The 576,716-nt window shown below is 42.7% G+C and overlaps 1 protein-coding gene and 1 non-coding gene across 2 annotated transcripts; one reads left to right on the top strand and one right to left on the bottom strand.

Annotated features, from left to right (window-relative positions):
• The first annotated feature begins 149,479 nt into the window (after nucleotides 1–149,479).
• LOC135556249 (receptor-type tyrosine-protein phosphatase F-like) lies at nucleotides 149,480–576,098 on the top strand. The gene is made up of 37 exons (XM_064989280.1): nucleotides 149,480–149,785; nucleotides 225,369–225,396; nucleotides 299,929–300,123; nucleotides 357,446–357,591; nucleotides 360,430–360,571; nucleotides 431,862–432,050; nucleotides 435,513–435,530; nucleotides 438,551–438,661; nucleotides 462,110–462,379; nucleotides 471,111–471,256; nucleotides 471,440–471,681; nucleotides 471,880–472,073; nucleotides 472,916–473,049; nucleotides 473,450–473,594; nucleotides 476,407–476,712; nucleotides 484,922–485,115; nucleotides 513,746–513,863; nucleotides 515,294–515,735; nucleotides 515,899–516,038; nucleotides 517,126–517,223; nucleotides 520,713–520,969; nucleotides 531,915–531,996; nucleotides 533,375–533,581; nucleotides 539,089–539,252; nucleotides 548,669–548,781; nucleotides 555,477–555,574; nucleotides 561,830–561,953; nucleotides 562,589–562,764; nucleotides 564,700–564,819; nucleotides 565,039–565,193; nucleotides 565,944–566,229; nucleotides 567,996–568,174; nucleotides 570,956–571,082; nucleotides 571,213–571,338; nucleotides 571,722–571,876; nucleotides 572,051–572,186; nucleotides 572,797–576,098. Exons 3-37 carry the CDS (start codon nucleotides 300,021–300,023, stop codon nucleotides 572,863–572,865), a joined length of 5,712 nt encoding a protein of 1,903 aa, XP_064845352.1. The 5' UTR covers nucleotides 149,480–149,785; nucleotides 225,369–225,396; nucleotides 299,929–300,020; the 3' UTR covers nucleotides 572,866–576,098.
• On the bottom strand, nucleotides 429,103–429,178 carry trnaa-ugc (transfer RNA alanine (anticodon UGC)). The gene has a single exon. It is a non-coding gene; the product is annotated as a tRNA-Ala (tRNA).
• Nucleotides 576,099–576,716: the final 618 nt, after the last annotated feature.

Raw genomic sequence — 576,716 nt, 5'->3', positions numbered from 1 at the left:
TGGCTAAAGCTAATCAATTGGTTTAAAGCTATCTTTAGGCTATAACTAGCAGTGCAAATGCATATCTGAGATACAAATAATATTACTAGACAATATCATGCATGTACCATTAGCTAGCAAGCTATAGCTTTAACTTGCAATGAAAATGACTTTCTGATAAAATTAGAAACATAGCTGAAATTGTAGCTAGACTATCTTACCTGTATACATGGATGAACGCTTCTCCCTCTCTGTCATGGATGCCATGGTTGGCCTTAGTACTCTTTTTGACTCCTTCTGAATTTGCAATCATACACTGACCCAACCAGGTATTCCACTGATTTCAAAACTGGGTCAGCTTCTTCTGTGACACCCACAATGTTTATCTCTGTTTCTTCCTCTTCGCTGTCATCAGAAGACTCTACTCTGATTCATTTTCAGAGTCAGAGTCAGCATGGAACGATCGTCATCCAGAAAGTAGTCCATCACGACTTTTTTCCACTGATCTTTGTCGATAGCGCCTGTTAAATTCAGGGCAGCAATGTTGAGAGCAGTGGCAACACTTTTGCAGTTCTCCATGATATCTTTCAAAAAAGCGATGGTAGCAAGGATTATCTACACATACTGAGCAGCTCATGTTATACACAGAAACATGCTACAGTACATGGCAGACCTATCTGAAATCATCTCTCAGCATGTCCAGCCCATCCATTATCTAGTCAATCATAGCTAGCGTTAAGGTTCCTGTGGCTAAATCAACTAGCCCCATAATTTAAATGTTTTATTTGTAGTTAAATATGGCATACAAGTTTGTTATTGAGGCACATGAAAGTTCACATGTTCCAGAAGGCATTTCTGCGAAAAATAACAACACATTTAGTTAAAAAAGGAAAATTCAGTTCAAATGTCTCTTCTGTGAAGTAGTGACATGTGACATATGCCTAGCTTCCTGAAACGTGTCATGAATAGGCCATGAATCAAATCAAATTTATTTTTTTATTATGCCATACAGGTATGTGCCACTCACTTTGATGTTACACTGCACTGGACTGTGTTTTTACAAGCAGCAGAGCTATATTTTACTTATTTGCTTAGAGAGCAGTAGCAAAAGTCAGATAATAAATACCACAGGATTTTTACTATTGATCAAACAATCAACAGTTGGTCCATATCGCCTTCAGTTTACACAGAACAACAACAACAATGTTAACCTGAGCCAGATTAGCTTAGATCTAGCACAAGGGACCATGGATAAACCCACACATGTTTTCAGCATTTAGTTGACAGTCAAAATGGCACTGTGAATACAATAGGTGAAAAATGTCTACCACTCACCCACTTGTCCAGGTGACGACATGACATTCTTCTCGCTGATTGCTAGCTAGCTACAGTAAAAGCGCTGTGTCATTTTAGCTTATAGACAACTAAATTACTTAGCTATCAAGCCATATAGCTAGCTTGCTAAATAAGTAGGCCTAAATAAATAGATAAGGTATAGCCTTAGCTACGTATTCCATAGCTAGATTGATTGTGTTGAGAGGACTTTTTCATCAGTTTTTGATCAAAATATTAGGTGAGTGAATCTGAAATACTTAATCCCATGAATTACAACCTGATAGCAATATTTATTAAACTATAATACAGCATTGACTGCATCAATTTAATTCAGCCAACAATGCCTTACTTTAGTAATTGAATTTAGTCAAATATAACCTAATTTTAGAAACTTTTATACATTTGGTTTTGAAGCATTCAATGCAAATGTTATATTTTACAACAATATTATGATTATCTGTTTATTTCATTTCTTCAAAGTAGTTAAAACAGTGCCAGTTCCACATTAAATAGCATAAGACATTTTGTGGTCATTGTCCTTTGTCAGACAGCTTCACTCCAAATGTGCAGACAGATGTTAGGCTATCTGACGTAAAACAATGATTTTAAAGATATAACTAACGTGTGTGATAATTCTGGCTTTCTTTATCTCCGTAATATCCATGAACTTTTATCCAATAGAAGGTGGGAGGATGTCTTTAAATCAGAGAGAAAGATGGCAGAAACCATCAAGTCACTCAGGCTGTGTCCCAAGTTGCACCCTATTCCCTGGTGCGCACAGTACTTTTGACCAGGACCCATAGGGTTCTGGTCAAAAGTAGTGCACTATATCGGGAATAGGTTGCCATTTGGGATGCAATCCCAGACAAGGTTGTGGCTCATTGCCATGGGGGTGACCAACCTGCGTGACTACCTGATGACAGAGCCTCATATAAAAATGATTGACACAGGTAATTGCATGACATTTCCAGATATTAATTGAATGTCATCCTCTCTATAATAAGCCCATCAATATCTCATATTGTATTTTTTCTGCGAGTATCCAAAAGCTGTCACTGGTCTGTCTGCTGTCTGGACAGCTCTGAACATTAAGGCCGGTCTACACACCACATGAGGGAGAGAGTTTTACTGTGTGTGTGTTTCAAATGTATTTCTTGCACTTCATGCATGTGTACTGTGTCTTCCTTCCTTTCTTGGGTCCATATACAGTGGGGCAAAAACGTATTTAGTCAGCCACCAATTGTGTAAGTTCTCCCACTTAAAAAGATGAGAGAGGCCTACAAACAAGCAAGATTTCTGGCTCTCACAGACCTGGCTCTCACAGACCTGTCTTCTTTAAGAGGCTCCTCTGTCCTCCACTCGTTACCTGTATTAATGCCACCTGTTTGAACTTGTTATCAGTATAAAAGACACCTGTCCACAACCTCAAACAGTCACACTCCAAACTCCACTATGGCCAAGACCAAAGAGCTGTCAAAGGACACCAGAAACAAAATTGTAGACCTGCACCAGGCTGGGAAGACCTGCAATAGGCAAGCAGCTTGGTTTGAAGAAATCAACTGTGGGAGCAATTATTAGGAAATGGAAGACATACAAGACCACTGATAATCTCCCTCGATCTGGGGCTCCACGCAAGATCTCACCCCGTGGGGTCAAAATGATCACAAGACCGGTGAGCAAAAATCCCAGAACCACACGGGGGGACCTAGTGAATGACCTGCAGAGAGCTGGGACCAAAGTAACAAAGCCTACCATCAGTAACACACTACGCCGCCAGGAACTCAAATCCTGCAGTGCCAGATGTGTCCCACTGCTTAAGCCAGTACATGTCCAGGTCCGTCTGAAGTTTGCTAGAGAGCATTTGGATGATCCAGAAGAAGGTTGGGAGAATGTCATATGGTCAGATGAAACCAAAATATAACTTTTGGTAAAACTCAACTCGTCGTGTTTGGAGGACAAAGAATGCTGAATTGCATCCAAAGAACACCATACCTACTGTGAAGCATGGGGGTGGAAACATCATGCTTTGGGGCTGTTGTTCTGCAAAGGGATGAGGACGACTGATCCGTGTAAAGGAAGAATGAATGGGGCCATGTATCGTGAGATTTTGAGTGAAAACCTCCTTCCATCAGCAAGGGCATTGGAGATGAAACATGACAATGATCCCAAATACACCGCCCGGGCAACGAAGGAGTGGCTTCCTAAGAAGCATTTCAAGGTCCTGGAGTGGCCTAGCTTGTCTCCAGATCTCAACCCCATAGAACATTTTTGGAGGGAGTTGAAAGTCCGTGTTGCCCAGCAACAGCCCCAAAACATCACTGCTCTAGAGGAGATCTGCATGGAGGAATGGGCCAAAATACCAGCTACAGTGTGTGAAAACTTTGTGAAGACTTACAGAAAATGTTTGACCTCTGTCATTGCCAACAAAGGGTATATAACACAGTATTGAGAAACTTTTGTTATTGACCAAATACTTATTTTCCACCATAATTTGCAAATAAATTAATTACAAATCCTACAATGTGATTTTCTGGATTTTTTCTCTCTAATTTTGTCTGTCATAGGGAAAGTGTACCTTTGATGAAAATTACAGGCCTCTCTCATCTTTTTAAGTGGGAGAACTTGCACAATTGGTGGCTGACTAAATACTTTTTTGCCCTACTGTAAGTATGTGGACACCCCTTCAAATAGTGGATTCAGCTACTGTATTTCAGCCCTACCCGTTGCTGACTGTATACGGAGATTGTATGCCTAACATTGGCAGTAAAAGAGCTCAGTGACTTTCACAATGGCACCGTTATAGGATGCCACTTTTCCAACAATTCAGTTCATCACATTTCTGCCCTGCTAGAGGTGTGCTCTTATTGTGAAGTGGAAATGTCTAGGAGCAACGACGCCTCAGCCGTAAAGTGGTAGGTCACACAAACTCACCGAACGGTACTGCAGAGTGCTGCAGCGCGTAAAAAACGTCTATCCTCAGTTGCAACACTCCCTACCGATTTCCAAACTGCCTCTGGAAGCAACATCAGCACAATAACTGTTCGTCAGGGGTATCAGGAAATGGGTTTCCATGGCCGAGCAGCCCCACACAAGCCTAAGATCACCATGCACAATGCCAAAATACGTCTGGAGTGGTGTAATGTAGCCATCATTGGACTCTGGAGCAGTGGAAACGTGGTCTTTGGAGTGATGAATAATATTTCCCACCTGGCAGTCCGACGGAAGAATCTGGGTTTGGTGGATGCCAGGAGACACTACCTGTCCCAATGCATAGTGCCAACTCTAAAGTTTGGTGGAGGAGGAATAATGGTCTGGGGCTGTTTTTCATGGTTTGGGCTAGGCCCCTTAATTTCAGTGTTGGAAAAGCAGGTGTCCACATACTTCTGGTCATGTAGTGCATGTGGTAGCATTTCTCTAACAATTAAATGTATATTGCAGACAGACCAGAGTGGCAGCAAGACTCAAACCTTTAAAGATGCACTATGCATAAATCGCTCCGCCATTTCTTAGTTGCTAGAATTCTAATAGTTTGCCAAATTTCAGTTTATGTGACAAAACTAGCAAGTTTAATGTAAAGAATTGTTGTACGAACAAAACCGCTGCCGAAATCTCTTTTCCTTAACCAAAAATATTGTATTTTCAGCTGTTTGAACCTGGTGTACAAAGCCTAAACTTAAGAATGGGAAGCACAAAATAGTGCACATGAAACAGATCTAACGCTTCTTAGACTTGCATCCAATGAGAATGATAGACATTTAAGACACATTTAAGACACATTTCTATGTGAATTTGGTCGGGTCGCACAAAAAGTTACTTATTGCAGCTTTAATACCACTTTATTTTCTCTTCATTATGCACAACCTTGTGTGATGGAGATTTTCTAGGGTTGTGTCCCTCTCTCTACCCTCCTTCTCACTATCCTTTTCTTTGGACGGACCAGGAGCCAGCAGCAGTAAGTGGCTGGTCCAGCGGACAAGGACAGAATCTCTGGAAGGACTGGGGAAAACGGAAAGGTAATAGTTGCTTGATGCATCGGCTCGACCTGATTCCCCAGTCCACAGACCCCCACAGCATCCAGAACCAGCACCAGACCAGCTGCCTGAAGAGGAGACGATGGACTGCAGGCATTGAGGTGAGTAGCGTGCTGCTGAGGCGAGTCTTACTCCCTTTACCTGTGGCCTGCAGCCATCCTCCCCTGACTTTCTTTTTTTCCATATATATATATATTTTTTTCACCTTTATTTAACCAGGTAGGCTAGTTGAGAACAAGTTCTCATTTACAACTGCGACCTGGCCAAGATAAAGCATAGCAGTGTGAACAGACAACAACACAGAGTTACACATGGAGTAAACAATAAACAAGTCAATAACGCAGTAGAAAAAAAAAGAAAAAGAAAAAAGGGTCTATATACATTGTGTGCAAAAGGCATGAGGTAGGCAAATAGTGACAACTTAGCAAATTGACACTGGAGTGATAAATGATCAGATGGTCATGTGCAGGTAGAGATACGATACTGGTGTGCAAAAGAGCAGAAAAGTAAATAAATAAAAACAGTATGTGGATGAGGTAGGTAAATTGGGTGGGCTATTTACCGATGGACTATGTACAGCTGCAGCGATTGGTCATTTGCTCAGATAGCAGATGTTTAAAGTTGGTGAGGGGGATAAAAGTCTCCCACTTTAACAATTTTTGCAATTCGTTCCAGTCACAGGCAGCAGAGAACTGGAAGGAAAGGCGGCCAAATGAGGTGTTGGCTTTAGGGATGATCAGTGAGATACACCTGCTGTAGCGCGTGCTATGGGTGGGTGTTGCCATCGTGACCAGTGAAATGAGATAAGGCGGAGCTTTACCTAGCATGGACTTGTAGATGACCTGGAGCCAGTGGGTCTGGCGCCGAATATGTAGCGAGGGCCAGCCGACTAGAGCATACAGGTCGCAGTGGTGGGTGGTATAAGGTGCTTTAGTAACAAAGCGGATGGAACTATGTTAAACTGCATCCAGTTTGCTGAGGAGAGTACTGGAAGTTATTTTGAGGATGACATCGCCAAAGTCGAGGATCGGTAGGATAGTCAGTTTTACTAGGGTAAGTTTGGCGGCGAGAGTGAAGGAGGCTTTGTTGCGGAATAGAAAGACGATTCTAGATTTGATTTTGGATTGAAGATGTTTGATATGAGTCTGGAAGGAGAGTTTACAGTCTAGCCAGACACCTAGGTACTTATAGATGTCCACATGTTCGAGGTCGGAACCATCCAGGGTGGTGATGCTAGTCGGGCGTGCGGGTGCAGGCAGAGAACGGTTGAAAAGCATGCATTTGGTTTTTACTAGCATTTAAGAGCAGTTGGAGGCCACGGAAGGAGTGTTGTATGGCATTGAAGCTCATTTGGAGGTTAGATAGCACAGTGTCCAAGGAAGGGCCAGAAGTATACAGAATGGTGTCATCTGCGTAGAGGTGGGTCTGGGAATCGCCCCCGCAGCAAGAGCAACATCATTGATATATACAGAAAAAAGAGTAAGACCGAGAATTGAACCCTGTGGCACCCCCATAGAGACTGCAAGATGACCGACCGAGGTTGGAGTAGCCAGGAGGAAGGCATGGCCAGCCGTTGAGAAATGCTTGTTGAAGTTTTCGATTATCGTGGATTTATCGGTGGTGACCGCGTTACCTAGCCTCAGTGCAGTGGGCAGCTGGGAGGAGGTGGTCTTGTTCTCCATGGACTTTACAGTGTCCCAGAACTTTTTGGAGTTAGAGCTACAGGATGCTTGAAAAAGCTGGCCTTTGCTTTCCTGACCGACTGCGTGTATTGGTTCCTGACTTCCCTGAACAGTTGCATATCGCGGGGACTATTCGATGCTATTGCAGTCCGCCACAGGATGTTTTTGTGCTGGTCAAGGGCAGTCAGGTCTGGAGTGAACCAGGGGCTATATCTGTTCTTAGTTCTGCATTTTTTGAACGGAGCATGCTTATCTAAGATGGTGAGGAAGTTACTTTTAAAGAATGACCAGGCATCCTCAACTGACGGGATGAGGTCAATATCCTTCCAGGATATCCTGGCCAGGTCGATTAGAAAGGCCTGCTCGCAGAAGTGTTTCAGGGAGCGTTTGACAGTGATTAGGGGTGGTCGTTTGACTGCGGACCCATAGTGGATACAGGCAATGAGGCATTCATCGCCGAGATCCTGATTGAAGACAGCGGAGGTGTATTTGGAGGGCCAGTTGGTCAGGATAACGTCTATGAGGGTGCCCTTGTTTACAGATTTAGGGTTGTACCTGGTGGGTTCCTTGATGATTTGTGTGAAATTGAGTGCATCTAGCTTAGATTGTAGGACTTCCGGGGAGTTAAGCATATCCCAGTTTAGGTCACCTAACAGAACAAACTCTGAAGCTAGATGGGGGGGCGATCAATTCACAAATGGTGTCTAGGGCACAGCTGGGAGCTGAGGGGGGTCGGTAGCAGGCGGCAACAGTGAGAGACTTATTTCTGGAGAGATTAATTTTCAAAATTTGAAGTTCGAACTGTTTGGGTATGGACCAGGAAAGTATGGCATTACTTTGCAGGCTATCTCTGCAGTAGACTGCAACTCCTCCCCCTTTGGCAGTTCTATCTTAATGGAAAATGTTATAGTTGGGTATGGAAATCTCAGGATTTTTGGTGGCCTTCCTAACACAAGATTCAGACCCAGCAAGGACATCGGGGTTGGCAGAGTGTGCTAAAGCAGTGACTAAAACAAACTTAGGGAGGAGCGCTTCTGATGTTGACGTGCATGAAACCAAGGCTTTTTCAATCACAGAAGTCAACAACAAAGGGTGCCTGGGGACATGCAGGGCCTGGGTTTACCTCCACATCACCCGCAAAACAGAGGAGGAGTAGGATGAGGGTGTGGCTAAAGGCTATCAAAACTGGTCACCGAGAGCGTTGGGGACAAATAATAAAAGGAGCAGATTTCTGGGTGTGGTAGAATATATTCAGGGCATAATGCACAGACAGGGGTATGGTGGGGTGCGGGTACAGTGGAGGTAAACCCAGGCACTGGGTGATGATAAGCGAGGTTGTATCTTTGGCCATGCTGGTTGTAATGGATGAGGTCACCGCATGTTTTTGAGGTGGGACAAAGGAGGTATCAGAGGTATGAAGAGTGGAACTAGGGGCTCCATTATAAACTAAAACAATGATAACTAACCTGAACAACAGTATACAAGGCATATTGACATTTGAGAGAGACATACAGCGAGGCATAAAGTAATCGCAGGTGTTGATTTGGAGAGCTAGCTAAAACAACAGGTGAGACAACAACAGCTTATCAGCTAACACAACAACAGCAGGTAAAATGGCGATAACTAGGCAGAGAGGGTCGGATTAACTACACACAGAGCCTGAGTTCGCGACTGGGGCCGACAGATAAAAAAACAAACACAAAAACAGAATGGAGTACTGTGATTAATGGACAGTCCAGCAGGCATCAGCTATGTAGCCAAGTTATCATAGTGTCCAGGGGGCAGCAGTAGATGGAACAGGGAAGCCGCCACTACTCTAGCGAAACAGCGTTTAAAGTTAGTAGCCCTGGGTTAATAGGACCGTCTGCACCGACGGAGGCCGGATGAAGGCACAGCGGATGGAGTATTCGTCGGCAGACCAGTCGTGGTGGTGCGGTGGGGCGCCTTGTCGACAAAGAATCCAAGCCAGATGGCGAAAGAGGTATTGTGGAATTTTGTTTGCTAGCCGGGAGATGTGCCTGGCTCATGGCTAACTGGTGCTAGCTTCGTGGCAGTGGTGTTAGCCACTATAGCCAATCAGTAGCAGCGGTGATCCGGTGCCAAGGTCCAGAGTTTACAGCAAGGATCCGGTGGAGTATTGGGCTCTATCTGTGTATGAGTGGGGTTCGGGTGAACAGCTGATGAGGCCGGGAGGTGGGCCTCAGGGAAAGCTTCGGTACTGGGTGCCACCAGGCTAAAAACAGGGCTGGTATCTGTGCAGAAGGTAAAAACCGCTAGCAGTGGCTAACAATGACTAAATAGCTTGTAGTTAATTAGCTGGTTAACTTCTGGAGGTTCTTGAATGTGGTTTAAAATTGAAAATAATAGCGATTCCGTATCACATTGCGTGAGGTAGGTTACCGGATGGTATAATCGAATTAAAAATCTAATTAAAAATCTAAAAGAGAATGAAAATAAATGTAAATATATATACAAAAATACAATTCACTGCTACACCATCTTGGTACATCTGCCCTCCTCAGGCCACCATGGAACAGACCAGAACCAGCTGACAGCCAACCACCTGGAGTAGACCAACAGAAGGATAGGCCAGACCAGACACCACCACCACCTGAAACAGAGGTGCAGAGGAAGGACCAAAGTAACCAATCTACATTGCCTTTGGAAAGTATTCAAACCCCTTGACTTTTCCACATTTTGTTAGGTTTAAGCCATACTCTAAAACTGATTGTATTATACACACTTTACCCTATAAAATCAAAGCAAAAACAGGTTTTAGATATTTTTGCTAATTTAATAAAAATACAAAACTGAAATATCACATTTACAGAATTCAGACCCTTTACTCATTACTTTGCTGAAGCACCTTTGGCAGCGATTAGAGCCTCGAGTCTTCTTGGGCATGACGCTACAAGCTTGGCACACCTGTGTTTGGGGAGTTATTATTCTCTGCAGATCCTCTTAAGTTCTGTCAGGGTGCATGGGGAGCATCACTGCACAGCTATTTTTAGATCTCTCCAGAGATGTTCAATTGGGTTCAAGTCCGGGTTCTGGCTGAGCCACTCAAGGACATTCACAGGTTTTCATCGAGGAACTTTCTGTACTTTGCTCCGTTCATCTTTCCCTCGATCCTGATTACTATCCCAGTCCCTGATGCTGAAACACATCCTCACAGCATGATGCTGCCACCACCATGCTTCACCGTAGGGATGGTGACATGTTTCCTCCAGACATGACGCTTGGCATTCAGGCCAAAGTTTTCACTCTTGGTCTCATCAGACAGGAGAATCTTGTTTCTCATGGTTTGTCTTGCCTGGTTCAGCAACTACTTTTCCGATAGAGTTCAGTATGTCAAATCGGAGGGCCTGTTGTCCGGTCCTCTGGCAGTCTCTATGGGGGTGCCACAGGGTTAAATTCTCAGCCCGACTCTCTTCTCTATATACATCAAGGATGTCGCTCTCGCTGCTGGTGATTCTTTGATCCACCTCTACGCAGACGACCCCATTCTGTATACCTCTAGCCCTTCTTTGGACACTGTGTTAACTAACCTCCAGATGAGCTTCAATGCCATACAACTGTCCTTCCATGGCCTCCAACTGCTTTTAAATGCAAGTAAATCTAAATGCATGTTCTTCAACCGATCGCTGCCCACACCTGCCCGCCCGTCCAGCATCACTACTCTGGACGGTTCTCACTTCGAACATGTGTAACTGTTTTGTTGAATGTGTCGAACTGCTTTGCTTTATCTTGGCCAGGTCGCAGTTGCAAATGAGTACTTGTTCTCAACTAGCCTACCTGGTTAAATAAAGGTGAAAAAAATAAATAAAATGGTCTGAGAGTCTTTAGACGCCTTTTGGCAAACTCAAAGTGGGCTGTCATGCCTTTTACTGAGGAGTGGCTTCTGTGTGGCCACTCTACCATAAAGGCCTGATTGGTGGAGTGCTGAAGAGATGGTTGTCCTTCTGGAAGATTATCCCATATCCACAGAGGAACTGTAGAGCTCTGTCAGACTGACCATCGGGTTTTTCCCGTTACCTCCCTGACCAACGCCCTTCTCCCCCGATTGCTCAGTTTGGCAGGGCAGCCAGCTCTAGGAAGAGTCTTGGTGGTTCCAAACTTCTTCCATTTAAAAATGATGGAGGCCACTGTGTTCTTGGGGATCTTCATTGCCGCAGAAATGTTTTGGTACCCTTCCCGAGATGTCTGCCGCGACACAATCCTGTCTTGGAGCTCAATGGAATGTTCCTTAAACCTCATGGTTTGGTTTTTGTTATGAGATGCACTGTCAACTGTGAGACATTATATAGACAGGTGTTTGCCTTTCCAAATCAATCCATCAATTTAATTTTCTACAGGTGGACTCCAATCAAGTTGTAGAAGCAGCTCAAAGGAAGCACAGGATGCACCCAAGTTCAATTTTGAGTCTTACAGTAAAGGGTCTGAATACTTATGTGAATACATTATTTATGTTTTTTATTTGCAAACATTTCTAAAAACCTATTTTCACTTTGTCATTTTGGGTTATCCTGTGTAGATTTAGGATGTGGGAAAATACAACCGTTTTAGAATGAGGCTGTAACATAACAAAATGTGGAAAAAGGGAAGGGGTCTGAAAAGTTTCCCGAATGCACCATATACCTGCTGGAAACTGTGTTCGTGACAAATAAACTTTGATTCGATTTGATATTTTGTTTCATGATTTTCAAGTTGAGCATCATTATTTTTTATTTACCCTACATTCTCTTTCTGACCTTTTAACGCTGGTCGGACAGCTGTGGCTTTGTGACAATGATAACAAGAGCAGCTGCATTCCGGTTTGACAGCTCCAAAGCATTACACCTCTAACCTTGCCTAAAAAAACAACAACTATTTGCTATTCAGCGTTTTTATCTCTGGCTAAAACTCAAAGGTTTGAATCTAAGCTTATGAGAATTTATGAATGGTTTTCTCCTTTGCCACATCCTTTGTGTTCAGTAGTATATTTTTATATTCTGAAGGTGTTTATTTCTACTACTGTGCGGTGGGAAACATTGTAGATCAGACACAGATGTACACGGCTGGTAACAGTGTAGTCTGCCGTTGTCATTTTCTTTGAGTCCACATTCATCACTGAGATAAATAGAGAGCTTCACAGACAAGAAACGCCACCGACTAATATGCACTTGTTCACACCTGTTCATATTCCTTCCAGCGCTGGGAGTATTGTGTTACATACGTAATCACATTATTTTCATGAGTAACAGAGTAAAGTAATGCTTTTTCAAATGGGTAATATTATTATAGGTACTTGGTCAAACCACGCATGCGTCAACTTTCAGAACAATATCAAATCAAATCAAATCTTATTTGTCACATACACATGGTTAGCAGATGTTAATGCAAGTGTAGCGAAATGCTTGTGCTTCTAGTTCCGACAATGCAGTAATAACCAACGAGTAATCTAACCTAACATTTGCACAACAACTACCTTATACACACAAGTGTAAAGGGATGAAGAATATGTATATAACAATATATGAATGAGTGATGGTACAGAACGGCATATGCAAGATGCAGTAGATGGTATAGAGTACAGTATATACATATGAGATGAGTAATGTAGGGTATGTAAACATTATATTAAGTGGGATCGTTTAAATGGGGCTAGTGATACATTTTTACATCAATTCGTCCATTATTAAAGTGGCTGGAGTTGAGTCAGTATGTTGGCAGCAGCCACTCAATGTTAGTGGTGGCTGTTTAACAGTCTGATGGCCTTGAGATAGAAGCTGTTTTTCAGTCTCTCGGTCCCTGCTTTGATGCACCTGTACTGACTTTGCCATCTGGATGATAGCGGGTAGAACAGGCAGTGGCTTGGGTGGTTGTTGTCCTTGATGATCTTTATGGCCTTCCTGTGACATCGGGTGCAGTAGGTGCCCTGGAGGGCAGGTAGTTTGCCCCCGGTGAGGCGTTGTGCAGACCTCACTACCCTCTGGAGAGCCTTACGGTTGTGGGCGGAGCAGTTGCCGTACCAGGCGGTGATACAGCCTGACAGGATGCTCTCGATTGTGCATCTGTAAAAGTTTGTGAGTTCTTTTGGTGACAATCTGAATTTCTTCAGCCTCCTAAGGTTGAAGAGGCGCTGCTGCACCTTCTTCACCATGCTGTCTGTGTGGGTGGACCAATTCAGTTTGTCCGTGATGAACTTAAAACTTACTACCCTCTCCTCTACTGTCCCGTCGATGTGGATAGGGGGTGCAACCTCTGCTGTTTCCTGAAGTCCACGATCATCTCCTTTGTTTTGTTGATGTTGATGTGAGGTTATTTTCCTGACACCACACTCCGAGGGCCCTCACCTCCTCCCTTAATCACTATGGGATTGGGGTTCCCCCCTTGGGACAGTTGATCTAACATAGGCTAATGTGATTAGCATGAGGTTGTAAGTAAAGAAATTCCCAGGACATAGACATATCGGATATGGGCAGAAAGCTTAAATTCTTGTTACTCTAACTGCACTGTCCAATTTACAGTAGACATTTCAGTGAAAGATTACCGTGCTATTGTTTGAGAAGAGTGCACATATAATAAATAAATTAGGCACATTTGGGCAGTCTTGATACAAGATATGCAATGGTTCATTGGATCAGTCTAAAACTTTGCACATACACTGCTGGCATCTAGTGGCCAACATGTTAATTGCGCCTGGGCTGGAATAGTACATTATGGCCTTTGTCTTGCATTTCAAAGATGATGGTACATCATCTTTAACCAGATCTAATGTGTTATATTCTCCTACATTAATTTCACATTTCCGCAAACGTCAAAGTGTTTCCTTTCAAATGGTATCAATAATATACATATCCTTGCTTTAGGTCCTAAGCTACAGGGTATGTCATTTTAGGCAAAAAAAAGGTTGGATCCTTTAACATCCACTCAGACCACTACAAAATCATGACCAAGGCCCTCACCAAACAGTTCCAAAATACCTCCTCTCAGTAATAGCCCCCAGACCAGACCTGCAGCATCCCCGGTAGGTCCAGCAATGACAATTTGCTCCTGGTGAGATATATCATCCTGAGGTCACCTTTGGGCCTTCTCAGCCTAGACCAGGAGAAGGCTTTTAACAGGTTTATCCATGGCTTCTTGCAGAGGGTGCTAACCAAGATTAACTTCCCCCAACACCTCATCCACACCTCATTCACTGCTACCAGAACATCGAAAGCAGAGTTCTGGTAATCCAAAACCCTCACAGACCCATTCCCTATCTGAGCCGACGTACGCCAAGGCTGTCCCTTAGCTCCTCTGCTGTACGTCATGTACCTAGAGCCTTTCCACCAGAAAAGCAGGTCAACACCAGGAATCCCTGGCTACCAGATGCTAGGGGCCCATGGGGAAAGGCTTATCGTGGTGGCGTACATGGACGACGGCACAGATAGTCACTCCATCGCCACAGCAACAAAAGTGGAGGTCTACTGTGCAGCCACTGGCACCCTCATTTCCTGTCTAAACAGAGACCATCAATCTGCTTGGGGTCACCTTCCAGAGGGATGGAGATGGCTCTGACAGCTGGGAGGAGACCATTCGCCATGTTCAACAGAAGATCTGTGAATGGAGGGCACGGTCTGTCACAATAAGATCCTGGTCCTGAAGGCAAGTGTTCTCCCCATTCTCCTGTACCTATGCTTGATGTCTCCCCCAGCTTTATCTTGGCCAGGTCGCAGTTGCAAATGAGAACTTGTTCTCAACTAGCCTACCTGGTTAAATAAAGGTGAAATAAAGTTCTGGTAATCCAAAACCCTCACAGACCCATTCCCTATCTGAGCCGACGTACGCCAAGGCTGTCCCTTAGCTCCTCTGCTGTACGTCATGTACCTAGAGCCTTTCCACCAGAAAAGCAGGTCAACACCAGGAATCCCTGGCTACCAGATGCTAGGGGCCCATGGGGAAAGGCTTATCGTGGTGGCGTACATGGACGACGGCACAGATAGTCACTCCATCGCCACAGCAACAAAAGTGGAGGTCTACTGTGCAGCCACTGGCACCCTCATTTCCTGTCTAAACAGAGACCATCAAGCTGCTTGGGGTCACCTTCCAGAGGGATGGAGATGGCTCTGACAGCTGGGAGGAGACCATTCGCCATGTTCAACAGAAGATCTGTGAATGGAGGGCACGGTCTGTCACAATAAGATCCTGGTCCTGAAGGCAAGTGTTCTCCCCATTCTCCTGTACCTATGCTTGATGTCTCCCCCAGCTTTATCTTGGCCAGGTCGCAGTTGCAAATGAGAACTTGTTCTCAACTAGACAGAGGCCGCCGGGACCTTAGGTGTTGTGGGCGACCCTACGTCTGGGGTCGAGGCCACCTTTCTGTTCATACAGGGCTTCTGTGGCTATCAAAGCCACTGCCAGGGGGGGTGGTTTCTACTCATTCTCCTACCAGCAGGTTGCATGAGGGCCACAGTGCATCCTCCAGACACGTGAGCTAGAGCTTGATGAAGGCCTTCGGTGGGATGGGCCTTTGGTCCACACCATACAACACAAGCTCCTCCTCTGCTGGCAGACACGGGAAGATCAGGTGGTCTGCTTCATTCCACATGTCCCTGGCAGCGCTGCACTCCCAGAAAAAGTGCCTCACTGACTCGTCTTGGCCATGTCATCGCCATGGCCCGGGAGTGCATAACAGCCCTGACCAGGAGGATCTCGTGGGCGACCATTCAAGACGGGTCCCGGTGCTGGTTCAGCAGAGCAGGATGGGCCACGTTGTGCCAAACCATTGTGGGCTCACCTATAGCGAGTCCGTGCACTGGACACACTGTTTCTCATTCCCGCACAAGAGAGAGAAGAGAGCATTTTTAGTTAAAAGCCTGAATGGCTCTTTTTCCAGTTTAAAATGTCGTAATAACTTTTTGAGCTGTGCATAGTATATGGGGAGCAGGAGGGAGACTGGTGCTCGCAGGTCAACGAGGATCAGCTTCAGGATCCTGAGGTAGGACCCCAGCAAGGACCGTGCGAGGGCCTTGGTCTTGTTGTTGACCAGGGAGGTGGCAAGAGTGAGGTGTAACACCATGTACCGGCTGCCAAGGAACATGTATCGGTCAGGAAAGCCTTTCCCCCTTCACCACCTCAGACTCTCCCACTTGCTTCCCCACAGGAATTAAAACACTATCCCTTCCAGGGATAGAAGCGTGGTTTGTGGTGGGATTAAAACAGACCTGATTAGTAAAAGTACAGGTAAAATCACAGCCTTAATGATTAAAATCCTACGCTCAAAAGTCAGCTGTCATAGACCTCAAAAGCCCCGTCTCTGTCTCACTGTCCCTAAAATCCCAGTCCAATTGCGTTTCTCTCCTCCCTCCCGGTCAAACATTACTCCCTGTACCCTTATGTCCGTCATGTTAACTGTCAGTGGTAGTCTGTTCAAGTCTGAGTCTGCCCATGGTCCAAAAAATTGGGCCTCCGTCTTGTCACTATTTAGTCTCACCCCAGAGGTTTGTCCGTACCAGTCAGTCCTGTCCAGGGTCCTATCAATGGATACAAGGTTGGTGCATAGAATGTTAATGTCATCCATATAAAACATGCACTTGGCGGTCATCCCCCCACTCCCGGGATACCCACCCCACTGACCCGTTGGTCTTTCTCAAGGCCTGTGCCAGTGGTTCAATACAGGCCACAAACTAAAGAGGAGATAACATACACCCCTTATGAACGCCGCAGTGTACTCCCACTGCTTTTGACAATTTCCAATTTAGAAGGATTTTGCTGGTAATGTCCCCATACACCAATCCCACCCAGCTAAAAACTATTCAGGGAACCCCATTTGTTGCACTACATTGAAGCGGTACTGATGCGAGACCCAATCAACAGCTTTCTCAAAATCTACATTTAATACAACAAGCCGCATATCTCATCCATCAGTACCAGGCTGTCCGTGATCTTCCTTCCAGGGATGGCACAGGCTTGGTCTGGGTGCATCACCTCCCCTAAAACAGAAGAATATTCTGAGTGTTAAAACCTTTGTAAAAAGGTATATATTATATATTTAAATGGTAATCGGTCTCCAGTTTTTTGTGTATCTTGTCATTTTTCTCATGTAAAAGGGTCACAATTCCTACTCTAAAACTGTCAGGTAGTCTGTTGAGTCGTTCAAAGTCCGTAAAACAGTCAGAAGGTCGTTGGCTAAAACATCCCAGAAAGTCAGATAAAACTCCCCAAAGGGACGCCATCCTCTCCCGGTGATTTACCCCTCTTAAAATGTTTTAGTCCTGTGTCTTCGTCCTTCATTGTCCAGTCTTTTACCAGGTCGTCTGTGTTAGATAAAGTCTTGTCCATGCATATTAAAACCTCCCCTGTGGTTTCCTCACACACTTCTTTATCTCCAAACAGTTCCCCATGAAAATACTTATTTTATTCCTTCTGTGTCTGTTTTTAAAACTCCATCTTTGTTTTTTAACTCCGTAATTGTCCTTCCCTTAATCATAATTTTCTTTAAAAAAGTACCTTGTACACTTCTTCTAGTTCCCTCTCTTTGCATCTCTTTGCATCTTAAAATAATCCACTTGCTCTTTTGTTCTGCTAATAATGCCATCTCTTTCTTTACCTCTTTAATGATAATTAAAATCCAGGCCTTGTTGTACTAGATTAAAATACCTTTCCAGTCACCTCTGCAGTCCCACCATGCGTCTGTCCTTTTCTTAACTTTTTAAATGCCTATCTCTCTCAAGAAGGTCCTCGTCTTACCCTTCAACATTTCCCACCACTGTGCTCGTGTGTCACAGAAGTCCTATAACATCTGCCACTGGCTGAACTGCTCTCTGTACTGACTAACTACTCTATCATCTTCTAGAAGGGAGCAGTTCAGTTTCCAGGGACCTTTTCCCAGTCACACCCAGAGTTAGTGAAAGGGTGCATGTCAGCATTACATGATCTAAGTAGAAAGCAGGGGTTATTCTAGCATCAGTTGGGGGACAGAGACTGGTGAAGAGATAGTCAATGCAAGAGGCTCTGGTGCTGTGTGTTCTACTTAAAACAGAGTTAAAATCCCCACCCACAACTAGAGAATCAATCCCTAGCATGTGGGACTGCAGGTCTTCAAAAAGTGTGCACCAGTCATTTTTGTAATTAAAACCATAAACATTTGGCACATTAAAATCGCTTCCCATAAAGGTACAGTTGGCTAAAAGAGCACTCCCACCAAACACCACTGTGCTCCCCTTCACCACCAGCTGTGGGATTAAAATGTCAATGCCATCATTTTTGTTAAAATTGGATCAACTCCAAATGGAGGGCCCATGCTGTCATTTCTCCTCCCATTTCCTGTAAGAGGTTGAAAAGGGTAGACCACACTCCTGTAATAAAAATACATCTGAATTCAATCTTTCTAAAAGGTAGTACGTACAGAGAGCTGCCCCCACACATGCACTGACACTGAAAACATCTACCAGCTGTTTGTTGAGTGCACCGTGGCCAGGCGGTTCTTGGCCCACTTTGCTCCCTCTGTCTCCCCCAACAGGTTGATGACACTACCTCGCTTGACGGCAGAGAACATCCTGGATGGTATATCCTATGGAAGACAAGGACCATCAGGTTATAACAACAACAAACTGGGGAAGCCAATTCCTCCTTTGGTCGCCTTTCCTTCCAGTTCTCTGCTGCCACTGACTGGAACGAACTGCAAAAATCACTGAAGCTGGAGATTCCCATCTCCCTCACTAGCTTTAAGAACCAGCTGTCAGAGCAGCTCACAGATCACTGCACCTGTTCATAGCCCATCTGTATACAACCCATCTATCTACCTCATTCCCATACTGTATTTATTTATTTTGCTCCTTTTGCACCACAGTATCTAAATCAAATCAAATCAAATTTATTTATATAGCCCTTCGTACATCAGCTGATATCTCAAAGTACTGTACAGAAACCGAGCCTAAAACCCCAAACAGCAAGCAATGCAGGTGTAGAAGCACGGTGGCTAGGAAAAACTCCCTAGAAAGGCCAAAACCTAGGAAGAAACCTAGAGAGGAACCAGGCTATGTGGGGTGGCCAGTCCTCTTCTGGCTGTGCCGGGTGGAGATTATAACAGAACATGGCCAAGATGTTCAAATCTTCATAAATGACCAGCATGGTTGAATAATAATAAGGCAGAACAATTGAAACTGGAGCAGCAGCACGGCCAGGTGGACTGGGGACAGCAAGGAGTCATCATGTCAGGTAGTGGTGGGGCATGGTCCTAGGGCTCAGGTCCTCCGAGAGAGAGAAAGAAAGAGAGAAGGAGAGAATTAGAGAACACACACTTAGATTTACACAGGACACCGAATAGGACAGGAGAAGTACTCCAGATATAACAAACTGACCCTAGCCCCCCGACACATAAACTACTGCAGCATAAATACTGGAGGCTGAGACAGGAGGGGTCAGGAGACATCTATCTATTTTGCAGGACATCTATCTCCACTTGCCCATCCATCTTTTGCACATCTACCATTCCCGTGTTTAATTGCCATATTGTAATTACTTCGCCACCAGGGCCTATTTATTGCCTTAACTCCCTTATTTGCACTCACTGTATATAGACTTTGTTTTCTTTTTTTCTACTGTATTATTGACTGTATGTTTTGTTCATTCCATCTGTAACTCTGTGTTGTTGTATGTGTCAAACTGCTATGCTTTATCGTGGCCAGGTCACAGTTGCAAATGAGAACTTGTTCTCAACTAGCTTACCTGGTTAAATAAAGGTGAAATAAAATAAAAAATAAAAAACAAATGACTCTGAGGAAGAGGATTTACCACCCTTCTTAAGGATCACGCCATCAGAGATATCCATAAAGACCCAGAAGAGATGAAAACGGCATGGGGGGTGGCAAGATGGAAGGACATCAACATCTAAACTGCCACCCGAGCCTTCCAGACTAAGACAAACGCCAGACCCGTCCTCTGGTCTTCATCAGCCAGCCTCGTCGCCGCATTGCTGCCATCCAGGACCTCTATACCAGGCGGTTTCAGTGGAATGCCCAGAAAGGGTCAAAGTGTCCAGCCACCCAAGCCACAAAATGTTCTTTCTGCTACTGCACGGAAACCTGGGACCGAATGGTTCCTGAGCAGCTTCTGCCCCCAAGCCATAACGGCTGAACAGTTCATATAATGTCTACCCGGACTATTTGCATTGTCCCCCTTTTTTTGCACTGACTTTCATGATCTGGGTCTATGCACACTCACTGGACTCTACCCACACAAACTACACACACACACACACACACACACACACACACACACACACACACACACACACACACACACACACACACACACACACACACACACACACACACACACACACACACACACACACACAGAGAGAGAGGCTACAGAAACACAATCTTCACATACGCTGCTATTCTGTTACTTTTTTTATCCTGATTGTCTAGTCTCTTTTACCCCTACCTCATGCACATATTACTTCAATTACCTCATACCCCATCACATTGACTCAGTACCTATACTCCTTGTATATAGACTCAATATTGTTGTTTTATTGTGTTACTATATCATTTTGTTATTTAGCAAATCTTTCTTCATTTTAACTTTGCATTGATTGGGAATGGGCTCGCAAGTATGCATTTCACAGTAGTCTACACATGTTGTAGTCAGCATATGTGACAAATACACATTTATTTGATTTTAATTGCGGCTCAATTATGCACTTATAACTAAAAGGTACAAAGGATGACCTTACAGGGTATGACTAAAGTGACAAGTTATTGTACCCCTTTAAGAATAAATAAAAATAAAAACATCTGATAGTTTAATACAGTGGCCTGAAACTCATGGTTTACAGGCCACATCTAGTGATGGGAGACCGAGGCTTTCCGAATGCTTTGGAGCTTTCAGCAAATTGTGCCGAAAAATGATTCATTACTCTGAGATTAATTATTGGATCATGATGCACATTAGTAACATCTGCTGGTCAACAATAAATAGAAGCATGTGATTATGAGATGGAACATTTTTCTCCACTGTTTTCATCAAACCTCTATGGCGCAGCAGAAATTTGTTGGCTTTAGTAGCCTACAATCAGTTGGAATACCAGATTCTAATCATGCTTCCCTTATTTGCCTTCAAGTATACTCTATTTTTTTTACGGAACCGATGGCAATATTTAGGATGCAGTGCAGAAAGTGTGGTTTCACAAAAAAATATTTTCAAAAGTGTGCCATTAACAGGATTCAAACTCGTACCCTCACCTCCCTGAATTTTCTATAGCTCCCTACTCTATCTGCAAGCTACCAGTCAGGTGAAACTACATGCACAAAATCCTAATTATACACTGCTCAAAAAAAATGGAACACTAAAATAACACATCCGAGATCTGAATGAATGAAATATTCTTATTCTTATTTCCATAGTTGAATGTGCTGACAACAGAATCACACAAATTATCAATGGAAATCAAATTTATCAACCCATGGAGGTCTGGATTTGGAGGCACACTCAAATTGTAAGTGGAAAACCACACTACAGGCTGATCGAACTTTGATGTAATGTCCTTAAAACAAGTAAAAATGAGGCTCAGTATTGTGTGTGGCCTCCACGTGCCTTGTATGACCTCCCTACAACGCCTGGGCATGCTCCTGATGAGGTGGCGGATGGTCTCTTGAGGGATCTCCTCCCAGACTTGGACTAAAGCATCCGCCAACTCCTGGACAGTCTGTGGTGCAACGTGGCGTCGGTGGATGGAGCGAGACATGATGTCCCAGATGTGCTCAATTGGATTCAGGTCTGGAAAACTGGCAGGCCAGTCCATAGCATCAATGCCTTCCTCTTGCAGGAACTGCTGACACACTCCAGCCACATGAGGTCTAGCATTGTCTTGCATTAGGAGGAACCCAGGGCCAACCGCACCAGCATATGGTCTCACAAGGGGTCTGAGGATCTCATCCCGGTACCGAATGGCAATCAGGCTACCTCTGGCGAGCACATGGAGGGCTGTGTGGCCCCCAAAGAAATGCCACCCCACACCACACCATGACTGACCCCCTGCCAAACTGGTCATGCTGGAGGATGTTGCAGGCAGCAGAATGTTCTCCACAGCGTCTCCAGACTGTCACGTCTGTCACATGTGCTCAGTGTGAACCTGCTTTCATCTGTGAAGAGCACAGGGCGCCAGTGGCGAATTTGCCAATCTTGGTGTTCTCTGGCAAATGCCAAACGTCCTGCACGGTGTTGGGCTGTAAGCACAACCCCCACCTGTGGACGTCGGGCCCTCATACCACCCTCATGGAGTCTGTTTCTGACCGTTTGAGCAGACACATGCACATTTGTGGCCTGCTGGAGGTCATTTTGCAGGGCTCTGGTAGTGCTCCTCCAGCTCCTCCTTGCACAAAGGAGGAGGTAGCGGTCCTGCTGCTGGGTTGTTGCCCTCCTATGGCCTCCTCCTGATGTACTGGCCTGTCTCCTGGTAGCACCTCCATGCTCTGGACACTACGCTGACAGACAAAGCAAACCTTCTTTCCACAGCTCACATTGATAATCCATCCTGGATGAGCTGCACTACCTGAGCCACTTGTGTGGGTTGTAGACTCCGTCTCATGCTACCACTAGAGTGAAAGCACCGCCAGCATTCAAAAGTGACCAAAACATCAGCCAGGAAGCATAGGAACTGAGAAGTGGTCTGTGGTTATCACCTGCAGAACCAATCCTTTATTGAGGGTGTCTTGCTAATTGCCTTTAATTTCCACCTGTTGTCTATTCCATTTGCACAACAGCATGTGAAATTTATTGTCAATCAGTGTTGCTTCCTAAGTGGACAGTTTGATTTCACAGAAGTGTGATTGACTTGGAGTTACATTGTGTTGTTTAAGTGTTCCCTTTATTGTTTTGAGCAGTGTATTTATAAGTATGGTGTCCAGTAGAGGTCAGTATTTGAAAGCAGTTTTGAATCATAGAAAGCACTGGAACCACGGCAAATTCAGTGGGATCTCGCATTTTGCAACACACGGCTTGAAAAAGCACGTTATCAAACAAAGCTTTGGACGTCTTGATGACATTACTTCTGATACACGCATTGGCACATGATTTGTTTCACGATATCCAATTGGTAGTTACAGTCTTGTCCCATTGCTGCAACTCCCCTACGGACTCAGGAGAGGCGAAGGTCAAGAGCCATGCATTCTCCGAAACATGACCTTACCAAGCAACACTCTTTATTGACACACTGCTCGCTTAACCCGGAAGCCAGACGCACTCATGTGTTGGAGGAAACACTGTCCACCTGGCAACTCTAGTCAGCTTACAGGCACCCGCTCACCACAAGAAGTCGCTAGAGAGTGATTGTTTGAGGAGAGAATAAGTTGTGTCGAGTAGACTACAGTTTGGGAACTTAGGTTTGAATGCCACGTTGTAGATGATAGGGAAACATGAAACTGGTCTGGTGATGAGTGTTTAGTGGAGGAAACAGTGGAGCATTGTATTTTTGTAGATAGGGAGAGATTGTATGAAAAGGTTAGAGAGGCTGGGCAGGGTTGAGGTTTGGGGGGTGTAGTAAGGTGAGGAAAGCGAAGGGAAGTGATGTCCAGGGCTTAATTTAACTTTCTTAGAGGAACAGGACTAAGGAAGAGAATTAGGTAGGTCGGCCGTGACTGGCCTCACACTCAAGTACAGGAGGTGGCGGTATTTCCACCTTAGAAGTTGGATGCAATCTGCCAACCCAATGCAAAAAAAGAAGGAGAATAAGATGCTTTAGGTAGACTCATAACTTAGTCTTCCCAACTCTGGCAGTCATTATGAATACAGGTTGAGGGTGATTAAAAATTACAAACGTTTTATATCCCCACACTGCCTCGATTCCAATAGGAATCCCGCCCGTCCAAACCCTCCCCTAACCCGGATGACGCTGGGCCAATTGTTTGCCGCCTCATGGGTCTCCCGGTCACAGCCGGCTGTGACAGAGCCTGGGATCGAACTCGGGTCTGTAGTGATGCCTTAGATGGCTACACCACTCGGAAGGCCCTCACATTGATTAGAATTTAGCTGCTTAGCAATTTCTACGCACGCCTCGGAGCTCCCGGGATCATCACTAGACACATCAGGCCTGCAAGTCACATTGTGCTGGATTGCAAGGTGATCTGTAATTCCTATTGTAATCAAGGCAGTGTGTAGTCTACTCCACACAGCTTCTTCTCTCCTACACACCATACTCCCCACCTCTTCCTTTACTGACCTATGTACACGACAAAATTGCCTCCCTTTGCCAAAGATCAATCCTTTTTGCCCAGATCAAAGACTTCCCTGCGGCCCAGCGGGATTTGAATATCTATCCCCTCTCTCACACCACTGTTAGCCACCACATCATCCTTCTCATTACCCTCCAAACCCACATAGGCAGGAACCCAGCAAAATCTTACCACCCCTCCCATCCTATACAATCCCATTAACAGCACCATTATCTCCACAAACAGGTCTCCCCTATCTGACCTGCCCATCTTCACACTACTCAACACTGCATCCGAATCAGATTAGATCACCACTGAGTGGTTTCACCTCCTCCACCCATCTCAAATCTATAATCATTGCCATCAACTCGGCCGCATACACTGACACATAATCAGTTAATCGCTTACATAGTCTAACATTGAAATCTGGGGTATACAGCCCTGCCCCCACCTTACCACCTTTACTCTGACCGTATGTTGCAGCCTAACATCTTTAAACTTCCTCCTGGAATACACCGTAAAGCAGGACTTGGCCACAGACATCTTAAACCCCCATGTTAGAGACCAATCTTCCACCGCTTCTTGGCTCTTCCTCATCACATATTTCACATTCCCATCTCTCTTCCATACAGCCCCATCATCGGCATACAAGACCACATCCACTCACTGTCACACATCCTTAAATATGTGATCTATCATCAAGGCGAAACATACCATACTAAACACACATCCCTGAGGAGTACAGTGCCTTGCAAAAGCGTATTTTTCCTATTTTGTTGCATTACAACCTGTAATTTAAATGGACATTTATTTGGATTTCATGTAATGGATATACACAAAATAGTCCAAATTGGTGAAGTGAAATTTTAAAAAATGACTTGAAAAAAGGAAAAAAAAAGTGAGCTCATATGTATTCACCCTCTTTGCTATGAAGCCCATAAACAAGATGGTGCAACCAATTACCTTAAGAAGTCACATAATTAGTTAAATAAAGTCCACATAATCTGTCACATGATCTCAGTGTATATACACCTGTTCTGAAAGGCCCCAGAGTCTGCAACACCACTAAGCAAGGGGCACCACCAAGCAAGCGGCACCATGAAGACCAAGGAGCTCCCCAAACAGGTCAGGGTTGGGTTATAAAAAAAATATCAGAAACTTTGAACATCCCACAGAGCACCATTAAATCCATTATTAAAATATGTAAAGAATACGGCACCACAACAAACCTGCCAAGAGAGGGCCGCCCACCTTAACTCACAGACCAGGCAAGGGGGGCATTAATCAGAGAGGCAACAAAGAGACCAAAGATAACCCTGAAGGAGCTGCAAAGCTCCACAGCGGAGATTGGAGTATCTGTCCATAGGACCGTTTTAAGCCTTACACTCCACAGAGTGTCCAGAAAAAAAGCCTATGCTTAAAGAAAGAAATAAGCAAACATCATATTTTTCAGTGAGAATCACTATTGGCTCCTTGATTTGTTGCTAGAAATCACTAGAAAACTTATATAGCGACAAATATAGCGACAAAGTTGCTAAATTGACAACACTGGTGGCAGCAGGCACAGTACACTGTTGCTATATCCAGCCAGATCACTCAAGATTCACTTAAAATCGTGTCCATGTCCTGAGGACGTCTGGAAATGCCTTCAAAACCGACTCTGGATCCGAAGGTTGCGTGTTCAATCCCAGTGGTAGACACCTGTTTTTTGTCTTAACCATTCAGAATGAATACCAAAACTTTATGTTTTAACCCTATCCAAAACCTCAACCCTTAACCATTCAGAATGATGCAAAACAGGACGAGCAACCCAGGGTGTCAAAGAACTTCTAAATTTGACATTTGGAGCAACTTTGAAATTTGATGTTTGGAAAAATGTGGAAAAACATCAGAATTAATACATATTTATTTAACTTTTGGTCTCTTTCTTATCCTGTTATTTTAATAGTAAATAACTCCCCATAAAACTAGCTATTTTCTTATTTTTTAATCTTGGAAAATGTCCCTTCCCCCACTCCTCCACATGTAAGCACACACTGCACTCATCCTGCAGCTGCACAAGCAGAGGATTATGAGTAGAATGAGATAATAGTCAGATTGATTGATAACTAAAACGGCAGTGCAGATGGCACTCTTTTGCTAAATGCAGAGAGGTATTATAGGTAATGAATGTATATAGACCCATTTCCAGTACACAACACACTGACGTTACGTATGGATGCCCACGACTCTTGGCTACAGTAAGAAAGCCATTGACATGTTGTAAATATATCACTAGCCACTTTAAACAATGCTACCTTATATAATGTATATACTGTACTCTACATCATCGACTGCATCCTTATGTAATACATGTATCACTAGCCACTTTAACTATGCCACTTTGTTTACATACTCATCTCACATGTATATACTGTACTCGATACCATCTACTGTATCTTGCCTATGCTGCTCTGTACCATCACTCATTCATATATCCTTATGTACATATTCTTTATCCCCTTACACTGTGTATAAGACAGTAGATTAGGAATTGTTAGTTAGATTACTTGTTGGTTATTACTGCATTGTCGGAACTAGAAGTACAAGCATTTCGCTACACTCGCATTAACATCTGCTAACCATGTGTATGTGACAAATAAAATTTGATTTGATTTGATTTGACATCTGTGCCCATTTAACATAGCCTAGATTTACGTTTTTATTACTTTAAACAAAATTACATTTTGGGGTTCTCATGCTTACAATTATGTTTTGATTCTTACTTGAACAGTCGGTAAGATTATACAGTATTTGGTTGTGATCTTTGCAAAATAAGACTTTGGATTCAGCAGTTGTTAGTTATTGTCATAGGCTGTAGCAAAAGATAGCCAAAGAGACAATTTACTGGTTTGAGTTCAAATGTTTCAAAAAAAGTATAATGCAGTTGATTTGCGATGATGACACAAACATTATATTAAGCAGGACATTCATACGAGCCTTAAAATCCAACTCTAATCCAAAAGTAGTGAAATGCACTCATCAGCAACATGTAAATAGAGCCTTTTTTTGCTGGTGCATCGCCCTTGGGACCATCAAGTGACTTCTGAAGAAGTCACATGTGAAGTGCTCCAAAATCACATTTTCACATGTGAATTGTCACGTGAAGTGTTCCACAAACAAGTTCACACACCACCTGGTCTGTGGCCATGACAAAGATCGACCACAGATATATTGGCACAAATACATTTCTGCACTGCTTGAAAGTTGCCCAGAATCAAGTCAATAATTGTTTAATTACACCAACGAAAAAGTAGCCGTATTAAGCAAAACTTTGACATTAATGATCTGAGGATTTGAACTTGCAACCTTATGCTCTGGACCACATTGATATCTCAGCAGCGCCACAGGATACATATTTGTTACCAAGAACATATATCGAGACATTCTCCAGTACAATGTCCGGTACAATATTCCCTGGTTTACAAAAAGGTCATAGGTAGACAGAAAGTTACTTCGTAGGTACACATAGGAATTCACATGGTTCACATGCCTTTTAGGGTACATGTGCGGATAATCCAGTATAATGGTACATTTTTCAACACAATATATTCAACAAAAGGTACAATCATTAATGGACTGGTGAAGGTGGTGTCAATGTGCTAGTTTGTGCTCATTAGCATATTTGGTGGCATGGTGTAATATATGTTGTATTTGTGCCAACCATCAGTGGAAATGTTGCATGAGTTTGTGGTTTACCATTATGTTCATGAAGGTTAAGCACCTCTTTTGACGCAGTCAGCACTGCAAATAGTTTTACGACTCTGTTTTCACTTTACTATGCACAACCCTGCATGGTTGGTCATTTTCTGGTGTTGTGTCCCTTGCTCTACCATCTCTCGTTTATACCTTTCTTTGGAAGGCCATGGAGGCATCAGTGGATTGACTAGGTCGGGTGCTGCCTTTCTGGTCTAGCGAGCAAGGCCCAGCATCCAGAACCAGCACTAGACCAGCTGTCTGAGGAGGAGACAACGGACTGCAGGCCTTGAGGTAAGTAAAGTGCCGCCAAGGGGATCCTTACTCTCTCTAACCTTGGTCTGCATCCCTCCTCCTTTGCCCTTTTTTTCTTCATCTGCCCTAAGGCCAGCACCAACCAGACCAGGACCAGCGGACCGCAACCAGCTGGATGAGGCAGAAGGAGAGACAAGACCAGACAACATCACCACCAGAACCAGAGGCATGCAAACACACCAAACAACACCTGGAGCGAGCAGATCACAGGGGAGTGCATCCATTTTTATTTATTTTTATTTTATTTTAGCTTTATATAACTAGGCAAGTCAGTTAAGAACAAATTCTTACTTTCAATGACGGCCTAGGAACAGTGGGTTAACTGCCTGTTCAGGGGCAGAACAACAGATTTGTACCTTGTTAGCTCGGGGATTTGAACTTGCAACCTTCCGGTTACTAATCCAACGCTCTACCCTGCCGCCCCATTGGCCAGGACTGGAGCAGATCAACAATCATACCAGACTACACCAATATGAAACCAGAACCAACACCCTCTTCCAAATGTCTCCATCCATTCCAATCCCACCACCCTTCCACCCCCACCTGAAGAAGATGGACGAGATGAATCCAGGAGCGATGCACCGCTACAAAGTGACGAGAAATCAGGACCCACCTGGAATTCAGCAAGACAGTTCTCCAGAGAGGTATAGGCTTTGTGCCTGGTGAAACCACCAAGACCACAGGAATAATTTGAAGCCAGTTTTAAGACCCTCAAGTTACTAGAACAGTTTTGGTTAAAATGCAGAAATTGTAAAGATAAGGTCTCAGTAATTCAACTCAGACACAGAATCAAAAGTAGTTACAGTCCAATTACACAACAAAAGCATGTAAGATACGACACAGAAGATTTCGCCACCCTCAAGTCAGAGGCTCGGAGGGTCCTGAAACAAGACAACTTTGGGACTGGGGCAGGAAAATGCGTGGTTCAGTTAAGACCAGACCCAATAGGAGTGGGTGGAGTCCAACTCCTACCCTGTACATTTTTACATGTTTTACTTTAGTCATTTAGCAGACGTTCTTATCCAAAGCGACTTATGAGTGCATACATTTTCTTACGTTTCTCACACTGGTCCCCTGTGGGAATCTAACCCACAACTCTGGCGTTGCAAGCGCTCTACCATTACGCTGGGGAACAATGGGGGCCCTGTCTACTTCCACATGAACCTGCAACCTGCGTGGGAAAGGGGGCCACTTCTTTAATACCTGCCACTATTCCGACGCAAGAACGGGCAAAGGCCAAGGCAAACAACACCAATCCCCCCACCCCCAGGCAACCACAATGACCAGACCCAGACCATTCCACAGGCACCATCCAACCAACCATCCAAGATGTCCCAGAAATGGCCTCTGCCCCAGCCACAATTTCCCAGAAACGGACCGCACCCTTTCCACTACCCAAGACTTCCCAGGAACGACCCCCTCCCCTGCCCTCACCCCAAAATTTCCCGCACCACCACTCAAGATGTCCCAGAAATGAACCCCACCCCTGCCAGTCACATATCCTTTACTCCTTTGACACTCAAGAAGAAGAACCACAATGCCCAGAACACACAAAATCCAAACGACAGCCAAAAAAAAGAAAAGGAAGAATTAACAACTCCCCAGCAAGAGACCAGACGCAAAAAAAGATGATCAAAACCCCAAACCCAAACCCAGCACACAGGCCCACCGAAGTCCCCCACCTCCTCAGTAAAACCCCTCCAAAACCTTTCGCCATAGTACTCTTTACTTCCCCTTCTTTCTTTACCAACCCTTGTCCCTACTGGCCCAGATCTGTCCTCCATGGCCCTTACTGCCACTGACTTCCTGGAACGGCCCCTCCCCGGCCCCTGATCCCGCACAACAGTGAACATGCCAGACTCAGTCCAGACCCGTTGGAACCTCTAAACCACATTCATCCCTTCCATTGCCCTTCATCCCATCACCCAGTCAGTACAGGGGGCCACCAGGCAGTCAGTGGGGAAGCAGGTCAAGACCCATGGACAGCAGGTCAAGACCCAAGAACCCAACAACACTAATGACCCGATAGAGGCTCTCATCCACATCATCAATTAAATAATTAACCCCACACACGGACGCCCCCTCAATAACCTATTATCTTGACCCTGGAAATATCCCCAGAAGACAGACCACAGGAAGACGGCACTTGGTCCGTGGCTGCCTCCCCTTCCCACCTCTCTATAGATGGCACAAGGTATGTGCAACGAACTGCCCCCACAGATGCACTCGCATAGAACACAGCTACCAACTGTTTCATGAGTGCTCTGTGGCCAGGCGTGTCTAGGCAGTGTTTGTTCCTTGTGTCTTTCAGTTTCGAGGGTCCAGCCTTGCAGCTGCATCACTCCTCCAACACCAACACACTGTGAGCTAAACTAATGGAAAAAGACACTGAAAAGGCTATTTCAATTTTTACCTCAAGGATATTTTTTAAATTGTATTTTTCTGTTATGCACAACCTAATAACATTACCCTTTTTAAGAATTTCTGATAATCAAGAGCTGCACTTGTTAAGATGTTACTGTGCATTTACCAGTAACTTAACGGCAGCTTTTTCACAGCAAGTGAATGTTTTAATATTCTGTAACTTACTGTCAACTAGCTGCAAGTCTGCATTTAGCTGCATTTGTTGTAGCTGGGGATTTTAACAAGGCTAATCTGAAAACAAGGCTCCCTAAATTTTATTAGCATATCGAATGCGCAAAATTTGTCAAAATCTGGCAAAATTTTGGATCATTGTTACTCTAACTTCGGCAATGCATACAAGGCCCTCCCTCGCCCTCCTGTCGGCAAATTTGACCACGAAACGCCTGTGCTCAGGTCTGTTCAATGCTGGTCCGACCAATCTGATTCCACGCTTCAAGATTGCGTCAATAACGTGGAATGGGATATGTTCCAGTCCACGAACAACAACATTCATGTATACGCTGATTCGGTGAGCGAGTTAATTAGCAAGTGCATCAGTGATGTTGTACCCACGGAGATTATTAAAACCTTGAAATCGTGGATTGATGGCAGCATTCGCGCAAACCTGAAAGCGTGAACCACTGCTTTTAATCAGGGCAAGGTGACCGGAAACATGACAGAATACAAACAGTGTAGCTATTTCCTCCACAAATAAATCAAACAAGCTAAACGTCAATATTGCGACAAAGTAGAGTAACAATTCAATGTCTCAGGCACGAGAGGTATGAGGCGGGGTTTACAGTCAATCACGGACTACAAAAAGTAAACCAGCCCCGTCTTGGACCCCAATGTCTTGCTCCCAGACAAACTAAACAGCTTCTTTGCTCGCTTTGAGGACAATACAATGCCAGCGACACAGCCCACTACCAAAACCTGCAGGCTCTCCTTCACCGCAGCCAACGTGAGTAAAACATTTAAACGTTTTAACCCTTGCAAGGCTGCCGGCCCAGACGGCATCCCTAGCCGCCTGCTCAGAGCATGCGCGAACCAGCTGCCTGGTGTGTTTAAGGACATATTCAATCAATCCCTATCCCAGTCTGCTGTTCCCACATGCTTCAAGAGGGCCACCACTGTTCCTGTACCCAAGAAAGCTTAGGTAACTGAGCTAAACGACTATCGCCCCGCCCCATAGCACTCACTTCTGTCATCATGAAGTGCTTTGAAAGACTAGTCAAGGATCATATCAGACCACACTACAGTGGTCGGCTTGATTACCAACAACAACGAGACGGCCTACAGGGAGGAGTTGAGGGCCCTCGGAGTGTGGTGTCAGGAAAATAACCTCACACTCAACGTCAACAAAAGGAGATGATCGTGGACTTCAGGAAACACAGAGAGAGCATCCCCCTATCACATCAACTGGACAGTAGTGGAGAGGTGGAAAGTTTTAAGTTTCTTGGCGCTCACATCACGGAAAAACTGAAATTGTCCACCCACACAGACAGCATGGTGAAGAAGGCGCAACAGCGCCACTTCAATCTCAGGAGACTGAAACAATTTACCTTGTCACCTATAACACTCACAAACTTTTAGATGCATAATCGAGAACATCCTGTCTGGCCGTAACACCGCCTGGTACGGCAACTGCTCCGCCCACAACCGTAAGGCTCTCCAGAGGGTAGTGATATCTGCACAACGCATCACCGGGGGCAAACTACCTGCCCTCCAGGACACCTACACCACCCGATGTCACGGGAAGGCAAAAAAGATGATAAAGAACAACCACCCGATCCAATGCCTGTTCACCATGCCATCATCCAGAAGGTGAGGTCAGTACAGGTGCATCAAAGCTGGGACCGAGAGACTGAAAAACAGCTTCTATCTCAAGGCCATCAGACTGTTAACCTTTTGTGACTAGGGGGCAGTATTTTAATTTTTGGAAAAATAACGTCCCCGTAGTAAACGGGAAACTTGTCAGGACAAGATGCTAGAATATGCATATAATTGACAGCTTATGATGGAAAACACTCTAAAGTTTCCAAAACTGTAAAAATATTGTCTGTGAGTATAACAGAACTGATATTGCAGGCGAAAGCCTAAGAAAAGTCCAATCCGGAAGTGACTCATCTTTTGAAAGCTCTGCGTTCCAATGCGTCGCTATTGAGCAGTGAATGGGCTATCAACCAGATTACTTTTTCTCCGTATTCCCGAAGGTGTCTACAGCATTGTGACGTAGTTTTACGCATTTATGTTGAAGAATACCCGTAAGCGCGCTACATTGCCCAAGTGGTCACCTGATGGCTCTCAGAGTGATTCTCGCGTAAAATACAGAGGGAGCCATTATTCCAATCGGTCTTACTGAAAAACCAATTGTCCCGATGGATATATTATCGAATAGATATTTGAAAAACACCTTGAGGATTGATTATAAACAACGTTTGCCATATTTCTGTCGATATTATGGAGCTAATTTGGAATATACGTGAAGAACAAACGGAGCTATTTCGCCTAGAAAAATAATATTTTTGGAAAAAAGGAACATTGGCTATCTAACTGGGAGTCTCGTGAGTGAAAACATCCGAAGCTCACCAAAGGTAAACGATTTAATTTGATTGCTTTTCTGATTTCCGTGACCAAGTTACCTGCTGCAACTGGACAAAATGCTATGCTAGGCTATCGATAAACTTACACAAATGCTTGTCTAGCTTTGGCTGTAAAGCATATTTTGAAAATCTGAGATGACAGGGTGATTAACAAAAGGCTAAGATGTTTCTCAATATATTTCACTTGTGATTTTCATGAATTGGAATATTTTCTAGGAATATTTATGTCCGTTGCGTTATGCTAATTAGTGTCAGTCGATGATTACGCTCCTGGACCCAGGATGGGGAGTCACTAAAGGTTAAACAGCCAACACAAACATTGAGTGGCTGCTGCCAACATACTACCCCAAACCTCTAGCCACTTAATAATAAAAAATGGGATGTAGTAAATGTATCACTAGTCACTTTAAACAATGCCACTTTATAATGTTTACATACCCAAAATTACTCATCTCATATGTATATACTGTACTCTGTCAGGATTTGGCCAGGGTTGTTCCGGGTTTTGGTCAGTAGATGTCCCCATTGTGCTTTTTGTCCCTATGTTTTTCCCTTGATCCCCATTATTATTTGCACCTGTGTCTCGTTTTCCCTGATTGTATTTAAACCCTTTGTTTCCCTCAGTTCTGTGCTCTGTGTTTGTATGTTAGCACCCTGCCCTAGTGTTCTGTGTGCTCTTGTCGATTCCGGGTGAAGTTCTTGTGGTAGTCTGTTTTTTGTTTTTGTTTATTTTTTGGTGAGTTTCTTTTGAGGTCTTTTTGTGTTTTTCCTACCACCTTTTGGATTTGCCATTTTTTGCATTTTAGGATTTTTTCTTTATTAAATACACCGTCTTAAGTACTGCTGTGTCTGCCTCATCTTCTGGGTTCTGCTGTCTATTCGTGGCTCAGTTGGTTAAGTGACTGTTTCTCACTCCGGAGACCCAGGTTCGAAACCGGGTCCTGACAGAAACACAGAGCCAAAAATGAACCCAGAGGCAGCCAGTTCCCAGTACCTTTTGCCACGCTGTCCCACCACCAGGAGACTGTCCAACGCCACGAAGCCGCCCTGGTTCAGCAAGAGGCCTTAATGGCTAGACATTCTCATCTTCTGTCGGAGATGCTGACTTCCATTAAGCAAATATCTGATCGACTTACCCCGGCAACAGTTTCCGTCCCAGTACCTCAGGTTCACGTACCCATGGCAGTTAACCCCTGGCTGAACCTCGTCTTCCACCTCCCCAACGGTTCTCAGGTGATCCAAGTGCTTGTAAAGGCTTTCTCACTCAATGTTCTCTCTCCTTTGAGCTGCAACCCTCGTCGTTTCCCACCGACCGGTCTAAGATCGCATATATCATCACCCTGCTGTCGGAAAAGCCCTGGCCTGGGCTACTGCTGTGTGGGATGCCCATAGTTCCTGCTGTGCCAGCTACTCTGCCTTTGCTGAGGAATTCAAACGAGTGTTTCAAGGCCCAAGCAGTGGTTCTGACTCAGCCAAACAGCTCCTGACTCTCCATCAAGGTTGGCGCAGCGTGACGGACTATGCCATCCAGTTCCGCACGGTGGCAGCAGCGAGTGGCTGGAACAACGAGGCGCTCACGGTGTGCTTTCTGAAAGGCCTTTCCGACACTATCCAAGATGAACTGGCCACTCGGGAACCACCGGACAATCTCGAGTCCCTGATCAAGTTGGCCTCACGCATTGACCAGCGTCTGAGAGAGAGAGAACTCAACCGTAGACCTCTAGCCCCTATCAGTCCCAGCTCCGAGTCCCCACCTTTATCATCGCTGGCTCCACCGGAACCCATGCAGATTGGACGCATCTCCCAGGCTGAGAGAGACCGCCGGATGAGGGAGCGACGCTGTCTATATTGCGGCAAACCGGGCCATTTCCGTTCCACGTGTCCCGGGCTCCAGGGAAACGCTCTGTCCCGTACAGACCGGGGGAACTGTAACGGGAAACATAACCTCCTCCCATCCGTCCAACTCCCGTCTGCTCATTCCAGTCACCCTCTCCTGGGACAACCACAAGCTTCACCTTCAAGCCTTGGTAGACTCTGGAGCCGCAGGTAACTTCATGGATGGTGTCTGGGCGAAGGAGAATGGCGTTCCCTCTGAACCTCTAAGTGACCCCATGAGGGTTACTACATTGGATGGAAGCCCTTTGGGATCTGGACTTGTCACTCATGTCACTACCTCCTTGAGACTTTCAGTTTCACAACACCAGGAATTGATGAACTTTCATTTGATCTCCTGTTCCGAGTTCCCTCTCGTCCTTGGATACCCCTGGCTTCACAGCCATAACCCTCACATCGACTGGTCTGTGGGCACTATCAAGCAGTGGGGTCCTACGTGCCAAGCTACTTGTATTTTCCAGAATTCCCCGAGTTCTACTCCCGAGTCTTTAGAATCCATCGACCTGACCCGAGTTCCCGAGTGTTACCATGACCTCAAACTGGTGTTTAGCAAACAGAGGGCCACCATGCTACCACCCCATAGATCTTACGATTGCCCCATCGACCTGTTTCCGGGCACTTGCCCCCCAGGGGTCGGATCTTTTCCCTATCTCCACCCGAACGAGCTGCTATGGATACCTACATCAAGGACTCTCTGGAAGCAGGCCTCATGCGTCCATCAACCTCCCGGCGGGAGCAGGGTTTTTCTTTGTGGCCAAGAAAGATGATGGATTACGTCCTTGCATCGACTACCGGGGACTCAATGACATAACCGTCCGTAACCGTTACCCGCTACCCCTTATGGCCACAGCCTTCGAGCTGCTCCAGGAAGCAGTTGTTTTCACTAAGCTTGACCTGCGGAACGCATACCATCTTGTGCGGATCAGACCTGGTGACGAGTGGAAGACCGCTTTCAACACGCCTACTGGTCACTACGAATACTTGGTGATGCCCTTCGGCCTGACCAACGCCCCAGCGGTGTTCCAAGCGCTCATAAACGATGTGCTTAGGGATATGCTTAACATATTTGTGTTCGTTTACTTGGATGACATCCTCATCTTTTCGAGCTCCCTTCAAGAACACACTAAGCATGTCAGACAAGTACTCAAACGCCTCCTGGACAGCCATCTGTACGTTAAGCCGGAGAAATGTGAATTCCATTCTTCCCGAGTACAATTCCTGGGATTTGTAGTGGAACCCGGTCGAGTCCAAATGGACCCTAGGAAGGTAGGGGCGGTAGCGGATTGGCCCACCCCCAAATCCGTTAAGGATGTTCAGCGTTTCCTGGGCTTCACAAACTTTTACCGCAAGTTCATCAAGAACTTCAGCTTGGTGGCAGCTCCTCTCTCAGCTTTAACCAAAGGTGGCAATGCAAGGTTTTTGTGGGGAAGAGAAGCTGAGACGGCCTTCCAAGGACTCAAGCAGCGCGTCCTCTCTGCTCCCATCCTGATACTACCGACTACGGATGAACCATTTGTGGTGGAGGTAGACGCATCAGAGGTTGGTGTTGGAGCTGTCCTGTCTCAGAGGGGTGAAGACAAGAAGCTTCATCCGTGCGCTTTCTTCTCACACCGGCTTACCCCGACTGAGAGGAACTACGATGTGGGGGATCGTGAACTCCTAGCGGTTAAGATGGCATTGAAGGAATGGAGACACTGGCTCGAGGGGGCTTCTCACCCGTTTCAAGTGCTTACGGACCACAAAAATCTGGAGTATATCCAGCAGGCGAAGCGATTGAACTCTAGACAAGCTAGATGGTCTCTTTTCTTCAATCGATTCCAGTTTATCCTCACCTATCGGCCCGGGTCGAAGAATCTCAAACCGGATGCCCTGTCCCGCGTCTACGCTCCTGCCATTCGAGATGACACGGACATGCCTGTCCTTCCTGCTGCTAAGATTGTGGCTCCGATCTCGTGGCAAGTTGAGGATACCGTGAGACGTGCTCAAGCTAGCGAACCGGACCCTAAAGGAGGCCCTGCCAATCGGTTGTTTGTCCCCAAGGCAGTGAGGACTCAGGTCCTTCTGTGGGGGCACTCCTCTCGCCTCACCTGTCATCCGGGCGTAGGTCGCACCTTGGAGTTCATCCAGCGTAAGTTCTGGTGGCCTACCATAAGAGAAGACGTTGCCACTTTCGTCAATGCCTGCCCCGTGTGCTGCCAGGGCAAATCTTCTCACCTCCGCCCTCAAGGACTCCTTCACCCTTTACCTGTTCCCCACAGACCCTGGTCCCATATCTCATTGGACTTTATTACTGGACTTCCTCCATCCCATGGCAATACTACTATCCTAGTCATAATCGACAGGTTTTCAAAGGCGGCCAGGTTCGTCCCTCTGACTAAGTTACCTTCTGCCAAGGAAACGGCTGAGTTGGTAATTAATCATGTGTTCCGAGTCTTCGGCATTCCTCAAGATGTGGTTTCTGACAGAGGTCCCCAGTTCGCCTCAAGGTTTTGGAAGGCCTTCTGCCAACTCATGGGGGCTTCTGCCAGTCTATCTTCAGGGTACCATCCGGAGTCCAACGGCCAAACTGAGAGGATGAATCAAGAGCTGGAAACCACCCTCCGATGTATGACTCGTGACAACCCGTCCACATGGTCATCCTTTATTGTTTGGGCCGAATACGCGCACAACACCTTGCGCTCCTCCTCCACTGGTATGTCCCCGCACGAGTGTCAGTTTGGCTATGCTCCTCCATTGTTCCCGGACCAGGAGGCAGAAGTCAGAGTGCCTTCAGCCTTGAGGTTCGTCAGACGCTGTCGGCTTATGTGGAGGAAGACCCGTCTTAATCTGATGCGTTCCTCACAGAGGTATCAACAACAAGCCAACAGACGTCGCCGTCCCGGGCCTACCCTGCGCCCCGGCCAGAGAGTCTGGCTTTCCACAAGAGACTTACCTCTACGGGTGGAGTCTCGCAAGCTGTCCCAAAAATACATCGGTCCCTTCAAGGTTGCCAGGAGAGTTAACCCAGTTTCTTATCGCCTACACTTACCCAGATCCCTTAAGATTAATCCCACATTTCATGTGTCATTGTTAAAACCTGTTGTTTTTTCTCCCCTTGTCCCGGCAGACAGACCTCCCCCTCCGCCTCGTGTCATTGGAGGCCAGCCGGCTTATACTGTCCACCGGATACTGGATTCCCGCCGGGTGCAGCGGTCCTGGCAGTATCTGGTGGACTGGGAAGGCTACGGTCCTGAGGAGCGCTCCTGGGTTCCTGCCAAAGACATCCTGGACCCTGACCTCATTCGTCAGTTCAGGGTCCTCCACCCTGAGAGAGCTGGTAGGAACGTCAGGAGCCGTTCCTAGGGGGGATTCTGTCAGGATTTGGCCAGGGTTGTTCCGGGTTTTGGTCAGTAGATGTCCCCATTGTGCTTTTTGTCCCTATGTTTTTCCCTTGATCCCCATTATTATTTGCACCTGTGTCTCGTTTTCCCTGATTGTATTTAAACCCTTTGTTTCCCTCAGTTCTGTGCTCTGTGTTTGTATGTTAGCACCCTGCCCTAGTGTTCTGTGTGCTCTTGTCGATTCCGGGTGAAGTTCTTGTGGTAGTCTGTTTTTTGTTTTTGTTTATTTTTTGGTGAGTTTCTTTTGAGGTCTTTTTGTGTTTTTCCTACCACCTTTTGGATTTGCCATTTTTTGCATTTTAGGATTTTTTCTTTATTAAATACACCGTCTTAAGTACTGCTGTGTCTGCCTCATCTTCTGGGTTCTGCTGTCTATTCGTGGCTCAGTTGGTTAAGTGACTGTTTCTCACTCCGGAGACCCAGGTTCGAAACCGGGTCCTGACAGTACTCTATACCATCTACTGCATCTTGCCTATGCCGTTCGACCAATGTTCATCCATATATTTATATGCACATATTCTTATTCATTCCTTAACACTTGTGTATTTAAGGTTGTTGTTGTGAAATTGTTCGATTACTTGTTAGATGTTACTGCATGGTCGGAACTAGAAGAACAAGCATTTCACTATACTCTCATTAACATCTGCGAACCATGTGTATGTGACCAGTAACATTTGATTTGATTTGAAGTCAGTTATTGCACATTTTCACAGTAGCTTACGGTAGCTCATACTGTGTGATGCAGTCACTGACCTAATGGTGTTGCAGGGATGCGAGTATTACAATGACTTGTTAAAAACAGCTACAAATTAAATATTGTAAATATTCTTGGTATCACACTCATTTATGCCAGTTTTATCAAGGCTGGAGAAGTAATAGCATAAATGCTTTGTGTTTACAACCAGAATACAACAGACCATATTAACGTTCCCGCTCACGACAGACCAAAAATAGCTAACTGAAAGCCACACCTCCAATATTCTGATAGGCTGTCACTGCTACAGTATGCTGCCAATTATTTGGCGATATATCAAATTAATTTTATTAATTAAAACGTGTGTTTTAGCGCAATGCTCCAAATGCCTGTAGTGCAAGAATCAAGTAAATTTTTTGTTTGTCTTTATGAACATTCTATTCTGAACAGAAATATAAAATGCAACATGCAAAAATGTCAATGATTTTACTGAGTTACAGTTCATAGGGAAATCAGTCAATTTAAATAAATAAATTCGACACTAATCTATGGATTTCACATGAAAGGGGCGCAACCATGGATGTGCCTGGGAGGGCATAGGCCCACCCATTTAGGAGATTAGCCCACCAACTGGGGAGCAAGGCCCAGCCAATCAGAATATGTTTTCCCCCTCAAAAGTGCTTCATTACAGACAGAAATACTCCTCAGCTGTCCAGGTAGCTTGTTTCAGACGATCCCTCAGGTGAAGAAGTCGTATGTGGAGATAATGGGCTGCCATGGTAACACGGGGTCTGTGGGTGTGAGACTGATTGGATGGACTACCAAATTTTCTAATATGACAGGGGAGGTGGCTTATGGTAGCGAAATGAACATGACATTATATGGCAATGGCTGTTTTGGACGTTTTTGTGGTCAGCATGCCAATTGCACCCTCCCTCAACATTTGAGACATCTGTAGCATTGTGTTGTGTGACAAAACTGTACAGAGTGGTCTTTTATTGTCCACAGCACAAAGTGCACCTGTATAATGATCATGAATGATGATGCTAAATGTGTTTATGTTAATTAACAGTCGATTACCGTGAGACCGACAGTTATTTTCTTGACAATAACCGTCTGACAAAAGTTTGTGACCGTCACAGCCCTACACCTAACCAATAAAACTATAAACGCTTATGGGATTTCCTCCAACCTGATACTGCATTGTGAATCAAAATCCATGTCCTGTTCAATAGGATCAGTGAATGTTGAACATGATTTTCTGTATTTACCTACTCAACAAGTCTCTACCTAACAAGATACGCGGTTATCTAAACTTAATTCACACAATTTATTGTACCCCAGATGGAGTTTACATTGATATCCCAAACAATGAGATATTAAACCAATGAGTAAGCAGGCAAATTGATCCACTACCCCAGGAGGAGTGGGGGTCTAACACTGTTTCCCAGTCTATCCTGTCTCAGGTGCCAGACTCATTATGGATGGAGCACTCAAATGACAGGGGACTGAGAGGCAGTGCTAGCCCAGTTATAATAACTGTTGATCCCAGAAAGAAAGTCTCGTCTCGAGAGCTACCTTAAACTTTGAAGGGAGCTTCCTTTTTTATCTCTCCACTCCTGAATTTGCCAACGTATTTTATAATTTTGGTGCATTACATATGAAAAACAAAATAATAGACATTTAAAGAAGCGAAGCAGAATTTTAAATACATTTTTTTTTTATTTCACCTTTATTTTAGCCAGGTAAACTAACAACAACACAGAGTTACACAATGAAAAAAACAAGTGTACAGTCAATAACACAACAGAAAAAAGAAAGTCTGTATACAGTGTGTGCAAATGGCATGAGGAGGTAGGCAATAAATAGGCCATAGTAGCGAAGTAATTACAATTTAGCAGATTAACACTGGAGTGATAAATGAGCAGATGATGATGCGCAAGTAGAGATACTGGTGTGCAAAAGAGCAGAAAAGTAAATAAAAACAATATGGGGATGAGGTAGGTAAATTGGGTGGGTTATTTACAGATGGACTATGTACATGACTATGTACTATGACGATGTACTATGGACTATGTACAGCTGCAGCGATCGGTTAGCTGAATATCCAACAGAAATTGTTAATACATATTAAGAGTAACATTGTTAGGGTAGACTAAAAGGCAAACAATGCTTCCATAAGGAGAAAGTTATCATGATTGTTTTTATTTGTTTTTCAATCTTACAATGGGGTAAAAGCAGAACATAGTTTGCGAGTGATCATGTGCATTAGCAGTAGTGATTGAGATGATTTTTCTTATTGGGAAGAAAGGGAGTGTCCTAGTTGAAGGAAACAGATAGGGAAACTAGTGAAAGTAACAAAGTGAATGATAATATTAGTGGTTTTCAGATAGCACCCCAATAATGCAATATTTTAGTAATTTGAAGTAAATGTTTCAATACATGGACACATTACAAACAGAGAGATTGAGCCTTGGGACTAATATAACATTAAAAGCTTCCATCTTGTGTTTGGTTTAAAGATAAGCTTCCTGTGGACCAATAGTGAAAGTGAGTGGTACTCAATTCAGACTGTAAGGGACACAGTGGGAAAATTTGTGACAGAGGTATGAATAATTGAATAACATACGTTTTTGACAATTTCCGCTTCTTATTTCCAATAATTTCTAATTCAATAAGTTGAACATACCAGTGATTCAAATAAGAAGGTAATGTCATAATAATAATCTTTATCCATGACGTGGATCACTCTCCAGAATTGAATTAGATAAAAGTCAATATTTTTAGTACAGAATATTTAGCTGATAAGTCAGCACCAACTTTTTGAAGTCCCTAGTGGATTTGTTAAACAGCAGGTTTTATATTTGGACTAGTTGATGTCCCAGGGACATTTAGTACAGAACAGGTCAATGCAACCCGATTGTGGTAAGAACTATGGAAACAATGGTTAAACATTGAGATATTTATTTACCTCTGAATCTATAGATCCCTTGTGTATCTGTGAGTATTTTAGATTGCACAATCCTGAGTGAAGTGTTTGAAGGGAAAAAGTGTCTGGTTTTATGTGTTGATTTCGCTTAAGTATTTTTGATAGAACCTCCTTTGATATAAATTATAATCTATTGCTCACCTTAAAACTGAAGGAAAACTATCGCAGAGTGATAAAAGGAAGGAATGTGATGAAAAATGTTTGCGTGGATCAGATCATACACAGATCGTATGTTTAGCACAAATGCTGCTTTTCTAATAACCAACTCTGCTGGGTTCATGCTTGTGACTGATTGATTGTACATGGGAAGAATCCTCATGATCACTGTTTAAGCAATTTGGAGGAAAGTATCCAGAACATTGCTTTGGGAAAAAAGGATTTTCCTCAGTTTCAATGGCTCAGCTTTGAGAGAAGAAGCATCTTGAGGTATCGGTCAGTCACATGCAGGAGCCAACGTTAATAATGAATAATGTCAATCAGGCTTATATGTCTTGTTTGTGAGGCAGTATTTAAGAACTGAGAGGGAACGCCCTTTTCATCAAGCTTGGATTGATTTTGTGAACCTCTCTGGCCATGATAAAAAAGATTGATTCATTTACATTGAGTTTGAGTCCTCAGTGGTGCATTTCCACAACACAGTATTCATGGAGGGGCAGATGAGTGAGGAGGATATTGTGCAGACTGACTCTTTCTCTGCATGCGTCACCAGACCAGAGATACTCTGAGAACCAGACACTGCTGCAGTGTTTTTTCTCTCTCACACAAGTCAACAAAGTCTGTTTTTTTAACATCCATTTATTACTACCCCCTTGCATGATCCATGAGGCGGCCTTCTGTTGGCAGGTTTGTTGTGGTGCCATATTCTTTCCATTATTTAATAATGTATTTAATGGTGATCCGTGGGATGTTCAAAGTTTCTGATATTTTTTATAACCCAACCATGATCTGTACCTCTCCACAACTTTATCCCTGACCTGTTTGGAGAGGTCCTTGGTCTTCATAGTGCTGCTTGCTTGGTGGTGCCGCTTGCTTAGTGTTGTTGCAGACTCTGGGGCTTTTCAGAACAGGTGTATATATATATGCTGAGATCATGTGACACTTAAATAACGTCCACATGTGTGCAATCTAACTTCTGAAGGTAATTGGTCACACCTGGTTTCAATCCCATCAATTACTTGTTGTGTATTTATCCCTCCGTTTCCCCTCATGTCCTTGTCTGTATGTTATGTGCGAGTACAGTCATGGTGTGTCTTGGGTTTTGTACATGTTGGTTTTTGGAGTTTGTGAGCACTTATTAAACGACTCTGTTTATACCAAGTTCATTCTCCTGCGCCTGACTTCCCTGCCACCTGCACACACCAGATCTCATTTAGGTGCTTGTTTAGAATTTTTTGAAACAAGCTATTTTTTTTCATTTCATTTAAGCAATTTGGACTATTTTGTGGATGTCCATTACATGAAATCCAAATAAAAATCAATTTAAATTACAGGTTGTAATGAAACAAAATAGGATAAGCACCAAGGGGGGTGAATACTTTTGCAAGGCACTGTAAGTAAGCATTTCACCAAACCAAAACCAAACCAAATGTCTCAAATTTGGACTCATCAAACCAAAGGAGAGATTTCCCCCGGTCTAAAGTCCAATGCTTGTGTTTCTTGGCCCAAGCAAGTCTCTTCTTATTATTTGTGTTCTTTAGTAATGTGTTCTTTACAGCAATTTGACCGTGAAGGCCTGATTCACACAGTCTCCTCTGAACAGTTGATATTGAGGTGTGTGTGTTACCTGAACTCTGAGGTGCAATTTGAGGTGCAGTTAATTACCGATTTCTGAGGCTGGGAGCTCTAATGAACTTATCCTCTGCTACAGACGTAACTCTGGCTCTTCCTTTCCTGTGGCGGTTCTCACGAGAGCCAGTCTCATCCTAGCGTTTGATGGTATTTATGAGTGCGCTTGAATAAACTTTCAAAGTTCTTTAAATGTTTCCTATTGACTGACCTTAATGTCTTCAAGTAATGATGGACTGTTGTTTCTCTTTGCTTATTTGAGCAATTCTTGCCATAATATGGGCTTGGTCTTTTACCAAATATTTTCTGTAAACCATCCCTATCTTGTCGCAACACAACTGATTGGCACAAACGCAATTAGAAGTAAAGAAATGTAACAAACAAGGCACACCCATTGATTAACATACATTCCAGGTGACTACCTCATTTAGCTGGTTGAGAGAATGCCAAGAGTGTGCAAAGCTGCCATCAAGGCAAAGGGTGGCTACTTTGATGAATCTCAAAATATTGTGATTTGTTTAACACGTTTTTGGTTACTATGTGATTCCATATGTTTTTTCATAGTTTTCATGTTATCAATATTATTCTACAATGTATAAAATAAAGAAAAACCCTTGCATGAGTAGGTGTGTCCAAACTTTTGACTGGTCCTGTTGGAGGTCCCCTGAACAAAAATGTGTCCGCCTATGGAAATCAAAGGCCTGTCCAAATGATTCGTTCTGGCACCAGCCCTGATTATAGGGAATAGGCTGCCACTTGGGATGTAGCCTTCGTGTGAGCTGTGCCAACATCTGGTGGAGCTGATTAACTGAGTCCTGTTACTCTCCTAACAGAATGCTGGGCTGGTTGGGAGCAGGCAGATGACAAATAACATCCTGGGGAGTCTTGGCAGCGGTAGGGCTTATATTTAGAGAGAGGTCACCTTTGATGCGTCCCAAATGGAACCCTATTCCATTTACAGTGCTAGTTTTTTTTTAACCAAAACCCTATGGGAAATAGGCTCCATTTGGGACAAAGGCATAGTTACACTTCCTGTCTGGGTCTGGTCACAACAGAATGTTGTACAGTAGACTGCACAGTGTTGTGCAATTATTTCCAGGGTGGGTGCATTATATAACTATAAACAATTCTCTACCGAGGTACGATTATAATACGATGTCAAGAAAGGTTTCGGAGCAGTGAGCACAAGCCTCTTTGGGACTTAAGTCCCTCTTCAAAGAACCTAAGATGAATTCATGATTTTTTTCTGGGTCATACTTTTAAGAGACTGCTTGTATTACAAGCCAATCATCGAGCCAACATGTCCAACCATGTCCCCTCTTTTCAGGACCAAATGTATTATTGTTTTAAATCCAGTGCTGACACCAGGCTGGCCAAACCACAGTAAACACAGGCAGCCCAATAGAATGGTTCTCTGGAACTAGGATCAGACACCATGCCACCACAGGCAGTGTCTGTTCTGCTTGTCTGTCCATCTGAAAACAGACTGGACTGTCTCCTCTCCTGGTCCACCCTGACAGCCCTGTATATTGACCCCTACCCTGAGATGCCATCACCGGCGAGCTTCCAGCATCTGGTTGGAGCAGACTGTGATGGACCCCCTCCCCACACCACCACAGGACAGCCTCCAACATCATCATAATTACAGGGGAGGACTGAAGGATGGAAGCGCTCTGAATGGTAATATGTTCAGTAGCATTTATAGAAGTCATGAGAACCTCTAGGCCCACTTTGTTAAATTCTGTTTAATACTATTGTTCAGTTCTAACATTGTTAACATGTCAATTGCATGTTATTGTTATCAGGATTATGAATATATACCCTAAATAAGATTATGTGTAATATACAGGCATATAAAAGAAACTTGGAAAACTATTGTTGCCCTTAAATTGTCTATATGACTTTAAAAGCAGTATGTATTGTTCAGATGAAAGCATTACAAAGAATGCAAGGATAAAGAGATCTCTGTAATGACAAAACTCTGCATATACCTATAATTTTAAAACCCTGTCGTTCCAGTTTCTCCATTGCAAAATGACAACAGCAGCCTGGGACTCTCTCCTCCCGTGGCTCCAGAAATATGCATTACCATTCCTAGCAGGGTCCATTGCATAGCAGACTCAATGGGGAATTGAGATAGTTTTCTCTGCTAGTGGTGATCCCATGGAGATGAGTGTAGCAGTGTAGTGGTGAGATATGGCTGGCATGCTGCTAACAGCTGCCTCTCCCAGAGAGAAGGGTAGCGTCCCAAATGTTACACTATTTCCTATATAGTGTACTACTTTTGAGCAGAGACTTACAGTAGCAGTGCGTGGGTTAAAATCACTGGCTAAGACAGAAAAAAGGCCATATTACAACCTATGTGTTGTGATAATTGCACTGTTTGCTCTATAACCTGTTAGTTCATATGCCTTTCTAAATTCAACTACTCGTTTGTTTCATCCAGTTTCGATTTAGACATGTAAATCTTGGTGGGTCAAGCAAAGCCACTACACAACACAACACAGCACTAAACAATACATTCATTGCACTATAACTGTGCCCACAAAATGTTAGGGTCTACATAAAACTGTCCCAACAGCAGAGCTTTCTTTTCAGCACCATGGAGTGAATCCTTACCACCGCTACACCTGGCAATCAGAAGAGCCTTGTCTGTGAGTGAAACAGTTCCATCGGCCTCCTGTACTGCCTTTTTAAAAACCCTAGCTGATATAGCTGACTTGCTTAAACAAATGTGATTTCTACTGACAATTGAGATGCACAAACTATGGCATAAGGGAACGACAGGCGAATAAGAGGCAGTCCGTAATTTCGATTAAGTCATTAATGAGCGAGCTAGGACGGACGTAGTCAATATATAACTATTCAGCATTTTTTAAATGTACAGCGAAAGAATTCAGAACATGGGCCGTTCTTACAGTATTCTCCCTGTACACCAAGTCAGAACCGTAGGATAAATAAAGGGGGCATATAAGCAGACAATGAAAGCTCTTACAATATTAACTAATTACATTTCTCTAAAACAGGCTATAGGCTACATGTGCACCATCAAGTCAGAACAGTAGACTAAGTTATGAAGGAGGAAAGGGACCAAATCACTAGGGTGAGGCATATGGGATAATAACAGCTTACTACACAACATACACTTAGTATTACTTTATTGGCTACAGTATACATATCTCCCTGGCATATTACGTCATTTATGCAGTACAGTTTTGGACTCACCGTTGTGCTTTGCTCACTTTAACAGTTAGATGGCACTGTGATACTTCTTTTGGGCTCTAGAAAGACATGACACAAATAAATTAACAAAGCACACCTGTTAATTGAAATGCATTATAGGTGACTACCTCATGAAGCTGAATGAGAGAGTGCCAATAATTTGTAAAGCTGTCATCAAGGCAAAGGGTGGCTACTTTAAAAAAATCTGTTTAACACTTTTTGGGATACTTCCAGGTGTTATTTAATAGCGTTGATGTCTTCAGTATTATTCTACAGTGTACAGTAGAAAATAATAAAACTAAAGAAAAACCCTTGAATGAGTAGCTGTGTCCACATTTTTGATTGATACTATATATATATATATATATATATATATATATATATATATATATATAAATGAAATAATAAGGGCACAAGGCGAGACCCAGATGCAGACATGGGAGGCAGATGGTTTGAGTCTTTGATATTTATTAATTATCCAAAAGGGGTAGGCAAGAGAATTGTTCTTAACTGACTTGCCTAGTTAAATAAAGGTAAAAAAAAATATATATATATATGCATATCCTAGCTTCTGGTCCTGAGTAACAGGCAGTTTACTTTGGGCACACTTTTCATCCAGACATGAAAATACTGCCCCCTACCCAAGAGAGGTTAAGAAAGAAATCCCGGTAGGTTCCAGGATCCCCAGAATACCGCTACGGAGGAGGTAAGCAGGGTTCTCGGGGAGCTGGGGTAGTCTGTACAAACCCTCCACTGATAGTACAGAGGTTACTGGGTGGTTGGCAGGCCTCAGAGGTCGCAGGCTGCCTATGAGCTAACTCACTGATTCACTCCATGATAGCCTGATCCCTTGGTCCCCTGGGCCTGTCATGGCCAGTTCGTACTATTAGGGCACAAGGTGAGACCCAGATGCAGACACTGGAGGCAGATGGTTTGAGTCTTTGATATTTATTAATTATCCAAAAGGGGTAGGCAAGAGAATGGTCGTGGACAGGCAAAAGGTGAAAACCAGTTCAGAGTCCAGGAGGTACAGTGTGGCAGGCTGGCTCGAGGTCAGGTCGGGCAGAATGGTCAGGCAGGCGGGTACAGATTCTAGAGAACAGCCAAGGGTCAAAACCAGGAGGACTAGAAAAAGAGAATAGAAAAGGTAGGAGCATGGGGAAAAAACACTTTTTGACTTGGAACATACAAGACGAACTGGCACAGACAGACAGAAAACACAGGTTTAAATACCCAGGGGATAATGGGGAAGATGGGTGACACCTGGAGGGGGTGGAGACAAGCACAAGGACAGGTGAAACAGATCAGGGTGTGACATAAATATATTAGTTTTTTTGCTAAACAGGTGGGGCTTGGTCCCACCTGCCCTGAATGATGCGTGGGTTTCATCACAAAACTGGAGAGCAATCTCTGTCCGGTGAAGTCCACAACGAATACTATACGTAACAGTTTCATGACATACTGCATGGTCAAGCAAGATAATGTTTCTGACATTTTCGGACCACTAAACAAATATTGATTTAGAACCACAGAGCATGCGCAAGTCGCAAAGAAAACAGGAGCTGTAACCACTATTCAAACATCATTTCAATTTCAATATTATATATTTTTTAAATGATCAAGGGAGTACAAATGCTCGCTGGCTTCCCTTGCATTCAATGCTATGGGCAGCAACAATGTAATACTCTTTTGGACTATAGAGCATCAAGTAGATGGCCTACACATGCAGAGACAGAGGGACACTGTTTTGCTTGCTCTGAGTGCTTTCTCCAGTGAGATGAATTCCTCCTTTTGTGAATTGAAGGACAATTATTAATCAGCGAGAGACGGAAGATACATTTTTACATTTCTTTCAAATTTTGGGGGAAGGCTGACAGGCTGGAAGGGTTGACATCCATGCAAACACACCACTGGAGCCTTATGGGCCCTGATGTCATTTGGGATGCATCTGTGGGCTCACCATGGTTCAGCCTTAGCAGATGAATACTAATCACTGCAGGTGTCCCGCTGCTCAAGACAATATCAAACACACTTTGATGTTTCAATACAACATGGTGAGCTATTTGTTTCTCCCTCCTCATTCCCGAAATAACAGAGGAGACCCAGGGACAATGTGATGGTCGTGTTACAGGAATGATAGAGGATTGTCATGTGGTCCAAGCGGTCCCACTGTCAAAGCGGTCCCACTGTGTGTATCAAATCAATGCTCTTTTGCTCTGTCAAACTTACATGTATAGAGAGCCTAAATGTATTCTACCCACACAGCAAGGTGGTTTGAAAACTATTCCCAAACCATATAAAAACAGTAGACTCCTCTCTAGGCACTACCTTTTAATTAACTTCCTTTTTTTCAGAAGCTGAACTACTGTTCAGAGATACTGTAGAGTGGCTTGCGAAGGTATTCACCTCCCTTGGCATTTTTCCTATTTTGTTGACTTACAACCTGGAATTAAAATAGATTTTTTTGGGGGGGGGTTGAATCATTTGATTTACACAACCTGCCTACCACTTTGAAGATGCAACATTTTTTTTATTGTGAAACAAACAAGAAGACAAAAAAACAGAAAACAGATAACTATTCACCCCCTCAAAGTCAATCCTTTGTAGAGGCACCTTTTGCAGCAATTACAGCTACAAGTCTCTTGGGGTATGGCTCTATAAGCTTGGCACATCTAGCTACTGGGATTTTTGCCCATTCTTCAAGGCAAAACTGCTCCAGCTTCAACCTCTCTTATTGTCACTCAATGCCTAGGTTTACCTCCACTGTACCCACACCCTGCCATACCCCTGTCTGTACATTACTCCCTGCATTTATCCTACCACGCCCAGAAATCTGCTCCTTTTATCCTCTGTCCCCAATGCACCAGATGACCTGTTTTGATAGCCTTTAGCCGTACCCTCATCCTTCTCCTCTGTTCCTCAGGTGATGTAGAGGTTAACCCAGGCCCTGTGTTTCCCCAGGCGCTCTCATTTGTTGACTTCTGTAACCATAAAAGCCTTGGTTTCATGCATGTTAACATCAGAAGCCTCCCTAAGTTTGTTTTACTCACTGCTTTAGCACACTCCGCCAACCCTGATCTGAATCCTGAATCCTAACTTGAATCCTGGCTTAGGAAGGCCACCAAAAATACTGAGATTTCCATCCCCAACTACAACATTTTCCGTCAAGATAGAAATGCCAAAGGGGGAGGATTTGCAATCTACTGCAGAGATAGCCTGAAAAGTTTTGTCATACTTTCCAGGTCTATGCACAAACAGTTCGAGCTTCTAATTTAAAACATGTATTTCTCCAGAAATAAGTCTCACTGTTGCCGCCTGTTATAGACCCCCTCAGCTCCCAGCTATGCCCTGGACACCATATGTGAATTGATTGCCCCCCCATCTATCTTTTTTCAGTTTGTTCTGTTAGATGCCCTCAATCTCACACAAATTATCAATGAACCCACCAGGTACAACCCTAAATCCGTAAACATGGGCACCCTCATAGATATTATCCTGACCAACTTGCTCTCCAAATACACCTCTGCTGTTTTCAATCAGGATCTCAGCGATCACTGACTCATTGCCTGCATCCGCTATGGGTCCACAGTCAAACGACCACCCCTCATCACTGTAAAACTCTCCCTAAAACACTTCTGCAAGCAGGCCTTTCTAATCTACCTGGCCCAGGTATCCTGGAAGGATATTGACCTCATCCCGTCAGTAGAGGATGCCTGGTCATTCTTTAAAAGTAATTTCCTCACCATCTTAAATTAGCATGCCCCTTTCAAAAATGAAGAACTAAGAACAGATATAGCCTTGGTTCACTCAAGACCTGACTGCCCTCAACCAGCACAACAACATCCTGTGGCGTTCTGCACCAGCATCGAATAGTCCTAACGATATGCAACTTTTCAGGGAAGTCAGGAACCAATAGACGCAGTCAGTTAGGAAAGAAAAGGCTAGCAGAAATTTGCATCCTGTAGCTCTAACTCCAAAACGTTTTGGGACACTGTAAAGTCCATGGAGAATAAGATAACCTCCTTCCAGCTGCCCACTGCACTGAGGCTAGGAAACACTGTCACCACCAATAAATCCACAATAATTGAGAATTTCAATAAGCATTTCTCTATGGCTGGCGATGCATTCCTCCTGGCTACTCCAACCCTGGCCTACAGCTCGCAACCCCGCAGCTACTTGCCCAAGCCTCCCCAGCTTCTTCTTAACCCAAATCCAGATAGCAGATGTTCTGAAAGAGCTGCAAAACCTGGACTCGTACAAATTAGCTGGGCTAGACAATCTGGACCCTCTCTTTCTAAATTTATCCGCCGCAATTGTTGCAACCCTATTACCAGTTTGTTCAACCTCTCTTCATATCGTTCGAAATTCATAAAGATTGGAAAGCTGCCGTGGTCATTCCCCTCTTCAAAGGGGGTGACACTCAAGACCCAAACTGTTACGGACATATATCCATACTGCCCTGCCTTTCTAAAGTCTCCGAAAGCCAAGTTAACAAACAGATCACTGACAATTTCAAATCCTACCATACCTTCTCAGCTGTGCAATCCGGTTTCCAAGCTGGTCACGGGTGCACCTCAGCCACGCTCAAGGTACTAAACGATATCATAACCGCCATCGTTAAAAGATAGTACTGTGCAGCCGTCTTCATCGACATGGCCAAGGCTTTCGAATCTGTCAATCACCATATTCTTATCGGCACACTCAACAGCCTTGGTTTCTCAAACGACCAACTACTTCTCAGATAGAGTTAAGTGTGTCAAATCAGAGGGCCTATTGTCCGGACCTCTGGCAGTCTCCATGGTGGTACCACAGGATTCAATTCTCCGTCCGACTCTTTTCTCTGTGTATATCATCGATGTCGCTCTTGCTGTGGGTGATTCCTTGATCCACCTCAACGCAGACGACACCATTCTGTATACTTCTGGCCCTTCTTTGGACACTGTGTTAACAAACCTCCAAATGAGCTTCAATGCCATACAACACTCCTTCCGTGGCATCCAATTGCTCTTAAACGCTAGTAAAACTAAATGCATGCTTTTCAACCGATCACTGCCTGCACCCTCACCCCCGATTAGAATCACTACACTGGACGGTTCTGACTTAGAATATTTGGACAACTACAAATACTTAGGTGTCTGGCTAGACTGTAAACTCTCCTTCGAGACTCATATCAAGCATCTCCAATCCAAAACTAAATATAGAATCGGCTTCCTATTTCGCAACAAGCCTCCTTCACTCATGCTACCAAACATACTCTCGTATACTACCCACCACTGCGACATGTGTGCTCTCGTCGGCTGGCCCTCGCTACATATTCGACCCCAAACCCACTGGCTCCAGGTCATCTATAAGTCTTAGCTAGGTAAAGTTCCGCCTTACCTCAGCCCACTGGTCACCTTAGCAACGCCCACCTGTAGCACACGCTCCAGAAGGTATATCTTACTGGTCATCCCCAAAGCCATCACCTACTTTGACCGCCTTGACTTCCAATTCTCTGCTGCCAATGACTGGAAAGAATTGCAAAAATCGCTGACGTTGAAGACTCCCTCACAAACTTTAAGCATCAGCTATATTTTTATTTTTTTATTTTTTATTTCACCTTTATTTAACCAGGTAGGCCAGTTGAGAACAAGATCTCATTTACAACTGCCACCTGGCCAAGATAAAGCAAAGCAGTGTGATACAAACAACGACACAGAGTTACACATGGAATAAACAAACGTACTGTCACGCCCTGGCCATAGAGAGGTTTTTATTCTCTATTTTGTTTAGGGTGTGACTAGGGTGGGCATTCTAGTTTCTTTAATTCTATGTTTCCTATTTCTTTGTGTTTGGCTGGGTGTGGCTCTCAATCAGAGGCAGCTGTCTATCGTTGTCTCTGATTGAGAATTATACTTAGGTAGCCTTTTTCCCACCTGGGTTTGTAGGTAATTGTTTTCTGTTTTGTGTCTAAACCAGACAGAACTGTTTTGTTTTGTTCCCTTTTGTTATTTTGTGTCAGTGTTCAGTTTGAATAAATTATCATGAACACGTACCACGCTGCGCTTTGGTCCTCTTCTTCAGACGAGCGTTGCACTTACAGTCAATAACACAATAGAAAAGGTCTATATACAGTGTGTGCAAATGGCGTAAGGAGGTAAGGCATTAATGGGCCATACTAGCGAAGTAATTACAATTTAGCAAATTAACACTCGCGAAATATGCACACTCGGGTGTGCAAAGGAGAAAACAAAAAGTGCATCAATACAATACGGAGATGAGGTAGGTAGTTGGAGGGGCTATTTACAAATGAGCTGTGTACAGGTGCAGTGATTGGTAAGCTGCTCAGATAGCCTCCTTTGGTCGTCATTCCTTCCAGTTCTCTGCTGCCAATGACTGGAACAAACTGCAAAAATCTCTGAAGCTGGAGACTCATATCTCCCTCACTAGCTTTAAGCACCAGCTGTCAGAGCAGCTCACAGGTCACTGCACTTGTACATAGCCCATCTATCTACCCACCTCATCCCCATACAGTATTTATTTATTATCTTGCTCCTTTGCACCCCAGTATCTCTACTTGCACATTCATCTTCTGCACATCTACCATTCCAGTGTTTAATTGGTATGCCACCATGGCCTATTTATTCGCTTAACTCCATTATCTTACCTCATTTGCACTCACTGTATTTTCTTTTGTTCTGCTGTATTATTGACTATGTTTTGTTTATTCCATGTGTAACTCTGTGTTGTTGTATGTGTCGAATTGCTATGCTTTATCTTGGCCAGGTCGCAGTTGCAAATGAGAACTTGTTCTCAACTAGCCTACAAAAAGTTGGATGGATTTCGCTGGTGTACAGCAATCTTTAAGTCATACCACAGATTCTCAATTGGATTAAGGTCTGGGCTTTTACTAGGCTATTGTGAGACATTTAAATGTTTCCCCTTAAACTACTCGAGTGTTTATTTTGCAGTATGCATAGGGTCATTGTCCTGCTGGAAGGTGAACCTCTGTCCCAGTCTCAAATCTCTGGAAGACTGGAACAGGTTTCCCTCGAGAGTGTGCCTGTATTTAGTGCCATTCATCATTCCTTCAATTCTGACCAGTTTCCCAGTCTCTGCCAATGAAAAACATCCCCACTGTGAAGCATGATGCTACCACCACCATGCTTCACTGTGGGGATGGGGTTCTCAGGGTGATGGGAGGTGTTGGGGTTGCGCCAGACATAGCGTTCTCGTTGATGCCTAAAAAGCTAAATTTTAGTCGCATATGACCAGAGTACCTCCTTTCATATGTTTGGGGAGTCTCCCACATGCCTTTTGGCGAACACCAAACTTGTTTGCTTATTTTCTTCTTTAAGCAATAGCTTATTTCTGGCCACTCTTCCGTAAATCCCAGCTCTGTGGGCTGTACAGATTGAAGTGGTCATATGGACAGATAGTTCAATCTCTTCTTTGGAGCTTTGCAGCTCCTTCAGGATTATCTTTGGTCTCTTTGTTGCCTCTCTGATTAATGCCTTCCTTGCCTGGTCTGTGAGTTTTGGTGGGCGGCCCTCTCTTGGCAGGTTTGTTGTGGTGCCACGACTTCCACCGAAGGTGGTTCCTCTCCCTGTTCGGAGATGGCGCTTGGCGGTCGACGTCTCCGGTCTACTATGCTGCCACCAATCCTTTTTCCTTTTCTTTTGGTTATGTCTGTTTTGTGTTTCACCTGGTTTCAGTTTGGTTACTTAGGGGGGGTATTTATCTTGACATTTCCTTTGGGTTTTTGTGCGGGATTGTTTTCGCTTGACTGTCAGTTTGGGTTGCATTTTCGTTAGTTCATGTTTAACAGGTGGTTTTCCCTGGACTGTGTCTGAGTAAGGTTTCATGGCTACCGCTGTAGTCCAGTGTCCTGTGATTTTTCAGCTGGTTTATTTAACGCCCTTTTCATTGGGAACTTGTTTCTCTTGCGCCTGACTCCACACCCACATCCCCTTGGGGAGTTCTGACACTCGGCGAAGCTTCCCTTTTGAGTGGTAGCTTGTTATACTCTGTGCTGTCATAAAGAGCTATGTTTGTTAAAAGCTTTACACGAGTAAAATGTTTAAAAAAAAACATTTTACTGACAAGGGAAGGCGTTGTAATGAAATATGTTGTTTTCTCATAGATTTGACATTACATTTTGTGAAATGTCACAATCAACATTACTGTTGTATTTAAATAGACTCGTAATAGAAGGTGGAAGACCATTTGGCGCCACGTTACTATCACATTATTATGGACTAATTACGTTTTCATATTACCTGGAAAAGGTCAGCCTATTTTGGTGTATGTTCTCCTGCTCGCTTAGCTTGACAAATGAATGTTATCACTGGCAGCAGGACAATATCGTTGTCGCCTTCATCTATTTCCTTCAGTGTTTTTTATGACTGATCACAAACCGACCTAACCATGGCAGATGGCACACTGCTTTTAGATTCTTCTCCAGTAACTTGGGTGACTGAGTGTGTGTCCAAAATGGAATCATACTCCCTATATAGTGCACTACTTTAGATCAGGGCCCACAGGGCTCTGGTCAAACATAGTGCCCTACATAGGGAAAATGGTGCTATTTGGGAAACAGACTTGGTTACTGTTCATCTTCATTCAATATGTCCTCCATAATACTACCCATCAGCAAGTGATAATTCACACACCGATGGTGAAAATTCATATTTTTTTTACTGCCATGAGTACTGAGGCACATCGGAAGTCAACCCCCACATCATAAGCTGTGACTTCGAAGTGACATTAACCCATTTGGCAAGCTGAATGTGAAGAAATTGAAAGATATCAAATTCAGAGGGGGTTTCGGACTCTCTCCTAAACTCTTAGAATGAGTGGTGACACAAGGAACCCTGGAGATCCTCAAGGAACCTCTGGAGTTTCTCAGGAACCCGTTCTAGTTATATTGTTCTTATTTACACCTTTGGTTAATTGACGGATTCTTGGAGGAACCTTTAAAGACCAACTGCCTTTAAAAATCAATTAATCCCTTTTAAAACAGACTATGTGTCATCGATATGAGTCAGAAACAGTTATTCTAGTGTCAAAATTGTCTCGTCTAAAATGGAGTTTGGAATGTCCATGAGTCACAACGGGTAAATGAAGGTTTTGATTTGACGATGTCCATTTGCCCGCTAACATGGGGTGAACAGTTGCAGTGACTTCTCTAAATTCAATAGCATAGACAATACGACAGATCTGCTCAGCAACTCCGACTGTTTACATAAGACAACACGCCGCTATTTTTTTACTTGAGAAATACTGCACAAAACACCTGAGTAAGATGTCAAATTTTGCAACTAAAACATCTTCAACAAAAACTCAATAAATCTGTCATGAATTATCTTAGATTCCTTCTGGGATCAACTAGCGAGGATGACAATATGATATTTTGATGACTATATTCACTCTAGCCAAAGTGCTTTATCAATTTGGAAATGGGATGGTTGATTAACATGGTAAATATCGAAGGACTAATGATAAAATAATATTGCCATAATGATCTTTCATCTCTGACTCAGCATGTTGACTCAACCAACAATTATTTGGCACTGTCAATATTTTGTTGAATTAAAAGCCTGAATTTACTTTAATAGTGTTTGACCATTAAAACATTATGGACCAAAAGTGTTCTTATTTTACATGCGCCATTGACATTCCTCTCATCTGGTACCTCATCTCCCTCCAAGGTGTTTATGGACTGTTCCATTATTTTGTGACTGCATCAGAATCAGTTGCCAGGCTTAGTACCATCATGCGTGTGTGTGTGTGTGTGTGTGTGTGTGTGTGTGTGTGTGTGTGTGTGTGTGTGTGTGTGTGTGTGTGTGTGTGTGTGTGTGTGTGTGTGTGTGTGTGTGTGTGTGTGTGGGTGCGCGTGCGCACCATTGCTCCCCTCTCGTGTAGTGAGTCAGAGATGCCTTGGCCATCTGCCAGTGGAAGTACCTTGAGAGATGCTCTAATATGTCTAATATTAGCAATTTTTCCCAATGCACATCCCCTCTGAGGCTGTGTCCTGGGGGAAGACCATCTGTCTATGTAGTTTCAGTATTGGACGAAGGTAGAGTCAATGCTACTAACCCGTATCATATAGGATACTGTACTGGATGTACATTATCATTTTCATTTTTCTTGACATGCACTAGCTCCACATTTATTAGGATGATGGGATGGGGGAGTCATATCATACTGTACTGTGTGTACTTTAGATTTTCATATGTCTTTATTGACTTGTACTCAGGCTACTGGCTCCACAATTTCAGGTTTGTATGGTGGGAGGGTAGCTGCTCCTTGACCATATCATACTACTGTACTGAATGTACTATTTTTCCTTTTCTGTTATCACGTTTTTATTGATTCTCACTTTGGCTACTGGCTCCACATTTTCAATTACAATGATGAGGCGTTGGTGCTCCTTGACCACATCATACTGTATTATATAAACATGTTTTTTTCGTAAAGGATATACAGTAACAGTCAAAGGTTTGGACACACCTACTCATTTAAGGGTTTTTCTCTCTTTTTAAAAAAACTATTTTCTACAATGTAGAATAATAGTGAAGATATCAAAACTATGAAATAACACATGGAATCATGTAGTAAAAAAACGGGGGAAAAAAATCAAATAATATTTGAGATTCTTCAAAGTAGCCACCCTTTGCCTTGATGACAGATTTGCACACTCTTGGATTTATCTCAACCAGCTTCATGAGGTACTCCTGTGATGCTCCAGAGCCGGCCACGTGATATCCTATCCTATCCGGAGGCCATTAGAACACTGCCATGCCCACCAGAACTACACAGCTTTGCATTAAAAGATATACAACATTTGTCAGCCTGATATCTCTTTTCTGTCTACTCCAGAAGGAGGAAAGAGAAGATGGAAAGTGAAGTTTCCCTATGTGCAATGAGACAGAGAAGAGAGGGATGACGTCAGGAACTTAATATTTGGATAAAAACAGTGACTGGAAGAAGGGAAGGTGTAAATAACGAAACATGCAACTAATTATGATTATTAGCAGAACAAGTGACAAGGAAGGCCAATCAAATCAAATTGTGTTTGTCACGTGCTTACTTATATTCCCAAACGAACACTGCAATTTTTAAGTAAAACATACAGTGCCTTGCGAAAGTATTCGACCCCCTTGAACTTTGAGACCTTTTGCCACATTTCAGGCTTCAAACATAAAGATATAAAACTGTATTTTTTTGTGAAGAATCAACAACAAGTGGGACACAATCATGAAGTGGAATGACATTTATTGGATATTTCAAACTTTTTTAACAATTCAAAAACTGAAAAATTGGGCGTGCAAAATTATTCAGCCCCCTTAAGTTAAAACCTCTTGAAACTCCCCATCCCGGATCCGGGATCGTGACTAAAGCCTCAGGCTCATTAGCATAACGCAACGTTAACGATTTCTGAAAATCGCAAATAAAATTAAAATAATGCGTTTGCTCTCAAGCTTAGCCTTTTCTTAACAACACTGTCATCTCAGATTTTCAAAATATGCTTTTGAACCATAGAAATTGACTAATTTGTGTAAGAGTATGCAAAGCTAGCATAGCATTTTGTGTAGCATGTAGCACGCAACATTTTCACAAAAACCAGATAACCAAATAAATAAAATCATTTACCTTTGAAGAGCTTCTGATGTTTTCAATGAGGAGAGTCTCAGTCACATACCAAATGCGCAGTGTTTCCTGAAAGCGTCTGTGTGTAGGAGAAATCGTTCCGTTTTCTACATTGCGTCTGGCTACCGAAACGAACCGAAAATGCAGTCACCTACAACGTGAAACTTTTTCCGGATTAACTACATAATATCGACCGAAACATGGCAAACGTTGTTTGGAATCAATCCTCAAGGTGTTTTTTCACATATCTCTTCATTGACATGCAGTTCGTGGAAGCTTGCTTTCCTCTCTGTGTCCCATGGAAAAATACTGGCAGGTGACTTTTGCGCACCAATTTCGGCGCAGGACACCGGGCGGACACGTGGTAAATGTGGTCTGTTATGGTCAATCTTCCAATGATCTGCCCACAAATACGTCACAATGCTGCAGACACCTTGGGTTAACGACAGAAAGGGCTGACTAATTCCTCTTGCGTTCACAGCCATATAAGGAGATCTTGAAAAACAGAGCCTCAAAAATCCTTGTCATTTCCTGGATGCCATCTCATCTCTGTTTTGCCTGAAGCTCACGTTTTAGGGCACGCACAGAGAAGATCTTTGTATTTCTGGACACGTCAGAGTGTTTTCTTTCGAACGGTAGCAATTATATGCATAGTCGAGCATCTTTTTGTGACAAAATATCTTGTTTAAAACGGGAACGTTTTTCATCCAAAAATGAAATTGCGCCCCCAGAGCATCAACAGGTTAATACTTTGTAGCGCCACCTTTTGCTGCGATTACAGCTGTTGAGAAGCTTTTTGGTCCTAGCCTCGGCGCACGGGTACAGTTTGCCATACGGTAGCAGATAGAACAGTCATTGACTGGGGCTGCTTGGGTCTTTGGCAATTTTTAGGACCTTCCTCTGACACCGCCTGGTATAGAGGTCCTGGATGGCATGAAGCTTTGCCTCAGTGATGTACTGGGCCGTATGCACTACCCACTGTAGTGCTTTGCGGTCAGAGGCTGAGCAGTTGCCATACCAGGCAGTGATGCAACTAGTCAGGATGCTCTCTGGTGCAGCTGCAGAAATGTTTGAGGATCATGCCAAATCTCCTGAGGGGTATAGGTTTGGTCGTGCCCTTTTCACGACTGTCTTGGTGTTTTTGGACCATCGTAGTTTGTTAGTGATGCAAGCACCAAGGAACTTGAAGCTCTCAACATATTCCACGACAGCCCAGTCGATGAGAATGGGGGCGTGCTCTGTCATCCTTTTCTTGTAGTCCACAACCATCTCCTTTATTTCGATCATGTTGAGGGAGAGGTTGTTATCCTGGCAGCACATGGCCAGGTCTCGGACCTCCTCCCTATAGGCTGTCTCATCGTTGGCGGTGATCAGGCCTACCACTGTTGTATTGTCTGAAAACTTAATGATGGTGTTGGAGTCGTGCCTGGCCATGCAGTCATGGGTGAACAGGGAGTACTTGAAGGGACAGAGCATGCACCCTTGAGGAGCCCCAGTGTTGAGGATCAGCGTGGCAGTTGTGTTGTTGCCTACCCTTGCAAACTGGGGGCAGCCCGCCAGGAAGTCCAGGATCCAGTTGCAGAGGGAGGTATTTCGTCCCAGGGTCCTTAGCTTAGTGAATAGCTTTGAGGGCACTATGATGTTGAACACTGAGCTGTAGTCAATGAATAGCATTCTCACGTAGGTGTTCCTTTTGTCCAGGTAGGAAAGGGCAGTGTGGAGTGCAATAGAGATTGCACCATCTGTGGATCTGTTGGGGCGGTATGCAAATTGGAATGGGTCTAGGGTTTCTGGGATAATGGTGTTGAGGTGAGCCATGACCAGCCTTTCAAAGCCCTTCATGGCTACAGACGTGAGTACCACGGGTCGGTAGTCATTTAGGCAGGTTAACTTAGTGTTCTTGGGCACAGGAACTATGGTGGTCTTCTTGAAACATGTAGGTATTACAGACTCAGTCAGGGACAGGTTGAAAATGTCAGTGAAGACACTTGCCTGTTGGTCAGCTCATGCTCGGAGTACACATCCTTGTCATCTGTCTGCGTGATCACACAGTTGTCCGGAGCATTTGATTTTCTCATGCATGATTCATTGTTGGTTTCCTTGACGCGAGCATAAAAGTAATTTAGCTCTTCAGGTAGGCTCGTGTCACTGGTTCCTTTTGTAGTCTGTAATAGTTTGCAAGCCCTGCCACATCCGATGAGCATTGGAGCTAGTGTAGTGCAATTCAATCTTAGTCCTGTTTTGAGGCTTTGCCTGTTTGATGGTTTGTCTGAGGGCATAGCGGGATTTTGTATTAGCGTCCGGGTTAGAGTCCCTGTCCTTGGAAGCGGCAACTCAACCTTTAATCTCAGTGCCGATGTTGCCTGTAATCCATGGCTTCTGGATGGGGTATGTATGTCTGGTCACTGTGGGGACTATGACATCGATTAACTTTTTGATGAAGCCAGTGACTGATGTGGTGTACTCCTCAACACTATTGGAAGAATCCCAGATCATATTACAGTCTGTGCTGGCAAAACAGTCCTGTAGCTTAGCATCTGCGTCATCCGACTGAATCACTGGTGCTTCCTGCTTTAGTTTTTGCTTGTAAGCAGGAATCAGGAGGATATAATTATGGTCAGATTTGCCAAATGGAGTTTGAGGAGAGCTTTGTACGTGTCTCTGTGTGTGGAGTAAAGGTGGTCTCGGGTGATTTTCCTCTGGTTGCACATTTAACATGCTGGTAGAAATCAGGTCAAATGGATTTAAGTTTTCCTGCATTAAAGTCCCCGTTTCCTGTTTCCTGTTTGCTTATGGTCTTTGTGGTGGTAAATAAGACAGCTACAAAGAATATACAGTTGAAGCCGGAGGTTTACATACACCTTAGCCAACTACATTTAAACTCAGTTTCTCACAATTCCTGACATTTAATCTTAGTAAAAATTCAGATTTAGGTCAGTTAGGATCACCACTTATTTTAATATTGTGAAATGTCAGAATAATAGTAGAGAGAATGATTTAATTCAGCTTGTATTTCTTTCATCACATTCCTAATGGGCCAGAAGTTTACATATTGTTACGGAAAATGAGTGAGGAGGTGTGGAGTCAGGTGCAGAGAGCAAAAGATGTGGGAAAAAAACACGCTTTAATGTCCTGGAAAAATAACATGAACAAAAGTAGGAAAACAAATGATCAGAAATATTAACGGACAGTGCGAAACCCAAAATACAAACAAAATACACTCAAACATAGAACAGACGAACAAGCCCGCACGAAACAGAAGCGGGCTGAACAAACTATATATAACCCTACCCTAACAACCAAACAAGAAACAGGTGATACCAATCAGACAAAACCAAAGGAACACAGAACAACGGATTGGTGATAGCTAGTAGACCGGCGACGACGACCGCCGAGCGCCACCCGAACACCTTCGGTAATATTCGTGACACATATACTCAATTAGTATTTTGTAGCATTGCCTGTAAATTGTTTATCTTGGGTCAAACGTTTCGGGGAGCCTTCCACAAGATTCCCACAATAAGTTGGGTGAATTTTGGCCCATTCCTCCTCACAGAATAGGTGTAATGAGTCAGGTTTGTAGGCCTCCTTGCTCGCACACACTTTTTAAGTTCTGCCCATACATTTTCTGTAGGATTGAGGTTAGGGCTTTGTGATAGCCACTCCAATACCTTGACTTTGTTGTCCTTTAAGCCATTTTGCCACAACTTTGGAAGTATGCTTGGGGTCATTGTCCATTTGGAAGACCCGTTTGTGACCAAGCTTTAACTTCTAGACTGATGTCTTGAGATGCTGCTTCAATATATCCACATACTTTTCCCGTCCTCATGATGCCATCTATTTTGTGAAGTGCACCAGTCCCTCCTGCAGCAAAGCACCCCCATAACATGATGCTGCCACCCCCGTGCTTCACGGTTGGGATGGTGTTCTTCGGCTTGCAAGCCTCCCCTTTTTCCTCCAAACATAATAACGGTCATTATGGCCAAACATTTCTATTTTTGTTTCATCAACCAGAGGACAAACCGTAGTCTGGCTTTTTCATAGCGGTTTTTGAGCAGTGGCTTCTTCCTTGCTGAGCAACCTTTCAGGTTCTGTCGATATAGGACTTGTTTTACTGTGGATATAGATACTTTTGTACTTGTTTCCTCCAGTATCTTCACAAGGTCCTTTGCTGTTGTTCTGGGATTGATTTGCACTTTTCACATCAAAGTATATTCATCTCTAGGAGACAGAACGCGACTCCTTCCTGAGCGGTATGACGGCTGCGTAGTCCCATGGTGTTTATACTTGCACACTATTGTTTGTACAGATGAATGTGGTACCTTCAGGCATTTGGAAATTGCTCCCAAGGATGAACCAGACTTGTGGAGGTCTACCATTTTTGTGGAGGTCTTGGCTGATTTCTTTAGATTTTTCCATGATGTCAAGCAAAGAGGCACTGAGTTTGAAGGTAGGCCTTGAAATAGGGTGTGACTAGGGTCTGCATTCTATGTCCTTTTTTCTATGTTTTGTATTTCTATGTCTTGGCCTGGTATGGTTCTCAATCAGGGACAACTGTCTATCGTTGTCTCTGATTGAGAACCTTACTTAGGTACCCTTTCCCCCACCTGTTTTGTGGGAAGTTAACTTTGTAGTTGTTCAGGGCACATAGCCCAAAGCTTCATGGTTTTTTTTTGTTCTTCGTTTGTCGGTGTCATTTTTAAATAAAGTTAAAAAGTCCTTCAGCCAGCCGTGACACATGCACACAGTAGATGTCCTAACCGACTTGCCAAAACTATAGTTTGTTTACAATACATTTGTGGAGTGGTTGAAAATTGAGTTTTAATGACTCCAACCGAAGTGTATGTAAACTCCCGAATTCAACTAAAGATGAAAACTCTCTTGGTAAATAGTAAGGTCTACAGCTTATCATGGGATACTCCACCTCAGGCGAGCAAAACCTTGAGATTTCCTTAATATTAGATTTCCTGCACCAGCTGATGTTTACAAATATATACAGACCGCCACACCTTGTTTACCGAAGGCAGCTCTTCTATCTTGCCAATGCAGCGCAAACTCCTCCAGCTCATTGAAACATAAGATTTTACAGTTTTTAATATCCCGTTGGTAGGATATTTGTAATCGTAGCTTGTCTATTTTGTTATCCACTAATTGTACATTGACTAACAGGACTGATGGTAGAGGCAGTTTACCCACTCGCCGTCGGATCCTTACAAGGCACCCGACCTACGTCCCCGATATCTCCATCTCTTTCTCCTTGTCGCCTTTTCGGGTGTCTGAAGTAAATCCTTCACGTCCAACGTGTTAAACAAAACTCTACGAGGTTAGTAATCGCTGCCCTGATATCCAGAAGCTCTTTCAATCATGAGACAGTGGCAGACACATTATGTACAAAATAAATAATAAATTGCAGCCATCTCCTCCGGTGCCATTCAATTGTTCCAGAGTTGTTGAGGGCACACAGAATAGTATTGGGAAATAATATTTTGTTATATAAAATTAAGGGTTACCACTAGTACTGTAGTTCTCTTTAACAGGAAAACACTGGTTTGAAGACCAAACCACACTGTAAGCATCCTGTGTCACGTTCTGACCTGTATTTCTTTTTTGTATGCATTTAGTATGGTCAGGGCGTGAGTTGGGGGTGCGCAGTCTATGTTTGTTTTTCTATGATTTGGGGATTTGTATTTTTCGGCCTAGTATGGTTCTCAATCAGAGGCAGGTGTCAATAGATGTCTCTGATTGAGAATCATACTTTGGTAGCCTGGGTTGCACTGTTTGTTTATGGGTGATTGTCTATGGTAGTTGCTTGTGTCAGCACAGGTCTCATTTATAGCGTCACGGTCGTTATTGTTTTTGTATAGTTTGTATTCAGTGTTCAGTGCTTTCTTTTATTAAATATTCATCATGAACACATACCATGCCGCATTTTGGTCCTCCGATCCTTCTCGCCTCTCCTCTTCAGATGAAGAGGAGGATGACCATGAAATCATGTGGACTGAGCCACTCTAAAATAAGTGTATTTTACTTTAACAACTGTATAAACAGGTAATTCACTGTAATTTTATTGTAACACAATGCAGGCCTCTTAAGGTAATCACAATCCAAGTCCTAAAACATACCGATAGCTTTTTTGATTTTATTTGGCAATTTAAAATACATGTAAAAAAATTACACCAGTCTACAGATACATTCACTCCCCAATAGGCTATCTCTGTATTCCATTACAGTAAGACTTGCTGATACTGACACCTGCTTGGCTACAGTGGGGGGGGGGGGGGGGGGTCTGTGTTTTGCAAACTGTGCTGAATCTGAGGAGATGACATCAGCATTGGTACCTCACTCAATAGCTTACTCATCGATTGCTGCAAGGTTGAGTCGCAATTGATTCACTTGTCTTCTCTGAAGTTTCCACTACTGTATCAGCTCAAGGAAACATGGGTGTTATCCACAATGCATTGCAGCATGAGAGGACAGCTATTGGAGGTTACAGACAACGTCTCCCATGTGGGACTCATTTAATATTGAGATTTTCTTCCATATACAGTGCCTTCAGAAAGTATTCATGACTTATTGACTTTGACTTATTCCACATTTTGTTGTGTTACAGCCTGTATTCAAAATGGAGTAAATAGAAGAAAACAATCACCCATCAACACACCACCCCATAATGACAAAGTGAAAAAATTTCACATTCTTCTTCTTGATGAATGCTACAGCCATTTTCAAGTCTTGCCATAGATTTCCATTTAAGTCCAAACTCTAAGTAGGTCACTTAGGAACATTCAATGTCATCCTAGTAAGCAACTAATATGTGTTTTCAGTTATTGTCCTGCTGAAAGGTGATTTAATCCTGTGCTTAGCTCCATTCCGTTTTTTTTTTCTCCTGAAAAACTCGACAGTCCCTAACGATAACATGCATACCCATAACATGATGCAGCCACCCCTATACTTAAAAATATGCAGAATGATACTCAGTAATGTGTTGTATAATATATAGTTTGATTTAAACGTTTAACCTACATGACGTGCAAGAATCTTGTTTACATGGCAAATCTGATATCAGGCTACCTGATAAGATTTTGATAAATGCACAAAATCGCCAACCATTTTGGGGAAGCCTATTTAAATCTGAGGTTGGATATACAAAGTAAGTATGTGAAAACTATTTCTAAGATTTATACTTTCAGTTTTGACGAATTTACTTCACATACGCATAGACTGAAGCTTGCGCTGCTTGGTGCTGGCACATGATCAAATACAACGCTGCAGTTGACGTTGCCTATGTTGGTTGAAGTAGCCTCGCAAGCCAATCGCAGAATGTGACGACAGAACTGATGCAAATCGTACAATCTGGCCAGGTTGATATCAATATTTTAATTTGGTAACATCACACAGTGTGACGTGATAATCGTAAAAGACTGAATTTGACATATAGTATAGTATTCGACATATAGTCTGCAATACAGTCAATTGTGGCCTGGGGTGGTTTAGTGGTTAGTGCCTCTGCTTTCATTGTGCACATACTCTATATGTCTACCTTTTTGACGTGGGTTCAATTCTGTCCCACACTGGCACAAAGAACTCACTCCCCCCAGATTTACTTGATTTATTTACACATTTCAAATATGGACAGTCCAAGGATATTTTACCTTTGATATCGATAGGAAATGAATATACCAGACACTTTTGGATAACATAAATAGGAAACAAATAGAATAATAACAATAGGCTACACCAACATGTGTTTCCATTGATACAACGTGTTGGGTAAATTGCCACTGTAGATTTGCCTGATTAAATTATTAAATACTTTATTTCTATTGTACGGAAGGCTTATTTTATTATTGATTTAACCTTTTGTTTAACTAGGCAAGTCAGTTAATTAACAACAAATGTATTTACAATAATGGCCTACCCCGGCCAAACCCTAACCCAGACGACACTGGGCCAATTGTGCGTCACCCTATGGGACTCCCAATCACAGCTGGTTGTGATACAGCATTGAATCAAACCAGGGTCTGCAGTGATAACCTAGCACTGAGATGCAGTGCCTTAGACCACTGCACCACTCGGGAGCCTTATCAAATAGATTATTCACTGTTAGTCTGTTTAAAAAGGACTAAATTGTTTAGATTACAATACCAACAAGAGGGCGAACATATCTAAAAAGGCTTTGGTTGCAAGCAGGACTAAGGTAACATTGAAATAATATTTTAGGGACCGGTAATGAGGTGACCAATAAAGGTATTGATGATGACATCAGCTTGTGATAATCTAATGCCATTGATGGTTGCAATAGGCCCCTTGTTGTTTGATTATATTCCAATAAACTCCATTCTGTAGGCTACCCATTAGCCTATCCATAGCGCTACATGAAAACCAATAGGCTACTGTGTTTCCCTGGCTGAGTTGATGAGCTGATTTTGACCATCAATTGATTGACAAATGTACTGTAGGTCTACCGTTGAACGTTAAATGTTCCTCCAGTGTGGATGCTCATCCATGTTTTATAGTTAGGCTATGTATAATTTGTCAATATATTGCTGGTCTTTGGTGTGGATTGAAAGCCTGCAATGTGTGGTTTTAATATTTCATTTTCTAAAGCTGTCAAGATGTTTATGCATGTGAGCCTATCCAAAGACTATTTCTTTGAGCTGAGAAGCTTTTCTTTAAGGTGTAAATGATCAGCCTAACGTTTATAAAAATACAGTTAACTTATGGGCCTAATGAGGGCTTAGGATGGTCACTATATCACCCAGCACTGGCAAGAAGCTTGAGGCAGGAGCACACAGCGTAGACCACTGCGCAACAGCAGTTCACAATGCTCTAGCAAGCACGAACAATACAATGAATACTGATACATGGGCACATCATTTTGTTTTAAAGTGGAACTGCCTCCTTGAACCCAAAAAAGGTTGATGTCGCTGGCTAGCTAGCTATGATACTGTGCTGTAAATAACTAAATATATAGCCTCTCCCTAATGTCTAATGTGATGTAATGTCATAGAGAGGAAGATTTGCATAGCTAACATTGCATCTGATGATAAGGTTTGATATGATGCTTCATCTGCTGTTAATGCTAAAAAAACACGTGTTGTATATTTTCTAAGACAAAAATAAATGGAGGATGGTACTTGTCTAGCCTGAGTACCAATCTTTTTAGTTAACATGCTACAAATACGTGTCAGCAAGAATTCAGCAACGTAACGTTATACAGATGCTTGCATATGGTGCATTCAAGACAACTGGAAACTCAGGAAAAAAACAAGGTCAAATCATGACGTCAGTGATCTTCAGGTCGAAAAGTCTGACATGGAATTCTGAGTTGGGTGCCCGTTTTAAAAAAAAATCCCTGCTGGAGTTCCCAGTTGTTTTGAATGCGGCAATGGTAATGGCGTCAGCCTGAATCTATTCTGTACTTACAGTTACTCAAGTAGAATAATTACTTACAAACTAGAGAAAAGTAATCTTTATCACTATATGTTTATTGAGTGATGATATTTTATTTTATTCCCAGATTACTTTTAAAAAACCTGGTGGATTTGTTGTTCAGCAGTGTCGTGGTAATCCTCTACCATATCAGGAGCACCAGACAAAATGCTGATAGTATGTGGCCAGGCACCAGTCCCACTTCAGGTTGGTCACATTTGATATGTTCATAGCTCAAAATACTATCACTTGTCTGTCCTGGAATTCACCTAACAGCCATTAATAATGCAATCAGTGCTGTGTGTATGAACTCTACCTTGTTTTTCTACAGATGGAGGACAGTAGAGATGGTTTGTCATTGGTTGAGGCAAACTCGGTCATATCCAGGATGGAGTGTCATGCATTCCACCCCTCCTGCCGCTTGTCTGTACCTGTTAATCTCCAATACATTACATAGATGGAAGGAACGTAATCACCCGATGGAGACTTACTGACCAGATATAACATATTTTTCTGACCACCATATACGACCAGTCGGTCCTAACTGTGCCCTCTATCTGATCAGCTGGTCATAATTCTGACCACTATATTATGTGCTCTATTATATAGTCTACTGGTCATAGCTAAGACCTCATCATAACCTGGTAATGACCACCTGACTACAGCGCATTACCTACTGTAAAATGTATTGCAGATGATAAAGTTATATATTGAAACCATTGTTCATTACATTTCTATTTGCTTCCATTGTAACCAATTAAAGGTGTAATATGCAGAAATCACTCCGCCATTTCCTGGTTGCTAAAATTCTAACAGTTTGCCTAATTTCAGGTTATGTGACAAATCAAGTTTGCATAGTGTAGATCATCATTGTACCATCTAAACCATTGTGAAATATCTTTAAAAAAAAAAAAATATATATATATATATATATATATATTGTATTTCAGCTGTTTGAAGCTGGTGTACAAAACTGAAAGTAAAAGATGCAAAAACAAAACTTAGAAACGGGAAGCATAGCAATGACGCACACAGAACATGTTTACTGCTTCTTAGACTTGCTTTCAATGAGAATGACATATCTATAACTATATTTCCATGTGAATTTGGTCAGGTCGCCTAAAACTATTGCAGCTCTAAAGTTTAAATCTGCAACATATTCTTACATTCAAAATACGCAATGGCAAAAACAAATCTACATCAAAATGTTTCGCATATCTGCATACAGTAATTATTTCATAATTCACCCACATCCATTACACGCATTAGAAAGAATGGGACAAATAATACAACATAAAGTTAAATGTAAAAACATATGTGTACAGAGGCAATAATTACAGTTTTCAGAAGTTGTGTGTCTGTCATATCATTCCTGAAACAAACATTGTTAGAAATTTGTGTAACTGTCTAAATCTCTTTCTGTTCTCTGCAACTGTGCATGTTTGAGAGTGAGTTCAAATATAATGTATTTGCTTTACAAACTTATATCATTAAAAGCGGTGCTATTTCAATTAGATCTCCTTACACTACACTCTAAGAAAAAGGGTTCTGAAAGAGTTCTTCAGCTGTCCCCATAGTATAACCGTTTTTTTGGTTTCAGGTATAATGTTTTTTGGTTCCAGGTAGAACCCTCTGTGGAAAGGGTTCTACATGGAACCCAAAAGAGTTTTACATGGAACCAAAAATGGTTCTTCAAAGGGTTCTCCTATAGAGACAGCAGATGAACCTGTGATGTACATTTTCTCTGTGTGTATCAGATCATATATTTAGCACAATGTTTCTTTTCTAATAACCAACTTGGTTGGGTTCATGTGAGTGACTGATAGATTGTACATGTGAAGGATTCCACCATATCACTGATAAGCAATTTGGCAGAACACACAGAATATTGTTCTGGGACTAAATAAGTGAAACAAGGTCTCAGCTTTGAGAGAAAAGGCCTTGTGAGGTATCAGTAAGTCACATGCAGGAACCAACGTTAATAATGGATAATATAAATCATGCTTATATGACTTGTTTGTGTTGCGGTATATAAGGACTGAAACAGAATGCCCTTTTCAGAGTTTTCATCAAGCTTGTATTGAGTTTGTAAACCTCTCTAATAATAAAGATTGCCTATTTACCTTGAATTTGAGTCCTTAGTGGTACATTTCCAAGACAAACCCTTTTAGATTCTACATTGCATCTTTTTTTCTAATTGTAAGATCAGGCAATCATGGGCAGCTCAATAGCATGTCTCTTGGGCAATCCATTCTCACTGAGACCCGATGCAGAGAAAAAAACGTTATTGATCATCAGCATAGCTAGTACAAACCTAGCTCATAAAAATCTGGTTAGAAGGAATAAATACACATTGAAGATCAGAGTATCAAACAGAAAAAAACATTTTGCACACAAAACTCACTGTCAATGACTATGGATTTAAGGAGGGATGGTTCTGATCTCTCCTTTCCCTGGGATGAGGCATAATAGGACACTGGTAACTGAGTGGGTGGCCAGGTCATTGACATGTTTCAGGAACTGTAAAGACAGAGATGAATCAGTAAGTACATTGACTATGTTGCCCTTCAGCAATCTGGCAGTCAGGCTGACATACGGAGAGAGAGAGATAGAAAAAGAGAGAGCCTACCTGTGTTTTGCTGTCTATTTACATTTCTTAGTAAGCAGGCTGGATAACTTCTCTACTCCTTCCTTTCATTCTCTCCTTCGTCCTTCCATCCAAGGTAGAACATTACTGCAAAAGGTGTCATCAAGTGTCATCCCTTGATCTGTTTTACCTGGTTTTGTGCCTGTCTCCCTCCAGGTGTTGCCCATCTTCCCATTATCCTATGTGTATACAGTATATACATGTGTTCTCTTTTTTAAAATTGCTAGTTTGTCTTGTCAGGTTTTTCCAGCGTTCATTTCCGCCTTCCTGTTTCTCTAGTTCTGTTTCCTAGATCTTTTCCCGGTTTTGACAATTCTGCCTGCCCTCCTGTACTTGCCTGACTCTGACCTCATCACAAACCTCTGCCTGCCCTCAACCTGCCCTTTTGCCTGCCCCGTGTTTCTAAGAAATCATCTGAGAACTGTACTATCTGCCACCCATGTCTGCATCTGAGTCATGATAGTACGAACTGGCCATGACTGACCCAGAAGACGGAGTAACTTCAAGGTCTTCTGGAAGGATTCCAGACCTTGGGGGGATTACCAGGACTGTGCCTTCAACATATTGTTGAAGCAATTCTGCGGATTGTCTGTGAGGCAGCCCACCACTACAGTAACCCCTCAGACGGTCAATTACCCCACTACCAGCGGAGTTTCTCCACAATCTACCCCAGCTTCCCAAGAACCCCGCTTACCCCCTCCAGACTGTTACGCTGGAGATCCCGGCTCCTGCTGAGCGTTTCTCTCCCAGTGTTCTCTCCTCTTTGAACTACAGCCCTCTTCATTCCCTCGGATCACTCGAGGATAGCGTACGTGATAATGCTGCTGTCCGGAAGGGAATTGTCGACTGTCCTCGATTTCCACCTCGCCTCTGAGGAATCCCAGAAATCCCCGAAGCCCACATTTCCGAGTGGATCAGATGTTGTCCAAAGTCTCTCGGAGGTCACAGAGGTTTGTCGAGTCGTCTCCTCCGGAGCCCATGCAACTGGGCAGGGGTAGCTTGTCTCCTGCTGGGCGCTTTCGCAGACTTAACACCCAGAGCTGTCTGTATTCTGGAGTTACAGGACATCTTTTGTCTACTTGCCCATTAAAGACCGAGGATCATCAAGGAGGTACTGGTACGTGTATGCTGGAGTTTCCCATCTTCAATTGCTCGTACCCCTCTCCATGCTACCCTGTTATGGAGTGACCGGTCCAAATCTGTCCGGGTGCTCATAGACTCTGGGGCCGACAAGAGATTTATGGACACTACCCTGGTGTCAAATCTGGGAATCCCCACACAACCCACACCACGTGTACCATTAACTTGAGTGTTGGGTAATCACAGGGAGGTTATGCAGTTCCTGCCCATCAAATCCCCTCATGCACCTGTGGTTTTGGGGGTTTCCAGGCTCCAGAGGCACAATCCCCTGATCGACTTTGCTACTGGTTATATCCTGGATTGGAGCCTGTTTTGCCATGGACATTGCCTGAAGGTTGCGCTGCTGACATGGGACATCTTCATGTGGGCTTGGGAAAAGCCCATGCCACCATGCTTCCTCCGCTTTGGCCCTATGACTGCGCCATCGACCTTCTCCCGGGCACTACACTGCCTCTGTGGTGGCTTTTTTCCGTGTCAGGTCCGGAGACCAAGGCGATGGAGACGAATATTGAGGACTCCCTGGCTGCAGGGGGTATCCATACTTCTACCTCCCCCTCTAGCTCAGGGTTTATCTTTGTGGAGAAGAAGGACTAAACCTTGTGCCTGTGTATCGACTACCATCTGGTACGGATCCGTGAAGGGGATGATTGGAAAAACACCTTTAACATGGCTAGCAGGCACAACAAATACCTGGTGATGCCGTTCGCACTGACCAACACTCATGCTGTGTTGCAGGACCTGGTAAACAACGTTCACCGGGACATGTTGAACCGGTTCGTATTTGTCTACTTTGATGACATCCTCATGTTTTCCCACTCAGCTCAAGAACATTTACTCCATGTCAGACAACTCCTGCAGCATATTCTGGAGAACCAGCTGCATGTCAAAGCAGAAAAATGCGAATTCAAACCCCACCAACATCTCCTTCCTTGGGTACATCATAGCTGCAGGCAACATTCAGATGGATCCTGAAAAGGTGAGAGCGGTGGTGGAATGGCTGCAACCCACATTCAAAGTGCAGCTGCAATGAGTCTTGGGGTTCGCCAACTTCTACGGCCAGTTCATATGGTGGTACAGCAACCGGGCTTCCCCCCTGTCAGCACTCACCTTTCCAAGGTCCCATTTAAGTGGTCTACAGCTGCAGACCAGGCATTATTTTACAACAAACACCAGATCACTATCGCCCCCATCCTAATCAATCCAGATCCGTCCCGGCAGCACACAGTGGAGGTTGATGCCTCGGATGTCAGAGTGGGGGCTGTCTTGTCCCAGCGTTCAACCCAACAGCAAAAGCTGCATCCTTCCGCTTTCCTCTCCCATCTTCTCAACCCCATGGAAAGGAATTACAACGTGGGTAACCGGGAAATTCTGGCGGTGAATATGGAGTTGGCGTGGAGTCACTGGTAAGAGGGGGCGGAACACCCATTCATAGTATGGACAGATCACAAGAACCTAGAATATCTCCACACTGCCAAGCGCCTCAACGCTTGGCCTCCGGCTAACCGGATGTTTGTCCTGGACTGTGCTCATTCCTCAGTTCTTGAATGGGCTCATTCCTCTCGACTGGCTTGCCAACCTGGCCTTTGTATGACATCGTTTTGGTGGCCCACATTTTTTCATTGATGTTTCCGTGTTCGGCGCCACCTACACCATGTGTGCCCAGAATATGACTCCTCAGCAAGCTCCGGCTGGCCTCCTTCTACCACTTCCATCCCTCACCGTCCCTGGTCACATATCCCTGGATTTCATCACTGGTCTCCCACGGTCCGATGGAAACATGGTTATCCTTACTGTGGTGGACCGTTTTTTCAAAGCCGCCCACTTCATCCCTCTCCCAAATCTACCCTCATCCAAGGAGCCAGCCCAACTCATGGTGCCACACATCTTCAGGATCCATGGACTTCTGGTGGACATAGACTCCAACCAGGGTCCTCTGTTCTTGTCCCAGTTCTGGGAGGCTTTCTGCACTCTCATTAGGTCATCGGCCAGCCTGTCCTCCAGGTTCCACCGGCCAGCCGGAGCGAACCAATCAGGACCTGGAGACAACTCTTCGCTGCCTGATCTCTGCCAATTCCACCACCTGGAGCTGCAGTTCGTGTGGGTAGAGTATGCAACACCCTCCCTTGCTCAGCCACTGGTCTCTCGCCTTTTGAGTGCTCCTTGGGATTTCAGCCCCCACTCTCCAGCGCAAGAGGGAGAGGTCAGCATTCCCTCGGTCCAGATATTTGTCTGATTCTGTCGCCGTACCTGGAAGAGAACCCGGTCGGCTCTTATCAAGACCAACACCAGGTATAGACGACAGGTGGACCGCCTCCGGACCCCGGCTCCTCATTATCATCTCGGGCAGAGGGTATGGCTGTCCACTCGGGATCTGCCCCTCCGGGTGAGTCCCGCAAACTGTAACACCCATTTTATCATTCCTTTTCCCATCTCAAATATCCTTAGCCCCTCTGCTGTTCATCTTCTGTTGCCCCGTAAACTCCGTATACATCCGCCTTTTCATGTGTCTAGGATTAAACCTATGTCTCACAGCACTTTGTCTCCTGTTTCCAGACCTGATCACGAACCTCTGCCTGCCCTTTGCCTGCCCTGTGTTTCTAATAAATAATCTGAGAACTGTACTATCCGCCTCCCGTGTCTGCATCTGGGTCATATCCTGAGTCGTCATAGTTGAAAGTTGTAACATTGGAATGAGTGTTGTGGGGGAGCAGGAATAGACTAAATGTATTGTATTGTCAAATACAAAATACACAAAAATACAAGGGTCCCTGGTGAATAAAGAAAAACTATCCACATTTCAAGAATTAGCCTTGCTTACAATGTTTAACACACACACACATACACACACAGAGGCAATGTTTCCTATATGTGTATTCATCAAACATATCTCGCACAAACACACTGAGAGAGAGTACACACATTTACTGTCATTAACTAAATAGATATCAAAATGTCAAAACTAGCTACAACCAATGGCTACAACAGGTGAAATAAAAAGTGACCATGTCCATGGAGGATTAGCCAGAGACCTTATGTAAGCTAGTTCAAATTTGCCTGCTAAATTAACTAAGGATAACTAGCCAGCAAATGATTCCTTGAAGTTCTTCTCCCCAACAAAACACTGCTTGCTTCACTTACGAAAGTCAAACAAAAACCCAGAGAACATAGCAGTCAAATATTTTACATGTTTGTGTGTGTAAATTTCGAGTAGCTGTCGTTGTTTTCCAGCTGTATTGTTGTGTAGATTACCGGGTGCTCTAAAGCAAACAGGTTGCCTGTGCGCAGGGATCTATTGCTGCACTGAAGCACAGATTCCAATCCAAGTTTTAGATGGAACTGACATCCTTATTTAGCTTCTGAAATTAAAATAAAAGTATTGCACACATTATGCTAATTGCTTAAATGCTTTAAGGGAAATATAATAGTCATATTGTCAGGGTCAAATTCAGGTGCAATACTTTTGGATTAATTGTTGATGAAATAAATGTGATAGAAATAGGGTTTGTAAATCATGGTGTATTGTAGTAGGACATTGAAATAAAAGACATAGGCCTGTGTGTGTTCTTTAGTTAGTCATAATTTAGTTAGGCATAATAGAACATCAAAACAGCATTCAGAGGAATAGATGAAAATGTGCAGCACAATAAACAGTGGAATTAGCTAACACAGACAAAAGCTTAGGCTACCATTAGAAGCCAACCAACACAGCAAGCTACCAGATATAATTATTGAAACAATCATTATGTAACGGTTCTCGTCTGTCGAGTGAGAAGCGGACCAAAATGCAGCGTGGTGGTTATTCATGTTCTTTAATGAAAAAAGGAACTCGACATGAAATAACTAACTTTACAAAAACAACAAACGGACCGTGAAAACCTACACAGCCTATCTGGTGACAACAAACACAGAGACAGGAACAATCACCCACGAAATACTCAAAGAATATGGCTGCCTAAATATGGTTCCCAATCAGAGACAACAATAATCACCTGACTCTGATTGAGAACCGCCTCAGACAGCCATAGACTATGCTATACACCCCCAAGACAAAACACACCACAAAAACCCCATGTCACGCCCTGGCCTGACCAAATAAATGCAGACAAACACAATATACTTCGACCAGGGCGTGACACATTATTTCATTGTACTGCTGTTTCACAGCATTTTTATTTGAAAGCAGTGCATTATTATGTTCTTGTGCATGTTTATCTTAGCCTAGGACAAATGTTATGGAATTGAATGTACACGTTTCACTTGGCTGGGCTGCAACTAGGAAATGCACTGCCATATCATGCAGTAAAAGCAAAAGCATTTATAGCATCAGAGATTCTATGAATTAGGGACAATCTCTGATAGCTATAGGACCGCAGATACTGTCACACATTTAAGCTTATAATGACATGGCTTAACTGATGACTTGGATGTGAAATATATCACATTTCTTAGTTTTTTTTAATTGGTATTTCATCACCTGTCAAATAAAAAAACAAAAATGGACCTACTCCTTTTTCTCGGTATCCAATTGGTAGTTAGTCTTGTCCCATTGCTGCAACTCCCGTACGGACTCGGGAGAGGCGAAGGTCGAGAGCCGTGCGTCCTCCTAAACACAACCCAGCCAAGCCGCACTGGTTCTTGACACAATGCTCTCTTAACCCAGAAGCCAGCCACACCAATGTATCAGAGGAAATTCCGTGCGACGTGTAATTGTGCATTGTTGCTACTGCGCAATGGGCAAGAACATCCCTACCGGCCTAACCCTCCCCTAACCCGGACGACGCTGGGCCAATTGTGCACCACCCCATGGGTCTCCCAGTTGCGGCCGGCTGTGACAGAGCCTAGACTCGAACCAGGATCTCTAGTGGCACAGCTAGCACTGTAATGCGGTGCCTTAGACCACTTCACCACTCAGGCCACTATTCCTGAAAAGGTTACTCAGTCCAGATAAGCTGAAGTGGACTCGGCCCGAGTACCATTATGATTCTGCTGGACTCAGGAGGATCTAAGCCCGCATGAACTTCCACGAGTCAGAGTCCCCCAAGTCTCAAATTGAATAGGCCCAAACCCAGCGTGTTGACTGGGTACAGTATGGTACGAGAACCTAACCCACTGGGGTGGGCTCTGCCAGCTGTTGTTTGCCAAGTGTGCTAAAATGAATCATGCAAACCCTGCTGAAAAAAAACATTGCTCCAATTGTAATAATTATAATGGTTCTCGTGTCTTATATGCAATGGGTGCATGGCCCACCAACACCATGCACATGTTTATATAGATAGGTGTCTATTAATTAAGTAGCATTTAGAAAACTGGTCAGTAGTTCAATTTTCAACCAAAAATCAGATATCCACCAAAATATGATGTATTTTTCATGAAGTCAAATATACTTCATTAAAAATATGTCTTCATCTGGTTGTGATCTGGTTATAAAACGTCCCGACCAGAATTTGCAAGTAAAACATGTATTTTTTACATCAAATGCCCACTGTGGTGTCATCACAAGTTTATCCCCTGAAAGTTAGCTTGTTAACTAGCCATATTGGCGTGATCTGTTATAAGCTAGTTAGTCAATTTGACATGGTCCATCAATCATTGTACCCTATTAGGTCTGTCTGCAGCAATTGTAATTAAACACTATTTAAAAACAATGTTGATAATGGGATAATGTTAGCTAACCATACATGGTTCTTTGGGTTTGTCCCAATAGGGAAACCCTTTTTGGTGCTGGGTAGAACCCTCTATGAAGGGTTCTACCAATAACAGTTTTGTCATCTATAGGATCTTTCTAGAAGTGTCCATGGAGGGTTCAATCTATAACCCTTTTATCTTTGGAGGGTTATCCCTAGAACCCTCTATGAACTGTTTCACCAGCCATATTAGCCTTTAAAATGGTATTATTTCTGACAATACATTTATCATCAGGACTTTCTTTGAGGGTCTAGCTATACCCTAACTCCTGGTTTACAGGCCACATCAGGCCTGAAAGTCACATTATGCTAACTTGCTGTGTAATGTGTAATTCCTATTGGAATCCAGCCAGAGTCAGGATATCCAACAAGTGGCATTGTTATTCATCTGCAATCTGCATTTAGAATACCTGCCTGGATAGGGAAGATTAAAGTTTCAATATTCAATCTAAACTGTGCAATTGGATCCTGGACTTTCTGACGGGCTGCCCCCAGGTGGTGAAGGTAGGAAACAGCATCTCCACTTCGCTGATTCTCAACACTGGGGCCCCACAAGGGTGCGTGCTCCCTGTTCACCCATGACTGCGTAGCCATGCTAGCCTCCAACTCAATCATCAAGTTTGCAGACGACACCACAGCAGTGGAGAAGGTGGAAAGTTGTAAGTTCCTCGGCATACACATCACTGACAAACTGAAATGGTTCACCCAGACAGACAGTGTGGTGAAAAAGGCACAACAGTGTCTCTTCAACCTCAGGAGGCTGAAAATAATTAGCTTGTCACCTAAAAACCTTTACCGATGCACAATTGAGAGCATTCACAACCGCAGGGCTCTCCAGAAGGTGGTGCGGTCTGCATATCGCATCACCGGGGGCAACTACCTGCCCTCCAGGACACCTACACCACCCGATGTCACAGGAAAGCCAACAAGATCATCAAGGACAACAACCGCCTGAGACTCTGTCTGTTCACCCCGCTACCATCCAGAAGGTGAGGTCAGTACAGAGAGACTGAAAATCAGCTTCTGTCTCAAGGCCATCAGACTGTTAAACAGCCATCACTAGCACAGACAGGCTGCTGCCTAGATATAAACTTGGAATCATTGGCCACTTCAATAAATGGAGCACTAGTCACTTTAATAATGCCACCTTAATAATGTTTACGTATCTTGCATTACTCATCTCATATGTACAGTCATGGCCAAAAGTTTTGAGAATGACACAAATATTACTTTTCACAAAGTCTGCTACTTCAGTTTGTATGATGGTATATTACATATATTCCAGAATTTTATGAAGAGTGATCAGATGAATTGCAATTAATTGCAAAATCCCTCTTTGCCACGCAAATGAACTGAATTCCCCAAAAACATTTCCACTGCATTTCAGCCCTGCCACAAAAGCCAGCTGACATCATGTCAGTGATTCTCTCGTTAGTGTTGACGAGGACATTGAGTTTGAATAACAGACTGGAAGCTTCAAAAGGAGGGAGGTGCTTGGAATCATTGTTCTTCCTCTGTCAACAATGGTTACCTGCAAGGAAACACATGCCGTCATCATTGCTTTGCACAAAAGCAATTCACAGGCAAGGATATTACTGCCAGTAAGATTGCACCTAAATAAACCATTGATCGGCTCATCAAGAACTTCAAGGAGAGCGGTACAATTGTTGCTAAGTAGGCTTCAGGGCACACAAGAAAGTCCAGCAAGTGCCAGGACCATTTCCTAAAGTTGATTCAGCTGCGGGATCGGGGCACCACCAGTACAGCGCCTGCTCAGGAATGGCAACAGGAATGTGTGAGTAAATCTGCACACACAGTGAGGCAAAGACATTTGGAGGATGGCCTGGAAGGGCAGCAAAGAAGCCACTTCTCTCCAGGAAAAATATCAGGGAGAGACTGATATTCTGCAAACGGTACAGGGATTGGACTGCTGAGGACTGGGGAAAAGTCATTTTCTCTGATGAATCCCCTTTCCGATTGTTTGGGGCATCCGGAAAAAAGCTTGTCTGGAGAAGACAAGGTGAGTGCTACCATCAGTCCTGTGTCATGCAAACAGTAAAGCATCCTGGGACCATTCATGTGTGGGGTTGCTTCTCAGCCAATGGAGTGGGCTCACTCACAATTTTGCTTAAGAACACGGCCATGAATAAAGAATGGTACAAACACATCCTCTGTGAGCAACTTCTCCCAACCATCCAGGAACAGTTTGGTGACAAACAATGTCTTTCTCAGCATGATGGAGCACCGTGCAATAAGGCAAAAGCGATAACTAAGTGGATTGGGGAACAAAACATTGATATTTTGGATCCATGGCCAGGAAACTCCCCAGACCTTAATCACATTGAGAACTTGTGGTCAATCCTAAAGAGGTGGTTGGACAAACAAAAACACACAAATTCTGACAAACTCATTGATTATGCAAGAATGGGCTGCCATCAGTCAGGATTTGTCCCAGAATTTAATTGACAGCATGCCAGGTCGGATTGCAGAGTTCTTGAAAAAGAAGGGTCAACGCTGCAAATATTGACTCTTTGCATCAACTTCATGTAATTGTCAATAAAAGCCTTTGACACTTATGAAATGCTTGTAATTAAACTTCAGTTTTCCATAGTAACATCTGACAAAAATATCTAAAGACACTGAAGCAGCAAACTTTGTGGACATTAATATTTGTGTCATTCTCAAAACTTTTGGCTACGACTGTATATACTGTATTCTATACTATCTATTTCATCTTAGGCCAAGCCGCTCTGTCATTGCTCATCCATACATGTATATGTTCTTATTTTATTCCATTCCTTATTCCATGAGGTATTTGTTGTGGAATTGTTAGATATTACTTGTTAAATATTACTGCACTGTGAGACCTAGAAGCACAAGCATTTCTCTACACTCGCAATAACATCTGGTAACCATGTGTATGTGACCAATAACATTTGATTTGATTTGGAACAACCATCTATGTAATGGGTGCAATAAATCCAACAGATTGGATTAGTTAGGAAACTATGTTATTTATCCTTGTGTAGCATAAAATGCATTAACCAATCAATGTACATGCAAAAACACAGATATTACAATAAAACAGACAATTCTGAAAATCTCCATGCAAAAGAACATTCTGTGAAATACGATATATAGCGCTATGTATCACCCTTCTTTCTTTCCAAAGAATCCTTCTTGTCTTCCAAAGAATCATCAAAGAACACTTTCTTCCAAAAATTGGTTCTCAGGATGTTAATAAAAGGTTCTAGGAAGAACCGTTTGCCTTACAAAGAACGTTTGTCTTCCAAAAAGCCTTCTTCTGATCAAACAGTTTTTGGTAGAACTCTATCCCTCTGCAAAGAACCCTTTTCAAACCCTTTTTCTAAGAGTGGAGGTAAGCTTACGTTGGTTGGAGAAAAAAGTACATTAGGTCCAATACCACTATGTTTAGCCAACTGCATAAGGTTTCTACCGGTAGCTTGCAAGGTGAACATAATTAGCTAACAGTAACATTACAATGCTCCCTACTGCTGCTTGATAGGCAGAGCCCACAAAGGATGGGAAATGAACCTAAACCACTCAAACTTGTCAGGCATAGGTCACTGTTATTTTATATCACTCAAATGAAATATCCAATTAATGGTGGCCAATATTGAGAGATATTGTGGCAATGTTGCGTTAGGATGTAGTTGAAGGAGTCAGGTGCAGGAGAGCAGAGATGTCTGAGATGCTTACTTTTAGTAGGCAAGTCCACCAAACACAGGTATGGCACAATCCAAAAGTCAAACGCCCTCGACAACAGAGACACCCGTTACTCACGCAAGGAGGAACAAACAAAGCTCCTAAATAACACACTCTTATTAAATGCGTGAAACAAAAAATTGGGCACAACCTCACCGATCTACATCACAAAATAAAACAATCCCGCACAAAGCAAGGCAGGCAACAGGGTGACTATATACACACAGAAATTAAGGCAAATGAAACCAGGTGTGCAAGAACCAAAGACAAAACAAACAGAAAAGGAAAAAGGATTGGTGATGGCTGTAGGCCGGCGACGCCGACCTCCGAGCGCCGCCCGAACAGGGAGAGGAACTACCTTTGGTGGAAGTCGTGACAGATATAGGCTACTCTCACGTACTGACCATGAAAAGCATGCAGTTACTGGCTGTAAAGCCTATAACTCTGATGATAGAGCTACATGTGTACAATTGTTTTGCATGGAATAATCAGATATATGTAGCTCTGAATATGCTCTTCAAGAGGTGATGATATTCAAACCAAATAGCCTGTTTAACATTTATTTAACAATCCCTTGAAAACAGCACGCAGCTGTCAATGGTTTTAGCGGAGCTGGAGCTGCAGGTCAACTTGCCCTCAGCAGGCAAATTGAACACTCTGCACAATACTGTGACGTTTTACTGGTGACCTATAGTATGGCATGCTAGTTCTGGGACACGACAAAACTAGATAGTTATAAAATATTGTGCTGACAGCTGATCTGACTGAAGACCAGGCATTCAACTCAAAGTTGTTGATATCGTTTCCATGGTAACATATCTTTACATGACCTGATAAAATTCAAGTTGCAAAGTTGCAAAGCTACTTTCAAAGAAAGGTGTTGTTGTAACGGCTTTCTTCTGTTGAAGGAGGAGCGGACCAAAATGCAGCGTGGTACTTTTGAGACATATTTATTGAAGAACGAAAAAACACGAACAATACAAAAACAACAAACAGAACGTGAAAACCTAAACAGTCCTATCTGGTGAAGACACAGAGACAGGAACAATCACCCACGAAAACACTCAAAGAATATGGCTACCTAAATATGGTTCCCAATCAGAGACAACGATAATCACCTGACTCTGATTGAGAACCGCCTCAGGCAGCCATAGACTATGCTATACACCCCACACAGCCCCAAGACGAAACACACCACAAATAGACCCATGTCACACCCTGGCCTGACCCAATAAATGAAGATAAACATAATAAATATAGACCAGGGCGTGACAGAACCCCTCCCCCCCACTAAGGTGCGGACTCCCGGACGCACATCAAAACAATAGGGAGGGTCCGGGTGTGCGTCTGTCCATGGTGGCGGCTCCGGCGCGGGACGTGGAACCCACACTATAAATGTCTTAGTCCCCCCTCCTCGTGTCCTAGGATAGTCCACCTTCGCCGCCGACCATGGCCTAGTAGTCCTCACCCAGAACCCCACTGGACTGAGGGGCAGCTCGGAACTGAGGGGCAGCTCGGGACTGAGGGGCAGCTCGGGACTGAGGGGCAGCTCGGGGCAGAGGCAGCTCGGGACTGAGGGGCAGCTCGGGACTGAGGGGAAGCTCGGGACTGAGGGGAAGCTCGGCACTGAGGGGAAGCTCGGGACTGAGAAGAAGCCCAGCACTGAGAGGAAGCCCAGCACTGAGTGGAAGCCCAGCACTGAGAGGAAGCTCAGTCAGGTATTTGGATCCGGCAGATCCTGGCTGGTTGACGGTTCTGGCAGATCCTGACTGACTGGCAGATCTGGAAGAGTCTGGCTGACTGGCGGATCTGGAAGAGTCTGGCTGACTGGCGGATCTGGAAGAGTCTGGCTGACTGGCGGATCTGGAAGAGTCTGGCTGACTGGCGGATCTGGAAGAGTCTGGCTGACTGGCAGATCTGGAAGAGTCTGGCTGACTGACGGATCTGGCTGCTCCATGCTGACTGGCGGCTCTGGCTGCTCCATGTAGACTGACAGCTCCGGCGGCTTCTTGCAGACTGACAGCTCTGGCTGCTCCATGCAGACTGGCAGCTCCATGCAGACTGACAGCTCCTTGCAGACTGACAGCTCCTTGCAGACTGACAGCTCCTTGTAGACTGGCAGCTCTGGCTGCTCCATGTAGACTGACAGCTCTGGCTGCTCCATGTAGACTGACAGCTCTGGCTGCTCCATGTAGACTGACAGCTCTGGCTGCTCCATGTAGACTGACAGCTCTGGCTGCTCCATGCAGACTGACAGCTCGGGCTGCGCTAAACAGGCGGGAGACTCCAGCAGCGCAGGAGAGGAGGAAGGCTCTGGCTGCGCTAAACAGGCGGGAGACTCCAGCAGCGCTGTAGAGGAGGAAGGCTCTGGCTGCGCTGAACAGGCGGGAGGCTCCGGCAGCGCAGGAGAGGAGGAAGGCTCTTGCTGCGCTAAACAGGCGGGAGACTCCGGCAGCGCTGGAGAGGCGAGAAGCTCAGACAGCGCAGGAGAGGAGGAAGGCTCCGGTAGAGCTGGAGAGGCGAGGCGCACTGTAGGCCTGCTGCGTGGTGCTGGCACTGGTGGTACTGGACCGAGGACACGCACAGGAAGCCTGGTGCGGGGAGCTGCCACCGGAGGGCTGGTGTGTGGAGGTGGCACAGGATGGGCTAGACCGTGAAGGCGTACTGGAGATCTTGAGAGCAGTGTTGGCAGAGGACGTGCAAGGCTCGGGATGTGCACAGGAGGCCTGGTGCTTGAGGCTGGCACCAACTTCACCAGCCTACTAACACGCACCTCAGGACGAGTATGGAGCGCTGACCCAGGTGCCATCAAATCCCTGACACGTTCTGTCGGGCGAATTACATGCAAAAAGCACCAACACAGCAACTCCCTCATTTCTCTCTCCTCCAATTTCCCCATTAACTCCTTCACAGTCTCTGCTTCACTCACCTCCAACACCGGTTCTGGTTCTGGTCTCCTCCTTGGCTCCTCACGATAAACAGGGAGAGTGGGCTCAGGCCTGACTCCTGACTCTGCCACTCTCCCTGAGCCCCCCCCAAGAAATTTTTGAGGCTGACTCTCGGGCTTCCATCCGAGTCGCCGCGCTGCCTCCTCATACCAGCGCCTCTCAGCTCTCTCCGCCTCCAGTTCTTCTTTGGGGCGGCGATATTCTCCAGGCTGATCCCAGGGTCCTTCTCCAAACAATTCGTCCTCCCATGTCCATTCCTCCTTTCGCTGCACCTGCTTGTTACCACGCTGCTTGGTCCTGTTGTGGTGGATGATTCTGTAACGGCTTTCTTCTGTTGAAGGAGGAGCGGACCAAAATGCAACGTGGTACTTTTGAGACATATTTATTGAAGAACGAAAAAACACGAACAATACAAAAACAACAAACAGAACGTGAAAACCTAAACAGTCCTATCTGGTGAAGACACAGAGACAGGAACAATCACCCACGAAAACACTCAAAGAATATGGCTAACTAAATATGGTTCCCAATCAGAGACAACGATAATCACCTGACTCTGATTGAGAACCGCCTCAGGCAGCCATAGACTATGCTATACACCCCACACAACCCCAAGACAAAACACACCACAAATAAACCCATGTCACACCCTGGCCTGACCCAATAAATGAAGATAAACATAATAAATATAGACCAGGGCGTGACAGTTGTAGAATGAGTGTCTCATGAAAAACAATCCAGACACTGGAACTTCAGCTAGCTCGATAGACTAGCCAGGTGTATCCCTGAGTTATGCTAGCTACCAATCTCCTGTTAGGTTGGCTAAACACCGGGTCAGCACAGGCATTAACCGACACAGAGAACTGAATTAGCAGATCATCGTGAGATGACGAGTCAGTCAGGAGGGGCGAAGTCATCAACTTCAAAACTTCTCTCCATAGCAAAGCTAGCTTAGCTTACCTCTCTGTCACTAAGTTATTGAATGAAAAAAAAAACAGAATGAGCACCGTAAAAAATACATTCAGAGTCAGTGAGTGCAGTTCACCTTTCCTAAACCATAGCCCAAACCTTAACCACTCAGAATGAATGCCAAAACTGTTAAAGATGCAGTATGCAAAAATCCCTCTGCTATTTCCTGGTTGATAAAATTCCAATAGTTTGCCTAATTTCAGTTAATATGACAAAACAAGCAAGTATAGTGTAGAGAATACTGGTACCATCTAAACCACTGTGAAATATATTTTCTCAAACCAAAAAATATAGAATTTTCAGCTGTTTAATGATGGTATACTAAACCCAAAGTAAAAGACTCATAACTAAATTTAAGAATAGGAAGCATAGAAATAGCGCACATTGAACAAATCTACTGCTTCTTAGAGGGACCAATTAACACATTTCTATGTGAATTTGGTTGGGTTGCCCAAAAAGTTACACATGGCAGCTTTAACCTGTTTCTGTTTTAACCCTGTAATCACACAGAATTAATAGATGTTCTTCCGTGAGTCAAAGGGCAGCATGCCAGATTTGAACCCATGCCAATGCTGGCATACTGTATGTGTGCCAGAGTCAAAGGCTGTAACCACCACACAGGTACTCATAAAACCAATAATGAATTATGCCTATTGCTTGCCTTCAACATATGACAAAACAATTTATCTCAAATCAACAGACCTTTCCCTAACAAAAAAACATATCTAGCCCCTAAAAATATGTCCATTTATGATAATCCACATGAGAATTAACGAGACCGTAGCCTGCACACAGCCTACACAAGGTACATTGTAGGTATGGTGTACATTGTATACAAACACAAAACATCGCTTCCAGCTGCCCCCTGGCAGCAATTCTAAATATTTTTTCAGATATTCAAATCTTCCTGCTGCAGGATTATTCTCCTCCTGCAATAACAAATTAAGATCCGATATCTGCATCATAGCACATTGCGCTTTATTAGAGACGATAGGTTCCGTACACATTTTGTGCATTTTGTATCAGAATGTGGTTTGGCCCTGCTTGAAGTCTCGTAGATTGTTCCATTGTGCTCAATTTTGTCTATAAAGCCCTCTTGCTTAAACTTCTGCCATACCTTACCTCATTGTTAACCTATAGATTTACAGGATACTGGACCCAGGCTCAGGGATGGCTAACTCTGGAGATCCCTTCAATCTCCACTGTTGGGTAGATCTGCTTTTAGTTTTTTTGCACCCTATGTGTGGAATGAGTTGCAATACACAAAAAATTTGAGGAATTGGTGCCTCTAATAAAAAAAGAGACACATTCTTCAGTAAAAAGGATACCTAACAACTATCTGAAATGCCCCATTGTGTTTTGCTTTTGGTGTAATGTGTATATGAATGTGTAGTTTGATGCATTTATTGTATTTTGATGTGTATTGCGGTGCTGGACAGGGCCCATCTGAAGAATATAACCCAGTCTCAGCAATGACTCCCTGTCAAAATAAAGGTAAAATAAAAGATAGAGGCAGGATTCTCCCCCTAGCAGCAACATTGTGTACGTCCCAATGGCACCCTATTAGTACAGTACACTTCACTACTTTTATACCAGAGCCTTATGGGTCCTGGTCAAAAGTAGTGCACTATATAGAGAATATGGTGCTATTTGGGAGGGAACCATTTAGAGACAACTTGATCTCTCTGACAAACAGAAAGGTCTCATTTCTTGTTCTAGTTTTCTAGACCCCTGTCTCTCTCTCTACCCCCTATCTTTCTCTTCTAATGGGAAAACCATCTAATACAGGTGTTCTCGCTCTCGTTTCCTCCCGCTTTCTTTCTCCCCCTCTCTCTGATCAAGATAAGAAAACACATCAGATGCAGGTGACTGACAGGCAGAATGATCCAAGCTCGTTTTTACCCAACAGATTGTCTTTTTCGAGTCATTCTGCATTATTGACGTTGCTCTTTCTTGAGCTCTCTCTCTTTGCTAATTTCAATCTTAACACAATCAAGAGGCTTAGATTGCCTTTGATTGTCAATTGAAACCATCTCACAGGATCCTCCAGCGACAACAAGGATCAGTGACAACAAGGACTATTTGAATGAATCTAATTAAAGCTGTAACGTAACTTTTTGGGTGACCTGACCAAATTCACATAGAAAAGTCAGTTATAGATCTGTCATTATCAATGAACACAAGTGTAAGAAGCAGTAGATCTGTTCTATTTGTGCTATTTCCATCTTAAGTTTAGTTTTTGCATCTTTTACTTTCGGTTTTGTACACTAGCTTCAAACAGCTGAAAATGCAATATTGTTGGTTATTGAAAAGATATTTCATAGCAGTTTAGATGGTAGAATGATTCTCTAGACTCTGAGGTCTTGTTTGTCATATTAGGAAAAATTAGGAAAATTATTAGAATTTTAGCAACCAGGAAATGGGGAGCAATTTATGCATATTGCATCTTTAAAGGCTATGGTTGTCATCCCATTGACATCGCCATGGAGAAAAGAAAGAGACTGCATACCAAATTGCCCACTATTTCCTACTTTTGGCCAGAGCCACATGGGCCAGATAGTGGTTGGTGTAGGTTAAGACATAGTGTGGACATCAATTTATTTAAAAATGATTTATTGACATTTTCAAATACAGTATATAACATACACATAAAACATGAATAGGGCCTTCCATTTTTAACATTACAATATGTTGTGATATGAACTTCTCCCAGGCAAAATAAACTAATAAATAATATAAATAATGCAATAATCTATTATCAATTCATCCAGTATATTGTGTCATCAACCAAATATATATATATATATATATATTATTCTCACAATAGTAGGGTTACATTTGACTGGGCAGCCCTGATTAACAGAGAGATGGATACCCGACCTATACATTAATTGATTGACACATGAATGCCATCTCTCTCCCCCTCTCTCTCCCCTCTCTCTCTCTTTCTCTCTCTCTCTCTCTATCTCTCTCTCATTTTCTTTGATGGACAATATCTGGCATTTCTCCCATACACCCATACACCCCTGTCAATCTCATTGCATTGTGATGGTTAGCTCAGTTGCATGGGCCATGTGTTATCATTCAGCATCTGACCATCGCTGTGCTTTTTATCTCCCTGAACCATACAGGGTCTCCCATGTCCAGGAGCATTCATCTGACTGGCCTTTGTCTGTCTACCTGATATGCTGTATCTATCTTCTTCATTCTATTACCACATTCTGGTATGGATAGGCTGTTGGGGGAACTACAGTATCTTAACTTATTACAAGGACCTTCAAGGAGTATGTTCCCTTTGAACTATCACTTGTTAGAAACAACTTTAATTTGGTCCAGCATATTTTTTTTGTTGCTAAATCCAATTTAACTATCAAATCCAAAACTGTTATTGTACATTAGATCTACTTAATATTTCTGACTAGTTACTTTCATTGATCGTGTCTTAGTGTTAAAACCTCTTGAGTGTAGGGGGCAGTATTTTGATGTTTGGATGAAAAAAGTACCCAAATTAAACTGCCTATTTCTCAGGCCCAGAATCTAGAATATGCATATAATTGTCAGATTAGGAAAGAACACACTCTAAAGTTTCCAGAACTGTGAAAATATTGTCTGTGAGTATAACAGAACTTATATTGCAGGCAAAAACCTGAGGAAAAACTAACCAGGAAGTGGCCTCTATTTTGAAAGCTCCATTTTCCATAGCCTGCCTTTGCTCCATTTAACTTCTTGCGTCGAGCAATCCCGTATCCGGGAGTGTAATCATAGCCTCAAGCTCATTACCATAACGCATCGTTAACTATTCATGAAAATCGCAAATGAAATGAAATAAATATATTGGCTCACAAGCTTAGCCTTTTGTTAACAAAACTGACATCTCAGATTTTCAAAATATGCTTTTCAACCACAGCTACACAAGCATTTGTGTAAGAGTATTGATAGCTAGCATAGCATTAAGCCTAGCATTCAGCAGGCAACATTTTCACAAAAACAAGAAAAGCATTCAAATAAAATAATTTACCTTTGAAGAACTTTGGATGTTTTCAATGAGGAGACTCTAAGTTAGATAGCAAATGTTCAGTTTTTCCAAAAAGATTATTTGTGTAGGAGAAATCGCTCCGTTTTGGTCATCACGTTTGGCTAAGAAAAAACCCCGAAAATTCAGTCATTACAACGGCAAACTTTTTTCCAAATTAACTCCATAATATCGACAGAAACATGGCAAACGTTGTTTAGAATCAATCCTCAAGGTGTTTTTCACATATTTATTCGATGATAAATCATTCGTGGCAGTTGCCTTTCTCCTCTGAACCAAATGGAAAAGTGCATGCAGCTGGAGATTGCGCAATAATTTTGACGGAGGACACCAAGCAGACACCTGGTAAATGTAGTCTCTTATGGTCAACCTTCCAATGATATGCCTACAAATACGTCACAATGCTGCAGACACCTTGGGGAAACGACAGAAAGTGTAGGCTCATTCCTGGCGCATTCACAGCCATATAAGGAGACATTGGAACACAGCGCATTCAAAATCTGGGGCACTTCCTGTATGAAATTCCATCTTGGTTTCGCCTGTAGCATTAGTTCTGTGGCACTCACAGACAATATCTTTGCAGTTTTGGAAACATCAGAGTGTTTTCTTTCCAAAGCTGTCAATTATATGCATAGTCGAGCATCTTTTCGTGACAAAATATCTTGTTTAAAACGGGAACTGTTTTTATCCAAAAATTAAAAGAGTGCCCCCTATATCGAAGAAGTTAAAGGGATATCAACCAGATTCATGTGTAAACAGTCTTTAGACATAGTTTTAGACGTTTATTTTGAAAAATGAGCGAGAAAGATCACATCGTGTCATTGTATGGCTGGGTGCCAGCAGCGTTTTGTATGCGCAACAGCTTGGAGCAGCCATTTTCTCTCTCTCTCTCTCCTATTGAAGAAGCTACATTCCCGGTTGATATATTATTGATTATATATTGTGAAAACAACCTGAGGACTGATTATAAAAAAACGTTTGAAATGTTTCTACGAACATTACTCCCTCCCGCTCCGTGGCTCGACGACTCATTGCGAGCTCACAGAACAGTGCTACGGGCAGCCGAGCGGAAATGGAGGAAAACTCGCCTCCCTGCGGACCTGGCATCCTTTCACTCCCTCCTCTCTACATTTTCCTCCTCTGTCTCTGCTGCTAAAGCCACTTTCTTCCACTCTAAATTCCAAGCATCTGCCTCTAACCCTAGGAAGCTCTTTGCCACCTTCTCCTCCCTCCTGAATCCTCCTCCCCCTCCCCCCCTCCTCCCTCTCTGCAGATGACTTCGTCAACCATTTTGAAAAGAAGGTCGACGACATCCGATCCTCGTTTGCTAAGTCAAACGACACCGCTGGTTCTGCTCACACTGCCCTACCCTGTGCTCTGACCTCTTTCTCCCCTCTCTCTCCAGATGAAATCTCGCTTCTTGTGACGGCCGGCCGCCCAACAACCTGCCCGCTTGACCCTATCCCCTCCTCTCTTCTCCAGACCATTTCCGGAGACCTTCTCCCTTACCTCACCTCGCTCATCAACTCATCCCTGACCGCTGGCTACGTCCCTTCCGTCTTCAAGAGAGCGAGAGTTGCACCCCTTCTGAAAAAACCTACACTCGATCCCTCCGATGTCAACAACTACAGACCAGTATCCCTTCTTTCTTTTCTCTCCAAAACTCTTGAACGTGCCGTCCTTGGCCAGCTCTCCCGCTATCTCTCTCAGAATGACCTTCTTGATCCAAATCAGTCAGGTTTCAAGACTAGTCATTCAACTGAGACTGCTCTTCTCTGTATCACGGAGGCGCTCCGCACTGCTAAAGCTAACTTTCTCTCCTCTGCTCTCATCCTTCTAGACCTATCGGCTGCCTTCGACACTGTGAACCTTCAGATCCTCCTCTCCACCCTCTCCGAGTTGGGCATCTCCGGTGCGGCCCACGCTTGGATTGCGTCCTACCTGACAGAATCGGTCTCCTCGCCACGCGCTCTCACCACTGGTGTCCCCCAGGGCTCTGTTCTAGGCCCTCTCCTATTCTCGCTATACACCAAGTCACTTGGCTCTGTCATAACCTCACATGGTCTCTCCTATCATTGCTATGCAGACGACACACAATTAATCTTCTCCTTTCCCCCTTCTGATGACCAGGTGGCGAATCGCATCTCCGCATGTCTGGCAGACATATCAGTGTGGATGACGGATCACCACCTCAAGCTGAACCTCGGCAAGACGGAGCTGCTCTTCCTCCCGGGGAAGGACTGCCCGTTCCATGATCTCGCCATCACGGTTGACAACTCCATTGTTTCCTCCTCCCAGAGCGCTAAGAACCTTGGCGTGATCCTGGACAACACCCTGTCGTTCTCAACTAACATCAAGGCGGTGGCCCGTTCCTGTAGGTTCATGCTCTTCCTGCCTCACACAGGAAGCGGCGCAGGTCCTAATCCAGGCACTTGTCATCTCCCGTCTGGATTACTGCAACTCGCTGTTGGCTGGGCTCCCTGCCTGTGCCATTAAACCCCTACAACTCATCCAGAACGCCGCAGCCCGTCTGGTGTTCAACCTTCCCAAGTTCTCTCACGTCACCCCGCTCCTCCGCTCTCTCCACTGGCTTCCAGTTGAAGCTCGCATCCGCTACAAGACCATGGTGCTTGCCTACGGAGCTGTGAGGGGAACGGCACCGCAGTACCTCCAGGCTCTGATCAGGCCCTACACCCAAACAAGGGCACTGCGTTCATCCACCTCTGGCCTGCTCGCCTCCCTACCACTGAGGAAGTACAGTTCCCGCTCAGCCCAGTCAAAACTGTTCGCTGCTCTGGCCCCCAATGGTGGAACAAACTCCCTCATGACGCCAGGACAGCGGAGTCAATCACCACCTTCCGGAGACACCTGAAACCCCACCTCTTCAAGGAATACCTAGGATAGGATAAAGCAATCCTTCTCACCCCCCCTTAAATGATTTAGATGCACTATTGTAAAGTGGCTGTTCCACTGATGTCAGAAGGTGAATTCACCAATTTGTAAGTCGCTCTGGATAAGAGCGTCTGCTAAATGACTTAAATGTAAATGTAAATGTAAATGCATTACGGATACTATTTGGAATTTTCGTGTGCCATGTCGTTACCGCTCGAGCCTGTGGTTTTCTGAACATATCGCACCAACCAAATGGAGGTATTTTGGATATAAAAATAATCTTTATGGAGCAAAAGGAACATTTATTGTGTAACTGGGAGTCTCTTGAGTGCAAACATTCGAAGATCTTCAAAGTCAAGCAATTTAATTTATTGCTTTTCTGACTTTCATGACCAATCTACTTGGCTGCTAGCTGTTTGTATTATTTTGTCTACTGAGAGAGATGTCCTTACATAAACGCTTGGTATTCTTTCGCCGAAAAGCTCTACTGTGTTTTGCTATATTGCACTTGCGATTTCATGAAAATTTTATATTTTAAATTTTATATTTTTAGTAATTTAATTTGAATTTGGTGCTCTGCAATTCAGCGGAGGTTGACGAAAATGATCCCGCTAACGGGATGGGTGCATCAAGGAGTTATGGTATTAAGTATATCATCACTTTACATTGCTCCACTTTAGCAGTAATTGTTCAGCACAGGGCTAATTACAGCAGCACCAACTGGAAGTAAAGCAGAAAGCATTGTAGATTCATGTATTTGCATTAGTCAAAAGTGTATGCTAATATGCTCTTACTAAAGTTGAGAATGGATGGTCTCATCATTGATATCAGTTCATCATGATCCATTACACCTCATAGCATAACAAACGGTTTGATACTAATACAGTTTCAAACATGCATACAACATGCATACATGTGTAAAAGTATTGTAAAGTAAAAAAAAATATATTTAACCCACAATCCTCTGATTTGTTGTTGGAAGAACTTCAAATTCTTAAGTTGAAAGGAAAAACACAGTTTTCCTTGTAGTTGTTTTTACACGCAAATAGTTGTTTAGATCTTGTTTAGATTAGCTAAATGTGCAAAATTGTTTTGCATGGAATAATCAGAAATGTGTAGCTCTGAATTTGCTCTTCAAGAGGTGATGATATTAAAACCAAATAGCCCGTTTAACATTTATTGAACAATCCATTGAAAACGGCATGCAGCTGTCAATGGTTGAATTCATTTTTTGTTTTATTTCAAGTTGGTTGCACAAGTCAAGTAGTGTAAAAGTACTACTTATATTCAAGTAAAGATGAATATAAAGAGCTGCTAACCTTGCTAACCTAACAAAGTTAGTCCCAGATTAGTTTTCCAATGGAGCCCACTTTGTCTGGAGAGGTAAATTAACGGTTCCAGCACTGTAGGAGTTGAATCTACTTTGCTTTGTTTCGGGACAAACTGGATCATTCAGAGTTCCAATGCGGCAATTGTTTGCTTGCCAAGGATTATAGGTTTGAGGTGGCTTTCTTGATCTCGCAGGTAGCAAGCCTACGTAGGAAACTGGGGAAAACGCAGAGTGGAATGTTGACCTTTTCTACGCCGGTGGCTGGACGGCGTTAGCGCATGTTGGATAAATCTCCGTCTTGACGATTGTTTTTAACTGACGGGACGGTGTTGACTGAAGTGTGTTCGCCAGAGTACCATCTCCTGCCTCTCCTCCCCATCTCATAGCAGAGCCGAAAGAGCACAGCAAGAGGAGCATGGCAATCAACGATAATCACATGTCACGAGAAGTGAAGTCCGAAGTCAGCAGCCTTCCGCAAAGCAGCTTACACTCCCAACGGGAGGCCCGGAGCGGATACAAACAATGAATAGTTTCGCCGCCCTGGAGGCTGATCTTTCTGCACCTTCATCGCTGGGGGCACTTGTGTCGGCGGACGTTGTTCCTACTCCTTCTCCTACGATTTCGGAGTCGATGTTGACAACCTTCCGTCCCTGCTCTAGATCGAGCGGGCCTTCTCCATCTGTCGGAGGCCTGTACCATCTTGTGACACGTGGGAGTGGGCGGATTTCCTCGACCTTCTCACCAGCCGTGATTTTGTGCAGCTCCATTGTAAGAAATGTGACTGTTCCTTGTGCAAAAACAATGTCCTATCCCGGAGCTCGATTAAATTACATTACTAAGCTGCTCCCGAATGTACTACGCCTGCTGGCGTTGTCCATGTGGGTTTTAATGACATTACGAAGGGCAGCTCTGAACAGTTGAAACTGGATTTCAAAGAGCTGGCTGACTCTCTGCTAGATACTAATAAAAAACCCAACATATCTGGCCCTGTGCCCTCTCTGAATCATGGCATTGAATGTGTTAGCAGGATTCTTTCTCTTCACAACTAAACTCAGCAAAAAAAGAAACGTTCTCTGTCAACTGTGTTATTTTTCAGCAAATTGTGTAAATGTGTAAATATTCAAATGAACATAATACGATTCAACAACTGAGACATAAACTGAACAAGTTCCACAGACATGTGACTAACATAAATGGAGATCAAAATCAAATGTAACAGTCACTATCTGGTGTGGCCACTAGCTGCATTAAGTACTGCAGTGCGTCTCCTCCTCATGGACTGCACCAGATTTGCCAGTTCTAGCTGTGAGATGTTACCACACTCTTCTCCAAGGCACCTGCAAGTTCTTGGACATTTCTGCGGGGAATGGCCCTAGTCCTCACCCTCCAATCCAACAGGTCCCAGATGTGCTGAATGGGATTGAAATCCGGGCTCTTCGCTGGCCATGGCAGAACACTGACATTCCTGTCTTGCAGGAAATCATGCACAGAACGAGCAGTATGCCTGGTGGCATTGTCATGCTGGAGGGTCATGTCGGGATGAGTCTGCAGGAACGGTACCACATGAGGGAGGAGGGTGTCTTCCCTGTAATGCACAGCGTTGAGATTGCCTGCAAGACAACAATCTCAGTCCGATGATGCTGTGACACACCGCCCCAGACCATGACCGACCCTCCAACTCCAAATCGTTCCTGCTCCAGAGTACAGGCATCGGTGTAATGCTCATTCCTTCGACAATAAACGCAAATCTGACCCACTGAGACAAAACCCTAACTCATCAGTAAATCACACTTTTTGTCTGTCCTGGCTGGTCCAGCGGCGGTGGGTTTGCGCCCGTAGGTGACGTTGTTGCCGGTGATGTCTGATGAGGACCTGCCGTACAACAGGCCTACAAGCCCTCAGTCCAGCTTCTCTAGGTAGGAGTTTGCGTTCCTGGTGTAACTTGGGCAGTTTTTGTTGCCATCCTGTACCTGTCCTGCAGGTGTGATGTTCGGATGTACCGATCATGTGCAGGTGTTGTTACACGTGGTCTGCCACTGCGAGGACAATCAGCTATTTGTCCTGTCTCCCTGTAGCGCTCTTAGGCATCTCACAATACGGACTTTGCAATTTATTGCCCTGGCAACATCTGCAGTCCTCATGCCGCCTTGCAGCATGTCTCAGGCACGTTCTTTCTTTTGGTTTTTTTCAGAGTCAGTAGAAAGGCTTCTTTCGTGTCCTAAGTTTTCATAACTGTGACCTTAATTGCCTACTGTCTGTAAGCTGTTAGTGTCTTAACGACCGTTCCACAGGTGCATGTTCGTTAATTGTTTATGGTTCATTGAACAAGCATCTTCTACAATGAAGATGTGAAGTTATTTGAATTTTTATGAATTATCTTTGAGTTTAGTTACGTGATTATTGAAGCTCAATGGGTGTAACTTTTGTTAACAATTTCGATACCTTTTGGAAACAAAACACGTTTTATAATGAGGATGGGATCCACCCAAATCATTTGTGTTCCTGGATCCTTTCACAGCATTATAAGGCTGCATTGAGACAATGATTTATCAATGACCCAAGCCCAGCTCAGTTAATCCCTACCATTGTGTCACTGAGTCGTCATAATGCTTTAGCAAATGTCCATTATACAAGGGGCATTGGTAGACACAATGTAATAACATAATTTATGTCCCTCTAACTGTCCTGAAAAACATCTGCTGATCCTACAGCTATTGTATGCAGCAATCATGTGCCTTTGAACTAAATTTATGCTGTTAGCACTGAGACGGTGTGCCCTACTGTAGTATGAAGTCCACTGTGTGCAGCTCACCCTGCACTAGCATAAATAACATGATAATGATCTAATAAGTAACATGAGCAAGCATCCAAGAAAAGTGTTCAAAATAGCCCAAAATTAACATATGCAGCTTAATAAACAAGGTTTGTGAAATTAATAACTTGCTAGAAACAGATGACAATCATATTCTGACTTTATATGAAACTCACTTAGACAATACCTTAGACAATATGATACAGTGGTAGCAATACAAGTTTATAACATTTACAGAAAATTTAAAAAATGCCAGTGGTGGAGGTATTTCTGTTTATATTCAGCACCACGTTTCTATAAGGATTAGACAGGATCTCATGTTAAATACTGTTGAAGTGATATGGCTACAGATTCATCTGCCTCACCTAAAGCCCATTCTGCCATAGACCACCAAGTGCTAACAGTCAGTATCTTGATAACATGTGTGAAATGCTTGATAATGTATGTGATATTCACAGATAGGTATATTTTCTGGGTGATTTAAATATTGACTGGCCTTCATCAAGCCGCCCACTCAATAAAAAGCTTCAAACTATAACCAGTTTCTGCAACCTGGTTATCAGTCAACCTACCAAGGTAATTACAAACAGCACAGGAATTAAATAATCAACATGAATTGATCACATCTTTACTAATGCTGCAGATATTTGCTTGAAAGCAGTATCCAGATCCATCGGATGTAGTGATCACAATATGGTACCCATATCTAGGAAAACCAATGTTCCAAAAGCTGGGCCTAATATAGTGTATAAAAGGTCATACAATAGGTTTTGTAGTGATTCCGGTGTTGTTGATGGAAATAATATTTGTTAGTCCGTGGTGTGTAATGACGAGCAAACAGATGTTGCACTTGACACATTTATGAAACTGCTTATACCCAAGTTACTAATAAGCATAAACCCATTAAGAAAATGACTGTAAACAAAAGGTAAATCCTCATGATGAGGAATTGAATAATTGTAAGGTTGAGAGGGATGAGGCAAAAGGAATGGCAAATAAGTCTGGCTGCACAACCGATTGGCAAACGAACTGAAAATTGAGAAATCATGTGACTAAACTGAGTAAAATGAAGAAACTACACTATGAAACAAATATAAATTAGATAAAGAATGAGAATGAAAAGCTTTGGAGGACCTTAAGTGAAATTCTCTGAAAAAAAAACGACAAACTGAGCTCCGTCATTCATCGAATCAGATAGCTCATTCATTACAAAACCAACTGATATTTGTATTTGTGAGAGGTATTGACATGTTGAAAGCAACAAGCTGTCTGTTTAAATGACTAGCACACAGCACAGACACTCAAGCATACCCCACAAGCCATGCCACCAGAGGTCTCTTCACAGTCCCCAATTCCATAAAAGACTATGGGAGGCGCACAGTACTACATAGAGCCATGACTACATGGAACTCTCTTCCACATCAGGTAGCAGATGCAAACAGTAGAATCAGATTTAAAAAAACAGATAAAAATACACCTTATGGAACAGCGGGGACTGTGAAGCAACACAAACACAGGCACAGACATATGCACACACACACACACACACACACACACACACACACACACGATAACATACATACTTTACACACATGTAAACATGGATTTTGTGTTGTAGATATGTGGCGGTGGAGTATGGGCCTGAGGGCACACACTCAGTGTGTTGTGCACCTCAATCCTGTGCCTAACATCACAAAGCCAGCGATACTCACCGGAGTGGAAAGTAGTGGATGGCCTCGTCCACTGATCGTCGCCACTGTGGAAGTGGGTGAGTGCTATGGTCCCATGGTTTCTCTCAACTCACCCGGCTCCAGGATAGATTTTGACTCTTCAAACATACCCAAGTCGCTATATGCGATCCCTGTCTTTGTTTCTGGTACACAAGCTGTTTTAATTAGTTCCCCGCATCCAGTGCAGGAGGGAGGGATTGTTAATTGCGCTACCGAACTGCCCCTGATCAAAACTAAACAAAACGGCCTAAACCCAGCTGTCAGAAAACACAAATTTAACTTTTTTTCAATGTGTCAATCATTCTCGAGTCATCTGGGACCCATGAGCTAAGCCCAAGGGACTACTAGGTGGGCACTTGAACATTTGTTGTGTCATTCCGAAAAGTGATCAAATTCAACATCTACTCACAGACTCCAACCTTGACTTCCTCTGCCTCTCAACGAAATGGCTCCATAAAAACTCTCCATATGCTGCTTTGATTGTGATTGGCTACAATGTTTTCAGGAGAGACAGGATTGAAGGAAGAGGAGGGGTTCTGAAGATTTACATTAAAGAACATATCCGATGTAAACAAATTGAGTGGTCATGTGATAATGAACTAGAATGTATTGGCCTGAACGGTACACTGTCTCCCCAAATGTATTTTACCCTTATTGGAATGTATAGGCCACCATCCACCAAAAGTGTGTTTTTTGATCAGTTAAATAACATGCTTAGGGAATGTGATTTTGGGAAAGAGGTCATCTTAATGGGAGCTTTTAACATTAATTCTGAAGACAAGTCTTGTAGGATCACTAATACCTTTGACCTTACACAGCTAGTTAAAGGGCCAACCAGGGTGACTTGTTGCTCTAAAACACAGATTGATTTGGTGTTCAGTAATAAACCAGAGAGAGTGACTAAATCATTCAATATGGTTACTGGGCTATCTTATCATAATCTGACACTTATAGCCAGAAAGCTGTCTAAGAGCAGGTTTAACCTCTCTACTGTTAGAAAGCCGGATCAACTAAGAATACCTAAGAGTGAATTAAACTATTTTGAAAACGCAATTAAGGGAATTAACTGGAATGATCTCTTGTCCTATACAGACGTGGAAGCTGATAGTCAGGTTTTTCTATCCACAATCCAGACTACAATACATGGTTTCCTAAAGAAAATCAAATCCAAACCTGGCCAAAAGAGCACTCTTCCTTGGCTAAATGGAGAAATCTGGAAACTGATGAAAGAACAAGATTATGCTCTAAAAATAGCCCTAAGATCCACATTGGAGCATGACAGACATAAATTTACCATGTTACCACGTTGACGAAATAAATCAGACAGGTCAAGGCAAACTTTTTTATTAACGTAATTGGTGAAGCAAAGGGAAATTCTAAATTGATCTGGGAGAATCTAAAAAGTTTAACAGGGAAAGACCATAGTAACACTGCAAAAAGACTAGAAATCATGGTGAATAACAATCTAACACAGGATGCAGTCAAAATAGAAATAGCCTTCAATTCCTACTTTATTGACTCTGTCAGGGTACTGACAGAGAACCCCTCCACTGGTTTCTTGGGCTCAGTGCTAGTGAATGACGCTCAACCTGTCTTCATCATAAGGGAGGTTTCTGAGTCAAAGGTGAACAAGGTGATTAGCTCACTAAAGAACTCTAAAGCCAAAGATGTGTTGGGGCTGGACTCTACCTTTCTTAAAAACTACAAAGAGTTACTCATTTGCCCCATTACTAAGGTCACCAACACATCTATTGGTCACGGGTGTTTCCAAGGGTATGGAAGTCGGCCATAATAACGGCCATCTTTAAATCGGGCGACCCTGCTGACGTGAGTAACTACAGGCCCATTAGTGTACTACCTGTGGTGTCAAAGGTTGTTGAAAAGTGTGTAGCAGAACAACTCAACAACAGTCACTTCACATTACACTCCATGCAGTTTGGCTTCAAAGCGAAACACTCCACAGAAACGGCCAACTGCTTTCTTCTGGAAAATATGAAGTCCAAGATGGACAAGGGGGGCGTTAATTGGGGATGTGTTTCTGGACCTAAGGAAGGCTTTTGATACTGTTAACCATGGGAATCTCATCACAAAATTGTCCAAGTTCAACTTTTCCCCCGATGCCTTGAGATGGGTGAAATCATACCTTGAAGGCAGGACTCAATGTGTCAGAGTGAGCAATGAGCTGTCGCCCACTCTTAGCTATGATATGGGCATGCCCCAGGGGTCAATACTGGGGCCCCTCCTGTTCAGCCTGTACATTAATGATTTATGTCTGTACTGGGTCTGAAGTTCAAATGTATGCAGATGATAGTGATATATGTGCATGCAAAGAGCAAACAACAAGCTGCACAAGAATTCACTACTGTAATGGTCCAGGTTACAAAGTTGCTCAGTGACTTATGTTTGCATCTCAATGTGAAAAAAACTGTTTGCGTGTTCTTCACAAAGAGGGCAACAGATGCTACTGAACCAGATGTCTATGTGTCATTGGAGAAGCTCCAGGTGGTATCTGATTTTAATAAGTACTTTGGCATCATACTTTATTCCAACCTCTCTTTTAAAAAGCATGTGAAAAAGGTCATCCAGATAACCAAATTCAACCTAGCTAATTTCCGATTCATACGAAATTGTTTGACTACAGAGGTAGCAAAACTGTACTTCAAATCTATGATACTCCCCCACTTAATATACTGCTTGACAAGTTGGGCCCAAGCCTGCTGTACAACATTAAAACCTATTCAGTCTGTCTACAAACAGGCCCTCAAAGTGCTTGATAGGAAGCCCAATAGCCATCATCACTGTTACATCCTCAGAAACACGAGCTACTGAGTTGGGAAAATCTTGTCGAATACACCGACACATGTCTTGTATTCAAGATCCTAAATGGCCTGGGTCCCCCTTCACTGTTAAACAGAAAACCCAAACATATGGCAGCAGATCCACAAGGTCTGCCATGAGAGGTGACTGTATAGTTCTCTTAAGGAAAAGCACCTTTAGTAATTCCGCTTTCTCTGTGAGAGCTTCCCATGTCTGGACACACTGCCTTCAGACACACATAACTGCACCACCGATCACACTTTCACAAAATGTATGAATACATGGCTAAAGGTCAATCAGATTTGTGATTATAATCTCTAGCTGTGTATTGCTGCTTCCATGTTGTCTGTAGCTTGTGAGGTGTGGAAACAGTTTGTTGCTTTTATGAATTGTGTCTTGCTGCTTTTTGTTCTATGTTGCTCTCTCTGTATGCTACGTCTTGCTTGTTGCTCTGTCTGTATGCTATGTCTTGCTTGTCCTATGTTGCTCTGTGTGTGCTCACTGCTCAATGATTGTCTATATTGTAATTGTTTTTAATAACCTACCCAGGGACTGCGGTTGAAAATTAGCCGGCTGGCTAAAACTCACACTTTTACTGAAAAGTTGATTAATGTGCACTGTCCCTGTTAAAATAAACTCAAACTCAAACAGAGTTACACATGGAATAAACAAACATACTGTCAATAACACAATAGGAAAAAGTATATGTAGAGTGTGTGCAAATGAGGTAAGATAAGGGAGGTAAGGCAATAAATAGGCCATAGTTGCGAAATAATTACAATCTAGCAATTTAAACACTGGAGTGATAGATGTGCAGAAGATGAATGTGCAAGTAGAGATACTTGGGTGCAAAGGAGCAAAACAAAATAAATAACAGTATGGGGATGAGGTAGTTGGATAGGCTTTTTACAGATGGGCTATGTACAGGTGCAGTAATCTGTAAGCTGCACTGACAACTGGTGCTTAAAGCTAGTGAGGGAGATATGAGTCTCCAGCTTCAGTGATTTTTGCAATTCGTTACAGTCATTGGCAGCAGAGAACTGGAAGGAAAGGTGGCCAAATGAAGAATTGGCTTTCAGTGTGACCAGTGAAATATACCTGCTGGAACGTGTGCTACAGGTGGGTACTGCTATGGTGACCAGTGAGCTGAGATAAGGCGGGGCTTTACATAGCAAAGACTTATAGACGACATGGAGCCAGTTGGTTTGGCGACTAACATGAAGCGAGGGCCAGCCAACGAGAGCATACAGGTCGCAGTGGTGGGTAGTATATGGGGCTTTGGTGACAAAAGGGATGGCACTGTGCTAGACTGCATCCAATTTGCTGAGTAGAGTGTTGGAGGCTATTTTGTAAATTACATCGCCAAAGTCGAGGATCGGCAGGATGGTTAGTTTTACGAGGGTATGTTTGGCAGCATGAGTGAAGGATGCTTTATTGTGAAATAAGAAGCTAATTCTAGATTTAATTTTGAAATTGGAGCTGCTTAATGTAAGTCTGGAAGGAAAGTTTACAGTCATACCAGACACCTAGGTATTTGTAGTTGTCCACATATTCTAAGTCAGAACCGTCCATAGTAGTGATGCTGGACGGGCGGGCAGGTGCGGGCAGCGATCGGCTGAAGAGCGTGCATTTAGTTTTACTTGCATTTAAGAGTAGTTGGAGGCCACGGAAGAAGAGTTGTATGGCATTGAAGCTCATCTGGAGGTTAGTTAACACAGTGTCCAAAGAAGGACCAGAAGTATATAGAATGGTGTCGTCTGCATAGAGGTGGATCAGAGAATCACCAGCAACAAAGGCGACATCATTGATGTATACAGAGAAAAGAGTCTGGGAATTGAAGCATGTGGCACCCCCATAGAGACTGCCAGAGAACCGGACAATAGGCCCTCCAATTTGACCCACTGAACTCTGTCTGAGAAGTAGTTGGAGAACCAGATGAGGCAGTCATTTGAGAAATCAAGGCTGTTTAGTCTGCCGATAAGAATGTGGTGATTGACAGAGTCGAAGCCGTGGCTTCCGTGGCTTTGTCTCTTATCGATGCTTGGTGTCATTGTCCATTTGGAAGACCCATTTGCGACCAAGCTTTAACTTCCTGACCAATGTCTTGAGATGTTGCTTCAATATATCCACATAATTTCCCTGTCTCATGATGCTACCTATTTTTTGAAGTGCACCAATCCCTCCTGCAGCAAAGCACCCCCACAACATGATGCTGCCACGCCTGTGCTTCACGGTTGGGATGGTGTACTTCAGCTTGCAAGCCTCCCCCTTTCTCCTCCAAACATAACGATGGTAATTATGGCCAAACAGTTCTATTTTTGTTTCATCAGACCAGAGGTAATTTCTCCAAAAAGTCCAATCTTTGTCCCCATGTGCATTTTCAAACTGTAGGCTAGCTTTTTTATGGAGGTTTTGGAGCAGTGGCTTCTTTCTTGCTGAGCGGCCTTTCAGGTTACGTTGATATAGGACTCATTTTACTGTCGATATAGATACTTCTGTAATCTTCACAAGGTCCTTTGCTATTGCTCTGGGATTGATTTGCATATTTCGCACCAAAGTACGTTCGTCTCTAGGAGACAGTACGCGTCTCCTTCTTGAGCCGTATGAACCAAGGATCAACCAGACTTGGAGGTCTACATTTGTTTCTGAGGTCATGGCAGATTTCTATTGATTTTCCCAAGATGCCAAGCAGAGGCACTGAGTTTGAAGGTAGGCCTTGAAATACATCCACAGGTACACCTCCAATTGACTCAAACAATGTCAATTAGCCTATCAGAAGCTTCTAAAGCCAGGACATCATTTTCTGGAATTTTCCAAGCTGTTTAAAGGCACAGTCAACTTAGTGTATGTAAACTTCTGACCCATTGGATTTGAACATACAGTGAATAATAAGTGAAATGATCTCTCTGTAAACAGCTTGGTGGAAAGATCATGTTCTTTTACATCACATGTCGTAGGTCTGTTCATGCTAGACAGTATTCAAACATTTGTCATATTATGTACTTTAGAGACAATCAGTTCGATGGTTTTAGTTGACTAGTGTCTTACTGTTGGCCCAATGTTAATGCAAATTCAATACAAGACAGATGCACAGTAACATGTGAGTCTGATTATAATGTGAGATTGTTTTCTCGTACTGTACGTCACATATTCATAGGACACAGCATTATACAATATATCACATAGTACATTTGTCCATTGCATATTATTGCTGGGGTACATTACATGTTATACTATGTTAAAGTGCAGATAGTTTAAAGTGCTAAGTGCTGTATGACAAGTATATGCAAGAGTATAATATGGTCATATATTCCTTATATTTTTGACACAATGAGAGCTCTCCCTCAGCAGCAAGTCCACTGAACACCCCTTTCCTGCTAGGTTGTCACATAAAAACACAGACCTGCTTACCTGCTACTGACCTTTCCAGTGGGCGCTGTCATAGTTACTGCTTCTGAAATATCATACTCCAGCAGCGTGATGGAAAACCCATCAACACATAGTGCCTGCTTCTCAAATGGCACCCTATCGCCATATAGTGGACTATATTTAGTTTAGGGTGCCATTTGGGATGCAGACATAGAGAGAAAACCCTTCATCTCATTTTCCAACGGTGTTGTCTAAAGTCACCTTCATAATGCAAGTAAGAGAAGCTATATGAAAAGCCTGTTTCATATACTGGTGTGAACATAGCATTTAACTTCTAATGACAGGGTCTGTGTTTGTGAAGTAAATCTATAGCATGTAATTCACTGCAGTCTAGTCAGTTCTAGTGGTAGAGTGACACACAGTCTGCATCCCAAACAGCCATATTTCCTACATACTGCTTTTGACCAGAGCCCTTGCACAATATAGGGAATAGGGTGCAAAGTGGGACGCATTCAGTGAGGAATGTGGAGAACAGCAATCATAGGCTGCGTCCAAAATGGCACTCTATCCCTACACAGAGCATTACTTTTGACCAGAGTCCAAATGGCCCAATTCAAAAGTAGTTCACTACGAAGAGAATAGGGAGCTATTTAGGTTGAATCGATAGAGCTCAGGATAAGTGGGTGTAGCAGCCATCAGCGAAACCCTGAGAAGACATTATGGGATAATTATGTTTGTAATAGGACTATAACAGGCGGATATAATTTCTCTCTCCTGCAAGATGTCTCTGTTGTTCTCCTCTACCATTTAGTGTAGTTTTGCTACCAGGATCTTGGTAATGGCCAGAGGCAGCAGCCTGTATTTGTTTTATTACATAATTGTTATTGTCATGGCAAAACCTGTGTGACCAAATATGATTAAGATTAGCGGTGGCTAAGGTGTCAGATAACGAATACATGCTTACTTAGAAGCCAACAATGCAGTTCAATCAGTGGTGGGCCGTCAGGGCCAGCAAGGCCTTCTCTGCTGGCCTAAACATCATCAGAATATAATTTTTTTTAAATATATTTTCCCACAAATATGTATTAAATTATTCCCCAGAGTAAGAGTTACACTCTTCATTTCATAGCGTTCCTCTTGGTTGCACTGCTTCCAGCCCCAGGTTGAGATTTGGAGGGCTGGTCTTTATGTTAGATATTTTATCCAATCATATTCAGCCATCATGTGTTGCCAGGGGTCTAAAATCTGCCCTCAGGCCTTCAGAATCAACAGTGTGGGCGCTTGTAGCTTATAGTGAATGGAAATTACAATTTAGCGTCAACCAATCAGCTTTAGAGTTGGCTATTCTACGCCTGCTGGCTGGCTCCAGTGTTACACAGGAGCCAGCTAGCAGGTGTAGTGCCTGCAAGTCTTTTGATTGGATTACCAATATTGAGAGGCAGGTCCTATATGGGCAGGTCTCAGAACGAGGAAACTGAAATTGATCAACGAATTACTACTAAGCTGCTTTTTCAACCCACAATGGTTGAAGGAGAAGATATCAATTTGGCCATTCTCAAGACAAACTTTACAAGAAAAGTTAGACATTGTCAGGAGAGGTAGACGCCAATGCTACAAAGCCGACGCTACAAAGACAGGCTCCGAGAAGCACTGCAAACTGTACTGCTGGGAATGCCTATTATTTGCAAGTGATCGATTTGGTGTTTGGAGCCACACTGGCTTTGCAAACCTGAGTTGTCTAACCAAGGCAGCAACGAGACACCAAAGTACTGCTGGGCACTTACAACCAATGGTGCTTTTGAAAACATTTGGGGACACCCGAGTGGATCTACAGCTCAACGAACAAGCGCGCAGGGCAACGAAGCTGCACAATGAAAAGGTATTGTACTCTTCCCCTGCAATTCTCTGAATAAAAATGTCAATTTCAAGATGACGCAATGCCTGGTTACACTGCGTTTCTGTCTAAATGTATAGTGTCTAGAGCCATGGCATCATAATGATGGTAATAAGAGGTGGATTAATTTGGGTGGGACTGTGTAGGACTTCACTGAAGGCCCAGGCCCCAGAACCACGGCACGCTACTGAGTTCAATGAATAGAGTTAATTAAATATTTACTCAATAAACTAGTTTAAAAAATCCAATAAATCACAAGGTAACACAATAAATGTACATAACAATAAAAAGGCTATATACAGGGGGTACCGGTACCGAGTCAATGTGTGGGGGTACAGGTTAATCAAGGTAATTTGCAAAGTGACTATGCATAGATAATAAACAGCGAGTATCAGCAGTGTAAAAACAAAAAGGGGGGGGTTAATGTAAATGGTCCGGGTGGCCATTTGATTAGTTTGGTTGTTCAGCAGTCTAATGGCTTGGAGGTAGAAGCTGTTACCTCCGGTACCTCTTGCCGTGTGGTAGAAATGAGGAAAGTCTATGACTTGGGTGAATGGAGTTTTGACATTTTTTGGGCCTTCGTCTGACACCGTCTAGTAGAACTCTTTCAGGATCTGTGGACCGATGCCAAATATTTTCTGTCTCCCGAGGGGGAAAAGGTGTTGTTGTGCCCTCTTCACAACTGTCTTGGTGTGTTTGGACAAAGATAGATTGTTTGTGAACACCAAGGAACTTGAAACTCTTGATCTGCACCACTTCAGTCCCGTCTGTGTTAATGTGGGTCCGTTCGGACCTCCTTTTCCTGTAGTCCATGATCAGCTCCTTTGTCTTGCTCACATTGAGAGATAGGTAGTTGTCCTGGCACCACACTGCCAGGTCTCTGACCTCCTCCCTACAGGCTCTCTCATCATTATCGGTGATCAGTCCTACCACTGTTGTGTCGTCAGCAAACCTGGTGTTGGAGTCGTGCTTGGCCGTGCAGTCATGGGTGAATAGGGAGTACAGGAGGGGAGGAAGCACGCACCCCTGAAGGGCCCAGTGTTGAGGATCAGAGTGGCAGATGTGTTGTTGCCTACCCGTACCACCAAGGGGTGGCCTGTCAGGATCCATTTTCAGAGGGAGGTGTTTAGTCCAAGGGTCATTTGCTCAGTGATGAGCTTTGTGGGCACTATGGTATTGAACGCTGAGCTGTAGTAAGTGAACCGTATTCTCACGTAGGTGTTCCGTTTGTCAAGGTGGGAAAGGGCAGTGTGGAGTGCAACTGAGAATGCGTCATCTGTGGATCTGTTGGGGCCGTATGCGAATCGGAGTTGGTCTATGGTTTCTTGCATGATGGTGTTGATGTGAGCCATGACCAGCCTTTCAAAGCACTTCATGGCTACCGACGTGAGTGCTACGGGGCAGTGGTTATTTAGGCAGGTTTCCTTCGCTATCTTGGGTACAGGGACTATGGTCTGTTTGGAGGCTCTAGGCTTTAGCGCGGTGTGGATGTTGCCTGTAATCCATGGCTTCTGTTTGGGAAATGTATGTACGGTCACTGTGGGGACGATGATGTCGATGCACTTATTGATGCAGCAGGTGACTGAGGTGGTATACTCCTCAATGCCATTGGATGAATCCCGGAATGTATTACAGTCTGTGCTATCAAAACAGTCCTGTAGCGTAGCATCCACGTCATCTGACCACTTCTGTATCGAGCGAGTCACTGGTACTTCCTGCTTCAGTTTTTGTTTGTAAGCGGGAATCATGAGGATATAATTATGGTCAAAATGGAGGTGAGGGAGGGCTTTGAATGCGTCTCTGTGTGTGGAGTAATGGTGGTCTAGAGTTTTTTCCTTCTGGATACACATGTGATATTAGGTAAAAACGGATTTAAGTTTGCCTGCATTAAAGTCCCCTGCCACTAGGAGCGCCTCTTCTGGATGAGCATTTTCTTGTTTGCTTATGGCCTTATACAGCTCGTTGAGTGCAGTCTTAGTGGTGGTAAATAGATGGCTACAAATAATACAGATGTGACACCTTTTGGTAGATAGTGTGGTCTACAGCTTATCGTGAGCCATTATATCTCAGGCAAGCAATACCTCTAAACTTCTTTAATATTAGACATCACTGACTAGCAGTTATTGACAAATAGACCCCCCCTCGCCTTACTAGACGTTGCTTCTAGGTCCTGTCGAAAAACTGAGAAACCAGCCAGCTCTATATAATCTGTGTCATCATTTAACCAAGTCTCGGAGAAACATGAGATATTACAGTGTCCATTGGTCTGATGTGTCCAAATTTGGGACTATTTGACCAAGAAGGAGAGTGATGGAGGGCTGCATCAGATGACTTGGCCTCCACAATCACCGTCCTTAACCCAATTGAGATGGTTTGGGATGAGTTGGACCACAGAGTGAAAAGCAGCCAACAAGTGCTTAGCATGTGTGGCAACTCCTTCAAGACTTTTGGAAAAGCATTCCAGGTGAAGCTGGATGGGAGAATGCCAATAGTGTGCAAAGCTGTCATCAAGGCAAAGGGTGGCTAATCTGAAGATTTGTTTAACACTTTTTTTGGTTACTACATGATTCCATGTTTTATTTAATAATTTTGATGTCTTCACTATTATTCTACAATGTAGAAAATAGGTAAAATATAGAGAATTCCTTGTGTCCAAACTTTTGACTGGTACTGTATATTTGAAGATATATTTTGAAGACTTGTTACTGACCTTTGAACAAACTACTTAATCCCAATGACTGTTTATTGATTAATTGGTGACTAAAAAGTTGGCAAGAAAAATGTCACTCCCAATTTCACTGCAAATAGACTATTAGGGTGGTTGGGTATCATTTGGCTGATGTGCACATTTACATGAGTATTTAGTTAGCCTAGTTACTGACTGACTAGGATTATTGTTATTCATGTTTTTGTTATTGCATTTCAGGTGGAGAGGAAGTAAATCACTAGAAACAGCATGCTGCCAGACCACCGAAGGACCCTGGAGGTATTATAGTCAATGCTAATGAACTGGATATTGTATTTGAATTGCCTATTTATATCAAAGAAACTAACAAAATGGTTGGAATGTTCAGCAACGTGCAGTAAATGCTAACACAGCTTTGGTGGTGAAACGTACATAATGTATTTGCATGCTGTGAAACACATCTTGTTACTGGCTTTTGAACACTACTGGCTTTTGAAACTACATTCCACTGCCTGTTTATGCATTAATTGGTGACTGAAATAGTTGGCAAGAAAAATGACCCCTTCAATTTCACTGCAAATAGTTTAGCTACGTAAAAGTAAACTGATGACAACTTAATCAAGCTTATGAATATATAATACTGTTTACAAAGGGATGGCACATTAAAGGTAGTTATGGTTCTCCTCAGGTTGAAGCACATCCTTAACACCCAGACAGATATAAAGAACTTGGCAACCTCCCTGCCACCAGGAAAATCATCTTGTTCTTCTTGGAGTTTATTCACAAAGTTGGCTAGAGAATAACATGTGTTGATCTGTTTCTATCATGCAGAAAAGTCGCTAAACTTTTACCTTGGGAGGCTCTTTCAATACAGACGTGGGTGATTTCTGTCATAGGGCACTGAACTTTGAGCAGGTTTTTGTTGAATTCAGACCACAGTTAGTTGATTGAGGTGTTATTAAAGTGTTGGAACAAAAATCTGTACACTCCTGTGTAAAGAAGCTATGGCTGTCATGAATTCAACTGACAAAATATCTGGCACAAAAAAATTCAAATGGCAAGCAATGGGATGTTGTCAGTCACGTATTTTGTCATATGATTTCCAGGAGCCTGGTGGAGATGGACACAACCATAATCCAAGCAGTAATGGAAAAAGTACCCAATTGTCAAACTTGAGTCAAAGTAAAGAAAACTTAATAGAAAATGACTCAAGTAAAAGTGAGTCACCCAATAAAATACTACTTGAGTAAAAGTCGAAGTTTTTTTTAACTTAAGTATCAAAAATATAAATAATTTCAAATCCCACAGTATGATTTTCATTATATATTTTTTTACGGATAGCCACGGGCACACCTCAACACATAATTTACAAACGAAGCATGTGTGTTTCCTGAGTCCGCCAGATCAGAGGCAGTAGGGATGAACATGGATGTTCTCTTGATAAGTGTCTAAATGGACCATTATCCTGTCCTGCTATGCATTCAAATGTAACACGTACTTATGGGTTTCAGGGACAATGTATGGAGTAAAAAGTACATTATTTTCTTTAGGAATGTAGTAAAGTACAGCTACCCAACTAAAACTACTTAAGTAGTACTTTTAAGTATTTTTACTTGAGTACTTTACACCACTGAATCCAAGGCAGGACATTTCCCTGCATCCAGGTTGAGGCCTGCTACCAGCAGGAACATGGAGCACTCCATGTCAGTAAGTCATGCATATTTTTATATATACAGTATATACTGTATAGCCAATACTCCACTCATATAAAGAGTGGAGAAGCCCTATGCACCATAAACCTTTCTACTTCTGGAGTAACTCCCTGTCTGATTAGAGGGTTTTGCTGGAGGCCCTGGGCCAATGGAGGTCAGGGGTGAGGGCTCAGGGGTGAGAGGGAGCGAGAGTGAAGTTACAGACATGTAGATACAACTTCAACCACAGAATAAGGCTACCTTCAAACCAAAATGCATGAAATGCATATCCAACACAGCTGCTTGGTGGCAAAAAACACAGTTTTACGTTTTTATTTGGTTGGATAGTTTTTGCAACTATTTTGACAGACAACCCCCTGCCCAACACACTCTTCGTGGCAGGTAACCTGGCGGGTAGTATTGTTGGGCCAGTAACCAAAAGGTTGTTGCATCAAATCCCAGAGCTGACAAGGTAAAAAACTTTCATTCTGCCCCTGAACAAGGCAGTTAACCCACTGTTCCCTGGGCCCCGATGACATTGATGTTAATTAAGGCCGCCCCCCGCACTTCTCTGATTCAGAAGGTTTGGGTCAAATTCTGAAGACACAGTTGAATGCATTTCAGTTGAATGCATTTAGTTTTACAACTGACTTTGTATCCCCCTTTCCCTAATCCTATTGAAAACTATTGACCTGCTGTGTCTTTTACACATCCACTTGAGTAAATGGAAGTCACCCTTATAGTCCTCTATAATCAACAATAAATGTTAACTCTCTTGCTCTCTCTCTCGTTCAAGAGCATTTAGTACCTCTATCCATCTCTCTACAGGTGTTAGAGACAGAATGACCCAAGGACCTCCAGACCCTTCTGACCAACTACCTGTGATCTCTCCAGAGCACAGAGAAGTAAGCTCTGCTGGTGGTAGTATACCTTTTGCACCATGTAAACTTCCTTCACTATGGCTGTCTGACTGTGCGATGGCATATAGCATATTATCCAGGACCACTTGTTGGATTGGATTTACTGTACTCACTCTAAAACACATGTGCTCTGCTCCCACTAAAAGTCTACCAGACTTTTATAAAAACTAACGTGTCCATCCCTCCCACTCTGTTGCCATATTCTTTCTCTCTGCACCTGTTTCCCTTATTAGGATGTCGGCGAGGCGGATCCAGGAGAGTCGTCAGTGAGATGGGACACAGCTGGGCCCGGGTGTGTCCTGGGATAAATACACCTCTTCCCCGTTCATTGAGTAGACTCTTTCCATGCAGACACGCTGTTGGAGTTTGGTTGTGGCCGGTTGCTTGCGTTGGCATCTTTCAACACTCCTCATCATCACATCTATACACGCAACCACTCACTTATACAACGGATTACACACACCATTGTTAATTGTACATAGGTTACCTCAGTAAATAAATATATTTTTGTTATTCCTTATCTACACATTGTCTCCCTTTTTGTTATGGGCTTTGAGCCAGTTCGTGACAAGCGGAGGCTCGTCCGAGATCATAACATTGGTTCCTAGACATTTTGGCGTATAGCACTTTGTTGCATTATGAAGGACTAATACTTGTATCGTTAGGCTAACTGGTATGAGTATTTTGTTTTGCCAAAAATGTGGAGTTATTGTTTGATAAACTCTGTAGGTGCTTGTTTGCATCTTTTGTTACAGCTTTTTTGAGATGTGTTTGGTAGGCCCAGTGTTGGTTGCCTTTATTTGTTTGGTAAACTTGCCACTGTGGTGGATAGTTGGTTGTGTGCTGCATTGTAGAGAGTAACACTGAGTAATTTTCTGGCCCCTGCCCAAGCTGGAAACTCTTGCTCTACTCGCAGTTGGGACATCGGTCTGCAGTGAATACAATCTGCTGTGCACCTCAGTGGGAGATTTGGGTAGGGTAGTGTCATTTGGTACCCGGAGCTATAGCCTTTCTTTTCCCCTTAGCAACATGTTTCGCGTTGGAATACGTTGGGCGTGGTTATTTTGTTTGTTATTTTTGTGTGGTGTCCGTGGACTGAGCAGTTGTCTCGGGGGGCACATCCGTGGCTTGGGGGGAATCTGCCAGCGTGCTGGGGAGGCTTTCCTTGCCAGCAGGCTACAGTGTGTAATTTCCCACAGCGAATCCGCACGAGGACTAGGGTTGAGTTATTGTAGGATTTGGGGAAGCTCCATATATATCTCATCTCTCTCCTGTGGTGACCAGTGTGATTGGTATTTATAACTTGTTGTGGTCCGGTCTGGTGTGCTCAGCAGAGGGGAAGAGCCAGAATTTCTATTTACTTGTGAATATGGCATTTAATGTAGACGAGTTCATTCGCTTTCCATCAGAGGAACTGTTAGAAGTATGTACTAAAGGAACAGCTGTTGAAGATCGCTGATTACTACCAGGTTGTAATTAGTGATAAAAACGTCAACAAAAATGATGTTAGGTTGATATTGAAGGCCAATCTGATAGAGAGTGGTATTCTTTAATTTACCTCCTGGGGTAGCCTCTGCCGAGGACTCGTCACCTCCCCAGTCGTCTCCCCGTTTTGTTTCAATGGCTGCTCCATCTGTTAGACCTAGTGATCTGTCTTTTAAAAAACAGAAATAATTGCTTCTATTACAACTGGAGCATGATTGTGTTAAGCTAGAGCATGATCGTGTAAAGTATGAAAAGGAATTGACATTTAAACAGGATTTGGAGCGTGCTAAAATCATGTTGCAACAAGAGCGACTAGAGTTGTTTAGGGAAGGAAAGCTCTCTGGGAAGGTGACCTGCTCTCTCGGTCGTGCCCCGGACTCATTTGATATTGTTGGAAACGTACGGTTATTACCAAAATGTAATGAGAAGGACCCTGAGATTGTCACGCCCTGACCTTAGAGCTTTTTACGTCTCTATTTTGGTTTGGTCAGGGTGTGATTTGGGTGGGCATTCTATGTTCCTTTTTCTATGTTTTGGCCGGGTACGGTTCTCAATCAGGGACAGCTGACTATCGTTGTCTCTGATTGGGAACCATACTTAGGTAGCTTTTCCCACCTATGTTTTGTGGCTAGTTATTTTCTGTTTAGTGTTTTTTGCACCTGACAGGACTGTTTCGGTTTAGTTTATTCTCTTTGTTATTTCAGTGTTCAGTTAATAAAAATCATGAACATGTACTACGCTACGCTTTGGTCCGATTCTTCCTCTTCAGACGACGACACCAGTTACAGAGATGTTCTTTTCATTGGAGCTTGTTGATGATACGTTCTCTCAAGCACCCTGTTCCTGAATGTCTACGTGACTGACCATTTGTTTGGTATTGTTCTGTCGCACCTGTCTGTTCCCTTCTGGTCTCGTTTTATCTTTCCTTTTATAGGTTGCTTCCTGTGCGAAAAGGTTGCTGAGGTCTGGGGAGGATGATGTTGGCTGGGGAAAGTAGAAGTGTGAACACGTACCCCCTCATGGATGTGGGACTCAGGCTGGGTCTTCTACTAGGATCCATGGCAGTATTTTGATGTTTTTGTGTGATTGATGTTGTGTTCCGGAGTCCTTGTTGGTCCCCGGTTTTATGGGGGGCGGGGAGGGGGTGGTGACAACCCTCCCACTCTGTCTGCCGTATCATTTTCCTTTGCGCTTGTTTTCCTTATTAGGATGTCGGTGGGAGGAGCCGGAAGGGTCGTCAGCAAAATGGGACACACCGGGCCCGGGTATGTCACAGGATAAAAACACCTCTTCCCAATTAATTGAGGAGACTCTCTCCATGCAGACATGCTGTTGGTGTAACGGTTCTCGTCTGGTGAAGGAAAAGCGGACCAAAATGCAGCGTGGTATCTTTGATACATGTTTAATGACGAAGAACGAACAAACAATACAAAACAACAAACGGAATGTGAAAACCTATACAGCCTATCTGGTGACAACAAACACAGAGACAGGAACAATCACCCACGAAATACTCAAAGAATATGGCTGCCTAAATATGGTTCCCAATCAGAGACAACGATAAACACCTGCCTCTGATTGAGAACCACTCCAGACAGCCATAGACTTTGCTAAATAACCCCACTAATCCACACACCCAACACCCCACAAAACCCCAAGACAAAACACACCACAATAAACTCATGTCACACCCTGGCCTGACCTAATAAATGAAGACAAACACAATATAATACGACCAGGGCGTGACAGTTGGATTTTAGTTGTTGCATTTTTTGTGGCTAGTTTGTTTGTTCGCTTGCTTTGGCATCTTTCAACACTCCTCATTACCACATCTATACACGCAACTACTCAATTACACTACTGATTACTGACACCACACAATTGTTCATTGTATATAGGTTACCTCAGTTGAAAAAAATATATGTTTGTTATTCCTTATCTCCAGGTTGTCTCCTTTTTGTTTCGTGCTTTGAGCCCATAACAAAATGTCTGCTGGGCCAAGGAACTCTAGAGCAGATCTGCTGGGTCTGCTGGGCCAAGGACCTCTAGAGCAGATCATGAAAAAACATTCCAACATGTTGTCAGCTATCGACAGTTCTCTGAGGAAGGATGCAACTATGAAGATTTTAAATGGTCAAATTTGGGGGATGGCCACCAAATGCAATAAAGTTTTGTACTGTATAAACTACTCATTAATTTTTATTAGGTTACGAAACAATAACTCTTTCATAGTAAAAATGAGAACAGGCTATCTACTATTGTAACTTAAACATCTGACAACATGCAGACTTTATCCATCAAGACAACACTTAAAGCGTATGATTTAAAAAGGTCTAACATCAATACGAGTCTCATAACCAAGTTCAATATGATTTTATTAACTTATAAAGGACATCACACAGACGTGCCTACTAAAATATATACACTACCATTCAAAGGTTTGGGGTCACTTAGAAATGTCCTTGTTTTTGAAAGAAAAGCACATAAAAATAACATATAATTGATCAGAAATACAGTGTAGACATTGTTAGTTGTAAATGACTATTGTAGCTGGAAACAGCTTTATTTTTAATTGAATATCTACATCCAATTAGCCTGGAGCTCGCCCATGCTAGGCCCTTTTCTCCCGGCTAGCTAAAAGAGGCCCGTCCGCCACTCCTGGGCTACAATACCCGGACCCCTTCTACTGCAGGCACAGGGCATGGAACCCCGCTGATCCTTCACGACTGGACTACGACGTAATCTGCTCGATGGGGTACTCAACTGGCCTTTACATCGCGACCACCCTTGAATGCCCATCCGATAGGCGTGGCCCTCTAGCTGTTAGCTATATAGATCCATTGGTAATTTTCTTGGGCCACTATACCTATTTTGCCAATTGAACTTGACCCCTCTGCTACTCGGAACCCTACTAATTCCATCACGACTGGTCTATTGACGTCACCGCATGAGGAGGCCAAAACAGACTTTCCTCTGTAGAGACGTACCTCTAAGGCCCTTCTGCTAGCTTGCTAGCCCCAGCCTGCTAGCTGTCTGGATTGCCGTGTCTCCAGCCAGCCCAACCACTCACTGGACCCCTATTGATCACCCAGCTACGCATGCCTCTCCCTAATAGCAATATGCCTTGGCAATTACTGTCCTGGTTAGTGATTATTGTCTTATTTCACTGTGGAGCCTCTAGCCCTGATCAATATGCCTTAACCAACCATGTTGTTCCACCTCCCACATATGCGGTGGCTGGTTTAAACGTCTCTAGAGACAATATCTCTCATCATTACTCAATGCCTAGGTTTCCCTCCAATGTACTCACATCCCACCATACCTCTGTCTGTACATTATGCTTGGAATCTATTCTCTCATGCCCAGAAAGCTGCTCCTTTTACTCTCTGCACTGAACGCACTAAACAACTAGTCCTGATAGCCTTTAGCCGTACCCTCATCCTACTCCTCCTCTGTTCCTCTGGTGATGTAGAGATTGATCCAGGCCCTGCAGTGCCAAGCTCCACTCCTACTCTCCAGGTGCTCTCATTTGTTGACTTCTGTAAACATAAAAGCATTGGTTTCATGCATGTTAACAATAGAAGCCTCCTCCCTAAGTTTGTTTTATTCACTGCTTCAGCACACTCTGCCAACCCAGATGTCCTAGCCGTGTCTGAATCGTGGCTTAGGAAGTCTACCAAAAAACCTGACATTTCCATCCCTAACTATAACATTTTCCGACAAGATAGAAGTGCCAAGGGGGGTGGTGTTGCAGAGAGTTGCAGAGAGTTCTGTCTTACTATCTAGGTCTGTACTCAAACAATTCAAACTTCTACTTTTAAAAATTAATCTTTCCAGAAACAAGTCTCTCACTATTGCCGCTTGCTACAGACCACCCTCTGCCCCCAGCTGTGCCCTGGACACCATATGTGAATTGATTGCCCCCCATCTATCTTCAGAGCTTGTGCTGCTAGGTGACCTAAACTGTGACATGCTTAACACCCCTGCCATCCTACAATCTAAGCTTGATGCCCTCAATCTCACACAAATGATCAATGAACCCACCAGGTACAACCCCAAATGCGTAAAACACGGGCACCCTCATAGATATCATCCTAAACAACTTGCTCTCCAAATTCACCTCTGCTGTTTTCAATCAAGATCTCAACGATCACTGCCTCATTGCCTGCATCTGTAATGGGTCTGTGGTCAAACCCCCACCCCTCATCACTGTCAAACGCTCCATAAAAGACTTCAGCGAGCAGGCCTTTCTAATCAAATTGAGAATTTCAATAAGCATTTTTCTACGGCTGGCCATGCTTTCCACTTGGCTACCTCTACCCCGGTCAACAGCACTGCGCTCCCCACAACAACTCGCCGGAACCTCCCCCACTTCTCCTTCACCCAAATACAGATAGCTGATGTTCTGAAAGAGCTGCAAAGTCCGGACCCCTACAAATCAGCCGGGCTAGACAATCTGGACCCGCTCTTTTTTAAATAATCAGCCGAAACTGTTGCAAACCCTATTACTAGCCTGTTCAACCTCTCTTTCGTATTGTCTGAGATTCCCATAGATTGGAAAGCTGCTGCTGTCATCCCCCTCTTCAAAGGGGAGACACTCTCGACCCAAACTGCTACAGACCTATATCTATTCTACCCTGCCTTTCTAAGGTCTTCGAAAGCCAAGTTAACAAACAGATTACCGACCATTTCGAATCATACCGTACATTCTCCGCTATGCAATTTGGTTTCAGAGCTGGTCATGGGTGCACCTCAGCCATGCGCAATGTCCGAAACGATATCACAACCGCCATCGATAAGAGACATTACTGTGCAGCTGTATTCATCAACCTGGCTAAGGCTTTCAAATCAGTCAATCACAACATTCTAATTGGCAGACTCAACAGCCTTGGTTTCTCAAATGAATGCCTCACGTGGTTCACCAACTACTTCTCTGATAGAGTTCAGTATGTCAAATCGGAGGGCCTGTTGTCTGGACCTCTGGCAGTCTCCATGTGGGTCAATCCTTGGGCCGACTCTTTTCTCTGTATACATCAATGATGTTGCTCTTGCTGCTGGTGTGTCTTTGATCCACCTCTACGCAGACGACACCATTCTGTATACCTCTGGCCATTCTTTGGACACTGTGTTAACTAACCTCCAGATGAGCTTCAATGACATACAACTCTCCTTCCGTGTTAGTTGCCAAACCCACTGGCTCCAGGTCATCTACAAGTCTCTGCTAGGTAAAGCCCCTCGTTATCTCAGCTCACTGGTCACCATAGCAGCACCCACCCGTAGCACGCGCTGGTCACCCCCAACGCCAATTCTTCCTTTGGCCACCTTTCCTTGGAGTTCTCTGCTGCCAATGACTGGAACGAACTGCAAAAATCACTAAAGCTGGAGACTCTTACCTCCCTCACTAGCTTTAAGCACCAGCTGTCAGAGCAGGTCATATATCTTTGGACCTGCACATAGCTCATCTGTAAATAGCCCATCCAATCTACCTCATCCCCATACTGTATTTACTTATTTATCTTGCTCCTTTGCACCCCAGTATCTCTTCTTGCACATTCACCTTCTGCACATTCTACCATTCCGGTGTTTAATTGCTATATTGTAATTATTTCTGCACCATGGCCTATTTATTGCCTTACCTCTCTTATCCTACCTCATTTGCACATGCTATATATATATATATATATATTTGTTTTCCTTATTATTGATTGTATGCTTGTTTATTCCATGTGTAACTCTGTTGTTGTATGTGTCGAACTGCTTTGCTTTATCTTGGCCAGGTCGCAGTTTTAAATGAGATCTTGTTCTCAACTGGCCTACCTGGTTAAATAAAGGTGAACATTTTTTTTTATAAAAATAGGTGTACAGAGGCCCATTATCAGCAACCATCACTCATGTGTTACAATGACACGTTATGTTAGCTAATCAATGTTTATCAGTGTTAAAGGCTAATTGATCATTAGAAAACCCTTTTGCAAATATGTTAGCACAGCTGAAAACTTGTTCTGTTTAATGAAGTAATAAAACTGCCTGCCTTTAGACTAGTTGAGTATCTGGAGCATCAGCATTTGTGGGTTTGATTACAGGCTCAAAATGGCTAGAAACAAAGACCTTTCTTCTGATACTCGTCTGTCTCTTCTTGTTCCGGGAAATTAAGGCTATTCCATGCGAGATCTCGTACAACGCTGTGTACTACTCCCTTCACAGAACAGCACAAACTGTCTCTAACCAGAATAGAAAGAGTGGGAGGCCCCGGTGCACAACTGAGCAAGAGGACAAGTACATTAGTGTCTAGTTTGAGAAAGACGCCTCACAAGTCCTCAACAAAATAGTACCCACAAAAATGACATTTCTAAGTGACCCCAAACTTTTGAACGGTAGTGTATATTTTAGTTGGCACACCTGTGTGATGTCCTTTATACATTAATAAAAATGTATTAAACTTGGTTTTGAGACTCATATTGATGGTAGACCTTTTTAAATCATAAGCTCTAAGTGTTGTCTTGATGGATAAAGTCAGCATGTTATCAGATGTTTAAGTTACAGTAATTAGTAGAAATGAGTACAGGCTAAGAAAGAGATACTGTTTTGTAACCTATTAAAAACAGTGAAGAGGCAACTCCATGATGCTGGCCTTCTAGGCAGTTTTCAGCTGTGCTAAAATAATTCTTATAATCAATTATCCTTTTAAAATTATAAACTTGGATTAGCTAACGCAATGTGCCATTGGAACACAGGAGGGATTGTTGCTGATAATGGGCCTATGTACGCCTATGTAGATATTCCATTAAAAATATGCTGTTTCCAGCTACACTAGTCATTTACAACATGAACAATGTCTACACTATTTCTGATCAATTTGGTGTCATTTTAATGGACAAAATAATATTTTCTTTCAAAAACAAGGACCTTTCAAAGTGACCCCAATCTTTGAATGGTAGTGTATATCCCAGGCAAGACTAAATAATAGGACAAATAGGCTGTTTAGATAGGCAGCTCAAGACTAACCTTTTTTTCCACAATGTGAAAAGGATGTGACGTGATTGGTCAAAAGACCAATTCGTGGAAAAAATATCATAATTGGGCTGCCTGTCTCAACACAGCCAAGGACAAGTAAATATACACTGAACAAAAATATAAAACACCATATTAAAGTGTTGGTCCCATGTTTCATGAGCTAAAATAAGATCCAAGAATTGTTCCATACGCAGAAAAACGAGGAGACTAGGATGAGGTAACCAAGGTATTTATTGAATCACAGGAGGAAGATGGGGTGCAGGCCAGGGGAAGCTTGGGCTGGTTGCAGAGCGGGCAGAATGAGCAGAGGTTACGATCTGGCAACATGGAAGTGGCATGGCTGAGTATTTGTAGCTGGTGGGGATCTGCTACCTCCAGCACACCTGTCTCCGCCCACACAATCACACACACACAGAGAGAGGAAGAGGGAGAGAGCACTGGGAGTGGCAGCATCGTAGGGAGACAGTGAAGGAGAAGTAGAGGGCGCGGCAGGAGCAGATGTAACAGTTGTTGCCAGAGAATTTAATGTTAATTTATCTAACATAAGCCGCCTCCAACGTTGTTTTTGAGAATTTGGCAGTACATCTCACAACCGCAGACCACATATAACCATGCCAGCCCAGCCCAGAGAATGGTGTCGTGTGGGCAAGTGGTTTGCTTATGTCCATGTTGTGAACAGAGTGCCCTGTGGTGGCGTGGGGTTATGGTAAGGGCAGGCATTAACTCTGGACAATGAATACGATTGCATTTTATCGATGGCAATTTGAATGCAAAGAGATACCATGAAACGAGCCCATTGTCATGCCATTCATCCTCCACCATCACCTCATGTTTCATCATGATAATGCACAGCCACATGTCACAAGGATCTTTACACAATTCCTGGAAGTTGAAAATGTCCCAGTTCTTCCATGGCCTTCATACTTACCAGACAGTTCACCAATGGAGCATGTTTGGGATGCTCTGGATCGACGTGTACGACAGACTGTTCCAGTTCCCGACAATATCTGGTTTTCTGATCCATGCCCGTACCTTTTTTTAAAAGGTACTGTGATCAACAGACCCATATCTGTATTCCCAGTCATGTCAAATCCATAGATTTGTCCCTAATTCCTTTTTTCAATTATCTGATTTCCTTATGTGAACTGTAACTCAGTAAAATCTTTGAAATTGTTACATGTTGCATTTGCAGCTTTGTTCAGTATAAGTCAGTTCTTGTGTTCCTAGTAGTTTCTATGAATTTGAGTGGTTACATAAAGTACATGTTAAATGTCTATGAGAAAGAAGTAAGGAGACTCTTGCTGTAATCAAAGGGAAGGTACCACTGAAGGCCTCAATATTTAGGCAGGCAGCTTGAAGCTCGTGTGTTTCACCATCCAGGCCCTTGTCACAGCATGCAGTGGCCTGATAGGGAGATGACAATAAATACAACATGTACAATTCACCAGCAAAGCCGTGTTAGTATTTACTGCACGTTGCTGAAAAATCCAACCATTTTGTTAGTTTCATTGATATTTGAATTGCTCATTTATACAACTTCCAGTTCATAAGCATTGACTATAATACCTCCAGGGTCCTTTGGTGGTCTGGCAACATGCTGCTTTCTAGTGGTCTTACCTCTCCAGCTGAAATGCAATAACAAAACATGAATAACAATAATCCTAGTCAGTAACTTGGCTAATTAAACACTCTAAATATGCACATCAGCCAAATGATACCCGACCACCCTAATAGTCTGTTAGCAGTGAAATTGTGAGTGGCATTTTTCTTGCCAACTGTTTCAGTCATTAATAAATAAACAGGCAGTGGAATGAAGTAGTTTCACAAGTGTTCACAAGTCAGTAGCAAGTCTTCAAAATATAGCTTGAAATATCTAGAAACCTAGCTAACATAGCTACGCTGCAATGACGATGTTGTGAGTTAGATAGCTAGCAATCTTTCCCCCCATCAATTTCAATTTAGCTATCTCGCTAGATAATGGAATTTATAATCAATCACATGTTTAACTAACTGACCAATATATACAATTTCCACTGTCATTTAAACCTGCCTGTTAAAGCTAAACAGTTGATAGTAAAGCTAGTATGAATGTCAAAGGCCAGTTAACTAACGCAATAGCGGCTGTCAATGCAATGGCTGTTCTGGAGTTCGTCAGTATCACGCCTGCTCCCGCTCCCCCTGGTGCTCGAAGGCGACAGGCTCCCCAGCATTATGTACTCCTGCCAACATTAGTAAGCACACCTGCCTTCCCCCCGTCACTCACATCAGCGATTATTGGACTCACCTGGGCTCAATCAGCTCTTTATTACCAACCCAATATTTTTCAGTTCCCCAGCTCTGTTCCCTGCTGCTGCATTAATGTTTGTATGGCATTGTTACCCGTGTGCTGACGCTGTTCTTGTCTTGTTTACCTGTCTTCTTACCTGTCTGTTCCGCATTAAATGTTCAACTTCCTGTATCTGTTTCTCATCACCATCGTCAGTTTTATCAGTCTGAAATATATAATTATATTTCACATGATAAGCGAACGACTTTAAAGCCTTTTCACAACAAAACATTGAACACAGACAAAATAGACAATTACTTAAGAAGATCCGTTTCAGTTTAATTTACTTCATCCTGTCTTGCTCGTGGGGAGCTACTTCCTGAGATTTGATTGATGGAACAATCCAGCCAATGGTTAGGTAGTTGTGGTTTTGGCAGAGGGAACTGATTGGTCACTTATAAATCTCTTTTTACAATCTTACAAAGCTTGTTAATGTGACAACCGTGACAGAACCCCCGAGTGAGCGCATATTTAACATTGACAAGTGTATTTTTTATATACAGTGTCATGACTTTACTTTCTTTAACCCTTGTGTTGTCTTAAGGGTAAAAAATGACCCCCACTATGTAGAACTGCAGAGGAAAAAAAACAAAATTATATTTTTTCAATTTGAAATTTGATGACTTTTCCTAGAGTGACCCTGTTAGAAAAAGTGAAACATCGCCTTTGTTCATATTTCCATGAAAACTGTACACCACTAGGGTACAAAGATTGTCTTTAGGGTCACACAAAATGAGAAATTGTGATTGTGTGCTACTGATTGAACTCAAAACTAAAATGTTATTGAGCATGTGCTGGATCTCCCCTCCACGACCCCACACGACTCAAGTTCACAAACACAATTTTTAAAAATCTGGCAAAATAAACAACATTTCAGACAAAATAAACATTTCTTGAAAGCATTGTTTACCTATGGGGAATGCAGTCAAAGGCTATAAAGGTGCTGTCCCTACAGTCTCTTTGCTGAAGACATGAGTGCATGTTTCAGTGCCCAATAAGATAACAAATTTGGAGGGTTTCCATAAATATGGAGACTACTGGAAAAGGATGGACGAGATTGATCTGCGTGCCTACATCGGGCTGCTAATCTTAGCGGGAGTCTACAGTTGCGAGGCGAGGCTACATATAGTTTTCACTGAAAGCCTTTCACACTTTCTCAAGAATGCTATGATTTGATAACCGCGAGTCAAGACCTGCAAGACATGCGAGAGACAAACTGGCAGCCATAAGAGAGGTCTGGGAGAAGTGGGTGGAGCGTCTGCCATACCTCTACAACCCTGGGCCTGAAGTAACAGTGGATGAGCAACTGGTTCTATTCAGAGGTACATTTGTATTTTCATGTATGTAATGTAAGTGATTTTCACAGTTAATTTTATTATGTATTGCTGATACTATTTACTGATAGTAATCTCTTTTGTCAAAAGGTCGCAGTCCTTTCTGTCAGTATATGCCCAGCAAGCCAGCAAAGTATGGCATCAAGATATGGGTGGCCTGTGATGCACAATCCAGCTACGCTTGGAAGATGCAAGTCAACACAAGGAAGCTAACCAGTGGAGGCGCAGAGAAGAACCAGGGGATAGGGGTTGTGACAGATGGACTGAGGGGGTACAATGTCACGTGTGACAATTTCTTCACCTCTTATGAACTCAGTCAGCAGTTCCTGAAGAGGAAGATCACCACAGTTAGAAAGAACAAACCTGAGCTCCCCCCTGCACTCCTCACAACAAGGGGGAGAGAGGCCTTCTCATCAAAGTTTGTCTTCAGCCCCACCACCACTCTAGTTTTTTACCTCCCAAAGAGGAACAAGTATGTGTTCCTCCTGAGCACACTGCACAAAACAGCTGAGATCAGTGATCGGGAGGACATGAAGCCAGATATCATCCTGGACTACAACCACATAAAAGGAGGAGTGGAGAACCTGGACAAGGTGATTGGAACTTACAGCTGTAGGAGGATGACTGTCCACTGGCCCCTGGTCATCTTCCATAACATCATTGATGTGTCCTCATACAATGTCTTTGTGATTTGGAACAAGACCAACCCTACCTGGATGCCTGATAAGCAGAACAAGAAGAGGGTGTTCCTAGAGCTGCTGGGAAAGGCACTTGTAACCCCACACATTCAAAGAACGGAGCGCCTCCCCCGCACAGCAGCCTCTGCAGCACTTGTGAAAGCTGTTCAGGGGGCAGAATCTTGTCCTGATCCACCTGAGGCTGCAGCTGGGGCAGGCTAGAAAAGGAGATGCCAATACTTCCCCCCCAAAGAAGGACTGTAAAACAAATACTATGTGCTGCACATGTGAGAAATACATCTGCAAAGTCCATTTACACACACGTGCATACTGTCCTACATGTGCTAATTAGAGTTGATTTATTTATGTTTTTCCAGTTTTTGTTTTGTATCTATTATCTTATTTTATTGCTCAACCTCTCTAGGGGGTGTGGGACGGTAGCGTCCCACCCGGCCAACATCCAGTGAAATTGCAGAGCGCCAAATTCAAAAAAAGGCTCTAGCAGCGCTGAACAGGCGGGAGACTCCGGCAGCACAGGAGAGGAGGAAGGCTCTGGCAGCGCTGGAGAGGCGAGGCGCACTGTAGGCCTGATGCGTGGTGCTGGCACTGGTGGTACTGGGCCGAGGACACGCACAGGACGCCTGGTGCGGGGAGCTGCCACCGGAGGGCTGGTGAGTGGAGGTGGTACTGGGTAGACCGGACCGTGCAGGCGCACTGGAGCTCTTGAGCACCGAGCCTGCCCAACCTTACCTGGTTGAATACTCCCGGTCGCTCTGCCAGTGCGGCAAGGTGGAATAGCCCGCACTGGGCTATGCAGGCGAACCGGGGACACCGTGTGCAAGGCTGGTGCCATGTAAGCCGGCCCAAGGAGACGCACTGGGAACCAGATGCGTAGAGCCAGCTTCATGGCATTTGGCTCGACGCTCAATCTAGCCCGGCGGAGCTGGAATATACCGCCCCGGGCTATGCACCCGCACTGGGGACACCGTGCGCACCACAGCATAACACGGTGCCTTCCCGGTCTCTCTAGCCCCCCGGTAACCACAGGAAGTTGGCGTAGGTCTCCTACCTAGCATCGCCATACTCCCTGTGAGCCCCCGCCAAGAAAGTTTTGGGGCTGACCTCCGGGCTTCCTTCCGTGCCGCCGTGCTTGCTTCGCTAACCTCATTCTCTCGTAACCTTCCGCACACTGCTCCATCGAATCCCAGGCGGGCTCCGGCACTCTCCATGGGTTGAACACCCACCTGTCTATCTCCTCCCAAGTTGTGTAGTCCAGATTCTGCTCCCATGTCCCGAAATCCTGACCTCGCTGTTGCTGTTGCCTCTGTTCCTTCTCCTGCTGCTGCTTTTGCTGTTGCCCGTTACCACGACGCTTGGTCCTGTTGTGGTGGGTGATTCTGTAAAGGTTTTCCTCTGGTGAAGGAGAAACGGACCAAAATGCAGCGTGGTGGTTATTCATGTTCTTTAATAAAGGAACTAAACATGAAATAACTAACAAAACAATAAATGTGTGAAAACCTTAACAGTCCTATCTGGTGCAAACACAGAGACAGCACAATGACCCACAAACACACAGTGAACCCCAGGCTATCTAAATATGGTTCCCAATCAGAGACAATGACTAACACCTGCCTCTGATTGAGAACCATATCAGGCCAGACATAGAAATAGACAAACAAGACATCCAACATAGAATGCCCACTCAGATCGCACCCTGACCAACCAAAACATAGAAACATACAAAGCAAACTATGGTCAGGGTGTGACATTTATTTATTTAATCCACTATGTTTAATTGATACCCAATGAAATTAATAATGTAACAACTAACTCATTAGGAATTTGGGGCACCACAAAAGAGGTTATTTAAAGAGTCTCCCGAATTAAACTCTATAAGATATATAAGCTATAATGTCAATATATATTATATCTCTGTAGGAATGAGCCCTCTTTAGGAAGGTTGTTGGCCTTTCAGCGACAAGTTGTATGGCTCTGATTGTCTGAAAGGTGTCTCCCCTTTCCCGTCTTCCACTGTTGTTCACTCTGGAAGATAGATAGCCAGCCGTGTCGACGGTTCCCATTGGTGATGAGGGTTTAAGGATAGTTTCACTTAGATGAGCTTTTCTAGATATTTGACTCAAGAAAGCTAATCAGCTGTCTCAGACAGGGTCTGATGGGGAGTTTGTTTTCCCCGTCATGTTGTTATTTGGACATGAGCTGCAGCTCGTCATCTCTCTGGTCAAAAGGAAAGTGAGTTTATTTCTTCACCTCGTGTTGAGGTTCAAAGTTCCAAGCATGTAGTTCCTGCCTCATATTTCCTGGTCTAATGTTAATCTCTGTTGACAATCCTATTATACACTCTGGCCAAGTGGACGGTTCCATCATTATGACATGCTCCCTGACCGCACTCGGGGCGTGACTACTTGCTTCTACAAAGTTATGTAAAACTATTATCTCTCATGGCTCCTAAAATCACATTCCTATCTTAACAAAAATACTTTTATGATTTTTCATATTTCACACCCAACATTAAAGTATGGAGACCTCATACCTTTAGTGGAAATACTTTTGAAGTTACAGTATTTTGTCCATACCATTTTAATGACATCATTAGAATAAAAACCAAGATGATATTAGTTTTCTATGGCTCTCAATTGACCATTCCCCATGTTCTTATGTTAGAAATATTGTTCCAGTATTCACTTATTGTAACGTGTTGCAGGCAGACTACACCGCTCGCATCACACGCACGAGCTTTGCAAAATACATTTAGAAATCTATATTATTCAATTATTGTACCCACACTGCTCATGCGCGCCAACGAGTGTCTGCTCGTAGAAGTCAGTTCTATTTGTGACGCTGAACGCAGTGCAAGTCCTGTCTCTCCCATCTCATCATTGGTTTATAGAAGCAGGTACCCACGTGCCATTTCCTTATTGGGTATACCCACGTGGGTGACTGAAAGACGAATGAAGTCAGTAGTGGTAATGCACCTAATTTATGAATGTTGTCAATCGCAATATAAAGTCAAGAGAAGAAAAAGCCTAGAAGGAGGAGAGATGACTAGAAACGATTTGGTTGACCATTTTATGTGTGGATTAATTGTCAGAGTAGAGGACCTTGTGCATTTCAGGTAAAATAACAACTCAATGTTTATATCCCAGGACAAATTGGCTATCAACATCAAGCAAGCTAAATAGAACAAATTAGCTAGCAAGTGCAAAACTGTTAACATAGGACATTCCTTTCGCCAATACTGAATGGGAAAAGAGAATCCTCTTCTACTTAAATTTACAACAGGGCGTGGGGTGTCAAATCCCCCACACCAGTTCCCTCCTCCCCTCTCCTGTGGGTGAGAGAAGGTCTGGTTACTGTCAGGCATTGCCAAGCTGATCTGACCCAACAGCAGCATATCCATACTCGTAAATGACCTTGTAATTATTCAGAAAACGTAATATTCTTGCAAATCTTATTGAATGTATTCAAATGGCAAGTTTCAAGTTTGAAACCTGTAGTTAAATATTTTACACATGCTTGCTAAATTAAATTACACATTTGTGAATCAAACTTGCAACCACAAATCTCAACGTGCGGCCAAGAATTTCAAAATAAAGACTCAAATTGTTCTGTCAACATTATAATCCCATATAAAGCCCATTTAAAATAAAAATGTAATCAAATGTTATTGGTCACGTACAGAAGCATCTCAAGGTCCTGGAGTGGCCTAGCCAGTCTCCAAACCTGAACCCAATAGAAAATCTTTGGAGGGAGCTGAAAGTCCGTATTGCCCAGCGACAGCCCCGAAACCTGAAGGATCTGGAGAAGCTCTGTATGGAGGAGTGGGCCAAAATCCCTGCTGCAGTGTGTGAAAACCTGGTCAAGAACTACAGGAAACGTATGATCTCTGTAATTGCAAACAAACATTTCTATACCAAATATTAAGTTCTGCTTTTCTGATGTCTCAAATACTTATGCCATGCAATAAAATGCAAATGAATTACTTAACAAACATACAATGTGATTTTCTGGATTTTTGTTATAGATTCCGTCTCTCACAGTTGAAGTGTACCTATGATAAAAAATTGCAGACCTCTACATGCTTTGTAAGTAGGGAAACCTGCAAAATCGGCAGTGTATAAAATACTTGTTCTCCCCACTGTATCTGAAGTGGGTAAAACAGATTTGTAAACATTATTAAAGTGACCAGTGTTCATGACTATGTACATAGGGAAAGATTCTCTAAGGTGCAGGGTAGAGTACCGGGTGGTGTCCGGCTAATAACAGTGACCAAAGGTAAGGGCAGGGTTCTGGGCAGGGGCAGGCTGATGGCCTGGATAAAGAAGCTATTTATCAGGCTCCCGGTCCCAGATTTGATGCACCTGAATTCTTAGAAAAAAGGGTTTGAAAGGGGTTATTTGCAGAGGGATATGGTTCTACCAAGATCAGTTTTGATCAGAAGAACCCTTTTTTGAAGACACAGGTTGGTTTGTAAGGCAAAGGGTTCTACCTAGAACCGTTAACATCCTAAGAACCATTTTGAGAAGAAAGGGTTCTTTGATGATTCTTTGGAAGGCAAGAGCGATTCTTTGGAAAGCAAGAAGGGTTCTTCATAGAACAATACATGTATAATATTTCCAAAATGCTCTATTGCAGGGAGATTTTTAGAATTGTTTGTTTTACTGTATTATCTACATTGATTGGTTAATATATTTGATGCTACACAAAGATTTCTAAACAAAACCAATCTGCTGGATTTATTGCACCCATTACGGTTGTTCCAGATTAGATGATTGAGGTAGTTTCAATATTCAATCTTTCCGAGCCTGGCAGTCATCCTGAATGCAAGTTGCAGACGAATAACAATCCCACTTGTTGGATATACTCTGGCTGGATTCCAATAGGAATTACACATGACTTTGCATTTCAGCATAATGTGACTTGCAGGTCTGTAAAAAAAGGAGAATCCTAAAACCTTTAAAGAAAGGCATTATTATATACATTACATGACCAAAAGCATACAGGCACCTGCTCGTCAAACATCACATTCCAAATTCATGTGCATTAATATGGAGGTGGTCCAGCCTTTGTTGCTATATACAGAATCCACTCTTCTGGGAAGGCTTTTCAACTAGATTTTGGAACATTGCTGCGGGGACGTGCTTCCGTTCAGCCACAAGAACATTAGTGAGGTCAGACACTGATGTTGGGCGATTAGGCCTGGCTCGCAGTCGGCGTTCCAATTCATCCCAAGGAAATGGAGTTGAGGTCAGGGCTCTGTGCAGGCCAGTCAAGTTCTTCCACACCTATCTAAAACTTTTATTAAAATGTATATTAATCCAAATTAAACAACAGTTGGACAGATCTTATAGCCTTCTTAGACTCAACAACCCAATAATGTATATTTGATACTGTTAAAACATTCACACCGAGAAAAGCACAAGGAATGGATGGCTTTCCCATAGAATTATATTCAACATTTTGGGACAAATTATTCCCCCTATTTACACAAATGACAACACAGAGTTAATTCAGTACTTCCATGTATCAAACAGTTATTTCAGATATATTAAAACAAGGAAAATCTGATAAATCCCCTGCCGATTATAGACCCATAATTTTTATAAACTGTGACAATAAAATGGAAAAAGTGTTACCAGGGGCTCCCAAGAGCCCCCGAGTCGTGCAGAGGTCTAAGAAACTGCCTCTCAGAGCTTGAGGTGTCACTACAGACTCCCTGGTTCGATTCCAGGCTGTATGACAACCAGCCGTGATTGCTCGTCCCATAGGGCGGCGCACAATTGGCCCAGCCTTGTCTGGGTTTGGCCGGTGTAGGCCGTCATGGTAAATAAGAATTTGTTCTTAACTGACTTGCCTAGCTAGGTTAAATAAAAATCAATAAAATAGGTTTTATTAAAAATAGAAACTTTCAAACAAATACAAGACCATGTTTCAGTTTAATACAATACACACAAAAAACAAGATATGGCTATATCAATAACGACTGTTAATTCCGAAAAGGCTTTTGATCGTCTTAAATGGCCTTTTCTCTTCAAAACTTTGGAATCATTCAACTTTCCAGCTGAAATAATACATATAATAAAAAATTTGTAAAGCAAAAATATACACAAATAATACATTATCTTATGAAATGGCTTTAGAAAGGGGCAGAAGACAAGGATGTCCCCTTCCCCATCCTGTTTGCACTAGCCATTGACCCGCTTTCAGAAACAATTAGACAGGTATCAGTATTGCTAAAGAAGAATATCAACTAAACTCATTTGCAGATGATCTCCTGATACACCTGACCAATACTGAAAACTCAGTGCCCGCTTTGCACAAAATATTTTCAGAATACTCTAAAAACTCTATAATTATTGTTGAAAAAAACGAAATAACGTCAATAGGAAAAAGAATAACTCACAATCTACAGCAATCCTTTAAGTGGACCACAGATGGCCGATATTAAAGGCTAACAACAACAATAAAAACATCCTATGAAGAGGGACACACAAACTGACAATACCACTGGTTTCTCTTGTCTGATGTGATTTGTGGGCTTGTTAACAAGTGTAATTGCATTTCAGCTTGACCAAGCCTTTGTTCCTCTTCCATTAAGTGATTGGGAAGATAGCACTAAGGATCATAAGCCATGCAGTGAGCTGTAGGGCTGGATATGAAGGAGAGGTATTGTCACTGTGGGACTGTGAATGTAGGGATGGTACTGTCCCTCCATTGTTGTGCTGCCATATGCATGCTTCTCTAAGTCCATTACAAGGCCACCCAGCTTAATCGACTGAATTAGAGTATGTGTGTGTGGAGGGGTCTGCGCGCGGGTGTTTGTGTGTCTGTGTGTATGTGCGTGTGATTAGAGTAGGGGGAGATTGGAGGATGGTGATGCTCTTGTACTACTTCGAAATTAGTCACATTCATGCCTGTCTCTAAGGGATATACAAAGGAGAAACAAGCAACACTTGTAATAATTGGTTTATATACTTAATTACAATGTTACACTAGGCACAGGCAATCATGCTATATGTTTTTCAAAGAAGGTTTTTGCATAAATCCCTATCAAGTGCACATTGATGTGAAGGTGTCTGATGTAAGCACCCACCGATGAGTCATACATAACCAAACATAATCAAAAATGTTATGATATTAAATAGGATAGTAACACAACATACAAGGACAAGACCAGAAATATAATTATCAGTGTATTGGTTTCCACCTACAGTGCTATGTACAGTACTAGTCAAAAGTTTGGACACACCTTCTCATTCCAGATGTGTGCAAAGCTGTAATAAAGGCAACGGGTGGCTACTTTGAAGAATCTGAAATATAAAGTATATTTTGATTTGATTAACACTTTTTTTGGTTACTAAATGATTCCATATGTGTTATTTCATAGTTTTGATGTCTTCACTATTATTCTACAACGTACAATGAAAAACACTTGAATGAGTAGGTGTGTCAAACTTTTGACTGGTACTGTATATTGTGAGTTTTTTTATGCCTTTTGTGTTTTCATGTACAGTATCTCCTCAATTATTTTATCCAACAGCGTTTTGCTCTAAGAGGGGAAGCTTGGTGTTGTAACAACCCTTGAGAGGCACCATACAATGTAAGCCATGGGGGAGGGGTTATTGTGCTTATTTACTAGCCTAACCCCATCAAAGCAATATGCTCTCTTCCTTGTCTCCTCTTATTTATCCTGAGCTGTTCTCCTTCAAAAACAGCAGGATCAGAAATAGCCCAGCTTGACAAAAAAAAACAAGCAGCGTTGAATAATTTTGCACCGCCAGAGTAGGACAAGGTTATGAAAACTCCACACAGTGTGTAACAGATATTATATTCCCCAGCCAGGCCATTATCAGCATCAAAACCTCATTGTTTCAATGAGTTAGCCTTCAACCCATTGATGCTTATGTCAAATGGTCATATTTCCAGCAGAATTTGCAGTGCCAATGGGAATAGATGAGTGTCAACAATTTGAAGTTTATATCAACATATGGAAGTCATTACAGTCAATTGGAAAAGATAAGTGTCACAGGAATTAAGTTTATGTCATTACATTGCATTCAATGGGAAAAGATGAGTTTCAAAGGGTTTATTCCTATGTCAATTTATTGCAGTCAATGGAAAAAAATGTGTCACAGTATTGATTCTTATTTCAATGCATTGTATTCAATGGCAAAAAACGAGTGTCAACCAATTTACGCTTATGTCAATACATTGCATTCAATGGAAAAAGATGAGTGTTACAAGGTTGATGCTTATGTCGATACATTTGCAGTCAATGGGAAAATATGTCAACGAATTGACACTTATGTCAATACATTGCAGTCAATGGGAAAGATTAGCTTCCAACACTTGATGCTTCTGCCAATAGATTGCATTCAATGGGAAAAGGAAAGTGTCACAGGATTCATTGCTAAATATACTAGGTGATACAGTACATTTGTTCCAGTCTATCAAAGACTACAACTCGTGTGGAGCGGTGCTTCGTGCTTTTTCTCCGTCTCTCCTCCAAGGTTGGCTTTTATTAAAGGGACCTGGACACTAACAACACAACATCTTTTGGGAAAAACTGAAAGAACTGACCAGACTGTGATGGCTTCAATTGATTTCTTTCACAAACACGAATTTGACGATGGAGCATTTTTTGATGTTCTATTAGCTACATGGTGACATTCAACCATACATGGTTCAACCTGAATATAGTGAAGAGGATTCGAAACAAAGAGTTAGATTTTTCTAGAAGCTCAGCTACAGCCAATGCCAGCACCAAGTGGGAAGATCACAAATACGTTGGATAGCTAAGTATAAGTTATTTTCATGCAAGCCACCTAGCAAGCTACCTAACATTAGTTGATCTACTGAAACCCATATTGTGTATCGCTGGCTAACATTCTACTGTGTTACATTTTTCAATTTGTTAACTTAGATAGCTAACTAGTTAATTTAGCGAAACAACTACCGGTAGCCATAACTCTGACTAAAAAGAGAAGAGGTTTTAAAATCAGAGATCTATTGTATCTCTTTTGTAAAAACCTCTTCTCTTTTTAGTCGTAGGTATGGCTACTAAACAGCATGCTACAAAGTTACAACCAGCCACCTAAAGCTAGGTTTACCAGCAAACATTAGCAAATGACTGGAGTTGGCTAGCTAGTTAGCATGGCGCCCCCTAAATTGCTATGTGCGAGGTCTCACGTTTGTAACTTGCTGGCAAACAAGTATAACATCAGCAACTGTAAATAATTTACTAAGTAGCTAAGTAACATAATTGACGAGGGTTGACATTGGTTATGACTATGACAGTGAAATTGTTAGGTTACTTGTTAGATATTACTGCATGATCGGAGCTAGAAGCACAAACATTTCGCTACTCTCGCATTAATTAACATCTGCTAACCATGTGTATGTGACAAATAAAACTTGATTTGATTTGATTACAATCTCATCAAGTTATAGGCATGACGCAACATACGATTCCAAACAGGTGTAAATAACAATATTTGGCTATCCAGCAAGCTAGCTAGCTAATTTTACACTGTAGAAAAACAATCCAACAATTTACTGTTGTAAATCTCTAAAACTGACAAGCTGGATTTATTACAAAAATATTTACCTAAGTATGCCTGATAGACATGGCTGTAGCTAGATACTGTCTTTGGGACAGAAACAAGCAACCAGAAATCAGCAAGGGACACAGTCTGCTCACTATACAAAAGTTGAGGGTTATGCCATATTTATTTTTATGCGGCTAGATATTGTTCTAAATAAAATATCTGTGCCTGTGCACGCTCAGTTAGCCTACCCTAATGTTGATGTTATGCTGTATAATGGAGTATAATATATATATATATATATATATATATATATATATATATATTGTAGTGTATACAGTACTCCATCTGGAGTGGATTCTAGATGGAGAGAAACACAATAATTTTACCTGCGTGTGTCATTGTCGCAGAACTGTATCCAGTGAACTGTATCCCTCTCAATGGATTGGACATCATGCTGGATTTCAAGCAGTAGATCTCTCAAGAGGAGCTGATTGACAGTTGGATCATGACAAAACCCCTCCCATAGTTTTCTGATCAACAGATGTCTGCACTTTACACCTCAGACACTCTAAATCACTCAGCTGCACAACTATTCCCTGAAATTCACTACACTTACTGTGTATTTTATTACTGTATCTCTTAAGTTAGTCGGAAATTCTCTGTGCTACACCAAACAGTACTTATCCTATAACTCCCAGTAATGGAAAACAAAATATTTGGTTTAATCACATTATGTGATGTAAGAATCATTTGCTACAGTTCTCTGCACTTTACTACACCGTAGACACACTCAGACACACTGAACGGTACTACACTGTTCATACTGTATTTTGTTTTGTTATGTTTACCATATAATATTCTTGTTGAATACTCGGTTCATTTTTCAGTTAGCATTAAATAATGTACACTAACTTGTATTTTAGATTTTGAAAAATAAACATTCTTTGGATATAGTAGCAAGAAAAAGTATGTGAACCCTTTGGAAATACCTGGATGTATGCATAAATTGGTCATAAAATTTGATCTGATCTCATCTAGGTCACAACAATAGACAAAAACAGTCTGCTTAAACTAATGGAACATACTAACATCTCTATCAAATAATGAACAAGAAAACATGTTTACTCTGCTGAAGGTAGCTATCAGATTAGCAGTGATTACCATGGCATAGGCAAAATTGATTGACAGTTTGTTTCCAAAAGATACAAAAACACAAAAGTGGCACAGCGGTCTAAAGAACTGAATCTCAGTGCTAGAGGCGTCACTACATCCCCTGGTTCAATCCCGGGCTGTATCACAACCGACGGTAATCGGGAGTCCCATAAGGCGGTGCACAATTGGCAGCATCATTCGTGTTAGGGGAGGGTTTGGCTGGGGTAGGTCGTCATTGTAAAATAATAATTTGTTCTTAACTGACTTGCCTGGTAAAATAAAAATGTTGATTTAGCTGATGACTTTCAGAGTTCAATACAGGACTGAAATGTTAGCTAGCTAACATAACATAGCTAGGCTAGCTAATGGGAAAGATGAGCATCAACCAATTGACACTTATGTCAATACATTGCATCCAACTGGAGTGTGTTAAAGCAGATGGTTATACACCATAGAGTTGTGCTCGGGTGTGACTCAAGGACACATTTTAGGGCCCCTGTTGTTTATTGTCTATCAAATCAAATCACATTTTATTGGTCACATACACATGGTTAGCAGATTATGTTATTGCGAGTGTAGCGAGATGCTTATGCTTCTAGATCCAACAGTGCAGCAGTATCTAATTGGTCATATCTAACATTTCCACAACAAAACCTAATACACACAATCTAGTGAAGGAATGGGATGATAATATATAAGTATAGAATATATGGATGTGCAGTGACAGAGTGGCTAAGATGCAATAGATAGTAAAGAATAGTTAGTGAAAGATATAGTATACAGTATATACATATCAGATGAGTAATGCGAGATATTTAAACATTCTTAAAGTGGCATTATTAAAGTGACTAGTGTTTCATTTATTACAGTGACCAATGATATCAAGTCTGTAGGTAGGCAGCCGCCTCTCTGTGCTAGTGGTGGCTATTTAACAATCTGATGGCCTTGAGATAGAAGCTGTTTTTCAATCTTTCTGTCCCAGCTTTTATACACCTGTACTGACCTCGCTTTCTCGATGGAAGTGGGGTGAACAGGTAGTGGCTCAGGTGGTTGTTGTCCTTGATGATCTTTTTTGCCTTCCTGTGACATCGGGTGTTGTAGATGTCCTGGAGGGCAGGTAGTTTGCCCCCTGTGATGCGTTGTGCAGACTGCACCATCCTCTGGAGAGTTCTGCAGTTGTGGGCGGTGCCGTCCCAGGTGGTGATACAGCTCGGCAGGATGCTCTCAATTGTACACCTGTAAAAGTTAGTGAGGATTAGTGAGGGTTTTCCGTGACAAACCAAGTTTTCCTGGCACCACACTCCGAGGGCCCTCACCACTAACCAAGCCTACCACTGTAGTGTCATCTGCAAACTTGATGATTGAGTTGGAGGCGTGCATGGTCATGCAGTCGTGGGTGAACAGGGAGTACAAGAGAGGGCTGAGAACGCACCCTTGTGGGGCCCCAGTGTTGAGGATCAGCGAAGTGGAGATGTTGTTTCCTACCTTCACCACCTGGGGGCGGCCCGTCGGGAAGTCCAGGACCCAGTTGCTCAGGGCGGGGTCGAGACCCAGGGTCTCAAGCTTAATGATGAGTTTGGAGGGGACTATGGTGTTGAATGCTGAGCTGTAGTCAATGAACAGTATTCTTATATAGGTAATCCTCTTGTCCAGATGGGATAGGGCAGTGTGCAGTGTGATGGCTATTGCATCGTCTGTGGACCTATTGGGGCGGTAAGCAAATTGAAGTGGGTCTAGGGTAACAGGTAGGGGGAAGGTGATATGATCCTTGACTAGTCTCACAAAGCACTTCATGATTATTTCAGCAACATTGGGAGACATATTGAGACAGCTGATGTACATATTTTATGCGGATGACACTGTTCTCTATTCAAGTGGCAGCAGTCTGACTTTGGCTTTTGAAAAAGCTCAAACAGCTTTTAACATCATTCAACAGAATCTGTACAATTTGAAGCTTGTTCTGAATACCTGTATAACAAATAGCATGGTATTTTCCAGTACTAAACACACAAAAAACATGCAATTACTACCTTGGAAGGACATTATATAGAGCAAGTCAAACATACCAATATTTTGGATTTTGGGTGAATGAGACATTGAGCTTCAACCATGTAGAACATTTTGTCAGGAAACTCAAGCTGCGTATTGGGTTTTATTACCGGCACAAAGATTATTTTTTTTGCTAGAAAATAGTTGATTTGTTGCACTTTTCTCCCAGTGTTATGTGCAAGGCTCAAGCTCCACACTGAAGGCTATTGATTCTGTGTATCATACAGTCCTTCATTTTTTCACCAATCAGAGACGTCTAAGTCACCATTATAATCTCGACAGTGATGTCGGGTGGGCATCACTAGCAACTCTGGTACATTCTTATTTATAAATACAGAAATGGTCAGATCTCAAACTTGTTTCATGCTAACAGTCCCACAATTAGAACTGAACATGGAAAACATTCCTTTAATTACCCAGCCCCCCTGGTTTTGGAATTCCCTCCAACCCAACCTAAAACTCCAGGAACTAGTGTTCCTGGAGGAGTTCAAAGGACAAATAGATGAACAGGTTGTTGAGAGATGTAGTTGTTTCTAGTTGTCACCCGATGTCACTGCCCACTGGGCACAGACATCAGTTCAACATCTTTTGATTTACATTTGGTTCACATGAATCTAAACATTTCACCCGGTCATTGGATTTAGGTTCAAATTTGGGTGAAATTCCCTTAATTTGATTGTTTTGCACATTGAGGCAATTGATTGAATTGTCGTCAATCTTTATTAAGTAGGATATACAGTTGAAGTCGGAAGTTTACATACCCTTAGGTTGGAGTCACTAAAACTCGTTTTTCAAACACTCCACAATTTCCTTTTAACAAACTATAGTTTTGGCAAGTCGGTTAGGACATCTACTTTGTGCATGACACAAGTAATTTTTCCAAAAATTGTTTACAGACAGATTATTTCACTTATAATTCACTGGATCACAATTCCAGTGAGTCAGAAGTTTACATGCACTAAGTTGACTGTGCCTTTAAACAGCTTGGAAAATTCCAGAAAATGATGTCATAGCTTTAGAAGCTTCTGATAGGCTAATTGACATTGTTTGAGTCAATTGGAGGTGTAGCCGTGGATGTATTTCAAGGCCTACCTTCAAACTCAGTACCTCTTAGCCTAGTGGTTAGAGCGTTGGACTGGTAACCAAAAGGTTGCAAGTTCAAATCCCTGAGCTGGCAAGATACAAATCTGTCATTCTGCCCCTGAACATGCAGTTAACCCACAGTTCCTAGGCTGTCATTGAAAATAAGAATTTGTTCTTAACTGACTTGCCTAGTAAAATTAAAATAAATAAAAAATCATGGGAAGATCTAAAGAAATCAGCTAAGACCTCAGAAAAATAATTGTAGACCTCCACATGTCTGGTTCATACTTGGGAGCTATTTCCAAACATCTGTACAAACAATAGTATGCAAGTATAAATACCATAGGACCGCGCAGCCATCATATCGCTCAGGAATGAGATGCATTCTGTCTCCTAGAGATGAAGGAACTTTTGTTCGAAAAGTGCAAATCAATCCCAGAACAACAGCAAAGGACCTTGTGAAGATGCTGCAAGGAAACAGGTACAAAGTATCTATATCCACAGTAAAATGAGTCATATATTGACATAACCTGAAAGGCTGCTTAGCAAGGAAGAAGCCACTTCTCCAAAACCGCCATAAAAAAAGCCAGACTACGGTTTGCAACTGTACATGGGGACAAAGATCCAACTTTTTAGAGAAATGTCCTCTAGTCTGATGAATCAAAAATAGAACTGTTTGGCCATAATGACCACTGTTATGTTTGGAGGAAAAAGGGGGAGGCTTGCAAGCTGAAGTACACCATCCCAACCGTGAAGCATGGAGGTGACAGCATAATTTTGTGGGGGTGCTTTGCTGCAGGAGGGACTGGTGCACTCCCAAAATAGATGGCATCATGAGGCAGGAAATAATGTGGATATATTGAAGCAACATCTCAAGACATCAGTCAGGATGTTAAAGCTTGATCGCAAATGGGTCTTCCAAATGGACAATGACTCCAAGCATACTTCCAAAGTGGTGGCAAAATGGCTTAAGGACAACAAAGTCAAGGTATTGGAGTGGCCATCACAATGCCCTGACCACAGTTCTATCGAAAACTTGCGGGCAGAACTGAAGAAGTGTGTGCGAGCAAGGAGGCCTACAAACCTGACTCAGTTACACCAGCTCTGGCAGGAGGTATGGGCCAAAATGTACCCAACATTTTGTGGGAAGCTTGTGGAAGGCTACCCAAAACATTTGACCCAAGTTAAACAATTTAAAGGCAATGCTATCAAATACTAATTGATTGTATGTTAACTTCTGACCCACTGGGAATGTGATGAAAGAAATAGAAGCTGAAATAAATCATTCTCTCTACTATTATTCTGACATTTCACATTCTTAACACGACAGGGACTTTTTACTAGGATTAAATGTCAGGAATTGTGAAAAACTGAGTATAAATGTATTTGGCTAAGGTGCATGCAAACTTCCAACTTCAACTGTATACCCGGATTATGAAGGGCACAGATTGACAAGGCAATGTGCAACTAACAGACTATGTAGAAATAATTAGGCCCAGGCTACACCTTGTTCTTTACCCTAGTTCGACAGTAAACAAAATAACATCAATCATGCAAGATCAGGTAGACAGCAGTCTACACAATAAGCAGCAAACACATCCACATCAATTCAATATTGCTTTCTGTAGTCGAGCACATCAAGGAACTGAATCCTATGTGCCTGTTTGGTTATAGTTCATCCTTTAATCTAATATAGACTACATTTGCCATTTAAAATCACATTACAGGGGAAGAACACTATACAAAGCCTATCCAACAAACAGATATATTGTCTCATGGAGTAAAAGGTCATTAATCATGTGCAATCATGCAATGGACACATTTTGAAATGTCCAAAGAACAGAGAGAATCTAATCTGAATGAACATCTATATATAAAAATATTGTCGAAAATAATGATATATGATTTATAATCTGGAAAAAATTGTCTTTCAAACCTTTTCCCCCTCAGGAGACTGAAAATATTTGGCATGGTTCCCCAGATCCTCAAAAAGTTCTACAGCTGCACCATCGAGAGTATTCTAACCGGTGGCATCACCGCCTGGTAATGGCAACTGCTCGGCATCTGACCATAAGGTGCTACAGAGGGTGTGAGTATGGCCCAGTACATCACCGAGGCCAAGCTTCCTGCATTCCAGGACCTAAATAATAGGCAGTGTCAGAGGAAAGCACATAAAATTGTCAAAGACTCCAGTCACCCAAGTTATAGACTGTTTTCTCTGCTACGGCAAGGCAAGCGATACCAGAGCGCCAAGTTACATAGCCTCATTATTGTTATTCTTATTGTGTTACTTTTTATTATAATTTCTTATTTTAGTCTCTTTGGTAAATATGTTCTTAACTCTTCTTGAACTTCACTGTTGGTTAAGGGCTTGTAAGTAAGCATTTCACGATAAGGTCTAAACTTGTTGTTTTCGGTGCATGTGACAAATAAAGTTTGAGTTGATTTCAAATTCAGTGCAAATTTTTATCTGTCTGCCTGCCTGCCTCCATAGCTGCCTGTCTGTCTGTCTGCCTTTGTGTCTGTCTCCCTGCCCTGTCTGTCTGTCTGTCTGTCTGCCTGCCCTGTCTGTCTGTCTGTCTGTCTGTCTGTCTGTCTGTCTGACTGCCTGCGTCTGTCTGTGGATATTTCTGTCTGTATGTACCCCTGTCTGTCTGTCTGCAGTCTGCCTGTCTGCCGGCGTCTGTCTGTCTGTATGTCTGTGATGTCTGGATGTCTGTCTGGCTGTCTGTCCCTCTGGCTGTTTGTGAGTGTATATGTATGTTTGTCTGTTTGTCTTTTTGTCTGTCTGTGTCTGAGTCTTTCACCAATTTACCCATTGCGGCTCTGGACTTACACATCAATGCCCTTGATGCATATCAATATGTCAATATCCTGCCTGTGGAGGTGGGAGAGAGTTGAGAGTAAGGGGTTGGGAGGGAGATAGAATGGAGGGGTGGAGGGAGTGAAGGTTGTAGGGGGAGAGAGAGGAGGGATGGGAGAGAGAGAGTCAACAGACAGGTGGGACAGAGGAAGGAGAGGGAGGGATTATTAAAGAGGAAGAAGGGGAATTAGAGAATAGAGAGAGAGCAAGAGAGAGCTAAGTCTATTTCTGTCTGTGAGTTTACAGGTATGTCTGTCTGTAAGTTTTTCATCAATTTACCGATTGCAGCCTTATCACCATATTTTCCAATTGACTGCAATGTATTGACGTACAAATCGATTTGTTGATACTCATCTTTTCCCATTGAGTTGAAATGTATTGAGATAAGTGTTAATTAGTTAACTTTTATATTTTACAATTGACTGCAATGTATTGACGTACAAATCGATTTGTTGATACTCATCTTTTCACATTGAGTTGAAATGTATTGAGATAAGTGTTAATTAGTTAACTTTTATATTTTCCCATTGAATGCAATGTATTGACAAAAGCATTAATTGGTTGAGACTCCTCTTTTCTGATTGACTGCAAATGTACTGACATAAGCATCAATTGGTTGATACTCATCTTTGCCCATTGACTACAATGTATTGGCATGTGTCAGTTGGTTGAAGCTCATCTATTCCAATTGACTGGAATGTATTGACATAACCATAAATTGGTTGACACTCATCTTTTCCATTTAACACAATGTATTGACAATAGCATCAACACTGTGACTGACACATATGTTTTGATTACTACATGATTCCATATGTATTGTTTCATAGTTTTGATGTCTTCACTATTATTCTACAATGTAGAAAATAGTAAAAAATAAAGAAAAACCCTGGAATGAGTAGGTGTGTCCTACTCATTACTACACAATTCCTTATGTATTGTTTCATAGTTTTGATGTCTTCACTATTATTATATAATGTAGAAAATTGTAAAAAAAAAAAAATAAGTAGGCGTGTCCAAACTTTTGACTGGTACTGGTACATATAAATGTGTCTTCCTTGACAATCTATCATTGATCATCAGAAACAGATTCCACATGTTCCCTCTAACCTGCACACACTCACCTCCTCCAGGACTGCCACACAGAAGAAATACCAGGCCAGAGAACACACAGAGACCAAGAGACACAGAGAACAAGAGATTGAACTTCACTGAGTTCGCCCCATTAGCTTTCATTATACTGCATAGATCAAAGATTGTTTTTGTGATTGAATCAACATTATACCAGCCCCTTTTCAATGCAACAAACCAAAAACAAATCTAACTTTGGAAGATTGAGTCTGTGATTTTGTTATAGGCAGAGCCAGAGCTCAATGGAGTAGAATATACGGGGTAGCCCGTGAGCAGTCTTTCAATCACTTGCAAGTGAATGCACTTTGCACTTTTCAGATCAGTTCAGATCAGAGCACAAAGCCATGCATGTGCACATTGTTGATATTCTTTGCTAGCTAGCGAGTTATTAGCCCTGTTTTTAGATAAGTATAGCTCAGCAATGGGGAGTAGCTTCTTCCTACGAGAGCACAAAATGTTTAGGCCACATTTCAAGCTGTTTTTGAAAAGCCAGTCAGGTAAAAAGCTATGTCTTAATTAAAGGGGCAGTGTTGTATTTTGAGACAGGCTTGAGAATGCAGTGGGGTAGCCTACATTGTCGAATTCTCTATATGGTAATAATAATACATTTTATTTTGCAAAGTGGTTTCTTGCATCATACAGCACAATGCAGTTTACAGTCACCTATTTGGCCCATGGTGTTACAGACCAAGTAAAAAAATCATTAATTCATGTCAAAACCTTTGTGATGGAAAAGTCTCATGCAATGTAGGGCTTCAGTGAACACTGGGCTACTGTAGGCTATATCATAGAAATCAAAGCTATGTCTGTGTGAAAATGTTACGGGATTTGCTCCATTGGTTTTGTTGATAGGCCTACATTATGCTCAAATAGCCACGATAACCTATTGGTTACTGTCTAAAACTGTAAGGGTACAGCCTGTGTTCACTGTAAAATGTGAGCTGGAAGTTGCACAAAATTCAATTTCCTGCTCACAAGACCTAAAATCTGCTCAGTGCCACCAAAAATTTGAGGGAATACTGCATGTAACTACTACATAATATTTGTCTGTCTGTCTGTCTGCCTGCCTGTCTGTCTGTCTGTCTGTCTGTCTGTCTGTCTGTCTGTCTGTCTGTCTGTCTGTCTGTCTGTCTGTCTGTCTGTCTGTCTGTCTGTCTGCCTGCCTGCCTGCCTGCCTGCCTGTCTGTCTGTCTACCTGCCTGCCTGCCTGTCTGCCTGCCTGCCTGCCTGCCTGTCTGTCTGTCTGTCTGTCTGTCTGTCTGTCTGCCTGCCTGTCTGCCTGCCTGCCTGCCTGCGTAAGTCTTTCACCAATTTACCCATTGCAGCTTTCTCACCATATGTTACCATAGACTGCAATGTATTGGCATAAGCATCGATTGGTCTAAGCTCATCTTTTCCCATTAACTGGAAAGTATTGACATAAGCATCAATTGGTTGACACCCACCTTTTCCCCTTGAATACAATGTATTGACATAAGTGTACAACACTGACACATACTGTATTTTTTTTCCGTTGACTGCAATGTTGCCCCAGCATGGGTCAGTGATATATTCCACATGTTGTGAGCAATTATCCTAAACCATTGGGTTACATGCTCATCAAACCAGATGTGCACGTGCGTCCGTGTGCGCCATCGCGCACGTTGATTTTGTTCAACCTCACCAGAAGCGATCAGGACACGCATGTTGAAATATCAAAACAAACTCTGAACCAATTATATTAATTTGGGAAAGGTCAAAAAGCATTATACATTTATGGCAATTTAGCTAGCTAGCTTTCTGTTGCTGGCTAATTTGTCCTGGGATATAAACATTGGGTTGTTACTTTACCTGAACTGCACAAGGTCCACTACTCTGACAATTAATCCACAGATAAAATGGTAAACCTTCCTTCAGGCTCCTTTTTCTTCTTTGGACTTTATATGACGGTTGGCAACCAACTTTACGGTGCATTACTACAACTGACTGGAATGAGGACCTCAGTTAATCTTTCAATCACCCACGTGGGTATATGCTCCTAAAAACAAATGAGTAGATTGGAGAGGCTGGACTTGCAGCTCGTTGAGCGTCACAAACAGAACCAATTTCTATTTTAGCGACCGGCCATGCAGACGCTTGCTGATGCGTGCGAGCAGTGTGGGTGCAACGATTGAATAACATGTAAGTGTACATTAATTTTGGTGGTCAGCATGTTTTTCTTATCATATTGCTACTAGGGGCGGTTTCCAAAGGGTTAAAAAAGGTTGATTCTTCCCAAATTCTTCCCAATCTTCCCAAACATGACATTTGAAGTCCATCAACTCAAAAACATTTGTTGACCTCCTTTGGATACAACGGTCTTGCAGTTTTAGAAACTAAGAGCCTTGTTAGAATGAATTCTGACGAGAATATTGGTTGCATTTTTTTTTATTATTGACTTGAAACAGTCTGTATCTGTCTGCCTGTGTGCCTGCCTGCCTGTGTGCCTGCTTGTCTGTCTGCCTGTCTGTCTGCCTGCCAGCCTGCGCGTCTGTCTGTCTGTGAGTGGATATGTCTGTCTGCCAGACTGAATGTATGGCTAATCTCTGGCATTTGATTCCTCACAAAGACAGAGGTTGTGTCTCAAATGGAACCCCATGTACCATATAGGGAACAAGAAGCCATTTGGGCCCAGCACGGTTCTTAGAGGGCTAAGGTGAGGTGTCTGTTATACACATCAATCTGGTCCCTGTGCTCTGAGAATTTGAGTGGATTAAAGATTGATGTTCAATGAGAGCTGCACTCAGTGAACAAAATCCTTCGTATTGTTTTTTTCCCCTCTTCAACCATCAGTCATATTGGATGAGGTCTGCATTAAAAAGCTATCTCTGAGGTCCGCATTTAAAAAGCTATCTCTGTCCACAAAGCTTTGTGGTTTCAAAATGCTCCCGGCCACAATACTAAAGCATGTGAGGTGCAGCCAAGCTCACTTGGAAAATCAAATAATGTTTTTGATAAATAGATAAATCAAATACATAAATAGATGAATCAAATGTATCTGCATCATCTTTTTTATCTCTATGGTCTAGTCAGCTCACAAGTCAGAAAGTGGTCTCAGCTTGACCTCAGGCCATAGAGATAAAATAATTTCCGATTTTATTTTGTTCTGTACTATTTCTATTGTCCCTATTGTCTATTAAAGCGAGAGTTCACCCTAAAGTCTGTTGACTCAACTTGACCTTCAACCACCTCTTAGGTATTATGAAAACGTCTGAATATTGTGGTAAACTGTCCCATTAACTCCTCCTGGGGCCTCACACATTAGCTCTTAGCAGGGACATCAATATACATGTACTGTAGTCCAAATGGCACCTTAATTATTCACTGTGTTGTACACTACTTTTGACCAGCACTCCGGTCAAAAGTACTGCACTATATAGAGAATAGCGTGCCATGGGATGCAGGCTACTGGTTCATAGATCTCATAGGACCTTGATCAGAGTATCAAAGCAGGGAGGGAAGACTTGGGGCTTGACTGTGGCAGAAGCACTAGTCCAGTCTACTTCTCACAAAAATGCATATGTGATCTGTCAAGGTATTTTTAGGCTAAGGAAAGTAAACAGACTAGCTGTATGGCTAAATTACCATAAACACAACTTATTCCAAATATCATCAGCAAATATAGTTATTCTAACGCTTTATTGAACAAGCTAATTAGGTTTGGAAGACATGCTAAACTTGTTATCACATAAGTGTTTATAGAAAAAAGGTCTGTTTTATCTCATTTTTTTAAACATAGTTGGTCAGTGATTTAACACTCTCTGACCCTTGCTTACCAATCTGCATTTGCCTGTGAAGCTGTAGCCTAACCACAAACTAATGCCACAGAAATCCATCAAAACGTAATGTATCAAAACTCTTTGTTGAGTAAATGCTTTGTAAAAGCAGCAGCGGTTCTCTACTGGCATGTGGTCGAGCATGCCGATTAATTTCATACATATTTTGCGCCATACATTTTGCACACCACACTAAAAGGCTCTGCATGGTCAATCTGACATCTGTGGTGTTCGTGCAGCATTTACTGCAATGCGGCCTCTGCAGAAGTCAGAACATTCATACTTATTGCGCTTCGCGGAACAGAGCTGTTGTGAAGGAAGTTGTCAAGGAAGTGAGTTTGTGTTTTTATAGGACCTCCCACCCATCCCCACCTACCGCCAACCAATCATGTCAATGCAGAGCTGTAATGTCCCATCCATGGTGTTACAATATTTGGGAGGAGCACAGCGATGCGGTACAAAGCTCAATTTGGCCTCTGCATGCCTCTGGAGGCTCCGCAATTGCGTCACACCCTCCAAACCAAGCTTCTGACCACATTTTCAGATCAGGCATACATTGGCTTTAATACCAATACTCTTTCCATTCATGCAATAGTTGATCAAAAATGACAACTACAAAGTAGACCTAAATATGCAGAAAGCTTAAATTCTCGTTAATCTAACTACACTGTCCAATTTATAGTAGCTATTGCAGTGAAAGCATACCATGCTATTGTTTGAGGAGAGTGCACAGTTTTGAACTTTAAAAGTTATTTATAAACAAATTAGCCACATTTAGGTAGTCTTGATACAACATTTTAAACCGGAATTCAATGGTTCATTGGATCAGTCTAAAATGTTGCACATACACTGCTGCCATCTAGTGGCCAAAATCTAAATTGCACCTGGGCTGGAATAAGACATAATGGCCTTTCTTTTGCATTTCAAAGATGTTGGTACAAAACAAATACAATTAACTTTTTTTCTTTGGATTATCTTTTACCAGATCTAACATGTTATATTTTCCTGTATTCCTTTCACGTTTTCTTTCAAATGGTATCAATAATATGCATATCCTTGCTTCAGGGCCTGAGCTACAGGCAGTTAGATTTGGGTATGTCATTTTAGGTGACATTTTTTTTAAAGGGGCGGATCCCTTCTTAGGGCTGCAATCCCGTTAACGGGATGGTATGACAAGTGAAAGTGCAGGGCACCAAATTCAAAACAACAGAAATCTCGTAATTAAAATTCCTCAAACATACATGTATTTTTAAAGGTAATCTTGTTGTTAATCCCACCACAGTGTCTGATTTTCAAATAGGCTTTAGAGCGGACGTACCACAAACAATTATGTTAGGTGACGACCAACTCACAGAAAAACCCAGACATTTTTCCAGCCAAAGAGAGGAGTCACAAAAAGCACAAATAGAGATAAAATGAATCACTAACCTTTGATGATCTTCATCAGATGACACTCATAGGACTTCATGTGACACAATGCATGTATGTTTTGTTTGATAAAGTTCATATTTATATAAAAAAAAATCTGAGTTTACATTGGCGAGCTACATTCACTAGTTCCAAAAACATCCAGTGATTTTGCATAGCCACATCAATTCAACAGGAATACTCATCATAAATGTAGATGAAAATTCAAGTTTCCACTTGGAATTATAGATATACCTCTCCTTAAGGCAACCGCTGTGTCATATTTAAAAAAAACTTTACGGAAAAAGCAAACCATGCAATAATCTGAGACGGCGCTCAGAAAATAAATGAAATTATCCGCCATGTTGGAGTCAACAGAAGAAATGACATTATAAATGTTCCCTTACCTTTGATGATCTTCATCATAATGCTCTCCCAGGAATCCTAGTTCCACAATAAATGCTTGATTTGTTCGATAATGTCCATTATTTATGTAAAAGTAGCTACTTTTGTCAGCGCGTTTTGTACACAAATCCAAATGCTCGTGCAGGTCCATCCGAAAGTCAGACGAAAACTTCAAAAAGTTATATTACAGGTCGAAGAAACTTGTCAATCTAAGTATAGAATAAATCTTTAGGGTGTTGTTATCATAAATCTTCAATAAAGTTCCAACCGGAGAATTCCTTTGTGTGTAGAGAAGCCATGGAACGCAAATCGCTATCATGTGAATTGCGCGTGACCAGCCCTTGGCTCTCTGCCAGACACCTGGCTCATTCAGCTCCCATTCAGGCCCACAACACAGTAGAAGCCTAATTCAAGTTTCTAAAGACGGTTGACATCTAGTGGAAGCCCTAGGAAGTGCAACTTCATCCATATCCCACTCTGAATTCAATACGGGCTGGGTTGAAAAACGACCAACCTCAGATTTCTCACTTCCTGTTTGGATTTCTTATCAGGTTTTTCCCTGCCATATGAGTTCTGTTATACTCACAGACATCATTCAAACAGTTTTAGAAACTTCAGAGTGGTTTCTATCCAATACTAATAATAGCATGCATATATTAGCAACTGGGACTGAGGAGCAGGCCGTTTACTCTGGGCACCTCTGAGCACCTTTCATCCAAGCTACTCAATACTGCCCCTGCAGCCTTAAGAAGTTATTAAGGCCTTTAAAAGCACAAGGGATATAAAACATGCTGTAATGTTTCTAAACATTCTACCTAGCAGCTAACCAGTTTGCACCATTTCTTTGTAATTACAGTAAAATACTGTGAAATACAAACCCCTCCCCTTCCTTCATCCTTTCATTCATTCATTCCGATTAAGGTAGCGTTTTTTTTTTTTTTTTTTTTACAGTATATATGTTTTTACAGTATAATACAATACATGTCATGGTATCATACTGTGTGTCATTACAAAGTACTTGTTTTGATACCATATTTATATTACAGTAATTGTACTGTAATATGAAATACAGAATCTTACTTGCCACCAAGCCGCCTGTAAGCTACTGTACTGTCAAATTCATGGTAGCCCCGTTACAGTGTAGCCCCTTTACAGTGTAGCCTTCTATCCTTGTCTGCCTCCTTACTGCTAGCCTACATTCGTCACATTGCCTACCTTAGTAACACCCAACAACTCCACCCTGATTTTCAACCCTGGATGATAACGCCAAAGCCTAATGAAAGTGATATTAGGCGTACTCTGAAAAAATATAATACAAATAATAAATTATACGCGACATGTTCATCTCTATTGCCTAATGCCTGAACCCTCGATATTTAAAATGAAAATCATCATCACAGTTATCAGGCTATTTACTTTTAATATGGAGACGAACTGAGGATTTAAAAAAGGACAAATTGAACCATTTCCTTTTTTAAATCCTCATCATTCCGTAAATCATCGACCATATCCGACAAAGCCCGAGAATGCTGCGAACAATTTGTGTGAGAGCAGAGAAGGGATTATTGTGCATTCTTGAGCGCTACAGAGGAGAGCGAGAAAGAGCGCATTTCACTGTGCGATAAACAGCGGTTGAGCTACTGAGAGGAGAGGAGACATTCGGACACATTGCTTCTCTACTTGGAAAATATATGGTCTAATTCAGCAGAACTGTCCATCAGGTCCTATACATCTCAAGGATTATACTTTAAATTCCTCCTTGTGTAGCCTATTACGGAGAGGACGCACGCCCGGAGGAGAGTAGAGGTGGACATCGGGACTGAGAAGGAAAGGAATTGTATTCTTTCTGAAGTGGATCGAGAGAACCAAGTGGTTGCTATTTTCGAAGACAGAAATGCCAATGACCAGGGGACCTAGAGAGAGTGAGTTTTTGCATTTCATATACTATTGACAATTCATGATTGTGGTGTTTGTTTGACTGACATTTGAATCACATGTATTGTTCAGGAGTGGCCGCATTTTAGCCCACTGATAATGATGCCCAGTGATTTGGAATATAGCCTGGCTATTGGTAAGAATAATTTCGTCATCTTGAAAAGTTGTGTGCTGAGTATGAGAGGGATATTGTTTTTCTGGCTACTTCATGACAGAATACATCCAAATGTCAATCGATTCAGAGCTTGTTCGAGATCAATACGGCTGTGTACACGCCTCACGGGCAAATAGCAGGCAGGAGCACCTGTCAAGCAGCTCTATGCTCTGCTCTGTTCACCCGTTGAACCTGTTACATAGAGACAAACAGGTTGGGTGAATTACAGGATGGAGAGGGGTCAATTAACAAAACATTGTATCCTTTGTCACAACACATTGGCATGTAAATTATTACAACTATTTCGTTTTATAACAGCCTAGTTGTTTGCACAATACATGACATGTATCGAATTTGCTATTGGATAGGCTACCAATAAGATACTAATTAACATAATTGGAAAATCTTAGTAGACTATTTGTTAAAATACTGGTGTAGGATCATATTTTGATCACCCTGATGCAAGCGAACTTTTCTGCAATGCAGGAAAAAAAATGTGTAGTGTATTTGAGTTTTAAAAAGGCTTCTGAAGTTTGTAATTTCCACTTTGAAATTTACGGTACAAAAATGTATCGACCCCTACAAAAATGTCCATTATAATCCACATAATAATTCACATTTGCTGTTGCTGCAGGATTTTTATCCTGCTGTAGCAAACTAGCTCAAATTAAGATCCTACACCTGTCTAATACATAGGCGACTTCAAGGCCATTATTCAAACCCACATATCTGCGTCCACAAGAAGCAAATCAGGCTGCGTTTAGACAGGCAGCCCAATTCAGTTTTTTTTGTCCGCTATTTGGTCTTTTGACCAAATGCATCAGATCTTTTCACTCCTAATCTTTTTCAGATCTGTGAAAAAAAGATCAGAATTGGGCTTGCCTGTCTAAACGCAGCCTTAGTGGTCTGTGCAAACTGGTGTTTGTGATGGAACTCACCGTTTTGCACTGATCTATTTCTGGTTGTTTGCAAATAGGGAAACAGGCTACCGGTGGCTTTATTTGTCACATTATATGGAACATGTGAATATGACGATGTATGGGTCTATTGGGATAAATCATTTATTTTCAGTTATTTCAGTTATTTCTCATCAATCCACATTATGCATTACTTTCAGAGCCCCTAAATTATGCCATCAAGGTTGGAATCTATTTGCCTGGCTAGACATTTCTTTCCCACTGTCATTCGTGTAGAATAAAACCCTCTGGGGTTTAATTGGCTAGTATTTGAAAAAAAAACAGCAAACATTTTGTTGAATTTTCAATGTGTTATCACCTATGCGTTCAACCATCTCAAAGCACAACCAAATTCCAATGGAAAACAATGTCTGATATACGGTTCAGTTGTCGCCCAAATGTCTATCACTGCGCGTTCAACTATTTTAAAGCACAGCAAAGTTTAAATGGGAATACAATGTCAGATATTTTTGTTATTTAAGCAACAGAATAATGTGTTATCACTCTTCTTCATCTAATAGCAGAACCAAATGTCCTGGACTGCAGTTGAGATTACAATAAAAGTATATGGTGCAAGTGATCAATGCCGTTCGAGATTCTGCACAGAATATTAGAATATTAAGGCGATTGTGAAGATCTCCACAGAACATCGACGATCTATGCATTCCATACTGAACATGCACACTCTATTACCCCAGCAAAAAGAGAAACGTCCCTTTTTCAGGACCCTGTCTTTCAAAGATAATTCATAGAAATACAAATAACTTCACAGATCTTCAATGTAAACGGTTTAAACACTGTTTCCCATGCTTGTTCAATAACCAATAAACAATTAATGAACATGCACCTGTGGAATGGTCATTAAGAAACTAACTGCTTACAGACGGTAGACAATTAAGGTCACAGTTATGAAAACGTAGGACAGTAAAGAGGCCTTTCTACACCTAAAGAAAGAAGTCCAGGGTCCCTGCTCATCTGCGTGAATGTGCCTTAGGCATGCTGCAAGGAGGCATGAGGACTGCAGATGTGGCCAGGGCAATACATTGCAATGTCCGTACTGTCAGACGCCTAAGACAGCGCTACAGGGAGACAGGATGGACAGCTGATCGTCCTCACAGTGGCAGACCACGTGTAACAACACCTGCACAGGAACGGTACATCCGAACATCACACCTGCGGGACAGGTACAGGATGGCAACAACAATTGCCTGAGTTACACCAGGAATGCACAATCCTTCCATCAGTGCTCAGACTGTCCTCAACAGGCTGAGAGAGGCTGGACTGAGGGCTTGTAGGCCTGTTGTAAGGCAGGTCCTCACCAGACATCACCGGCAACAACGTCGCCTATTGGCACAAACCCCAACGCCGCTGGACCAGACGGGACTCGCAAAGAAATGCTCTTCACTGACGAGTTGCGGTTTTGTCTCACCACTGGTAATGGTTGGATTCGCGTTTATCATCGGAAGAATGAGCGTTACACCGAGGCCTGTACTCTGGAGCGGGATCGATTTGGAGGTGGAGGGTCCGTCATGGTCTGGGGCAGTGTGTCACAGCATCATCAGACTGAGCTTGTTGTCATTGCAGTCAATCTCAACACTGTGTCAAACGCTTGTCAAAAAAATAATAATACTTTAAACAAATCAAAATACATTTTATATTAGAGATTCTTCAAGCAGCCACCCTTTACCTTGATGACAGCTTTGCACACTCTTGGCATTCTCTTAACCAGTTTCACCTGGAATGCTTTTCCAACACTCTTGAAGGAGATCCCACATGTGCTGAGCACTTGTTCGCTGCTTTTCCTTCACTCTGCGGTCCGACTCATTCCAAACCAACTCAATTTGGTTGAGGTCGGGGGATTGTGGAGGCCAGGTCATCTGATGCAGCACTCCATCACTCTCCTTCTTGGTAAAATAGACCTTACACAGCCTGGAGGTGTGTTTTGGGTCATTGTCCTGTTGAAAAACAAATGATAGTCCCTCTAAGCCCAAACCAAATTGGATGGTGTATCAATGCAGAATGCTGTGATAGCCATGCTGGTTAACTCTGCCTTGAATTCCCCAAAAAATCACAAATAACAATTTGTTTTGATTTGACCAGAAAAGCACCCCCACACCATAACACCTCCTCCTCCATGCTTTATGGTGGGAAATTCACATCCGTTCACCCACACATCGTATCACAAAGACATGGTGATTGGACCCAAAAATCTACAATTTGGACTCCAGACCAAAGGACAAATTTCCAGCGATTTAATGTCCATTGCCCGTGTTTCTTGGCCCAAGCAAGTCTCTTCTTCTTATTGGTGTCCTTTAGTAGTGGTTTCTTTGCAGCAATTCGACCACGAAGGCCTGATTCACATAGTATCATCTGAGCAGTTGATGTTGAGATGTGTCTGTTACTTGAACTCTGTGATGCATTTATTTGGGCTGCAATTTCTGAGGCTGGTAACTCCAATAAACTTGTCCTCTGCAGCAGAGGTAACTCTGGGTTTTCTATTGCTGTGGCAGTCATCATGAGAGGCAGTTTCATCATAGTTCTTGATGGTTTCTGCTACTGCACTTGAAGAAACTTTAAAAGTTCTTGAACATTTCTGTATTGACTGACCTTCATGTCTTAAATGATGATGATGGACTTTCGTTTCTCTTTGCTTATTTGAGCTGTTCTTGCCATAATATGGACTTGGTCTTTTACCAAATATGGCTATCTTCTGTATATCCTGCCTACCATGTCACAACACAACTGATTGGCTCAAACGCATTACGAAGGAAAGACATTCCACAAATGAACTTTTAAGAACTTTAAACTAACACCCTAAGAAGATTGTATTTGGTACAAATCGTCCCCTACATTCTAGACCTCAGCTGACTCTGATAATGATTGATAATGATCTGATAAATACTGATCCTACATCTGCATTGCTTGCTGTTTGTGGTTTTAGGCTGGGTTTCTGTATAGCACTTTGTGACATCGGCTGATGCAAAAAGGACTTCATAATACATTTGAATGAATCTGATTGATAATGAATGGTGTGCCTGTTGACTTAGTTGAGGAGACTAAATTACTTGGTGTTACCTTGGATTGTAAACTGTCATGGTCAACAACATATTGATTCAATAGTTCTGAAGATGGGGAGAGGTCTGTCCATGATAAAGAGATGTTCTTCTTTTTTGACACCACACTCCACAAAGCATGTTCTTTAAGCTCTAGTTTTATCTTATCTTGATTATTGCCCAGGCATAATGTCAGGCGCTGCAAAGAAGGACCTAGAAAAACTGCAGCTGGTCCAGAACAGAGAGGTACGTTTTTCTCTTCACTTTAATCAGAGGGCTAATATCAATACAATGCATACCAGTCTCGGAGATTGACTGTATCACTTCTTGTTTTTGTTGGAAACATTCATGTGTTGAAAATTCCAAATTGTTTGCATAATCAATGTACACACAGCACTGACACACACACTTACCCCACCAGGAATAGGATCTTAATAGATGATAGCCAAAATGGTTTGAACGCTAGAGCCAAATTCAGACAAATATTGGGTTCAGAAACTGCCAGAAGCTTCTGTTTACCACAGTAAGCATTTCATTCTATCTGTTCTCCTCTATTTTTGCTGGCTGGCAAAGTACCAGGATGTTGTTTCTGGTTTTGAATCTGAACGTATAGAACTGAATTTGAAAACAGAATCTGAATGCATCTGAGAAGTTAAATATATGAAACGTTGATGATCTTGAAATTACAGTTTGTAAACTTGATAAACAGATAATGAACACAATATCTACCATATTGCAACTGAATATATAAACATTACATTTGATTCTTCAATTAAAATTTAAATTAAATGTTAAAATTTAATGCAATATTCAATATATTCAGATTCAAATCATGAATTATAAAGTCAATCTATGAGTTCAATGATTACAGTTGTGCATAAAAAAATCTCAAAAATATTTACATTCAAATTCAATATACAAAACGTTATTTTTATTTCATTTAACCTTTATTTAACTAGGCAAGTCAGTTAAGAACAAATTCTTATTTACAATCACTTTACAATGACGGCCTAGGAACAGTGGGTTAACTGCCTTGTTCAGGGGAAGAACGACATATACAAATGACAAATTATGTAATTCAAGTACAATTTCTGTTGGCACTGAAATCGCTCCATATGTAGGACTATGAATGCTCTAGCCTTGATAATTATTATTATTTATTTATTTTGTCATTTGAAAATCAACCAGTGCTCCACACAGCAGCGCCCACATATAGCAAGTGTCTATGTAATCTGTCCAGGGAGAGGAGTTAGATTTGAGGAGGAAGATCCAACATGGTCTATTGGGTTTGATGCATTAACTTTCCTCCCTTCAAATCCAACTCGTCCTCGCTGTTGTCTGCGTGACTTACCTGGCTGCTGCTTTGTGCAGAACCGTTACAATAGGTAGTATGGGTTCGACTTGCAGCATACATTTAGCATTTATTTAGTCTAATATTACCACATACCATTTTTTAAAATTATGATAATTCCCTTTAGTCTAAGAGCTATTTGAAAATACTGCCTGACATTTCATCCTGCTTTGGTGGGATGGGGTTTTAGTTAATAGACCAATAAGAAAGAGAGTTCCAAACCTCTCTACCAATAACACCTAGTTTTCAGTGTTCCCCTCTCCACTCAGACCACTCCCAGACAGTCCTAGCAAAGAGAGATTGCTCTTTGCTAAGAATAAATGTTGGTTTCTTTCTGACCATTTTAATTGAAAACAATCACAGTAAGTTACTTAATTGTTAAATGATCAAATAAATTATTTGATATTGACGTACAAACGGCTGCATTGGACCTTTAAGAATGATATTATTGTCGCATTATTATGACACCTATGATCATGATACACTATACTGTTTATACAAAAGTATGTGGACACCCCTTCAAATTAGTGGATTTGGGTATATTTCAGCCACAACCGTTGCTGACGTGTATAAAATTGAGCACACAGCCATGCAATCTCCATAGTCAAACATTGGCAGTAGAATGGCCTTACAGAAGAGCTCAGTCCCTTTCAACGTGGCACCGTCATAGGATGCCTCCTTTTCAACAAGTCATTTTGTCACATTTCTGCCCTGCTAGAGCTGCTCTGGTCAACTCTAAGTGCTGTTATTGTGAAGTGGAAACGTCTAGGAGCAACAATGACTCAGCCGCGAAGTGGTAGGCCAAAAAAGCTCATAGAATGGGACTGCCGGGTACTGAAGCACATCGCGTGTAAAAATGGTTGTTCTCGGTTGCAACACTCACTACCAAGTTCCAAACTGCCTCAGGAAGCAACGTCAGCACAATAACTGTTCATCGCAAGCTTAATGAAATGGGTTTCCGTGGCCGAGCAGCCGCACACAAGCCTAAGATCACCATGCGCAATGCAAAGCATCGGCTGGAGTGGTGTAAAGCTCGCTGCCATTGGACTCTGGAGCAGTGGAAACACATTCTTTGGAGTGATGAATCACGCTTCACCATCTGGCAGTCTAACGGACTAATCTGGGTTTGGCGGATGCCAGGAAAATGCTATCTGCCCCAATGCTGGTTCAGGCTCCTTAGATCCAGTGAGGGGAAAACTTAAATCTACAGCATACATGACATTTTAGATTATTCTGTGCTGCCAACTTTGTGGCAACAGTTTGAGGAAGTTCCTTTCCTGTTTCAGCATGACATATCCCCCGTGCACAAAGTGAGGTCCATACAGAAATGGTTTATTGAGATCATTGTGGAAGAACTTGACTGGCCTGCACAGTCCTGACCTCAATCCCATCGAACACCTTTGGGATGAATTGAAACGCTGACTGTGAGCCAGGCCGAATCGCCCAACATCAGTGTCCGACCTCACTAATGCTCTTGTGACTGAATGGAAGCAAGTCCCTGTGGCAATGTTCCAACATCTAGTGGAACGCCTTCCCAGAAGAGTGAAGGATGTTATAGCAGCAAAAGGGGGACCAACTCCATATTAATGCCCATGATTTTGGAATTAGATGTTTGACGAGCTGGTGTCCACATACTTTTGGTCATGTAGTGTATGTGGCAGCAATAATGCGGATTTTTACAGAGTAACTATTAACATTTCTAGTAATTCCTGCATTTTGGCATTTACTATATCATTTACTGAGTATTTAAGATCTAATTTCAGTGGCTGTGTCTCTTCACACAGTGCTCTTCATTAATCCCAGTTCTCCGGCATTCAAAAGAAACCAGAATTGAAATCTGAATACTGTAAAGTATGTATATTGTTTTAAAAATTATTATCTGTGTGGCATATTTGGGAGCACTTCAGTAAATTGTTAGTTCTTAGTAAATGACACTTCATTTTCAATTGCTCATGATCATTAGTCACCAACTATACTTTAAGCATACTTTTTGATTACTAGTTTTTTTGTATGTTTATTTAACTAGGCCAGACAGTTAAGAACAAATTCTAATTTTCAATGACAGCTTAGGAACAGTGGATTAAACTGCCTGTTAAGGGGCAGAACGTACCTTGTCAGCTCAGGGATTTGAACTTGCTCTAACCACTAGGCTACCCTGCTGCCCCAGTTTAGTATACATCCCATGGCAAAACTAGTTGTTCGTTTGCCTGATGCCTCAATGGTTCACAGTCTGCATGAGTTTTCTAGTCATGTTGATATTCACTGTGTGTGAATGTTTTTGCTTTGAACCTCAACAGAAAGCAACTGATTTGCTTTGACATTTAAAAGCGATAGTCAGCATATGTTTCATATATGCAGTACATACATAGAACGCTTTACAAGTCAAATGATACTTCAGTCGGGGGCATGTTACATCTTTGAAATATGTTATAATGTCATTCTTACACCTGATAATGTAAAACACATTTCACTGCACCTATCAGCCATAGTAGTACAGCACCTCTGGAGCAAATTAGGGTTAAGTGCCTTGCTCAAGGGCACATCAGATATTTCACCTTGTCGGCTCAGGTATTTCGAATTAGTGACCTTTCGGTTACTGGCCCTTCTAACCGCTAGGCTACTTGTGTAATGATGTGCGCTGAGAGTCGGTAAGCAAGTTCAGGGAGTGAGTGTTCTAATAAATAAAACGGAACATAATACAAAACAAGAAACACTAACAGCACCCAGACATGAAACTGAAACAGAAACAATGACGCCTGGGGAAGGAACCAAAGGGAGTGACATAAATAGGGAAGGTAATCAAGGAGGTGATGGAGTCCAGGTGAGTCTGATGATGCGTAAGTACGCGTAACGATGGTGACAGGTGTGAGCAATAGCGACCAGCCTGGTGGCCTAGAGGTGGGAGAGGGAGCAAATGTGCCAGTACCCCCTCTCCGCACGATGCCAACCAAAATGACGATTCCAGGGATCAGGAGCAGACCGGTCACCTCTGCTGAGGCACGGAAAACCTGTCAGTCCGACTGAGACGCGGGAGCATGGCAACCTAGAGGGCCGGAGAGAGCATACGTGATGGTACCCCCTTCCCTGGTGTGTTTCGGCTCCTGCCGCAGGATGCCAACCAAAGAGACGATCCCGGGGATCAGGAGCGGACCAGTCACCCTGGCTGATGCGCTGGAACCTGTTGCCAGCTGGGGCACGGGAACATGGCGACCTAGAGCGCTGGCGATAGAGCATACGTGGCAGTACCCCTTCCCCGGGGCGTTCGGCTCCTGCAGCAGGATGCCAACCACATGGACGATCACAGGGATCTGGAGCGGATCGGTCACCCAATGGCTGAACTGGAAAGAGACATTTACACTGTGTGCATTCCAAATGGCAACCTATTCCCTAGAAAGTGCACTACTTTTGACCTGAGCACTATGGGCCCTAGTCAAAAGTAGTGCACTATAAAGACAAGAGAGTGCGATTTGGGAAGCAGGCACTGTGTGGTGTGGACTGGGGATGGATGGATGAATTAAATGATCTGCATAAACCACAATAACAACAGAGCCCAAGCTGTAGGGTTCTCTGTCTGTCCCCAAGAAGGGACAGGAACATGTAGTGTGTCACTTGGTTGTCAATGTATTGTCCGTCTGCTGATTGACCTATCTGCAGAAAAGTCCAGGTTCTCTCTTTGCTTTCATTTCCCAACAATTGAACAGCAACAGAGTGGCTCTGGGATTTCAATTACACCGGCCTATTGTTCGACCGGCATACAGGGTATGGTTGGCAATGTTTTTGTCTCGTCACAGGGCAAGGGGAAGATCCTATCAGCCACAGACCTAACTGAGTGCAAAATAGTACCCTACTAACTATATAGCACACTACTTTGCCCTGATCAAAAGTAGTGCACTATGTAGGGACTAGGGTGCCATTCAGGACTCAAATCTAAAGGCTATGATTTCCCCACTGTGTTATCAAGGCAATTGGCACTGTATCTAGTAATTCTACAACTGTGTCATTGTGTATGTGGTGGTCTGCCACTGTGTTTTCTGTCTGTGATGGCTAATAGGTATTAGTAGGTTGATTTGAATTATGGAAACTTCATTAATTAGACTAAACTTCATGAAAAGCGCTCTCTTTGTCACAGAAGGCAATAGGTGGAAATAATTAGAAATACGTTGTAATCACTGTGCCGCAACAACATACAATAGTGTTTTCTATTCAATTCAACAGAAACTTGTATTTTCTTCATTTGATGAACAAATACAACATTTTGGTGTGTGGGCCTATACAGGATGATGGTGTTTTCTAATCGTGTTTTCTTTTGAATTCAACAGAGATGTTTATTTTCTTCATTTGATGAACAAATGCACATTTTTGGTAGCCTGTCCCAGAGCTGTTTGTGCTTTTAACTTCAATGCTGTCATTGGCATGACAATGAGTAACCAAGAATTTGGCACTCAGGAATTCAGGCAGCGGTGTAAATTCTACTTAAGTTGTTTTTGGGGGGTATCTGTACCCTACTTCACTATTAATATTTGCAACAACTTTTATTTTTACCTTACGACAGTCCTAAATAAAATCATGTACTTTTTGTATTCTCTGACACCTAAAAGTACTAATTTTGAATGCTTAGTACTAATTTTGAATGCTTTTTTCCGGCGGACTCACATTGTTCTGGCGGACACATGCTTCATTTGTAAATGATGTCTGAGTGTTGGAGTGAGTCCCTGGCTATCCATACATTAAAATTACAACAAAACGCTGCCGTCTGGTTTGCGTATTATAAGGATGTATCGGTTTTCTATATGCGATGGAGAGTCGGACCAAAATGCGGCGTGGCCATTGTGATTCATGTTTAATGAAAACAAATGGAAACACGAATCAGATACAAAAACAATAAACCTAATACAAAAACCGAAAATAGCCTATACTGGTGTAAACTAACACAGAACAGGAACAAGGACATAAGGACAATCACCCACCAAACCCAACACCAAACAGGCTACCTAAATATGGTTCCCAATCAGAGACAATGACTAACACCTGCCTCTGATTGAGAACCATATCAGGCCAAACATAGAACTAGACAAACTAGACATGTTACATAGAATGCCCACTCATATCACACCCTGACCAAACAAAACATAGAAACATACAAAGCAAACTATGGTCAGGGTGTGACAGTACCCCCCCCAAGGTGCGGACTCCGGCCGCAAAACCTGAACCTATCGGGGAGGGTCTGGGTGGGCATCTGTCCGCGGTGGCGGCTCTGGTGCTGGACGTGGCCCCCATTTCACCATAGTCTTAGTCCACCACCTTGTCCGCTTCCTTGGCCTCCTAACTACGGCGACCCTACTGCATGACGCCACTGGACAGAGAGGCAGCTGCTCGGGACAGAGGGGCTCTGGCGCCTCTGGGCAGAGGGGCGGCACTGGCGGGCCCCTGGCTGACTGGCGGCCCCTGGCTGACTGGCGGCACTGGCGGCCCCAGGTTGACTGGCGGCCCCTGGCTGACTGGCGGCACTGGCGGCCCCTGGTTGACTGGCGGCCCCTGGCTGACTGGCTGCACTGGCGGCTACTTGCAGACTGGCGGCACTGGCGGCGCTGGGCAGACGGGCGGCTCAGGTGGCGCTGGGCTGACGGGTGGCTCAGGCGGCGCTGGGCAGACGGGTGGCTCAGGCGGTGCTGGGCAGACGGGTAGCTCAGATGGCGCTGGGCAGACGGGAAGCTCCGGCAACGCTGGAGAGGAGGAAGGCTCCGGCAGCGCTGGACAGGCGGGAGCACCTGTAAGGATGAGCCGGAGAGACAGCCTGGTGCAGGGGGCTGCCACCGGAGGGCTGGTGCGTGGAGGTGGTACTGGGTAGACCGGACCGTGCAGGCGCACTGGAGCTCTTGAGCACCGAGCCTGCCCAACCTTACCTGGTTGAATACTCCCGGTCGCCCTGCCAGTGCGGCGAGGTGGAATAGCCCACACTGGGCTATGCAGGCGAACCGGGGACACCATGCGCAAGGCTGGCGCCATGTAAGCCGGCCCAAGGAGACGCACTGGGGACCAGATGCGTAGAGCCGGCTTCATGGCATTTTGCTCGACGCTCACTCTAGCCCGGCCGATACGCGGAGTTGGGATGTACCGCACCGGGCTATGCACCCGCACTGGGGACACCGTGCGCACCACAGCATAACACGGTGCCTGCCCGGTCTCTCTAGCCCCCCGGTAAGCACAGGAAGTTGGCGTAGATCTCCTACCTAGCTTCGCAATACTCCCTGTGAGCCCCAATACATTTTTGGGGTTGACTCTCGGGCTTCCTTCCACGCCGCCGTGCTTGTTTCTCCAACTCCATTCTCCTGTAACCCTCTTCGCACTGCTCCAGCGAATCCCAGGCGGGCTCCGGCACTCTCCCTGGGTCGACCGCCCACCTGTCTATTTCCTCTCAAATCGTATAATCCAGACTTCGTAGCTCCTGCTGCCGCTGCCTGTCATCACGCCGCTTGTTCCTGTTGTGGTGGGTGATTCTGTAACGGTTTTCTATATGCGAAGGAGAGTCGGATCAAAATGCGGCGTGGCTATTGTGATTCATGTTTAATGAAAAAATATGGAAACACGAATCAGATACAAAAACAATAAACCTAATATGAAAAACCGAAAACAGCCTATACTGGTGTAAACTAACACAGACCAGAAACAAGGACAGAAGGACAATCACCCACCAAACCCAACACCAAACAGGCTACCTAAATATGGTTCCCAATCAGAGACAATGACTAACACCTGACTCTGATTGATTGACCATATCAGGCCAAACACAGAAACAGACAAACTAGACACACAACATAGAATGCCCACTCAGATCACACCCTGGACAAACAAAACATAGAAACATACAAAGCAAACTATGGTCAGGGTGTGACAAAGGAACTTGAAATTATTTGTACTTTTACTTTTGATACTTAAGTATATTTTAGCAATTACATTTACATTTGATACTTAAGCATATTTAAAACCAAATACTTTTAGACTTTTACTCAAGTAGTATTTTACTGGGTGACTTTCACTTTTACTTGAGTCATATTCTATTATGGGGTCTTTACTTTTACTCAAGTATGACAATTGGATACTTATTCCACCACTGCACTCAGGGTACAGTTTTGGCTGTGTATAGCAGGATTTTGCTGCATCGTTCTCTGGCTCCGTTACACCTGTTGAGAAGACAATTTCTGCACTTTGAAGTGAAACACTGTCAGTACAAGGAGGAGGAGGAGGAGGAGGAGGGGGACACTTACACTTTGTAGTTGTAGCTATGCATTTTAAATGTTATAACAGCAAAAACTTTTGCATTGTCAAAATGTTGGGATATCTTTTGATCATGGAGCCAAAAGGTGTTGCTATACTTTCATTGCTCAACCTGCAGGATTGTCTCAGTTAGAGGGATGTAGACCATAGAGGAGGATGATTGGCATGTTGTTGATTCAGATTGTCCTGCCCTTCACCCACATTACTTTGTAAAAGTTGCCACAGCGGAGTCTCTTAACTAGGCGTCTCTGTCATTCTATTCTCTTATTCTCCCACCCTCCTGTCTGTCATTCTGCAAATAGGCAGTAATTACCTAATTGAGAGAGAGAAAGAGTGAATGAGTGAGAGAGAAATACACACACACACACACACACACACACACCATTAATTAATAAAACATCAGAGGATGACTGGTTTTCTGAAAAACTGTCAGGCCCCAAAAGAAGGATTTACCAAATGCCTTAGCTTACAGGGGCTATACTTATTCTTCTTGTTTGCTTGAAGATAGAACACATTTTTTTCTTTGCATACTTTAGGTATTCCCACTGTGTAAATTGTGCAGTGGGAAAGTGACTGAGAGCATTTTCTTTTTGGTGAATAGCTTACAACATACTGTACATAACAAGTAACGCATCAGATTAGCAAATTGTAAACTGATCAAATTATCTTCAGCTGTAAAAGCTGATCAGATAACTTGGGTTGGTCTATAAACTTTCATGTACAATGAAACACATCAACTGTGAATATGACATCTAGAATAAATCTGCCATAAAGTGGGTTGAATTGCAACATAACCCTTTACCATCTGTGAATACAGAACTGTGAGTTTCGTTGTTGTAGTCAACACTGAAGATGGTTAGCATTTCTTTACAGGGTGAGATCAAATTAGTAACTAAGCGTTGTCCTTCCTGGGAGACCACCGTGTGTAATTAACATCTGAGAGGAAACAGATAAAAGCCTACTGCTGTCTAACGCTTAATTTCACATTGATGTTTATTCAAAAGAGCACTTATCTAGAGTCCTATCCATCTCCCATTAGAATACTCTAGTCTAGGACCATCAACACCTAACACTTTACCTCCACTTTATAAGAAGAAAACACTTTACCTTTGCGTTATAAGAAGGACAAAATAAAGGCAGGTGTCTTGTGTTCATAGGTTTTGGGTAAAAGCATTCGCTAAATGACATATATAGTGTGGTTTGGCTTGTGTCAACGTCACTTGGGTTGAATGTTTTTACAAGTTTTTTTCTCCATCTGACAGTGGATCTTATTATTTTCCATTTTTGAACACTGTCAACTATCAAGTGCTCTCTATCTGTTACATAGTGTATGGCTCTAATGTAGAAACAATGTGAAATTGTCATGGGCTTTAGACTAAAAGCTTGCTGCACTTAGGCCTGTACTGTATTGTATGTGAGTGTGGGCCTGTTGTGTAAGCCACTTCACAACTACCTTGGACATCATCCCATTTAGCTTGTGTCAAAAATACTACCCTATTCCTTATATAATGCACTACTTCTAAATAGTTGTGCGCTAAATAGGAAAATAGGGTATTATTTTTAGAAGTACTGCACTATTTTGGGAAAAAGGTGCCATTTGTGTCGCTATCATCATCCAGTTTACTCCCGAGCCATTCGATTCCACCGTGATGATTTAACAGTTTAGCAAAAATAGATGTTTTCTTCTACTTTGCGAAGATCTTTATATTTTCCTTGCCAGATATCTGTGCTACTTACTATACCATGTGGTACTTTACTCTGCCAATATGGGATGGACTCCAGAAATAGAGCGAGCCAAATTAGCTGGCTGTACAGTATGCTACATTCTAAGAAAACCCTTTGAAGAACCTTTTTTGGTTCCAGGTAGAACCCGTTTGGTTCCAGGTAGAACCCTTTTGGTTCTAGGTAGAACTCTGTTGGGTTCCATGTAGAAACTTTTCCACAGAGGGTTCTGCTTAGAACCCAAAATGGTTCTATCCTGAACCGAAAAAGGGTTCTACCTGGAACCTAAAAGGGTTCTGCTATGGGGACAGCCAAAGGACCCTTTTGGAACACAGGAGGGAGTTGGTAGAAGAGAATCTCATATTTTTGACAGTTGAACATGGCAGCTGTGGCTACTTAATGGATATAGCAGAGCAACTTATTGTAGCTGCTTCACCGCAGTTACATCTAGTGAAAAAACACCCAGAAGGTTTTCTTCAGCACAACAGAGACGGAGAAATGTCTATATTTAATTCGTGAAAATGTGCATTCTGCTGTTATGCTGGATTATTAACGATAATAATGAATTATGTCAATTGTAAAGCAAATGTTTGTATATTTGACATTCATTTCAACTATTCACCTCTTACAATATATACATTTTAAAATTCCAGTGTGTTGACACTGACAAGAGTCAGTATATTTAATTCTAGAAGACATTACTTAAATTCCATGTGTTTATGTTGTTTCCATTTAGAAAGGTCCAGTCCAGAAAGCCATGATCCTGATTAGATTGTCTGACATACAAATGAGAGTCTGACTCCCCCATTTGTTTAGAATCTGAAAGGTCCTCTCTCTCTCTGTAATCTAGCCACAAAGACAGACTCAGCTTGCTTCCCAAATGACACCTAATTTCCTTCTATCGTGCACTACAAAAGTTGTGTGCTACATAGGGAATAGGGTGCCATCTCTCAATCCATCTTCTACAGCTAAATGTTATGTTATGTCGTCGGGTGGGTTTGATATTTGTCATTTATCAGTGTCCTGCTGGATAGATACACCGCCTGTGGCCATCAGTTTAAACGGCAATTGTGGATATATACAGACAGGCGAACCCAACGATGGCGATGGTTTGTCTGTTATACGAGGGGTTTTATGGTAGGTACTCTCCTCTGACAAGACGTAGATAGGGGTTGGAGTGTAACCAATATGTTTAGTTCCAAACGGCACCCTATTCCCTATATATAGTTCTCTACTTTGGACTAGAGCCCTATGAGCTTCCCTATGGGCCCTGGTCCAAATTAGTGCACCATACAGGGAATAGGGGGCCGTTTTTGATGTAGCCTTTGGTTCTGACTGCTTTCTCACCTGCAGCAAACTGCACCAAAGGACAAATTGAATCAGACCAAGACTACTCTTTTTGCGAGAACCACCGTGTGTTGTTTAGTGTGCTCCCGAGTGCAGATAGAGAGTTCACACCAGTCAAAAACAAACCGAACTAAGGGGGTAAACGCGCCAGAGTTTGGAAAAAATCATTTGATTGGATACATTCCTCCATACAGAATCCTTCCAGATCCTTGATATCCATCGTGGGCACCTCTTCAATTCAAACCACAGATTTGCAATGGGTTTCAAGTCTGGAGACGGAGATGGCCATTGCAAAATGTTGATTTTGTGGCCAATTAACAATTTCTTTGTGGATGTCGGATATTGTGTGGTTATCGTCTTGCTGGAAGATCCACTCCTGGCCAAGTTCCAGCCTCCTGACAGAGTCAATGAGTTTTTGGCGAAAATATCCTGGCAGTGGGTATAGTTCATAATGCTGTTGACCTTAATAACAAGGCCCCAGGACCAGTGGAAGCAAAATAGCCCTGTAACATCAAAGATCAACCATCATATTTTACGGTAGGTATGGGGTTCTTTTCTGCTTATGCATCCCACCACTAGTGTGTGTGGCCAAGGAGCTCTATTTTAATGTCATCCAACAAATGTAAATGCCTTAAGTTTTCTAAACAGCTCTGGATAAGAGCGTCTGCAAAATTACTATTTTGTAAAATGTAATCTGACCAGTGCTTTGGTCAAATGACATGAAAAGTAGAGCTCTTTTCTATTCAATGGCCATCTCAAACTTAAAACCCATTGAAAACCTGTTGTTTGATTTGAAGAGGGCAGGCCATATGAGCAGACTAAGGTTACAAGGATAAGGTAGGATTGGGTGTGGAGGAATGCAGGTTCCATTTTAAGAAGGCAACAACAACAAGAAATAATAAAATGTGAAATAAACTCCCGCTCTCTTGAGCACCTTTATGGACTCAGCAAAAAAAAAAGAAACGTCCCTTTTTCAGGACCCTGTATTTCAAAGACAATTCGTAAAAATCCAAATAACTTCACAGATCTTCATTGTAAAGGGTTTCAACACTGTTTCCCATGCTTGTTCAATGAACCATAAACAATTAATGAACATGCACCTGTGGAACGGTCGTTACGACACTAACAGCTTACAGACGGTAGACAATTAAGGTCACAGTTATGAAAACTTAGGGCACTAAAGAGGCCTTTCTATTGACTCTGAAAAACACCAAAAGAAAGATCGTCGCAAAAAGAGCTCTTCACTGACGAGTCGCGTTTTTGTCTCACTATGGGTGATTGTCGGATTCGCGTTTATTGTCGAAGGAATGAGCGTTACACCGAGGCTTGTACTCTGGAGCGGGATCGATTTGGAGGTGGTGGGTCCATCATGGTCTGGGGCGGTGTGTCACATCGTCATCAGACTGAGCTTTTTGTCATTGCAGGCTATCTCAATGCTATGTGTTACAGGGGAGACATCCTCCTCCCTCAGTTGATACCCTTCCTGCAGGCTCATTCTGACATGACCCTCCAGTATGACAATGCCACCAGCCATACTGTTCATTCTGTGCATAATTTCCTGCAAGACAGGAATGTCAGTGTTCTGCCATGGCCAGTGAAGAGCCCAGATCTCAATACCATTGAGCACGTCTGAGATCTGTTGGATCGGAGGGTGAAAAGTAGGGCCATTCCCCCAGAAATGTCCGGGAACTTGCAGGTGCCTTGGTGGAAGAGTGGGGTAACATCTCACAGCAAGAACTGGCAAATCTGGTGCAGTCCATGAGGTATAGATGCAGTGCAGTACTTTTATTTTTTTTACATTTATTTTCTATTTATTTATTGCACTGTAGTACTTAATACAGCTGGTGGCCACACCAGATACCGACTATTACTTTTGATTTTGAACCCCCCCCCTTGTTCAGGGACTCATTATTCCAATTCTGTTAGTCACATGTCTGTAGAACAGTTTTTGTCTCAGTTTTTGAATCTTGTTATGTATATACAAATATTTACACATGTTGAGTTTGCTGAAAATAAACAAAGTTGACGATGAGAGGACGTTTCTTTTTTTGCTGAGTTTATAAAGCTGCTTATGAAGATAATTACATGACATGGCCAAAAGTATGTGGACAATCCTTCAAATTGTGGATTTGGCTATTTCAGCAACACCTGTTGCTGACCGGTGTAGAGAATTGAGCACATAGCCATGCAATCTCCATAGACAAATATTGGCATTGGAATGGCCAGTACTGAAAAGCTCAGTGACTTTCAATGGGGCACCGTCATAGGATGCCACCTTTTCAACTAGTCAGTTGGTCAAATTGCTTCCCTCCTCTAGCTGCCCCAGTCAACTATAAGTGCTGTTATTGTGAAGTGGAAACGTCGAGGAGAAACAACGGCTCAGCCGCAAGTGGTAAGCCACACAAGCTCACAGAACGTACCACTGAGTGTCCTTGGTTGCAACACTCACTACCGAGTTCCAAACTGCCTCTGGAAGCATCATCAGCACAATAACTGTTTTTCAGGAGCTTCATGGTCTGGATTTACATGGCTGAGCAGCCGCACCAGGCGTAAGATCACCATGCGAAATGCCAAGCGTTGGCTGTAGGGGTGTAACCTTGCCGCCATTGGACTCTGGAGCAGTGGATAGCCTTCTCTGGAGTAATGAATCACGCTTCACCATCTGGCAGTCCGATGGATGAATCTGGGTTTGGCGGATGCAAGAAGAATGCGACCTGCCTACATGCATAGTGCCAACTAACATTTTGTGGAGGAGGAATAATGGTCTGGGGCTGTTTTTCATGGTTCGGGATAGGCCCCTTAGTTCCAGTGAAGTGCAATATTAAAGCTACAGCATACCTTGACAAGGCCCATTCCTGTTTCAGCATGACCATGTCCCCGTGCACAAAGCGAGGTCCATACAGAAATGGTTTATTGAGATCGGTGTGAAAGAACTTGACTGGCCTGAACAGAGCTCTAACCTCAACCCCATCGAACACCTTTGGGATGAATTGGAACACCGACTGCGAGCCAGACATAATCGCCCAACATCAGTGTCCGACTTCACTAATGCTCTTGTGGCTGAATGGAGGAAATTCCCCGCAGCAATGTTCCAACATCTAGTGGAAAGCCTTCCCATAAGAGTGGAGGCTGTTATAGAAGCAAAGGGGGGACCAACTGCATATTAATGTCCATGATTATTTATGAGATGTTCGAGAGCCGTTGTCCACATACTTTTGGCCATGTAGTGTATATTATGTAAAAGTCTCTTCAGACATTTCTGATGTGTCTAGTGTTGTTTAGGTAAATGATGCTGCCTCATCCTCTTTGATTGGTTCCCAGTATTTGGCCTGATAGTGACAACCAATTTGATTGGACCAGATAAGTAAAGTGTGGTCCTGCAGTCCAACAACACCTCTGTTTAAGGTCAGATTTAAATCCTGATCAAAGTGAAGCTGGAGAGGAAATCCCAATCAGGAGGTACATTTATGCAGACATTAAATATTTTCTGAGATATACTCAGAATAGTTTTTGTTCTCACCAAATTAAGCTTTTGAAAAGTTTCAAAATAATAAAGTTGTCAGTACAAATGTAGCTATACACCTCCGTTAGGCTCTAAGAGTATATTTGTGATTTAATATGAGGATTCTTCTTCAAGATTGCCATAGCTGTAGCAAGGTCACAGTGTTGGCATTATGGTTAGACTCCACTCTGTTCTTGTGTCACTCTGGCCATCTGGGTCGGTCTGTCTACAGCACAGTCTCAAGCCAAGCTACCTGTGAATACCTGGCCCTGCTGCAGTGACCCTGTGGAGAGAAACACCCGAGTCATCTGGGACAGAGATAAAGGTCAAATGAGTCTATGTTGTAGGAAGGAACTTGAATTACTAGGCTTCTTCGGCAACCTTTGCTCTATTTATTGGCGTTGCGTGATGGACTTTATTGGCTTAGGTACAGCACATCCGGATTGTATGGTGTTAGCTACATGACCAATTGAGTGGTTGAATGCAATGCACTCAGAGTACGTAACACACACACACACACATCAACAGGATTATTAAAAGATCGTACCTCACCAGCAGTGAGCACAGAATCATTTATTATAGATCTATAACAGACAGGAGCTAAGGGAGGGACAGAAACAAATACCCTCTGCAACTTTTAACCCCCTCCTCAACCATTCTCTGTCATCATCCCTCTTCTTCACCTCTTAACCCTCGTTCACCCTCTCTGCCCCCCCCACTCCCACCTCTCCACCCCTCCCCAGGGCACTGTGTGGTTCTGACCCCCTGCCTGAGCAATGTCAGCAGCAGGGGAGTATAGCGAGAGGGGTGCGTGCGTGTGTGTGTGTGTGTGTGTGTGTGTAGAGAGGGACGCTGGCTTGGAGGTAGAGGGCCTGGAAGGTAGTGATTCATGACTGGCCCTAGCTGCGGCCCACAGGGGCCTGTGGGAAACGGCAGGCATTATCAGTGTTAAATGGGTCTGAAAACGTACTTCTCTCTCCTCTGGCCACCGGGCTCCGGTACAGACTTTCCGGTGGTGTGATTTATGGGCCACGAAGCAGCGAATAGTTAGCAGCGACAGTGTTACTGGCCGTGCCGCACCGAGCTGGCAGAGGATATAAGCATTTCCATGGCCACAGTTCAAGTTTATTTCAGTTATACATTTTTAAAGGCGTGAAACAAAAAGAGCAAGTGGATTTATGACCGTGTGGATGTTGTTTGCAAGCTGCCAGAAGGAAGGGAGGCTGTGTTTTAATGTGTTCAGGACAAGGATGAACCGTTGTTTTGTTCTCTTATCTATTGCTTTTCCATCAACCCATGAGTATATTATTAAAGATATTTTTCCTTGAGATAGAAAGCTACAGTACATACACACAGTTGCCTTCACAGCCGAGCTACTCAGAACTGAATCCTCCTCAACTGTTTAGTTCAATTGTGTAATTGGATTTCTTTGAGTAAACATAAACAAAAAAGAATGCAGACAACTGTTGAAAAGTGTATGTATTTCTAGAACATCATATTTTGTCTTCCCATCTGGTGCAGTAGGAACAATGACTGGTTTCCCAGACCCAGATTAAGCATACTCCTGGACAAAAAAGCAAGATTCTTAATTAATTGAAAGTGTTTTTAAGTATAGGCTTAGTCTAGGTCTAGAAAACTGATCCCAATAGATCAATTAGATGGATTAACCTGAGGATGAACCAGTAACACATATTGGGGGTATAGCAGGAAGATAACAGGCCTTCTCTTCAGTGTGATTGTCAGTCTGCATCCAAAATGGCACCTTATTCCCTATTTATTGCACTACTTTTGACCATGGCCCATAGAGTACCTAGTTCACATGGCTCTATAGGCCTCTGTACAAAAGTAATGCATTATATACAGACTAGGGTGCCATTTGGGATGCATTCTATCAGACCAGAGCGCCCGGCTGCTGTTAGTCTGTCTCTCACTCTCTCTCCCCCCAGAGAGAATAAACTGTGTAGTGCTAGAGCAAAAACCTAAATGTGCACCAACGGGGGTGCCAGGACCGAGTTTGGGAAACAAACCTTGCATTAAGGGACAGAAACTCTGATCAATGGTTTGGATCAGGGACGGGCAACTCCAATCCTCGGGGGCCTTGCCCCATCTAACACACCTGACTCCAAAAATCAACCAATCATGATCTTCAGTTTAGAATGCAATAGTTTAATCAGCTGTGTTTGCAAGGAATGGGAATAAATTGTGGCCACCACTCCGACCCCCGAGGACTGGAGTTGCCCATCAATGGTCTGGAACGAGCGGTTACCAAACAGTCGGCTGGACAATATCACATTTCTGCCTCACTTCCCAACATCCATGGAGGGGAGGGAGAGATGGAGGCAGGAAAGGGAGAGAAATAGGGAGGGGGGGGGTGCTATTACTCCGCATTAGACGGGGAAATGATTTGTTTACCGATTGAATGAAGCTTCAATTACTTGTCACACCTTGTGCATTAATTGGGAATCAGTGTGTCAATAAATAAAAAATTGTCTTGTGAAACAATTGTAAATTCTATTAAAAACTTTGACCTTGAGTCACCTTTACTCCCTCAACACATTTGCAAACATCTACAGATGTTCTTGTGTAAACTGTTTTCATATCCGTATCCATATAGCTCTTATTATATAGAAAATATATGGCATTGGAACCTGCAGGGCAGGACTGGTTATATTACAAATAATGGCAGATAAAAGTTTGCTTCGTGTGACTATTTTCCCTTTGTGAAAAGAATCCTCTCTTAGTGAACTGTGACAGGCAGGAGACTGTGACAAGCAGGAGGCTGAGCGTTAACAAAGGCGTCGACTCTAGAGGATTGTCTTTAAGAGGAAGACGACAGTTGCTGCGAGTCTGTGCACGACCGAGATGGCACAAGCACTAGCGGCAGCCAGGCAGGCAGGCTCCACTGCTGCTGCTCTGCTGTGAAATATGTCCCCCTTCTCTGTGCTCCTGCCAAACATATTCCTGCAAAGTGACAGCTCCCCCCGAATACACCTTCCTTCTTCCTCGAAGAAAGATACAGCTCATCTTGGCTTCCGCCTCAAAAGAACAATCTCTTCTCACAGACACTGATGGGAGAGTTTTATTTTAGCATATCATTATCCAGGACTAATGCTGTACCTCCAGTAGTCAGTGAAAGATACAGAGAGGAGGAATAGAGTGGAATTATAAATTGCTTTGATATTGTCATTATTGCCATGCATTTGTGTCTCACAATCATCGAGCCAGAATATTCTATTTTCAATTGAGTTACAATGGGTATGTGCATCATTAAATCACACTTAGATTAGTAGGGTCATTACGTCTGTTCTCGATGCATCATTGCGTTTGAATCAGTCGTGCCATTAGAGTGAAATTACTCTCCTTACACACTTTTAATTGTGTGTCTTGTCAACCCTGCCACATGATCAATCAAGTCAAAGTGGATGGAGTCATGATTATTAAGGTAAAATGTCTTCCTCCTGAAAGAGGTACTGCCTCAGCGACCCCCACTGATTACCACTACAGGGTCTTGTAATGCGTCTCAGAGTAGGAGTGCTGATCAGGTTGGCCTTTTCTGAGCATAATGGAATGAGATTACATGGACGGGGGACGGGGGGACGGGGGGGGGTGTGTGATCCTAGATCAGCCCACCTTCTCTGATATGCATAATGAATACAAACCCAGATTCCTTCCAGTGAAAGAAGAACCACTGCGTCTTCTACGGAGGAATTAATCCCAACAATTTATAAACCATACGATATAGTGATGTAATGAACTCTACCTATTCTCTCCAGTAAGTCATCAATACGGGGCATGTGGTAGGCATCAAACTGGGAGATTCACCCTGTGGAAGTCCATGCAGACACGCAAAGAGCCATTCTTCTTTGGGCCAATGACAATAGGGCTGCTCCATTCACTTGAAGATGGCTCGACAACATCCATCTCTATCATGGTGTGGACCTCTTCCTTGAGGGCTACCACCAGTCTCTCAGGCACACGGTAAGGATGCTGAGAAAAAGGCATTTTATTTTTATATAATCTTTATGAACAAGATGAACAAAATGAACAAGATAAAACAAACAGTCAGATAGGATGGGGACAATTTCAGTGAAAAATATGAGGGCAACAGTACTTGTGCAAGGTTTCAGAATGATAACTTCCAAAATGTGTGCTCCATGACATTTATCATGAAGTCACCCAGGTGTCCCACACAAGTAGCCCAAATGTACCCAAGTGGCCAAACTGGTGAAGGTATACATTTTGAAACAAATAACTATATACAAAATACCAAAATGGTATTCTAACACACCCCCACCCCCCTCCCCCCAAAAAATGTAGGAAAAAAAATGGAAAAACAAAATGGGAAAAATGTTTTATTGATAAAAAAATATATATATACATTTACAAAATAACATGGGTAACAATTTACACACGTTCAATATTGGGAAGACCCTCAGTCCTCTACCAAATCAAATCTAATTATATAGCCTCAGCCTAAAACCCCAAACAGCAAGCAATGCAGGTGTAGAAGCACGGTGGCTCGGAAAAACTCCCTAGAAAGGCAAAAACCTCGGAAGAAACCTAGAAAGGAACCAAGCTATGAGGGGTGGCCAGTCCTCTTCTGGCTGTGCCGGGTGGAGATCACAGTGGTTGTAGAGGGTGCAACAGGACAGCACCTCAAGAGTAAAAATGAACAGTTTAGGGTTTCATAGCCGCAGGCAGAACAGTTGAAACTGGAACAGCAGCAAGGCCGGGTGGACTGGGGACAGCAACGAGTCATCATGGCAGGTAGTCCTAAAGCATGGTCCAAGGGCTCAGGTCCTCCAGGAGAAAGAAGCAGAGAAAGAGAGAACAGACTTAAATTCACACAAGACACCGGATAAGACAGGAAAAGTACTCCAGATATAACATATTGACCCTAGCCCCCACCCACTTTGCCAAAACTCTAGACAATATTCTGCTGCTGATGCCAGATGCCATAGCAGTCTCTTTCTGATGTAAAGCAGAGGGTCACTGAGCATGTGGTGCATGTGATGAGAGACTTCATCTTGCAAACACAGCAACGCCTCCATGCTGTGCCCTTTTGGCCCATAGGCACATCCATGCCTGCACAAATATATTTGGGCATATGAACACTTGTGGCAGGAGCAGAAGGGACAGGGCTTGGTGCAGTGGTGCTGTAGCCAGCAAGCTCCTTGATGCTCCCTCTAATGTAGACTGATTGGAGGAAGCATGCTGGCTGTGTTGAGATGTATGGGTTTGCATTCTACACCATTTTTATATATCTATCTATCCACACAGACACACAGACTATGGTCGTTCTCATACAAACAAACAGACCCTCACTCACAATGACTAGCTAACATGTACTTTACCCATTTCATGACATATTTATATATTGCAAATAAAATGTAATAACAATCACAAATTATATTTTATATTAATTTCAAACAGCATTAGCATGAGAGCAACTTACCAGTCCAAAACAATGTCCTCTCCGTTCAAAAAAATATGCCTCAGTTTCAGAATCAAAGCTATGGGAGCTAATGGAGTCTTCAAAAAGCAGATCTGTCTCACTTTCACGATTAATTTCCTCTAAAATGGTTTCTACATTCGTATATCAAGTCTTAGCTTTAGAATTAGCTTATTCACCATGATGTTGGATAAATAGACAGCTGAAGATGCAAGTCACCGAAATACTGCTGTGCGTAATAAGCGTCGTCGCTCCTTCACGGTTGAATTGGCAATGGCGAAAGAATGGTCCTTACGCCAGCGTTCAAGGGAAAGGTTTGTCTTACAACAAAGAACCATGGAATATTGCTGTTTACCTCTGCTCATTGGCTATCTACCCAGCTAGATTTCAAGACGATCAGTGGTCACTGGGTTAAAATACAGTCTATCTATGAGAAAGTGGTCATATACTGTAATTGGTGCACAATGGACTCGTCACTTGTTGTCTTCCAATCGTTTTTTCCGGGTCAATACGTCCCGCAAAATGACCCATCAAGTTTGGTTGCGTTACAAACAAACAATTGATTGCAAGGATACCAAACATGACTGGATAAAGTCAGGGAAAGTCTGTCTATTTTACGTTGGATGTTACGTTGAAAATTGAATGACACGAAATTCAACGAGATAATCGTTCACAAAATGTTTCGTGTTAGACTATAAAAAATTGATTTAACCGAACATTGTGTAACAATGAGCCTTGGGATTGCAACCAGAGTAAAATCTTCAAAGGTAAACAATTGTTTCAATGCAATCTGTGATTTTGTTACGCAAGTGCTGGTTGAATAAGTAGTTTGATATGGGGGTCTGTGCTCAGATAATCGCAGCGTATTTTCGCAATAAATATTTTTTTAAATCTGACAACGCAGTTGGATTAGCAAGATTTTCGGCTTTCGAACCATGTGAGACACTTGACACTTGTATTTTCATGAATGTTTAATATGACTATTTATGTAGCGATGACCGTATGTTGTTGAATTTAATCCCGCTAACGGGTTCGGTGCGCAGAGAGGTTAACTAGGCAAATCAGATGAGAATAAATTCTTATTTTCAATGACAGCCTGGGTTAACTGCCTGTTCAGGGGCAGAATGATAGATTTGTACCTTGTCAGCTCAGGGATTTTAACTTGCAACCTTCTGGTTACTAGTCCAACACTCTAAGCACTAGGCTACCCTGCTGCCCCAGTGTAGCCTAGTGCTTGGTGAGGAGTGCTGTGAGGATAGATTGGCGTAGACCCTGGATCTCCTGCTTGAGGTCTTCATCCCTCCTCTCAAGGCAGGTGAAAAGTTGCTGGAGAAGGGCTACCATGGTTGGGTGTGGTTCTGGTCCCCCAACTGCTCCTTCAGTCAGCTGGTCTTTTATGACTATCTGCTTTGTTCAACCGGTAGCTCAAAAGGATCTGGTTGTGTTTGGCCCCTTGGTCGGGCTCCTAGTTTCGCATACTTGACCTCTTCTTCCCCAGACGATTCCGTTTGGAAAACTTAACCTCCATCAAAATAAAAAGATGGCGGAGCCGCAAAAGTTCTTCTGTGCAAGTGTGTTTATTTACAACAAAAACAACAGTACTGCCATCAAGCATATTCCTTATGGGACAGCTACAAACAATACTGCCCCATTCACAGCTCAATTTAAAATGCCTCTATGAACTGAAAGATAGGCTCCTTTTGTAGGGCTAGCCCCTCCCCTCAGAACAATTAACCCTAATTAATTAAGCAATTACCTAGTCAAACCTACATTTTACATTTAACTAAACATACTAAAGTATATACATTGCAACATGTTTATGAAGCAATTTCACAACATAACATTTACCAAATTACAATTACATGACAGGCACCACAAAGTCAGCCCAATTCCCTGAGCTCCGGTCCTTATCCAGCATACCCGGAAGTTACAGAGATAGAGAGAAACAGAACAAACAAACAAACAAACAAACAAACAAACAAACAAACAACGTGCTCATCCACAACATAGATAAGTATAATAAATATTGCTTATATTAAATATGAACACTGACAAGTGTGAAATGTATGTACTAAGAAAGAAGTTAATTTGTGTGTCGACCCACATTGTTAACTTATCTTATAACGGAGCAGGGAGGAGTGATGAATGTGTGCGTGAGTTAAAGTACCAAATGCTGTCCGCGGCCAGTGACGGACTTCTACGTCACACTGACTCTGGAATAGACAGAATGGCCTGCACACAGTGGCTGTGCCCCACATTTTTATTTTATTTAACTAGGCAAGTCAGTGAAGAACAAAATTCTTATTTTACAATGACTGCCTACTCCAGCCAAACCCTCCCTTAACCGGGATGACGCTGGGCAAATTGTGAGCCTACCAATCACAGCCAGTTGTGAAACAGCCTGGGATTGAACCAGGGTCTGTAGTCATGCCTCTAGCATGGAAATGCAGTGCCATTAGACCGCTGCACCACTCAGGAGCACCTATTTCCTTTATAATGTACTAGTTTGGAAATACTCTGGTCTCTGGTCGAAGCAGTATGTGAAAAATATAGGGAAGGAGTGAACTATATAGGGAATAGGTTGCCATTTGGGATGCAGTCCAGGCTATATTCTCCTTAAATCAGCTTTATTAATAGTGAATGTTTCAATTTGCATCAGATATTTTCTTTTTGTTGTATTTACATAAGGTAAGATGCTTTTTCAAAGGCTGCTTGCTTGTAATACAGATCTGAATCATGAAACGTGGGATAAATCACTTGGAAGTGTTTTGGTGGTAATTGTTGAATACTGATGATCTTCCTCCCTTGTTACAGATTTGTTGTCAATTAAAGTTTAGTACCGCTGCAGTGATTTTTGTGAAGAGGCTTTAACAGCTCACTTTTAAATATGCCGATCTGTGTCACAATGAAAGCAATTCCAATCATTCACAATTACGGAATTGGTAATTTGTGAATACTTTTCTTATTTATGAATTTCCTTTCTTCGATTTGCTACTGCTGGGGGTAAACATCACTGTGCTGCACAAATACATACTTGGTAATACAATTCATATCACTGTATTTATGAATACGCTAAGAGGCCCGAAAGTCATACTGTACACTATTAATACATACTGTATGTATTTTAGACAATACCATGTTGTCTCTATGGCTATGATAGCTGGATCACCATGATGGCATGATCATTGTTTCAAAGGATACCTACACTGTTAGAAAAAAGGGTTTCAAAAGGCTTCTCTGCAGAAGGATAGGGTTCATCCAAGAACCATTTTGATCAGAAGAATCCTTTTTGGAAGACAAGGGTTCTATGTAAGGCAAAGGGTTCTATCTTGAACCTTGAACATCCTAAAAAATATTTTTGGAAGAAAGGATTCTTTGTTGAGTCTTTGGAAGGCAATACGGATTCTTTGGAAGGCAAAGAGGGTTCTACAGTGAGGGAAACAATATTTGATCCCCTGCTGGTTTTGTACATTTGCCCAATGACAAAGAAATGCTCAGTCTATAATTTTAATGGTAGGTTTATTTGAACAGTGAGAGACAGAATAACAGCTCCCAGGTGTCTTTTATACAGGTAACGAGCTGAGATTAGGAGCACACTCTTAAAGGGAGTGCTCCTAATCTCAGTTTGTTACCATATAAAAGACACCTGTCCACAGAAGCAACCAATCAATCAGATTCCAAACTCTCCACCATGGCCAAGACCAAAGAGCTCTCCAAGGATGTCAGGGACAAGATTGTAGACCTACACAAGGCTGGAATGAGCTACAAGACCATTGCCAAGCAGCTTGGTGAGAAGGTGACAACAGTTGGTGCGATAATTCGCAAATGGAAGAAACACAAAAGAACTGTCAATCTCCCTCGGCCTGGGGCTCCATGCAAGATCTCACCTCGTGGAGTTGCAATGATCATGAGAACGGTGAGGAATCAGCCCAAAACTACACGGAAGGATCTTGTCAATGATCTCAAGGCAGCTGGGACCATAGTCACCAAGAAAACAATTTGTAACACACTACGCCGTGAAGGACTGAAATCCTGCAAGGTCCCCCTGCTCAAGAAAGCACATATACATGCCCATCTGAAGTTTTCAAATGAACATCTGAATGATTCAGATGACAACTGGGTGAAAGTGTTGTGGTCAGATGAGACCAAAATGGAGCTCTTTGGCATCAACTCAACTCGCCATGTTTGGAGGAGGAGGAATGCTGCCTATGACCCCAAGAACCTCATCCCCACCGTCAAACATGGAGGTGGAAACATTATTATTTTGGAGTGTTTTTCTGCGAAGGGGACAGGACAACTTCACCGCATCAAAGAGACGATGGACGGGGTCATGTACCGTCAAATCTTGGGTGAGAACCTCCTTCCCTCAGCCAGGGCATTGAAAATGGGTCGTGGATGGGTATTCCAGCATGACAATGACACAAAACACATGGCCAAGGCAACAAAGGAGTGGCTCAAGAAGAAGCACATTAAGGTCCTGGAATGGCCTTGCCAGTCTCCAGACCTTTATCCCGTAGAAAATCTTTGGAGGGAGCTGAAGGTTCGAGTTGCCAAACGTCAGCCTCAAAACCTTAATGACTTGGAGAAGATCTGCAAAGAGGAGTGGGACAAAATCCCTCCTGAGATGTGTGCAAACCTGGTGGCCAACTACAAGAAACGTCTGACCTCTGGGATTACCAACAAGGGTTGTGCCACCAAGTACTAAGTCATGTTTTGCAGAGGGGTCAAATACTTATTTCCCTCATTAACATGCAAATCAATTCATAACATTTTTGACATGCGTTTTTCTGGATTTTTGTTGTTATTCTGTCTCTCACTGTTCAAATGAACCTACCATTAAAATTATAGACTGATCATTTCTTTGTCAGTGGGCAAATGTACAAAATCAGCAGGGGATCAAATACTTTGTTCCCTCACTGTACATAGAACCATATATAATATTTCCCAGCATGCTCTACTGCAGGGAGATTTTTAAAAGTATATGTTTTACTGTAATGCCTGTTTTTACATCTATGTTGATTTGTTGATTTGCTTTTATGCTACAAAAAATATATAAATAACATTCAGTTTCATAAACTAATCCAATCTGTTAGTAATGGGATTTATTGCACCTGTTACTGAGATGGTTGTTTTTGTTTAGATGATCGAGGTAGTCTCAGTATTCATTTTTTCCTACCCTGGCAGTCATTCTGAATACAGGTTGTGGGTGACTAACAATTCCACTTGTTGGATATCCTAACTCTGTCTGGATTCCAATATGAATTACACATCACTTTGCAAACCAGCATAATGTGACTTGCAGGCCTGATGTGGCCTGTAAACCAGTAGATTCCTAACACCACTGTGTTAGGGTATAGACTAGGCCCTCAAAGAAAGGCCTAATGATGTACAGTATGTATTGTCATACATAATTATGTTTTAAAGGCTAATAAGGCTGGTGGAACTGTTTATAAAGGGTTCTAGGAACCCTCCAAAGATAAAAGGGATATCTGTAGAACCCTTCAGAGGGTTCTAGGCAGAACCCTTCAGAGGGTTCTAGGCAGAACCCTTCATAGAGGGTTCTAGGTAGAACCATATACAGGGGGTTCTTTGAAGAACCCTACATATAGTTTGGATAGAACCCTCTTACGAAGGGTTCTACCCAGCACCAAAAAGGGTTCCCCTATGGGGGGACAAACTGAATAACCCTGTATGGTTCTACTTAGCACCTTTTTCTCTTAGTGTACATGTCTGGTTGGCCAAGACCCCTTTGTAGTCCTTTACACAGCTTGCAGAGGGCCAGAAATAGGCATGTCTGTAGACAGAGTGCTTCTTGAACAGATATATTGGGTGGGTTGTACCTTGGGAGGTCCATCTGAAGAAGTCAAAATCGTCTGGTTGAGGGACACAAGAAGGCATGTATAGACATATCTCTTCTTCACCAGAGAAGGTGGGTGGGTGGCATCCTTTGAAGTGAAGCCCCTCTGTAGTGAATCTAGATGGCACGTTGACGACAAGATGGCATTTCTGGCCACAGACTGAGCTCTTCTATGCCGATGTTGGGTGGTTTGTATCATGGATGGAAGTAGGAGCCTATTCACTGTAGTACTGTATCATGATAGTGTTATGACCATATTATGACAAGTTATGACTAGTTATGACATATGACATGGTTGTGGCCATGTGATAACGTGTTATGATGCTGATTGTCAAGTGAAGTGCTACCGTATTTGTTTCTTGGGCTGCAAGAATGTGACTGATCAAAGTGCCTCAGGACTTGGAAAAAAACATTTTTTTACTGATTAAAAATAAACTGATATTGGTGAACAAATGTCATGGTCAAGACTGCGAAGGCGCCACTGCAATGAGTTGAGCTTACTCAGGTGTTTAAAAGTGCATGTTAGACCAAGCGCCTAATGCTTCTTAGGCAGTTCTTTATGAGTTTTAGTTAGAAAACAATCTCTCCGCAGAAGCAACAGTTACAGGGCTGTTCAAAAACAGCTTGATTGCCGTAGCAAAATCAGGGAAACTGGGCAGAAGTGCTTCAAATACATCAGTTCTGCAACATCTTTAATTGGGCCTCTCGCATTCTCCTTAATTGCCGACCTCAACACGTTACGGAAAGAGATTAACTGTATAGGAAGCTCTGGGACAGGTCGTCTGGATAGTGGACAGCCAATAAATTGGCAGATGCAAACAGAATATCATCTTTCGTGGACAACATTTCAAACTAAAACAACAGTTTGTGATTTTGTTCATATTGGTGAACCGCCGTTTGAGTTGTGTGGTTGCAATAGCAACAGAACCATATCTCTAGTATGTCTTGGATCTCTAGTATATCTTCTTAATGGACATGTGGTGCATAATGTCCCAGGAAAGACTGTGTGGGTTGTCAATACTCAGTATACAGAAAATAGTTGGGCCTGCAACCTGGACCTACAGTACAGGCCATGTTCTGGAACGTGACAAGCAGAGAAACTTTTTTCTAAGAGAAAGAAAGAGAAAAAGAGAAACAGAGATATACAGCAAGAAGGACTTCAGAAGAAGCTGGATTTAATTGAATTTATGTAGGCTATTAGTTCATTAATACATAGTGGCAAAATGTATCCTAAAGCCGAATACTTTTTTCCTCATTGTTAGGCTATATGATGTCATTTGTATAAAAACGTATAAATAGCAGTTAAATATTAGCTAAATAATATACAGTGGAAGTCAGAAGTTTACATACACTTAGGTTGGAGTCATTAAAACTAATTTTTCAACCACTCCACAAATGTATTATTAACAAACTATAGCTTTGGCAAGTCGGTTTCGGCCATCTACATTTTCCAACACTTGTTTACAGACAGATTATTTCACTTATAATTCACTATCACAATTCCAGTGGGTCAGAGGATTACATACATTAAGGTGACTGTGACTGTAAATTGCTTCAACTATTCCAGAAAGTGATGTCATGGCTTTAGAAGCACTTAAAGGCTAATTGACATAATTTGAGTCAATTGGAGGTGTACCTGTGGATGTATTTCAAGGCCTACCTTCAAACTCAGTGCCTCTTTGCTTGACATTATGGGAAAATCTAAAGAAGTCAAACAAGACATCAGAAAAAAATTGTAGGCCTCCACATGTCTGGTTCATCCTTGGGAGCAATTTCCAAATGCCTGAAGATACCGCGTTCATCTGTACAAACAATAGTATGCAAGTATAAACACCATGGGACCACGCAGCCATAATACCGCTCTGTCTCCTAGAGATGAACATACTTTGGTGCGAAAAGTGCAAATCAATCCCAGAACAGCAGCAAAGGACCTTGTGAAAGTGCTGGAGGAAACGGGTACAAACGTATCAATATCCACAGTAAAACGAGTCACATATCAACAGAACCGGAAAGGCCGCTCAGCAAAGAAGAAGCCACTGCTCCAAAACCGCCATAAAAAATACAGACAACGCTTTGCAACTGCACATGGGGACAAAGATTGTACTTTTTGGAGAAATGCCCTCTTGTCTGATGAAACAAAAATAGAAATGTTTAGCCATATTGACCATTGTTATGTTTGGAGGGAAAAGGGGAGGCTTACAAGCTGAAGAACACCATCCCAACCCTGAAGCACAGGGGTGGCAGCATCATGTTGTGGGTGTGCTTTGCTGCAGGAGGGACTGGTGCACTTCAAAAAATAGATGGCATCATGGGGAAATTATGTGGATATATTGAAGCAACATCAAGACATCAGTTAAAGCTTAAAGCTTGGTCTCAAATGGGTCTTCCGAATGGACAATGACCCCAAGCATACTTCCAAAGTGGTGGCAAAATGGCTAAAGGACAACAAAGTCAAGATATTGGAGTGGCCATCACAATGCCCTGACCTCAATCCTACAGAAAATCTGTGGGTAGAACTGAAAAGCAAGGAGGCTTACAAACCTTACTCCGTTACACCAGCTCTGTCAGGAGGAACGGGCCAAAATTCACCCAACTTATTGTGGAAAGCTTGTGGAAGGCTACCCGAAATGTTTGAACCAAGCTAAACAATTTAAAGGCAATGCTACCAAATAATAATTGAGTGTATGTGTAACGGCTTTCACCGGAAGAAGAGGAATCGTCAGACCAAAATACAGCGGGATACACGTTCATCTTTATTTTAAGGAACTGAATACAAAAATAACAAAAGGAAAACCAGAAATAGTCCTGCAAGGTGAAACAAACACTAAACAGAAATACACTACCCACCACTAAAAGTGGGAAAACAGGCTACCTAAGTATGATTCCCAATCAGAGACAACGATAGACAGCTGTCCCTGATTGAGAACCATACCGGCCGAAACATAGAAATACAAAAACCTAGACATACAAACATAGAATGCCCATCCAAATCACACCCTGACCAAACAACAATAGAAACATACAAAGCAATCTACGGTTAGGGCGTGACAGTATGTAATCGTCTGGCCCACCGGGAATGTGATGAAAGTGATAAAAGCTGAAATAAATCATTCTCTCTACTATTATTCTGACATTTCACATTTCTTTAAATAAAGTGGTGATCATAACTGACCTAAGACAGGGAATTTTAACTCGGATTAAATGTCAGGAATTGTGAGAAACTGAGTTTAAATGTATTTGGCTAACGTGCATGTAAACCTCTGACTTCAACTGTATATCTTTAGAATGTAGGCTACACTGCATAATGAAACACTCCCTCGTAAGATAGTGTTTTGAAGGTGGACGGACTGTATTAAATGCCATTCATAGAAAACTTTCTATGCTAGCTGGGAGAGAGCGCGAGGATGGCTCATGTCATACAGGTTCAGGTAGGCTACACAGGACAAAGAAAAATCCTGGAACGAGTAGGTGTGTCCAAACATTTGAATGGTACAGTACCAGTCAAATGTTTGGACACACCTACTCATTCCAGGGTTTTTCTATATTTTCTTCATTGTAGAATAATAGTGAAGACATCAAACTATGAAATAACACATCATGTATTAACCAAAGAAGTGTTAAACAAATCAACTTATATTAGATATGTTAGACTCTTCAAAGTACTGTCACCCTTTTCCTTGATGACAGCTTTGCACACTCCTAGCAGTCTCTCAACCAGCTTCACCTGGATTGGTTTTCCAACAGTCTTGAAGGAGTTCCGATATGTTGGCTGCTTTTCCTTCACTCTGCGGTTCAACTCATCCATAAACCATCTCAATTGTGTTGAGGTCGGGTGATTCTGGAGGCCAGGTCATCTGATGCACACTCTATCACTGTCATTCATGGTCAAATAGCCCTTACACAGCCTGGAGGTATGTTGGGTCATTGTCCTGTTGAAAAACAAATTATAGTTCCACTGAGCGCAAACGAGATGGGATAATGTATCGCTGCAGAATGCTGTGGTAGCCATAACGGTTAAATGTGCCTTGAATTCTAAATAAATCACAGCGAGTATCACCAGCAAAGCACCCCCACACCATCACATCACTTCCTCCATGCTTCACAGTGGGAAGCACACATGTGGAGATCATCCTACTCTGTCACTCACAAAGACATGGCGGTTTGAACACATTTAGACTCATCAGACCAAATAACAGATTTCCACTGGTCTAATGTCAATTGCTTGTGTCTCTTGGCCCAAGCAAGTCTCTTCTTATTGGTGTCCTTTAGTAGTGGTTTCTTTGCAGCAATTCGAACATGAAGGCCTAATTCATATAGTCTCCTCTGAACAGTTGATGTTGAGATGTGTCTGTTACTTGAACTCTGAAGCATTTATTTGGGCTGCAATTTCTGAGGCTGGTAACTCTAATGAACTTATGCTCTGGTCTTCCATTCCTGTGGCGGTCCTCATGAGAGCCAGTTTCATCATAGCGCTTGATGGTTTTTGCGACGGTACTTGAAGAAACTTTCAAAGTTCTTGAAATATGTTAAAGTAATCATTGACTGTCATTTCTCTTTGCTTATATGAGATGTTCTTGCCATAATATGGACTTGGTCTTTTACCAAATAGGGCTATCTTCTGTACACCACCCCTACCTTGTTACAACACAACTGATTGGTTCAAACGCGTTAAGAAGGAAATACATTCCATGAATTAACTTTTAACAAGGCTCACCTGTTCATTGAAATGCATTCCAGGTGACTACGTCATGAAGCTGGTTGAGAAAATGCCAAGGCAATGGGTGGCTACTTTTGAAGAATCTCAAATATAAAATATACTTTACTACATGATTCCATATGTGTTTTTTCATAGTTTTGATGTTTTTACTTATTATACAATGTAGAAAATAGTAAAAATAAAGAAAAACCCTTTAATGAGTAGGTGTGTCCAAACTTGTGACTGGTACTGTATATATAAACACTTGGTTGCTGATTAGTATACTGTTGTATTGAACATTTATTTTACAATCTATAATGTTCGAATTTTCAACTTTAATTACTGAACAATTAATTACATTATTGCCGCCAGACAGCAGTCTAAATGGCAGCCTCGCGACACTGTGCATAGCTTTGTGAAATGTTTGGCTTAACATGAGAAAATTATGACCAATTAGGCCTACTAATAAACATGTATCCATTAGCTAAAGCAAAGCTATAGACTACATGCCCTGGCACCACAGAAAGCCTATCATCGATTTGATAGGCAGCCTTATCAACATGTCGCAATTTCAGCACCATGGACAGCGTTTGATGGTCTGTACTTTGTGAGTGGCTGTCTGGCTGACGCATTCCTTTCTTTTAAGTGTGGGAGGGTCACCGTGTTATGGCAGTGAGACTATTCTCTGTACGTCTCCAGTCTGGGGCGGGGGCCTGAATCTGCCCTGTGATGAATTTTAACACTCTCCTCTGGTGACTGTTGCCTCCGGGGGCTGCTCGCTCTCTCGTTTGCTCGTTTGCTTGGCAGCGTCTTTAGCTCAAATTAATCTGCAGTGTGGCACGGATGATTGTGTGTGTCATCCCCCCGGCTCCCTGCATCCCAGTCCCGCCACACGCCAAGGCCTAATTTGGACGAGCCGTTGCCATTTTGTGCCCTGTCATGCTGAACCACTAAACTGCTTCCCCCCTCTGTCTTTGCTCGGCGCATCGAGATGGAGATCAAACAACGAGCATGGAGAAAGAGTGACTGTGTGCACATGGACAGAGACCGAAGGAGATGCAAAATGCAATTTGTCTGCCACCCAGTTAATGAAAACAACCAATTATGTTAACATTGTGAGTTAACAAAATGATCAGAAATGGAGCTAAAATACTGTGGATGTGCTGCCGAAGAAGCCAATTTGAGTGATGCAGATTCTGGTGGTTTTGACATGTTGTGCTGTATGAGTTTACGGGTGCTTCCACCTGTACACTGTTTGTAATTTGGATGATCACCAATGGGGATCGTCTGTTATGTTCTGTGATCATAATATTCAAGGTCAATGATATCCACCAAATGAAAAGTCAGTTTAGTACCTTCGTATTTTAAGAACTAAATTCCACACAAAACACTGCATTTTCCAGTTTTACATACTGAAAGCCTAAGTGGAATTTTATTTGAATAATTTGAATCAGACTTTGACCATCACTCACTCTGTCTTTTAAAATAGAAAGGCTTTTATTTCATTTGAGCATGTTCATTGTATTAAATTGGAAATGAATGGGGTCGATTTGTTCACTGTCAAACAGTTTATTGTCGTAATCAGTGTATTTCTCTCTGCTAAAGTGAAGTCTACTGAGTAAATGCACACTGAGCGTACAACACTTTAAGAACACTGGCTCTTCCCATGACATAGACTGGTTAAAGTTATGATCCCTTATCAGTGTCACTTGTTAAATCCAGTCAAGGTAGATGAAGGGGACGAGACAGGCTAAAGAAGGATGTTTAAGAGACATGTATTGTGTATGTGTGCCATTGAGGGTGAATGTAAGTGCCTTTTATATGGGGTATGGTAGTAGGTGCCAGGTATACCGATTTGAGTGCGTCAAGAACGGCAAGGCTTCTGGGTTTTTCACGCTCAACAATTTCCCATGTGTATCAAGAATGGTCCACCACCCAAAGGACATCCAACCAACATGACACAACCGTTGGAAGCATTGGAGTGAACATGGGCCAGCATCCCTCTGGAACACTTTCGACATCTTGTAGAGTCCATTCCCCGTCGAAATGATTCTGCTCTGAGAGCAAAAGTGGGTGCAACTCAATATTAGGAAGGTGCTCCTAATGTTTTGTACACTCAGTTTACTGTATATACTGTACTATATATGCAATGTGCATTATGTGTGCCATTGCAATTCTACATTGACACAATAAAGGTTCCTCTGCCATAAGGTTTGGAGGGTCCTTGTTGAGAACTCTTGCCCAATAAAGAACCTTGGAGTTATGTGTGTGGTTCTTGACGGTTCTTTAGAATTCTGAAAGGTTCTTGAAATGTATGAAAGCCTGCACCACTGAGTGTTAATGTAACTCTTAATAGTGTTTTGTACATCTTGAATCAGCACTAGAAATGTTACACTGAAAAATCAACACTAGTTAACACTGGCCATTTTGCTGTGTGCAACTAGTGTTGAGTGTAACATTTCTAGTGTTGATTCAAGATTTACAAAACACTATAAACACTATAAAGAGTTACATTAACACTCGGTGGTGTAAAATAACCCCAGTGTTAGTGTTAAAAGCCAAATTTGAACCTTACCACACCCATCATTAACATTTTCCCAGTGTGTTCTATGGCATGTTTTAGAATAGTTTTGTCAGTATCCATGTTTTTGCATGAACATTGATTGATTGATTAATTAATTCATTCTATGCTACTCAAATATAAACATACATTTTTCTAAACTATTCCCGTCTGTTACTTGGACTTATTGAACCCATTACTGATATGGTTGTTCCAGTTTAGATGTTTAAAGTAATCTTCTAATCCTTGCAATCATTCTGAATGCAGATTGTGTGTGAATAAACGTTTTCAAATATTGAATATCCCCACTCTGGATTCCAATAGGATCACTTTGCAAAACAACACATTGTGACTTGCAGGCCAAAACTAGTGGTGGGAAGTTCAGCTCTTTTTACTGACTCTGATCTTTTCGACTCGTTCAGTCAAAAGAACAAGTCTTTTGCCTAGTTTTGTTCATTGGAGTCGGTATTACCCAACACGCAAGACCCCCTACTTGCGACCGAATTAAATGAATAAAACTCATTCATAAGTCATTCACCATAGGGGATCTATTGGATACATTTGTTACTGAGACTTGTAAAGGTGTGCTTTAAATTAAACGATGTCATTTTATTGATTGCTAGGCATACAAATATGATTATTTCTTGATACATTTGAAACGAGGTCTCGTTATGGCTGCAACCGGACTAAATTAACAACTCTGGGCGGAACACGTTGCTTGACTGCCGCGAAGGTGATTAGCACAAGCCGCTATCGTTCGCGAACTGCAGCCCCACAAGCGATTTGTTCTCGACGTCGAGTTTGTTGGTTCTACAAAGCGGTGTCTATCATAACTGTGTCTATCATAACATTCAATAATCAATTTGTTGCATTCAATCTTGCACCATGCTATCAATTGTCAGTTCTAAACATGTCTTTTCCTTCTTTATCTTAGTGCGTGCTTATAACAGACAGTTGGTGGTTGGAGCACGTCTCTGGAGCCACTGTCTGAGCCAGAGGAGCGTGTATTAATCCTGCAGCATGACTCATTGCTGCCAGCCCAACTGTTCAAACAAAAGACGAAAATGAGCGAGTCACTCTGGGAAAAAAATGAATCATGACTTTTGAGTCGGTAAAAAAGATTGGTTAAAAAAACAACAACTCGTTCACATCACTGCTGCAAACTATGAGTTTCAGGCCACTGTATTAGGGTCACACTAGGTCCTCAAAAGAAGGCATTATTAAAGGGAAATCTGCACATTTTGCATCATTGTGATGATGTGGCTGGTAACACTTTGCTTCTTGAAGTTCAGTGCAAAACATTTTGGGACTGTATAAAGTGGACTGCTGAAAACAATACCAGAATATCATTTTTTTAGGCGATTTTCCCTTTAAGATAAATATATTGTATTACAGTTTTTTACAATCGCTAGGACCCATTTCTCAATACTTAGGTGACTTTTCCAAAACTGTTCACACAGTTCTCCTAACCAACTTTCAGCTTGACACAGCAGTTCATTTCACATCCAAAATGCACTAAAATGACCAAAACACTTCATACATGTCTCAAATCAACTCATACTTCCATAACACAAGCAAAAGTTGTCACCCAACAAGCACACTTTGTCACTCATAAAACAATGACCTAAAAACGCACACAATGTTTTATTTTGTAAAATGTCTTTACTAAACAAGAATGATACCTCTCTACTATTCAGAATTCCCTGCAGTATATTTTAACGGAATTAATTAGACTTGATGCAATATACTTCAATATGTTTTATGTCATTTTTTTGACATTGCATGATCCCAAAATCAAGAATTTGTATATACACCATCTACCGATATAGATACAGTAGCAATGCTGGTCAACCCTGTCTTCTGCATTTGGCCACAGGTTCTCATCCACATCACATCTTATTTCATCTTGGGCAATACACCTAGGAAAGAATCTTTTGGCATGCCTGGTCCATCCCTGGAAATATTCTGAAGATATGTTCAGGCATCCAGCATTAATTGCGTCCAGAAGGGACATTTGATCATGTGGATGGTGGTCATAAACCTTCCACCTCCATGAGGAAAATAATTCCTCTATGGGGTTGAGGAATGGAGAGTAAGGTGGGAGGAAAAGTGACACCATCCTGTATTCGCTGCAAACCACTCTGTGACTGCATGGGAATGGTGAAATGCCACATTGTCCCATACAATTACAAACGTTGGCCTATTTCACCTCACTGCAACCCTTTCCTCACCTGGCACAACCCTTCCATAGAGGTCATCCAGGAATGAAATGAGACGCTCTGTGTTGTATGGCCCAATTAGCAGTTTGTGTAACAGCAATCCATCAGAGGATATTGCTGCACACCTTGTGATGTTGGCACCCCTCTAGCCTGGGACATCCACTGTGGCTCTTTTCCCAATCACATTCCTTCCTCGCCGCCGTGTTTTGGCCAAGTTGAAACCAGCCTCATCCACAAAGATGAATATGCGGGGTGTTTGCCTGGCTTTAATCTCCATTACTCTCTAAAATAAATCCACAAGGAAACAAGAGTTAGGCTATTACGGTAGTTTACATTATACCTAAAAACATGCTATTGTGTGCCTCTGCCCTGTTTGGTTTTGTTCAAAAACAGATCTGTATATTATAGTAATTTTACCTGGACATATTGGTTCCTGGGTTGCTTGACTCGTTCAGGGTTCCTCTCAAAGGGGACAGTGTACCAAGCAAAGACTTGTAGATGACCTGGAGCCAGTGGGTTTGGCAACGAGTATGAAGCGAGAGCAAGTCAACGAGAGCATACAGGTCACAGTGGTGGGTAGTAAATGGGGCTTTGGTGACAAATCCGATGGCTCTGTGATAGACTGCATCCAATTTCCTGAGTAAAGTGTTGGAGGCTATTTTGTAAATGACATCATCGAAGTCGAGGAGCGGTAGGATGGTCAGTTTTACGAGGGTATGTTTGGCAACATGAGTGAAGGATGCTTTGTTGTGAAATAGGATGCCGATTCTAAATTTAATTTTGGATTGGAGATGCTTAATGTGTGTCTGGCAGGAGAGTTTACAGTCTAACCAGACACCTAGGTATTTGTAGTTTTCCACATATTCTAAGTCAGAACCGTCCAGAGAAGTGATGCTGGACTGGCAGGCAGTTGCGGGCATCGATCGGTTGAAGAGCATGCATTTAGTTTTGCTTGCATTTAAGAGCAGTTGGAGGCCACAGAAGGAGAGTTGTATGGCATTAAAGCTCGTCTGGAGGTTAGTCAACACAGTGTCCAAAGAAGGGCCAGAGGTATACAGAATGGTGTCATCTGCGTAGAGAGGTGGATCAGAGAATCACCAAGAGCAAGAGCGACATCCTTGATGTATACAGAGAAGAGAGTCGGCCCGAGAATTGAACCCTGTGGCACCCCCATAGAGACTGCCAGAGGTCCGGACAACAGGCCCTCCGAAAGCCTTGGCCAGGTCGATGAACACGGCTGCACAGTAATGCCGCTTATCGATGGCCATTATGATATCGTTTAGGACCTTGAGCGTGACTAAGGTGCACCCATGACCAGCTCTGAAACCAGATTGCATAGCGGAGAAGGTATTGTTGGATTCGAAATGGACGGTAATCTTTTTATTAACTTGGCTTTCAAAGACCTTAGAGAGGCAGGGTAGGATAGATATAGGTCTTTAGCCGTTTGGGTCTAGAGTGTTTCCCCTTTGAAGAGGGGGACGACCGTGCCAGCTTTCCAATCTATGGGAATCTCAGACAATACGAAAGAGAGGTTGAAGAGGCTAGTAATAGGGGTTGCAACTATTTCGGCAGATCATTTTTAGAAAGAGAGGGTCCAGATTGTCTATCCCGGCTCATTTGTAGGGGTCCAGATTTTGCAGCTCTTTCAGAACATCAGCTATCTAGATTTGGGTGAAGGAGAAATGGGGAGGCTTGGGCGAATTGATGTGGGGGGTGCAGGGCTGTTGACCGGGGTAGGGGAAGCCAGGTGGAAAGCATGGCCAGCTGTAGAAAAATGCTTATTGAAATTCTCAATTATAGTGGATTTATCGGTGGTGACAGTGTTTCCTAGCCACAGTGCAGTGGGCAGTTGGGAGGAGGTTCTCTTATTCTCCATGGACTTTACAGTGTCCCACAACTTTTTGGACTTTGTGCTACAGGATGCAAATTTCTGCTTGAAAAAAATAGCCTTAGCTTTCCTAACTGCCTGTGTATAATGGTTCCTAACTTCCCTGAAAAGTTACATATCACGGGGGCAATTCGATGCTAATGCAGAACGCCACAAGATGTTTTTGTGCTGGTCAAGGGCAGTCAGGTCTGGAGAGAACCAAGGGCTGTGTCTGTTCCTGTTAGAATGCACATCTTACCTGTTGTTTTGCCAGAAATGTCTCACAGTAGATGCCACTGTTGAGCATTGCAGATTTGGGTGCACTCTCAGACCAGCCTCTCTCATTGATAGACCATGATTTATTAAATGATCAATTATGTAGCCCTAATCTCATCTGAGACTACAGCTCTTGTTCTGCCTCTGTCTTCTTCCACCACGCATACATACTCCTCTCTCTCTCTCTCTATCTCTCTCTCTCTGTCTCTCTCTCTCTCTCTCTCTCTCTCTCTCTCTCTCTCTCTCTCTCAGCCACTTCTCTATCTTTGGCTGGGTCCATGCTTACATTACAGTACGGCATTATTACTAAGATGTCATTACTATCTATACAAAAGGGGACATTGAAAGACTAACACCTGGGTAGGTGTTCAGCTACAATGGGAATCAGCTGTGTTTGGTCTAATTGTTTTGATAGTATTTCATTTTTTAGATTTGGAATATATTTCAATACTGTATTACTGTAGAAATGTAGCTGTAGAAATGTAGCTGTCTTATTCAATTGGCCTGTAAGAAAGGCAATACAAAAAATCAGATGAACAGGAATACCATTTACTCTCACGGGTAGCCAAAAACAATAATCTGAAAGCCACATCCCTACTAAGCCAAAACTCTAGTCTTCAGAGCTCACCCGATGAATCATAGCGCAATAACACAACTATGTGACCCAACTGGCTGGGTCAAAAATAACCCAAAGTGTGCTCTTTCCACTATTTACCCAGCACTGGGTTGTTTTCAAACCAGAATTTTTGTGTAGGATGTGTAGGATGCCATTTCTGATGCAGCCATTGCATGTTTGTCCTGTTTTTTCTGCTTTGCTGTATTAGTTCTTATCACCCAAGATAGATTCCCTATGTGGGGGTAATGTATGTGGAGGAAGTAAGTGTTGTTTTCTGGGTATTCTCTGGCAATTTGTAAACCATGGATATGGGACTCACTATTCAGAAAGCAGGAAATTACACTGTAGGCACATTTCATCCATTTTAAACAGTGTGAAACCGGTTGACAGTGGTTGATGATGGCATATCATCCAAAAGCCTTGACAATGTCTTGACATGACCTAGTTAGCTGTCGGCATGCAATAAGAGATGTGCGTGTGTGTTGGAAGCAGTCGGGACTAAAGAGGCTTGTAATCCCTTGCAAATTCTAGGGGTTTCTGAATATTGGTCTCTCATGCCTTTAACTGGCTCTCACACCCACCACTCATTGCTTTATTAAATCAATACATTGACAACTAAGCTGATAACCCAGAGCCTCCTTTCCCATGTAGCTATATTGCCAGCTGAAATATCTTGTCTCATTCTACAAATAACGTGGAAGGCATCCTGATTAGGCGACAGCTAAATTCTACTGTCACATTGTAAAAGTAAGGTCGGAGGCATTTGTGATGTTTCAATCTGTGATAGCTGCAGCTGAATGCCAGAGAAGATGCGTGTTGTCTGCATGACAAGCACAACCATGCCATGTATATGAACACACAATGAAAGGCAGATAGGCCCTGATAACAGCAATATCACTTTAGCCCTCTAGTTCAGGAGGACTGCATACTAAATGGCACCCTATTCCCCTTTTAGCACACTACTTTTGACCAGGGCCTATTTGGGAAGCATCCTAGCTCTTTACGCCCTTGCTCTTACAGTGTTCCTGTCACATGCAGTTGTGCTACCAATCTTAAGGGGCCTCCCCCATCAACCCCTGTCTACATTCACAATGGCTTCTCTCACACCCCCATCAAATAGACGGTATTGCTCATTTCCTAAGCTTTTTTATACTTTGGAACACAGATCAGCTGGTAGTAAACTCAGGACCCTTTTTCAGGACCACCCTGTCTTTCAAAGACAATTTGTAAAAATCCAAACAACTTCACAGATCTTCATTGTAAAGGGTTTTCACGCTACAGGTTCCCCAAGTGGTACCCCCCCCCGCTCAACTCAAACCATGGCGCAAAATATTCTTCGAAATATTTAACCTCCACACATTAACAAGTCCAATAGCTCAAATGAAAGATAAACACCTTGTTCATCTACCCAGTGAGTCAGATTTCTAAAAAGTTTTACGGTGAAAACATAGCACATATGTATGTCAAACCACCACAAAGACACAGACGATATGTAGCCATTTTGTCGAACAAAAGATGAAATCACAAACGCAGGATTAAAAGACAAATAATTCACTAACCTTTTGAAAATCTTCATCAGATGACAGTAATAGGACATGTTACACAGTACATTTATGTTTTTTTCAATAATATGCCATTTATATCCATAAATCTTCGTTTACATTGACGCCATGTTCAGTAAATGCTAAAAAATGTCCGGAGAAATTATAGATAGCTCCGCCACATAACGCCAGATAACAGCAATACACATCATAAACTTTGACTAAATATACATGTTCTACATATAGTTAGAAAGATACACTGCTTCTTAATGCAATCACTTTGTCACATTTATTTTTAACTTTACAGAAATCGTTCACTATTCAATAATCTGAGACGGCGCTCAGACATAAGCAATATTTCTCTGCTATGTTGGAGTCAACAGAAACACAAAATTACAACATAAATATTCCCTTACCTTTGATGGTCTTCGATCAGAATGTAGTGGAAGGAGTCATACTTACCCAATACATCATTTGGTTTCAAGTTGTGTGTCTTTGTATTAGCATATGCTAACAGCTTCAGCTGAAATGCATCCAAAATGACTTCTGGTCCCGAACAGTTGTGCATCAAAACTTCAAAATTACATATCATATGTCGACTAAACTGGTCAAACTAAGTGCAGAATCAAGCTTTAGGATGTTATTAACGTACAAAACAATTCTCAATTCAAACGGACAATCTAACTTCTTCTCATGCAAGTTGGAACAAAGGGAGCTCTGTGCCCAATGCCTGCCTGAAAGCGCATGTATTTTCTCGCAACACTCGCTATTTTGCCTGCCAAAGGGTCAAAGCTCGCGGGATTTGCACAATTAAACGCTCTACTGATAGAGGACATCTCGCGGAAGATACAGAAACTGTTCCCAGATCCATAGCTGGTTGGGAAGGGTGGGGGCGATGACGTCAAAGTTGGCCCAACTTTCTGGATGACAAAACTAGTTTGGGAGATTGGCTGCCCTGTGAGTTCTACTATACATACAGACATAATTCAAACGGTTTTAGAAGCTTTAGAGTGTTTTCTATTCAATAATAATTATTATATGCATATATTAGCAATTTTGGACAGATTTCTTTCAGTTTACTATGGGCATGCAATTCATCCAAAGGGGGCAGTATTGTCCCGAGCATTAACAGGTTTTAAACACTGTTTCCCATGCGTGCTCAATGAACCATAAACAATTAATGAACATGCAACTGTGGAACGGTCGCTGTTACAAACAGCTTACAGACAGCAGGTAATTAAGGTCAAAGTTATGAAAACTTAGGGCACTCAAGAGGCCTTTCTACTGACTCTGAAAAACACCAAAAGATAGATGCCCAGGGTCCCTGCTCATCTGCGTGAACATGCCTTAGGCATGCTGCAAGGTGGCATGAGGAATACATATGTGGCCAGAGCAATAAATTGCAATCTCCGTACTGTGAGACGCCTAAGACAGTGCTACAGGGAGACAGGACGGACAGCTGATCGTCCTTGCAGTGGCAGACCACATGTAACAACACCTGCACAGGATCGGCACACCGGAACATCACACCTGCTGGACAGGTACAGGATGGCAACAATAACTGCCCGAGTTACACCAGGAATGCACAAGCCCTCCATCAGTGCTCATACTGTCCACAATAGGCTGGACTGAGGGCTTGTAGGCCTGTTGTAAGGCAGGTTCTCACCAGACATCACCGGCAACAATGTCGCCTATGGGCGCAAACCCACCGTCGCTGCACCAGACAGAACTGGCAAAAAGTGCTCTTCACTGACGAGTCGTGGTTTTGTCTCACCAGGGGTGATGGTCGGATTCGCGTTTATCGTCGAAGGAATGAGCATTACACCCAGGCCTGTACTCTGGAGCGGGATCGATTTGGAGGTGGAGGGTTCGTCATTGTCTGGGTCGGTGTGTCACAGCGTCATCGGACTGAGCTTGTTGTCCTTGCAGGCAATCTCAATGCTTTGCATTACAGGGAAGACATCCTCCTCCCTCATGTGGTACCCTTCCTGCAGGCTTATCTTGACATGACTCTCCAGCATGACAATGCCACCAGCCAAACTGCTCGTTCTGTGCGTGATTTCCTGCAAGACAGGATTGTCACTGTTCTGCCATAGCCAGCGAAGAGCCAGGATCTCAATCCCATTGAGCACGTTTGGGACCTGTTGGATCGGAGGGGAAGGCCTAGGGCCATTCCCCCCAGAAATGTCCAGGAACTTGCAGTTGCCTTGGTGGAAATGTGTGGTAACATCTCACAACAAGAACTGGCAAATCTGGTGCAGTCCTTGAGGAGGAGATGCACTGCAGTACTTAATGCAGATGGCATGCACACCAGATACTGACTGTTACTTTTGTTTTTGTACCCCCTCCCTTGTGCACATACACATATTAACACATGTTAAGTTTGCTGAAAATAAACGCAGTTGACAGTGGGAGAACGTTTATTTTTTTTGCTGAGTTCATTTAAAATAACAATCAATACTCTATGCAGCACCTAACCCCCATGTGACCATTATTGAGAAATATGTATTACACATAATTGAGGATATAAGGCCAAAAGGCCACATTTCTTTAAGACATTCTGATGAAGACCATTGACGGATGAAGCGTCATATTTATCATTTGAAAATAGCTAATAAAACGCTGTTGTGAGTGAGAGTCCTGCATTTTCCCTTCAAATGCTGTTTTGATTGCTAGTTGCACTTTGACTCATGTTGGTTGAATGCCTTCTACTCCCCTTCATATTTCTCTGACAATCAGTAGCCGTGCCCGACTGTGACGTCCATTTATGCCAGCTGTTTGGCCCCAGCCTAGATGGCAGACTGAAATAAGTTCTGGCCGGCCTCCATTCTGCAGGCTGGTATAAGTTCGGGGCCTGAATCCAGAAAGCATCTGAGAGTAGGAGTGCCGATCTAAGATCAGTTTAGCGTCATATATAATAACGAGTAAGGGGAAAGGGGGCCTGTACCTAGATCAGCGCTCCTCATTTGAGACACTTTGTGTATACAGGCCCTGAACAGGCTGGGGGTAGGTTCTGGCCGGTCTCTATTGTGCAGGCTGCAGTCTGTGGCTCTGAGGGGATGTGACCCACTGTTTTGGGCAGGGCCGAGTGGACCAGCAATCTGCTCCTCTTGTGTGTGATGTGAGTGTGTTTACGACGACCCATGGACACAGGCACATATAGCTGTGCAGAGGGAGAAGATTTGGAGAGAGAGCAAGAGATAGAGAGAAAGAATTCTACTGCACTAATAACAATTACTCACACACCCTGTTTCTGATCAGGCACACGCACAATACAGTACGTCCCCCTAGCCAAATGCCACACTGATCCTCACTACACACATACACACACACTGTGGTGAGAAAGTCGTCCACTGGCTGTCCAAACTACTCTTCCATAATACTATGCATGACTGCCCCATTGACAGGATGCATGACTGCCCCATTGACAGGATGCATGACTGCCACATTGACAGGATGCATGACTGCCCCATTGACAGGATGCATGACTGCCCCATTGACAGGATGCATGACTGCCCCATTGACAGGATGCATGACTGCCCCATTGACAGGATGCATGGCTGCCCCATTGACAGGATGCATGGCTGCCCCATTGACAGGATGCATGGCTGCCCCATTGACAGGATGCATGACTGCCCCATTGACAGGATGCATGACTGCCCCATTGACAGGATGCATGACTGCCCCATTGACAGGATGCATGACTGCCACATTGACAGGATGCATGACTGCCCCATTGACAGGATGCATGGCTGCCCCATTGACAGGATGCATGACTGCCCCATTGACAGGATGCATGGCTGCCCCATTGACAGGATGCATGACTGCCACATTGACAGGATGCATGACTGCCCCATTGACAGGATGCATGGCTGCCCCATTGACAGGATGCATGACTGCCCCATTGACAGGATGCATGGCTGCCCCATTGACAGGATGCATGACTGCCCCATTGACAGGATGCATGACTGCCCCATTGACAGGATGCATGGCTGCCCCATTGACAGGATGCATGGCTGCCCCATTGACAGGATGCATGGCTGCCCCATTGACAGGATGCATGACTGCCCCATTGACAGGATGCATGACTGCCCCATTGACAGGATGCATGACTGCCCCATTGACAGGATGCATGACTGCCACATTGACAGGATGCATGACTGCCCCATTGACAGGATGCATGGCTGCCCCATTGACAGGATGCATGACTGCCCCATTGACAGGATGCATGGCTGCCCCATTGACAGGATGCATGACTGCCACATTGACAGGATGCATGACTGCCCCATTGACAGGATGCATGGCTGCCCCATTGACAGGATGCATGACTGCCCCATTGACAGGATGCATGGCTGCCCCATTGACAGGATGCATGACTGCCACATTGACAGGATGCATGACTGCCCCATTGACAGGATGCATGACTGCCACATTGACAGGATGCATGACTGCCCCATTGACAGGATGCATGGCTGCCCCATTGACAGGATGCATGACTGCCCCATTGACAGGATGCATGGCTGCCCCATTGACAGGATGCATGGCTGCCCCATTGACAGGATGCATGGCTGCCCCATTGACAGGATGCATGGCTGCCCCATTGACAGGATGCATGACTGCCCCATTGACAGGATGCATGGCTGCCCCATTGACAGGATGCATGGCTGCCCCATTGACAGGATGCATGGCTGCCCCATTGACAGGATGCATGGCTGCCCCATTGACAGGATGCATGACTGCCCCATTGACAGGATGCATGGCTGCCCCATTGACAGGATGCATGGCTGCCCCATTGACAGGATGCATGACTGCCCCATTGACAGGATGCATGACTGCCCCATTGACAGGATGCATGACTGCCCCATTGACAGGATGCATGACTGCCCCATTGACAGGATGCATGGCTGCCCCATTGACAGGATGCATGGCTGCCCCATTGACAGGATGCATGACTGCCCCATTGACAGGATGCATGGCTGCCCCATTGACAGGATGCATGACTGCCCCATTGACAGGATGCATGGCTGCCCCATTGACAGGATGCATGACTGCCCCATTGACAGGATGCATGGCTGCCCCATTGACAGGATGCATGACTGCCCCATTGACAGGATGCATGACTGCCCCATTGACAGGATGCATGACTGCCCCATTGACAGGATGCATGACTGCCCCATTGCTACAGGTTCATGCTTATGTTTGAGGCGTTCTGAGGGACTTGTATGTTTCACTTTCATACTTTTTTCTACATGAAAACAGTAACTGGTTTTGTGTGCAATACTGCAAACAAGTTATGACTGTACTTAATCATGGATGTCCACTGCCAAGTGCATTTTTGCGTGTGCGTGTGGGCGTGCATTCGAGAGAGAGCGAGAAAGTATGAGAGAGAAAGTGACAGAAAGCAACAGAAAGTGAGAGATAACGTGAGGTGTGGTTTGAGGGAAGTCTGGTAGGGCAGTGTTACATGATGCATTGCATTGCTACATTATAACAGAACACTCCACACATGTAAAGAACCAGAACCGAATCTCAATGTGAATCCACAAGCATAGGAAACGAATGGCAACCACACAATGTGTTTATTGAATAGGGACTTAACATGTTTTTTTTTGCTTAGTTTAGGCTTTAATCCAAAGCCTGAACCTTCCTGATGTTAGATTTCTATTTTCTATGCCTCGTGTCAATTGGTTAACTTAATTTGCTCTACTGGTGAGACTTGACCTTCACACATTATACAAGTTTTCATGGCAGGAATATGCCGTAAGAAGTCAAGTACCTCTGTCCAAGTATTTGACAAACTAACGAGCTTGGCTTGGCTGAAATAACTGTATTTCATTTGTGAGCGCTGACCTCTTCATTCCACAACCATAGAGCAGAGAGACCAAGGCCAAGGCTTTTCCTTGAACTTCGGTCTACTCGTTTAGCCACTGACCTGGTTCAGGTTAGAGCTACCATTATGATACGGCACCCTGCACTCATTAGCGTTAATTAAGTGGGTACAAATCACGGTGGTATGCTGCCTGACTAGCGAGCTTGGCAAGGCATCAGTGGGGCACCCATTTCAGAGGCTGGCTGGCACTGGAATTGGTTAACACGTATTCCGTGAACCTCTGAGCATAAACTCTGGCATGAACTATTTCAGTGCAATTAGAAAATAGTTTTCTTATTAAAGCCCGAAGCCCAATAACATAGTGTTTGTTTCCCGCCTGGAGCCTTTGAAGTCCTGTTGACAGGTTTTGTGGCCCCCTTGAAGGGTGGCTGTTGCTTTAGCAGTAGCTTATGGGGATCCTTATAAAATACTAATGAGTTCTGGTACCTTGTACTCCACCTCCCCCCTCACTCTCGTAAGTTTCATTGTTTTTCATTGTTTTTGACGTAGGTCCCATCTCAGTGCTTAAGACATGCGTTGTAGTTTCATGGTCTAATATCAAGCTGGCCAGACAGCTAGTAGATGAGTGCAACTTCTCCTGTTGATTGGGCTTTATTAAAGCTTCATGTTGTTGGTCTTAAATCATCATATACTTTTGTTACCCAACAGGGTGAGTGGTGTGAACACAAAAAAAACATCTCTAGAATGGACTACCTATTCAAGTCAACCTTCATTTTATTTCTATGGTAAACACCTCTTGGTATTCCTTGTTGACAGACAGGGTTGGGAAGGTTAATTTCTGAATGTAATCTGTTAGTTACTAGGTACAGTACCTGTCCAAAATCATAATCAGTAAGATAATTTTTGGATTACCCAAATTACCCAAACTCAGTAATGTAATCAAATTACTTTTAGACTACTTTTCCATTCATGCATTTGGTGTGTCATCGTAGTGGTACCTGACTTGTGCTCAGACTCATTCAGGTGGAGCAAACTTAACCCCTCATAGCCTGGTTCCTCTCTAGGTTTCTTCCTAAGTTTTGGCCTTTCAAGGGAGTTTTTCCAAGCCACCGTGCTTCTACACCTGCATTGCTTGCTGTTTGGGGTTTTATGCTGGGTTTTTGTACAGCAGTTTGAGATATCAGCTGATGTACGAAGGGCTAGATAAATATCTTACTGTTGATGAGCAGCTTATGCCATTTAGGGGCCGCCGCCCCTTCAGGCAGTACATAACGGTCTAATATGGAATCAAGATCTGGGCTGCCTGTGATGCCGCTTCATCATATGCGTGAAACCTGCAAGTGTATACCGGGGAAGCCAGATGGAGGAGCCCCTGAAAAGAACCAATGGATGCATGCGATTTGTCCTGGACGTGACAAAGGAACTCCATGGCCCAACATCACATGCGATAAGTATTAAAAAAATAAGCCAGATCTCCCATCTGAGCTGTTGAATACACAGAACAGACCTATCCATTCCTCTAAGTTTGTGTTCATAGCCGACACGTCCTACATGCCAAAGAAAGGCAAAAATGTGGTACTCATGAGTATGCTGCACATGGATGGGAGAAATCCAGAAATCCTAATGAATTACAATGCTACAAAGGGAGGGTTGGATGATTTAGACAAGCTGGTGACTGGCTACAGCTGCAAAAGAAGAACCCTACGCTGGCCACTTGTGATATTCTTCAACATCTTGGATATCTCAGCATACAAGGCGTTTGTCATCTGGATGGCGTTGAACCTAGATTGGAACGGAGAGGCATTGGTAAGACCTCAAATCCAGAGGAGGCATCATATCCCAAGGACCCCAGCTTCTGCAGCCATTGTGAGGATGATACAGGAAGAGGATGCTGGTGCCCCATCTGCCCAACCCACAGAACGGATAACTCCAATACCGGAAGTAAGTGTGAGTGATGTTGTTGCAAAACTCTGTCCCTCATCTGGTGTGTAGACCGGCCTTAATTTGTGTTCAATGGGGCTCATTTATCATTTCCATAAAATACAGAATGTAAAACTCCAATTTGTTCAGTTCAAAGCAATAAAAATCAATAGTAATGAAAACCTTGTTTCATTTATATTTGTTCAAGATAAACATAATTCATTCCTCCCATATCTTGATTATAATTGGAAAACATTTTATGAAAAAATAAAAAATAGCGCTTTTATTGATAAATGGTAAATGGCAAATATTAACCATGTGTGCTGTCTATATTGCTTGTAATTGATATAAGTCAAAATCTAAGTTGTAAGTATTGAGTATTTTTACTGAATGTTTTATGGCTGTATTGTTTAAAAACCCAATAATGTTGTGGGTCCAACTGGACTGTGAACACTGGGTGAATAACAGACATGAACACCACACAAGGGTTAAACTTGCGCCTTTTTTCAATGCTGAATTGAATTTCATTGAGAAAACAGATAGGTGTCATGTTGTATTCTTTCTGAATTTAAAATGAATCCAAGAAGTAATCATCTAGTTTTTCAAAAGTATCTTTAATCTGATTACAATATTTTTGCTTACTTTGTTTACTGTGCTTTGTCTATCCACACTTTCTCTCCTTTTCATGATATCTGAAGGAAGGAATGCAAAGGACCAGAATCCTCCCTTTCTCTCTCCCACACTATTGTGGAATGTGTGAGCTAATTGATTTGTATTGCATGCCATTCTCGAGCAGCAACACTAGCGAGCCTCTTCCCATGCTAAACAGGCAATTATACATTATCCTGCTTGAGTTTTTCTCCATACAGTCTTGTGTGTATGTCTCAGCAGAATACATTGCAGGCACCAGTGCCATTCTGTAACCCAAACCAATGTGTTACACATTGACGTAATATATCACGTTACACATCGCATAATAAATCACATATGTATAGATACAGATAGGGGTGTTCAGAGTTCCTGTTAGTCAACCTTCCTGTATCTCAAACCATCATGGGCATTGATCAACCTACTCATGCATACAAAAAAGCATGATCATACTGAAATGTAAGGGATGTGCATTAGACTCTCTCAATGCTCTCATCTCTCTCGGAGCTCTCAGAGAGTACTTTCATTGATCTCCTCATCCGTGCACCTCAGCCTGAGGTATTGTTCACAGAGAAGAAGAAAGCATCGAGCCTACAGCATCCTAGTTTTGCAATTTATGAATTATGTTCATTTTGGGCTGATATGCATTCATCAGATTCAGAGAGAGATTCAGCCAGAGAGAGATTCAGAGAGAGAGGGATTCAGCGAGAGAGAGGGATTCAGCGAGAGAGAGGGATTCAGCGAGAGAGAGGGATTCAGTGAGAGAGAGAGGGATTCAGAGAGGGATTCAGAGAGAGATTCAGAGAGAGAGAGAGGGGGATTCCGCGAGAGAGAGAGGGATTCAGCGAGAGAGAGAGAGAAATTCAGAGAGAGAGAGAGAGAGAGAGAGAGAAAGAGAGAGAGAGAGAGAGAAAGATTCAGAGAGAGAGAGAGAGAGAGATTCAGAGAGAGAAGGAAAGAGAGCCTATTTTGCTTATTGTGGAGAAAATCATAACCTCAGCCACATATAACTCCCTACACCAGGGTTTCTTAAACTATTGGTCGGGACACAACATCAGTCCTGGGAATGTGAGGTGAGTTGTGAGTTATCTATAATCACACACTATTTCTTCATTTGAGTCGTTGGAGGACGATTTGGGTCATGGGACGGTACATTTCCAATTTGGGTCAAGTGCAGAAAAACTTATTTAAAAAAATGCCCTACACTATTACATCCATGCAGGGTGCCATATAGGCGGAATAGTCAAGAGAGAATAGTACTGAAATTATGTACTTTACATAAACAAATAGATCATATGTAGACATGTTGTCTTACCTTAGTTGAATAACAAAAAGTAAATGTACACCTACTGTACGCCGTTACAAAGATGTTAACCGTCTATGTTAACCGTCCAGTCCTGCTGTGTATTGTCATTTGTGTAAGTTATGACCTGCTGCCTTGTGGAGTGTTGTAATGACCTGTAAAATATTGAAATCATAGTGGTTGCGGCCGTTCGGCTACGGCCGGCTAAGGTTAACCTGCCAGCTCCCTACCCTGCCAACTGCCTGTCAATCAACTGCCTGTCAATCTGAGTGGCATGATGCCGGGGTCCGTCAAGCCCTAATCACCACATACGGGACTGCCTGTGAGCCTGGTGCAATTTACAGCACAGAGAAACACACAGGCAGGCAGGGTAGGCAGGCAGGCAGGCAGCCAGTCCAAAACCCCATGTATATTTTTGCCTAAGCTGAGGGCTGGGACTTGAGGCTGCCCACAGCGCCTATGTGCTCGGCAGCCATCTGTTTCAATGGGCATCACGTGGCACTGAACACACCAGCTACCGACCTGGTATAGGGTACAGCTAAGCCCCAATATGGACACCAAGGACAGTGTTTAAAGAGGTAGAGGGAAAAGAAGAGCAGGCATTTTGGCTTTGTTCGTTTTGCAGGTGGAGGGACACAGGGATCCAGGCCACCTCCTGTTCCGTGAAGGATTTGAGCTCCTCTGCTCCAAAATGTATTCAGCAGAACCAAAATTGATTTTATTCTTCTCTCTAACTGGCTGCGAAGGTTTAGCTGGAATCATTCCCCTGTGGGAATCCTATGCACGGACTGAAATGCCTGTAGCTGTGCTGTCTCTCTCTCTCTCTCTCTCTCTCTCTCTCGCTCTCTCTCTCTCTCTCTCTCTGTGCTCATAAAAGCTTTGCTCATATCCCTCCTCCTCTTGTTCTCTCTGAAGCCATCATGTGCTGCTGCTGACAAAAGGAATATTTGGGGATTATTTTCACAACCTATTCCTGAAAACAGAGAAGACAAGGATTTGGGCTTTGGGCTTTGCACCAATACAATTCCGTCCTGTTAATTTATACTATTGACAAAATCCAAACAAAAGAAGGTGAATAGTGTTGCATCTAGCTTTAATATCCCGCCAAACAAAATGTCTTAGATTTTTCTGGATTACCCAAAAGTCCTTTTGAAACCAATCCTTTCTCCCAATGAAATATGCTTCTAATGAAGCTATAGGACTACACCTCCAATCCCAGCACTGAATTATTAAATGTCCATGTTCCATGTAGCTAATGCAGATGAGACGAGACCACTGTAAACATAAATTACTTAGACTTCAGACTATGTCCCAAATTGCACCTTATTCCCTTAAAGTGCATTACTTTGGACCAGGGTAGATTTGTAGAGTAGATTTAGAGTAGATTTGTATTAATGTGCAGGGACGGATATAGGACAGGCTATAGGAGGAAAGAGACTCATTTGTTGTGTGTGTGTGGGGGGGGGCATAGGTCCCTTTAGTTCTAGATCAGGAACCTTTCACCCACTGCAGAACCACCCTCTTATTAAGACCTGAAAAATCACTGTGTTTTGGTCTCTGGGTTTAGACAATGGACACGTGGTGTTGAAGGTTGATATGATTTTTATCTTTGTCTGGTTTCAGTTCTAAAGCCAGTATTTTCGAATGGACGTTTCGATCATGCACTTGAATATCAAGGACCATCTCTTAAAAACAACATGCATGATACCAAGCACTCCTTTTGTGCCGTCTCGTGATTCAAGAGAAGCTTAAACAATGTTATTGGGATCGAAGCGCTTATATGGCTGGTCGTTTTTATAATAGGGCTTGTAGTGAGTAAAATGCTAAATTAAGTGGTCTATTGACCTAAGCAATTTTGTCTTTTTTTGTGCTGAGGAGAATGGAATGGTGTAATGACCTTGACTCCTTTAAAAAGATGATAGAGCAAGAATGCTCCTCAAATCGAATAGGTAAACATCTAACTAACCTCTGCAAATGGGCTTTTTCAGGCGAAGGAAAAGTATTTTGTTATTCTCTATAGACCCTGGTCAAAATTAGTGCACTATATAGGGAATAGGGTACCATTTGGGACACACACACAGTGAGAGCCGTGGCCCCAGGGCCACTGTATGGTGAAACAGGTGTAGTTGGTCAGATGATTCAGGGGACAGGTTTGCTTGGGCAGTTATGGAACTAAAGGTGAGTGGATTTAGTGATGTGCATGGACCTGTGCTGTTATAGCTAATTTCTTTCTTCAGGGATCAGTGGAGTTACAATGCAGATAGATCTCTACTACCTAGCCTTGGATAGGGCTCATTCTCAATTCGTCTTTCCTCAATTTCTTGCGTCCTCTCTCCTCACCTTCTTCTCAAAACGCGTTGGAGTAGGAGGTCAAAGGGGAGGAACCTAAAATATTCTCAAGGCGAGGAGAGAGGACGTGAAGAATTGCAAAAGATCCACAGAACACAACCTCCCAAGCTGTGTCGATTTCTTCAAAATCTCATTCTGACGTTGTTTCTCTTTATGCTTAATGATGGACCATTGTTATTGTTGGAGAGAGAGGCCTATTATTAACAGAGGCTGTTGATTGCATGGCCATTAGTCAGATGTGATGCATGATGGCTGTGCGGAGTTCACTTCACTTTCCGTCACCACCCTACAAAGCAGGGTGGGCCTGATGATGTATATCTATGGTTGGACCACCCTCACATCACTGTAAATCTCTACCAGACACTCAAAGACACTTGAGATAACAGTCCATTTAACTGTATCCAGATTCAGATATCTTTTTAGATACTCTTCCTTGTATACTCTACCCTTGGCTCACGTGAAGACCTCAGGTGGTTTACAGTTTGTGACCCTGCTCTATCCTAACAGATGGCCAGCCATTCACCTCTCTAATGGTAGCTTAGTCTATGCGTCCACACACCTGGAAAGTAGTATCTTCCACTTCCCACTATAGCCAGCTGTCAATACTTTGACAGCCCGTCTGGAAGTTATGGTGGGGCCATTGACACAGTTGTATCTGTGTGAGGATCCCATCCTCTCCTTCACAATATGTACTGACTTACACTGCTCTTCTTCATTACAGAATAAGGAAATGGAGTAGCATGTAGGGAAATAGACTTCAATTAATATTTTAATGAAGGTGCATTAATTGCTGCACAATCTATCTTAGAATGTGATAGATGTTGTAATCCAAGGACATAAGAGAATGAATGACCATTTCTAATTGCCTGTGAATGATATGCTATATTCCACCCGTATCTTCTAAATGTGAAAACGTATCATGCTCAAAGACAGAATAGGCTACATCCAAAATGGCACCCTATCCCCTATTTAGTGAACTATTTTTGACCAGGGCCTCTAAGCCTTTGGTCAAAAGTAGTCTACTATAAATAGGGAATATGGTGCCATTTGGGACGCTGACAAAGTATCTTAATTCCATTTGTCTGCCACATAAATGTTGGGTAATTCCCCAGTAGTTTATGTGATTCCTGTTTCTGTTGCATAAAGTGAGTAAGAGTTTATCGCATTTGGACAAATCCTCCTGGCCACGCTGCGGTAATGAAGCTCAAACCGTCAAGAGAAATGAATTTTACCTATTCTACCTTTTTTTATTACTAGGTATTACTGCACTGTTGGAGCTAGAAACACAAGCATTTCGCTGCACCTGCGATAACATCTGCAAATCTCTGTACACGATTTAAACGTAAACAAACATTTCAGTAGCGGGTGTCAAAAATCAAACTAACTAATTGGATTAATTTAGAAATGTACAGTGCCTACAGAAAGTAGTCACACCATTTGACTTTTTCAACAACAAAAAAATCAAAAGTGAGATGAAAATAGATTTATTTGTATTTTTTGGGTCAACAATCCACATAAAACACTGTAATGTCAAAGTGGAACAAAAATCTAAACATGTTTTTTTAAATTATGGAAAATAAAACACTAAAATATCTTGATTAGATAAGTATTCAACCTCTTGAGTCAATACGTGTTAGAATCACATTTGGCATTGAATAAAGTTATTCTGGGTCAGTCTCTAAAGGCTTTTCACACATTATTCTTAAAACGAATATTCAAACTCTGTCAAGTTGGTTGTTGGTCATTGCTAGACAGACATTTCAAGTTTTGCCATAGATTCACAAGCCGATTTAAGTCCAAACTGTAACTAGGCCACTCAGGAACATTCAATGTCATTTTGGTAAGCTACTCCTGTTTATATTTGGCCTTGTGTTTTAGGTAATTGTCCTGCTGAAAGGTGAATTTGTCTCCCAGTGTCTATTGGAAAGCAGACTGAACCAAGTTTTCCTCTAGGATTTAGCCTGTATTTAGCTCTATTCTATTTATTTGTATCCACATTTTTTTGCAGTATTTATTTAGTGCTGTACTGCAAACAGGATGCATGTTTTGGAGTATGTTTTATTCTGTACAGGCTTCTTTCTTTTCACTCTGTCATTAATGTTAGTATTGTGGAGTAACTACAACAATGTTGATCCAACCTCAGTTGTCTCCTATCGCAGCAATTAAACTGTAACTGTTTTAAAATCACCATTGGCCTCATGATGAAATCCCTGAGTGATTTCTGTTCTCTCCGGCAAATGAGTTAGGAAGGGTGCCTGTGCCTTTGTAGTGACTGGGTGTATTTATACACCACCCAAAGTGTAATTAATAACTGCACCATGCTCAAAGGGATATTCAATGTCTGGTTGTATATATATTTTCCAATCAACCCTTCTTTGCGAACCATTGGAAAACCTCCCTGGTCTTTCTGGTTGAATCTGTTGCTTGAAATGTACTGCTCGACTGAGGGACCTTACAGATAATTGTATGTGTGGGGTACGGAGATGTGGTAGTCATTTACAAATCATCTTAACCCATAAGAGTCTACGCTAGGATCCGAGAAGACTTCTATTCCACAGATTCCACATGTTGTGTTGATTTAACCTGTAACCTGTAACCTGTAACCTGTAACCTGTAATTTCTTATTAACACAAGATAATTTCCTGGGTAAATACACCTCGAACACAGTGGCGTTAGAATACTCCTGGGGTCTCATTTTTCAAAGTTACATATACACACACAAAATACTTGAATCCTTGCGTGCTCCACTTGTCCTGCAAACGTTGGTATTTATCAAATTTGAACTTGACAGGAAAGTGTATGCATCTCAACCCACGCGTATGCACATCTTCTAGTGATTGAAGAATTGTATTCAAAGAAAATATTGTCATTTGGGGGAAATGGAGGTGTTTGACCCACAGGAATTGTAATAAAGGCAGGCAAATAAAACGGTGAAAATGTAGGCTAATGATTAAACAGATGCATTTGCTAAGGAGGTTGCGTAGCAGCATGTAGCCTAATATGTTTCTTTGAGTTTTATTGTATGGGCCTTAATCATAATCATATTTGCTGACATGACTGGTTTATTCCTACTACACAACAAATATTAGGCTACCATTTTTTCCATCGCTCATTCAAAAGCATGCTCAAAAGTAAATACACAAGTAGCCTAGACAGTATGGGTATGCTGAAGTATTGATGTGAGATATGAACGCAACATCCGAGCCTATACCAAGACAGGAGATGGAAACACAATAATCTATTGACAGACAAAATATTCAACAACAATTCATCTTTTGCATAGTGTATTTAGTTTAACAGTCATACTGGTGTTTTAGTCACCCTTTGATTGACTAAAACATCACCCATAACTTTTTTTTTGCTACAAATGCTCCACATTTTTTTTTTTTTTTGCTTTTTCTCTCATGTCAAACTACCAGAAAGTCTGAAAAGACAGGCTGAGTGGGCGGGGAGCTCACCTTGACTGACAGTTCTTTGAAAATGTCTATGTCAAGCAACATGGATGCATGAGCAGTGTTGCAGTGAGATTATCTCAAGCATATTTGCTGATACACAAAGCAACTCAAACAACATTGAATTTACATGCAACATCAAATCCTGTCATTCATCATACTTGACAATTTCAGTTAGAACTTCACAAAGTGGAGTCTGGGTGTGTTTCATTAAATATATATAGACTACCGTTCAGAAGTGCTAACATAATTGCAAAAGGGTTTTCTAATGATCAATTAGCCTTTTAAAATTATAAACTTGGATTAGCTAACACAACGTGCCATTGGAACACAGGAGTGATGATTGCTGATAATGGGCCTCCGTACATGCCTACAGCATGCAGATATTCCATTTAAAAAATCAGCCGTTTCCACCTAAAATAGTCATTTACAATATTAACAATGTCAACACTGTATTTCTGATCGACTTGATGTTACTTTAATAGACAAAAAAATTAGCTTTTTCTTTCAAAAACAAGGACATTTCAAAGTGACCCCAAACTTTTGAACGGTGGTGTATATACAGTGCCTTGCGAAAGTATTCGGCCCCCTTGAACTTTGCGAACTTTTGCCACATTTCAGGCTTCAAACATAAAGATAGAAAACTGTATTTTTTTGTGAAGAATCAACAACAAGTGTGACACAATCATTAACTGGAACGACATTTATTGGATATTTCAAATTTTTTTTAACAAATCAAAAACTGACAAATTGGGCGTGCAAAATTATTCAGCCCCTTTACTTTCAGTGCAGCAAACTCTCTCCAGAAGTTCAATGAGGATCTCTGAATGATCCAATGTTGACCTAAATGACTAATGATGATAAATACAATCCACCTGTGTGTAATCAAGTCTCCGTATAAATGCACCTGCACTGTGATAGTCTCAGAGGTCCGTTAAAAGCGCAGAGGGCATCATGAAGAACAAGGAACACACCAGGCAGGTCCGAGATACTGTTGTGAAGAAGTTTAAAGCCGGATTTGGATACAAAAAGATTTCCCAAGCTTTAAACGTCCCAAGGAGCACTGTGCAAGCGATAATATTGAAATGGAAGGAGTATCAGACCACTGCAAATCTACCAAGACCTGGCCGTCCCTCTAAACTTTCAGCTCATACAAGGAGAAGACTGATCAGAGATGCAGCCAAGAGGCCCATGATCACTCTGGATGAACTGCAGAGATCTACAGCTGAGGTGGGAGACTCTGTCCATAGGACAACAATCAGTCGTATATTGCACAAATCTGGCCTTTATGGAAGAGTGGCAAGAAGAAAGCCATTTCTTAAAGATATCCATAAAAAGTATCGTTTAAAGTTTGCCACAAGCCACCTGGGAGACACACCAAACATGTGGAAGAAGGTGCTCTGGTCAGATGAAACCAAAATTGAACTTTTTGGCAACAATGCAAAACGTTATGTTTGGCGTAAAAGCAACACAGCTCATCAACCTGAACACACCATACCCACTGTCAAACATGGTGGTGGCAGCATCATGGTTTGGGCCTGCTTTTCTTCAGCAGGGACAGGGAAGATGGTTAAAATTGATGGGAAGATGGATGGAGCCAAATACAGGACCATTCTGGAAGAAAACCTGATGGAGTCTGCAAAAGACCTGAGACCAAAACATAAAGCAAAATCTACAATGGAATGTTTCAAAAATAAACATATCCAGGTGTTAGAATGGCCAAGTCAAAGTCCAGACCTGAATCCAATCGAGAATCTGTGGAAAGAACTGAAAACTGCTGTTCACAAATGCTCTCCATCCAACCTCACTGAGCTCGAGCTGTTTTGCAAGGAGGAATGGGAAAAAAATTCAGTCTCTCGATGTGCAAAACTGATAGAGACATACCCCAAGCGACTTACAGCTGTAATCGCAGCAAAAGGTGGCGCTACAAAGTATTAACTTAAGGGGGCTGAATAATTTTGCACGCCCAATTATTCAGTTTTTGATTTGTTAAAAAAAGTTTGAAATATCCAATAAATGTCGTTCCACTTCATGATTGTGTCCCACTTGTTGTTGATTCTTCAAAAAAATACAGTTTTATATCTTTATGTTTGAAGCCTGAAATGTGGCAAAAGGTCGCAAAGTTCAAGGGGGCCGAATACTTTCGCAAGGCACTGTATGTAGAGAAGGGGTAGAGAGAAGGAGTGAGATGGAAAGAGAGAGAGAGGCAGAGAGGGGGAGAGGAAGAGAGATGGAGTGCAAGGGGGAGGAGAGAGAACGAAGGAGAATAAGGGAGTGAGTAAAAGGGCGATAGAAAGAGAAAAGGAGAGAGAGAGATAGTGTGGCAGCTTTCCTCCCAGAGGGGGGTGTAGCCAGCAGTATCTGTGAGGTAGCGATACAACAGAGCTGTAGAGCTGACACTGCACTCCTGTCACAGCACCCAGGGACAACATCCTCCTCTATCCAGCTGCATCCCAATTGGCACCCTATTCCCTAGATAGTGCACTACGTTTGACCAGGGCCCTTAATGGTCAAATGTAGTGCACTATGTAGGGAATAGGGTGCCAAGTAGGAGGCTTAAACATTCAGTCACTCCAGCATATTGCTGACTGCCTCCAGCAACAAACTGACAAGGTGTGAGCACATACACTGGCTTGTGAAAGTATTCATCCCCCTTGGCATTTTTCCTGTTTTGTTGCCTTTCAACCTGGAATTAAAATAGATTTTTGGGAGGGTTGTATTATTTTAGTTACACAACATGCCTACCCCTTTGAAGATGCAAAATATGTTGTTTTTTGGTGAAACAAACAAGAAATAAGACAAAAGAAAACAGATGACTTGAGCGAGCATAACTATTCTATTCATAACTATACATTTTAGAGCCACCTTTTGTAGCAATTACAGCTGAAAGTCTCTTGGGGTATGTCTCTATAAGGTTGGCACATCTAGCTACTGGGATTTTTGCCCATTCTTCAAGGCAAAACTGCTCCAGCTCCTTCACGTCGGATGGGTTCCTCTGGTGTACAGCAATCTTTAAGTCATACCACAGATTCTCAATTGGATAGAGGTCTGGGCTTTGACTAGGCCATTCCAAAACATGTAAATGTTTCCCCTTAAACCACTTGAGTGTTGCTTTAGCAGTATGCTTAGGGTTATTGTCCTGCTGGAAGGTGAACCTCCATCCCAGTCTCAAATCTCTGGAAGAATGAAACGAAGAATTTCTCTGTATTTCGCGCCATCCATCATTCCTTCAATTCTGGCCAGTTTCCCAGTCCCTGCCGATGAAAATCATGTCCACAGCATGATGCTGCCACCACCGTGCTTCACTGTGGGGATGATGTTCTCGGTGTGATGAGAGGTGTTGGGTTTGCGCCAGACATAGTGTTTTCCTTGATGGCCTATAAGCTAAATTTTAGTCTCATCTGACCAGAGTACCTTCTTCCATATGTTTGGGGAGCCTCCCACATGCCTTCTGGTGAACACCAAACGTGTTTGCTTATTTTTTTCTTCAAGCAATGTTTTTTTTTCTTGCCACCCTTCCATAAAGCCCAGATCTGTGGAGTGTACTGCTTAAAGTGGTCCTATGGACGCATACTCCAATCTCCGCTGTGGAGCTTTGCAGCTCCATCAGGTTTATCTTTGGTCTCTTTGTTGCCTCTCTGATTAATGCCCCCCTTGCATGGTCTATGAGTTTTGGTGGGCAGCCCTCTCTTGGCAGGTTTGTTGTGGTGCCATATTCTTTCCATGTTTTATAAAGGATTTAATGGTGCTGTGTGGGATATTCAAAGTTTCTGATATTTTTTATAACCCAACCCTGATCTGTACTTCTCCACAACTTTGTCCCTGACCTGTTCGGAGATCTGATTGGTCTTCATGGAGCCAATTGCTTGGTGGTGTCCCTTGCTTAGTGGTTTTGCAGACTCTGGGGCCTTTCAGAACAGGTGTATATATACTGACATCTTATGACAGATCATGTGACATTTAGATTGTTCACAGATGGACTTTATTTAACTAATTATGTGACTTCTGAAGGCAATTGGTTGCACCAGATCTTATTTAGGGGCTTCATGGCAAGGTTGGTGAATACACCACTTTTCTGTTATTATTTTTTTTTTTTTTTGAAACAAGTAATTTTTTAGATTTCACTTCACCAATTTGGACTATTTTGTGTATGTCCATTACATGAAATCCAAATAAAAATCCAGTTAAATTACAGGTTGTTATGAAACAAAATATGAAAAGCGCCAAGGGGTTGAATACTTTTGCAAGGCACTGTAGACATATACACACACACAAGCACATACAGTATGTATGTATACTTATGCACACAACATATTGCATGGCTCTGTACATACAGTGAAATATGAAAAGGCATGCATGACAAAAAGAGTACACACAGTCTCTCTCCCACACATGAACAAACAGACCCGACAAACACACACACACAAGCACACACAAGCATACACAGACAAGCAGACGTTGATGCTTGTGCACACACACACATCTTTAAAGACTTTACTTGGCCTGCTAAGGCTAATCCTGTCAACAAAGCAGGGGTCAATCACAGACACACACACATACCTCCAAAACAAATGTATATATTGGAGAGAAAACTCCCTTGATGTAAAACTCAATTTATGATTCATTCAGTTCCACGGGGGCCCAACAAACAGTGACACATTACAGTAATAAAATCAATTTTGCATGCATGCTGGAGATCAATACACTGAGCATGAATACATCTTTCATCAGACGCTGCTGCAAGGGTTTATTGACCATGTCTGCATCCTAAATATCACCCTATGCCTTATATAGTGCACTACTGACCAGAGCCCAATGGGCCCTGGTAAAAAAAAAATAGTGCGCTACATTGTTAAATAGGGTGGCATTTATGGACGCACACCAGCTGTGATAAGATACATTCATTTGACAGGCCCACCCTTACTGGCCGGGTGGTTTATCCTCATACCTGTCTGCTCTCACACAGGCACCTTGTTAGACACATCCAGCCAATGACAGCCCTGGGATCTATCTCACACCAGTGTGAGGACAATGCTCCTTGATCCGGGCTGTTCAGGCTCAGTCACAGGGCTATGCTAATGCTATAAAAGTTGTGCATAGAGGTGGATATAACCAGAGTCATAGATAGCTAGTCTTGAGATGTTGTTCTTGCACCTCTGGTTGTGGTTTAATGTTGTGTTGTTCTTTGTTCAAGCTATACTGGGCCGGGTTAAGACTCTTTGGGCCCATGCTATTCACACGTTTTATCATTAATAATCAGGTGTTTCTATGTAAAAAAGTTTTGTTCTATTTCAGTCTTCTGTGGTGTGTATGAAGTGTAATATTGGGAGGCAAACTCAAAATTGAATACATTTCAACTCCATATCTGACATGGTACAGGTGTCTTCTTTTTTTAAGCCCACAGCCATATGTGTCAGGCGTATACTTTTGTTTCAAAGTAGATTTTCTTAAGACTACCAAGAATCACTCTGTGTTACCCTGATTTAGCCCACTGCAGTACAGGTTCGAGGGCTTTCTAGGTGGATACATTTGTTGATCGCCAGCTTACAGTTGTGATTCTACGACCGATACTTGACTAATTTCAAACAGACGATTTGAATTAAGGGCTTTTCTATAGCCACAGTGCTCTGTAGTCCTTAGAACTATTACAAAAGACGTGCAAACTGTCTCCCTGTAGCGTAACATGGTATTCCTAATGAAGTGGCAGAAGTTGAGTGAGTAAAAACTAATTGAGTAGAAGTTTTTACAACAAAGTCAATGTTAACATCATTACATCATAATTGCGAGATGCAGCCCGGGAAGTTCCAATAACTGAACTGGCCACAACAATACTCTGTCCTTCAAGCACACTTTTAGATGAGATTCAACTGGAAATGTAACTGGAACTAGGAGTCTAAAACGTACATGGCTTGGTGAAAATGTTTCCGTAGGCTTGATGAATAGTGATCATTACATTTGTTTGGTGAGGTCTTAATAGATAATAACATGCCAAAACACTCTTACTGTACGTTACAGGTTTTACATGAAGATACTGTAGGGGGTATTGAAATCTTACCCTACAAAGTCCGGACTACAGCTGGTTTACCAGATAATGAATTGCACCCACCTGGTGTCTAAATCAGTCCCTGATATGAAGGGAATAATGAAATAAAAGCAATGGAACATACTGGTTTTGAGGTCCAAATTTGAATTGGAGTGCTGTAGAGAGAAAAGCAGTCCCATGGTCATTTCTCCAACCACACATTTTTTATTTATTTTACCTTTATTTAACTAGGAAAGTCAGTTAAGAACAAACTCTTATTTTCAATGACGGCCTAGGAACAGTGGGTTAACTGCCTTGTTCATAGCTTCCTACTGTAGGTATCTTCTATTTCTTCACACACTTTATTAGTGTGGAATAAAACAGAAAACCCCTAACCTCTTCCCCTCTATTCTGCCTTGGGGAGTGTTTCTCTCGCTCCCTCTCTCACTCACACCCTCTCCCTCTCTTCCCCCACACCTCCACACACTCATAAAGAGAATAATGTCAAGGTCCCGTCTTGTGTGCCGTGGCCACACAGAAACTCGTATTCATCTCTTTTCCTCTGAAGAATCCCTGTGACATTCTGTGTGATCTGTATGGCTGGAAGTCAGAGATTTAGCGACCCTCTTCCTCAATTCCTTACATGTTTAATGTCATCAGCCTGCAGCACCAGGCCAAAGGTGACTTCCTGTAGGAATCACACGGCTTTGTTATGCCTGTAATGCTTCTTACTTCTAGGAGCCCTTTTAAGAGAGAGAACACACAGGACCGGACGTGACTACTCGAGTGCGTTCCAATTGGCACCCTTTCCCTTTCTAGTGCCCATAGGGCTCTGGTCAAAAGTCATGCACTCTATAGGGAATAGGGTGACATTTGGGACACGTAAATTGTCCTCGCTTCCAGCCCTGATGTAGGGTTGTGCTGATGCTGTGAGCTTTCTGCCAACGCTTTCCACCCTGGTTGACAATGTACCCTCGTCTCTAGCTTCGAAAAAAAGGTGCTAAGTAGAACCATACAGGGTTCTTGGATTTTCCCCATAGGGTAACCCTGTTTGGTGCTGGGTAGAACCCTTTGCAGCGGTTTCTATCTATACCTGTCTACATAGGGTTCTTCAAAGAACCCCCTGCATATAGTTCTATCATTTTATCATCTAAAGTTTCTTCCCAGAACAGTCTATGAATGGTTCTACAGAAAACCCTTTTATCTTTGGAGGGTTCATCCTAGAACCCTCTATGAACAGTTCCACCAGCCTTTAAAAATGGTATGATTTATGACAATACATTACATCTCTAAGGCATTTCTTTGAGGGCCTAGTTAAACCCTAACACAGAGGTGTTAGGAATCTCCTGGTTTACAGGCCTGTAAGTCACATGATGCCCGGCTTGCAAAGTGATTTGTAATTCCTATTGACATCCAGACAGAGTTAGGATATCCAACAAGTAGAATTGTTATTCACTCATATCCGCCATTCAGAATGACTACCAGTGTAGGGAAGATTAACCACAATTAACCACTGAGACTACGTCACCTCAATCATTTAAACTGGAACTGCCACATTGGAATAAAGGATCGGGAGACAGGCGCAGGAATGCGTAATAGTGTTTTTATTGACCCAAATTACAGTGTGCCATGTAAAGGCACAGGGACGAAGATCAAACAAACACATATACAAAACACAGGAGGGAAACCCAAACAAAAGAGCAAGGATGAATACAAATAAATAACCTCGAATAAATACACATTTGCACAAACATACCACACGGGACAAGACCCGTAATCATCTGCACAATACACGCAGCATGAAAGCCAAAACAACACAGCACAGGTACTCACACAACCAACGGACATTGGAACAATGATCAACAGGACAATGGTGAACAAAGGGCACACTTATACAATTACTAAGCAAATGGGAATATGGACCAGGTATGAGTAATGACAGTTCCGGAGGGATCTGTGACAGGAACAACCATCTCAGTAACAGGTGCAATAACTACGAACAGATTGGATTAGTTTAGAAAATGGTATGCTATTTATTTTTGTGTAGCATGAAATTGATCAACCAATCAAGGCAAAAACATCAGATATAACAGTCAAACAATTCTAAAAATATCCCTGCAATAGAGCATTCTGGGAAATATTATATATGATGTTTTTTTTTATCTTTCTTGCCTTCCAAATAATCATGAAATAACATTTTCTTCCAAATACAGTTCATAGGATGTTAAAGGTTCTAGATATAACCCTTTGCCTTACAAAGAACCCTTGTCTACCAAAAGGGGTTCTTCTGATCAAAACATTTATTGGTAGAACCCTATCCCTCTGCAAACCTTTTTTCTAAGAGTGTAGACTCCCCAAGCTCCCCTTCCGTGCATCTTATAGGGGTGACTGACAGGCCCAGGCCAGAACGATATTGTGACTGACAGGCCCAGGCCAGAAATTAGTTAGGATGCAAACACATAACTAAACACTTTGCTGTAAGACTTTTTAAATGAATCAAGGCATTTAGAGTTTCAATGAAAACATGGCGCAGTGTTTAGATTGTAAACACCAGAACATGTTTATTCACAAGAACACTTTTTAAACACATTTGTATTTGTATTTATTATGGATCCCCATTAGCTGTTGCAAAAGCAGCAACTACTCTTCCTGGGGTCCAGCAAAATTAAAGACAGTTTATAAAATTTTTTAAACATTACAATATATTCACAGATTTCACAACACTCTGTGTGCCCTCAGGCCCCATACACATGAACACGTTAAACACATAAATCCATCCAGAGAGAGGATATCCAACAATTGGAGTATTCTATCACCTACAACCTGCACTCCGATTGACTGCTGTGGTTGAGGAGCTAACAAGACTGCCTAAACCATCTAAACTGGAACATCCAGCTCAGTATCATGTAGCTTTTCTCTGCAACTTCACTATTATCATTACATTTCGTTATTATCATTAGCATTTCATTATAATTTTGGAAGTTATTAGCTAATTATTACGTAAATATTAGTCTAGTATATCATTTAAGAAATGTGAGATTTGTGAGAAATTTGACGCACTAAGTAATTCACACCAAGTCCAATGCATTTTTCCCTCCACTTTTCTGAACAATTCGCACAACGCTACCAACGCTGCTGCGGTCGTTTTCTGTGGCAATATCTTGTTCAAAGTGACTAGAGAGGATGCAGTAATGAGAATAAAAATAAGAAAAATACTATTGGAAAAATAATATGCTGCTGAATATATTAGGATGAAGGCTATGCATCCTATAGGATGACTCGTGAACGGAGCTTTGCTATGTTTCATTCAATTGCACAAAACACACAACAGGCACCTGTAGTCATTCCTCGCATATGATGCGGACCCTGAAACAAGACACGGTTCTTATTTTCGATCTGATCAAAGAGATGAAATCCAGGCGGTCTATAACTATTTTAGGATACTTTATTGAATGGGCATAGAAAATGAGTTAACCCATCCACCTAAAAGGAACCATCAATCAAAACCGCCTGCAGCGCATCACACTCGGGCACATAAGCAAATCACATTTGTCCTTTCCAAAAAACATATTAACTTCAAATCCTTTGTCTAGGCTCTAACAAAATTGTCTACATTATTGGACAACGCTAAATCAATGTAGCTAATCATATATATTGATGAGGAACGTTTGAAGGGGGATATATAGAGACAGATGAGATAAGCATGAAGATGAAATTGACAACAATTAGAAAATAGAAACACATGCATGCAACCTGTCCAAGCCTAATGATCAGCTGTTGATCAATTTTAATGAAACAATGGTTGGCTATGTTGACACTGCATTTTAATTTGAGTGCTTTATCTAATTCTGTGCAACCACTTATTGATATGGGTATAAACTCCGACGGGCATTTTTTTCTCTATCGTTTAGGGATGCCAATAGCACAGCTGGTCGCCTAGATTCACTTTAGCAGGCCTGTATATAGCTATACGAATGATGTATTACTATATTCATTAACCTCTAATGTACACATCCCTGTCTTCTTCGCTGTAACCTTCTTGCTCAATTCACGCATCTCCGCTGACAGCTCCACTTGCCATATCTCGTTCCCGTCTCTCTTGCTCTTGAAGGAGCAGCCCTTCAATCGACAATTGAACAACAATATCGTTTGAATATTATTTAAAGCCTTAAAAAAACATAATTTGCCTAGGTCTATTAGAGTAGAGAAGCATCGATCGATCATTTTGCTTGTTGAATGCCTATGAAAGAGACTACAGCTTTGGCAATGAACTGGCGGAGGAGTTTGAATGGCGAGAGCGACGTGTAGACCAGCTCTGATGTCATGTAATCACATGGGGTAAATTGATACCTTGTTGCACTGATGCATTGCAAACATAAAAAAACAGAGAGAGAAATGAATGAATTAATTCACACAACGAACCTATAGACCTGGCAGTGGCAGTGCCCCAGATAACAATTTATACTGAGCAACAGCTTCTTTTCCCACACAGGATACTTTAGGAAACTCTGATTGGACACATAGGCCTATAGATAGAAGCTCGAACTCACACACGCACACCCCCGTAAAAGTATCTGTCATTCAACGCCACCAGCGTATGTAAAATACAACAGCAAATATTTATTATTTCTTTAAAACGTATTAAAAAAAACCTACCTTAGGTTTTCCAAAAGTAGGAAATAAGATAATCAATGGCAAGGAGTCTGAATGAAGGGGAAAGAGCTACGTGATAGTGTGAAGAGTAAGTTGACAGTCATTAAAATAGAAACAAATACATGCAACATATCCATAGCCTATTAATCAGTGTTGTTTAGTCGATAAATGAAGGAAAGATTCCCTATCAAATTATACCATGCAGGTTGGATAGGATTGATGCATTGTCCATTTGACACGACATTATGCGTATTATAGCCAGAACAACCTTGTCGATTGCTGTTCAATTATTAATTAATAGTCAGACACATCCAACCTGTTTAAAAAAACAAACAGATTTATTTATTTACTAGCAAGCAATGAAAACGTGCATTGTATAAGTATACACATCAAACTATATTTTTTTACTGAGGTGCCATAGCATAGCCTAGGTTTCTACACCCCGCAAATTAAAACGATTAGCTGCTAGATTATCAAATAACAGTTGAAAAAAGGAGGAGATGTAGACAGATGAAGTTCCAAAACAATTGCTTAAAATCATTCGTAAACACTTCCGCTATTAGGGAAAGTTTATCTGCATGAAGGTAAAGTTAATAAAAATGAATGTAGGCGTATTTAAATGATTTGAACAGTTCATTTTCATCGCGTTCTTGATCCATACTGGTAAATTACACGGTTATTCGATTAGCTTCACTGCCTAAAACATCTGATTTTCAATAAAGTCACTCTTTAAATTTAACACTCTCCCAATGTCTAAATGGGTCCACACTTTTCTGTAATAAATTAACACACTGCACAGTGGGAAGTCTTATTTGCATATTTCCCAGAGTGCCTTACATTTCAAGAGCATTGTAGCTTTACCACCCATAACACAATGTGTTAGGGACAGTGACATCATTGTTTTAATTAAATATCTAAATTGTGGTTTTCATCAAGTAAATTCTTCCTGAATATCCCCTCATTCTAATTTAGTTCATGAATACAATATGTATTTAATTAGGTGATATTTTAAGGCCCTAGTTTTAAAATCGAGTATATTTTAGGACTGCAACTTAAATTATGATGGCTTGTAAGGTGATGTATCATTGCAATTGAAATCAAATCAAAGTTTATCGGTCACCTACACAAATTTGCAGATGTTATCACAGAGGCAGTGGAATGCTTGTGTTTCTAGCTCCAAACAGTGCAGTAATACCTAGAAATATGAAACAATATACACATAATCCAGAATGTAAAAATAAAGAAATTAAGACATATCAGAATGAGCAATGTCAGATCCCAGAATATAAATATAGTTCAATGACTCTATGTACAAGGCAGCAGTCTATAAAGTGCAGGGTAGAGTACCCGGTGGTAGCTGGTTAGTAACAGTGACTAAGGTTAAGGCAGGGTACTGTGCAGAGGCTGGCTAATGGTGACTGTTTAACAGTTGGATGGCCTGGAGATATAAGCTGTTTATCAGTCTCTCGGTCCCTGTACTCTTTTTCACCATCTAGATGGTAGTGGGGAGAACAGGTCGTAGCTCAGGTGGCTAGTGGTGACTGTTCAACAGTTGGATGGCCTGGAGATATAAGCTGTTTATCAGTCTCTCGGTCCCTGTACTCTTTTTCACCATCTAGATGGTAGTGGGGAGAACAGGTCGTAGCTCAGGTGGCTGAGGGTCTTCCTGTGACACCGAATGCTGTATATGTCCTGGAGGGCAGGCAATGTGCCCTGGTGATGCATTGGGCTGACCGCACCACTCTCTGGAGAGCCTTGCGGTTACAGACGGCGCAATTGCCATTACAGGCGGTGATGCAGCCCGACAGGATGCTACCAATGGTGCATCTGTAGAAGTTTGTGAGGATCTTACGGGCCAAACTCAATTTCGTAAGCCTCTCTTCATCACACTGTCTCGTCATTATTGGTAATCAGGCCTACCACTGTTGTGTCGTCAACAAACTTGTTGAATGAGTTGGAGACCTATGTGGCCATGCAGTCATGGGTGAACGGGGAGTAAAGGAGGGGGCTAAGCACACACCCCAGTGGGACCCCCATGTTGAGGGTCGGCGGGGATGTTGTTGCCTACCTCCACCAATTGGGCTCGGCCCCTCAGGAAGTCCAGATAGGGCATTGTGCAGTACAATGCCGATTGCGTCGTCCGTGGATCTGTTTGGGCGGTATGTGAATTGTATTTGGTCTAAGGGCCCTCAAACTCAAGTCTGGACGTCAACGCTACTGCGGTTTTTTCATTCTTCCCCTCTAATCAGGGACTGATTTAGACCTGGGAAATCAGGTGTGTGCAATGAATTGTCAGGTAGAACAGAAAACCAGCAGGCTCCGGACTTCATAGGGTCAGAGTTGAATACCCTTGGTCTATGGTGTTGGGTAAGGTGGAGGTGATATGATCCTTAACTAGCCTCATAAAGCACTTCATGATAACAGAAGTGAGTGCTATGGGACAATAGTAATTTATTTCAGTTACCTTCACTTTCTTGGGTACAGGAACAATTGTAGAAATCTTGAAGCAAGTGGGGATAACAGACTGGGATATGAAGAGATTGGATATGTCCGTGAACACTCCATTCAGCTGGTCTGCACATGCTCTGAGGATGCATCTTGGGATGCCGTCTGGGCCTGCAGCCTTGATAAGGGTTAATACACTTAACACAAATGATTTACTCCTCAATCAGATCGTCCGTGTCATTACATCAATGCTACATAATAAATTCTGCAGTCAAACTTTAAAACATTTGTATTCCAACATGTTTACTGGATATGTGTGCAACAAAAGAGAATGAGAGCACACAGTCCTCGTAAGCGGCTGGGGTTCGTATCGGTGGCTCGATGTTGTTTTCCTCAAAAAGAGCAAAGAAGGTGTTTAGCTTGTCCGGGAGCAAGGTGGCATTGTCCACGGCATAGCTGTCTTTCCCTTTGTAATACTTGATTGTCTGTGGTCCCTGTGTCTGAGCCGTTGAGTTACGACTCCACCTCAGTTTTGTGGGAATGCTGCCATATATCCACGATTTTTGTTTTGGATAAATTCTCATCTTTCCAGTGGGAACAACATCCTCTATGCACTTCCTGATGCACCCAGTCACTGAGTCAGTGTATATGTTGATAATATTCTCAGAGGCGACCCGGAACACAGTCCACATGATCAAAACAATCTTGAAGCATAGACTTCGATTGGTCAGACCAACATTGAACATTCCTTACCATGGGTGCTTCCTTCCGAAGTCTTTGCCCATAGCTGGGAGGAGCAGAATGGAGGCGTGATCTGGTTTGCCAAAGTGAGCGAGAAGGAGGGCTTTTTAGCCATCCCAGAAGGGAGAGTAGCAATGATCCAGGTAGACTGGGGACATCAAACATTTAGAATTTCTTTTTACCCGCAGCCTGCATTCAGAATGACTGCCGGGTTGGGAAGGTTAAGAAATAAACCTACCTAACCCATATAAATTGGATAAACCATTTCAGTAATGGGTGCAATTAGTTTAGGTAAATGTACGTTGTTTTTATTTGAATAGCATAAGATTAATTAATCAGTACATGTACAGGCAAAAACATAAGATATTGAAACAGTCAATTCAAACAATCTACCTGTAATAGAGTATGCTGGGAAATATGATAAAGTGGCTGTGGATTTTGTTTAACACTAGTTATTAACACCAACACTGGGGTACCTTTACACCAATGAGTGTTAATTTAACACTTGAATCAATACTAGAAATGGTACACTGAAAACACCAGCTAACATTGGCCATTTTGTTGGGCACTAACTCTTCACTCTAGTTGGCTGGCTGATGGTTATGAAGGTTATAGATAGCAATGTTGATACTTGCGCAACACAGGTTTCAAGGCTATTTTCCTCTTCAAACTACTGAAGAAAATCAATATTCTTTACAAGCTTTACATTTAAGAAGCATCTTCTGTTGAAAAGTAGAAAAACAGCAACAGAACCAAAGTGAAGTGGTGATATAAGACAGAGGTCAGCAACAGGCTTGGGCGAGAAGCCTGTGGAGGTGTGGGCTGTGCTGTGCTGTGCCCGGGACTGGGTTGTGAGGGGTTTAGGTTTTGGGTTGGGTTTGGGTCCGGGGGTGGTGCTGGGGCAAGGGGTGGGGCTACAATTGAGCTGCGTTGAGCTGGACTGGGCTTGTCTGGTCTAGGTAATTGTGACGGATGTGTGAGTCTGTGCTACCATTGTGCGTCTAATTTGTGACAGAGAGCCAACAGGAAGCCTTGAGACAGCCCTCTAATGATTCCCCAGTGTAGTGGAAGAGGCCACATCTGTAATTAGAACAACAAAAAGAGAATCCATTCTGTGTATGATAATGACACCTCCGTGCGTCATACGGTATCACAGTAGCATCACACAGCGTCACACTACAGGATCACACAGCCCGGGCATAAATCTCCCAAATCCCCTGTTTCCTCTCTAACCTTATAAAGCGACAAGAGCCAAAGCTGCTCCCTACTTACCTCCCCATAGAGGAGAGAGAGAATGAAAACCAAAAGGTTCCCTGGTTGTTAGACTGGGTGAATGTCATCTTCTGACAGCCAGGCACCCAGGGAAGTGTGTGTGTGCTCGTGCGCGTGTGCGTTTCCTCCGCGTGCATGCAATGTGTGTCACGTGCATGCGTGATGAGTAGGCCATGGGGCACATGTGTGTTACTCTGCACCACCCCTGCCCTTTGAAGTCAGTCAGTGTGCTGAGAAGAGCTGGAGGAGAGAGAGAGAGGAGAGCGGATGCTATGGCTTTGCCCTTCACATTGACTAATTTCCTCTTTTAATTCAGCTATTTAAATGCATCTCCAGTTTGTCAATACCTCTTGGGATAACTGATGAAAAAGTATTTGTTGTGTGGGTGGAGAACAAATGTTGTTATAAACTTTCTCTCTTCCTCTTTCTCTCTCACTCCCTACCCATGTCTCTATCTCTCTCCTTCTCCCCATCCCTTTCTCTCTTTCTAGCTCTCCCGCTCGTTCTCCCCATCTAACTGTAAGTCTCTCTTGATAAGAGCTTCTGCTGAATGACTAAAATGTTAAATGTAAATATTTCCCATTCTCTCTCTCTCTCTCTCTCTCTCTCTCTCTCTATCCCCCCCTCTCTCTGTCTCTCCTCAGCATTCTCATCAGAAAAGAAGGCGTTTACTATTTCTCTTGTATCCTACAGCATTTGCACAGCCCTTTGTGTGGTGTGGTCTCATTGTGCTGTGGTATTTATTTACCAGTGCTCACCACCCTGATGCTGCATTTCCATGGAGACTTACCGGCACACCAGAGTTTTATGTGAATGAAAACTAGTGTAATTGTGTTTCCAGTAAGATTGTGACACTGAGGACTTGTGAAGAGCAGAATCAAAAACCTCTGCATAATCAAAACAGATGCTTTGTGAGAGATGTTAACGTTCACAGTTAGCAATCTGAAAAGTACCAGTGGCCTGGCTTTGGCCCCAGGTGAGAGCAGGTCTACCAGAGCGAGCAGGTCTACCAGAGCCATGGGCCAGTGAGAAATGTAGATTGAAGCAGAAGTATCTGAGCCTTTTTGGGATAAAACACGGGTACATTTTGTGTAGAAATGCGCCATGACAGTGTTCTCTCTAAGCTGAGGGGGTTTGACATGGGCCCCTCAGCACAGGCTTAATGGCAGGGGTAATACTGGATCTTTAAATAGCACCATTTCCTGCCATTCAAGGGCTGTCTTTTAACATAGCCTTCCAGTAATAAAAAGTGTCTGTGAAAAGTTGTCTTTTAGTAGCTCATAGAGAGTGAATATGCACTCAACATAATGTTGTGAATTAATAACTCTACGGTAGTCTACCTTGTTGGTGTGCCTATTTACATTTCTCCAAATATTGTTGTGTGTGTGTATGTGTGTGTGCGTGTGCGTGTGTGTATGTGTTATCTTTTAATTCAATTCAATTGTTTTATTTCTGCATCCTGGCTTTAGTTGCTTAAAACCTCTTAAATGTAACTAAATGTAATGTATATAATCCCCAAAAGCAATTATTTATCATAAGAGGGCTATAAACAGTAACTCGTCATGTCAAAATCTCACCTTTCTGTTAAAAAATAGTTATACATTGTTGTGGTGTATTAACCTTTGAGGACACAAGCTCAAGTACACAGTACAAATAAGATACAAATATAACATGTTTTATATGATGTGCTTCCAATTCAACAAAACTGCATGAATAAAGCTTTAAATTACGTATATATTTTCTAAACATAGAAAAGATTTGGCATGGGTCCCCAGATCCTCAAAAAGTTCTACAGCTGCACCATCGAGAGCATCCTGGCCGGTTGCATCACGTCCTGGTATGGCAACTACTTGGCATCTGACCGTAAGGCGCTACAGAGGTTACTACGTACGGCCCAGTATATCACTGGGTACCAGCTTCCTGCAATCCAGGACCTATATAATAGGCGGTGTCAGAGGAAAGCCCATAAAATTGTCAGAGACTCCACTCACCCAAGTCATAGACTGTTTTCTCTGCTACCTCACGGCAAGCGGTACCGGAGCATCAAGTCTAGGACCAAAAGGCTCCTTGACAGCATCTACCCCCAAGCCATAAGACTGCTGAACAATTAATCAAATGGCCACCAGACTATTACATTGACACCCCCCTCCCTCCATTTGTTTTGTACAATGCTGCTACTTACTGTTAATTATCTATGCATAGTCACTTCACCCCTACCTACAGTACGTGTACAAATTATCTCAACTAACACGTACCCCCGCACACTGACTCGGTACCGGTACCCCCTGTATATAGCCTTGTTATTGTTCTTTCATTGTGTTACTCTATTTTTTACTTTAGTTTTCTTGGTAAATATTTTCTTAACTCTTCTTGAACTGCACTGTTGGTTAGGGGCTTGTAATTAAGCATTCCATGGTAAGGTCTACACTTGTTGTATTCGGCGCATGTGACAAATAAAGTTTGATTTGAATTCAAATCAATTTATAAAACAACTAACTGTAAGATGTCACAACTGTAAAATATATATTTGTATGTTTAGTGCTAGAGAAAATGTGTACATTTTCTGAAGGTCTCTTGATCAATATGTCTGCCCCCACCGCTGTGAATGTGTCACAGCACTGTAGTATGGCTTCCTGAACTTGTTAGGAACTCGCCTTTCATCTCATGTTACTACTGTCATTCTATGACAATCAGAACATTTTTTTGTTTGTTAAAATCTATAAGTAATTTGACATTACTGACTATACATTTGAAGTCGGAAGTTTACACACATCTCAGCCAAATACATTTAAACTCAGTTTTTCACATTTCCTGACATTTAATCCTAGTAAGGATTCCCTGTCTTAGGTCAGTTAGGATCACCACTTTATTTTAAGAATGTGAAATGTCAGAATAATAGTAGACAGAATGATTTATTTCAGCTTTAATTTATTTCATCACATTCCCAGTGGGCCAGAGGTTTACATACACTCAATTAGTATTTGGTAGCATTGCCTTTAAATTGTTTAACTTCGGTCAAACGTTTTGGGTAGCCTTCCACAAGCTTCCCACAATAAGTTGGGTGTATTTTTGCCCATTCCTCCTGACAGAGGTGGTGTAACTGAGTCAGGTTTGTAGGCCTCCTTGCTTGCACACGCTTTTCCAGTTCTGCCCACAAACATTCAATAGGATTGAGGTCAGGTTTTTGTGATGGCCACTCCAATACCTTGACTTTGTTGTCCTTAGGCCATTTTGACACAACTTTGGAAGTATGCTTGGGGTCATTGTCCATTTGGAAGACCCATTTGCGACCAAGCTTTAACTTCCTGACTGACGTCATGAGATGTTGCTTCAATATATCCACATCAATTTCCTCCCTCATGACGCTATCTACTTTGTAAAGTGCACTAGTCCCTCCTGCAGCAAATCACCCTACAAAATGATGCCGTCACCCTCGTGCTTCATGGTTGGGATGGTGTACTTCAGCTTGCAAGCCTCCCACCTTTTTCCTCCAAACATAACAATGGTCATTATGGCTAAACATTTCTATTTTTGTTTCATCAGACCAGATGACATTTCTCCAAAAAGTACAATCTTTGTCCCCATGTGAAATTGCAAACCGTAGTCCGGCTTTTTTATGGCGGTTTTGGAGCAGTGGCTTCTTCCTTGCTGAGCGGCCTTTCAGATTATGTCGCTATAGAACTCGTTTTACTGTGGATATAGATACGTTTGTACCTGTGTCCTCCAGCATCTTCACAAGGTCCTTTGCTGTTGTTCTGTGATTGATTTGCACTTTTCGCACCAAAGTACATTAATCTCTAAGAGACAGAACGCGCCTCCTTCCTGAGCGGTATGAAGGCTGTGAGGTCCCATGGTGTTTATACTTGCATTCTAGTGTTTGTACAGATGAACGTGGTACCTTCAGGCATTTGGAAATTGCTCCCAAGGATGAACCAGACTTGTGGAGGTCTACAATTTTTTTCTGAGGTCTTGGCTGATTTTTTTTTATTTACCTTGATGTCAAAGAGGCACTGAGTTTGAAGGTTGGGCTTGAAATACATCCACAGGTCCACCTCCAATTGACTCAAATTATGTCAATTCGCCTATCAGAAGCTTCTAAAGCATGACATCATTTTCTGAAAATTTACAAGCTGTTTAAAAGCACAGTCAACTTAGTGTGTGTACATTTCTGACCCACTGGGATTGTGATACAGAGAATTATAAGTGAAATAATATGTCTATAAACAATTGTTGGAAAAATGACTTGTCATGCACAAAGTGGATGTCCTAACCGGCTTGCCAAAGCTATAGTTTGTTAACAAGAAAGTTGTGGAGTGGTTGAAAAATGAGTTTTAATGACTCCAGCCTAAGTGTATATAAACTTCTGACTTCAACTGTAAATCACTCTCTGAATTTGCTGGGTTCAGCCAGGAATTATTGGTTAGTCGGAAGAGCGAATTAAATGGTAGGAGTGACATCCCAGCTACAAGTGGTATCGGAGACATACTCCTGTGTCCGTGAGAATCAGGGCTCCCGCTCAATTACAAGACATTTCGATCTATGGCGTCCACATATTGATTTATAAACGAAAACGTCGGTCGGAACTGGTCCCAGAACCACGCAGGTCCCCAAAACAGGGGACTTCACATCTAAGAGATTTTTTAAGATCTGGGACGAGAATTCTCTCTCCTTTAGTAACAAGGCGACATACAGTACACCCTAGTATGGGTGCATAAGAGTTATAATTTTTACTCGCCAAATGTGTTCAAAACACAGATTGTGTTACCATTCAATTCATTAGTTGTGTCTCGTACCCTGACTAGTTCCAGAAGCAGCATAACTGTAGGCATGGGAAGTAATGTTCCTGTTCACAGATGATTGGATTTCCTCCTGACATTGTTTATGAAGAATGATTATGAGACGGTCATTAACCAACACTTCACGCTACTAATCATGCAGACCTGTGTGCGTATTTGTTTGTGTGCCTGCATGCGTGTGTTTGTGTCCATGTAATTGGAATGGGGGAAGAAATCCAATCAGCCTCATCTGCTTCCTCTGCCAGGTGGTTATTCTCTCTCTCTCTCTCTCTCTCACACACACACACACACACACACACACACACACACACACACACACACACACACACACACACACACACACACACACACACACACACACACACACACACACACACACACACACACACACACACACACACACACACACACACTTTCATGTTTCTTTCGACCCCATGAAATTGTATGGGGCTCATTTTTCTGGCATCGTAAATCTGTCAGTGAGTAACATGAGAATGTTTCTTTTGAAAAGGTGTGCTGTGATATTCATTTGAAATGGGTCCTTCTCTCAAAGCAGCCGCGGCCGTATGAGTATGACGGTCTCAGGGGTATTACAGTTGTGCTTTGTTTTAGTTCAGCATGAGCGTGAGCCTGGTTGTAGATTCACTGTACACGCTGCTGTTACCAGACATAGGTTCAAATAATATTTGATTTCTTTCAAGAGCTGCACACCAAGACTTTTCTGTCATTTCAACACTAAACACTGTAGAATGCACAGTAAAATACCTTGAATTTGTTGTACAAAATTAATTATGGTGCATTGTGGAAAATGTTGTGGGCAGGGATAGTGTCTCTGTGTCATTAACATACAGTATTTCAAGGCATGCCTTGTAAAAGGTGATATTTGTTGCACCTGTAGGTGAGAATGCTGTAGCCCCACAGAATACAGTAATTATACTGTATTTTAGGATTTATGCAAACCTTGACCCGAAAATCTACAGCAATTTACTGGCCAATTACTGCCACTAATTTACTGTATTTTAGAACACAGTACCATGCCGCATGTTTGGAGTGGTGTCTTGTAAAAGGCTCTATTTGTTGCACCTGTTAGTGAGAATGCTGTATGCATTTAAGTGATATGTGTTAGTAGTTCCCTAATAATTAAATGTTTTATTGGGGATAGATCCGAGGGTTAGTGGTTCTTAAACCTTGAATGGTTGAATATGTAACCATTTGTGTTTGATCTGTTTTGGCCAGTAATCACAACCTGTTTGAAAACCTTTTTTTAGGCCTCTATTAATATGCTGTAATATTCAAATGCCTAGCATCCAACCTGCTTGCTTCAGTCCCTTGGAATTAGTGTTACATTTTGTACAAATAGGTTTCTTACAGTTTATTAGTCACTTTTAAGGTATTGTACAGTGTTTCCTTGCTTTGATATTTTACATATTTTACAATTTACAGTAAGCTGTTATCAAGTTACCGTGAACATCTCAGTAAAGTATTGGCACTATCCAGAGATGGTCAGAGATCATAAGATATCTTGTTGTAATCACAATTATTTTGAAGACCAGTGTATCCTTAAATACAACATTTTCAGGAACTTAACTTGCGATCACTATGATTTTTTTTTTTTCCAACCCTGGTTGAGTTCATCGACTGTATTTATATTTCATTATGGATCCTCCATTAGCTGCTGCCAAGGCACAGTCTGTGCTGTTCCATAAGGTGTAGTTATATCTGTTATTTTAATCAGATTTTACTGCTTGCATGAGTTACTTGATGTGGAATAGAGTTCCATGTTGTCATGGTTCTATGTAGTACTGTGTGTTTCCCACAGTCTGTTCTGGCTTTCGTGACTGAAGACACCTCTGGTGGCATGTCTTGTGGGGTATGCATGAGCTGTGGCTTGTCGTTTAAACAGACAACTCGGTGCAAAAATTGTCAAAAGACCCCAGTCACCCAAATCATAGACTGTTCTCTCTGTTACCTGATGGCAATTGTTATTTTATTGTGTTACTTTTTATTTAAAAAAATGACTTTAGTTTATTTAGTAAATATTGTCTTTCTTGAACTGCACTGTTGGTTAAGGGCTTGTAAATAAGTATTTCATGGTAATACCTGTTGTATTCGGCCCGTGACAAATACAATTTGATTTGATTCAACATGTCAATACTTCTCACAAATACAAGTAGTGATGAAGCTAATCTGTCATCTACTTTAAACCAGTAGAGATTGACATGCATAGTATTAATGTTAGCTCTCCATGTACATTTACAAGCCGGCTGTGCTACTCTGTTCTGGGACAATTGTAATTAGCCTATGTCCCTCTTTGTGGCACTTGACCATATGTCTGGACAATAGTCCAGGTTTGGCACAACTAGGGCCTGTAGATAACATTGTCAAGAAAGCAGAGCAGCACTTTATTACGGACATACCTCTCCCCTTTTTAGCTACCGTTGCATCAATATGCTTTGCCCATGAGAGTTTACAATCCAGGGTTACAACAAGCAGTATAGTCTTCTCAACTTGCTCAATTTCCACATTATTCAAAAAAATATTTAGTTGAGGTTTAGAGTTTGTCCCAAATACAATGCTTTAAGTTTTTTTTTAATATTAGGAGCTGCCCTGGGGAATGCCTGACTCTTCCTGGATTATGTTAGAGAGTCTTCTATTAAAGAACAGTCTTTGTGTTCTGTTAGACTGGTAACTCTCTATCCACAATATAGCAGAGGATGTAAAGCCATAACACATATGTTTTTCCAGCAGCAGGGTTAAGATCGATAATGTCAAAAGCTGCACTGAAGTCGAACAGCTCCTATAATCTTCTTATTGTCTATCTCTCAGCCAATTATCATTTGTGTAAGTGTTTACATGTTTCCCTATAAACTTGCTGAAAGTCGGTTGTTAATTTATTTACTGTTGAAATAGCATTGTATCTGGTCAAACTATTTTCTCCAAAAGTATACTAAGAGTTGGTAACAGGCTGATTGGTCAGCTGTTTGATTGCTTTGCTGTTCTTGGGAACTGGAATTACTTTTGCTTCCCTCCAGGCCTGAGGGTTAACACTTTCCTGTAGGCTTAGATTGAAGAGATGGCAGATAGTAGTGGCAATATAGTCCGCTATCATCCTCAGTCATTTTTCATCCAAATTGTAAGACCCAGGTGGTTTGTCATTAATGATAGAAAACAATCATTTTTTTCACCTTTTCCACGCTAGGTCTGGATGATATTTATTGAATACATTTGATTCATTTGAATGTATGTTTTTGCGCAATATTCCAAATACGTTTATTACAAGAACCAAGGTTTTTTGTATCTTTCATTTTTTTCAGCTTTTATGTCCTCATGTTGTTGTTTTTTTGGTCTCGTCTCATTTGTTCCTTCTGTGCTGTGTGCACCTCCCATTTACAACATAGATCTGAATATAATGACGAGATGTTCATGTCTCTGCTCTAACAATCAAAGTTGTTGTCCCAAAAGCACAAAGGCAGGCGACAAGCTTCCCAGCTAGCACAGTGGATCTGGGCCGATTCCGGCTGAGAGTTGGGGCACACGGCTGAGAAACAGACTCGGCCGACATCATGTGGACCGAGTCTTGGCCTCCTTCAGCAGTATTACTTATGACTAGCATGCAGAGCTTGAGCTTGAGCTGATTACGTTGTGAGTTATCTGGCCCAAATGTATATATTACTTGGGGCTCGGCCAATTCCGGTGTGAGTTATCTGGCCCAAATGTACAATGACTTGCGAAAGTATTCACCCCCTTGGCATTTCTCCTATTTTGTTGCCTTACAACCTGGATCATTTGATTTACACAACATGCCTAACACTTTGAAGATGCTAAATATTTTTATATTTACAAAAAAAAGCAATTACTGCTGCAAGTCTCTTGGGGTATGTCTCTATAAGCTTGGCACATCTAGCCACTTGGATTTTTGCCCATTCTTCAAGGTAAAACTGCTCCAGCTCCTTCAAGATGGATGAGTGCTGTACACCAGCGGAAATCTTTCAGCCTCATATCACAGATTCTCAATTCTCAATTGGGTCATTGTCCTGCTGGAAAGTGAACCCCCATCCCAGTCTCATATCTCTGGAAGACTGAAACCGGTTTCCCTCAAGAATTTCCCTGTATTTAGTGCCATCTATCATTCGTTAAATTCTGACCAGTTTCCCAGTCCCTGCCAGTGAAAAACATCCCCAGAGCATGATGCTGCCACCACCATGCTTCACTGTGGGGATGTTGTTCTCAGGGTGATGAGAGGTGTTGGGTTTGCGCCAGACATAGCGTTTTCCTTGATGGCCAAATAGCTACATTTTTGTCTCTTCGGGGCAGAATATCTTCTTCCAAATGTTTGGGTAGTCTCCCACATTTTCTTTAAGCAATGTTTTTTTTCTGGCCACTCTTCCGTAAAGCCCAGCTCTATGGAGGGTACAGCCCTCTCTTGCTGGGGTGGTGCCATATTCTTTCCATTTTTTTACAATGGAGTTTATGGTGCTCTGTGGGATGTTCAAAGTTTAGGATATTTTTTATAACATAACCTTGATCTGTACTTCTCCACAACTTTGTCCTTGACCTGTTTGCAGAGCTCCTTGGTCTCTTAGTGCCGCTTGCTTGGTGGTGCCCTTTGCTTAGTGGTGTTGCAGACTCAGGGGCCTTTCAGAATAGATATATACTGAGATCTTATGACAGATCACGTGACACTTAAATAAAGTCCACTTGTGTGCAATCTAACTAATTATGTGACTTCTGAAGGTAATTGGTTGCACAAGATCTTATTTAGGGGCTTCATAGAAAATGGGGTGAATACATATGCATGCACCACTTTTCCGTTATTTATTTTTTTGAATTTTTTGAAACAATTACTTGGAATGTTTTGTGTATGTCTATTACATGACCTTTAAATAAAAATCTATTTAAATTAAAGGTTGTAATGAAACAAAACAGGAAAAAACCAAGTGCGGTTGCAAGGGACAAATACTTTTGCAAGGCACTGTATTACATGTGGCTCGGTGCGATTCCAGGGATAGTTATCTGTCCCAAATGTATTACTTGGGGCTCGGGCCCATTGGGGCTACTCTCTAGCAGATTATTACATGGGCTGCTTTATATTTCGAAATTTTCTCATTGTTTCTGTGATAAAAAAATACAATTAACATTGAAATGAAATTCTTTAAGAATCCTGTGTAGTACTTTAGTATTTTTATACTTTGTGCAAGGCAATTGATAAGCTGCGCCTCCCGAGTGGGGCAGCGGTCTATGACACTGCATCGCAGTGCAAACTGCCTTGCAACAGATTCTGGTTTGAGACCTGTGCCGGCCGTGACCGGGAGACCCATGCGTTGACGCACAATTGGCCCAGCATAGTTCGAGTTAGAGGAGGGTTTGGCGGGCCGGGATGTCATCGCGCTGTGGCAGGCCATGTACATGTTTTTTTTGTGGATAGGTATCATTTGTATTTATAAAATTTATAATAGCAAAAATGACTAAATTGGTTAGTTTGATATACTTTTATTTCAATTTGCATCGGACCGCATCTGGGTGGATTCTAGTAAAAAGTTGGCTGAATCCCGGTAGACAGGAAAGGGCCGATGTACTTGGGCCGATTCTGGGCAGTGATTCATTTTGAGTCGATTCCGGGCTGAGTCAATCAGTTCGTATCTTGGCCGATTCCTCAATCCTAGCTGGGTTAGGTCTAAAATATGTCCATAGATACGCATTGGGCTTATTTTGGGCACATTTTGGCGAGAGTGAAATTGCTTCACCTCTTCCTCCTGTTTACACACACGCAGGTCAAGTACCTCTCCTGCCACGCACACTAGCTAAATTGAGAGATCACTTCCTCCTCTCTGACAAGCCGTTTCAACTCACTATTTGCATTTGAGGATTCGTCCAACAGAATCGGTCATGTGGACACCGAAACACATTGAGACATTATTTTGCTGTAAGAGGAGAAGTTAACCTCTTGAACGATACTTTTTTATTTATCAACTATTCAAATTGCGCGCAAAGCAGACACTACTGAGTATCAAGGAACATGGATACTGGAAAATTAATGCTCAGTTTTGCGGTACCACCTACTGCTAGCAGCATTTTAGCCAAAGACTGTTACACTAGCTGTATAGTCTGTGTTTTATAAATGTGCAATAGGCATAAAACACAATGATATTGTGTTTTAGGAAACTGCCAACTTGTTCTCAGTCTGAGAAATAAGGTAGGCCACTTGATTTCAACATCTGAACAAAGTGGACAGGTTATCATGCTGTTCAAACAGTTGGAGACGGAAAGAAGCATGTGTTCATAACAATACATCCGTTCTGCCTTGTTCGCTAGCAAATAGATCCAATTGAAATAAAGATCAGCTGGCTACTTATAAGCATGTGGGCTTTTGCTTGAGAGATTGTTTGACCTGTGTCACGATTGTCGTATGGAGGGGACCAAAGCGCAGCGTGCTGTGAATACATTCTTCTTTATATAAACAAAAACCAACAAAACGATTAAGACGACCGTGACCGCTATGTAAACAATGTGCTAACATATAACATAGACAATAACCCACGAAATACCCAAAGAAGATGGCTGCCTAAATATGGTTCCCAATCAGAGACAACGATAAACACCTGCCTCTAATTGAGAACCAATCTAGGCAACCATAGATCAAAATAAACACCTAGATGAAAACAACACCATAAATCTACAAAAAACCCTAGACAGTACAAACACCCTAGAATGATACAAAAACACACATATCACCCATGTCACACCCTGACCTAACCAAAATAATGAAGAAAACAAAGAATACTAAGGTCAGTGCGTGACACCTGTGATAATTGTCTATAATGCCTGCTACAATAAGTTATTATTAGTGAATGTGCTTTATGCGTGGTTCTGTTCAAAAAGGCCCTTTTCACATTCAGGCGTGAATGCCAGATCAGTGATTATTGCGAGGTTAAACTATTTTGACAAAATATTAAAATTATTATTGGGGCTTATATTTAGCCTAATTTCACACACCCAGAATTCATTATATTATTGCCTACTGTTTGAAATGCATTGTAACTTAAATTTTTCAACATCTTATTTGTAAAATTTTAAGGGAATGTTTTACAGTGCAGTCTAAGTTTTTATCTGTGCTCAGTTGAGGCACTATTTATAAGTAATCACTACCAATTTCAAGTAAACAAATGAATGCATTCTGTTTAGTTTGGCTTGACTGAGGCACATACGTGGACTCTACAGGCTGCTGTAAACAGGTTGTAAGTGGACAGCCAGAGAGGTTGATTCTGTGTTTAGTTGAAGCACCGCTCAGTCATAAGCAATCAGTACCATGCTCAAGAAAACACTCTCACTAGCTCCTTCAACTCAAGACAATACGCTTTGGATAAAAGTTTTCAGCATTAACTCACTTTTTCATTATTTTTCATATACATTTTGTTTCATGCTTTCTTCTTGGTGACTTGCCATTTAAGGGGCATTAGATTGTTCCCTCTGAAGAACCGGTTAAGGGTCACACTTACCAATAAATCTAACTGCCGATAAGTACTTAACTACCGACAGACACTCTGGCAGAGGTGCTAACTTTTTGTTGTTCTCGTAAAACTGTTCTATCGCCGATTTAGATTGTTTAAATCCTACAGGCCACCAGGTGGGAGTAGCTTGTTCGGCTTGTGCCTGCTGTAGCTAATGTAAGCTAACTAGCAAGATGACGGTAATGTTGTTGCTAGTTAGCTAGAATTTGAAGTAATCCCTTGTTGATACTAACCAGATGGCCACAACTAGATAACTAGCGTAATTAAATCACAATGGATCCATTTTTTAAACGAACCAGCTGCCGGTTAGCTGTCAAGTAGCTAGCAAGCTCTGTTATGCTAATCGACAATGCTTACCATTTTGCTAACATTAGCTTGCAAGCAAACCGGCACTGGCAATATGGGATTATGGAGAGTGAATTGCATTATTTCTTCATCATCTTGCTAGATAGCTAGTTTGGTAAACCATTTAGTGTTCTGTGTATTGTGCTGCATTTCCCACCCCATTCTTTTTATATGAAGTGTACACTACATGACCAAAAGTATGTGGACACCTGCTCGTTAAACATCTCGTTCCAAAATCATGGGCATTAGTATGAAGTTCATCTCCCCTTCGCTGCTATAACAGCCTCCACTCTTCTGGAAAGGATTTCCACAAGAGCATTAGTGAGGTCGGGCACTGATGTTGGGCAGTTAGGCCTGGCTCGCAGTCAGTGTACCAATTCATCCCAAAGGTGTTCGATGGGTTTGAGGTCAGGGCTCTATGTAGGCCAGTCAAGTTCTTCCACACCGATCTCGACAAACCATTTCTGTATGGACCTCGCTTTGTGCACAGGGGCATTGTCATGCAGGAAAGGGCCTTCCCCAAACTGTTTGCTCAAAGTTGGATTCACAGAATTGTCTGGAATGTCACTGTATGCTGTATCGTTAAGATTTCCTTTCACTGGAACTAAGGGGCTTAGCCCAAACCATGAAAAACAGCCACAGACCATTATTCCTCCTCCACCAAACTTTAGAGTTGGCACTATGCATATGGGCAGGTAGCATCCATCGAGCTGCCATCGAGCTGACAGATGATTAAGCGTGATTAAGCGTGATTCGCCTCCCTACCACTGAGGAAGTACAGTTCCCGCTCCCGCTCAGCCCAGTCAAAACTGTTCGCTGCTCTGGCCCCCCAATGGTGGAACAAACTCCCTCACGACGCCAGGACAGCGGAGTCAATCACCACCTTCCGGAGACACTTGAAAACCCACCTCTTCAAGGAATACCTAGGATATGATAAAGTAATCCTTCTCACCCCCCCCTTAAATTATTTAGATGCACTATTGTAAAGTGGCTGTTCCACTGGATGTCATAAGGTGAATTCACCAATTTGTAAGTCGCTCTGGATAAGAGCGTCTGCCAAATTACTTAAATGTAAATGTAAATGTTCATCACTCCAGAGAATGTTTCCACTGCTCCAGAGTCAAATGGAGGTGAGTTTACACCACTCCAGCCGACGCTTGGCATTGCACATGGATAATTTTAAGTTTGTGTGTGGCTGCTCGGTCATGGAAACCCATTTCATGAAGCTCCTGGCAAACAGCCTGCTCTGCCTTGCTCCCAGAGGCAGTTTTGAACTCAGTATTGAGTGTTGCAACCAAAGAAAGACCATTTTTACGTGCTTTAGCACTAGGCGGTCACATTCATTGAGCTTGTGTGGCCTACCACTTCATCACTGAGCCGTTGTTGCAGCTAGATGTTTCCACTTCACAAAAACAGCACTTACAGTTGACCGGGGCAGTTCTAGCAGGGCAGAAATTTGCTGAACTTGTTGGAAAGGTGGCATCCTATGACAGTGCCATGTTGAAAGTCACTGAGCTTTCAGTAAGGCCATTCTATTGCCAATGTTTCCTATGGAGATTGCATGGCTGTGTGCTCGAGTGTATACACCTGTCAGCAACGGGTGTGGCAGAAATAGCTTATTTGAATGGGTTTCCACATACCATTGTATATAGTGTATGTGACTGCCTACAGTAGCTAGCTAACTTATGAGCAGGTGTACATTATCAAACGGAACATAACAAAACAAAAACTTATTCAAGCACAAAACGCCTTCGCTGGATGTAAAAGATGTAAAGACTTGTTCTAGAAAATAAAGCTTTATTCTGCACATGGTTGGCAGGTCGAGCTACATTTTCCAGTTAAATTACCACTCAAAATTCACCCACAAGTCCTTAAAACTAGCTCAACATGTGTTGGTTGCAACAAGTGGTCTTGCCACATTTAGCCAATAGGAGACTCCATAATGGAAATCAAAATACACTGGTACAATTGCATTACCTTGTTCTCTGCATTTTTTGTTATTGGTTTATGACACCAAATGATTTAATCTGAACTATAGAATGATTAATCGTTAATGGCTAAGATTATTATTTTTGGTTCAGAAAACATTGTGAAATGGTGTTAACACAATATTAAACATTGTAATAGTGTTAATACAGGTCACATTGCTATTTCTTTTTTGTACTTTCAACTGGAGTATAAAAATCGAAATGCCCCAACAGTTTGCTTTATTGGCTTCTTTAATTTAATACAAATTTATTTCATGTATTGCTCCAGCCGGATATCCCAGTCATCCATCCCTTGGAGCAAGATGGAAAGGAAAGAGAGGAGATCCATCATGAGTCCAGTACATCAAGAGTTTAATTCTAATAGTAGGGGTGGATTACACCAGGAAAAGGAACCTCTTTGTCCATGTTTCTTGTCAATTCTGTAGGCTCCCCCACGTGGAGGTTCGTGCTCTCTGATTGGCTCAAAGTCAAGACCTCAACCACTGAAGAGCATTGCGATTCTATAAGTAGACACGGAAGATTTGTCTGTACCAGGTTGGTACACTATAGGGAAGTATTTTGTTCTAGCAAGAGGGAATGGCCTCCTGCTGTGCTAACTACCTACCGTAGTCAGATTTCTCTGTGTCTGTACCATTATTTGAATGGTCTTTACTGTAGCTCTATTCTATTTGTTCAGACAGGTTGAGTTTAAACTGAAAATCAATGAGTGTTCTTTTTAAACTCCTTCACCTCACAAACAGGATTAGCATTCCAGCTGGTTAGAGAGAGTCAGTCTGCATGTTTTCAGGCAAATAACGACTTCTACATACTCAAGACATGCTTTGCTAAACCCCCACCCAACCCAACCCCTCTGTCTTCTCTTTCCTTCTCAGCCACTCAGTGCCAGGTTAGGTGGGAGAGAGTTGGAGGAGTCTGGTTCTACCTGTGTAAAATCAAACCTGCAACAAACCCTCCCATTGGCTCAGACCCCTGAAAACACCTCCCCCAAAACCATGGCTTGAAACTCAACACCTGTGACGTCACAGTGTAGCATTGGCAGTGGCTTTGCTGGCCTGTTCAGAACTCTGTGGGTATTCATTGGAGAGTGTCCCAGGAGAGATAGAGCTCCAGTGACCCCAGCAAGGCTCCCACACCGATGGTAGGATTCAGTGGGCCAGGCAGCTCGAGGCAAAGGAGTAAAGACACAACCAGAGTTAGACTACTTAGCAGCCAACCTGAAATGCTGCGACCTTCCTTCTTTCCCAGTTTCTTTCCCTCCACCTGTAGTGGCTAGTCCCCACCACCCTGGTCTCTCTCTCTCTCTCTCTCTCTCTCTCTCTCTCTCTGACTGCAGACTGACTGAGGTTTTGTGCTAAAGGACTAATGGATATTGAGTAGAATCTTGTATGTATTTTTGAGGAATGACAGCAGTTTCAAAGACACGTTTTATTTCCTGAGGAGTTTCCTTTATTGTGTATTTTTCATTTGGACATTGAAATGGGTAAGTGTGGCTCTTTACTGCATTTTGTTTTGTTGTTCTGAAAATGTATTATATAGCAGAAGTCGTCAAGTGCAAAGAATTTAAAGGAAAGTTGGTATTGGATGAATTTATATTTTGGTGATTAAAGCGATTCTCAGTTTTGTTATTTTATCTAGAGCCAGATCTGTCTGTCTGGTCTTGTTAGAATTGCAAATTCTGACTTCAACTGTTTTTGTCTGTTAACAAAGTAACCCCACTTGGTCAAAGTAAACACACATACAAACACACAAAGCAGTCACAGAGCGTTGACTAAAGAATAGCACCTCTAATAGTTGTCCTCTGGCCAATCTTTGCCATGAGATACCTGTACTGAGGTGAGACTAAGTTGCCAAGTTGAGAGTTTGAGTGTGAGCATGTAGATTCAAGGGGCCTGTGTGTGTTCTCCACAAGTCGCCATCTCCCACGGTAATATTAGCATACTTCACCCAAAACCAGTATCTATACTATCCCTGTAGTTGTTTAAATAACAACCTCAGTTTTTGATGAAAAGCTATATTTGTTTCGCAATTTGCCGTTAATGCAGTAGATAAAGATTCAAGTGGTTAAATAAAGGAACTATAATTCAACTTTTTATTGTGCCTGCCTGCTTGGGAAAATCAAAATATATTATTCTGAAGATAAGGAATGAAAGCATAGTTTTTTGTGAATGTTCCGCCTGAAAGATAGTGGCTTAATGAGAACATTAATTTGTTTTCAAAAGGGACATACACTACCGTTCAGAGGTTTGGGGTCACTTAGAAATAGGAGCTAGCAAGAGGACAAGTGCATTAGTGTCTAGTTTGAGAAACAGATGCCTCACAAGTCCTCAACCGACAGCTTCATTAAATAGTACCCGCAAAACACCAGTCGCAACGTTACCAGTAAAGAGGCGACTCCGGGATGTTGGCCTTCTAGGCAGAGTTCCTCTGTCCATTGTCTGTGTTTTTCTGCCCATCTTAAACCTTCTTTAAATCAGCACAACAGTTTTCAGCTGTGCTAACATAATTGTAAAAGGGTTTTCTAATGATCAATTAGCCTTTTTAAATTATGAACTTAGATTAGCTAACACAACGTGCCATTGGAACACAGACGTGATTGTTGCTGATAATGGGCCTCCGTACGTCTATGTAGATATTCCATAAAAAAAATCTGCAGTTTCCATCTGCAATAGTCATTTACAACATTACCAATGCCTTCACTGTATTTCTGATCAATTTGATGTTATTTTAATGGACAAAAAAATGAGCTTTTCTTTCAAAACAAGGACATTTCTAGGTGACCCCAAACTTTTTAAAGGTAGAGTAAGTAGTCAAATGATCCAAAGAAAATAGGCCAGTTTCTATGAACTGGTGAACCCGTTCTTCTTTCATTGATAATGCACTCCATCAGATAGACATGTATTTGGGTGAAAAGGTCGTTTCCCTGAACAAGCTGTCTCTTACTTTGTTCACCAGAAAACTGGGAGCTTCTCAAGGGAGAGATTGCATTTCAGCAGCTAGGCATACAAGTGTGTCCCAAATGACACCCTATTCCCTATGTAGTGCACATCTTTTGACAAGGGCCCATGTGGAATAGGATGCCATTTGGGGCACAACCTACGTCCTTCAACCAGCCTATTGTAAGCAGGCTAATTCAACAATCCATCTCTACAGTCTGTTAGTCTTTTATTTAGAGAAGTCACCATTTACCTCTTGGTGGCCTATATGTTTCTTTACCTCACTCTGGGGCCACTTCACAGCCAGCTAGCTCCTATTCATAATGACAGTCTGTGTGTGTGTGTGTGCAGGTGACCCCTAGCTAACAGATGAAACATCTCTATGGGTCCATACAGGCAGGGAACAAATTCCAGTAGTGTGCAGTTCTGGACACAAATTGGTGCGCCTGGCACCTACTACCATACCCTGTTCAGCCCCTGAGCCCCCTGTCTGCCTGTTTCATCCACCCTGGCCCCCATCCCGATGCCATACAGCAGGAATCTGAGAGCAGGCTTTGCTGTGCTCACGGCAGGTTAATTGCATTGCAGATTCCTCCACTAATGGAGCTAATCCCTGTAAAACAACACATTTCACATTTGTGGAGGCTATGTTTGTGTTCTAGTCTGCAGGTTAGCATTTTTCATCATGAATCTTGGTTCTGAATGCAGCTCTGCACAGTGGTCATTAAATCTGATTTAACACGAACCTTAACAATAATTTTAACCTCATGCAAACCCTAGTGCCTAACCCTTTCCTTTCTTCAGGATTGGTGGGTCAGTTGAGCTAACATAGGCTAAAGTGATTAGCATGAGGTTGTAAGTAACAAGAACATTTCCCAGGACATAGACATATCTGATATTGTCAGAAAGCTTAAATTCTTGTTAATCTAACTGCACTGTCCAATTTACAGTAGCTATTACAGTGAAATAATGCCATGCTATTGTTTGAGGAGTGCACAATTGTGAACATGAAAAGTTATAAATAAACAATTAGGCACATTTGGGCTGCCTTGATACAAAAATTCTAACAGAAATGTAATGGTTCATTGGATCAGACTAAAACTTTACCCCTACACTAGTGGCCAATATCTAAATTTCACCTGGCCTGGAATAATACATTATGGCCTTTCTCTTGCATTTCAAAGATGATGGTACAAGAAAAATACAAAGAAACAGTTTTTTTCTTTCTTTGTATTATCTTTTACCAGATCGAATGTGTTATATTCTCCTACATGTCACGTAGAGAGAGACACATTTATGGAAAGACACTCGTGACTTACACACAAAGAATATACACGCACACAAAGACATCCAAGCAAGAAGGTACATGCACGCAGACACAGGTTGTAGCCGGAGGTTTAAGTGTAACGGTTTACAATAGTTTGATGTGGATCAAACCAATGTTTCTCTGTAAAACTAGTAATTTGGTTTTCTTATGAAGGCAGTCTTTCTGTTTATGTCTCTGCTCTTTGAAGTGGGCATTCAAAGGCTTCTCCCTCCAACCATAAGCTTTTGAAGAAGATTTCAAAATAGATGGAATTTAATCACCATTTGATTATCAAGCCTTCACTATTTATGATAGTGACTGTCTGTGGATTTGGAGTTTTGTTATTTGGAGTCCCAAATAACATCCAACACAAAAATTGTGTAGTGCTTCATAAATAGTGCACTACGCAGGGAATGCCATTTTCAAAAATTGCATCTATTGCTCGTCTTGTCTGAAATGGGAGCCGCCCATCTGGCAGTTGGACACACCAATTAGGCTTGATCCGGCTCATGCTTGTCAAAGTTTTTTATAAACCAGTGTTCATCCCCTTTCTGAACCACAAAGTAACCTATAAGGCAATGAACATGTGAGGCTATAGAGTGCCTGTATGAGCAGGGGCTCTTTTGCGGTCGAGACTCTAAACTTTCTCAACTCATTTACCTAAAAAAATATTTTTACTCTCCCATGTCTTGACACTGTTATTGATATGGAGGTTTGTGTCAGTGTACTGGGAAGCCTCTCCAAGTCTCCCTTCTTCTTCATTTTCTCTTCACGTCTATTGGCCACCTCAGGTAGCTCAGCAATGGGAGAAACCATGACGTGTCTTTGAAATGGTATAAGGAGATGTGATGGTGAAGGCCCAACCTGGGGGTGTCCCCACCAAATGACACCCCATTCCCTTTATAGTACACTACTTTTGACCAGAGCCCTATGGGCCTTGGTCAAAAGTAGTGCACTAAAAAGAGAGTAGGGGGCCATTTGGGACAAATTATAGGCTCCATCCAGAGAGCAACAGACAGGCTGAGGATTCCTGTCCAGACACGCCATGTGAATGCAGAGAGAGCTGGCTGTGTCCTAAGAGGAAACAGCCATACTCCATGTTATATGTTCACTTCACAATCCTGGCAGTTAGTACAATGTAACAATAAAATTGAGGTATTGTACGGGGGATGGGTTATTTAAGTATGTTTCATCATTCATGTACAGTACAGTGGTTCTTCCTTTAAAAGTTTTGAGTTTATGCTGCGACCATTTGTGGTAGATGGTGGCAGATTGTGGTAAATTGTGTCATTCTGGAAACAATGGCTGACACTTAAAAAATGTGCCATAGAATTCTGCGGCACCCCGCAAGCTGTGCTGCAGTACCCCACAACGTTTAAAGGAAGAACCACTGTACTGTACATGAATGATGAAACATACTTAAATAAATATACATACTTAAATAAATAAAACCTTCTCTTCCCTTCTCTGTCGTGAAAACCTTCTCTGCCTTTTCTCACAGTTTATCAAATTATACATTTGGGCAATGCATTAAGGCTAATTAGGCTACATTTGACTATTATTGATAGCTAGCTAGCTACATTAAAGCAGAGCAGAGTCATGTTGATATGCAGTGCCTTCAGGAAGTATTCATACCCCATAACTTATTCCACATTCAGTTGTGTTACAGCCTGAATTAAAAAATGGATTACATTTTTATCTCACCCATCTACACAAAATACCCCATAATAACAAAGTGGGAACATATTTGACATTTTTGCAAACTTATTGAAAATGAAATACAGAAATATATAATTTACGTCAGTGGAGGCTGCTGAGGGGAGGACGGCTCATAATAATGGCTGGAATTGAGTGAATGGAATGGTATCAAACCATTTTTTTTGGTGCGGGGGTGGTTATGTGTTTGATAGAATTTAATATATTCCATTCCAATCATCCAAGAGCTTTGAACACCTGGATTGTACAGTATTTGTGACTCACCACCTGGATTTGGTCTTATGTAGCAACATTTGAAATTGTGTTTTTTACATTGGATAAAAGTAGAGACTACAAAATAGTATATCATACAGTAAATATGAGGAACAATGGGAAAGTAATTCTGCTTTGAAAGTTGATAAACTTGTAAACCAAATTTGGAGAAAATGGCCTTTGAATGTTCTCACCCCTTCAGCATCGTTCACACCCTCTTAAGCTTTTTCCCCACCCATCTCGTTTCGCTATCGGAGCGTTCAGAGCGCACAGTTGACGCTCTGGCTGATGATTTGTTTACCTCTCGATAACAATAAAACAGCCTAACCAGCTCTGATGGCAACAATTTCATTACGCTTTTTTGCCAATGTATGCTGACACCGGCCATATTCAATGGGTGTTGTACACTTTAGCTTAAGACATGTAGCTAGCGAGCTAGGTTAATAAACAATGAACCTAGATAGGTAAACAACGCGTAAGATTACACACTACGTAACATTAGCTAACGAGCCAGTCAGCTAACATTAGATAGTTAAACAACAATGAACATAGTGCCAAATCATGTCGTTTCTACCGTGCATGAATCTGCTGGGAGCTAACCAACCAGGTTCAATGTTAGCTAGCTAATATAAGGCTCTAACTAGCAAAGCAAATGGCTCTGGGATATGAATAATATCTTCATAGACATAACGTTAGCTAGGGAGCCAGCCAGCTAATGTTAGCTAGCTAGCTAACAGTACACTTTAGCTTGAAATGAGACTACTTTCTGTCAAAATTAGAAAGGTGTAATATCTGAAAATGTAGCTAGCTAGAACAGCTTCATCATGCGTGATGGACGTGTCGCCCTGTCATGGATGACATGCCACGGTTACCCTTAGTTTGAAAATGTAATCCAGGTGTTTTTTTCCATCTCTTTAGCTATCAACATACCTACTCTTGATGGCTCTGACTTAGAATATGTGGACAACTACAAAACCTAGGTGTCTGGCTAGACTGTAAACTCTCCTTCCAGACTCACATCAAACATCTCCAATCCAAAGTTATTAAATCTAGAATTGGCTTCCTATTTCGCAACAAAGCATCGTTCACTCATGCTGCCAAACATACCCTTGTAAAACTGACCATCCTACCAATCTTCGACTTCAGCGATGTCATTTACAAAATAGCCTCCAATACCCTGCTCAATAAATTGGATGGAGTCTATCACAGTGACATCTGTTTTGTCACCAATGCATTTTCATTCTACCCACCACTGCGACCTGTATGCTCTCGTTGGCTGGCCATCGCTTCATACTCGTCTCCAAACCCACTGGCTCCAGGTTATCTACAAGACCCTGCTAGGTAAAGTCCCCCCTTATCTCAGCTCACTGGTCACCATAGCAGCACCCACCTGTAGGACGTGCTCCAGCAGGTATATCTCTCTGGTCACCCCCAAAACCAATTGTTCCTTTGGCCGCCTCTCCTTCCAGTTCTCTGCTGCCAATGACTGGAACGACCTACAAAAATATCTGAAACTGGAAACACTTATCTCCCTCACTAGCTTTAAGCACCAGCTGTCAGAGCAGCTCACAGATTACTGCACCTGTATATAGCCCATCTATAATTTAGCCCAAACAACTACCTCTTTCCCTACTGTATTTATTTATTTTGCTCCTATGCACCCCATAATTTCTATTTATACTTTGCACATTCTTCCACTGCAAATCAACCATTCCAGTGTTTTACTTGCTATATTGTATTTACTTCTCCACCATGGCCTTTTTTTGCCTTTACCTCCCTTCTCAACTCACTTTCTCACATTGTATATAGACTTATTTTTCTACTGTATTATTGACTGTGTTTGTTTCACTCCATGTCTAACTCTGTTGTTGTATGTGTCAAACTGCTTTGCTTTATCTCGGCCAGGTTGCAATTGTAAATGAGAACTTGTTCCTGCCTACCTGGTTAAATAAAGGTGAAATAAATAAAAATCTTACTCTAATTCCACTGATTTCAAAACTCAATCCTCCAGAAAGTGGAGAACAACACACAGAAAGTGAAGAATAACACTTATGCAGCTCCACTACATGATACATTTTTAAAACAGCTGAGTTTGACAGGATTACCAAAACAGACTGACCAGCTCAAATAGACAGAAACCATCTATATGGCAAACCAATCCAAACTTCTCTCTCTGCATGTCCAGCCCACTCATTATCTTTGCCAATCATTGCTAGTGGGAAGGTTGCTGACTACTTCTGTGGCTTAACCAACAGGGTTTGTAATTTAACAATTGTATTCATATTTACAGATGGCATACACGTAGGTTATTAAGGCACATGAAATTTCAAATGTTACAGAAAACATTTCTGACCAAAAAAACACATTTTGATAAAAAAGCAACATTCAAATAGCTCTTCTGTGAAGTACGACATATGCCTAGTTTCCTGAAATGGGGATCAGTGTCGTTGTTGTCCACCCCCGGGACAGTTGAGCGAACATAGGCTAATGTGATTAGCATGAGGTTATAAATAACAAAGCATTTCCCAGGATATAGACATACCAGATACAGTGGCTTGCGAAACCATTCACCCCCTTGGCATTTTTCCTATTTTGTTGCCTTACAACCTGGAATTAAAATAGATTTTTGGGGGTTTGTATCATTTGATTTACACAACATGCCAACCAATTTGAAGATGCAAGATATTTTTTTATTGTGAAACAAACAAGAAACAAGACATAAAAACAGAACACTTGAGCTTGCATAGCTATTCACCCCCCCCCAAAGTCAAACTTTTTAGAGACAACTTTTGCAGCAATTACAGCTGCAAGTCTCTTGGGGTATGTCTCTATAAGCTTGGCACATCTAGCCACTGGGATTTGTACCCATTCTTCAAGGCAAAACTGCTCCAGCTCCTTCAAGTTGGATGGGTTCCGCTGGTGTACAGCAATCTTTAAGTCTTACCACAGATTCTCTTTTGGATTGAGGTCTGAGCTTTGACTAGGACATTCCAAGACATTTAGATGTTTCCGCTTAAACCACTCGAGTGTTTCTTTAGCAGTATGCTTAGGGTCATTGTCCTGCTGGAAGGTCAACCTCCATCCCAGTCTGAAATCTCTGGAAGACTGAAACAGAATTTCCCTGTATTTAGCACCATCTATCATTCCATCAATTCTGACCAGCTTCCCAGTCCCTGCCGATGAAAAACATCCCCACAGCATGATGCTGTGGATGGTGTTCTCGGGGTGATGGGAGGTGTTGGGTTTGTGCCAGACATAATAGCATTGTCCTTGATGGCAAAAAAGCTAAATTTAGTCTCATCTGACCAGTGTACCTTCTTCCATATGTTTGGGGAGTCTCCCACATGCCTTTTGGCGAACACCAAATGCATTTGCTTATTTTTTTCTTCAAGCAATGTTTTTTTCTGACCACTCTTCTGTAAAGCCCAGCTCTGTGGAGACTACAGCTTAAAGTGGTCCTGTTGACAGATACTCCAATCTCCACTGTGGAGCTTTGCAGCTCCTTCAGTGTTATCTTTTGTCTCTTTGTTGCCTCTCTGATTAATGCCCTCCTTGCCTGGTCCGTGAGTTTTGGTGGGAGGCCCTCTTGGCAGGTTTGTTGTTGTGCCATATTCTTTCCCTTTTTAAATAATGGATTTAATGGAGCTCTGTGGGATGTTCAAAGTTTCAGATATTGTTTTGTAACCCAACCCTGATCTGTACTTCTCCACAACTTTGTCCCTGACCTGTTTGGAGAGCGCCTTGGTCTTCATGGTGCCCCTTGCATAGTGGTGTTGCAGACTCTGGGGCCTCTCAGAACAGGTGTACATATACTGAGATCATGTGGCAGGTCATGTGACACTTACATTGCACACAGGTGGACTTTATTTAACTAATTATGTGACTTCCGAAGATAATTGTTTCCACGAGATCTTATTTAGTGGCTTCATAGCAAAGGAGGTGACTTCATATGCAAAGGAGGTGACTTCATATGCAAAGGAGGTGACTTCATATTTCATTACATTCCAGGGTTAGATTGAACAAAGATGTAAGTGGTTCAGCTATGAAATCAGCTGCCAGTTTTACAAATCAGGGATCAAGAAGTTCAGGACCTGCAGGTTTTTTCTGATCTAAGGATTTCAGGGCTTTATGTACCTCCTGCACTGAGAATGGCAAAAAGCTAAATGTTTGACCAGCTCTAACCGGTTAATCCACACAGGGTTGTACAGAGACAGAGACTACTCAAACAGCCTACCAGATGATGCAAAGTGCTCATTGAAACAATTCAGCAGTTCAGTTTTGTCATATACAGCAAGAGTCCTTCGATACACATCGTGGTAATTCATTGACATTACTGTTACCAGACATAGACTTAATAACCTTCAAAACTTTCTAGGGTCGTTCAGGTTATCAGTGGTAACATACATCAAATAATCCTGAGAAGAATACTTGTTTCGTAGCTGCCTAAAAAGAAGCAAATCAGCATCAGAACATGATTTCCTTGCCTTAGCTCAGGCTAGATTATGTTTGTGAATAATACAAGACAGCTTGTAACCTGCCAAATGGGGTGTGTTTGTTTACTATTTGGAAAAAAACAGAATGAAAGAATTTCCAAGAAGTTTCCGAATAAACTCAATTTTTCTCCAGTCAAAATAAAACAAATCATGAAAGAAAGCCTGCTCATTAGAACTATTACAATTTCTCTTAAGAATGAAGTGTGGGATTGTCTTATGAACCTTTGTATTTCTAACAGCAACAACAGCACAATGGTCACTTAAATCATAACAGAAAACACCAACCGCAGAATATTTATGTGGAACATTTGTCAATATCAAATCAATCAGGGTAGATTTCTCTGGACATTTGAGATTTGGGTGGGTGGGTGAGTTAACAACTGGGTAAGATTCATAGAATTACAAGACATTTTAAAATCATCAGACACACACTTTAGCCAACACCTACTGAGATCACCAATCAAGATCATTTCATTATAAAGAAGTTTAGACGTAAGGTGCATCAGAGAAGAAAATGCATTATGAGAGCAGAGGGAGGTCTAGAACAGCCAATCACAGTTACAAAGAGACCCTTTGAAACCTCAAGATTCAAAGCAAGAAATTCCAACTGTTTACAAATAGTTTCAGACTTGCCACACTTACAAAGAATTTAGTCTTTAAATATATAGCCACACCCCCACCTTTCTATATACACCCCCACCCCCACTCAGTCAGTGAGATACACATTGGAACCATTTATACAAATATCCTTATCAAGAACAGACTTGCTGAGGTTTCAGAAAACACAATTACATCAGCTTCAGTTGATTTATGCTGCGTACATTTAAATGAAAAATGCCAAGACCAGATTTTAAATCAAAGGGGATTTGGAGACATTGCATATCAGGGCCAGAGTTACAGTAGGCTTCACGTTACCTGATATCAACAAATGAAGAATAACTTGGCGCCTCTGTTAAATAACCTTGAGCAACTTCTCTTTTTTTAGAGACCTACTGCAAGCAAATGCTACAAGTGAGTTATCCAGAAAATACAAGACAGTCATTTAAAACCATTAAACTTTGTAGTGACACAAATTATCACTGTTCTCACATCATGACACAAATGCAGTGAGTTACTGATAAAATTGCAGAGTAGCTAGCAGTGTAGCATAGGAAGACAGATTGTGTCTTTGATCGGGAGAAGATGAGTGCTATGTCAAGATCGGGATCTGTCTCTTATGTCAGTAAAATGGAGAGTGGAGTGATGACTTGCACCCCCCCCTTGATTCCAGAGCCAGAGGTGACAGGGGCCTGTCACCAGCCCGACACAACGCAGCAGCCACCTCTTCAGCCTGACATTGGGCTGAGGATGTTGTGTCAAAGCCGGGCAACAAACAAGTAGTCACAGCCAATGCTGTCATCTGGTACCAAATAATTCATGTGTGTGTGAAGAAGAGGTGGCTCGTGGGAGGATCTACAGGAGGACAGGCTCATTGTAATGGAATGGAATTAATGGCACCGAGTCAAACGTGGTTTCCATATGATTGATGCGTTTGATACCTTTCTATTTATTCCATTCCAGCAGTTACAATGACTGTCCTCCCATAGCTCCTCCCATCAGCCTCCTCTGGTGTGAAGGCAGAAAAGACAGGATGATAATCCATGATCATAGGGTAGGGAAGAGCCTGACAAAAGCAGCACTTTGAGTCTTAAAAAGCTCCTGGTCATGTGGGGTTCTTGACATGGCATTTACAAATATTCCAAATTCTTCAAAGACTATAACTGAATGAATGCAAAAATCATGTCTCTGTCAATAGCAAACACAATCATCATGGGCGGTACTGGTAACTCTAAATTTCACTTGAAAGACGCCCTGGGAATTATGCAAATAAGGCTTAAAGCCCTACAGTAGGGCAATTCGATTGTGGTCCTGGAGGGCCGAAACAATTCTCATTTGGGATTTTTTTTAATGGTTCTTCAAAGAACAATCCCATTTATGGATCTTCAGAGACCCTTAAATGGTTCCCTATGGCAGGGGTGTCAAACATTCAATGGAGAGCCTAGGGTCTGCAGGTTTTTTCAATTAAGACCGAGACAGCCAGGTGAAGAGAGTGCTTTACTAATTAGTGACCTTAATTTATCAATCAAATACAAGTGTGGAGCAAAAACCTGCAGAAACTCAGCCCTCTGTGGCATGAGTATGACACTTGCCATATAGCATTGCTCTCAAAAACCTTATTTGGTTCCAACTTGCACCTTTATGTTTAAGACTGTGGGAAAGTCCTAAATGGAGTGAGAGGTTGGCAGTTAAGGGAAGGCTTCCTCTTTCTTCTCCTTTGACTCCTCTTTCAACCGTGTTCAACCTCTTTCCTTGCCTAGTTAAATAAAGGTTAAATAAAAAAATCAATCCCTGCAGTGTGAGAGGAGCAGCAGCAGTGATATCGTGACAGACATCCTGACCTGGACAGCCTGGCAGGGAGGCAGGGATGATACAGACCTATCTCCCCCACCACTCTCCAGGAGATACATTATACTTTTAACACAGACAGTCAGGCAGGCAGGATGGAAGGGAAGCAGGCAGGATACAGACCCCCACACTGTACCACAGATACAATATCCTTACAGTCAGAGATATCTGTTGTCTGGATTTCTCTGGCCCTGAATGTGGAATGAAGGATAGTTATGCTATAGCTTGTGGTTATAGTAGAGGCTCTTCAAAGACATAGAGCAGCTAATTGCTGACTGTTGTCACCAGACATTTTAATAGAAACCATCTTGAGGGTCCTCCTCTTTCTGTAAATAAGTCATATCTGTGTCCCAAATCCCACCCTATTTTTCTATATAGTGCAATACTTTTCACCTGAGGCCTTTGGGCCCTGGTCAAAAGTAGTGAACAAAATAGGGAATAGGTTGCAGATATGACTTAATTACAGAGAGGAGAGGACCCTCAAGATGGTTTCTATTAAAATGTCTGTTGACAACAATCAGCAATTAGCAGCTCAATGTCTTTGAAGAGCCTGCATTATAATCTCAAGCTATAACATAATTCTCCTTCATGCCATGGTGGAAAGGCTTCCCAATAACAATATAGAAGTCCTCATCATGACAAAATCAAACAAACTGCATAATTGCAATCCAAGCAGAGGAATTGGTCTTGATGCACATCATTTGAAGAAATCGATGCGGATGTGATTTTACTCAGGAAAGCCATGCAAACTGTCGGAGATCTACGCCAGCCTCACTACTACTCCCTGCACATACTATAGGGCAGCCACCCAGTGTCAGGATGGATTAACCAAGAGAGAGAGGAGAAAGAGAGCAGGGAGGGGTGTTGGTCTCAACTCCACTCCTGTAGAGCTTAATAGTAGTGCTCTCTCCCTGTGCTACAGTATGCTGATGAGCTCCTCAATACTAGCCCCTGCCATCACTATGAGCAGGGTTGGAGAGTAACGGATTACATGTAATCTGTTATATGTAAGGGATTACAAAAAAACTAAGTGTAATCCGTTTCGTTACCAGCAAAAATATTGTAATCATAATATAGATACTTTCGAAAAACTAGATGATAACTTCCAGGATTACTTTGAAATTCAGAAAGGATATTAGCAAAAACAAATCTTTGAAGCTTCTCTGTTTAATCAATAACATTCAAATCAGCATTGGAAAAAGGCGCAAGTTTAAATTTGTTCAACGAAAGCGAGTCTGACCAAAATTCAGAGACCACTATGATGACACTCCAAATGTGTTTGATGGATCGTGGGAAAAGAGCAGGAATAGGCTTTTGTAGACTACAGTCCAAGCTATATCTTCCAATGGTGCGACTGCATCCAAAGATAATATAGTGAGGTGCGTACTGGCGGCAGAGAAGTCAGGCGCAGGAGGGCGAAAACTGTTTTAAAATGATATCGTTTAATATCCACAAATCACCGTCAACAGAACAATACAATAAATGGGTCAAACAAAACCAGGTAAATATAAGCATACTGTGCATAAGCACAAGGACAAACAGAGGGTTAAATGCACAACATGTGATTGATGGAATTGGAACCAGGTGTGATGGAAGACTTGACAAAACCAATGGAAAATTAAAAGTGGATCAGCGATGGCTAGAAGGTCGGTGACTTCAACCACCGAACGCAGCCCGAACAAGGACAGGGACCAACTTCGGAGGAAGTCGTGACAGATAATCCAATTTATAAATGCTTGGAAGTAAGTATGACAGCAGTGGTGTTGTCTATGGCGATACAGATTTCACTTATTATTGCTATCTACAGTGCCTTGTAAAATAATTAATCCCCTTTGCGTTTTTCCTATTTTGTTGCATTACAACCTATAATTTAAATAGATTTTATTTGGATATCATGTAATGGACATACACAAAGTAGTCCAAATTGGGGAAGTGAAATGAAAAAAAAAACAACTTGTTTAAAAAAAATTGAAAAAAATGGACAGGTGGTGCGTGCATATGTATTCAACTCCTTTGCTATGAAGCCCTTAAGTAAGATCTGGTGCAACCAATTACCTTCAGAAGTCACATAATTAGTGAGATAAAGTCCACGTGTGCAATCTAAGTGTCACATGATCTGTCACATGATCTCAGTATATATACACCTGTTCTGAAAGGCCCCCGAGTCTACAACACCACTAATCAAGGGGTACCATCAAGCAAGCGGCACCAAGAAGACCAAGGCGCTCTCCAAACAGGAGACAAAGTTGTGGAGAAGTACAGATCAGGGTTGGGTTATAAAAAAATCTGACACTTTGAACACCCCACGGAGCACCATTAAACCCATTACTAAAAAAAATGGAAAGAATATGGCACCACAACAAATCTGCCAAGAGAGGGCTTCGCACCAAAAATCACAGACCAGGCAAGGAGGGTATTAATCAGAGAGGCAACAAAGAGACCAAATATAACCCTGAAGGAGATGCAAAGCTCCAGAGTGGAGATTGGAGTATCTGTCCATTGGACCACTTCAAGCCGAACACTCCACAGAGCTGAGCTTTATGGAAGAGTGGCAAGAAAAAATGACATCGCTTGAAGAAAAAAAAACAAGCAAACACGTTTGGTGTTCGCCAAAAGGCATGTGAAAGACTCCCCAAACATATGGAAGAAGGTACTCTGGTCAGATGAGACTGGAATTGCGCTTTTGGCCTTCATGGAGAACGCTATGTCTGGCGCAAACCCAAACCCTCTCATCATCCCCGGGAACACCATCAGTGAAGCATGGTGTTGGCAGCATCATGTTGTGGGGATGTTTTTCATCAGCAGGGACTGGGAAATTGGTAAGAATTGAAGGAATGATGGATGATGCTAAATACAGGGAAATTCTTCCAGAGGTTTGAGACTGGGACGGAGGTTGACCTTCCATCAGGACAATGACCCTTAGCATACTGCTAAAGAAACACTCGAGTGGTTTAAGGGGAAATGTATTGGAATGGCCTAATCAAAGCCCAGACCTCAATCCAATTGAGAATCTGTGGTATGACTTAAATATTGCTGTACACCAGCGGAACCCATCCAACTTGAAGGAGTTGGAGCAGTTTTGCCTTGAAGAATGGGCAAAAATCCCAGTGGCTAGATGTGCCAAGCTTATAGCGACATACCCCAAGAGCCTTGCAGCTGTAATTGCTGCGATAGGTGGCTCTACGAAGTATTGACTTTGGGGGGTGAACAGTTTTGCACACTCAAGTTTTCATAATTTTTTTGTCTTATTTCTTGTTTGTTTGACGATAAAAAATATTTTGCGTCTTCAAAGTGGTAGGCATGTTGTGTACATCAAATGATACAACCCTCCCAAAAATCTATTTAAATTCCAGGTTGTAAGGCAACAGAATAAGAAAAATGCCAAGGGGGCGAATACTTTTGCAAGCCACTGTACATAACCAACCCATGAAGTAAAATGTAAAATCCATAAACAGTTGAAGTCAGAAGTTTACAGACACTTACGTTGGAGTCATTAAAACTCATTTTTCAGCCACTCCACAAATGTCTTGTTCTTGGCAAGTCAGTTAGGACATCTACTTTGTGCATGACACAAGAAATGTTTCCAACAATTGCTTACAGACAGATTATTTCACTTATAATTCACTGTATCACAATTCCAGTGGGTCAGAAGTTGACATACACTAAGTTGACTGTGCCTTTAAACAGCTTGGACATTTTCAGAAAATTATGTAATGGCATTAGAAGCTTCTGATTGACATCATTTGAGTCAATTGGATGTGTACATGTATTTCAAGGCCTACCGTCAAATTCAGTGCCTCTTTGATTGACATCATGGGAAAATCAAAATAAAGGATACAATACCTCAGATTATTTTTTTTTGAATTCCACAAGTCGGGTTCATCCTTGGGAGCAATTTCAAAATGCATGAAGGTACCATATTCATCTTTACAAACAATAGTATCCAAGTATAAACACCATGGGACCAAGCAGCCATCATACTGCTCAGGAAGGCGATGCGTTCTGTCTCCTAGAGATGAACATACTTTTGTGCGAAAAGGGCAAATCAATCCCAGAACAACAGCAAAGGACCTTGTGAAGATGCTGAAACAGGTACAAAAGTATCTATATCCACAGTAAAACGAGTCCTATATCGACATAACCTGAATGGCAAGGAAGCTCAGCTCAGCAAGGAAGAAGCCACAAAGATCATTCTTTTTGGAGGAAGGTTCTCTGGTCTGATGAACAAAAATAGAACTGTTTGGCCATAATGACCATAGTTATTTTGGAAGAAAAAGGGGGAGGCTTGCAAGCTGAAGAACACCATCCCAACCGTGAAGTACGGGGGTGGCAGCATCATGTTATGGAGGTGCTTTGCTGCAGGAGGGACTGGTGCACTTCACAAAATAGATGGCTTCATGAGGGCTCAGTATTGAAGCAACATCTCAAGACATCAGTCAGGGAGTTAAAGCTTGTTTGCAAATGGGTCTTCCAAATGGAAAATGACCCCAAGCATACTTCCAAAGTTGTGGCAAAAGGACAACAAAGTCAAGGTATTGGAGTGGCCATCACAAAGCCCTGACCTCGATTCTATTGAAGATTTGTGTGCAGAACAGAAAAAGCATGTGCGAGCAAGGAGGCCTACATATCTGACTCATTCACACCTGCTCTGCCAGGAGGAATGGGCTAAAATTCTCCCAAGTTATTGTGGGAAGCGTGTGGAAGGCTACACGAAACGTTTGACCCAAGTTAAACAATTTAAATGCTACCAAATACTAATTGAGTGTATGTCAACTTCTGGCCCACTGGGAATGGGATTAAAGAAATAAAACCTGAAATAGGTCATTCTCTCTACTATTATTTTGATATTTCACATTCTTAAAATAAAGTGGTGATCCTCACTGACCTAAGACAGGGAACTTTTAGTAGGATTAAATGTCAGGAACTGTGAAAAACTGAGTTTAAATGTATTTGGCTAAGGTGTATGTAAACTTCCGACTTCAACTGTATGGCCAACTTTGTAAACTTTACCATTGATTTATCCTGCAATTGATGTTATTCAAATGGTTACATACATTTTTGTCTTCTTCTAACTCCTCTTAAATGGAAAGAAATCTAAAAGTAACTGAATGTATTCAGATTGTTACTAAATTAGGGTAATCCAAAAGTTACATTACTGATTACAATTTTGGAGAGGTAACCATTAACTGTAAAGGACTACATTTAGAAAGTAACATACCCAAGCCTGCATATGAAAGTCCATTCTGTGGCTTCCTGTGCCTCTGTCAGAGCCTAAAATCCCACAACCTTAGTGTCTTTTTAAGAGCTCTGATTTATTAGGTCTTAGCCTGCATATTCACCACTCTGCTTCAAAGTCCAGAGAGATAAATGTAGAACAGAGTGTGAAGCCATTATTAAAAATGCATCAAAGATGATGTGGGCCAGTACTGTCTGAGGCTTTGAGTAGTACACCATGCTAGTAGCTGGATAAGGAAACATATGTTACTCTGTTACTGCACTGCAGTGTAGAGCTGCTGCTGCATTGGGCAGATCTTAAATTTGCCATTCAATCTAACTAACTGAGCCGGAGAGGTTGGCTGACGTTTTACATGCTCCGAACCAACTGTGATATTCTTTTATATATTTTTTTGCATTGTTTGTAACTTATTTTTTGAACATTATTTTGTACATAATGTTGCTGCTACTGTTTCTTATGACCGAAAATAACTTTTGGACATCAGAACAGTGATTACTCACCACATGCTGGAAGAAGATTTTTCCTTTAACGAGTCCGACGAGAAGGATATACTGCTTTCCCGGGAACAGGCTTAGGACCCTGGGACTAAACACCTCCCGCTACAACTGAATCCTGGACTTGCTGACGAGCCAGCTGGTGGTAAGGGTAGATAACAACACATCCACCACGCTGATCCTCAACACGGGGGCACTTCAGGGGTGCTTGCTTGGTCCCCTCCTGTACTCCCTGTTTACTCATGACTGCACGGCCAGTCACGATTCCAACACCATCATTAAGTTTTCCAATGACACAACAGTGGTATGCCTGATCACTGACAACGATGAGACAGCCTATAGGGAGGAGGTCAGATATCTGGCCATGTGGTGCCAGGACAACAACCTTTCCCTCAACATGATCAAGACAAAGGAGATGTTTGTGGACTACAGGAAAAGGAGAACCGAGCATGCCCCCCATTCTCATCTACGGGGCTGTAGTGGAGCAGGTTGAGAGCTTCAAGTTCCTTGGTGTCCACATCAACAACAAACTAACATGGTCCAAGCACACCAAGACAGTCGTGAAGAGGGCACAACAAAACCTATTCCCCCTCAGGAGACTGAAGATATTTGGCATGGGTCTTCAGATCCTTAACAGGTTCTACAGCTGAACCATCGGGAGACTCAAGGCTGGTTGCGTCACTGCCTGTTATGGCAACTGCTCGGCCTCTGATTGCAGGGCACTACAGAGAGTAGTGCGTACGGCCCAATACATCACTGTGACCAAGCTTCCTGCCATCCTGGACCTCTATACCAGGCGGTGTCAGAGGAAGGCCCTAAAAATTGTCAAAGACTCCAGCCACCCCAGTCATAGACTGTTCTTTCTGCTACCACATGGCAAGAGGCTTCTAAACAGCTTTAACCCCCAAGCCATAAGACTCCTGAACATCTAATCAAATGGCTACCCAGACTATTTGCACCCCCTCCCTTTTTCGTTGATGCTACTCTATTATTATCTATGCATAGTCACTTAATAACTATACCTACATGTACATATTACCTCGACCAACAGGTTTCCCCACACATTGACTCTGTACCATTACACCCTGTATATAGTCTCGCTATTGTTATTTTACTGCTGCTCTTTAAATATTTTACTTTTATTTCTTATTCTTATTTTTTATTTTTTATTTTAATGCATTGTTGGTTAGGGCTTGTAAGTAAGCATTTCACTGTAAGGTCTACATCTGTTGTATTCGGCGCATGTGACAAATAACATTTTATTTGATTTGATGTGTACTCCTGGAGGCCTATCCTGCCTCTCGCTCGCTCTCTAACATTGAAAATGTCTGACTGTTAAACAGCCTTATCAGACGGGATGGTTAAAGGCTGTTGAACACATGTACGTTGACGGGTGATTGGCACCAGAACAGCTCGGGGAGACCGACAGACACACGCTGTTGGACAGGTTTATAGTAGTTGGGTTCCAATTGCTGCAGGGGCTGCTGAGTAGAAAAGAACACTAGTCTGTTTGTCTTTGTCCCAAATGGCACCCTATTTCCTGCATAGTGCACTACTTTTGATGAGAGGGAATGATGTGCCATTTGGGACAAATTCTGGAACTCAAGTCATCAGCTAATCAGCTGCCTGCTGGAGCACAGAAACAGGAAGTGCCCTTCAGAAAGCATTGATACATTAACGGAATGCTATTAAAGTCTGTAGTCATCAATCACAAATCATATCAATCATTAGATTAATTCCACAGGTCTGAGATCATGACGTCCTAATCAATTACAGCGAATAATGAGCCCTTTCTGCCTAATTTATTCCCAGCACTTGCATTGCTCTCGAGCTCTGAAATTAAGGCAAATTTAGATCAACACGAAAACCTCCAAAACATGGATTTTACAGCTATGAGATAAGGTACAAATGAAATGCTAGCAAATGAAACGCTAACACATGAAGTACAATTTGGAAGCATTTAAGTTCTTAATCAAGATAGAGTAGACATTCTTTACTTGTTAAAAACAATTCTGGATATCTGGACAACGAAGAAGTTAATTTGAAGACTAGCTTGGAAATAAGTCATGTATAAAACATTCATGTGTTATCCTCTGAGCTTTGTTATACTTTGAAACAAAATCAAATCAAAGTCAAAATCAAATAATCAAGTCTGCAGATTTTGAAGAATTGACTGAAATTGTGTTATTACAATGACATCAGAAAAAGAAAAAGGCCTAGTAGTCTGTGTTTTGTCTTTGTCCTGTTTACACATAATACAGAAAAATAACCCATTTAACCTCGGGACATGGATGCGTTGGAAATGGCACTCTATTCCCGACATAGTCCAAAGGGCTCTGGTCAAAAGTAGTGCACTACATAGATTATGGAGTGCCATTTGGGATGCACACTGAGTCAACAATCCTTTGTGGAGCTACAGAGCAGCACAGCAAGGCCTGGGACCAAATCAAGGAACATCGATGTCGTTTTGAGGCCACCTAAATGAGTGTATTAAATTATATTTCCAATGGGAATCAATTATAATGTACCAGGATTCAACAGTGCTAATGTCACAGTTGCGAGCCACTCCAAAGAGAGAGATGGGTTTTATTCTGCAGTGTACCGCTGTGCAGGGAGACTGGGATAGAGATGCAGGACCTAGCAGTGGCTAGGAGGACCACATCTCAAACAGGGCAGAGAGAGACTATAAAGGCTTCTGTTCCAAGGCTGATTTACATATGGCAACAGTCTTGCAGCATGAGATGGTTGAGTCAGAAAGCACAATGCACAGATTGTTTAGACAGAGTTGTTGGTGTGTGTTGTGAAATAAGCCTACTATATGTGACAACAGGTTCGTACTGGGAAACAAGTTTGGAGTAGTATGTTTCTGGTGTGTTTTTCAACACATGTACATATAAAGACATGTCCCTACTGTACTGCAGTGCATGTGAAAATGAGATTGCCACAAACATAACATGGAATGTATTCAAATTTAGTTTCACGCCAAGTGTCAAAATCTAATCCTATTCTGTCTCCTATGGTGATGTTGTAATTGGCAACAAAGGCTTTCAAAAACACATGGAATCTTCATCTTCATCATGCTGGATGTGTCACATCTTAATCTGTCCCCTATAAAGTGATAAGCCTTATATTTGGACCTAGTAAGGTGCATTGGCAACAAACAAAGTGCCAGACCCACATTTTTGACTGGCCAGCTGTTAGTTCCATGGGCCAGGTAACGTGGCCTTTTAGGTGACATATCCTTCAACGACAGCTGGGCACTTGACTGGGTTAGTAAACACTGTTAAATACAAACTCTGCTAATTCCCCTTGTCACTCAGGCTGTGGTTGGGCATAGCAGTGACATATCGGGGAAACGTGAAGGGTCACAGCACACACACATACATGGACATACACACAGACAGACACACACACACACACACACACACACACACACAGGATCAATATAGTGTAATTGCAAAACCGCAATTCGGAGCATTTCTTGAGCTTTGTGTTTCTTGATATCAGGAAACACCCATTGGAGCCTCCTATTGGTCAGTCCATTGATACTTGCCATTGTCAGTTCCGGTGTTATGAGACTGATTGGTTCTCGACACATATTACTTCTTTACATAGCAGGTTAGGATAATTAACATGGCAGGTTAGGTGAATTAGCGTGGCAGGTTAAGAGAATGAGGTTAAGGTAATGAAAGGTGTTAGGGTTAGCCACAATGGTACAGTTGCCAACAACTGTTGTCAAAACTAGAAAGAAACAGATAAGGACCAATGACAAGCATCAATGGGCCTAACTTGACATCAAGAAACACTGATATTAGAAAACGCTTTAATTTAATCCTTCTTGCCTGTCGAACACTTAGGGCTTGTTTGACATTGCAGCTGACAGTGCATGCCACTGGCAACTGACTGATCTGTAAATCACCTTGCATCATAAATAACTGCTCGTTATTATTTGTAGATCAGTCAGTCAGTCACCGTTTTCCCACAATGCATTTTGGATTTGATGCTCTCGAATACGGCCATTCTCGCACTGTTTGGCTCTCTAGGAGTCAGGTGTCACATCCCAGAGACATGTCCCTCAGCCGGGCTCAGCCGTGGCACTCTGTCCCTCAACGTCCAATGGCGCCAGGATCACATTATATCTGCATTCTATAAACAGCAAATTGGCCAGTGTAACATTTCTAGTGTTGATTCAGGAGTTAAATTCACTCTGTAAACTCCTTAAGAGTCAATTGATGCACCAGTGCGCCAATATAATGAACATAATAAAAATATATATATATTTTTTTGCATGAGTTGCGTGTCATTCCACCGAATCTGCCTATGTCGCCCTTCCGTATCTGCGGTGGAAAGTGGCAGAGCTACAGTGGCAGAGCTACAGTGTTGTTTGTCAGACCAGAAGACATCCTGAAAATGTCTATATAAGGTCTATATAAGGTGCCAGAGTTGACAGTGCATGTCAGAGCAAACAACAAGCCATGAGGTTGAAGGAATTGTCTGTAAAGCTCCAAGACAGGACTGTGTTGAGGCACAGATCTGAGGAAGGGTACAAAAAATGTCTGCAACATTAAAGGTACCCAAGAACAAAGTGGCCTCTATCATTCTAAAATGGAATGAGTTTGGAACCACCAAGACTCTTGCTAGAGCTAGCTGCCTGGCCAAACTGAGCAATTGGTGAAGAAGGGCCTTGGTCAGGGAGGTGACCAAGAATGCGATGGTCACTCTGACCTAGCTCCAAAGTACCTCTATGGAGATGGGAGAACCTTCCAGAAGCACAACTGTCTCTGCAGCACTCCACCAATCAGGCCTTTATGGTAGAGTGGCCAGACAGAAGCCACTCCTCAGTAAAAGGCACATCACAGCCCTCTTGGAGTTTGCCAAAAGGCACCTAAAGGACTCTCAGACCATGAGAAACAACAATCTCTGGTCTGATGAAACGAAGATTGAACTCTTTGGCCTGAACACCAAGCATCATGTCTGGAGGAATCCTGGCACCATCACTACGGTGAAGCATGGTGGTGGCAGCATCATGCTGTGGGGATGTCTTTCAGCGACAGGGACAGAGAGACTAGTCAGGATAGAGAGAAACATGAATAGAGCAAAGTACAGCGAGATCCTTGATGTAAACCTGCTCCAGAGTGCTCAGGATTTCAGACTGGGGTGAAGGTTCACCTTTCAACAGGACAATAAACCTAAGCACACAGCCAGGACAACGCAGGACTGGCTTCGGGACATCCTTGAGTGGTCCAACTTGAACCAGATTGAAGATCTCTAGAGAGACCTAAAAATAGCTGTGCAGCGATGCTCCCCATCCAACCTGACAGAGCTTGAGAGGATCTGCAGGGAAGAATGGGAGAAACTACCCAAATACAGGTGTGCCAAGCCTGTAGCTTCATACCCAAGAAGACTCGAGGCTGTACTCGCTGCCAAAGGTGCTTTAAACAAAGTACTAAGTAAAGGGTCTGAATACTTTTGTAAATGTGATATTTCTGTTTTTCTTAACCTACTTTTGCTTTGCCATTATGGGGTATTGTGTGTAGATTGATGACAATTTATTTTATAAATACATTTTAGAATTAGGCTGTAACGTTACAAAATGTAGAAAAAGACAAGGGGTCAGAACACTTTCCAAATGCACTGTATATATATATATATAGGAATGTCTTGAGACATATATGTGCCTTGCGAAAGTATTCGGCCCCCTTGAACTTTGCGACCTTTTGCCACATTTCAGGCTTCAAACATAAAGATATAAAAATATAAAGATATAAAACTGTATTTTTTTGTGACGAATCAACAACAAGTGGGACACAATCATGAAGTGGAACGACATTTATTGGATATTTCAAACTTTTTTAACAAATCAAAAACTGAAAATTTGGGCGTGCAAAATTATTCAGCCCCTTTACTTTCAGTGCAGCAAACTCTCTCCAGAAGTTCAGTGACGATCTCTGAATGATCCAATGTTGACAAATAATAAACAAATAATTTTTAAGAAAAAAAAGGGATGTCTAAAGCAGTCCTTAAGCTCAAAATCAAAGCGCTAAATGATCAATGGTATGACCATCTTAAAACAATTCCATATGTTTTTAATATATGTGTTTTTGCATGTACATTGATTGATTAATCTTATGCTATGCAAAGATAAATAACATACATTTTTCTAAACTAATCTAATCGGTTGTTTAGATTTATTGCACCCATTACTGAAATGGTTGTTCCAGTTTAAATGGTTTAGGTAGTCTCCCTTATCAATTTTCCCCACTCAGGCAGTCATTCTGAATGTAGGTTGCAGATTAATAAAAATTCTGACACTTGGCTGGATTCCAATAGGAATTACACATCACTTTGCATTATAATGTGACTTGCAGGCCTGATGTGCAGGCATCCTGTAAACCAGGAGTTCCTTAAACTAGGAGTTTCTTAACACCACTGTGTTGGGGTAAAATTAGAACATCAGTAACACGGAACCCAAACCGGCTGCGTGCGTGCGCCATTGTGCATACATTTCTTTTGTCCCCCCCCACACCATTTTGTCCCCCCATATGCAGGTTAAAATATCAAAACAAACTCTGAACTAATTACATTAATTTGTGGACAGGTCGAAAAGCATTACAGATTTATGGCAATTTAGCTAGCTAGCTTGCACCTGCTAGCTAATTTATCCTATTTAGCTAGCTTGCTGTTGCGAGATAATTTGTCCTGTGATATAAACATTGAGTTGTTATTTTACCTGAAATGCACAAGGTCCTCTACTCCGACAATTAATCCACACATAAAATGGCCAACCGAATCGTTTCTAGTCATCTCTCCTTCTTACAGTTTTTTTCGTCTTTGAACTTGTATGGTGATGGGCATCTAAACCTTCATAGTATTACCACGACGACCGACAACACAGTTCGTCTTTCAGTCGCCCACGTGGGTATAACCAATGAGGAGATGGCACGTGGGTATCTGCTTCTATAAACCAATGAGGAGATGGGAGAGGCAGGACTTGCAGCGCGATCTGCGTCACAAATAGAACTGACTTCTATATTAGCTCTTTGCAACTCAAACGCTCATTGATGCACGTGAGCAGTGTGATTGCCAAACTTGAATAATATAGATTTCTACATTTATTTTGCAACATTCGCGCACACGATGTGAGCGGTGCAGGGTGGAAGGCCTTGTGATATATGCATTGTATAGTGTTTCATTTTAGTGATGACTTCCACCTAGGATCTCCTTTGCTGAAAGTCTGAGTCCTGGAAAGGAAAGAATTCATCAACCATGTCTCTGTCACTAACAAATACAGTCACGGGCCGTAACTCTACAATTCACTCAAAAAGAAAAGGCACCGCGGGAAATATACAAATGATGCTATATATCGTACACGATTTCAATATATTTAATTCCACTGTAGAGTTAAATTGTGATTGATCACCCAACAGTAGAGTGATTTTTTTTATATTTCACTCCAGAGTAGATTGAAATATTAATTAATTCCAGTGTAGAGTGAAATGCCCATTAGTAACCTTTAGTGTAGAGTGAAATGCTTATTAGTTCACGCCAGAGTATTGTGAATTAATATAATATATGCCATTTAGCAGTCGCTTTTATCTAAAGTGAGTTACAGTCACGCATGCAAACATTTTACGTACAGTACGGTGGTTCCCCTGAATCAAACCCACTGCGCTGGCATTACAAGCACCATGCTCTACCAACTGAGAGGCAATGGGCCACAGGAATTTCACACAGTCAGTGTTAATTTTCTACTCTATATTGGTTTACAGAAACAATGTCTAAATGTTAACATTTGAACACTTTGCAAACTGTGAAATTCACTCTGTTGAGTGGTTTGCATATACATACCGCAAAAGTATTAAAATGAACTCTACAGTGAATTAGTTTTACACTTTCAATTTTGCTGTGCATGCATTATGTTCTTCTGGTCATAGCTATCATCAATAAGCAAACGCAGTGCCTTCAGAAAGTATTTACACCAATTGACTTTTTCCACATTTTGTTATGTTACAGCCTGAGACGTTGTGCCAATGGCCTACACCCAATACCCCATAATGTCAGTGGAAATATGTTTTTAGAAATGAGAAAAGCTGAAATGTCTTGAGTCAATAAGTATTCATTCCCTTTCTTATGTCAAGCCTAAATAAGTTCAGGATTAAAAATGGGCTTAACAAGTCACATAATAGGTTTCATGTACTCTGTGTGCAATAATAGTGTTTAACATGACTACCACATCTCTGTACCCCATACACAATTATCTGTAAGGTACCCTCAGTCAAGTAGTGAATTTAAAACAAACATTCAACCACAAAGACCAGGGAGGTTTTCTAACGCCTCGCAAAAGAAGGGCACCTATTGGTAGATTGGTAAAAATATTAAGAAATAAAAGACATTGAATATCCCTTTGAGGATGATGAAGTTATTAATTACACGTTGGATGGTGTATCAATACATCCAGTCACAACAAAGATACAGGTGTCCTTACAGTTGCCGGAGAGGGAGGAAAACACTCAGGGATTTCAACATGAGACCAATTGTGACTTTAAAACAGTTACAAAGTAAAATAGCCGTGATAGGAGAAAACTGAGAATGGATCGACAACATTGTAGTTATTCCACAATACTAACCTAAATGACAGAGTGAAAAGAAGGAAGCCTATAGGGAATAAAAATACGACAAAACATGCATCCTGTTTGCAATAACGCACTAAAGTAGACATGCAAAAAAATTGTGAAAGAAATTAACTTCATGTCCTGAATATGGAGCATTATGTTTGGAGCAAATCCAACACATCACATCACTGAGTAGCACTCTTCCTATTTTCAAGCATGGTGGTGCCTGCATCATGTCATGGGTATGTTTGTCATTGGCAAGGAAGAGGGAGTTTTTTTAGGATGAAAATAAATGGAATAGAGCTAAGCACAGGCAAAATCCCAAAGGAAAAACTGGTTCAGTCTACTTTCCAAAAGACACTGGGAGACAAATGCATCTTTCAGCAGGACAACATAAAACACAAGGCCATATATACAAAGGAGTTGCTTACCAAGATCAAATCAAAGTTTATTTATCATGTGTGCGGAATACAACAGGTATTACAGTGAAATGCTTACTTACAAGCCCTAACCAACAGTGCAATTTTCAAGTAAAAAATGTCTATTATGTAAACAAAAGATAAGTAAAGAAATACAAAAGAAAAATAAAACAGTAAAATAACAGTGAAAATAACAGTAGCGAGGCTATTTACAGGTGATACTGGTACAGAGTCAATGTGTGGGGGCACCGGTTCGTCGGGCTAATTGAGGAAATATGTACATCTAGGTAAAGCTAAAGTGAGTGACACAATGCAAATAGTCCGGGTAGCCATTTGATTACCTGATCAGGAGTCGTATGTCTTGGGGGTAAAAGCTGTTCAGAAGCCTCTTGGACCTAAACTTGGAGCTCCGGTACTGCTTGCCATGCGTTAGCAGAGAGAACAGTCCATGACTGGGGTGGCTGGGTTATTTGACCATTTTTTAGGGCCTTCCTCTGACACCGCTTGGTGTAGAGGTCCTGGATGGCAGGCTGCTTAGCCCCAGTGATGTATTGGGCCGTACGCACTATCCTCTGTACTGCCTTGCGGTCAGAGGCCGAGCAGTTGCCATACCAGGCAGTGATGCATTTGATACCATTGAATGTTCCGGAGTGGCCTAGTTATAGCGTTGACATAAATCTGGAAGAAAATCTATGCCAAGACTTGAAAATGACTGCCTAGCCATGATGAACAACCAACTTGACAGTGGTTGAAGACTTTTTTAACCTCATGGATCGGACCGTTTTTTTCCATTTTTGCCTAAAATGACATACCCAAATCTAACTGCCTGAAGTTCAGGACCTGAAGCAAGGATATGGATATTTGTGATACCATTTGAAAGGAAACACTTTGAAGTTTGTGTAAATGTGAAATGAATGAAGGACAATATAACACATTAGATCTGGTTAAAGATAATACAAAGAAATAATCATGCATTTTTTTGGCCCATCTTTGAAATGCAAGAGAAAGGCCATAACATACTATTACAGGTTAGGCACAATTTAGATGTTGACCAATAGATGGCAGCAGTGTATGTGCAAAGTTTTAGACTGATTCAATGAACCATTGCATTTCTGTTCAAGATGTTGTATCAAGATGATCCAAATGTACCTAATTGGTTTAATAATACATTTTCATGTCATAACTATGCACTCTCCTCAAACAATAGTATGGTATTAGTTCACTGTAATAGCTACTGTAAATTGGACAGTGCAGTTAGATTAACAAGAATAAGTTTACTGCCCATACAGTGCATTGCAAAATAATTGTTGCATTACAACCTGTAATTTAAATAGATATTTATTTATATTTCATAATTGACATACACAAAACATTCCAAATTGTTCAAGAGAAATGGAAAAAAAGAGTTTTAAAAAATTATAAAAAGTAAAATATATATTCACCCCCTTTGCTATGAAGCCCCTAAATAAGATCTGGTGGAACCAATTGCCTTCAGAAGTCACATAATTAATTAAATAAAATCCACCTGTCACATGATCTCAGTATATATACACCTGTTCTGAAAGGACCAAGAATCTGCAACACCACTAAGCAAGTGGCACTACCAAGCAAGTGGCACCATGAAGACCAAGGTGCTCTTCAAACAGGTCAGGAACAAAATTGTGGCGAAGTACAGATCAGGGTTGGGTTATAAAAAAATATCTGAAACTTTGAACATCCCATTGAGCACCTTCAAATCCATTATTAAAAAAGGGAAAGAATATGGCACCACAACAAACCTGCCAAGAGAGGGCCGCCCACCAAAACTCACAGACCATGCATGGAGGACATTAATCAGAGATGCAACAAAGAGGCCGAAGATAACCCTGAAGGATCTGCAAAGCTCCACAGCGAAGATTGGAGTATCTGTCCATAAGATCACTTTAAGCTGAAAACTCCACAGAGCTGGGCTTTACAGAAGAGTGGCCAGAAAAAAACTTTGCTGAAAGAAAAAATTAAGCAAACATGTTTGAGACTTCCCAAACATGTGGAAGAAGGTACTCTGGTCAAATGAGACTAAAATTGCGCTTTTTGGCCATCAAGGAAAACGCTACGTCTGGCACAAACCCAACACCTCTCATCACCCTGAGAACACTATCCCCACAGTGAAGTATGGTGGTGGCTGCATCATGCTGTGGGGATGTTTTACATCAGCAGGGACTGGGAAACTGGTCAGAATTGAAAGAATGATGGATGGTGCTTAATACAGGGGAATTCTGTTTCAGTCTTTCTGAGATTTGAGACTAGGATGGAGGTTCACCTTCCAGCAGGACAATTTCCCTTTGCATACTGCTAAAGCAACACTCGAGTGGTTTAAGGGGAAACGTTTAAATATCTTGTAGCCCAGACCTCAAATCAACTGAAAATTCGTGTTATAACTTAATGATTGCTGCACACCAGCGGAACCCGTCCGACTTGAAAGAGCTGGAGCAGTTTTGCTTGAATGGGTTGCTCTACATAGTATTGACTTTGGGGGGGGGGTGAATTGTTATGCACTCTCAAGTTTTCTTTTTTTGGTCTTATTTCTGGTTTGTTTCACAATAAAACATAATTTGCATCTTCAATGTGGGATGCATGCTGTTTCAATCAAATGATACAAACCCGCCCCAAAAAACTATTTTAATTCCAGGTTGTAAGGCAACAAAATAGAAAAAATGCCAAGGGGTTGAATACATTCGCAAGCCACTGTATATTCTCTGGCTCAATAACATATTTTAAGTTGTGCCTTATAAGAGGCTATATTTGTTGCACCCATGAGTGAGAATGCTGTACTCCCACAAAATGCAGTAACATATTAATGTTACAAGCTTTGTCCTGAAACTATACACTGCTGCCAGTAATGTTCTGTAATTCAGAGTACAGTAGCAATACTGCATTTTCCTACCACCAAAAACCTTTGAACACTAGTGGGTGTGCGGCTGTTGAGGAGAGAATGGCTCATAATAATGGCTGAAAAAGAGTGAATGAAATTGCATCAAACACAGATGGAAACCATGTGTTTGATACAATTGCACTTCTTCCACCCCAGCCATTACTACGAGCCCGTTCTCCCCAATTATGGTGCCACCAACGTCCTGTGGTGTGTGGTCTTGAAGTTTTTCACTGTGGTGTGTATCTATTTTTGTTGCACCCTTCAGTGAGAGTCGTATAACAATTAAAGTGATATGTGGTAATGGCTCCCCAACAATTACATTTATATTGAGGGAAGATCAGAGTGGCAGCAATTTGCAAACCTTTAACAGTTGAGTGGCTAACCATGTCCTTTAGATCTGTTTTGCCCTATTCTCTAGGCAGGTTACCATTAACCCAGGTTTATTTGACAAAAGCAATGTCACTAAAATTATTCATTGCGACATGGAGAATGAAAATGGCAGATATAGGAGACATTTTCTAAAGATCAACATTTTTATCCATTTGACAGGGCTTTTTTCTTTATTTCAAAAGATGATGGAAACGGTGTTTTTGGAATAAATGATGATTGCCGAATCGTTTTGAAGGTATGCGGGGCACATGATTTCACCGAGTAACTATAAAGCTCCACTTCACGTTTGATTTTAAATGCCTACGGCTTGCAAAATCCAACTATAAAAATCATGTTTCTTTGCAGGACAAGGATTGTCCTGACTTTCAAAAATGCCTGAATTGCTTCGCCTTGCTTTTCTGGTCGGCTGGCAAGTTTCACCATCCAGATCTCCAGGACAGCAAGTTTCACCGTGGCACGGACCATGATTGGGAAATGAAGCTTCTTGAAGCAGATAATAGTGTCCAAAATAAATTAATTACTCTGAGCTTCATTATCTGTTCACAATACACATTAGTGACAGCTGGTGGTCAGCAATAAATATCAATGTATGATTATCAACATAATTTTTTCCACTACTGATTTCATCAAAACTCTGGTGCAGCGATAATTCATTGGCTTTGCAGTTTTTTTTTACAATCGCTAGGACCCATTTCTCAATACTTAGGTCAATTTTTCAAAACTCTTCACACAGTGAGCACAACAGCAATCTGTGAGCTAAACTGTGGATAATTTTCCATTGCTTTGGCACATAATACGTTCATTGACTACATCTTTCAAATGTCATTCATTATTTTCTCACTCAGACACAACCATCACCAAAACTCTATGTACCTATAGGCCAATTAGAACATCTTTACATACTCTTTTCAAAACTGTTAAACTTAAGTTGAAAACCTAACATAACACAACATTGAATAAGACAGCAATTTGCTACATTTCTACAGCAATACCGCATTTCAAATCTAAAATTTAAATACTATCAAAACAATTAGACCAGCCACAGCGGATTCCCATTGTAGCTGAACACCTACCCTAGTGTTAGTCTTTCAAAGTCATGACCATCTATACAAAAGGCGACATTTTAGGAATAATGCTGTACTGTAATGTAAACATGGACCCAGCCAGAGGAACTCTGAATGAGTCAAGCAACTCAGGAACCAATATGTCCAGGTAAGATGACTATAAAATGCAGAACTGGTTTTGAACCAAACAGGGCAAAGGTACACAATGGCATGTTTTTAGGAATAATGTAAACTACCGTAATAGCTCTTATGTTGCCTTATTTTAGAGAGTCATAGAGATTGAAGCCAGGTAAACACCCCACATATTCATCATTGTGGATGAGGCTGGTTTCAACTTGGCCAAAATTGAAGGCGAGGAAGGAATGTGATTGGGAAAAGAGCCACAGTGGATGTCCCAGGCTAGAGGGGTGCCAACATCACAAGGTGTGCAGCAATATCCTCTGATGGATTGCTGTTACACAAACTGCTAATTGGGCCATACAACACAGAGCGTCTCATTTCATTACTGGATGACCTCTATGGAAGGGTTGTGCCAGGTGAGGAAAGGGTTGCAGTGAGGTGAAATAGGCCAACGTTTGTAATTGTATGGGACAATGTGGCATTTCACCATTCCCATGCAGTCACAGAGTGGTTTGCAGCCAATACAGGATGGTGTCACTTTTCCTCCCACCTTACTCTCCATTCCTCAACCCCATAGAGGAATTATTTTCCTCATGGAGGTGGAAGGTTTATGACCACAATCCACATGATCAAATGTCCCTTCTGGTCGCAATGAATGCTGGATGCCTGAACATATCTTCAGAATATTTCCAGGGATGGACCAGGCATGTCAAAAGGTTCCTTCCTAGGTGTATTGCCCAAGATGACATAAGCTGTGATGTGGATGAGAACCTGTGGCCAAATGCAGAAGACAGGGTTGACCAGCATTGCTACTATATCTGTATTGGTAAATGGTGTATATACAAATTCTTGATTTTGGAATCACTCAATGCCAAAAAATGGCATAAAACATATTGAAGCATATTGCATCATGTCTGATTCATTCCTGTAACATATACTGCAGTGAATTCTAAACAGTAGATAGATGTCATTCTTGTTTAGTAAATACATTTTACAAAAGAGAAACGTTGTGTAATACTACGTTCTAGTGTTTTTGAGTTGATTTGAGACATGTATGAAGTGTTTTGGTAGTTTTAGTGCATTTTGGATGTGAAATCAACTGCTGTGCCAAGTTGAAATTTGGTTAGGAGAACTGTGTGAAAAGTTTTGAAAAAGTGGCCTAAGTATTGAGAAATGGGTCCTAGGGATAGAACACTGTAATAGCTGGATTGCCAGGTTTGAATCTTACATCATACAAGTTTACTATTTTTCTCAAATGAAATCTATGGCATTATTTAGGAAGCTTAAGACAGTAGCTTATACTATACTAAATACAATTACATTTTTGAACAACATTGCAGAAACTGTGGTTTCAATATTTTCAAAATAGTGTGCCTTCAATGTCACACGCTCACAATCCTGATTGTTCCAAAATTGCCTACTCTACTTTATTTATTTAACTAGGCAAGTCAGTTAAGAACAAATTCTTCTTTTCAATGATGGCCTAGGAAGAGTGGGTTAACTGCCTGTTCAGGGGCAGAACAACAGATTTGTACGTTGTCAGCTCGGGGATTTGAACTTGCAACCTTCCGGTTACTAGTCCAACGCTCTGACAACTAGGCTACCCTGCCGCCCTGCCACTAGGCTACCCTGCTGACTTGCTAAACTACTGGTCAGGTGTAATTACATGTACATAATCCTAACAAGATGTATCTGTATTGTTGTCTCTAAAAATGTATGTGATATAGAAGAACTATAATTAATTAATATGCAAATGCCTACACATAACCTGCTTGCTCCAATCCCTTGTAATTACAGTAAAATACGGTCAAAATGTTCATACTATTTTATAGTAACTGTATTGTACTGTAATTCATTGCTCTGGCATCAAGTTACCATGAATATCTCAGTATTATATTGGCACTATCCAGAGATGGTCAGAGATATATCATAAGATATCTTGTTTTAATGACAAATGTTTTGAAGACCAGTGTATCCTTAACTACAGCAACACTTTCAGTAACAGTTATAGAAACATTTTGCTTGCAATGACTGTAATATGTGTTTGTTTTATCTACCGTGGTTGAATGCGGTAAGGACAAGAGCGCCGGCTAAATGACCAAAATGTAAATGTCAATGTAAAAATGAAAACTTGCAAAAACACTGGGTGTTATGTCACTTCATGGGTAATTCTAGTAATAAACTGTATTGTATTAGATTAGATTACAGTAATATTTTTGTTAATGTAAAATGGATTACAGTAACTGTACTGTGGAATAAATTACTGGGGAATTGGTGTCAGTAAGTTACTGTCAATTTTACAGGAAATGTTTTACAGTGTATATGTGGCAGACAGACAGGTTGCATTCCAAATGACACCCTATTTCCTATAATGCACTAGGCTCTGGGCAAAAGTAGTGCACTATGGTTCCATTTGGGAATCGGCACAGACAGGGCCACTGCTAGTGGCTAACCTTTAGTCTAGAGTGTGATTGAGGGGAGGCCTGCCGAGCCAAAGCCGAGCCCCTCCCCGGGGTGCCCATTGAGACAGCATGGCTCTCTAAACAAATGAGTGACAGGTTGGCGCGAAGCACACACACTAACATGCACATAGCAAACACACGCACTCACACACACACCCATGCACATAATCATACACATACACAACTCTCTTTCTTTATACTGTCTCTATAGTAAGTGGCAGGCTGGTATTACTGTCACTTTTGTTTTTCTCTTGCTGTTCGAATGAAATGGAATGGCAATTCCATTTGTGGGGATTAGTGGACACTAGAATCTGATGATAATTGTCCTTTTTTAACGACCATTCAGCACAGCATAGCAATGTGACGTGTGTGCCTGTGTGTGTACATACTGCACAAGTGCCTGGGAAAGATTATGCCCGTCTGTGCCCATATCTATATACAGTGCCTTCAGGAGGTATTCACCCACTTTTACTTTTTCTACATTTTGTTGTGTTATAGCCTGAATTCAAACGTATTACAATTAGATTTGTTTTGCCACTGGCCTACATTCAGACCCTATCATGTCAAAGTGGAGTTATGTTTTTAGAAATTGTTACACATTAATTAAAAAGGAAAATCTGAAATGAGTCTTGAGTCAATAAGTATGCAACACCTCTATTGGTAGATGGGTAAAAAAAAATGAATATGCCCTTTGAGCATGGTGAAGTTATTAATTACACTTTGGATGGTGTATCAAAAAAAAAAAATCAAATCAAATTTTATTTGTCACATACACATGGTTAGCAGATGTTAATGCGAGTGTAGCGAAATGCTTGTGCTTCTAGTTCCGACAATGCAGTAATAACCAACAAGTAATCTAACTAACAATTCCAAAACTAATTTCTTATACACAGTGTAAGGGGATAAAGAAAATGTACATAAAGATATGAATGAGTGATGGTGCAGAGCAGCATAGGCAAGATACAGTAGATGGTATCGAGTACAGTATATACATATGAGATGAGTATGTAAACAAAGTGGCATAGTTAAAGTGGCTAGTGATACATATATTACGTAAGGATGCAGTAGATGATATAGAGTACAGTATATACGTATACATATGAGATGAATAATGTAGGATATGTAAACATTATATTAGGTAGCATTGTTTAAAGTGGCTAGTGATATATTTTACATCATTTCCCATCAATTCCCATTATTAAAGTGGCTGGAGTTGAGTCAGTGTGTTGGCAGCAGCCACTCAATGTTAGTGGTTGCTGTTTAACAGTCTGATGGCCTTGAGATAGAAGCTGTTTTTCAGTCTCTCGGTTCCAGCTTTGATGCACATGTACTGACCTCGCGTTCTGGATGATAGCGGGGTGAACAGGCAGTGGCTCGGGTGGGTGTTGTCCTTGATGATCTTCATGGCCTTCCTGTAACATCAGGTGGTGTAGGTGTCCTGGAGGGCAGGTAGTTTGCCCCCGGTGATGCGTTGTGCAGACCTCACTACCCTCTGGAGAGCATTACGGTTGTGGGCGGAGCAGTTGCCGTACCAGGCGGTGATACAGCCCGCCAGGATGCTCTCGATTGTGCATCTGTAGAAGTTTGTGAGTGCTTTTGGTGACAATCCGAATTTCTTCAGCCTCCTGAGGTTGAAGAGGCGCTGCTGCGCCTTCTTCACGATGCTGTCTGTGTGTGTGGACCAATTCAGTTTGTCTGTGATGTGTATGCCGAGGAACTTAAAACTTACTACCCTCTCCACTACTGGTCCATCGATGTGGATAGGGGGGTGTTCCCTCTGCTGTTTCCTGAAGTCCACAATCATCTCCTTAGTTTTGTTGATGTTGAGTGTGAGGTTATTGTCCTGACACCACACTCCGAGGGCCCTCATCTCCTCCCTGTAGGCCGTCTCGTCGTTGTTGGTAATCAAGCCTACCACTGTTGTGTCGTCCGCAAACTTGATGATTGAGTTGGAGGCGTGCGTGGCCGCTCAGTCGTGGGTGAACAGGGAGTACAGGAGAGCGCTCAGAACGCACCGTTGTGGGGCCCCAGTGTTGAGGATCAGCGGGGTGGAGATGTTGTTGCCTACCCTCACCACCTGGGGGCGGCCCGTCAGGGAGTCCAGTACTCAGTTGCACAGGGCGGGGTCGAAACCCAGGGTCTCGAGCTTGATGACGAGCTTGGGGGGTACTATGGTGTTAAATGCCGAGCTGTAGTCGATGAACAGCACTCTCACATAGGTATTCCTCTTGTCCAGATGGGTTAGGGCAGTGTGCAGTGTGGTTGAGATTGCGTCGTCTGTGGACCTATTTGGGCGGTAAGCAAATTGGAGTGGGTCTAGGGTGTCAGGTAGGGTGGAGGTGATATGGTCCTTGACTAGTCTCTCAAAGCACTTCATGATGACGGAAGTGAGTGCTACGGGGCGGTAGTCGTTTAGCTCAGTTACCTTAGCTTTCTTGGGAACAGGAACAATGGTGGCCCTCTTGAAGCATGTGGGAACAGCAGACTGGTATAGGGATTGATTGAATATGTCCGTAAACACACCAGCCAGCTGGTCTGCGCATGCTCTGAGGGCGCGGCTGGGGATGCCGTCTGGGCCTGCAGCCTTGCGAGGGTTAACACGTTTAAAATGTTTTACTCACCTCGGCTGCAGTGAAGCATGTTTTTGTTGCAGGCCATGTCAGTGGCACTGTATTGTCCTCAAAGCGGGCAAAAAAGTTATTTAGTCTGCCTGGGAGCAAGACATCCTGGTCCGTGACTGGGCTGGATTTCTTCTTGTAGTCCGTGATTGACTGTAGACCCTGCCACATACCTCTTGTGTCTGAGCCGTTGAATTGAGATTCTACTTTGTCTCTATACTGACACTTAGCTTGTTTGATAGCCTTACGGAGGGAATAGCTGCACTGTTTTTATTCGGTCATGTTACCAGTCACCTTGCTTGATTAAAAGCAGTGGTTCGCGCTTTCAGTTTCACGCGAATGCTGCCATCAATCCACGGTTTCTGGTTAGGGAATGTTTTAATTGTTGCTATGGGAACGACATCTTCAACGCACGTTCTAATGAACTCACACACCGAATCAGCGTATTCGTCAATGTTGTTGTCTGACGCAATACGAAACATGTCCCAGTCCACGTGATGGAAGCAGTCTTGGAGTGTGGAATCAGCTTGGTCGGACCAGCGTTGGACAGACCTCAGTGTGGGAGCTTCTTGTTTTAGTTTCTGTCTGTAGGCAGGGATCAGCAAAATGGAGTCCTGGTCAGCTTTTCCGAAAGGAGGGCGGGGCAGGGCCTTATATGCGTCGCGGAAGTTAGAATAACTATGATCCAAGGTTTTGCCAGCCCTGGTGGCGCAATCTAAATGCTGATACAATTTAGGGAGTCTTGTTTTCAGATTAGCCTCATTAAAATCCCCAGCTACAATGAATGCAGCCTCAGGATGTATGGATTCCAGTTTGCAAAGAGTCAAATAAAGTTCGTTCAGAGCCATCGATGTGTCTGCTTGGGGGGGAATATATACGGCTGTGATTATAATCGAAGAGAATTTTCTTGGTAGATAATGCGGTCTACATTTGATTGTGAGGAATTCTAAATCAAGTGAACAGAAGGATTTGAGTTCCTGTATGTTTCTGTGATCACACCACGTCTCGTTAGCCATAAGGTATACGCCCCCGCCCCTCTTCTTACCAGAAAGGTGTTTGTTTCTGTCGGCGCGATGCGTGGAGAAACCCGCTGGCTGCACCGCCTCCTATAGCGTCTCTCAAGTGAGCCATGTTTCCGTGAAGCAAAGAACGTTACAGTCTTTGATGTCCCTCTGGAATGCTACCCTTGCTCGGATTTCATCAACCTTGTTGTCAAGAGACTGGACATTGGCGAGAAGAATGCTAGGGAGTGGTGCACGATGTGCCCGTCTCCGGAGTCTGACCAGAAGACCGCCTCGTTTCCCTCTTTTACGAAGTCGTTTTTTTTGGGTCGCCGGCTGAGATCCATTCCGTTGTCCTGGTCGAAATGCAGAACACAGGATCCGCTTCGCGAAAGTCATATTCTTGGTCGTACTGATGGTGAGTTGACGCTGATCTTATATTCAGTAGTTCTTCTCGACTGTATGTAATGAAACCTAAGATGACCTGGGGCACTAATGTAAGAAATAACACGTAAAAAAAAAAAAATGCATAGTTTCCTAGGAACGCAAAGCGAGGCGGCCATCTCTGTCAGCGCCAGTCACTACAAAGTTACAGGTGTCTTTCTTAACTCAGTTGCCAGAGAGAAGGGAAATCGCCCTGGGAGTTCACCGGGAGGGCAATGGTGACTTTAAAACAGTTACAGAGTTTAATAGCTGTGATAGGAGAAAACAGAGGATGGATCAACAATATTGTAGTTACTCCACAATTCTAATGTAATTGGCAGAGGGAAGGAAGGAAGCTTGTACAGAATCAAATTAATCTGAAACATGCATCCTGTTTGAAACAAGGCACTAAAGCAATACTGCAAGAAATGTGCCAAAGCAATTAACTTTTTGTCCTGAATACAAAGTATTATGTTTGGGGCAAATCCAATACAACACATTACTGAGTACCACTCTCCATATTTTCAAGCACAGTGGTGGCTACATCATGTTATGGGCATGCTTGTAATCGTTACGGACTGGGGAGTTTTTCAGGAAAATTGAATTGCGCTAAGCACATGCACAGGCAAAATCCTAGAGAAAAACCTGGTTTAGTCTGCTTTCCACCAGACACTGGGAGTTGAATTCACATTTCAGCAGAACAATAACCTAAAACACAAGGCCAAATCTACACGGGAGTTGCTTCCCGAGAAGACAGTGAATGTGGCCGAGTTACAGTTTTTACATAAATCTACATGAAAAGACCTGACAATGGTTGTCTAGCAATGATCAATAAACGATATGACAGAGCTTGAAGAATTTTGAAAATAATAATAGAAAAATGTTGCACAACTCAGTTGTGAAAAGCGCTTGGAGACTTACCCAGAAAGACTCACAGTTGTAATCGCTGCCAAAGCTGCTTCCTCAAAATATTGACTCAGGGGTGTGAATAGTTATGTAAATTAGATATTTCTGTATTTAATTATCAATACATTTGCAAAAATGTCTTAACATATTTTCACTTTCTCATTATGGGATATTGTGTGAGATATTTTTTTCAAATTCATTCTGTAACAGAAAAATATGGAATAAGTCAAGGGGTATGAATTCTTTCTTAAGGCACTGTATTGACCATGGCACACTAGCTAGTAGCAGCCTAAAGCAGAGAGGCCCTGTAAATATGTACATATTTAGTTATCTTAAGTGTTATTTTAATTTTAATCTTATTATAATTTTGCTAACATTTAGTTTCATGCGTATTCCTAGTGATTTTGACAACGAGGCTTAGCTGTAAAATATGTTTTGTTTCACCTGGATACTGGTTCCTGATCTTTTGAAAGCATCAATTGATGAGTCACCTTAAGCTTGAGAGGAATGGGAGATTGCAGACCCCCAAAAATTCTCGATTTTCAATGTCATAGCTTCCAAACCTTGAAATTAAATATTCAAAAGCATATTAGCTGACCGTGCAGCCTTTTGTTTCGGCGTTAGAGGTTTTAATCTAAGAACGGCATGTCGGTCGTCTTGTTTGCATCGACACTGTCCATGCAGAAAATTGATCTGTGCCTGTCCTTAATGAATGGGATTTTCAGATGCACCTGATGAAGCTGTAGCTTTATGTGATTAAGCTTCAAGTGCAGCCAGTCAATGGAAGTAAATATTGCAGTCAGCGTTCAATAATCAATGCAGTGACCCTTACCTTTCTAAAGCAAACGTGTGTGAAAGTATTTGTCGCTTCATCAATCAATCACATGTATTTATAAAGCCCTTTTTACATCAGCAGATGTCACAGAGTGCTTGTACAGAAACCCAGCCTGAAACCCCAAACAGCAAGCAGTGCAGATGTAGAAGCAGGAGTAAGGAGTATTGTAAAGAAGTGACAATGTACAGATAACACAGCCATTTTTGATATCCTTCACATACACCGTGTGTGTGTTTGGGGCTGCTGAATTGTTAAAGTGACTAGGACAGAGACATAATAAAGCAGCCAAACGAAACAATAGCATTTCATTTAGAGCTGATTGTTGTCACAATTTGCTCTTATTACCCTCCATTGTGTTTTAACATCATTCATTCACCCAACAGTAGAAATTGTCCGAGTTGCATTTGGAGCAGAAGTAGTGGACGATTTCCCGTTATCTTAGAGCCTTATACCATTTTATTGCATACGTTCAGTAGTAACTGATGTAATGTAAGGATAGAGAATGTGTGTGTGTGTGTGTGTGTGTGTGTGTGTGTGTGTGTGTGTGTGTGTGTGTGTGTGTGTGTGTGTGTGTGTGTGTGTGTGTGTGTGTGTGTGTGTGTGTGTGTGTGTGTGTGTGTGTGTGTGTGCGTGTGTGTGTGTACCTCACAAATGAGTACGACTTGTCCCAGTATACCTAACTCAGCACAACTGCCAAGTATTTACAATGAATACATAATGAAATGAAGGATGTGTTGCACTCTAGGCACTCTTTGCCAAACATTTCTGCTAATATTGTGTCACTGTCGATTTTTAGTCATCACTTGATTTGCAGCAAATAGAGTGAATGTTCAGAGTAAAGCTTCAGCTACAGCAGATGATTATACATTTTGGTCTCTGTCTCAAATGGCACCTTATTCCCTCTATAGTGCACTACCTTTTACCATGGCCCATAGGGCTTTGGTTAAATCTAGTGCACTATACAGATGTAGAATCTTAATTTGAGCCAGTTTGCTACAGCAGGAAAATTACCCTGCAGCAACAGGAAATGTGAATTACTATGTGGATTATAATTAATTGACATTTTTGTAGGGGTGGATACATTTTTTGTCACAAACTTAAACCTCAAATAAACTACACATTTTAAATATCTTGCATTGCAGGAACGTTCTCCTGCAACAGGATGATTCAATTAAGATCCTACATCTGTATAGGGTGCCATTTGGAATGCAGAAATATTGGCAGGTAATTTATTTATGCTATTTCTGGTAGTTTAGATCATTCAAAGAGTGTGGAAGAAGTATATAACTACTCAGTAATGCTGCCTGCAACTATCAAAATGAAAAGTACATAGCGTTTTGAGGCTGCTATACTGTGGTGCTGGAAACGATGGGTCACTCATTTGTTAATTTTCTTATTCTGTGTTTGCTTCCCAAATGGCACTCTATTCCCTATATACTGTAGTGGACTACTTTTAACCAGGACCAATAGGTCTCTGGTCAAAAGCAGCATACTATAAATATGTCACACTATATGTCACACTATAAATCATGCTTCACCTGTGGAGTGCTCAGACAACGTCACAAGCTTCTTGTACATGTTCAAGGGAAATCAACTCGCTTGCTACAGCGTCTGTGGTTAAGAGGTGTGGAAATGTGTGAAGAGCATGTGAATTGTTATCAGCCATCACGTCTTAATGTGGTTTTTCTGTAGTCTTGGCTTAAAGTATTCAACATGCTGTACATATATTTCTCACTGTTATGTAGTGATTTGGAAGAATTCAAGCTTAGCAAGCTTTGCTCTATGTGCATTTCTCAGTGTATAATTTGTCTGAGATGACTCACCCAAGAGCTACTTTACTCAGTCTTTAACCTCATTGTCTCCAATCGTTTTGGTTATATACAGTATATATCTGACTCTAAGGAATTATTCTCCCCCCACCGAATGTTTAGGGGTTATTAATTCATACAAAAAGAACATCTGAAATGTCTATTCAAATGTAGACTATCCTCCCTTACAGCAGCTCACAGAGAAGCTGCATCAACATTAGCATGTAATCAAATACATGGAGGCAACTTCATATTTCATACCCATACTGTCCTGCTTAATTTGCATAGAAGTGTGTACAATTTACATTTTCAGTGTATTTGTAGACCTACATAATGCTCTGAGATTGCAACACAACATAAGTTTCAAACAGTGACCCGATTAATTACTTTCACCTGACCACACACATTGAGCTCTATTGAAACACATTAGATTCACAGTCAGGCCAACATTAGTGTGACCGCTGCTGAATCTATTACCTCAAAAGACCACGAGACCACAAAGCCTGGCCCTAGTATATGCAGACTTGGCCTGGCTCTCTCAACCTCTGCCTGTGGTTACACCAACCAGGGCTGGGATCTCAAAAGAGATACTAGATACTTAGTCCTGTTTTTTTTAAAGACTGGGGCAGTGTGAAAGTGATCAGAAGACACTGTTAAGGCAGATATTGATCCACTTTTGCACTGCTCAGCTGGACAGTATGAGAGGAAGAGATCAAAATGGCCATGCAACTGGCCGTGACAGTCGTCATAATGAGACCAGCCAGAGGATCTCGGACATGGACCCAGGCTACAGCCCAAATGCCACCCTATTCCTTATATAGTGATAGGCAACAGGGTGGCATTTGGGACATAGACTAAGACTGCTTTCTGAAGCTATGGCATGTAGCCTGGATCACGTTAATGAATCCCCACTGAGCCTCCCTCTTTCCCTCCCTTCATCCCTCTCTCCCTCCAGCCCTCCTTCCTATGACTAGTTCACACTCTCTTATGTCCCTCTCTCCTTCCCTCCCTCCCTTCCTCCCTTCTTCCTTACCTCTCTCTTGCCACTCTCTCATTCCCACTTCTCTCTCTGTCACTCCATCCTGCAACATTCCAGATCCCCTCCATCCCTCCTTCCCTTTCTCCCTCCCATGACTCTCTCATTACCACTCTCCCTGTCACTGTCCCTCTCTCCCCTCCCTCCATCCTCCTCCATGATTCAGCCTTATTAGTGTAATCACACCATTATCTCGTGTGTCAATACTTTGTACTGGGGGCAACGTTATTTCATAAATATTTTATGACAGCTGAGGCTCAGTCTCAGGCTGGGCTTGGCAGTGCGATGTGTTGTGATAGCATGTCCTCCAAGACTCGTCTGCTCGCTCTCATAATATTTCAAGGGAACTCAAGGGCATGCTTTTTCAGGCTGCGTCCCAAATGGATCCATATTCCATACATAGTGCACTACTTTTGACAAGGGCCAATGGAGCTCTGATCAAAAGCATTGCACTACATATGGAAATGGGGTGGCATTTGGGATACATACCCACTGTCACTCTGCTCTCCGTGTCTCTATGCTCTAGTAATTAGCCACTGTGGTGTAGAGAAGAAGTGCTTAACTGGGCCTGATTCTTACTGGTCCCTCTGCAAAGCAAGGCAGCAACACTCACACCAGAGTGGTCCCAGCTACCTGCTCCAAACTTTACTGAAAGTAAACTTCTTTATCCTCACACTTTATCCCTGGTGTGAAAAGTGATGTTTGCTATGAAGCCCCTTAATAAGATCTGGTGCAACCAATTACCTTCAGAAGTTACATAATTAGTTGAATAAAGTCCACCTGTGTGCAATCTAAGTGTCACATGATCTGACACATGATCTCAGTATATTTACACCTGTTCTGAAAGGCCCCAGAGTCTGCAACACCACTAAGCAAGTGGCGCCATGAAGACCAAGGAGATCTCCAAACAGGTCAGGAATAAAGTTGTGGAGAAGGGTTGGGTTATAAAAAAATATCAGAAACTTTGAACATCCCATGGAGCAGCATTAAATCCATTATTAAAAAATGGAAAGAATATGGCACCACAACAAACCTGCCAAGAGAGGGCCGCCCTGAAGGAGCTGCAAAGATTGGAGATTGGAGTATCTGTCCATAGGACCACTTTAAGCCGAGCTGGGCTTTAAGGAAGAGTGGCCAGGAAAAGTGGCCAGAAAAAAAACATTGCTTAAAACTTCTTAGGTCTGCAATCCTGTTAACGGGATCGATATGCCAGTGAAAGTGCAGGGTGCCAAAGTGGGCAGGGCACCACACAAAGTGCAGGGCACCACAGTGTCCGATTTCAAATAGACTTTACAGTGAAAGCACCACAAATGATTGTTAGGTGACCACCAACTCACAGAAAAACCCAGCCGTTTTTCCAGCCAAAGAGAGGAGTCACAAAAAGCACAAATAGAGATAAAATGAATCACTAACCTTTGATGATCTTCATAAGATGACACTCATAGGACTTCATGTTACACAATACATGTATGTTTTGTTTGATAAAGTTCATATTTATATAAAAAGATCTCAATATACATTGCACGTTACTTCACTAGTTCCAAAAACATCCGGTGATATTTCAGCGAACCACATAATTTTACAGAAATAGTCATTATAAATGTCGATAAATACAATTGTTAGACATGGAAATATAGATATTCCTCTCCTTAATGCAAACGCTGTGTCAGATTTCAAAAAACTTTACGGAAAAAGCAAACCATGCAATAATCTGAGACGACGCTCAGAGAATAAATACAATTATCCACCATGTTGGAGTCAACATAAAATCAGAAATCACATTATAAATATTCCCGTACCTTTAACGATCTTCATCAGAAATCACTCCCAGGAATCCTAGTTACACAATAAATGCTTGATTTGTTCGATAATGTCCATTATTATTGTCCAAGTAACTACTTTTGTTAGTGGGTTTAGTACACAAATCCAAACGCTCGTGCAGGTCCATCCGAACGTCGGACGAAAACTTCAAAAAGTTATATTACAGGTCGAAGAAACATGTCAAACTAAGTATAGAATCAATCTTTAGGATGTTGTTACCATAAATATTCAAAAACGTTCCAACCGGAGAATTCCATTCTCTGGAGGAACGCCATGTGCAATGCGCATGACAAGGACCTGGCTTGTGGGAGACATGCCTTTTGGCGAACACATATGGAAGAAGGTACTCTGGTCAGATGAGACTAAAATTGAGCTCATTGGCCATCAAGGAAAGCGCTATGTCTGGCGCAAACCCAACACCTCCCATCACCCCGAGAAGATCATCCCCACAGTGAAGAATTGTGGTGGCAGCATCATGCTGTGGGGATGTTTTTCATTGGCAGATACTGGGAAACTGGTCAGAATTGAAGGAATGATGGATGGTGCTAAATACAGGGAAATTCTGTTTCAATCTTCCAGAGATTTGAGACTGGGACGGAGGTTCACCTTCCAGCAGGACAATGACCCTAAGCATATTGCTATAGCAACACTCAAGTCATTTAAGGGGAAACATTTAAATGTCTTGGAATGGCCTAATCAAAGCCCAGACCTCAAACCAACTGAGAATCCGTGGTATAACTTAAAGAGTGCTGTACACCAGCAGAACCCATTCCAACTTGAAGGAGCTGGAGCAGTTTTGCCTTGAAGAATGGGCAAAAATCCCAGTGACTAGATGTGCCAAGCTTATAGATTCATACCCCAAGAGACCTGCAGCTGTAATTGCTGCAAAAGGGTGCTCTACAAAATATTGACTTTGGGGGGTGAATAGTTATGCACGCTCAAGTTTTCTGTTTTGTTTTGTCTTATTTCTTGTTTGTTTTACTATTTAAAAAAAATATCAAGGGGGTAAATTTCAATTTCACATTATTTTAATGAACAACAAATTAGCTTTTCTTTCAAAAACAAGGGCATTTCTAAGTGACTCAACTTTTGAACAGTAGTGCATATAATGTATGTACACTACTGCAACAGGTACTTATATATAATACACTATATATACAACGTGGACACCCCTTCAAATTCGTGGATTCAGCTATTTCAGCCACACCCATTGCTTAAAATTGAACACGCAGCCATGCAGTCTCCATAGACAAACGTGGGCAGTTGAATAGTCTAAGTGAAGAGCTCAGTGACTTTCAACATGGAACCATCATAAGATAACACCTTTGCAACAAGTCAATTCGTCACATTTCTGCCCTGGTAGAGCTGCCCCGGTCAACTGTAAGTGCTCTTATTATGAAGTGGCAACGCCTAGGAGCAACAACGACTCAGCCATGAAGTAGTAGGCCACACAAGCACACAGAACGGACCACCGAGTGCTGAAGCGCGTAGCGCTTAAACATTTTGTGTCCTCGGTTGCAACACTCACTACCAAGCTCCAAACTGTCTATGGAAGCAACGTCAGCAAAATAACTGTCAGGATCTTTATGAATTGTGTTTCCATGGCTGAGCAGCCGCACACAAGCCTCACCATCTGGCAGTCTGAAGGACAAATCTGTGTTTGGGGGATGCCAGGAGAACGCTACCTGCCCGACTGCATAGTGCCAACTGTAAAGTTAGGTGGAGGAGGAATAATGGTCTTGGGCTGTTTATCAGGGTTCTGGCAAGGCCCATTAGTTCCATTGAAGGGAAATCTTAACGCTGCAGCATACAATGACATTCTAGATCACTCTGTGCTTCTGACTTTGAGGCATCAGTTTGGGGAAGGCCCTTTCCTGTTTCAGCTAAACAATGTCTCTGTGCACAAAGCAAGATCCATACAGAAATGGTTTGTCGAGATCGATGTGGAAGAACATGACTGGCCTGCACAGAGCCCTGACCTCAACCCCATTGAACACCTTTGGGATGAATTGGAATGCTGGCTGCAAGCCAAGCCTAATCGTCCAACAGCAGTGCCTGGCCTCACTAATGCTCTTGCGGCTGAATGGAAGCAAGTCGCTGCAGCAATGTCCGACGTGTATGACAGCTACTTGCAGTTCCCACCAAAATCCAGCAACTTTGCACTTCCATTAAAGAGGAGTGGGACAACATTCCACCGGGCACAATCAACAAACTGATCAACTCTATGTGACGGTATCTCTGACCAACAGATGCATATCTGTATCCCCAGTCATGTGAAATCCATAGTTTACGGCCTAATTATTTGAATTCAATTGACTGATTTCCTTATATGAACTGTAACTCAGTAAAAGCTTTGAAATTGTTGCATATTGCCATTATATTTTGGTTCAGTGTAGTTGCTGACACCCTACAGTCAAATTTTGGCACCAGTAGAGTAGCTTTTTCCACAATATAAACCACTCCCGCCTGCAAATACGCCTTCTCCGATGTTGGTTACAAGGCGGTACTTATTTTAAATAAGGGTTGCTGGAAGGACCCCTACTTTTTTATCACACCCCACATCATATCCCTCCATATTTCTCTTACGTATGGGAGCACTCTTATGCTGTCTGGTCCTCCCGCCTGTCTTTTCAGCTACGGTTTCCTTCCAAGAGACTGTTGGATGTGTGAAGAGAGTACATTCCTCCCTCTTATAAAACTCCAACAACCCTTTCACAACTCATTAGCACAGCTGTACGAGAGCAGAAGGGTTTGTTTTGTGAAGGGAATGTGTTCATATTCTGCATTAATTCTGTGTTTAGGTCCCCATGTGTGTCTGTAGGACTTTCAGATGCTCACATTCAACCTTTTCTCATAGGGTTGGTTACACACTCATGATCTAGTAGTAGAAGGTCATACTTGTTATGCATTACAGACTGGACTGGACATTAGGGAGACTTAGGTGTCCAACTCATACTCGTGTATTAGAGAAAGTGTGTCTTATCGGCGTGTGAAACTCAGTGGGCAGAGCAAACTCAATGGTGTCCATCTAACTCTGGACAGTGTTAAATGTACACTATTTCCAGTGAACATACAGTGGGGCAAAAAAGTATTTAGTCAGCCACCAATTGTGCAAGTTCTCCCACTTAAGAGGTACAGTTCAACTATGACAGACAAAATGAGAAAAAAAATCCAGAAAATCACATTGTAGGATTTTTAATGGTTTTATTTGCAAATTATGGTGGAAAATAAGTATTTGGTCACCTACAAACAAGCAAGATTTCTGGCTCTCACAGACCTGTAACTTCTTCTTTAAGAGGCTCCTCTGTCCTCCTCTCGTTACCTGTATTAATGGCATCTGTTTGAACTTGTTATCAGTATAAAAGACACCTGTCCACAACCTCAAACAGTCACACTCCAAACTCCACTATGGCCAAGACCAAAGAGCTGTCAAAGGACACCAGAAACAAAATTGTAGACCTGCACCAGGCTGGGAAGACTGAATCTGCAAGCAGCTTGGTTTGAAGAAATCAACTGTGGGAGCAATTATTAGGAAATGGAAGACATACAAGACCACTGATAATCTCCCTCGATCTGGGGCTCCACGCAAGATCTCACCCCGTGGGGTCAAAATGATCACAACAACGGTGAGCAAAAATCCCAGAACCACACGGGAATGACCTGCAGAGAGCTGGGAACAAAGTAACAAAGCCTACCATCAGCAAGGGCATTGAAGAAGAAATGTCGCTGGGTCTTTCAGCATGGGGCGGCAGTGGTTAGAGCGTTGGGCTAGTAACCGGAAGGTTGCAAGTTCAAATCCCCAAGCTGACAATGTACAAATCTGTCGTTCTGCCCCTGAACAGGCAGTTAACCCACTGTTCCTAGGCCGTCATTGAAAATAAGAATTTGTTCTTAACTGACTTGCCTAGTTAAATAAAGGTAAAATTAAAAAAACACACCGCCCGGGCAACGAAGGAGTGGCTTCGTAAGAAGCATTTCAAGGTCCTGGAGTGGCCTAGTCTCCAGATCTCAACCCCATAGAAAATCTTTGGAGGGAGTTGAAAGTCTGTGTTGCCCAGCAACAGCCCCAAAACAACAATGCTCTAGAGAAGAACTGCATGGAGGAATGGGCCAAAATACCTGCAACAGTGTGTGAAAACCTTGTGAAGACTCACAGAAAATGTTTGACCTCTGTCATTGCCAACAAAGGGTATATAACACAGTATTGAGATAAACTTTTGTTATGACCAAATACTTATTTTCCACCATAATTTGCAAATAAATTCATAAAAAATCCTACAATGTGATTTTCTGGATTTTTTTTCTCTCTCATTTTGTCTGTCATAGTTGAAGTGTACCTATGATGAAAATTACAGGTCTTTCTCATCTTTTTATTAAGTGGGAGAACTTGCACAATTGGTGGCTGACTAAATACTTTTTTGCCCCACTGTATAATTCCCACTGAACTGGTGGAAAAACACTTGAAAATGTGGAAGATTTAACTGTGTTGCAGTGTTTCCCATTCAACTCTTAAAGTGTTCAAATTAACTTGATTGTGGTGTTTGCATAGCTCTACTGTAGAGTAATACACTGAGTGCACAAAACCTTAAGAACACCTTCCTAATATTGAGTTGCACCCTTAGAACAGCCTCAATTTGTCAGGGCTTGGACTCTACAAGGTGTCGAAAGCGTTCCACAGGGATGCTGGCTAATGTTGACTGCAATGCTTCCCACAGTTGTGTCAAGTTGGCTGGATGTCCTTTGAGTGGTGGACCATACTTGATACACACTGGAAACTGTTGAGTGAGAAAATCCCAGCAGACACTAACCCTCTACCATACCCCATTCAAATGCACTTACATATTTTGTCTTGCCCATTCACCCTCTGAATGAGACACATACACAAGCCATGTCTCAATTGTCTCCAGGCTAAAAAAAATCATTCTTCAACCTGTCTCCTCTCCTTCATCTTCACTGATTGAAGTGGATATCATAGTAGTCACCTGGTCAGTCTATGTCGTGGAGAGAGCAGGTGTTCATAATGTTTTGTACACTCAGTGTACCCAACACCTACAGTGTAAAACATATCACTTGGTTAAGAGTAGAACGGACTCAATTTGCTTAGTGCTGATGCTGTTACACCCTCTCAGTGTACAACATTACACCTGTAGTGTTACAGTAAATCATTTGTGGGTGTTGTTTTAGAACTATATGGTGTAAAGTCTTATTTGCATATTTTCCAGGTGAACGCTATCGTTAAAATTTAACAAAGACAATTCAATACTTAAATAATGAAGCCTTACTTGGATGGCCTGGGTTTATCCTAACACAGTGGTGTTAGGAAACTCGTTGTTTACAGGCCACATCTGGAATGCAGGACGCATTATGCTGGCTTGCAAAGTGTTGTGCAATTCCTATTGGAATCCTGCCAGAGTTAAGATATCCAAAAGTGGAATTTCTTCACCCACAACCTGCATTCAAAACGACTATCAGGGTTAGGAATATTGATGAGAAGACTACCGAAACCATTTAAACTCGAACAACCATTTCAGTAACAGAGTGGAATAAATCTAACTAACTAAAATGTATGTTATTTATCTTTGTGTAGCATAATGTACATGCAAAACACATATTAAAACAATCCTTAAAAAAACAGTAACTCTTGTTATTAACACCAAAACGGGGGGTTATTTTACACCACCTAGTGTTAATTTCAGTCTTATATAGTGAATATCACTCTTGAATCAACACTATAAATGTTACACAGAAATCAACACTGGCCTTATTTGCTGTGTGTGTTAGCCACACTGTCATTCATTAACGTTAAGTCTACATATGTATCTTTATAATCTCTATAAAACAAAACATTCCAATTAGCACAATGTAAATGACACCAGACTGGGTGACTAATCACAATAAAAAAGACCCCCCCCCCTAGTAGTTTTTTGGTCATTGATTCTATGGACAAATTTCAACTGCACATACATTCTCAATATGTATTTGATATTTTTATTTTACCTTTATTTAACCAGGCAAGTCAGTTAAGAACAAATTCTTATTTTCAATGACAGCCTAGGAACAGTGGGTTAACTGCCTGTTCAGGGGCAGAACGACAGATTTGTACCTTGTCATCTCAGGGGTTTGAACTTGCTAACGCTCCAACCACTAGGCTACCCTGGTAAGCAATAGATAACAATAACATAGGAAAGAAGATCCAACTGAAAATTGCAACATAATATTTATTAGTTCTCCCATCTGTCTTTTCCAAAGCTCTAAAACCAATGGAAATTAGGTTCAAATTGTCCAATCTATAGAGTTAACCAACTGATCATTTCAACTACCACAACATTCTCATTAACGGTTACAGATTTATTTTATTTTCTTGCTACGACTGTGATATGTTGTTGTTTATCTACCTTAGTTGAATGCACCGACTGTCAGTCACTCTGGATAACAGCATCTGCTGAATGATCAAAATGTAAACACAAACACTTGCAAAGCATGCTGGGTATTATTGTAATGAGCTCTGGCCCCAAACAAGCATACATTTTTATTTAACTTTTATTTAACTAGGCAAGCCAGTTAAGAACAAATTCTTATTTTCTATGACGGCCTACCAAAAGGCAAAAGGCCTCCTGCGGGCACAGGGGCTGGAATTTAAAATAAATAAAACATTTAATTAAAATATAGAACAAAACACATCACGACAAGAGAGACAACACAACACTATATAAAGAGATACCTAAGACAACAACATAGCATGGCAGCAACACGGTGCAAACATTATTGGGCGCAGACAACAGCACAAAGGACAAGAAGGAAGAGACAACAATACATCACGCAAGGCAGCTGAAACTGTCAGTAAGACTGTCCATTACTGAGTCTTTGAATGAAGAGATTGAGATAAGAGTGTTTGTTGTAGCTCATTCCAATCACTAGTTGCAGCGAACTGAAAAGACGAGCGACCCAGGGATGTGTGTGCTTTGGGAACCTTTAACAGAATGTGACTGGCAGAACTGATGTTGTATGTGGAGGACGGGGGTTGCAGTAGATATCTCAGATGGGGGGAGTGAGGCCTGAAAGAGTTTTAGAAATAAGCATCAGTCAGTGGGTCTTGTGACAGGTATACAGAGTTGACCAGTTTACAGAAGAGTATAGAGTGCAGTGATGTGATGTGTCCTTTAAGGAGCATTGGTGGCAAATCTGATGGCCGAATGGTAAAGAACATGTAGCCGCTCGAGAGCACCCTTACTTGCCGATCTATTAACATCCCTGGGACTAAATCTGAACCAAACATAGACGTGTATGTTTGGGCCAAATAGACATTAGGATTGGTTCAGATTGGGTCCGGACCGGACCAAGAATCAACGTCCTTGGACTACACAAAAAAAGACAGCTGGTCTGGTGAGGACCAAAAAAAGACGTCCAAAAGACATCATAGGACTGTAACTGCTTAGTGGGTTTAGTTCTTCACTGAATCATCCTCCTCTCTCTGTGCTGTGGGGAATTAGACTCACTACCCCCCCCCCCTGATTTGTCTTTCACCTCCCACAGTGTCTCTGAGGTTATTACTGTTGATATGTTCACTGCTAAATGGGGATCAATGAAGTAAGTAAGTGGAGTATCAGTAGACTGTACAGGAATGTAAGGTGTACCATGTTAATCAAGCTACTGTGGGATCTCAGATAGCCTAGCATTTCACTAAATCATCCTCCTTTCTCTGTGCTGTGGAGGATGAGACTTTAACCTCTTTAGAGATGGTTTGTCCTCCAGAGAGAAAGAGCGAGAGAGAGAGATTCTCCCTAGGGGAGTCACATCCTCCCAGCCCTGTACCATCTGCTGGGAAAAGATATCAGTCCCCCCCAAAGAGCATTCAGCTGTAAACACGCTTGACTTTGGCTCTCTCGAACCACCAGTCGTCACAGGGAGTCATTGAGACAAAGCAAGAAAGCAGGCAGAAAACTCCCAAGAGTTAGTTTGACTTCAGTCTCTAGGAGTGTTTGACTGATACCGTGTGTGATCCTCTAAGTAGTAGCTACGGGGTGTTTTAAGGAATAGGGAAAATCAGTGATCTGACATAGAAGCAGGGTACTTCTAGTCTTCAGTTGTGTTTACTATTTTTGGGCACTGTGTGTGATGCTCTAAGTAGTTGCTGGGTGTTGCAAATATAAAGTTCATTATTTGGACTTCATTTGACCTTTTATTAGACCTAATTTAATCTGATAGGTACACAGATCAGCGATCTGAAATAGACACAGGGCATTTGTGTAGAGTACTTTTCTTTATTGAATTTTAAACCCACAATCTTATTTTGCATCAAGAAACAACCTGACATTCATCACAAACTTTGAATATCTGGGTTTTCCCTCTTCATAATGCAGAAAGACTGTATTTAATCAGTGGGCACCACTCATTTTTATTACGACACACCTGTCATAATTGATTATTATTATTCATATCGTTGCTACAGGTACTGCATAGGTGTAAACATACATTTATTTAGGAAGAGATGATCACACTTGTATAGCCTAAGAAAGTAGCAGAAATGTGCAGAAAGTAGTTTAGAATGCATTTTATGAAGTGAAACAATAACAGTCATTAACTTTTTTGGCAACATAGTGATGCATATTCTTAGATACTGTACAATGAGGAATTCAACTACAAAATACTAGTCTCCTCCCATTTTTTTAATCCATTGCCCCCAATCACAAGGTGTATAAACAACAGCAATAAATAATAATAAAATAAGATAATAGATACAAAACAAAAACGTAAAGAACATAAAACAATCAACTGTAATTAGCACATGTAGGACAGTATGCAAGTGCGTGTGCATGGACATTGCAGATGTATTTCTCACATGTGCAGCACATAGTATTTGTTTTACAGTCCTTTGGGGGTAGAATTGCCATCTCCTCCTCTTGCCTGCCTCAGCTGCAGCCTCAGGTGGATCAGGACAAGATTCAGCCCCCTGAACAGCTTTCGCAAGCCCTGCAGAGGCTGCTGTGTGGGGGAGGTGCTCCCTTCTTTGAATGTGTGGGGTTACAAGTGCCTTTCCCAGCTGCTCCAGGAACACCTTCCTCTTGTCCCTTCTTTTCAGGCATCCAGGTAGGGTTGATCTTATTCCATATCACAAAGGCATTGTATGAGGACACATCAATGAAGTTATGGAAGATGACCAGGGGGCAGCAGGCAGTCATCCTCCTGCAGTTGTAAGTTCCAATCACCTTGTCCAGGTTGTCTACACCTCCTTTGTTGTGGTTGTAGTCCAGGATGATGGCTGGCTTCCTGTCCTCCCGATCACTGGTCTCAGCTGTTTTGTGCAGTGCGCTCAGGAGGACCACATTCTTGTTCCTCTTTGGGAGGTAACAAACTAGAGCGGTGGTGGGAGTGAAGGCAAACTTTGATGAGAAGGCCTCTCTCCCCCTTGTTGCGAGGAGTGCAGGGGGGAGCTCAAGCTTGTTCTTTCTAACTGTGCCAACCATGGTGATCCTCCTCTTCAGGAGCTGTTGGCTAAGTTCAATCAGTAGCACACATGTGTGTGTGGTTTACAAAATATTTTATAACCATAAGACAATCTTTGTACCCTGCTGGTGTACAGCTTTCATGGAAATATGAACAAAGGCGATGTTTCACTTTTTCTAATGTTGGGGTCACTCAAGGAAAAATCATAAAATTTCAAGTTGAATAAATATAATTTCATTTTTTGCCCTAAAGACAACACAAGGTTTAAGATGGTCACATCAAGGATGTTAGGGCTCCCGAGTGGTGCAGCGGTCTTAGGAACTGTATCACAGTGCTAGAGGTGTCACTACAGACCTGTTTTCAATCCCGGGCTGTATCACAACCAGGAGTCCCACAGGGCGGTCACAATTGTCCGGGTTAGGGGAGCTAGAGGGGGCTTTCCAAGTAGGCAGTCATTGTAAATAAGGATTTGTTCTTAACTGCCTTGCCTAGTAAAATAAAAAGTATAATTTTGCTATTTGATTTTGAACTTTAGCACCCCTTTAGGGCTAAAAAAAATATTAACAGATTTGTTTTGATGAAACATTGAATTTGACCTTACTGCTATTAGTCCATAGAAACCCACTGAATAACAGATTCATACATGGAAAAACAGATAGTAAAAAAATGTATCAAAAGGAAGTGTCTGTCATGTATCTGAGAGATATAAGAAAGATCAGGAAATTCTATATTGTTTTTTGACCCATATACAGCATATACAAATATTGTCATTAAACTTCTTCCATATATACTTCATTTTTTTAACTGGTACCGGGCTACCTTCAGACGAGTGTTTTGAGACTTGTGGGCATGGTCACGTTGGCATGAAGGATAGTGAGACAGACGCAGGAATGCGTAATAGACATTTTTATTGTACCCAAATCACTGCAAGGCATGGGGACTAAGACCATACAAACACGTATTCAAAATAAACTCCATGCGAAGGAGACGTGTCGCGCTGCGTGAGGCAAATGGTGGTCACACCAGATACTGACTGGTTTTCTGACCCACGCCCCTACCTTTTATTTAAGGCATCTGTGACCAACAGATGCATGTCTGTATTCCCAGAAATGTGAAATCCATAGATTCCATTGATCTGTGACAGTACCCCCCGACATGCTGCATACGCAGCGCAACAACACCGGCCTCGAGGACGATCACAGGAACGCAGTATGGGTCGATCAGGGCCAAATGGAGCTGCCTACGTTGCTACGTCGTCGGACGGGCCATTAGCAATGGCATCGGATGGACCGGTTGTGCTGGCATCAGACAGGCCAGTTGTAGCTGATGAAGTTGCATAGTCGGACGAACCCATTGTGGCGACTTCGGACGACCCAGTTGCAGCTGCCGAAGTTGCAGCGGTGCTGAACGGACCAATCGCAGCGTCGTCGAGCGAGCCATTCCCGCTGTCTCCCTTAAGGGTCGACTATTCTGTCATCTTGGTATAATGGGTCGGGAGACAGGCGCAGGAATGCGTAATCATTTTTTAAAATTTCTTACCCACAATACAACGTGTAATGTAAAGGCAGGGGACGAAAACCAAACAAACACGTATACAAAACACTGGGTTGAAACCCAAACAAAAGAGCTAGGAGTACCTCGAAATAACACTAGCGTTCAATGATTATCACACAGAATGAGACCCGTAATCATCTGCGCTCTACAATGGCACGGAAGCTTAAAACAACAAGGCACAGGTACTCACACGGCCAACGGACATTGTAACAATAATCGACAGCACCATGGTGAACGAAGGGCACATGTATACAAATATAATCAGTGGGAACAGGGGCCAACCTCCTCAATTAAATTATACGTTTTCCCGCAAAGATGACAACACTTTCTTCAAAATAGGGGCTAGGTGTGCGCAATGAAAGTTCTAGAGGGATCCGTGACAGGCATCCTAGAGAAAAACAACCAAAATGCCTTTTTGTGAGATTCACACCTTTCCATGGTGGAAATGTATATATTAATGTGTAGCCCAAACTGCATGGACATCGACTCTATTAAGCCAATGTATAAAAAAAACTGATATTGGTATAAACCTCCCCTTTAAGGGATTTGAATGAATGAATGAAGAGCAATAGTACTCTGTCAAATAATACTGACCGGATTAAACTATTCATTTACATAAAGGACCTCTTCTCCAGATATCACCCAACCTGTGTTATCTCTGAGGTATTTCATTTACATAAATGAATGGCCCAGATAGATTCTGTATTTCAGTTAAGGCTATGAAATGGCAACGCTGTCATAATCAGATATAGTGTGTATCAAAGTGCTGGCTTAAGTATGATGTATTGAAATATAAAGCACTGATGCATTTATAGAGTACTAGGCTACTTTCCCTTTCAGCATTTGAGCAGTAGACAGATCCACTCTATGGACCTACAGTAGAGATTTCTAATTAACAAACTGTTTGAAATGGTAACACTCTCCGACATGAAGCAGTCAATTTGCAATATGGGGATTAAACAAGATTACAGATCAATCTAGCAACAATAAAACAAGTTGCCGGTGGATGGATGAGTGGGTTTTAGAGCAGTCCAGTCTTGTTGAGGCTCTCTCTCTCTCTGTGTGTGTGTGTGTGTGTGTGTGCGTGCGTGCGTGCTTGTGTGCGTGCGTGCTTGTGTGCGTGCACGCGCATTTCTGTGTGTGTGTGCATGTGGCTATCATTTCCCTGAAATCCTTTAATGCACTCAAACAACATGTTGTCTGGAATTAGTGTACATGCACCATATGATCTAAGAATACATAATGTAGATGCATCACTTCATAGTTCACAGGTCAGACCGCCTGTCACATTAGTGAAATAAATGTATGTAGCCTCCTGCACACGATGCTATATCATTGCCTTACTGATGGCACTGTATAGAACAGAGAAGGAATTATTTTCCACAGTCTTATACACTTTACACAAACACCAAACCAACAACTCATCACCCAGTCATTTACAATTAGAGTTTATGGCTTGCATGTGTGGGTGAGTGTGCTTGTTTCTCTGTAATTGTCACTGACAAACATCACTATTTATTTTCAACCCCATAAAGATGGTTCTCTAAACCTGGGATGTGTTCATTAGGGCGCAACGATCCTGATCTTCATGTCATATGTTTTTAAATTTGTTTGTTGAAGCCTCAAGGGAGGCTGATAATCTCCCAATAAGGCGCAGTCAGCCAATGTATGTTTCATGAGTCTGTTTGTTATTGAATCAATGAAGTTAGAAGTCTCAGAAGTGAAAGCTCTGATGAAAGTGATGACTCTCCAGCTAGCTGTCTCAGTGAGGAGGTCTCATGCAGTGGCACCATCTTGTTTCGAGAGAGAGATGATTTTGGACAGGGGAGCGCTGCGGATGCTATTGATGCCGTGAGATGCTTTCAACCAAACTCTTTGAGATGAAGGCACAGGAAGACGAGCAACTGAGCAAACGGCACATCACAATTCTTGAAAACCGTCTAGTTTTTAAGTGTGAAAGATTTGTTTGTTCTGTAATTGAAGTTTTTTTGCCTGCATGCTAAGAGGCGAGAGAGAGACGTTCACATGCAAGTCAACATCTAGTTTTTTGCCCTTTTCTTCTTCATTAACATGTTCATTATGAAGTAAGAATTCAAATTATATGCATTTAGTCAGGTTGCAAGTGGATGATGTAGGTCTACGCAATGTCAACCTCCTCAATTAAATTATATGTTTTCCCGCAAAGATGACAACACTTTCTTCAAATTAATGGCTTAGGAGTGACAGCACTTTCACCCCCCACTGGCTGTATCTCCATGAATGGCAGCATTCATCCAAAGCACGCACCCACTTTTGAGGACAACATGTTTTCATTCTGTATTAAAAGTAATGAAATCAGTCAATTGAAGGACCGAATCTATGGATTTCACATTTCTGGGAATACAGACATGCATCTGTTGGTCACAGATGCCTTAAATAAAAGGTAGGGGCGTGGATCAGAAAACCAGTCAGTATCTGGTGTGACCACCATTTGCCTCACGCAGCGCGACACGTCTCCTTCGCATGGAGTTGATCAGGCTGTTGATTGTGGCCTGTGGAAATTTGTCCCACTCTTCAATGGCTGTGCGATGTTGCTAGATATTGGCATAAACTGGAACACGCTGTCGTACAAAATCGATTAAGAGCATCCCAAACATGCTCAATGGGTGACATGTCTGGTGAGCATGCAGGCCATGGAAGAAATGGGAAATAGTACACAATTCTACCTTCCAGGAATTGTGTAAAGATCCTTGCGACATGGTGCCGTGCATTATCATGCTGAAACATGAGGTGATGGTGGCAGATGAATTGCATGACAATGGGCCTCAGGATCTCGTCACTCTATATTGATAAAATGCAATTGTGTTCGTTGTCCGTAGCTTATGCCTGCCTATACCATAACCCCATCACCACCATGTGGCACTTTGTTCCTATTAAATGCACTACTAGTAGTGCCCTACATATATATATATATATATATTTTTTTTTACCTTTATTTAACTAGGCAAGTCAGTTAAGAACAAATTCTTATTTTCAATGACGGCCTAGGAACAGTGGGTTAACTGCCTGTTCAGGGGCAGAATGACTAGTCCAACGCTCTAACCCTGCCACCCCTTGGTCATTGCCATGGTGTGGGGGAAAAAGAGTCCACCTAACCAACGTTTATAAGTTTGAGCAAAGCTAGCTCATTGAAATGACACAGTGGATTTGCTATTCAATATTCAGCTAATTCAGTTATTCAAGTTGAATGTAAAGGATTACATTCTGTCAAATCCTTTTTGTCACTCTCCTCTATTTCTATTATTGTATTATTAATCCAATCATTCAGACTATTGTGTGAATGAAAGGACAACATCACCAAGTCATTGTTAAGGGTTAAACCTTCCCGACCGCCTCTGCCTTGGACAGGCTTCAAACAGAGATTGACTGTACCTATGGCAGTCTTGGCAGCGCAGCAGCCTTGTAGTTAATGTTTGGCTCTGTCTATCTGAGAGAAATGTGAAGAAAATGACATAAATGGCTTGCATAAGCGTGGTGCCTTTTTGTGATTTGCGGTCCATTTGTGAGAGGCAGGTGCTCAACTGTAATTATGCTGAAGATGACTAGCGAATGTGTGTGTGTGTGTGTTTGTGTGTGTGGGTGTGTGACGATTCCTGGCGGACCCAACAACCATGTGTTCCTCCAATGTGTTACTGTTTTGGAAAACACACACACACACACACACACAAAGTCTCTCCCTTACAGGCCTGTCACCGGTGGTCCCCAGAGTGTATCTGCTGTGTGGGTGTTTGTATCTAGGTTCCCCGGGGCCCCATTCTACATATTGTAGGAACCATATAACGTCTGTGTTGTCTACCTTGTGTTTACCTATCTACATATGTAGTCCTATTTTAGTCTGGTCTATTGGAGAATTCTGAACCAACGATGAGACTGAGATTTGTGTAGCACAAGTAGTGGCCATTTGAACTATTTTACAGTGATATATTTGACTTGCAATGACTGTGCAATGCGGTTGGTTGTTCTACGTATTTAGTTGAACGCACACAGATTGTAAGTTTCCATGGACAAGACTTTCTGGTAAATAACTAAATGAACATGCAATACTAACCCCATCTCTCTCCTGTCTCCTTTCCCAGCTGTCACTATGATTGTGTGAGCTCCTAGCCATCGAGCGGAGTGGGAGTGTCGGTAGGAGAACAGAGGCGAGAGGAGTGCCTACACCTGGACTATGGCGCCGCACCACAGACGGTCAGAATATCCCCTCGCCAGGGGGGCCGTGCTTACCCTGCTCCTGGGCTGTCTGGCCCTGCCATCACCATCCCATGCAGACAGTGAGTAACACAATCATATTGATGATACCTCCATGGATATATGCTGTATATGCACAGTATTCTTAAACTATTTCTGTGTACACCCAGGGGCAGACTGAGACCAGAAATCAGTTCTGGCATTTCTAGCACACTGGCCCATTTTTTTCCCCTTGAGACCCCCATAATTAGCCAGATAGTGATCATTTTTGCACAAAAAAAACAAAGTTAGACAGACCCACTAGGCTAAAAATGGACCAGCCCTTCTAGCATTTGCCCAAAATGCAGATGGTCAGTCTGCCCTTGTGTACACCAGAGACAAGTGTGCAGTGCTGCTTCACTAGAGATGTACCAGCTGTGATTACAATGTAACTAGCCAATGGAAATCATCATCCCACACAGACAGTCAGAAGCACCATGATATTACCTCCACAGAGAACATTCTGCCTGTTATTTTTTTTACCTTTATTTAACTAGGCAAGTCAGTTAAGAACAAATTCTTATTTTCAATGACAGCCTAGAAACAGTGGGTTAACTGCCTGTTCAGGGGCAGAACAACAGATTTGTACTTTGTCAGCTCAGGGGTTTGAACTTGCAACCTTCCGGTTACTAGTCCGACACTCTAACCACTAGGCTACACTGCTGTATAGCTCGGGGAGATATTTTCCATTGGCTATAGGGGATGGTTTCCTAGACTACAGGGGCTGGTTTCCTAGATCCAGATTAAGCCTGGTCCTGGACTAAAAAGCTTGCTCAATGAAGATTCGCCATAGAGATATATTGTTGATGATTCTCTAATTCTCTTTCCATGGATACCTTCACCTGAGATGCACCAGAGAGAAAAGTGCTGTTTTGTATGACCAGAGATGAACCAGTTATCCTTACCATTTCCCCCAACTAGCCGCAGCTCAAAAGGTCATCGGGCAAAGTTGAAATGACACTAGAACTGGCTGTAAAACTGTTTGTAATCACATGACATTGCTTTCTGGTATGGCTCCTGTAGTAGTATAGCTTTGCAGAGGTATTTTCCATAGACAAAGTCCTGCAGGCAATAGGCCTACATGATCAATTTGTAAACTGAGGATGTTAAGGAAACAATGCTGTGACACATTCAATTATTGAAATCCCTGCTTGAACTAAGTGTTCCGTTTGTTCACTCTTATATCTATCGCCTCCTAACCTAAACAGATGTTTACCTAGGTAATGGTCCATCCTGTTGTGGTCCATCAGCAGTGCCAGACTCTGTGACATGTCTGATCTCTCTCTGCTGTTTACTCACATTGTTACCATGAGATGTTGTCTTGTTGAATCTTTTTGACCTCTCACTGCTTGTGATACCAGTCAGATATCTTGACTTTAGACCGTGTGAAAACAGTGAGTCTTGAGACCATCCCAGAACCCTATCACCTTTTCTTTTGTGTTCTGGGAAACATTGTTTGTGCTCTGAAGGAAGACTCGCTAACTCTTAGTTTGTCCTGAGCCTTCTTCATGAATGAATGAATGAATTCCAGTGATTCTATGAGGGTTTCTCTCAGACAGCCTTCTTAGCATTCTTGTTTTTCTAACCCCTCCTCAGTCATCCGACGTTATTCCAATGGCACACGGGGCAGACAATGGCAGGGACTTTGCAAATAGAGACTATGCTTGAGACTGCGTTTAGAACTCTCAAGTGCCAGACATAAAGAGGAATATGACTGTAATGTAACCCTGTCCTCTCCATCCTAGTAACCTATCTATCAGTTTAAACAGTACAGCTCAACCCTGTCCTCTCTAGCCTGTCAGCTTCTACGTTACAGTAGTAGGCTGAAGTGTAATGATGCAACAGTGCATGAAACCCAGGTACTCATACTACCACACGTTACAGTGACTAGAGATCAGGCTACCCTTCCCCCAATCCCCCTGCCCATGGCTGATGGGTTGGGTCATTGTTAGACTTGGAATATCAACTGTTTCTCTCTCCAACAAACATTGTTGGTGTCCCCAGGGTGACTAAAGCATGGTCTGTCTTATTTTACTGACTTCTGAGCAGCATGTTGCTGTACCGTGCATGTCTTACACTTACAAGTTGAAATAGAAGATTGCATTATCGTAACTAACAAATGCATTAAGCAATAACTTGTCACATTTGTTAGGATTCCTGATTGATATATGTGAAGGTCAGGTCTGGGGTGAGGTAAAGTAGCTAGACAGCAAAGAGGGTGAATCCATGAACCAGACGAGCTAATGCAATCATGTTGTTTGGGTGTTTCCCATGAGAGTCCCATTTCAGTAAGGCACACAGGCACACACACACCCACCCACACCTTCACACGCAAACACACACGCACATACAAGCACACATACCCAGGCACACACACACACACACACACACACACACACACACACACACACACACACACACACACACACACCACAGTAATCTCATTACTGCACAGCATCCTAGGGGGGAGCAGTACTCTCTTTAATCGACGTGACATGCTTCATGTCAAATTTATGATGATTTTTAATAGAAGGAATTAATGAGACAGAAAATGTAATATTCCTGGCCGCTGTGTGTGTGTCTGCGTGTGTGTGTGTCAGGGAGGATGAGTGTCTGGGGGTAAATCCACTCACTGACAGTTCAGTTAGATACTCTGTGGGGTTGCACATCGAGGAGTAGAAAAAATGTTTTGTCGGCACAAAAATTGTTTATAGTTTTAAGGGAGGACAGCTAGCAATGCGAGAAGGAGCTGAAGCTTAAAAATAGCTGGGGCTGCCAGAAAGAATGCATGGTTCTGTAGAGTGAAACCCTCTTACTGTACCTGAGATTAGGTTAGATTTACTGACACACACAGTAGCCTACCCCATGATGTTGCCAGTTAGTGGACCAGCTAAACCTTGCCATAGCTGCAATATTGTTTGTACATTTCTTAGCTTGATAAAAGTACTAGTGATTGAGATTATCTTAAATGTATGATTAATTATGTGATTAGATACACGTCTAATGTCAACTTGAACTTCAATTAATTTAATTAAAAACCAAGCATAGCCTACCTTCACCTTAATCAAGCCACAAGTAGCCTATGAATAAAGGGGTTTAGATGGTCTACTGAGAATGGTTTTAAAGGGTTTTGCACTCATGCTTTTTCGTTATTCACAAGTAGGCTATCCATCCCCGTTTTCAATGAGCGCCCCTTGTCCAATTACCAAAGACGAGCTCCTCCAAACTATTCAGTCCTCCTATAATGCCATATCAACAGCAGATGTTTTTTTTAGCTGCCTCGCACATAGGCAACAATACAATTAACAGGAGACTATTATTTTGTATAGACGTGCGAATGTTATGCATAAAGATAATTAGGCCTAAGTGTGCACTCAATGCCATGTAATGAGAGAAGATATTTCTGATATCATGGTTCTGACTCGATCCTATTTAGAAATATTGTTGTTTTAAAAAAAAATGGATTTTTTTTTGTTGTTTTGTTTAATTTGATTAAAACCCAAATATATTGCCTCCCGAGTGGTGCAGTTGGTCTAAGGCACTGCACCGAAGTGCTAGAGGCGTCACTACAGATCCGGGTTCGATCCCAGGCTGTGTCTCAGCCGGACGCAACCAGGATACCCATATGGCCCAGCATCATCCAGGTTAGGGGAGGGTTTGGCCGGCTGGAATTTCCTTGTCCTATCGCTCTCTAGTGACTCCTTGTGGTGGCCGGGCGCATGCACGTTGACTTTGGTCTTCAGCTGTACGGTGTTTCCTCCAACACATTGGTGCAGCTGGCTTCCGGGTTAAGCGAATAGTGTGTCAAGAAGCGGTGTGGCATGGCATAGTTGTGTTTTGGAGGAAGGATGGCTCTCGACTTTCACCTCTCCTGAGTCCATATGGGAGTTGCAGCGATGGAACAAGACTGTAACTACCAATTGGATATCATGAAAATGTGGTAAAAAAAGTGCTATATTTCTAGATAAGTGACAATATTATCTGTAAGATGGTTCCATGATGTTTATAAAACATAACATTTGCGAGCAGTATAACAGAAAATGGACAACCCCCCTTTCTCTTTATATTGGATATTTATCCAGCTCCTGTGAAAAGTTGCGTAAAACCCTCCATAGTGTAAGTTGCTTTGTTTGTATCATACATCCATGGGGACCAATTATTATGTCTGTAACTGCATTTAGACATAGGCTATTTAAAACATGTTGATATTTTGTTTTCATTAGAATTTGATTCGAATTATACACAGTCTATTAGGGCTTCTTAATAGCCTAGTGAATTTAAGCTTGCTTATTGACTACATGTGTTATGTCCATGTCCACCGCAATAAACATTAGGTCTAGGGTAGATTTTATTAAGCCAGTAAGCATATTTTTCAATTTTAATTCTTGCGGCCCCCATTAAATCGAGTAAAGGAGGAATTCTTTGCCTTTGCAGCCTGATAAGAGGATGTTGTATGCAGAAGCCGGTCTCTGGGGGACACTCAAGCGTATTACCGGCTGGGCTGATTGCATCAACGCCTTGGCACTAGAACAATGTGGACTGCAAACATGTTCAACATATGTAGCAGGCTATTTAATTAACGAACTAGCACGTTGTCTTTGCTTGTGCTGACGTAAAGTTATGGAATCTACTTATTAATGGCATTGGGAAGATAACAGTTATCTAGTGGGATTGGAGTTCGAGTTCAAATTCAAATTTAAGATAATCTCAATCACTAGTACTTTTATCAAGCTAAGAAATGTACAAACAATATTGCAGCTATGGCAAGGTTTAGCTGGTCCAGTAACTGGCAACATCATGGTGTTGGCTACTGTGTGTCAGTAAATCTAACCAAATCAAATTTTATTGGTCACATACACATGGTTAGCAGATGTTAATGCAAGTGTCGCAAAAGTCTTGTGCTTCTAGTTCCGACTATGCAGTAAAATCTAACAAGTAATCTAACAAATTCACAACAACTACCTTATTCACACAAATACACACGAATGTAAAGGGATAAGAATATATACATATAAATATATGGATGAGTAATGGCGTAGGCAAGATGCTGTAGATGGTGTAGAATACTGTATATACATATGAGTGTAACGGTTTTCATGCGGTGAAGGAGAGTCGGACCAAAATGCAGCGTGTCGATTGCGATCCATGTTTAATGAACAAACGTAAACACGGATCAAATACAAATACTACAAAACAAAGAACGTAATGAACGTAACGAAAAACGAAACAGCCTATACTTGTGTAAACTAACACAGAGACAGGAACAAGGACACTAAGGACAATCACCCACGAAACACACAAAGAATATGGCTGACTAAATATGGTTCCCAATCAGAGACAATGATAATCACCTGACTCTGATTGAGAACCGCCTCAGGCAACCATAGACTAACGCTAGACATCCCACAAAACCCCAAGACAAAAACACACCACAATAACCCATGTCACACCCTGGCCTGACCGAATAAATGAAGAATAAACATAATATATTTCGACCAGGGCGTGACAATGAGATAAGTAATGTAGTATATGTAAACACTATTAAAGTGGCGTTATTTAAAGTGACTAGTGATACCTTTATTAAGTCTGCTTATTTAAGTGGCCAGAGATTTGAGTGTGTATGTTGGCAGCAGCCTTTCTATGTTAGTGATGACTGTTTAACATTGTGATGGCCTAGATATAGAACCCAATCTCAGGTACAGTAAGAGGGTTTCTCTCAACGGAACCATGAATTCTTTCTGGCAGCCCCAGCTATTTTCAAGCTTCAGCTTCTTCAATTTATGTGCCAAAATGTTTTTTTGACTCTTCGATGTGCATTCACATAGAGTACCGAACTGTGAACTGTGAGTGAGTGGATTTACTCCCAGACGCTCATCCTCCCTAACAACACACACACATGCACACTCACGACATACACACGCCGCAGCCAGGAATATTCAATTTTCTGTTTAACTTATTCCTTCCATCAAAAATCATCCTAAATTTCACATGAAGCATGACATGTGGATTGTTACCACATTAAAACATGTGACTGACCGCCTCGATTCGGTCTTATGCAGCATAATTTGAAAAAAAAAGTTTTTTTATTATTTACATTGGATAAAAATAGAGACTCGAAGAGATAAAAATAGAGCTAGAAAATGGTATATCATACACTGCAGTTGAGGGACAACGGGAAAGTAGTTGTTACCCCACTTTTGAGAAAATGTCACCTTGAATGTTTTGGTATACCTAGTGGAGAGCTCTTCTTTGTCTACACCCATTCAGCATCAGTCACATCATCCTAAACCTTAGCCCCACCCATCTCTTTAAAGATTTAAATGTGAGGCCATGTGGCAATCACGTGCTATATCAAATAAAATGTCAGTTTATTTGTCAGATGCACTCGATACAGAAGGTGTAAATGGTACAGTGATGTAGTTACTTGCATAGTAGCAATATCAAAAACAGAACTTGTCCAGATAAAAATATGTAATAAATATTGTACCATTATGAGATGATGCTTATCAGACACACTTGTCTAAATTGATGGTTCATATTAAGGAAATGCTATAACCACCCCCCAGCCATGTCTAGCTAAGTGGATGGGTCACTATGGTCGAGACATGTACATGTTCATGAAATACAATAAATGGCCGTAATCACCCCCAGACTAAGTTGATGGGTCATGTAATAATCTGGCAGAAGTGGAGTCTTTTGTTTAGACATAAAGCTAGCTAGATAGCTAAACAATAAACCGGCATAATTCAAACTCATACTACTACCAATACATACATTGTCATTGCTGTAGTATGAAGTTGCAGGTAGCTAAAGCTAACAAACTAGGTTCAAAGTTAGCTAGCTAACACTAGGCTTTAACTAGCAATGCAAATGTATTTCTGATTTAAATAATATTACTACACAGGTCATACAGTTGAAGTCAGAAGTTTACATACACCTAAGTTGGAGTTATTAAAACTCATTTTTCAACCACCCCACAAATGTATTGTCAACAAACTATAGTTTTGGCAAGTCGGTTAGGACATCTACTTTGTGCATGATACAAGTCATTTTTCCAACAATTGTTTACAGACAGATTGTTTCATGTATAATTTCCTATATCACATGTTAACAAACGCCAACTTGACTGTGCCTTTAAACAGCTTGGAAAATTCAAGAAAATGATGGCATGGCTTTAGAAGCTTCTGATAGGCGAATTGACATCATTTGAGTCAATTGGAGGTGCACCTGTGGATACATTTCAAGGCCTACCTTCAAACTCAGTACCTCTTTGCTTGACATCATGGGAAAATCTAAAGAAATCAGCAAAGACCTCAGAAAATAAATGTAGACCTTCACAAGTTCATCCTTGGGAGCAATTTCCAATTTTTGGAGAAATGTTCTCTAGTCTGATGAAACAAAAATATAACTGTTTGGCCATAATGACCATCGTTACGTTTGGAGGGAAAAGGTGGCTGCCTGCAAGCCGAAGAACACCATCCCAACCGTGAAGCATGGGGGTGGCAGCATCAAATTGTGGGGGTGCTTTGCTGCCGGAGGAACTGGTGCACAACACAAAATAGATGGCATCATGAGGGAGGGAAATTATGTGGATATATAATTTTACCTTTATTTAACCAGGCAAGCCAGTTAAGTACAAATTCTTATTTTCAATGACGGCCTAGGAACAGTGGGTTAACTGCCTGTTCAGGGGCAGAACGACAGAATTGTACCTTGTACCTCAGCTCAGGGGTTTGAACTTGCAACCTTCTGGTTTCTAGTCCAGTGCTCTAACCACTAGGCTACCCTGCCACCCCAAATATATTGGAGCACCATCTCAAGACATCAGTCACGAAGATAAAGCTTTGGCGCAAATGGGTCTTCCAAATGGACAATGACCCCAAGCATACTTCCAAAGTTGTGGCAAAATGGCTAAAGGACAACAAAGTCAAGGTATTGGAGTGGCTGTCACAAAGCCCTGACCTCAATCCTATAGAAAATGTGTGGGCAGAACTGAAAAAGCGTGTGCGAGCAATAAGGCCAACAAACCTGACTCAGTTACGCCAGCTCTGTCAGGAGGAATGGGCCAAAATTCACCCAACTTACAGTGGGAAGCTTGTGGAAGGCTGCTCAAAATGTTTTACCCAAGTTAAACAATGTAAAGGCAATGCTACCAAATGCTAATTTATGTGTATGTAAGCTTCTGACCCACTGGGAATGTGATGAAAGAAATAAAAGCTGAAATATATAATTCTCTCTACTATTATTCTGACATGTCGCATTCTTAAAATAAAGTGGTGATTCTAACTAACCTAAAACAGGGAATTCTTACTAGGATTAAATGTAAAAAAACAGAATTTAAATGTATTTGGTTAAGGTATATGTAAACTTCTGACTTCAACTGTACATTGCTAATCTAGGGACACAACATCATGAATCAGCATTCCCAGGGGTAAATTATGGTTGAACTTGCTCTGAAACGCCGACACCCAGACACTGTTAAGAACTAGCTAGCAAAGTAGATCTGATAACATAATTATTTAGCTGACTAACTAGCTTGCGAGCATAGACTAACAATACTACTGGCTCCCATACGAGGAGATCTGCAATTGATACTAACAATCTATTAGCCCTATAATGAATTATATTCAGAAATTTAATCTGGTTTCTTTGAATCAGTACATTCCATGGGTTATTTGAATCAGTAATGTTACACCACACACATGATCTTTAGCCAGCTGAGAGTCCGTTAGACATGCACCCCTTACTGGATTGTCAAAAGCCCCACAGCCTCATTTTCCAGCTGAGCACACACTCAGCATTGCTACCTAATTAATAATAGATCTACTCCCATGTCCAGGGCTTCTGGTTATCTTTTATATTCCAGTATTGAGTGACTGTCCCGGTCAGAAAAGGTCTTTGTTGGTGGCATATGTAATTAGCACAACAAGCTTTGGCATGCCAAATGTGTGCTCAATGTGTCTGCTTCGGTGCCATCATTACATGATTGCGAGACGCAACTGTTTTGCCAAAATGACTTCCACCAATCCCTGTGGCCTAGATGATTAAACTATCTATCAGTCTGCACACAGGGGCCTGAGAGCGATGCTGTTTTGTTATGTCAACAAGGTGTATATCTTTCACATGCTGATATTGTAGAGATGTGATGGAGACTGGAGAAGGCCTGGATTCAAAAAGTATTTGTTTTCTATCAAATAATTTGAGAAATTTATTGAGACTGCTTAGATGATCTGGTTTCTTCATATGAACTTTTGGGACTATTCTATTTGTTTCATTACACCAGACAAGGTCAATCAAACAGCTGAATTATTTGAAAGAATAAAAACACTGATATAGCTGTGAGAAGCAATGAACGGGGTTCAAAGGATGAAAGAAAGGAAACAAGATTGGTTGGATAACAAAGCTTTATGTGCAATCAGTGAAAGCATTAACATGTTCATCTCTCAGTACCACAAGGATGACGCAAGTGAAGTTTAGTCTAATGCTGTAGGTTGGTTATATTTGAATTCAGCATGTAATCATTCTTAAAGTAATTACTTAATGTATCAAGTTTATGTATAAATATTTGTAAATGTATATGCTGACTGCACAAGCGGCAGGACTTCCGGTTTCACATTTTCCTGAATAAAATATCCACTTTCACTACATTCAGACCACAATAGGGCAACAATGTGTAATTATACAGATATACTAATCACGACATGTCAACATTGCTCATCTGCATCATTTAAATCTAACAGTAATTTTTCATGAGATGAAGTCCACTTGATCAATAGTTATTGCTCTAGTATCCTATGGTGCAACTGGCACCAACAACATCTATCAATGACATCTTAGCATTAGCAAACAAATTAACACTGAGAGACATGGTTGTTGCATTCATCAATTTTCAGTCCAATGGACTTCCCCAAGTGAGAGCCTAAGCAAAATTGTTAACATAAGTTTTAAAATATATTTAACCTCTAGCATCGAGCAATCCCGTATCCGGGAGCGTAATCATAGCCTCAAGCTCATTAGCATAACACAACGTTAACTATTCATGAAAATCGCAAATGAAATGAAATAAATATATTGGCTCACAAGATTAGCCTTTTGTTAACAACACTGTCATCTCAGATGTTCAAAATATGCTTTTCAACCATAGCTACAGAAGCATTTGTGTAAGAGTATTGATAGCTAGCATAGCAGTAAGCCTAGCATTCAGCAGGCAACATTTTCACAAAAACAAGAAAAGCATTCAAATGAAATAATTTACCTTTGAAGAACTTTGGATGTTTTCAATGAGGAGGCTCTCAGTTAGATAGCAAATGTTCAGTTTTTCCAAAAATATTATTTGTGTAGGAGAAATCGCTCCGTTTTGTTCATCATGTTTGGCTAAGAAAAAAAAAGAAAATTCAGTCATTACAACGCAAAACTTTTTTCCAAATTAACTCCATAATATCGACAGAAACATGGCAAACGTTGTTTAGAATCAATCCTCAAGGTGTTTTTCACACATCTATTCGATAATAAATCATTCATGGCAGTTGCCTTTCTCCTCTGAACCAAATGGAAAAGTGCACACAGCTGGAGATTGCGCAATAATTTCGACGGAGGACACCAAGCGGACACCTGGTAAATGTAGTCTCTTATGGTCAACCTTCCAATGATATGCCTACAAATACGTCACAATGCTGCAGACACCTTGGGGAAACGACAGAAAGTGTAGGCTCATTCCTGGCGCATTCACAGCCATATAAGGAGACATTGGAACACATTCAAAATCTGGGGCATTTCCTGTATGAAATTTAATCTTGGTTTTGCCTGTAGCATTAGTTCTGTGGCAATCACAGACAATATCTTTGCAGTTTTGGAAATGTCAGAGTGTTTTCTTTCCAAAGCTGTCAATTATATGCATAGTCGAGCATCTTTTTGTGAAAATATATTTTTTATCCAAAAATTAAAAGAGCGCCCCCTATATCGAAGAAGTTAACACAATACCATATGTATTTCATAACTCATTATTTTGAGTGAACATTTGCAGAAGCAGCAGTTACTCTTCCTAGGGTCCACAAAAAAACACAAAACAAAGAAACAAAACACTGACACACTGATAGACAAGGACAGTCACATACATTTAAAATACAAAGATATGCAGTGCATTCCGGAAATTTTCAGGCTCCTTGACTTTTTCCACTTTTTGTTACGTTATAGCGTTACGACAAAATATATTAATTGTTATTTTTCCCTCATCAGTCTACACACAATACCCCATAATGACAAAGCAAAACAGGTGTTTACATTTACATGAGTATTCACACCTTTTACTCAGTACTTTGTTGAAGCACCGTCTTCTTGGGTATGACGCTACAAGCCTGGCACACCTGTATCTGGGAAGTATCTCCCATTCTACTCTGCAGATCCTCTCAAGCTCTGTTAGGTTGGATGGGGAGCGTCGCCGCTCAGCTAATTTTACATTTTTACAGAGATTTTAAATCTGGTTCATGTCCAGGCTTTGGCTGGGCCACTCAAGGACATTCAGAGACTTGTCCCAAAGCCACTCCTGCATTGTCTTGGCTGCGTGCTTAGGGTCATTGTACAGTTGGAAGGTAAACCTTCGCCCCAGATTGAGGTCCTGAGCGCTCTGGAGCAGGTTTTTATCAAGGATCTCTCCATATTTTTGCTCCATTCATCTTTCCCTCAATCCTGACTAGTCTTCCAGCTCCTGAAAAACATCTAGTGTACCTGATTCTAATAACTAGCTGGTCTATAGGATGAATCAGGTAAATTACAAATGGGGTTGGAGTAATATCTACAGGATGGTAGCTCTCCAAGGAACAGAGTTTGAAATTCCGGACCTAAAGCATTTCAACTGGAACAAATATTTCAGGAACTGGTGCAATAAATACACTGCTCAAAAAAATAAAGGGAACACTAAAATAACACATCCTAGATCTGAATTAATGAAATATTCTTATTAAATACTTTTTTCTTTACATAGTTGAATGTGCTGACAACAAAATCACACAAAAATGATCAATGGAAATCAAATTTATCAACCCATGGATGTCTGGATTTGGAGTCACTCAAAATTAAAGTGGAAAACCATACTACAGGCTGATCCAACTTTGAAGTAATGTCCTTAAAACAAGTCAAAATTAGGCTCAGTATTGTGTGGCCTCCACGTGCCTGTATGACTTCCCTACAACGCCTGGGCATGCTTCTGATGAGGTGGCGGGTGGTCTCCTGAGGGATCTCCTCCCAGACCTGGACTAAAGCATCCACCAACTCCTGGACAGTCTGTGGTGCAACGTGGCGTTGGTGGATGGAGCGAGACATGATGTCCCGGATGTGCTCAATTGGATTCAGGTCGGGGGAACGGGCGGAACAGTCTATAGCATCAATGCCTTCCTCTTGCAGGAACTGCTGACACACTCCAGCCACATGAGGTCTAGCATTGTCTTGCATTAGGAGGAACCCAGGGCCAACCTCACCAGCATATGGTCTCACAAGGGATCTGAGGATCTCATCTCGGTACCTAATGGCAGTCAGGCTACCTCTGGCGAGCACATGGAGAGCTGTGCGGCCCCCCAAAGAAATGCCACCCCACACCATGACTGACCCACTGCCAAACCGGTCATGCTGGAGGATGTTGCAGGCAGCAGAACGTTCTCCACGGCATCTCCAGACTCTGTCACGTCTGTCACGTGCTCAGTGTGAACCTGCTTTCATCTGTGAAGAGCACATGGCGCCAGTGGCGAATTTGCCAATCTTGGTGTTCTCTGGCAAATGCCAAACGTTCTGCACGGTGTTGGGCTGTAAGCACAACCCCCACCTGTGGACGTCGGGCCCTCATACCACCCTCATGGAGTCTGTTTCTGACCGTTTGAGCAGACACATGCACATTTGTGGCCTGCTGGAGGTCATTTTGCAGGACTCTGGCAGTGCTCCTCCTGCTCCTCCTTGCACAAAGGCGGAGGTAGCGGTCCTGCTGCTGGGTTGTTGCCCTCCTACGGCCTCCTCCACGTCTCCTGATGTACTGGCCTGTCTCCTGGTAGCGCCTCCATGCTCTGGACACTACGCTGACAGACACAGCAAACCTTCTTGCCACAGCTCGCATTGATGGTCCATCCTGGATGAGCTGCACTACCTGAGCCACTTGTGTGGGTTGTAGACTCCGTCTCATGCTACCACTAGAGTGAAAGCACCGCCAGCATTCAAAAGTGACCAAACCATCAGCCAGGAAGCATAGGAACTGAGAAGTGGTCTGTGGGGTGTCCTGCTAATTGCCTATAATTTCCACCTGTTGTCTATTCCATTTGCACAACAGCATGTGAAATGTATTGTCAATCAGTGTTGCTTCCTCAATGGACAGTTTGATTTCACAGAAGTGTGATTGACTTGGAGTGACATTGTGTTGTTTAAGTGTTCCCTTTATTTTTTGTGCAGTGTATAACTAAATGATTGGATTAGTTTAGAAACATGAATGTTATTTATCAAATCAAAGCATATTTATCTTTGTTTGGCATAAGATCAATCAATCAATGAACATGCACAAACATAGATATATTGAAACAAACAATTTTACAAAATCAGCCTGCATGCTGGGATATATGATAATGATGGGCATGGTTTGGGTCAAACATATGTGTATGAGTTTCAGGTCCCTGTATTATGGTAAAACAAGGCCCTCAAAATAAGGCATAATGAAATGTGACTTGTTTCAGGGAAATGGGCATATGTCACATGTCACTACTTCACAGGAGAGCCGTTTTTTTTGAAAATCAAAATGCGTTTTTTTGGCAGAAATGCCATCTTGAACATGTGAACTTTCATGTGCCTTAATAAAAAACATGTGCCATCTGTAAATACAAATACAACGGTTAAATTATGAGCCTAGTTGGTTTAGCCTCAGAAAAAGTCAGCAACCTTCCCTCTAGACATGATTGGTTGAGATAATGAGTGGGCTAGACATGCCAAAAGATGAGTTTGGATTGGTCTGCCGCGTAGCGCGGCTCTGTCTATTTGAGCTGGTCAGTATATGCAGGTAAACCTGTTTAACGCATCTTTTTTGTTTGTTGATATTGCGTATTAGAATTGCATAAGTGTTGCTCTCCACTTTCTGGAGGACCGAGATTTGAAATCAGTGGAATATGATAGTTAAGGAGAAAACACCTGTCTCAGGATTACATCTTCAAACTAAGGGCAACAATGGCATCCGTGACAGAGAGGAGCATCCATCCATGTTAGATGGTAAGATAGTCTAACTAGCTACATTTTATTTAAAGCATCCTGGTTGGTTAGCTACCTGCAGATTCATGCAGGGTAGTAAGGTCATGAGCTGGAATTATGGTTAATTGGTTAATTGTTTGTTAATTGCTTGTTTAGTTAGCTAGCTACATGTCTTAACAAAATATTCCACTATGCAAGTATCCATTTCAATAGAATGTTCACGAAGCTGGTAAATTCACTCTGGCTATCTACTCTGATTTCTGAGCACTCACGACTGAGTGTGCCAGATCGTAGAATAACAGACAAATTTACAAACGCTCAACACACATTGATTATGACCTGTGTCAGTAAACATTGGCAAAAAAAGGAAATTGTTGCCAGCAGCACATTTGCAGACACCAATGCTCTGGATAACATAAAACAGCCTAACTAGCTCTGCTATGGTGAGTAAAATGATCAGAGTGAGCTGGAGGTAGATAGCAAGCTAGCCAACGTTAGCCAGTTAGTTTGGGTGCTTGACTGTTGTTGATAAGACAGAATGATCTGCTCAACCCTTAAAGAGATGGGTGGGGCTAAAGCTTAAGAGGGTGTGAACGATGCTGAATTGGGTGAAGACAATGAAGAGCACTCCAGAAGGTGTACCAAAACATTCAAAGGCCATTTTCTCAAAAGTGAGGTTACAAGTTTATCAACTTTCAAAGCAGAATTACTTTCCCATTGTTCCTCAACTGTACTGTATGATCATGGTTGGGTAATCCATTTATACTAGTTACCTCTCCAAAATTGTAATCAGAAATTTAATTTTGGGATTACCCAAACTCAATAACATAATCTGATTACATTCAGTTACTTTAAAATACTTTAGATTACTTTAGAAGACGACACAAATGTATGTTACTATTGCAGGATAAGTCAATGTTAAAGTTTACATAGCTGGCCATATATGGATGTTAAATTTCACTTTATGGGTTGGTTATGTAGGCTTCTTCTAACCCATCACTTTCTACTACATATAATAATACGATTAAGAGATATCTTTACATTAGAATCCAAAGTCTATCAGAATTCCAGTCATTCCAATAAATGTTACACCACTTGATCTTCAAAAATAGGAGTTGGAAATTGTTTACTAACACTGTCCCTAACACTGTCCCTGTACCAGTGAAGACACATTGTATGAAGTCTTTGTGCTTGCTGCTCCCACGGGTCATGTTTGCTTGATTATCTGCAAAATATAATACAAAAATTTCTCTCTTTCTCTTGTCTCCTTTTCCCTTCACCTTTCAAGTCATTGTGTGGTACTTATCCCCGACTTGTGTGGATGGGAGGTAGTTTTGAGGGCCGCAAACAGAGAACAGAGCAGAGAAGAATAATGAATTATTTATCAGAACAAACATGAATGCCTGTGTTGCTTTTGCATTCAGGCTCCAAATTTAGGTTTTTCAGATTATTGAATTTCTCACACACAGACTGATACTTTTCTGCATTCAGACTGTCTTTTATCAAGGACTGGAGGAGAAGGTTCTACTATTAAAGCTACATTTGAGCCGATTGATAGCTAGCTATTAGCTGCTTCATTGCTCAACAAGTGAGCGGCAATACACAGATACTATGACAGCTCTCTTGTCATTCCTAGCTCTGCTAGCCCAACACAGACATAGAAAACCTGTTCAATAAATCTAAATATATCTAATGAATGATAGGATCTCCCCTTCCTTCCTTCCTTCCTTCCTTCCTTCCTTCCTTCCTTCCTTCCTTCCTTCCTTCCTTCCTTCCTTCCTTCCTTCCTTCCTTCCTTCCTTCCTTCCTTCCTTCCTTCCTTCCTTCCTTCCTTCCTCCCTCCCCTAATTATCCTCCCACCTCTCCATTCTCTGCCCATGCCTGACTGAGCATGTTTGGTTGAGAAAAGGTCCCCCTGTAGCCATGGGGAGGAGGTGATGGAACAGAATCGCCTGTGGTTGCAGGGATCAAACTGCAGAGAGAAAATCTTCTGTTGGCCTTTCTGAGACTCTGGAGGAGACGAGACTAAAGGCTTAGAGTAGCAGACGTGTGGAGCGAGGAGAGGAAGAGGGAGGAGAAGAGGGGGCGGAGAAATCGAGGAGGAGGTGGTGGTGGACGAGGTATAGAGCGAGATCCCAGAAGATTACTATTAGATTTGGTGTCTACTGTTGATACAGAGGCTAATTGACTAAGAATGTGAATTGATTCACTCTGTATTGAAATATAACTGTATCTATATCAGTCTTAGCACTTCCAGTCTTAAGCTGCTGTGTCTGTGTCTCACATGGCACCCTATTCCCTATGCCATACTACTTTTGAAACAGGGAAAAGGGTACCATTTGGGATGCACACTGTGGCTCTGATACTATTAAAAGGCTACATGGAACAGTGTGACACAGGAAGGAAAATACCGGTTTGCATCCTAAATGGCACCCTATTAACTAGTGCCCTACATTTGACCAGGGACTACAGTGCTCTGATTAAAATAGTGCACTATATGCGGAATATGGTGCCATTTGGAACTCATGTTGGAGGGGCGATGAGTGATGAGTAAAACTATTTAATGTGTCTGTCGACTTTTGCTTGTTTCTTCTTTTGGTCCTTCGGTTGTTTGGTTGTTTGGATTGCTTATCAAAGATCCATTACAAATGGGATTGATTTCAGATCAAAAGGATAATTTGAACATTATCGGATGGATACATAATGCATATTTGCATATTTGTTTGTTTTTGCGTGTGTGTGTGTGAGCCTTGGTGTGGGTGTGTTTGTTTGTTTATTTGTGTGTTTGTGGTGTGTGTGTGTGTCTTCAAGTATATAATCCAGTTTAAATTATGCCAGTGTTTATCAGTTGTTCATCTCCCAAACCAACAAAGCATGGCAGCTAATATGCCAGGGATAAACAAACACACAGTGCTGCCAGAGCAGTCAAGAGATAGCCAAGCAGTAATACACCACTAATTGGAGAGTGTACACAGCAAACATGAACCCATTGGCCCCAAGTGGGTATTCTGTGAGCTAGGTGGGGACAGGCAAGCAAGCCAACATGAGCAAGCCCACACCAGCCCAACGCGGGCAAGCCCACACCAGCCCAACGCGGGCTAGCCCACACCAGACCAACGCGGGCTAGCCTACACCAAGCCCACACCAGCCCAACATGGGTGAGCCTACAACAGCTCATCTGCATGCTCGTTCATCCTCACCAGGTCTTGACCTGACTGCAGATTGGCATCATAACCAACTTCAGTGGGCAAATGCTCACCTTCGATGGCTACGGGAACGCTGGAGAAGTGTGCTGTTCACGGATGAATCACGGTTTTAACTGTACCGGGAAGATGGCGTCGTGTGGGTGAGTGGTTTGCTGATGTCAACATTGTGAAAAGAGTGCCCCATGGTAGTCGTTGGGTTATGGTGTGCGCAGGCATAAGCTACAGACAAAAAACACAAATTGCATTTATCGATGGCAATTTAAATTCACATAGATACCATGACGAGATCCTGAGGCCTGTTGTCATGCCATTCATCCGCCGCAATTACCTCATGTTTCAGAATGATAATGCACTAACCCATCTCGCAAGGATCTGTACACAATTCATGGAAGCTGAAAACATCCTAGTTCTTCTATGGCCTGCATACTCACCAGACATGTCACCCATTGCTCTGGATCGCTCTGTACGATAGCATGTTCCAGTTTCCGCCAATATCCAGCAACTTTGCACAGCCATTGAAGAGGAGTGGAACAACATTCCACAGGCCGCAATCAACATCCCGATTAACTCTATGCGAAGGAGATGTGTCGCACTGCATGAGCCAAATGGTGGTCACACCAGATACAGACTGGTTTACTGATCCACGCCCCTACCTTTTAAAAAAGTATTTGTGACCAGTCTGTGACCAGTCATGTGAAGTCCATAGATTAGGGCCTTATTAATTGATTTCAGTTGACTGATTTCTAAATATGAACTGTAACTCTGTAAAATCTTTGAAAATGTTGAACGTTGCATTTTATATATTGGTTCAGTGTATATTGGTAAGTACAGTGTCCATTAGAATTCATTGTTTGAGAGCAGCTTCGAATCGGAGAAAGCACTGGAACATCGGCCAAATCAGTGGGATCTCGCATTTTGCAATGCATGGTTTGAAAAGCATGTGATCAAACAAAGCTTTGGACATCATTGATGACACACTTCTGACAAAGTGATACACGCATCGGCACACTGCTTCGAAAGTTAGCTGCTTAGCAATTTCGATGTAAGCCTCAGAGTTCCGTTATGAAACGTAACATGGCTACCTCTAAATATTTTTAAAGACTTCATCATTGGCAGTGTCAAAAAAATCAGGCATCACACAAAAGAACCCTTAAAGGTCCCAAACAGTCATTCTGATTCCCATGTAAAATAGCCTTTTAAAGGACTAAAATATCACCCTTAAAACCTGTTGATGCTCTGGGGGCGCTATTTCATTTTTGGATGAAAAACGTTCCCGTTTTAAACAAGATATTTTGTCACAAAAAGATGCTCGACTATGCATATAATTGCTACCGTTCGAAAGAAAACACTCTGACGTGTCCAGAAATACAAAGATCTTCTCTGTGCGTGCCCTATAACGTGAGCTTCAGGCAAAACCAAGATGAGATGGCATCTAGGAAATGACAAGGATTTTTGAGGCTCTGTTTTCCATGGTCTCCTTATATGGCTGTGAACGCGAGAGGAGTAAGTCTGCCCTTTCTGTCGTTTCCCCAAGGTGTCTGCAGCATTGTGACGTATTTGTAGGCAGATCATTGGAAGATTGACCATAACAGACCACATTTACCACGTGTCCGCCCGGTGTCCTGCGCCGAAATTGGTGCGCAAAAGTCACCTGCCAGTATTTTTCCATACGATACAGAGAGTAAAGCAAGCTTCCACGAACTGCATGTCAATGAAGAGATATGTGAAAAAACACCTTGAGGACTGATTCCAAACAACGTTTGCCATGTTTCGGTCGATATTATGTAGTTAATCCGGAAAAAGTTTTACGTTGTAGCTGACTGCATTTTTGGTTCGTTTCGGTAGCCAGACGCAATGTAGAAAACGGAACGATTTCTCCTACACACAGACGCTTTCAGGAAACACTGCGCATTTGGTATGTGACTGAGAGTCTACTCATTGAAAACATCAGAAGCTCTTCAAAGGTAAATGATTTTATTTATTTGGTTATCTGGTTTTTGTGAAAATGTTGCGTGCTACATGCTACACAAAATGCTATGCTAGCTTTGCATACTCTTACACAAATTAGTCAATTTCTATGGTTCAAAAGCATATTTTGAAAATCTGAGATGACAGTGTTGTTAAGAAAAGGCTAAGCTTGAGAGCAGACGCATTATTTTAATTTTATTTGCGATTTTCAGAAATCGTTAACGTTGCGTTATGCTAATGAGCCTGAGGCTTTAGTCACGATCCCGGATCCGGGATGGGGAGTTTCAAGAAGTTAATATTTGTTTCGGGTAGAAATGACAATGAATTGAGAACATACTTATCTCTTTTACCTTTATTTAACTAGGCATGTCAGTTTAAGAACATGTTCTTATTTTCAATGACAGCCTAGGAACAGTGGGTTAATTGCCTTGTTCAGGGGCAGAACGACAGATTATTACCTTGTCAGCTCAGGGATTCGATTTCGCAACCTTTTGGTTACTTGTCCAACACTCTAACCACTATGCTACCTGCCTCTCTCATAGCTAACTACCAGGAAGCTCTTTGAAGTGCCTATGTCAAGAAACTTGGATGTGTTGAGTAGTGCAAATCATGTCAAGCTAATTTGGTAATACACAAAGGAACTTAAACAACATTGAAATTACATCAATTGTATCATTTCTTATTTGTTTTATCTCGTGTTTGCCATGTTTCACAGCAGCATTGACGGATGTGTTGACTTGACAGTTTTGAAAAAAAAATATATACAGTACCAGTCAAATGTTTGGACAAACCTACTCATTCAAGCGTTTTTCTTTATTTTACTATTTTCTACATTGTAGAAAAATAATGAAGACATCAAAACTATGAAACAACACATATGGAGTCATGTAGTAACCTGTCACGCCCTGGTCTTTATATTTTGTGTTTTCTTTATTTATTTGGTCAGGCCAGGGTGTGACATGGGTTTTGGTATGTGGTGTGTTTTGTCTTGGGGTTTTCCGTAGGTGACAACAGGCAGCAGCAGCAGCAGTGGGAGAGGCTGCTTTATTTGGAAGACTGGACATGGGAGGATGAGTTGGACGGTAAAGGACCCTGGGTACAGCCTGGAGAATATTGCCTCCCCAAAGAAGAACTGGAGGTGGAGAAAGCGGAGAGGCGCTGGTATGAGGAGGCGGCATGGTGACGCGGATGGAAGCCCGAGAGTCAGCCCCAAAAATTTATTGGGGGGGACACACAGGAAGTGTGGCGAAGCCAGGTAGGAGACCTGCGCCAACTTCCTGTGCTTACCGGGGGGCGAGAGAGACCGGGCAGGCACCATGTTATGCGATGGCGCGCACGGTGTCCCCAGTGCGGGTGCATAGCCCGGTTCGGTACATTCCAGCTCCGCGTATCGGACGGGCTAGAGTGAGCGTCGAGCCAAGTGCCATGAAGCCGGGTCTACGCATCTGGTCCCCAGTGCGTCTCCTTGGGCCGGCTTACATGGCACAAGCCTTGCGCACGGTGTCCCCGGTTCACCTGCATAGCCCAGTGCGGGCTTTTCCACCTCGCCGTACTGGCAGGGCGACCGGGTGTATTCAACCAGGTAAGGTTGGGCAGGCTCGGTGCTCAAGAGCTCCAGTGCGCCTGCACGGTCCGGTCTACCCAGTACCACCTGCACGCACCAGCCCTCCGGTGGCAGCTCCCTGCACCAGAATTCCTGTGCGTGTCCTCGGCCCAGTACCACCAGTACCAGCACCACGCATCAGGCCTACAGTGCGCCTCGCCTCTCCAGCGCTGCCAGAGCCTTCCTCCTCTCCAGCGCTGCCGGAGTCTCCCTCCTGTTCAGCTCTGCCAGTCTGCAAGGAGCAGCCAGAGCTGCCAGTCTGCAAGGAGCTGCCAGTCTGCAAGGAGCTGCCAGAGCTGCCAGTCTGCATGGAGCAGCCAGTCTGCATGAAGCCGACAGAGCTGCCAGTCTGCAAGAAGCCGCCAGAGCTGCCAGTCTGCAAGAAGCCGCCAGAGCTGCCAGTCTGCATGGAGCCGCCAGAGCCGTCAGTCAGCAAGGAGCAGCCAGAGCCGTCAGTCAGCATGGAGCAGCCAGAGCCGTCAGTCCGCCAGGATCCGCCAGTCAGCCAGGAACTTCCAGAGCCACCAGTCAGCCAGGATCTTCCAGATCCGCCAGTCAGCCAGACTCTTCCAGATCCGCCAGTCAGCCAGGATCTTCCAGATCCTCCAGTCAGCCAGACTCTTCCAGATCTGCCAGTCAGCCAGGATCTGCCGGAACCGCCAGTCAGCCAGGATCTGCCAGAACCGCAAGCCAGCCAGGATCTGCCAGAGCCAACTACCTGCCTGAGCTTCCTCTCAGTGCCGAGCTACCCCTCAGTCCCGAGCTGCCCCTCAGTCCCGAGTTGCCCCTCAGTCCCGAGCTGCCCCTCAGTCCAGTGGGGCCCTTGGTGAGGGCTACTAGGCCAAGGTCGGCGGTGGGGGTCGCCTATCTAAGGACGCGAGGAAAATGGACTAAGACTTTGTTGGAGTGGGGTCCACGTCCCACGCCAGAGCCGCCACCGTGGACAGACGCCCACCCGGACCCTCCGCTATGGGTTTAGGTGTGCGGCCGGGAGTCCGCACCTTGGGGGGGGGGTTCTGTCACGCCCTGGTCTTAGTATTTTGTGTTTTCTTTATTTATTTGGTCAGGCCAGGGTGTGACATGGGTTTTGGTATGTGGTGTGTTTTGTCTTGGGGTTTTTCGTAGGTATTGGGATTGTGGCTTAGTGGGGTTTTCTAGCATAATCTATGGCTGTCTGAAGTGGTTCTCAATCAGAGGCAGGTGTTTATCGTTGTCTCTGATTGGGAACCATATTTAGGCAGCCATATTCTTTGAGTGTTTCGTGGGTGATTGTTCCTGTTCTTGTGTTAGTTTGCACCAGTTTAGGCTGTTTCGGTTTTCACGTTACGTTTATGGTTTTTGTATTGATTCGTGTTTCCTTTGTTTTATTAAACATGAATCTCAATAGCCACGCCGCATTTTGGTCCGACTCTCCTTCACATAAAGAAAGCCGTTACATAACCAAACAAGTGTTAAACAAATCAAAATACTTTTGATATTTGAGATAATTCAAAGTAGCCACCCTTTGCATTGAGGACAGTTTTGCACACTCTTGGCATTCTCTCATCCAGCTCCATGAGGTAGTCACCTGGAATGCATTTCAATTAACAGGTGTGCCTTGTTAAAAGTTAATTTGGATCTGTTTAATGCGTTTGAGCCAATCAGTTGTGTTGTGACAAGGTAGGGGTGGTATACAGAAGATAACCCTATTTGGTAAAATACCAAATCCATATTATGGCAAGAACAGCTCGAATAAGCAAAGAGAAATGACAGTCCATCATTACTTTAAGACATGAAGGTCAGTCAATCTGGAAAATTTAAAGTACTTTGAAAGTTTTTTCAAGTGCAGTCGCAAAAACCATCAAGCGCAATGACGAAACTGGCTCTCATGAGGACCACCACAGGAACGGAAGAACCAGAGTTAACTCTGCTGCAGAGTGCAGAGTTCAAGTAATATACACATCTCAACATCAACTGTTCAGAGGAGACTGTGTGAATCAGGCCTTCATGGGCAATTGCTGCAATGAAACCATTACTAAAGGACACCAATAAGATGAAAATACTTGCTTGGTCCAAGAAACACAAGCAATCAACATTGAAGCGTTGGAAATCTGTCCTTTGGTTTGACGAGTCCAAATTAGAGATTTGTTGGTTCCAACCGCCATATCTTTTGTGAGAAGCAGAGTAGGTGAATGGATTATCTCCGTATGTGTGGTTCTCACCGTGAAGCATTGAGGAGGAGGAGGTGTGATGGTGTGGGGGTGCCTTTCTGGCGACACTGAATTCAAGGCACACATAACCAGCATGGCTACCACATTATTCTGCAGCGAATCACCATCCCATCTGGTTTGTGCTTAGTGGGACTATCATTTGTTTTTCAACAGGACAATGACCCAACACACCTCCAGGCTGTGTAAGGCCTATTTGACCAAGAAGGAGAGTGATGGAATGCTGCATCAGATGACCTGGCCTCCACAATCACCCAATTGAGATGGTTTGGACTGAGTTGGACCGCAAGAGTGAAGGAAAAGCAGCCAACATGTGCCCATCATATGTGGGAACTCATTCAAGACTGTTGGAAAAGCATTCCCTGTGACTCCGTCATGAGGTTGATTGAGAGAATGCCAAGACTGCAAAGCTGTCATCAAGGCAAAGGGTGGCTACTTTAAGAATATAAAATAAATTTGGATTTGTTTGGTTGCAACATGATTCCACATGTGATATTTCATAGTTTTGATGTCTTTGCCATTATTTTTACCGTGTAGAAAATAGTAAAAATAAAGAAAAGCCCATGAATGAGTAGGTGTGTCCAATCTTTTGACTGGTACTGTATATCTATTTACTATATATATATGAAAGTACCATAATATCAACTTGGTTGTCTTTCTGATAAAATGCATCATATTCACTAAATCTTCTTTAAAATTATGCAATTTGTGCATTTAAATGAATGTCATAAATAAAGTATACATAAAAAAAATCAAATTAAATAGCAAAGGTGCAACGGCCCAATGTGGGCAGCGTAAATGGGGCCAATATATTTGCCCGCATTGGGTGGACATTTTCTGGGAAAAGTTGGGTTTATTTCAGGCAAAGTGAGGGCTGCCTTCACCAGATATGGGCTGCCCACACTGGGCCATACTGGGCAAACGCCAGTGACATTTAATCCTAGTACAAATTCACTGTCTTAGGTCAGTTAGGATCACCACTTTATTTTCAGATTGTGAAATGTCAGAATAATAGTAGAGAGAATGATTTATTTCAGCTTTTATTTATTTAATCAGATTCCCAGAAGTTCACATACACTCAATTAGTATTTGGTAGCATTGCCTTTAAATTGTTTAACTTGGGTCAAACGCTTTGGGTAACCTTCGACAAGCTTCCCACAGTAAATTGGGTGAATTTTGGTCCATTCCTCCTGACAGAGCTGATGTAACTGAGTCAGGTTTGTTGGCCTCCTTGCTCGCACACGCTTTTTTAGTTCTGCCCACACATTTTCTATAGGATTGAGGTCAGGGCTTTGTGATGGGCACTCCAATACCTTGACTTTGTTGTCCTTAAGCCATTTTGCCACAACTTTGGAAGCATGCTTGAGGTCATTGTCCATTTGGAAGACCCATTTGCGACCAAGCTTTAACTTTGTGACTGATGTCTTGAGATGTTGCTTCAATATATCAACATAATTTCTCTCCGTGATGATGCCATCTATTTTGTGAGGTGTACCAGTCCCTTATGCAGCAAAGTACCCCATAACATGATGTTGCCATCCCAGTGCTTCACGGTTCGGGTGGTGTTCTTCGGCTTGTAAGCCTCCCCCTTTTTCCTCCAAACATAACAGCGGCCATTATGGCCAAACAGTTCTATTTTTGTTTCATCAGACCAGAGGACATTTCTCCAAAAATTATGATCTTTGTCCCCATGTGCCGTTGCAAACCGTAGTCTGGCTTATTTTTATGGCGGTTTTGGAGCGGTGTCTTCTTCCTTGCTGTGAGGCCTTTCAGGTTATGTAGAAAAAGGACTCGTTTTACTGTGGATATAGATACTTTTGTACTTGTTTCCTCCAGCATCTTCACAAGGTCCTTTACTGTTGTTAGGGGATTGAGTTGCACCTTTCCCACCACAGTACGTTCATCTCTGAGACTGAACGTGTCTCCTTCCTGAGCAGTATGACGGCTCGTGGTCCCATTGGGTTTATACTTGCATACTTGCATAATAATTATCTGTGTCCTGCACAAAGTAGATGTCCTAACTGACTTGCCGAAACCATAGTTTGTTATCAATACATTTGTGGAGTGGATGAAAAACAAGTTTTAATGACTCCAACCTAAGTGTTTGTAAACTTCCGACTTCAACTGTAGGTACCTGCTCCCTCCTACGTTGTATTACTTCCTGCTGAGCTAGGCTAGTAACCAATATGAAAAGACATCATGACCCTGGCCCTATTCTCTACTGCACCCCTGAGCTGAAGGGAGTTACTGAGGTACACGCCTGACAATTCATGCTGTCAGCCACTTCAATGAGTAACACTGGAGAACTGGCAGGTTTTAAAGGATTAAAAAAGAAGGCAGGGAGGAGTGGGTTGTGCTGTGAAACTAAATGCGCCAGGTTGGCTTTTACTAACCATATCTCTGTTCAAGTTCTCTTGTTCACATATGTCAAATGCACATAGGCATGCATGCAGGCATGCACACACACACATGTTCGTTTTACTACTCTTGTGTGTTTTACTAAACCCTTATCCTAACCCCAACACTAATTCTAATTCTAACCCCAATTTAAACCTAATCCCTAACCCTAAAATAGCCTTTTTCCTTTTGGGAACCGGCAAAATGTCCTCCACTCTGCCTACTTTTCCTTGTTTTACTATGCTAATGAATACTTCTGGTCCCCACAAGGATAGTAAAATCAAACACACACACACACAGTCATAGATGCACATCATAATAACGATATACAGTGGCAAGAAAAAGTATGTAAACCCTTTGGAATTATCTGGAATTCTGCATAAATTGGTCATAACATTTGATCTGATCATCTGAGTCACAACAATATACAAACACAGTCTGCTTAAGCTAATAACACACAAACAATTATATGTTTTCATGTCTTTATTGAACACACCATGTAAACATTAACAGTGCAGGGTGGGAAAAGTATGTGAACCCTTGGTTTTAATAACTGGTTTACCCTACTTTGGCAGCAATAACATCAACCAAACGTTTTGCAGATCAGACCTGCACAACTGTCAGGAGGGATTTTGAACCTTTGTCTTTACAAAACTGTTTCAGTTCAGCAATATACTTGTGATGTCTGGTGTGAACCGCTCTCGAGGTCATGCCTCAGCATCTCAATCGGGTTGATTTCAGGACTCTGACTGGGCCACTCCAGAAGGTTTCTTCTGTTGAAGCCATTCTATTGTTGATTTACTTCTGTGTTTTGGGTTGTTGTGGTGCTGCATCACCCAACTTCTGTTAAGCTTCAATTGGCGGACAGATAGCTTTAGATTCTCATGCATTTTTATGTCGATGATATTAAGCTGTCAGGATGAAAAAATACATGGAATGGAGCTAAGCACAGGCAAAATGCTAGACCAAAACCTTATTCACACTAGGAGACGGATTCATCTTTCAGCAGGACAATAACCTGAATCACATGGCCAAATGGAGTTGCTTACCAAAACGACATTGAATGTTCCTGAGTGGCCTAGTTACAGTTTTGACTTAAATCGTCTTGAAAATCTATGGCAAGACTTGAAAATGGCTGTCTGTTGATTAATATTATGCTTCACAAAGACAAATAACATACATTTTTGTATGTACAGTATGTCATTTACCTTACCTCTCTTTCTCTTGATAAGGATCGCAATATCTCCCGCTATCTTTCTCTCTCTCTTGATCTGGATCTGGATCTCTTTCTCTCTCTTTGCTTCTCACACACACGCACACCAGCAAAGGCTTGTGACTTGAAAAATTTAGGAAGATGGGAGACCACGGTATAGGCGTGGACCACATGGAGATGACAAAGCGTATTTCAAAAATCGCCAAAGATTAATTATTTGAACCTAAATCATTTTATAAAGACATTTATAGTACAATATTATCGGGAATGGGAATGAGAGGGAAACTTACAGAATTGGGAAGGGATTACAGCAGTGATTAAATGACGGTATAAGGCATGAGTTGACATGTTCAGAGACTTGACAGTGCAGGACAGGGCTTGAGGTGTCCATATGCTTCAGTGCAGGACAGGCTCATCATGGATGAACGGTGTTGAAGAAGAGCTCAACTCTTCCACTGAGGGCAGGACAGGATTTGACATGGGAAGACAAAAAACAATAACACAACACCCTACACAGTTATACAAAATAGCTAAGAATGAGTTAGTCCAACAAGGAGTAAAATCATTGATGTGTGGTAATGTGATTGTGTTGTGTGTTTGATTGACTCTACATACAGTAATGAGAGAAAATTGGCTGGAACACAGTGCTTGGAGAAGAAACATTCAATGTGCCAGTGGATGAGCGGGCACATGAGACATGGCTTCAGTTCATGTCAGGAGAGAGTTGACAATGGTAGTGGAGTGGTCATCACCTCTGAAATCAGGGGACATGAGGGGACTAAGCTATAAATACAAATATCAGACACGTTTCATTACAGCAACGCTACCACAAGTTTCTCCATGAAGTTAAACTCAGCAGACTGGTTGCACCATAGGTCCCAGAGGTGTGGGGCAATGTTTTAAATCCAATCTAGTTTATTTATATAGCCCTTCATACATCAGCTGATATCTCAAAGTGCTGTACAGAAACCCAGCCTAAAACCCCAAACAGCAAGAAATGCAGGTGTTGAAGCACGTTGGCTAGGAAAGAATCCCTAGAAAGGCCAAAACCTAGGAAGAAACCTAGAGAGGAACCAGGCTATGAGGGGTGGCCAGTACTCTTCTGGCTGTGCCGGGTGGAGATTATAACAGAACATGGCCAAGATGTTCAAGATGGTCAAATAAATGAACAGCATGGTCAAATAATAGGTCTGGGACAGGTAGCACGTCCTGTGAACAGGTCAGGATTCCATAGCCGCAGGCAGAACAGTTGAAAATGGAGCAGCAGCACAGCCAGGTGGACTGGGGACAGCAAGGAGTCATCATGCCAGGTAGTCCTGAGGCATGGTCCTAGGGCTCAGGTCCTCCGAGAGAGAGAAAGAAAGAGAGAGAATTAGAGAGAGCATACTTAAATTCACACAGGACACCAGATAAGACATGATAAGTACTCCAGATATAACAAACTAGCCCCCCGACACATAAACTACTGCAGCATAAATACTGGAGGCTGAGACAGGATGGGTCAGGAGACACTGTGGCCCCATCCGATGATACCCCCCGGACAGGGCCAAACAGGAAGGATATAACCCCACCCAATTTGCCAAAGCACAGCCCCCACACCACTAGAGGGATATCTTCAACCACCAACTTACCATCCAGAGACAAGGCCGAGTATAGCCCACAAAGATCTCCGCCACGGCACAACCCAAGGGGGGGCGCCAACCCAGACCGGAAGATCACATCAGTGACTCAACCCACTCAAGTGACGCACCCTTCCTAGGGACCATTCCATAAAAATGGAGCTCTATAGGAGAAAGCCCTGCCTCCAGCTGTTTGCTTAGAAATTCTAGGTACAATTAGGAGGCCTGCGTCTTGTGACTGTAGCGTACGTGTAGGTATGTACGGCAGGACCAAATCAGAGAGATAGGTAGGAGCAAGCCCATGTAATGCTTTGTAGGTTAGCAGTAAAACCTTGAAATCAGCCCTTGCCTTGACAGGAAGCAAGTGTAGGGAGGCGAGCACTGGAGTAATATGATCATTTTTTTTGGTTTTAGTCAGGATTCTAGCAGCCGTATTTAGCACTAACTGAAGTTTATTTAGTGCTTTATCCGGGTAGCCGGAAAGTAGAGCATTGCAGTAGTCTAACCTAGAAGTAACAAAAGCATGGATTAATTTTTCTGCATCATTTTTGGACAGAAAGTGATTTTTGCAATGTTACGTAGATAGAAAAAAGCTGTCCTTGAAACAGTCTTGATATGTTCGTCAAAAGAGAGATCAGGGTCCAGAGTAACGCTGAGGTCCTTCACGGTTTTATTTGAGACGACTGTACAACCATTAAGTTTAATTGTCAAATGAATCCCTTTGTTTCTTGGGACCTAGAACAAGCATCTCTGTTTTGTCCGAGTTTAAAAGTAGAAAGTTTGCAGCCATCCACTTTCTTATGTCTGAAACACAGGCTTCGAGCGAGGAAAATTTTGGGGCTTCACCATGTTACATTGAAATGTACAGCTGTGTGTTGTCATCCGCATAGCAGTGAAAGTTAACATTATGTTTTCGAATGACATCCCCAAGAGGTAAAATATATAGTGAAAATAATAGTAGTCCTAAAACGGAACCTTGAGGAACACCAACATTTACAGTTGATTTGTCAGAGGACAAGCCATTAACAGAGACAAACTGATATCTTTCGAACAGATAAGATCTAAACCAGGCCAGAACTTGTCCGTGTAGACCAATTTGGGTTTCCAATCTCTCCAAAAGAATGTGGTGATCGATGGTATCAAAAGCAGCACTAAGGTCTAGGAGCACAAGGACAGAGGCAGAGCCTCGGTCTGATGCCATTAAAAGGTAATTTACCACCTTCACAAGTGAAGTATCAGTGCTATGATGGGGGTCTAAAACCAAACTGAAGCATTTTGTATACATTGTTTGTCTTCAGGAAGGCAGTGAGTTGCTGTGCAACAGCCTTTTCTAAAAAAAATTGAGAGGAATGGAAGATTCGATATCGGCCGATAGTTTTGGATATTTTCTGGGTCAAGGTTTGGCTTTTTCAAGAGAGGCTTTATTACTGCTACTTTTAGTGAGTTTGGTACACATCCGGTGGATAGAGAGCCGTTTATTATGTTAAACATAGGAGGGCCAAGCACAGGAAGCAGCTCTTTCAGTAGTTTAGTTGGAACAGGGTCCAGTATGCAGCTTGAAGGTTTAGAGGCCATGATTGTTTTCATCATTGTGTCAAGAGATATAGTACTAAAACACTTGAGTATCACTCTTGATCCTAGGTCCTGGCAGAGTTGTGCAGACTCAGGACAACTGAGCTTTGAAGGAATACCTAGATTTAAAGAGGAGTCCGTAATTTGCTTTCTAATAATCATGATTTTTTCCTCAAAAAAGTTCATGAATTTATTACTGCTGAAGTGAAAGCCATCCTCTCTTGGGGAATGCTGCTTTTTAGTTAGCTTTGCAACAGTATCAAAAAAAAACATTTTGGATTGTTCTTATTTTCCAAAAATTAAGCTGGAAAAATAGGACGATCGAGCAGCAGTGAGGGCTCTTCGATACTGCACGGTACTGTCTTTCCAAGCTAGTCGGAAGACTTCCAGTTTGGTGTGGCGCCATTTCCCTTCCAATTTTCTGGAAGCTTTCTTCAGAGCTCGGGTATTTTCTGTATACCAGGGAGCTAGTTTCTTATGAGAAATGTTTTTAGTTTTTAGACGGGCAACTGCATCTAGGGTATTACGCAAGGGTAAATTGAGTTCCTCAGTTAGGTGGTTAACTGATTTTTGTCCTCTGATGTCCTTGGGTAGGCAGAGGGAGTCTTTGTGTTGTCTGTGAATTTATAGCACCACTTTTGATGCTCCTTGGTTGGGGTCTGAGTAGATTATTTGTTTGCAATTGCAAACGTAATAAAATGGTGGTCCGATAGTCCAGGATTATGAGGAAAAACATTAAGATCCACAACATTTATTCCATGGGACAAAACTAGGTCCAGAGTATGACTGTGACATTTTTTTCGTAAATTGAAATTTGCTATCGTAAATGTTAGCAACACCTCCGCCTTTGCGGGATGCACAGGGGATATGGTCACTAGTGTAACCAGGAGGTGAGGCCTCATTTAACACAGTAAATTTATCAGGCTTATGCCATGTTTCAGTCAGGCCAATCACATCAAGATTATGATCAGTGATTAGTACATTGACTGTAATTGCCTTTTAAGTAAGGGATCTAACATTAAATAGCCCTGTTTTGAGATGTGAGGTATCACGATCTCTTTCAATAATGACAGGAATGGAGGACGTCTTTATCCTAGTGAGATTGCTAAGGCGAACACCGCCATGTTTAGTTTTGCCCAACCCAGGTCGAGGCACAGACACGTTCTCAATGGTGATAGCTGAGCTGACTACACTGACTGTGCTAGTGGAAGACCCCACTAAGCTGGCAGGCTGGCTAACAGCCTGCTGCCTGGCCTGCACCCTATTTCATTGTGGAGCTAAAGGAGTTAGAGCCCTGTCTATGTTGGTAGATAAGATGAGAGCACCCCTCCAGCTAGGATGGAGCCCGTCACTCCTCAGCAGGCCAGGCGTGGTCCTGTTTGTGGGTGAGTCCCAGAAAGAGGGACCAATTATCTACAAATTCTATCTTTTGGTGGGGGGGCAGAAAACAGTTTTCAACCAGCGATTGAGTTGTGAGACTGCTGTAGAGCTCATCACTCCCCCTAACTGGGAGGGGACCAGAGACAATTACTCGATGCCGACACATCTTTCTAGCTGATTTATACGCTGAAGCTATGTTGCACTTGGTGACCTCTTGACTGTTTCATCCGCACATCGTTGGTGCCGACGTGGATAACAATATCTCTTTACTCTCTACACTCGCCAGTTTTGCTTTAGCCAGCACCATCTTCAGATTAGCCTTAACGTCGGTAGCTCTGCCCCCTGGTAAACAGTGTATGATCGCTGGATGATTCGTTTTAAATCTAATAATGCAGGTAATGGAGTCGCCAATGACTAGGGTTTTTCAAGACCCCGTAATGGCAGGGGTAGAGACAAGAGAAGGCTCGGTTTCTGTCGGCTGAATGAGCGACACCGGTTGAGCATTCCTACAGCATTTCCCTCCAGAAACCATGAGAAAGTTGTCCAGCTGCGGGGACCGTGCGAGGGGATTTATACTAACGTTAATATCTGTACTTACTGGTGGCACAGGCGCTGTTTCATCCTTTCCTACACTGAAATGACCCTTGCCTAACGATTGCGTCTGAAGCTGGGCTTGCAACACAGCTATCTTCGCCGTAAGGCGATCGTTCTCCTGTATATTATGAGTACAGCGACTGCAATTAGAAGGCATCATGTTAATGTTACTACTTAGCTTCGGCTGTTGAAGGTCCTGACAAACCACATCCAGATAAAGCGTCCGGAGGGAAAAAATTATGAAAAAAAGTTTAGTGAGGGAAAAACCAAAAATATAAACGGTAATTAAAAAGTAAAAACCGTAAAGTTGTCAGGTAGCAAAGTAAGGTTGGCAACAAAACGCACAGCAACACGTAAACAAGTCTGCAGGTTTTACCCCTGGGGGCATGAGTTTTTTCTAATATGATGACCTAGCCAGGAAAACTCTGGACCCTGTAGGGTATGACAGTTATAAAAAGGTTTAAATATGGTCTATGATGGGACCAGTTTTTTCTAATGAGGTCACTTTTTCATTTTTTTTGTATTTTTTACTTGTGGGGAGTATGAAAACCTGTCAAACTGCAGCAACCTTATACTTGTTCATATGGGGGGGGGGGTGTTCCTCTACCCAGACACAGAAACAACAACTGATAGACAATAGAACTCACAGGGCTGAGCTTGCTCTATGCATTTTTCCATCATGCAGGCCTATGCAACCGTAGCCCTAATAAGAAGAAAAATACTTGTCTTTGTCAACGCTATTATGTAGATTAATTCCAGCTAATAATTTTGGATTGAAGAGGTAGGCAGCCTAGTCAGCCCAAATTTGAATATAATCCAAATATGATCACTCTCACATTTTCTCTTGACAAACAAATGGACTATAAAAACATAACCTTACCAATTTGTTTACCCTGACCAGATGGACAGGGCACATAGGCTGTATGCAGCTGCTATTATTAGTAGCCTACAGTTGATCAGGCTGAAAAATCATCTCGTTTGCGTCCCACAGAGCATGTCAGATCTCTAATGTTTAGGTGCAGCTATGTAATGAGTTTCTGCTTGTGTCTCTGGAGTGGTTATGTGTTATCACTTTTGCTAAATAAATACCGGAGGAAAGTGGTGGCTTACTTCAGCGCACGGGGAAAATGCGCTTGGTCAACCTCTCTTTTTAATCTCACTTGTAATGGATGATGCGATGGAAGCGATCAAATCATTCTGAATTGATTTCCGACATTCCAGAGAAGACCGTATAAACTTCCATATGCTCGGCAAGTAAAGCATCGTAATGTGCAATTACCTCTACAAGCTCCTTATAGCTGCCCTTCTTAGCTGAACTTTCCATTTCATAAATAAAAGCCAAATCTTGCCGATCAACTGCTTGTGAATCTGTTTCTTCTTATCTTCTCGTGTTGCGCAGTTTGAATACGCAGACGTTCGTCCATTACATGATCGATGCAGCTTTAATAAGCTTGAATGTAATGTGAGCAATGAAAATGGTTCTTCAACAAAAAATCCACTACATTGTTGTTAGCATTAGCTAGCCATTCTGGCAGAGAACACTGTTCTCTGGTACCTAGTTAACGTTAGTACTTGCTACCGAAGTTAGCAAGGCAAATTGAAATATATTGTACTACTCACACATTTATTTACATTCATGTTAGTGAGCATTTCTCCTTTGCTAAAATAATCCATCCACCTGACAAGTGTGTCATATCAAGAAACTGATTAAACGACATGATCATTACACAGGTGCACCTTGTGCTGGGGGCTAAAAAAGACAATTCAACAACGTGCAGTTTTGTCAAACAACATCCAGGGCTCGTGGCAAGTCATTAGTAAAGCATCCAATCCAAAAAAACAGATATCTGATTTTTGTGTTAACTTTTTGTATTATGCTAATTACATTTCCTGTAATTTACTGAATAGGATGGTCCTTCCCTTCCTCCTCTGAAGGGCCTCCATTGACACACACTATCATTAGGGCTAACATACTGAACAGTAAGCCATCTCCTTGTGTTCCAGGCCAATGTAACTACAACAGTCAATGGATAAATATGTGTGTGCCTTAAACAAGCCTCTAATGGCACTTTCCTGTCAGGCTAAGAGCCCTCTCATACCGGTCTTCTACTTAAAGCTGCACTTAATCGTGATTCTGTCCATGCAGCATTTCTTAAAAGCTGAAGACCGGGGAAGAGAGGATATATTTCTGTTGTTGATGACTTGGACCACAGCTGAGTGCAGAGACAAAAGGTGTCCCAGATGGCATCTTATTCCCTATATAGTGCAGTAATTTTGAAGGGCCCAGGTTAAATGTAGTGCACTATAAAGGGAATAGGGTGCCATTTGCGACGCTTAGACAGCTTAACACATAATAGCAGGTATTTGTATTTGTATTAATCCGCTTCATAGGTTTCAGAAAAATAGCAGTAATATATATTTATAATACCATTTTTAAACATTAAAATACATTTCACAAACGTTTTCGCAATACATTATCTGTGTGCCTGCCGGCCACTACTCTACCACAACACACAATCCAGGTGTACATGTGTGTATGTTATGTGTGTTTGTACCTGTGTGTAGTTTAAACAGATTCCTCACAGTCCCGAATTGCTTGATGTGGAATAGAGTTCCACGTAGCCATGGCTCCATGCAGTACTGTGCACCTCACATAGTCTGTTCTGGACCTGGGGACTGTGAAGAGACTTATGGTGGCAAGTCTTTTGGGTGGTATGCATGGGTGTCCGAGCTTTTTGCTAATAGTTTAAACAGACAACTCAGTGCAGACAACTCAGTGCATTTAACATGTTAATACTTCTTACAAAAACAAGTCAATCTCTCTTCTACATGCATATTAGTAATGTTAGCTCTACGTGTACATTTAAGGGGCAGCCGTGCTGCCCTGATCTGGGCCAGTTGTAATTTTCCCTAGTCCCTCTTTGTGGCACCTGGCTGTGCAATAGTCCAGGTGCGACAAAACAAGGGCCTATAGGCCATTGTTGATATTGTTGTTAAAAAGGCAGAGCAGCGCTTTATTATGGACATACCTCTCCCCATCTTAGCTACTGCTGCATCAATATGTTTTGACCATAACAGTTTACTTTCCAGGGTTACTCCAAGCAGTTTAATCTCCTCAACCAGTTCAATTTCCACATTATTCATGGCAATATTTAGTTGAGGTTTATGATTTAGTGAATGATTTGTCCCAAATACAATGCTTTTTGTTTTTGAAATATGTAGGACTAACTTATTTCTTCCCACCCGTTCTGAAACTGACTGCAGCTCTTTGTTAAGTGATTTCACTAGCTATAGTAGAGTAGCTGGCGTGTTTTGTGTTGCGTCATCCTCATACGTAGACACACACAGGCTTTACTCAGAGCTACTGGCAAGTAATTCGTAAAGATTTGGAAAAGTAAGGGGCCAAGACACCTGCCCTGGAAATGCCTGATTCTACCTGGATTATGTTGGAGAGGCTACCAGTAAAGAACACACTCTGTGTTCAGTTATACAGGTAACTCTCAATCCTTGGTATAGCAGGGGATGTTAAACCAAAAATCCAGCAGCATTCTATGATTGATTATGTCAAAAGTCACAGTGAAGTCCAACAAAATAGCTCACACAATCTATGTATCATCAATTTCTCTCAGCCAATCATCAGTCATTTGTATAATTGCCTTGCGTGTTGAATGCCCTTCCCTATAAGCGTGCTGGAAGTCTGTTGTTCATTTATTTACTGTAAAATAGCATTGTATCTGGTCAAACACATTTTTTTACAAAAGTTTACCAAGGGTTGGTAACAGGCTGATTGGTCGGCTATTTGAGCCAGTAAAGGGTGCTTTACTATTCTTGGGTAGCGGAATGACTTTTGCTTCCTTCTAGGCCTGAGGGCACACACTTTTTTGTAAGATTGAAGAGATGGCATATATGAGTGGCAATGTTGTCCACTATCATCCTCAGTAATTTTCCATCCAAGTCAGACACAGGTGGCTTGTCATTGTTGATAGACAACAATATTTTTTTTTCACCTCTTCCTCATTTTATTGGAAGTCAAAATTACAATGCTTGTTTTTCATCATTTGGTCAGTTATACTTGGATGTGTAGGTTTAGCATTTTTCCCTGGCATGTTATGCCTAAGTTCTCTAATCTTGCCAATAAACATGTTTTAAAGTAGTTGGCAATACCAAATGAGCCTTTTAGTAGATAGGGGCCATCTTGTGAGTCCTGCCCTTACAATACTAGGTGGTAGTTTCCTGACTTCTCAAGTGCCAGTAGAAATTACGCCTTGAGGCAATATACACTGTGTGAGTTACCCTTTTAGTACTGAAATAAGAGCCCTTGTAATGTTTCATTGTTTAACTGTCTATTGTTCTGAGTCTTAGATATAAATCCTGATAGGCTGCTGCTTTTATAAGAGCAATTACACTGAAAGCCTAAACCATACATTATGATTCATATCTCTGAGAACAATGATACAATAGCAATAGGATATCAGACTTATGATAAAAGTTCATTTTCACAATATTTTTTAGGCATAGTATTTCATGTAATAATGTTTGTGTCTGTTCGCCGGCTGGCTAAGTGTTTTTTTCGACTTGCCCAAACATTATCGACGCACTTCTACCTGACAATCATCACGGCAGTCATCCACACGAGAAAACATTTCACAATTAATACGAATTTGCCAGCCAGTAATATCGATAACATTTCTATAATGTATATTGATGGCGATGTGGACAGTAGCCAGCGTGAATAGCTGGGGAATTGGAAACCCTGGTGATGTGTGTCACAAATAGCACCATATTCCCATTTTAGTGCACTCCTTTTGACCACTGCCCCATAGGGCTCTGGTCAAAAGTAGTGCACTGTAAAGGGAATAGGGTGCCATTTGGGACGAAAGTCAGTTTGAAGAGGGCCATTACTTTAATGCACTTCACAACGGGGAATAAAGGAAAGGTAATTTCACATGGGGTTTATCTCGGGAAGGACTCTCCTCGTGTTGAATTATTTATTTTCGCTGAAAGAAAGAGAAAGAAATGAGCACTGTTTTGTTCTGGGCAATGGGAATTGGACAAATTGTAGTGTGTTGTTGTAATGTGCTGAAGGATCCAAACCCATCTAGTTATCCTCTATATGTCCTTGAAAACAGAACTTTGAGTCATGCTTGGGATTAGGAAAATATAAAAGAAAAAAGAAGAACATAAAGTAGACAATGTGATCTTACACTAGGCACAGAATAAGTCCCACCCACCTAAATTTGCGGTGCTCACTTGATGTGATCGTGAAGAGTCATGTCCGGTTTTAATTGGGTCCTGACTGTGCATTGGATAGCATTTTTCACTAGGTCTCAGAGCGTTGCACTGCAAAGGAATTAACTGATGCCTGCACAACCACCAATTTGTAGCACACACTCGGGTAATTCAGAGCAGCCAATTTGTACTCGGGCATTCCTCATCAAACATATTGTCATATATACAGTATGTTTGGTGGAGAGATAGTCATGTTGGACCTGGGGATTTTTCTTCCTGCCTTCTGTCAATCAATGGCTCAACAACAATGGTTGTGGTTTGGCATAGCTGGTTTTCTATAGGACCTAACCTTTACATACCCATGTTTCCTCTTATGTCTCTGGGTCATGTCAGAGCATCACCATTGTGTACATAGAAGAGCAGACCAGAGTAGAACAGAGCTGCAGAGATGGCCCGCCGAAGGCCACTGTCCCCAAAACAGAAGAGCACTTTCCTGTCCACAGTTTTCTATTTTCCTCTTATATGCCTGGGTCAATTGAGAACGCCACCATTTTTGTTAAGAGCAGGACAGCTCCTGAGCTGCAGCCATCCCCTGAAGGCCAATGTCCTGTTCTGTCCCTACTGTTCATTATGCCATCTTCTAAAACAGGTTGGTCAAAGCAACAATTGGCTGAGACGTTTTTTAAGCCGTAGTAAAAAACCTGTTTAGCATGGGTAAGCCTGTAACATAAAAATGGGCATCTTAGTTTCTGTTTCAGCATAGTAGTGCAAAAAAAATAGTTTAGCATGCCCTCTCGTGTACAATTGCTTAAATTTATGGAAGTAATTGGATGAAGAAAACACGCTGCTCATTCCAGCTAAACCACCCATGAAGCAATGAGCTCATAAACAATACGGTTTATTCTAGCAATTATTCCCTATAGCCAAGGGAGGTTTAGATGAAAGGCGACATAGATAAGTAGTTGGTGTTTTGGTGAGATGCCAAATTTGAAATTGTTTCTTGGTTATTGTAAGGGTCAATACTTTTAATGGGCTTCTTGATACTACCCATCCCGGATCCGGGAGCGTAATCATCGACTGACACTAATTAGCATAACGCAACGGACATAAATATTACTAGAAAATATTCCTATTCATGAAAATCACAAGTGAAATATATTGATTTCAAAATATGCTTTACAGCCAAAGCAATACAACCATTTGTGTAAGTTTATCGATAGCCTAGCATAGCATTATGTCCAGCTAGCAGCAGGTAACTTGGTCACGAAAATCAGAAAAGCAATCAAATTAAATCGTTTACCTTTGATGAGCTTCGGATGTTTTCACTCACGAGACTCCCACTTAGATAGCCAATGTTCCTTTTTTCCAAAAATATTATTTTTGTAGGCGAAATAGCTCCATTTGCTCTTCACGTTTGGCTGAGAAATCGACCGGAAATTGTGGTCACGAAAATATTCCAAATTAGCTCCATAATATCGACAGAAACATGGCAAACGTTGTTTATAATCAATCCTCAAGGTGTTTTTCAAATATCTATTCGATAATATATCCACCGGGACAATTGGTTTTTCAGTAGTAGCGAAAGGCAAAATGGCTACCTCTGTAGTTTCACTCGAGCCATCAGGTGACCACTTACACAATGTAGCCGCTTACAGGTATTCTTCAACACAAAGGTGTAAAACTACGTCACAATGCTGTAGACACTTTGGGGAATACGTAGAAAAAGTAATCTGGTTGATAGTCCATTCACTGCTCAATAGGGACGCATCGGAACGCAGAGCTTTCAAAACATGAGTCACTTCCGGATTGGATTTTTCTCAGGCTTTCGGCTGCAATGTCAGTTATGTTATACTCACAGACAATATTTTTACAGTTATGGAAACTTTAGAGTGTTTTCTGTCCTAAGCTGTCAATTGTATGCATATTCTAGCATCTTGTCCTGACAAAATATCCCGTTTACTTTGGGAACGTTATTTTTCCAAAACTGAAAATACTGCCCCCTAGTCACAACAGGTTTTAATGGGCACATTTTAAATGTTGCAGAATTCGATGGGTTTTCCCATTAAAAGTATTGACCATTACAATAACCAAGAAACAATTACAAATGTGTCTAAATAAATAAACTGGAAGTAAAGAATGATATTAACAGTAATGTACTGCAAGGTTATTATAGTTTTGAGTTTTTATATAACTTTTTATTTCTATCTGATTTTAGTTTGTAATCCAGTTTAGTTTCAGATTCTTTTAAAACCTGATTTGCTAGATTTTTAAAGTTGTATTTGTATAAAAGTATTTCCATTTCATTTGTACATTATTTTGTTTTAGTTTTAGTGTTAGGGACAGAAAGCACGTTTTTTGGGGATGTCACTTCTTGCAACTGGGGGGCAGTAAAACATACGATGATGGGTCAGGTCATAGGTCATAATTTAGGTTTTTACCTAACCTATGTTGAAAGGAAACTCTCGCCCATGTTTAAACCAAAATAATGTGTTTAACTTTAGTGGAACATGTAAGAAGAATCAAGTTAGCTACATTTTTCCCTGTTAGCAAGTGATCCACAAACTAGGAATATTTGAAACATTGCCATCTCCTGGGCACATTTACCCAACAGATTCAGTGGCTAAGAAAAAGCTTGAGTGTGTATTTCAAAATATGTTTTTTACTAAATATATGTTTCATAATTCGTTTTTGCTGTACAGTATAATAATATGTGTTGCTAATAGTGCAACAAACCACATTAACACAATGTATTGCCCCACTCCAATCACCTACAATCCTACTCGACAAATACATATTACAGTAAGGGTCTAAATGAGAGTCTACATGTAAGTGTCTCGATACATTATTAATGGGAACAGATTGGTTAGACTCCAGTGTGTGTATTGATTCCTAGCTCCAAATTGCCTGTTAATAGTATTCACTGAGTGAAGAATTGGTAGCTGGGTCTGACTTCTTGATTGCTGTCCGGTCTGCTGCAGTTTTGCCTCCACTCGCTTATTCAGCAAATGGCTCCCTAATGCTGGGTTAAAAGCGCTGGGTAAATATTGGACAGAACACACACTGAGTTATTTTGAAACAGCCAGTTGGGAAGAATGAATAACCCAACATGTTGGGATTTCCCAAACATGGGTTAGTTTAACCATCAGTTGGGTATTTTATCATTTTCATGCTGGGTTGACCTAGCAGCTGGGTCTTTTTTAATGTAATCCTTAGTGTTATTTTCAGGGGGCATGGTTTATTAGGCGTGTGGCTTTTAGATGGATCGTATTGGCTGCCCGTTAGATTAAATGTCATTCCTGTTCATCATGTTAAATTCACATACTGACAATGTAATGGTTCCTTCATTTTTGCATTGTACACATTCTTCTGGAATGTTAGGATTATTTATTACATATTATAATGAGATGATATCTATCCCAAAAATTGGATTTGCATTGAGTTTCAGGAACCAATCCTATAAGCCTCACTAAAAATACATACATATCCATGTTCAACCTTGACATGTTGTAACTATACAACAGAACAGATGTACAGGAATGACATTTACTCTCACGGGTGGTTAAAAATAACTACCTGAAAACCACGCCCCAACTGATCCAACTGGCTGGGTAATATAACCCAACATTGTGATCTTTCCAATAATTACCCAAATTGGGTTGTTTTTAACCCAGCATTCTTTAGAGTGTAGGGTACAATTTGGATGCAGGCAATGTCAACTTAGCACTGTGTAAATGCAGAGTAATGGCTGTTCGGGTGTATTCAGTATTCACTCTGTTCTGGAAAGCTCTCTGTGGGTGTTGTGTTATTTTTGATGCAGAGGTATTTTCTGGTGATGCGCTGCAGGGAAGCAGGCAGCACTCATCCTTTCTCTACCCCCCCCCCCCACTGTCTTCTCTCTCTCTTGTTCCAAGGCTGTAGGGACAGAGAGCTAATGGCTCCAGATGTAAGGAAAGCCTCCCAGCTGCACTCAAACTCCCAGCTGTCCTTCTCTTTCTCTCCCTTCTGCTTCCACTCCACCACTGCTCTGTCTAATCAAAGGTAGTGCTTTATAGGGAGCCATTTGGGACACACCCTGTGTGTGGTGTGAAGAGATCTGTCTGCTATCACACCCAATCCCTAAGGTACCTCTACAAGGTGTGTGTGTGTGTGTGTGTGTGTGTGTGTGTGTGTGTGTGTGTGTGTGTGTGTGTGTGTGTGTGTGTGTGTGTGTGTGTGGGTGTGGGTGTGTGTGTGTGTGTGTGTGTGTGTGTGTGTGTGTGTGTGTGTGTGTGACTCCAACACAGTGAGGACAGTAGCTACACCTCTTTCCCACTGCATTATGATACTACACTAGACCGAGCAGAGCTACCATCGTCCTAGATAATGTCCTAAGATGCGTCCTCTCCGCAGGGAGCACAAAACACAATGTTTCCTTGCCTCATTTGGTTTTATTGCCGGGCTTTTGCTATAACAGCTTCTCTAGATGCACTGCATGCCAATGGAACAGTCTGTCTGCCTCCTGGCTCCTGTAGAAGATACAGTAAGCCATTTAGCAGATGGTTCTATCCAAAGTGACTTACAGTATAGTAAGTGCATACAGTACATTGTTAGAACCATAAAGCTTACTAAACATGAATCATTTCTAGCACATGTGACTGTGATCCCTGCGGAAATTGAACCCATAACATTTGTGCTACAGGCTTACCAACTGAGCAATACAGGACTGTGAACGCATGCAGCTTGGGCTACTGTACTGTCTGTTTATACTACACCCCCATGAGTTCAGGTTCAAAGGTCATTGGCTGTGTGTACTCTGGAACAAGAATTGTACAACTCTGCCCAGGCCAACCCTGAGGGGTCCTCAGACAGCAGTGTGTGTTTTAGGCTGGCAGTCATATTGGGGAGCTTTTATGTTGATCCATTCCGTTTGTTCGTTGTGGATGTGCTAGAGATCCGCCTGATCTTTACAAAATCCAGATTATCTCTCGACTTTTCCTTCTGTCTGATTATATATTCTAAAGAAGGGATTATTATGTTGGATGCCACTGTACTTTGGAATAGTTGGTGTGTAGCTAGCAGTTAAAATGTGGAGAGGGAGTTGTAATTGTACTCTATTCCTAATACGTGGAATTGACACCAAATCCTCCAAATCTGGCTGCCATTTTAACAAACATATGCCTTGCACCAAGCATCTGCCACTAATGCAATCAGTTAGACAGCTTAACTCTGACTTGTGATAAAGGATACACGACTGACTGAATCCAGACAGATACTCTCCAGAAATACAGGATCGATAAATGGTGTTTTACTGAGAAGGTGAATCGTGTTTAAGCTCAAATTGAATCTATTTATGATTAAATGGTGATCATACGATTAAGTATTTATTACTTTGGAGACAGCGGCCCCTGAGCACTCAATATGCATGGCGAGCTCGCAAACCCCTTACACGGATCTGAACACATAATGTGTTATGAAACATTGTAGGCATGGTCAATTGTTTCACCTTCAATATGTACACAGGATTTTTCTCCCCTTTAACTGGAAGTGGCACGTCCTTGAAGAATGTATATAGGAGGCAAACCGTTCCTATCCCACCTCTCTCTCTCTATCTCCTCTCTCAGCTCTCTCTCTCTCTCTCTATCTCTCTCTCTCTCTCTCTCTCTCTCTCTCTCTCTCTCTCTCTCTCAATTTCAATTAAATTTGCTTTATTGGCATGATGTAACAATGTACATATTGCAAAAGCTTACTTTGGATATTTACCATGTGAAAATAATAAGAATCAAAATGTCACAGGGACAACAGTAACAACAATAACCAAGGGTCAAAATAACCATACATTGAACAATAACAGTAAGCATACTGTAGAGGACATGTGCAGGTTGATTGGTCTGTCAGACACTGTCCCTCATCTTATGGCAGGCAGCAATGTAGTGCGCTGACAACCCACAGCTCTCTGCGTCCTCCCCCAACAGGACGGGTAGCCTACTCTCATCAGAGACGTCTTTGAAACCTTGAATAAGGATTTCAAATTTGGGGGAATGAGACTCTCTAATTGTTTTATATTTTTGACATTTTTTCAGGAAATGCAGCTATGTCTGCTGTTGTGCAGTGGTTGCACAGCCTTTCCTCTACAGGGAGCCAGGTTTTCCTGTGTCTACCCTTCTCAAAGTCAAGGCTGTGCTCACTGAGCCTGTACTCTGTCAAGGTTTTTCTAAAGTTTTTATCAGTAACTATGGTCAAATAGTTTGCCATGGTGTACTGTCCATTTAGGGCCAGATAGCATTGCATGTTGCTTTGCGCTTGTGCTTGTGTTTCCCAATGAGCAATGTAGGTTTGTTTTGATTGTGTTGTAATTTGTTTTATTCTGATTCATTGGATGTTCTGGTACTGAGGCTTCAGTGTGTCAGTAGAACATGTTAGTGAACTCAGTCCCAGGACCAGCTGGATGAGGTGACTCTTTTCTTTGCTCAGCTCTTGGCATTGCAGGGCTTGGTAATGATATGAAAGGGGGTCACTGTATTTTAGATGTTTCCAAAGCTTAATTGCTCTTTTTTTACTTTTTATTATTAGTGGATATTGACCTAATTCTGCCCTGCATGCATTGTTTGTGGACATGTAGGAGAATCTTACAGGGTTTCAATGCGGTGTTTGTCCCATTTGGTGAAATCTTGTTTTGAAATGGACCCACACCTTGCTGCCATGAAGTGCAATTGGTTCAATGACACATTTAATTCGTTTTAGCCAAATTTCAATAGGTATTTGAATTCATTTTTTAATGGCGTAGAATGCCCTGTGTGTGTTCTCTCTCAGATAATTCACAGCCTCATTAAGGTGTCCAGTTGAGCTTATTATTAAACCTAAGTAATTGTAGTGTGTGCAGTACTCTATATATTTTGTACCAATTGATAACTTTGGTCTAATTCCCTGAGATCTGGATCTTCTCTGGAAAGTAATTATTTTTGTATTTTTGGGATTTACTGCCAGTACTGCTCTAGCAGGTCCAGGCTCTGCTGTAGGCCATGTGCTGTGGGTGACAGCGGGTATAGGTAATCTGCGAAGAGTAAGGATTTAACCTCTGAATTGGGGAGACGAACACCAGGTCCTAAGGATGTTTCTAGAATAGTGGCCAATTCGTTGATGTAAATATTGAAGAGTGCAGAGCTCAGAATGCAACCCTGGCGAAGGCCCCGCCCCTTCTTAAAGAATTCTGTTATTTTCTTGAAAATGTTAATGCTGCACGTATTGCACATACATTGATTGAATTATTTCATATGTTTTACCACCAACACCACTTTCAATAACGTTGTAAAACAGTCCTGTATGCCAAATAGAATCAAATGCTTTTTGGAAGTCGAGTGTATATGTTGGTATTATTTTGGTGGACATGTTTATTTATCAGGGTGTGTAGGGTGTAAATATGATCAGTCGTGCAATGTTTTGGAATAAATAGAATTTTGCTTTTACTCAAGACATTGTGCTTATTAAATAAGTTTAGAACTATTACATTTATAATACTACAGAAAACCTTCCCCAGGTTACTGTTCACACAAATTCCTCTGTAATTGTTAGGGTCAAATTAGTCTCCGTTCTTAAAAATTGGGGTTATGAGTCCTTGATTCCAGATGTCAGGGAAATAACCTACACTCAGGATCAAATTCAACAGTTTTAATATAGCCAGTTGAGTTTGAGCATCTCATTTAGGATGCCATCAGGTAGGTCCACATGCTTTTTTAAATTTGAGGGCCTGAAGTTTCTTATAGAGCTCCTGGTCAGTAATTGGGGAGTCCAATTGATTTTGATTGTCCTTTATAGCTTTTTCTAATCCATTCAATTTCTCATTAATTTGGCATTGCCCTGCGTTTGTGTCAATTTGGAAGGTGTTGTAGTGTTTTAAAATGGGTTGTCCATATGTCACCATTTTGTATCGCTAATTTCTCTCGTTTCAATTTGTTTTGTGTTTATGGACTCCTCAATTAGTGTCAGCTGCTTGCTGTTGCAGTGTGCTTTTTTAGTTCTGAGTGTACTTTTATAGAGTATTAAAGTCTCACAGTAATGAAGGCGTAATTCATCATTATTTGTGCCTCCATGCTTTTGGTTGGATAGTGTTCTAAGTTTTTTCCTTGTCATTTTAAAGTCTGCATCAAACCAGTTCAGTTGTCATCTGTGGTCTTTAAAAAACATTTTTTTTAAATCAATTTCAGTTGTGCTTCTTTTGCTGTTTGCCTAAATATATAGTTGATGTTTTTATTGCTAGATTGATGCCTTCTTTACTGTGAGTGAATGTGCTATCCAGAAAGTTATCTAAGTGTTTGGATATTTTGGTTACAGGTTGGTTTTGGTATTCTCCTGTGCTGTTCTGTATGAATTTCTGATGTTGTACAGCTTACTGTGTGGTTGTTTCCATGTCTGTTCTTTTGAGGAACAACGTAGTTTGGCTCTTTCTCTCTCTCTCTCTCTCTCTCTCTCTCTCTCTCTCTCTCTCTCTCTCTTTCTATCTCTTCTTTCTCCTCTCTCTTGCTCTCAGCTTTCTCTCTCTCAAATCTCTCTCAATCTCCTCTCTGTCACTCTCTCTCTCTTTCTCTCTCGCTCACCAGTCTCTCGCTCTCAAATCTTTCTCACCTAACTCTCTCTCTCTCAGCTCTCTGTATCTCCTCTCTCTCTCTCTCTCTCTCTCACCATCTACTCACTCTCTCACACACACCCCTCTCTCTCTTTCTCTCTCTCTAATCTCTCTCTCTCTCTCTAGAATTGTTAATCACCCCCAACCTGCATTCAGAATGACTGCCAGGTAGGCAAGATTGAATACTGAGACTACCTCAATCATCAAAACAGGAACAACCATCTCAGTAACTAACGGGTCCAATAAATCCAACTACTAACAGATTTTATTAGTTTAGAAAATTGTATGTTATTTATCTTATTGTAGCATAAAATGAATCAACCAATCAATGCAAAAAACAACAGATATAACAGTAAAACAAAAATTATCCCTGCAATTAAACATTTATTGGTAGTACCCTATCCCTACACGCAGAACCTCTTTGGAACCCTTTTTTGTAAGAGTGTATCTCTTCTCTCACCGCTCTCTCTCCCTCTTTCTAAAAAAGAAGACATTCAGCATAGTCACAGAGTCACGTGTGAATGTGGTGGAGAGAGAATTCACAGCTGTCGGTCATATAAGCGTGGGGCTGAAGGAGAGGGAAAGCAGAGCACGTTTTTACAAGCCAAGCACGTTTTACATTTAGAATGTCACGACCCAGGGGTCAGGATGTTGTGACCATACGAAATAAATAGCTAAATAATGGTGTGAACTCAACCTCTGTCCCCCCACCGCATCCCTCAGACTGAGAACCTACGTCACCACCGCTGTGACTCTCTCCTCTCTCCCTCTCTCTCTCTCTCTCTCTCTCTCTCTCTCTCTCTTGATCACACTCTTTCTCTCTCTCTCTCCCTCTCTCTCTCTCTCTCTCTCTCTCTCTCTCTCTCTCTCTCTCTTGCTTGATCACACTCTTTCTCTCTCTCCCTCTCTCTCTCTCTCTCTCTCTCTCTCTTGCTTGCTCACACTCTTTCTCTCTCTCACTCTTCATGTCTTTCTCTGCTCTCTTTTCCTCTTACATTGTATTTTAAAGGGCAACCTTGTCCTCCTGAATACTGCCCCCTCCCATCCCCGGTCACATCACCTTCCTTCTCTTTCTATACTACCTAATAGGACCACTCCTAGACAGACATTTTGAAGTTGTTGTTGTGACACTGTGCCAGTCGAAAAATATTGATTCAACCCTGCAGGTGTTTTTATTTGAGGAAAGATATAAGAGTGGAGGTAGCTGGCAGACCGACAGACAGTGGTATATCTATCCTGTCCCTTAGTCTGCAACTCTCCCCCAGAGACTGGGCTGTGTTCTTGTTTCTTTTAGTATTGGTTCATGGAGGCGGAAGTGTAAAACTCGGTTCCCCAGTGGAATTACACACTATTGCCCATGTTGGTGGACAAGCAAATGAGCAAATCAAATCTAATTTTATTGGTCACATGCACATGGTTAGCAGATGTTAATGAGAGTGTAGCAAAATGATTGTGCTTCTAGTTCCGGCCGTGCAGTAATATATACAGTGGGGCAAAAAAGTATTTAGTCAGCCACCAGTTGTACAAGTTCTCCCACTTAAAAAGATGAGAGAGGCCTGTAATTTTCATCATAGGTACACTTCAACTATGACAGACAAAATGAGAAAATAAATCCAGAAAATCACATTGTAGGATTTTTTTGCAAATTATGGTGGAAAATAAGTATTTTGGTCAATAACAAAAGTTTATCTCAATACTTTGTTATGTACCCTTTTTTGGCAATGACAGAGGTCAAATGTTTTCTGTAAGTCTTCATAAGGTTTTCACACACTGTTGCTGGTATTTTGGCCCATTCCTCCATGCAGATCTCCTCTAGAGCAGTGATGTTTTGGGGCTGTTGCTGGGCAACACGGACTTTCAACTCCCTCCAAAGACTTTCTATGTGGTTGAGATCTGGAGACTGGCTAGGCCACTCCAGGACCTTGAAATGCTTCTTACGAAGCCACTCCTTCGTTGCCCGGGCGGTGTGTTTGGGATCATTGTCATGCTGAAAGACCCAGCCATGTTACATCTTCAATGCCCTTGCTGATGGAAGGAGGTTTTCACTCAAAATCTCACGATACATGGCCCCATTCATTCTTTCCTTTACACGGATCAGTCGCCCTCGTCCCTTTGCAGAAAAACAGCCCCAAAGCATGATGTTTCCACCCCCATGCTTCACAGTAGTTATGATGTTCTTTGGATGCAACTCAGCATTATTTGTTCTCCAAACACGACGAGTTGATTTTGGAGTTCTATTTTGTTTCATCTGACCATATGACATTCTCCCAATCTTCTTCTGGATCATCCAAATGCTCTCTAGCAAACTTCAGACGGGCCTGGACATGTACTGGCTTAAGCAGGGGGACACGTCTGGCACTGCAGGATTTGAGTCCCTGGCGGCGTAGTGTGTTACTGATGGTAGGCTTTGTTACTTTGGTCCCAGCTCTCTGCAGGTCACTCACTAGGTCCCCCCGTGTGGTTCTGGGATTTTTGCTCACCGTTCTTGTGATAATTTTGACCCCACGGGGTGAGATCTTGCGTGGAGCCCCAGATCGAGGGAGATTATCAGTGGTCTGGTATGTCTTCCATTTCCTAATAATTGCTCCCACAGTTGATTTCTTCAAACCAAGCTGCTTACCTATGGCAGATTCAGTCTTCCCAGCCTGGTGCAGGTCTACAATTTTGTTTCTGGTGTCCTTTGACAGTTCTTTGGTCTTGGCCAGAGTGGAGTTTGGTGTGTGACTGTTTGAGGTTGTGGACAGGTGTCTTTTATACTAATAACAAGTTCAAACAGGTGCCATTAATACAGGTAACGAGTGGAGGACAGAGGAGCCTCTTAAAGAAGAGGTTACGGGTCTGTGAGAGCCAGAAATCTTGCTTGTTTGTAGGTGACCAAATACTTATTTTCCACCAAAATTTGCAAATAAATTAATTAAAAATCCTACAATGTGATTTTCTGGATTTTTTTCTAATTTTGTCTGTCATAGTTGAAGTGTACCTATGATGGAAATCACAGGCCTCTCTCATCTTTTTAAGTGGGAGAACAAGGTACAGTGGGGAGAACAATATTTGATACATTGCCGATTTTGCAGGTTTTCCTACTTACAAAGCATGAAGAGGTCTGTAATTTGTATCATAGGTACACTTCATCTGTGAGAGATGGAATCTAAAACAAAAATCCAGAAAATCACGTTGTATGATTTTTAAGTAATTAATTTGCATTTTATTGCATGACATAAGTATTTGATACATTAGAAAAGCAGAACTTAATATTTGGTACAGAAACCTTTGTTTGCAATTACAGAGATCATACGTTTCCTGTAGTTCGTGACCAGGTTTTCAAACACTGCAGCAGGGATTTTGGCCCACTCCTCCATACAGACCCCTACTGTATATATATATTTATGGATGAGCGATGGCCGAACAGCATAGGCAAGATGCAGTACATGATAAAGAGTACAGTATATACATATACATATGAGATGAGTAATGTAGGGTATGTAAACATTATATAAAGTGTCATTGTTTAAATTGACAAGTGATACATGTATTACATCCCATTTTTAATTACCACCATAGAGCATGCTTATGTCATGGTATTACTGTAGTTCTCTCAGTGTTGGAGGTTTATCAAAAGAGATTGTTGCTTTCTCAATTAGATTAAGATGAAACAATTCGAACAGTCGAACAGAAGGCATATATCTCTCATTATATGAGCCTCGAGAAGGCAAGAGAGAGAGCGCCGTGGCTGCATTATCAGCATGGCTGTGTCTAAGGAGGGTGTAATTCTTTCTTCCACTGTATTGTCTGTGTGTGTATGTTGTGCAATAGCATATCCCTCCTTATGGATACCACTCACTGTGCTGTATACACGCAGCACCCTATTAGAGACGACGGTTAGATATGGAGTGTTGTCTATGATGATGATGGCGGGATATGAATTATATTTAACTTCATGGGATTTGTCATAGCTCTAGCATGGTGGGTTTAGGGATTAGTATAGTTCCAATGGACAGTATGACATAAAGTATATGTGTGCCTCTTGGATAAACAATGTGAGTTAAACTAGTATTGATAGCCATTGTTATCAATGGAGCCAATTTACCTACAATAAATAGTTTACAAACTTGCTGTCAGGATTTGGCCAGGGTTGTTCCGGGTTTTTGTCAGTAGATGTCCCCATTGTGCTTTTTGTCCCTATGTTTTTCCCTTGATCCTCATTATTATTTGCACCTGTGTCTCGTTTCCCCTGATTGTATTTAAACCCTTTGTTTCCCTCAGTTCTGTGCTCTGTGTTTGTATGTTAGCACCCTGCCCTAGTGTTCTGTGTGCTCTTGTCGATTCCGGGTGACGTTCTTGTGATTTTTTGTTTTTGTTTATTTTTGGTGAGTTTCTTTTGAGTTATTTTTGTGTTTTACCTACCACCTTTTGGATTTGCCATTTTTGTATTTTAGGATTTTTTCTTTATTAAATTACACCGTCTTAAGTACTGCTGTGTCTGCCTCATCTTCTGGGTTCTGCTGTCTATTCGTGGCTCAGTTGGTTAAGTGACTGTTTCTCACTCCGGAGACCCAGGTTCGAAACCGGGTCCTGACAGAAACACAGAGCCAAAAATGAACCCAGAGGCAGCCAGTTCCCAGGACCTTTTTGCCACGCTGTCCCACCACCAGGAGACTGTCCAACGCCACGAAGCCGCCCTGGTTCAGCAAGAGGCCTTAATGGCTAGACATTCTCATCTTCTGTCGGAGATGCTGACTTCCATTAAGCAAATATCTGATCGACTTACCCCGGCAACAGTTTCCGTCCCAGTACCTCAGGTTCACGTACCCATGGCAGTTAACCCCCTGGCTGAACCTCGTCTTCCACCTCCCCAACGGTTCTCAGGTGATCCAAGTGCTTGTAAAGGCTTTCTCACTCAATGTTCTCTCTCCTTTGAGCTGCAACCCTCGTCGTTTCCCACCGACCGGTCTAAGATCGCATATATCATCACCCTGCTGTCGGAAAAAGCCCTGGCCTGGGCTACTGCTGTGTGGGATGCCCATAGTTCCTGCTGTGCCAGCTACTCTGCCTTTGCTGAGGAATTCAAACGAGTGTTTCAAGGCCCAAGCAGTGGTTCTGACTCAGCCAAACAGCTCCTGACTCTCCATCAAGGTTGGCGCAGCGTGACGGACTATGCCATCCAGTTCCGCACGGAACAACGAGGCGCTCACGGTGTGCTTTCTGAAAGGCCTTTCCGACACTATCCAAGATGAACTGGCCACTCGGGAACCACCGGACAATCTCGAGTCCCTGATCAAGTTGGCCTCACGCATTGACCAGCGTCTGAGAGAGAGAGAACTCAACCGTAGACCTCTAGCCCCTATCAGTCCCAGCTCCGAGTCCCCACCTTTATCATTGCTGGCTCCACCGGAACCCATGCAGATTGGACGCATCTCCCAGGCTGAGAGAGACCGCCGGATGAGGGAGCGACGCTGTCTATATTGCGGCAAACCGGGCCATTTCCGTTCCACGTGTCCCGGGCTCCAGGGAAACGCTCTGTCCCGTACAGACCGGGGGGAACTGTAACGGGAAACATAACCTCCTCCCATCCGTCCAACTCCCGTCTGCTCATTCCAGTCACCCTCTCCTGGGACAACCACAAGCTTCACCTTCAAGCCTTGGTAGACTCTGGAGCCGCAGGTAACTTCATGGATGGTGTCTGGGCGAAGGAGAATGGCGTTCCCTCTGAACCTCTAAGTGACCCCATGAGGGTTGCTACATTGGATGGAAGCCCTTTGGGATCTGGACTTGTCACTCATGTCACTACCTCCTTGAGACTTTCAGTTTCACAACACCAGGTTCGAAACCGGGTCCTGACACTTGCCGTGTCTGAATACCCATACTTGCGTCCTAAATAAAAGGCTGTTTGAGTGTGCAAAACAATAATGGTTAATAGTATGCACCATTTCAAAAATGTAGTATACCTTAAATTCCTGGATGTCATAATATTTTTGGCTTTGACAACGGCTGTTCAATTAGATATGGGGATGCGCTATCGAAAGAAAGAAAAATACGGAAAAGAACACAATTGCGCATTGACGCATGCGAAAATTGAGTATTTGAATTCTTGAAAATCGAGTATGGTTTAAATTCCTGGCTATATAATTGGGAATATGCCGAATAGCGAATCTTCTATGTGCAACCGATGTGAAATAGCTAGCTAGTTAGCGGGATGCGCGCTAATAGCATTTCAATCGGTGATGTCAATCACTCTGAGACCTTGAAGTAGTTGTTCCCCTTGCTCTGCAAGGGCCGCGGCTTTTGTGGAGTGATAGGTAACGATGCTTCGGGTCCCTGGTTCGAGCCCAGATAAGTGCGAGTAGCTATACTGTTTACATATAGTGGTGTACAAATGTAGGCTAAATTGGCTTTGTTCTACCTAAAATGATCCCAAGTATTGCATTGTAGGCTACATCTTTGAAAAAATAAGTCATTTTTCTATCCAAAGTGGATTTCTGTTTTCTCATAGCAGAGTGTTTCTGGTTCTCTTAGCCTTTGTCAGAGCTTTTAAACAAAGTACTAAACCGTATTTTATTTCTGAATGTATCGGCACTGGGGATTCGGGATGTGGCTGCGTTATTGATGTCATGTTAATCAGGCCTTTTGATTTGAACATATAGATTGTTTTAGTTTTGCAGTCTAGGCTCCCTATTTAGTTATTTAATTTATGGATCAAGCAGCAGTCATTTTGATGTCATTATGGTCCAGCGGTTCAGAATTTGCAATTGCACCCGTCTATCCACGTTTTTCTGTGCAATAGCCTTTTGATTTGAACACTTGAAAAGTTTGTTACAGCTCTTTGGTTTCACTAATAAATACAGGGGCTTCAGAAATTATTCAGACCCCTTGACTTTTTACACATTTTGTTACTTTACAGCCTTATTCTCAAATGGATTAAAAAATAATAATCTGCTGCAATCTACACACAATACCCCATAATGACAAAGCAAATGTATTAAATATAAAAACAGAAATACCTTAAGTATTCAGACCCTTTGCTATGAGACTCGAAATTGAGCTCTGGTGCATCCTGTTTCCATTGATCATCCTTGAGATGCTTCTACAACTTGATTGGAGGCCAACTGTGGTAAATTCAATTGATTGGACATGAAAAACAATGACATTTCTAAGTGACCCCAAACTTTTTAACTGTAGTGTAAATATGATTTATATGTCCAAAAATGTATGTAGCATCTACAGACTGCCCCTTTAAGTCTATCAAAACTGTGTGAGTTTGAGTATGTGTCCATTAGGCCTATGGATTTTTTTATCATTATGATTTAGTTTGAGCAATAAAATATCCACTTTTATTCCCTAGGATTGGATCTGCACAATGCATCTGTTGCAAGAGTGCATTTTTCACTGGCTGTCCACTGATTTCAAAAACAATGATTGATAGGCAGCTTAAACTTTTTGAATTGAACCATTATTGGGTTCAAATACACATGTCGATTTGTAAACAGCCATCCACAACAACCTCAATCTGCAAGGCGCAAATAGCTAAATGAGAGAGCAGCAGTGTGATTCACATCAATGCACTAAGTAGATATCAATAATAAGTGATATCTGTATCGCCGCCGTAGGCTACACCACTGCTGTCATCCTTACCTCCAAGTGTTTATTCGTGTTGGATAATCTTTGGATGCAGACAGCAGTCGCACCATTGGAAGACATAGTTAAGAACTGTAGCCTACAAAAGCCTATTCCTGCTCTTTTCCCGTGATCCATCAAACACATTTGGTGTGTCATCATAGTGGTCTCTGACTTGGAGCAAACTTAAACTTGCACCTTTTTTCAATGCTGATTTGAATGTCCTTGGGGAAACAGAGAAGTATCACATATTTTGTTGCTCGCAAACATCCTTTCTGAAAGTAAAAGTAATTACTCTAAGTAATTATCTAGTTTTTCAAAAGTATCTGTAATCTGTTTACAATATTTTAGCTGGTAATATAGCGGATTACATTTACCGTTTTTTTTGTAATCCGTTACTCCCCAACGTGCTCCATTCCTATTCTATTCAGAGTTTAGAAAAATGTATTGAATTCTCGGCCCGGTCCAACCTACTCAGCCTGTCAAGAGCCACTAGGTGCTAAATAGTATGCGACGATGAGTACATAATATGTAGTTTAAGTATGTAGTATGCTATTATGGGTGTCGGATATTGCCACTGTCTTCAGCTGTATCCACTTAAAGTGAGAAGAGGTGTTATGTGCTTTGAATGACTCAACTCACAATATTGTTTCGCGCACGCTCGTGTGTGTGTGTGTGTGTGTGTGTGTGTGTGTGTGTGTGTGTGTGTGTGTGTGTGTGTGTGTGTGTGTGTGTGTGTGTGTGTGTGTGTGTGTCTCACATAATACCTTGTGGGATGTGTTGTATGAAGAGCAGCCACAGACCACAAACCACAGGAGAGGAACAATAATGGCAGGGACAGGAGTCTGCTATGGTATCATCTCAGGATGTGTCCCAAATGGCCGCCTATTACCTTTGCGCTACACATAGGAGATAGGGTGCCCTATGGGCCTTGGTCAAAGGTTTTGCACCATGGAGGGAAAGGGGTGCCATTTGGGAAGTAGAGTCGACAGAGCGGAACATGGTCGCCATTACATCATCACAGGTCAGCACAGAGCGGTGAGGAGAGCTCAACGCTCGCTTAGGGTCTCTGTCAGAGTTACAGCGGTGACATAAGCGCTCAGTTTAGGAGAAACGCTGACGCCAGGAGGATCTTTTGGGGCAGGATAAAAGGGAGGGATGGCGGGAGGGGAAAAAAGAGAGAAAGAAGGGTGGTAATTACACTACAGTTGGCCATGTCTCACTACTCCCTATATCTAGCGCCCACACATCACATTTTATTTACCCTCTGTGCCCCTTCCTCATCCTACAAATACTGTGGCTGTGTCATAAGTGTAACCCTATTCCCTTAATAAATCAGATATTTTGATGAGACCCCAATGGGCCCTGATCAAAAGTAGTGGGCCCTGATCAAAAGTAGTGCACTAAGACACTTTCTGTAACTGCACCCTAACACAGAGACTGACATACAGTACACAGCCCTCCTGCTCTCTGAAAACAGGCCAAGGGCAGGCATAGCTCTGCATAATGCATCTATTGCTAGGAGCACACACACACACACACACACACACACACACACACACACACACACACACACACACACACACACACACACACACACACACACACACACACACACACACACACACACACACACACACACACACACACACACCAGGCTGAACTTGGCAGTCTCTAGAGAACAACAGGCAGAATACTACACACTCCAAAAAACTATTTTGGAACTACATAAGGTTCTTGAGAGTGATGCCATTTGGGAACCATTTTAGGATCTCTAAAGAACCATGCATGGGATGGTTCTTTGAATAACCATACAAAAATCCCAAATCAGAAATGTTTTTAAGACAATACAAGACATAATTTAAAAGGCCTTCTTTTGAGGGTCTAGATTTACCCTAATATAGTGGCCTGAAACTCATAGTTTACAGGCCCCATCTGGCCTGTAAATCACATTAGGAACACCTTTCTAGTATTGAGTTGCATCCTCTTTTGTCCTCAGATCAGCCTCAATTTGTCGGAGCATGGAATCTACAAGGTGTCGAGCATGAAAATCCCAGCAGCGTTGCAGTTCTTGACACACTCCAACTAGTGCGCTTGCACCTACTGCCATACCCTATTCAAAGGCCCTTAAATTTGTTGTCTTGCCCATTCACCCTCTGAATGGAACATACACAATCCATGTCGTAATTGTCTCAAGGCTTTAAAAATATTTTATTTACCTGTATCCTCCCGTTCATCTACACTGATTGAAGTAAATTTAACTGGTGACATTAATAAGGGATCATTGCATTCACCTGGTTAGTCTATGTCATAGGAAGAGCAGAGTGTAGCTGGCAAGCAAATCAAACAATATTTGGATGTAGCCATTTAGTTTATCCCCTGAAAGTTAGCTTGTTAACTAGCCATATTGACGTGATCTGTTATTAGCTAGCTAGCCAATTTGCCGAGGTCCATCAATCAATGTAGCGTAGCTATCATGTCTGTCAGCTGCAATTGTGATTATTAAACACTCTTAAAAACATTGTTGAAAAGGGGACAATGTAAGCTAACTTCTCTAGGTAGGCCTACGAAAAAAGTACATTTGGTCTACTTGCTACTATGTTTAGCCAACTGTACCACATTTCTATGAGTAGCTTGCTAAGTAAACATTATCAGTACATCGGCAAATGTGCCCTTCTGCTGCTTGACAGGCAGAGCTCACAAAGGATGGGAAATTAACTTTAACCAATCATACTTTTCAGGTATAGTTCACTTTAATTTTATATCACTCAAATATCCAATTATCTATCTGAAATTACACGATCAATTGATGTTTACTGATCATGAAAAGCATGCAGTTATGTGCTGTATAACTCAGATGATAGCGCTAAATATGTGATATTTCTTCCATGGAATAATCAGAAATATGTTGTTCTGATTATGCTCTTTAAAATGTGATTGGAATGACTCCAAGGGTCGGGAACAGTACTATATGAGACTACCTTAAACATCTAAACTTGAACAACCATTTCAGTAACGGGCGCAAAACGTCCAACTAACAGATGGCATTGTTTTGGAAAATGTATGTCATTTATATCTGAAGAGCATAAGAGTAATCAATCAATCAATGGATGTATATGCAAAAACATAGATATTGAAATAACAATATTAAAAATTGACCTGCAAATATGATAATGACAGGCATGGTTTTGGTTCAACTCTGGTTATTAACACCAACACTGAGATTATTTTACACCAATAGGGTTCATTTAATGCTTTACAGTGTTAATTTATCTCTTGACACTAGAATTTGTTGCCATAACACTGCACAGCTGATTCAAATAACCAACTCCATTATCAAGCATTGGTTAGTTGAATCAGCTCTGTAGTGCTAAGGCATAAACCAAAACGTGAAACCAGAGGGGGGCCAAGGACAGCGTTTGGGAAATCCTGTCCTAAATGACAATCTATTCCATATTTAGTGCAATACTTTTGACAATGGCACACAGGGCTGGTTTGTTCAGGCATGAAGAGGGAGAGTAGTATCTGCTAGTTTTCTATGACTATTAATGAGAGTGAGACTTACAGGCACTGGAATTATGGCAACAACACAATACAAGACAGGAAGGACAATACAGCACTGGACTGTTTTTTACTCACAGACTTTTTTGACTTGATTTGGCTGCAGGCAGTTTGGTATCCGATTTTGAAAACACATTGTTACTGCCTGAACATCAACTGGTAGGGAAATATGAATGCCTTGTAACCTGCCCAGAGCTGTATTTCCCTGTGTTGTTGTTGTCTTTCTCTTGCTTTTGGTCTGATCTTCATGGTCCTACTGTATGTGAAGACCTACTGTACGTATTCCTAACTTCTACACGGTTCAGTCAGCAGAGTATTGGCCTCCGCTCGGAGGTTTCATCCTCCAGGGGAGTTTTTTGATTGATTGACATTGGATGACCTCTTTCTCTCTCCCAGGCATGCCCAGTTTCATCAAGTCTCCAGATGACCAGACAGGTATTTCGGGAGGCGTGGCATCCTTCGTATGCCAGGCGGTGGGCGATCCCAAGCCACGCATCACTTGGATGAAGAAGGGCAAGAAAGTCAGCTCTCAGCGCTTTGAGGTACATGGCCTACTACTGTATTTTATTGATTTAATTTGACATATACGATGTACAACAGATTTTTCACCAGAGTTTAGCTACATAGCTAATCCTCACCCATAAATGAGAATGGATCAGCTTGCCCGTACAGAGAAGGTTGAGAAAAACTGTAGGAACACCAAGCAGACATAGTGTACCTTTCCTAATTACATTACCAGATTCATTTTTATTCTATGGGCATACCCACATCCTTATTTCAAAGCAGCACTCAACCACAAGTCTGTCTGTTTCAGTTGTCAGTTGAGTGACCACCTCCCTCTCTCGCTCTGTCTGCCTTTTATTCCACCAAAGAAGCACCTGAAGCAATGCAGAAACAAGATGTGGAGACCCTGCTCAGACAAGATAGGTACAGATACACAGACAGGCAGGCAGACAGACTGGCAGAGAGACAGACAGACCAGCAGGCATGTGCACAGATTGAGCTCAACCAGTGCTCGAGTACCTGCCCTTTTGCCTTCTTATGAGAAAGGAGGGCAAAAAGGGGACTATCAGCTAGTTGGAATACTTTATTTTATTTATTGTGTTTTAAAGAATATATATATATATAAAAAAAGAAAAATTAGACCTCAAACTAGCTAATTTAATTTCTCTTGAATCTTATATCCCCCCTCCCTCCCGCCTCAAGCACGCACTCAGCTGACTTCTGCATGCAGTGCTCTGTGCTGTCTACAGTTTTGAACACTGGTAAACTTCTTTTAAGTTGGACCTGTGATGTGTGTCTCTCGCTGTTATGGACAGAGAATGGGGCAAGTGTTTGCTAGTAAGTGGCAGATGTCCGCAGCAACAAATTCAAATCAAGCCGAAATAGAACATTTTTTTTGACAGCATAGCTAACATAATTTGCTATGATCAGTTGATAGCCACACGTTTCCTGATTTCACTCATCTCGTCTCTAGTTAGAAGCCCACTAGGAGTCACTGGCACTAGCTTACTTACAGTAAGGGATGAGTGTGCTGTTGCAGAAAATAAATAGGCCAATGCAACAAAATACAAATCTAAATGTTCTGATACAGAGACAGTTTACACTACCGTTCAAAAGTTTGGGGTCATTTAGAAATGTACTTGTTTTTTAAAGAAAATTATGTTTTTGTCCATTAAAATAACATCACATTGACCAGAAATACAGTGTAGATGTTGGTAGTGTTGTAAATAACCATTGTAGCTAGAAAAGGCAGATTTTTATGAGGCCCATTATCAGCAACCATCATTCTTCTGTACGTTGTGTTAATTATTTAACTGCCTGTTCAGGGGCAGAATGACAGATTTGTACCTTGTCAGCTCAGGGATTTGAACTTGCAACCTTTCAGTTACTAGTCCAACACTCTAACCACTGGGCTACCCTGCCGCTAACCTAAGTTTAGCATTTTAAAAGGCTAATTGATCATTAGAAAACCCTTTTGAAACTAAACCATCTAGGAACGTAATTTAACAGCTGTATTCATATTTACAGATGGCATACAAGTTTGTTATAAAGGCACATGAAAGTAGTGACACGTGACATATGCTAATTTTCCTGAAACAAGATGCCAGTCGAGGACGTGTGAGGCATCTGTTTCTCAAACTAGACAATCTAATGTACTTGTCCTCTTGTTCAGTTGTGCACCGTGGCCTCCCACTCCTCTTTCTAGCCTGTAATCAAACCCACAAATGCTGATGCTCCAGATTCTCAACTAGTCGAAAGATGGCCAGTTTTATTGCTTCTTTAATCAGCACGACAGTTTTCAGCTGTGCTAACATAATTGCAAAAGGGTTTTCTAATGATCAATTTAAAAACAAATCTGCCTTTTCCAGCTACAATACATTTACATTTACAACATTAACAATATCTCCACTGTATTTTGATCTATTTTATTTTATTTTAATGATAAAAAAGGATTTTCCTTCAAAAACAAGTACATTTCTAAGTGACCCCAAACTTTTGAGTGGTAGTGTATATCATGAATTTGGATTTATGGGAACAAAGGGAATAGCCCCTTCAGTGATAACCCAGCCTATCTGGCACTCTAGGCAGGCTCAAGTGAACGCTCAAAGTGATTGAAAAATGTCATACTATTTGAACCTAGGTGTGCTCGACTGACACAGATCCAGTCATTTGAGTAAAGAATGTTCTGGAATGTTCTCTTCCTCTCATGTGGATGTTTGGGTCAGAGAGTTTCCACTGCAGTGGAAGGAAGTTTAGGAGACCCCCTCCCTTGACCTGTGACCTCTAATTATTTACCACCCTAAAGACTGGCTTCCTGAAATGCCTTCCTGAAATACCTGCTGTCCACTCAGGGTCATCATTTCATACAACACATTTCTCTCTAATCGGGTAATTGTATCAGATCATACCCACCTACTCCTCTTAGCTCCCTGCCTGTGGAGCATAGGGCAGCGACAAAGTCATGCAATGTCGGAGGGTCCTTTTCAATTGAGATCAGAATAGAGTAGTCTCTATTTGAGATGGCTTAATAGAGTTTGAGTTTGGTCAGGTATGCCAGGTATGCTTGTGCAGACTGGGTAGAATTGGAGCATAGTCTGTACTCTTGTTATAAACCCAGTTCCTCAGTCCCGCCTACGTAGTAAGTAGAAGTTACACCTATATTAGTCCTATATTAGTGATCCAAAAAGGAGTGTTCCCTTGGCTCAGTGGGCTCTACAGTGCTCTGGTGGTCCTGTACGTATTGAGGAAATAGCGATCAAAGGGATGCCCGTGCTAAGATGACCGTTTAAATCAGTTTAGATTTGAATCTTAGTCACAGGACGACCATAGGTCTGATTGTAATGCCTTTTATCTCCTCTCCCCATCCGTGTGTTCAGGTGATAGAGTTTGACGACGGCTCAGGGTCCGTCCTGCGTATCCAGCCCCTGAGGACCCACAGGGACGAGGCCATCTATGAGTGTACTGCCATCAACAGTGTGGGAGAGATCAACACCAGCGCCAAACTCACCGTCCTGGAAGGTACGATACACCTCTCTCACTCCTTTTCTCTGTCTCTCTCTTGATCATTCTTTTTATAAAGCTTTTTCTCTCTAACTCTCTCTCTCTCGTTCTACTCATATGCGCAGGCACAAACACACTCCCTCTTTCCCTCTCGCTCTCTGTGTCTGTCTCACTCATCTCTCTTATTCTCCTCATCTATTCCCGCCACAATGAGTTTCTCTGTCTTGATCAGCGAGGCTCAATATGTCCACACAGATTCCAACGATGTCGTTTTATGTCCTGTTGCTTTTGATAGCCTGCTTGGTTGATGAAATAGAAACAATACATCAGTTTGTGATTCGCCCATAGCTGTTAGATGTACTGATTAGAGATGTGTCTTGACATCTCTATTTTATTACACTTTCCAACCATGAATCTACAATCTGACAGCAGGAATTGTTTTTGTTCAGAAGCTTATAGCTACTGTAGAGGGGTCTGTGTGAAATTTGTTTTTTCCTCTCCTGACAGTGGAAACAACAATTATTTTATCCACACTCAAATTGATAGAGAAGTATTTGCAAACATTTGGCCCGCTGGCAGGGTTTTTCCAAATCACCTAGGAACACATTATCTGGACTAGGAGACAATATTGTAGATACCGTCAGGCTGGCTGGCTTCTTCATGGCTTGCTCAGCAAACATAGCCAGAAAACCCCCAAGACTTCAGTCTATGTCCCAAATGGCACACTATTTCCTGTGTAGTGCTCTGCTTTTGGCTAGTACCCATAGGACTCTTGTCAAACGTAGTGCACTTTGGAATAGGGTGTCATTTGGGACACATTCTCAGAACTACCAAAGGTTTTATTAGGCGTGTGGCTGGGTGCTGAGGTTATTGGTGTTAACCCGGGATCGGTATAAGCTGATCTAGGATCAGATTAATGGCAGAATTACCATCAGTCGGATGTAAATGTATGCAGATAGATAGAGGAGCCAGATAGGGGGGCTTTGTAGCATGTACTAGACTGGTGTCTGATCAGTCTTAATCTGTATCTCAATTGGCACCATATCCCCTATATAGTGCACTACTTTTGATTAGGGCTCAGGACTCTGATCAAAAGTAGTGCACTACATAGGGTAGGGCACCATTTGGGACATATACATTGGGCAGCCATAGGGCTCTGGACAAAAGTACGTCACTATGTACGGAGTAGGGTGTCATTTGGAAAGCAACCCTAGTCTGTCTGTGTTGAACAATAGTGCTGCTATGATTGGCAGACATGCTGTCTGAGTACAGTGTGAATCCTCCTGGTGTATCGAGTGTGATGTGTTCGGGAGAAGGACATGGCTGATGGTTGACTGTAGGCTGACTCATGGATAAAAGGATTGTGCTTGGGTCACGTTGCTCCCACTCACACGTTACTGTACATCAGCATGTGAAGGATTGGGATCAGGAGGATGACGGAAAGAAAGCAGTGATGTTTTAGACAGAACTCCTGTTTGTTCCCTGAGGTTGAGCCGAGACAGGGAGTGGAGATGATGGAGGAGAGAAGGAGAGTGGTGAGAGTAATGGATGGTGAGAGGAGGAGAGGACAGGAGGAGAGAAGATTGGTGAGCGTAATGGATGAGTGGAGGAGATGAGACAGATGGCATGGCCTATTGGGGGCGTGGCTTTCCGATAGATATTTTTGGCCACCCATGAGTTCTTATTCATTCTTATTCATCATGTTAAGTTTGTACACTGCAAATCTTATTTTTCCTTCAATATTTGTGTACATTAGATTTGTCTTTACAGATATTATTTAAATATTATAACAAATTGATAACTCTCCCAATACTGGGACATGCATAGGGTAAATGTCAATTTATTTGGGGTTTTTCATGAAGTTTTAAATGTTCAACAAGTTCAAATTAAATCCATCATTAAGTTAAAATTTTAAATAGTAAACAATTCAAACAATATGTACTCAATTCAAATCAGGGAAACCAAATGGTAGTACTCTCCTGTGGCCTGTTCGCTCCGTGTGAAGGTCTGATCTGGTCCCTCCTCCGCACCTCTTCTGGTGGTCTGGTGCTAGGGCTGGTGCTGAAAACTGATATCTGAATTGGTGCTGGATCTGCAGAAGGGATGGAAGACAACCTGAGGAGCAAGCAGACCCACAAGGGAGCCCCAGACCCGAAGGACAGTGATGGCACTCCCATGTGGTCCACTCGCTCCAGGTTAATATCTGTTAGTCCCTCCTCTGCACCTCATCTGGTGCTGTGACTGGGTCTGGTGCTGGAACTGGGACTGGTGTTGGATCAGTAGAGCGATGGAAGGACAACCTGAGGAGTGAACAGACACACCTGGAAACACAAGACCTGGAGATCAGTGATGGTACTCCCCTGAGACCTGCTTGCAGTGGGAGGGCTGCAGGCCAATGGTAGAGGGGAGTAAGGCTTGCCTCTGCAGAACTACTCACCTCAAGGTCTGCAGTGCGTCCCCTCCTCCTCAAGCAGCTGGTCCGGTTTTGGATGCTGGGGGGTTCTGGGTCCGTAGAATGGGGAGTCAGGTCGGCCGCGGTCTAGCCACTGTTACCCACAAAGCCGCAGACCTAGAAACAGTCTTCACAGACTCCTCAGTCTCCCTCCACGGGAGAGAGAGAGAGAGAGAGAGAGAGAGAGGGAGACAGAGACAGAGCGAGAGAGAGAGACTGTGGGTAATGAGAGCGTGGCATTCGTCATGAAGTGCACACTGGGAGAAAGGCTGAAGCCTGAAGGAGAGACAGAAACCGAGAGATAGTCAACACTAAGATATGGCGAGAGGGTTAAACATAGAGTAGAAAGAGTTTCCTCATTTGTGGAGTATTTATGGCATTCCTCAGTCCTCATCCGCATTCCCCAGCACACCACTATTGCTAATGTTCTGAAATGGATCATTATTTTTAATTGATATTGATGCCCAAGAGATATTGTATGATGATGATGATGCCCTAGGGATATTATATATTGCATATTGATGGTGATGCCCGAGGGATATTGGATATCGTATATTGATGGTGATGCCGAAGAGATATTGTGTATTGCATATTGATGGTGATGCCTAAGTAATTACATTCCAGTCCATAGCACAAAAAAATGCTGCACTATACTGTCGCTGTCTGTGTGTTATGTGGTTGGTGTTGCTGCTACTGATTCTGTTGTTGCGTTCTTTGTCACTGTCTCATCTTGTCCCATGTTGGTGTTAATTTGTATTCTGGCACTCCAGGCTGACTCAAGCAAACTCGCAAAGTATTTGAGAGATTCAAACATCCAGTCTTCCTGAGCAGGTGTGGGTTGTTGCTGTGTTCAGTGGTGTGAACAACAGATTATTACCGGACTCAACAGGCCAGAGTGATCTCCGTCCCTCCAGTAACACAGCCTCGGCCTCTCTAACCCATGTCAGATTAAGCCAAAGAGTGGAGGAAGGATATTATTATGGCAGCCCAGCACGTGTCACCACTGGCCTCACACTATCATGGAGATGAGACCGGGGCCCCACACAGTCTAATTCTCATGGTCAGGCCTGGCTTTATCACTCTGTGCAGGAACATCAGAGTACAGAGTGGCTTGAATAAGGAAGTCACTGACTGCTGATGGCTAGCTGTGATCATAGCTATGCTGGTCTGAGTCCCAAATCAAGTTTTCAAGTTTAAAATGGCACCCTATTCACTATATAGTGTACCTCTTTTAACCAAGGCACACTGTGCTCATAGAGCTCAATAGCACAAAAGGGTTCTGGTCAAATGTAAAGCGCTATATAGGGATAGGGGTGCCATTTGGGATGCTGCCCTGGTCTCTGCTGTTAACTGGTGTTCCTCGACCATCAACAAACCCCGCTAACTGGATATAGTCCCCACATCAGGGACAGCAGGGCTATGTTGTGCCAAGAGGCTTCCTTTACTCTGGTTAGTAAAGAGTGAATCTGGAAGGTCCCAATCACAGTAATACTGTTTGTCTGCTGGTTGAAGTAAGCTGCAGTGGAGATACAGTGGTACCTCCAGTTTGGGAAGTAGTGATGCTGCTGGGAACTCTATCGTACTGTATTTTTCATCATTGACTGTATGAAAAAGTTAACACGAGAGAGTTTTCTACTGTATGTTGTAACTCCAGCATCCTCCCAATCATTTTCCATACAGTTCTACAAACAAGCTGACCTTGATTCTGTTTTAAACCATGTACTGTATGGTTATACTGTTATAACTAACACTCTGATGCTACAATATCATACACACACAAGGGTTAGTTTATTTCAAGATCAGGATCACACTTGATCTTGGACTCACAATTCCAGCATGTAATTGTCTGGGCCAGACTGAGGTGTCATGGACAGCCCAGACCAGGCCTGAATGGTTCCCATTAAATGGTTCTTGGTTCCTGCAGTGAAAACTGGTCCGGAGGAGGAATTAACCAATTTATGAAGGGCCTGATTACACAGAGTTAGAACTCTAACTCCTCTTCTCCATCTCCACTCATACTGCTGCTAGAGAAACTGGCTAGGGAGCCCATACGGAAAAGTAGTATATGGCCTTATATATCAAAGAACATGGCCTACTGTATATTTTGAAACATATGATCATATATTTAAAACCCATACTGTATATAAACGTGACATATATTTAAAAATGTATGATCATATATTTCAATAACATACAGTACCAGTCAAAAGTTTGGACACACCTACTAATTCAAGGGTTTTTCTTTGTTTTGTATTATTTTCTACATTGCAGAATAATAGTAAAGACATCAAAACTGTGAAATAACACATATGGAATCATGTAAAAAAACAAAAAAGTGTTAAACAAATCAAAATATATTATATTCAAAGTAGCCATCCTTTGCCTTGATGACAGCTTTGCACACTCTTGGCATTCTCTCAACCAGCTTCACCTGAAATGCTTTTCCAACAGTCTTGAAGGCGTTCCCACATATGCTGAGCACTTGTAGGCTGCTTTTCCCTCGCTCTGTGTCCACTAACAGTGGTACCAGCAAAGTACCCCCACACCATCTCACCTCCTCCTCCATGCTTCACGGTGGGAACCACACATGCAGAGATCATCCATTTACCTACTCTGCGTCTCACAAAGACACAGCGGTTAGAACCGAACATTTGGACTCATCAGACCAAAGGACAGATTTCCACCTGTTTAATGTCCACCTGTTTAATGTTTCTAGGCCCAAGCAAGTCTCTTCTTATTATTGGTGTCCTTTAGTAGTGGTTTCTTTGCAGCAAATCAACCATGAAGGCCTAATTCAAGCAGTCTCCTCTGAACAGTTGATGTTGAGATGTGACTGTTACTTGAACTTTGAAGCATTCATTTGGGCTGCAATTTCTGAGGCTGGGGATTCTAATGAACTTATCCTCTGCAGCAGAGATAATGCTGGGTCTTCCTCTCCTGAAGCAGTCCTCATGAGAGCCAGTTCCATCATAGCGCTGGATGGTTTTTGCGGCTGCACTTGAAGAAACTTTCAAACTTGATATTTTCCAGATTGATTGACCTTCATGTCTTAAAGTAATGATGGACTGTCATTTATCTTTGCTTATTAGAGCTATTCTTGCCATTATATGGACTATATTCTGTATACACCTCTACCTTGTCACAACACAGCTGATTGGCTCAAGATTCCACAAATTAACCTTTGACAAACTTTTAAAATACATTCCATTTTAAAAGCAACCTTATGAAGCTGGTTGAGAAAATGCCAAGAGTGTGCAAAGCTGTGATTAAGGTCATGGGTGGCTAGTTTTAAAAATCTCAAATATGAAATATATTTTGATTTGTTTGAGACTTAATACATGATTCCATATGTGTCATTTTCATAATTTGATGTCTTCACTATTTTTCAACAATGTAGAAAATAGTTTAAAGAAAAACCCTTGAATGAGTCGGTGTTATAAAAACTTTGACTGGTAAAGTACATTGAATGAAGATTCTACATTACTATTGAAATTATTGCATGACAATACAAGCATGAGTTTACTAGTCATATTACCAGGGTTAGAGGTTCCTAGCCCATTATGTTCATTATTTTGATACAACACCTTGCTTGTTTCAGCAATGGGCAACAAAGTTCAGTCATGTTGGTAAGAGTCCATGTTATCACAAAAATGGACTCTTTTTGTTCTCCCCTCCCCAGAAAATAAAACGGTTATGAAGGTTCTTTTCTTTTCTTGACATTCTTCATCCATAACCGTCGGTTACACAGTTATACGGTAATTGTGCCAGTCCTACAATCACAGTAAGCTAATTCATTGTTACCCAGAAATTATTTGATATTGAGGTAAGAACAGCTGCATTGTACCTTTAAAGACGGCTGATGTAGCTTTGGTGCCATTACTAGGAATGATTATTTCAACACTGAATACTGCTTCCTCAAATAACTTACCCCATGGGACTGAATCTATTTATCAAATGTTTTTCATAAAAATGGTCTCTTTGATAAAGGAAGGCCTCTGAGGGAATATATTGAATCTGAAATAGATTTTTTTGCGGGGGTTATGTTATGTATAATGTTGGTTACTGAATTAGAACCAAGCTTAGTTTCCAGGTCCTCCGGTTTCCAGGTCCTTCTTGTGGACGACAGTCTTTGTAAACAGAGAAGCTTGGGTGGGTGGATTGGTCCATCAAATACAGGGGTGGTCATGGTACATAGACATCCAAGTAGGGCTGCAATCCTCCCCTATATGTTATAGTTGGAATCGCCCATATTTTAGGAGAGGCCAGGGGTTATACAAATGAAAAATAAGGTTGAACACTCATCTCTCTTTGTTGTGGGTTTATTTGACAAATATTTAATCTAAAGAGACATCTTCCATCATGCAGGCTTTATTTCTTTACTTGGTACATAGATCACAGGTTACCCAGACCAAATGTGGAACCAATCAAAACTCAGAGTTTGACTGATATCTGTAGTTATTATCATGGGCTTTGTCCTAAATTGCAGCCTATTCCCTATGTAGTACACTACCCTATAAAGCACACTAAAGAGGGTGCCATTTGAGACACAGGTATGATCTGTATTATTATTATTATTGTTATTTTTAACACTATTTATGATTTGTATTTTTTTTTACAAGTACACTGAACTAAAATATAAACACAACGTGCAACAGTTTTAAAGATTTTACTGCATTACAGTTCATATAAGGAAATCAGTATATTTAAATAAATGCAATAGGCTCTAATTTATGGATTTCATATGACTGGCAATACAGATATGCATCGGTTGGTCACAGATACCTTAAAGAAGGTAGGGGTGTGGATCAGAAAACCAGTCAGTATCTGGTGTGTCCACCATTTGCCTCATGTAGCGTGACACATCTCCTTCGCATAGAGTTGATCAGGCTGTTTATTGTGACCTGTGGAATATTGTTCCATTCCTCTACAATGGCTGGTCAAAGTTGCTGCATATTGTCAGGAACTGGAATAATCTGTCGGACACATCGATCCAGAGCATACCAAACAGGCTCAATGGGTGACATGTCTGGTGAGTATGCAGGACGTGGAAGAACAGGGACATTTTCAGCTTCCAGGAATTGTGTACAGATCCTTGCAACATGGGGCTCGTGCGTTATCATGCTGAAACATGACATGATGAATGGCAAGACAATGGGCCTTAGGATCTTGTCATGGTTTCTCTGTGCATTCATATTGCCAGCATTGTCCATAGCTTACGCCTGCCCAACCATGGGGCACTCTGTTCACAACGTTGACATCAGCAAACCGCTCACCCACACAACGCTATGCACATTGTCTGCAATCTGCCCGGTACAGTTGAAACCAGGATTCATTCGTAAAGAGCACACTTCTCCAGCGTGTCAGATGCCATCGACGGTGAGCATTTACCCACTGAAGTTGGTGACAGTCCGGTCAAGACCCTGGTGAGGACAAAAAACGCACAGATGAGCTTCCCTGAGATGATTTCTAACAGTTTGTGCAGAAATTAGAGGAAAAATTACAACTTCACTATTTCATAAAATAAATAATCTCTGTTGTGTGATTGCACTTAAATTAGATTTCGCACACCAGCTGTTATTGACAAATAGACACAGACCACCACCCCTTGTCTTACCAGAGGTACCAGATCTGTCTTGCCGGTGCAAGGAAACCCAGACAACTTTATATTATCCATGTCGTCATTAAGCCACGACTCGGTGAAACATAAGATATTACAGTTTTTATTGTGCCGTTGGTAGGATAGTCTCGAACGTAGCTCATGCAGTTTATTCTCCGATGATTGCACGTTGGCCAGTAGGATGGATGGTAAAGGCGTGTTAACCACTCGTCAACAAATTCTCACAAGGCACCTGGAACTGCGTCCCTGTATTGGCGTCTCTTCTTGACGCGAATGACGGGGATTTCGGCCTGATCCTGTATTTTTTTGTAACATTGTTCCCTGGGGTTATTCCGAATATGGAGGTGCATGGATTGGGGTCAATTGTTTGAACGCAGACACTGGATAAAGTATTGAAAATGCCGGACCAAAAACTGGTATCCTGCTTCTTGAAAGATGCAGATGGTGTGATCTGTATTATTTATGAAGCAAAGCCCAGTGGTTTGTCCTCGGCCCATATGGCTAAGCACTGATCCAAAATTACTTCTGTCATCTTCACTTTGTTTTCTCTCTGTCTTCGCTATTACCTGGAGACGTGCCCAGTGAGATGATAGGATGAGGAGAGGGAGGGAGGGAGGGAGGTGAGAGGAAGGGGGGGTTATCGACAGAGGTTGTAGGGAGAAAAAAAAGATGGGGAACGAGGGAGGAGGGGATGGGGGAAAGAGTCTGAGGAAAGAAGCAAGGGCAGAGAGGGAGCGAGAGAGATCCAGGTAGGAGGGAGGGAGGAGAGGGAGATAGAAAGACCGAGGGAGTGTCAGTGGAGGGTCCCTTAGGACTGTCTAGCACTGGAGGTAATAAATTACTACAGCTTACACACAAAAAAATGAGGGTTCCTCAAGAGATCTTTGGGAAGAGCAATGGTTCTATGTGGAACTACAATGAGTTAAATAACCATTGGGGTCTTCAATGGTTATTTACAGTTCACAAAAGGGTTCTTTGCTCTTTTGGTCGTAATTAAAATGTAGGGGAGGCGGCTCATTAAAATATTTTGGGGCATGGTTTACGCACAGCTTTTTGTGCAAACATAAGTGAGAGTGTCATTCTAGTTTATCTAATGTGTTATGGTACAATGCATTAAATATGAATGGCCAATATTGGTGTCTTGCAGTGATGGGATATTTGGCACTTTTTACAGACTCTGCTCTATTCTGCTCTATTCTACTTGTCCAGTCAAAATAATAAATCATTCTACTCATTTACAGTAGAGTTGGAAGTTTACATACACCTTAGCCAAATACATTTAAACTCAGTTTTCACAATTCCTGACATTTAATCCTAGTAAAAATCCACAGTTTTAGGTCAGTTAGGATCACCACTGTATTTTAAGAATGTGAAATGTCAGAATAATAATAGAGAGAATTATTTATTTCAGCCTTTATTTCTTTCATCACATTCCCAGTTCCCAGTAGGTCAGAAGTTTACATACACTCAATTAGTATTTGGTAGCGTTGCCTTTAAATTGTTTTACTTCGGTCAAACATTTCGGGTAGCCTGCACTTCCCACAATAAGTTGGGTGAATTTTGGCCCATTCCTACTGACAGAGCTGGTGTAACTGAGACAGGTTTGTAGGCCTCCTTGCTCACACACGCTTTTTCAGTTCTGCCCACACATTTTCTATAGGATTGAGGTCAGGGCTTTGTGATGGCCACCCAATACCTTGGCGTTGTTGTCCTTTAGCCATTTTGCCACAACTTTGGAAGTATGCTTGGGGTCATTGTCAAGTTGGAAGACCCATTTGCAACCAAGCTTTAACTTCCTGACTGATGTCTTGATGTTGCTTCAATATTTCCACAATTTTCCTTCCTCATGATGCCATCTATTTTGTGAAGTGCACCAGTCCCTCCTGCAGCTGTGGCTCTCATCAAGGTCACCGAATCATCCCCAGTTTACAATTGGCTCATTCATCCCCCCTCCTCTCCCCTGTAACTATTCCCCAGGTCATTTCTATATTTGAGAATGTTTCTCAGTCAACTTACCTGGTAAAATAACGGTTAAAAAAATCTATTAAGGGCTTATTGGAGCTGTCATTTGTTACTGAGACTGGTAAGCGTGTGCTTTAAACAGTGTACATTTGGTGATTGCTAGGCATACAAATAAGAGTATTTATTGCTTCATTTTAAATGAGGACCAGTTGTGGCTGCAACCAGGCTAGATTGTGAACGACTCTTGGCAGAATGCATTTCTTGACTGCTGGTGATGGTGATAATTAGCCTGATGACACTAAATTATTCCGCTGCTCTGCCGTTTGCTACATACTTCTCATTGCTGAGGAGAAACTAAAGTCCGTGGCATGGCTTAACGTTTGGCCAGAGCAAGGTGTCCGAGTTGCTGGGCAAGGTCATATGCACAGTTGTTCGCGAACTGCAGTGCCCAAACGATTTGTTCTCAAGTTCGAGTTTGTTAAGCAGCCGTTGTGTATGTTTTGGTTCTAAAGCTGTGTCCATCACATTCAATAATCAAGTATTTGCTGTCATTCTTGCACCATGCCATCAATTATCAATTCTAAACATGTATTTTTCTTCTCTATGCTCATTATCTATTTTCCTGCGTGCATATGACTGAGCAGGTCTATTGGGCCACTGTCTGAGCCTGATGGGCGTTTATTAATTACTGCTGTATGACTTATTGCAACCAGCACTACGAAGTCAAACGAACAACAAAATAAACGAGTCACTCAGAAAAATGAATCATGCCTCTCGAGCCAGCAAAAATACTTGTTCAAAAGTAACGAATCGTTCGCAAACTGCACATTACTATTGTCTTGTGAAAAACTCACATATGACATTGTGTCAATTGAGAATGGTTGACTAAATCAGTCAGTGGTTCTCAATTCTCTCTTCAAAAAACCCCAGCTGTTCTAGGTAGCTCACTTGATTCAACTTGGCAATTAACACAATTAGACCTATATAATTTTAACTATATAATATGGCTGACCAGAATAAATAAATAAAAATAGTGTGATTCTTCAAAAGGATCTACAAAGTACCTTTCAGATTGAGAAAGTTTATTTATAGAAACATTCTCCATAAAGGTATGGTATAAAGTATATAGCCCCAAAAAGGGTTGTAAACATAGCGGAACACTTTTTGGTGCTATATAGAACCTTTTTTTAATGGTACTTTATAAACCTTAGGAAAGTTAATTTTTTATATAACCATACAGGTTCCATTTAGAACCTTATGAGCATGGTTCTTTATTGAACCTTTAAAAATCAACCCAAGCTATCTCAGGTTTTCTCAAACTCAGTCCCCGAGACCCAAAGGGGTGCACACTATGGTTTTTTTCTCTAACACTACACAGCCAATTCAAATGTTCAAAGCTTTGTGATTAGTTGATTATTTGAATCAGCTGTGTAGTGCTAGGGCAAAAACCAAAACATGCAATTAACTTTCCTGGTAATATTTAGAAAAAACATGTGTGTGTCTAATTAAATGTGAATGATGAGCAGCGTTTAACAGTCACGTCACTCCCTACCACTCTACTCCAGGAAGTTTATGATCCCACAGCAAATCACCTGGATAGTCTCCACTGCAGTGACCGGCACACTGAGACAGGTGTGTGGCCCAAATGGCACCCGATTCCCTTTATAGTGCACTACATTTTATCAGGGCCCATAGGGTGCCATTGGTCCTGGTCAAAGTAGTGCACTATATAGGGAATAGTGTGCCATTTGAGCTGCAAGCTGAGATGGGGTTCTGGTAAGGAGTTCGCTACTCACTCCTCCAACAGACACATCAATTACATCCATCATATTTCAATATGACGATTAGAATTGGATTGCTCTTAAAGTGAATTATTTGAATGGCTGAAAAATATTTGACCTGCTGTAGATGTAGTGCCATTTAAATGGCTTTTGGTTAATGGATTGAACATTCCAAACCTGTCCTGTACTCACATTACAATGCCTCAGGGAAAATATGGCAATGATTTTGTTAACCGTTGCTTTGGACAAAATCAAGATGTCAATATTTGTGTAATGCTTTTTTGTATAAAATATAATAAATTACAGCTCAATTGGAATCAATTCTGAATTTGTGATTAGTCACAGCAAATCCTGTGATTAACTATGTATATTCTTTTTACATTTCATTTGACAGACCTAATCAAAATGTCTCGCAATGGGCCTGTACTCAGATTTTTGCTGGTGAAGTTTTTTATTTTTTGTTTAGGGTCTTGTATAAGCACAGAGGCAGAAAATGAGGAAAGAGGGTGGGAGAGAGGGATGTGAGCAGGACATAATGAGTGGAGGATAAAGAGGACATACAGAGACCAGCACACCTGCTGGAGCGAAAGAGGTAGTGAGGGAGAGAGAGAAGGGATAATAGAGGTAGAGCGACCCAGGGAAGGTGTGTGTTTGTGTATTAACCCATTGTCCGTGGGTCTGATGGGCTTTTTATTTAGTTTTTAAAACAACACAGCCGTAACCATTCACGTCAAAAAAATGTAACGCTTAGATGTTGACTTATATCAATTACAAGCGATATAGGCAGCATACATGGTGAATATTTGCCATTTACCTCTGCTAGATCACATTTATCAATCAAAGCGCTATTCGTTTAAAAAAATTCTAATCAAGACATGGATGGAATAAATCGTGTTTATCTTGAACAAATATAAATGGAACAAGGTTTTCATCACTTGATGTTTATTGCTTTGAACTGAACAAATTGGAAGGAAAATTTTACATACAGTATTTTATGGAAATGATTAATGAGCCCCATTGAACACAAATTATATGGTCGGTCTACACACCAGATGATGGGCAGAGTTTTACTGTGTGTGTGTTGCAAATGTATTTCTTGCAATTGATGCATCCCTACTATATCTTCCGGTCTTTGGGTCGACACACATTGCAGCTCTTCTCCTTGTTGCCTCCGGCTGCAATCTAGAATGATGAAGACACTTAGTTCAGCAATTTTACTAACATATCACTCACTCAGCTTGTCGGTGTCTCGGTTATCGAAGCGGATAATCCTGGAAATAATGTGGAAATCTTCCAGAAACATTGTTGCACGGAAAAGTTCTCTGTCAGTTTCTGCATCCCACAGGGATTCTGTGGATTCCCCATTGGATCTGAAAACACCAGCAAGGTTAAGAACCCCAATGAATGCATGTAAATTACCTTGGTCCATCTCCTTCCATCTCTCTCCAAAAACAAGCCTCCCCTCCAAATTAGCGCAGTCCAGAATGATTTTCTGGATGGTGTCTGGGATGTTCAAAAGAAGACATTTTACGAGTAACCGTCGTCCGCGTCGGCCCTGGTTGCATCCTTATCACATTGGCAGCCATGCAGGGTGGCTCATTCCTTTGGGATGAAGACCATTCAATTTCACTTTTTTTTTTACATCCGTATCTCTTTTCCCGCAGGCTGCTGTTGAGCTGGTTGCTGACGGCTGGTCCTGGGTCTGGCTGAGGGTCAATCTCATCCTCTTCTCCCAACTCACTGTCAGACTCCGTATTGACAGAGACATGATCCTCATTTTCCTTTTAGTAAACATTGAAAATGGGTTCCACAGTTCCGAACACCACACAAGGGGAAAACAGGTTTCTCCAGCATAGCTACCCATAACATCAACACGCTAATGATGGAGGAGAGTGAGGCCGGCACTTTGCCGTTTTACGCTAGCTAGCATCCAGGACCTCATCGACCACTTCATCTGCATGTTCAAACAAACACCAGGTAGCTAACCAGTCCAAACCGACTGATTTTAGATTTGTCCTCTCTACCACTCTCTATCACACACACACACACACACACACACACACACACACACACACACACACACACACACACACACACACACACACGCACACACAGGCACACCACACACACACACACACACACACATACACACCAGGCTGAACTTGGCAGTCTCTAGTCTCTATCCATCAGCAGCACGTCAAGAGTCGACACAAGTGATTGTCCGGGTCCATGTCTCTAAGGGTTCAGAAGAGCTCTGTACATGCAAACACTGCAAACTCTCTTTTTAAAGGTGAAGTGTTGCTCAGGGAGACACTTTAAACTCGATATGCATATGCTCTTGTACTTGAGACCAGACACTTGTGTTATTTACACTACATAAACTTCCCTCATTGGTGTGTCCCCCATATGGCACCGTATCTGGTCAAAAGTAGTGCTCTATAAAGGGAATTGGATGCTATTTGAGACTCAGATTGTTTTTGCTGTTGATGTCCTTCTGAAAAATCTCTTCAGTGTGTATTCTGAAATGCCATTTTGCAGGACTGCTCTTGAATGTATTGGATATATACTTTGTCAATTTGGCTCTAACAGAATATCTAAAATAACACCAGCAAAATATCTGTTTGCCTTAGCCATGATATTGTGTACAGATGGCTTTTGATGTCACTGTGACCTTGATCAGTGTGTATGATGGTTACTATCTGGGTGGCAGGGAAGAGGAGCAGCTATGGGAGTAGGAAACATTACTCCAGCTATTTGTGTGGGGTGTTTTTTCCCCAAGAGTTCAAAACACACTATTGCGCAAGCAGTCAAATTGTAAACATATTTATTATTCCAATGCCTCTGGCAGAATATGACATTGGATCACATAATGATTTGCAGGAAAATGAGTGTGTAAGAAAACATCAGAAATTATGAACTAACAGTGTTAGGGCTCTATTCAATCAGAACTGCTTTAGTCAACATCTGCATAGCCATTGTTTTGGTGGTGTCGGAGGTGGAACTGCACTGGAGCTGTAAAATCTACAAGCACTCCAGGCATTATACCTAAAGCGGACTTTGCTACGCAGAGTCACATAAGAGAAATCCCATGCGGCCTTGTTTACAAGTTTGAACACTGGAACGTGAGATACAATCTACAGTCCGGTTAGACTGATAGAAATCCTCATTACTTTGTTTAATGATTTTCAATTTGAGCTTCATTATGTTTTATTTAACCGACACTTTCTCATTCTGAACTTCTATCACGTGTGTGACATGTGTGGCTTTGTAAAAATGATCAAGAACAGCTGCTCACAGATTTGACAGCGCCAATGTAGTTATACCTCTGACACCGCCAAAACATCATGCGGGTGTCAGCTATTGCCGGTTAACGCTTGATCTGATTGAATCCAGGCCTTTGTATCATACTTCAGTGTATGGCTCACCTATGATGTAATATTTATGCTGTGGGAATGGAAATAATATGTGAGAGTTTGATCTTCAGGAGAATGTCCAGGTCTGTATCATAGACTTTTGACCAGACTCAGTAGACATATTGAATGCATCGTTGTATGCTGTCAGTCACCCCCTCTGTGTGTTTTAACTTTAGTGTAATACATACACATCACTGATTATTCTTGCCATTAAGAAACATGTCTTAATGACATGTTCAGGAATGACTGTTGTATCCTTATGATCGGGAAATATAAAAAACAAACTACAATGATTTACTGTATTCAGTCTGGCTAATATACTGTAATGGAGAAAAATAGATGTGGGATGTTAACTTTTCCACTTTAAGGTCACTTTACGGTCTGAATTTTCTCTTAACATTATTTTGCTTAGGTGGATAGAGAAAGCATGACTAATGTAGTAAAGTGATATGAGCAGCAGATAGGTAATTTTGTCTGTGGTGCTGCTGCCTGTTACTGTTCCATCAGTAAAAGGCAATGGGGCTCCTATTCCCTACACTGAAAAAAATAAAGGTTATTTAATGGTTCTTACTAAGCTCTTACGGTTCCTTGTACAGTGCCAAATGCGTTTGGTGTTCGCCAAAAGGCATGTGGGAGACTCCCCAAACATATGGAAGAAGATACTCTGGTCAGATGAGACTAGAATTGCACTTTTTGGCCATCAAGTAAAACGCTATGTCTGGCACAAACCCAACACCTCTCATCACCCCAAGAACACCATCTACACAGTGAAGCATGGTGGTGGCAGCATCATGCTGTGGGGATGTTTTTCATCGGCAGGGACTGGGAAACTGGTCAGAATTGAAGGAATGATGGATGGCGCTAAATACAGGGAAATTCTTGAGGGAAACCTGTTTCAGTCTTCCAGAGATTTGTTACTGGGACGGAGGTTCACCTTGCAGCAGGACAGTGACCTTAAGCGTACTGCTAAAGCAACACTTGAATGGTTTAAGGGGAAACATTTAAATGTCTTGGAATGGCCTTGTCAAAGCCCAGACCTCAATCCAATTGAGAGTCTATGGAATGACTTAAAGATTGCTGTACACCAGTGGAACCCATCCAACTTGAAGGAGCTGGAGCAGTTTTGCATTGAAGATTGGGCAAAAGTCCCAGTTGCTGGATGCGCCAAGCCTTTGAGACATACCTCAAGAAACTGGCAGCTGTAATTGCTGTAAAAGGTGGCTCTACAAAGTTTTGACTTTGTGGGGGGGGGGGGTGAATAGTTATGCACGCTCAAGTTTTCTGATTGTTTTGGTCTTATTTCTGTTTTATTTCACAATAAAAAATATTTTGCATCTTCAAAGTGGTAGGCATGTTGTGTACATCAAATCATACAATCCTCCACAAAAAATCTATTTTTATTCCAGGTTGTAGGGCAGCAAAATAGGAAAAATGCCAAGGAGGTGAATACTTTCGCAAGCCACTGTAAACTTTTGCTTGATAAATAATATTTCAGTTAAGTGTGAGGTTTTTGATGTGGCATCTACGGTTCTTCAGAATATTAAAAGGTTCTTGAAGTGTATGGAAGTCTCCAGATGTGTCCCTTCATAGAACACATAAAATTGGCCAGTGCTAACTCGTATTCATTTTTCAGAGTAACATTCCTAGTGAGTATTCAAGCGTTAAAGTAATACTTAGCAATTATAAAAGAACCCCAGTGTTGGCGTTAATCACCAGAGTTGAACCAAAACCACGCCCGTCATTATCATATTTCCCAGCACGCTCTCTTGCAGGTTGATTTAAAAAAAATGTTTGTTTCAATATCTATGTTTTTGCATCTACATTGATTGATTAATTACGCTACTCAAATATATATATATGATATACATTTTCCTAAACTATTACAATCTGCTACTTGGACTTAATTGCACCCGTTATAGAAAGTGTTGTTCCAGTTTAGATGTTTGAGCGAGTCTCATCTCATAACCACCAATACCCGGTAGCCATTCTGAATGCGTGTTGTGTTGTAAATAAAAAATACATATTTTTTGATTTATCTCTTCTCTTGCTGGATCCCACTAGATATTATACATCACTTTGCAAGCCAGTATATTGTGATTTACAGACTGGATGTGGCCTCTAAACTATGAGTTTCAGGTCACTGTATTAGGATAAAACAAGGCCCTCAAAGAAGGAGCAAGGTGGAGTTGCAATTCCACGGCTCAGACACCAGACGCATGTGGCTAGGTCTACAGGAAATCGCGGTCTACAAAAACAAAAACAGCCCCATCACGGACACCGACGTCATGCTTAAAGACAAACTAAACACCTTCTTTGCCTGCTTTGAGGATAATACAGTGCCATTGTCGCGGCTCGCTAACAAAGACTGTCCCCCCCCCTCTCCTTCTCTGTGGCTGAACTAAGTAAAACATTTAAACTTGTTAACCCTCGCAAGGCTGCTGGCCCTAGCCGCATCCTCAGAGCATGCGCACACCAGCTGGCTTGTGTGTTTACAGACATATTCAATCTCTCCCTATCCGAGTCTGTTGTCCCCACATGCTTCAAGATGGCTACCATTGTTCCTGTACCCAAGAATGCGAAGATAACTGAACTAAATGACTACCGCCCCATAGAACTTACTTCCTTCATCATGAAGTGCTTTGAGAGGCTAGTCAAGGATCATATCATCGCCACCAACATCACCACTTCGCTGACCCTCAACACTACTGTCCCGTTGATGTCGATTGACCCACAAGGGTGTGTGCTCAGTCCTCTCCTGTACTCCCTGTTCACCCACGACTGCGTGGCCATGCTCAGTCATCATCACAAACTCAGTCATCATTTGCAGATGACACAACAGCCTGATCACCAACAACGACGAGACAGCCTACAGGCAGGAGGTGAGGGCACTCGGAGTGTGGTGTCAGGAAAACAACCTCTCACTCAACGTCAACAAAACAAAGGAGATGTTCGTGGACTTCAGGAAATAGCAGAGGGAGCATCCCCCATCCACGGGACAGTAGTGGAGAAGAGGGAAAGTTTTAAGTTCCTGCGCAACAGCGCCTCTTCAACTTCAGGAAGCTGAAGAATTTTGGCTTGTCACCCAAAACCCTGACAAACCTTTACAGATGCACAATTGATAGCGTCCTGTCAAGCTGTATCACAGCCTGGTACGGCAACTGCACCACCCTCAACCACAAGGCTCTCTAGAGGGTGGTGCGGTCTGCACAACACACCGGGGGGAAACTACCTGCCTTCCATGACACCTACAGCACCCGACGTCACAGGAAAGCCAAAAAGATCATCAAGGTCCATAACCAGCCAAACCACTGAGGTCAGTACAGGTGCAGGTGCATCAAAGCTGGAACCGAAAGATTGAAAAACAGCTTCTATCTCGAGGCCAATAGACTGCTAAACAGCAATCACTAACTCAGACAGGCTGCTGCCTACATTGAGACCCAATCACTGGACACTTTAATAAATAGGTCACTAGTCACTTTAAACAATGCCTCTTTTAAATAATGTCACTAACATTGTTTACATATCTTACATTACTCAGATCACATGTATATACTGATCTCCTGCATGAATATACTTATATGTACAAATTCTCATTCACCCCTTCAGATTTGTGTGTATTAAGTACTTGAAGGGGAATTGTTAGATTAAGTGTTAGATATTACAGCACTGGCGGAACTAGAAGCACAAGCATTTTGCTACACTCACATTAACATCTGCTAGCCATGTGTATGTGACCGATTTGATTTTGATTTAATTTGTCCCGAAGCCACTCCTGCGTTGTCTTGGCAGTGTGCTTAGGGTCGTTGTTCTTTTGGAAGGTGAACCTCACCCCAGTCTGAGGTCCTGAGCATTCTGGAGCAGATTTTCATCAATGATCTCTCAGTTCTTTGCTCCATTCATCTTTGCCTCAATCCCGACTAATCTCCCAGTCCCTGCCGCTGAAAAACATCCCCACAGCATGATGCTGCCACCACCATGCTTAACCGTAGGAATGGTGCCATGTTTTCCCCAGATGTGATGCTTGGCATTCAGGCCAAAGAGTTCAATCTTGGTTTCATCAGACCAGAGAGTCTTATTTCTCATGGTATGAGAGTCCTTTTGGCCAATTACAAGTAACTGTTATGAGCCTTTTACTGAGGAGTGACTTCTGTCTGGCCATTCTCCGATAAAGGCCTGATTGTTGGTGTGCTGCAGCGATTGTTGTCCTTCTGGAAGTTTCTCCCATCCCCACAAAGGAAATCTAGAGCTCTGCCAGAGTGACCATTGGGTTCTTGTTCACGTCTCTGACCAAGGCCCTTCCACCCCGATTGCTCAGTTTGGCCTGCCCTTCCCCAGATCTTTGCCTCGACACAATCCTGTCTCGGCGCTCTACAGACAATTCCTTTGACCTCATGGCTTGGTTTTTGCTCTGACATGCAATGTCAACTGTGAGACCTTGTACAGACTGGTTTGTGCCTTTCCAAATCATGTCCAATCAATTGAATTTGCCACAGATGGACTCTAATCTGTTGTAGAAACATCTTAAAGATGATCAATGGAAACAGGATGCACCTGAGCTCAATTTCATGTCTCATAGAAAAGGGTCTGAATACTTACGTATACTTACGTATTGTTTTTATAAGCAAAAAATGTGTAAGAACCTGGTTTCGCTTTGTCATTATGGGGTATTGTGAGAGAAATTAATGCATTGCCATAACCATGTCTATGTAACTAGCAAACACAGAAATTGGTAGTACTGGTAAGTCTACAATTCACTCCAAAGGCACCCTGGGAAATGTGCAAATAAGGCTTAAAACCTTACAGCAGGGCTATTCAATTCCAATCCTGTCGGACCGAAACATTTATGGCTTTAAATGTTTGTATGGTTCTTCAACGAACCATCGCATGTATGGTTCTTCAGAGACTTTAAAATGGTTCCCTGTAGCATCGCTCTCAAGAATCTTATTTGGTTCCAGCTTGCACCTTTATTTTTAAGAATGTATGTAATGCACTACATTTGACCAGGGCCCATAGGGCTCTGGTCAAAGGTAGTGCACTATATAGTGAATAGGGTGCCATTTGGTATCTAGCCTGTACGTCTCTAGCCTGTACGTTTCTAGCCTGTAAGTCTCTAAACTACAGCTAACCTTGTATGTGTTCCAAATGGCTTCCTATTCCCTACACTTGACCAGAGATTGTTAAAGTAGTGCACTATGTAAAGAATATGGTGCCATTTGGAACACTGGCAAGGTTAGCTGTTTTCACCCAACGACGGAATACAGCATGAGTAAGCGTGTACTACATCATGACTAAACATTATCCCAGGTGATGCATGGGTGTCATTTTGTGTCAGAAAACTAACAACATTACAGTTCTCTCACGCCTCGAAATGATGTGCTAGTCTTCTCCCCTTTCTCGCTCTCTCTCCACCTCTCTCTCTGGGCTTGTTCGACATTGCAGCCAACATTTGCAGGAGATCGCCGACTGACTGATCTACAAATCACCTTGCATCATAAATAATTACTTGTTATTATTTGTCGATCAGTCAGTCAGTCACAATTTACCCATGATTACATTACGGTGTTGATGCTCTCAAACACAGCCATTGTCTCCTTCTCTCTCTCTGTTAAGGCTACGTCCCGGTGCCTGACCTGTGTCTGTCTGCCTGTCAGTCTCCAGGGTAGATAGATCTTTGTCTCACCTGACCGTAAGACACAGAGGTTACGTCCCAAATGGCACCCTCTTCCGTATATAGTGCACTACTTTTGACCAGGCCCACACTGTAGGTCTCTGGTCAAAAGTAGTGCATTATACAGGGAATAGGGTGCCATTTAGGATGTAGCTACTGACTTAGACTTAGACGCCTATACACCCTTTCAGCCCTTCAGCCTTTGTTTCCTTCAAAAGCTCTGTGAGGGGGGTCGAAGAGAAGAGCCCCCTTAAAGAAAAATCTAAAATGAGGGATAGAGGAGGAGGGAGAGGAGACGGGAGGAAAGGAGGGGGAGGCTAAGGACACATTTACATGTCCAGCATACCTCTCCTGTGTTGTGATGTCCTTCATGTCTTCCTTAGCTACATGACCTGTTGTTAGGTACATGAAACAACATCAGGGTCATTCATCTGCTGTAATGTTGTTTTTTCAGTGACTAACATAAACATGAACTATGTAACCGCGCTGCATATATCACCCAGCCAGGGCTATAGGATGTGTCAGATTGGGATCCAGACAGATTAAAGTCAGGCTTCAGAACAGATTAACAGAAAGCGTATGAATTACAGACTAAAACCCAGGGAGTTAAATCAGTCTTCAGTGAAGCATAGCCCTCTATAAAACTAGCCCTATATCCCAGTCTGACCCTGTGTAGCTGATGTTGGGTAGTCAGCAGTGGTGTAAAGAACTCGAGTAAAAATACTTTAAAGTACTACTTAAGTACTTTTTGGGGGGTATCTTTACTTTACTATTTATATTTTTACTACTTTTACTTTATCACTACATTCCCAAAGACAATATTGTACTTTTTACTCCATACATTTTCCCTGACAACCAAAAGTACTCATTACATTTTGAAAGCTGAGCAGGACAGGAAAACTGTACAAATTCACACACTTATCAAGGTAACACGTGATCATCCCTACTGCCTCTGTTCTGCCAGACTCACTAAACATAAACCCATCTTTTGTAAATAATGTCTAAGTGTTGGAGTGTGGCTATCCGTAAACATTTAAAACAAGAACATTGTGTCATCTGCTTTGCTTAATTTACAGATTTTGAATTATTTATACCTTTGCTTTTGATAGCTTAGTGGTTAGAGCATTGGTTGCTGGATTGAATCCCCGAGCTGACAAGGTAAAAATCTGTCATTCTGCCCGGCAGGGTAGCCTAGTGGTTAGAGCGTTTGACTAGTAACCGAAAAGTTGCAAGTTTGAATCCCCGAGCTGACAAGGTATAAAACTGTCGTTCAGCCCCTGAACAGGCAGTTAACCCACTTTTCCTAGACCGTCATTGAAAATTAGAATTTGTTCTTAACTGACTTGCCTGGTAAAATAAAGGTAAAATAAATAAATAAAAAACAAGGCAGTTAACCCACTGTTCCCTGATAGGCCGTCATTGTAAATACGAATTTGTTCTTAAGTAACTTGTCTAGTTAAATAAATAAATATTTTAGCAATTATATTTACTTTTGATACTTAAGTATATTTAAAACCAAATACTTTAAGACTTTTACTCAAGTAGTTTTTCTCTGTCTGACTTTTACTTGAGTAAGTAATATTCTTTTAAGCCATCTGTACTTTATATATATAAGTATGTCTATATAAGTATGACAATTGGGTACTTTATCCACCACTGGTAGTCAGGTACTGTAAAATATTTCCCAAAGCCCATGAAAAGGATGGCATGTACTGTACAGCATAGTAATGACAGCAGCAAGCTGATGGTGGGTAGTCGAACCCTGCAACACATTTGTTGAAACCGAGGACTGTAACAGCATTGTAATGACAGTAGCAGCAGGTAGGGAGTGGGGGATCTAGAGGTGGCATTCTGACCTGGTAGTTGGCTAATTGTTGGAGAGAGACCACGGAAGGGCCAGGCTGGGTAGAGGCTATGGGAGGTCAGGATTACCAGAAGAGAGGTAGGGGGTCAAGGGAGGCTGTTGTTGGGTGTTTAATGGGGTTGGAGGCCTCCTGAGGTCCCTGAACTGCCCCAGCGTGAGTGGTCAGAGTGTGAGTCATGTGGTGTTCCTCACGCACCTGTTTCCTGCCAGAGCATGACCTCAACTGCCATAGCTGCCAACTCCACTGCTAGGAGGGAGAGGGAGAAGGAGAGAGAGACCTTTTTTTAATTATATGAGCAAAAAAAATATACAATTTAAAGCGTTAGACCTCTCAGTAAAGGCATCAGTCATATAAAAGTTATACTTCAATCAGAACTGGTTCTCTAGCAGATTAGTAAGAACGTATCACCCCATGTTCAATAATGGCCTTCTTCCCTTTTTTCAGATTACAACCGTTCACTCTCGGCTATATGAAAATGATATAATCTCAAAAATACAAGCCATAGAAAGATGGTTGGAATTTCAGTTTAATACAAATAGATTTTAAAAAACTATTTTTTTACAGCTTTATTCTAAAATGGATTAAATATCAGATTTACATAAGTATTCAGACCCTTTACTCAGTACTTTGTTGAAGGACCTTTGTCAGTGATTACAGCCTTGAGTCCTCTTGGGTATGACGCTATAAGTTTGGCACACTTGTATTTGGGGAGTTTTAACCATTTTTCTCTGCAGATTCTCTCAAGCTCTGTCAGGTTGGATAGGGAGCCTGATTGATGGAGTGATGCAGAGATGCTTGTCCTTCTGGAAGGTTCTCCTATCTCCAAAGAGGAACTCTGGAGCTCTATCAGAGTGACCATCGGGTTATTGGTCACCTCCCTGACCAAGGCCCTTCTCCCCCGTTTGCTCAGTTTGGCTGGGTGGACAGCTTTAAGAATGATGGAGGCCACTGTGTTCTTGGGGACCTTCAATGCTGCAGACATTTTTTGGTTCCATTCCCCAGATTTGTGCCTCAACACTATCCTGTCTCGCAGTTCTGCGGACAAAATGTATTTAAATCCATTTTAGAATAAGTCTGTGACGTAACAAAATGTGGAAAAAGTCAAGAGGTCTGAATACTTTCCGAATGCACCTTATATATGTGGGGAATCTGAAATGATGCAGATAATTACATTGATGGAAGCCACAATCTATCTGCAATATTAAAGCTGATCTACCCCCTAAAAAAATATTAAATTAAAAGGACCAGTTTGTCTGAGTTTGCCTTTTGATGTTTTCACTGCAGTAAACTCTAATATCTATCGGTATTTGAAGCAAGAGCTGGTTAACATTCCCAAATGAGAGCATTGCACATCATAGATGATGGAGTCAGAAACACAGTTCTTGATGTGTTTAAATTACTTTTCATTGTGTGTTGTTGCTGTTTATGTTTTCTAGAAATACTGTAAGCTATTTCATCACATATGGGATTACAGAAATGGACCAACATAATACACCCGGGCCTCATGTTCACTAACACAATATATATGAAACTCTCTACCACTCTATACAAGTACCACAGAGACTCTTCCTTTCCTACAGTGTCGTCTGAAAGTTTAAGGCACTTAGAGGGGTGCTTAGTGAGGAGTGGTGAAAGGGGAAAAAAGAGAGAGAGAGAATAGAAACCGAAATATACAGAAGAAGCTCCTGGGCATGTTGTGTTGAGTATGTCTTGGCACACGTATAAACTTATATAAATCAGGCACGGAGGAGCCCTCACCTCACTAGCATGGGGAGACCTGTCTCCACAACCCACATTCCTCACCTCACCCATTGGCCTTTTCTCAATCGGATTTGCTCAACTCCAGCATCCTCTCTCCTCTGTCCTCGCTGGCCTCCTTTTGAAAAAGGTCAAAGGTAATCGAGGAGAGGGAAAGGGGCCGAAAATGCACTTGAAATGGGACTCTTCGGCTATCGCATGTCATCAGGCAATTTACGTTTACAGGGTGGACTCGCAAAAGAAATGTATAAAGTGATAAAAAAATGAATGTAGCTAGTTGTGCAAGACATTTTATAGATAAATGGATAAGTAGCACATTATTTCTAAAAATCTGTACGCTTTTCTCCTTCTAGTAAACAATAGCTGATTCAAAAGGGGTGTGGCAGATATCAAAACTCTTCTGGGAAGGACTCCGGTAGGATACACTTGTGCTTCCTCGCCAGAAGGAGGTTATCGAGGAGGAGAGGACTGTCTTCCATTTGCTTACTAAGGAACTGGCACTCCCCTTGATCCCTTATCTGTTTCTGGGTCATGGAGGAGAGAGTATGGAGGAGTCGTGGAGAGGACGGTCTTTTGTCCAAATTAGAATCTCCCGATGGGGGGGGGGAGGCTGAAAGGGTAAGAACGCTGTTACATGACAGATTTAAGGTTGACAGAGTTCATGAGTTTGTCTCTTTCCTAAAGAAGGGTATTGAATGAAGTATTATCATCAAATGGGATTTGTAATTTGTAATTTAGTATTGCACAAATCAAATCATTTAAGAAATGTTTTCTAATTAAAGTGTCTATCTCGTTCTATACCCCGTAGTTGTCTTTTGCCTAAAAAACCTCCCAAGTCCCATTTCCCTTTGTCTGCTAGTAACCGTCCCAGAATGTCATCTCCTAAAATGGTGCCGATAGAGAGCGCAGCCGAGCTTCTAGCCCCTAGGCAACTTTGCAGTATTTTGTTTTTTTTACGTGTTATTTCTTACCTTATTAGAACATAATTATTTTTGTGTTATTACATACAGCCGGGAATAACTTTTGGATAGCAGAGTGGCGGTACTCACCAGCAGTACCAGCAATACGACCAGGAATACGGCTTTCCCAAATAAGTTCCTTTGTTCGAACCCCCCGGGCAATTGAACTGATTCCAGAGGCTAAACCAAAACATCACTGGAGGAGAAGAGGTACTCGGAGTGGACTTCTAGTCCGACTCAGGAGGCGTGCACACCACCCACCGCTTCCGAGTATATTACTCGCTAATGTTCAGTCTTTGGATAATAAAGTTGACGAGCAGAGGCCGAGTACATCCTTCCAGAGAGACATCAGGGATTGTAACATACTCTGTTTCATGGAAACATGGCTCTCTCGGGATATACTGTCTGAGTCCATACAGCCAGTTGTTTTCACAGTTCATCGTGCAGACAGGAATAATTATCTCTCCGGGAAGAAGGGCGGGGTGTATTTTTCATTATTAACTACTCATGATGTGATTGTGATAACATACAGGAACTTAAGTCCCTTTGTTCACCAGACGTAGAATACCTTACAATCAAATGCCGAGCGTATTACCTCCCAAGACAATTCTCTTCGGTTATAGTCACAGCCGTGGATATTCCCCCTCAAGCCGATACCACGACGGCCCTCAAACAACTTCACTGGACTCTATGCAAACTGGAAACCACATATCCTGAGGCCGCATTTATTGTAGCTGGGGATTTTAACAAAGCATATTTGAGGAAAACGCTACCAAAACGCAAATTTACTGCAGTACTCGCGCTGCTAAAACAGTCGACCACTGCTACTCCAACTTCCGGGATGCCTACAAGGCCCTCCCCTGTCCTCCCTTCAGCAATCACGACTGATCAGATTTGCTCATCTCCTTCCTATAGGAAAACACTCAAACAGGAAGTACCCATGCCAAGGTCTATTCATCGCTGGTCTGACCAATTGGAATCCACGCTTCAAGATTGTTTTGATCACGCGGACTGGGATATGTTCCGGGTAGCCTCCGAGAATAACATTAACGAATATACTGATACGGTTACTGAATTAATCAGGAAGTGTATAGGAGATGTAGTACCCTCTGTGACTATTAAAACCTACCCTAACCAGAAACTGTGGATAGATGTTTTGTTTTCTTTTCCAAATCTATCACTTATATGCATATCCTAGCTTCTGGGCCTGAGTAACAGGTAGTTTACATACATATATGAGTAATTAGGTGTGCATTGACAGGAGAGTTTCAAACAAAAGATGATGAATAAATTGCCAAAACTTGTTTATCACAAGTGTAGCATAGGTTGTACGTTCTCCAAAACACATGTCCACTCTGACATTGACAATGGTAAAGAACAGCAATAATAATATATTGAAAGCATTAACAGAAATTACCGTAAAAAATATATATATTGCAGATTAGAAATTATGGAAATTAACGGAAAATGTACGCTTCTACTATGTAATGTTTTCAATACAGACCGCTTTTGTCATACAGTATTCCATATAAGGCTACCAGACCTTTTGAAATATGCACAGTATACCCTTAATCTTGTAATAAATCAAATCTAGTGACACAACATTTCTGCAATCCATTGTGACATTGTCAGAGGATAACCAACCTTCAAATGAATTGTAATGCATTTCCTAGCCACGATAAATGCTATGCTTACACAGTTTCTTCTTATAACAGCCTCCTGTATCAACATTTCCAAGCAAACAAAAACAGGGAGAAGGGAGAATCTGTAGACATGCTGAGATATAAGTATGTACTCTTTGCCAGAATTTAGTCATCCTTCACATGATCATAACAAATTCAAATATGTCCCCTTTTGTGTTGTACAACTTCAGCAGAGCAATTACATTTCTCTGTGCATGACATTCAGTATAACTGGCATATACAGTAGTATGTTCTATGGATGGTCTTAAACGGTAGTAATTTATGTCAGAGTTTATATGAACCAGACTGGGCATTCAAACATATCTGTATATATTCCTTACAGTGCCTCTCAGGTCTTATTTAAATTTTTGTTTGACATTTTTTTGTGTCATTAGGAAAATATTACAATTTTTGAGGTTTGTCAGACTGACAAAATAGCTGCAAATCTTTGAAGTTTCTGGGTTGTCCAGTGTTTTCAGCACAGAGAGAATAAAGTGTTGCATCTGAAAAAGTTCACCTCAGTGGTCACAGACTGTTCTTGCCTGGCTTCCTGACCGTGCTGAGACCCCTGTCACCATCTCATCCTGCTCAGATGAGGCATGATCAAATAATTACCTTGGTTTTCATTTATACATGATATAATCCATGAATAGAATCAATGGTAGAATAATTGAAATTACCATTATTCCCAGATCTCAGACTGTAGCCTACCCATCAACTCAAGATGGAACTTTGCATCCATTCACTGATTGTTATACTATACTGCAAAATTCACCTGAGCTCCGTAGACTGGTCTTCCATGGCTGTCTGACCCTGCTAAGACATGATGATTATAATGTTGTGTACTGACTGTGCACCATGACAGTGAAGCCTGTAGAGCTGTTTATACCATGTCAGTGTAAAAAGTAGGGAACTACATAAGGAAACTGACAATCAATAATGCTATCACTATACTGACTCTAATAAAAACTCACATTGTGCTATCAAAAAATGTCAGAATATCAGGCTTCAATGGTTTGGCCGCTAGTTTCATCATTTGATTCAGGTCTAATGTTATTGAGGCAAAAATAATAGCTAAAGTTTGCCAACTTTTGGCTAGCTCTAATGGTAGCTACATCAACAGGTAAAAATTAGCCAAGTTAATTTTCTTCTGTTGAAACGGGACAAACAAAATGCTACAAAACATTTCCATACACACAAAAGCTTTTGGATACTGCTACCTGACAGAATGTGGGAGAGTCATGTCCCCCTCCCTGTCCCCAGTCCAAGTTGCGTGTCTGGATGTGTGCTTTTGTCAAAATCTGAAGGTCTGCCCAGATTAGTTTATACTTCCCTTGCCTAAAATGGTCCGACATTAAACGATTTAACTTCATATGGAGGTATGGACCTCATTATTTAAGAAAATCAGTAATTTGTAGCATCCAAAGTGAGGTAAGGTTGAATGCTCTGGATTAGAAAACCTATAACATAATCTTTAAAATCAAATGGATACTAAATTATTTCATTGCATTTGTAATATAATCCCTAATTTAATATTCCAACAGGGTGATGGTCTCGTGTTGTCACGACTTCTGCCGAAGTCGTTGCCTCTCCTTGTTCGGGCGGTGCTCGGCGTTCGACGTCACCGGTCTTCTAGCCATCATTGATCCTTTTTTCATTTTCCATTGGTTTTGTCTTGTCTTCCCACACACCTGTTTTCAATCCCAGGATGACCAGAGGAGGGTGACGTGTGAGCCCAATATATCAAACGGTCGCGGACAGCAGACGGAACGTACAGACGACCAGCTGGACACAGGGGGAGAAGGCTCTGCGCGTGACGCCCGCTCAATGTCATCGTCCAGCTCCCACACTACAGGCGCCACCAGACACGAAGCTGGGAGTATGGGAGTGGGATCCATGGACCGCTCCTCTGTGTCATACAGCCGAGACAATGCGTCTGCCTTAACGTTCTGGGAGCATGGTCTTTAAGAAAGAGTAAACACAAAACGAGTGAAAAACATGGCCCACCTTGCCTGGCGAGGATTCAATCTCTTCACCTGCCGGATGTACTCCAGATTGCGGTGGTCAGTCCAGATGAGAAAAGGGTGTTTAGCCCCCTCAAGCCAATGCCTCCACACCTTCAAGGCTTCTACGACAGCTAACAGCTCTCGTTTCCCCACATCATAGTTTTGCTCCGCCGGGCTGAGTTTCTTCGAAAAGAAAGCACAGGGGCGAAGATTCAGTGGCGTACCCGAACGCTGAGAGAGCACTGCTCCTATCCCAGCTTCGGATGCGTCCACCTCCACTATGAATGGCAAAGAGGGATCCGGATGAGCAAGCACAGGCACCGAGGTAAACAGAGTCTTCAGGTGCTCAAAAGCCCTGTTCGCCTCAGCCAACCACTGTAAGCGCACCGGGCCCCCCTTTAGCAGTGAGGTAATGGGAGCTGCCACCTGACCAAAACCCGGATAAACCTCCGGTAGTAATTGGAAAACCCCAAAAAACGCTGCAACTCCTTTACCGTGGTTGGAATCGGCCAATTACGCACGGCTGTAATGCGGTCGCTCTCCATCTCCACTCCTGAAGTGGAAATCCGATGCCCTAGGAAGGAGATGGATTGTTGGAAAAACAAGCATTTCTCAGCCTTGACATATAGATCATGCTCCAACAGGCGACCAAGCACCCTGCGCACCAGGGACACATGCTCGGCGCGTGTAGCAGAGTATATCAGAATATCATCGATATACACCACTACACCCTGCCCGTGCAGGTCCCTGAAGATCTCATCTACAAATGATTGGAAAACTGATGGAGCATTCATCAACCCATATGGCATGACCAGGTACTCATAATGACCTGAGGTAGTGCTAAATGCCGTCTTCCACTCATCACCCTTCTTAATACGCACCAGATTGTACGCACTCCTGAGATCCAATTTTGTGAAAAAACGTGCCCCGTGCATTAACTCAATAACCGTATTGATCAGAGGTAGCGGGTAACTATATTTCACTGTGATTTTATTAAGACCTCGATAATCAATGCACGGGCGTAAACCGCCATCCTTTTTTTTTTCACAAAAAAGAAACTCGAAGAGACGGGTGAAATGGATGGCTGAATGAACCCCTGATGCAGGGATTCAGAGACATATGTCTCCATAGCCTCCGTCTCCGCTTGAGACAGGGGATACACGTGACTCTTGGGATATGCAGCATCTACCAGGAGATAGGCCTAGCACCACAGAATATGCAGGAGAATCAATAAGGAAAAGACTAATCTTCTCCTTGTGACCCTCCTGCGTTATCATACACAAAGGTGCGGTTACCTCCCTGATAAACCCTGACCCTAATGGTCGACTATCTAAGGCATGAATAGGGAAAGTCATATCCACAGGAACAAATGGGATCCCTAAACTATGAGCTAGACTTTTATTAATGAAATTCCCAGCCGCACCTGAATCTACTAGTGCCTTATACTGGGAATGCAGTAAAAAGTCAGGAAAAGAGACAGAGACAAACATTAGTGCAGCAGAGGGCTTTGGATGAGAATGGTGCCTACTCACCTGGTGTGACGCCAGAATGCCCTGCCTGCCCTCTCTATTCCCAGAGGAACCAACCCGGCACCGATCAGCAGTGTGCCCTCGGCGACCATGAATGGTGCTCGAGCGGGAACCCCCTCCGGTCTCCCTGTGCACCATCCCTCCCAATTCCATAGGTTCGGGAGAGAGGGTGCGGGAGGATGGAACAACCAGACCCCGATCTAGACGTCCACGAGTAGCCAGCATGTTGTCCAGCTTGATGGACATGTCCACCAGCTGGTCGAAGGTGAGGGTGGTGTCTCTACAGGCCAGCTCCCGACGGACGTCCTCGCGTAGACTACAACGGTAATGGTCGATCAGGGCCCTGTCGCTCCATCCAGCGCCGGCAGCCAAGGTCCTAAACTCCAAAGCAAAATCCTGGGCACTCCTCGTCTCCTGCCTCAGATGATAGAGGAGCTCACCCGCTGCTTTGCCTTCAGGTGGGTGATCGAATACTATCCGGAATTGGCGGGTGAACTCCTCAAAATGGTCCAACGCTGCATCCTCCCTTCTACACACAGCGCTGGCCCATTCCAGGGCTTTCCCGGTGAGGCATGAGACGAGGGCGTAACTCTTCTCACGGTCAGATGGTACTGGGGAGGCCGTGGCTCGATATAAGTTCAGTTTGAGGAGGAAACCCTGGCAGCCGGCAGTATCTCCGTTGTATCCCGTGGGTAGGGATAAATGGATCCTCGATTCCGGAGAGGAAAAAATGTTCACGGGAGATTCCGGTTGTGGTGGTGGTGGCGCTGGAGAAACTCCCTGTCTCTCCCAGCGAATCATTTTCTGGACAATGTGCTCCATGACGGAGCTGATACAGTCAAGCTCCCTCGCTTGTTCCTGAACGCGTTCCTCCAGATCCATGGTCATAGTGTCCTCTCCTGCTGACTTCATATATATTGGTCAGAGATTCTGTCATGCATAGGTGTAATAGGTGGCAGGGAAGCCAGGCGCAGGAGAGTCAAACTGAGTGTAAAATGGAGTATTTTAATAAAGTTCCAAGAGTATGCTCCATAACAATAAATGTACAAACAAACCAAACATGGGTACGAGGACCCGATGCGCACCTATACAACAATCACACTATACTGACATTAAAACAATCTCTGACAAAGACATGGAAACAGAGGGTTAAATACACAACAGGTAATGAATGGGATTGAAAACAGGTGTGTGGGAAGACAAGACAAAACCAATGGAAAATGAAAAAAGGATCAATGATGGCTAGAAGACCGGTGACGTCGAACGCCGAGCACCGCCCGAACAAGGAGAGGCAACGACTTCGGCAGAAGTCGTGACACGTGTTCTTACTGGGAGAAATTAATTTATAATTCTTATATTTAGCCCAAGGGCACAAAGGCCACTTTGGCCCCAAAAGGCATGCGTTTTTTAGGGGGCATTATGGCCACACAAGGGGTATGCCGCCGGGAAATTCGAGGCCTGGTGAGAATATTATTAAGTGCTCGTTAAATTGTGAATGAGAGAATGATGAAGTGAGTGCAGCTTGCAACTTTTTTCAAATCATCATTAGAATCCCACCATGCAGCTATAGAATGTATTAAAAATCAAAACCTATAGCCCGAAATTTGTATCACTACTAAAGTTGCTTAAATAACTCAAAATGAAGCGTATAGGAGGATCAGTTTCTTTGTTAATCGCTTAATTGTGCACACTTCTTTTGAAATTCTTTGTAGAAAATATCCTTCTATTTTATTAAGCTATGTTCAATTATTTTGTTCATATTATAAAATAATAAAATAGAATGCCACAGAATTCTAAGCAACTCTTGTCTGCTAAATGAACTAGTGTAGCCCACAACCATATGGCATAGCCAGATCAGGGCCTAACATAAGGACAACTCAGAGTATGCAATTGTTATGTACTTGAGTGAAGACCCAAAAGCGGTTTTAACAGAAAACAGAGTTCTTTAATAAAAAAACAGGAATGGCATAAATCCTCTTCCAACGTAGTCAATGGAACAAAAGAACGTAGTATAATGCAGGATGCACCTGCCAGGCAGACTCCGACAGGATAGGACAAGGTGGAAGCAAACGGGACGACAGCTTGCTTCTGGTATCAAAAACACAAACAAGAATCAGACACTGAAAGTAGCAGGAACAGAGAGAGAAATAGAGACCTAATCAGAGGGGGAAGAGAGAACAGGTGGGGAAAGAGTGAATGAGCTAGTTAGGGGAAATGTAGAACAGCTGAAGAATGAGAGACAGAGAAGGTAACCTAAAAAGACCAGCAGAGAGAGACAGAGTGAAGAGAAAGGACAGGAACAGACATAACAAGACATGACAGTACCCCCCCCACTCACCGAGCGCCTCCTGGCGCACTCGAGGAGGAAACCTGGCGGCAACGGAGGAAATCATCGATCAGCGAACGGTCCAGCACGTCCCGAGAGGGAACCCAACTCCTCTCCTCAGGACCGTACCCCTCCCAATCCACTAGGTACTGCTGACCACGGCCCCGAGGGCGCATGTCCAAAATCTTACGAACCCTGTAGATGGGTGCGCCTCGACAAGGATGGGGGGGGAGGGACGAGCGGGGCGCGAAGAACGGGCTTAACACAGGAGACATGGAAGACCGGGTGAACGCGACGAAGATAGCGTTGGAGAAGAAGTCGCACTGCGACAGGATTAATGACCTGAGAAATACGGAACGGACCAATGAACGCGGGGCCAACTTGCGAGAAGCTGTCTTAAGGGGAAGGTTCTGAGTGGAGAGCCATACTCTCTGACCGCAACAATATCTAGGACTCTTGGTCCTACGCTTATTAGCGGCCCTCACAGTCTGCGCCCTATTACGGCAAAGTGCCGACCTGACCCCCTTCCAGGTGCGCTCGCAACGCTGGACAAAAGCCTGAGCGGAGGGGACGCAGGACTCGGCGAGCTGAGATGAGAACAGCGGAGGCTGGTACCCGAGGCTACACTGAAAAGGGGATAGACCGGTAGCAGACGAGGGAAGCGAGTTGTGGGCGTACTCTGCCCAGGGGAGCTGTTCTGACCAAGACGCAGGGTTACGAAAAGAAAGGCTGCGTAAAATGCGACCAACAGTCTGATTGGCCCGTTCGGCTTGACCGTTAGACTGGGGATGAAAGCCGGACGAGAGACTGACGGAAGCCCCAATCAAACGGCAAAACTCCCTCCAAAATTGAGACGTGAACTGCGGGCCTCTGTCGGAAACGACGTCAGAAGGAAGGCCATGAATACGGAAAACATTCTCGATAATGATCTGAGCCGTCTCCTTAGCAGAAGGGAGCTTATCGAGAGGAATGAAATGAGCCGCCTTAGAGAATCTATCGACAACCGTAAGAATAACTGTCTTCCCCGCTGATGAAGGCAGTCCGGTGATAAAATCTAAAGCGATGTGAGACCACGGTCGAGAGGGAATGGGAAGCGGTCTGAGACGGCCGGCAGGAGGAGAGTTCCCAGATTTAGTCTGCGCGCAGACCGAACAAGCGGCGACAAATCGACGCGCGTCACGTTCCCGAGTGGGCCACCAGAAACGCTGGCGAATGGAAGCGAGCGTACCCGAACGCCGGGGTGGCCGGCTAACTTGGCAGAGTGGGCCCACTGAAGAACGGCCGGACGAGTAGGAACGGGAACGAACAGAAGGTTCCTAGGACAAGCTCGCGGCGACGGAGTGTGAGCGAGTGCTTGCTTTACCTGCCTCTCAATTCCCAGACAGTCAACCCGACAACACGCCCGTCAGGGAGAATCCCCGGGGTCGGTGGAGACCTCAGAAGAACTGAAGAGACGAGATAAAGCATCAGGCTTGGTGTTTTTTGAGCCCGGACGATAAGAAATAACAAACTCGAAACGAGCAAAAACAGAGCCCAACGAGCCTGACGCGCATTAAGTCGTTTGGCTGAACGGATGTACTCAAGGTTCCTATGGTCAGTCCAAACGACAAAAGGAACGGTCGCCCTCCAACCACTGTCGCCATTCGCCTAGGGCTAAGCGGATGGCGAGCAGTTCGCGATTACCAACATCATAGTTACGTTCTGACGGCGATAAGCGATGAGAGAAAAACGCGCAAGGATGGACCTTGCCGTCAGAGAGAGAGCGCTGAGAAAGAATGGCTCCCACGCCCACCTCTGACGCGTCAACCTCAACAACAAACTGACTAGAGATGTCAGGTGTAACAAGAATAGGTGCGGATGTAAAACGATTCTTAAGAAGATCAAAAGCTCCCTGGGCGGAAACGGACCACTTAAAGCACGTCTTAACAGAAGTAAGGGCTGTGAGGGGAGCTGCCACCTGACCGAAATTACGGATGAAACGACGATAGAAATTAGCGAAGCCCAGAAAGCGCTGCAGCTCGACGCGTGACTTAGAACGGGCCAATCAATGACAGCCTGGACCTTAGCGGGATCCATCTTAATGCCCTCAGCGGAAATAACGGAACCGAGAAAAGGGACAGAGGCGGCATGAAAATGCACTTCTCAGCCTTCACATAAAGACAGTTCTCCAAAAGGCGCTGGAGGACGCGCCGCACGTGCTGAACATGAATCGAGAGAGACGGGAAAAAATCAGGATATCGTCCATGTAAACGAAAACAAAAATGTTCAGCATGTCTCTCAGGACGTCGTTAACTAGTGCCTGAAAGACAGCTGGAGCGTTAACGAGGCCGAAAGGAAGAACCCGGTATTCAAAGTGCCCTAACGGAGTGTTAAACGCCGTCTTCCACTCGTCCCCCTCCCTGATGCGCACGAGATGGTAGGCGTTACGAAGGTCCAATTTGGTGAAAAACCTGGCTCCCTGCAGGATCTCGAAGGCTGAAGACATAAGAGGAAGCGGATAACGATTCTTAACTGTTATGTCATTCAGCCCTCGATAATCCACGCATGGGCGCAGGGACCCGTCCTTCTTCTGAACAAAAAACCCCCGCTCCGGCGGGAGAGGAGGAGGAGACTATGGTACCGGCGTTGAGCGAAACCGACAAATAATCCTCGAGAGCCTTACGTTCGGGAGCCGACAGAGAGTATAATCTACCCCCGGGGGAGTAGTTCCCGGAAGGAGATCAATACTACAGTCATACGACCGGTGTGGAGGGAGAGAAGTGGCCTTGGAACGACTGAACACCGTGCGCAGATCGTGATACTCCTCCGGCACCCCTGTCAAATCGCCAGGCTCCTCCTGTGAAGAAGAGACAGAGGAAACAGGAGGGATAGCAGACATTAAACAGGTCACATGACAAGAAACATTCCAGGATAGGATAGTATTACTAGACCAATTAATAGAAGGGTTATGGCGCACTAGCCAGGGATGACCCAAAACAACAGGTGTAAAAGGTGAACGAAAAATTAAAAAAGAAATGGTTTCGCTATGATTACCAGAGACAGTGAGGGTTAAAGGCAGCGTCTCACGCTGAATCTTGGGGAGAGAACTACCATCTAAAGCGAACAAGGCCGTGGGCTCCCCTAACTGTCTGAGAGGAATGTCATGTTCCCGAGCCCAGGTCTCGTCCATAAAACAGCCCTCCCCCAGAGTCTATCAAGGCACTGCAGGAAGCAGATGAACCGGGCCAGCGGAGATGGACCGGAAAGGTAGTGCGTGATCCAGAAGGAGAGGCCTGAGTAGTTGCGCTCACCAGTAGCCCTCCCTTACTGATGAGCTCTGGCTTTTACTGGACATGAGGTGACAAAATGACCAGCGGAGCCGCAGTAGAGACAGAGGCGATTGGTGATTCTCCGTTCCTTCTCCTTGGCCGAGATGCGGATACCCCCAGCTGCATAGGCTCAGCATCCGAGCCGGCGGAGGAGGGTGGCAGTGATGCGGCAGGTGGCAGTGATGTGGAGGGGAGCAACGGAGAACGCGAGCTCCTTTCCACGAGCTCGGCGACGAAGATCAAACCGTCGCTCTATGCGAATAGCGAGAGCTATTAAGGAGTCCAGACTGGAAGGAACCTCCGGGAGAGGATCTCATCCTTAACCTCGACGAGGAGACCCTCCAGAAAACGAGCGAGCAAAGCCGGCTCGTTCCAGTCACTAGAGGCAGCGAGAGTGCGAAACTCAATAGAATAATCCGTTATGGATCTATTCCCCTGACATAGGGAAGACAGGGCCCTGGAAGCCTCCTCCCCAAAAACAGAACGGTCAAAAACCCGTATCATCTCCTCCTTAAAGTCCTGATACTGGTTAATACACTCAGCCCTCGCCTCCCAGATTGCCGTGCCCCACTCACGCGCCCGTCCGGTAAGGAGAGAAATGACGTAGGCGATGCGGGCTGCGCTCCTGGAGTAAGTGTTGGGCTGGAGAGAGAACACCACATCACACTGAGTGAGGAATGAGCGGCACTCAGTGGGCTCCCCAGAGTAACACGGCGGGTTGTTGATCCTGGGCTCCGGAGACTCGGAAACCCTGGAAGTGGGCGGTGGATCGAGGCGGAGTTGGTGAACCTGTCTTGTGAGGTCGGAGACTTGGACGGCCAGGGTCTCAACGGCATGTCGAGCAGCAGACAATTCCTCCTCGTGTCTGCCTAGCATCGCTCCCTGGATCTCGACGGCGGAGTGAAAAGGGTCCGGAGCCGCTGGGTCCATTCTTGGTCTGATTCTTCTGTTATGTACTTGAGTGAAGACCCAAAAGCGGTTTTAACAGAAAACAGAGTTCTTTAATAAAAAAACAGGAATGGCATAAATCCTCTTCCAACGTAGTCGATGGAACAAAAGAACGTTAGTATAATGCAGGATGCACCTGCCAGGCAGACTCCGACAGGATAGGACAAGGTGGAAGCAAACGGGACGACAGCTTGCTTCTGGTATCAAAAACACAAACAAGAATCAGACACTGAAAGTAGCAGGAACAGAGAGAGAAATAGAGACCTAATCAGAGGGGGAAGAGAGAACAGGTGGGGAAAGAGTGAATGAGCTAGTTAGGGAAAATGTAGAACAGCTGAAGAATGAGAGACAGAGAAGGTAACCTAAAAAGACCAGCAGAGAGAGACAGAGTGAAGAGAAAGGACAGGAACAGACATAACAAGACATGACAGCAATTCTATCCTTCTGAAATAGACTACATTTTCTTAATATCATGTTTCTTTAGACCTGTCTAAAATAAATACTGTATTTATTGTGATGGTGTAGGCCAGTGGATGCTCCTCAGAGGAGGAAGGGGAGGACCATCCTCCTGTCACGCCCTGGTCGAAGTATTTTGTGTTTATCTTCATTTATTTGGTCAGGCCAGGGTGTGGCATGGGGTTTTTGTATGTGGTGTGTTGGTATTGGGTTTGTAGCTTAGTGGGGTGTTCTAGTTAAGTCTATGACTGTCTGAAGTGGTTCTCAATCAGAGGCAGGTGTGTATCGTTGTCTCTGATTGGGAACCATATTTAGGCAGCCATATTCTTTGTGTGTTTCGTGAGTGATTGTCCTTAGTGTCCTTGTCCCTGTATCTGTGTTAGTTTACACTAGAATAGGCTGTTTCGGTTTTCGTTATGTTCTTTGTTTTGTAGTGTTTGTATTTAGATTCGTGTTACGTTTTGTTCATTAAACATGGATCGCAATCTACACGCTGCATTTCGGTCCGACTCTCCTTCACCGCATGAAAACCGTTACACCTCCTCTGTGAATTTTATATAATTTTTTTAAACATTGAAAAAGTTATCCTCTAGATAAAACTATACTAAATATATTCACTTCAGCAAATAATTTATAAAAACATTGTTTTGCAATGGAGGTCTACAGTAGCCTCAACAGCACTCTGTAGGGTAGCACCATGGTGTAGGTGGAGGACAGCTAGCTTCTGTCCTCCTCTGGGTACATTGACTTCAATACATCAACTAGGAGGCTCATGGTTCTCAACCCCTTCCATAGACGTAATTATTACAACTTCCAGAGGATGTCCGCCAACCTACCATAGCTCTTGCAGCATGAACTAACATGTTGTCCACCCAATAAAAGGATCAGAGAATAAATCTAGTAAGCTACATCTAGCTAGCAATGCAGTGCATAAAATGTTGTGAGTAGGTAACTCAAAGAGAGAGACAATAGCTGAACAGTTTTGAACAAATTAATTTATTCAAAAATGAAGAGAGAGGGGGAGTGAGGGGAGAGAGTGAGAGAGAGAGATTTCGAAATGTATTTCCCCTTTCAAATTCACTTACTTAGCAAGTGCAGCTAGCTAATCTTGACCTGGTTGTAGCAGCCTCATGATGGGTATAGCAAACATTTTTGTATCTTGTAGTAGCCTAAACCTATCAATGTTATATTGAACTGGGTGAATAGAATATGAAAGACTGTCATCCAATATGCTGTAATAGAAATATGGCTTTGCACATGAAAAAAATAAAGGGCCCTGACCGCCACCCGTGTAGGATCTATTAATTTGATTTATTCAACTTGTTTAAATGTAGGTGTTCCAAAGGTCTGCATCAGTGGCTTGTAGGCTATGCGTGGAAGCCAAGAGATGAGTTAGTTAACAATCAATTACCCTGAGACTGGCAGTTATTTGCTTGACCTCCACAGTCCTAGTTAGGACCAGTAGAGACATACCTCTCTCTCTTATTAATATATATATAATTATATCTCGATATCTCGATATCTAGAAAGAATTCACACCCCTTTACTTTTTCCACATTTTGTTGTGTTACAGCCTGAATTTAAAATGGATTAAATTGAGATTGTTTGTCACTATCCTACACATAATACCCCATAATGTTAAAGTGGAAATGTTTTTTGACATTTTTACTAATTAATAAAAAAGACAAAGCTGAAATGTAATGAGTCAATACGTGTTCAACCCATTTGTTATGGTAAGCCTAAAGTTTCTGAGTAAAAATGTGTGTGCAATAATAGTGTTTAATATGATTTTGGAATGACTACCTCATCTCTGTAAACCACACAAACAATTATCTGTAAGGTCCTTCAGGCGAGCAGTGGATTTCACAACACAGGTTCAACCACAAAGACCAAGGAGGTTTTCCAATGCCTACCAAAGTGCACCTATTGGTAGATGGGTAAAAAAAATAAAAAATAAGCAGACATTGAATATCCCTTTGAGTGAAGTTATTAATTACACTTTAGATGGTGTATCAATACACCCAGTAACTAGAAAGGTACAGGCGTCCTTCCTAACTCAGTTGACAGAGAGGAAGGAAACCAATCGGGGATTTCACCATAAGGCCTATTTTGACTTTAAAATAGTTACAGAGTTTAATGGCTGTGATAGGAGATACCTGAGGAAGGATCAACAACATTGTAGTTACTCCACAATACTAACCTAATTGGCAGAGTGAAAAGACTGTATAGAATTTAAATATTCCAAAACATGCATCCTGTTTGCAACAAGGCACTAAAGTAATGCTGCTTTTTGTCCTGATTACAAAGTGTTATGTTTGGGGCAAATCCAATACAACACATTACTGAGTACCACTCCATATTTCCAACCATAGTGGTTACAGCATCATGTTATGGACATGCTTTTAATCGACAAGGACTGGGGAGTTTTTCAGGATAAAAAATAAATAAATGGGAATGAAGCTAAGCACAGGCAAAATCCTAGAGGAAAACCTGGTTCAGTCTGCTTTCCGACCAAGACACTGGGACATGAATTCACATTTCATCAGGACAATAACCTAAAACAAAAGTCCAAATCTACACTGGAGTTGTTGACAAAGAAGACAGTGAATGTTCCTGAGTGGCTGAGTTACAGTTTTAACTTAAATCAACTTGAAAATCTATGGCAATACCAGAGTTTGAAGAATTTTGAAATGAATAATGGGCAAATGTTGCACAATCCAAAAGTGAAAAGTTCTTAGAGACTTACTCAGAAAGGCTCACAGCTGTAATCACTGCCAAAGGTGCTAATACAAAGTATTGACTCAGGGGAGTGAATACTTATGTAAATTAGATATTTCATTTTCCAAAAATATGCAAAAATGTCAGAAACATGTTTTCATGTTGTCATTATGGGGTATTGTGTGTAGTTGTGTGAGAAAAACAATAAATTAAAATTAATTGAATTCATTTCTCTCTCTCTCTCTCTCTCTGCTATTAACACTGTTGCAAAAGTTAAAGCAACAACATTCCAGGCTAATGTTTTAAAAAAGCTTGATTTTCTCTCATGTACTTTGTCAACACCTTTCAAACAAATCTGTTTTGACAGGCTGACTAGTACAAGGAGATTTTTCAGTGGAGTGGGTCAGTAATATCTGAGTAGTAAACAAAACTGTCAGAAAATGTAGCCCTTCAAATCCAAAATGAGTGGGATCAGTTCAACAACTGCAGCTATTGAAAATAACAAAAACATCCCATGATATTATATAATTGACAAATCACTGTTATTATCATGAACCCTCTTGTCATTCATTCGGGCACATTGCAACCACTTGTAAGCAAACAGTTGTTCTCACTGTCAATTTCACACCAGTAAGTTTAGCACCTCAATTTCTTTTGAAACATGGACAAATTGATAACTATTCTATTATATCCAGTACTATTCTAAGTACTCTTCTCTCGCTGCTAATCTTGGACCAGTGAGTAACACTTTTCTCTCTCTGTCTCTCGGCTATTAAGCTCACTTGAGAAAGTTAGTCCCTGCTAGATAGGTTGTTGCTATTGTGGCCTCCTGTTACTTCCCCCTCCTGTGTTGTTCCCTAGAGCTAGCCAGTTTGTTTGTGTATGTTTACGTCCGAAATGGTACCCTATTCCTTATATAGTGCACTATTTTTACCAGGACCCGATGGGCCAAGAAGTAGTGCACTATATAGGGAAAAAGTTACCATTTAGGATCCAGGCTCTGTGTCTAAAGCCAGTCCTTTGTTCAGGGCAGCCATCTCTCTGAGAGACGGATGGGGTGATGGAGTGCCCAAGGGCCTGGCAGTGAATAAGCATGCTTTACTGTTATAATATCACATGAGCAGGAGTCCACCCCTGGTGTTGGCCGCTCCCTGGCGCACGCTGTGCAAGCGGACATTCTGCGTAATTATTCTCATCCATCACCCGATACAACACAGGCACACATACACACCGCGCCTGGCCGATGCTGACCAACCAGACAGACAGACATAGCTGGCGTTCAGACATGTCTCACAGCGCTCTAGGAATTGTTCTTTATTCATTCATATGCTACTCAGAAGTCTGTCTCTCTTTTGTTCTCTCTCTCTGTCTTTTGCTCTCTCTGTCTTTCTCTTATCTGTGTGGTAACACAATCCCATGTTGTAGCAGGAACACTTGGTTCCATATACAGTGGGGCAAAAAGGTATTTAGTCAGCCAACAATTGTGCAAGTTCTCCGACTTAAAAATATGAGAGAGAGGCCTGTAATTTTCATCATAAGTACACTTCAACTATGACAGACAAAATTTGAAAAAAATCAAGAAAATCACATTGTAGGATTTTTAATGAATTTATTTGCAAATTATGGTGGAAAATAAGTATTTGGTCACCTACAAACAAGCAAGATTTCTGGCTCTCACAGACCTGTAACTTCTTCTTTAAGAGGCTCCTCTGTCCTCCACTCGTTACCTGTATTAATGGCACCTGTTTGAACTTGTTATCAGTATAAAAGACACCTGTCCACAACCTCAAACAGTCACACTCCAAACTCCACTATGGCCAGCACCAAAGAGCTGTCAAAGGACACCAGAAACAAAATTGTAGACCTGCACCAGGCTGGGAAGACTGAATCTGCAATAGGTAAGCAGCTTGGTTTGAAGAAATCAACTGTGGGAGCAATTATTAAGAAATGGAAGACATACAAACCACTGATAATCTCCCTCGATCTGGGGCTCCACGCAATATCTCACTCCGTGGGGTCAAAATGATCACAAGAACGGTGAGCAAAAATCCCAGAACCACACACGGGGGGACCTAGTGAATGACCTGCAGAGAGCTGGGACCAAAGTAACAAAGCCTACCATCAGAAACACACTACGCCGCCAGGGACTCAAATCCTGCAGTGCCAGACGTGTCCCCTTGCTTAAGCCAGTACATGTCCAGGCCCGTCTGAAGTTTGCTAGAGAGCATTTGGATGATCCAGAAGAAGACTGGGAGAATGTCATATGGTCAGATGAAACCAAAATATAACTTTTTGGTAAAAACTCAACTCATCGTGTTTGGAGGACAAAGAATGCTGAGCTGCGTCCAAAGAATACCATAACTACTGTGAATCATGGGGGTGGAAACATCATGCTTTGGTGCTGTTTTTCTGCAAAGGGACCAGGACGACTGATCAGTGTAAAGGAAAGCCTGAATGGGGCCATGTTTCGTGAGATTTTGAGTGAAAACCTCCTTCCATCAGCAAGGACATTGAAGATGAAACGTGGCTGGGTCTTTCAGCATGACAATGAACCCAAACACACCGCCTGGGCAACAAAGGAGTGGCTTCGTAAGAAGCATTTCAAGGTCCTGGAGTGGCCTAGCCAGTCTCCAGATCTCAACCCCATAGAAAATCGATCCATGTTTAATAAACAAAAGTAAACACGAATCAAAATACAAAAAACAACAAACGTAACAAGAAAACCGAAAACAGCCTATACTGGTGTAAACTAACAATGAACACGAACAAGGACAGGAAAAGGACAAAAGGACAATCACCCACGAAACACTCGAAGAATATGGCTGCCTAAATATGGTTCCCAATCAGAGACAACGATAAACACCTGCCTCTGATTGAGAACCACTTCAGGCAGCCATAGATTCACCTAGAACACCCCACTAAGCTACCATCCCAATACATGTGAAAAAACCTCACCCAGGACCCCACTGGACTGAGGGGCAGCTCGGGACTGAGGGGTAGCTCGGGACTGAGGGGTAGCTCGGCACTGAGGGGAAGCTCGGCACTGAGGGGAAGCTCGGCACTGAGGGGAAGCTCGGCACTGAGGGGAAGCTCGGCACTGAGGGGAAGCTCGGCACTGAGAGGAAGTTCAGGCAGGTAGTTGGCTCTGGCAAATCCTGGCTGGCTGGCGGTTCTGGCAGATCCTGGCTGACTGGCGGATCTGAAAGAGTCTGGCTGACTGGCGGATCTGGAAGAGTCTGGCTGAATGGCGGATCCTGGCAGACTGACGGCTCTGGCTGCTCCATGCTGACTGGCGGCTCTGGCTGCTCCATGCTGACTTGCGGCTCTGGCTGCTCCATGCTGACTTGCGGCTCTTGCTGCTCCATGCAGACTGGCAGCTATGGCTGTTCCATGCAGACTGGCATCTCTGGCGGCTTCTTGCAGACTGGCAGCTCTGGCGGCTTCTTGCAGACTGGCAGCTCTGGCGGCTTCTTGCAGACTGGCAGCTCTGGCTGCTTCTTGCAGACTGGCAGCTCAGGCAGCTCCTTGCAGACTGGCAGCTCCTTGCAGACTGACTGCTCCATGCAGACTGGCAGCTCTAGCTGCTCCATGCAGACTGGCAGCTCTGGCTGCTCCATGCAGACTGGCAGCTCTGGCTGCTCCATACAGGCTGGCAGCTCTGGCTGCTCCATACAGGCTGGCAGCTCTGGCTGCGCTGAACAGGCAGGAGACTCCAGCAGCGCTGTAGAGGAGGAAGGCTCTGGCAGCGCTAAACAGGCGAGAGACTCCGGCAGAGCAGGAGAGGAGGAAGGCTCTGGCAGCGTTGGAGATGCGAGGCGCACTGTAGGCCTGATGCGTGGTGCTGGCACTGGTGGTACTGGGCCGAGGACACGCACAGGAAGCCTGGTGCGGGGAGCTGCCACCAGAGGGCTGGTGCGTGGAGATGGTACTGGGTAGACCGGACCGTGCAGGCGCACTTGAGCTCTTGAGCACCGAGCCTGCCCAACCTTACCTGGTTGAATACTCCCGGTCGCTCTGCCAGTGCGGCGAGGTAGAATAGCCCGCACTGGGCTATGCAGGTGAACCGGGGTCACCGTGCGCAAGGCTGGTGCCATGTAAGCCGGCCCAAGGAGACGCACTGGGGACCAGTGATATTCTCCAGGCTGTGTCCAGGGTCCTTCTCCGTCTAGGATTTCCTCCCAAGTCCAGAAATCCTTATTTCGTATCTCCTGCTGCTGCTGCCTGTTGTCACGCCGCTTGGTCCTGTTGTGGTGGGTGATTCTGTTACGGTTTTCTTTGTGCGAAGGAGAGTGGGACCAAAATGCGGCGTGTAGATTGCGATCCATGTTTAATGAACAAAAGTAAACACGAATCAAAATACAAAAACAACAAACTTAACAAGAAAACCGAAAACAGCCTATACTGGTGTAAACTAACACCGAACAGGAACAAGGACGGGAAACGGACAAAAGGACAATCACCCACGAAACACTCAATGAATATGGCTGCCTAAATATGGTTCCCAATCAGAGACAACGATAAACACCTGCCTCTGATTGAGAACCACTTCAGACAGCCATAGATTCACCTAGAACACCCCACTAAGCTACCATCCCAATATATGTGAAAAAAACCCAAGACAAAACACACCACATACAAAACCCCATGTCACACCCTGGCCTGACCAAATAGATAAAGAAAACACAAAATACTAAGACCAGTGCGTGACAGTTCATCAAAGCCTATCACTTTCAGATGTGATTCATACATGTTAGGGGTTCAGAATTAGCCAACATAATGTAGTAATAATAATAAATAAATATATATATTATTATTATTATTATTATTTTTTCACACTGAGTGTGCAAAACATTAGGAACACTTGCTCTTTTCATGACATAGACTGACCAGGTGAATCCAGGTGAAAGCCCTTATTGATGCCACTTGTTAAATCACTTCAATCAGTGTGGATGAAGGGGAGGAGACAGGTTAAATAAGTCATTTTTTAGACAATTGAGACATGGGTTGTGTATTGTATTAGATGCCAGGCGCACCGGTTTGTGTCAAGAACTGCAACGCTGCTGGGATTTTCAAGCTCAACAGTTTCCTGTGGGTATCAAGAATGGTCCACCACCCAAAGGACATCCAGCCAACTTGACACAACTGTGGGAAGCGTTGGAGTCAACGTGGGCCAGCATCCCAGTGGAACGCTTTAGACACATTGTCGAGTTCATGCCCCGACGAATTAAGGCTGTTCTGAGGGTAAAAAGGGGTGTAACTCAATATTAGGAAAATGTTTTTCATGTTTTGTACACTCACCAGCTAAGGGCAGTGAAATTGGTTGTTTTACAGTGTCAGCCATACTAGCACAGCACCCCTGGAGCAAATTAGGGTTAAGTGCCATGCTCAGGGACACATCAGCAGATTTCTCATCTTGTCAGCTCGGGTATACGAACCAGTGACCTTTCAGTTACTAGCCCAACACACTATCTGCTAGGCTACCTGCCACATGTAGTGGCAATGTACTAATGGTATACGTCTTGGCATGGACATGCTTCTTATTTAAGCTTGGTAAATTACAGTACGATGCCAGCACATTTTTTGCACACCATATCATACCTTAACACATAACACATAACACATTCTCTTTTTAAAAAGAGAATGTGTCAATAAGATGCTATTATAAAATATGTAAATCTGACAACTTTCTCCTTTAACGGGCCACACGTGTGTGTGTGTGTGTGTGTGTGTGTGTGTGTGTGTGTGTGTGTGTGTGTGTGTGTGTGTGTGTGTGTGGGTGTGGGTGTGGGTGTGGGTGTGTGTGTGTGTGTGTGTGTGTGTGTATTGGAAGCCTGTTGTGTTTGTCGACAGCTGGGTTGTGATATGACCTTCTCTCCCTGGTCATTAGAGGAGCCAAGACGCTGGCACACAATGACTCTATCTGCCCTTATGCCAAGGCACAAACAAACAGTGATGTGGGCTTAGCTGTGGACATATAAACGGGTGGTTAAAGTGGGATTTTATGGAGCCGTTGTAGATTTTCGATTAGAATTCTAAACGGGAATCTATTCAATGCCTACTCAATGCTTTCACAAGGAGGTTGAACCTCTGTTCCACACACATATCTCCCCCTTTACAAATCAATAAACAGATATCCTAATCCATGTTAGAGTGCACTTAAGAATGCTCTTTCCACCTTACCATCTCGGTCTTTCTTTATGCCTCTGTCTGTCGGTCTTGAAGTCAACTGACCATCATCAATAGAGGTAGAGAAAACAACAAGGCCCGAGTGGCGGCTGAGTGTGCAGTTCAGCTCCTGCTGCAAGCCACCCTCTGTGGTCCTCTCCACTCCCATGCTGTGTTGAACTGGTGGTGTCAGACCCCACAGTACTGAGCCCTGTATACCTGGGCTGGATTAAAGGAGATATCCCGTTAAATGTGTCAGCAACACCTCGCTGACTGGGATGATGGATGGCGGCTCCGCCGGGTGCATAATGCGCTCTAAAGAGGAAAAATCCGCCCCACCCTTTAAAGCAGCGTTGACGCCAATTACAGCTAGGTCTGCTTCTCTGCACACGGACCAGGGTTCTGGAACATTGAGCAGTGAGCCTGCAATGTGGAATGGAATAAGGTTGTGTGTAACATTCCAAAGACATATCATAATGTGACAGTATATTTTAACCAGAACCGGTGCCTCCAATTGACAATGCTTCTCTCCAAAAGATTGTCCACTTCGTGGGCGTAGGTGGGGAACCTATTCAAGTAAGTAAATACATTTTGAAAATGACAAAAAAAACGGTGTATTATAAGTTAGCTACAGCAGGCCGCTATGTGTAGGCTAATCAGCTGATATCCATGTTAGCTGTTTTTCTTGATGTAGGCCGATTTATCATTGTAAATTAAAAACACATGCTCCAAATGCATTTGAAAGCGATGAAATGATTTGCTGCTCCAGCTGTCAGAAAAAAAGGGAGACTGTGCACTAGTTAGATTGGTCAGGTTGTGGGACCACATTATCAAATGATTCTCCAGTTCTAGTCCCTAGAGAGGACAACTATGAAGACAAACAGAGAGATAATAGCCAGGGCTATCTACATGTAAAATAAGAAACCTGTTTCTTTGTCATGTTGTCTGTCCTCAGATATGGAGAGCTGTGAAAGCCTGCAGTTGAAGAGGTCCCAGTGAATGTCCCAAGAGACATCCTTGTATGCCATGGGTTGTATGTGTACTTATGATAGAAAATGTTGTGTACAATAATACATTTAAAAGTCACAGACAATGTAGGCTACGAACTTACTACAACTGCAGCAGGCCAATCCTGCTCTTGGAGGTATGATGGGTGCGCAGGCTTCTGTTCCAACCCAGCACTAACATGCCCGATTCAACTTGTCAAACCTAATGAGTTGATAATAATGTGTAGTATTGCTGGCTGCTGACCCAGTAGATCAGGGAATAGAGCAATGTTGGCCAATTCTGGTATGGAGTATTTTTTTGTTCACCCGAAAGGATTGCTTTAGTAATAGTAACCTACATGCTAAGATGTTGAACATTTACAAACGAGTTTATTTATACAGTTTGAAATGATGTGTTGATTCATTCAATGTCGATTCATTGAAGTGAAGTGTTTAAAGATGTTTCAAGATGAACTAGTGTCAACGTTCATTAAATCACAGATCACAATTCTGCAATATAAGGGGTGAAGAGGATATTTTGTTGTTGGTCCAGTTAGCTCTCCAATCTGTTCCATTTGATTGTCGTTCTGTCTCAGGATATCAGTCATGTGAACCCATTCTGCAGCTTATCATAATGTCATGCATCACCAATATGCAGTGGCAATTTTAGCATGTAAATCTTGGTGGGACAAACTCAACCTATTTTATTTTTTTAGACGCATGCCAGCGAAGCCACTGCACAATACAGCACTAAACAATACATTAAATGCACAATAACAGTGACAAACGGTGCCCACAAACTGTTAGGGCCGACACAAAGCTGCCCTGACAGAGGAGCTTTCCTTTCAGCACCATGGAGTGAAACCTTACCACCAATGCATTTGACTACCAGTGGAGCCTCATCTGGCAGTGAAGCAGTTAATTCAGCCACCTTTACATGGCTGACTTGCTTAATGCATGCAGTAATTCTGGCAAGCACGTACCTATTCTCCTCTGTCTGTCTGTTGGTTGTGAAGGTCACGGCTCGTCTATATGCAGTGTTTAGCTGAGTCACAATGTTTCAAATCCTTAAACCCAGACTTGGACTACACAAAATAATGATTGCTTTGCAACGCTCGCAGTTAGCCACTGCTTAATTTCAAACCACTCATTCTTAACTTTGCAATTTCCGACTTGTGTAATGTTTGTGTAATGGCCGATAAGCACTGAGACAATTTAACCTCAAATTTCTCTTCATATGACAAGGATTTAAAATGATTTGCCAATAGATTGTCAATGTGATTCATGATGACCGCTTATCTAGCGAGCTAGCTTCCTAGCTATGACTTTGAAAGTATGTTCACGTGACCAGTCCAATCAAAGCTACGGGAGATATAATGTGATCCGATGTCATTTTATCTGCGGCTAATGATCTCGAGCCTTCTTGGACAGGCACTTCTACTGAACTGCCTAGCTCTCCCGTAGATTCTGTGGTGACGTACGACCCTCATGAGTAGCAGAACCCTGAGCCAATCACATTGCAACCAGAGAAGATTAACAACGCTTACACTCTGTGCTTTCGCTGGCTGCCCCTCCACCACAGGAAGCACTGAGCTAGGCTGAAACAGCTGCATTGGAGCTAGAAAGAGACAAAGTTTGTATGCTGCTTTATTAACTCAAGGAAAAAAATGTCTTACATTGTTTGTTTGCTAAACTGATATGTGACAAGAATTAATAACAGAATGACATGCAAAACAGGGTAATTGTTATTTTTGTATCAGACTTTTTTTTTAAACAGGTGGGGGTCAAAACAGGTGGGGCTCTGACATGAATGTCTGAGGTCACCACTGACAGTATGATAGCATTACTGGCCTTATGGGCATGTGCAATGCGTCGCTTGTCATTGTACAGCTGAAGAAGAGAATTGTTAAACTCACACCTAATGTGCATGTTGTTGAGCTAGCTATATGATCTCAATATCAAATGATACCAGTAGATAATGTATAGGAGGTGAACCTTAAGCCGTATTTTCTACATGATTATTCTGACATGAAATAGTTTAGTGCAAATCCAACCTTTGTATTCCAGGTAATGTACTGTACATGAAAACAAGGAGCTGACAATTTGTAGGCTAATTAAGTGAAAAGGGATAATAATGGGGCATGGGGAGCGTTGTAATTCTACCTCGTTTATTTTCTGAGAAATCAGAAGGTCGATGTCGGAGGAGGATTGCAAAGATTGTTGGGGTTGATAATGGGTGAAGAGAGATTTGCATAGCCATAAGTCAAATTCATAATGTCCTTTACCCAAAGTACCCATTCATGTGCATTTTAAATGTAGGGCTATGTATTTGACAGGAAGTAAGCTACAGTCATTAATATTATGAAACAGGTATTTTTTTATTTTTTTATTTAAATTTTACCTTTATTTTACTAGGCAAGTCAGATAAGAACAAATTCTTATTTTCAATGATGGCCTAGGAACAGTGGGTTAACTGCCTGTTCAGGGGCAGAACGACAGACTTGTACCTTGTCAGCTATAATGAAAAGCCATAAACTATGATGTTAATCATAATGTTAAATTACCATAATCCAATTGGTAGCATATTACATGGGAAATTCATGCTTAGTGTTTCATTTCCAATGTTATGTGTGTTATTGGTGATTTCTTATTATTTGGTGGGCAAATTTCACAATTTAATTTAATCAACATGTTCACAAATGGTGGCTTTGATCACAGTTTTGAGGTTAAGATTGATTGAAATTAGCTTGCGCACAAGAAAACATTGTTTTGAAAATCTCTCTTCACCCACCATCAACACCAACAATCTCTGTAATCCTTCTCACCTGATTGGTTAACGGCAGCCGTGGCCGCATGCTATTTGCATAAAGTAGAGCAGAGATGAACTTTTTCTATTGCTCCACTAGTAGGGTTCTCCACCAACAGGGTTTGTGATGGCGGTCTAAATGTCTTAGACTTCACTCTCTTCAATCAGATATCAAAGGTCAACTGGATTAAAAGGTACATAAAAAATCCTCATAGTTTCTGGAATATTACTCCTCATTTTGTTTTTCAGAAGTTCGGAAGGCTTAATTTTTTACTACAATGTCCATGTATTGTGGGTAAACTTACTGTGAAACTGGTGGCTTTTCACAAGCAGGTTTTAATGTGCTGGGCTTTGTTGTATAAACACACATTTTCACCTCATAAATGTTTTATATGGAACAATGGGTCGATATTACATAGAAACAAGATGTTATTTTACCATAAATGGTTCTCGAAAAACATTGGCCTTGTCAGCCAATTAGTTAATATTAGTGGATATCTATTTACACGGAGATAATTTATGGAAAGATACAACTTTGAGGTTTCAAGCAAGGAATATGTCACTGTTATTAAAGCTATATTGGGATAAAAACTTTACTTCAGAATCATGCATATTTTGGAATATCTCCGATTGTAAGCGATTTAAAAAATGTAGTCGCTACACGTCTGTATTTGAATTTATATAATGTGGATTAGTTTTATTTATTTTTTATTTCCTCTGGCTGTTATGTTTATGTTTTGCATGTTACTGCATACAAAAAAACATATATATATTTATTTACTATAAAAAAAGACTAGTAGGGTTCTCGTCACTTACCTTCCCACAGTCCTCTGCGCATTGCTTCGTGTGCCCCCCTTGAACATTTATGGGGGCGGAATTTCGTCTGAGGAATTCGGAATTGGTGAAAATGATGTGTGAGGTATATAAGGGATTGAGTGTTTCGTCACAAACGAACAAAGCGAAAGTGCACAAAAGCTCATGTGCACGCAGGCAGGTACACAAATTGCATACACACACACACACACACACACACACACACACACACTTGTCGTGTGTCTAGTAGGATGACATTGTGTTGTAAACCGTGAAACAAGCTGTACATAATAACACTTGTGCCTTCGAGAGCTTTTATATCCATTCAAGATTCACCTATTAAGAAAAAATCTTATGCTACACGAAGATAAATATCATCCATTTTTCTAAACAAATCCAATCAGTTAGTTAGATTTATTGCACCCATTACTGAAATAGTTGTTCCAGTTTCAATGATTTAGGTAGTCTCCTTTCCCAGAGTTCCTAACCCTGGTAGTCATTTTGAATGCAGGTTGCAGTTGAACCATTGCGTTATGGTAAAACTAGGCCATCAAAGTAAGGCCTTATGATACATGTACTGTAACATTAACAGGAACATCTGTAATGTTTTACATTTGCCTTGGTATCCATTAAGTGAATGTCATAGTCTTTTAATTGAAAATAATTCAACAACCATCTCTCGGTCACTAACAAATACAGTCATGGGTGGCAACTCTCCAATTCACTCAAAAAGAAAAGACACCTTGGGAAATATGCAAATTGCATAACACTAATAGGAGTTAACTCAAGATTAACACTAGTGTTGAATAGAAATAACACTGAGTGTTAATTACCCCAAAGTGTTCAATTTGAGTAAGACTGGCAAGTGTTTTACACTGTAAAGTGTTACATTAACACTCAAAATGTAACACTCTAATCAGAGTTGTTTTTACACTCTCCAGAGTGGCACCATATGCTATCTGAGGCAGTGTTAAAATTAAATGAACTCTTAAGTGTTAATTTAACACTGCAAAATGTACTGTGTACAGTGTGTCCTTTCTGGGGGCTTCTGCAGCGGTGAGATTTCATGCTTAGCTATCTGCCATCTTAGTTTGCTGTTTATCTCTCACCAGACAGGCCCTATACACACAGGCCTTCCAGACACACACACACACACACACACACACACACACACACACACACACACACACACACACACACACACACACACACACACACACACACACACACACACGCACACACACAAACACACACACACACACGCACACATACACACACAGAGATGCCTTCTGGATGTTGCGAACAGATAAAGAAGCAATTAAACCGTCAGATTTATGTCATTAATAATAACATCTTATTTACACTTTTCCTTTTCCCTCCTCTCTCCTCTTTTCCCTCTCCTCCAAACAGCCTTGGTGTGACATTAACAACTATTTATTATTTATCAAATTCAGTTATTTCTAAGTCTGCATACCAATGGCACCATATTCCTACAGTGTACTACTCAAATGTAGTGCTCGATGTATAGGGAATAGCGTGCCAGTGGGAAGCAAACTAAATTAATCTCAGTGCTTTCCCCACAAATAAAGTTAGATTTTTCTTCTGTTGGTAATTTAAATCATGTCATTTGGAGAGTTAATTGTGATATCCCTGCCATCTATTGTTCTATGATCGTGTCTCCTGTTGGGATGTGAAGCGGGTAGCTGTCTGGTGGGCTGCTGTCAGGGAGCAGTGGAATGGCTTTGGAATGTTAAATGGACATGGTCATTACAGCTACATTGTTGGATGGATGGATGGATGGATGGATAGAGGTATGTACCTCTCTTTGTGCATGGGGGCATTATCATGCTGAAACAGGAAAGAGCCTTTCCCAAACTGTTGCCACAAAGTTGGAAGCACAGAATCGTCTAAAATGTCATTGAATGCTGTAGTATTAAGATTTCCCTTCACTGGAACTAAGGGGCCTAGCCCAAACCATGAAAAACAGCCCCAGACCATTATTCCTACTCCACCAAGATTTACATTTGGCACTATGCATTCGGAAAGGTAGCGTTCTCCTGGCATTCGCCAAACCCAGATTCATCAGTTGGATTGCCAAAAGGTGAAGTGTGATTTATCACTCCAGAGACAGCATTTCCACTGCTCCAGAGTTCAATGGCGGCGAGCTTTACACCACTTCAGTCAACGTCTGGCATTGCACATGGTGAATCTTAGGCTTGTGTGCGGCTGCTTGGTCATGGAAATCTATTTCATGAAGCTCCCGACGAACAGTTTGTAAAGCTGACGTTGATTCCGGAGGCAGTTTGGAACTCGGTACTGAGTCTTGTAACCGAGGACCGACGATGTTTACGCAGTACGCACTTCAAAACTGTGCAGTTCCGTTCTGTGAGCTTGTGTGGCCTACGACTTCACGGCTGGGCCATTGTTGCTCCTAGATGCTTCCACTCCACGATAAAAGTACTTATAGTAGACAGAGGCAGCTTTAGCAGGGCAGACATTTTCCAAACTGACTTGTTGAAAGGGTGGCATTCTATGATGGTTGAAAGTCACTGATCTCTTCAGTAAGGCCATTCTACTGCCAATGTTTATATGTAGATTGCATACACCTGTCAGCAATGGGTGTGGCTGAAATAGCCGAATCCACTCATTTGAAGGGGTGTCCACATACTTTCGTATATATGGATGGATGGATCATTGAACAAATCCTATTTCTGAATTGCTATCACAATTTGTTTAGGTCCAAGGTGACACACAATACACTATAACATAATTAGTATACAATACACACAGTATTAAACACACACCCAGGTGATGAGTGATTATGCAGATTTGTCCAGGGTGTAAAGTGTTAAGTGCTTGCCTATTTGTAAACTCAGCTGACTTATGTAAACCTGAGGGGAGGCCTCTTCAAAGGCTTCAGTACCAACAGCAGCTATTAAAGGCTTGTTAGGAGCTGTGTTGCTATTAAGTGTGTGTGTGTGTGTGTGTTTGTGTGTGTGTGTGTGTAGACACAATCTCCCTCTCTCCTCTTCTCTACCTCTCCCTAATGTTCCCTCCATCTCTAATCCTTGGAGAGATTACCAATGCAAATAAATTCATCCAACTAATTATGCTTTGATGAAAACAAGTGAAGGTCGGAAGCCTGGTTGTGGCTTTGGAAGACAGCGGCAAATTATTTTCCTCTCAGTAGCTATACCTATGTGAGGCTCTAATCTTCACAGTGCATGACGAAAAGACTGTTTGTGTTCCAAATGGCACCCTATGGGCCCTGGTCTAAAGTAGTGCACTAAATAGGTAATTGGGTGCCTTTTGAGACATATTCCGTGTCACCATGGTACCTATTGCTGTATCAACAGTCATGGTGTTACCATGGTATTACAGTCACCGTGTCATGCCCCCTGTCACATGTCCCAATTATGCCCTGACGGTGTAGAGATATGAGGGACAGGGCCCGGTTTCCCAAAAGCATCTTAATGCTAAGTTTATCGTTAGATCCTTCGCAGAAGCATCGTTAGATCTCAGAGTTGTTTCCCAAAACCATCGTTATTAATGTTGCACTTAAAAAAATGCTCATAATCTAATGCCTGCCCGCCTCAGACCAACCGTAGAACTGCTCAGTGCATTGTAAGATGCTTTTTTTGCCCTCCCGCATCACTTCATACACAGACGATCTCCGCTAAACATAGAATCACATTGTTTATCCGTCTCTCTGTGACTGCTGATAACATCAGAACAAAGTTGACTAGAAAAACAATGTTGACAATGTCTTTGCAATTGATACAGACAAGCGACATAAAAAGATGCTTGAAATGAAAATCGAGATGACTACTTTAAAATATAAACAGTAGGCTATGGTCTTATTTTAATCGTATTGAAATACATTTAACGTTCAATCAATTTTTTGTTATGTTTTGTTACTCATATGCCACAGCCTGTAATTTATCTTAATATTTTGCATGATGTGTAGCCTAACGTGCGCAATGATGTGCCAAATCAGTGATTTTGTGAATTTTTATTGGGTAAAGCATTAGAATAAGCCGCCTCAACATTTGCAGCCGAAGGTGGTAATATTTCTCTATGAGCTGATCAGTCATCAGTATTGTGAAATAATTATAAGGTTAAGGTAAGATTTGAATGGTTAAGCTGATCCGAGAGCAGTGCTCCCTTTCTTTCGATCCTATCAGTATGCTCCAACGATGAACTTAGAGACCATTGTCTCTGCAGGGTGTTTTGGGGAACGCATGTTACATCTTCGTCCATTGTAGGAACGATGCATTGTTAAAACACTCTTAAGCCTAAATTCTATCTCCCAGGTTAAGTGACGGCGTGTCCGTGTGTGCCAGAGTTGGACTGACCTCAGGGAGTGGTTACATAACTCCTGTTTAAATCCCAAATTGCATCCTATTCCCCCACTATATAGGGAATAGGCCCTGGTTAAAGAGGTGCTCTATATAGGGAATAGGGTACCATTTGAGATACAACCGGTGAGAGGAGGACAGGGTGGTCCTATTGGTCATGTATGCTGATGTGATAGAGATTGGAGGCCTCTCTATAATGCTTTCTTCTGTTGTGTTGACCTGTTTTCTATCAGCACCATCAATTACAGATCAGAGAAGCTTGTACCACTGTGTTTCCTAGAGTGGTTTTCTAAAGAAAATACCCCGGTCACTCAGTCGTGGTGAGGACACGCACATACACACACACACACACACACACACACACGCACATACACACATGCACACACACACACGCACATACACACATGCACACACACTCACGCATGCGCCACCCAGTCGGTGAGGACATAACACAATGACAGAAAGTTCAAGGGCATTCAGGGACATTCGTCCATTACCTCCTCTAACCCTCCTAGAGAATTGGTCACTTTCCATTGAGAGTGAATAAAACACAACAAAGGTCATTTCGGTGTTAGGGAAAGAGATATCCACTCCATGTGCCGCGGTAGTCATTCAGGTACTATTGTAGTTTAAAATAGGCTGAGGATGCATCCCAAATGGCTCCCTATTCCCTAGATAGTGCGTTACTATTGAGCCTGTGAGTCCTTGGTCGCTGGTCAAAAGTGGTACACTGTAAAAAGAATAGGGTGGTATTTGGGACTCAACACACTGTAACAGCCGTGGTTCTCTCTCTCAGCGCAGCTATTACACCTGTAGCAGTGGGTGGCCTGATCTCTCACAAGCCTTTTCCTTACTGCTGGAATCAATCTCTTCCCATTAGAGAAAGGTACACAGCCCATGTGGGAACTGCTTGTTGCTTTTAATTTGTGAACCGCTGAGTGAATGTTTTCCCTTCCCCGCCAAGGTCTTTGTCAACTTCCTTTCTCATCTGAGTTCTGTGGCAGTAAGCCTGTTACCTCTTGGCTGTCTGCGATGACCGTCCACGCACGCACACACACACACACACACACACACACACACACACACACGCACACACGCACACACGCACACACGCACACACGCACACACGCACACACGCACACACGCACACACGCACACACGCACACACACACACACACACACACACACACACACACATCCACCCTCTTGTCCCCTTCTCTCTGCCCCTGACAATATGACTTGCTGGTGCTCTTTTAATTTGCCAGGGAGGGAAATCTTATTAAGAGCATATAATTCCCCCTGGGGTTCTCTGGCATCTCCTTGATTAAGGGGTAGGAAGCATTCATTTTTTCTCACCAAAATAACAACACAGTGTGGTCAAAGACTTAGTTGTAGTCACGATCTGGTTACCTATAGAATAGATACAGATCTGTAGCACTTTGGGTCTAGAGTGTCTCCACCTTTGAAGAGGGGGATGACCGCGGCTGCTTTCCAATCTTTGGGAATCTCAGACGATACGAAAGAGAGGTTGAACAGGCTAGTAGACTTGCAACAATTCCGGCAGAAAATTTTAAAAAGAGAGGGTCAAGATTGTCGAGCACGGCTGATTTGTAGGGGTCCAGATTTTGCTGCTCTTTCAGAACATCAGCTATCTGGATTTGGGTGAAGTAGAAACGGGGGAGTCTTGGGCGAGTTCCTGCACCCCGCAGGGCTGTTGACCGGGGTAGGGGTAGCCAGGTGGAATGCGTGGCCAGCCGTAGAAAAATGTTTATTGAAATTCTCAATAATATAGTGGATCTATCGGTGATGACAGTGTTTCCGAGCCTCATAGCAGTGGACAACTGGGAAGAGGTGCTCTTATTCTCCATGGGCTTTACAGTGTCCCAGAACCATTTTGAGTTTGTGCTACAAGATGCAAATTTCTGCTCGAAAAAGCTAGCCTTAGCTTTCCTAACTGCCTGTGTATTGAACGTCCCTGAAAAGTTGCATATCATGGGGGCTATTCGATGCTAATGAAGAATGCCACAGGATCTTTTTGTGCTGGTCAAGGTCAGTCAGGTCTGGAGAGAACCAAGGGCTATGTCTGTTCCTGGTTCTAAATTTTTTGAACGGGGCATGCTTACTTAAGATGGTGAGGTAGGCACTTTTAAAGAATAACCAGGCATCCTCTACTGACGGAATGAGGTCAATATCCTTCCAGTATACCCAGGCCAGGTCAATTAGAAAGGCCTGCTTGCTGAAGTGTTTTAGGGAGCGTTTGACAGTGAGGAGGGGTGGTCCTTTGACCGCAGACCCATTACGGATGCAGGCAATGAGACAGTTATCGCTGAGATCTTGGTTGAAAACAGCAGAGGTGTATTTGGAGGGCAAATTGGTTAGGATTATATCTACGAGGGTGCCCATGTTTACAGTTTTGTGGTTGTACCTGGTAGGTTCATTGATAATTTGTGTGAGATTGAGGGCATCAATCTTAGGTTGTAGGATGTCCGGGGTGTTAAGCATGTCCCTGTTTAGGTCACCTAGCAGCACGAGATCTGAAGATAGATGGGGGGCAATCAGTTCACATATGGTGTCCAGAGCACAGCTGGGGCAGAGGGTGGTCTATAGCAAGCGACAACAGTGAGAGTCTTGTTTCTGGAAAGATGGATTTTTAAAAGTAGAAGCTTGAATTGTTTGAGTATAGACCTGGATAGTAAGACATAACTCTGCAGGCTATCTCTGCTGTAGATTGCAACACCGCCCCCTTTGGCAGCTCTATCTTGTCGGAAAATGTTATACTTAGGGATGGAAATTTCAGGGGTTTTGGTGGTTTCAGGATTCAGACACGGCTAGGACATAGTGTAGTAATACCCACATAGCGCAGTAATACCCACAAGGACAGGGTTCTGAATCATTTTTGGCACAAAAAATGAGAAGCTAGCTTTGATGATTATGGGAAGCATGCCCATGTCTACTGTGTGGTGGCAGAATTTGGGGTGAGCTGTTGTAATTTCTCAAGGTTTATGCTCTGTTCTGTGTGGTACTGTGATGTTATCCATTTAATAGACTCCTGTTATGTCTGCACCATAACATAAGGCCATTGTGTTCTGGAACTGTTGCTTCTAATATTACACTATTAAACTTTAAATTAGTCTCTGCCTAAATCTTTGCATTGAGTTTTCCAAAACAACTATATGCATGGCTCATTTCACCCCGGAGGACTTCAATGGCTTAGTATAACCAGTGGAAGGCAGGATTCGGAACGAGACTTTGACTTAAACCAGGTGTTGTACCGAGCATTGGATTAGCTGACTCTCCCTCGGCCGGTTACATGGTCGTTGCCTCTGAAGGCCTCTCATTTGCTCTCCTTTGACTTTGGTAGATAAGTCAGCCGTCAATCGGTAAGTCTCTGCTCTCTCCACTTTATATCTGCTGTCTTTTTGTTGTTGTTGTGTTCTGTGGTTTCCTGCCAGTGATAGACTAGTTGTTTTCTGGCTAACTACTTTGCTATGTCAACCATGTGTTGGGTGGTTAGCTAAGATAGATAGTTGTTTTAGTCTGCTAGCTAGCCTAGCCAGCTAACTTTAGCTGGCTGGCTTGCTGGCTACGATAACTGGTTAGATGGTGTTATGCATTACCAAACGTTTGGTTTACTTTAATGTAGGCGTAAATTAGGTGTTGATAGCAACTGGCTGACTCACACAGTGCTAACATAACATTAGCAGGCTGGTAAGGATAGTGTTATCAGACTAGTAGGGCTAATGTTAGTAGCAACCTGGCAAAGCTGATTTGTAACAATATATTCATAACACAGGAGGTTGGTGGCACCTTAATTGGAGAGGACGGGCTCGTAGTAATGGCTGGAGTGGAATCAGTGGAATGGTATCAAATACATTAAACACATGGTTTCCATGTTTTTGATCCCATTCCATTGCTCCGTTCTGTCCATTATTATGATCCGTCCTTCCCTCAGCAGCCTCCACTGATTCATAAGTATTTGCTTGTAAGTTGGCAGAACATTTAATTGAAACCACCAGTCATGAGTGCAAACGATTTGGTTTAATTTGAAGTTATACATTGGAAGTTTATTTCTGTTGGAGTTTACACTATAGGGAATAGTCTGGTCCTTCATATTATGCCACAACCACAAATATTTTTTCCGCCGTGACTTCGTCATTCTTCCGAATTCTGATCAGTTTTATGTAATAACTCAAAAAATAGAAAAGTGAGGTGTAACTTTGCATTGGGACTTTGATACGTGTTTGGGAACCCTGGTCTGAGGGACCTGTCAGCCCTAAGAGAAATTCAGGAGAGAGGTCACATCTGCTTGCAGTAACACAGAGCAGCAGACATAGAAATATAATTATAGAATGTACGTTCGCATTCAGTCAATGTTCTCTGATTCCATAATTCTATATTCATTATCAGGGGAATTCTCTCTGTCTGTCAGGATGGAGCATCGCTGGGCTGGCTCATGGTGCACTTTACATGTAAACAGAAACATGAGAGCTGCTGCTTAAAGATGGGGCCATGTGGTGGCAGGTGCGTTTCTCTGCCAGACACTTCCCTCTCTCTCCTCACACACACACACACACACACACACGCACACGCACACGCACACGCACACGCACACACACACACCACCAGTGCAGGAGCCCGCCCTTTCAGGGCACTCTACCAATTCAGGGGAGATGTTGCCGACTGTGCTGACTTGTAGTCTTGCATGTTCCTGTGTCAGACAGTCAGAGTGAGCTAGAGAGGGTAGCAGAATAGGTAATTAAGGTGTGGTAGACATCAGGGAGGGTGAGAGATACACACAGTCATCACTATGTCTGCCCCCGCGGTCTGACAAAGAACATAAACTCTGCTTCATACATCTTCTTTGTACATGTTCCATAGCTATACAAATGCCAACTTACTCCCTATGTCCCTCAATGCCTAGTAACACTGTAAAAGATGTGTTTTTACAGTAACATACTGGTAGCCAGTTACCTGTAAATTACTGTAAAAAGGTACAGTACAGTATGTACTGTTAACTTTGGTTTATCAGTACATTACTGGAAATAAAGCATTAGAGCCATAGCCATTAGAGCCATTTTCCAACGCTGAAATGTTTCATTGGTATATGGATTAACACTGTAAGAACGTACATTTTTTTTAGGAGTGTTAAGGGCACAACACTGCTCAGTGTTGTTTTCAAATCTGAACAATGCTAAAATGTTATCTGTCTAAACTGTGAAGTGTAAAATAAATCTACACTTTAAAAACTATTGATTTAACACTTTTTAAGTGGGACCTATATATACAGTACCTTTGGAAAAAATTCAGGCCCCTTGACTTTTTCCACATTTTGTTACCTTGCAACCTTATTCTAAAATGGATTAAATAAATACAAATTCTCAGCAATCTACACATAACACCCCATAATTACAAAGTGAATACAGGTTTTTGGAAAATTAGAAAATGTATTAAAATTAAAAAAAAGAAATACCTTATTTACATAAGTATTCAGATCCTTTGCTATGAGACTCGAAATTGAGCTCAGGTGCATCTTGTTTCCATTGATCATCCTTTAGATGATTCAACAACCTGAGTCCACCTGTGGTGAATTCAGTTGATTTGACATGATTTGGAAAGGCACACACCTGTCTACATGAGGTCGAAGGAATTGACCATAAAGCTCCGAGACAGGATTGTGTTGTGGCACAGATCTGGGGAAGGGTACCAAAAATAACACCAATTACACAGTGGCCTCCATCATTCTTAAATGGAAGAAGTTTGGAACCACCAAGACTCTTCCTACAGCTGGCCATATGGCCAAACTGAGCAATCAGTGGGGAGAAGGGCCTTGGTCAGGGAGGTGACCAAGAACCCGATGGTCACTCTGTCAGAGCTCTAGAGTTCCTCTGTGGAGACGGGAGAAGCTTCCAGAAGGACAACAATCTCTGCAGCTCTCCACCAATCAGACCCGATGGACGCCACTCCTCAGTAAAAGGAACATGACATCCCGCTTGGAATTTGCCAAAAGACACCTAAAGACTCTCAGACCATGAGAAACAAGATTCTCTGGTCTGATGAAACCATGATTGAACTCTTTGGCATGAATGCCAAGCGTCATGTCTGGAGAAAACCTGGCACCATCCCTACGGTGAGGCATGTTGGTGACAGCATCATGCTGTGGGGATGTTTTTCAGCGGCAGGGACTGGGAGACTAGTCAGGATTGAGGCAAAGATGAACAGAGCAAAGTCAGAGAGATCCTTGAAGAAAACCTGCTCCAGAGCGCTCAGGACCTCAGACGGAGGCAAAGGTTCTCCTTCCAACAGGACAACAACCCTAAGCACACAGCCAAGACAACGCAGGAGTGGCTTCAGGACAAGTCTCTGAATGTCTCTGAGTTAACCAGCCAGTGCCTCGTCTTGAACCCGATCAAACATCTGTGGAGAGACCTGAAAATAGCTGTGCTGCAACTCTCCCTATCCAACCTGACAGAGCTTGAGAGGATCTGCAGAGAAGAATTTGAGAAACTCCCCAAATACAGGTGTGCCCAGTTTGTAGCGTCATATCATAAAAGACTTGTTGCTGTAATTGCTACCAAAGCTGTTTCAACAAAGTACTGAGTAAAGTGTCTGAATACTTACAGTGCCTTGCGAAAGTATTCGGCCCCCATGAACTTTGCGACCTTTTGCCACATTTCAGGCTTCAAACATAAAGATATAAAACTGTATTTTTTGTGAAGAATCAACAACAAGTGGGACACAATCATGAAGTGGATCGACATTTATTGGATATTTCAAACTTTTTTAACAAATCAAAAACTGAAAAATTGGGCGTGCAAAATTATTCAGCCCCTTTACTTTCAGTGCAGCAAACTCTCTCCAGAAGTTCAGTAGGGATCTCTGAATGATCCAATATTGACCTAAATGACTAATGATAAATACAATCCACCTGTGTGTAATCAAGTCCCCGTATAAATGCACCTGCACTGTGATAGTCTCAGAGGTCCGTTAAAAGCGCAGAGAGCATCATGAAGAACAAGGAACACACCAGGCAGGTCCGAGATACTGTTGTGAAGAAGTTTAAAGCCGGATTTGGATACAAAAAGATTTCCCAACCTTTAAACATCCCAAGGAGCACTGTGCAAGCGATAATATTGAAATGGAAGGAGTATCAGACCACTGCAAATCTACCAAGACCTGGCCGTCCCTCTAAACTTTCAGCACATACAAGGAGAAGACTGATCAGAGATGCAGCCAAGAGGCCCATGATCACTCTGGATGAACTGCAGAGATCTACAGCTGAGGTGGGAGACTCTGTCCATAGGACAACAATCAGTCGTATATTGCACAAATCTGGCCTTTATGGAAGAGTGGCAAGAAGAAAGCCATTTCTTAAAGATATACATAAAGAGTGTGGTTTAACGTTTTCCACAAGCCACCTGGGAGACACACCAAACATGTGGAAGAAGGTGCTCTGGTCAGATGAAACCAAAATTTAACTTTTTGGCAACAATGCAAAACGTTATGTTTGGCGTAAAAGCAACACAGCTCATAACCCTGAACACACCATCCCCACTGTCAAACATGGTGGTGGCAGCATCATGGTTTGGGCCTGCTTTTCTTCAGCAGGGACAGGGAAGATGGTTAAAATTGATGAGAAGATGGATGGAGCCAAATACAGGACCATTCTGGAAGAAAACCTGATGGAGTCTGCAAAAGACATGAGACTGGGACGGAGATTTGTCTTCCAACAAGACAATGATCCAAAACATAATGCAAAATCTACAATGGAATGGTTCAAAAATAAACATATCCAGGTGTTAGAATGGCCAAGTCAAAGTCCAGACCTGAATCCAATCGAGAATCTGTGGAAAGAACTGAAAACTGCTGTTCACAAATACTCTCCATCCAACCTCACTGAGCTCGAGCTGTTTTTCAAGGAGGAATTGGAAAAAAATTCAGTCTCTCGATGTGCAAAACTGATAGAGACATACCCCAAGCGACTTACAGCTGTAATCGCAGCAAAAGTTGGCGCTACAAAGTATTAACTTCAGGGGGCTGAATCATTTTGCAAGCCCAATTTTTCAGTTTTTGATTTGTTAAAAAAGTTTGAAATATCCAATAAATGTCGTTCCACTTCATGATTGTGTCCCACTTGTTGTTGATTCTTCGCAAAAAAATACAGTTTTATATCTTTATGTTTGAAGCCTGAAATGTGGCAAAAGGTCGCAAAGTTCAAGGGGGCCGAATACTTTCGCAAGGCACTGTATGTAAATGTGACATTTCAGCAAACATTTCTAAAAACCTGTCTTTGCTTTGTCATTATGGGTATTGTGTGTCGATTGACGAGAGGGAAAAAACAATTTAATCAATTTTAGAATAAGGCTGTAACGTAACAAAATTTGGAAAAAGTCAAGGGGTCTGAACACTTTCCGAAGACACTGTACACTAGGAAAGTTTTAATTTTAACTCGCCGTGTGCTGAATCACAATAATTATTTTGTACTGTGTACCTGTAGCTCTGTGTGTCTCTACCACTCTCCACCTCAAACTTCCGTCCACATCCCTCCTACCTCCCCATCCTCTTGTCCCCCCCGGGCCTGTCTTCATCTGGGCTGATTGTGTTTCTGTGTGCTCTTGACGAAACAGGCTGGTGCATTACAAGAGGAATGTGTGGCTGTAACCTGTGCCAAACACCTTGTCACAGCAGCATTGTAGAGAACAATAGTCTCAGTGTGGAGAGGCTCTCTCTGCTCCTCTCTCGCAGCATGCCCTGAGCATCACATGTCTCAACCACCAGCCATTACACTGAGGTCAGACTCTGGCTGTGTCTGAAATGGCATCCTTTTCATTTATGTGGTGGTTTGGTCAGAAAAAGTAGTACACAATCTAGTGAATAGGGTACCATTTCAAACAAAGCTTCTCTCTCTCAGAGAGACCAACCAACCAGGCCTCACCTGACTATGGGTCAGGGTGCAGTGACAAGGGTGTAATTGTCTGGTAGTTTGGGAAGTGTTGCTGACGTGTCATGTTCAGGATGGCAAAGTAGTATCTGTATGACAATGATCAATCACTGTTGCTAAGTTATGTGTAGTCACAGACAGTAGAAGTGGACTGGGTGTTCTATTGCAGTCCAGGACTGTTCTACACTATACATTTATGCTGCTCTTATACTAACGTTAACCCATTCCATTAAATATTGTTTACCATATTAGCAAGGAAGTAGCAAACCTACACAAGCTACTGGGGAATCCACACCCGCCTACTTTTCCTTTTTCTTCCACCTCAGTATTCGGACACCGCTCTGGTCTAGTAGAAGTGTCGCTGCCGTGTCGGCTCTCCACAGCCGACTGGCCGGTGCTCAGCAGGGTACCATCCCCGAAGGTGTCTCCCCCTTCCCTGGAGAATGAAGCTGTTCTCGACCCAACCAACCAACCAACCATGGAGATGCGTCACTCGCCATGGAAGTTGAAGCAAGCATCCTCTGGCAACGGGGGTGTCCTTGGAGATGTTGAGCCCGACCTGACACAGACCAGAAACGGCTTTTCCGCCCTGGATCCAGAGGTCCCAGCGCCTTCTTCCTTTGGGGCTTCCCATTCAAGATCGGATCCGGAAGTACCTACGTCTTCGTCCTCTGTCCTGTCTCCCTCTCCAGTGGCTTCTACCTCGGGTTCAAATCCTCGGAGCTCCCACCCTCATCATTCAGTGAGGCTGCCATTTAACATCGCCAGCTGTCATCACAGGCAGCTCTATGGTGAGAAACATCTTAGTTCACAAGGCAAAAACCCTGTGCTACCCAGGAGCACGAGTACAGGATATCACAAGGCTGCCACTGACTGTTCTATGACAGATGCCGGGAGCTGACACTGTCGTAGTCCATGTGAGGTCAAATGACATCAGGAGGGCTAGTTTCGGAACATCTGAAAGTCAATTTTAAAGAACTAATTTTAGCATTAAAAGACTCCAAAAAACAGCCAATCATTTCAGGTCCAGTACCATCGTTGGACCGTGGGTGTGAAAGATTCAGCAGTCTACTGGCATTACACATCTGGCTAAAAGATTACTGTAGCTCTGCTGGAGTCACTTGTATAGATAACTTTCTGGAAACAGAAGATACTCTACAGGAATGACAGAGTCCATCCAAATCTTCTTGGCTCCTGGACTCTGTCCACACATTTCAAGGCAGCGTTGAAACAATGACTTATCAATGACCCAAGACCAGCTCAGTTAATCCCTACCATTGTGACAATGAGTCCTCATAATGCTGCATCCAATGTACATTATTCTAGGGGTGTTGGCAGACACAATGTAAGTAGCTTAATTTATGTCCCCCTAATTTCCCTGAATACATCTGTTGCATGCAGTAATCATGAGCCTATGAACCAGAGTTACACTGTTAGCACTGAGGCGGTGTGCCATAGTTGGAAGGCCTCTCAGCTCCAATACAAATAACATGAGCAAGTCTACTTCTGATAAGGTTCCCAGTAAAGCATTACAAACAATCAAGCAACCCAGAAAAGTTCTTCAAATAGCCATATTAACATATGCAGCCTGAGAAACAAGGTCCATGTAGTCAATAACTTGCTTGTAGCAGATGACATTCATATTCTGAGTATCTCTGAAACTCACTAAGATAATACCTTTGATGATACAGAGGTAGCAATACATGGTTATAACATTTACAGAAAAGACAGAAATGCCAACGGGGGTGGTGTTGCGGTCTGTATAAAGAACCACGTTCATATAAAGCTTAGAGACGATCTAATGTTAAATACTGTTGAAGTAATATGACTACAGGTTCATCTGCCTCACCTAAAGCCCATTCTTGTGTGAAGCTGCTATAGACCACCAAGTGCTAACAGTCAGTATCTGGATAATATGTGTGAAATACTTGATAATATATGTGATATCAACAGAGAAGTATATTCTCTGGGTGATTTAAATATTGACCGGCTCTCATCAAGCTGTCCACTCAAGACAAATCTTCAAACTGTAACCAGTGCCTGCAACCTGAATCAGATTGTCAGTCAACCTACCGGAGTATTGACAAACAGCACAGGAATGAAATCATCAACACGTATTGATCACATGTTTACTAATCCTGCAGAAATTTGATTTAAAGCAGTATCCAAATCCATAGGATGTAGTGATCACGATATAATAGCCATATCTAGGAAAACTAAAGTTCCAAAGGCCGGGCCTAATATGTAAGAGGTCATACAATACGTTTTGTAGTGATTCATATGTTGATTATGTAAATAATATTTGCTGGTCTGTGGTGTGTAATGAGGAGCAACCAGACGCTGCACTTGACACATTTCTGAAATTGCCTATTCCAGTTACTAATAAGCACGCACTCATTAAGAAAATGACTGTGAAAACTGTTAAATCCCCTTGGATTGATGAGGAATTGAAGAATTTTATGGGTTGAGAGGGATGAGGAAAAATGTATGGCAAGTAAGTCTGGCAGCCCAACGGATTGGCAAACGTATTGCAAATTGAGAAATCATGTGACTAAGCAAAATAACATTAAAATATACTATATTATGAAACAAAGATAAACTACATAAAGAATGATAGTAAAACGATTTGGAGCACCTTAAATGACATTTTGGGGAAAAAAGCCAACTCGGCTCCATCATTCATTGAATCAGATGGCTCATTTATCACAAAACTCACTGATATTGCCAACTACTTTAATGACTTTTTCATTGGCAAGATAAGCAAACTTAGAGATGACATGCCAGCAACAAATGCTGACACTACACATCCAAGTATATCAGACCAAATTATGAAAGACAAGAATTGTACTTTTGAATTCCGTAAAGTCAGTGTGGAAGAGGTGAAAAAAATTATTGTTGTCCATCAGCACTGACAAGCTTCCGGGGTCTGACAATCTGGATGGAAAATAACTGAGGATAATAGCGGACAATATTGCCACTCCTATTTTCCACATCTTCAAGTTAAGCCTACTAGAAAGTGTGTGCCCTCAGGCCTGGAGGGAAGCTAAAGTAATTCCGCTACCCAAGAATAGTAAAGCCCCCTTTGCTGGCTCAAATAGCCGACCAATCAGCCTATTACCAACCCTTAGTAAACTTCTGGGAAAATGGTGTTTGACCAGATACAATTTCACAGACTTTCAGTACGCTTATAGGCAAGGACACTCAACAAGCACAGCACTTGCACAAATGACTGATGATTGACAATAAAAGAAATTGATGATAAATTATTGTGGGGGCTGTCTTAGACTTCTGTACAACTTTTGACATTAACAATCATAGTCTGCTGCTGGAATAACGTACACTACCGTTCAAAAGTGTAGGGTCACTTAGAAATGTCCTTGTTTTTTAAAGAGAAACTTTTTTTGTCCATTAAAATAACATTAAATTGATCCGAAATACAATGTAGACATTGTTAGTGTTGTAAATGACTATTGTAGCTGGAAATGGCAGATGTCTTGCTCCCTCTGCTGTTTCCTGAGGTCACCGATCATTTCCTTTGTTTTGTTGACGTTGAGTTGTTTTTCTGACACCACACTCTGAGTGCCCTCACCTCCTCCCTGTAGTCTGTCTCGTCGTTGTTGGTAATCAAGCCCCCTACTGTTGTGTCGTCTGCAAGCTTAATGATTGAGTTGGAGGCATGCATGGCCACGCAGTGATGGGTGAACAGGGAGTACAGGAGGGGGCTGAGCATGCACCCTTGTGGGTCCTCAGTGATGAGGATCAGCGGAGTGTAGATTTTGTTTCCTACAGACCGCAAAGCCGACAGTCAGTATTCCCCTAAGACCGCGACAGTAAAGGAACCTATGGGATTAGTTGCTGAAGCATGCGGGGCATGTGAATTACTTTTTTCTAATATATAAAATAATAATAATAATAATAATAATAATATATCCCATTTAGCAGACGCTTTTGTCCAAAGCGACTTACAAGTCGGCTGGGGCCACTACTTTTTTACATATGGGGCCACTACTTTTTTACATATTTTTTACATATGGGTGGCCCCAGTGGGAATCGAACCCACGACGCTTGGCGTTGCAAGCGCCATGCTCTACCGACTGAGCCACACAGGACCCCTTTCTCTCCCAAGTATGGTATGGGAGCAGAGACAGAGATGGTAAGACAGCAAGAATGGGATTTGACACTGTTTAAATCATTTGCAATGGCATTCTAAGAAGGCTGCGTTACCCTCTTTCCTCCCTCTCCTCCATATTGATAAAGACCAGGGCACATCCCCAGCTCCCCTTGGGGTACTATTACAGTATGCCATCTCTTAGTGAGACACTGAAAAGACAACGGCTTCCTCGGGGTGAATGGTGCCTCACAGAACCTCCAGGCGTCCTCGCCAGTCGACAATGAACTTCTTTCAAAGTGGGTATGGAGACGACAACTCATGGAGCTCCAGCTCTTATTGTGTGAGAGGGGAGAGAACAGGCATTTCTTACCTAAGTCAGAGCCTCAGAGCCCAGGGAGGAGCAACAGTGATAGGCTACGGTAGGTGTTTCCCAGTTACAATCAGCACGACAGTCTGCCAAACTGCCAGCCAGCCAGCTAACCCCTTTCTTCAGTCCCCTGATTCATATGACAGTTGTTTCCCATAGCCAGCCAGCCCCTCCTCAGAGTTCTCAGGGTTCATGTGTCTCTTTCTCTCCATGGGATCCCACCTCCCTTTCACAGCCCGTCTCTTTATTAGAGGGTTTCCCAGTGTCTCTCTGAACTCTTCTTTACTCTTCTGAGCCAGACGTTTGCATCATTGTGTGCATCCCAAGTTAACCAAAAATGACTCATAGGTTTCTGGCCAAAGGTAGGGCACTATAAAGGAAATAGGGTGCCAATGGGGACACAATTATTGTCCTTTCACACTTGAGGTTTTCTGCTCTGATTCAGGGGGGTTGGGTTAAATGCAGAAGACACATTAAATGGATTCAGTTGTCCAACTGACTCGGTATCCCCTTTCCCTTCCCTTTCCCATTCTGTTTCTTTGCAGGACTAATAGACACCCTCATCCTAAGAAATTACCCCCTCTTTACACTACCTGCTATTGACTTTCCCCTCTGTAGTACCTGGTATTGACAGAATCACAGTGTCACCATTGTTCACACTGCCTCAGGTTACTGTCAAACAAGGGTAACAACAGGTAGTGGCATGCGTCCCCAAATGGTACCCCATTCCCTTTATAGTGCACTACTTTTCACCGGGTACCACACAGTTCTGGCCAAAAGTACTGCACTACATAGGAGATAGGGTGTGATTTGGGACGCATATACTGCTGTCACATCCCCTTGCTCATCAATATCAATGCAGGCTTGACTGCTGTCTGTCACGGTTGCCGATGTCTTTTGCAATGTCACTTATCCATCAAGCGTTCAAGTTACTGTACTCTAGCTTGTCCCATTGAAGCCTGTTAATTACTGTAACGGCAACAAACTTGGCAAAGGGGCAGGATTCGAGCAAAACACAGCGAATTAAACAGGTTTCAATAAAAACATGAAGCTTGAACCTCCCGAGTGGCGCAGCAGGCACTGCATCACAGTGCTAGAGGCATCAGTACAGATCCGGGTTTGATCCCGGGCTGTGTCGCAGCTAGCCACAACCAGGAGACCCGTAAGGCGGCACACAATTGGCCCTGGGTCATCCGGGTTAGGGAAGGGTTTGGCTGGCTAGGATGTCCTTATCCCATCGCGCTCTAGTAACTCCTTGTGGCGGGCCGGGCGCATGCACGCTGACTTCGGTTGCCAGTTGCACGCTGACTTCGGTTGCCAGTTGTACGGTGTTTCCTCTGACACATTGGTGAGGCTGGCTTCCGGGATGAGCGAGCAGTGTGTCAAGAAACTCTGTGGCTCGGCGGGGTCTGTTTCGGAGGACACTTTGCTCTCAACCTTCGCCTCTCCCAAGTCCGTACGGGAGTTGCAGCGATGGGACAAGACTGTAACGTCCGATTGGATATCATTAAAAAGGGGTAAAAGTACAACAACAAAAAAGTTTATGCCTGGTACTGATCCTTGTCCTGGTCCTGTCTTCACCAGTTTACTTACAGTATATACTGTAGATATCCTAAGCTTCTGCGTCAGTTATTTCAAGGTCCTTCCAACTTATTTCCTTCATAGCTTTCCTTTTCCAGAGTACCTGGATATGGGGTGTATTTCCTCTTTTCACACACAAGGGAGAAGGAGGGAAGCATAGAAAGTGATTTCAGGCATTGATTGTGTTACCTTTTTATGCAGAATTTGGCAGAGGCTGGCATTTGACCACACTTATCCTTCCAGATGATCATACCTGGGAAAGCAGGAGACCCTCTCTATCTGAATGCAATTCATCCAGAGTGAAATTGCGTCTCGCACTCCGGCCTCACTCTCCACAGATCCATGACGAGAAATTCCATAGGTGGATTAGTCATGCCTTGGCCTAGCGATATTTACATTGGGGATGTATTTCACAGTGTTTTAAAGGCAACCACCTCACTGCAGCTCAAGGCTGTGGGATGAACAGGCCAATCACAGAGGAGAGCACAGACCATGACTGATGGGGTGGTCTCACATATCAAGATGTGAAGGATAGAAGTCACAGGCTGTGTGTGTGCGTGTGTGTGTGTGTGAGAGAGAATGCATTTAATGGATGACTGGTGCCTTCGTTCAGTGTTTTTCAACATTTTTATACCAGGGATGACCAGCAATCTATGTTCACTCGTGTCAGGGTCCACTTACCTTATATACAGTATATCATATACACTAACCACCACTGTCTCTCTGTGTCTCCAGAGGACCAGATTCCCCATGGGTTCCCCACCATAGATATGGGACCCCAGCTGAAGGTTGTAGAGCGGACCCGTACAGCCACCATGCTGTGTGCTGCCAGTGGCAACCCCGACCCAGAGATCTCCTGGTTCAAGGACTTCCTCCCTGTAGATATCAACAGCAGCAACGGAAGAATCAAACAGCTCCGCTCAGGTACAGAGTCTCCGCACGGTCTCCACATACTGTACATGGTTATTTCTGAGAAACACACACACACACACAGTATTTTGCACCATGTCAAACACACCCAATAAAATCACTGAAATTCAATATATATTCCAACGCTGTGTTGAACAAGGATGAGAATATACATTTATTTGTGTAGAATGTATTTTTTACATTTAAAATGTAATTGCCAAATCACTCCTTAAAGTTGTGAATAAATGTTTTTCTACATTCATTTAACTGCATACAGCTTTGTAATTCCCTCAGTGGCTCCTGAAAGGGATTGCTGCTGCTGTTCTGTGCCTGTGGTGCCTTCAGTACCAGATGCAGGCAGCCATTCGTCTTAAAATTATAACTAACCACAAGGCTCAGTACAACTCAGAATGGTGGCCTGTTTCCAAGCACTTATTTAGTCAGTAAGGCAGGCGCAGCAACGCTGTTCGGCTCTGTACTTCATACCTTTGTACTATAGGCCTATATAGGCCTAGGCCCCTCCCTACAGTCAGTTTTTAGGGGGAAACAGTTCACAAATATGTTGGAGTCTGGGTCCCTACTCCCTAAACCCTTAGCATCAATGCAACCTCCAAAAGCATTCCAGATGGGCATTAACTCTTGAACCCCAGCTCTGGCAGCATAGAATATAATATAGAAACAGAGGTATAATTTCAGTGTTTCACCTCTGGCTCCTATCCACAGACACAGAGAGAGGAAAGGCTGAGAGAAGCTGTAGGATATCTCTGGTCTGCATTGTAAATGGCACCGTATCCCCTGTATAGAGCTCTATAGGGCTCTGGTCAAAAGCAGTGCACTATAAAGGGATATAAAGAGAATAGGATGCCATTTGGGACACAGGCTATGTGTAGCTTTGAAGCCCGTGGAAGCTGGAGGATTTCCCCAGGCAGGCTTCAGCTGCAGAGGCCTCAGGTGAAGACAGATCCTCCCGCCATGATGTATTATTAACATGACAGCACAGCAATTTTCTTCAATTTGGTTCATAGCGCTGGCTTGCTTCCTCGTCACACATCGGCTGCATTCCTAACTGTAACCTTATTCCCATCATAGTGCACTACTTTTGACCAGAGCCCTGGGTTCTGGTCAAAAGTAGGGCACTATGTAGGGAAAAGTGTACCATTTGGGATGCCCAATAATCCCACTGCAGTCAAGCCCAAATGGGCATGTCTCTTTTATCTCTTATTTTTTAAGTGCTGCCCGTTCGCTAAATGTCTGTCAGAGGTCAACTTGACATTCAAGCAATTTATTTGTTCCAATACAATTCATTACGCGCTCGTGAGATTACATTTGCTCATAAATTAGTATCCCTATTATAGGACCTTTTATCCATCAAGGAATGCTAATAGCCAAAATTTTCCATTTGAGACCTTTGCACTCTGGTAGCAAATGAAAGACAAGTCAGTATGTGTCCTTTGCGTCAAATGAAGCTCAGAGCTCTATCCCCCGTCTACTAAGGCCTGGATCCCAAATGGCATGCTATTCCCTACATAGGGTGACATTTGGGATGCAGTCTTAAACATGTCATTGTCTACCGGTAATTACCGATAGGCTTGTCCGAACCAGGAAGTCTGGCCCCTGACATCGATCAACACTGTTTACAATGCAGGCCACACAAAAAGCAAACAGACACTCATCCTGACACTCCTCCTCTGCTGTCCTGGGGATCTGATAGGGAGGAAGAGAGGTGTGGGAGAGGAGTAGGAGTGGAAGAGGAGGAGGATTAGTGTCTCTTGAAGTGGCTAAACCTCTATCCTTTCTGGTAAATACTCCTGGAGTAGCAGGTGCACCAGGCCACGACTCTGTGCGTGGAGTAGTCACTCAAACTCTTCTGGGTCCTCCTGACTCACCAAGGTTGGATCCCAAATGTCACCTTTTCCTCTTTATAGTGCACCTCATTCCCTTTATAGTGCAATATTTTTGAAAGGGGCTTTATTCAAATGTAGTACACTATATAGGAAATAGAGGGTCATTAGGGACACAGCCTAGGTGGTTGGTGATTCTCTCCACTGCAGCCTGCTAGTAACATAATTAGCTGAGTTGTATTATGCCATCCTTGAATTATTATGAATATGTATATGGATAATGATGACATGATAAAATGTGTTAAATATATACGGCCATAATATGATGTCCTTGTGAAGGCAGAGCATGGACTAATTAAATCCACGGTAATAGGTTATTGTTGTGCATTAACCCCAATGTATTTCTTCAACATATAGGAAAATGAATACCTGCCTACTGTATCCAGGATATTGCGAAAACATAATAAAGTACTATTATTTTTCACAATTTACCTAGTACCTGCTACACTGAAATCTGTCATGGACAAAGCATGTGATATTCATACTGAACTAAAACCAACCTGGGCTCAGTACATGGAGGCTGTATGTCTGTCCTGGCAGGTCTCAGCGTAGACCCAGTCCTCTTTAAGCTGCTGATGACCTCATCAACATGGGACACACAGCTTTTAGGGGGCTCTCCGTCCTCTATTCTCAACCCCTCTCCTCCACCTCTATGCTCCTGTTTAATGAGTGGATACGGGTTTGGATTTATTATCCAGATCGTGTGTATCTGAATAGGAACCAAACCGACTCCTCCAAAATTTGTCGCATATGACTAAATATGCCCAAATGACCCAGTACTAACAACTACAAGAATAATCAATGAAATCAAACAATACATTATTTATGCAGCTAATTAGTTAGAGGGTGGTCCACAAAAAAATGAATAACACTGCACCCACCTAAGACTTTCTCTCACAATGCAGCAGCAATATCACAACTTAGGCTATTGTATTCCAGGGCACAGGTTTCTTAGTATTACATCAGATACTGTTGTAGCCTGTGTTGGTGTTAACCTCGTTACGACAGGAAGCTGAACAGCCCAGATTAGTTAACCTGTCTAGAGTTAGTCTGTAGACCTTATCAGAATGTCTTAGGTAACAGCCAGAAACAGGCCTGTTTTGGGTGAACGGCGGATCACTATTCAAGGTTGATGTTGATGGCCAGGTGTTAACACGAACAAGCAGGTGGGGAGAATAAGTAGCTTTGCAATCATAGCAGACCCGCAGCTCAGTAGCACAAATAGCCAGGTGTACAGCATAAAAAATGATGGGGAGAAAACAAATATCCAGGTGTACACAACATAAAGAGTCCGGATTATAGCACACAGTAGGCAAGTGCAGAGCAGAAGTAGAATCTTGCCCCTTAGTTGGGTTACCACTCTGGTACTCTCACCCAACACAACAAAACACAAAATTGTGTAATATCCAGAAATGTAAAAAGCTATTTTTTTTATGAACGTGTTGAGGGAGAAATAGCTTCTGGAATTCAATACTCAAGTTCTTCTTCATACTCAGGTTTCTTCTCTTTATTCTTTCTTTCATCTTTGTACTAATGCTTCTCTCTAATCTTATTTGCATTCAAATTACCTCTCCAGGTGGTACACCAATCAGAGGTAAGAATGCTGGGTACACAAAAAACTGTCCACTCACGTCATCCTTCCTGTCCTCCTCCTCATTATCCTCCTCCATTCCCTCCTCCTTTCACCTCACAATGTCCTCATCACCAGTTGTCTCACTCTCTCTCTGGGCCCTGACTCCTTCTCCACATCAGTACATGACCCTTTGTCAGTCTGTCTGGTCAATGGCACCTCTAAAAACACAAACGTCAAATAACGGATCTACAAAATCCTTACTCCACATCCCACTCAAATTAAACCGTCTTAACGTTCACCTAAGAAAACTGTAACCTCAGAGAAAGATGGACCTGCTTAAACTGTAGATTAACAAAACATATGATTAATATTTTGAATGGCAGCTCTATCCTGAGCGTGGATCGTGATCTCTTGACCACTCTTTCAGTTTTTATATTCCTAGACTCCTCGCAATGAGCCTGACATTACTGTATTTCCATTCCCAACGTATGGCGGGATTGACACCTGCTATGATTAGTAGTCTGTGATGTGTTTTAGAGGTGGTCAACGATGACCCCTATCTGAGCACTGTCCTGAGAGGCTGTAGTCAGAGGCAGGAAGGAGGAAGAGGTACTAGATTGCATTATTAAAGATTCAACTTCTTTGGGCAGAGTGAGAGTGGAGCATCTGGCAGCCAGCTACACTCTTTATTGAGGGTCCTAAAATCTCCATGTCTGCGCCTCAAATGGCACCCTATTTCCTACATAGTGCCCTGGTCAAAAAGTAGTGCACTATGAATAGGGTGCCATTGGGGAAGCAGACCATCTCTCTGACTGAGAAGTTGTCTTATACCTCTGGCTCATTTTATACAAGGGAGAAAATCGAGAGCAGGCTTTGGTGATTGGGTCAGTAGGAACTTCCCAATTTGACTGCTGCTCACCTCGTCGTCTCTCTCCAGAGATAAAAAAACATCTCATCTCATCAAGGGGTCTCACTGCCATGAAAAAGTGCTGAAAGGAAACGTGTTCCAAATGGCACCTTATTCGCTATATTGCGTTACTTTTGACCGGAGCCCAATGGGCCCTTGACAAAAGTAATGTACTGTTCCACAAGATCCAATTAAAGAGGAATGGAAAAGGATAATACATATTATCCTTTTCCAGATGTAACTATGAGGCAATAACCAGCCACTGCTGCATTCCTCTGCTCTCCGCGCATCGGAAACAGGATTGCCCTAGCCTACACCAAGCGTTGATCACTAGAAATTAAGGCTAGAGGGAGAAAGCTAAGAGCTTGGAAAGAGAACTGTACATCGAAGAAAGTCTTACCTGAGTTGGGCTCTGTGTGTGTGTGTGTGTGTGTGTGTGTGTGTGTGTGTGTGTGTGTGTGTGTGTGTGTGTGTGTGTGTGTGTGTGTGTGTGTGTGTGTGTGTGTGTGTGTGTGTGTGTGGTGTGTGTGTGTGTGTGTGTGTGTGTGTGTGGGGGTAGTTACAGGTGAGAGGGGGTATGAATGAGCCAATCGGAGGCTTGTCTGTGTATATGTGACGTTTGTAGCAGCAGGATACACATCTCAGGCAGAATCCTCTAGATGATTGACGTAACATGGTGGCTGCTGGATGAAGATATCGCTGGGCGCCCATCCATCTCACCTAACTCCAGATTCACATGGATGTCACCACACACTTTTTTCTTCTATGTCCAAATGTTATCAGCAGTTGTGTGACAAACTCATCCCATATGATGCATTTCAGATTCCTTTTCTGAAATATATTCTCACATTTATTTTCTATTAATATTCCGCCACTGATCTCAAACTGCATGATGTGTGTAACATCACGATCAAGAGCATCCCTGTACATGAACACCAGACACGCAGTCATGTTGTCTGTCAAAATCGATCCAGAGTCGACTGTATATGAAAATTGTTCATTGCATAAAGGAAAATGCTTTGGTAAATGGTCAAAGAAAATGATAAACCACGTGATCACTGAGGTAAGTGTTATGTTCCTGATCCAGTCTTGATGTTTTATCCGTTTTAAACAGGGTCGGCCAAAGAGGACTGTCGACAAGAGTAGGAATAAAAGAGTCTTTCACTCCCCTAGTCTGTTTGAACTCATTTGTTTCCTCACTGTTTGAAAAATGGTCGCCGTCCCCACTGTCACTAACAGTAGAGCAGGTGATAAGAACTAATCAGTGGTGAACAAAGCAGAATTGATTAGTGATTTGTGGCTAGTTAATCTGTGAGGCTGAAGGCTGAAGCTTTGGCAGAGTGATGAAGAGATCGTTGAAGTACATCAGAACTCTTAGGGATTCCCATCTCTCTGTACTGACATTGTCATTACTCACAGAATGGCTTAGGCCTGTATTTGACTTTAGTATTGATAGGTGAGAAGATAAAGATAGGTTTTCTTGTTTATGAAACAGCAGGTTTAGAATTCCTCACTTTTAAATTACTGTATGTATTTTTCTTACTTGATTTGCTTTTCTCCTCTATCCAGTCTTACTGTAACGTCAGGCTGAGCTATAGTTCCTTAATTACCACTTATGGGTACTTCATGAAACTTGATATTGCATCGTTTCTGCAGTATTTAGGTCCCTAATAAGAAGTGTAATGTCCTCTTACCTGTCTATGCTTTGGTCTTTCTCAATGTTGCCAAAATGTCTGTCTGCTGGATGGGTCTGTTTTCAAAATGTCAGTTGTTCTGATATATACTGTACGTGTATGAAAATTCGGCTTGGTTATTTGTATTTTTGTTTAGGCAAGGTGTGTGTGTGTGTGTGTGTGTGTGTGTGTGTGTGTGTGTGTGTGTGTGTGTGTGTGTGTGTGCGTGTGTGTGTGAGTTTGAAGTAGTGTAAGTCTGAACACACATTTCAGTGTGCATTAACTGCATTCTGTCCTAAATGTCACCCTACTCCCTATATAGTGCACTACATTTGACCAGGATGAATACGGCTCTGGTCAAAAATAGTGCACTATGTAGGGAATAGGGTGCCATTTGATATGCAAACCATGTATCCATCTGAGTGGACTCTGAGCCTTGACAGTGTGTCCTCTCCCTTCAGGAGCTCTCCAAATAGAAAACAGCGAGGAGTCGGACCAGGGAAAGTATGAGTGTGTGGCGGTCAACAGCGCCGGGACCCGCTACTCGGCTCCAGCCAACCTATATGTGAGAGGTAAGAGCCCTCCTTGCCTGGCGAGCGGGTCAGTGCTAACAGTGGGGGCCATCCACCTGTCCATAAAGTATCTATTCTAATCTATCATTTCCCTCACTGCTCTCTGGTCAAGCGCTAAAGACTAGTATAAACTAACCCACTCTACAGCTACACAACCAGGTCTGCTCTCTGGTCAAGTTCACCCACTCCTCTCCACAGCGAGCCTGGTCTAGCTATACAAATACTCCACATGGATCTATTCACTGTCTGGAAACTGACAAATGCCAACCAACTACTTCCTCACTGGAAAAATAGAGCACCTACCCAGCCAACCAGTTAGTGAAAGGCTCAGCCTAACCTGTTGATGCCTGTTCTTGTTATGTCAATGTTTTGTCTATTCTCTGTGGGGGGTGTTTATTTTTCTGTATCTTTTCTTTTCTCCTGGGTGATTGTATACTCCCTATAGGGCTCTGGTAAAAAGCAATGCACTATATAGGGAATAGGGTGCCATTTGGGATGCAGGCTTGGTGAAGTGGAGAGAGTTGTTATATGCTGGTGGTACATATGCAGACTTGTAGACATACTGTGCATACGGGAAATAGACACCTCGTTGGTTACTGTCATCCAGAGTGTAGGAAATTCCCCTATCAACAGGATGCTATGCAGTCTATGGCTGCGTCTCAAATGGCACTCTATCTCCTATTTAGTGCACTGCCTATTTGTTCTACTACTACAAAGCAAACAGGGCTGATGTCATATCAAACTCAACCCCCATTGTCTTTTAGAGAATAATGTTCGGCAGAAAAAAATCAATTAGCCTCTATTCCACCAGCCAAAATCAGGTTCTCAAAGGCAATTTTCCATGATTCAACTCAAGTTGGTTCCTTGTGTCCCTGTTTTATGCATACCCACAGGTTTTTACCGTGCTCATTGCAAACACATTGGAAAAGTTCACCAAGGGCAAAGAATTAAGTTATTCACAACTTTTTATGTTACTGATGTCACTTCTCCCCCACTCCCCCTCTCTGGCTCTCGAGGGCGCCAGGCGGCCCATCATTACGCACACCTGTCACCATCATTACGCGCATGAGCACTTCATGGGACTCACCTGGACTCTATGACTTAATTGATTGCCTCTCCTATATCTGTCACTTCCTCAGTTTCTTCCCCATGTCTGCATTTATGTCATTTTGTTACCCCTGTCCATGGTTTTGATCCGCCTGTCCAGACGCTGTTCTTCCAGATGCTGTTCTATGTTTTGTTATACAGTTGGAAGTTTACATGCACCTTAGCCAAATACATTTCAACTCAGTTTTTCACAATTTCTGGAATTTAATCCTAGTAAAAATTCTCTGCCATAAGGATCACCACTTTATTTTAAGAATGTTAAATGTCAGAATAATAGTAGAGAGAATGATTTATTTATTTATTTCATCACATTCCCAGTGGGTTAGAAGTTTACATACACTCAATTAGTATTTGGTAGCATTGCCTTTAAATTGGTTAACTTCTGTCAAACGTTTGTTTCGAGTAGCCTTCCCACAATAAGTGTATGTAAACGTCCGACTTCAACTGTATGTCCGTTTATCCATTAATCCTCACTCCCTGTACTTGCTTCTCATCTCCCAGCATCTGTCCTTACAGAATGCATCTGGGAGTTTTTTGTTTTTTGTTGGGGTTGGTGACGTCAGGCCCAGGTACCGGGGGTGCCTCAGCTGGCTGGTCGGGCTTCCATACCTTAGCTGGCTCGAGAGTTTTTTTTGCTCCCATCCCATGTCATTCCTCAGCCGGCTTGTCGGGCTCCCACGCCTCAGCCGGCTCCTAAGGCTCCTATCCCACGTCATGTCTCAGCCGGCCCGTCAGACTCCCACGTCTCGGCCCGGCATGTCGAGCTAACACATCTTGGGCCAGCACGTCGTTCTCCCACGCCTCGGGCCGGCATCCCACACCTCAGGCCGGCACGCCAGGCTCCCACACCTCAGCTGGCTGGTCGGGCTCCCATCCCACGTCGAGCTAACACATCTCGGGCCGGCACGTCGGGCTCCCACACCTTGGGCCGGCTGGTCGGGCTCCCACACCTTGGGCCGGCTGGTCGGGCTCCCTTTATTGATTGCCTCCCCTATATCTGTCACTTCCTTAGTTTCTTCCCAGTGTTTGCATTAATGTCGTTTTGATCCCCCTGTCCAGACACTGTTCTTGTTTTGTTATATGTCAGTTTATCCATGAAATCTTCACTCCCTGTACTTACTTCTCGTCTCCTAGCGTCTGTCTTTATAACTGAGACCATTCTAATATATCTACATTGATCGTAAATTCCCATTTATCTATTTCCATAGAAAGAATATATATTCATTAGTGTCTTTTTTAGGGGGTAGATGTTGAATGTTGCAGATAGATTGTAGCTTCCATCAATGTTTTTGTCTTCATCACTTCCAATCCACATATATTTTTTTGCAAATATATATACACACACACATACATACATACATACATACATACATACATACATACATACATACATACATACATACATACATACATACACACATACATACATACATACATACATACATACATACATACATACATACATACATACATACATACACACACACATACATACATACATACATACATACATACATACATACATACATACATACATACATACATACATACATACATACATACATACATACACACATACACACATACACACATACATACACACACACATACATACATACATACATACATACATACATACATACATACATACATACATACATACATACATACATACATACATACATACATACATACATACATACATACATACATACATACATACATACATACATACATACATACATACATATACATACACACATACACACATAACATATACATACACACATACACACATACATACATACATACATACATACATACACACATACATACATACATACATATAAAAAATGGAAAGAATATGGCACTACAACGAACCTGCCAAGAAAGGGCCCACCAAAACTCACGGACCATGCAAGAGGGGCATTAATCAGACCAAAGACAACCCTGAAGGAGCTGCAAAGCTCCACAGCGGAGATTGGAGTATCTGTCCATAGGGCCAAGTCGTACACTCCACAGAGCTGGGCTTTATGGAAGAGTGGCCAGGAAAAAGCCATTGCTTATGTCACGATCCTCTGAATGAATGGACCAAGGCGCAGCGTACTTCGAGTTCCACATGTTTAATAAATATGCAACTCACCAAAAACAATGCAGAAGAAAATTAAATGTGACGTTCTGGGCTGCTCACAAGCAGCTACACAAAAACAAGATCCCACAAACAACAGGTGGGAAAAGGCTGCCTAAATATGATCCCCAATCAGAGACAACGATAGACAGCTGCCTCTGATTGGGAACCATACCAGGCCAACAAAGAAATAGAAAACATTGATTGCCCACCCTAGTCACACCCTGACCTAACCAAATACAGAATTAAAAGGATCGCTAAGGTCAGGGCGTGACAGCTTAAAGAAAAAATAAGCAAACACGTTTGGTGTTCACCAAAAGGCATGTGGGAGACTCCCCAAACATATGGAAGAAGATACCCCGGTTCAGATGAGACTATAATTGAGCTTTTCGGCCATCAAGGAAAATGCTATGTCTGGCGCAAACCCAACACCTCTCATCACCCCAAGAACACCATCATGCTGTGGCAATGTTTTTCATCGGCAGGGACTGGAAAACTGGTCATTTTTGAGGGAAACCTGTTTCAGTCTTCCAGAGATTTGAGACTGGGACGGAGGTTCACCTTCTAGCAGAACAATGACCCGAAGCATACTGCTAAAGCAACACTCAAGTGGTTTTAAGGGGAAACATTTAAATGTATTGGAATGGCCTAGTCAAAGCCCAGACCTCAATCCAATTGAAAATCTGTGGTATGACTTAAAGATTGCTGTACACCAGCGGAACCCATCCAACTTGAAGGAGCTGGAGCAATTCTGACTTGAAGAATCGGCAATAATTCCAGTGGCTAGATGTGCCAAGCTTATAGAGACATACCCCAAGAGACTTGCAGCTGTAATTTCTGCAAGAGGTGGCTCAACGAAGTGGGGGGGGGGGTGAATAGTTATGCACGCTCACGTTTTGAGTTTTTTGACTTATTTCTTGTTTGTTTCACAAAAACAAAAATTTAAAAAATGCCAAGTGGGGTGAATACTTTCGCAAGCCACTGTACATATAAATACATGTACATACATATATACAGTACCAGTCAAAAGTTTGGACACAACTACTCATTCAAGGGTTTTTCTTTATTTTCACTATTTTCTAAATTGTAGAGTAATGGTGAAGCCAGCAAAACTATGAAATAACACATATGGAATCATGTAGTAACCAACAAAATGTTTAACAAATCAAAATATATTTTAGATTCTTCAAAGAAGCCACCCTTTACCTTAATGATAGCTTGCCACACTCTTGGCATTCTCTCAACCAGCTTCACGTGGTATGCTTTTTCAACAGTCTTGATGGAGTTCACACATATGCTGAGCAGTTGTTGGCTGCTTTTCCTTCACTCTGCAGTCCAACTCATACCAAACCATCTTAAATGGGTTGAGGTCCTGGTTGAGGCCAGGTCATCTGATGCAGCACTCCATCACTCTCCTTCTTGGTCAGATAGCCCTTACACAGTCTGGAGGTTTGTTGGATCATGTCATGTTGAAAAACAGCTGATGGTCCCAGTCACCGCAAACCAGATGGGATGGCATATTGCTGCAGAATGCTGTGGTAGCCATGCTGGTTAAGTGTGCCTTGAATTCTAAATAAATCACAGAGAGTGTCAGCAGCAAAGCACCCCCACACAATCACACCTCCTCCATGCTTCACGGTGGGAACCACACATGCAGGGATCATCCGTTTACCTACTCTGTGTCTCACAAAGACACGGCGGTTGGAAACAAAAATCTCAAATTTGGACTCCACTGGTCTAAAGCCCATTGCTCGTGTTTCTTGGCACAATCAAGTCTCTTCATACTATTGGTTTCCTTTAGTAGTGGTTTCTTTGCAGCAATTAGACCATGAAGGCCTGATTCACGCAGTCCCCTATGAACATTTGATGTTGAGATGTGTCTGTTACTTAAACTCTGTGAAGCATTTAATTGGGCTGCAATCTAAGGTGCAGTTAACTCTAATGAACTTATCCTCTGTAGCAGAGGTAACTCTGAGTCACAAGAACTTAAGTTTATAAAAAGATTGAACACAACATTAGGTGATGATATATGGATAATTATGGATTTATAATCAGCTATAATGGAGCAGTCATTTTGGACAGGGAACACAGAATTAATTATCATTTATTTGGGATGCATTCTGAGGTGCAGTTAACTCTAATGAACTTATCCTCTGGAGCAGAGGTAACTCTGGGTTTTCCTTTCCTGTGGCGGTCCTCATGAGAGACAGTTTCATCATAACGCTTGATGGTTTTGGGGACTGCACTTCAAGAAACTTTCAAAGTTCTTGAAATGTTCCGTATCAAATCAAATCAAATCAAATTTTATTTGTCACATACACATGGTTAGCAGATGTTAATGCGAGTGTAGCAAAATGCTTGTGCTTCTAGTTCTGACAATGCAGTAATAACCAACAAGTTATCTAACTAACAATTCCTAAACTACTGTCTTATACACAGTGTAAGGGGATAAAGAATATGTACATAAGGATATATGAATGAGTGATGGTACAGAGCAGCATAGGTAAGATACAGTAGATGGTATCGAGTACAGTATATACATATGAGATGAGTATGTAAACAAAGTGGCATAGTTAAAGTGGCTAGTGATACATGTATTACATAAGGATGCAGTCGATGATATAGGGTACAGTATATACGTATGCATATGAGATGAAAATGTAATGTAATGGGTAAGTAACATTATATAAGGTAGCATTGTTTAAAGTGGCTAGTGATATATTTACATCATTTCCCATCAATTCCCATTATTAAAGTGGCTGGAGTTGAGTCAGTGTCAGTGTGTTGGCAGCAGCCACTCAATGTTAGTGGTGGCTGTTTAACAGTCTGATGGCCTTGAGATAGAAGCTGTTTTTCAGTCTCTCGGTCCCAGCTTTGATGCACCTGTACTGACCTCGCCTTCTGGATGATAGCGGGGTGAACAGGCAGTGGCTCCGTTGGTTGATGTCCTTGATGATCTTTATGGCCTTCCTGTAACATCGGGTGGTGTAGATGTCCTGGAGGGCAGGTAGTTTGCCCCCGGTGATGTGTTGTGCAGACCTCACTACCCTCTGGAGAGCCTTACAGTTGAGGGCGGAGCAGTTGCCGTACCAGGCTGTGATACAGCCCGCCAGGATGCTCTCGATTGTGCATCTGTAGAAGTTTGTGAGTGCTTTTGGTGACAAGCCGAATTTCTTCAGCCTCCTGAGGTTGAAGAGGCGCTGCTGCGCCTTCTTCACGATGCTGTCTGTGTGAGTGGACCAATTCAGTTTGTCTGTGATGTGTATGCCGAGGAATTTAAAACTTGCTACACTTGCTACTCTCTCCACTACTGTTCCATCGATGTGGATATGGGGGTGTTCCCTCTGCTGTTTCCTGAAGTCCACAATCATCTCCTTAGTTTTGTTGACATTGAGTGTGAGGTTATTTTCCTGACACCACACTCCGAGGGCCCTCACCTCCTCCCTGTAGGCCGTCTCGTCGTTGTTGGTAATCAAGCCTACCACTGTTGTGTCGTCCGCAAACTTGATGATTGAGTTGGAGGCGTGCGTGGCCACGCAGTCGTGGGTGAACAGGGAGTACAGGAGAGGGCTCAGAACGCACCCTTGTGGGGCCCCAGTGTAGAGGATCAGCGGGGAGGAGATGTTGTTACCTACCCTCACCACCTGGGGGGCGGCCCGTCAGGAAGTCCAGTACCCAGTTGCACAGGGCGGGGTCGAGACCCAGGGTCTCGAGCTTGATGATGAGCTTGGAGGGTACTATGGTGTTGAATGCCGAGCTGTAGTCGATGAACAGCATTCTCACATAGGTATTCCTCTTGTCCAGATGGGTTAGGGCAGTGTGCAGTGTGGTTGAGATTGCATCGTCTGTGGACCGATTTGGGCGGTAAGCAAATTGGAGTGGGTCTAGGGTGTCAGGTAGGGTGAAGGTGATAAGGTCCTTGACTAGTCTCTCAAAGCACTTCATGATGACGGAAGTGAGTGCTACGGGGCGGTAGTCGTTTAGCTCAGTTACCTTAGCTTTCTTGGGAATAGGAACAATGGTGGCCCTCTTGAAGCATGTGGGAACAGCAGACTGGTGTAGGGATTGATTGAATATGTCCGTAAACACACCAGCCAGCTGGTCTGCGCATGCTCTGAGGGCGCGGCTAAGGATGCCGTCTGGGCCTGCAACCTTGCGAGGGTTAACACGTTTAAATGTTTTACTCACCTCGGCTGCAGTGAAGGAGAGACCGCATGTTTCCGTTGCAGGCCGTGTCAGTGGCACTGTATTGTCCTCAAAGTGGGCAAAAAAGTTATTTAGTCTGCCTGGGAGCAAGACATCCTGGTCCGTGACTGGGCTGGATTTCTTCCTGTAGTCCATGATTGACTGTAGACCCTGCCACATGCCTCTTGTGTCTGAGCCGTTGAATTGAGATTCTACTTTGTCTCTGTACTGACGCTTAGCTTGTTTGATAGCCTTACGGAGGGAATAGCTGCACTGTTTGTATTCAGTCATGTTACCAGACACCTTGCCCTGATTAAAAGCAGTGGTTCGCGCTTTCAGTTTCACGCGAATGCTGCCATCAATCCACGGTTTCTGGTTAGGGAATGTTTTAATCGTTGCTATGGGAACGACATCTAATGAACTCGCACACCGAATCAGCGTATTTGTCAATGTTGTTATCTGACGCAATACGAAACATGTCCCAGTCCACGTGATGGAAGCAGTCTTGGAGTGTTGAGTCAGCTTGGTCGGACCAGCGTTGGACAGACCTCAGCGTGGGAGCTTCTTGTTTTAGTTTTTGTCTGTATGCAGGTATCAGCAAAATGGAGTCGTGGTCAGCTTTTCCGAAAGGGGGGCGGGGCAGGGCCTTATATGCGTCGCGGAAGTTAGGGTAACAGTGATCCAAGGTTTTTCCAACCCTGGTTGCGCAATCGATATGCTGATAAAATTTAGGGAGTCTTGTTTTCAGATTAGCAAAAAAATCAGACTTCGGACTTCCGGCGCCGACAGAGATGGCCGCCAGTTTTTTTGTTTTTTTTTACGTGTTATTTCTTACAGTAGTACCCCAGGTCATCTTAGGTTTCATTACATACAGTCGAGAAGAACTACTGTATATAAGATCAGCGTCAACTCACCATCAGTACGACCAAGAATGTTTTTCGCAACGTGGATCCTGTGCTCTGCCTTACAAACAGGACAACGGAATGGATCGCATGCAGCAACCCAAAAAAACGACTCCGAAAAAGAGGGAAACGAGGCAGTCTTCTGGTCAGACTCCGGAGACGGGCACATCGTGCACCACTCCCTAGCATTCTTCTTGCCAATGTCCAGTCTCTTGACAACAAGGTTGATGAAATCCGAGCAAGGGTAGCATTCCAGAGGGACATCAGAGACTGTATTGACTGACCTTCATGTCTTAAAGTGATGATGGACTGTAATTTCTCTTTGCTTATTTGAGCTGTTCTTACCATAATATGGACTTCGTCTTTTACCAAATAGGGCAATCTTCTGTATACCTCCCCTGCCTTGTCACAACACAACTGATTGGATTAAATGCATTAAGAAGGAAATAACTTCCACAATTGTGCTTTTTATGAGGCACACCTGTTAATTGAAATGCATGCCAGGTGACTACCATATAAAGCTGGTTGAGAGAATGCCAAGAGTGTGCAAATCTGTCGTTAAGGCAAAGGGTGGCTACTTTGAGGAATCTCAAATATTAAATATATTTTGATTTGTTTAACACTTTTTTTTTACTTCATGATAAATCATGATATGTGTTATTTCATAGTTTTGATGACTTCACTATTCTTCTACAATGTAGAAAATAGTACAAATAAAGAAAAACATTGAATGAGTAGGTGTGTCCAAACATTTGACTGGTACTGTATATACACATTTTCCTTTATTACTTTCTAACCTTACCACCCCTCCCCTAATTGGAGTAAACTAGTGAACAACAACGCTTATGCTTCTACTTCCAACTTACACATACTATATACATTTCATAGGCACAGTCTATTTTACAATAGTTACATTTAGTTTGTTTTTACCCCTGTCCTTCCTCTAACCTCAAACTCTTCAATCTATTTCTTTCACAAATGTTCTGAACCTATATGCGTTTTATAGACACAGTGTTTTACATTAGTTATCTTGTTATTCATTTTTATTATTCCCCAACCTTCAGCTCCATTCAACCCCTCCCATCTATCGCTTAACACCATCCATGTTGGATATCTATTTGCCATATCTTTTTCAATTGTGCTGTGATGTTTCACAAAAGTTCCAAACCTTTCTATTCTCATAATTTCTACATATTGTAAATTAAAAATGTTACATTATTATTATTTATTTTTTAATTTTACCCCTTTTTCTCCCCAATTTCGTGGTATCCAATTGTTTTAGTAGCTACTATCTTGTCTCATCGCTACAACTCCCGTATGGGCTCGGGAGAGACGAAGGTTGAGTCATGCATCCTCCGATACACAACCCAACCAAGCCGCACTGCTTCCTAACACAGCGCGCATCCAACCCGGAAGCCAGCCGCACCAATGTGTCGGAGGAAACACCGTGCACCCGGCAACCTTGATTAGCGCGCACTGCGCCCGGTCCACCACAAGAGTCGCTGGTGCGCGATGAGATAAGGACATCCCTACCAGCCAAGCCCTCCCTAAACCCGGTGGAGCTAGGCCAATTATGCGTCGCCCCACGGACCTCCCGGTCGCGGCCGGTTACGACAGAGCCTGGGCGCGAACCCAGAGTCTCTGATGGCACAGCTGGCGCTGCAGTACAGCGCCCTTAACCACTGCGCATGTCACGTTCTGACCATAGTTCTTTTGTGTTTTCCTTGTTTTAGTGTTGGTCAGGACGTGAGCTGGGTGGGCATTCTATGTTGTGTGTCTAGTTTGTCTGTTTCTATGTAAGGCCTGATATGGTTCTCAATCAGAGGCATGTTAGTCATTGTCTCAGATTGGGTACCATATTTATGTAGCTTGTTTTGTGTTGGGGTTTGTGTGTGGTTGTTTCCTGTCTTTGTGTCCTCTGCACCAGATAGGACTGTTTCGGGTTTTGCCACGTTTGTTGTTTTTGCAATTGTGTTCATGTTTAGTTTCTCTTATTAAAAACCATGAACTCTAACCACGCTGCATTTTGGTCCTCCTCTTCTTCGACGGAAGAAAGCCGTTACAGTGCCACCCGGGAGGCCAAAAATATTACATTATTGATCGATTGACTATGACTTTTCAGATCACCCAGTAATGCTATTTGTTGAGTTTGCTCCAGGTAAATGTTTGCAATTCTTCAGCCATTCCTGGACTTGTGAACAAAAACAAGCTACTTATGGACAGTACCAAAACAAATGATCTAATGATTCTGTCTCTTCGCAGCTAAATCTGCAGAGCTGGGAAGGTTCTATCCCCCATATATATAACATTCTATTGGTTGTAATAATTTTTTTTATACTGTATACGTTTTGAATCCGGCGTCATTTTGCATATTAGTTCATAAACCATGTGCCATGTAATCGGTACGTTGAAAATCCCAACTATTTTGCAATATCTATGGCACAGCTGTCAATTTTTTGGTCCTTAAATGAAACCGGTACACTTTTTTATCCATCACAATTTTCTTTAACCAATGTTGGTCTTTAATGCATGGCCGACAGACAAGTGCCCTACTTTTTCCCCTTCCCCTTTCCTCATAGTGTCATAATCAAGTCTTAATTTATGTCATCACATCAATTACTTTGATCTTCAAATGATATGTTAACTTGCTTCTGGTAGGATAATATGATTTTCTTGCAGAGCTATAATTCGAAAGTTCATTTCATATTCCCTCCAGCTAACTTCTTTAGATAACTTCAGCATCAAAGGTTTTTAATTAATTATTCAGGTATCTGACAGACCTATACCAGAGTATAAAAGCAATGTCCTAACCTGCATGGTTGACGCCCGTTACCAAAGCCACATAGTCAGAATTGTCTACATTGTAAAAATTCATGAAATAAAAAAATGTGCCTTTTGGTCTTAATTTCAGGTTAGGATTAGGCATAAATTGAGAAGTATGGTTACGGTTAGGGTTGAGGTGAAGGTTAGGTTTTCAATCAGATTTTAAGAAAATAAAATTGTAGAAATGCCATAATTAATACTTTGTGGTAACTAGTGATAACCAACCTGCACTGCAGTGCATGCCTTCTGGGTAAATTGTCCCATGGTTGACCTCTGACCTACAGAGAGGAAACATCCTCTGGAGGTGTAAACCTGGTAACTGCCTCTGTCAGCCCAGGTCATAAATTCTCCCAGATGAATACATACATGACCCATTCAGTGATAAAAATGAATGTGAGGAAAAACTCTTAGAAAAGATCTGTCATACTCCTTGGTGCTGGGCTCTCCTTCGATCTTAGTTGCATCCCAAATGGCACCATATTCCCTACACCCTATTCTCTATGTAGTGCACTACTTTTGACCAAAGCCCTGGTTAAAATGTGTGCACTGTATAGGGAATGGGGTGTCATTTGGGACGCAGACCTTAACTCGGACCAAGTGACAGAGGGAGTGCTGTCGCAGGGAATACAGATTTAGAATTGGTCCGGTTGATGAATGGCATTTAATATATATATATATATGTATATGTGTTCTGTAATCAGCCTGCACCTGCCCAGTGACAGAGTAAGACATTGTGTACTTGTTTGCTTGTGTGTGGACTATAAGTGTTTGTGATTGTTTGTGTGTGTGCGCACATGCGCATGTGACCATCCTGCAGTATGTGTGTAGGTGTATACATATGTGTTAAAATCCTGCAGTATTTCTCACCACCCATGCCTGCATCAATTTCTCACAGATAGAGTAGATTACATCTCACTCCCGGAGAGGAATTGCCTTTGAGAACTGAAAGAGTCTTTTCGAGTGTTTTTTACACTGTGAAATATTCTTTTTGATTATTTTCCACTGCCAACCCTCAGTCCATAATGCGTTGCCATGGAGTTTAACTATACTGTTGAACATCATTTGAAAAAGAAAAACCCTTCATGCACTGTGCTGAAACATCACTCTACTAAACCTACAACTGAAGTCATCAAGGTCAAGACTACCAGTTTCTTTCCTATGTGTTTTCTTACACATGTCTGTTTCTGTATAATGTAACACTGGGTTGTTCTGTCTCTGTACAACGTGTTCTTGTCTGAATGGGTCTAACCTCTATCTCTCCAGGTATTACACCACTCTACCAGGGGTGTCATTTCCTTAGCAAACGTTGGTGCCTGAAAGCGCTCTCTCTGCTGCTAGAGAGAGAGGGAGAGAGAGTGAGAGAGATTTCTTCTCTCTCTTCTTTTCCTATATTTGTACTTCTTCCTTTTCTCTTGTCTGTCTCTCTCAGCTTTTTGCTTTCTGATCATCACTCCGTGTGTGGCGTGTCCTTGGCACTGACTCCATGTCCATTGCTGTGTTATGTCATATACACAGACTGTATATGGGAGTGTCCATTACACAAATGCTTATCCTGCTATAAAAAAATAATTATACCATTGTCTGTGTGCTTTCCCATGTCTTTCCCAAGTGTCACCCAAGGTTTCATGTGTCTTGGGGTTTTCTGAGTTTCCCTGAAACTTGTGTACGTATGTGTGTCCGCTTTTATCTGTCTTTGTGTCGTGTGTGTGTGGGTGCGCTCGTGTGTGCGTGGGTGTGTGCGCATGCAGAGATCAAGATTAGAAACAAGCTTTAATACAAAGGAACCACATCTAGAATGCATAGACTCTTTAGATGCACTATACTCCGCTCATGTAGGTATAGGACTGTGCCCATGGGACATAATGTATAGGACATCATGAATGCCACAATCACTCATACTGGTTAAAGACTTCCCCACCGTGACCCATTTGATAAATTCTGTCAGCACACAACAGTGGTATGAGGCCATTGCCTCAACATTGAGTGAGTGATGCACAGAGCTCTCTCTCTGTTGTCGGTGTACAACTCCGTGGTCAGGCCATTTTGTGTGCGAGTCAATAACTCTGAGTGTATGACTAGTCCAGAGCTAGTGACGGCCATGTTTGATGTTTGTATTCACATCCAGCCTCTCTGTCTCTGCTATCCTCAGTGGCTCTGCTAAGAAGGTGTCAATGGACAGAATAAATGTGGCTGCCTTTGCTAACAGCAGAACAGTATCTGCTTTGTGTGCATAATGAAGTCCGCTTGTCAGCCAGCGAGACTGTCTGCGACCCAAATGGCACGCTATTCCTTTTCTAGTGCACTACTTTTGACCAGGGCCCATAGGGGTGCGATATATAGGAAATAGGGTGCCATTTGGGACACAGATTCTCTGACTGTCTAATGGCATCTTAATACACAGGCAGCAGCCGATGGGTCTGAAGGGAAGGGCTTAGAGAACATGAGAGTAGTCAGAAACAGAGAGGAGTACGTGTGTGTGTGTGTGGGGGGGGGCTCGGAGGAGCGTGTGCGTGTGTGTGTTTATATTTATGTCTGTACTGTATGAGATGTTGCTATGTGTGTGTTTTTGGAGTGTGGCTATCAGTGCACTGGCCTTTGTCTCCATAGTGTTTTCCTCACTCTCTCTATTATGGATAAGTGGAAAATGTTCCTGTTTTACTCTCTCTGTTTTTCCTTGTCTTCTTCCTCCTCTTCCTTTTTCTCTCTTGTTGGTTTTTCTCTTTTCTCTTTATTCCCCCCATCATCATCGCACTTCGCCATCCATAAAACAATCCAAACCTCACCAAATCCTCTCAGATCAACGAGAAGGTTGGTTTTTTTCACTCTTTACCTTCCTGCTCCTCCTTTGATACCCCACGGTATGCCAAGGCCTGGTGGGCTGGAGCCTGGCAGCGCCCCCAGCTTCACGCTGGGTGCCACGGGCCCGTCCCGGCCTGATGGGCCTCCCAGGAACCTTCCTGCCTCTACCAACCTGAACTTCCACTGTGCATCTCCTACCCTACCTCTACTGCTACCCTCTCTACTACTGCTATGCTGCTTGCCTCCACCCTAAACCCTCCACCATCTACATTGTTATAGGTCTTTGAATATCTCTGGCATGGATGGGTCTTCCCTGTCAGCTTCAGTCTGTTATGTATCATCCTTGCCCACTTCCTTAGGTGATCCTCACATCACCTAGGGCGTGTCTATTCCATCCCATCATCCTCTATGTTCACACTGTGTCTGTCCAACCATGGCTGTGTCCAATTGGCACCTTATTCCTTATAAAACGCAATACTTTTGGTCAGCGCCTCAAGTGCTCTGGTCAAAAGTGTGGCACTATATAGGGACAAGGGGGTCATTTCACTGTGAGCCTGAGCTCTCGCATCTGTGTTGCCACATGGACTCGTCATGGTCCCAGTCTAGCTGACTGCACAACTCTCATTTTACCTTACCTTGACTCGACTCTCACACAGTATATCAACATCAGCTGGTAGCATAGCTCTCCACCATACAGTCTTAGAGAAAACAGAGGTTTTCAATGAATTAATCATGAAGAGTAGTTGGATGTATATATCTTTGGCATCTTGGGAGTAACAATAAGCTATCATTAGAAAGAATTACAGCCTTGGTTATATCCATGGTTTATGAAAATGAGAAGCGTATGGGCTCTCACTGAGATTTCTCTGATGCAATGCATTATCATTGGTCTTCTGCAACAGTGGTTTCTATTTGTCTTTTGGGTATTTTACATCTGGGTTCAGGGAACAGATGTTGCATGAAGCTTAAGAGATCAGTACTATTTACATACAAGTTCAAATTTCAGTAAGTGCCTTTTTCCCACCACCCTGGAAAGATATTTAGTAGAAGATGTTGTGTTATCCTGGTTAACAGTGAAAAGCCTTTTGAGTTTTCAATATTTAATCAGGCTAAAGCAGCTTTGATTGTTTATTTTGGATTCAACATTCAGTGCAGTATTCCAGATTTAGTTCATAGAACAATGTGAGCAGAGAACAGAGAGGGAGAGACTGCGGAGAAGATGAGAATAAAGCAAACAAATCTGTTTAAAGACCCAGTGTGTTTTTCAGTAGTTTTTTTCCAGTCCATCTTTTCAAGCGTAACCCCAAACAACAGGGGCCAATTATGAGACAAAGGAGTCTAAAATGTCATCATTTCAAAACTTTTTTTTTCCGTCCTTCACAAGTGTAGGACTTAGTCAAGCAAACAACAATTTACCATGTTTTCTCTGTTTTTAATGGAGGAATGAAATACAATATTTATTTTACTAGTGGTGCAACGCTGAACGTTTTGATTCAATAGTGCACTTTGTGATAAAAACACAAAATTTGGCACAGAGGTACAGTACTCGTCAAAGGTTTGGACAAACTTACTCATTCAAGGGTTTTTCTTTATTTTTACTATTTTCTTCATTGTAGAATAATAGTGAAGACATCAAAACTATGAAATAATACATACGGGATCATGTAGTAAGCAAAAAAGTGTTAAACAAATCAAAATATATTTAGATTCTTCAAATTAGTGTCACGAACCGGCTCAAAGTTCGTAAGAAAAAGGGAGACAACGTGGAGATAAGGAATAACAAAATATATTTACTAACTAAAGTAAACTAAATATAATTAACAACGGTGTGTGTAGTCAGTAGTCAGAAGTGTAAGTGAGTGGTTGAGTGCATGAATGTGATAATGAGGGATTTTGAAAGGTGCCAACGCAAACAGCCACAAAAATGCCACAACTAAAATCTGTGTCTGCATGGAGAGAGTCTCCCCAATGAATGGGCAAGAGGTATATTCATCCTGGGACACACCCGAGCCCAGGTGTGTCCCATTTCACTAATGACCCTCCCGGCACCTCCCACTGACATCCTATTAAGGAAAACAAGAGCTAATAGACAGAATATGGCAGACAGAGTGGGATGTCACAGTAGTCACCCTTTGCCTCGAGGACAGCTTTGCAACCTCTTTGCATTCTCTCAACCAGTTTCACCTGGAATGCTTTTCCAACAGTCTTGAAGGGGTTCCCACATTTGCTGAGCACTTGTTGGCTGCTTTCTCCTCCCAAACCATCTCAATTGAAGGCCTGATTCACGCAGTCCCTCTGAACAGTTGATGTTGAGATGTCTGATACTTGAACTCTGTGAAGAATTTATTTGGGCTGCAATCTGAGGTGCAATTAACTCTAATGAATTTATCCTCTGGAGCAGAGGTAACTCTGGGTCTTCCTTTCATGTGGCGGTCCTCATGAGAGCCAGTTTCATTATAGCTCTTGATGATTTTTTTTCGACTACACTTGAAAAAACTTTCAAAGTTCTTAAACTTTTCCGTATTTACTGACCTTCTTGTCTTAAACCTCCTGTTGTGTTTTAATTGTGGAAGTTATTTCTTTCTTAATACGTTTAAGTCAGTTGTGTTGTGACATGGTAGGGGTGGTATACAGAAATAGCCCGATTTGGTAAAAGACCAAGTCCATATTATGGCAAGAACAGCTCAAATAAGCAAAGAGAAATGACAGTCAATCATTACTTTAAGACATGAAGGTCAGTCAATCAGGAACATATCAAGAACTCAGTGCAGTCGCAAAAACCATCAAGTGCTATGATGAAACTGTCTCTCATGAGGACCACCACAGGAAAGGAAAACCCCTGAGTTACCTCTGCTCCAGAGGATAAGTTCACTAGAGTTTACTGCAACGCAGATTGCAGCCCAAATAAATGCTAATTAATTCTGTGTTCCCTGTCCAAAATGACCGCCTCATTATAACTGATTATGAACCCATAATAATCCATATATCATCACCTAATGTTGTGTTAGATCTTTTTATAAACGTAAGTTCTTGTGAACATTACAAGTTTTGAACTTCTATTTGCTATTCATGGCCTGTAGGCCTCATTGACCTGAGCTCATAAAAGTTGTTTTGAGTTTAAAAAAAAACATAATGTTTGGATTATTTTGACTAACAAATACTCAGATGAAACATATTGTGCTATTTATCACAGACTACTTTGTGTCAAAGTTTAACAAGGACTCTCTCCTCCTCACCAGTGTCATGATCAAAGATATGATCAAGAGCCTCACATACAATATTTCATTTGGTCATTTTGCTGCCACAATATGAATTATGAGCAAGCCCTCAAAAAAGCTTTATATACCAGAGCTGCGAGAAAAGTTCTGTATATTATTGTTTGTGAGAATGCCAACAGGCGTGGTTCCTGTGGAGGAAGGTGTGTGTGTGTGTGTGTGTGTGTGTGTGTGTGTGTGTGTGTGTGTGTGTGTGTGTGTGTGTGTGTGTGTGTGTGTGTGTGTGTGTGTGTGTGTGTGCATGCGCTCAAACACACATGCATGTGGGGCTCTGGAGAGGAAGTGTGTCCATCTGATGAATGGGAATGTGCCTGAAATCAATTTTTTACACTAATTGTAGTCTCACCCATTAATTTGTAATAACCGGTCATTTTTGACCGGGACCACCAGAGGTGTACAAAAGTTAAATAAAACACCCAAAATGTAATGAAAATCATCAAAATGTATTTGGTGTGTTCAGGTGCCCTGTGTGGACAAAGTCATTGAACCTTATGACAATCATATTAAATTAACTACATTTTTCAGAGACAAATCAGTCCAATTTGACCGGAACACAGCAGGAAGGTTAAAGTAATGATGGACATTTCTCTTTGCTTATTTGAGCTGTTCTTGCCATGGTATGGACTTTTACTAAATTGGACTATCTTCTGTACCTTGTCACAACACAACTGATTGGCTTAAACGCATTAAGAAGGAAATAAATTCCTGTTCATTGAAATGCATTCCAGGTGACTACCTCATTATGCCAAGAGTGTGCAAAGCTGTCATCTAGGCAAAAATAGTCAAAAATAAAGAAAATCCCTTGAACGAGTAGGTGTGTCCAAACTTTTGAATGGTATTGTAGATATGGAGCTACCCCAGATTTGGCCCCTGGGGGGTGTGGCAGTGGCAGTGTTCTACCTGTTTAAATATATGCTTATTTTGGGGAATTTCAACCATTGACTTGTGTAACAAAAGGTTTATTAAAGTGGTACTTTGCAATCATTACCAATTTGTCGCTTTTAAGCAAAAATATGTTGGCACCTTTAGGGTTAAATTGCTGAGCTGAGAAGGTGTCTCTCTGTGGGAGAGATGGATAAAACCCGTCTCAGCTACCCAAACTTCCAATCCAACTCACACATCGGTAAGGCACTTTCTAAAATGGAGGTCTGTGCCCTCTGACAATTTACCTCCCATTAATCCCAGACAATTTCATGTCTTTTCTCTAATGAAAAAAAAGACTATGTTTAAGATAGTTAACTGATTCCTTTCCTCTCTGTGAGAAATGTCAGAAATATTAACTTACATTGCCACATTCTGTTGTGTGACAGCCTGAATATAACATGGATTATATTGAGATTTTGTGTCACTGACCTACAAATAATACCCAATGTCCAAAGTGACATTTTGATTTTAGAGTCAAAAAGTATTCAGCCTATTTGTCATGGCAAGCCTAAATAAGTTCAGGAGGGAAAATGTTGCAGTCGTTTTTGTATCAATATCAAAACAATTCTTGGTAACAATTAAGTACCTTAATATAACAGATTTCCATTAAAATGGGCAAAAAATATATATATTTTGCTAGGACTGTCTTGGAGTCATCTGAGTGGTGAGGGGAAAACTGAAAACTAGCTGTTATTGGCAGAGAGGCTTGGAACTCTCTTTGTTATCGGTCTATTAACCAATATACCTCACGGAGATGTCACCATGGAAAGTCGAAACTCCCGCCCATGCAAACCTGCTGATTAGAAGGTCCTGCTAGTATTTTCAACCAGCAACTATCAGGAAATGTTAGTTGCATCAGCCATGTTACAATATGGTAAAAAGAACCACAGGCAAAACAGAATTCTGACAGCACTGGGTCTTTAGCAAATCACATGATAATATGCACAGACTCAGTCTGAGTGGAATAATAGTGGTTAACTTGATTTCTGAATGACTACCCAATCTCTGTACCCCACACATACAATTATCTGTAAGGTCCCTTAGTCGAATACTGAATTTCAAGCACAGATTCTATCACAAAGACCAGGGAGATTTTCCACAGCCTCATCATGATCATAGCTGCTCTGTAGCTAGCTAGTAATTGGCTTGATGCTTTGCTTGCCTTGTGCCTGGGCTGCTGCATGCCTTGCTTGACAATATTTGTGTTCCTAAAATATGTGTGCAACCACGATTGTGCTTCCACCCCTACCCCCCTCAGCTCCAAAGCCGTACCTTTTCTTTTTCCAATCCCAAATCCTTCCTTCCTTCCCTCTTTCTCTTCCCCCTCTTTCTCTGTGGCATGCCAATGAAGATAAGTGTGTGTCTGCATTATAACTGCCAGCTTCTCATGTTGCTACTGCTGATACTACTTCCTCTGATACTAAAACTGTTCATTTGAAACCAGTGACTATACCCCACAGTGTCACTTGCTTCTACGACGACAACAAGATCTCCTCCTCCACCACGTCCTGGTGACCTTTAACCTTTAACATTTGTCCTCCATAGCCAATAATAACTCAGATAAACCCTTGTTATAACCTCACTCAGTCAGCCAATCAACAACAACCATCATGTCACGCTGTGACCATTTTCCATATCCATGGGTAACCTCCAACCTCCTCATCCTTCGAATAATGTACACGGTGACTAACGTTGGTTTGTTTTGATTCCTCCTGCCCTGCATTGCGCTGTCCAGCATGTCACGTTGACAGCTCACAGACTCCAATCTAACACATTGGTTAATTTCCTCTGAAAAGCTCAGAGTTAGTAGACCATTGGCCTCAATTTGATTACAGAGGAACAGATATATAAATCTCAAAATCTCAGCATTTACTTGACTTGAATGAATCACACGCAGACTTTCTGCATACAGAGATGGTACACATGGCACACATACAGTATGCATATAATACACACAAAAAAACATGCAAAAGAAATGCAAAATCTAAGTCTCTACTTAGGTAAGGTAAGGTGAATACTGCAATAGAGAAAGATTGCAAATGCCCATGTTCAGGACATAGGCTAAATAAAAATGTGGTTTTGTTAGATAACACCCAACTGTGGTTCATTATGGGTATCTTGAAGTCACTCAGTTCTTGTTGCCCTCCTGTAGACTACAGTACTGCAGGAGGGGGGGGGGGTGAAAGGATGGAGGAAAAGAGAGAGAGAAGGGAGAAGAGGGTTGCAACCTCACCTCACACCCCATACACCATTCAAGTCACTTAAATACTGAGATGTTTGTATTAGAAGAAGAAGAAAAAACTATTTTGGTGCCATGCTAGCTTCAAAACCAGCTTGGAGATATTTACAGTATTTATATGTAACTGCTGGTCAGCCAGGCAGGGCCGGTGGGCCCTAGAATACTGTAAGTACTACATTACTATGCCTGCATCATTTTGCTGTGGTAAAGAAATAAGCAGGTGATTTCTTAGTCATGATGATAAACACAGTACTTTAAGAGTTGTGATGTGAATAATGTTGCCTCTATTTTATCTTCAAGCACAAAACAGGGGTCTGCTAGAGTTCTCCCCTTGCATCCCAAATGAAATCCTGTTCCATCCCAAATGGCACCCTATTCCCTACATGGTGTATGACTTTTCACCAGAACCCATAGGGTTCCATTTGGGACACAACCTCTTTCTCAGCGAGCGGCTCTTTGTTAGGCTGCAACCTTGCATTTTTCCTGAGCAAAGAGAGAAAATTGGGAACGTTAGTTATCTTACTGATGATTAAGAGTCTCAGCGCTGTCTGAAAGGGGATCGTTTTGCGGGTAGCTTAATGTGAGATCCTGCAGACCATCTGTGTGTGTGTTGGGAGATCAATTGGGAATTGAAAAGTCAAGGCCTGGTTTTTGCTGCTTGCTGTGCCTCACCTGCACAACTATTTGCAACCTCCGCTTACAACCTCCGCTCTGTGAGGTTATAGTCACGGAAATACAGTCATATAGTATGAGATTGGCAGTAGTGGTACCCTGATATATCTAAAAGCTTGGCAACTCCGACTTTCTTAGTTTTTGACCTGAGATCACCCTAAACTGGAATCACGGAATGGCACATAACTGTGGCCTATACCCAGCCTCGAACAGCCAGCCCCTCCCCTCGTCTCACCACTCTCGCTCTCTCTCTCGCCCTCCCTCTATCTCTCTGTCTCTTATCCTCCTCTCCTCCTCCTCCCCCCGCCCTCTGTTTTTCCCCCTGTTGTCCATGTCACGTGCTCAGGCGATGTCCGTCTCCGTGGCAACCCATGTTAATGCCAGCCATCTGTATCACAGAGCGGGCAGGTAGCCTAGCGGTTAAGAGCGTTGGGCCAGTAACCTAAAGGTTGCTGGTTTGATTCCCCGAGCTGGCTAGGTGAAAAATCTCTGTGCCCTTGAGCAAGGCAGGTAACCCTAATTTCTCTGTATAAGAGTGTCTGCTAAAATGTAAATGATGGTTCTCTCTTTCCCTCCGGTCCCAGCAGACAGACAATGCAGCCCTTGTCTTTGCAGAGACGACAGCCAAAATGACTATCTATCACCTCTCCTCACTGACTGACTGAGCCCATGCAAATACACATTCATTTATCACAGTGATTCCTCACTTGGTTGGAGCTAATTAACTTACTGCTGTGCTTGAGTGAGCCAAATGAAGACATTATGTGCGCATACATCCTCTTTCAGTTTATTTGTTCAAAGTAGTACCGCTCTCAAATTATACAACATTAGCTATACCCTGCTGTGTTTCCGACCTGTTTGTCAGAAGTCTACAACAGCTCAATACATCTCACTTGGTGCTCTGGTTGAGTCAACGTTGTTTCCACATAATTTCAATGAAATGACATTGAACTAACGTGGAATAGACGTTGAACTGACTGACGTCTCTGCCCAGCAAAAATTATACATTGGAGGTGGCGATTAGTAATGTTTTTGGTTGCTTGTACATTTCTATTTATACCTTTTTGGAAGTACATACCAGCCATAACGGGAGTAAGTGAAGATAGTTGCTCAGTGAAACGTATCGAACGTACTTTGACATTATAACGCTTGCATAGCTGAATCTGAGCTTCCTGGGCGTTAGAGAGGAGATATGTCACAGTTATCGGCAACATCTCTAACGCACAGATACTGCGGCAGGTTTCCACTAGCATCCACAGCCACAAAGTCAAGTTAATATTAATTTAAGGTTAGCGTAAGGCATACGGTTAGCAGTGTGATTAAGGTTAGGGTGAATGTCAGAATTAGGTTTAAAATCAGATTTTAAAAAGATTAATTGCCCAAATTGGCAGGGTTTATGACTTTATGGCTGTGTTAACTAGTGACAACCCTCTCCCGCCTCAATTTAGAGCCACGCCTCAAAGTTGTGTTTCGCTCAGAATTTGAATAGATTAGCATGTCACTCAGTAAATCCACACAACTTAAATTCCAAAAAGTGCCACTGTTACCAGGCTTTATGTGAGCCTGGGGACAAGGTCAGATCTGTCATAAACCTCTGTGTCTCTCCCTGTTTGACTCACACAGCATGTAGATCTCCCCTCCCCTTCTATTTAGTTAGACCAAGAAGAAACATGGTGAAAACCCCGTAAAACACAATCTACGCCCCTCACATCCAGAATATTCAGACTCTAAACTTAAATTATACCACAGTGAAACACATTTTGTGACCATTCTCAGCCTTCCTAGTCAAGGGGTGTGTGTGAGCACTTTTTCTGCCATGCCGTTGAGCTATGTATATTTAATGCATGCAAAGTGAGTAGCATTGCAACATTAATTCAGACATAATGAGCAGTACTTCCCAGCACTTAAGGGGACTTCTAATGGTGTATGGTAGATAACAAGGGAGAAGAAACCTCTCCTATTCACTCACACTTAGAGACAAAACGAGTGTTAGATAGCTAGCTTACTCTGAGTATGGTAGGGAAGCTATAGACTAACAGCAGTAATAAGCTCCAGGTGTGTCTTAATCCACATACCAAAGAAGGAAATCCAAAGGCACCCGTGAGAAATCCAGCCTTATAGGCCACCTTAGGCATTTTTTTGCAAATTTAACATGAAAGGGGAAGAAAGTCCTATTTCACTGCTGAGTAATAGATACATCACATGTGGTCCCACCCTAACTAACTATAGCAGAGTTGCCATAGGCCTCTATTGTCCCAGAGAACAGTGGTATACCCTGCAGCAACAGCCAGGCCTGACCATTGAGGTATTGAGCTATCCCAGCCAACCATGTAGTGTCTCCCATCAAACCTCCACTTCTTCTGCCTCTCACACCCCTATGCTCTCCCCCTGCAGTGAGGCGTGTGCCACCCCGGTTCTCCATCCCTCCCAACAACCACGAGGTGATGCCGGGTGGCAGCGTGAACCTGACGTGCGTGGCGGTGGGTGCACCCATGCCCTACGTCAAGTGGATGATGGGGGTGGTAGACCTGACTAAGGAAGAAGAGATGCCCATTGGGAGGAATGTTTTGGAGGTCACCAACATTCGCCAGTCTGCCAACTACACCTGCGTGGCGATATCGTCGCTTGGTATGATCGAGACCACTGCACAGATCACCGTCAAAGGTGAGAGGGCTGGGAGAAGTGTGAGTGTGGGATTGTGGGAGTTTGAGTGTTTGTTTTGCCTGGTATTTGGTATTTTATTAGGATCCCCAGTAGCTGTTGCGAAGGTGGGAGCTGCTCTTCCTGGGGTCCACACAAAACATGAAACATGACATAATACAGAATATTAATAGACAAGAACAGCTCAAGGACAGAACTACATCAATTTAAAAATGGTGCACGTAGCCTGGGATGCAGTGAATTAGCTATGTTTGGTATCTAGCAAAGTAGCCCTCATTCAAGATCAACATGTCAACATCCAAAATCAATAGATGGATCTGGATCAAGATCAACATCCAAAGGAGATATTTTAGATTAATATTAGATGGACATGTTAAAAATGTCTCACTATGTCTTGGACTGCACTATAAGAGCTTGATATTCATGAATCATGATGCATTACACCTAATGGCACAACAAGCTTAATAGTAATATAGAAATATACTTTTCTTTCTATAAACATGTATACAGCATTGTGTGAAAGAATACAAAAGTCTAAAAATGATTTACCCACAATCCTCTAAAAGCAGAGTCATATGGCAAGATATGAAATGCAAGGTGATAAAAATGAAAGACTTCCAATGAATCATTTAATCACTCGATTTTCTCTTTCTTTGTTTTTCCTTATAAAATATATTTTGAGCAACATATTAAATTGGATTTATTAGTAGATTATTTTGGTAAAATTAAATGAACAAATCACTGAAACAACTTGCCTACGTTTTTACAGTATATTTTGGGGGTATTTTGACAGAGGGGATACAGATAGGTGGGAGAAACAGATTGAAGGGTTGGAGAGGGGAATTTAACCCATGTCTTTGGTGGGGAGAGGGGTGATATGGGTCTACGCCGGGTGCGTTTCCACCAGACCATGGGCTCTGCATGACTTGCATTCATTTTTATTAACACTAGAACCGCTGGGCATTAATGGACACAACATTCTAACAGTGTACTTGCTATATTTGAAATGCTATTGCAAAAAATATATAATTTGGTTGTGTTAATGAAGGGCTTGGGAAACATTAGAATATGATATATATTTTATTTCAAATAACACATTTGTTTATGTTACTGTAGGCTATATGTAAAAACAAAACAAACGCGCCAAAATTCAAGTGTCCAATCAACTTTATTTGTGGACTGCCTTTGTTACAGCTATAAAACAGAAAACATATGTATTGAAACATGGTAACAGCTTCTTTTTATAATGACAAAAATTATATTAATACCCCAATCACCAAGACCAACGGTCAAAGGACGAGCGGTCAAATGATGAAAACATCGGTAGCCTAAACATCATTACTAGCGCCAAGTGTCTTGATAAATAGCCAAACTCGGCACAGAAGCAATAATGGCATTACAATGAATAGAAGTGTCGATGTAACAGCAGTCAGAAATAGTCCATCATTGTCAGCTCATGCTTACATTACATGGTGTCAGCTAGGTTTTATTTAGCCATTATCCCTTGTCCCAACAGTCTTTGTAACTTTCACTTGCTTGACCCACTTTGACATACGTTGGCTTGCTTGTAGCACGTAATGGTCTCCGGTTTTCTTTTTGTGTTCCCATTGTCTTGTCATTCTTCATCACCATTGTGGAGTACAACTGCTGTGCAGGTGCCTTATTTTGCACAGAGGGAGGGAACTCCTGTCTCACTTTGTTCACGGTGCCGGCCAGACTTGTTTTCTTTGCAAGCAAATTGTTCACCAATGTCCAATGTAAGGTTCCACAAGCCCCATCACCACATTCCCTGACACTCGCTCACCTACTGCCCGATGTGGATATTTTCCCAGATGAAAGCCGTTCAGCATCTACAATTACGCACACTCTCATTGGGTAAGCTACTCCAAGTAGGCCAGAGTAGACTGATAAGACTGCTTTTATTTGGTGGACTGAAATAGGGTACATATCATTTTAAGATTTTAATTAGACTGGATCAATGCAATAGAATGGCTCGCCTTGTTCTTCATTCACAATTGGTGACTACATAATTATGCATCGTTCGTTTCCCCTCGTCCATCAACTCAATGCCATCATACTTCACTTCATTTATTTAATCTGGTGTTATATGTGTGAAATTAGTTTCGGTATAGTTTGGGTTCAGTTTCGTGGCAATTATCGGGGTGATTATCAGATGGGCACTGCACTTTCAACTGTGGGAAGAAGGAGAGGAGCAGGCCCTACTGTTTGGAGAAAGAGAGGAGCAGGCCCTACTGTTTGGAGAAAGAGAGGAGCAGGCCCTACTGTTTGGAGAAGGAGAGGAGCAGGCCCTACTGTTTGGAGAAGGAGAGGAGCAGGCCCTACTGTTTGGAGAAAGAGAGGAGCAGGCCCTACTGTTTGGAGAAGGAGAGGAGCAGGCCCTACTGTTTGGAGAAGGAGGGGAGCAGGCCCTACTGTTTGGAGAAGGAGAGGAGCAGGCCCTACTGTTTGGAGAAGGAGAGGAGCAGGCCCTACTGTTTGGAGAAGGAGAGGAGCAGGCCCTACTGTTTGGAGAAAGAGAGGAGCAGGCCCTACTGTTTGGAGAAAGAGAGGAGCAGGCCCTACTGTTTGGAGAAAGAGAGGAGCAGGCCCTACTGTTTGGAGAAGGAGAGGAGCAGGCCCTACTGTTTGGAGAAAGAGAGGAGCAGGCCCTACTGTTTGGAGAAAGAGAGGAGCAGGCCCTACTGTTTGGAGAAGGAGAGGAGCAGGCCCTACTGTTTGGAGAAGGAGAGGAGCAGGCCCTACTGTTTGGAGAAGGAGAGGAGCAGGCCCTACTGTTTGGAGAAGGAGAGGAGCAGGCCCTACTGTTTGGAGAAGGAGAGGAGCAGGCCCTACTGTTTGGAGAAGGAGAGGAGCAGGCCCTACTGTTTGGAGAAGGAGGGGGAATGTGGGAAAACCATTTTAAAAAATGACATGCCCTCCTTAAACTTGTTATAACTCCAGTTCTGTTTGTGATATTAAGATTCTAATAACAACAGTGTGTTATATTGATTTGTTTAGGAAAAGTCCAGGATGGATGGGGGCATGACTTAAAGCATGGCAGAGTAGTAGCACACTATAATTCATGAGGAGTCAAAATTACTGCTTTAGCGGTTCTCGCAGTATATGTTTTTTTTTAAATCATTATTATAAATTCACCCCAAAAAAGATTTCTAACAGTGTGGCTGTGTGGTTGAGTGGATCAAATTCCAACAAAATGTATCATCTTACTGCCCCTCCTGTTTCTAATCTGTCTAAATAGAGCATTGAAAAAATAAAGGTGGAATTCCACAAAAAATATTCTCCATAGGCCCTTATCAGTCAATGTTTAGGCTGTAAACCATTTGCATTTCAATACCATTGATTGTATGATAAACATAGTGTTTGTGTTTTGATGCTAACTTTTACATGCATGCACTGAAACCCAATAAAGTGTTTCACAACATTCTCTTAAAACCCACATTTTCAGGTTAAAGAACTACTTTGGGTGTTTCAGACGACTTAATTTATGTTTTAAAGCACTTGGATTTACATTGAAGCACCCTCCAAACGATTTCAGCTTAGGTGCTCTACTTTACATGGTGCATTACACAGTCATGGTGTTAAAAAAACGTTCTATTTTTACAGTACAGATGACAGTGTTCATTAATACTGTCATCAATAATTCAATATGGCTGAAACTTTACCTTCCTGAAAACCTAACTATGACAAAGTAGCGAGATGACAAACTAGCGAGCAAAGCGTTTTGTGTTTACTTTCCAATTACAATGGGATCCTGCTTTCGGGAAATACAGTAGGCTTTCTCACTGCTTCAAATATGAACGGCACAAGGTAATATTGTATTTATTTTTTAAGGAAGGGTCTTAGCTATGGACTAATGATTCCAGATCGAATTGGCCAAAGACTTAGTTGAACATTTAATTTACTACTTTGTTCATTGCATGTGAAATGCTTGAAGCCCAAATCAGTTCTCATATCATCTCTACATCCTCTGAGTTTAGTGAGTTGAGTACACGGAGAGATAATGAAGTCAGTTCCTTCTTCTAGGGATTAATATTTGCACTGGCTGAAACAACACATAATATTAGAGTATTTGTGACGCTCAAGTACCTATCAGTCTAACCAATCATTAATTCACTAGAGTTATTATAGAGAATCTCAGTTATTTCAAAGATTTTTTGAAGAGGAAAGCACTACTACTTCTAGTAATGGATACATATTTTTTGAGTGAATGGGGCCCTATGGTAATATTAACAAAACACAATATGACTATCAAAAAACAAATAATAAAGTACACTGTTATCCGTTTTTGTAATTTTATCAGTAACTTACTGTATTAATCACCAATATGATGCTGTATAAACTGAATACAGTAGATTACTGTAGAAAGTACAGCAAAATACTGTAAATGTGTTTTACACTATTAATTATGGTGCATTTTGGGAAAATGTTTTGGGCGAGGAAAAAGTTTCTGGCTCATTAACATATTTAAGGTGTGCCTTGTAAGAGGCTATATTTGTTGTACCCGTGAGTGAGAATGCTGTACCCCCACAGAATACAGTAATATACTGTATTTTCTCAATTCTACCAACCTTGTCCTGATACTTTACAGTGTCTTATTGGCACTGCTGCCAGTAATTTACTGTCGTTCAGAATTCGCTGCCGATTTTGCATTTTTGGAGCATCAACAACCTTTTGACCACATGTGGGTGTGTGGTAATGTTTCACAAGCATTGACATATTTTGAGGCATGTCTTGTATAATGCTATATTTGTTGCACCCATTGAGAGTGCTGTACCAATTTAAGTGATATGTGGTTCCCTAACAATTGCACTTATATAGGGAACAGATCAGAGTGACAGCAAGTCTCAAATCTTTAACGATTGAGCGGCTAGCAATTTCATTTTGATCTGTTTTGCCCTGTAGTCACTATCAGTTTAGAAGCCGTTCTTAAGGCCTAAAGTGCAAGTGATATAAAACACCAAATATCAGTTGGTATGCTGCAATAAATAATTAAATATTCACCATTAGCAAATGCTGAATGGATTTTCAGTTTAATTCAACAATAAAATACTTTATTGATGTTTTGCTTTAAATTCACTGCGGCATACTGTAAATTATGGTGCATTGAGAAATATTGTGGGAAGAGAAAGAAATGCTGGCTCAGTAACATTCTGTATTTAAAGGTGTGCCTCGTCAGTGGCTATATTTGTTTCGCTTGTTAGTGAGAGTCCTGTACCATTTTAAGTGATATATGGTAGTAGTTCCCTAACAATTAAATGTATATAGGGAACAGGTGAGAGTAGTGGCGGGTCTTAAACCTTTTAATGGTTGACTATTTATCCATGTCCATTTGATCTGTTTAGCCCTGTAATAATGGCCAGATTGGCAGCCTTTGTCCAGGCCTCTAGAAGTACAAGTGATATTAAACACCAGGTATTCATTAGTATGCTATAATATGCAAATGCATACAGCCAACCTGCTTGCGCTAATCCCTTGTAATTACTGTAGGATTTTTTTTTTACAGTTTAATAGTCACTTGTACTTTGTTTCATTGCTCTGGCATCATGTTTAGGCCTCTAGATGTACAAGTGATATAAAACACCCAGTATTCATTTGTATGCTATAATATGCAAATGCATACAGCCAACCTGCTTGCTCTAATCCCTTGTAATTACTGTAGGATTGTTTTATTTATTACAGTTTAATAGTCACTTGTACTTTGTTTCATTGCTCTGGCATGGAGTTAACGTGAATATCTCACTATTGTATTGGCACTTTCCATAGATAGTCAGAATCATATCATAAGATGTATTGTTGTAATTATAATTATTTTGAAGACCAGTGCATCCTTAAATACAACAACATGTTCAGTAACGGTTATAGAAGCGTTTTACTTGCAATGACTGTAATATGTGTTGGTTTTATCTACCGTGGTTGAATGCACTGACTGTAAGTTGTTAAGGACAAGAGCACCCGCTAAATGACCAAAATGTACATTTAAAAATGGAAACTTTCAAGGAACACTGGGTGATACGTCACTGAATGCGTAAATCCAATAATATGCTGTAAATTAGATTACAGTACCATTTTTGGTACTATAAAATGCATTACCATGAAATGGATTACGGTAGCTGTAGGTTAAAATAAATCAACGTTACTTACTGGCCAATTGCTGCAGGAAATGTTTTAAAGTGTAAGCAAAATACAACTCCCCAATTAGCTCATGATATCACTCACAGTGTTGACAGATGGTGGGATATTTTCAAGTCCTGGGAGAGGCTCTCTCTTCTCTACAGACTCACACCTACTGATGAATAAGTATTCCGCAACTTTGTATATGTGATGCATGCATAATAGGCCCTAAAATAGTCTAACTTCTAACTTAACATCACTCAGTACTCAGAGCAATACTGTCAGGGTTTCAAAAGTTTTTCAAGCTTCTTTTGCCTTTTTTGGATATGGCGCATAATTCTATATGTCCCAAATACCACCCTTTTTCCTACATAGTGCACTACTTTTGACCAGAGCACCATGGGCCCTGGTCAAAAGTAATCACTATATAGGGAATAGCGTGCCATTTGGGATGCAGGCAATAATAGCAGATGTCAATAGCAGATGTCAACCAAGGCGTCGGGAGTTGGGAGGGGGTGGGGGGGGGGCTGCGGCTGAAGGGTGATCTCTTTCTCTAAAACCTCTCGGGTTGCAGTGTCTCCTCCCTAATGCCCATCTGACATCTGGAGGCGAGCTGTTACCTCTTACTTTAGCAGAACCATTTGGACTCTGACAGTAGTACAATAATGCACGACACAAAAGTGATTTAGCAAACATTTTCAGCCACAATTTTATTACAATGCAGTCTCTTTCCATTTACGAGGGAAATAAGAAAACCTGGGAGAGTGTGTACATTACCATTACCATGAGGTAAAGGGACAGATCATCACTTTCTTTGCAGAATGGACCTTACAACTTGAGTGTTTCAAAATCAAATGCTCTGCGAGTGCAGAAAAAAAATACATTCATATTATACTATATGTTATATCATGTATTATAAACTGGGTGGTTTGAGCCCTGAATGCTGATTGGCTGAAAGCTGTGGTATATCAGACCGTATACCACGGGTATGACAAAAATACATATTCTAACAGTTCTAATGACATTTGTAAGTAGTTTATAATAGCAATAAGGCACTTATGGGGTTTGTGGTATATGGCCAATATGCCACGGCTAAGGGTTGTATCCAGGCACTCTGCGTTGCGTCATGCATAAGAACAGCCCTTAGCTGCGGTATATTGGCCATATACCACACCCACTTGAAATATGTCACCTTGCAAGTCAATAGAAGGTAAAATAATTGCAAAATATGAAAAGAAAACCCTCTCAAGAAATCCTAGTGCTGTCCTCCCGGGTGGCGCAGTGGTTAAGGGCACTGTACTGCAGCTCCAGCTGTGCCATCAGAGTCTCTGGGTTCGTGCCCAGGCTCTGTCGTAACCGGCTGCGACCGGGAGGTCCGTGGGGTGACGCACAATTGGCCTAGCGTCGTCCGGGTTTGGGAGGGCCGGTAGGGATGTTGCGCATCAGCGACTCCTGTCGCAGGCCAAGGTTGCCAGGTGCACGGTGTTTCCTCCGACACATTGGTGCGGCTGGCTTCCGGGTTGGATGTGCGCTGTGTTTAGAAGCAGTGCGGCTTGGTTGGGTTGTGTATCGGAGGACGCATGACTTTCAACCTTCGTCTCTCCTGAGCCCATACAGGAGTTGTAGCGATGAGACAAGATAGTAGCTTCTAAAACAATTGGATACCATGAAATTGAGGAGAAAAAGGGGGTAAAATTCAAAGAAAGAAAAAAAAGTTTCTAGCACAAAACCACCTAGATAACTTACATTCAGTTCACTCCATTTTACATTGTTTACATTGATTTTCAGTCAGTCTAATTAAGTCTGCTTTCTATGTTGGTTATTTATTCAAGACTAACAAAAACTCTTCTTCAGTATCTTTACACTCCCTAAATATGATCATTTCGTATTGATACTCAATTACCTCACATTGAACACATTTGTCTTTTTGCCAAAGGTGTGCTCCAAGCCCTGAAATAGTTTTTGGGGGATCAATATGTAAATAAAACGAAAATAGAAAAGACTCATTACTCTATTCATCTCTCTATTCAAGACTCTGACTCTCAACGTAATTGAAGGAGAACGTTTTGCCCTAGATAGCAAAGAAAGAAATAGTGGGCTTTCTATATATGTATATATATAGCGAGTGGGAGAAAAAGAAAGAGAGCGCAACAAAGAGAGAGAGAGAGAGAGAGAGAGAGAGAGAGAGAGCGCGCTGAATGGTCACACTGGTTGAGAGACACTTTGCTTTGGGAGATAATGAACATGGCTGGCTTGGCCCCTCCAGTGACAGGTGAGGTACTGAAAGAGACAGGCTCTGAACAGTGATTGACTGATAGGATGTGAGTGCTGTCCTTCTCGCTCTTTTCGCTCTTGTTGCTGCTCACAGCTCTGGGGCCTGCATTAGTGAGATAGAGCACTCTCAGCCTTTTTTACGTCTTTATTTGTAGTATAATGTTAGCAGGACTGGACGAAGGATGAGAGAATACATTGGTATAGAACAAAATAGAATAGAATGGAATAGTATACTTTATTGTCCATGAAAACAGAAATGTATCGTTTTGCTGTTGTGAGCTTCCATGACCTGTGTATTTCTCTCCCTCCCCAATGGACTATCTGACAGCCCTGCCCAAGCCCCCCACCTCCCTGATTGTGACTGAGACCACAGCCACCAGCGTCACTCTGACCTGGGACTCCGGGAACCCTGAGCCTGTGTCCTACTACGTCATCCAGTACCGGGCCAAGGTCTCTGACAACGGCTTCCAGGAGGTACGTTCCAATGGTTTGAATGACTCAGTGGGTGCAAGCAACACCAAGGCTGTGGGTTCCATTCTCACATGGTTGTGGGTTCCATTCCTGCATGGGCCACATATGCTGAATGTACAGTAAGTGTCACTTTGGATAAAAGAGTCTGCTAAATGACCATATTATTATGATGTAACTATGTTTTAGGTTGACGGAGTAGCCACCACCCGCTACAGCATCGGAGGGCTCAGCCCCTACTCTGAGTATGAGTTCCACGTCATGGCGGTGAACAACATTGGGCGTGGCCCTCCCAGCAGCCTCGTGGACACCAGAACCAGTGAGCAGGCTCCCTCCTCTCCACCGCTGGCTGTACAGGCTCGCATGCTCAGCGCATCCACTATGCTGGTCCAATGGGAGCCTCCCGAGGAGCCTAATGGACAGATCAGAGGGTAGGGTCTTAGCTATACGACTATTCTATTAATATATATTTTTAAGGCTTACGAAGCCTTTATAAACTCTTTATGAGGCCTACATGCTTTATAAATGTCATACAGCTAACGGTTGTTTAACAGGTCTCTTCGTCTGAGGATTTTATCTTCCATTTTGTAAACTTGGCTGATTGATTGATTTTCTAACCCCCTCCTCAGTTACCGGGTGTACTACAGCTCTGACCTCGGAGCCCCGCTGAGTGCGTGGCACAAACATAACACTGATGACAGCAGACTGACCACCATCTCAGGGTTGACCACAGATATCACCTACAGCCTCAGGGTGCTGGGGTTCACTTCTGTAGGGGACGGACCTCCGTCTGATGTACTGCAGGTCAAAACCCAGCAGGGAGGTGAGTGGACACTCTGAAGAAGGGACAGTACCTAGTGCACTACCTAGGTGGTAAGTGTACAACTTGTGTAGCCGAGGAGTGGTGAGCGGGCACTGTTACTTATGAAGAAGGGACACTACCTAGATGGCAAGTAGACACTGTATGAAACAGGGTGCACTTTGTGTGTTAGGTCTGTTTCCGCTCCTTAACCACCCTCGACTGTGGGACGATCTTCAAGCTCAAGTCTCCCAAGTAGAGGTTTCACTTTTCACTAAGTGACAATCCATATCCACAAGGGCATATTATCTACTGTGCTGTGTCCTCCAAGAAACAAAGTAGGTGTCTGCTCTGCAGTTTCCTCCTCTTCTGACACATTTGAGAAGAAAGGTGATAAAGTGATGCAGTGCCAACTGAATTCTTTTGCCGTGCAGAAACAGTCTTCTGAATTGGTTTCTTTGTACTGTGGATGTACTCGAGCTTTTAAAAGTATAAAGGAGCCACTTGCGAAGAGGTTCTGTATATTGCTGGCACTTGTGAAACAGTAGTTTCAGCGCTATTACAGAGTGATTCATGCGAAAGCACTGCGCATCTCCTGTGTCTCACAGCACAGTCTGCAGACTCTACGGTAGTCTATATGATTCCGCACTGAGTAATTCACTTTGTCCCAGTCCAAGTCATCAACCCCTCTGTCCAAAGCGTGTACTTCCCTTTGTGGTTAAACGAAGATGGTGTAAGACATTCCAATGCTTTTAGATGGATGGGAAGGAGTGCACAAGTGTATGCTGCGGCTGAAATAAGACCCCTATGTATCCTGAGAGGTAAAGTCTCTCTCTCTCTCTCTCTCTCATTCTCTCTGCCTGTAGTACCAGCCCAGCCGTCTAGCTTCGAGGCAGAGGCAGAGTTGGACACCCGCATCATGTTGTCGTGGCTGTGGCCTGTCCAGGACCAGATCACCAAGTACGAGCTCATGTACTGGGAGGCTAACTCTGGCAATAAGGTGAATTACAACTTTAAACCTGTCCCCAGCACATCCTACCCTTACTGATAATGCAACCCCCCTACTCCAGGAATAGTGTAATCCGTCTCGTAGGACAAAGAAACATTTCATGCTTCTGTTATGTTTTACTCAGTGGACTTTCTATAAGATATTTCAGATGTTGCAAATGCGATATAGGATCCGAAATGTAATTCCTACTTTCTGTACCTTTTATGTGGAAGTGTTACATATTAACTTTGAGGATTACAATATCTACAGTTCTCATTGTGCTTTTTAACAATCTCTAGCGACAGACGTAAACATAAATAGAGTAGCGATCTTGCTATTTGTTTCTGGGTACTTTTTTCTCAACTCTTCCGAGACTTTTACTAACGTCTATTATACCTGTTCTCTTCCTCAGCTCCACGTGACCTTCCCTCCAGCGGGGTCCTATGCTGTGGAGGGTCTGAAGCCAGACACCCTCTACGTGTTCTCCCTGGCTGCTCGCTCTGAGATGGGTCTTGGAGTCTACACCCAACTTATTGAGGCCAGGACTGCCCAGTCCAGTAAGTACTGTGCCTCAACTCCCAGACCCAAACCTATCGCTTTTTTACCCATCTTTACCTGGAGCTGACTACTTTTTGGTCCACACCCCAACGCCCAGACACAGAGTTTTTTTTCTTCCTCTACGTGCAACCCTTTCGCTCGTCCAAGCTTTACTCTAGGACTTGAATTAAGTTTTCTGCATCTTACAAGAATGTGTAGTCAATGCCTCATTGATGTGGACACAAAAGGTAGGTCATATTTTGCACCTCAAACCCATCTGATCTTGAGGGGGAAAATCCTATGTGTGTACTATGAATGGACAAAACCATCGATCAGGTGACACCGTTCATTCCTATGTGAAGGCTCAAAAGTGCATTGAAAGAAAATTATGACGGTTAAGATGGCATCTCATTGAGACATAACGTGCGCAGTTTGAGCTAGCTAGCAGGCTAGCTCGGTGCGGCCCACTCTCATTGAGTAACTCAAGTTGAAGGCCTGACCGGGGTACTGCAGGCTTATCCTTCTAACTTCTGTTTGCAATTTGAAAATATTAGGTTCAAGAACATACATCTGGTGTATTAGAATGAATCATTTGTACCATGATTGTCTTCGAAAAAATGTTTTATTCACACAAAGATTGCCATTTTTCTATTCGCTATTTATTTAACTAGGCAAGTCAGTTAAGAACAAATTCTTATTTTCAAATGATGTCCTACGAACAGTGGGTTAACTGCCTGTTCAGGGGCAGAACAACAGATTTGTACCTTGTCAGCTTGGGGATTTGAACTTGCAACCTTTTGGTAACTAGTCCAACTCTCTAACCACTAGGCTACCCAGCCGCCCCACTATAACGCGGCTTCAATGAGAGGGGGCAGTCGTTCTCCCCTGACAAGTACAGTACATGCCAGCACTGTGAGGAACATTCCTTCTCCCTATTTGCAGTCAGTTCGATAACAAATCACTACCAGTAGACCGTTGCACATTTTGACAAATATTATGATAAAACCATTGCGCCACATTCAACTGAGTACATACACAGAACATGCTCATTTTCAGTATGATGCAGAACCCGGCAACCCCAAACAGGCTGCTGCACAGAAGACAAGGCAGCCTCATAAATGTCACCATCATTTGTTATTATGGTTTTATAGTTTATCATGAAACACGGCACCGCACTGTACTATACGTCTTTATGTATGGCCTTGGCATCCACCAACACAATCACTGTCGCCTACCCGACACTAATAGCATCGAACAGCTCCCCTTAATTGAGTTTTTAGCACATAACCAGCCCCCTCTGCTGCACCTCTGCTGTTGTCACAGCCTCAGGCTCCTCTCACATCACCGAGCAGGCTCTCCAGGAAATCTAGGGGTTGGAAGCTGAAATATTTATGATGGGTTCCCTAAAACGAATCAGAGCTTATTCTGAGCCATTTGTTTTACTTGTCAGCTGTCAAAACCTTCATGTATGGAAAGGGGGAGCCAGGTCTGCGTCCCAAATGGATCCCTATTCTCGATTTAGTGCACTACTTTTGAGGGACCAGACAGGGCTTTGATTCCCATAGGAACAGAGGTCTCGAAATGGAGCTCTCTCTCTCTCTCTCTCTGAAGTCAGTCTCTTATCTGCCTGCCCACTGACACACGGAGTCACCGAGTCACCGTTTCAAGAAGGGTTCTAACACAGCAAAGTGTCTCTCTCTATCTGTCTTTGTCTCAATAACTTCCACTTTTCCTCCTTTCACTGCATTTCAATCTTTCTGCTCTATTCCCCTTGCTTCTCTAAATCACAATTCTATTACTATCTCTGTCCTCAATATTCTTACCCATTCACCATTTCATTCTCTTGCTCTCTTTATCTGTCCCTGTCTTTATTTCCTTCTTCTATATCTATATCTCCCTCCCTCTATATCTGCCTCCCTCTCCTCTATCGTTTTGTATTTCTTACAACCCTGCTCCTATTTGAAATGTAGCTGTTGCAATTTGTCTCCCACACATAGTCTCTTCCTCTCATCCACCCCCACATGAATATACCCAAAAAGGTTCAGCCACCTAGTGCACTATGTAGGGAATAGGGTGCCATTTGGTTTGTAGACTGTTTCTACTCTGTTTCAATCTGGATTTGTTCATCACTTGGGCATCTGTATTCTGAATGGAAATAATGGGCTGTCAAGGATTAGCTCTTTCACACCAACCAACCAGACATGACTCATTAGTGAAAGCATATTGTGTCCTGCTGCCTCACTGCTCTGGCTGCCAGAATCACAAGCAGGCATGTTAAAGTTCCTCTGTCACACAGTGCTCCCTCAGTATCCCTCACCCACCCACCACCTTTCCATTGTTCATATTCACTGTGTCGTGATATTCTGAAACATTTATTTTGCTCATTTATATTATGTGCCTGTTTTACATTTTAAGTATTTGTTTTACTGTGTAAGATTGTGGGCTTAGCCAACAGACTAGAAAATAAAATAAGCACACCTTCTGAAGAAAAACACTTGATAAAAAATTATTCATATGTATTTATATATACACCTACTATACCTCCTTTAAAAACAAATTTCAGGCTGCCTTACACACACGATTACTCTAACACACATTGGTAAAGAGTTATAGGCTACAGTTTATGGCGCTCCCCTCCCAGTCCAGAAGGCCTAGGTTGTCTCCCAAATGGCACCGTATTCCCTATACAGTCGTGCACTATTTTTGACCAGAGCCCTGGTCAAAAGTAGTGCACTTAAAGGGAATTGGGTGGTATTTGGGATGCACTCCTCTTCCATCCCTCTCCAATCTCTCCTGCTTGACCCCCCTCCCTCCCTGTGTCCCTCCCCCCAGCCCCCTCAGCCCCACCCCAGGAGATAGTCCTGCTAAGCCTCAGCTCCACCAGCATCAAGGTGAGTTGGAGAGCGCCCCCTGCAGCCAGCCGCCATGGGGACATCGTCCGCTACACACTGGCCTACAAGGCCGCAACTGGAGAGGACCTGGAGCGCCACGAGGTGTCGGACATCGGGGCAGACGTCTCTAGTTACATACTGGAGGGCCTGGAGAAGTGGTCAGAATACCAGGTGTGGGTCAGGGCTCACACGGACGTAGGCCCAGGCCCAGAGAGCCCGGAAGCCCGGATCAGGACCAAGGAGGATGGTATGTCGATGGTTAGGCCCAGGAAAGGGCCTCCTTTCCCGGAGAAGCACTTCTGGCACTAACCCAGCCTGATACTGGGTCTCTACTGCTACTAATACTGCTGCTGCTGCTTTCCCCTGACCTGTCTCTGCCTCTGTCCGGCATCTGTGCTCCTCTCTGCCATGGTCAGGCTGGGGACTTTCCTGGCGAAGCAATACTGGTACTAACCCAGCCCTGCTGTTGTAGTAGTACAACTACTGCCACTACTGTTACTACTACTGCTCTCAACTGGGCCTTCCCCAGCGGCCTATCTCTGCTTCTCTCTAGCCAGGCAAGGCCCTCTTTCTCTAGGCACACTACTGACACTAACCAAGCGCCGGGACTCTTCTACTACTACTACCGCTGCTCTACTCTTTCTAATGACCTGTCTGGTTTTCTTTGACCACTCTCTTCTTCCTGTCTTTGAGCATGCTGTCATTTCTCTAGCCTGGTAGCTGGCTGGGCGGTCTGTGTTGTCTGGTGATGAGCCTGAGTCTGAGTGAGGATCTGACAGGCTCCATCTCCTCACGCAGATAAAGCTTTAGTTTGAAGTGCTGTGGTGAGTGGATAAATGGGCTGTTGGAGGCTAGCCCACAAGGATGGTCAGCTTTGCATCACCCAGCGAGCACACTCTGTGTGTTTATTACTGACAGAGGGTACATCCGAAAATTGCAGCCTATTCCCTATGGGTCTCTGATCAAACATAGTGCACTATATAGGGAATTGGGTGCCATTTCGGGCGCACACAGAGCATACCGCCTCACATTACAGCAGCACAGTCCAGCATCTTTGTCCACTAAGTCTAAGATGCCATTACACAACATTCTTACAAGGGGCTCCATCGTACCCAGGAATGCAATAGGCTCTTTTCCTGAACCAATGGAGAAAGTATCAGCGGATTTGACAGTGCAGTGTTGAGGGTAATTCCTCTTCTCTTCACTGTGTTTCTTCTTTCTCCAGCTGTCCGTCCGTCAGCACAGTGTGGGGACTGGAGATATTCCTTCTTTTTTCCCTCCATCTGATAAAACAGGGTTTTTCTGCATCTTTCTCCAGCCGCCCGTCTGTCTGTGGTGACAACAAATGAAGACAGCATGTGCTCTTGACATCTTCCTGACTCCCTCTCTTCCCCCATTTCATCTTTCCTGCCTCTCGCTTTTCTCCTTGCCTATTAATTATGTTAGGCTTTCCACTGTGTGTGTGTGTGTGTGTGTGTGTGTGTGTGTGTGTGTGTGTGTGTGTGTGTGTGTGTGTGTGTGTGTGTGTGTGTGTGTGTGTGTGTGTGTGTGTGTGTGTGTGTGTGTGTGTGTGTGTGTGTGTGTGTGTGGTGGTGGTGGTGGTGGTGGGTGGGGGGGGGACGTGTGGTTGGTAGAGTGATGTGTGGGTGGTGGCTAGGGCAGAGAGAATTGTAATGGCTACTCATCTAGCAGCTGCTTTCCTTTCTCTTCGTTGTTCCCATGTTTTTGCATTCTGGTAGAGGCAGGTCTTTTACGTTCCTGTTTCGGGTCAGAGAGCTACAGGGACTGATGTAATGGCTATAGCAGGGTCTCTTTATCACATTATCGCCATCTCTCCCTCCCTCCCTCCCTCCCTCCCTCCCTCCCTCCCTCCCTCCCTCCCTCCCTCCCTCCCTCCCTCCCTCCCTCCCCTCCCTCCCTCCCTCCCTCCCTCCCTCCCTCCCTCCCTCCCTCCCTCCCTCCCTCCCTCCCTCCCTCTCTCTCTCTCTCGGATTTTATCCATATCTTCCCCTCTCTTTGTTTTTCTTTGTCTTCACAGTGGCAGCAGGGCTTTAAAAGAGTAGAAACAGCCAATAATGCCTTCACAAGAGACGAGCAGAAGCATCGTTTTAGTTAGGCAAACTGTTCCTCTCCCACTCACTCACATCCACTAACCTTCACTGTGTCACCTCTCTTTCCATCTTCATCTCTCTCTCCCTCTCTCTCCACATCTGACTCCATCAACCCCCTCCCCCTCCTTCCCTCCCTCTCTTAATCTCTCTCGCTCTCTCCCTCCCTCTATCTCCACCTCTCGCTCCATCTCCGCTCTCTCTCTCCCTCTCTCTCTCTCCCTCTCTTTCTCTCATGCCCCCTCTCTCTGTCTCTCTCCCTCTCTCTCTCTCATGCCCCCTCTCTCTGTCTCTCTCCCTCTCTCTCTCCCATGCCCCCCCCCTCTCTCTCTCTCTCTCTCTCTCTCTCTCTCTCTCTCTCTGTGTCTCTCTCTCCCTCTATTTCTCAAATGCCCCCTCTCTCTGTCTCTCTCTCTGCTACAGTTTTCCTCTGCACACCCACTGCATTCTAATCTCACACTCTTTTCATCTCTTTCCGTCTCTCTGCGTCCGTTTGACTTTGAGCTCTCGTCTCTCCCTGGATTGTTCCAGCATCTGTCCATTTCTCAGTGCAGTGGCATCCTCTGTTCTATCCCTCCCTGTCCAATCTCTCTTCTTTGTCTTTCTTTCATATCGCTCTCTCTCTCTCTCTCTCTCTCTCTCACACACACACACACACACACACACACACACACACACACACACACACACACACACCAATAATCCTCCCACCCCCACAGTACAGCAGAACCCACAGAGTTGCCTGCCTGGCACCCTGTCCAATCACAGTGAAGTCTAATTTGTTCTGTGACACTGTGGTTAGGGTGCACTGGGCCTTGATGGCTGGGCCTCTGTCTCTCAATTCATTTGTTTTAATAAAATGAAGCCAATCTCACAGCCTATAGTTATTGAGATCCAGCAGCAACGGTCTGGCTGTTCTTGATGGTTTGAGGATATATATCAAGCAGTGTGCTGGGATGTCTGTCATGTCAGATGGACCGGGACCTGCAGTAGTCTGCTTTACCTACAGTGACTTTAGAAAGTATTCACACCCCTTAATTTATCCTACATTTTGTTTTCTTACAAAGTGGAATTAAAATGTATTTACAGTAATTGTCATTTTTGTCACTGATCTACACAAAATACCCTGTAATGTCACTAATATACACTGCTCAAAAAAATAAAGGGAACACTTAAACAACACAATGTAACTCCAAGTCAATCACACTACTGTGAAATCAAACTGTCCACTTAGGAAGCAACACTGATTGACAATACATTTCACATGCTGTTGTGCAAATGGAATAGACAACAGGTGGAAATTATAGGCAATTAGCAAGACGCCCCCAATAAAGGAGTGGCTCTGCAGGTAGTGACCACAGACCACTTCTCAGTTCCTATGCTTCCTGGCTGATGTTTTGGTCACTTTTGAATGCTGGCGGTGCTTTCACTCTAGTGGTAGCGTGAGACGGAGTCTACAACCCACACACGTGGCTCAGGTAGTGCAGCTCATCCAGGATGGCACATCAATGCGAGCTGTGGCAAGAAGGTTCACTGTGTCTGTCAGAATAGTGCCTTTGTGCAAGGAGGAGCAGGAGGAGCACTGCCAGAGCCCTGCAAAATTACCTCCAGCAGGCCACAAATGTGCATGTGTCTGCTCAAAGGGTCAGAAACAGACACCATGAGGGTGGTATGAGGGCCCGATGTCCACAGGTGGGGGTTGTGCTTACAGCCCAACACCGTGCTCGCCAGAGGTAGCCTGACTGCCATTAGGTACCGAGATGAGATCCTCAGACCCCTTTAGTCCAGATCTGGGAGGAGATCCCTCAGGAGACCATCCGCAACCTCCTCAGGAGCATGCCCAGGCGTTGTAGGGAGGTCACACAGGCACGTGGAGGCCACACACACTACTGAGCCTCATTTTGACTTGTTTTAAGGACATTACATCAAAGTTGGATCAGCCTGTAGTGTGGTTTTCCACTTTAATTTTTCAAAATCCAGACCTCCATGGGTTGATAAATTTGATTTACATTGATCGTTTTTGTGTGATTTTGTTGTCAGCACATTCAACTATGTACAGAAAAAAGTATTTAATAAGAATATTTCATTCATTCAGATCTAGGATGTGTTATTTTAGTGTTCCCTTTATTTTTTGAGCAGTGTATATTGATTCTATAAGTATTCAACTCCATGAGTCAATACATGTTAGATACAATACATGTTACTTTTGGCAGCGATTACAGCTGTGAGTAATCTTGCTTTAAAGAGGCTTGCTTTAAGAAAGGGATTGAATACTTTTTGGGCGAACCAACCAAATTCGCATACTGTAGAAATGTCAGTTATAGATGTATCTTGTCATTAAAAGCAAGTCTAAGAAGCATTAGATCTGTTCTATGTGCTCTATTTCTATTCTTCCTGTTCTTATGTTTCATGTTTGTCTTTTACTTTTGGTTTTGTACACCTGCTTCAAACAGCTATGTTTTAGATTCTTCAAAGTAGCCACCCTTTGCCTAGATGACAGCTTTGTACATTCTTGGCATTCTCTGAACCAGCTTCATGGGGTAGTCACCTGGAATGCATTTTAATTAACAGGTGTGCCTTGTTAAAAGTTCGTTTGTGTGAATTATTTCCTTCTTAATGCATTTGAGCCAATCAGTTGTGTTGTGACAAGGCAGGGGTGGTATACAGAAGATAGTCCTATTTGGTAAAAGACCAAGTCCATATTATGGCAAGAACAGCTCAAATAAGCAAAGGGAAATGACAATCCATCATTAGTTTAAGACATGAAGGTCAGTCAATAAGGAAAATGTCAAGAACTTCAAAAGTTTCTTCAAGTGCAGACTCAAAAAACATCAAGCTCTATGATGAAACTGGCTCTTATGAGGACCGCCACAAGACAGGAAGAACCAGGGTTACCGCTGTTGCAGAAGATAAGTTCATTTGAGTTACCATCCTCAGGAATTGCAGCCCAAATAAATGCTTCAGAGATTTCAAGTAACAGACACACCTCAATATCAGTTGTTCGAAGGAGACTGCGTGAATCAGGCCTTCATGGTCGAATTGTTGCAAAGACACCAGTACTAAAGGACACCAATAAGAAGAGAATTGCTTGGGTCTAGAAACACGAGCAATGGACATTGGACCAGTGGAAATCTGTTCTTTGGTCTGATGAGTCTAAATTTGAGATTATGGGTTCAAACAGCCATTTCTTTGTGAGAAGCAGAGTAGGTTAAGGGATGATCTCCACCTGTGTGGTGCCCACTGTGAAGCATGGAGGAGGTGGTGTGGGGGTGCTATGCTGGTGACACTGTGATTTATTTAGAATTCAAGGTACACTTCACCAGCATGACTACCACAGCATTCTGAAGCGATACGCCATCCCATCTGATTTGCATTTAGTGGGACTATCATCTTTTTTTCAATGGGACAATGACCCAACACACCTCCAGGCTGTGTAAGGGCTATTTGACCAAGAAGGAGAGTGATGGAGTTCTGCATCAGATGTCTTGGCCTCAAGAATCACCCGACTTCAACACAATTGAGATAGTTTGGGATGAGTCGGACCGCAGAGTGAAGGAAAACAAGTGCTCAGCATATGTGGGAACTCCTTCAAGACTGTTGGAAAAGCATTCCAGGTGAAGCTGGAACACATCAAAATTTGGAAGAAGTCAAGGGTTCTGAAAACTTACTGACAGCATGGCCACCGTCAGATCCTTCTCTCTTCTCCTCTCTATCTCCTCTGCTACAGTGGGATGAGTGACCCCCTAACTGACTTTGCCTATACATTCCCAATCTGTCCCAGATCTTTATTGAATTACGTGCTGAAACACTTTCCCGCTGCCCTGAGCTGACAAGCACATGATGTGTGCTTGATTGCATTCATGCTTTGGGATTCTGGGGAAAAGTGCATTAGCAACTTCATTCATGTGGACCTGAGTAGAGGGGACATTCTAGAAACAAGAGAACATGGCATGAACCTACTCTGTCTCTGCACCTCGGTTTCCATGGAGACTCCATGGGAGTGAGTGGGAGCTCTCTGTCTCTCTGATGAGTAGCAGACAGCCAGGGAAGGATTGAGAAAGAAAGAGAGCTGGGTAGCAGAGAGAGGGAGCAATAGATGGAGAGAGATGGAGACAAACTATCACAGCTGCCCTCAGTTTCAGTCCAACATCCCTGTGCAGCCCCAACACTGAGAGATGACAGTATGTTGTTTGAAAACAATAGGGTTTATTGTTACTCCCTAAAAAGAATGATGGGTAAAAAATAACCCAAGCACTGGGTAAATATTTGACAGAACACATGAGTTAATTTAACCATGAATTGGGTTTTATTCATTTTCATGTTTGATCGACCCAGCTGGGTCTTTTTTTAATGTAAGTCTTAGGTTATTTTCAGGAGGTGTGGCTAATTGGGGATGTGGCTTTCAGATAGTTATTTTTGGCCATCCATCTTTATCAATTATGTTCGTACAGTGCAAATGAAACATTTTCTTTAACATTCTTGCACTGTTATGGCAACTCCTCGACCTCCGACCGCAAGGAGCTACAGAGGGTAATGCGAACGGCCCAGTACATCACCGGGGCCAAGCTTCCTGCCATCCAGGACCTCTATACCAGGTGGTGTCAGAGGAAGGCTCTAAAAATTGTCAAAGACTCCATCCACTCTAATCATAGACTGTTCTCTCTGCTATCGCACGGCAAGTGGTACCGGAGCGCCAAGTCTAGATCGAAGAAGCTTCTAAACAGCTTCTAACCCCAAGCCATAAGACTCCTGAACATCTAATCAAATGGCTACCCAGACTATTTGCATTCCCCCCCCCATCCCCCTTCTACGCTGCTGCTACTCTCTGTTATTATCTATGCATAGCCACTTTAATAAGTCTACCTACATGAACATATTACCTCAATTACCTCGACACTGGTGCCCCTGCACATTGACTCTGTACTGGTACCCCCTGTATATAGCCCCGCTATTGGTATTTACTGCTGCTCTTTAATTAATTATTTGTTATTCTAATCTCATACTTTTTTTTAGGTATTTTCTTAAAACTGCATTGTTGGTTAATTAAGGGCTTGTAAGTAAGCATTGCACTGTAAGGCCTACCTACAATTGTTGTATTCAGCGCGTGTGACATATAACATTTGATTTGATTTTGATTTGATAAGTGACCCAATGCCTACAACCCCAGCGGTTGGGTCATCCAAATAACCCGGCAATTTTGTCAGTGTACGCACCCTTTGGACAAGTCTGAAGACAGGATGAACAATTTACACCCAGCAGTACTCTGGATTGAAATCCTTGAAGACCGAACTTCAAAGACTTCAACAGCGTCATGAGCGTGTCTGTGTATACGTGCTGGGGTTCTCTACATCAATTCCTCTTCCATTTTACACAGGCATGACATGTGTTCTCAAAATGGGACCTGTTGCCTACACGGCGCACTACTTTTGACAAGTAGTGCACTGCACAGGGAATAGGGTGCAATTTGGGATGTAGACTTGGGCTTTGTATTTATCTGTTAATACAAGAGCCATATTGACTTTTGTTCTTCTGAAGGTCGACCGAGGCGGCAGGATTCTGCAGGATTCTGGAAGCTTGCAGATGTATTATGAGGTTAAATGGTTCCAATTAGCAGAGGTGCTGTGCATAGTGCTGACTGGCAGATACTGAGCTTTTCCTTTCCGTTAAGATATGTAGTGTTGCGTTGGTGTAGAGTACTACACTAACAGTCTGCTTATATCTATGTATTAATCTCTTAATACAGGCCTTTTCCTTTACCGCTTCCTGTCCTTTCCTCCTCACTCTCCGCTGCTTCCTATTGACTATCATTATCAAACCAATCTACCTCCGCTCATTTCTATTGACGTCATAGTTGTATTAATTTAAAACCTCCCCGGGTAGCTGATCATGCATCCAGCTCATAATTAGCCTGTTTAAATAGCAGCTCTGCTCTTCCTCTGCCATGAAACAGTAAGTCTGGCCACTCAACCCAGCCGCTGTTGTCCCCCCCCCCCCCCCCCAAGAAACCACGAGACGCTTTGATTTATCTAACCTTCAAAGGGAACTATGCTACCTTCATATTACCTTTAAACCTCCACAGACCTTTCAATGTTTCTCAACAGGTCTGTTTCTTTGATGAAGCTTTGATGCCATTCCGATAGAGATCTAGCTAGCTACAGAGCACAGTGTTTGAAACAGGCTTGCTTGGTCATCTTCAATTATTCTCTGGGTACATCTGAAATACGGTGCCATTTTGGACACAGGTTTAAGCCTAGCTGTAACCCTCAGTCAGAGTTGAAGCTGAACTTGTTACCTGCAGTACGCTCAATTGTTATGTAACCTCTGTTACCTGTTATCCTTTTCCCCCAGTGCCCGGAGCCCCTCCCAGGAAGGTGGAGGCTGATGCCCTGAACTCTACAGCCCTGAGGGTGATGTGGAAGCCCCCCCTCCAGGTGAAACAACATGGGCAGATCAGGGGGTACCAGGTGGTCTTCTCACGACTGGAGAATGGAGCGCCACGAGGCCAGCCCAACATCATGGACGTCTCCCTACCCGAGGCACAGGTACTGTCCCACTGCCAGTGCCACAGTGTCCCAGTCAGACCTGGGTTTCGAATGGTATTTGAAATATTTCTACAACTTTAACTGCAAAACAATGAATACGTAAGATGTGCTGAGCTTGCCCGGCCATTTGGCAATCCTGGAAGGCTCAAGCAAACGCTCAAAGAACCCATCCAGGTCTCTCAAACTCTCAAAGAGCCCTCCCATTCAACTCACACAGTTCTTAGTCACTCATAATGGAGAACTGGGGGAGATTTTGTTCAGTAAGGAATGATCGTTACTCTCTGTCAGTGGCAGAGAATGGTGGTCAGGTAATCACTATGATTAGTTCATTAGTCAGTCCTCTTAACGTGATTGAAAAGGACCTGTGTATTTCCTATGTATTTGCATTTAAAAAACACAGTGAACAAATCCCCCTTTTCCATTTCCTCTTCAGTGGAATAAGGCAGGGATGGGAAATACCAAGATAACTCTGTTCAGTCTCTAGCTATGCTGATGGTGAAAATGCATTGGGTGATATTCTATGTAGATATGAATGCGGGTTGGTCTGCCTTTTATGTAGATGAGAATGTCAACTCACTGCCTTGTTATTCTAGGAACATTATTGTATTTCATATTGTTGCTGGGTTTAGCATTACTCGAAAATGAGGAATATGAAAAAGCATAGATTTAATCCTGATTAGGGTTGCACACCTCTCTCTCTCTCTCTCTCTCTCTCTCTCTCTCTCTCTCTCTCTCTCTCTCTCTCTCTCTCTCTCTCTCTCTCTCTCTCTCTCTCTCTCTCTCTCTCTCTCTCTCTCTCTCTCTCTCTCTCTCTCTCTCTCTCTCTCTCTCTCTCTCTCTCTCTCTCTCTCTCTCTCTCTCTCTCTCTCTCTCTCTCTCTCTCTCTCTCTCTCTCTCTCTCTCTCTCTCTCTCTCTCTCTCTCTCTCTCTCTCTCTCTCTCTCTCGTTGTATTAGGAATGCTTATAAGAGGATCTCTAGTCATATTAGGAGCTTGTGAGAGCATGCCTTCCTACTCTCTGAAGCACACAGTGTCAAGCACACAGTGTCAAGCCCTCCTCCAGTTCCCAGCTTATCAGTGCTAGCACCCTTTGCCATTCTCCTCAGATATCTGCAGACAAGCCTAGCTGACATGGTAGGTATAGAGGTGTGATGAGATGTACAATGAGACAATTCACAATTCACTGCCATGTCTGATTCTGATGCTGAGTCACAGCGGTTCGTTCAGGCAGAGCTATTATCCACATCACTGATATTTGTATTGACGTGCTGTGAATGTATTTTGTCTCTGAACCTTACACCTTAGCATGTATTTTTCCATAAAGCTGTAAAGCTGTGCCAAAATGTTACCCAATTCCCTACACAGTGTGCACTTACGTTTGACCAGAGCCCTTTGACCCTCACACATGTCTTAATTACAATTGATCAACTCTCGCATCCCTAGCATGTTGACCTGACGATTCCTTTTACTTCACAGTTAAACAAAACGGGAGCTATAGGGACCAACCATTTCCCGTGACCTTGCTATCAGACAGCCACCCAAAGACGACTTCTTAAATCCCTGTTCCTTGATGGCTGCTGCATCTCGTCTTTGCCACACACACACACACACACACACACACACACACACACACACACACTGCACCACTTCTTGGCCAAGCTGAAAGGTCAAGTAGACATACGGTGTGAGGGCCTATCGTTCATGTCATTTCACGTTGTGTTTTTTTTTCTCTCTCCCAGAGATAAGATTCACCTCTGATTCCCTTCATGAGGGACATTCCTGTCTTATCTGGGCAAGGAGCAGCTATTCTGCATCCCCGAACCACATTTGTGACACCCAGATGCAGGCAATTACACACACACACACATACACATGTAAAAAAAACACACACACACACATACACATATAAAAAAAACACACACACACGCATGCACACACACACACACACTCATGAGCACTTACAGATGCATGCACTCACACAAGCATGTCCGCAAGCACACACGGATGTGCATACCCACACAAACACACACATACGCACACATATATCTCACCCTGTGAGTGAATGTGCTTTTTTATATTTAACCTTTATTTAACTAGGCAAGCCAGTAAAGAACTCATTCTTATTTACAATGACGGCCTAACCCGTCCAAGCCCCGCCCTAAGCCGGACGACTCTTAGGGCGGCCAATTGTGTGCCGCCCTATGGGACTCCCAATCACGGCCGGTCGCCCTAAAAGGGCTTAAAGGCTCATATTTTTATATCTTTTTTTGTCCCCAACACACTCTACAAAGAAAGTCCTGCAGGCTCTAGTTTTATCTTATCTTGGTTATTGTCCAGTCATATGGCCAAGTGCTGCAAAGAAGGACTTAGTTAAGCTTCAGCTGGCCAAGAACTGAGTGGCAGGTTTTGCACTTCATTGTATTCAGAAGGTTAATATCATTACAATGCATGCCAGTCTCTCGAGGGCTAAGAGATAAGGAAAGACTTACTGCTGCCACTTACTGTGGCAGTAAGACTTACTGTGCTCCCTCTCCGGCCTCTAGGTCAACAGGCTGCTCGTTGTGGCGCACACCTGTCACCATCGTTACGTGCATCAGCGCATTATGACACTCACCTGGACTCCATCACCTCCTTGATTACCTGCCCTATTTATGTCACTCCCTTTGGTTCTTTCCCCAGGCGTCCTTGTTTCTGTCTCTCGTCTGGGTGCTGTTAGTGTTTCTTGTTTTGTATTATGTTCCGTTTATTTGATTTAAACACTCACTCTCTGAACTTGCTTCCCGACTCTCAGCGCACTCGTTACAACTGCATCATTTCTTGTTTTTACAAGAAACATTCATGTGAAGGAAATTCCTAATTATTTGCATTGTCAACTTACACACAGCACTACACGCACCCTTACCCCACCAGACATGCCACCAGGGGTCTTTTCACAGTCCCCAGGTCCAGAACAAATGTAAGAAAGCGTACAATACTATACAGACCCGCGTTTGCATGGAACTCCTTTCCATCTCATATCGTGCAAGTGAACAGCAAACCTGGTTTCAAAAAACAAATAAAGCAAAACCTTCACATCACAACGCCTCGCCCACATGGGACCTATTTGTTGTGTCTGTATGTCATGTGTAACCGATAGATGCACACGCACAACACGCGGAATGTTTTAAATGTGCGTACAGTATCAGTCAAAGGTTTGGATACACCTACTCATTCCAGACTTTTTTTGTTACTATGAAGACATCAAAACTATGAAATAACACATGGAATTATGTAGTAAATCAAAATATAAAAAAATATATATTTGCCTTGATGACAGCTTTGCACACTTGGTATATACGTATAAGTCACTGAATCGACATATCTCTACACGTACAGTGTGGAGCAATACACACACACACACAGACACACACATACTCAAACATTCACGGTACAGACACACACACATTTTTTTCCTACTACCTTCATTCACAGAGTTTTGTCTGTTTTATCTGCAATGTATCTTATTAATTGTATCTTGCCAAGCCAGTGAAGCGTTTTCATTTTTAGAATACTGCAGTAGTTTCCTTAGTCCTCTTCATTGGAATCTGTTCTGCCATGCATGTGCCCTTATTTGGCTGAATCTTTCCACGGTGTGTTGTTTGGATCTCTGTCATATAAAACACACACACACACACACACACACACACACTCTGTGTTGTTGGATCTCTCTCGGTCTGTCGTATACACATCACACGATTTTATGTGATGGATTGATTCCGTCCCTGGTGCGGTGCTGAATCACTTTAAGTGGGCTGTTTTGCCAGGCTCAGATCTTTATGCCAGTGGAGAGCTCCTCATACCATGGCGGATGGCTGTGCTGTGTCCATATTTATGGTGCCTGCGTCCTTGTCAGCTCCATGAAAAACAGGCTCTCTGGCCACTGCTACTGATGAAGTCTGGGGACTAGATCTGTTCGACAGAGGCCATAACCATTCCCCTCGGTTGCTTATACAGTGTTACACACCCAAGGACAGAGAGAAGCTCATTGCAGAGAAACATATTAGCAAGACTAGAAGCTGTGATCACTATAGACCTACCAACCAAGGGCATAGAGAGAGAGAGAGAGAGAGAGAGAGAGAGAGAGAGAGAGAGAGAGAGAGAACAGCATTTTAGTGATAGAGAAACTAACACATTAGCTAGACTATAAGCTGTCATCACTCTACACTCTCACTGTCTTGAACCTACTAAAAGGGTTCTTTGGCTGTCCCTATAGGATAACCCTTTGAAGAAACCTTTTTGGTTCGGAAACCGAAAAGGGTTCTACCTGGAACCAAAAAGGGTTCTCCCTGGAACCAAAAAGGGTTCTCCCATGGGGACAGCCGAAGAACCCTTTTGGAGTGTAGGCCTAGTAGTGTGTTGTTTATCAGTTGAAGGAAGCTTTTAAAATCCCTTCACCATTTTACTGTGGCTGTGGATGGTCTCTATAGAACAGCAATCAAGCTTGGACTACTGCTCTCTTCGTCACGCTTATGACAAAACCCTTAATGACAGAGTAAATTCCACCATATCAAATTATTGGCCGTGGGGGTTAGAGACACTGAGGAACATAAAGGCTTAATTGCCTGCCAACTCCCTGCCCTGTGCTTTACGACGCTTATACCGTTTTTGTTTATACCTGACTCTCTCCTGTGTCTTTCTCTCTTTCTCTCTCCTTCTCTCTCCTCTCTCCTCTCTCTCTCGCTCTCGCTCTCTTGCTCTCTCTCTCTCTCTCTCTGCTCGTGAACAAACAGAGTGTTGTTTTTCTACACGCTGGTTGTTTTGAGGTTTGAAATCACGCCTATTTTTGGACACCTGGAGCGGAGGGCTTGATGGCTGTGAAGCGGAAGGCTTGTCTGATCAGATAAAACGGTCCTAATCTATCAAACGCTAATCTGTGTCTCCTGGAGCTTGGAAAAAAATGGATGCTTCAGCAGAGACTGGTCACTGGAAGAGGCAGGGGGAGAAGGAGATGGAGAGAGAAAGAGAGAGAGAGAGAGAGAGAGAGAGAGAGAGAGAGAGAGAGAGAGAGAGATAATCGAAGAGAGAGCGGAGGAAAAAGAGAGAGAGAAAGATGGGAGAGAAAAAGAGAGGGAGGGAGAGTGTCGTTGTGTGTGGGTGGTAAGGGGTGATTACCTATAAACAAGGGCAGCATTGGTGCTTGAAGCCCACACTCTGGCATATATTTACTGCACAGAGAAAAGAGGAGAGAAAAGAGGAGAGAAGAGCCCTTCTCTCTTTCTGGTTGCCTTCACAGTGCGTGGTGTAACTTCACAAATGGCAGTACACACATTCTCTTTGACAAATAGCTACCACTTGAAGGTCCCAGTTGTGTACGTTGTTAGCTGTTTGTGTCTTCTACACAGGTGTAGCCAGCAGATACTTCCCAAACACTTCAGTCGAAAGCTATAATGCTGCTTATTAACAGTTGTACAGTTGCTTCTAACAACGAGATAGTCTTCTCTCCTACCATGTAACATATACCCCTGAGGTATTTCCTTAGTCATGTTCAAGGAGAGCTGCCAGGCATGCTTCAATATGTTTCAGGCAGGCATCTGTGTGTGAAACTAACCGCAGCAGTACATATACCGCCTACTGCCGTGCATGACCACAGAGATGTTTGAAAGCTCACCGAACGACCAATCGCCAACAAAACTAAATGTTCCGAAAAGGATTGTAGTCGCTACGCTTTCTAAAGGACAGGCAATGGGACACACTTCATTAAAAGAGAGATGGACAGATGGAGAGGGAGCGAGAGAGTGAGTGAGAGAGAGAGGGAGCGAGAGAGAGAGAGGGAGAGCGAAAGAGTGCGAGAGAGTGCGAGAGCTGTCACAGTCAAGTGCCAGGAAGAAAGTAATTTGATCACAGGAAATGATGAGATACATTGCACACAGGAAAATTGTATTATCAACTATAGATATAGCAATTTTATAATGAGACGATGTTGTGTCAGTGTGGGTGCTGCACTAACTGTGTTATAAGTGTCTGCTACTTAAAAGGATGTTTTCAGCTGAGGTCTTTAGTTCTAAGTTGGAAAAAGCGCTAAACAGTCTACAGTCTACTGTTGTTTCTATTATAAAATAGAAAGGATTTGTTATCCTATAGCTGTTATCTCATATATTTATTTTTATTCGGTGTCAGAGGAATGATGAAATAAAGAAAAGTACAACACATTCTGGTAGACCTTTGCACCCTAATGCTTGTCTCTTTGTTGCTGTGCGGAAGGTTTCTCTCTGTTCCTGCGTTCTGTGAATTATTGGCTCCTTTAGCAACATCTGCCCAGATAATTCATCCTGACAGAGAATCTCTGAGGCTTTTTCTTTTAAAGATGCAGGTCCATTATGATATTCTGAGAGAGCAACTTGGCATTCTGAGAGAGACCTTTGCACCCTAATGCTTTTCTCTGGGTTGCTATTCTGAATGTTTCCCTCTGTTGCTGCGGTCTGTGAATTATTGGCTCCTTTAGCAACATCTGCCCAGATAATTCATCCTGACAGAGAATCTCTGAGGCTTTTTCTTTCAAAGTCACAGGTCCATTATTATATTCTGAGAGAGCAACTTGGCAATTAGAAATGCCAGATGGGCTAATTTTCCTAAATTGATCACTAATAATCAGAATAATTTGTGAGTGCTCTTATCTGTAACTAACTTCTTCTTCGCCTGATGAGGAGTAGGAAGGATCCGACCAAAATGCAGCATTGAAAGTGTCCATGATAATTTATTATATCAGAACACGAAAAAATATAAAACAACAAAGTGAAGGAAAGAAATGAAAATCGAAACAGTTCGGTATGGTGAAAACACCGGCACAGAAAACAACTACCCGCAAAAACACCAGGTGGGAACAGGCTACCTAAGTATGGTTCTCAATCAGAGACAACGATTGACAGCTGCCTCTGATTGGGAACCATACCAGGCCAAACACATAGAACTATAACACACAGAACAAACATAGAATGCCCACCCAACTCACGCCCTGACCATACTAAAACAGCGACATAAAAAAGGTCAGGACGTGACACTTATCGACCATTGATGTCCTGATAAATCCTACCTCAGCTAACCTATGTGAACTTTCCTCCACATCTAAATGTGAGGCATTTGCAGCATAATTTCAGAGATAAGATAACAAACATTAGGCTGCGTATCAGTCAAGCGAAACCCGATGAGAAGTTTGATGATTTGTGCCCCAGTCTGTCTACCAGACAAAAGGCACCATGGATTTATTTTCGCTGGTTGACACAGATGTGCTCAGGAAAGGGATATCACAACTTAAGCCTTTCTACCTGCCTACTCGATCCTATCCCCTCCACCTTCTGCAAAACAGTATTTAATTGCACATCAGAAGAAGTACAAGCTGTTGGTAATCATTCCACTTTCCCCACTGCACTAAAAACTGCCATTGTGAAACCCTCTCTGAAGAAAAGTAATCTAGATTCTTCAGCTCTTTGCCATTTTTGGCCAATCTCCAACCTCCCATTCTTAAGAGATATTGGTTTTCAAACAGCTAAAAAAAACTGTGCCAACTGTATTATTGAAAAATTCCAATCTGGTTTTTGGGTCCAGTACCGTTCAGTTTATTGTTCAGTAGCATTACTATCTAGAACTAAAGCGCAGGCAGACCAGTGGCTCCTTATAGGTTTACAGTACTTATAGCCACTCCAAGAGGAACAAGGTACTGTATGCCACTTAGTTTATGCGATCCTTGCGGGAATTGAACCCATGACCTTGGAGTTAGAGGACCTCTGCTAACAGCAAATTGAAAGGTCTAGTTTCCTATTCATGGAACTGTGCAGCAGGGAAGAGTAGAGTATCGCTGTAGTGTTGTCCAGAGTCCTGCAGTCCAGTAGCATTGACCTTTCTGGTGTGTGGCTCAAGCAGTGGAATACCTTTTGACCTGCACTGTGTGACACATACTGCATGAACAGTGCCCGGGCAGAGGATACATCCCAAATAGCACCCTTTTCCTTATATAGTTTACAACGTTTGACCAGAGCCCTATTATGCCCTAGTCAAAAGTAGTGCGCTATATAAAGGATAGGGTGCCATTTAGAACACCTCCTCTGTCAGACATCCACTCACAAACACATGGTCTATTAGTGTTGGAGCGCTCTGTGGTAGTCTGTTTACCGGTCAGGGCCTCCAGTTCCACTCACTAACTAATTTCACACAGGGTCAAACAGGCTAAAGTGACTTTGACGTGTTCAGTTTGGCCCTCAGGGACCACTGTCACACAGCCGTGACCTCACACACAGAAGGCTGCTGTGACTGACAGCTACTCCAAGGCTGCAGGGTCATATAGAGTTCAGTCCCACCTACACTCTTCACCTCCCCACCTCCTCCTTTAAAAACTATAGTCAATACTCACAAAATGTTCTATCAAAGAGCTTTCCACTCAATTCCACTCAACTTAAGCGAAATGCACTCTCTTTTCTCCTGGTTCACTGTGTAAGGACAATGTGTCAATCTTTTACCTGACCCTTTCCCTTCCCTCATCTTTGGGTTATTGACTTTGTTGTCAAGTGTTTTTATGGGTTCTGAAGATAAACATTTGTGTTGTGTGACGGAATAGCCTCCGGCTAAGTCTTTTCTGTTTCGGGAGTACTCTCAACTCCAAAGTTTTTCACATCACATACAGTATAAGGCCACAGAATGCCTGTAGCTCTATCTGAGGATGTTGCCAAAGATGTTTTTAAAATGTCACTTCAGCTTCTGGAATAAGCCTATCCCATTCAATAACTGTTCTTCCAAGCAACTGAGACTGCTATGAAGGAAATAGTGTATGATCAAAAGTTATAAATGGGAGATATTACGATTCCTGGTAGATATGAACACACACAATTCCAGACAGAATCCTTCCTAGTGAAGGAACACAGCAGTTACTTTAGGAAACAGAGAGACAGTTCCTCAGACTATTTTTTATTCTGCCTAGTGTTTGCTGTGCTATGATGATGCATCTTTCCGTGATTTAGTGCACAACGTGCACTTCCAATAGGGGACCCGGCTATATAGCTGATTCTCAGCTCGCTGTCCCCAGCCCTGCAGGCCCAGCAGTACACCCGCCCTGCAGCTCTTGTTTATGATAAGGTCATTTTTCTAAGCAGCTAGAAAAAAGAAGCGTGCCGCCGTGCCCCTTTATCTTTTATTTTCCTTTAGTCAGCAAGGTCGTGGAGTGGAATACAAATCCCATGTGTCTCTGAATCAATTCTGCTGTGGCACCTGCTACGTGTCGTGGGTTTCAGTTGGAGCGGGTGAGAGAGCGAGTCAGAGAGAGAGGCAGAGTGAGAGAGAGAGAGAGACAGACTAAGTTTAATCTCTATCAACCATTACTGCCTTTACTTAAAGGATGAATAGCCTCTACTGGCTAGGTCTGGCTTGGGAAGTATGGGGATTAGGGATGGACAGGGCAAGCTTATTGGGGGGCTGGGAGGGGGCTGGAGTCTGAATGTAGAGTTTAAGGGGCTCTGTCCAGCTTTATTTGAAAGGGAAGTGTGAATGAAGGGAATAGGTGGTGCAGGTACCTCACAGCGAAGGAGAACAATTTAATCCCCAGACTGGCTGCTGAATAAGCAAAAGGGCTCTAACCTCTGAAGGTGAAATGTAATCTCAACTCAATGACAGACACATTACAGCAGCACAGGAGAGGATCTTGAGCTCTCTACTTCTCTCTCTCTCTCTCTCTCTCTCTCTCTCTCTCTCTCTCTGTGAGACTCTTTCACTCATGCACGCGCGCACACACATGACTGGGAAAGGGGGATACCTAGTCAGTTGTCCAACTGAATGTATTCCACTGAAATGTGTCTTCCGCATTTAAAGCCACCCCTCTTGAAGCTGCATGGTCTTCTGGAATGTATGAGGCAGGAAGCTGAGAGGTTGAGTATATGTTGTGTTGTGCGGTGGAGTATTGAATATGAAAGGAATAAACAGGAAGAAGAAGCACAGATCAGACAAAGAACGCAACAAATCTCCTCCTCTAACTCGCTCTATTGTCTTTGTAATCTCCCTCCCTCTAGTTCCCATACCATCTCTGCCAGTATTTTCGAGATCTGAAGTGTAATATCATGGGAGTTGCATCCTTAGAAGCCTCTCTCTCTCTCTCTCTCTCTCTCTCTCTCTCTCTCTCTCTCTCTCTCTCTCTCTCTCTCTCTCTCTCTCTCTCTCTCTCTCTCTCTCTCTCTCTCTCTCTCTCTCTCTCTCTCTCTCTCTCTCTCTCTCTCTAGTCATCTAGTCAGCCATTTGAAGACCCAGTTAGACTCTAATAATGAATGCATTCTATTTCCATACCCTATTTCAGAATTAGCAGCGTGCTCAGCTCAGAGGCAGTGTTTTATTTTTATTGCCAATCTTCCTTTTTGTTTTATTTCTTATCGTATCATCCTGGCTTTGATGTCAACCTTCTTTACTATTGGCCACCTGAAATATAAAAAAGGCTTCAATTATACCAATGGAAAAACAAGGCAGTTGATTTGTGTCAGGACATGGTGCAGTGCTCACTAGGTGGCGCCGTGGAGAGCAACCACCCTCCTTCCACCCATCTACCTGTATTCATTACTGCATGTTAACCCTTTCCCTCCCCCATCAAGCTTCTTCTCCCTCTCTACCAGTCACGAATTACCTAAACAGACACATTGAGCATGCCACTATTGTAGTGCCTGTAGTATAGCCTATGGCCCTTTTCTTAACTACGGATTTTTAAAAAAAAAATCACTTTTTGTTTTGTTCTGTCTGTGCTGTTCTGTGTTTGACCTCTCTCCATCCATTCTGTCTGCTCCCTATCATTAGTGGAACGTTGAGGATTCGACGGACTATGTGAGTAGGACAAATGTGTAGTGTGTGCTGGGTGCGGTGCTGTCAGTGAGGGCCGTTGGGAGTGCTGTCTGTTCTCCATCTCCATCCCAATTCCTCTCTCTCCATCTCACTGTCTATCTGGGGACTAACACGCTCTCCTTCCCTTTCCCTCAAGCAGTTAGACTAGGAGCAGTTAGCTGTAGAATTGAAAGAGATAGACAGGGAAGTATCTCTTGCCAGACTCAAGACATACCGTCTGTGGTAGAGGTAAGTCTTGTGAAACAGCATGAAATTGACCATTTCCACCCTGTTATGTCCTTTATATAACTGTATGAAGTTGCTCTTCTTCCTAAAAATGCCATGTAATACTGTGATATTAGAGGCATAACCTACACATGACCTTAACGGAGTATATTTACAATGCCATAGCCTAGTTCAATTCCCTCCGCTTCATTCTCCATACCTCTTTTTTCCCTAGGCCATTTTCACCCCTTATTTCCACTCTCTATTTTCACTATCTATCTCTCTGCATCCTCTTTCTATCTAGACCTTCATATACACATAGATAGTCATGCTTCTCCACCTTTACTCTCCGTTCTTCACTCCGTCAGCAACCTTCTCACAGCAGGTCCCTGTCCAGAGTTCAGCTGAACTTTTTATCTCCTGTTGTGAAGTTCTCATGTAGACCCCCCCCTCTCCTTTCCTCCCAATCAGCTTGGACTCCTTACTTACCAAGTGTGTTGTGTGAGATTGGCTGGTGGTGCTGGGAGTGTGTCGGTGTAGGGCTCGGAGTGGGCAAGTGTCGAGGGTGTAGGTAGGGGCGTGTGTGGGGAGTGTTGGGGGAATGTGTGAGGATTCTGGTTGGGCATACAGGCTTGTGTGTGGGGGGAGGTGTGTGTGCGTGTGTGAATACACACAGGTGTGTGTGCCTTGGCAGCACTCTCTCCATGGCTCAGTAGTGTCGTTGTGTTTCGTGAGAACCAGCAGCACCTCTCGTCTCTGAGGCATTACTGCTGTAAATCTTCTTTTGTTTTGGTTCCCAAGAAAAAAAGGTGTTTTATTTGTGTGTAATTTTCTGTCCAGACCAAGTAATGTGTCTCCCACTACTTTCCCCAGTCAGATTAATACCTGTCTAGCTCTCTGTCTACCTGCAAGGTAAGGTATGGTTGTGCAAACAGGTATGCACACGCATGCACACACACACACACACACACACACACACACACACACACACACACACACACACACACACACACACACACACATATACATACAAACAGACCTGCGTGTTGTGTTATAACAGTCCTGAACCTTGCTGTGCTCTGTCAAACAGAAACACAACTTTAGCTAACAGAGGCTCCTGAGTCCAGAGCTCTCTGCTGCCACACTTGAATCACCTCAACCAGATTTTGCTTTTAGGAAGAAGTGGATTTACAGTTGTGGTGGCCACTGGGACTGTGAGGGCTGCTGAACTTATGTTGTGTTGTTGAATACACTATGTCTCCCGCAAATTGACTGTCCTCTGAACTCCTTTTCCTGTATGTTTATATGCTGTAATGGAAGTTGCACATGGCTCAGTGATGCACACTGTTATGGCGTGTTTGTTTGTTTGTTTTTCTTATGTTATGTATTGTTGTTGTCGGCAAATTGAGAGAGAGTGTGTGTGTGTTTGTGTGTGTGCGTGCGCGCATGCACACTCCGGAATATGTGCGTGCTCCTGTGCGTGCGTATCTCACTTCATATTCTGATACCGTCCTAGTAGAGACAGAGGTCCCTGACTCACCTTACAGTGTCAATGGGAAATCCAGCTCAAACAGCACAGAAACTCCCCCTGGGACTGGAAATGTCTGCTCCGGAGCTTTTTACATTGTCTGCGAGGGGAAAGAAAAAGGTATCAGACTGACTGGAGCATCTGTTCCTAATGCCGAACAGGTAGTGACAACTCCAGATTGTCAGTTCAGAGTCTGCAGACTAAGCACAGCGTTTTTTAGGAGCAGGAGCTCGGGCTTCCTGCCTTCTCTAGGCCTCTCTTCTGTGGCTACTTATGGAGCCATAACCACAGCTCCAGATGAACGTATCTTCGGTTTCCCAGAACCCATCACACTTATATGGGAGATGTGTGTCAATAATGGGCCGCTAATGGAACATTGATGCATCACTCATTACGTCATTGTAGCTTCAGAATTGAAGATACTGTATTAGGCTGTGGAGATTCGACGCATTCGAGATTAGAATGTATCTTACTTTGGCTGCGTTTGTAAATTCACTCTGGCTATCTACTCTCTCGAATGAGTGTGCCAGAGTCTAAAACAACTGATGATTTTACAAAGGCTCGAAATCTGATGAATATGGCCGGTGTCAGTAAACATGAGTAAAAAAACGTCATTAAATTGTTGCCAGCAGCACGGTCACCAACCCTCTGGATAACATGAAAACAGCCTAACCAGCTCTGCTAGGGTGAGTGAAATGGTCAGAGTGAGTTGTTCTCTTATTTGTGTCTGGAAATAGCTAGCAAGCCAGCCAATGTTAGCCAGTTAGCTTGGGTGCTGGACTTCCGTTGTGAGGTCAGAACACTCAGATCAAGCCGACTCTTCGCCAGAGTGTCCAGTGTGCGCTCTGAACTCTCCGAGAGCGAAACACTCTGAATTTACAAATGGACAACTTGACAAAGCTCTGAATTTACGAACGCCCAGAGCGCACTCTGAGCACACTCTGGCACTCCAGATTGAATTTACGAACACACCCTTTATGTTCGCCACTTTGTCATCATAGAGCTATTCTCGGGCAGTTAGTAAAAATTAGTAAAACACCAAAGTGACTGTTCAGAGCTCCCGTGTGAACACCAACTCAGCAGTATAGTTGTTCATCAGGCCTAATAGTCGTGTAACTGTAAGACAGCGACATATACTGTAAAAACATAAAACGTGACACGTTTATTAACGAAATGTCAGTGTTTAAAACTGAAATATTAGACATTTTGACGTGCCGATTGGTGTTCTCATCTTAAACACAGGCGTTTAGAATGCACGTTTTAAACATGATAGTCAGCTTTTTCCAGTCAGTTTCCAACCAGGAGAACACCTATACTGTATAGCCTAAGTGTTCAGATTTAAACACTAGTGTTTACTTTCCCGTCGTCCTTTTTAGAGTGCAATTAGTCTTTGATGTAACTTTCTATGCCTATTATTCAGATTAGTGTTATGAATGTCGGTCACCTTACCTACATTTCAGCACAACGAAACAGGACATTTGATTCAATAAATATTTTAAATCTCGTGGTGTTATTGTTACTCAACTGTGTGAGTAACTCTCTGAGTGAAAAAGACGTGGGTGGGGCCTCATTATCATATTTCCCAGCATGTTTTGTTGCAGGTTGATTTTTGTGTGTGTGGGGGAGGTGTGTGTGCGTGTGTGAATACTTGCACACAGGTGTGTGTGACTTGGCAGCACTCTCTCCATGGCTCAGTAGTGTCGTCATGTTGCGTGAGAACCAGCAGCACCTCTCGTCTCTGAGGCATTACTGCTGTAAATCTTCTTTTGTTTTGGTTCCCAAGAAAAAAAGGTGTCAATAAAGCTTATTTGTGTGTCATTTTCTGACCAGACCTAGTAATGTGTCTCCCACTACTTTCAATCAAATGTCCTGTTCATTTGTGAACACCTATACTGTATTTCCTAAGCCTTCAGAACTTTCTTCTGAAACTCGTCAGCCTATTCTTATTCTGAGAAATGAAGGCTATTCCATGTGAGAAATTGCCTAGAAACTGAAGATCTCATACAACTCTGACTGACGAGTTTCAGAAGAAAGTAATCTGAGCCTGTATATCGAAACCACAAATGCTGATGCTCCAGATACTCAACTAGTCTAAAGAAGGGCAGTTTTATTGCTTCTTTAATCAGGACAACAGTTTTCAGCTGTGCTAACACAATTGCAAAAGGGTTTTCTAATGATCAATTAGCCTTATAAAATGTTAAACTTAGGTTAGCCAACACAAGGTGCAAAAACAAGGACATTTCTAAGTGACCTTATGTACAGTTGAAGTCGGAAGTATACATACACTTCTGAGTCATTAACCTCTCCCACCTCAACAACAGCCAGTGAAATTGCAGGGCGCCAAATTCAAAACAACAGAAATCACATAATTAACATTCCTCAAACATACAAGTATTATCCACCATTTTAAAGATAAACTTCTTGTAAATCCAACCACAGTGTCCAATTTCAAAAAGGCTTTACTGCAAAAGCACACCAATCGATTATGTTAGGTCAGTACATAGTCACAGAAAAACACAGCCATTTTTCCAGTTAAAGAGAGGAGTCACAAAAAGCAGTAATAGAGATCGAATTAATCACTAACCTTTGATGATCTTCATCAGATGGCACTCATAGGACTTCATGTTACACAGTACATGTATGTTTTGTTCGATAAAGTTCATATTTATATCCAGAAATCTCAGTTTACATTGTCGCGTTATAGTCAGAAATGCATGGTCTCAAACAAACATCCGGTGAAAGTGCAGAGAGCCACATCAAATAACAGAAATACTCATCATAAACATTGATAAACGATACAAGTGTTAAGCATGGAATTATAGATAAACTTCTCTTTAACTTCTTGGATATAGGGGGCGCTATTTAAATTTTTGGATGAAAAACGTTCCCGTTTTAAACAAAATATTTTGTCATGAAAAGATGCTCGACTATGCATATAATTGACAGCTTTGGAAAGAAAACACTCGGACGTTTCCAAAACTGCAAAGATATTGTCTGTGAGTGCCACAGAACTGATGTTACAGAAAAAACCCAGATAAAAATACAATCAGGAAGTGCCGCATTTTTTTAAACTGCCTCATGGCAATGACTCCTTATATGGCTGTGGAGGAGCTAGGAGTCAGCTTACCTTTTACACGTTTTCCCCAAGGTGTCTGCAGCATTGTGACGTATTTGTAGGCATATCATTGGAAGATTGACCATAAGACACTACATCTACCAGGTGGTTGCTTGGTGTCCTCCATCGCAATTATTGCGTAATCTCTAGCTGCAGTATTTTTCCGTTTTCCTCGGATGAGAAACTGACTGCCAGGAATGATTTTTCATCGAATAGAATTGTGAAAAACACCTTGAGGATTGATTCTAAACAATGTGTGCCATGTTTCTGTCGATACTATGGAGCTAATTTGGAAAAAAGTTTGGCATTGTGTTGACTGCATTTTCGTTTTTTTTTAGCCAAACGTGATATTTAAATGGAGCTATTTCTCTTACACAAATAATCTTTTTGGAAAAAATGAACATTTGCTATCTAACTGAGAGTCTCGTCATTGAAAACATCCGAAGTTCTTCAAAGGTAAATGATTTTATTTGAATGCTTTTCTTGTTTTTGTGAAAATGTTGCCTGATGAATGCTAGGCTTAATGCTATGCTAGGCTATCAATACTCTTACACAAATGCTTGTGTAGCTTTGGTTAAAGCATATTTTGAAAATCTGAGATGACAGTGTTGTTAACAAAAGGCTAAGCTTGTGTTTCAATATTTTTTCATTTCATTTGCGATTTTCATGAATAGGAAACGTTATGTTATGGTAATGAGCTTGAGGCTATGATTACGCTCCCGGATACGGGATTGCTCGACGCTAGAGGTTAATGCAAATTCTGAGTCAGATTTCAAAAATCCTTTGCGGCGAAAGCACACTTTGTGATTATGTTAGGTCAGCTCCTAGCCACAGAAACTCAAGGCACGTGCACTAATTCCAGACGAAAAGTTTTTAAAAGTACAATAAAAGTTAGTAGAAACATGCCAAACAATGGTTAAAATCAATCCTACGGTTGTTTTTGTCAAAAATAATCAATAATATTTCAACCGGACAAAAGCTTCGTCAATAGGAAAGGAGAAACAAGAAAGGTGCGTTCACGATCAGACACATGGCTGATGAATGGAAATTTCCACTTGCCACTGATTGAAAGTGCAGTATCTCCCTCATTTTTCAGAGTAAACGCCTGAATCAATGCCTAAAGACTGGTCACATGTTGAGGAAGCCATAGAGGTCATGAACTGGGCCCTAAGTTTTTGTATGGTGGATGGGCTTTCAATGGAACAACAGCCTTTCAAAATAATAGTACTTCCTGGTTGGATTTTCCTCGAATTGTCGCCTGCCATATCAGTTCTGTTATACTCACAGACATTATTTTAACAGTTTTGGAAACTTCAGAGTGTTTTCCATCCAAATCTACTACTTATATGCATATCCTATCTTCTGGGCCTGAGTAGCAGGCAGTTTAATTATGGCACTCTTTTCATCCAAAATTCTGAATGCTGCCCCCTACCCTAGTGAAGTTAAAAATAGTTTTTCAACCACTCCACACATTTTATGTTAACAAACTATAGTTTTTGCAAGTCGGTTAGAACATCTACTTTGTGCATGACACAAGTAATTTTTCCAACAATTGTTTACAGACAGATTATTTAATGTATAATTCACTGTATCACAATTCCAGTGGGTCAGAAGTTTACGTACACTAAGTTGACTGTGCCTTTAAACAGCTTGGAAAATTCCAGAAAATGATGTAATGGCTTTAGAAGCTTCTGATAGGCTAATTGATCAATGATCATTTGAGTCAATTGGTAGTGTACCTGTGTATGTATTTCAAGGCCTACCTTCAAACTCAGTGCCTCTTTGCTTGACAACATGGGAAAATGAAAAGAAATCAGCCAAGACCTCAAAAAATTGTAGACCTCCACAAATCTGGTTCATCCTTGGGAGCAATTTCCAAACGCCTGAAGGTACCACGTTCATCTGTACAAAAAATAGTACGCAAGTATAAACACCATGGGACCACACAGCTGTCATACCGCTCAGGAAGGAGATGTGTTCTGTCTCCTAGAGATTAACTTACTTTGGTGCGAAAAGGGCAAATCAATCCCAGAACAACAGCAAAGGACCTTGTGAAGGTGCTGGAGGAAACCGCTACAAAAGTATCTATATCGACATAACCTGAAAGACCGCTCAGCAAGTAAGAAGCCACTGCTCCAAAGCCACCATAAAAAAAAGCCAGACTATGGCTTGCAACTGCACATGAGGACAAGGATCTTACTTTTTGAAGAAATGTCCTCTGGTCTGATGAAACAAAAATAGAACTGTTTGGCCATAATGATCATTGTTATGTTTGGAGGGAAAAGGGGAGGCTTGCAAGCCGAAGAACACCATCCCAACCGTGAAGCACTGTTGGCAGCATCATGTTGCCAACGTTGTGGGGGTGCTTTGCTGCAGGAGGGACTGGTGCACTTCACAAAATAGATGGCATCATGAGGGAGTAAAATCATGTGGATATATTGAAGCAACATCTCAAGACATCAGTCAGGAAGTTAAAGCTTGGTCGCAAATGGGTCTTCCAAATGGACAACAACCCCAAGCATACTTCCAAAGTTGTGGCAAAATGGCATAAGGACAACAAAGTCAAGGTATTGGAGTGGCCATCACAAAGCCCTGACCTCAATCCTATAGAACATTTGTGAGCAGAACTGCAAAAGCGTGTGCGAGCAAGGAGGCCTACAGACCTGACTCAGTTACACCAGCTCTGTCAGGAGGAATGGGCCAAAATTCACCCAACCTTTTGTGGGAAGCTTGTGGAAGGCTACCCAAAATGTTTGACTCAAGTTAACTTCTTGAAACTCCCCATACCGGATCCGGGTTTATGACTAAAGCCTCAGGCTCATTAGCATAACGCAACGTTAACGATTTCTGAAAATCGCAAATAAAATGAAAATAATGCGTCTGCTCTCAAGCTTAGCCTTTTCTTAACAACACTGTCATCTCAGATTTTCAAAATATGCTTTTGAACCATAGAAATTGACTAATTTGTGTAAGAGTATGCAAAGCTAGCATAGCATTTCGAGTAGCATGTAGCACGCAACATTTTCACAAAAACCAGATAACCAAATAAATAAAATCATTTACCTTTGAAGAGCTTCTGATGTTTTCAATGAGGAGACTCTCAGTTACATACCAAATGCGCAGTGTTTCCTGAAAGCGTCTGTGTGTAGGAGAAATCGTTCCGTTTTCTACATTGCGTCTGGCTACCGAAACGAACCGAAAATTCAGTCACCTACAACGTAAAACTTTTTCCGGATTAACTACATAATATCGACCGAAACATGGCAAACGTTGTTTGGAATCAATCCTCAAGGTGTTTTTTCACATATCTCTTCATTGACATGCAGTTCGTGGAAGCTTGCTGTCCTCTCTGTATCGCATGGAAAAATACTGGCAGGTGACTTTTGCGCACCAATTTCGGCGCAGGACACCGGGCGGACACCTGGTAAATGTGGTCTCTTACGGTCAATCTTCCAATGATCTGCCCACAAATACGTCACAATGCTGCAGACACCTTGGGGAAACGACAGAAAGGGTTGACTCACTCCTCTCGAATTCACAGCCATATAAGGAGATAATGGAAAACAGAGCCTCAAAAATCCTGTTCATTTCCTGGATGCCGTCTCATCTTGGTTTTGCCTGAAGCTCACGTTCTAGGGCACGCACAGAAAATATCTTTGTATTTCTGGACACGTCAGAGTGTTTTCTTTCGACTGGTAGCAATTATATGCATAGTCGAGCATCTTTTTGTGACAAAATATCTTGTTTAAAACGGGAACGTTTTTCAGCCAAAAATGAAATAGCGCCCCCATAGATGTAAGAGGTTAAACAATTTAAAGTCAATGCTACCAAATACTAATTGACTGTATGTAAATATCTGACCCACTGGGAATGTGATGAAATAAATAAAAGCTGAAATAAATCATTCTCTCGAGCATTATTCTGACATTTCACATTCTTAAAATAAAGCGGTGATCCTAACTTACCTAAAACAGGGAATTTTTACTAGGATTAAATGTCAGGAATTGTCAAACTGAGTTTAAATGTATTTGGCGAAGGGGCATGTAAAACTTTCGACTTCAACTGTATATACAGTACCAGTCGAAAGTTTGGACACACCTAATAATTCAAGGGTTTTTCTTTAATTTTACAATTTTCTACATTGTAGAATAATAGTGAAGAAATCAAAACTATGACATAACACATATGGAATCATGTAATAACCAAAAAAGTGTTAAACAAATCAAAATCTATTTTATATTTTAGATTCTTAAAAGTATCCACCCTTTGCCTTGATTACAGCTTTGGACAACCAGCTTCACTTGGAAAACTTTTCCAACAGTCTTGAAGGAGTTCCCACATATGCTGATCACTTGTTGGCTGCTTTCCTTCACTTTGTGGGTCAACTCATCCCAATCCACCTCAATTGGGTTAACCTTTCTAGGGCATGTGGTCTGCCAAACATCCAGTGAGATTGCAGAGCGCCAAATTCAAATTCAGAAATTCTCATTATAAAAATTAATAAAACAAAACATATTTTACATATGTTTAAAGATTAACTTCTTGTTAATCTAACCACGGTGTCAGATTTATAAAATGCTTTTCGGCGAAAGCATACCTAGCCCAGAACATGCCCAGCCCAGAATATAGCCCAGTTGACAAATTATTACAAACAGTAACCAGCCAAGCAGAAGCGTTACAAAACTCAGAAATAGAGATACAATTAATCACTTACCTTTGATGATCTTCATATGGTGGCAATCAGAAGACATTCATTTACTCAATAAATGTTCCTTTTGTTCGATAAAAAGTATCTTTATATCCAAAAACCTCTGTTTTGTTTGCGCATTTTCTTCAGTAATCCACAGGCTCAAACGCAGTCAAAACAGGCAGACAAAAAAAATCCAAATTGTATCCGTAAAGTTCATAGAAACAGTTTGTTTTTAGCCTAAATAATCTATAATATTTCAACCGGACAATAACGTTGTCAATTTAAAAGGTAAACAAGAAATGCATTCTCTCGGGATTGCGCATGAAAAAGCTCTGCGACACGGTAGGGTCCACTCATTCAGACTGCTCTTACTCCCTCATTTATGAGAATACAAACCTGAAACAATTTCTAAAGACTGTTGACATCTAGTGGAAGGCATAGGAACTGGAAATTGAGTCCCTAGTCAATGGATGCTGTAATGGCATTGAATAGAAAACTACAAAACCAACAAAAAAACTACTTCCTGAATGTCTTTTCCTCAGGTTTTCGCCTGCCAAATCAGTTCTGTTATACTCACAGACACTTTTTTTAAAGTTTTGGATACTTTAGAGTGTTTTCTATCCAAATCTACCAGTTATATGCATATCATATCTTCTGCGCCCGAGTAGCAGGCCGTTTAATTTGGGCATGCTTGTCATCCAAAATTCCGAATGCTGCCCCCTACCCTAGAGAGGTTAAGGTCCGGTGATTGTGAGGCCAGGTCATCTGATGCAGCCCTCCGTCACACTCCTTCTTGGTCAAATAGCACTCACACTACCTGGAGGTGTGTTGGGTCATTGTTCTGTTGAAAAACGCAAACAAAATGGGATGGCATATCACTACACAATGCTGTGGTTGCCATGCTGGTTAAGTGTGCCTTGAATTCTTAATAAATCACAGACAGTTTCACCAGCAAAGCACCCCATAACATCACAGCTCCTCCTTCATGCTTCACGGTGGGAACTACACATCCAGAGATCATCCGTTCACCTACTCTGTGTTTGGAATCCAAAATCTCTAATTTGCACTCATCATACCAAAGGACAGTTTTTCTAATGTCCATTGGTCATGTTTCTTGGCCCAAGCAAGTCTCTTCTTCTCATTGGTGTCCTTTAGTAGTGTTTTTTTCCAGCAATTTGACCATGAAGGCCGGATTCATGCAGTCTCCTCTGAACATTTGATGTTGACATGTGTCTGTTACTTGTACTCTGTGAAGCATTTATTTGGGCTGCAATCTGAGGTGCAGTTAACTCTAATGAACTTATCCTCTGGAGCAGAGGTAACTCTGGGTCTTCCATTCCTGTGGCGGTCCTCATGAGAGCCAGTTTCATCATGACACTTGATGGTTTTTGCTACCGCACTTGAAGAAACTTTCAAAGTTCTTGAAATGTTCTGGATTGATTGACCTTCATGTCTTAAAGTAATGATGGACTGTTGTTTCACTTTGCTTATTTGAGCTGTCCTTGCCATAATATGGACATGGTCTTTTACCAAATAGGGCTATCTTCTGTATACCACCCCTACCTTGCCACAACACAACTGATTGGCTCAAACGCATTAAGAAGGAAAGAAATTCCACAAATGAACTTTTAACAAGTCACACCTGTTAATTGAAATGCATTCCAGGTGACTACCTCATGAAGCTGGTTGAGACAATGCCAAGAGTGTGCAAAGCTGTCATCGAGGCAAAGGGTGGCTACTTTGAAGAATATCAAATATAAAATTAGTTTTGTTGAACACTTTTTGGTTACTGCATGACTCCATGTGCTATTTCATAGTTTTGATGTCTTCACTTTTATTCTACAATGTAGAAAGATAGTAAAATTAATGAAAAACCCTTAGGTGTGTCCAAACCTTTGACTGGTAGGGTTGCCTTTTTTTGCATGTTATTTTGGGATATGACATATCAGTTTTCAAACAATGTATAATAATAATCACTGAGTTAAAGCCGCATACAAACGGTTTATTTCTGGATTTCTTAAGGAAGCTCAAAAATGCAGTTCTTTTAGCTTAGTTTAGTGCTTTCTGTGGTAGTGTGGGGGCTGCCGGTGGAAAATACAGAGCGTAGGGGTTGGTAATGTTCTCTTGATGCGCCTTGATTGGCTTAGTGTTCTGTCAGTCATGGAGAAACTACATCACTGCCAAAATCTAAGGGTAGAGCAAGCCACTTGGTGCTAACATAGGGTTACATTAGAAGTGCCAATCCAAGAAGGTTTGAGGTCATTGATAAAATTACGTCAAATCACATTATATCTATAGCTTTGATTGAACTGATCAACATCATACTTTCATGTCAACATCATACATCATGTCAACATCATACATTCAAAATCTTACTTAGCAGTTTTCATCATGAATCAAGTCAACAATATACTGGCAAAATCCTTTTTAATCCGTGTCCTATGAACAGAAATAATTAAGAGAAATTATAGATACAATATGTCGGTGCTCTTCGGCCATTGGACATAAACACAAGACAACAAGTTGGAAATCGCAAATTCAACATTGAGTGGTTTGGAAGGAATCAGTGGCTAACTGCAAGCATTGCAAAGCAATCACTACCCTGCTATTCAATGGAGTGGGCGTGTGGTCCCATTTCTGGCTTTAAGGGTGGTCTCTTTACCAAGCTTAAAATGACAAATATTCAACATTGGTCATGTTGTCAATCCAGCATAATTTCTGCCGTGCTCAAAACAACTGTTTAACTTGGAACTGTGAAATCTGACTTCAGTGAGTTCAAGACAACTGGGATTTCGGGAATAAACGAGCTCCGACTGGGAAAATACATTTAGAAAGGTCATCCAACTCGGAATTCCAAGCCGGGAACTCTGGCCTCTTACTAGAGCCGTGACCTGGAGGTCACTGACGTCATCATGATTCAACCTTATTTTTTCCGAGTTCCCAGTTGTCTTGAAAGCACCATAAATCCAGAAAATGCTAGACTTTGATGACAAAGTTTGACGACAAAATTTGCCCACGAAGAACTCCCGTGCCACCTTCCTGTTCAAATGAGCACAGCACAACAAGGTGAGTCCAAAAAGGTATTATACACAACTACATAAATTATGTAATATGCCAGTAAGATACCTATACTGCAGCTAAGAAGGTAATACTAACTGTATGTTGTGTATTAAACTGTTAGTAGCCCATGTGCCTCACCCTAATTATTTGCTCCCTTTTCCTCTCCTAATTTTGCCTACTGTTCTGACTTGGTGGTGCACATGTAGCCTATAACCTGTTTAGAGAAATGTCATCTTTGAATATTGTAAGAGCTTTCATTGTCTGCTTTTATGCCCACTTTATTTATCCTATGGTTCTGACTTGGTGTACAGGGAGAACACTGTAAGAATGGCCCATGTTCTGAATTCTGTCGCTATACATTTAAAAAGTGCTTAACAAATATTTAGATTGACTACGGCCGTCGTCTTATCTGCCTCTTATCTGCTTGTCGTCCCCTTATGCCATAGTTTGTTCATCTCAATTGTCAGTTGAAACCACATTTGTTTAAGCAAGTCAGCCGTTTCAGCTATGCTTTTTTAAAGGCAGTAAATGAGCCAGGCTCTGCTGATAGCCAGGCGTGGCAGTGGCAAGGTTTTGGGAATGCTGTTGTGACTCTGCTGTTGGGACAGCTTTATGTAGGCCCTAACATTTTGTGGGCACAGTTTGTCACCGTTATAGTGCAATTAATGAATTGTTTAGTGTTGTGTTGTGTAGTGGCTTTGCTGGCATGCGTCCCCAAATTATTTTTTTTGTTGCCCCACCAAGATTTACATGCAAAAATTGACACTGGCATTGAATAAACATGTTTTGGTGTTTACAATCCAAACACTGTGACGTGTTTTTATATAAATTATAAATGTCTTGATGTGTTTAAAAAGTGTTGCAGTAAAGTGTTTAGTTATGTGTTCAGATCCTAAACACTTGGATTGCACAGTGTAGGAACCCCTGGTGATTTAGGTTGGAGGTTTAGAAAAAGGAGGACGGCGGAATAGGTAAATGGAAGGAGGAGGTGGAAGAGAGGGGTGGAAGAAGTAGGTGGAGAGGACCAGAGCGTTTGATCTGGAGTCTACTGGAACTGGAAGTCATGACAACTTGATTGGCTTCAGTTAAACAAGCCAGGACAGAGCTCCCTTGGATGCAGAATAGAATCTTTCATCATGGCTTGGTTGCGTCCCAAATGGCACCATATTCCCTTTGTAGTACACTACTTTTGACCAGAGCCCTATAGGCTCTGGTCAAAAAGGGAATCGGGTGCCATTTGGGATGCAGTCTGTCTTAATGTTAAATGTTTAATCTATTCCCTCCTTGGGAATCCATCCCTACATTCCCAGAGAACCCGATATTCGTCCCTCCCCTCCTCCTCCCCCATCCCTCTGCATTTGAATAAGAGAGAAGAGCCTGATTAGATTTTTATTCCAAATGAAAGAGAGAAACCACTCCAGCGCCAAAACTAAAAAGGAATACTGTACGATAAAAATAATGAGGCTTTTTAAAGAAAATTAATAGCTCCAGATGACTCGTATTCCCTCTCATCTTGAACCCCCCCCCCCCACCCTGGAAGATGAGATGGCTGCTTCTTAAACCCTAAGTGGGCGATCTTTGCTCAAAATAGCCTACTATGCCAGCCTGCTCTGCTCAGTAGCATGTCTGTGATTACATGGCTGCATCATAATTATCAGAAAGGGAAAGCCTTCTTTTTTATGATTATCATGCAATAAAGATGTGAAAGGCTACAGCCATGAAATCATAATTAAAGATTGGTTTGGGCTCTGGGAAGCGGAGCTGGCCATGTCATTCCTGTGGTTGCTAGCTGCAGTTTCTTGGTCTGTTATCTCATCTGCTCTCGGAGGGCTGTGCTGAGCTCCATGCCCCAGGCTCTTACAAGCTGGCACCATGGGTGGTAGGCTGATGGGCGAGTGAGATGGAGGGATAGAGGGATGGGTGGATGAGTCTCTCTGGGTGTTCTCAGTTGGAAACCCAGCTCCTGTCTCTGACTTTCGCTCTTCCGTCTGAAGCTCATTCATCACAAATGACACACTATTCCCTTGATATTGCACTACTTGCATGCCTGTGTCACTATGGGCCCTGGTCAAAAGCATGCCTGTGTCCCTATGGGCCCTGGACAAAAGCATTCCTGTGTCCCTATGGGCCCTTGTCAAAAGTACACAAAAAAAGGTGCTGTGTAGAACCATATAGGATTCTTCAGTTTGTCCCCATAGCGGAATCCTTTTTTGTGTTGGGTATAACCTTTTGCAGAGGGTTCTGACTAGAACTCTTTATTCAGGGTTCTTCAAAGAACCCCCTGTATATGGTTCTATCTAGAACTCTCTATGGAGGGTTCTGCCAAGAACCCCTTTGAAGGGTTCTACAGTGAACCCTTTTATCTGTGGAGGGTTCTTTGGACCCTTTATGAATGGTTCCACCAGCCTAATTCGCCTTTAAAATATACATATTTATGAGAATACAATACTGTAAATAATAAAGCCTTTGTTTGAGGGCCTAGTTATACCCTAACAGAGTGATGTTAGGAATCTCCTGGTTTACAGCCCACATCAGGCCTGCAAGTCACATTATGCTGGCTTGCAAAGTGATGTGTGATTCCTATTGGAAACTAGCCCGGGTTATCCAACAAGTGTAATTGTTAGTTACACATAACCTGCATTCAGAATGACTGCCACAGTAGAGAAGATTGAATACTGAGACGACCTCAATCATCTAAACAGGAACAACCATTTCAGTAAGAAGCGCAAAAAAATCTAACAGATTGAATTAGTTTAGAAAACTGTATGTTATTTATATTTTTGTGTAGCATGAAATTAAACAACACATGCAAAAATACAAATATTATAGTAAATCAAACCATTACAGTACCAGTCAAATGTTTTTGCACCTACTCACTCAATGGTTTTTCTTTATTTTTACTGTCTTCTACATTGTAGAATAGAGAAGACATCAACACTGTGAAATAACACATATGGAATCATGTAGTAACCAAAAAAGTGTTAAAGAAATCAAAATCTATTTCATATTTCAGATTCTTCAAAGTAGCCACCCTTTGCCTTGATTATAGCTTTGGACAACCAGCTTCACTTGGAAAACATTCCCAACAGTCTTGAAGGAGTTCCCACAAATGCTGAACACTTGATAGCTGATTATCCTTCACTCTGCAGTCCAACTCATCCAAAACCATCTCAATTGGGTTGAGTTCGGGTAGTTGTGGAGGGCCAGGTCATCTGATGCAGCACTCCATCACTCTCCTTCTTGGTCAAATAGCTCCTACACAGCCTGGAGGTGTGTTGGGTCATTGTTCTTGTCACACCCTGACCATAGTTTGCTTTGTATGTTTCTATGTTTTGTTTGGTCATGGTGTGATCTGAGTGGGCATTCTATGTTGTGTGTCTAGTTTGTCTGTTTCTGTGTTTGGCCTGATATCGTTCTCAATCAGAGGCCGGTGTTAGTCATTGTCTCTGATTGGGAATCATATTTAGGTAGCCTGTTTGGTATTGGGTTTTGTGAGTGATTGTCTCCTGTGTCCGTGTTTGTACCACACAGGACTGGTTTCGGGTTTTCACGTTTATTGTTTTGTAGTTTGTTCATGTATTGTTTTTCTTATTAAAAAACCATGAACTTCAACCACGCTGCGTATTGGTCCGCCTCTCCTTCCCGGAAGAACCGCATTACAGTCCTGTTGAAAAATGAATTATAGTCCCACTAAGCGCAAACCAGAAGGGATGTAATATCACACAGACACTCACTTTCATTTCTTTCAGCAACCTTGTTTGGGATGAGTTGTAAAATACAGCAATGACCCCACCATCAGACAATACAACCAAATGTTAATGTTTCTGCACCTGAGGGACACAGACACATGGTAAATAAAGTGAATCATATTGAATATGTATCTCTTCATCACGTAGAACAAGTAGAGGCGGCATCTTGAGTACAGCCAATCTTGACGACAGATATCGATGAGGACAGATCATCTTGAAGACAGATCAATTTTAGATTTCTTCCCAAGCAGTCTGAGTACCAAGCTGACCCCTCTTATAATAATCCAATGAACACAGTTAGTATATACACTCAGTGGCCAGTATGTAGGTACACCCATATTGTACCTGGTCGGACCTGCCTTAGCCTCCAGAACAGGCTGAATTCTTTGGGGCATGGAGACGTTGCTCAATTGGTATCAAGGAACCTAACATATGCAAGGAAAACATTTCCCACAACATTACACCATCACCACCAGCCTGTACCGTTGACACCAGGAAGGATGGGGCCATGCTGCTTACGCCAAATCCTCACTCTGCCATCAGCATGACGTAACAGTAACCAGGATTTGTCGGACAAGCAATGTTTTTACACTCCTCAATTGTCCAGTGTTGGTGATTGCGTGCCCACTGGAGCGGCAGCTTCTTTTATTTAGCTGATAGGAGTGGACAAGGACAGACGAGTTGTGTGTTCCGAGATGCCGTTCTACACACCACCATTGTACTGTGCCACTATTTTCCTGTATGTGGCCAGGCTTTTAGCGTGCATGATTCTTGCAATTCTCCTTTGACCTCTTATCAACGAGCTGTTTTCGCCCACAGGACTGCCACTGAAAGTATGTTTTTTTGATTGTCGCACCATTCTCGGTAAACCCTAGACACTGTCATGCGTAAAAAGCCCAGGAAGCTGGCCATATCTGAGATACCGGAAATGGCGTGCCTGGCATTGCCGATCATACCATGCTCAAAGTTGCATAGGTCACTCTTTTGACCCATTCTAACGTTCAATCGGACAGTAACTGAATGCCTCAATGCCTGTCTGCTTTATATAGCAAGCCTCGGCCACGTGACTCACTTCTAGGAGCGAACCATGTGGCGGTGTACCTTATAAACTGGCCACTGAGTGTATAAGGTTTAATCTCAGTTCCTATATCACCACAGCAACATGGAAGTACCAAAATTGTTCTCTATTTATTTTCAAACCATTTGAGCTTTGTTTGTTCCTTTAACTTCTCTGCAACCATTTCTCAGAAAGAAATGCAATGCTTTGAGAGTTTTTCAAATGCTACACTGACGTATGGTGTGTGTGCGTGTGCGCTTGACTGCCTAACCCTACCAAAGTGTACTGAACACAGTACAGTGGATGAAGGCTGGGCCATTGTGTTAGGCATCATCTCATCATAGCATTAGTCTGACATGGGCTGTTTGTGCATTTCTCTCCAACAGGAGACTGTCATAACAGGCCTGCTCCCTGAGACCACCTACTCTGTCACTGTGGCAGCCTACACCACCAAGGGAGATGGGGCACGCAGTAAGGCCAAGGTGGTCACCACAACAGGAGCAGGTGTGTAGAGCTACACACAAACACAAACACACACACACAGGAGCAAGTGTGTACATCTAAATCATTGCTCCTTCTTGATCAGGTGATTATTGTGAAAGAGAATGTTTTCTTCCAAAAGGGCACTGCAGTACAAATATCAATATCATTATAATGAAAAATATAATCTAAAATAACAAGTAGGAGAAAGTAGTATGCATAGTAATAAAACGGATACAGTGCATTCGGAAAGTGCACTCTGGTAGGGTTAGGGTCAGACCCCTTTTTCCACATTTTGTTATGTTACAGCCTTAATTTATAAATTGAATTATTTTCCTCATCAATTTATACACAATACCCCATAATGACAAAGCGAAAACAGGTTTATGTACATTTTTGCAAATGTATTTAAGAAACTTGCTCAGGTGTATCCTCTTTCCATTGGTCATCCTTGAGCTGTTTCTAGAACTTGATTGGAGTCCAGCTGTGTTAAATGTAATTGATTGGGCATGATTTAGAAAGGCACATACCTGTCTGTATGAGGTACAACAGTTGATAGTGCATGTCAAAGCAAAAACCAAGCCATGAGGTCAAAGAAATTGTTCGTAGAGCTCAGAGACAGGATTGTGTCGAGGCACAGATCTGGGGAAGGGTACCCAAACATTTCTGCAGCATTGACGGTCCCCAAGAAAAGAGTGGCCTCCATCACTCTTAAATGGAGGAGGTTTGGAACCACCAAGACTCTTCCTACAGCTGTCCGTCCCGCATAACTGAGCAATCTGGGGACAAGGTCCTTTGTCAGGGAAGTGACCAAGAACCCGATGGTCACTCTGACAGAGCTCCAGAGTTCCTCTGTGGAGATGGGAGAACCTTCCAGAAGGACAACAATCTCTGCAACTCTCCACCGATCAGGGTTTTATGTTAGAGTGGCCAGACGGAAGCCACTCCTCAGTAAAAGGCACATGACAGCCCACCTAAGGGACTCTCAGTCCATGAGAAACAAGATTCTCTGGTCTGATGAAACCAAAATTGAACTATTTGGCCTGAATGCCAAGTGCCACATCTGGGGAAAACCTGGCAACATCCCTATGGTGAAGCATGGTGGTGTCAGTATCATGCTATGGGGATGTTTTTCAGCGGTATGGACTGAGACACTAGTCAGGATCGAGGCAAAGATGAACAGAGCAAAGTCCATAGAGATCCTTTATGAAAACCGTCTCCAGAGCGCTCAGGACCAGTATAAATGGTGAATGTGCAGTAGTACTCACTCTGACTGGCTTGACCTGAAACTGCCCTTTTACTCTGACTGCTCACAATGGCTGCCTCCCAAATGGCACCATGTTCCCCATATAGTGCACTACTTTCATCCAGGGCCCATTAGGTGTGTTCAATGTCATTTTAAAGTATTTTTTATCTCATTATCCTAATGATCCTAATCCCTCTCTACCCATCAGTCCCAGGCAGGCCCACTATGATGATCAGCACCACCATCGGTAACACAGCCCTCATCCAGTGGCAACCTCCGAAGGAGATGGTGGGAGAGCACATGGGCTACCAGCTGCAGTACAAACGCATGGAGGAGGAGTCGTTCACCGTAAAAGACTTCAAGAAGATAGAAGACCACTTCACCGTCACCGGCCTGCACAAGGGCGCCACCTACATCTTCAAGCTCTGTGCCAAAAACCGTGTGGGCAACGGGGAGGAGTACACAAAGGAGATTACCACACCAGACGATGTGCCCAGTAGCTACCCCCAGAACCTGAGCGTTGTGGGCCTGACCACCACCACAACCAAGCTGGCCTGGGAGCCTCCGGTGCTGGCTGAGAGGAACGGGAAGATTGTCCAGTACATTGTGGTGTACAGAGATATCAACAGCCAGCAGAACCACACCAACAGGTAATATCCAATACCAATGTAAATAAAAAAAATGTAAACACCTTCTGAGACATTGATAAACCACTTAACACAGAAAGTCCTCACTTATCTCAATGACGTTCATATTGGATAGTCCATTGTCCTAAAACAGAGGTATCTTATCTTCCCTTATCTGCCTCAACAGCACGACAGAGACCCAGATGACCATCATGGGGCTGCAGCCTGATACCACCTATGATATCAGGATCAGGGCATTCACCAGCAAGGGAGGGGGACCAATCAGTCCTAGTATACAGAGCAGGACCATGTCTACCGCCATGCCAGGTGGGTATGCGGTAGACATACACAATGCAGGCGTACACACACCCGAGTGTGTGCATGCGAACACACACACACACACAGAGACCATGATCGTGTCGACCTCCATGCCTTATGAGCTCTGCTGATCTGTATAAATAGTCTCACACAGATGCAGACAACACCAGACCCACATGCACACAGGCATGCACACACACACACACACACACACACACACACACACACACACACACACACACACACAGAGCAGATGGTACGGGAGAGGAACAGATGCGTAACTGTGTGTGTGGAAGCTGGTGGCAACTGGACAAGAGTGGCAGAACCAGTCCAGCGTAACCAGTACAGCAGTACATCAGCACCATGGAACACTCCTTTCATGTTCATATTAGGGCACATATGGCTGATGTGGAAATATATGCTAAGCTTCCTGCTACTAGCTATTCATAGTCAAATCTAATGCACAGAGGTCTAGGAGGCAGCTACCAGATACTGGGATTCAGATCCCACTGTTTTACACCCACCAGTTACAGTGAAGTTTAATGTAGAGGAACACTCATGTGAGTAGTTCCCCTGATGTTTTATCATGCATATATTTATGTTCAAGTGTAAATGCAGTAACATCTCTTAATGTTACCATTACAAAGTATGGGTCACTGAACATTAGTGAACTGTTATGAATTAGATATCTCTCCAGAGACTCGTTTCATAATCTGTTTATCTGCTCTCTATCTGCTTTGTGTCTCTTACTATTTTATCTCCCAAGATGCTCTAGGGTTCCCCTAGCTCTATCATGTTACAGCAAGTACAGATGACAGTGCTCTTTTATAATTTACCCTCTGTGTGTTTCCTCTGTCTCCGTCACCTCTGTTTTACCCGTCTCTCCCCCACCTAACCTCTCTCTTCACTCTCTCCCCACCTCACCCTCTTTCTCCCCCAACGCACCCTCTCTCACCAACTCCCTCTGTCTCACCCCTCTCTCCTCCACCTCACCCTGTCTGCCTCACCTCACCTCACCCTCTGTCTCCCTCCTCTCTCCCTCAATCTCACCCCCCTCTCTTCCGCCTCACCCTCTTTCTCCCCCCAACTCCCCCAGAGTTCACCAAAAACTTTGGTGTGAAAGCCGTGATGAAGACGTCAGTGCTGCTGACTTGGGAAGTGCCAGAAACATACAAGTCTCAAGTGCCTTTCAAAGTAAGTAAAGACAACTCCATCCTGATAGCGTGCCTTTCGCCTGCACAGATTGAGGGAATTGCATTGTGCGCGAGTGACGCCACTTTTGTCAGTGGACAATGGAAAGAAGGCTCACACAACACAATGGAGGGGCTAGGATTGAAATATAAATTGAAATATCATGGGAATGAGGAAGGATATGGCCAAGCTTTAAATAATAGGTTATGATTTATATTCCATCACACGTGGTCCATAACTGTCAAGGTTCATATAGAAAATTACACAAGGAAGAAGGGAGAATATAATCATAGTGCACTCTAACAAATGCTGGGTTGTTTGGTTGACACAACTGCTTTGTTGCAGGTGTTGTGTCACTTACGTGGGTTGTTTTCTTTACTGCTTGGTTATTGAGATATGACCCATTGGGTCAGAGCGGGAAGACTGGAGGCGTAGTTAGGTAGGGGCGTGGCTTCCAGATCTTTTTTCTTTTGACACCCATGAGAGTAAATGTAATTTCTGTTCACTGGTTCTGTTGTATAGTTATCATATAACAAAGGTAAACTTTTACATTTTTGTAGTTATGATACTTACAGAAGTGTATGAGTTTCCTTAAAGCCTTTGTTTGGATTTACAAATATGTAAAAAGTTTCTTCTTTGCTGGGGCTTTATGGTGGTGTGCCAACCAATGTTAGACGCAATACCCCCACCTAGTGATTGGGAAACTAAGCTTTCTAATGCATTGAGCATTGCCAGCTAATTGTGTCAAAAATAGGTTCATGAGGCTTTGATCAACACAGTATACAGTAGTGGCACCTGCTGGTCAAAATAATTTAAAACAGACAAATTATTATAGATGACGTCCTACACCCCATAGCAGGTGTGCAGGGTATCCTTTTTGCCTTCTACCGAAACCAATACCAAACCAATTATGTGGTTGTTTGACAAAATGAAGCTTTGCACGTCATTGATCACGTGCTTGTAATAAAGTAATACAAGCATCGGCACACTGCTTCAAAGTAAACTGCTTCAGGATTTCGGTGTATGCCTCAGAGCTCCGGTATCAAACGTATCATCATTGTAACATCACGACTTCCACCTCCGATCATCTTGAAAATCATTTGTGGCTATTGAGGAATGAAACCAGTGGGTGGAGTTTACCTTTTTGACTGTTCAAGTACTGGCATTACTTTTTTTTTGTACTGAAGTAGTCAAATAAAAATAACAAAAATGTTTAGAACAAGGGCAGCACTATATATATGGTGTACAGTATGTAAACTTCAATTGTGTGTATGTACATATAGTTACATTTAAACTCAGTTTTTCACAATTCCTGACATTGTGTCACATACCTTGACTTTGTTGTCCGTAAGCCATTTTGCCACAACTTTGGATGTATGCTGGGGTATTTGTCCATTTTGGAAGACCCATTTGCAACCAAGTTTTAACTTCCTGACTGATATCTTGAGATGTTACTTCAATATATCCACATGATTTTCCTCCCTCATGAAGCCATCTATTTTGTGAAGTGCAGCAGTCCCTCCTGTAGCAAAGCACCCCACAACATGATGCTGCCACCCCTGTGCTTCACGGTTGGGATGGTGTTCTTCAGCTTGCAAGCTTCCCCCATTTTACTCCAAACACAATAATGGTCATTATGGCCAAACAGTTCTAATTTTGTTTCATCAGACCAGAAAACATTTCTCCAAAAAGAACGATCTTTGTCCCCACGTGCAGTTGCAAACTGTAGTCTGGCTTTTGTATGGTGGCTTTGGAGCAGTGGCTTCTTCCTTGCTGAGCTGCCTTTCAGGTTATGTCGATATAGGACTCGTTATACTGTGGATATAGATACTTTGTACCTGTTTCTTCCAGCAGGACAAGGTCCTTCGCTGTTGTTCTGGAATTGATTTGCACTTTTCGCACCAAAGTACATTCATCTCTAGGAGATAGAACGCGTCTCCTTCCTGAGTGGTATGACTACTGCGTGGTCCCATGGTGTTTATACTTGCGTACTATTGTTTGTACAGATGAACGTGGTACCTTCAGGCATTTGGAAATTGCTCCCAATGATGAAACAGACTTGTGGAGGTCTACAATTCTTTTTCTGAGGTCTTGGCTGATTTCTTTTTATTGTCCCATGATGTCAAGCAGAGGCACTGAGTTTGAAGGTAGGCCTTTAAATACATCCACAGGTACACCTCCAATGACTCAAATGATGTCAATCAGAAGCTTCTAAAGCCATTACATAATTTTCTGGAATTTTCCAAGCTGTTTAAAGGCACAGTCAACTTAGTGTACGTAAACTTCTGACCCACTGGAATTGTGATACAGTGAATTATACATTAAATAATCTGTCTATAAACAATTGTTGGAAAAATTACTTGTGTCATGCACAAAGTAGATGTCCTAACCGACTTGCCAAAACTATAGTTTGTTAAAAGGACATTTTTGTAGTGGTTGAAAAACGAGTTTGAATGATTCCAACCTAAGTGTATGTAAAATTCCGACTTCAACTACACACATATATGCATGTATATATATATATATATATATATATATATATATATATATATATTCAGTCAATAAAAAAACAAATGCCATTTAAGATGAATGGATTAAAACTCTAATCTCAACTGGTTATATTATGTCGTGGATCATACTCTTTGAAAAGGGAGTAACCTCAGCCGCATGTCGCTTTCTTGTAGAAGCCTACTGCTGTGCAATGGCATAGCATTGTTTTGTAAATTTAGCAGACAAGATGCACTTATTTCCCTAGCACTTATCACAGTCAAGACACCTATTTTATAATAAAATATAACTGAATATTGCGAAGTGATTCGCATCTCACGTCCGCAACAGTTTTTCTTAGAGTGATTATTTGAAACAAGGCTCAATTTGGTAAGTTGAAAGGCACATTTTTCAGGTTCCAAATCAAAATCTGTGTTCTTTTCAATATAGTTTATTATGCCTGAGGGGAGGACGGCTCACAATAATGGCTGGAATGGAACGAATGTAATGGCATTAAACCATGTGTTTGATGTGTTTGATACCATTCCACTGATTCAGGTCCAGCCATTACCACAAGCCTGTCCTCCCCAATTAAGGTGCCACCAACCTCCTGTGACATGTACAAATGGAACAATCGGGTCAAAGCAAATGAACATTGTCTTCAAGACAACATTTTGACCAAATAGTTTTACAGTATTTGAAAAAATAATAAGAAGAAGTGTTGGTATTGAATCAAATATAAAATATATTTAGTTTTTATTAAAACTTTTTTGGTTACTACATGATTCCATATGCGTTATTTCATAGTTTTGATGTCTTCACTATTACTCCACAATGTAGAAAATAGTCAAATAAAGACAAACCCCGGAATGAGTAGCGGTGTACACACATTTGACCGGTACTGTATGTGTGTTTGTGTACGTGTGTTTGTGTATGTGTGTGTGTATATATATATATGTGTGTGTGTGTATATAACTAAGCACTCCTCCCTGTGTCTCTATCTAGATACTGTATAACCAGCAGAGTGTGGAGGTGCAGGGGAACCTGAAGAGGAAGCTGATCACGAGGCTGCAGCCAGACACAGACTACAGCTTTGTGTTGATGTCTAGAGGGAACAGTGCTGGGGGTCTACAGCAGCAGGTCTCCATCAGGACCGCCCCGGACCTGCTCAAGACCAAACCCATCCAATACCAACACAACCCAGAGGAGGGAGGCAAGCTCACCATCACCCTGCCCAAAGTCCCCACCACCGCCCCTGTCAGGTCTGTCCCATAAACACTGTGGCTGTTACTGTCACTACCACCATCACTCTCACTGCTAAAACTAGGGCTATAACCAACTTCCATCCTGTTCAATGCTGATGTGTCTGCATCGTGGCATGATTATAAATCTGTTACTCCTGCTGTGTCCCTATACCTCTAACTGGGGACCTGGGGGCGATTGTTCCTTAGTCGGGGATCTCTATCTGAGCCCATTGTATACAACATGGCGATCTAAATCCCTATACCTATTAGTATTATCTATTATTGCCACTACTTGTATTATCCATCCTGTGCTTACTTATCCATCCTGTGCTTACTATAGTTGTAAGCAACAAGTCAACATGAATCCTCCAACACCAACTGTCCCAACTATGTCCTTAAGAAGATTGGGGGGCGGCAGGTAGCCTAGTTGTTAGAGCGTTGGAATAGTAACCAAAAGGTTGCTAGAATCCCCGAGCTGACAGGTACAAATCTGTCGTTCTGCCCCTGAACAAGGCAGTTACCTCACTGTTCCTAGGCCGTGTGGTGGTTCAATTTCTTTACTATCAAATGAGGAGAGACAAACTTATCACACAAGTCAGAGTTATACATAAACTAAATCTTTAATAGTGAGAGCTTTGCAATAGCAATGGCTGGTCAGCCCATCACCGTCTCTGATGATCCGTTGAGTGGCGAGACAAAAGTACAAAGGTCTTTTCTAGCCAAGGTACACCCTCTTTCAACCTACATGACGAACAACAGATATATAAAATGGGTCACAAGGTTAAGATTTGTATGAAAGATACCTATAATACATAGCAGACAGTATCTGCTGTGTCAACGGTTTTCGTTTTATAGACCAGTGTCTGGTCCTCCAACTCCAAACTGGAACCATCTCTCCCTGCTACGGTATAGAAGAGACACATTAACTCATGCTCTGCTCTTTATGTTTTATCACCCAAAAGACATGGTAAATCTCCTGTCAGTGTTATCTCAGGCCCATCCTCAGTAGAACACACACACACACAATAGTTAAGAATACTCTATTCTGTTGAAATAGAACAACCATTTGATGCAATTAAACTATTATAGCATAATCTTGCAATTTTGCCACCATAGCCGTCATTGAAAATAAGAATTTGTTCTTAACTGACTTGCCTAGTTAAATAAAGGTTTAACAAAAAGAAGAACAGGAGAGGATAGAGAATGAGAATGGTTAGAGAATAAAGAATGAGTTGTCAAGTGTTGCTACTGTATGTTGTCTGGGTGCTACTTCATCTGTTCATCTATTTGGCTGGAGGCCAGACCTATACTGTTAAAAGTAACACCCAGCACTTAAAGGAGTTGAGAGATGATTTGGACAGGGAGAAGATGACGCACAACAGAGGCTAAAGAGGCTGAGCTCGCTGTAATTTAGGTCCAGAAGGCCTTCCTCACCAGACACACAGAAAAAAAACATGGCTTTCCATGCTAATGCTAAATCAATATCCTCAGATGAGCACGAGGATGATGAAGGATTTATGGATGATGAGGATCTGCACGCACGCACGCATACACACAAGCTGTGTCCTCCAGGGCTGCCTGGTTGGAGAACAACTCCAGTGCCTGTATATACGTCCCGCTATTCTACACACCAACATGAATAAATACTATAGTATTCTACACTACGGCATAAATACTATAGTGTTTCTGTAGTGCAGTGTTTTTGCAGACTTTACTGTAGTATTTACTGTAGTTTTTTTTGCAGACTTTAATGTAATATTAACTATAGTGTTTTTGTCTACATTACTGCTGTATTTACTATAGTGTTTCTTCTTCAAGAAACCTACTGGAGAAATACTAAGATCACATTTTCAATAACTGGTCGGTCTGAACAGATAGTTAAAAGTTTATGCTATTTTCTATACCTGGCATTTAGGTTTTTCACTTATGGGTGGCTCAAATTCCGATATGGGGAAGGGAATGGGCAGGGTATATGCATATTGAATACTGTAGTATTTACTAGTTACTGTTTTTTGCAGACTTTACTGTAGTACTGTGCTACAGTGTTCTTTTGTGAATAATACTGTAGTATTCACTATAGTTGTAACGGTCTGAGTGTAGTGGGTGAGGAGTCAGGCGCAGGAAGCAGAGAGTTCAGGGGAGTTCTATTTTAATGCACAGAGAAACGGCGAACATAAGCCAACCCCCACGAAAACACAGGGCGTAATCAACAAACAAATGCCCCAAACAGGGGGACTTAAACTGTCCAGAAAAAAAAACACAAAATGGGAAAACACAAAACCCATAGACGTGCACACAAGTACACCAAACAGACGGTCACAATAATTAATCCCGCACAAGGAACCAGGCGGGCCGGCTGACTAATAAAGCCTTACTACTAACTACCTAACTCAAAACAGGTGCACTCAATAAACACATAAGGAGGGGGAGGAAATAATCAGTGGCAGCTAGTAGGCCGGCGACGACGACCACCGAGCGCCACCCGAACGGGAAGGGGAGTGTCCTTCGGTCGGAGTCGTGACAGTACCCCCCCCCCCCCCCCCCCCTTGACGCGCGGCTCCCGCAGTGCGCCGATACCGGCCTCGAGGTCAACCCGGGGGACGAGGCGCAGGGCGATCCGGATGGAGGCAATGGAAATCCCTCAACATTGACGGATCCGGACCGTACCCCTCCCAGTCCACGAGGTACTGCAGGCCCCTCACCCGGCGTCTTGAGTCCAGAATGGCCCGTATCGTATACGCCGGGGACCCCTCGATGTCCAGAGGGGGAGGAGGGACCTCCGGCACCTCACCGTCCTGTAGGGGACCAGCTACGACCGGCCTGAGGAGAGACACATGAAACAAGGGGTTAATACGATAATAGGAAGGGAGTTGTAATCGATAACAAACCTTGTTTATTCTCCTCAGGACTTTGAACGGCCCTACACACTGCGGCCCAAGCTTCCAGCAGGGCACGCAGAGGGGCAGGTTTCGGGTCGAGAGCCAGACCCTGTCCCCAGGTACAAACACGGGGGCCTCACTGCGGTGGCGGTCAGCACTCCTTTTCTGCCGTCCACTAGCCTGTTGAAGGGATTCCTGGACGGCCCTCCAGGTCTCTTTGGAGCGTTGCACCCATTCCTCCACCGCAGGAGCCTCGGTCTGGCTCGGATGCCACGGTGCCAGGACCGCTGGTACCCCAACACACACTGAAAGGGGGACACATTAGTAGAGGAGTGGCGTAGTGAGTTCTAGGCCATTTCAGCCCAGGGGATGTATCTCGCCCACTCCCCTGGCCGGTCCTGGCAGTACGACCGCAGAAACCTACCCACCTCTTGGTTTACTCTCTCCACCTGCCCGTTACTTTCAGGCTGACCGAGACCCCCAGACGCTCCATGAACGCCCTCCATACTTGGGGCGTGAAACTGGGGGCCCCGATCAGAAACGATGTCCTCCGGCACCCCGTAGTGCCGGAAGACGTGGTTGAATAATGCCTCCTTAGTCTGTAGGGCTGTTGGGATACCGGGCAACGGGAGGAGATGGCAGGACAATCACCAGAACCGTGGTGTTGCCCTGAGACGGGGGAAGGTCGGTCAGGAAGTCTATGGATAGATGTGACCATGGCCGTTGTGGAACGGGGAGGGGTTGTAAATTCCCTCTAGGAGGGTGCCTAGGAGCCTTACTCTGGGCGCATACCGAACAGGAGGAGACATAAACCTTAACATCCCTAGCCAAGGTAGGCCACCAATACCTCCCCCGAAGGCTCCCCACTGTCCTCCTCACCCCAGGGTGACCCGAGGAGGGTAGGACGTGATGCCACCGAATCAGTTGGTCCCGAACACCAAGCGGCACGTACCTCCGCCCTGCCGGACAATGAGGAGGCGCGGGTTCAGCCCGTAACGCCCGCTCGATGTCTGAGTCCACCTCCCATACCACTGGTGCCATCAGCTTTGAGGCCGGAAGGATGGGAGTAGGTTCGGTGGACCTATCCTCCGTGTCGTAAAGGCGGGACATTGCGTCCGCCTTCACGTTCTGGGAGCCCGGTCTATATGATAAAGTGAACCGGAATCGAGTGAAAAACATGGCTCACCTTGCCTGACGCGGGTTCAGTCTCCTAGCTGTCCGAATATACTCCAGATTTTGGTGGTCGGTCCAGATGAGAAAAGGGTGCTTAGCCCCCTCAAGCCAGTGTCTCCACACCTTCAGAACCCTAACCACCGCTAACAACTCCCGGTCCCCCACATCATAGTTACGCTCCGCTGGGCTGAGCTTACTCGAGAAGAAAGCGTAGGGGCGGAGTTTTGGTGGCGTACCCGAGCGCTGTGATAGCACGGCACCCACCCCAGCCTTGGACGCGTCCACCTCCACTATGAATGCTAGAGAGGGGTCCGGATGCACCAACACGGGTGCATCCGTGAACAGCGCCTTCAACTTGTTGAAAGCTCTGTCTGCCTCTGCTGACCACCGCAACCGCACCGGGCCCCCCTTCAGCAGTGAGGTAATTGGAGCCGCTACCTGGCCAAAACCCCGGATAAACCTCTGGTAGTAGTTGGCAAAACCCAAAAAACGCTGCACCTCTTTTACCGTGGTCGGAGTCGGCCAATTACGCATGGCCTAACTGCGGTCACCCTCCATCTCCACCCCCGAGGTGGAAATGCGATAACCCAGAAAGGAGACGGCTCATTTGGAGAACACACACTTCTCAGCCTTGACGTATAGGTCATGCTCCAGCAGTCTACCAAGCACCTTGCGTACCAGAGACACATGCGCGGCGTGAGTGGCTGAGTAGATCAGAATGTCATCGATATAAACAACCACTCCCTGCCCGTGCAAGTCCCTGAGAATATCGTCCACAAAGGATTGAAAAATGGCTGGAGCATTTTTTAACCCATACAGCATGACGCAGTACTCATAGTGGCCCGATGTGGTACTAAATGCGGTTTTCCACTCATCTCCCTTCCGAATACGCACCAGGCTATACGCGCTCCTGAGATCCAATTTTGTGAAGAACTGCGCTCCCTGAAAGGATTCCACTGCCATAGCAATGAGAGGTAGTGGGTAGCTGAACCCCACTGTGATGGCATTTAGACCTCTATAATCAATATACGGACGCAAACCTCCCTCCTTTTTCTTCACAAAAAAGAAACTCGAGGAGACGGGTGAAATGGAGGACCGAATGTACCCCTGTCCCAGAGACTACACCGGTAGTGGTCGATAAGGGCCCTGTCGTTCCACCCGGATCCTGCTGCCAAGGTACGGAACTCCAATGCGTAATCCTGGGCGCACCTCTTCTCCTGCCGGAGATGGAATAGTCGTTCTCCCGCCGCTCGGCCATCTGGAGGGTGGTCAAACACGGCGCGGAAACGGCGAGAAAACTCGGGGTAGTGCTCCTTAGCTGAGTCTGGGCCATTCCAAATGCGTTTGCCCACTCCAGAGCACGACCCGTGAGGCAGGAGATGAGGACATTCACCCTCTCCGCTCCCGAGGGAGTGGATCTGACGGTGGCCAGGTACAGTTCTAGCTGGAGTAAGAACCCCTGGCACCCTGCTGCCGCTCCATCATAGACCCTCGGGAGCGTAAGACGGAGGGTGCTGGAGTCGGGAGATGGGGAATCCTGAGGAGGGGGGGCGAAGGTGGAGAGAGGAGACCGCTTCTCTCCCATCGGTCCATTCTCTCCATCACCAGATCCATCGCCGTTCTGATCCGATGGAGAATGGTGGTGTGATGTAGAACACTCTCTTCCATCGATGGGAGGGGAGTGGCTGTTGCTCCTGCTGACTCCATTCCTCAGTGGTGCGGGATTCTGTAACGGTCTGAGTGTAGTGGGTGAGGAGTCAGGCGCAAGAAGCAGAGAGTTCAGGGGAGTGCTATTTTAATGCACAGAGAAACGGCGAACATAAGCCAACCCCCACGAAAACACAGGGTGTAATGAACAAACAAATGCCCCAAACAGGGGGACTTAAACTGTCCAGAAAAAGCCCACAAAATGGGAAAACACAAAACCCACAAGTACACCAAACAGACGGTCACAATAATTAATCCCGCACAAGGAACCAGGCGGGCCGGCTGACTAATAAAGCCGTACTACTAACTACCTAACTCAAAACAGGTGCACTCAATAAGCACATAAGGAGGGGTAGGAAATAATCAGTGGCAGCTAGTAGGCCGGTGACACCGAGCGCCACCCGAACGGGAAGGGGAGTGTCCTTCGGTCGGAGTCGTATACAATAGTATTCTACAGGATACTACAACATTCTACAGTACTACACACGATCGATGGAAAATACAGTGTGTAATATTTGTATTCTACAGTATATTTCATTTGGCTACTTAATTCTATAGGAAGTACTGTAGTATTCTATAGTCAACTGTAGTATTTTTTTGTGTGAGCAGTTCATAACCACCTTGGTATTTTCACATTTATTTTCAGTGGTATAGCAGTAGAGCGAGCACTATTAGGGATACGTCTGGCTTTGTCCCAGGCCAGCCTGCTGTCCTGCAATCATTACTAGTAAAAACCTTAAAAAATAGGCTTTATCTAAAAAAACTGTGCTAGTAAGACACATTTAAAACTGGCGCTATAGGGGAGGGCTGCCGCTTTATCGGCTCTTAACCAACCATGCTATTTTGTTGTTTTTTTCCGCATTGTTCATAACTTGTTTTGTACATAAATGTTGCTGCTACCATCTCTTATGGCCGAAAAGAGCTTCTGGACATCAGAACTGGGATTACTCACCTCAAATTGGACGAAGAGTTCTTCTTCAATGAGTCGGACGGGAGGGATATACTACTACAGACACCCGACTAGGTCCAGATCCCCGTGATTTGCTGGAAAAGGAAACGGATGTTTCGCAGGAAGAGATCAGGGTGCCTTGTGAGGATCAGGAGACGAGTGGCTAATCTGCACTTGCCTTCCATCCTGCTAGCTAATGTTCAATCGCTGGAAAATAAATGGGAAGAATTGACAGCACGTATATTCTACCAACAGGACATTAAAAACTGTAATATCTTATGTTTCAACAAGTCGTGGATGAACGACGACATTAAGAACATACAACTGGCGGGTTATACACTCTATCAGCAGGACAGAACAGCGGCTTCTGGTAAGACATGGGACGGGGGCCTATGCATATTTGTAAACAATAGCTGGTGCACGATATCTAAGGAAATCTCAAGGTTTTCCTCGCCTGGGGTAGAGTATTTCATGATAAGCTGAAGACCACAAAATCGACCTAGAGTGTTCATCTGTATTTTTCATAGCTGTCTACATACCACCACAGACCGAGGCTAGCACTAAAACCGCACTCAATGAGCTGTATTCCGACATAAGCAAACAGGAAAACGCTCATCCAGAGGTGGCGCTCCTTGTGGCCGGGGACTTTAATGCAGGGAAACTTAAATCAGTTTTACCTCATTTCAATCAGCATGTTAAAGTGTAACCAGAGGGGGAAAAATTACACCACACACAAAGCTCTCCGTCTCAAGAAGCACCAGTGACTCGGTCTATAAAAAAGTGGTCAGATAAAGCAGATGCTACACTACATGACTGTTATGCTAGCACAGACTGGAATATGTTCCAGGATTCATCCAATGGCACACCACATAAGTCACTGGCTTTATCAATAAGTGCATCGATGATGTTGTCTCCACAGTTACTGTACGTACATACCCCAACCAGAAGCCATGGATTACAGACAACATTCGCACTGAGATAAAGGGTAGAACTGCCGCTTTCAAGGAGTGGGACTCTAACATGGAAGCTTATAAGAAATCCCGGTATGCCCTCCGCTGAACCATGAAAAAGGCAAAGTGTCAATACAGGATTAAGATCGAATCATACTACACCGGCTCCGACGCTCGAAGGATGTGGCAGGGCTTGCAAACTATTACAGAATACAAAGGGAAGCACAGCCGCGAGCTGCCCAGTGACACGAGCCTCCCAGACGAGCAAAATCACTTCTATTCCCGCTTCGAGGTAAATAACACTGAAACATGAATGAGAGCATTAGCTGTTCCGGATGACTGTGTCATCACGTTCTCCGCAGCCAATGTGAGTAAGACCTTTAAACAGGTCAACATTCACAAGGCCGCTGGGTCAGATGGATTACCAGACTGTTTACTCCAAGCATGTGCTGACCAACTGGCAAGTGTCTTCACTGACATTTTCAACCTCTCCCTGTCTGAGTCTGTAATACCAACATGTTTCAAACAGACCACAATAGTCCCTGTGCCCAAGAACACTAAGGTAACCTGCCTAAATGACTACCGACCCATAGCACTCACGTCTGTAGCCATGAAGTGCTTTGAAAGGCAGGTCATGGTTCACATCAACACCATCATCCCAGAAACCTTAGACCCAACCCAATTTGCATACCGCACCAACAGATCAACAGATGATGCAATCTCTATTGCTCTCCACACTGCCCTTTCCCACTTGGACAAAAGGAACACCTATGTGAGAATGCTATTCATTGACTACAGCTCAGTGTTCAACACCATAGTGCCCTCAAAGCTCATCACTAAGCTAAGGACCCTGGGACTAAACACCTCCCTCTTCAACTGGATCATGGACTTCCTGACGGGCCTCCCCCAGGTGGTGAGGGTAGGTAACAACACATCCACAACTCTGAACCTCAACACGGGGGCCCCGCAAGGGTGCATGTTCAGTCCCTTCCTGTACTCCCTGTTCACTCATGACTGCAAGGACAGGCATGACTCCAACACCATCATTAAGTTTGCTGAAGGCACAACATGGTAGGCCTGATCAACGACAACGATGAGACAGCCTGTAGGGAGGACGACAGAGACCTGACCGTGTGGTGCAAGGACGACAATCTCCCCCTCAACGTGATCAAGACAAAGGAGATGATTGTGGACTATGGGAAAAGGAGGACCGAACACGCCCCCATTCTCATCGATGGGGCTTTAGTGGAGCAGGTTGAGAGCTTCAAGTTGCTTGGCGTCCACATCACCAACACACTAACATGGTGCAAGCACACCAAGACAGTCATGAAGAGGGCACAACTAACCTATTCCCCCTCAGGAGACTGAAAAGACTTGGCATTGGTCCTCAGATCCTCAAAAGGTTCTACAGCTGCACCATGGAGAGCATCCTGACTGGTTGCATCACTGCCTGGTATGGCAACCGTTTGGCCTCCGACCGCAAGGCACTACAGAGGGTAGTGCGAACGGCCCAGTACATCACTGGGGCCAAGCTTCCTGCCATCCAGGACCTCTATACCAGGCAGTGTCAGAGGAAGGCCCTAAAAAGTTTTCAAAGACTAGCCACCCTTGTCATAGACTCTTCTCTCTGCTACCGCACAGCAATCAGTACCGGAGCGCCTAGTCTAGATCCAAGAGGCTTCTAAAACAGCTTCTACCCCCAAGCCATAAGACTTGTTAACAGCTAATCAAAAGGCTACCCAGACTATTTGCATTACTATCTTCTATGCTGCTGCTACTCTCTGTTTTTATCTATGCATACGTAGTCACTTTAATAACCCTACCTACATGTACATATTACCTCAATTACCTTGAAACTGGTGCCCCCGCACATTGACTCTGTACCGGTACCCCCTGTACTGCTTTTTAATGATTTGTTATCCTTATCTCTTACTCTTTTTTTGTGGTATTTCCTTAACTGTATTGTTGGTTAAGGTCTTGTAAGTGAGCATTTCATTGTAAGGTCTACACCTGTTGTATTCGGCACATGTGACAAATAAAATTTGATTGGATTGATTGGATTCACTGTAGCTCTATGCTACTCTCCCATTAGAGCAGAAAGCAATTTCTTCAAGAGTTCACTTCAAATCTTAACTAATAATAAATCAGGGGCCCAATGCAGAACCTGCAATTTCAGAAAAGGTACTTTTTTTACCCCTACTACTCAGGCAGACTTGTGAATTACTTGGACTCAAGTGTTTGTTTCTAAAAAGAAACTGTGAACATCTAAGCCGTAATAAGCAGCGCCAGCATGAGTGGGAAAAGAAGAAAAAAACACGAATTTAGCAATACAATCAGTATCTTAATGCCCTGGCCAGACCTTTTCATCACACTCTGGATTAGAGCCAGACACACACACACACACACACACACACACACACACACACACACACACACACACACACACACACACACACACACACACACACACAAGAGCCAGAGTAAACATCCGAGCCAAAGCCAAACTTATCCTACTATTCCTCTGGTGACAGAAGTTAACTACATAGGTTTAACTGGGCAAAGATGTTGACGCATAAGAGGGGGGAGGTGTGTGTGTGTGCATAGCATACATGTGTTCGCCTATCAGGGGATTCATTATTTGGTATGAGAAACTACATATCTATGTTCGAGTATGGATGGATGTTATGTTATGGATGAATGTTATGACAATAGAGATATCTGAGATATGCTCAGTCTTACCCAAAGGGACAGCGTGTTACACACACATGCATGCACCCATGCACGCACACACACTCATGCTCACTCACTCCATCGCACACACACATTGGTTTTTCCTATCCAAGTGGGGACCAAAACATCTATTCTCATTCTAAATCATATTTTCCCTAAACCTAACCTTAACCAAGCCCTAACCTTAACCCCTAACCCCTAGCCCCTAACTCCTCAGCCTAATTGTAATCCTAACCCTAAACCTAACACCTAAACTAAACTAAACTAAACTAAACTTTTTTCCTTTTGGGGACCGGTTCAAATGTCCCCACTATTCAAATGTTCCTTGTTTTACGATCCGATGTGAGGACTTTTGGAACCCAAAAGGATAGTAAAGTTAGACCACATGCACACACACACGCACACACACACGCACACACACGCACACACACACACACACACACACACACACACACACACACACACACACACACACACACACACACACACACACACACACACACACACACACACACACACACACACACACACACACACTCTGGTCGTGCTCAACCTGCCTGTCTCTCTCTCTACAGATATTACTACATAGTGGTGGTTCCTGTCACACCAGCCACACTACACAGGTGGGAGAACCCTGAAGATATGGACTTGGATGAGGTGAGTGCGTGTGTGTGCGCGTGTGAACAGCACCTCCTCTGGGCACAGACCAAAAAAATAACTTTCTTCCATAGCACCAAGCCCATTAAATATGAAGCATCTTTAAAACACCTCATATATTTTGTCTCTGCCCCCCCCCCTCCAAAAAAAAAGAACAAGACGATATCGACAGATCATGCTGTGAATTGCTGATTACAGAATTCTCAGCTTTCACTACACATGTAAATTGCCATTTTTGCCCTTAACAGTTTGTCTTTGCTGTGCAGGATGGTGATTTCCATTTTGTTTTTTAAAAGCTTTTTATTTTTCATTTCAAGTTTTGCTTCTCCTGAGTGTTTGAGGCACTTAAAACACTCCTAAATAGCTGCTCATAGCATTTTTTTGCTTTGTTTTATTAATGTGGACCTTTTGGGCTTCAATACCTTTCTCGTGAGTTTGCTTTCTCTCAATCTACTGTCGTCTGCAGAAAAAGTGCAGCCTCTTGAATATCAAAAAACCATAGAGCGTGTTAAATAAATATGCCTGCATCCAAAGCACCTTTGAGACAGCAAGATCTGCTCTCTCATTGTCAAAGCCTTTTCTTTCTCTGCAATCTAAAACATTGTTATTGCTGCCGTTTTATAGACTAGAGAAACTGTCGGTATGAAATGGGTCGGTTAAAGTCGTGTTGAAGAGCGGAGAAGAGGAACAAGGTTATAGGGGGGATTCACATAAAAATGTAACGTAGACTTTCTTGGAGTCAGTAGATCTGTAGAATACTTCAGACATTCTCTTTGAATACACACACACACAAGAACACACACACACACACACACACAGGAACACACACACACACACACAGGAACAAACACACACACAGAGGAACACACACACACACACAGGAACACACTCCTGAGACTGTCTAATAAAGCTATGACCTCTCACCACAGCTGTAGGTCAGAAAGAGGTGCGAGTGGTGAGAGAGACAAGAGAGGAGCAGCTCACTGTGGACAAGTGTGAAACCTGGCTGCAGGACCAAGATGTTATAAAACTTGAATTACTCTATGCATCATTTGCAGTGTAAGATTTTAACCCACCTGTGAGCCTAGAAGCACAATTCATTGTGGCCTATGGGCGCAGTTTATGAACACATATTTATTTGATGTGAACAGTATGTGTGTTCTATATTACTGACTATATAGTTGCTAGAGAATAGAAACAAAACCCCAAACTGGACAGATAGATAATAAAGTGAAGTGCCTTGCTCAAAGCCATAATGGCAGGAGATTGTGTATCTTTGAGTCTTCGCTCCAATTGGCACCCTATTTCCGACATAGTGCACATACAGAATGGCGCTATTTGGGGTGCAGATAAGTATTTCTCTCTGATGTCATGTCAGCTCCTGGAGGCTAGTTCTGACCAGAGCCTGAAGAGGAGACAGACCCAAGAGTTCCTCAGACCCTACATTGCTGCCAAGATGGATGCTCTCCCAGACACCTTCCCTCTAGGAGACGAGAAGAAGTACAACGGCTTCTACAACAAGCCTCTACCGGGCCAGCAGCAGTACCTCTGTTTCGTCCTGGCTGCCCTCAAAGGCCACGAATCTGTAAGTGAAACCACCACTTCTCCGTATCTATAGATACTGTAGTCCTGTCACAAACACAACTTCCATACAGTATCACCATCCCCGAGATACATGAACATCCAATGTAGAATCAAACTCAAAATACTAGTACAGTTAATACAACAGTAAGGATATGTCATATACTGTAAATGCCCCTTGAGTCTGCTATGCATATTCTAGCACAGTGCAGCCTGCCAATTATTTGATTTTAGCACAATCAGTTGTTTTTGTTGTTGCGATACTCCTCGCGTCTCTCAGTGACACAGCTAGGTAACAGCTGAGCCAAGACTTCCGCTGGTGTCGCCATGTCACACGCTGCACGAAGCAGCAGCACTGTGTGACTCACGTCTGTGTAGTGAGTCACGGTTACGTGTCACAGAGAAACTATGAGCCCACGTCACACTCAGAGTTCACTCAGTGTGGTTGTAATTGGTTTCCCCTTTAGAAGATGCACTCACTGGTGGCCTTGGTCTTCACTGCAGAAGTTCAGACAGCTCCTCAGCCTCAAAACATGTCTCCCCTATCTATTTACTGTACATACAGTGCATTTGGAAACTATTCAGACCCCTCAAATTTTTCCACGTTTTGTGTTTTTTTTTTCCTCATCAATCTACACACAATACCCCATAATGACAAAGCAAAACAAATTTGCAAAAAATGCTTGCAAAAAAATGCTTACAAAAAAATACAATTATGAAATATCACCTACAGAAGTATTCAGACCCTTTACTCAGTACTTTGTTGAAGCACCTTTGGCAGCGTTTACAGCCTCGAGTCTTCTTGAGTATGACTCTTCAAGCTTGGCACACCTGTATTTGGGGAGTTTCTCCCATTCTTCTCTGTAGATCCTCTCAAGCTCTGTCAGATTGAATAGGGAGTGTCGCTGCACAGCTGCCATTCCAAATCATGTCCAATCAATTGAATTTATCACAGGTAGACTCCAATTAAGTTGTAGGAACATCTGAAGGATGATCCATGGAAACAGGATGCAACTGAGCCCAATTTCAAGGTAAAAAAAAAACTGTTTTCGCTTTGGGGTTATGGGGTTGTGTGTTTGGATTGATGAGGAACAAAAATGTATGTAATCAATTTTCTAATAAGAGTCTAACGTAACAAAATGTGGAAAACATCAAGGGGTCCGAATACTTTCTGAATGCACTGTTTACTACTGCATGAGGAAATGATGGCATGGTTGATGAAAAAAAAAAAAAACATAAATCGATTTTTACAACCATTGGACCACCAACTCTCGAGAGTGCCAGCCCATTGCTATGCCTTTCTCCATCTTCTGGGAAGCAATACATTGTGGAGAGAAAGGAGAGTTGTGTATTGTGTTTTTGTTCAGCTAGAACGTGGTTATTTCTCTTTAACAGAGTGACAAGACAGACACATAACAGATCTGTGACCCAGTAAAGTGAATTATTATTGAATCTAAGTCATGCCTGGCCAGATAAAATAGCAGGCTAATCACGTTCATGGGAAAACAGGGAAGTGAGCTCAGCTTTATAGTTATGGCAGGGTTGATGGCAGGATAGAGGAAGGAGGAGGAGAGAGGAGGAGGAGGAGGGAGACTGGAGCAAAAGGGCACTGCAGCTTTATGTGGCTCCCTTGGCTGGTAAATATGCCTGGAAGTGTGAAATTGGATAAAAGAAACAAGCCATATAAACAGTGTGATCACTTACAGTGGGGAAGAGAGGGAGGAGGGGAGGGAGCATTAGAGAGAAAGGGTGTCAGTTTCATCTGAGGTGACTGGAGAGAACCGAATGGAAGTGATGGAGGGGTGAAAAGAGTGAGGGGTACAGAGAGAGAGATAAGTCTGATGGAGGAATGGAGAGTGGTAGAGGGAGCCTTGGGGAAATAATATACAGTACTAAGAGAAGAGGAATGCAGTAAAGGTTTTATGGATGAGATTTTCTTTTTTTTATGGGGAGATTTTATGGATGAAAAAGAGAGTTGTTTAAATGACACAGAGGGAGGCAGAGAGACAGAGACGCCGTGAAAATAGGGAGATGGACAGAGGCAACTAGAGGAAGAGACAGATTGAAAGAATGAGAGAGAGAGAGAGAGAGGCAGGACGAAAGAGAGAGACCGAGACACAGACAGAGAGAGGTCGTAGCCTGAGGATTAAGGGAGGGAGGAGTGAGGGTCCTGGTGCACTGCCCTCACCTCAGACACACCTAGAGGGGATCGTTGTCAATATGTTCAATAATCATCTTAGCGTTTAATGTTACACTGATCTCCTCTCATTGACAATGACTTTTTAGGACCTATCTGCAAAATTATGATTCTGAGATAAATGGCTTCAAAGTTCCAAACCCTCAATTATTGAATTTAAGGATTTATCAACATGAACTGGGGTATTTAGAGTACTTCATACCGCAGAGCTGGTGAATACTCGTTTCCGATTGGCCAGAAGGGCATTCTAAAATAGCGATCATGACGCAATAAGCGCCTACACACACAGACCCTACTTGCTACAAAGTAACATCAAGCTCAACCAGCAACCACACAAACCGAAATTGGATACATCCAAAACACAGATCCAAAGAGGAAAAACTTAGCTAGCTAGCGTTTATTTATTTTTTGCAGAGACATGTTTTATTGGAGCATCTGATGACCTGACGTGGTGAGTGATGACCATGAGTTTCTTTGGTCCTTGCCGATGCAGTCATGACGTTAGTGGCGCTCTGTCAATTACAAGGCTGTGTCAACAACTACATATTGATACGAATGCAGATAGAAACGTATGGTCCCAAGCTCTTGAAAATGTGTCACGTGTTACTTCCAATGTGCTATCGTGAGAATGATTATTGAGAGAGACCTCTTAACCTTTTACTGCAGTGGGCTGAATCAGGGTCACACAGAGTGTTTCTTGGTCGTCTTAAACAAATCTACTTTGAAACAAAAGCATACGCCTCACACACATTTAGGTGACGACTAAACCGAAAAGCAGACGTGGTTCTTCCATTGGAACTTGGTGGTGTTTTTAGATGGATGAAAGCACAGTGATTGCACGTTGGGAATTCAACCAACCTCTGGCTGTCTTTTTGAGTGGGTGAATATACGTAATTGTAGGTTGAAATGTCATTGATCCACATCTCAACCAAATATTACCCAAATGTTCATGTTTCAATGATGTGTTGTGCCCAGTAGGAAGCCTTATTGTGGGAGAAACAACGTAGAAGAAATAAGACTATTCACCCTATGCACTCCTCAGTCTTCTCTCCTTCCCTTTCTTTCCCCGCATCAGCTCTGCTTTTCACTCACTTTATTATCTCTCCAATACACAGCATTCCCATGCTGCGTTTGTAAATGTAGAGGCGCTGGCAGTACATTATTCACTCACTCTATGGGCTGTGTTTCTATCAGATAGTGCTTCTCAAATTGATCACTCCCAAAGTTTCCCCCCTCTCTGAGAATATCTAAATGTCCTCTTTTGTTTGGGCTTCCATCCACTGTGTCTAAGAGGCCTGACTGCTGCCATTTTTCAAATTAAGTTTTGTGCTGCCCTGCCTGCTGCACATTGCCAAAAGTATAAGAATGAGCTGCGGAGAAGAGAGAGAGAAGAGGAGCATGGGAGAGAGAGAATAGAGAGACCCGAGACAGAAGAGGGAGGGACGAGCCTGGAAGCGATGGAGAGAGAAAGAGGAAGCCGAGAAATGAGCTCAACATGAACAGTTCTCAGAGATGTTAGGCTATTCATAGCTGTTTCTGTCATTGAGTCGATCAAGACCCCAGGTCTTTCTCAGCAGGTATCAGAATATGGGATGCACCATGACCTTTTGACCTTGAACCTTTGTGCAAAGGCTTTTGGCTCATATGAGCCCTTCTTTTATGCAGGATATGACTGCAACCACCTTCATCAATATCAGATGCATATTTTCAATATTTCCTTTGAAGACGTCAATTTATCCTGTGTGGAAACATTCATAAGACTCGACAGTAACCCTTGTTTTGACTACTCCTCAACTGGGCCTGACAAGTGCTAGCCACATGTAAACCTGGTGGCATGGCCTCAGTGAAAGTTGTTGGGATTTCCTCTGCCAGTTATTAAAGAATCATTTTAGCAACACGTCTTAGACAGCGAAGTGGTTGCAAATGGGACAGAGAGAGAGGTAGAGTGAGGGGTAGAGAGATGAGAAGAGATCTTGATGGAGGATTAGACTCGGTCATTGTGTATATTCCCTGCTGTGTCCGGGGAGGGTGACTAGTGCAGGGGAGGATGCGCATCAGCGGCCTCTGAGGACAAATCCGATAAAGGTGACAACTTTTATCACGCCCTCTGGAAGCCAGCAGAGAACCCGGGGCCAACTCTGTCTCACTGGCGTCAGTACAGTATATCACAGTCTCACTAATTGACATGGCAGGGTTAGAGGAGGGGAAGAGCAGGAGAAGAGAGCAACAGAGGCTGAAAATAACTCAGGGTCAGGGGCAGAGAGGAGCGAGGGGAAGGGGACAGACTTAACTACCAAGGAGCAGTTGTGAGTGGGCGATTGCTGATACAGGGGCAGGATCTGGAGTTTGTTTATCTGCTTGCAGCATATGTGTACTACTCTCTGAGTGTATTTAGTAGTAGCTTCATCTGCATCAGCACTTAGGCTACAGTAAGCCTATACCTCTCTCCCGGCTTGCGTCTCTGCCACCACAGTAAGCAGGCACATGTAGGGACTGCAGTGCTCTGTGTGTTTCTACGGCAACTGGAATGAACGCCTTTGTCAGCACCAGTTAATGTTTTTATCAGTTAAAAAGGCATTAAATCCCCATTAAAAAGGGAGTTCTGTCATACATTTCCGAAGTAGGCAACAGCTACTTCTCTCTCTCTCTCTCTCTCTCTCTCTCTCTCTCTCTCTCTCTCTCTCTCTCTCTCTCTCTCTCTCTCTCTCTCTCTCTCTCTCTCTCTCTCTCTCTGTGTGTCTACCACATATCCCCTTTTCATCTCCAAGTTTTTTGCAGAGAGGCTGGGTACAATGGATATGGCTTGGCATGATGCTGGCGTCACATAACAAAGCTAAATGGATCAATTTGCAAGGCGTAAATAGCTTAAAGTAACTGCACTTGTTGTCACTTTGTGTTCTGGCTGACAGGTTGGGGCATTTTCACTCTATTAAAGAATGGAGCTAGCTACAAATACACCTCTCTCTCCTTCACCAGATGCCTGGCTGATGTTAGTCTCCACCAGACACAGCGTTAGATACGGGCTAAGGCAGAGCTGTGAAGAACTCTGTATAGGGCTACGGTAGCATCACGTCGAGTTAGCACCGTGTTTCCAGACGCCTAACTGATGTCAGCCAATGACTTTCAATCAGGCACTGGGTTGGACAAGGGATAAGACACAAGAGCAACAGAGCTCTAAAGTACTCCAACGGGCTTGAGACTACACAGGTCTCAAGGTTAATAAAGCAGTGTTCAGCATCCAACCAAATGATAAAGCCTCTCCATTCTGAACAGGGGTTGCTGTGTGGTGTCCTCCTCCTTCTTCTCTCCTGCAGCAGAAGACGTTTGCGGCCAGCCCATACTCGGACCCCATCACAGTGAAGCTCCACAGCGGTATGGCTCGCCATGCTGAGGACCCAGAGATGCTGTGGGTCATGGGCCCTGTCCTGGCCGTCGTACTCATCATCATCATCGTCATCGCTATCCTGCTCTTCAAGAGGTAAATACACCGCCGCGCCAAATATTTCATTGCTGCAATGAATGTGCGTCACGGCACTCTAGTGTTTGATGTGGATCGTTTTTTGCAAGTGCCCGCAACTGTACATGTGTGCTTGTGTTCTCAAAAAAGTGACATTACTGCTAAAGGCAGTGAGGACTCAACTGATAACTACAAACTTTGATAGTATGTGAAATTTTGAAAATCGAGTGTGCTTTAAATGCCAGGATGACGTACTCATTTTGGCACTTCATCTAGTAGAGTTCGCTACACAATTGTGAGGAGGAGAAATGTCTCTCCAGACTCACGTGTGTAGAGCAGACAGTGTCAAAAGAGGTGGTTAAATTGCATCGGCATGACAGTTGGCACAAATGCACAACATATACACTACATGACCAAAAGTATGTGGACACCTGCTTGTCGAAACATCTCATTCCAAAATCCTGGGCGTTAATATGGAGTTTGCTGCTATAAAAGCCCCCATTCTTCTGGGAAGGCTTTCCACTAGATGTTGGAACATTGCTGCTGGGACTTGCTTCCACTAGACCGTTAGTGAGGTCGGGCACTGATGTTGGGCGATTAGGCCTGGCTCACGGTCTGCATTCCAATTCATCCCAAAGGTGTTCGATGGGATTGTGGTCAGGGCTCTGAGCAGGCCAGTTAAGTTCTTCTTCCACATCGATCTTGACAAACCATTTCTGTGCATGGGGGCATTGTCATGCAGAAACAAGAAACTGTTGCCACAAAGGTGGAAGCACAGAATCGTCTAGAATGTCATTGTATGCTGTAGCGTTATGATTTCCCTTCACTGGAACAAAGGGGCCAAGGCTGAACAATGAAAAACAGCCCCAGACCATTATTCCTCCTCCCCCAAACTTGGGGTAGGTAGCAATCTCCTGGCATCCACCAAACCCAGATTTGTCTGTCAGACTGGAAGATGGTGATGCGTGCAGCGTGATTCAACACTCCATAAAACACGTTTCAACTGCTCCAGAGTCCAATGGCCGTGAGCTTTACACCACTCCGTCCGATGCTTGGCATTGCGCATGGTGATCTTAGGCTTGTGTGCGGCTGCTCGGGCATGGAAACCCGTTCCCGACTAACAGTTTATGCACCGACGTAGCTTCCACAGGCAGTTTGGAACCCGTATTGAGTGTTGCAACAGGGGACAACCAATTTGTATGTGCTACACACTTCAGCCATCGGTGGTCCCGTTCTTTGAGCTTGTGTGGCCTAACACTTCGCGGCTGAGGCATTGTTGTGCCAAGACGTTTCCACTTCACAATAACAGCACCTACAGTTGACCGGGGCAGCTCTATCAGGGCACAAATTTGGCGAACTGACTTCTTGGAACGGTTTCATCTTGTGATGGTGCCAGATTGAAAGGCTCTGCTCGATTTTATACACCTGTCAGCAACAGGTGTGGCTGAAATAGCCTAATCCACTCATTTGAAGGGGTGTCCACATACACTATACAAAAGTATTTGACCGCATCCCAAAATATGCTAATGAGCCCCACCAGTACATTGCCCCCACTTATGAATGGTGATATTCTAAATGTTGGGTAGAAACATGTCTGATTATACTTACAAGGTACCGAACTGTACCATGTGAGTTTATATGTGTACCTGTGAAGTGTACCTTTCACTTTTGTTTTACACTCCAGGGAACAACGCTGTACCCTAACCATACCCCATTTTTTGAGAGTGTGTTAATTCATGTTCCAAGGGATAACCATTAACCAGATGGCACTGCAGAAATATTGACGCACTCAACCAAGTGTGGTCACAGTACAAAATATATAAATCATCATCAATGATGATCAATAGAAGCAGGATGCGCCTGAGCTTAATTTCGAGTCTCATTGCAAAGGGTCTGAATATTTTATTTTTATTTTTTTGTGTTAAAATGTCTAAAAACGTGTTTTCGCTTTGTCATTGAAGGGTATTGTTTGTGGATTAATGAGGAAAATAGTTTATTAATCCATTTTAAAAAAGGCTGTAACTCAACAACGTGTCTGAATACTTTCCGAATGCTCTGTACATACATAAGTAAGTGGACACCCCGACAAATGAGTGGATTCGACAATTTCAGCCACACCCGTTGCTGACAGGTGTATAAAATTGAGCACACAGCCATGCAAACTCCATAGATGACCGGCAGTAGAATGGCCTTACTGAAGAGCTCAGTGACTTTCAATGTGGCACCATGATAGGATGCCACCTTTCCAACAAGTCAGTTTGTCAAATTTCTGCCCTGCTAGAGCTGCCCTGGTCAACTGTAAGTGCTGTTATTGTGAAGTGGAAATGTCTAGGAGCAACAACGTCTCAGCCGCGAAGTGGTAGACCACACAAGCCCACAGAACGGGACCGCCGAATGCTGATGCGCGAAACGCGTAAAAATCTTCTGTCCTTCTGGTTGCAACAATACTGAGTTCCAAACTGCCTGTGGAAGTAACGTCAGCACAAGTACTGTTCGTCGGGAGCTTCATGAAATGGGTTTCCGTGGCCGAGCAGCCGCACACAAGCCTAAGCTCACCATGCGCAATATCAAGCGTCGGCTGGAGTGGTATAAAGCTCGCCACCAATGGACTCTGAAGCAGTGGGAATAAGTTCGCTGCAATGTTGAATCACGCTTCAGCATCTCCCAGTCTGATGGACGAACCTGGGTTTGGCGGATTCCAGGAGAATGCTACCTGCCCGAATGCATAGTGTCACCTGTAAAGTTTGGTGGAGGAGGAATTCCGGTCTGGAGCTGTTTTTCATGGTTCGGGCTAGGCCCCTTAGTTCCAGTGAAGGGAAATCTTAATGCTATATCGTACAATTCCATTCTAGATGGTTCTGTGCTTCCAACTTTGTGGCAACAGTTTTGGGAAGACCCTTTCCTGTTTCAGCATGACAATCAATACCCCCATGCACATAGCGAGGTCCATACAGAAATGGTTTGTTGAGATTGGTGTGGAAGATCTTGACTGGCCTGCATTCGTTGGAGTTCAGTGGTTACTCCATCAAGACAGATAGACATTCATCTAGCTTCAGCCTGAAGTCCTATAGGCTCTGTGAGACTCTCTCCTTGGAGTGGGCATTGATATGGGAGGTATCTCAGTCAGGTAGCCTGTGGCCATGCTCTCCCAGAGTTGGCCCAGCCGTGTTTTCGCTGCTCTCTTTGAATGTAGCTGTCCTTAGAGTTTCTAGCTGAGCTAGCGTAAGAGAGAGAGGGAAGAACAGGGGATCCATATGCATCTTCCGCTAATAATGAAATCTCAGCTAGCTAGCACACTGCTGGGATGGGACGAGCTGGTCCTCCTTCCTCTGTCTTCTTCTTCTGTCTGTTCAACTTTCTTCTCCTCTTTTGTCACCCTTCTCTCTTACTGTTTGTTCAGTCTTTGAGTTGCTGGGCTTGTGGTAGTGTAGCTCTCCTTACTTCTCAGATGCTTCAGCTCTGCTTGAACAAAAAAGGGAATCAGGTGCTTGACTTGATCAAAATGACTTAATCATTTAAAAAAGCATTCCAACATGCTTGGCCTCACCTTAATTCTCCTCACTCTGGCGATCAGAAGGAGCCAGACCTCAACTCGCTCTTACACAACAACCCAGGAAAGTAATAAGCTGAACTCAGCTGAACTAGTAATTCAAAGTATTTCTCTGTGGAAAAGTCCAGGCAAGGCTGACTTAGATGGCAGGAGGGTGGAGGATTTCTTCACAGCAAATGAGAAGAAATCTTTTGAAGTGTCCCAATTTAACATGCCTATTTGACTGCATAGGGCTATAACTCTCTGATGTCCATGCCAGGACACATAGCAACTTTTTATGACTTGGAAGTCATTTTGCTGGAATGGATTGTATTCAAATATAAATTAATGTAAACGCTACAAAACACAGTACAAGAGGCAGATCTATAGACATTTCAACAGTTGCAAAAGTATATAAGGTGAAACAGCTTATTATATAATAACCCCATCATCATCTGTCCACACAATGTAGTAGGATAACATAGTTGATACCAGGACGTCAGTTGCAGGATGCAGCCTACTGTATTTCCACTGAGCTAGTACAATATCTACCTCAAGTAACCTGAGAGAGCAGAGTGCACCATCATCAAGCCTGTCCAACTGCAGAGAATATAATTATCTCCTGAATTCCCCACATAGCAGATATGTAGATCCTATTTTTCTTTTCTCCAGCATATGTATCTTAAGAGAATGGGTTGTAAAGAAGAAAAAAAAAAAGATATTTAAACACTTGTTGAAGATGATCACAGTGACAGGGATTGAGATCTGGGCCCCTGGAGGAAAAAAACTCATTTTCAAAATGTCAGCGTTATTATCTGAATAAAACCGCTGGGCTGAGAGAGGAGAGAGAGAGAGAGAGGGTGGGAGGGAGGTGTGAAGTAAAGAGCTTGTATTAGCCAGATGCTGTTCTCCATCCACTGCTTCTATGCTTTAACCCTGTAATTTAATCCTCCTCCCTCTCTCCCTCCCTCTCTCTGTTTTCTCCCTCGCTCACTTTCCCCCTGCTTTCTGTGAACGCAGCAAACAAGAAAGGTTAGTACTTCTCTCCTGTTTTACACCCGTACACCACTTTCCCCCCTCTCAACCCTGGCTTGGCTGTCAATCTGCAGCACACGCTTCCTCTCCCCTCCCCCTAAGGCGTCAGCATGCTAAGGCGTCAGCTGGCTGAACGAGTGTGCTTGCATAGTCCCTTAAAAGACCTTCGCTTGAAAAAACAAAACGTTTTTACATCAAATTAAGACGTTATTGCAGTATTTCTAAAGTGAAAATATGTGCATCAAACCGATTCGTCTCTCGTTGAATGACAAAAAACCCACTTAATTGAAGAACCCCTGCCATTCTCGACGAATGGGAGTAGACTTTGGCCTCAAACTTTTTGCTGTTGTGCCCAAACAACTGATAAAACCCTCGCCGAGACACAAACTAACAAAAACGTCACAAAAGGTAGTCGAATTGGGAAGGCATGTGGACAGATGCCTTTACTCCTCTATAAGATGTGCTTCTGGGTCAGGCTGCTCCACTCTGTTCTGTTCTGACTGATGCCTGATGTAGAGAGTCAGAGTGACAGACTGACATGCTCTTTGTTTCTACTACACTGTCAAGATCACACATAGCGAGGTCCAGTATGCGATCGATTCTTTTTCTACTACTCTTTTTACTGACTCGAAAGTCATGATTCGTTTTTCTGAGTGACTCGTTCATTTTAGTCGTTCTTTTGGCCTGCTAGCAGTAGGATTGATATACAGTCCTCCGACTCAACAGCTCTAGAGATGTGCTCTGACCAACAACTGTCTGTCATAATTACTCAAAGGAAAATAGATCATGCTGCAGGCAGCATAGGGGATAAAAATATATGTTAACTGACAATTCATCTCACGGTGCAAAAATGAACGCAATTCATTAATTATTGAATGTTATGATGGAATCGGCTTTGTAGAATCAAAGCATGTACAGCCTCTACTAAACAAACTTGAACTCGAGAACAAATAGATTGGGGGGGGGGGGCTGCAGTTCGCAAACCATACTGTGCTTATCACCCTCACGGCAATCGAGCGATGCACTCCTCCAACAGTCGTTCACAATCTAGATCCAGATGTGGCCACAACTAGACCTTGTTTCAAATGTATAAAGACATCATCTTATTTGTATCCCTAGCAATCAACAAATGTAGGCCTACATTGTTTAAACAACAAGTCTCAGTCACAAATGACAGCTTCAATAAGCACAGCACGGTAAACAACAGGTGAACGAGAGGCTTGTCGGATTATGACAGTTTTCAGTTCATCGTTCGCCGGTAGGGGCTCCTGCCTGCCAACTGTGATGAACGAGAGGCTTGTAGAATCAGTACTCTTTCAAGTTTTCAGTTCATCGTTCGCTGGTGTGGGGTCCTGCGTGTTCTGGCCATTACTCAAATGAACAAAATTAGTCTACAGAATCGTTCTTTTGACTGAACTTCCCATCACTATCACACATCACACCTTTCTTTGACTGTTTTTTTTTCACAAGAGACATGTCTGGCTCTTGACTGGTTGTGTGTCTATGTGTGTGCATCTGTGTGTGTGTGCATGTGTGTGTGTGTGTCCACGCATGTCGTGTTTGCGCGTGTGAGCACGCAAATATGTGCATGCGTGTGTGGGCAATGTTTACAGGCAGCTTTGAGAAATATCTTTGATCTCGTTGATCTGTCGAGTTACATCTCTCTGAGAGTTCATAGTCTGTGGTTTCTCCTTTGCCCGGTTCCCAACACCCACACACACCTGCAGCCCTGATGCCTTGCAAGCTAAATGCAAAAAGTGGAGTTACATGTCGTTTCCTAGGCAATAGTCAGAATAACAAAGCACGCTTTCCCACACTTCCTTATTTCCTGCCTCCATGCTTTATTACGATCTCCAGTACAATCCTCATCTCGCCGTCCATCTCCATGGATGTGTCCTAAATGGCATCTTATTTCCTGTATAGTGCAGCTCTATTGACCAGAGCCTTAAGGGCTTTCGTCAAAAGTAGTGCACTGCAGTTACAGTTGGAAGTTTACATACACTTAGGTTGGAGTCATTAAAACTCGTTTTTCAACCTCTCCACAAATGTCTTGTTTACAAACTATAGTTTTAGCAAGTCAGTTAGGACATCTACTTTGTGCATTTTTCCAACAATTGTTTACAGACAGATTATTTCACTTATGATTCACTTTATCACAATTCTAGTGGGTCAGAAGTTTACATACACTAAGTTGACTGTGCCTTTAAACAGCTTGGAAAATTCCAGAAAATGATGGCTTTAGATGCTTCTGATAGGCTGATTAATATTATTTGAGTCCATTTGAGGTGTACCTGTGGATGTAATTCAAGGGCTACCTTCAAACTCAGTGCCTCTTTGTTGGCATCAAGGGACAATCAAAAGAAATCATCCAAGACCTCAGAAAAAATTGTAGACCTACAAGTCTGGTTCATCCTTAGGAGCAATTTCCAAATGGCTGAAGGTACCACGTTCATCTGTTCAAACAATAGTACGCAAGTATAAACCCCATGGGACCACGCAGCCATCATACCGCTCAGGAAGGAGACGCGTTCTGTCTCCTAGAGATGAATGTACTTTGGTGCAAAAAGTATAAATCAATTGCCGAACAGCAAAGGACCTTGTAAAGATGCTGGAGGAAACAGGTACAAAAGTATCTATATCCACAGTAAAATGAGTCCTATATCAACATAACCTGAATGGCCGCTCAGCAAGGAAGAAGCCACTGCTCCAGACCCGCCATAAAATAAGCCTGACTACGGTTTGCAACTGCACATGGGGACAAAGATCATACTTTTTGGAGTTATGTCCTCTGGTCTGATGAAACAAAAAGAGAACTGTTTGGCCATAATTACCATCGTTATGTTTGGAGGAAAAAGGGGGAGGCTTGCAAGCCGAACAACACCATCCCAACCTTGAAACACGGGGGTGGCAGCATGATGTTGTGGGGGTGCTTTCCTTAAGGAGGGACTGGTGCACTTCACAAAATAGATGGCATCATGAGGGAGGAAAATTATGTGGATATATTGAAGCAAATGGGTATTGAAGCAAATGGGTATTGAAGCAAATGGGTCTTCCAATTGGACAATGACCCCAAGCATACTTCCAAAGGTGTGGCAAATGGCTTAAGGAGAACAAAGTCAAGGTATTGGAGTGGCCATCACAAAGCCCTGACCTCAATCCTATAGAAAATGTGTGGACAGAACTGAAAAAGTGTGTGCGAGCAAGGAGGCCTACAAACCTGACTCAGTTATACCAGCTCTGTCAGGAGGAATGGGCCAAAATTCACCCAACTTATTGTGGGAAGCTTGTGGAAGGCTACCCAAAACGTTTGACCCAAGTTAAACAATTGAAAGGCAATGCTACCAAATACTAATTGAGTGTATGTAAACTTCTGACCCACTGAGAATGTGATGAAAGAAATAATAGCTGAAATCATTCCCTCTACTATTATTCTGACATTTCACATTCTTAAAATGAAGTGATGATACTAAGATGATACTAAATGACCTAAGACAGGCAATTTTTTTATAGGATTACATGTCATTAATTGTCAAAAAATGAGTATGAATGTATTTGGCTAAGGTGTATATAAACTGTAAGTTTAGGGCTAGTAACATGACTGACACCTCTCATAGACAGCTGTGATAGCATGGCATCACTAATAGCTGCCCCTGAGACAGAGTTAGGTGAGCACATCAGCAGCAGCACTCAGCGATGGAGGCTGCTGCACATGACATGTTAGCGCAATGTTAGCGCTACCCAGAGAAACGAACGCATGCTTTAATGCATTTGCTTGGCAGCAGCTGTAACATGTCAACACTTAAGACCTCAGTTATCATGCTCGCGCTAGGAGACGTGTGTTGTGCATTGGGAATGGAGGAGATGTGCTCTCTCTCTGTTTCTCTCTCTCCCCTCTTCCTACTTTCCTTCCTCCTCTCCCTCTCTTTCTTTCTCTCCTCTCGCTACTCCATCCCCCTTTCCTCTTCCCCAAGTCCCCCCTCTCCCACTCCCCTCTCTCCTTCCTTCCCTCCCTCCTTCTCTCTTTCTCTCCACCTCTGTAATTAGCCAGCCTTGCTAGTCTGTCACTGCAACTGATCCGTTAATTGCTCAGCCTGTTTGTTTTCACACATTCATATGGGGGAAATTAGAGGTTTTAATGAGCGTAAACCTAAAACTGTGTCACCACTTCCCCCCCAGCTGTGTAGACAGTAAATTGGGCCCTCCACACATAAACGGCCTCATCTGGGGAACCAACGAACACAGCCCGGCAGACAGTGTTATTTAACAGCAGCATACTCAAATTGCACCCTATTCCCTATATAACGCATTACTTTTGACCAGATCTGAGGGCTGTGGCTATGGTCAAAAGTAGGGCATTATATAGCAGGGATGGTGCAGTTTTGGACATAAAACAAATGTACTTATGTATGTGTGCTGTATTTATATTATGCATTCTGTATGTTGACTTTGTGTCTTGTCTGTCTTGGACATGGTCTATTACTGGAAGCACCTATTCATTAAGTCAATTTCCGGGTATGTGTACATGCGATTCTGGGATTCTGATCTGACTCTGAAGAGTAGATGTGTGCCTCTGCTTCAGGAAGTTACAAATCTCAACATGTCTTTTAACTACCTGCAAATTGAGCATCGTCTCTGTATCTGGTATCTTCCACATCACTGCAGAAATAAACAGATCTGTGTAAGGGGTTGACCATCCCAAGCCAGCAGGCCCCTGCTGTATGGTTACATTCCAATGTCTAAAGGCCTTTTAGCATGCCACTTAGAATACATGCCAAATACATTACATTCTAAATAGTAGTGTGAATTTTGGAACAGAGAATATACTGTGTTTACATCTCCTCTTATGGCCTATCCTCCCTGCCTCTCTCCGCAGGAAACGAGCATCTCCCTCTGCCAAGGATGAGCACTCTGTTGGGGTGAAGGACTCTCTGCTGGCCCACTCCTCTGACCCTGTGGAGATGAGACGACTTAACTACCAGACACAAGGTATAGACGCACACAAACACAAACTCACCCACCCAAACACACTTGCAGACCAGACTGATCACTAGACACACGCTGCAAATTCGGACGTTTGAAAAGGTCCTAAGAACGTCGATAGGCCTTTCTCTGCACTCACCCCCAAAAAACACTGGGAACAAACTCATGATTCTCGGAGTCGGAGCACGCTGCTCAGACCACTGTGCTATCGCAGTTCACAATGTTCTAGCAAGCTGCCAGAACACTGTAAATACTGATGATACCTGATGGTAATAGTGCGTTGTTTTTCATTATTTTTGTTTTGAGCCTCCCGTAAACCATAGTCCTAACCTTAACCACTCGGGAATGAACACATACAGTTAACCCTTTGAGTTGTTTCCGTTTCACCCCTGTAACCACATGGGATTAACCCTGTGACCATGCAGAATGAACGGGTCAAAAATAGACCTTCATCCATAATACGTTGAATTTCGAAGTGAAACTTTGAGATCTTGTTGAGCAGACAAAACAACCCACACAGACGCACTTAAGTTTAGCAACCATGGCCAAACTTTCCACTTTGCCTACAGTCAAATTTCTAACAAGGTTGCTTATAAAACCTGGCCTCGAGCCACCTCCACTGGTCACACTCTTATGCTTTGATAAATTCTGGTAAATGTGTAGATTTTTGTAACCACTTTGATAGGAGAAGCAATGTAATGCAGCTCACAGGACAGCTTTGGAAGATGTAATAGGAAAACCATCTGAGTTCTCAGTGTATATGCAGCTAAATTAGATTCAGCTAAATTAGAATAATATCAGATGCTGGTTATCTCAAATTAAAGTTTGTCGACATTCAATTATGCCGACTATCATCGGTGGAATGTACCTGCTTTACTGCAAACCACATTCTCCAGTGTAAAAATAAAATAAACACAGTTTGTTTAAATCAACACTGAAAGTATTGAATTTGTGGACCCATATAGACATCGGGAACCGTGTTAAATTAACACTGCTTAGTTTAAACCCTTATTCAAATATTTCCCAGAGTGCCTGATCTTTCAAATAAAAAAAACACCCATGACTGTATTTGTTAGTGACTGAGATATATGCTTGTTGCATTCATCCATTTTCAGCCCTTCTGACTTCACCAAGTGAGAAACAAAATGTGTTTTTGTAGCACAATACCTTACACATTTCATACAGCCTTATTTTAAGGGTCTTGTATTACCCTAATAGAGTGACCTGAAACTCATATACATCTCTTTGAACCAAAACCACACCCATCATTATTATATTTCCCAGCATGCTCTATTGCAGGTTGGGTTTTGGAATTGTTTGTTTCAGTATCTATGTTTGTGCACATGCATTGATGCATTGGAGGGTCCCGAGTGGCGCAGCGGTCTAAGACACTGCATCTCAGTGCTAGAGGCGTCACTACAGAGCCTGGTTCAATACAAGGCTGTATCACAACCAGTCGTGACTGGAGCCCATAGGGCGGTGCACAATTGTTCCAGCATTGTCCGGGTTAGGATTTGGCCGGGGTAGGCCATCATTGTAAATAAGATTTTGTTCTTTACTGATTTTCCTAGAAAAATAAAGGTTACATTTTTTGGGGGGCGTTAGTTACATTTCTTGGGGGGCATTAGTTACATTTTTTGCACCCGTTACTGAAAAGTTTGGTCCAGTGTAAATGTCTTAGGTAGTCTCCGCACAATGTTCCTAATCCTGGAAGTCATTCCGAATGCAGATGAATACAACTGTCAACTGTTGGATATCCTAACTCTGGCTGGATTCAATAGGAATTACACATCACTTTGCAAACTGGCATAAAGTGACTTGCAGGTAGAATTGGAAAATGATGATACATTTCCCAGGCTTTCCAGAAATCCTGGTTGCAAGTTTCCTGGAAATGTAAGAGGGAAATCTGAAATATTTCGGTCAATTTTGATAACCCTAATTCCTTCCTGGCCTGAGGTATGAACTGGGGTACAATTAATGCACTTAAAAAGGTACAAAGGATGATCTTACAGAGTACCACTACAGTTACAAGTGTTTGTACCCCTTTAGGCACAAATCTAAACCTTTTATTGTGTGTAATACAATGGCCTGAAAGTTGTGGTTTACAGGCCACATAGGGCCTGCAAGTCACATTATGGTGGCTTACACATCACCTTTGTATGTTCTATTGGAATCCAGTCAGTGTAATAATATATAACCTTTGGAACCTGTTTTCAGAATGGGTTGGGAAGACTACACTATGAGACTACCTAAAGCAGGACTTTCCAACCCAGTTCCTGGAAAGCTACCATCCTATAGGTTTTCACACCAACACTAATCTTGCATACCTGACTCTAATAACTAGCTGGTTGATAAACTAAACCAGGTTAGTTACAACTGGGGTTGGTGCGAAAACATACAGGAGGGTAGCTCTCCAGGAATGAAGTGGGCGAGACTGGAGCTAAAGCATCTAAACTAGAACAGCCATTTCAGAAACAGGTGCAATAATTCTAAGTAACATATTGGATCAGTTTAGAAAATATTTGTAATTTTTATTTGAGTGGCATACTACTAATTAATTAATCCATGTACATGCACAAACAGATAATGAAACAAACCATTTTTTAAAATCAAACTGCAATAGAGCATACTGGGAAACATGTTAATGATTGTCATGGTTTTGGTTCATAGTGATGTGTATGAGTTCCAGGCTCCTGTATTTGGGTAAAACTCGGCACTCAAAGTAAAGCCTTATAAAATGTGTATGGCGTTGTGCTAAAGTGGCACTCCAGTCTCCTTTTCACATGATTTAACATCTGATTTACTTAACAAAAGGCACATCTCAATAGGTGGTACAGTTAAGTCATGACATAGCACAGCACCACTATTTTGCTTAAAACATAATTTGTGTACCCTTTAGTGTGTGGACATGACTGTATTTTATACTTGGGATATTTCTTTTCAACAGGAGAAGTTCAAAAATCACTTTGGTGATGTCTTTAAAAAAAAATGTATAATAACATATTCAATTAGGATCTCACTTGGTGAAGTCCATGGAACCAAAAATGGATAAATGCAGCAATGATGTCTCTGTCACAAACAAATACAGTCATGGGTGGTAACTACAATTTACTCAAAAGCTAAGGTATTCTCGGAACTACATTAAGCAGTGTGTTAATTTCACACTTTCTCAGTGTTATTTGTTTTTGTTTTTAAAACTGGAGAATTTTCTGTGTGGATGTCATCATCTTGTCTTTGTTTGTATTGGGAGGGTTGAGGATGAGAAGGATTGTAAGTTAACAAGGCCTAATGTATAGGATCATATCAATCTTGTAGTATTTGTAGTACTTGGGTTGAGGTGAAGTTGGTATACTCTATGCAAAGAGATACTGTAGTTGAGGATTGAAGGTACCATCTGTCGATCGACAACTCAAAGCGCTGGTTTTAGTCTGAAAGTTGAGATGTCCTCTCCCTCTAAACTTCCATTTATGACCTTAAGAAGCCTAAATGGTCTCTTATCATACCGTTAAACTTAAATTAAAAGCTGTCTCAAATAGCCTCCTGTCCTTTTTAATAGCCGGGCGAGCAAATAAACGTATGTTTTAAATAAATAACGGGCAAGCAGGGTTCTGGTCAAATGTCGTGCACTATATAGGGAATTGGGTGCCATTTGGGACATAGCCTCTGTGCCTCTTCTAATGGGCTGCAATGACCCAGCTTGCTAATTAACTACCGTTGGAAGCAGCGTTGAACTCGAATATAAGCCCACAGAATCACTCGCCCTTTCTTTCTGTGCTTCCTCCTCTCCTCTCTCTCAAGCACTTTCTTCCTGTGCTTCCTCCTCTCCTCTCTCTCTCTCTAGCACTTTCTTCCTGTGCTTCCTCCTCTCCTCTCTCTCTAGCACTTTCTTCCTGTGCGCTCTCTCACCCTTTTCTCGCTTTCTCACTCTGTCTCCTGCTGTCACTCTTTCTTACTCTATGCAGTCTCTCTCTCTCTCTATTTCTCTCTCTCTCTCTAACCTTTCATCTCATCTCTCTCCCCTCCATCCCTCCACGCTGGGGTGTTTTGAAGCTAGATCCTTCACAGGGATCCTCTTTAGTATTTGTTCTAGTAATGTGCTATTAGATGGGCAGCTTGTGGGTCTCTAGCAGTGGGGGACCTGTCTGATGTTGTTTACACAAATAGAGGCAGGTATGTTGTTGACTAGGTTGCCTCTTACCTTGTGTGTCCTTCATGAGCAACAATGAAGAACAGCGCTAGACATCAGGCGTGTCCTCAGTTCTTCACTATCGATGCCTCTGTTTCATACTAAAGCACTCTATGATACTTTAATATAGGGTAGTAGTACATACAGTATAGTCTGTCTTATGTCTAAGACAGTTATGTGTCAGGGTACGTTTGGACTGTCATGGTAGCCCGGACCCAATACCATGAGGTTAAATCGAACAGTTCAATTTGGATCCAGGCTATTGTCATGGATGGAGACCTCCTGGAATTGCATCATTCCTCTCAGTTTCAGCCTAACAAACTGACTCTCTTCAGTTTTGAAAACCTTGGTGCTCTTTCTCTATCCCCCTTTATCTCTCTCCTAATCCTTCTTTACCCTCTTCTCCCCTCCTTTTCCTCTCTTCCTCCTTTAACATGAATGATCCCTCTGGTATTGGCTGTTGAGTATGACACACCGACCTCCCCCATCTTCTCCCCACAGGTTCCAGTGCCCTCAGTTGTCCGAACACTCCAAGTTAGTTTTCATTCCTCCTGTGTTTTCTACCTATTTAAGCATATCCTCTTTCCTTCTCTTTCTCTCTCTCTCTCTCTCTTTGATCTCTCTGTGATCTCTCTCTCTCTCTGATCTCTCTCTCTCTCTCTCTGATCTCTCTCTCTCTCTCTGATCTCTCTCTCTCTCTCTCTCTCTCTGATCTCTGAGTCACTCTGCATCAGTTCTCTCAGTAGCACAATCACAGCTCAGACTGTGCTTCAGGGGGAGTTGGAATATGCAAAAAAAACACATTTCCAATTCACACATGTACAAGTGTGGATTATATGTATGTGTAAATTGGAAATGTGATTTTTTTTCTTGCATATCTCAACTCCCCCTGAGGCACAGTCTGAGCTGTAATGGGACAAATATAACTACCCATCAATTACTTATTAGTGTTAGAACTGATCCTGATCTGTACATACAGTAGTTAGTTTATGTAGTCAGTGACTGTTGCACCAAAACCGACAGCAAGTGTTGTGATGGTGCTACTTTGGGAGCTGAGTTGGAACACCCCCCCCCCCACACACCCACCCCCTCTTCCTCCAAGAACACCCACCTCCACCCTCTCTATTCATCCTCCACTGCTGATTTCTGTATGTCACCCACTAAGGCCACCTCATCTCGGCTCCATGCTAGCTGCACCTCCTCTGTGAGCATCTGAATGGTAGCTCAGTCTGCTGGATCCTCCCACCCCCTTCCACTCCACCCCCCCCCCCCCCCCCCATCCCCACGAGCTGTGTCACTTCCTTTCAACAGGCTGGCCTCAGAACTGCTACCTGTCACCGCTGGCTGAGAACTATCCACAGTGTTTGATTGGATGGCTGTTTGTGGGAGGTCAGGGGTTATAGAAGAGAGTCAGGGTTTAGAGGTCAGAGCTTAGGGTCTTTAATAATAAGCCAATAAGATAAGAACGCAGTAATATGCATAGAGCCTCTATTGACAATGATTGAATTAATTTATTATTTGAATCAATATTATATGTTTGATACATTTGTGTCTGTGTTTGTTGTTTAGTGGTGTCTGTGTCTCGGTCTGTCCTGTCATTTTGGAGGATAATCCATTTGCTATTGCTTTGAGGACAAGCAGAGATGAAAGATTGTTCCTGCATCAAGTCCTGAGCTCTTTTACCGCTGAAAAAGATGATATACTGTACCTGTATGTGTTCTGTTTATAAGTCCCGCGCTTTGAGGTTACAATTTCAGCATCATTCGTTTCAGGATCAATAGCTATATATCACCTGGTAGCAAATGTATATGGTATATCTTCTAAAGTATTGTTTTGCTTTGTGACAATATCATTACTAATGTATTAAGATGTTGGTCTTATGTAGCTATAGCAAGGGATAGTTTGCACCTACCATTTCATGGAAAATTGGAAAGTGACCTGTTGTTAAAGCATGATGCTCTGAACATCCTCTCTCTCTCTCTCTCTCTCTCCACACACTTCTTTCCATATCACCACTCTCACTGAGCTCTGCTCTTTATTATCACACTTGCATCAGTTCACTGGTTGCATATCTCACATTCAGTGTGTGTATGTCTGTTGTGTGCATGCATGTTTGCAGGTTAGCTTTTTCGTCATGAATACTGTTCTGGAGGCAGCTCTGCAGAATGGTCACTAGCTTGCACAGCCACAAAGTCACAACATCTGATTTTAAACGTAACATTAACCTTAACCACACTGCTAACCCTAATGCCTAACCTTAACCTTAAATTAGGATCAAAAAGCACATTTTGTTTTCATAAATGTTTACAATATAGCCAATTTTGACTTTGCAGCTGGCACATCTAGCAGAAATCGCTCAGTTCTGCCTCCAGGACCACTCTCATCCCAATAAACGTCAACCTGCTGCAAATGTGTGTGCGTCCATATATCACACTGTGTTGTACTTTTCATCCATAGCTTAAGGAAAGTTTTATGTACCACTGTAAATAGGTAACATTCTTCCTCTCTCCTTCAGGGATGATGGAGCACCCTTTCATCTCCACCACTGATCTGGCTAACCACATCGAGCGACTTAAGGCCAACGACGGACTCCGCTTCTCACAGGAGTATGAGGTAACTACCCCTGCTCTGCTCTGCCATGCTGATCACCACTGGCTGTCTACAACTCAGTTCGCTCATATACTGTAGTCTCTGTAGTCTCTAGATCTATAATCTCTCTCAACAGATTAGCTTGACACTTTGATTATGGCTCACACACTGCTCTGCAACGACTGGCTGTCTTTATCACTACACTCTTAGAAAAAAATGTGCTATTTAGGAACTAAAAGGGTTCTTCGGCTGTCCCCATAACCCTTTGAAGAACATTTTTTGGTTCCAGGTAGAACCCTTTCGTGGTCAATGACACAGTCGATGACGTGGCATGCAACCATTGGTTGATGCATAGAACGTCTCGGCAGGGGAACGCAACGCAACCATTGGGCGGATTCTATTATGCTGAGCCAGTGAGATGCCAATGAGATGTTTTGCTCAATAAGCAGACCAGAGTGAGCCTTCCCCAATCAGAACATTTTTGGGGGTGTCTCTAGGGTGTCTTTATTTCTCTGCCTTGAATTTCTTCACTCTTGTTGGCTCGTGATAGCTAAGAGTATCTATTATATTGACAAGATCTTCAAGTAACCGCTCTAACAATGAAAATACATGTCCTAAAATATGGAAGGCAGGCAGCAGGAGACGAGATCAGGTGGGACCATTCTAGCCAGTGAGAGAGCAGATACGTGTGTGAACAACAAGCACTACTAAGTTGCAGAATGGCACGTGTGTCCACTTATAAGAGTGCATTTGTAACAACCTAGACATTATGCTATTTGATCACATAAGCGTCATGTAAATTGACACTCTCTCATAGACTTCCATGCAAAAATATCTGCTTATCTGGCAGGGGCAGATTTTGGACAGAGGATATCCTCTCGCTTCACCTCTTCCGAACTGGTGATAGTTAGTGATAGTGATGCACAAGCTAGGCCTATTTGGAACATTGCTCATCTACACACACACTTTGTTCTGCCGTTTGGAATAGAGCGGGAGTCTGTGATTGGCCTCCAACACACACATTTGTATAAGTATAATTCTAATACGGTCATGACCACTCAAAGTGTAGTAGTCGTCAGAGTACCGTGAGTGTCTTTAATAGGTTATGCATACAGTTTAAATGATGTTTTAGTGGTGAGGGTTGGGAAAGAAGCCCAGACTTTGTCAACTGTTGTCATTTTAAAGGGTGAACTTAGCAATTAGGTAGAATTATGCAAATAGCTAGTAAAAAGTCTGAGCTAAAATTCTCACTCTGGTTTGTATGGGCAACACATACACCCTTCTTCTTAATTGCCTACGATTAGTGATTCATGATCACTGCCAGCTACTGAGTAGTGAGTGCTGCCCTGCACCAGTCTCTCCCTGCCTGCGCTGTATTCAGACAGGTGAAAACAATGTCAGTTGTTAGTTGATTGTGCCTTACTCTGTTTGGCATGTGCTGTCCAACTCAAACGTTTCCTCAGTAGTGGGGACTGATGTCTTTTGCTGACACAGAGGAAGGAAGCAACACCATATGTTCAGGGAGCGTCGAGTCACGCAGAGATGACACATTTAGGATTGGGACTTTGCAAACAGTTTATGAGAGGGCTTGGCTGTGTAATGTACGCTGGGGAGTGACGACAGGTATTAATCAGGCTGTTCACCAGACACAATCACCTACTAATGTGCCTCGCTAGATTAGGATATCATCGGGAAAAAGAATGGGAGACGCTTTTTGAATACCACTGCGTCGCTGCTGCATCGTTCAGCTATAGCAAATGATAGGTCTGTTTAACATGTCTTGTGCGTTCGATTCACTGCATTGCCTGTGTGGCTCTTTTTCCCTCGGTGGATCTGTAGACAGGTTCCATAAACAACAACGACAAGCGCACACAACCATGCGTACACACACACACACACACACTGTAAGACTTTTCTGTAATTTCAACAGTAAAACACTGTAGAACGCACAATAAAATACCTTAAATGTCTTTTTACAGATTTAATGATTGTGCATTGTGGGAAAATGTTGTGGGCTGGGAAAGCTTCTATGGCTTATTAACCTATTTTAAGACTTGCATTTGAGGCTATATTTGTTGCACCCTTGAGTGAGAATGCTGTATCCACACAAAATACAGTAATATTCTGTACTTTAGGAAGCTTGAACCCCCCCATTCCCCCACTTTGTTATTAGGTAGAATTAAGTAGAATTATGCAAATAGCTAGTAAAAAGTCTGAGCTAAAATTCTCACTCTGGTTTATATGGGCAACACACACACACACACACACACACACACACACACACCTTTCTTCATAAGCCTACGATGAGTGATTCATGATCACTGCCTTCTACTGAGTGGTGAGTGCTGCCCTGCACTAGTCCAAGACTCTCATTAGGGATTCCTTCATTCTCCTTGCCTGAGCTGTATTCAGACAGGTGAAAACAATTACAGTTGTTAGTTGATTGTGCCTTACTCTGTTTGGCACGTGCTGTCCAACTCAAACGTTTCCTCAGTAGTGGGGACTGATGTCTTTTGCTGACACAGAGGAAGGAAGCAACACCATATGTTCAGGGAGCGTCGAGTCACGCAGAGATGACACATTTAGGATTGGGACTTTGCAAACAATTTATGAGAGGACTTGTCTGGTAATGTACGCTGGGGAGTGACAGCAGGTATTAATCAGGCTGTTCACCAGACACAATCACCTCCTAATGTGCCTCGCTAGATTAGGATATCATCTGAAAAAGAATGGGAAATGCTTTTTTCTTCACTTATAGCAAACAATAGGTCTGTTTAACATGTCTAGTGCGTTCGATCTACTGTATAGCCCATGTGTCTGTTTTTCCCTCGGTGGATCTGTAGACAGCTGACATAAATTACAGCCCGCTTACGCGTTGACACACACACAGTATGGCTGACAGTGTCTGGCCGAGTGGCTGAAAGACATTGTTTGCTGTATTTATCAATAGATACAACAGAGCATGCACCCCAAATGGGTCCCTATTCAGTGCACTATTTTGGACCATGACTCAAAATAAGTTACCATTTGGGAGGCAACCTGAGAGATGCACCTGTCTCCCGACTCCAGAATACGCCTCTGATTCAACGAGGGCCTGGATGTGATGTCATTTATGTCAAACATTTATTGTAAAATGTACAGAAACTTACTGGCAGCAATTGGCCAGTAAGTTACTGTAATTCATTTTACAGTAACAGCTACTGAAAACCATTTTATGGAACCAAAAATGTTACTGTAATTTAATTAACAGTACCAATTACAATTACAGCATATTACTGTAAATACCTAGTGACATATTAGTGTTCTTTGAAAGTTTTCATTTAAACATGTACATTTTGGTCATTTAGCGAGTGCACTTGTCCTTACAACAAGTAAAAATGTTTCTGTAACTGTTAACAAACGCTTCCAACCTGTAGTGATGCTATGCTTGATACCAGAGATCTAAGGCATGAGTTGAAATCGCTAAGAACCTAACTTCGAAGCAGTGTACCGATGCGTGTATCATTTTATCAGAAGTATGTAATCAATGATGTACGAACCTTAGTACTTTTGCAAACCATGTGTTGCAAAATGCGAGATTCCACTGATTTCACCCTGGTTCCGGTGAAACTCATAGTGATTACATGGCAAAACAGATGAAAATGACATGGCTGGCCACTCAACCATTAAAGGCTTGAGACTTGCTCCCACTCTGATCTGTTCCCTAGATAAATTAAGTTCTTACAGAACTACTACCACATATCAGTTAATTTTGTACAGCATTCTCACTAACGGTGCAACAAATGTGCGTGCGTGCGTCACAACTTCCGCCGAAGTCGGCTCCTCTCCTTGATAGGGCGCTGTTCGGCGGTCGACGTCACCGGCTTTCTAGCCATCGCCGCTCCATTTTTCATGTATCCATTTGTTTTGTCTTGTTCCCTGCACACCTGGTTTTCATTCCCCAATCAAATCAAATGTATTTATTCCTCTGTTCCCCATGTTTGTGTGTAGGATTGTTTGTGTTACGTGCATTTTGATATTGTGGATATTGTTACGCGCATTACTTTTTTGCCTATGTTCCGTGTTTTGGGCACATTTTATGTTACTTTGTGCTGTTATTTGACCGGAATAAAAAGTGTGCCTGTTCACTACACTCTGCTCTCCTGCACCTGACCTCGCCTCCAATACACACTCCTAACTGTGTGTGTGTGTGTGTGTGTGTGTGTGTGTGTGTGTGTGTGTGTGTGTGTGTGTGTGTGTGTGTGTGTGTAAGCATGTTTGTACTGTGTCAGTGTATCAGTGTGGGTGGTGTGTTTGTGCATGTTAGCAGGGAAATAGCTAATTATGATCCTGCAATGTATTATCACCCTCCTTAGAGAAGCTGTTTAAATAAATCATGTATTTGTTATGGACACAGAATAGTACACCTTGCTAACTGAAGAAGCAATATAGAAGTATTTTAAGCATCACAAAAGACACAATATAAGTAGTGTATGCCACAAACGGTACCCTGTGCATTATGTTGTGCACTACTTTTGATCAGGGTCCGTAGTGCTCTAGTCAAAGCTAGTGCACTATATATGGAAGAATATTGTGCCATTTGGGCCACAGTCAGTTAATGTATGAAGTGTCTTGACAGGATTTGATATCAGCTGAAATACAGGAGCTATTCTTGAAGCATCACCGTGCTGCTGGTTTAGGATGCAGCTTGTGGAAAACACACACACACACACACACAGCTAGTGGAAAACAAGCTAAGGGCTCTTCAAATGTCAAAGTCAATTTTCCTCGCCTATGTAAATTCAGCCTCTTGTGCCAAGCGTTCGCATGGTATCTCTTCCTCACGGAGGTACACATGGTGGCGGCCCTCTGGGCTTTTGTTTTGTGGGTGCCTGTTTTTGTTTCTAAGAGGGATGGAAATGCGGCGATGTCGGGGAGAGAGCGTGATTGCAGTGGCATCCACGGTAACTGATATTCACATCCACTGGGCGCATTAGCAATAATGTGTGTTGTTTGTCAGAGCAACGCAGCAAAAGCTTTGCCTAACAGGCTGTTAAATAAGATGTGCGCTCAACCTCTCTCACCATTGTCATTGATATAAGCAGACAGACGGGTCCCACATGCCTTCTCAGCCAGCCATTCAGTCAGCAGGAAACAACCAGAATGTGCAGCCTTTTTCTTTGTGTGTGTGTGTGAGCGAAGAAGAGAGGCAGAGAGAGGGAGCGGGAGAGGAGGGAAGGGAGAGGGAGAAAGAGGGCAAGACAGAGAGGGGATAAGGAGAGAGACCGAGAAGGTGAAAGAGAGAGGCGAGACAGTGATGCGGTTGGGGGAGAGCGTATGTATTTGTTTTTCAGTATGATGTGAGATCAGTGATCAGAACAGAATGGTCAATAATGAATAACAATGTAGTGTCTGTCATTATTTAGTTGGACCAGAGCCTTTGTCCAGTGCCAGGGATCGATACAGGGCTCAGATGAATCATCAACCTGCGTAGCCGTGGCTTACCCATGCCCTGCCTACCATATGTTCAGCTCTCCCTCACTGTGTCACATACTGTAGTATAGACTACTTCTATATACTGTATGTATTTGTACTGTACTCTATACTACATTGTTCCACCAGTAAATATTGTTTCAACTTCTTTCAATGGTCTCTGGACAGCCTCCTCATTTTCGTCTTCCTTATTTGAGGATACAGTAGTACATCTGATTTGTACTAGCTTGTTACAGCATAGATTTCCTAGGTTTGTGGTTCGACCACGGTGTTATATTCATCCTGAGTGTTCTTCCATCTCTGTTTGGAAGTGCATGGAGGTCGTGACCTCAGGCTGGGATGATTCAGGAACACTGATAGAGGTTGTTTCTGCTCTGTTCACCTCCATGATTTCTTGATTTCATCAGCACAGCTCTCCTTGGCCATTAGGTGGCTCAGAGATGGTAGAGCCACGACGGAGAGGTGATTTTATGAATTCAAACAGCCCGGGGGGGAAGGAAGAGTGCTGTGGGATCACATAGGGCTGCTTTTATTACAGAACAGACATTGAAAAGGATGGGGAATGTTCTGGTGTTCTGGTGCCTCCATCATCCTTTAGAATTAAACATACCGAACCTACTTTCCTCACAAAACACTGCAAGGCTATTGAGTTTTGAGAAATATGACAGGACAAATTACAATGTGTCTCTTCTTCCTCCTCTCTCTATCTCTCTCTGCTTCCCCCTATCCTTCTTTCTTTCTCCCCTTCTCTCTCTCTCCCTTCTTCTCACTCCCTTGCACTCTCTCACTCCATCCCCCCTTCATCAGTCCGTAGACCCTGGCCAGCAGTTCACGTGGGAACACTCTAACCTGGAAGTAAACAAGCCAAAGAACCGCTATGCAAATGTCATCGCCTACGACCACTCCAGGGTCATCCTCACCTCCGTCGACGGTATGTTTGGTGGATTTGTTGTTGTTGTTGTGAAGTGTTTTCGCTTTTTAATAACTGGATGTGGGGAGGTAATGTGTTATGAAATAAGAGAGCACCTGTCAATAAAAAGTTTTTTAGCTGATGTTTTGCTTTTTAGGGAGGGGTGGTGGGAGGTATTGTGATGGTATTAACTAAGTGAGGCTGTCTCAATAAAGAATATCCAAAGCCAAGTCTGCAGACAGTAAGCTCCTACCCACTGCAAAGACATGTCACAACAATATATCTCTCAACTCAATCCCCAGGTGTGACAATGCTTTCTCCCTCACTTACTGTCCGTCTGTCTCAGTTTGGAGTCAGTCAGTGATATAAATGTCATTGCATCCTACTGGTTGTGGATGTGTCTTTCTTCTCTAATGTGTTGTGCTGTGTGGAGCTGTTTCATGCTGTGGAGGGGGTGTTGATACCGTGTTGAAAACCTGCCAGCCCTATGGGCCCTGGTCAAAAGTAGCGCACTATAGGAGATAGTGCCATTTGAGAAGAAGTGATGGAGTGCCATTGCGCTATGGGCGGGGGTCAAAATAAGTGCACTATATAGGGAGCCATTTGGGATGCAGACCGAATGTTTCCTAACACTGCCTTCCTTCACCGTGCTACAGGAGTGCCAGGTAGCGACTACATCAACGCTAACTACATAGACGGCTACAGGAAGCAGAACGACTACATCGCTACACAGGGCCCGCTTCCTGAAACCCTGAGTGACTTCTGGAGGATGGTGTGGGAGCAGAGGACCAACACTATTGTCATGATGACCAGGCTGGAGGAGAAGTCAAGGGTGAGAGACTGACCGGTTACTGGCCCAACATTCTGAAACGCCAGGCTACCTGCTGACACACGCGCACACACACACACACACACACACAATGTCTCAGGACACACACACACAATCCCCCCCCCCCACACACACACACACGTCCTGACCATTGATTCACCCTCTGCTGTCATTGACCCTGCACTCACAGACTATAACAGTCCCAGTAGTCTCACCCTTGCTCTCTAATGGACAGAAGGTGTGAGCGTCGACTGTTAGGTGGCAAAATCCTAATCGAGGTATTTGAATAGACTCTGTAAATAACTGACACTTTGACTGCATGGTGGCAGCAAGACAGATGGAAATGTGTCACGCACACACACACTCACACCAACACACACCTACTTTCTCTAGCAGGATTAATAACTCTGTACCTAAAGGTCATCCCATAGTGTCACAGCTTCCTGACAAACGTAACATCACACCTGTCTTTCTGGCCCCATGAAGGGTCAACTCATCATTCAATTACCTTTCACCTTTGAATCTTGGCCCCTGTGTGTCATCATCATCACAGTAAGGTGTCTGATGGTAATATCCCAACCCCACCGCTGTGTCCTCTGATAACCTCCATTTTCACCGGTTTTGTCTAGAAGGAATACAGCTTTTGTCAAAATTGACTTTCATAGCAGATTTAGGATAATTTATGCAGCAGATTAGGAGTATTAGGTTAAGACTAGGAAAAGGTTTAGGCTTACCTATAATGCTAAATAATTAAACTTTTGACATCAATTTAACAAAAGCTGTAGCCAACTAGACATGACAATTTTCACCCCTTACTATCAGTCTCACTAGAGAGGAAATTAACGGGAGGGGAGGACCTGAAATAGAACACACCACAGGAATTTATGTGACTGTCCGTAGCGACTGACATGGGGATGGCCGGGACGCAGTGACACCCCCTTCACTATGAACAACCAGAGCACAGTACCAACCTTCAATCATTTTAGGGACAGCAGCCATTTCCAACTGGCACTAGTCTGGGTGGATGTTGTGAAATATTCCTGTAAAACAGATCAACATAAAACACCAGTAAAATGAAAAAAGGAATATTATTATCTGTGTACATGGTCTGTGTTTGTAAGAAATGTACCAGTTAGCTCTTGACTGTGTGTGTTTGGGATGTTCATTGGAATGTATCCAGGTGGTGACCCTACTGTCCACCAGACTGTCCAATCAAAATGCCCCCTCACAATGCCCTGACCAATGACCCTGGAGCACCAGGCTGCTGTCCAATCACAAAGCCCTGACCAATGGCCCTTTGGCGTAGAGGTCTGGAGGAGAAGAGAGGCACCAGTCATGCTGGCTAGGGTCCCTGGGCCTAGATTTCCCTAGAGATGGGCCACTGAACCCCAGCTGGCAAACTCTCTCTGCTTTCACTCTCTCCCCTCTTTCTCTCTCCTTCTCTCCCTCCAGGACATGGATGACACAGTGGAGCAGAAGCAGTCCAAGCTGTCATCCTTCGCTTAGCCTCAGTCCCTCTCCCATAGCACTAACCCTCTCGGTCCCTGTCCTATAACACTGACCCTCTCAGTCCCTGTCCCATTTCACCAAAACACTAGGCCCCTCAGGCAGCTTTAGTCCCTGTCCTATCAACCTACTGTAACTCTGTGTCAATGCTCTTAGGCTAAAGCTATGCTCAGAGATATTCATTGTTCAGTGTCTGCGAGTGGAAGTCTCTCCTCTCATCCTCCAGGACAGGGAAAATTACACAGTGGAGCAGAAGCAGCTCAAGCTGTTCTCTTTAGATCAGCCCCAGTCCCTTACTGTCCCATTACACGAACACTAGCCCCTTCTCTCACCCCTAGTCCTTGCCACTGTTCCGTTACTGTAACTGCAGTGTCAGTAACACTATTCTACACTGAGGCTGAACTTCATTGTTCTTTGCCTGTGTGTGTACAGGTGAAGTGTGACCAGTACTGGCCAAGTCGGGGGACAGAGACCTATGGGATGATCCAGGTGACCATGTTGGACACTGTGGAGCTGGCTACCTATAGCGTACGCACCTTCACCCTCTATAAGGTAAGAGCCACACATGTAGAGGTATAGTATGTGTTGGAGCTCAAGAGTGACCAGCTCTTGACCAGCTGGAGGGCAATGATCCCGGAATGTTTTCTCGAGCTTTTATCAAATCTCTTGCTAGCTAACTCGGTGTAGTAAATATAAATGTTTGTCATAGAGACTACCAAGAATGTGGCCACCAGTGTGCGTTTGTGGTGTTCTGATACGTTGCTCTACCAGAATGGCTCCAGTGAGAAGAGAGAGGTTCGTCAGTTCCAGTTCATGGCCTGGCCGGACCATGGAGTGCCTGAGTACCCCACCCCCACCTTGGCCTTCCTGCGCAGGGTCAAGGCCTGCAACCCGACAGATGCAGGGCCCATGGTGGTCCACTGCAGGTAACCCCCATCTCAGACACATCTCCTTCACTGCAAATATCTGGAATGAAGTCAATAAAACTGCCCAAGAACAGGGTTCACTGAAGTTGCGCTGTTGAGGTTCTTTCCACTGGTGGAAATAAGCCCAAGCCAGAACCATCTCACAGATATGTGACTTTTCCCACACAAAAGCCACACACACACACACACACACACACACACACACACACACACACACACACACACACACACACACACACACACACACACACACACACACACACACACACACACACACACACACACACACACCGACACAACACACCGACACAACACAAACATACACTTTACACACACACACACTTTTACACACATCATTTGCTGTTGTCATTTATTTTACTCTTAATATTATCTATCCTGATGCCTAGTCATTTTACCCTTCCTTCATTTACATATATACCTCAAATACCTTGTACCTCTGCACATTGATCTGGTACTGGCACTCCCTGTATACTGCATAGCTCCATTCTTGTGTATTTATTTCCTTCCTCGTGTTACTATTTGATTTGTATTACTATTGTCATTATTTTGAAACTCTGCATCGTCGGGAAGGGCTCATAAGCAAACAGTTCCCCGTAAAGTTTACACCAGTTGTATTTGGCGCATATGACACGTTCTTTTTTTATTCCATTTGTTCCTGTCAGTGTAGTGGCTCTATAGTTACAGTTTCCTGTCTGTGTAATAGTTACAGTGCTCTGTCCGTCCCCACAGTGCTGGTGTAGGGCGGACCGGTTGCTTCATCGTGATCGAAGCCATGCTGGAGCGTATGAAGCATGAGAAGTCTGTGGATATCTACGGTCATGTGACGTGTATGAGAGCTCAGAGGAACTACATGGTGCAGACGGAGGACCAGTACGTCTTCATCCACGAGGCCCTGCTAGAGGCAGCCACCTGCGGTAACACAGAGGTCCCTGCACGCAACCTGTACGCACACATCCAGAAGCTCACCCAGGTCACGCCCGGAGGCACCGTTTCCGCCATGGAGCTAGAGTTCAAGGTAGAGTAACAAAACATGGAGTTTGAGAATAAGGCAACAGCCCTGCTTTGTAGCCTGGTCCCAGGTGGAAACAATGACCATAGCAGTTGGAAGGACAGCGCAAACAGTGTGGTAGCAGCCTGTTTCCTTGTACATTACAGTTCAGTTCCATGTTATGAACTTAACTTGAAGATTGTTGGAGTGCAGCCTTGAAATCAGACTCGAATGCTAGGGACTTGGGAATTGACTGGTTATGCTAGAGTTTAAGTGACAAAATTGGTACAGTTACTAACTGGGGCATTTAGTTAGGAAACAACAGAGTTGTTGTTGTTTCAGTGTGTACGATGCAGTGGTGGCAGGAAGTTAATGTCTTAGTGTGTTTGGAACAAGGAGTAGGAGAAGAAAAGGAGGAGGAGGAGGAATTTTCCTCACCCTCACACTAACTCTTAGGAGGGGTGTTCTGTTTCAGAGGCTAATCTTCTGGACTGGGGATGAGAGACTGAGAATGAGGAAGGGAGGAAGAGAAGAGAGAGGCTCGGGGGATGGAGAGACAGAGAGAAAGAGAGTGATCTAGTGAGGGAGGAGTGTTGGGGCAGGCTGACCGGCTGACAGCCTGTAGATAAAGCCTCAGTGGGTTGGAGAGCTGATGCATCCTGGGATTGGGCTTGGGCCTATACCACTGGGCTCCAACAACTGTATTGGTCCTCCTCAGATACTCACTGCCTGCATCCCAAGTGGTACCCTATTCCCTATATAGTGCACTACTTTTGACCAGGGCCCATAGGGCTCTGAGTAGTGCGCTATGTAGGGATTAGGGTGCCATTTGGGGTGCATCCACTCACAGCCTCCCGCCATAGGAAAACAAAACTGCTCTAACCAGCCTCCTTCTGGGGTACTCACCACCATAACCGAAATGATGTGGGTCAAACTTGTTCAGCAAGCAGGATGATTGTAAATCCGCAGCGAGTATAATTAGGTTTTGATGCTCAGTACCACTCGCAAATTTGTTTCGCAAGCAAGGTCTGAAATTTATACTTTGCTTTTTAACTACTGACAGAGAATCACATTAAGAGGACCCTGTCAGCAAAGCCAGCAAAAATATAAAAACTCTAACCCCCTCTCATTTGGGAGAAAATGCTTTTACATTTTAAAAGTTTGCTTTGGTTTTGGATTGCTATTCCATAGCTTTGACATGGATATACTGTAGGCCTGTGCATCATCAGTCGTCTCAAATGTTGTGTGAGTATTTGTTTTCGACTCCCTGACGTCTCCGTATGTGGCTGTGGCGTCGACACTTAGGGTGAGTTTAAAGGAGAGAGAGAGCTCGGCGTTGCCAGTGTCAGCAGGCAGTTATTTGAAGATGGAGAACAAAGGGGCTTGACTCAAAGCTCATCATTTTCATGCATCAATAATAGTGTTAGCCCCTATACCCTCCAAAATCCCTGCCCATATACAGCAGCGCTAGGCTGGCTGGGATCCCTGGCTTTACAACTTTGAAGGAAGGAAGGTGGGCGTCAGGGAAAAGCTATGGCAACAGTCGTCGTCGGGTTAGAGGCAATTTGACTGCACCCCGTGGGTGCACTCCAGTCCAGTAATTATAAGGGTAAGGGATGATGTTTCTCTACAGTAGCACACAGTTCTTTAATCTGAGCCATGTTTTTAATCCATGCATCCATCCATGCATCCCTCAACAGTATACCAAAACAAGTAGCGGGGCTGCCATTTTGCCCAAAAACATCCCAGATTGTATCTTAAATCTGTCCATTCCTCTTCCCTCCCTTCTCCAGAAACTGTCTAACTCGAAAGCACATACCTCAAGATTCATCAGCGCCAACCTCCCCTGCAACAAGTTCAAGAACCGGCTGGTGAATATCATGCCTTTTGAGTCCACCCGCGTGTATCTGCAGCCTATCAGAGGTGTGGAGGGCTCCGACTACATTAACGCCAGCTTCATCGATGGATACAGGTGAGAGAGAGGGAGATGAGGAGAGGAGAGAAGGAGGGACGAGAAGAGAGGAGAGGAGGAGAGGGGGTAGAGTAGAGGAGGGGGAGGGCAGAGAAAGAGAGGAGATTCAAACTGTGAAAATGAGACATGAAATATTCTGAAGACTAGAATAAGTGAGATGGAGGATGGTGAGAATAGAGGAGATGAAATAGAAATGGAGAAGACCGAATCCATCCTGCAGACACAGCTCCTCTAATGAGCAAGGAGGTGGACCTTTCCTGCAGCGGCTGACAGCAGTGGATTGTGGTGTGACATGGAGACCAGTGTTTTCCTGTCTGTCTCCCTTGTTGTGTCAGTTGACAGGGCAAATTGGTCATAGTGGCAGTACTGTCCATTGCTTGCCACATTGCTCCTGTGGTAAATAAATAGTCTGTTTGTGACAGGTGACAAACTACTCCTGGAAGAGGAATAAAGTTATTGCTTATTGTGATGACTCTGTTCTTGTCTGCTGATTCCCACATTCCTTTACTGTATGGGAAACACTCTTTTAAAGACATTTGTTGATATTTGGAAAAATAACAGTGAAATGAAGCACCTGTTGTTCTTACTGAGATGGATGGGAAGGTTTTGAGAATTCCGTAATATACAGCGGTTCATTGGTATCAGACGTCTGATGGCACTATGGTGTGATAAGTGTGTCTGTTAAATTACCAAATTGTAAATGTAGATATAAAAATGAACACCAAAACGCGTAACCAGGGGGCCCCTAGGAGACACTCTTATGTAGGGAATCTTACAGGCAGTGCATTCATCTAAGGTAAATAAAAAATACATATCGCAGTCATAGCAAACAACAAGTCTCTGTAACCCTTACTGAGAGTGATGTTGTTTTTAACGGGTCGACGTGATAATGTATTTCGGTATTTTAAAAGAAATACAATGCATATGTTGAAATTTATTTTGATATGTTGGTCTTTAGGGTATTTTGTAATTGTTCTTTGTGATTTTTGCCAATTCCTGTGTGGGTGCGTGTGTATGGTTGAGTGTGAAAGTGTGTGTGAGGTGCTTGGGGGCTTCTGTTCAGGTATTGTCCCATATATTAATACCTAATCAGAGTGGTCCCATAGAGAGTCTCCTTCATGGAAGTGTAAACACTGTAATTGGCAATAATCCACAATGCTACAACACACTAATGAGTGAATGTCTGTATGAATAGGAGCTTTCCTCCTTTTTGGAGGATTTGTTGAGGGTTTTCTATTTGGATTTCCTCATTCAACCTCTCATCACACACACACACATTATCAAGCAAGCAAACACACACACACCTCCTCTGTGCCTAATAATGTCCCTGGGGCTGCCCCACCTGAGGGAGAGAAGGGAAAGAAGAGAGGAAGAGGGGGAGAAGGAAGGTGGATGTAATTCCTCTTTAATTCATGTAGCGGTAATTAAGAGTGACAGAGAGGTGTTGGCTTGTGTCCCAAATGGCACACTATTCCCTATATAGTGCACTTTTGATCAAAAGTAGAGCACCATATAGGGAATAGGGTGCCATTTGGGACTGATTGTAGGTGTTAGTATTCTATTGCATGGGAGGCAGGCAGGCATCACATCTTTAAAGTGCCAGAGGGGATCAGAATGACTTAGAGGAATGAAGAAGGGGAGGATAATGATGATGATGCAATGATGATGATGATGTCATTCTGGTTAAGTTTCTGATATCCTGAGGTGGCAATTCAAACTATCTAGTCTCTTGCCAGCTATGCCACTGACATAATGATATTGTGCACACCAGACATTACATACATACCAAGCACTGTCTTGGCAGAGCAAGGATCTCTATACATGCCTGTTAATTTCTTTATTGCTATTGCTATGTCAGAACACTAAGAATCCAATAATTCAGCTGAAGAAACTGAATATCCTTGTGTCAGTCAAACCTATCAGATGTTAGAGACCCTTTGAACATTGTGCTGAGGCTGGTCTTAGTTGTTACTCAGAAAAGTAAGGGCAAAGATAGGTAGAACTCACAATTCCAGCAGCACCATAGCTAGATATAACTCACAATTCCAGCAGCACCTTAGATAGATAGAAATCACAATTCCAGCAGCACCTTATACTGTACTTCATGCCTCATATAGAATGCACTGTCTGTCTCTGTATGGTTGTATAAGCAATGATGTATGGCTATACTGTATCCTCCTGTAGCCTATAACATGGAGGAGCAGACCATATAGCTGCTGTAATCTCATGGTCACTCATTTCCTGCAGTGTGTGTGTGTGTGTGTGTGTGTGTGTGTGTGTGTGTGTGTGTGTGTGTGTGTGTGTGTGTGTGTGTGTGTGTGTGTGTGTGTGTGTGTGTGTGTGTGTGTGTGTGTGTGTGTGTGTGTCTGGCCGTACGAATGCATGCGTCTTGGGCTGACTCTCACATGTTTGTCGGGATTCCTGACAGAAACGTAATCACATTAACGCCACTACTCCCACAGCTTCACACTGCCCTCTATTGTTGATCTAGTGGAACTGGACCCCATCTGCAACGCTGCGGTTCTCACTGCCTTGAAGAGAATAGGAACTTAATTTGTCAGCAGCATAACATAATGAAAATACATCAAGCCCAGAACCCATTATCAGCACAAGGGCCTCTCAGATTACAGTAGGACCACAAAGGGCTCAGCGTGGATACTCTAGGTCTATGGGGATGTATTGAAGTGTACCTTATATCCTTTGTAGTTATGATGTTATCCTGACTGCCTGTGTCATGGCCTTTCCTGTATCCTGACGTAACTCGTGTCTCGTGTCTCTCAGGCAACAGAAGGCCTACATAGCCACCCAGGGCCCGCTAGCAGAGACCACAGAGGACTTCTGGAGGATGCTGTGGGAACACAACTCTACCATCGTCGTCATGCTCACCAAACTCAGAGAGATGGGACGGGTGAGTGGCATAGATACTGTACCTACACTGTTAATACAAGCACACACAAACACACGCATGCATGGACACACACACAATAATGGATGGTATTGTTGATATGACAGTTCTGTCATTGTTTTCTGTTTCTTAGGAAAAGTGCCATCAGTACTGGCCTGCTGAGCGCTCTGCTAGGTACCAGTACTTTGTAGTGGACCCCATGGCTGAGTACAACATGCCCCAGTACATCCTCCGAGAGTTCAAGGTCACAGACGCCAGGGTAAGTCCATCTCTCCATCCATCCTCCCTCTTCTCCCTAGTGACGTATATATCTATCTCTGCTCTGTGCAAAGGGCTAATTATTGTACATAGCTGTACTCTAAGCACATTTTCCCAGTGAATTGTTTGAACACATATAATTATCTCTGCACTGTGGTTATGTTCTGATGTTCTGTGTGTAGAAATAGTTTCTGCACGTTACAGCACAAAGACATTAGTAGCTTGAGAACACACTAAAACAATACTGGTAACATTACTCAAATTCTGTGGGTATAATGCTTTATGTAGTGGTATAAGCATGTATGAGCCTTTATAATGTCTAATAATAAGGCTTAAAGAAAATACTCACTTTATGCCCATCATCCATTCCTCACCACCTCTAAGGATGGCCAGTCCAGGACCATTCGGCAGTTCCAATTCACTGATTGGCCAGAACAAGGGGTGCCAAAAACTGGAGAGGGCTTTATCGACTTCATTGGCCAAGTGCATAAAACCAAGGAACAGTTCGGACAGGATGGACCCATCTCTGTGCACTGCAGGTAAGGGACACCAATGACAATCACTATTGTGTGTGTGTTTATGCAAACGTGTGTGTTTATGCAAACGTGTGTGTGTGTGTGTGTGTGTGTGTGTGTGTGTGTGTGTGTGTGTGTGTGTGTGTGTGTGTGTGTGTGTGTGTGCGTGCGGCATCTTCTCTCTTTGCTCCTCCACAGTGCTGGAGTTGGGCGGACTGGTGTGTTCATCACCCTGAGTATCGTGCTGGAGAGGATGAGGTACGAGGGGGTGGTGGACATCTTCCATACCGCCAAAACACTGAGGACCCAGAGACCTGCCATGGTGCAGACAGAGGTACAATGCAGTCACAACGCTACAGTATGTTGGGATAGACTGGTTAGAGAGGGGATAGGACTATATAGACGCTCTTGGGTAGAGTCAGGTGACTAAGCAAACAAGGATTCAGTTGAAACAATAGTTTTTTTTACAAATCAGATTTATATTGTGTGATGTTCTGTCGTGATACTGTGCCATAATGTTAGAGGAAGGTAGGCAGATATTGGGAGGAAACTGGGATGTGGGGTTAGATTAATAAAGTGTAGTTATTTCAACATATTGCTACAAATACTCTCCTAGGCAAATGCAGAACTATTAAATCAAATCAAATTTGATCTGTCACATGCGCCGAACACAACAGGTAACCTTACCGTGAAACGCTTACTTACGAGCCCTTAACCAACAATGCAGTTCAAGAAATAGGGTTCAGAAAATATTTACTAAATAAACTAATGTAAAAAGTAACATAATAAAATAACAATAACGAGGCTATACACAGGGGGTACTGGTACCGAGTCAATGTGCGGTGGTACAGGTTAGTTGAGGTAATTTGTCCATGTAGGTCGGTTGTGATTGTAGATCACTCTCTTGACCGACACTGCTCTGCCCCTCCTTGTTTCCCTCCCAGGACCAGTACCAGTTGTGCTACAGGGCAGCTCTGGAGTACCTTGGCAGCTTTGACCACTATGCAACATAATCACTCTCAGAATGCACTGGGACTCCTGGGGTTCCGGAGCGCCGCCAGTGTGTCCCTTCTGAGCCATATACACCCGGCTGACAAAGTCCAGAAACTGCCTGAGGGGAGAAGGGAGAGGGGGGAGGAAGAGGGGTGAGGAGGAGAGGGAGAGAGCACAAGTCTGACTGGGCGAACTTCAATCAGATGGAGCACTACTCCTGGACTGACTGGCATAATAAACCTGCTTTAAAACCCTCCACTACTAAAATCTACTCCTCAAGAAATTATCTAAATGCTTCAGTGTGCTTCATTCTGACGTCTCTATACGTAATGCACACAACATAAAATCACTATTTCTGCCTCCTACTACTGCTGATATAGCAACGGTTATTTTTCTGCTTTTATTATGCATCAATATTATTACCCATTATAAGTATGTGATTATTATTATTATTATTTTGAATTTATTTTCTAATCATTTATACTTTGGTTATTGTATGTCTTAACGTGTCTTATTTTAAATTAATTACTTGTCTTTTTTTGCAAAAGGGACATGAATTTTTAATATGCTCAGAGTTATTATTAATACTGGAGATGTATGCATACTCAGAGCTGCTAATAATTATTTTATTTTTTACCATAATTATAATATTCTAAATTTCGCTATTCTCTGGTAGTATTCAGTGGTATATGGGGGACAATCTTTTATACGCCTTTTCACTTCCTGGTACTTTACAAAACGACTAGCCATCTCCACAAAAAGAGATCAAACACATACACCAGAGTTAGTGGACGACTATAAAATAAACCTATATACAGTGCATTTGGAAAGTATTCAGACCCCTTGACTTTTTCCACATTTTGTTACGTTACCATTCTAGAATGGAATAAAAACGTTGTTTTTTTTCTCTCGCCCCATCACTCTACACACTATACCCCATAATGACAAAGCAAAAACAGGTTTGTAGAAATGTTTGCAAATGTATATAAAAAAAAACAGACCATTTAAATAAGTATTCAGACCCTTTACTAAGTACTTTGTTGAAGCACCTTTGGCAGCAATTACAGCCTCGAGTCTTCTTGGGTATGACCCTACAAGCTTGGCACACTTGTATTTGGGGAGTTTCTCCCATTCTTCTCTGCAGATTCAAGGACATTCAGAGACTTGTTCAGAAGCCACTCCTGCGTTGTCTTGACTGTTTGCTGAAAGTCGTTGTCCTGTTGGAAGGTGAAGCTTCGCCCCAGTCTGAGGTCTTCATCAAGGATCTCTCTGTACTTTGCTCCGTTCATCTTTCCCTCGATCCTGACAAGTCTCCCAGTCCCTGCCTCTGAAAAACATCTCCACAGCATGATGCTGCCACCACGCATCACTGTAGGGATGGTGCCAGGTTTCCTCCAGATATGACACTTGGCATTCAGGCCAAAGAGTTCGATCTTGGTTTCATCAGACCAGAGAGTTGTTTCTCATGGTCTGAGAGTCTAGGTGTCTTTTGGCAAACTACAAGCAGTGCCTTTTACTGAGGAGTAGCTTCCATCTGGCCACTCTACCATAAAGGTCTGAAATGTTCTCCCATCTCGACAGAGGAACTCTGGAGCTATGTCAGGGTGACCATCGGCTTCTTGGTCACCTCTCTGACCGAGGCCCTTTTGTGAAAGAGAGGTGCGGGGGGGGGCATAATCAACATCAAGGTCTTCAGAGTCCAGTGTGCTAACTGCCTTGTTCAGGGGCAGAAGGACATATTTTTTACCTTGTCAGCTCGGGGATTCCATCCAGCAACCTTTTGGTTACTGGCCCAACACTCTAACCACTAGGCTACTTGCCAAATTATGGAGGCCATTGTGTTCTTGGGGACCTTCAATGCTGCAGATATTTGTTGGTACCCTTCCCCAGATCTGTGCCTCAACACAATCCTGTCTCGGCGCTCTATGTACAATTCCTTCGACCTCATGGCTTGGTTTTTGCTCTGACATGCACTTTCAACTGTGGGGCCTTGTATGGACGGGCGTGTGCCTTTCCAAATCATGTCCAATCAATTGAATTTAATACATGTGGACTCCAATCAAGTTGTGGAAACATCTCAAGGATGATCAATGGAAACAGGATGCAGCTGAGCTCAATTTTGGTCTCAGCCTGTTTCAAAGGGTCTGAATACTTATGTAAATAAGGTTTGTGTTTTTTAAATAGAATACATTTGCAAAAAATTCTAAACCTGTTTTCGCTTTGTTATTATGGGGTATTGCATGTAGATTGATTCAATTATTTATTTATTTAGTTCATCCATTTTAGAATAAGGCTGTAATGTAACAAAATGCAAAAAATCTGAATACTATCTGAGTCTGAATACTTTCCAAATGTATGGTTAAAAAACTGAATAGGCTAATGTTGATGACTTTTGAAAAATCTGCCATGTACAAATACCCAATAACTGTTTACTGTGATTTTCTCGATGCCTGTCGCTCAAAGAGCTCCGGTCCAAACTCTAGACACAGCGAAAGAAATACAGAAAACCACCGGTACATGGAAAGTTGTTTGTACTTTTACATCCAGGTAGGTCGAGCATGGCCTGAGGTTGACTGAACCAAACCATCACTCCCGAATGTCACAGAGGAACTAGGACCCTGGCTCTGGTCTGATCTGACAAGCTATACCTAGTTTGGAGAAGCAGATACACAGAGCTCCACATCAGACTAATGTACAGCCCCAACAACAACCATCCTATGAGAAGTGTTGAAGTGTCCAGACAGACAGTTATTCATCCATGTATTTCTGATTACCCTTCTGATTCTGAACTATGAACTGCACATGTCCATCTGCAAACGACTGGTCCAGCTCCCAATGACTGGCCAGCTCTGCAGATACAGTAACTGACAATAACCCAGATGAACGTCTCTTCTGACTGTCACTGACTTTACATCCATGGTTTAACTGCTGTACTATACTGTATTATCTTCTCTCTGTGGTACAGAAGGAAATTCTCCTGTAACACAAAGAAGCAGCATCAATGTACGGTGGAGGATCTCTACCTTATAGTCAAGCTTTTCTTTCTTAAGTGGTACTACAGAATTGCAAAATGAGGTGAATTTGGATTTAGTGGGCCCGGATGAATGGACTACAAAACAGGATTCATTTCACTTTGTCTTTGAATAGTGCTGTAGGGGTTCAATCTTTTTTCTATTTGTTAATAAAAAGGAGAGGAAAAAAATGTTGCAAAAACCTTGATGTTAATAAAGTTGAAAAATTTGGTTTTTTATAATGTGGTGGTTGAATGGCTCTTTCTTGTCTATGTTGTGGACATTCCATGTACTGTCCTGTGTTGAGATTTGCCTGTACCCTGCACACACACACACACACACACACACACACACACATGCACTCACGCGCACAAACATGCAGTCACAACTCACACACACACACATGCAGTCACAACTCACACACACACACACACACACTGTTCCCCTCTCTTCCCACCCCCATCCGTCCATGGACCTGCTCCCCCTTTATCCATCCCCTTGCCAGTACAACATATTGTGGTGGATACCCCTCCAGCCAATGCCTGGCTGTGCTGTGTCCATGGACTGCCTGGACACTGCTATACAGCCACTCTGTCCTGACAGAACCCCTGGAATATTATGGTCACAAAATGATAGAAACAATGAATTTTGGTTTACAGTAGTGGTTTACAGTAGTAGCATTGTGACTAGGAGGATGTTGAGAATTGTTCAGATCTACAGTAACAGTTCGACATGTCAAATCAAAGTATATTTGTCACGTGCGCCAAATACAATAGGTGTAGTAGACCTTACAGTGAAATGCTTACTTACAGGCTCTAACCAATAGTGCAATTTCAACAACAAAAAATATTTTTAAAAAG

Source organism: Oncorhynchus masou, chromosome 15 (genome assembly GCF_036934945.1).
Source record: "Oncorhynchus masou masou isolate Uvic2021 chromosome 15, UVic_Omas_1.1, whole genome shotgun sequence".
NCBI lineage: Eukaryota > Metazoa > Chordata > Actinopteri > Salmoniformes > Salmonidae > Oncorhynchus > Oncorhynchus masou.
This window is presented reverse-complemented; position numbering and strand designations above follow the sequence as displayed.

What these genes read in the sequence shown, in the direction of transcription:
- LOC135556249 (XM_064989280.1), top strand. Translation starts at nt 300,021, where the DNA reads ATGGCGCCGCACCACAGACGGTCAGAATATCCCCTCGCCAGGGGGGCC. An exon ending in CATCCTCACCTCCGTCGACG is followed by an intron (nt 561,954 to 562,588) that starts GTATGTTTGGTG and finishes ACCGTGCTACAG; the next exon opens with GAGTGCCAGGTAGCGACTAC. An exon ending in AGCTTCATCGATGGATACAG is followed by an intron (nt 568,175 to 570,955) that starts GTGAGAGAGAGG and finishes CGTGTCTCTCAG; the next exon opens with GCAACAGAAGGCCTACATAG.